The 576,716-nt window shown below is 42.6% G+C and overlaps 1 protein-coding gene and 2 pseudogenes across 2 annotated transcripts; 2 read left to right on the top strand and 1 right to left on the bottom strand.

The window, feature by feature from the left end:
- Positions 1–142,161: 142,161 nt before the first annotated feature.
- NTRK2 (neurotrophic receptor tyrosine kinase 2) lies at positions 142,162–476,276 on the top strand. 2 transcript variants are annotated; one of them, XM_036261082.1, is made up of 20 exons: positions 142,162–142,226; positions 142,518–142,699; positions 143,189–143,761; positions 173,516–173,590; positions 173,704–173,775; positions 178,197–178,265; positions 180,613–180,767; positions 195,923–196,059; positions 196,556–196,688; positions 199,001–199,303; positions 215,174–215,209; positions 218,350–218,450; positions 225,646–225,745; positions 328,865–328,912; positions 334,376–334,564; positions 395,099–395,229; positions 409,545–409,717; positions 415,579–415,813; positions 474,677–474,835; positions 476,091–476,276. In XM_036261082.1, exons 3-20 carry the CDS (start codon positions 143,550–143,552, stop codon positions 476,274–476,276), a joined length of 2,514 nt encoding a protein of 837 aa, XP_036116975.1. In that variant the 5' UTR covers positions 142,162–142,226; positions 142,518–142,699; positions 143,189–143,549. The 2 variants fall into 2 exon arrangements, with proteins under 2 accessions (XP_036116975.1, XP_036116976.1); XM_036261083.1 differs by lacking the exons at positions 328,865–328,912; positions 334,376–334,564; positions 395,099–395,229; ... (2 more) ...; positions 474,677–474,835; positions 476,091–476,276 and adding an exon at positions 284,351–288,186.
- Positions 185,194–185,769, bottom strand: LOC118629608 (annotated as a pseudogene).
- Positions 248,269–248,469, top strand: LOC118630391 (annotated as a pseudogene).
- Positions 476,277–576,716: the final 100,440 nt, after the last annotated feature.

Raw genomic sequence — 576,716 nt, 5'->3', positions numbered from 1 at the left:
TGTTTCTGAACAAGAACAGACCCTCCTCGCCACCGCCTTTCACACATCTCCCTGCCAAGTGCTTCTAGTCCTGATCTCTGAAGGAAACGTTTAGGTTTCAGGTTTGGGGCTTTTCTGTTATTCCTTCAAAGACCAGGGGGTGGTCACATTCTCTCCTCCGCTGAGCCCTGAGAGGTCTCAGTAGTTTGCAGGATCAAACCCAGGTGTGATTGGAAGGGAAGGGGACAGGCGGGGGTAAGAGTGAAGGGAAGGCGGGAATGCTGGTTGGGTCTCCCTCCTCCCTCCTTCTTTCCCAATCTGATGTTAGCACAGAGCTTCTGTTGGCTGCCAGTTAAATACTTTGTTTTTTCACATTCTCATTATTTCGTCATTTTGTGTTTTAGATAGACAACAAGTTCTATGTTTCCAATATCAAAAGGTATAAAAAGGTCCCCAAGGAAGACTCTCTCTTTTACTCCTGTCGCACCCCACCCCACATCTAATTGCCCTGCATCCCATCCCAGGGTAACCCGGTTACCGCTACTTGTGTGCCCGAGCAGATTGGTCACATGGCTATCCATGGAAACACAAGCAAGTACTACACATATTTATGTCCACTCTTTTACAGAAAATGCTAGTGTTCTATTCTGCCCTTTTAACTTAAAGATATTTTCTATAGGGGATGGGAGTGAGGGGAGATGAAGAATACCTGACAGCTATCCAAGGAATTTGCACAATTACTCGTGGATTTATGGGGTGGTGAATCTGAGGAATGTCTGCTGGTTCAGACTAGTAAGAATGTGCTGGACTTCTTTCCGATTTCTTTCGTCCTTCCCACTCCCCCTTTCTCTCTCTCCTTAGGAAATACTCTAGATGCTTGCTACTATCTCGATCTGCCTGGACATCGCTGATCCGGATCTTTGCTGCTGAGACACAAGGCTCTCAGCGAACAGCTCCCCCAGATTTGATCTTACTGCTTGATATTCCTCACGCCAAACAGAGACGGGTCTCTGCTGGCCGATTGTCCTCCATCAAAATGTGCAGATAGGCTCCTGTCAGCTTCAGTGAGAGAGTCAAAGTAAAGTTTGCCTCTTGGAAGAAATCTGCCTGTCATGCAGAATTGTGTTTGGGTAAATACTCAGCGAGCAGTCAAACTATTTCTGCTTTGTGACTCCTGGGAATGCAGTCAGTGACGGCGGTTCAGAGGGCCCCTCGAACTGCTCTTGTCAAAACACCCTTTGGTGACCCTCCTGCCAGGCCAGCATTACCCGCCACTGCCAATTCTTACTCAATATTTCAGTGAACAGGCGGAGTGGAAATCAACTGGTTAGTTTATGGAGCTAAAGAGATTGAGGAACATGATCAATGTAGCAAGGTGAGTGCGGGACACAAGTTTTCTCCTTTGTTCCTGTCAACAGGGCTGGTCCCACCTGGTCCAAAGGTGCCATTCACCTGGCTCTGGAAATACATCTGCTCTTAGTCTGTCTAGCCATTTAAAAATATGATGGCAATAATCTGAACAAATTCTTCAGCGATAACTTTTACATGGTGTTCTTTTTTTTCATCTTCACTCGAGGACAGTTTTGCACCTATCTTCAGATAGAGCGGGAGAGAGGGAGGAAGAGAGAGAAACATTGATGTGAGAGAGACACATCAAGTGGTTGCCACCCACATGACCCCAACTGGAGCTGGAGACAAACTGCACCCGAGGTACGTGCCCTTAATGGGAACCGAACCTGGGACTCTCTGGTCTGCAGGCCGACCCTCTAACCGCTGAGCCAAACCAACCAGGGCCATGGTGGTTCTTTTATTTTCCTCTTGTGGCAAGGGCCTTGAAGGCATCATAGACTTTCAGACATGTTAAGATTTTCTGGCTTGCCCTGGCCGGTTTGGCTCAGCAGTTAGAGCGTCGGCCTGCGGTCCTGAGAGACCCGGGTTTGGTTCCCGCTAAGGGCACGTACCTCGGTTGCAGTTTCTCCCCGGCACTGGTCGGTCGTGTGGGTGGCAGCCACTCGATGTGTTCCTTTCACATCGATGTTTCTCTCTCTCTCTCTGTTCCTCTCTCTCCCTCCCACTCTACCTGAACAAAAAAAATGGGAAAATGTCCTCGGGTGAGGATAAAAAAAAAAAAAAAAAAAAGATTGTCTGGCTTAACGTGAGATGTGGGTGCTTGGGTCTCCTCTCTGCCTGAAGAAGCTCTTACATTCCTGGGTGATTTCTAGCTCTGGGTGGTTAAGAGTGGAAAATGTTGTGGGTGGGCTTTGGCTTTCAATGTATTATTCAGGAATTTCCCACAATTGTGTTATTCTGAAAAGTAACTTGCTGTTGTGGTCTCACTTCGTAGGAGGTGGTCTCCCCACGTGGGACTTTATACCTGGCATCACTGGGAAGGTAGGGGCTGTGGTTGGTAGCATGTTGGTGATGGGGTAAGGCCAGTGGTCCACCTCTAGCATTTCGTCTGCATTGCCCTTGGACAGGTATGTGGGCCAGCCCTATAACGCCCCCAGGGGTCACTGTCACAGTGCAGGTGGGCTTCAGGCGACACCATTTAGACAGAGAGAGACGGAGCCGATGGGAGGGAAGTGGATCCTCCCCTGAATAAAGGCAGATGTTGGCGGTCAGCTTCATCTTGGACTCCGTGTCCCTGCGTGCATGGGCCAGCTCTCAGGTCCTGGGCCTCCTCCCCTCTTTAGTTCTGCCCCAGAGGGAAGGGAAAAGGTGCTTTCCTGGTGAGGTCCGCCTTTAAGTCTGGGTGCAGAAGGGGGAAGGTGTGTCTTCGTTCTCCAAGAAGTGGCTCTCATTTTCTTTTTTTAAGTTTTTTTTATTCTTACCCGAGGACACTTTTACATTCATCTTCAGATAGAGCAAGAGGGAGAGAAGGAGGAAGAGAGAGAGAGAGAGAGAGAAATATCGATGTGAGAGAGACACATGGACTGGCTGCCACCCACACAACCCCAACTGGGCAGGGACAACCTACAACCGAGGTACATGCCCTCAGCGAGAACCAAACCCGGGTCTCTCTGGACCGTGGGCCGATGCTCTAACCGCTGAGCCAGACCAGCCAGGGTGTGACTTTCATTTTCTAGACTCCCAAGGGTTTGCTCTGTTCTTGGGTTTCTTCCCTTTGCTCCCTGCATTGCAGGCCAAAGGGCCCAGGTAGAGCAGAGGATTGTTGGTCCAGAGCCCTAACTTTGGGAGGCAAGTAAGTGACTTTTCTTCTGGGGCCATCCATGGCCCAGTCCTTTCCCACTTCTTGGAATTCTTACCACCATCACCACCTTCCCTCCCCTCCCCCACAGTTTCTGGTGTCCTGTCCTCAGGTGACTCGGGGCCTCCGTTTCCTACTAGTTTAGGCTAGTGGCCCTTTGCCACTGTCCTCCTCTGTCTGTGCCTTAGTTCTCTGACTCTGGTGCCTCCCCGGGGGTCAGACCCTTGAATCCACGCTCTCTGGCGGCGCTGATTGCAGATGCCCCCTTGCTGACTTCGGATATCCATCTCGGCCTCTGCTTTGTGTTCTGGAGCATGGCAAAGGCACCCTGATCTTCCTGGTTTAAAGTACGGAGGAACCCCTTAGTTAGTGATTTCAGTGGCTTATTGTTGTGTTTTTATCGTGAGGCTGGGAGGGCAGCATGACAGACCAGAACGATGACTGGAGCCAGACCGACGGGATTTGAAGGCAGGCTCCCCCTCCCACCACCTACGAGGAGTGGACCTTGGCAAGCTCCCGACTCTCAGGGCTCTGGTCTGTGCGATGGGAGCATGACACCCACCTCTTAGGCTCACGATGGAACGTTAAAGGGAATAATGTTCATAGCCACCTGGCACAAAGTAGACACTGAATCACGCCAGTTTCTTCTTTCTCCCCCGCCTGTTAACCCATTCCTTCCCACTTTGTTAGCACATTGTCCCGGGCCTTTCCCACAGCCAGGACTTCACCCCTGGCCCAGGGTCCACCGTTCTCTACCTGGAGAATGCACCGCCACTTCACCTTGAAGGCCGCATCCCCACCTCCTACACAGTTCGCACTTACTGTGGTGCGACCCAGGTGAGTGTTAGGAATTAGCACATACAGTAAAACGTCTCCTGTAAGCATTTCACTTAGCACAGTGATGCAGAGCCCGTTAGTTGCCAGGCAGATGTGGTTGCTATCAGGCAATATAAAGGGAGGCTGGGCTTGGGAGCACAAGCAGGGGCATTCATATTCTTTGAATTAGGCAGGACATTCACTGTCCTCCGAGGCTTGAGGATAATGAGCAGACAGAAAGCACAAAGGAATTGCCGTCCACAAAGCCAGCCAGGGCTGAGGAAGGGGGGCGGGGCCTGGATCTGATCACCTTCCCGTGGTCTCTGTCCAGCCTGGCCCTTTGTATCTGAGATCTACAGCCTCTGCTTGGAAATACGTGTTAGAGACTGACATGTGGATACTTGGCCAAAACCAGCCCTTCAGGCATAGTCTCAAGCAAACATTCTCAGTGGGTGTGAGACCACCCCTCATGTGTGACGATTGATTCTTAGGAAACAAAGAATCCTGTATTTATTTATAAACACAGGTATGCATGTAATGCATAAACTGATACATGGTATATCTATGATATTAAAATTTTATGAGGAATATTTAGGGGAAAATGTCTCAAAAGTTTCCCCAAGAAGGAAAAAAATATTAAACAATGTTTGAGAAATACTGGTCTAAGGCCGTGGTTCTCGACTTTGGTTGCACACTAGAATTTTCAAAGGAACTTTAAAAATCTTCATGCCTGGGCCGCACCCTGGACCAACCAAGTCAGAATCCTTGGCATTGGTCTCAGGCATTAGTTTGGATAAAATGGTCCAGGTAGTTCCAACGTGCAGCCAAGTCTGACAAGTCTGTTTTCTGGAATCCTGGTACTCAAAGTGTGCTCCACGGACAGTGTTGCCTGGGAGCTTGTTAGAAATGCAGATTCTCAGACCTCCAGGTGATTCTTGTGCTTATTAAAGTTTGAGAACCACTTGGATAAATATTTTTCCCTAACAAAACCTCAGAGCACATTGATGCAAATGTCAGCATGTTTCCATCTGTCTGTTTCACGACCTCATTGTTGGCCTTTGGAGTGAGTGGTTGGTGTCCTGGGGTTGGTCCAAACTGCATTTGTGTTCTGAGGTGTTGGGAAGCCCCGTGATCTTTCAGAACCAGCAGACAGCTTGTTCCCAGGAAGGGGATCGGTGTGAGCAAAGGGGCCAAGTCCAGTTAGCTGGAACTGCGTGAGTCAAGGTCTCATTGTTAACTCAATTACCTTAGAGCTGCTGGTGCTTGGGCAAGAGGCTGATGCATGGAAAGTGATTTTTGGGGCAAGATTAACTCAGCAAGTCTGCAGGATAAATGTAAACAGAGGAAGACTGGGAAGTTGGTGGAACTGCTGGATCTTGTTCAGGACTCTGAGCCGTCTGCCATTCATTCATTTGTTCATTCATGTATTCATGCATTCAGCAAGGATTGACTGAATGGCCACTCTTTGAATTTGATCTGGAGTAGTTGCTATGGAATAAAAGAATGATAAACATGATAGACCTTGAAGGGAGAGCTTTGGAAGTAATGATCCAAAGAAGTATATGTTGGGAATACACTAGCTTTGATCAGTTTAACAATACTGGCTGATTTACTGGAATTTACAGATGCAAACGAAGGCATTCCCTGTCTGAAAGGGGCAGATGCTCCTCAGCCCCGCCGACTATGGCCGTGTCTTTCCAGATCTTCAGCATTGGCGGACGAAGTTAGAAATCTGAATTTCTATATGCAATCTCCTCTTTTTAAATTGTTATCGACCACTTGAACCACACCCCCCTGGGCTCCAGTTCCGGTGACAGCCAGCCTGTGTGCACCTGGTACAGCTAGTTTCTGGAGTTCAACTCAGTTCAGTCTTTGACAATCAGGAGATCTGGGGCCTGGTGTGCTCCACGGGAGAGACTGAGGACAGAGGGCGGCAGTGTCTGAATCCTACCTGCTCTGCTGGCGCTGACTCCTGCCTGTCTACTCTGGCCCTGGGCCCCTGCAGTCCCCACATTTTATCTTTGGATTCCTCCTCTTTCTGTAGGTTGGGGGTGGTAATATGCTATGAACAAGGTTATTAGAATAATTGTTTTTTCTGTCCCAAGACTGAGGGCTGAGGCCACTTTGCGGGCCCTAGTGATATTATCCAACAACAGGGAAAAAGCAAACAATTCAATTTGATGTTGTACCTGCACGTTCTTTTGCCTTATCTTCTCCTTTGGCCTGGTCTTACTTCACTGTGTAATCAGGTCGCAGTATGAAAGGGCCTCTGGTTGAAATAGTCAAGTAGTTTCTGTTTTCTGCTACGATTCTGACTAATTCAATGAAATTTTTATATCACATGTTAAGAATTGTGTATTAATTTAGAAACATTTTCCCATTTATGTTTATTCAAGGTTTTTACATTAATGCTTTTGTTCTTAACATAGCCATTTTTGTGGGTTCACTAACAGTTTTTTTTTTTTTTTTTTTTTTTTTTTTATAGTACAGTATATTCATTTCTAATGAAGTTATTTAGTGAAAGAACTTTTGGAATTCATCTAATATTACCAGAGGTAATTTTTATCTTAAACCAAAAGCACTGTTTCATAACATTAAAACATTTTTCTATTAATCTTTATGGTGTATATTTATGACCACTACCACATGGTTCCTTATAGTATTTTAAAAATTATCTTTATTGAGGTATACTTTCTACAAAATAAAGTGCAAACATTTTAAATGTACAATTTGGTGAGCTTTGACAAATGTGTACACTATGTAATGTAGCCACTGACACAATCAAGAAATAGAAACGTTTTATCATCCCCAGAATTTCCCTCCATCCCTTTTATTTAATTATTTTATTTTTTATTGATTTTTTTTTTTTTTTAAGAGAGAGAGGAAGGAAGAGAGAGATAGAACCATCCATGAGAGAGAGAAACATCCATCGGCTGCCTCCTACTCGCCCCCTACTGGGGACTGAGCCTGAAACCTGGGCATGTGCCCTGACCGGGAATCGAACCAGGACTTCTCAGTCCATGGGACGACGCTCAATCCACTGAGCCATACTGGTTGGGGGCCTCCATCGCTTTTATGGTCAATCCATCCATTCTGGGTCTCTGTTTGCTTTCTGCACGTTTCTAGAATAACCCAAATGGAATCATATAGTATGTTTTCTTAGTGTCTAGCTTCTTTCTCTCAACATGGTGATATTGAAATCTAGTACATGCTATGTCGATCAGCACTTAACAGTACACATGGTATGGATCAACTGAAATGAATTTATCTATTTAGTTTTAATGGATATTTGCAGTGTTTCCAATTTGAGGGGTTATGAATAATGCTGTTTTGACCATCCCTGTAAAAGTCCTCATGTCACCATATATCTAACAATTTTTTTCCTGAGAAAATACCTAAGTGTGGCATGGTTGGGCCATATGGAGGGGCATTTTTAACCTCATAAGAACATACCAAATTGTTTTCTAAATGTACTTATACCATTTTACATTCCCACCAACAATGTATGAGAGGTCTAGTTTCTCCACATTCTCACCAGCAAATAGTATTATCATTCTTTTCTATTTTAGCCTTTCTACTAGGCAGTGATGTGGTATCTCATTAGAGATTTTTTTTAAAAAATGGGGTAGTTTATAAGGACTAGAATAAAATGCTATAATAGTGTCTTTTGTCTGAGGGATGTTTTAGGGAGAAAAATCTTGCCACATATCTGGGCATATATCATTTGAGTGTACAATAACACAATTTTAAATCTTGATGCTTTAGGGCACTGTGCGTAGCCAGAGGATGGAAATACACTTCTGTGGCGCCTGAATCTGGGGCCTCTGAGATGACCTATATAAGATGCCGTTGATATTTCCTTTTCCTAAATAACATTTCCTGAAATAGAAGGTGTTCATAGGAGACCCAGGCTGCAAGTGTTTTCTGGATGTCTATGGGCACAGCTGGAAGAAATCCTACGGAGGGCTTTTGTAGCTCCTGTTATATACCCCGAATATTGATCTTGATACATTGTAAAAGTCAAGTCCAAAGTCTATTTTGATATCTGCCATCATCTCTAAGACAAAACAGCAGAGTTCAGGAGGAACGGATCCTTCTTTCCTGTTTTCTAAACAACAGCCTCATTCTGGGCTGTTTCATGAGGGTTAGCATGAATGGACAGAGTCCCGGACAGAAAGTTGAGTCATGGGCTCTGGATTCGGCGGTGTGGTCCAGGGCAAATTGATAACTCCTGTTTGGAACTTGCTTGCTTTCCTCATTTGTAAATAAAGGACTGAGTCTATATTAGTGATTCCTAGTTGGGGTTTATAAGGAGAAACCCATACTATTTATAATATTTCAAAATGTCTAGCAGAAACGTTACTCATTTTTTTTTTTATCCTCACCCGAGGACATTTTTCCATTTTTTGTTTAGATAGAGTGGGAGGGAGAGAGAGAAAGAAACAGAGAGAGAGAAACATTGACGTGAAAGGGACACATCGAGTGGCTGCCACCCGCATGACCAATCAGGGCTGGGGACAAACTGCAACCGAGGTACATGCCCTTAGCGGGAACCGAACCCGGGTCTCTCTGGACCGCAGGCTGATGCTCCAACCGCTGAGCCAAACCGGCCAGGGCTCATTTTTTTTTTTCTTAATCCTCACCTAAGGATAATTTTCCATTGATTTTTAAGTAGAGCGGGAAGGGGGAAGGGAGAGAGAGAGAAACATCGATATGGGAGAGACACATAGATTATTTGCCTCCTGCATGACCCCGACCAGGGCCAGAAATCAAACCTGCAACCCAGGTACATGCCCTTGACCAGGAATCAAACTGGTGACTCTTTGGTCTGTAGGCCAATGTTTTAACCACTAAGCAAAACCGTCCAGGGCACATTACCCATTTTTTGATGAGTGTGCACAGACTTAGAAAAACATCACATTTCTTCATATTTTGTCTATGAGATCTGAACTCAGTAGAGTGGCGTTAGTTATCTCCTGCTGAGCTAAAACTGGGTTTGAAAATTATATATGTCTTTAATACCAATAGTAACTAACATTTATTGTTTGCTTACAATGTGCTGAGTAGTGGTCTAAATATTAGACCCAAGGGAAATCTTATTAAATTCTCTAAAGCAGATATTACTTTGATCACATTTGCTATACTTTGGTTATTAATTTCTAACTTTATTATTTTGTGGTCAGCCATCAGACAAATTTTATATGGTCCCAAATAATGTGAGTGAGGCAGAACACATATAGAAGCCACATTTTTATTTGTAGTAAGTAATTGTGAAGATGGTACTGGAAATATTAAACTCATAAAATTTATACATCAATCATCTCTAAAATATATAAAACATTGGCAAATTAAATCAGATTTTTTTTTTTTATACCTGAAGTAATTTATTCACTATAAAATGAAGGCTCTACCTAGATGTTTAATAAAACAGGAAGAAGTGGATTGAAATTCCAGAAACCTTAGTTAGGTTTACCTTTGACTCACGGAAAGGTATTTGGTAGGTAAGAATGACGCTGACTGTGGGGAAACAACAGTTCAAATAAAAATAAAATAAAAAGGCCCTGGCCGGTTTGGCTCAGTGGTTACAGCGTTGGCCTGTGGTCCGGAGAGACCTGGGTTCGGTTCCCGCTAAGGGCACGTACCTCGGTTGCAGTGTGTCCCCGGCCCTGGTTGGTTGTGGGGGTGGCAGCCACTCGATGTGTCCCTTTCATGTCGATGTTTCTTTCTCTCTCTCTCTCTGTTCCTCTCTCTCCCTCCCACTCTATCTGAACAAAAAATGGAAAAATTTCCTTGGGTGAGAATAAAATATAAATAAACTAATAAAATAAAATGAAATGTACTCATTTCTAGAAATTTATAGTGGTTAGATAGCTTCTCTAGTTATTTATTGCTATGTAATGAACCACCCCAAACTTAATAGCTTAAGTGGCAACTATTTTGTAACATACTGCATGATTCTGTGGGTCAGGAATTAAGGCCGGGTATGGCCAAGTGATTCTTCACCTCCATGTCCCAGTCTAATGAGGCTACTTGCTGGTATTCAGCTGGTGATGGGCTGGTCTGGAGGCTCCAATTAAGCTTCACTCACAAGTCAGTCACCCTGGCAGTTACGCCTAGAAGGTAGGGTGCAATGGTCTTTTTAGCAAGGCAGCTTCAGGGTAGTCAGCTATTTTTGCATGGCGGCATAGGGCTCCCAAGAGTTTATTCCAAGACATCTGGGTGGAGATTGCAAAACATTTTATAATCTAGTCTCAGTTCCAGAACATAACTTTCACCACATCCTGTTTGTCAAACGAGTCATTAGGATCAGCCCAGATTTAAAGGGAGGAGAATCGGACTCCACCTCTCAATGGCAGGAAGAGTAAAGAATGTGTGGCCATCTTTAATGTACAGTAGGGTTCACACCAAAACCAGTGCAAACAATTGGCAAGGGAGAATTTGCATCACTCCTGGCAAATATATGTAAGAGCTCACAGTGCAGCCCATGGTCATAATTTGCTGAGAGAATGTGAAGTCAAGGAGTGATTCAAGATGTCACCAAAGGAACTACAGAAAGGTCATTGTTTCTTGGGCTATGTGTTAGAGTGTGTCTTTCAGTCTTTATGCTTCCTGTCCTTATTCTTTGAGGGGTTTGTAATTCATGGTGGAGTAACCCTGAAATGCATGCCACTGAAATAATTAGGTAGCCTTGTGGACTCTGGGAAAAAAAGATTCATTTGACATGAAGCCCAAAATTTACCTGCTAAGATGGACACCCATGGTCAATCCAGGGCCCAAATTTTATAAATAATAAGTCTAGCGACCATTTGCCAACAGCAACTCTTTAGTATCCTGTACACGGAGCAGAATGTCAGATTGAACTCTCGGCTCCCTCCACTATGCCTGCTTGTTTCCACTATGCCTGTTTGTTTATGCCCCCAGAGTCAACATGGGAAGGGAGTTTTTGGTTTTATTTTCTGACCAATGGACAGAGACCTGCTCCATCCAATCAGAACTCTCCTTAACAACCAATCAGGGGGCACAATGCTGACCAATCAGGACTGTGTGATTTAGACCAATAAAAATGTATAAATTTGGATATTTCATTTACAGAAAACAGACCTAATTGGGAGCCTGGGGGTGGGGGTGGAGACTTTCACTAGAAAAGGTTGCCTCTTTTTTGTCTCAGAGGAACGCAATTTAGGTTGCCACCTGAATCTATGTCTCCCGGGCTGCAGCTCGTTTTGCTCAAATAAATTCTTTTTATTCTTTAGTACAGTCTAAAATTGATATTGGTTTACAGCCTTTACAATTTTTTATCCTAATTACTCATTCTTTCAGGGAAGCACTTTGGAAATCCACTAAAGGAAACCAGGTGTCGTTTTTACTTATCAGCATTGTGTTCCTTGGGCAGAGCTGAGGCCAGTGGTTATTTTCACATCTATGTTACCGACAAACTTTAGCTGCTACTGGTACAAGCATTAGCCAGAAATGACATAAGCTTATGGAGACTATCATTAAACAGATCCACTGAGAGGAGAATGTCCATGAACTGCAACAGGTTACAGGAAACAATCCTGTTCAAATAAGCCATCTCCCATCGCCACCCATGGGGCCACAGCTTTCTGTTCAGAAGGACTTCGGAAAGGTTCTTCCCGGAAAGTGGTGGCATAGGGGCGGCCGGCGTTTGCTCACCACCTTTGCTTCTCCCATTCCCGCTCCTACTGCTGCCACCACGCTCAGCCTGCATGGAATCACATTCCCTCTTTCAAGGTCTGGCTGGAGCCTGCCGTGGCCAAGATAGGTCAACATTTTTAAACAAACTTTATTAAAAAACAAAAGACAAGAAGAAAGTATCTTGGAACATATGAATTATGTAATAGAACCCAAGTTCAAAGGTATAGTCTTCTAATTCTAAGGTAACTATGGTGTAGTCCCAGAAGACTGAGTTCAAGCTCCAACCTGGTGACTTCTTTCTCCTCTAACTTGTTTTTCTGATTCTCAGAATATGTGCTTATGTTCCACCTTATTTGGTTTTCTGGACAAATGTATAAGACACTTCAATGCTAAAACACCCCTCCTACCTTGATTGGACTTTAACCCCCATGATATTCATGCATCTGTCACCCATTTCTTTGTTTGTGCCAGTGGCAGAGCTATGGAGTAGCTAGACATCACAGGCCCAAGCTAGTTACTTGATCCAGCCTTTACTTTTTCTGGAGACATCTCCCCTGGTCTCCAGGTTGTTGCAGGCACACCGAGTTTAGCATAGTCATTGGGAGTGGGCCTCTGGACTCAGATGACCTTTCCACCTGACTCTAGCTGTATGACTTTTGAATTTAATTTCTCATCTGAAAAATGAAAATAATAATGATACAGATCTCATAGGGTTGTTGTGAGTATTAAGTGAGTAGTTAGGTATAGGGTACTTTAAGACAATTCTTGCCACAAACTCTTAAAAAATGTTAGCTGTGATGATAATGATGATTACAGAATGCCTTGACTGCGCTATTACTATATAGTATATGATGTACTAACGGCCTCCAATCTTTCAGAGAGGGGCAGAGCTTTTATTCCTCTAGAGAGCAGCCATAGCTCCTTACTCCTCAGCTGTGTTTAGCTGAGAAAAGGCAGTTTTCGACTGCATATGGCAAACTCTCTGTGGTGTAAAGGGGATGGGAAGCTGAGGGGTGAGGAGGGGGAAATGGCAGTTGATATTTAGGGAGTGTCTGCCTTATGCTAAGACTTATGAGAGAATTTTATATACAGAAATCCCCACTGACCATGGTTCTCTTTCTGCTTTTTTAGTTACCTTTGATCAACTCTGCTCCAAAAATATTAAGTGGAAAATTAGAGAAATAAACAATTTATACATTTTAAATTGTGTGATGCTCTAAGTAGCATGACGGGATCTCTCGCCATCTCACTCTATTCCAGCCTGGGACGGGAATCATCCCTGTGCCCTGTGTATCCATGCTGTATGTGCAGTATAGGTATTTAGAGAGAGAACACATTCACATAATTTTTATTATATTGTTTCAATTGTTCTATTTTACTATTAGTTATTATTGTTAATCTCTCACTGTGCTTAATTTATAAATTAAACTTTATGATAGGTAGGAATATATAGGAGAAAATAACATGCATGTATAGGTTGTAGAACTAGCTGCGGTTTAGGTGTCCACTGGAGGTCTTGGAACATATCCCCTGTGGATAAGGGGGAGATACTGTATATGAAACTGTCTCAGTAGCAGTGCAAGGCATCGGGTATACTTTCCCTCCCTTTGCACTTGAGGAAACTGAGGCACAAAAAGCTTGAATAACTTGCAAAAGTCATGTAACTAATAATCACAGGACTAGGGTTCTAACCCAGGAGTGCCTGGATGAAAATCCTTTGTTCTTTCCTCTACATCATACTAGACAACAGGGCCTGGGGAGTATTATGCTAAGTGAAATAAGACCGTCAGAGAAAGACAAGTATCACATGATCTCACTTATTTTTAGAATATAAAGAACAAAATAAGCTGATGAACAAAATAGATTTTTGTTCAGAAACAAAACCAGCAAAGGTTTATTTCTCATTCACACTACAGGTCCAGTGAGAGTCAGCAGGGGGATATGTTTATCATTGTCAGCCAGTAACCTAGGCTGATGGAGGTCCCATTTTGACACATGCTTCTATAACCATTTCATCTTTATGTGAAAAGTTGCAGACTAATTCATAAATCTCCTTCCTGGAAGTGACACTGAGTACTGTGGTTCACATTTCGTTGGTCAAAATAAATTACCTGGCACTACCAAACTTCAGCTGGAGATATGTACGCCTACACAAGGAAAAGGAAGGGAACTGGAAATTTGGGACCAGCTTCGGTGACTTCCCAACTAGTGATAAGAGCCAGGGTCCCTGTTCTCATGGAATTTGTGTTCCATGCAAGATGGAGAATGACAAAACAAAAACAAACCACCAAAACCCCACTAAGTAACAAATGGAATCAATTTCAGAACTTGATGAATGTTATGAAGAAATGAAACAGGACAATGTGATAAAGAGTGACTGGTGGTTACATTGGTGGTCAGGGAAGGGCTCGGAGGGAAGTAACATCTGAATTGGAAGATGGATGACAAGAGTCAACTGTAAGATGATCTCGAGATAGGGCGGTCCAGAGGAATCCAAAACTACCTTCCATTCTGCTTAAGAACAATAGACATCTTGGGGAACAAATGTTTCCTTTTAGTCTGTTTCTATAAGATTGAACAAGTACTAATAGCTGGAGAGAAATTGATGGTGTACAATGACTCTTCTTAGACTGAAGAAGAATCCTTTACAAAATTTCAATGAACCAGAATTTTGTATGAAATAGAAAGCCCTGCTCACCACTGGAGACTGGGAATATTCAGTTTGCACCAAAAGATTAGTTAATGCTCCTCCGGAAATACAAGAAGGGAAGTAATGGAAACAGCACTAAGAGAACTCAGCAGAGAGGAAGGGCTGAGTGGAGAAGCTGCTGCAGTGCTTGATTTGAATGCTTTGGCTTCATGACTCATTCAAAACACCCAAGGTTTTGGTGAGAGGGAAGTTGTTAGGCAATATGAGAGCGAACAGTGCAGCGAAACTGTGATAAACCAGCTGGCAGAAGAGGTTGTCAAAACATCCCAGGTATAAGCAAAAAGGTCAGGAGCTTCTGTTCTAGACACACCCAGAATCATAAATAGCTGTGGATTTTTTTGGATGGAGTTGGGAGAAAAGAGGATCACAGCTTCTGAGTGGAACAACCACCACAGATTGTTACCAAACCTGGAGGAGGGAGAGAGAGAGGCTAACTCGCTGTGGAGAATGGATTGACCAGTCCAGTGGCATTTTAGAGAGCTCATTCACCAGGACCCTGCATCAGAGAGGACCTGCGGCAAGGGCATGATACCTGGCAACATTAAGCCCCCAGAATAATCTAGCACTTCTTCTGCTTATCTGTCCATGTTCCGCTCCTGGTTACTGGGAGCCTGAATCTCCCTCCGGGGCCTTCTCCTCCTGGCGGGACCCTTGGAATAGCTGGAAACCTGCCCTTCCCTTCCCCTGCCGATAGCAGACAGCAGAAGGCTGGGCACTGCCTTCCTATCTTTGAAAAACCTAAAGTCTCCTTTGAGCTCTCATTGGCAGGTGAAAGGACTCATTCTGGAATGGGGAAAAGAGGATGGGACTTGTATTTAGTAAATCTGGATTTGAAACTTGGTTTTGTTTATATTGAATTCTTTACAGAGTGTCAATAAGCGAGGATCTTGTATGAGGTGAAATGGACTTCTCACCAGCATGTAACTTTCATTAGAACGACCTTCTGGTCTACCTGCCAAATTCCTTTTCACTTGCCAGTGGCTGAGAGCCACTGTTACTGCCTCTGACCCTTTCCCAGTCACAGAAAACCCTGTTTTCTGACCTGCTTGCTGCCTCATCAGGTAATATCCATCCTCTTAAGAGCAATCTTGTCCCCTAGCCACTTGGCAAGACTTGCCTTGTACCTTCAACAAGACAGTCATGTTAGGTAACAACTCTATAAGCCTAATGTTTGAACAGAATCACTTAGTTTTGGGGTAGCCAATTAGAAATAATCTAGGGCTGTTCCTTAAAATTTAATCTCAAATTCGAAGCAGTTGCCAGGGATATGTGTGCTGGCTAGTACATGAATTTTTGGCAAGCAGTATTAAGCACTGACTGTATAGTAGATTGCTCTTTTGTCCTGCATCCCATTCCCTTGGTCCATCTTTGATTCCATCTGTAGTTTCAGTGGATAGTTCTGGATAAGCTAAAAAATGTCCCACCTTAAGCCTGTGACCTGGGCTTTGTCTGATGCATGGCAGCCTGCTCAGCCAGCATGAGGACATGGCCTGGACGTGAGAGGAAGCCAGTGCTTCCTCACAGCCTTCAATCAAATGGGAAGAGGCCAGGAATAAGTGCTCCAGCTGCCCATTACTTAGGTAGGCAACTCTGGGGGCGTGTGGTAGGTGAATGAGGAGATCCTGGCAGAGTTGATACCCTGTTGCTTCTAGTTATGGCTTTGCTAATATGCTCTTCTATTGCCTTTCTTTCTTTCTGTCTTACTACCCTCTCTTCCATTCCTGCTTCCTGGGATCACCTCCTGTGGTAGGCAGAGCGATAGTCCCATATGTTTATTTTCTAGCCCCCCGAATAAGTAAGTATGTTACAAGAACTGGAAATATGGCAAAAAATTTTTGCAGATGTGATTTTAAGTTAAGGATCCTGGGTTATTCAGATAGATCCAAAGTAGTCTCAGAGTCCTTGTAAGAGGGAGGCAGAAGAGTAAGAGAAAGAGATGTGATCATGGAAGCAGAAGTCTGAGAGACGTGGCCATGAGACAAGGAATGCAGGAAGCCTCTAGAAGCTGGAAAAGGAAAGAGATGAATTCTCTTTAGAAGAAACGCTGCAGTACTGACATTATCATTTAAGCCCCATGTATTAGTTTCCTAGAGCTGCTATAACAAAACTTCACAAACTGGGCGACTTAAAACAACAGAAATGTATTGTCTCACAGTTCTGGAGGCTAGAAGTAGAGAATTAGGGTGTTAGGCAGACTGTGCTCTCACTGACAGCTTCAGGAGAGAATTCTTCCTTGCCTCTCCCAGCTGCTGGTGTTTGTCAGCAATTCATGGCATTCCTTGTGTTGTAGTTGCTCATTTCAATCACATGGCCACCTCCTCCTATGTGTGGTCACATGGTCTTTTTTTGAATGCATATCTGTCTGTATCTACTTTTCCCCTTTTTATGAGGACATAATTATATTGATTAGGGTCTACCCTAATGACCCCATTCCAATTTGATTACCTCTGTAAAGACCCCATTTCCAAATATGATCACATTCTAAGTTACTGAGAGTTAGGACTTCAACATTCCTTTTTATGGGGACGTAATTCAATCAATCCATTACATCCTGTAAGACTCACTTTAGGCTTCTGATCTTCAAAACCATTAGATAAATTTGTGTTGTTGTAAGCTCCTAAGTTGGCCATAATTTATTATAGTACCAATAGGAAACCAGTACACTTGTGTATGGTAGAATTCACCGGCAAAGCAATTTGATCCAAGGCTTTTCTTTGTTGGGAGGTTTTTGATTACTGTTTTAGTCTTCTCATTTGTTATTGGTCTGTTCAGGCTTTGTATTTCTTCTTGATTCAGTCTTGGTAGGTTGTATGTTTCTAAGAATATATCCCTTTCTTCTAAGTTGTTTAATTTATCTGTGCATAACTGTTCATCGTAGTCTCTTAAAATCTTTAGTTCTGTGGCATCAGTTATAATGTCTACTCTTTCCTTTTGGATTTTATTTATTTGAGCCTTCTTTCTCTCTCTCTTTTTTTTCTTAGTGTAGCTAAGGATTTGTTGAGTTTGATTATGTTTTTAAAAATCTACTTTTACTTTTATCGAAATTTTCTATTGTTTTTCTAATTTCTATTTCATTTATTTGCTCTAATTTTTATTATTCTTTCTTCTGATAACTTTGGGCTTATTTTGTTCTTCTTTTTCCACTTCCTTGAGGTGTAAAGTTAGGTAGTTTATTCGAGATTTTTCTTCTTTTAAATGAAGACATTTATCACTATAACCTTCCTTTTTAGTACTGTTTTTGCTGTATCCCATAAGTTTGGGTATACTGTGTTTTCATTATCATTTGTCTTGAGATATTTTCTGATTTCTCTTTGCATTTCTTCTTTGACCCAATGGTTATTCAAGAATGTGTGGCTTAATTTTCATGTATCTGAGTTTTCCCGATTTTCTTTTGTCATTGCTCCTTTTCTGGTTCCTATCTGTCCCAGGTGCTCAAACTCTGCCAATTTCCCCCGTGTTCTGCATGAGGCAAGACACAAGTGTGTCTCTTGGGCAGAGCCCTGAAATGCTGGGGAGGCAGCATGCCCACCTCATTCTCTCTTTTCTCCCACTGGAGAAATCATAGTGCAGGGTACCCTTCTTGGGCTGCCTTGTGTTGGCTTGGGGGAGTAGTGAGGTGGACAAAGTTTTTAGAGACCCAAAAGAATGAATCCTCTGATACTGGGGACCAACAGGCTTCTCTTTCTGAAGTTCCATAACATCCTTCCATAACCTAAGGCTGCAATGAGATCAGTCATGCTTGTCAGGATGGGTAGGGGTTGTGCAGGTATGAGTCAACTCTGGGGGCAGGGCCTTTTGCTCATGGTGTTGTCTCTCTTTCATTGCCTTCTCAATCTAGGGTTGGCTGTTGGGGGGAGCTCATAAGACCTGAGAGAGCAAGGCAGTGTAGAGGCAGGACATCGCTTTTTAATGATGGGACACTTAGGTTAAGGAAAATAATGCATGTGAAATGCCAACATAGAATGGAGATAAAGGCTAAGTTGCTTTGGTTGAATTTAGGGAATGAATGGTGTTCAGAGTTTGCACTGCTGAGTGGAAAACAGACCGATCTGGTACAAATGCTGGGTACCATTTCCTTACTTTGAGGGCATGGGCAAGTTGCTTTACCTCCCTGATCCTCAGTTTACAATTTTATAATTGGGCATAATCATACCTTGTCTTTCTGAAAGATCATGACATCACAAATGTAAAGTTCTTAGCATGACCCTGGAAACATAGCAGGAGCTTTAAAATGGGTAGCTCTTATTCATTTACTATTATTTATACTATCATTTATTTTTACTTATTAATAATTATATTATTTATTATTATATGTGAATACATATTATGTGTCATGTATTATTTATTCTTATTTACGTATGATCCTTTATTACTATCAGATGATAAATCAGCTTAGCCCCTAGGCTATCAGGAATAAGCCAAATTTGGTAAGGGAAGAAAACAGGATTTCAGAGAGTCTCTCAGTGAACTATGCCCCCAACAGTGCGGTATAACAAACCATCCCAAGACCCAGTGGCCAAGATGGCAACTATTTATTCTCCACAATCTGCAGTCAGCTGACCCTAGCTGACCCCTACTTCTAGTTCTCTCATTTTTCTCTTGGCACTAGCAGGTTGACTCTTCTGGGAACAGTGGGCTAGCCTGAGCATGTTCTTCCCATGGCACCAGCAGAGGCCCAAGAGAACAAGGCCAGTCACCCAAGGGAACATTTGATCATGTCATGTTCACTAAGCTTCCATTTGTCCAAAGAAGTCACATGCCTGGACCCAAACTGAGGATCAGGAAATACATGTCCCCTTTTCACTGGAAGGAATTTCAAAGACACATGGCAAAGAATATGAACCCAGGGTGGGGTGAATGATCAAGCCATAAACACACTATCATCTTTCAGGGGGCAGCAGACAGAGATGTTGGAAGGAAACTGAAATACTGCAGGGTCAGGGAAGCCTATGGAGAAGGCAGAGTCAAGAAGTGTTGGTGGCTTCAGAGGGGAACCACAAGGTGAGGTCAGAGAAAAGAGAAAGGGGAAGCTGTTAATGACCTTGAGAGACTAAACTAACAGGCCACTTAAGTTTTTAGTAGCCAGGCAATGTTGGCTGACCTGCTCCCATCTAGAAGCAAATCAAAATTATTTATTGTCTTGTTTTCTTCATCAAAAGGGACAAAGAAAACTTTCATCAATTATAATGAAGGTTCTTTATTATTATTTTTTTTTAAAAAGGAAAAAAAATCTTCTAATTGGAAATTTTACATTTGAAATGACTTTTCATCTAATAGACCACATTAATTTTTTAGACGTTGAAGAGGGCTTAAATAACAAATGCGCCTAGTACCCGGCGCCATTTCCTAAGTGCAGAACAGAGGTGACTTCCCCCAGCAGCAGGTGTTTTATTTCTTCTCTCCTTCTCTTCCCTGCCCCTTGCTCTTCTTTTTCTTTTGATGTAATATAATAAAAGTTCTCTATCAAGTTTTTTGTGTGCATTTCTTTTTTTTTTATCCTCACCCAAGGACATTTTTAGATATTTTGTTCAGATAGAGTGGGAGGGAGAGAAAGAAAGAGAGAAACATTGACGTGAAAAGGACACATCGAGTAGTTGTCACCCACACGACCCAACCAGGGCCGGGGACAAACTGCAACCGAGGTACGTGCCCTTAGCGGGAACTGAACCTGGGTCTCTCCAGACCTCAGGCCAATGCTCTAACCGCTGAGCCAAACCGGCCAGGGCTGTGTGCATTTTTAATACTTATATATGTTTTTCTGTATAAATTATACTTAATGCAAAAAGAGAAAGATGCTAGATAAGCAGTTAGAAAGGGGAAAAGTGACATTTAGTTCTTTGGATTTGGTGGTTTGCTAGCATGTGCACTTATCTAAAGTGAAATCATGCTCTGAAATCCAAGTTTAATGAAATTGAGAAAATAAGGAAACACAATTTTTGATTAACTTAGTGAGCGAGCCCAGTGTACAAATCATGCCCAAAAGATACCACTCAGGATCACGTATACAAGTTGTATGATTGCACCCACAGAGCAAACACGTGTGGATTGCGAGGGTTTGGTAGTCAGACTGAGCTGATCAAGAGAAATTTCTGTGATTTCACGCTTGCAGTATCCTAAATTAGAATTGTAGTTGGCAATTATGCACTACTTTTCTTTGTTGTTCCCGAGTTAGAAGAACTTATTTCTATTTTGATCCAGGACTGAGAGTACTGTATCTGGCTTGGGAATGAATGCATGTCTGCTTTTAGGCTTTTGTAAGTTTGCTGTTCTAACAGATGTTAAACCTGTTTTGGCTTGATAAGAGACGTCTTGATAAGTCCTTGATGGGTCTTGGAACCCTGTTTTCTAATGTTCTCTTGAAGATTCTAGGAGTTGTCATGAAATTTGCATTTTTACATCTTGAGTGACTTACACAACTTTTATCCGCTAGAGTGGATAGACATTGCTCACCAGAATATAAATAAATGGAAGAAAGGTACACATAGGACAGTAAACAACATACGCAATAAAACACACATCTCTGGATAGCAAGAGAGTGTGCTCACTGCTGAGAGAACTCATGGTATGGGACACTAACAACCGCTGGCCAAGAATAACAGAAGAATCTGTGTCATGTTAGCTCATTGGCTGAGAACAGTGGGCAACAATGAGATTGTGAAAAACAGTGTGTTATAGTGGACTGACTCTTATATATACATGATATATAATGTAAATAAATATATGTATATATACACATATACATAAATACATTTCAAAGTGTATACCTTTCATCTATTACCAAAAAAAATCATTATATCAAAAACAAATAGCTTTTAAAAAAAATCCTCACTGGAGGATACTTTTTTCCATTTATCTTCAGACAGAGTGGGAGAGAGAGAAAAACAAACAAAAAAAATGCTGATGTGAGAGAGACACATTGATTGGTTGCCTCCCATACGGGGAACTGAACTGCAACTGAGGTACATGCCCTTGATTGGAATCGAACCCATGATTCTTTGGTCTGTGGGCCAACACTCCAACCACTGAGCCAAACCAGCCAGGGTGACAAAGAGCTTTTTAACAAGCCATCAGGTTAGGTGCATACAACCCCCCTCACTTACAATATCTCAGTTTTGCATCTTCAACTGTCTTTTGTCACCAATGCTAAATTCTCAACTAGTGTACTGTTTAAGAGGAACGTTTGTAGATAAGCTTGTAGAAACACCCCGCAAGAAGCATTTTAAGTAGGGCAAGTAAGCTGGGTTGTAACAAATCTGGAACAAAATAATGAAGAATCCACAGTCTCACTTTATGGTTGGGAGATGGTTTTGGGGAGGGAGATTTAAAGGGAAGGAGCAATGATTAAGACATTATGACTTTCTTTTTTCCCCTAGAGAAAGAGAGGAAGAGAGAGGGAGAGAGAGAAAGAAACATCGATGAGAGAGAACATCGATTGGCTGCTTCCTGCATGCCCCCCACTGGGGATCAGGCCCACAACCTGGGCATGTGCCCTGACTGGAAATTGAATCGGCGACCTCTTAGTGCATGGGTCGATGCTCAACCACTGAGCCACACTGGCCAGGCAAGACATTATGACTTTTTGATTTATACAGATCTGCACAGAAAGTACCATGTGTGACATTAAACAAAAATATGTCTCTGTCCCTTAAAAAAATATTTTCTATTTTTATTTATTTTTGTTTTTTTATTGGTTATAAACAATCAGCCCCAAAAGCTATGGTGACGATATAAAATGAGGGCAATTCGCAAATATGCTGCAAAAAATTGTTTAGATTCTTTCCTTCCAGTTCATTTACTATCAGACTCCTCTTTGGTCATAGAATTCAAATGCAAACGAGTGTACTTTTGGTGGCTAATGGAAGAGTAATGGAAGTAGTTTGGGAAGCTGTCAGCCATGGGTCCTCTTCTCAGCTCCTTTATATTCCTGACTCTGCCTCTATTGCCCAAAGGAGCTTACACCCCTAGCTAAAGTAAATACTTGTTTTGAAGTCCACACACTCCACTGTTCTCTCAGAGTCATCATGAGCGAGGCTCGTAGACAACCCAGTGTGGCCACTGCCTCCGCTGCCATCTTTTGCTTCTGACACTTTGTACCTGTTTCTGAGCCCGCGACCCACAGCCTGTGGACCACAGCGTGAGGAGGGGTCAGCAACACCCAACTGTGGAACTGCGGCCGCGTCCCCTGCGGGTGACCAGCTTGTAGGTTTTGTTTTCCTCTGGTTTTAGCGTAACTTGAACAATTCTAACTACATCTTAGTGGAATTAAGGAGAAAGGATTCTGTGGCATTTGGGGCAAGGGATGGGAGCCATTGGCTGTCCAGCTTCCTGGCTTAGAGGAGGGAGGCTGCAATGAATGGAGGGGCAGTACTTTGCAGCGAGGGGGCCAGAAGTAGGGAGCGTCGAGGGTCCTGACCCTTCCTCATATGAAGGCTCCCTTCCCGGTTGATATTTTAATGATGACCACTCAACATTGGATTTTCAAAAAAAGCTGCTTCTTCAGATCGCTTTCCTGTAGCTGGTTTGCATGTACAAATAAGGCAGATCGTGATGTTTCTGGACTGAAGATTCATTCAAACTGATTGAGGCACGAGGCAATTACTTCAGGGAGATTCATAGTTGTGGCGTTGCCTGTCAAAACTCTTCATCCATCCTGTATGTGTCTAAGCTTGTCTTCATGTTTGTTGACAAAACACAATATTTAAAAAGTTAAAGACACACTATCCATAAACATATATAGTAGACAATGTAAAAGATTTAACTAATTAATGAGGGGACCAGCAGGTTGACAGAGCAGAAACAAAGGCAGATATGAGAAACTGATATCTATATTGATATTTGTATATCCATATCTATAACATACATATGTACACACACACATACATATCTAATGAGTGGGAAAAAAGATCACTGGGTTAGGATCATGGAAAATTAATACAAAACTGGTGAATTTCCTGCAGGGTAATAAACTGTAAATTATGAGGTTATGGTCTCTGCCAGACAGAAACGGTCATTTATCAATGTACAAGTTAACATTGAATTTTCCCCAGTCCGGGACTTTACCTAGGAAACGGGGAGTCAAAGTTATATGCCCTAGCCCAAGGTTGGCAAACTGCTTGTGGGGTGTTCTGTGTAGCCTAAGATCCCAGCCATGGCCTTTCATTTGGCATCACCTGTGGCTGTTTTCACACTACTGAGGCAGATTAAGCAACTGCAATAGAGATAACGTGGCCTATAAAGCTGAAAATGTTTACTATTTGGCCCTTGACAGAAAACATTTTCTGACCCCTGGTTTAGAGACTTAGTCAAATGACCCTTAAATAGGCTTATTAGGAAATGCTCCAGAATGACCCTAAAACCTATTTTCAAGTTATGGATAATTTTTCTCAACTATAGTATACCTTTGTACATAAATGGATGTTTCAAGATAAAGAGAACTGAACAGAGTTCCAGATAAGTTCTATTGATCTTCAGCAGTGACTTGCTGTAGGAAATAGTGCCTGACCTCTAGTCCTACCCTGTCGTCACCCAGACCTTTCCCTCAGGCAGATCAGGCACCCTGCTCAGCCCCCAGTGTTTATATCTGTCTTAGTACCATCACTCTTAATTATTTACCTGTGCCGCTCAGCACTGGCTACATAACTTGGGGGACCCAGTGAAAAATGAGAATGCTGGACTCTTGTTAAAAATCATTAAGATCCTCAAGACAGCAACAGTAGAGCATTAAATTGAGTGCAGTGTACAACTGTTCAGGTGGTACACTCATGACACTGCCATGACCCCACTTGCTTGAATTTGATCCCCTTGTCGTGGTCACCTTTGCATCCCAAACACACAAAATATCTGACACATAATAGGCACTGGACAAATATACTTGTGAAAAGTTATTTATTATATTCAACAGGTTCTGTAAAAAAGTGACTCCTCTGGTGATTTCATCTTTGAAAATCTATTTATTTTTGAAAACACATGTATTGCATAAAATATTTGTATGCACATCTTTGAATGTGAGAGCAGGTTATGTTGTGTTTGGTGTGTTACATGAGCATGTTCACTTTTTTAATCTTTTTTTTTCTGCTCCTCAGACTTGATCATAGTAACTGTCCTGTCTTCAAATTGACTGCTTCTTTCTTCTGCCTTCTCAAGTCTGCTGTTTAACCCCTCTACTGGCTCCTGCTCTTCTGGGTGAGGCAGGATTTTCATTCCCTGATAGTACTTCTGGCTGTGACTTTTGTGTCTTCATGGGTTATGTTCTTCTGAGTCCCTTTGCTGGGCACAGTCACTCCTTGGATCTTCTGCCTGCTCCAGCTAACCCTGCTGCCCCTGCATATCACAGGCTGCCCCCTGGCTTCTACCTGCTTCTGCCAGAAGTTACCCCTCCTCCTGAAACAGACACCTCAAGCTCCCAGCTAGATGGTATTCTGTGGAGAAGCGGGAGAGGACACCAGACTTCCTTATGTTACATTTGTTAGAAGAGAATCAAAGTTGTGTATTGCATGACTCAATGTCTTAGAGTGTTTGGTGAAACTGCATTTGCAATGTTAACATTTTTTGACTTCCCCTCCTCACCCACACACTCACACAAAATTCAGACACAGATTCAAGTTTGGAGACACTTCTTGTAACACAATGCTAGACTTTTCTGCCAGCTCAATGCCCCTTTTTTAAGAGTCCTTTTCTATACAACTTTTTAGGCCCTAATGAAATCGACTTTTCTGGAAGGCCATGCTCTGCTGGCTTATCAGACAGGCTCTAAACTTCTCCCCCAGCATGAAATGTGCGGACTATACTCTCCCTGTCACCCCATTCAGCTCAGTTCCCTGACTATCTAAGGACATACCTGTTTTCCCTTTATTTCCATTTAATTTTATTCAGACCATCTGGGAGGATGAATTATTCAGCACAGTGGAGAGCCTGTTTGTATTGTAATTAGCCAAACTTATTTAACATGTTTTATGTATTCAAGGTTTCACATGGTTGTCATGTTTGCTCAGAACCTTTATTTAGGAACATCATATAGCTGAGTATGCATATTTGTCGTGTCCTGACGGGTCATATTGGCTAGAAGAAGAGGAAGCTGCAGATCATGTTAAGGCAAAGGCTTGGTTCCAAAGGCTTGGTTTTATCACCCACACAGGTGCAGGAAAAATAATCCCATAAATAAGTACCAATACGTTGTGAGTTTTAATCCATGACAATTAATTCAAAGATTTTACATTTAAAAAGTAAAAAATACCTCATATCAAAAATAAACTTTAGCTAAAACCCCTGACAGGCTTTTCAAAAAATTTTTGAAAAGAAAAGTTAAACCCATCTTCAAGCCAACACTGCTCATTGTTTATATAGCATTTACCGTGTGCCAGGCATGTTTTAAGCACATTACAAATATAAACTAAATGAACCCACAGAACTGCCCTGTGATGTAGGTACTAAGCTATTGCTCCCTAGCCCACATCTACACAGGGCTCTCCTGCTCTTTTGCAAATACACAATCCTGTTTAGAGAAATGAGCCATGACATTTACTTTCTATTAAAATATGTATATAATTTTACTGTATGTCCACAGGTCAGCATGATTTTATCCGTCAACAATTAGCAAATTAATACAATATTCCTCTAATCTTAATTGTCAAACTAATAGATTATTTATATAATAGTTCTTGTAAGTCTTTTAGTGATTTAAATAATTTAAAAAATAATTTTACATTTTCCTTAGAGAAGAGTAAATATAAGGATAATCTATCATTTTGTCAGATTTGCTGACCTAATAAAGACAGTTGACATCAATTAAATAAGCAATTGGACAGAAAGCAGAATGAACTGTGCCTCTCAATTAGTTGACCTTTCCAAAAGTGTTCATGTACACTGGCCAGTTGAAAGACAATAGCCATCCCACAGATTCATACATTATTCATATGTATCTTTCATTATATGTAGTTAATGGCATGTATATGGTCTGGATTTTCTGATTTGCTAACTATTCTTTCCTCTTAAATATACCCCTGATTGTCCTACCTCATGTCCTGATTTCTGTTTCAGAGATTTGATCACTATATGATAGAACAAGTGTCCATACACACTGTTGGGTGTCAGTATAATTGAGGCAAACTAGATACCCCCCCCCCCCCCGCCAGTAATCAACAAGTTGTACAAATTTAAAAAAAGTGAAACATGAATCAAAATCTGTTTTGAAACCCATGCCATAATATGCAAAATATTTGGGGTCAATGTTTCTGAAATAGGATGATAAGGGTGCCAGTCAAGATGTTCCCTGGACAATGGTGATAAAAGATCAGTGATTACACCCTTCATGCTCCTGAAATTTCTGGCAGCATGTATAGGGCTGCTTTTATTTTTAAAAGAAAACTTGCAGATTCATTTCTTAACATCTTTTGTCATCTTTTTGGAGGACAAATATCTTTGTCTGGCAAATTCTACAAGTATACCTTGTGCAAGATAACAAATTAAGGTGCCACAAGAGCAAAAATGATCACAGGACCAGATGCATGCTAGAAGCCAATGGAAGCCTTCATTTTTATTTCTGTTGACCCAGTTAGCCTAGTAATATAAATATAAGTTTACCTCTTTACATGTTATCAAGAGTAGACAGTAAATGGTGGGTATAGGGGAAGCAAGTGAAGATTGGAGGTGGGTTTGAGATCTGACCCCACTGATTCATCAGCCTTGTTGTTATCATCATAATTAACTGTTTTTAAAATATTAATAAAAGGAAGAGAGCAAAGGAGAGGCCAGGGATTATAAGCATGATCATCTGGGCAGAGTCACCAGGAAGCTATAACTCTCCAGGGAACCACTGGTCCATTCCCTGCAGATCACTGGGGGAAGGGATAGAACAAAGGGGGAGATGGATGCATGCACAGTGAAGTCTGGGTGACATAAGGAAGGTGCTTGATTGTTGGCTTGGGAAACCATGGATTGGCTAGGAGGGTGAAGCCACTGCAGGTGCACAAAATCTTGGAAAGTTAAAATCCGCAGACAAAAGTTCCATCTCGTGTGCTCTTGTTCCTTCTTGCTTTCTTGCTCCATGACCCATACTCACCCATGTGTTTGCCCATTCTCTCTCCATAGCCATGTGGACTGAAGCAGCTGCCTGGCCCATGGCCATGTGAACCCCACGTGCAATGGACTGCAGCTGGGAACACAAGCTAAGCTAGCCAGATGCTGGACTGGACTGTAATTTTTTTTTTTTTATCCTCACTTGAGGACATTCTTACATTTATCTTTAGATAGAGTGGGAGGGAGAGAGGAAGGAAGAGAGAAAGAGAGAAACATCAGTGTAAGAGAGACACATTGATTGGTTGCCACCCACACAACCCCAACTGGGGCTGGGGGAACCACAACCGAGGTATGTGCCATTAGTGGGAACCGAACCTGGGACTCTCTGGTCTGCGGGCCAATGCTCTAACCGCTGAACCAAACCGGCCAGGGCTGGACTATACTTTAATATGGAACAGAAATTCTGGGCAGTGGCCTTCATTCTGGCCCTGCTGAAGACAAAATTGGACTTTTTTCCTGGCAAGACAGAGTGAAACCCCTTTAATTTTGTATCATCCATAAAACCCCATCCTCCTGTGGGGGCCTCAGGATATTCTTTTCGTTGCAGCACCCCAAGAACTCCACCTCCACCGATAACATTGTCACGTGCATGTTATTTAACACCCCAGATCGCTGAGAGGAGAGGTAAGAACCGGGAGCAACCACCTTGAGCATTTTCCTGCGAGCAGGCCTCTTCAAGGGTTCTAAGCCGCTAGGTGGAGGTGGTCATTGCTAAACTCTGATGCAATCTTGGCTTTTGGAAGCAGAGAGATGAGAAGCCATGTGGAGCATACTAACATAACAACAAACCAAGGGCCAGGCACTGTTTTAAGTGCCTTACAGATACTCATCCCTGACAACAAGCTACTAAGGCAGGAACTATTTTCATCATGTTTACTTTACAGATCAGGAAATGGACATATTTGAGGCAACATAACTTGCCTGAAGTGATGCAGCTACGGTGACAGAGCTGGGATTTGAGCACACGGAAATCTGGCTTCGGCATCTGTGATAAACCTCATACCGCGGATCTTTCCTGGGGACAGTAGCCGAAGGGTGAGGCTTCTCTGGGCTTCTTTCCCCACCTGCCTGCAGCACAGGCCCCAGCCAGAGCCGTTTCTGACAGGCGGAATAACAATGCTGCCGGCGCCACAGTAATTGCTAGTGGGATTGAAGGAGGTGTCTGCTCGGAGAGAAAAAGGGAAAAAAGTTCTTGAGCTGCCATGAGATACCCTAAGAAGATGTTACAAAAAAATTCATGGGTTGAATAAATTCTGCAGCAAAATCCAGAAGTTTCCAAACTTAGGATTTCTTTGCCTGGCTAAACTATGGCTTTCTTCTTCTTTTCATTCTCCTCAGAGCAAATTACCTTATGATTTTAATGATCCTTAAAATAAAAATTGTACATTGCAAACAGAGCTTCGATAATCAGGAAAAAGTAAAGAAGAAAGTAAACATTTCCTGTAGTCCTGCCACTGAGTGAAAACACCTATGAAGACTTTCCTGTCTTTCTCTTGGACTTCCCCTTGTGCATTTACAGGCATATACACAGCTACAGAGCTACATACAAGTCGGGGGGGAACGGATCAGGCTATACCGATCCTGTTGACCTGCATTGTTCCCTTAATACAATGTGGACATTTCCCCATGTCAATAGATAGATTCTGTATCTTCATTTTTAATCATTACGAAGTGTTTTATTTTATGTTTCACAATTTACTTAAAAGTTCCACAACTGAATAACACTTATGTTGTTTGATTTATTGCTTTTATAAACAAGCCTGGGGTGATTAAAGGCACGTCTATGTACTTCGGTTTGATTATTTCCTTAGAATAAATTCCTAGAAATGAAATTCTTTCATTAAAGAATAGGTCTGTTTTTCAGGATTTTAATGTATCATATCAATTTCCATCTTTCTCTCTCCCTCCTCTCACCCCCTTAAAAATTGTTCATTCTTTTGCTCTCGTCAGCCTAATTAGAGAGTGTTTGCCCACACACTCGTCAACAGTGGGTTCAGTCACAGAGCATATTCCCTTGAACTTTTGCTAATTGTGATAAGTTAAAAAAAATAAAGCAATGACATTGTTTGAATTTTCATTTTCTTGTTTCCTACTAAAGTTGCATTTTCTTAGGTCTGTTTACTAGTCACTTGTATTTCTTCCTTTGGGAGGTGACTGAACACACCCATTTTCCATTTTACTTTTAATTTTGGCTCTAAGTGCTTTCTATGTATTAAAGACATGAACGCTTTGCCATAGATGTTAAGGCTGTTTTTCCTGTTTGTTATTTGTCTTCGACTATATTTGTGATTTTTCTGACCATACCAACATGTGGAGCATGTCAGCCTTTCCCTTTAAGTTTTGCATTTGATCTCCACCTTATGAAGGTCTCCACATTAAGATGACAAAACCATTTTCCTATATTCATTTTACCATAAAACGTTTAATCTACTTGAAATTTATTTGGTATATGACATAAAGGACTAGCTAGCCCCATTATTTTTCCACTAATCCATCCATATGTTCTGGTGCTCAGAAAAAATATTTAGTATTTTTAATGGTTTAGAAAAACCAAGATGTACTTTACTGGTAAAAATGAGGGCAAGGACCAACGATGGCCCACGAACCACACACTGTTTTCCTACTGGCAGAGCTGAACTCCGGACTTGCCCGTCCTGTTCCTGTAGCTTAGTCACCTGTGCTACCTTCCTCCAAGAGCGGGAAGTTTTCTTCTTTGACCAAACCCTTGAGCGTGATGGAGACTCTGGCCCCACGTCATGAACTCCAGTGGCATCAAGTTGGGTGGATCTCCTCTTGCTGCACAGAGTGTTGGTGTCAGGATGTCTGGGAACATCAGACTTGGCAGGAGAGCCACACCCCCTGGCTGATGTAATGGAGTGGACAATACAACCCTATTGTCAGGACGCTCTCTCCTATGTAGTTGACGTACTCTCACTAATTTAGTTGGGTCCCTTCCGATACTGCTGCCTACAGCTTGCTCTTCTCTGCACCGCAGACCATAAGAAACCAGACACTGCCCGCCAAGCTTCTTGTTTTGCACAAATGAAATCTTTTTTATTTGGACAAAGTGGCCTCCGGATCTGACCCGATTATAAAAATTAACATGAGAGGGACAAACAGGATATGGCATCAGATTTTCCAATGGCCCTGACAAAATCTTTTCCTTCTTTTCAAATCAGAGGATAATTAAAAACATAGAATGTGCCATGTCTTTCTTGTCTCTGTTTAAAACAAGACTTGTTTCACTAAATTCTATTCTAAACTCTGTTTGCAAGAGAATGTATATTTATCTCTACTTAACGTTCATTTATCAGCTATTGAGTCAATCAATGTTTCTTGAACACATATTATGTGAAAGGAGTGAAACTAGCATTTCAGTTTTTGCAAGGTACTGTGTTAGGTGCTTTAAGATCCTTCCTCATTTAGTCTGAGTGAGAATTTTGTGAGAGAGCCATTACTGTATTCATATGACATGTGAAGAAACCAAGGCCCAGAGAGGTTAAGTGCCTTGACCAAGGACACTCAGCAGGCATATTTGTTCTTCCTACTCAGGCAGTGAGTCTTCTTTTAAAATTTATCTTCTTGTTTCTATCTATTAATTGCTTTATTGGAGAACATGGCCTATGCGATAGCAAGTATTTTTAGACTTTTGAGGCCTCCTCTGTGACCTAGTACATGGTCTGTTTCTATAAATATTCCATGTTTACTTAAAAAGATCGGATATTCTCCGTTAGTGCAGGGTTACATATATTCATTAGATAAAGCTTGTTATCATGGTTGTTTAAATCTTCTATATCTTCACTAACCTTTGGTCTGCTTTATTGATCAGTTTCTGTTAGAAGATGTTTAAATTGCCTACCATGATTATATATTTGCTAAATTCTTTTTGTTGTTCTATTAGTTTTACTTGATGTGTATATTTTTGACCCTACTGTTAGTTGCTACAAATTCATGATTTTTATATTTTCTGATAGATTGTTCAATTCACTATTATGTGGGGTTCTAAATTGTCTCTTTTAATATTTTTCCCTTAGCTTCTATTTATCTAATGTAAATAGCGGGACACCAGCTTCATTATGGCTAAATATTTGTCTGATTATCTATCTATCTATCTATCTATCTATCTATCTATCTATCTATCTATCTATCTATCATCTTTTCTACTTACCTACCTGGTGATAGGTAGATATATGTAAAATGAAGTGATAGAAAGAAAAAAATATATATACAGGGTGTCCCAAAAAATGTATACAGGGTGTCTGTAGATTCAATTACACTTTAAAAATGAAATGTGTGTACACACACACACACATACACACACACACACACACACACACATATATATATATATATATATATATATATATATATATATATATATATTTAATCCTCACCTGTGGATATTTTTTTATTCATCCTCAGATAGAGTGGGAATGAGAGAGAGAAACATCGACGTGAGAGGGACACATTGACTGGGTGCCTCCCACACAACCTCAACCAGGGCTGGGGATGAACTGCAACTGAGGTACATGCCCTTGGCTGGAATTGAACTTGAGACTCATTGGTCTGTGGGCCGACACTCTACCGCTGAGCTAAACTGGCCAGGGCTGAAAATGAAATGAATTTTAATAAGCACTGGCTTTATAATTATTCATAATTATTCAAAGTTATGTATATTATTTTTAGGGACCCCCTATATTTTATTTATGTATATTATATTATATTATATTATATTATATTATATTATATTATATTATATTATGTATTTTTTTTCTATAAGCTAATTTTATGCCTTTCTGTGTAACTTTGTTTTAGGTATTCTTTTTGTAAACAGAACAGATATGTTATCTATAATGTATTCAAACAATTGCTATCTTTTTTTTTTTTTTATCCTCACCGGAGGACATTTTTTCATTTTTTTGTTCACATAGAGTGGGAGGGAAAGAGAGGGAGAGAGGGAGAGAAACATGGACGTGAAAGGGATACATTGAGTGGCTGTCACCCGCACGACCAACCAGGGCCGGGGACAAACTGCAACCGAGGTACGTGCCCTTAGCGGGAACTGAACCCCGGGCTTTCCGAACCGCAGGTTGATGCTCTAACCGCTGAGCCAAACCAGGGCCAGACAATTGCTATCTTTTGTTTTTGAAAACTAAAATATAGCAATCTATTTTATTTTATTTTTATTTATTTATTTTTTAATTCTATTTTTGTTACAGATGTTTCTCCTTTTTTATCCCATTGACACCCTCCTCCCCATCCCCCCCCCCCGCCCCGTCCCCGGCTTTGTTGTTCATGTCCATTGGTTATGCATACATGCATATACGTTCTGTGGTTTATCTCTTCCCATCCCCCACCACCCCCACTCCTGAGGGTTGTCAGTCTGTACTCTACTTTCGTGTTTCTGGGTCTACCTTATTCCTCAGATTGTGATATTCATTATATTCCATATATAAGTGAGATCATGTGGTATTTGTCTTTTTCTGCTTGGCTTGTTTCACTTAAGATAATACTTTCCAGGTACCTCCATGTCGTCTCAAAGGATAAGAGATCTTTCTTTCTTACAGTTGCATAGTACTCCAATGTGTATATGTACCACTGCTTTTTAATCTATTCATCTACTGATGGACACTTGGGCTGTTTCCAGATCTTAGCAATTGTAAATAGTGCTGCTATGAACATGGGGGTACGTATATTCTTTCTGATGGGTGTTTCAGGCTTCATAGGGTATATTCCTAGAAGTGGGATCACTGGGTCACATGGAAGTTCCATTTTTAATTTTTTGAGGTAACACCATATTGTTTTCCATAGTGGCTGCACCAGTCTTCATTCCCACCAGCAGTGCACTAGAGTCCCCTTTTCTCCACATCCTCGCCAACACTTGTTGTTTGATGATTTGTTGATGGCGGCCATTCTGACAGGTGTGAGGTGATGCCTCATTGTTGTTTTAATTTGCATCTCTCTGATGCTTAGTGATGTTGAACATTTCTTCATATGTCTCATTTGTATGTCCTGTTTGGAGAGGTGTCTATTCAGCTCCTCTGCCCATTTTTTAATTGGTTTCTTTGTCTTCCTTTTGTTGAATTGTATGAGTACTCTATATATTTTGGAAATTAACCCCTTATCTGATGTATCATTGGCAATGATGTTCTTCCATACAGTGGGTTGCCTTTCCATTTTGATGGTTGTTTCTTTTGCTGTGCAGAAGCTTTTTAGTTTGATGTAGTCCCATGTGTTCATTTTTTCCTTTGTTTCTATTGCCTTAGGTGATGTATCAGTGAAAATTCTGCTCCATATGATGTCCGAAATTTTGTTGCCTACATTTTCTTCTAGGATTTTTATGGATTCACGTGTCACATTTAAGTCTTTTATCAATTTTGAGTTTATTTTTGTGTATGGTGTAAGTTGATGGTCTAGTTTCATTTTTTTTTCATGTAGCTGTCCAATTTTCCCAATATCATTTATTAAAGAGGCTGTCTTTACTCTATTGAATGCTCTTGCCACCTTTGTCAAATATTAATTGAGCATTTTGCCTTTGGTTCATTTCTTTGTTCTGTTCCACTGGTCTATATGCCTGTTCTTGTGCCAGTACCAGGCTGTTTTGATTACAGTCGCTTTGTAGTATAACCTGATATCTGGTATTGTGATCCCACCTACTTTGTCCTTCTTTTTCAAAATTGCTGTGGCTATTCAGGGTCTTTTCTGGTTCCATATGAACTTTTGAAGTATTTGTTCTAGTTCTGTGAAATATGTCATTGGTATTTTGATGGGGATTGCATTGAATCTATAGATTGCTTTGGTTAATATGGACATTTTAATGATGTTAATTCTTCCAATCCATGAGCAAGATATGTGCTTCTCTTTTTTATATCTTCCTCTATTTCTTTTTACAATGTCCTGTAGTTTTCTGCAAATAGGTCATTTACTTCTTTGGTTAAGTTTATTCCTAGGTATCTTAATTTTTTTGCTGTGATGGTAAATGGGATTGTTTTTTCAGTTTCTTTTTCTGTGAGTTCATCATTGGTGCATAAGAATGGCATCGATTTTTTGACGTTAATTTTGTATCCTGCTACTTAGCCAAATTCATTTATTAAGTCTAGTAGATTTTTGATGGAATCTTTAGGGTTTTCTATGTATAATATTATGTCATCTGCAAATAATGACAGTTTCACTTCCTCTTTTCCAATTTGGATCCCTTTTATTTTTTCATCATGTGTGATTGCTGTGGCTAAGACTTCCAGTATAATGTTAAATGAGAGTGGTGAAAGTGGACATCCCTGTCTTGTTCCTGTTCTTGAGGGAAATGCTTTTAATTTTTGCCCATTGAGTATGATGTTGGCTGTAGTTCTTTCATATATGGCCTTTATTATGTTGAGATATGATCCCTCTATTCCCACATTGCTGAGTGTTTTTATCAGAAATGGATGCTGGATTTTGTCAAATGCTTTTTCAGCGTCTATTGATATGATCATGTGGTTTTTATTCTTTATTTTGTTTATGTGGTGTATCACATTTATTGATTTGCGAATATTGTACCAGCCTTGCATCCCTGAGATGAATCCCACTTGGTCATGGTGAATGATTTTTTGACGTATTGCTGGATCTGATTTGCTAGTATTTTGTTCAGGAATTTGGTGTCTATCTTTATCAGGGATATTGACCTGTAGTTTTCTTTCTTTGTAGTGTCTTTTTCTGGTTTTGGAATTAGAATTATGTTGGCCTCATAAAATGAGTTTGGAAGTCTTCCTTCTTCTTGAATTTTTTGAAATAGTTTGAGGAGAATAGGTGTTAGTTCTTTTTTGAATGTTAGGTAAAACTTCCCCTTGAAGCCATCTGGGCCTGGACTTTTGTTTGCTGGGAGAGTCTTGATTACCTCTTCAATTTCCTTAGTTGTTATTGGTCTGTTCAAGTTTTCTATCTCTTCCTTGTCTAGTTTTGGGAGACTGTGTTTCTAGAAATTTGTCTATTTCGTTTAGATTGTCAAATTGTTGCCATATAGTTGTTCATAGTAGCGGTTAATGACTTTTTGTATTTCTGTGGTGTTGGTTGTTACTTTTCCTCTTTCATTTCTGATTTTGTGTATTTGGGTTCTCTCTCTTTGTTTCTTTGTGAGTCTAGCTAAGGGTACATCAATCTGGTTTATCTTTTAGAAAAACCAGTTTTTTGTTTCATTGATCCTTTGAATTGATTTTTTGGTCTCTATGCCATTTATTTCTGCTCTGATCTTTACTATTTCCTTCCTTCTGCTTGCTGTGGGGTTTTCTTTTTGTTTGCTTTCTAATTCTTTAAGTTGTGAGGTTAGACAGTCAATTAGAAATTTTTCTTGTTTCTGGTAGTGCTATGAACTTCCCTCTCAGAACTGCTTTCGCTGCATCCCATAGATTTTGTGTTGTTGTGTGTTCATTTTTATTGGTTTCCAGGAAGTTTTTAATTTCTTCCTTGATCTCGGTAACCCATTCATTGTTCAATAACATGCTATTTAGCCTCCATGTTTTCATATGTCTTTGCATGTTCTTGTTGCAATTGATTTCTAGTTTCATGCCATTGTGATCTGAGAAACTGCTTGATACGATTTCAATCTTCTTGAACTTGTAGAGATTTAGTTTGTGTCCTATCATGTGGTCTATCTTTGAGAATGTCCCATGTGCACTTGAGAAGAATGTGAATTCTGTAGTTTTGGGGTGTAATTCTCTGTAGATATCTATTAAATCCATTTGGTCTAGTGCTTCATTTAGAGTCTCTGTTTCCTTGCTAATTTTTTGTCTAGAGGATCTATGCAGTGATGTCAGCAGGGTGTTGAAGTCCCCTGCTGTGATTGTATTGCTGTTGATTTCTCCTTTGATGTCCTCCAGAAGATTTTTAATACATTTTGGTGCTCCTATATTGGGTGCATATATGTTTATCAAGGCTATATCTTCCTGTTGGATAGATCCTTTCAATATTATGTAGTGGGTTTCTTTGTGTCTAGGTATGGCCTTCAGTTTGAAATCTATTTTATCAGATATGAGTATTGGTACCCCAGCTTTTTTTTCCTTTCCGTTTGCTTGGAAAATTTTTTTCCATCCCTTTACTTTCAACCTATGTGAGTCTTTTGTTGTGAGGTGGGTCTCTTGCAAACAACATATAGATGAGTCATGCTTTCTTATCCAATCAGCTACTCTGTCTTTTTATCGAAGCATTCAGTCCATTTACATTTAAGGTGATTATTGACATGTACTTATTTATTGCCATTTTTGTTTAGTTTGGTTATATTTTTCTTCCTATTCTACTAATTACAGCAGTCCTTTTAACATTTCTTGCAGTACTGGATTGGTGCTAATGTGTTCCTTTAGCCTTTTTTTGTCTGGGAAGCTCTTTATTTTACCTTCTATTTTTAATAATAGCCTTGCTGGGTAGAGTAGTCTTGGATTCAGATCCTTGTTTTTCATGACCTTGATTACTTCATGCCATTCCCTTCTGGCCTGTAGTGTTTCTTGTGAGAAGTCAGCTGAGAGTCTTATGGGGTTTTCTTTTGTAGGTAATCTGTTGCTTATTTCTTGCTGCCTTTAGGATTGTCTCTTTGTCTTTAATTTTTGGTATTTTAATTACTATATGTCTTGGTGTGGCCTGTTTGGGTTCTTCTTACTTGGGACTCTCTGTGCTTCTTGAAATTGAATGTTTTCTTCCTTCATCAAATTAGGGAAGTCTTCTGTTACTATTTCTTTGAATATATTCTCTAACCCTTGCTCATTTCCTTCTTCTTCGGGGACTCCTGTGATGCGAATATTATTACATTTCCTGTTGTCCCACAGTTCTCTTAAACTGTCTTCCTGTTTTTTAATCACTTTTTCTTTTTGGGTTTCTGATTGGTTGATTTTTTTCTACCCTGTCTTCTAATTCACTGATCCGGTCCTCAGCTTCCTCTACTCTGCTATTTAGACCTTCCAATGTGTTCTTTATTTCTGATATGTTACTCTTGATCTCTTCTTGGTGGTTTTTAATTTCCAGTTGGTTTATTTTCAGCATCTCTACGTCATTACTCATGCTGTTGAGCTTCCTCAAGGTCATGGATCTGAATTCTAGCTCTGTTAACTTGCCTAACTGCTCCACATTGATATCATCTTTGGTGGAAGTCTCCTGTTCTTTCATTTGGCTTTTGTTTCTGTGTTTTACCATTTGGGCTATCATAGTGGGCTTTGGAGCCTGCCATGTTTTCCCTGTGGGTATTGAGTTCTGCTGTTTGTGGCTCCCTCTCCTGGGTTTAGATGAGCGAGGGAGGACCCACGTTAAAACACCACTGTCAAGTCTTACTTTCCTGGTTAGAGTTGCTAGCCCAGGAATAGTACTGTTATCCTCTAGCTTTTTGCCTGGAGGCTAGCAGTCCAGGTTACTTGAAGTGTTTTGGGTTGTCAGTTGATTGAAAAACTCCCTCAGGTGCTCAGCTTAAGGGGATTTCCCTAGGGTGGGGCAGATGCTGGATGTTAGTAAACCTCCATTTGCATTTCAGTTGCCCACAGGGTGGGGTTGAATCTCCGAGGGAGGGTCTGCTGCCTCTCCCCAGAGCCCTGGGAAAGAGCAATATGGCCACCATCCTGCGTGGCTGCCACTCAGCAAAAACTCTGAGTGCCCTCCAAATCCCGCGTGTCCCGACACAGTTCCAGTCCAGTCTGCCCTACCTCTGCCAGAGCCCAAGGTGTGTGGCTATTTTAGCCTCTGTTCCAGCTCTGCACTGTGGAGCCGCTTGGGAGTGTAACCCAGGGGCACTGCTCACAGCTAAGGCTGCTGCCGAGCTGCCGACCATGGGCTCCCAGCCCCCGTCTCACGCCTTCGCAATCCTACTAGGATGGAGTTAGTGTCCCTGGTTATATGGTCCTCGCAAGCTGCTTTTCTGTTGCTTTTTCTTGTCGATTTGTCTGTGTTTTAGTTGTAATTCAGTTTGGTCCTGGGAGATGGTCTGTGTAGCTTCCATTCACTCTGCCACCATTTTTGAATCATTATCTTTTTTTTTTATCCTCACCCAAGGACTTTTTTCCATTTTTTGTTAAGATTGAGTGGGAGGGAGGGGGAGAGAGAGAGAGAAAGAGAGAGAGAGAGAAACATCAATGTGAAAGGGACACATCGAGTGGCTGCCACCTGCACGACCAACCAGGAAGGGCCAGGGACAAACTACAACCGAGGCGTGCCCTTACCAGGAACTGAACCCGGGTTTCTCTGGACCACAGGCCAATGCTCTAACCACCGAGCAAAACCAGCCAGGGTGACAATTGCTATCTTTTAACAGTGAGATTCGTTCTGAGCACTGCTGAGGCTGGACTTACTTTTGCCACTTTATTTCATACTCATTCACACTTTCCTTTGTTCCTTTTTCCTCTTTCCTACATCTGATGGGCTGATAAACTTTTGCATATTCCCCTTGACTTCTCTGCTGGTTTGGAAGGTAACAATTGAATTTCCTTTTTTCAGTGGTGACCCTTAACACATTTTAGAACACATATTTAACAATATAGCTTTCTAACAACGCAGCAAGTTCTGTCGTATTTCTCATCCCTTGCCAGAGGTGACATGAACCTCTGTGTCCTGGAACTATGCAGTGGCTGTCAACCCATATTGTTATTTTGTCTAGAGTTTTGGTCTTACCTTTTGTACCATCTCTATCCACACATCTGTCTACCCCTCGGTCCATCTCTCTGTTTATCTATCAATCTCTCTCTCCATCTTGCCCAGTCCTTTGCAGTGGTTCACCTCTGCTCATCAGTTCTACTCCTCTTCTGTTTCTGGTCCATGGACATGTGTGTCTTGTGTTGGAACCTGGCTCTGACTTCTTTGTTTTACTTAAAAAAAAAAAATTAATCACTGTCATGTACTTGGAATAGCAGAAGTGTGTCAGAACGTGAAGTTACAGAGCTATCCTGGTTGGAATTCACTAATATAATTTTTAAGATATTATAAATAATCGCAGGAGGTCGTAGGAGGAACCTCCAATTAAAAAGGGCAAGTCTTTTGTTGTTGTTTGTTTTTCTTATATGTGAATGACTTGCAAGTCTACACTCTTATTTTTACCAATGACTGAGGGCCATTTACTATCAGTGTAGTTCTTAGCACATACCACACCTTTGTAAAAACTATATGATGCCTAGGTGGCTGCAGCCCAGCAGCTTCCGGGTGAAGGGCAGATTGCTTTTCAGTCCCCTGTCCAGTCCCCCACCCCCACTCAACCCTTCAGCGGGTGCCTTCATGTGGTGCTTAATCCGAATCCCCTATATGGTGGCTCTGTTTGCCAGTAAACTTATTAAGTGAAAAATTAAGGGCTACTAATCATTAGTGCTTAGAAACTATAATTAACACATTGTTAGAACTTACTGATGGCACTATAGGAATTCCTACCCAAAGCCTGGTTGCTATACACCAATACAAAGTCTTTTCTGTTCCTGTGCATGGACTACTAGAATTCCCCTGGCACTGAGGCTCGGGTCACAGGAGTTTGATATTTCTTGCACTAGATTATACTGGCAGGACTCTGGAAGAAGCCCAGATCTTTTATCTCTTTATGTTATACCCTAAATGTGAGTCTAGGTATAAGCATCAAAATAACCTCAGTGTTTTAATGGAAGCTAATAATAACAATCAATAATCAAGAGAATTGCATAACACTAATAGATATTAACAGAGGTGTGCTGGGAAGTATCTAGCAATTGGCTTTCTGAGAAGAAAAAGCCTTGATTTATAGTATTTACCAATTTCTGCAGTGTAAATACTTCCACTATGGCAGACTTTAAGCTATCATCACTTTGATATCACTGAACATGGAGTTGGGAAGAGACATCTATAAAATTGTCCCTAGCACACCACATAGTGTATCATATAAAATAGGCCATATTTGTATTTCAATTATTGTTGATGATTTTGAGACTGTATTTTCAAAGTCCAGTCCAAAGATGTATCCAGCAGGCCAACAGCCACAAACGTGGTCTTGCGCTGAGTGTGGACTGTGTCTTCAGTCACAGCTGCAGGAAGGCAGATATGAGGGGCAGGTGACAAAGTCAGTCTGGACACTCTCTCATCTGCTAACTGTGAAGACGAGTGGCTCCGACTCGGGGGGTATTATTTGAAGAGGACATCTGACTTGCATTTAGAGAGTTATGAGTGTTTGCTAAAGACTTTATTGTGGGCATTTGCATGGTTTCCATCTTTCTGACATGCAGTGTCCTTCATCCACTGGGATTTTGGTTATCTTTGCTTATCTTATCTTACCTTCACCTGGTGTTTGTTTGCTTTTTAAGAACTGGTTTGTCCATCAAGTATGTTCCACTTTTATGGCTCATACATGTGGTATTACACTCATCCTTGTCATCTGGTGGAAGACTTTGGACTTTATGGCTACCGTAATTTATCAATGCATTCTTTTGGAAGTTATAATGAAATGATAAATGTTACTTTCTTAAAATTTGAGGATGCCATAACGTTTTTCTGAACATTACCTCGTTGCTTTTGAGAGCACTTTGTGTTACTGAACAACGAGGCCGACTTGGAACACATCATTTACTCCACCGAGTTTTACATCACTAGCAAAATCTTGGGTCGCAATAAATGTGAAATCATTTTCCCCACTCATGCTTTATTTCAGAATGTTTTGTTCTTTACTTGAAACAGGGAGATAACATGTAGATATGTAACTGAATATATGTATGAACTCAGCTTTTATAATTTTGTCTTGAATATTTAAATAAATGTTTCCTCCCCCGTCTTTTAAACAGGTTTGCACAGCGACCCCCTTGAGGTGGTTGTTTTTCCCTGTGGTGCAATGTTCCAGGTTGAATTATGCTAACACTATAAATATGGAATTTTCCTTTAAGCAAAGGTAAACCAACTCCGCAAAAGCAATGTTTTGTCGTTTTCAGTGTTGACAAATGAGACACATTTTCATCAATTCCAGTGCCACACTCCATAGAACACACATATTGGAACAAATATCAGAATCCAAGTCAACATTTTCCCAAATGGTGGTTTTTAAAATGTTTATGTAGAAGCTTTAATAGCTCTGAAAAGAAAAAAATTTGATCATTCCACGATCAAATAAGTTTGAAAAATACAGCATACTCTATTTTCACTTGCTAGTTTATAATACTTAGTTAACCATTAAAGTGAGTAGTCTAGTACATAGTTAAAAAAAAACTAAGCAAATTACACACACACACACACACACACACACACATACCCCATTTGTTTAGCTCCATGTTTACCAAATATTTTGAGAAGAATTTTGTAATACCATATATATAAATACTTTTTTAAAAAAAAAATCTTTATTGTTGAGAGTATTACAGATACTCCTCCCTTTTTCCCCCATTGACCTCGTCCACCCTGCTCCTGTCCCCTACCCAGGCCTTCACTGTACTATTGACTGTGTCCATTGGTTAGCCATGTGTGCATATAAGTTCTTAGGTTAATCTCTTCCAGCTCCTCTACTTCCCTCTGAGATTTGTCAGTCTGTTCCCTGCTTCCATGTCTCTGGATCTAATTTTTTTCCTAAACATATTTTTATTTATTTATTTTAATTGTTGAAAATATTATCGATGTCCCCCCTTTTTCCCCATTGACCCCCTCCTTCCCACTCCCATCCCCTCCTGCATTCCCCAGACTAGTGTCCGTGTGGATTGGTTGTGCATATATGCACATAAATTGTTTAGTTTAGCTCTTCCTGCCCCACTCCTTCCCTCTGAGATTTGTCAGTCTGTTTCCTGCTTCTATGTCTCTGGATCTATTTTGTTCATCAGTTTATTTTGTTCATTAGATTCCACATATAAGTGAGATCATGTGATACTTGTTTTTCTCTGATTGGCTTATTTTACTTAGCATAATACTCCCCAGGTCCCTCCATGATGTCTCAAAGGGTAAGAGTGCCTTCTTTTTTATAGCTGTATAGTATTCCATTGTGTAAATGTACCACAGCTTTTTTATCCACTTATCTACCAATGGGTACTTGGGCTGTTTCCAAATCTTAGCTACTGTTAATGGTGCTGCTAAGAACATAGGGGTACATATATTCTTTTTGCTTGGTGTTTTAGACTTCTTAGGATATATTCCTAGAAGTGGGATCACAGGGTCAAATGGCAGTTTCATTTTTAATTTTTTGAGAAAACTCTATTATAAATACCTTTTGAAAGGATGTTCTGTGGAATATGAGTTTGGGAAATTTGTTCTAAACCCACCGATTAATAATGACCATATGTAGACTCTTGTAGGTTTTATTGTATTCATGATAGGAATGTACATCATGGTCCCACTGTTTAAGCAAATGGAAAACATAAAACAAAATTTATTCTAATATTGAACAAAATTATTCTTGGATTTATCCATGAACACTGTGGCAAATGTAGTTGAACATGAATATGACTATGTTTCACTAAATAAAAGTTTGCGAACACTTTTGCCTCTTGTAAAATATCTCATACATATGCCAGAGAAGAACATTTCACATATATGTTTGCTTCATAATTGGTAAGAATTATGGCAATCTTCCAGCTAAGCCCTGCCTTTGTTGTTGTATATCATTGGTTATCACTGAAGTTGTCAGCATTGCAATGTTACATATGCATCTACATATGAGAAGACCTGGTTGAGTCATAACTTGTGAATGAACACTTCACCAAGATAGAAAGATCTTATCAAAGGACTAAAGTTCCTTGGGAGCTAAAACATCTTTCATAATCCTTATCTGGATAAAAAATAAATCAAAATATTACAGTGGAAAGAACAGCCAAAGCCAGAATAAATATCACTTAAACTAATTTCATGTTAAAGGAAAATAGGTTATTAAAAATGTTGTTTTTGATAATGTAGAAAAATAGACAGAAAAAAAAATCCACCTACAGTTATAACATCTAAATACAAACATTGTCAATATTTTGGGGGTATTTTTCTGTGCATTCCTTTTCTTGTTTGTTTTGTTTTTAAACAAAGTAGGGAAGCATATTTCCTGTGAAAGTAATAAGCTTTAACTTCAGAGTTTCTCATTTGCAAAAACCAAACCAACCAAAAACAACAACAACAACAAAACAACAAAAACCAACACTTCTAAGGTCTGGGGAGCCCTAGCAATGTGTTAACATAGGCACATGTTTTTTTTAAACTTGCCAAAAATACGGTCAATTAATTAATTGAAATTCTTAAGACTGCTGCCTTTTTCCTCTCAGACTTCCTTCCATCCATGGTGCTTCCTCTCACAGCAGGTGGTGGTAGGCACTGTGCGGATTTGACGAAGAGAACTGATGTGTGGATGCATTGAGCTGGGGTTAGATGAGGTAGGCTGAAATGGTCCACAGTCATTTCTGTAGAAGTTACATCCAGAAATCTCTCTCTGCTGTCCAGTCTAGTATCTGACTTGACGTTGCAGGGCCAAGAGCTGTATTGTAATATAATGTATCGTGGGCATGCCTGGCACAGGAAGGATGTGAGTAGTGGAAGAGGAACAAAGTTGGATATTTGGGGAGCCAAAAGTTAGTGTGGGAAAGGCTTCCCATCAGCAGACAGACAACTGTAAGCACATGATTAAACTCTGATGCCTGGTTTGAAGGAAGTCCTGTTCTTTCAGAGATACATTCACTCACGTAGTGCAGGAAATTACAAACACACCGGAATTATCATTACACTGAAGTTTGAATCCAAAATTCTGCTATTTTCACTTAAAAAGCATATCACTAGTATTTTCCATATTGAGACACCCTTTGTAATTCGTTTAAGTACTGCCATATATTCAATTCAACGGACTTCAGCCCAATGTCCTTCGTTGCCGTCCTATTACGTGCAGTGGAGTGTGCTCTAACACACTTCTGGCTCAACTCGAGGGCATTTTCTCTTTCTCAGAGCACCTTGTCAGATGAAATAATTCCTTTTCCCTAGGTTACCCTTTCTTTTGGTTTCTTCTTGGTGAATTATTACTCTTTTTTAAGACTTAGCTCCTCTCTCATCTAATTTATTTTATTTTATTTTTTAACAAAGCCTGTTCTGACATCATGAGTAATTAGTGTTCCCACAGCACTAGGGGTTTCCCATGACACACATCTGTGCTTGGCCGTGTGTGGGGTGGTGGTTTTCATTACCTGTGTCTTTTACTCCAGTCTGTGAGCACGCGAGGGAAAGATACTTCTTCCTTTTCACTACATTGATCATGCCGCCTTGCACATGGCCTGAAACTTCAGGTTATCCTACAATTTTATTGAAAGGAAAAGGAGGGGAAGTACAAATGTGAAAATAAATACTAGGTTCAAGGACATTGAACAGCAACCTGATTTAAAAAATTAGGCATATTTGTAAGGTACCATGTTCTTTGGGTAAAGATTATTTAGCTAACTACGACCTCCATTTTGTTCTATAGTGATTTTAAAGCTTTTTAGAAGAAATATATAATAAAAGAGTAAAATGTGTATTTGAAAAGAACAAAGATTAATGGGTATGCTAATTAGATTAGATTTGGTTGCAAGTGGCTGATATTTATCTGAGTCACATGATGATGGCTTAGACAAGATAAAAGTTTATTTTTTTCTCATCGAAGTTCAGGCTGAGTATGACATCCAACATTATCACTAATACAGGCTCTTTCTACTGTACTGCTTTACAGCTGTATAGGCTTCCATTCCCAAGGTCATCCTGTGGTCTAAGGCAACTGTTTTCTTTCCAGCCATTAGGAAGGAGAAAGTAGAGAAGACAGGCATGCTCATTCCTTTAAATGCACTTGCCAAAATGTGTTCACATTTCTGCCAATTGCATTTTATTGACCAGGATTTAAATACACTCAGCTGCAATAAAAGCTAAAAGTAATAATTGCATTTTAGACGTCCAGCTCAATTTTAGAGATTCTATTACTGAGGAGGAAGGGGAGGATGAATATTGGGGGATAACTAATAATTTGCCACAGGGGAGGGGAGAGAATAAACATTCATTGAGTTTCTATTATGTATGTTTTCTTATTTGAAACAGCAAATCTACAAGGTTGTATATATTTCCTTCATTGTACAGATGAGCAAACAAAGTCTTGAAGAGATAAACCACAGAACTTATATGCATGTACGCATGGACATGGACAACAAAGCTGGGGACAGGGTGGGGAGGGACGGAGAGGAGGGTGTAAATGGGGGAAAAAGGAGAAACATCTGTAACAAAAATAAAAAATAAATAAGTAAAAAATAAAAAAAAGAGATTGCCCAAAGTAACTTGTCTTAAAGTAACTTTCCCAAAGCCACATAAATACTGGATGATAGAAACAGAAGTCAAAACCAGTTATGTTTGATTCTAGAGTTCATGCCTTCACCAATAAATTACATTCCTTAAGTAATGTCTGTATTAACACTTGGCAGAATATATAGTTAAGATGAAAATTTTCAAAAGAAAAGTGTGTTTGTTTTTACTTATTCACTCTTCCTACTAATAAATCAACATTCTTGACACCTGTACAATTTTTGTGTGTACTCTTTCCAATGAACCAGTTAGATAGCAATAAGGTTATAGCATTGGTACACAATGCTTTAGAAAAAATGGACAATATGAAGTTAAATTTTGGGGGTTTCTGATAGCATCCATTTTGGACAATCACTTGTCTAACGTTTTTAATTAACTTTCTCCATTGTATACTTAGGAAGTTATATATTTTATTTTTATTCTTTAGTAATTAACTTAAAAGATTTAACCTATATTCCTCACTTCACAAGTCTAAGATTAATCAATATCTTGATCTTAAGGATGCAAAAGTCTGACACTTTAGTCTAAATTCTCCCCTTCCATGTTATTTTTATTTTTGTCATATATATATATATATTAGTTCCAAGTTGTTTTTAACACTCTACCTGCAGTTATCATCATCATTAATTAGAATTACAAATATATCTTACATATAGATGTGTATTTCATCAAGAATGCATCTTGTATCCACATTTTTTTCCCAGTTCAAGTTCCTTTTTGCTGAGTTATTCTTTAGTGATCTTTCACCTTGGGTCCATGAGTAGTGAATTCCTGTGGTCTTCATATTATGGAAAATGTTATTATTTTATCTTCCCTTTTCTTGGGAGAATCATAGTTTGACAGGCATTTGACCTCAGATCTTTTGTTACATTACTCAACTGTTTTCTGTTAATCTGTGGTTGCTGATGAGAATCCTAAAGTCAGTCTCATTTTTTAAAGATTATTTTTAATTTTTTGAAGCTTCTAAGGTTAAAAAAATATTTAAGTTTGGTGATTTCACTCTGATGTGTTTATGTGTGGATTTGCGTGTTTTGTTTTGTTTTGTTTTTACTCTGTTTGGGACTTGCAGAACATTAAATTGTTTTAAATTTTATTTTATAAATTAATAGATTTTATTTTCTAGAGCAGTTCTAGGTTTACAGATAAGCCAAGCAGATGGTACTGAGTCCCCTGTTCTCGCTCTCTCCCCCACTCATAGTTTCCCCTATTATTAGCATCTTGTATTAGAGTGGTACATTTGTTGCAATTGATGAATCAATATGGATATATTATTATTATTTAAAGTCCATAGTTTACGTTAATGTTCACGCTTTGTGTTGTACATTCTGTGGGTTTTGATAAATGTATAGTGTCATGTATCCACCACTGCAGTATTATACAGAATCGTTTCACTGCCCTAAAAATGTTGGATGCTCCCTCCAGACCCTCCCTCCGATCCCTGACAGCCACTGATGTACCATCTCTATAGTTTTGCTTTTCCCAGAATGTCATATAGTTGGGATCATGATAACCTTTTCAGACTGGCTTTTTTTCACTTAGCAATATGCATGGAAGAGTCCTTTGTGTCTTTCCATGGCTTAATAACCCATTTCTTTTTAGTGCTGAATAATATTCCATTGTATGGATGGACATGTTTGTTTATCCATTTACCTATTGAAGACATCGTGGTTGCTTCCAAGTTTTGACACTTATAAATAAAGCCATTATAAATATTTGCCTTCAAGTTTTTGTATGGACATGTTTTCTACTAATTTTGGTAAATGACTAAGCGTATAATTGCTAGATTGTATGGTAAGGTTATATTTAACTCTGTAAGAAAATGCTAAACTGTCTCTCAAAATGATTGTACCATTTTGAATTACCAGCAACAATGAATGAGAATCCCTGTTGCTCTACATCTTCACCAGCATTTGGTATTGTCAGGTTTTGGATTTTAGCCATTCTGATAGGTATATATTGATATCTTGTTGTTTTAATTTGCGATTCCTTGATGAAAATAATAATTAGCATATTTTCAAATGCTTATTTGCCATCTGTGTATCTTCTTTTTGCAAAATATCTGTTTAGATTTTTTTATTTTAAGAGTTATTTGTATATCTTAGATACAAGTCTTTTATCAGATATATGTTACGGAAATACCTTTTTTCTTTTTTTGGTTAATCCTCACCTGAGGATATTTTTCCATTGATTTTTAGATAGAGTGGAAAGGAACGCAGGAGAGGGACACATTGATTGGTTGCCTCCTGCACAACCCTGGATGGGCCAGGGATCAAACAGGCAACCCAGGTATGTGCCCTTGACTGAGAATCAAATCTGAGACCCCTTAGTCCCAGGGTTGATGCTCTGCCCGCTGAGCCAAACTGGCCAGGGCTGGAAATACTTTTTTCCTTATCTTTTACTTCTTTTAACAGTGTCTTTTGAAGATCAGGTGCTTTTAGTTTTAATAAAGTCTAACATCAATTTTTTCTTTTATGGACTGTGCCTTTGATGTTGTAAGCAAAAACTCATTACCAACCCAAGGTCACCTACATTTTCTTCTAGAAGTTTTATAGTATATTTTATATTTATGTTTATGATCCAGTTTGAACCAATTCTTGTGGAAGGTGTAAGGTCTGTGTCTAAATTTTTTATTTTTATTTTTTGCATACAGAAATACAATTTTTCTAGTATTTTTTGTTGAAAAAACTATCTTTTCCCTGTTGATTTTTTCCTTCTTTGGCAAAATCAGTTGAATATATTTGTGTGGGTGTATTTCTAGACTCTATATTCTGATCCATTAATCTATGTGTCTATTCTTTCACCAATAACAACATGGTCTTAATTACTTTAGCTTTACAGTATATTTTTAGGTGTGTCAGTTCTGACATTGTTATTAGTATTGTGTTGTATATTCTTTTTGTTTTTTGCCTTTCCATATGAACTTTTAACAAATTTTGACATTCATAATGTAGCTGTCTGAGATTTTGATTGAAATTATAGATCAAGTTGGGAAGAATTTACATATTAAGTCTTTCAATCAAGGAACACAGAATATTTCCCTGGTTAGTTTGTCTCAGTAGTTAGAGCATCAGCCCATGAACTGAAGGGTTGTAGGTTTGATTCCTGGTCAAGGGCACTTACCTGGGTTGCAGGTTTAATCCCTGACCGGGGCTGTGCGGGAGGCAACCAATCGATGTGTCTCTCTCATATTGATGTGTGTTTCTTTCTCTTTCTCTCTCTCTCTCTCCCTCCCTCCCTTCAATCTATCTAAAAATCAATGGGAAAATATCCTCGGGTGAAAACTAATAAACAAACAAACAAAGGAACACAGAATATTTCTCCTTTATTTAAATCTTCTTTGATTTTTTTGATCAAAGTTTTTTAGTTTTATGTTTATGGGTCTTGTACATATTTTGTTAGATTTATACTTAGACATTTCTTTTTGTGCCCCTTTGAATTTTCTATACATGCATTCATGCAATCTATGAACAAGGATATCTTCATTTCTTTTTCCTCAACCCGTAGCCCTTTCATTTCCTTTTCTTGTCTTTTGTATAAGCTAAGATTTCCTGTATGATGTTGAGGTGGAGAGGGTGGTGAGAGGGGACCTTTTTGCCTTGTTTTCCGTCTAAGTGGCAAAGCGTCAATTTCTTACCATTAAGTACGATATTAGCTGTAGGTTTTTGTAGATTTTTTTTGTCAAGTAGAAGAAGTTCTTTATTACTAGTTTGCAGAGAGTTTTTATCATGAATGAGTGTTGGATTTTGTCAAATATGTTTTTCTTCATTAGTTGACATGATATTATGATTTTTCCCCCTTTAGCTTATTGATGTAGTAGGTTACATTAAATGATTTTCATGTTGAATCAACTCTGCATACTTGGAATGAATCTCACTCACTCATTGTGTATAAGTCTTTGGATATATTGTTGGACTTAATTTACTAATATTTCATTGAGGTGTTTTACATGTATGTTCATGAAAGATATTTCTCTGTAGTTTTCTTGTAATGTCCATGCCTGGTTTTGATATTAGGATAATATAGAATGAGGTTTCTATTTTTTGACAGAGAGTATAGGGAATTGGTATGATGATGTCCTTTTTAAATGTTTCGTAGAATTCACCAGTGAACCCATCTGGGTCTGGTGATTTCTGTTTTGTAAGCTTATTAATTATTGAGTCAATCTCTTTAATAGATATAAGCCTATTTGGATTATCAATGTCTTGTTTAAATTCTGTTGCTTTGTTGCTTAAGGAATTGGTTCATTTCATCTAAGTCATCAAATCTACAAACATAGGGTGGTTCATAGTATTCTTTTATAGTCCCTCGAATCAGTAGTGATGACCTCTTCTTCATTTTCGATATTAGTAATGTTTCCCTCTCTGTCTCTCTTTTTACTTGGTTAACCTGGTGAGAGATTTATTGATTTTATTGATCATTTAAAAAAACTGCTTTTGATTTTGCTGATTTTCTCAATTGATTTTTTTGTTTTCAATTTCTTTAATTTCTACTCTAATTTATTAAGATACTTTATTAAGAAAAACCTTAAATTATTGATTTTAGATATTCTTTTTTAAATAGATTCATTTAATGCTATAAATTTCCCTATAAGCACTGCTTTTGCTGCAAACCTAAAACTCTATAAATTGTATTTTCATTTTCATTTAGTTTAAAGTATTTAAAAATATCTCTTGAGATTTATTCTCCTTCTGTTTTTTATTAAGAAAGTTATAGTTTATTCTGATGGTAAATTTACTTTAATATATACATTGTTTTTGGACACGAACAACAAAGCCAGGGACGGGGTGGGAAGGATGGGGAGGAGGGTGTCAATGGGGAAAAAAGGAGAAACATCTGTAACAAAAATAATTAATTAAAAAAATATATACAGTGTTTTAATTTTTACTAAGTTAATTATATTTTAAAACTATAGTTAAAGACTTCAAATTAATACCTATTTGTATGTTTATATACTTGTATATGTATGTGGGAATGAATACATATAAAAGTATATCAATAAGTCTTTTAATATAAATTGTTAGATGAATAATATACAAAAATAAGTAAAATTAGAATTTGGATTTTGTTTTCCTATGAAATGAGTTAGTTATTTTGTGTGCAGCTTGATAGAAGTGACATATTATTCAGCTAATTCTTGGTGCTTATTGACCTAGTCTTCTTTTTGATAAATTTTTTTAAATTGAATTTATTGGGGTGACATTGGTTAATACAATTATGTAGGTTTCAGGTATATAATTCTACAGTACATTATCTGTATATTGTATTGTCTGTTTACCACCCAAGTAAGTCTCCTTCCATCACCAGATATTTCTTCTTTGACTCACATGTTATTAAATAGTGTTTAATTTCCAAATATTTAATCTTCAAAGATGATTTCCAGTTATCTTCTGTTATTGATTTTTATTTTCATTTCATTATGGCCTGGGAATATACTTTGTGTGATTTCCATTCTTTCAAATTTGTTCAAAAGTTTTTTTATGGTCCAGAATGTGCTCTGTTTCGGCAGATGTTCCCTGTGAGCTAGAGAATGTGTATTCTGCTGTTATTGGATGAACTGTTTTATACTGTCAATTAGAACCAGTTGACTGATGGTACTTTTTGGGTCAACTATATCCTTACTGAATTTCTGCCTGCTTGATCTATTGATTATTGAAAGAGGGATATTGACGTTTCCAAGTGGATAAGTGGATTTGTCTGTTTCTCCTTGTAGTTCCATCAGTTTTTGCCTCATGTATTGTGATGCTCTGTTGTTAGATGCATACACATTAAAGACTGTGATGTCTTCTTGGAGAAATGATCCCTTTATCATTATGCAAATTCTCTTTATCCTGAATAACTTTGTGTTTAAGTTTTGGAGTTTGCCAACCACCATGTCAACGTTATTATGTAGATTAACTGGTCACAGTCCTTAAGTAACCAGAAGCACCTCTTTTTTTATATTTACCACTTTAAAGCTTAGAATTTCCCCCTTCTAGTTAAATCTAGAAAGCCAAAATCTATATTACAGTTGATCAGCAGAGCTAATGCTTTAAGGTGTATTTAATGCTTACATCATAAAAATCCCTAGACAGTAGATACACGTGTGGCTTTGCTTACTCCATCTTATCAATTCTCTTGCTTTTTTGTTTTCAGAAAGGATTTTTTTTTTAACTCCTAAGATTAACTGTAAATATTTAAAAAATATTTTTCTTGGATTTATCCACATGAAAATAAATTGTTAGACTAAGACCTGAGTTTTACCTAAATGATAAAAATTGATATGGAGCCGTCGCCTTTGATGCTACCCACCGGCCTGTTTAAACCACTGACCTGAAAATGAGCGCCTCTAAAAGTATAGCTCTTACCAATCATCCGAACCATCTAAGCTCTAGAGAATTAAATAATCTAAAAGGGGCACATTTTATACTAGCTACTGAGGTTTATATTGACACTCCCACATGATCAATTCATGGTTGTCACCTTGTGTCAGTTGATCAACCTACTATGTACGTACAATATTGTAATTACATTTCTTTTTGACAAGGATGCATTAAGTGTGGCTGTAATATGGGAACCCCTTTCAGCTTTCATTAATTCAATATAAATCCAAAGCTTGCAGATTCAGCAGGATTGTCTATAGTGGCTTAATTGGAATTGCTGGTCAAGCGCATTGATTCTGCTTCACTCAGGTAAAGATGAAAGTAACTGCAGCAATAGATTGTGTTTGAAGGTCATTGAGTCGTAGTCAGGCAAGAGGAGCAAGAGAGTAAGACACACACAAAGAAATGGGATTTGTATTTGGTATATAGGAAGCCTTGAGTGACACTGTATCAGTTGACCTTGAAATTTCATACTTTTGTGACTGATAGCATTTGCTTTTGTGTTCCAGAGAAATATAATGATGCTTCAAAGGGAGATTAATACAGTTCGCTTTCATCTATGGGAAGCCTACACCTGACGTTATTTGTTTGTAGGCTTTATGATAATATGTAAAATAAAGGCCCTAGATGATTCTGACCCAAAGAGTAAAATCATTCTTTTATTAGCCTTCTCTTGATCTCAAATTTATACGTAAAGGGCTGTTAGCTCCACGTTCTTAATCTTCTGGTACTACCTACAGGAGGTGCCCTGCTCTGGGCGTCCTTCCCTGCACAGTCTCAGGAAATGCACCCAACCCCCACCTGACCATCCTATTCCTGCCCTTTGCACAGTTCAAATATACCCTTTGAGCACCCATTCATAGAACACCAAATTTCAGTATCAACGTGTTTTAGTCAGCTAAGGAAAGACCAGCAGCCTTTCAAACATTAGACTCCAGCTTAGACAAAAACGAGAACCGTAGTCATTCTTCCACAGAAATAATATCAGTCAGTGAGTGTCCAGCAGTATAAAATTAGTCTATAAACGGGAAAACTAAGACCCAGAGTGTCGATTACAGGCATCTCCCTGGAACTCCTTAGCTGGCAGAGAGTGCTCTGTGGAGCTGGAACATGAGCCCTTTCTCTCCTTTCTGCCCCAGGCATTAATGCTGATCTCAGAGACGAACTGTGGCACCCTCTCTGGCAGAGGACTGTATAAACAGAGGGTGTCCATTGCTAGAGCATTTAGAAAAGATAAGTAGAAATTAGCTTTAGCGTATTTAACGACTCTCTACCCCTCCTTCTGAACCCAAGGGTAACGGGAGCATTTTACAAGTCATCCTCCAGGGGCCGGCTTATGCTCGCTCCCTTCTCTTTGGCAGTGACTTTAAATAACCAAGTTCTTATTACAATCCTCAGATTTAAAATTAAGTTCTGATGGCGTCTTCTCAGGGCACACCTAAGAGGCGCTGTTATCCCCAGCCAAATCAACTGTTTCCCCAAGTGACCCATTTCTGGGAATGTTATTGTTCCTAATAACCAGCTCAAATATGTATTTTCATTTAATCTTTCCTTTTACCCTCATTTCACATGTGTTGCTGTGTGTCACGCAGTTTCCACAAGGATCTGCTATTACTTCATTGCGTGAAGTATGAAATGGGGTTTGTTTTAATTAAAAAATTAGTTTTATTCAGATGGTGGCTGGGTGTGGGAATGTTTGCTCCTGCCCTAGGTGTTTTACACCAAGGCGTGTGTGTGTGTGTGTGTGTGTGTGTGTGTATTTATTTATTCTGGAAGGGTCTTCTATTTTGTGAGAGAATGTGTTGCCTGTGTCTCCTCATGTACCACAAGCTGGTTTAGACAGATGAAGTCAGAGTGGAAAGAAGACATTTCCAAAGGTGTTTTTGGCATGTAAAGGTGCGCACAGTCTTTCCATCTCACTGTTACAAAGGGCAAGGATGCAGCAAGGTGACCTCTCCTTGTCCCCCCAACCAACACGCGAGAGTCTAGAATCTGCATCCAAACAACAGTAATCAAAGGGCCAGACTGCAGCACCCACTGGGAGCTTCTATAAGCTGCAAGAAGGAACAGGGGTATTTTGTAGTATTTTATAACAATGGGTCCTTTGGTGCTGATTCCAGGTTTTATTACTCTTGTTTTATGTCTTACAAATCACAACAGACATTTCCCTTTTCTGTACAAAACGGTGAGCCACTGGCTGGGACCAGAAGCAACTCTGCACTGCTTTTCCAACATCATTCTCCTCCTTAACTGCAGGAACTCTGGTTTCTATTATATTTCTGGCCTTTCATATTCCTGGTGGGACATCTGATGAAACCCAGTAGCCAGGTGTGTGCACATGGTTGAAAGACCCACGCCAGACCAGCAGCACAGCGTGCAATGGTCCCCTCCCGAGGAGCCCCACTGTCAGTGGGACTGGTACTGAGTTACTTTCCCAACTGTGAGGATGGGTCATGTGACCCTTTAGTTCTTTTTATCCTGGTCTCTTTTTTAACTAACCATACATGTTGCATGATCTCTGGCTAGAGTCCATGTCTGAGGACAGCGTTTTCCTGTGTAGATTTGTCCAAAGTAGATATTTGCACTGAGCAGTGTTAATAGACCAAGCATAGCCACCATTTTTTCCTCTTACAATGGGATTATCCAGGCCTAAGCTTCAGAACACTTGTGTGGGATTCTGGAGTAGGCTGGGCAGGCTGATAACACGTTCCCTGTCCTGTACCAGACGCTGAGCACTGTGTCCTGTCTGCTCCTGTAACGACCTCTTCATTCTGCCCAGCTCTTCTGCTGCAGGTGCCGATCACCCTGTCCAGAAGCAGCTCCAAGAAGTTGAGGGTGGCGGCAATCCTTAGAGAAACATGTAAGTCAATGGTAGAGGCAGATGTTTGTGAGACATTTCATTTTGCTTAAAACAACAACAACAAAGAAACTGACCAACAACACTGATGGGGAATCAGTACTACAAATAAACTTGCAGGTTGAAAGTGCTGTATAAACTATTCCCATGTATTAGTCCTTTTAGGGATAGTATAGTGAATGAATCTGCTTGGAAAAAATATGTATTTGGTGAATAAAAAGGTAATCTGAGGTTTAGGAGCATTGATATTCATTCACATAAAACAAGGAACTTGACACGTATCATAATCATGGTCAGGACCAGAGATTTCAGGGTCTTCCCAGCTGTCTGAGGATGCAAAAATGAATATAATTTTTGGGCTAGTTTTCCTTATTTTTTGCTTTAGATTCTTTTCCCTCTTCTTTAGATCCAGGAGAAGGTTTTCAATGGGAGATCGTTGTGAAAGTTATATGAAAAATAAGTACCCTGAGAAGGGATTTGGAAGAAGAGACAAGAAAACCGACACTAGGTTGTGAGCCAAAAAAATCATGGAAATTTATACAGGTCACCCATTCACTAAGTACCCACCATGATTTCACCTCACTTTCCCCCACCCTGCAAAGTGAGGAGTATCATTGCATTTGGATAAACCAGGGCTCCAAGAGACTAATAAATGGCAGAACTTGGATTTGACCCAAAGAGCCATCTTCCATCAACCTTGCTTGGGCGACTGTCCTGTACTATGTTTAGCTACAGGTAAGAGAATTGGCCTCATGAATGAGTCCATTTGAATCTCCCACAGCAAACAGAACTTGGTAGGAAGGTGGAAGCTAACTTTCCATAGCCTTGAATTATATATAGCACTTGGGTAGACATTATTCCTCCTCCCCAATTTTCAAAACAATAATCAGAGGGGATAATGGAGAAAAGAAGATGACTGGGTTCCATGACATTAAAACAAATATTGTGATGAAGCTCTGAGATGATAAATAAAAGACACCAGGTGAAGCACCAGGTCAAGTTGCACATATTCAAACCAGGTAGCTGAGAATCAGTCAGAGCATCCTATCTCCTACCTGGAGTGGTGATGAAGGGATTCTGAGGAATCATTGGTATGCTATGAGACCCAGTGCCATTCCCCAAGAAAAAGGGGTGCAAGTTGTCTCTTCCTCACCCTTAAACAAGTGGAAGGACAATGAGTCCACTCAGTGAGATGTGGTCAGATTCCAGCAGCTGGGTAGAAAATGTCTGACTTGCACCTGAAGAAACACAAAGCTTGCTTCTGCTTTGGCGGTGAGAGTGAAGCAGCAGAGGCTGTTCCTGCCTTGGGCACGTACAGGGTGCAAGAGCATCCCCAGGACCAGATGCAGCTGGACCAGAGAAAGGGCTGGCATTTTAGACCTTGTTCAAGAAAGACCATTACAAAAGTGAACAGACTATTTGTTGAGTCACGTGGTGGTCACACACGCTTGCTCAGAGACATTTCAAGATGTACTTATGACTTCTGCTCTTGTGAAGCAGTCTCATCAGAGAGAAGTTAGAAGCGTTGCTGGGTACCTCTGGCTGCAGAAAGTGTAAGCAAAAAGTCGCAGGAGAACACATCACCCCCACAAAGGGAATTTGGGGTGAGGGGTCCTCAGCAACAGGGAAGGTTTCAGGAGACCTCATGGAATCTCTCTGAGAGGAAGAGCCAGTTGGAAACACTGGCAGGTCCCAGAGAGCCCACAGCCTGTTCTCAGCGGGACCACACCTCACCTACCTTCCTCCCTGCTCTCAATACTGGAGCATCAGAAACCTGGTTAACAAGTTAGGGGCGGGGAGACCGGAGACGGAGGGGAAATGTCCAGCCCTGCCCCTCCACTGACAGCAGCTCTTTTTTATTTTTTTAAAAAATATGTTTTAATTGATTTCAGAGAGAGAGAAAGGGAGAGGGAGAGAGAGAAACATCAATTGGCTGCCTCCTGTACACTCTGCTGGGGAATAAGCCCAAAACCTGGGCATGTGCCCCGACCAGGAATAAAACCAGTGACCTCTTGGTGCTTGGGACTACAGCCAACCGACTGAGCCACACCGGCCAAGGCTGGTTTTTTTTTTTTTTTAAACAACAGATCTACCTAAGGAAAGGTGAATTCCTGAAACTTTGATTGAAATTGGAAGCTTTAACTAGTATGTGTTTGAAATTCTAAGTACAAATCAAAACCGTGTTTTGCAACTCAAATAACTCTTAGATTTTCTGTTTCCTAACAGTGAAGAAAAAGTCAAGCTTTTATCCAGGGGCAGGGGAGAAGCTAGCTCTCCTGAGCAAATAAAAGGACGATGCGAGAAGAAATTAAAGCCGCTTCGTTCTGACACCCAAGCTGTCCATTTGTTCCTTTGCCGAGTGCTGTCGTTCGGAAGGAAGGTTCTGACAGCACCCGGAGCAGTGAGCAGCTGGAGCTGTCCATCGCGAACGCAGCGCTATCCAGTAGGAATAAAATGCAAACTGCATGTGCGATTGATATTTATTTATTTATTTGTTTACTTATTTATCTTTTATCCTCACCTGAGAACATTTTTCCAGGTTTTGTTCAGATAGAGTGGGAGGGAGAGAGAGAGAAACATCGACGTGAAAGGGACACTTCGACTGGCTGCCACCCTCACAACCCAACCAGGGCCGGGGACAAACTGCAACCGAGGTACGCGCCCTTAGCGGGAACCGAACCCGGGTCTCTCCGGACCGCAGGCTGATGCTCCAATCGCTGAGCCAACTGGCCAGGGCTGCTTTATTTATTTATTTTTTAACTGCATGTGTGATTTAAACTGTTCTGGTAGCCACATTAAAACAGGGAAATAAACAAGTGAAATACATTTTAATATCTTCTTATTCTCCCAATATATCTAAAATATTATCGGTCAACATGTAATTAATATAAAACATTTAATGAAATCAATTACATTCCTCTTCCCCTTTTGCGTTTATTCTTTGAAACCTGGGTGTGTTGGACACTTCGTCACATCTCAGTTGGGCTGGCCACACTCACAGTGCTCACTAGCCGCGTGGGGCTGGAGGCGGCCAGGTTTGGCGGTGCCGTTGTAGGGTTTCTGATGGGCTGGGAAATGATTTCAGCGGATGAGAGGGCTGCATGATTGCGGGATGAAGAAGCTGAGGCAGTGTCTCCAGAGCGAGCTGCAAAGATTCCTGCGTGGGCCGCGAGTCCACCATCCATGTTGCCAGTGGAAACTGTTCCAAACCAGCCAGGATGAGAGGAAATGGAAAGTCTGATCCAAGGAACTAAAAATAAATTCAGCACAGTTTTCTCAAGTAATAACTGCTGTGTTTAGGTATACATTAAAATGAGCACACTGTGCCCTCAAGGGGGCTGTTACTGGTCTTTGCACAAACCAGCTACGCTTGTCTGAAATAAAAAATGTCCTGCCATATGCTTAGCGTTGTACATGGGGTAGGTATTGCTATGGTTCTGGTTTGACTGATGAGAAAACTGAGACTTAAATAAAAGCCACCAAACAATCAGCTTCTTGCTGATAGAATGTAATCATTGAGGGAAGCTTGGAAACCACTGGGTACAAAAGTTTTCCTTCACAGATGAAAAATCTGCTGCTGTAGGAAGGAAGTTGTTTAAACCCACAAGCATAACCACAGAGAAGTCTTCGGGTTCCAAATCCAGTGCTTCTTTCCGTATATCAGTCACAGACTTCAGGGGACTGAGATGGATCCCGTCTCCTCAAAGAGTCACTTGTAGGGCAGAAAAGATGATGATGATGATTTTTTTTAAAAGATATAAAGCTTTTTACTGGATGGAGAGTAAAAGGTCTTGCAATAGTGACTTGGCTGTGAGGGATGCCATGGACTGTCATAGGTGATGCCATGGACTGTCATAGGTAAGTCAAAGCCATGATGTCTTTGATGAAGGAATGGGGTGAGGGTGGAGGAGCAGGGTGCCAGCAGTGGGGACAGGAAAAGTGGAGGTGCAGGGAAAAGAAGGGAAAGTCCAAGGAGCCCAAGAACACTGACCATTGGTCGAGGGCTTTGAGAAATTGGTACAATGTTTATTTTGGTTGCTGGGTAGGGGAGTCATAGAAGAGAAATGGGTGCAGGTGGAATATTCCTATAAGGATTTATACTAAGGGGAAGTCAACAAGAAAAAATACCAATAACAGCAAAATGACTGGTCTGAAATTAGTATCCAAATATCACAAACATTGTTTAGAATCGTAGTTCTTTTAAATCTGCACCTGAGGATATTTTTCCATTTATCTTCAGATAGAGTGGGAGGGAGGGAGAGAGAGAGAAACATTGATGTGAGAGAGACACATCAAGTGGCTGTCTCCTGCATGACCCCAACCAGGGTAGGGGATGAACCGTAACCGAGGTACATGCTCTTAACCAGAATCTAACCCGAGACTCATTGGTCCGACGCTCTAACTGTTGAGCCGAACCGGCCAGGGCTGGAATTGTAGTGGCTGAGTGTCAGGGATTCAGACAGTTGGTAGACCAGCACCATCCAATGGAGATGTAATGCAAGCCACATGTGTGACTTAAAATTTCCTAGTAGCCACATTTAAAAAATAAAAAGAAATAGGTGAAGTTAATTTTGATAATATATTTTATTAAAACAGTATGTCTAAAACGTTAACATTTCAACAAGTAATCAATATAAAAGTATGAATGTGGTATTTCACATTCCTTTCTTCATATTAAAGTAGGTCTCCAAAATCTGGTGTGCATTTTGTACTTCCAGCTCATCCAGTTTGGACTGGTCATATTTCAAGTACTCAACAGCCACATGTGGTTGTTATATTGGACAGGGTAGTTCCAGACAGCTTCCTTCCGCATCGTCACATTTTTGTCCTTTAATAAGCTTTTAAAAATGTATGATTGTCTTTATATAAAATTTCAAAACAAGCAAAACTAAAAAATGTATTGCTTAGAGATGTATAAGTGGGTGATAAAATTAGAGTAAAGTGCAGGGGGAAGGTTATGACAATGGTAAGCACAATGTGTAGTTCCTTTATTCCATGAGAAGGACATGATTAGAATGAGAAAAATATAACTAAGGGGGAAGAAAGTGAAAATCTCCCCAAATCCCACCGATTAGAGATGACCACTGTGATTTGTTTCTTTGGGGGGGCAACTTTTTAAGAAGAGAAGAACATGGAACTGAATGATGAGTGCGCGTGGGTGCCTCCCGGGCGGGCAGGGGTCCACCAGTGGCATCGTGGGCCTGGGTCATTGGCTGCTGAGTGAAATCAGGCTCCATAAGGCTGCTGACAAAAGGAAGCGAGTACATTTGAAACATTTGAAGACGGCAGACGATGTTAGACCCTTGGCTAAGTCTGATGATGTCTATTTCCACAGGAGGACACACTAGAAGATGAGAGAGCAATTAAGGACATTGACTTTTTTTCTCTTTAAGACACGAACTTAACCAATTTACTGGAATTTTTAAAAGAATTTACTAGAAAAACAAGCACACCAACAAGCCAATAATCTCACAAGCCCTTAGGTGCTCAGGGTTTCTGGAAGGGCCGCTGTAAGTGCACAGTCTATGTCCAGTTTGACCTGTCATGTTGGAAGGGGGAGAAAATTGGAATGACAAGTGAGATTGAAAAGCTGTTAAAAGCTAGAAAAATCCCAGTGTCTAATCCATAAATGGAAAACTGTCAGTTCTTTATGTCTGTAGATGACTTGGTTTGATGGTAATTCAAACAAAGCTTCCGAGTCTTCAACCAGCCTTTAATGGCAACGACAAGAAACCATTTAGAGAAGAGGAGTCATTAGTTTAGTGTCTGCAGAGAGTAAATTTGGATAATACAATTTATTGAGGAGGAGAAAAAATCTGAACAACAAGATGGTGTGTAGCTGCAAATGTGAAACCTGGCTAGTGATTTTGGAGGTGAAACCCCCTTGATTTAAGACCATGATCTTCAATGACCTTGCTCTGGCCACTGGATGGGGATATGCATCCACAGATACACAAACTCCCCTGCAAGATTAAGGGGGGACCCTATGCACCACCCTGTTTCCTCTGTCTAGCCCACTCTGCAGTCATCAAGGGTTGTTCGGTGTCGTCGGTCTCCTAGGCTAAGAGAGCTGTTTCAAAGCCGAGGTTTCCCGGGTTTTCCTTTCTCTCTGCTGAGATCTGGGGACCCCCATAAAGTCCAAATGGCAGCTGGAGGTTGTTGGTTACATTAGGGGAAAGTCTCAGAGAAACACCTAATGTATAAAAGCCACTGCAGCATGGAAGCCTGCTGGTCCCCTCTGATTCCGGGCTCCAGCGCTGTGGGAGCCCCGCTGTGAGGCTATGAAAACAACTGCAAACAGCAGGCCTGGGGACACAGATGTGCCTTGCCAGCTCACAGCAGTCGCAGGAACGCCGGCTTTTGATATCTCGGGAAGTGCTTCTTGCTGAGCAGTTTCAAGTGCTACCCCAAGTAGATCAGAGAGCTGTTTTCTTCTCCATTTATCTCAATGCAGCCTTGATCATGTCGCTGGGAATTGTTAGATCCTCCGAAATTAGGCCTGCTCCACTGAGTTGGCTGAGGCTCTGCTCTGCTGATCCTCCCTGCAGGCCATCCTGGCTCCCTTTACTGCTGTCCATGTGAATGGGCTGGAAAGACACACACACTTGCCTGCTGCAAAAATATTCACGGTTCCCTAAAAACCAAGTCACACAGTGGCGACATCGAAAAGAGCATTGGCGAGGGACTCAGATCCTGAGCTCTGGTCTTGGTTGTGCCAACACTGACCCGAGTGACCTTGGAGAAGTCCAGTTCCTTCTCAGGGGTTCAGAGAGACTGGGGTGAGCTAGCACTGATGGCTTTAAACTCAGGATCTGAAGAGTCTGCTCAGTAGCTGTTAGAAGTGGACACAGGAGGAGGAAGAGGGACCTTCTAGCATTTTCCACCCACCCCAAATGGAACAGGTCACTTTTATGTGTCAAATTTTTTACCTACTGGGATCTCCTAGACACATTTATTTAAAGAAAAAGTGCCCGGCAGGTGTGGGTCAGTGGTTGAGCATCGATCCATGCACCAAGAGGTCGCTGGTTCAATTCCCGGTCAGGGCACATGCCCAGGTTTTGGGCCTGATCCCCAGTTGGGGGCATGCAGGAGGCGGCCAGTCGGTTGGTGTTCTCTCTCATTGATGTTTCTATCTCTCTCTCCCTCTCCCTTCCTCTCTCTCTCTAATATCAATAAAGAAATTTTTTTTTTAAATAAATGAAGAAAGAAAGAGCTATAAGGCTTTAAAATGTTCAAAACCACTTAGCTAGATGATCTCTCGCCTACAACATTCTGGTTTTATGATCTTTCCAGTATTTGCTGGATTTTGGACATTTCGCAAAATGTGTGTTGATGGCTGATAAAGCAGAGAGTCCTTGTTTATTTTTGTATTCTTCCATGGAGTGTATTGAAGACTATAAAGAGACATATAATGACTTTTTGTTATTTCTTTAGAGGGAAGGCTGCTACCTTAATGATTATAGCAGTGGCTGCCAATTTAATAATGGTTGGAACATATAATTAGAACTCAAGAACCTGGTTCTAGGCATGACTGTGCCACTGACTGTGGCCTTGAATGCATCCTTAACTCTCTTGGAAAGGAGGCAGTACACCGTCAAGCTTATGGTAGCTGAGGGGTTGGAGATTGTAAGAGTTGGAATGGACCATGGGTTATTTCACGAGAGAAAATTGGAAGCATTCTGCAGCTTGAAGTTTCCTGTTAGACTGCCCTTTCAAGGTGGGAAGCTGGCCCTTAAGTTCACTCCCCCCTCTCTCCTGGTCTGCACAGTCATCACAACCAAGCAGTCAGAGCAAAAGATTCGGGGGAACGTCTCTGACATAATGGAAATCAATGTTAAAACAAGATTTGCTCTCCAAAATTTACAGTATAGCCAACTCTTTAGGAATGTATCTCTTGTAAAGTTAAGTACACCTATCTAATGAAAAAAGAAAACAGCCCTCAAAATGGAATATCAATGCCAACATTTCCCTGCATTGCTTGGAGAGTCATCTTAGGTAAATAGCGCTGATAAGTCAAGCTGTGTTTTTGTGCACAACAAAAAAGCAGCAGGGAGAAGGTCCTGAAATACATGTGAATTGTTTGCTGGGAATTCCAGGAGATTGTGTGGTAGACACCGCTCACATTTGCTTTGCTCACACAGATGGCATGAGACAGCCTCTCTGGGAAAAACTTAAAGGATACACCGAATGCCTGTGAAATTCCTGCAATTTGGATTTATATGTGATGACACACAAAAAGGGCAGACCCATGGCTGTGATATTATTTGACTTAGCATTTAGCCAACACAGGCATTTTTATAATACAATAAGCATGCTCTTCTGCCTTCGTAAATGATGCTCCTGACCCACTCTTTGTAGATAACTGATATCGGTTGTGTTTATGAAGCCACGATGAAGCTCTGCTGACCACCCAAATACCCCTCCTGCCCGACCTCACTCCGTCCTTTGACCACCAGAGGTCTGGAATGACAGCCTTGCCCCCAGGAGCTGGCAGAGGGCTGCAGCCACAGGAGGGCCTGCTGGTGTCTCTGTCACCCTCTGTGTAGGCAGTAGGCGCTTGTCACTAAGTGACTCTGGAGCTCAGGAACCTAGTTTAATCTTGGGGATCCTGGGTAAATTTGTAACCTCTAATTTCAGAAGTCCACTACTACTTCATGAGACCCCATATGATGGCTTAGGGAAAGCTTGGGCTTTGGGGCTCAAAGACTTGGGTTTAAATCCTTCCCTTTATTAGCCAGAATCTGATCCCCTATCCAGGCCTGAGAGGGAGGTGGGATGTCTCTGTGGCAGGCTGAGTAATGGCCCCCAAACACTTTCAGGTTCTAGTCCTTGGAATCCTGAGAATGTTACCTTGATGTGGAAAAAGGGTCTGGGAAGATATGATTAAGTTAACAATCTTGAGATGGGGCGATTATCCTGGGTTGTCTGGGTGGACCCCACATGCAATCACAGGTGGTTTCGGGATGATGACGGGTGACACATCTTCTGGATCTCATGTCCCTGATCAGACACTGAGCCTCACTCAACCGTCCCTTTCCCTGCTGGGGAGTATGGGTCAGAGCCGGTGCGTAGGAGATGGCTGGATAACCTTCAGGGAGGAGGCCCATCGGGAGAACCTGGGGACCCAGCGGGAGAAAGAAGCCACGGTGGAGGAAAAGGCTGTGTGGTCAAGTCAGGTGGCCTCAAGCTCAGGCTATTGTCTCTGAGCTAAAGAGAGCTGCTGCTCCCCTCCTCAGCCCAGGCTCCAAGGGTGTTTCTATGGAATTCAAGAAGCCTTGGTTAGGACAATGGCTCTGATGTCTGAAGGAGCAAGTGGGCAAGTGAGAGGCCTTACTGGGGCTTCAGATTCCCATATGGATGGTCTAGACAAATGGCTAATATTAAGACTGATACAGAGTTCTGAGGACAGTGGAGTCAGGTTACACACACACACACACACACACACACACACACACCCCCCTCAGGACTGCTTAGTGTAGGAACTTCAGTATCCCTGGGAGCAAAGTCCCAATCACCGGCACAGGTAACAATAGTTACCAAAGCAGCAATAATCACAACAAAAGTTCCATTTTTCTACCTTTCAAGAAATGTAGGGTTAAAGACCTTTGCAAGGAAATTCAAAGGTTTACTCATGGGTTCAAAGCCTCTGGTCATCTGTTTGCATCCCTGGAGAGAAGGCGGCCCCAAATCAGGAGGAATCAGGCGGACAATCAGGCCCAGAATGTGGGACTAGTCTAAGAGCAGCATGATGTTTGCAGCCCGGTTGTCTCGGGCCCAGTCTGGAAGTAGAAGCTGGAGGAAGGATGAGTTGGGAAGTGTGGCACCCTGCCTGCTGCTCTCCTGTAGAATCAGAGCCAGCATCACTTCTCCAGGAGTCAAGGGAGACCCATTACAGCTGATCTGGTGGTTCTTCTGAGTCTGACCTGGGACAGCGCCAACTGGTCCTCAGCCCAAGGATGATACAGTTGTTTATTCACAAGTAGTCAGAGCCCTGCTGTTCGGGCAATGAGCTCTCCTCTCATCAGGCTACACAGTCCTGAATCTGAGAACAGTTATGCTCCCCTCACTGAGCTGAGCAAGTGAGGAAATCAGAAACAGCCTTCACTGGTGCAAGATGGAAATAAAATTCAGCAATCACTTCTTTTGCTCTGACCCTGTGACCTAAACTCACAAATGTCCTCTCTAGATTCAGTGACAGAACAGAGAAGGGCCCCATCAATTCCCAGTTTACAAGATGGTAGCAAGAAGGACAGAGCAGGCGTGGAGAATCCCAAGGGACTGGGTCTTAGATTTGGAGGGGACTTGGGAGGGGACTTCACAAGAGAATGGGGGGGGGGGTTGGCCAGAAGTCAGAAAAAAAGTGCCAGCCTTGGGGACCTTCCTTTAGAAGCTCTCAGGCTAGAAGGCCTTCCCCTGGGGGGGGTTCCAAAATAATAGGAAGTTCAATAAAATGCCAATGTTTGTTCTTTCCACCGTGAGATCTGCTAGATTCTTCAGTAAAGAACAACGCATGCTTGCACATGATTGGTCCAGAGAAGATGGGCGAAGCTGAGGGAAGATCCACCGTGAGATCTGCTAGATTCTTCAGTAAAGAACAACGCATGCTTGCACATGATTGGTCCAGAGAAGATGGGCGAAGCTGAGGGAAGGGACGCCAGTGGCAGCCCGTTTTCTGTAGAGTTCTGCCTGGACAGGGCTGGAGATGGGAACTTACAGGCCAGGAGGAGCCGAGAAAGACTGGACTCCCTGAATATTCCCTGGCTTGGTGAGGCACAAAGGTCATGCCTATCATATGCCAGCTGCTACCATTTCACTGAAAATACTGCAGACACCGAGCATAACCCCATGCCTGGCCAGGAGGCCATGCCATGTAATGATTAAGCCCACTGACTCTGAATTAAAATTAGTGTGGAGCCTGGTTCCTCTAATCAATACCTGTGGGACTGTTGACATAATCTTGCCATGACTCAGCTTCTTCACTTATAAAGTGATGCTACTCATCACGTCCCTGGGAGGATTAAGTGAGATAATGCATATAAAGCATGTGGACCAGAACTTGGCTGTAATAGTTTCCTTTTGGCTACTGTGACAAATCACCACAGACTTAGCTTAAAGCAACACAAATTTATAATCTTACAGTTCTGAAGGTCAGGAGTCTGCAATGGGTTTTATTGATCTAAAATTAAGGTGCCAGGAGGGCTGCATTTTTTCTGGAGGCTTTAGGGGGAGAATTCGTTTTCTTGACTGTTGTAGCTTCTAGACATCACCTGCATTCCTTGGCTTGTGGCTCCGCCTCCATCTTCAAAGCCAGCAGATGTCTCTACGATGCTGACACTCCTGACTCCATCTGTCACTCATAAGGACTCTTTTGATTACACTGGGCCAACCCAGATAATCTAGGATACTGTCCTCATTTCCAGATCCTTAATTTAATCGCAGCTTCAAAGTCCCTTTTGTCATGTAAGGGAAGATATTCACAGGTTCTGGGAATTAGAATTGGGATGCCTTGGGGGGAGGGGGGCATTATTGTGTGACCAGCAGCTTGGCTTAAGTTGAAAGCTTAATATGTGTTGGCCACTATGCTTTTTCTTATATCTCAACTAAATGTAATACAATTAATGGAGAAAGAATGCTTTCTCCTTTGACCTGGATACCAACCAAACTTTGGTGCCCTGAGGATAATAATACACCACAGAGACAGTGGAAATGGTGCTATGTTGGGGTTGCTGGTCTCCAGCAGAGGTGTCCATGGTTTCTCCCATGGGCAGTGTTACTTCTCAAGGAGGGCAGGAGTAGTTAATCTCTGATGGAAACAGTGAAACCTAGTGAGTGTGCCAGAGATGGCAACGCTCAGCAGAAGTACTGACACCGAGCAGAACCTGCTGTGTTGCCTGGTAGGAGGGGCTTGCTGGTAGACTCCAGAAGCAAGGGGCAAGCGTGGTGCCCTTGTCTCCCCACAGTTTTCCAGGCTTCCATAGTCACCTGGTAGAGCGAGAGAGGAAGAGAATGACGCTTTTATGTGGTGAATGCCTGGACTCGTCGCCAAGCACAGGTTTAACCCCACTGGGCACGCCAGAGGAACGGGAAGACGGTGAGAACTGGAGCTCCTGAAGAAGTAGGTGGGAGCAAGAGCAGGTGAAAGGCAGAGGCTTACTCAATGTGTGTATTGAGTATATGTTTTTACTCAGCTGCACTGACATCTTGAGGCTTTGCTGACACTGAAAGAGACAGCCCCTCCCAGGGTTAGCTCATTCCCAGAGACAGCACAGTCCTCAGGGAGAGCCCTTGAGCTGAAGCCCAGACCCCAGCCGCCTTCTCTATCAGACTCTAGGGCTTCTCAGCTGCAGGCAACTGTCCCCCTGCCCTGACCCCCCAGGGCCGGGTCCCAGATAACGAGGGCACTCCCTATCTCCCAGAGCCCACTGAAAGTATTCTGGGTACACCTGCTCCCCCTGCTTCAGCCCTTCTTTCCCGTGGAAGCCACAATAAAGGCTCTCGCTCACCATCTCCCCGCATCTCTGCCTCCCGACTGTGTCCCACGTGGCCCTGTGTGGCCCGGTGGGCCCCGCTCCCGGGAACTATGAATAGCAGGCTATCTTTTCCATGGCAGGTCAGTCAGCTCCTAATATGTTGGCCTCACCATACCTGAACAATACAAATAACCTACATTTTGAATAATAAGAAAAAACCCTACATTTTGAAACAATCTGTGCCCACATTTAACCCTGGACAGGCGCGGCTGAGGGAACCCGGTTACGTAAGCCGGAGTGCCAAGCGCTTTGGGGGGCTCTGGCAATGCCTGACCTCACTCCTCCCTCTCTCCCCTTCCTTCACTGCGACCTCACTGACTCGCTCTGGCCGCTCCTAGCTCCCCAGCAGCCTCAGGCTGACACCTCTCGGTTTCTGCTGGCGTCGCTCCTCCTCCCAGGGCGCGGCCTCAGCTCTGGGCTCCTGCTGCGGCTCCACTTCGGAGGCTGAGGTGAGGTCAGTGTGGCCGGCGCACAGCAGTGCGGTGCTCAAGCAGTGCTGGTAGAGCCTGAGCCCACGCTCGGGGCCACGATCCGTTGATGCTGTGATTCTGGGCGCTGTGTGTTCCTCCCCTTGACCTTGGTGCAGGCACGCAGGTGCATTCTCATAGGCCGGCACACAGCCCTTCACATGGCTCTGCGGCAGATTGCCTCATTTTCTTAGTTTGGTTATCTCTTCCTACCCCGCCTCCCCATCCCTCTGTGCAGTCTAGAACTTACTCCTTGGGTTGGTCACTCCTCATTAGCACCTCCTCCAGAAAGGGTGTCCTGTGGAGAGGGTTGTCTCCGTTGGTTTCCCCTAGAAGAAGAGCCGGAGACAGGTGGTTTATTTGGGTGTGATTCTCAGATGCCGGAGTGTGGGAAAGAGGAGTGACAGGGAGGAGAACAAGCCAATAGAGAACCTGCTGTTGTGGGCAACCGATGCTCAGCTTGGGGACCTCTGAGCACTGTGGAGAGGCACCTTAGCGTGGTCCTTCTGAAGGTCAAGAGCCTGAGACATTTATCCACCAACTCCTGTGACTGAGTGGCAGAGGGTTGCCCGGGGATGTTAACTGCTCCCCTCTTGTGGGATGAGCCTGAGCCTAGGCTGAGTGGTCCCCCAGGGCTAGGAGAAAGGAGGCCCTTGAGATGAGACTCTTGGGATGGAAAGATGGCATCATGTCCACTTCAGGTGTACTAAAATCAAGCGGGCTTATCAAAAGTGTCCCATGGAAGGTTAAGTTTAAACCAGTCAGCAGTAGCTTTAGAGACAGATTTGGAATACAGGAGTTTAAATATATCCAAGGACTTGACCTGTTTACTACTAACAATTCATTTAGGATGGATGACTAACACTTTATTGGTTACTTTTAAACTCCCTCTGCCTAGATACCCTTGCATTATTATTATTTCTTCTCTAATTTGAGCAACCAGTTAACAAACACATTCATCTCCCAAGTGAAACTGGTTAATACATTGAGAGTTGAAGGCGTGTGATTTTCCTCCTTTGCTTTTCTCTCATCAGAGCAGGTCCTGGCTATTGTCTCAGAGAAGATTTCTCTTAGTGCTGGAACACAGCAAGGACTTCTGGCTTTTGTTGTCTAAAAGTCTAAGCCTTTGGTATATTAGAGGTTAGAGTGTTTGCAGAGGAGGCAAAAGGTTGAACTTGGTAATTTAGACACTGTGTCTTGGAGAAACCCTCCCACTCCCAGAAGAGAAGGAGATGGCCCTTGGCTGGAGGGAGGAAGAGGGGAGAGAGAGAGCCCCTGAAGAGTGGGGATCCAGACCCTGCTCCTGTAAGGGCTCCCAGGATGTGACAAGTCTCCAGAGTGAAACCGTTGGGTGATACATCGAATTTCTATGTCCCAAACCTGGTGCAGAAGTACCAGAAGAGGCTGTAAACAGAGACAGTGAGTATCTTAGCAGCAACCTGTGCAGACAAGTGACGGAGCTTCTGATTCATAATGCCTTGGCAGAGTGTAAAATCCTGGGTTTTGAATATGACCTTCAGGAGGAGAGAAGGAAAGCTAAGGAAGGACTGAGGGGAGGTTTCCTACCACCCCGAAGAAGGGGGAGTCTTGAAGTTGCTATTATATTGATTTAATTAAAATAAGGAATTTTGGGACTTAGATGCACACCTGCCACACAAACATTCATTGAGTGTTTACTACATTTCAGGCATCATGCTTAGCATCGAAAATGTAAATATGACTAAAACATAGCCCCTTGATTCCAAGGTTCACCCAAAGAAGCAGATGTATAAGATGGTGTTTCAAATGTATGCATAATATACGTCTGTAATAATAGATGTCTATTATTACAGGCATTATGGAGCCTAAGGAGGGTGTGAGGAGGAGAGTTAAGAGAAGTTTCTTGAAAGAGATGATGTTCAAGTTGAGCCTTAAAAAGTGGGTAGGAATTATCCATGTGGAGGATGGGTGGGAGTCGGTAGGAGGCTGTATAGGCAGAGAAGTGTGAAAAGAGAGTTAGAGGGTGTGTATTAGTTTTTTTTATTGCTGCATAACAAATCATCCCAAATTTAGAAGCTTAAACTGACACATATATTTATTATCTCACAGTTTTTATAGGTCAGGACTCAAGGCACAGCTTAGCCAGAGTCTTTGCTTCAGGGTATCACCCTGTGCAAAACACAATAATACAATTTTCATGGTTCAATGGTGAGACTACAGTTAAGGAAAAGAATTCCCCCATAACACATAATCTCTGCAGCCCAGCTTGATTAATATGCTGGCTAATTTATTTTGTTCACTCTGCCATCAGAAATTGAGGTTCAGTGTCACTTTTTGCTTTGGAAGGAGGTAAACTTTATTGAAATGCATGACTCTGACCTTGGAGACTGCATTATCATTAATTTCTCCTTTTCACGAGTTCTTAAATGTTTCCATCTGAACCGTAATCGTGTGAACATGATGTTGACACTTTCCCAAGAAATGGCCAATACCAATAATAGCTCAGGAATGTAGATTTTGACAGGGCTGGATTTGACAACTTATACATTTTGAGAAATTGTTGGAATTTCCAAGTGAGGCATTGCAACTGAGAGGTCCCAGTCTCCTGTATTTACGTGAAGTTTATTATAACCTGTCCAGCTTACTAATTCCAAAGGGACTCAACATTCTCATATGTTGTTATCTTCTCAGCATCTTTTAATTAATCTGCCTCTAAGCTAGTTCTGGTTCCAGAGCTCCCAGTAAGATTCATTGTGATGTGTCATCCTGGGCCCGATCACCCTAATTTTGGATTTACACGGTGTTTGAGAGAAGAGTGTGGGGGTCAGTGTTCTTTTGGGGCTGTTTACTTGGAATTTCCCTGAAACATTTGTGCATTTTACAGCCCTAGAAGTTGCTGTGCTTGTGTTGAAAGTTGCATTCTGAAATAGGACCTTAAATCACATTCCCTAGTTTCTCTGTTGTAACTGCTTTAATCAAGTTTTCTATTGAAATTTTGCAGGAAATCATGCATTTTATCTAAGTTTTCAAATTCATTTCCATCAATTTGCATAGAACATTCTCTTGTGATTATTTTGGTCTCTCCAGGATCTGTGGTTATGTCTCATTTCTCATTCCTGATTTGAAGTATTTTTGTTTTTAGTCTTTCCCTAATCAGGTTGACAAGGGCTTATCTTTTCTATTGCTCTCTTCAAAAAATGACTTTGGTTTTATTTATCTTTTCTCCTCTCTTATATATTTTCTTTCTAGATATAGTTAACTGAACTGCTCTGTTTTCTAATTTATTAAGATAAACCATAAGTATCTTTAGTTTTAGACTCTGAAGCCATTTAAAACTATAATTTTTTCCAAGTACAACTTTTGCTTGGAAATCCCATGGATTTTGTTATTAAGTAGCCTAATTTTAATGGCATTCTGGATCATTTAAAATTTCAGTTTTAATTCATCATTGAAACAAGGATTGGATAGAAATGTTTCTTAATTACAGGTAGTTGAGATTGTTACTATTTTTAATATTATTAAACGTATAATTGAGCATGTGACCTCAAAAGCTCTTACTTTTAAAAATTTTATAAAGGTTTTCTTTGTGGCTTAGAATTCAATTTATTTTAGACATACAAATAAATATAATTTTCTATTCAGGAATGTAAGTTCTTACATATGACTCATTATTTTTTATGCTCACTTATTTTTTTGCCTTCAAGATGTGCCCTAAAAGAGGTGAATTAAAGTATCTCATTATTTGCATTTCTGATAGTTGTTTACTTATATATCTAACTACTATGCTGTATGCAGTCTGAAAAACTTCAAACGAATAAATTATATACACTAAGGCCACGAGTTTATTATAGTCCAAGATGCCTGGCAGAAGCAAATGTAAATCTCTGGGCTAACATAGCTTTGACCCAGGTCACCAAGAATTCACATACATAAATCCAAGGTGCTTGGGCCCAGGAAAAGAAAGCATCATGAACAAAAGTGAGAAGCAAGATTATTGGCCACACAGATAAAATAAGTATATTTAATATTTATTCACAAATACTTTTTGTGTCCTCTGAGTGTTAGACACTATTTTACATACTGAAGATACAATACTAAAAACAACAACAACAACAACAACAACAAAACAGAAAATAGCTCTGCCTTTAAATATTTACATTAAAAATAGATATATCAACTATATAGTCTTTGAAGGTAAAAGGTGCTACCGGGAAAGTTAAAGGAGGGAGTGGGTATAAGGAGCATGTATAAGAAGGTGACATTTGAACAAAAATGTGAAGGAAGTAAAGAAGTAAGGCATTGCATTTCTTTGAGTCAGGTGTAAGCATTCTACAGAGAGGTCATTCAGACCAGAGGTGGGAGTGTGCTTGGCATAGAAGCGAAATCAGGATGGTGAGGGAGAGTCAAGTAGGAGAAGTAGAGTATAAGGTCAGAGAGAAGACAAAGAAATGTAAGACAAGGGAATGAAATGCGATTATGGAAAAAGAGACTGTTAAATTCACTAAACAGATACTAAAATGAGCCAAATGAAACTCTCAAGAGTGAAAAAAATATTACAGTTGATATTTAAGAGGCATTGGATGGTTTAAATATCAGATGAGACACAGCTGAAGAGAGAATAAGTGAACAGAGATAGAGCTGAAGGAATTCTATAGAACACAGCAAAAACAAAATAAAAAGACAAAGGGGTTGAAAACGTGAACCAGGTTTAACATACAGGGTGGGTCAAAAGTAGGTTTACAGTTGTGCATATGTAAAACACAGAGCTCATTCTTGTATTATTAATTATTGATCACTGCATTATTTTTCATATGAACAACTGTAAACCTACTTTCCCCCTACATTATGTGTTTAATGGGAATTCAAAAGTGTAGAGAGTATATGAGGGAGAAGCAAACTTCAAAGCCAAAAATGGCTTAGTATTTCAAGAATTGAAAAATGTGAATTCTCAGTTTCAGGAAGCACTATAAATCCCAGATGGGCTAAATAAAGAAAAATCTGTATCTAAAAACAACATAGTAAAATCACAGGACACCACAGCCAAATATATATGCTATATATCTCTCTCAAAATAGGGTAGAGCCCTGGTCAGTTTGGCTCAGCGGTTGGAGCATTGGCCTGCGGTCCAGAGAGACCCAGGTTCAGTTCCGCTAAGGGCATGTACCTTGGTTGTAGTTTGTCCCCAGCCAGCCCTGTTGGTCGTGTGGGTGGCAGCCACTCGATGTGTCCCTTTCACGTCGATGTTTCTCTCTCTTTTTCTCTCTCCCTCCCACTCTATCTGAACAAAAAATGGAAAAATGTCCTCAGGTGAGGATTAAAAAAAAAAAAGAAGGTAGAGAGCAGAGACAAATCAGTTATAAAAGAATGACAATTAGACTTACAGCTGACTTCATAATAGCATCAATAGAAGCCAGAGGATCATAGAATAATATTTGTAAGTGTTAAATCTATATCTAGGGAATATGTATTCACTATATTCTATATTTAATGAAACTGTCATTTGAAATTAAAGATATTCTCAGACAATCAAAAACTGTAATTTGGAAATGTCTATTGGATATTTCCATAATGGAAAATGACAGTGATCCCAGATGGAAGATCTGAGATGAAGGAAGGAAGGGAAAACATATAAACTGGTAAATATAAGTCAATATAAACTCATAATGATTGAGTAAAACACTGATAATGATGTCTGGTCTGTGCAGTTTGATAATAGAACATAAACAGTGAGGGCATGTAAATCACCCTGAGGTTGAGAGGGATGGTAGAGATGCACGACTTCCCTTGGAGACAGGTTTAGTGTGGGTTATAAATATTGAGAATCAGGTATAAAACAATGTCATGCTAGGAGAGCTAGCGATCCCCATTCCAGCTCCCTCAAAACTTGGTATAAATTTCTCAATAGCTATATAAGAAAACAATAACAAGCAATTGTTTATTTACATCTACCATGTGCCAAACCTTTGAAGAAGCAACTGGTTCTCTCTATCAGTTAGGATTTTTGTTGCAATAGAAAACTCAGATGGTTTAAACCATAAGGGAATTTGCTGTCTCATGTAACTATAAAGTGGTGAGAGTGTGGGGGAGGGGATTAGTTTGTTCTCCAGACTCATGCCGTCATCAAAGCTGTGGCTCTTTTTTTTTTTTTGGTACGTGCCCTTAGTGGGAACCGAACCTGGGACTCTCCGGTCCACAGGCCAGCGCTCTAACAGCTGAGCCAAACCGGCCAGGGCGTCTCTGTGGTTCTCGTAGTTCTGCCCGCTGGTTGGCTGCCTCATCCCCAGGCTGGCAGCCTACGTTCTCCGCCACCAGTTCCAGGGCCACTTTTCCTCATTCAGTTTCTCTTTCTCCCAATGGAAGGACAAACGCCCTCTCAGGACACTGGCTGTCCCTGAATCAATCGCTGTGATGAGCGGGATGTATGCTCTGACTGGCCAAGCCTGCATTGCGTGCCGGCCCCTGAAACAGTCACCGTGGTTGTGGGCTTAGGCAGAGCCAGTTGAAACCCGCGCTTGGAGCCAGGGTAGGGGAACTCCCTCCCAGATCCTATGGTTCCTCCACAGAGGATGGGCTCAGTCCTGGGGAACAGACCATGACACCCCCCACGCCACAGACCGTGGGTCGAAGGAACTGCAGTGTACGGAGGCCTCCTCTTTAGGGCTGATTAAACGAGCTGTCACACTGGGTCACGCAGCGCTGCTAATGTCTCCTCTGGGTCTGGGGCTCCAAATCCCCTGTGTGGCCCCCGAATCCTCCCAGCATCCCTGCCCCCTGGGTCCTGGTGCCACCTAGTCTCCCTTCTGTCTCTCCCGCCAAGGTGTGGCAACAGTGACCTGTGCTTGCCAGTCTCTGGGTTGCACCACTGTCTCCTCAGAGTTTCCATCCACTTCCATCCCCTGTGTCACCATTTCCCAGCACTAAATCCTCTCTGGCTTAATTACATCCAGGGGTTTCTCTTTTCCAGGTTGTCTCTAACCCAAGCCGTGGATTATTTATTTTAGCCTAGTGTGGCCTGGAGAAACAAGGATTACACGTCAAACCAAATTAAACTGAGACTCCAGGATGTTACTGACCCAACCTCTACACTTCAGTAAGCAGCTTTGTGTTTGAAATCAAAATACATCTCCTCTATTCTTTCCCCCATCTCTGGAGTCAGGGGTTGAGGGGATGGCGTCCTTGGGGAAGAAGTGTGATTTTCAACAGCAGTGATGACAACTGATGGAACGTTTAGGTGTGATTTACAAGTGATGCTGGATTTGCATTAGTGTGGGAGGTTTAAAATAACATCCATGCATTAGATGATATTCAGATTTAATGGAAAAATAATGACAGCATTAAATCAGGTTTTATTGTTATGGAGGGTTTTAATTTGGCAGGACCGCGCTCCTTTTGTGATCTAGAAAGGGCTCAGTTGAGGAAGGTGGGGTTCCATGCTGATTCCTGACCTATATCTACTCTGCACTCACCCAGAAATGATCGCACCTTTTGGACAGGCTCACCTTTTCTCTGTCCCTGCCTTCCCCTCCCCCTCCAGGAAGTTGTTTTCACTTCTTAAAACCTTCAGATTAATTTAAAAGTAATAAAAATTAAACAGAAGTTATTGTTCTTCCTTGCTTTATGAAATAGAGTTTCCATTGTGGGTTGTTGTTTTTTTTTCAAAGGGGAACTGCATCATTAAAGTCGTTGCATTATTTATCAGAGGAGCTAATGAAATCATAACTGCAGTAACTGAATCCACACAGCACAGCGCAGGTTTGAAACACTGCCTGTAAAAACCCAGTTCACCACCCTGGGACCCAGGCCTTTCATACTTCAGCTCGTGAAACCAAAATCATTGCAGTGTCTGTGTAAAGGCCTCCAAAGTCTTGACTCTCACCAGAGTAAGAAAGTCAGCCATGGGCTGGTGAGGAAATCTGGTCAGAATTTGCTAGAGAGGCAAGCACAACAGATTTTAATGCAACTTCGAAAGATTTCTAAAAGGTTGCCTCCCACCTTGCTGGCTGCTGGCTGCAGAGTTACCTGCTCATTTATTACTCTTCCCACCTGCCAAGGTCAGCTGTTATCACAGGGATCAACGCTATAACTGTGGAGGGAGAAGAAACCATGGCAAACACATAGAACAGTCTTTAATTTCACAAAGAGGAAGTTGAAGTTAACGATGTAAGTGACAAGTGCAGGACAAAAGTCCAGATCCTTCCTGGTTACCTCACTACCTCCCTCATGGTGGTGTGGCCTGCCTTGGGGCCTGAACTTGGAGGTTCTGAAAAGGTTTGGGAGTCGCAGGGCGAAAGAGATCCTAAAGAGGTGATCTGTTCCGCCCTCTCTGTTTTCCAGGCCTTCCCGCCACCACCCCTGCTGGCCTCCCCATCCATGTCTCTACATCTGCTGTTGCCTCTCTCCTTGACCCACCATCTCCTTTCCCAATATCTCCGCACGTTGAGGAGCGTAAGACCTGGTAGGGGAGCTTTATGGGCATGCGTGGAGACCCCAAGTATCTGGGAAGGCCCCTTAGGCAAGCACTGGAGGGTTCTCCAGGATCCCCGAGGCTGTCAGTCACCTTGGCTGGGGGGTGGGCTGAGTCTCAGTGTTCCCCATCTAGCAAGCTGGTAGCTTTATAGAAGTGACAGAGACACGTTCTAGCCACTGACATTCTTGATTCCATCTGCCATGACCAGAATAGTAGGCCAAACACACTCAACCCTACCTAGTCTGTAGCCTTTGTTTAGTCCATTCCTAGATCTCTGCTTACTCTTCAAGTCAATCCGTGACCATGGGGCTTGCACACCCAGTGACATCTCCACTCTGTCTCCCTCTTTCCTATTTTCTGGGTAATGATGTCCTATGGTCCTGGCTGGGCCAAGGAGGACCTTCGTAGGTCATTTGGACTTAGGGCTCATTTTAGGATCACTCTCTCTCCAGGGGGTGAATGAAGTCTAGGGATAACATTTGAGAGCTGTTGGACACCTTGTCTAGAGAGTCACAAAAAGGAAAAATGGAGCTGCTGTGTGGTGGTGACGCAGAGCTGGGAGAAGGTCAGGGTGTGCTTGTTTCCCTTTGCCCCTGAGGCCCAGCTGCAAACACCTGCCCTGAGTGCAACCGGGGGTGTGGCTTTCCCTGGACTCTGAAATGAAGGCCCAATACATTTCCCTGTCGACTCTAGATCTAACTGGGTTTCTGTCGCCGCAGCCATAAGGGCCCTGGCACCTGCCTCGACTGATGGATGGTTTCACCCATTCATTGGTGGAAGCACACGCTCAGACATGCTTTAAGTACCCCCTAAGCGCCATCCTGTTATAGGTGCTTCCTTGTTCTGCTCATGTTATCCACCCACCCTTTCATATGTTCCTCTTTACTGTATAGTTTTGTCTATGTCATACAGGAAAAAAATTTGAATAGCTATTTTAGTTTAGATAGATGGGCAAGAAGGACTGGTGAGGAGGGTTCTGGGGTATGAGTTTATGACAGCCCTTAGGAGGTAAGACTCTGCTGTGGCTTTGTGAGCATGGGATTACGTACTCCACCACCAAGCTCTGTAACATATTTACTATTTGCTGGAAGCTACCAAAGAAAGAGAAGACACACTCCTTATTCTTGAGGTTCTTACAGCTAGGCAAGCAGGAAAAAAATCAAGATAAATGTGAATAAGGAGGGGACACCTATGCAAAGGGAACTACTGGGATGGCTTACCAGGTAAGAAAAGCTGCCTGCTCTTGCTAAAGTCAATGTGCACTTTTATAGCACTTCTCAGTCAGTGATCTCAAGGTAGGTGATACATATTAGCATACCAGGCTCACCATCCTATGGGACCCAGAGATTTAGAATAGGGAGTAACCAGGGGCCAGAAAGGATGAAAAACATAAATTATAGATGTTCCAGAGGGAGCTAGGTAAGTATAATTAATTACCTGTACTGGAATTGGGCCAGAATACCAGAAATGAATGAGCTATCAGACTTCTGATCCAGGGTGATGATAATATCACCCTCTCAGCTCCAAAACAAAGCAGCAGTATTGAGGTTAGTTTCATTCCACAACTCACCATGTATGTATCCTACACTATGATACCTGAAATGTTTTCCTCAGGAAGTGCTCAGGCAGTATTTCCAAGCTGGATGCTTCCTGCAAAGGCTGCATTCAGGCTAGCTCTCCCACACCGCTGCAGCCTCTCTCCACGCCCCCACCTCCTGCCCGACTCTCCCGTGCTGCCCCAGCGCCTGCACAAGGATGAGCGAGAGAATCTGGCCCCCCTGGGACTTCTGAGAAGACAGACGATGATGCATTCTTCCCACTTCCTTTCTTCCCTCATTTCCGACTTGGACTTCTCATAACTTTCCCAGGTGCTGCCTTGTTTCCCATCTTTCCCCATCCCTCTTTGCCCAATCCCACAATCTCTGAAGACGGAGAAGTTTAGGCTGATCAGAAAGACTAGTCCTACAGGTTGAGAACCACTGCAGTAAACCTCCTTCCACATCCCTGGGGAAAAAAAAAAGACAGGTATCTGTTTGCAGCTCAAGGAGGGATGATAAAGAGGAAAACATTCTAGATAATATCTCAAAGTATCATCTCTCTAAATAAGATGAATATTTTGAATGCAAAGTAAAGAACTTAAGAATTTGCTAGAATTCTTTTGTGTTAGTCAAAGTGTTTGCAAAGGCACAGTATAGAACTTCCCATTTTCTTTTTGTTTTAATTAACCAAGTTTTTTTTTTTTTATCCTCACCCGAGGACATTTTTTCATTTTTTGTTCAGGTAGAGTGGGAGGGAGAGAGAGGAACAGAGAGAGAGAGAAACATCGATGTGAAAGGAACACATCGAGTGGCTGCCACCCGCACGACCGACCAGGGCCGGGGACAAACTGCAACCAAGGTACGCGCCCTTAGCGGGAACCTAACTGGGTCTCTCAGGACCACAGGCCGACGCTCTAACCGCTGAGCCAAACCGGCCAGGGCTAACCAAGTTTTTTTATTGTTTATATAATTTTTATTGTTGACAGTATTGCAGATGGTCCCCATTCCTCCTGCCTACCTTGCCCCCCTCCACCCAGCCCCTGCCCTACCCCAGGCCTTCCCCACACTATTGCTCGAGTCCATGGGCTATGCACATATGCATATATACGCTTTGGTTAATCTGTTCCCATCCCCCCCACCCCACCTTCTCCTCTGAGGGTTAGGGGGACAGGTGGATAAACTGACTTTACCAAAATACGTGTTGATAATCGGGGCTATGCTCAAAAATAAAAGTTGTCCTTGGTAACAAGCAGGAAATTCCATTTCATCCATTATCACAAGTGACATGCTAGATCAAGATGACAAAATTAACAATATAGAAAGTTATCAGATTTGATGAGGGGGTATTTGACACAGAGGTCCGGAAATCACCCACACTGGACAGAAATATGTCAAGTTTATCATCATGATGACATTATTAGGTAGGCATATATGAGACTGTTTTCACCAATCAAGAAGAGAGGAAAAAAATATTACATCTCAAGTGCTAACGTTCATATCTACCTGTATGCTTATATCCCTCGGCCCTTTGTCAGCGGCACTGAGGATTCCAGTTCCTGCTGCGACTCAGGGGGTCCATTTGAACTTGCATCTTGTTCCCAGACAACTTTGTCTGACATGCGTTGTTTTGAATTTTAGCATGTAAAAATATTCAACAGCTTAAAGTCTTCTGTTCACCGAAACATCTCTGTTTTGCACAATTATTCTGTTTTAGATTTGAAGCCTACATAATCAGAAAAATCTCACACTAGCACTAAGATAGCAGGTAGATTATATTTAAGCACACACACAAAAAATGGTTAATACTAAATGATTGTAGTGTGGGGAGGGTCAGGGAAGAGGGTTTATGTTCAAATCAGAAGTGAGCTGGAGTCTACGAGAGACCTATGAACTGATCTGGAGGTGAGATCAGAGATGAAATTTTTTCTGAGACATTTTTTTTTCCCATAAACTGCATACTTAGCAGCAAATCTCTTTTGGAAGCTGTATTAATGTCTGTTCGCCAGCGTAGTAGAGGCACACCAATTCACGGCCCCCTCACCACAGAATCCGCCCTGCTCGGTGGGTCGCAGAGCCTGAGAATGCAGCATGTCCAAAAGGACTTCTGCCAACACCAGGCCTGCCAGACGTTAAAGGACACACAATAGCAAAGTTCTCTTTACAGGCCACAGAATCTGACCCCGAGTGACTTAAAACGGAGAAGAAGAGTACTTGAATTCACAGTCATGGCGAGATGAGAACAGATTGAGAAAATGGTCAGGAGCCAAGGGAGAAGGCCATTATCACAGCCAAAACCGTGACGGGGGACAGCCAGTGGGGACACCCTGCCACCTCCTGTAGACACAACACGTTTTTGGCCCACCGATGGCTCTGAACTCTACAGCTCGCCTGGCACAGCCCCCGGAATGAGTCCCTGATGCTCCTGCTTCTCTGTGGCCTGCTTATTTCAGAGTCCAAGTTCCAGGGGGGAGCAGCCAACTGGCCCTGATCGGCCCGGCCCTGATGGGAAACTCTCGTCCCGGGAGGAGAGGCCGGTGACAGTCCGCCTTCACCTCCGGTGGCGAGAGCTGGGCTTCGCCTCCCAGGAAGACTCACACAGTTGGGAATTCCCCAAACACAGGAAGCTGTTTCATATGCTTGGCAGCCAAAAATGATAGATGACAATAGGATGTTACAAAGGAGAAGGTTCCAGAGTCAGTTAATTTGGAGACATGCCAGGTTTAACAGGTTTCTTTGCTATCGGGCTTTTAATTGATCGCATGTGTGGTGAATCAATCTCCAGGAGCATTCCAGGGCCTCCGGCTCTTCATCATCTTCTGTGACTGCTCCAAGGAGGGTCTTTTGTGAATCACTACTCTAGAGCAACAAGCAACACTCCTTTTTCTCACATGTAACCTCAGCAAACCTGGCTCTTTACCGACACGTGCTGTGTTTCTAGGCATGCACATTAGACCTGCAATTTTGGAGCCGTTCCCATTGTACTGTCTCATGGTTGGTTTATTTATTTACTTTTCATTTTTTAATTTCACACCTGAGGATATCTTTCTATTTATCATTAGATAGAGTGGGAGGGAGGGGGAGAGAGAGAGAGAGAGAGAGACATCGATGTGATAGAAACACATTGACTGGTTGCCTCCCACCTGACCTGACCAGGGCTGGGGAGGAACCGCAACCTAGGTATGTGCCCTTGACTGGAATAGAACCCACAACTCATTGGTCCGAGGGCTGACGCTCTAACCACTGAGCCAAGCCAGGCAGGGCCATGGTTGATTTATTTTTGAGGACGAAGGTAAGATTACTATTGTGTATTAGCAGCACCCACCAGGCAGTTCCCTGCTCGGGTGTGCAGGCTCGGGTTTAGACTTCTGGGTGTACCACCCCCGTGTGCTTTTCCTCACTGAAGCATCTCCATTGGTCTTGCGCATTGTCCAACTTGCCTGAAGCAGTTAATGTAGCTTTGGAAAATGTCTATGAGAGTTACTTTCGTCTCAGAGACCTTGGATCTACGTGTAGCAAAGGTGGAAGCTGTCAGGATTCAAATTCTCTGATAACTCCAAACAAATGTCCTGCTGGTTTTGATAGTGCAACAATGTAAGAACACATAATCAACCAAATAATGGATGACCTTTAAACCATGTTCAGCATAGGAAATTGGTCCTATCTGTATTCAGAGATAATGTCTAAGCTTTAGGTCAGAGTCATATTTTTTTGAAGAGTGGTAAGCGGAAGATTGTATCTTCACATGCAAATCCAAGCCTGGGCTCTCGAGGCAGTAGAGGTAAAATTATGTGCTTGACCTAAATCAGCACTGAAAGTTGAGTTTTTTTAAAAAAATAATTCCATTATTTAATGTTCCCTTTTCAAGCCTCCTCGCTTATTACTTTCTTCTCAGCCATCATTCTGAAGCAGCCTTTCTTTCTGTTATTATCTATCAGACACTCCTGTGTATTTCCCTCATGCTGTTAACCACAAGCCACACATGTTCACTTCTTTACTGTCTGCCTTACCCACTCGAATGCAAGCTCTATGGGGGAGGGCTTTGTGTGTGGCCCCTCTGTAGCCTTGACCATTTATACAATGCCCAGTGGGGCTCAGGACATACTTGACGGAGAGGAGGTATTCAGTGTGCTCAATAGGCAGGAGTGAGGAGTCAGATCAGAAATGAGGGCAACTCTTGGTACATTCATTGAGGGAAAGTATGGCTCATTTTGGGTTTGCCAGACAATTCCTGAACTCTGCTCAAAAACAAGCACATGGAAAACAACACCCAAGGCTATTTATAGCCTCTGACAATTTGAAACTCCCTTGTTTAAGACTCCTCTTGGAATCAAGTTATGCAAATATTTGGGATGTTCCAAGTGTTAATATTTACAATGTTTTAAATACTTTTCTAATCAAGCATTTTATGAGATGTCTTTACTTTCATATTCAACTTTTCCACTTTTAGTTAATGCCTTACATTACTCTTCCATTGGACTTTCCTTTGAAAGTATTGCTAGTTAATACTGACTCTAAAACTAGGTTTCACTGAACAGTATGATGTACTTATCATAAGACGAGATTGCCTCGCGGTCTTCAGGGTCAAGAGGGGACGTGGGCCTTTTTCACCCCCAGTTACAGCTTTGTGTTCTTGCGGAATGGAAACTCTCGGGGCCCCTGCTCCTGAGCTTGGATGTGTCTAGGCTCTGGCGTCACTATGCTGGGAAGAGAAGGTGAGCTCTGTTCTCAGGACTGAATGCTGCCTCACCTCTCACGTAATCCTGCCACAGTGTGGGAGTGTTGTCCGAGCCTCAGAATGTCTCGTGAGTGGTACAAAGACAAAGATTCTTGCTGGGAAGTTCACCCGAAAGAGCCCACCAGCTTGTTGATGAAGCCCACGGGCTATGGAGTCACACTTTCTGGGTTTGAATCTGAACTCTTCTCCTTGCTAGCAGGGTGACTTAGCAAATTACTCCAGCTGTCTGCGTCTTGATTTCCTCACCTGAAAAAGGGGGGTGACGATTATTATACCTACGCCAGGGAGCTGTGTTGTGAGGGTTAAATGGGACAATATGCATAAAGCCCTTAGAAATGTCTGGCACGTAGTAAGTGCTGAATAAATGTTACCAATGATTTTTGTTGCTGTGGGTTAAACAGGTGAGAATGTTTGTGCTTGCTCAGCCCTTTCGACTGCGCCCTTCTCATCCACTAACACCCATGTTCCGGCCATCAGCATTCAGAGTTTCCTCAGGTCTACGATCTGCCCCATCTCTTCTCCCTCCTCTGGACTGGTTGCTTACCCTGCCCTCATTTCAGTTCCACGTCCTGCTTTTGACCGATGACTTGGCTTACGAGCGTTCTTGCCCAGGACCCTGAACAGTCTTTCTGGGGTATGGCTTCTGATATCCCAGGTAGGAAGCAGGCACCTCACTTCCACGCTCTCCCTGACTAGCGAGGAGCCATGGAGGAAGACACTTGTCCCCTGTCCTACCAGCGGGCTGTCAGCATTCCTGGGTCTTTAGCGCAGAGCTGAAGTGAAATGAGGGTGGCCCCAGGCGTGCGGGGAATAATGTGGTCTGTCCGGAAGAGGATGCCCTCCATCCAGGCAGGAAAGGGAACTGGGCTTGTTTTTCCACAAAGCCCCTGTGGTCTTAGTACCCTTCTCTCTGTCCAAGTTTCCTTCTGCCTCACTACTGACAGCGCTTGGGTGGGGCCTCGTCTGGGGCTGACCCATTAGATTCTTCCACATAATTGGAACCAGACCACACGTGTGGATTCTTGGCCCTCGGTTGAGCCTATAGCAAATGACCCCATTGCATTATCCAGAAAATAATCAGCATTTCCGGGTGTCCGGGAGAGGAATTTGTCTGGTTATTAAGTCCTTTGCTGGTGAGATGGTCTTCATTGTCTTTCAAGCCTCGTCATTCTGCTCTGTGTTTCCATGTAGAACTCCACATTTTCCCAGAAGAATAGCCCCTCAACCGATCTTTTTGGTTGTCAGAGGCTGGGATGAAGCATCGCTGGCGATAAACGAACACAGCTGAGCTCCCAGAACATTTTTCACGCATTTACTGCGCGTTGGGGTTTGCCGAACAGTGTGGGCCCTTCTGGAGGCCACGCGAGGCGCTGGGGCCCGCGCATGAGGAATGACGGGCGCTGCGTGTCCCCGCGGTGTCCCGCGCCCCTCCCCGCGCACTCAGACTAGGCGGGTGAGCAGAGCGCGCCCCCCCGCCAGGCCCGCACAACACGCTCAGATGGTAAGTCCCCAGCTGATGTTCGCAGCGGGCTCTGGGGAAGCTCCAGCTCCAAGCCCACAGCTCTTCTCGAAATTCCTGGCGGCCCTGGAAGCCAGGAAAGATGTTCTTTCCAACAAGAATGTTGGTGTTTGTATCGCTGAGTCCTTTACTTAATTACAGTAACACATTGTTTAGATTACGTTTCCTTTGAAATAAAATAAGGGATTAAACGAAGAGGAAAACATTATGTCAAACTAGACTAAGTTTTGAGAGACTGAAAACTCTGTTTTTCTTTCTTTGATTCTGATGCCTCTGTGGCGCCTCCTCCCCGCCAGTCACTCTGCTCACACTGTGGCCTTCATCTGTGCGGGGCTCTCGCCCTGTCACCTGCGTTAGGTCTGAAGGCCAAATATTTTTCTAAAGCCATGCCAGGCCGCAAACCAGAGTCCCACAGGGCTCTGACCAGGCCTCTTAGAAACGTCAGAATCGAGCATTTAACTTCATAACTAGAGGGTGTCTGTTTCCTTACTTGAAGAACATTAGTTTTAGCTGGATATATATGTATCTTTATAGTCCAGTTGCAAATGTGTAGCTGTTAATTGTAACCCATCAAATGATGGATGAAAAAGACCAGAATTCAAGAAGTGGTGATTATAAGTACACATTGTTACCCAAATTCTTCCTTCCTCCCTTCCTTCCTTCCTTCCTTCCTTCCTTCCTTCCTTCCTTCCTTCCTTCCTTCCTTCCTTCCTTCCTTCCTTCCTTCCTTCCTTCCTGTTAGAAGTCTTCCTCACAACGAGATAGGTTGGCAGATTTCAAGAGTAAAAGACAAAAATGCTTTGTTTTGCTCTCAGAAAACTTCTGACACCAAATGCGTCACTTTTTCCACAACAAGCAGTTCTCAGTTCTCTGTAGACACTGACCAGGCACCGGTTAACTCAGTTCTGACACTGACTGTCTGGCGTTAGCACACAGGGTAGGGGCTCAATCCCTCAAGAGTACCCCCGCTTCAGATGTCAACTGCAAGTCCCAGGTTGTCACTGCCACTCCTGACCACTGCTTCTAAGTGGGGGGTTCCCGCAAGCCTCTCCTCAGGTTTGATAATTTGCTAGAATGGCTCACAAAGCTTACATGTATTATAAAAGATGCTATAAAGATGAAACAATTCATAGGAGTTTCCCCTGGTGCATCACCCTGTCCCCACATCCATGTGTGTCCACTTGTTCACCAAACTAGAAACTCTCCCAACCTGTAGCTTCGGCATGTTTTATGGAGGCTTCATCAGGTAAGACTGACTATTAACTCTGTCTCCAGCCCCTCCCCTTTCTCAGGAGGGTGGGGGGCGGGGGGCAGGGGCTGAAAGTTTCAGCTTCTAACCATTTTGGTCTTTCTGATGACCAGCCCTCAGCCAGGAGCCACCCTGGACTCACTTCACCAGGACAAAAGGTGCTCCCGTCCCCCAGGAAACTGGAAGGGCTTTAGAAGCTTCGTGTCAGAAACCAACGTCAAAGACCCAATATTGGAATACAAGATGTTCCTAGCCCCCTGATCACTCGGGAAGTTAGAAGGGATTTGGGAGCTCCCTCGCAGGAGCCCAGGACAGAGACATTACCATGTCACAGGGAGACTGAGGGCTCAGCTTCATCTGAGCAATTCTCTTCGCCCCAAGGTACGTTAAGGAAGGGCAGTGGGAAGGCCTCACGGTCGTCCTCAATGTTGGGTAGATTCCAGGCGTGATTTATTCATCGTCCACTGGAGCTGCTGGACGGGGCTCAGAGAGCTGGGCATGGTCCTGCCCGAGTTCTCCTGCGGCCCCCGTGCCTCAGCCTTGCTTCCTTCCTGACTGTGCTGCCCCGAAGGCTGTGCTGGGCAACCGCACAGTTGTCCCCAAATCCATCTGTGTTACCGCTTTCCCTATAGTGTAAATATTTGGAGTTTTCTGACTAATTGCATCAGATCTTACAGTTGATGTGTAGGCCAGCTGTCATGGATGATCTTTCTAGTCCAGAATATTCCGTGAATATTTGAGGATGGAGGAGGGCCTGTGTGGAAAGGCTTCCCTGGAGCCTTGGGTGGCAGAGAGGAGGCTGCAGATGGCGGGTCCCATGTAGGCAAGGTGAAGGGTATTTCCAAAATCAGGGGCCAATGTGCTTTCAGGGAAGAACAGAGAAAAGAGAGCAAGACAGAAGACTAGAGAGCGAGGGAGGTTGATGTCAGCGGGGAGATCAGGAAAATCTTCCTTTAAAAGGTGATATTGAAACCCAGCCCAGTAGACACGGCAGTATTTGAACATGTACGTGGAGTTGTGAGTTGGGGCGGGGAGTCCCAGACATACAGGGGCAACACGGGGCGAGAGGAATGGGGGCAGCCTGTTTTGCCGGCAGTCTCGGTGCAGAGGGGAAAGGTGGCTGGGGAGGCCATGCGGGGGGCGATGCTGCTGAGTCTTGGCTGTCAGGGGAAGGAGTTGAGGAGGCCATTTGCGGGGAGATGGTGCTGGGCCTTGGCTGTCAGGGGAAAGAGCTGAAGCAACACAAATGCCAGGAAGATAATTCAGGTCATTCAGGCAGCCTGGAAAGTTGGGTTTTTGTTGGGTTGTCCGGGACTGTGTTCTTTAACAACCTTTCATCTCCATCATGTGGGAAACTTACTGTAACCGTCTTCTTATTGTACCTGGTCAGACTCCCTCTCGCACAAGGACAAGCCCTTGGCGTCTTGTCCTGTAACTGCTACACTCACCATGGTATTTAAGGAGTAACAGCTCCCAGTGGCTGAGAATCTGTTACCTGCTGGGCACTATGGGAGTTTGTTACAAGTCTTACTTCTTTTCATTTTCTTCAAAACCTATTGTAGGAAATGTTTTTCCTATTTTTCCAACAAGAAAACTGAGTCCCAGTGTGATTACCTGTGTCCTAAGATTACCTGGCCTGGAAGTGGCAGAAAAAACAATTTTTTTTTACTGTACTCCATTTATTCTTCTATGCAAGCGCCCAGAGCTTTTAATGTTGATAAATAATAATAGTGATGATGAGTGTGCTCAACATGTCGCATGCATGAATTCACAAAAATTAACATAAGGAAAGTCCTGTTGCTACTATTTCCATTTTATAAATAAGGAAACAGTCTTAAAGAGTCATATAGTTTGTCCAAGGTCATAAGACTACCAAGTGGCAAAAGCCAAGATTTGAACCCAGGCTCAAAGCAATGGTCATAGTTACTGTGCTATAACCGATTATTAGCACCGTTAGTGCAGGGACCAGGGTCTGGCATACTTCTGAGCATGTAGTGGCCACTTACATGTTTTTGAATGTTTTATGAATGAAGTAAGCAATTGAATGAATGAATGAATGAATGAATGGGTGAACTAAAGAATTAATGAGTGAGTCATGTATATGCCACTAAGCCCGAGTTCATGGTTTTCTCCTGAATACTATGCTAGGACTCTGGGGAGTTGCTACCAAGGGAATGGATGATGAGACCTGGATTATGTGGTCCAGACAACGGCGCACCCCACAGGCATAGAAATGGGATCAGCTGCTAAACACCACATTTTTCCATCAATTGGACTTTGTGTATAGAAATGGACTTTTTATATTATTTTCTAGTGCTAAACTAGTATGCAGTATGCTTTAATGGTAATAATGTAACTGAGAGTAATATATGCCCTGGCAAGTGTGGCTCAGTGGTTAGAGTGTCGGCCTGTGCACCAAAGGGTTGCAGGTTTGATCCCTGGCCCCATTTGGGGCGTGTGCAGTAGGTAACTGATCGATGTCTCTCTCTCTCTGTCCCTCCCTGCCTTCCTTCCACTCCCTCTAAAAATCAATGGAAAAATATCCTCGGGTGATAATTTAAACAAAAAGAGTAATACATAAACAATCACAAACTACCATATTATATGGTAGTTATTTTTTAACTAAACTTTACCTCTTCTCAGTTACTACTACTGAACTTAAAAAAAAAAGACTTTTTATTTTAGAATAGTTTTAGATTTATAGAAAACCTGTAAAGGTAGTGGAGAAAGTTTTCAAATATCCCTCATTCAGATTTCCCTCTTGTCAATATCTGTCTTAACTAAGGAGCCAAATTAGTAGGTAACTAGTTTTTAGAATTTTACTTGAAACTTACTTTATTCAAATTTTACCAGTTTTCCCCCAATGTCTTTTTATTGTCCCAGGATCCCACCCAGGACTCCACCCAGGACACTACCCAGATCCCACCCAGATCCCACCCAGGACACCACCCAGGATCCCACCCAGGACTCCATCCAGGATCCCATTCAGGACTCCACCCAGGACTCCACCCAGGACACCACCCAGGACTCCACCCAGGACACTACTGTACCCAGGATCCCACCCAGGACTCTACCCAGGACCCCACCCAGGATCCCACCCAGGACTCCACCCAGGACCCCACCCAGGACCCCACCCAGGACTCCACCCAGGACACCACCCAGGACACCACCCAGGATCCCACCCAGGAATCCACCCAGGATCCCACCCAGGACTCCACCCAGGACACCACCCAGGATCCCACCCAGGACTCCACCCAGGATCCCACCAGGACCCCACCCAGGACTCCACCCAGGACCCCACCCAGGACCCCACCCAGGAGCCCACCCAGCATACCACATTATGTTTACTTGTCACAGCTCCTTAGGCTTCTGTGGCCTGTGTAGTTTCTCAGCTTCCATTGTTTTCATGACCTTGACAACACTGAGAAGCACTGGTCAGGTATCTTATAGAATGTCACTCAGCTTAGGTTTGTCTGATGTTTTTCTCATAGCCTGGGGTTATGGATTTTGGGAGGAAGACCACAGAGTTGAAGCACCGTTCTCATTATATCATATCAAGACTACCATTTAAATTTTAAAGCCTAAATATTTACTTCTTCTACTTTTGGTGTTAGTAGCTCCATAGTCTTTCTTTTACACTTTTGTTGAGGGCTTTAGCTGATTCTCACTGGAGAGAACCAGCTTTCCTGCTGGTTTACTGGGGCCGGGCTAAGCCTATCACGGCAAAGCAGTGTGCAAGGGGTCTGTGCCCAGCTTTGCCTTGCCAGGCTGAGACCGCCTTGGCCGTACTAGTCAGGCGAGTTTCACCAGATGAGATGCAGAGCACTTTTTTCATGACTGCTGACAAACAAAGGGAGGCATTTCTAGTTCTTAATGGTGCAGCTATCACCCAAGGCCTTTGTGGATGCCATGAGGAAATGCTAATCTTTTTTATTTTACTTATTTTCTAATCAGTTTACATTCAACACTATTTTTGTATTAGTTTCAGGTGTACAGCATAGTGGTTAGGCAGTCATATACTTTACACAGTAATCCCCTGATATTTCAAGCACCCATCTGGCACCATACATAGTTTCTATAAAAATCTTGTTGATGGGGTAATGAAACTGAGCTTATAAGGGCAAACCATACGAGAAAATATAAATGAGTCCACAGCCAAGTTCATAGACGGCCCCCAAATTCCACATTTGCTTATTTTTCTTACAGTATAAAACTACCAATAAAGATGATCTCCAGTTTGCCTTTGTTTGGGGTCACCCATCATTCCCAGGGCACAAAACCTGCCTCTCTCGTGGGCTTGTTCTCACTCAGACTTCCCCATGTCTGTTCCCGGGAGGCTCCAGCGAGGCTGTGCCCTGGCTAAAAACCTACATCGGTTATCTCCATTTAAAACTGCTTTGCTTTTGTGCTTCAACATTTTATCCATACTTGTTAAACAGAAAAGTCAGCAAGTTTTGGATAAAGTGAAAGTATTATCCAAATGTTAAATGACCACAATGTTTATTGCCCTTCAGGAGGCCAAATGGAGCAGATTTGTTTTGAATTTTATTTTGTTGTTTATTTATTTATTATTTTTGGTGTATGTCTCTGCACTTTTAGACAAAACAGCAGTCCTGCAGGGCAGGATAGCATCAGACTGTTTATTGTAGATCTCGCTTAAAGTGCACATGTTTTGGCTCAGTTAATAATAAACCATTCTTTAACCTTTTTTGTTGTTGCAATTTTTATTAATTTATTTTTTTTACAGATGTTTCTCCTTCCTCCCCCCCCCCCAGACATCTTCCTCCCGATGCCCCCTACCCCCAGCATTGTTGTCTATGTCCACTGGTTACGCATATGTGCATATAAATTCTTTGGTTTATCTCATCCCTCTCCCCCCGCCCCCCTTCCTCTGAGGTTTGTCAGTCTGAACTGAACTCCTTTCTATGTCTTTGGATCTATTTTGTTCATCAGCTTATTTTGTTCAATATATTCCACAGATAAGTGAGATTATGTGGTATTTGTCTTTCTCTGACTGGCTTATTTCGCTTAGCATAATGCTCTCCAGGTCCTTCCATGTCGTCTCAAAGGATACGAGATCTCTCTTTCTTACAGCTGCATAGTACTCCATTGTGTAAATATACCACAGCTTTCTTATCCACTCATCTATTGATGGACACTTGGGCTGTTCCAGATCTTAGCTATTGTAAATAGTGCTGCTATGAACATGGGGGTACATATATTCTTTCTGATTGGTGTTTCAGGCTTCATAGGGTATATTCCTAGAAGTGGGATCACTGGTCAGATGGCAGTTCAATTTTTAATTTTTTGAGGAAACACCATATTGTTTTCCATAGTGAGTGCACCAGTCTGCATTCCCACCAGCAGTGTACTAGAGTCCCCTTTTCTCCACACCCTCGCCAACACTTGTTGTTTGATGATTTGTTGATGGTGGCCATTCTGACAGGTGTGAAGTGATACCTCATTGTTGTTTTAATTTGCATCTTTCTGATGCTTAGTGATGTTGAGCATTTCTTCATATGTCTCTTGGCCATTTGTATGTCCTGTTTGGAGAGGTGTCTGTTTAGGTCCTCTGTCCATTTTTCAATTAGGTTCTTTGTTTTTCTTTTGTTGAGTTGTATGAGTACTCTATGTTGGAAATTAACCCCTTATCTGATGTATCATTGACAATTATGCTCTCCCATATAGTAGGTTCTCTTTCCATTTTGATGGTTGTTTCTTTTGCTGTCAGAAGCTTTTTAGCTTGATGTAGTCCCATGTATTAATATTTGCCTTTGTTTCTCTTCCCTTAGGCGTTATATCAGTGAAAATTCTGCTGTGTGTGATGTCTGAAATTTTGTTGCCTACATTTTGTTCTAGGATTTTTATGGATTCACGACTCACATTTAAGTCTTTTATCCATTTTGAGTTTATTCTTGCGTATGGTGTAAATTGGTGGTCTAGTTTCATTTTTTTTTTTTTTTTGCATGTAGCTGTCCAATTTTCCCAACACAATTTATTAAAGAGGCTCTCTTTACTCTATTGTATGCCCTTGCCACCTTGGTCAAATATTAATTGAGCATAATTAATATTCTGCAAATAGATCATTTACTTCTTTGGTTAAGTTTATTTCTAGATATTTTAATTTTTTGCCGCAGTGGTAAATGGGATTGTTTGTGCAGTTTTTCTTTCTGTGAGTTCGTTATTGGTATATAAGAATGTCATCGATTTCTTGATGTTAATTTTGTATTCTGCTACTTTGTCAAATTCGTTTATTAAATATAGTAGATTTTTTATGGAGTCTTGGGTCAATTTCTGGGTTTTCTGTTCTGTCCCATTGATCCATATACCTGTTCTTGTGCCAGTACCAGGCTGTTTTTGCTTACATTGGCTTTGTAGTATAACCTGATATCTGGTATTGTGATCCCTCATACTTTGTTCTTCTTTTTCAAGATTGCTGTGGCTATTTGGGGTCTTTTTGGTTCCATATGAACTTTAAAGTATTTATTCTAGTTCTGTGAAATATGTCATTGGTATTTTAATGGGGATTGCATTGAATTTATAGATTGCTTTGGGTAGTATGGACATTTTAATGATATTCATTCTTCCAGTCCATGAACAGGTATATGCTTCCACTTTTTAATATTTTCCTGTATTTCTTTTTTAGTGTCCTTTGGTTTTCTGCAAATAGGTCCTTTACTTTTTGGTTAAGTTTATTCCTAGATATTTTAATTTTTTTGCCACAGTGGTAAATGGGATTGTTTTTTCAGTTTCTCGTTTTGTGAGTTCATTATTAGTGTATAAGAATGCAGTCAATATCTTGATGTTAATTTTGTATCCTGCTATTTTGCCAAATTCGTTTATTAAATCTAGTAGATTTTTGATGAAATCTTTAGGGTTTTCTATGTACAATATCATGTCATCTGAGAATAATGACAGTTGCACTTCCTCCTTACCAATTTGGATCCCTTTTATTTTTTCTTCGTGTCTAATTGCTGTGGCTAAGACTTCCAGCACTATGTTAAATAAGAGTGGTGAAAATGGGCATTCCTGTCTGGTTCCTCTTCTTCAGGGAAATGCTTTTAGATTTTGCCCTTTGAGTATGATGTTGGCTGTAGGTTTTTTATATATGATCTTTATTATTTCTAGATATGATCCCTCTGTTTCCATATTGCTGAGCATTTTTATCAGAAATGGGTGCTGGATTTTGTCAGATGTGTTTTCAGCATCTATTGATATGATCATATGGTTTTTATCTTTCATTTTCTTTATATGATGTATCACATTTATTGATTTGCGAATATTATACCAGCTGTGCATCCCTGGGATGAATCCCACTTGGTCATGGTGAATAATTTTTTAAATATTTTGCTGGGTACAATTTGCTAATATTTTGTTCAAGATTTTGGCATCTATGTTCATCAGGGATATTTCTTTGTAGTGTCTTTATCTGGTCTTGGAATTAGAATTATGCTGGCCTCATAAAATAAGTTTGGAAGTCTTCCTTCTTGAATTTTTTGGAATAGTTAGAGGAGAATGGACGTTAGTTCTTTGAATGTTTGATAAAACTCCCCCTTGAAGCCGTCTGGGCCTGGGCTTTTGTTTGCTGGGAGAGTCTTGATTACATCTTCAATTTCCTTTGTTGTTATTGGTCTGTTCAAGTTTTCTATCTCTACTTGGTTCAGTTTTGGGAGACTATATGTTACTAGAAATTTGTTCATTTTGCCTAGATTGTTCAATTTGTTGGCATATAATTGTTCATAGTATTTGTTAATGATTCTTTGTTTTTCTGTGGTGTCAGTTGTTATTTCTCCTTTTCATTTCTGATTTTGTGCATTTGGGTTTTCTCTGTTTCTTGGTGAGTCTAGCTAAGGGTCCATCAATCTTGTTTATCTTTTTGAAGAACCAGCTCTTTGTTTCATTGATCTTTTGAATTGTTTTATTAGTCTCTATGTCATTTATTTCTGCTCTGACCTTTACTATTTCTTTTCTTCTACTTGCTCTGGGTTTTTCTTTTCTTTCTTTCTCTCTCTCTCTTTCTCTCTCTCTCTCTCTTTCTCTCTCTCTCTCTCTCTCTCTCTCTCTCTCGCTTTCTTTCTTTCTTTGCTTTCTAGTTCTTTAAGTTGTGAGGTTAGAAATTTTTCTTAGTTTTTGAGGTAGGCATGTAGTGATATGAACTTCCCTCTCAAAACTGCTTTTGCTACATCCCATAGATTTTTGTTGTTGTGTGTTCATTTTCATTGGTTTCCAGGAAGTTTTTAATTTCTTCCTTGATCTCCTTAGTAACCCATTCATTGTTTAATAACATACTATTTAGCCTCCATGGGTTTAAATGTTTTTGTTGTAATTGATTTCTATTTTCATGCCATTGTGATCTGAGAAGATGCTTGATATAATGTCAATCTTCCTGAACTTGTAGAGACTTAGTTTGTGTCCTAATATGTGATCTATCTTTGAGAATGCCCCATGTGCACTTGAGAAGAATGTGAATTCTGCAGTTTTGGGGTATAATTCTCTATGGATATCTATTAAACCCATTTGGTGTAGTACATCATTTAGAGTCTCTGTTTTCTTATTAATTTTTTGTCTAGAGGATCTATGCAGTGGTGTCAGGGGGGTGTTGAAGTCCCCTGGTATGATTATATTGCTGTCAATTTCTTCTTTGAAGTCTTCCAGAAGTTTTAAAATATATTTTGGTGCTGATATATTGGATGCATATATGTTTACCAAGGTTATATCTTCCTATTGGATAGATCCTTTGAGTATTATGTAGTGGCCTTCTTTGTCTCTACTTATGGCCTTCATTTTGAACTCTATTTTATCAGAAATGAGTATTGCTACCCCAGCTCTGTTTTCCTTTTTATTTGCTTGGAAGATTTTTTTCCATTCCTTCACTTTCAAGCTATGTGAGCCTTTTTTTTTGTAAGGTGGGTCCTTGTAAACAACATATATATGAGTTGTGCTTTCTTATTCAATCAGCTGCTCTGTATCTTTTGATCAGAGCATTCAATCCATTTACATTTAAGTTGATTATTGATATGTACTTATTTATTGCCATTTTTGTTTATTGTAGTTATGTTTTTCTTCCTATTTCTTCTAATAATTACAGCAGTCATTTTAACATTTCTTTTTTTATTATCCTCACACGAGGACATTTTTCCATTTTTTTATTCAGATAGAGTGGGAGGGAGAGAGAGGAAGAGAGAGAGAGAGAAACATCGATGTGAAAGGGACACATTGAGTGGCTGCTACCCGCATGACCCTACCAGGGCCAGGGACAAACTGCAACCGAAGTACATGCCCCTAGCAGGAACCAAACCCCGTCTCTCTGGACCGCAGGCTGACTCTCTAACCACTGAACCAAACTGGCCAGGGTACTATTAACATTTCTTGCAGTGCTGGTTTGGTGCTAATGTATTCCCTTAGCACCCCCCCCCCCTTTTTTTTTTGTCTGGGAAGCACTTTATTTGACCTTCTATTTTGAATGATAGCCTTGCTGGCTAGAGTAGTCTTGGATTCAGATCCTTGTTTTTTATTATTTTGGTTACTTCATGCCATTCCCTTCTGGCCTGTAGTGTTCATGTTGCGAAGTCAGCTATAGACTTATGGGGGTTCCTTTGTAGGTAACTTGTTGTTTATCTCTTGCTGCCTTTAGGATTCTCTCCTTGTGTTTGATTTTTGGCATTTTAATTATTATGTGTCTTGGTGTGGGCCTGTTTGGGTTCTTCTTACTTGGGGCTCTCTGTGCTCCTTGTACTGTATGCCTTTTCCCTTCACCAAGCTAGGGAGGTTTTCTGTCATTCTTTCTTCAAATATATTCTCTAACCCTTGACCATTTTTTTCTCCTTATGCAACTCCTATGGTGTGGCTGTTGTTACATTTCATATTGTCCCATAGTTCTCTTAAGCTGTCTTCTTGTTTTTAATTGTTTTTTATTTTTGGTTCTATGATTGGGTGATTTTTTTATACCCTGTCTTCTAATTTACTGATATGGTTCTCTGCTTTCTCTACTCTGCTGGTTATTCTTGCAATGTGTTTTTCTATTTCTGTTATGTCATTCTTCATATCCAATTGGTTACTTTTCAATGTTTCTATATCTTTACTCATGCTGCTGAGCTCTTTATTCATGTTGTTGAGCTTCCTCATTATCACCACTCTGAACTCTAGCTTTGATAACTTGCTTAACTGTATTTCATTTATCTCTTCTTTGGTAACATTCTCTTGTTCTTTCATTTGGTATTTGTGTTTTTGTTTCACCATTTTGGCTGTTTCAGTGGGTTTTGGAGCCTGCCAAATTTTCCCTGTGAGTATTGGTGTTTCGCTGATTGTGGTTCCCTCTACTGGGTTTGGATGAGTGTGGGAGAACCCATGTTGAACACCACTGTCAAGTTTTAATTTCCTGGGTGGATTTGCAAGCCCAGGAAAAGTTTGTTATCCTCTAGCTTTTTGCCTGGAGGCTATTAGTCTCAATTCCTTGATGAGCCTTGGGTTGTAGCCCTGAAATGAATGAAAAACTCCCTCAGGTGTTCAGTGTAAGAGGATTTCCAGCAGATGGAGCAGATGCTTGCTGGCTGTTAATGACCCTCAATTTGAATTTCTCTGGCCTGGCCCAGTAGTGTTAATTCCTGAGGGAGGGGCTATTGCTTCTCCCAGGGTCTCTGGGAAAGGGCTTTTTGAGTAATATGGCTACTGTCCTGCAAAGGAGTGATTCAGCACAAAACTCCAATTGCCTTCCCAGCTCTCCAAGCTCCCAAGTCCCCACACAGTTCCAGTTCAATGTGCCCTCCCTCTGCCAGAGCCCAAGACGAATGGCTGTAGCTAACTTAGTGCTCTGGGCTGGCCCTCTGAGCTGTGGAGCCAGCTTGGGATTTTAAACCCAAGGGAGCTGCTCACAGCGAAAACAGCTGCTGTCTATGGGCTCCCAGCCTCCCCTCTCATGCCTCTGCAGTTTTTCCCAACCTCGATTAGGTGTCCTTTTTCTGTCCCTGGTTATATGGGTCCTCTCCAGTTGCTTTTCTGTTGGTTTCTTCTGACGATTTATCTTCATTTTAGTTGTAATTCCAGTTTGGCCCTGGGAGATGGTCTGTGTAGCTTTCATTCACTCTGCTGCCATTTTTCTTTAACTTATTTTTAATTTTAGTTCATAAAGTAATAAGAAAATATAGCATCATTTTGAATGTGCCCTTGGGTGTGTGTGTGGGGGGATAGAGAGAAAAAGAGAGAAAGAGAGGAGAATGCTCTTTTGAAAGTAGTTGGCAGAGAGTAATGGGCCAGCTTTAAGATAGTGCCATGAAATGTCCTTGTTCCCCTTCCCCATTATCACTGTCTTTCTTGACTTTCATCATGTCTTCTCTCATTCCCTTGATTCCTTTCCTTGGTGTGAACCCTGCTGGAGTCTGGGGCATACTTCTCCTGCTGGCATCTACATCTTCTTCACAACTTCCTCTGGAATGTCAGGCCTCAGTGTGACATGTCCCCCACACCTCTTCTTGCCTGGCTACCCCTGTTAGAGCTCCAAAGACTTTGAGCTTAGCACTAATCTAACCTTCCAGTTCAAGCAATGTCCACTTTCCAAAGTGAGAATTGGTCTCTCTGATTCCTGGGAATGCTCTTAACAGACTCCACATGCAGGGAAGTGGGCCTCTGGATGGGAGCCATGCCATCCAGACCCTAGGCCCAGCCACAGTAGTGCCTCTGCTGGTGCTTGTGTCTGAGCAGGTAGGAGGCAGGGCAGGCAGGGGCAGGGTTTGGGGGCAGCAGCAGGAGTCTACCAGTGGGCTAGTGTGCCCTTACCTACTTCTGATAGATGGGACCACACAACCTTTTGGTTCTGTTTTACCTCATGAACCAGGTTACCACAGGCACTCTCTCAAGTCTGCCTTCTTACTATGGTACGTGGTTGCCAAATGTGATTGAGAGTAAAAAAATGACAATGATGATGATGATGATGATATTAATAATAACAACATATATTCAGTACATAGTAACAGGAATTGTGCTGAATGTTTAAGAACATCACCTCATTTAATCCCTAAAATTCTATCAGAGAGGGACTTTTGCTATTCTCATTTAATATTACAGAACGAAGGTTGGTTCAGAGAAAATAAATAACTTGTTCAAGATCATATAGCTAGAAAGAGTTGGGACAGGTTTCAAACCAGTTGATCTGAATTTTGAGTCTCTCATAATAACTCTGCTATATTGTTAAACAAAAAATTCGGACATCCAGGGGGTGAGGGATGTCATATGAGCATGTATTTGTTTTGTGTATCTGTGTATGCCTGTGTCTTTGTGTCCGTGTATAAATGTGTATATGCATTGCTTGTGTATAAAGTGCCTTTGCCCCTGTGTGTCTGCTTATGTGTACTGTGTGTTTGCACAAATATGATCATTTGTGTGCATATCTGTACAGCTAACTGTTTATTTGTCAATGTTTGTGTTTTATGTTCAGGTATTACATATGTGTGAATGTACATGTGTGTGTGCTTTTATAGTATAGTGAAATGCAGCTAAGAATGAACCTCGGTAAAAATTAAAGCTTGATATTTACATTCTGTACACACACTTTTAGAAAAATAAAAACATTACTCTAGGACGTGTTAAACCATAGTCCTGTTTAAATGGTTTCGGGTCTCAGAACAGAGCCAACAGGATGGAGGTATTCTGTGTAGGACCTTCCAAAACTCATGACACACCACCACTTCATATGGTTCTGATCCCGGGTGATCTACCTACATTTTTCTAGATTGGGCTAATTTTCTTATTTGGGGACATTGTGTATTTTTGAATTAATTCAAGTGAATTGTTTTAAGTTTATTTTGACTCTTCTTTTTTTTTGCTTCAACCCAATGCACCCCTTTCTAGGACCGCCCTGGCAAACCCAGCCACGCCTTGGGAAGAAGCTGTAAAGCTCTGTGAGGTCACAGTAGGGTGGTGGCCTCATGATTTCACTGTGGGTTTAAGAAATGTCAAGTGGCAGAAACCTAAGAATACTCTTTATTTTCTTAAACCAGTAGAATGCAATTATAACATGACTCACTACTGCATGGGTTCATGTGTGTGCTTGTGTGCATGCATGTGAATCATGGGTCCTTCAACATTTCACCAAAATGTTTATAAAGTCAAGGCTTTATAAAAAGACCCAGTGATGGGTGCTGGGGCATGTGTATCCGTTATGAGGCTCTTGGCTATAAGTTACAAAATACTAGTTGGGCACCAAGATTGGGGAGCGATGGGAGTGGTGGGCCTGGACAAAGGGGGCACTTTATTACTGGTGTGGTTTAGAATTACAAGTGCGTTATGATAATAAAAAGCAAATGACTTTTAGTTGGTTTTATTGTTTTCAAATTCTATGCAAATCATATACTCCTGTACAGCCTGCTTCCGGCCACACTGGTCCCAGTGCTCCCGGGCACAACACCCAGCTGAACAATGAGGAAAATTCATTTTTTTACAAAATGAAATCTGGATTCGGATGGTTTTGGGGTTGTTTTAGCAGCTTAATGATATCAACAAGGATCTAGGTCTTTTTATTTGTCACTCTTCTAAATATGCTGGTAAAGTCTTCAGGCTTGTATCTCATGGCCCAAGATGGCATTAGGTAGATATGAGACAATGTCTGGCCCAAGAAGAGAGGTGTTTCCTCTCAATGTGTCTTTAAATGGGAGGACCATTTTCCAGGAAACCACTCCCTATAACTTTCCCACAGCTCCCATTGGCAGGACTGGGTCACATGGCCATGAACTAGTTCAGAAGTTGACAAACTACTATAGCCCATGGGTCAAATCTGATGAGCCACTGGCCTTTGTTTAGCCCAAAAGCTAAGAATAGTATTTACATTTTTAAATAATTGGGAAAAAAACCCACCCCAAATTATATTTCATGAAATGAAAATTAAATGCAATCCAAATGTCAGTGTCCATAAGTAAAGTGTTATTAGATTATTTATGTATTGACTAGGGCTGCTTTCGACCACTTTACAGACATCCACATTGTGTTGCAAAGCTGAAAATGTTTACTGTCTGGCCTTTTACAGAAAGAATTTGCTAACCCCAAACTAGCAGTAGATGGCTGGAAGTTGCTGGCATTTCCCACCTCTGAGACAGGTGGCTTAGAGAGATTTAGGTGACTTAGTTAAGGCCACCTAGCAAGTGTCAGAGATTCTGAGGACAGATCTGTTTGATTTCTTACTCTTTCCCCTGTGTTGTCCACCAGCGGAGGCTTGAACAACAAGCTGACTATGTCCATAGGCAGCATGAGCAAAGCAGAGTTTGGAAGGTACATGGGTGGACAAGGAGTCTGATGTAGCTGGAAAGAGACACTGCAGGAGATTAGGTGAGAACCAGATTGTGATGGGCCTTGAATGCTGTCTGAAAAGAAGAACTTTATTCTGTTGAAATAGAAAGCTTTTGAGATGAAGTGTTCTGAAGAAAATGTGACAGATGGGATAAATGTGTTATGACATGGTTGATTTTTAATAAGGGCTAACCCTTTCATCTAACACCCAAATTGTAAACGGATCCCACCAATCTTGGTGAAAAGCCCAGAGGTGTGCAATGTGGCAAAATGGGATTGAAAGTATGTTGTTTTTGGATTCACTGAAATTTATTTTTTTGGTATGTGCCCATAGTGGGAACTGAACCCGGGACTTTCTGGTCCGTAGGCCAATGCTCCAGCTGCTGAGCCAAACCAGCCAGGGCTTCACCGAGATTTTTAAAAATGGAGTAAATTATTAAAAATAGGAAGACTGTAGACTGCATGTAAATATATGGGTTTGTTATGAGATTTGTATTATAGTTGGCTGATCTCACTCATATTACTTAGAAAGTACTGTGGCCACTGGATTTCTTTTTACCCCTGGTTGGTGGCTAATGTATCATTTTAGAGTAACGATTCAGTGAATATTAAGGGTCCTGGATAGAGATGCCCTGTTGCATTTCTACTGGTGTCTGGTCATTATGTCTGTATATTGACCATAGCAGCTCTTCCACCAGCTTCCTTTTAATTAGATTCTGGATTTTATTTTTTATTTTCTTTGGTTGTGTAGCCAACTGCTTTAAAGCTTCATGGCATAAGAACACCCAATCGTTTTATTATGTTAATAAATTCTGTGGGTCAGGGATTTGGGCAAGCCTAGCAGGGATGGCTGGGCTCTGTTCCTTGTCTGGGAAGGCTTCAGCGTCTGGGGAGCAACCCAAGTGGCTGGAGAGGGGAACTATCTACAGATTTCTTCACTCGCCTATGTGAGGCCTGGGCTACTTGGGACTGTCAGCGGGTTGCCACACCTGGCCTCCTCATGGGCTTTGGGTTTCCTCACAGCATGGCAGCCTCAGGACTGTCACACTTCTTGCACAGTGGCTCAGGACTCCAACAGCAAGTATTTTTAGCAAACAAGGCAGAGGCTTCATAACCTTTTATATCTTAGCCTTGGAAGTCACATAGTGTCACTTCCACAGTGCACTATTGGTCAAAACAGTCACAAACCAACCTTGATTCAAGGGGAGAGAACTGGGACCTCCACCTCTTGATGGGAAGAATGTGAAAGAACCTGAGGCCATGTTATAAAGCTGATACAGACTGGCACGTTAATGGACATCCTTGTGCCCATAGCATAAAGCAGGTCATTTAACTAATGGAGTAAATTTTCATCAAAAGCTCAAAATATCTCTAACTTGTGATTTCTGTGTCACTCACCAGCCTGGGGAAAATAAAGTGGATGAGGACAATTCTAATTGCTCAAAACTGAGATATGCTACTCAACCCAGGCAGACCATTTGAAAGTTTGGATTTCTTCTTTTGAAATTTAATGTACTTGGCCTTGGCCGGTTTGGCTCAGCGGTTAGAGCATTGGCCTGCGGACCAGAGAGTCCTCGGTTCGGTTCCCACTAAGGACACGTACCTCGGTTGCAGTTTGTCCCCGGCCCTGGTTGGGGTTGTGTGGTGGTGGCTACTTGATGCCTCTCTCTCACCTCAATGCTCTCCCACCCCCCTCCACCCCCCGTCTCTCCCTCCAGCTCTATCTGAAGATACATGCAAAAACATCCTTGGGTGAGGATAAAAAGAAATAATAATAAATGAAATTTAATGTATTTGACTTTAAATCAACATGGAATCCTCTCAGGTCTGACATGTCACTTCTGTCTGCAACAGCTCCCGAGCTGTGTCGAAGGCTCTGAGCCTGACTGCAGACTAACCAGTCTGTCCTAAACAGGATCTGTAACTCTGGACACGCTTGAGTCTAGATCAGAGTCTTTATCTCAGATCCAGAAATAAAAATTTCAAGATATTCATGATCTTGGATAGAAACAGTTCAGTTCTTTTCACTAACCTGTAACAGACTTTCCTTCAATCTTGAGTGAAGGCAACAAACCTCATTAATATTAGCAGTACTGATGGTCCTATGACTTTGCCAGCAAAGTAAATCTATGTTACTTTCATATATGTCTATAGTTGTAGTTACCTTGAAATACTGTTTATGCTCATCATTAGTTTGAAATTCTAGGAGCTATTGGATATGCTAGGTGGCATGTGACCACAGTTTCCCTGTCCACAGGCACATCCAACAAAGCTGGACAGTCATCAGGCACCTCTGCCTCCAGTCGTGGTTGAGACACTGACCCAGGAGGACCTAGTCTCTCACCTTGTCTTCAGCCACATAACTTCCTTGGCAGTATTCTCTGTCCACAGCTGTTCGATGACCAAAACTTGGAAGGAGGTGAGTTATTTTTATTGTTTGGTAACATTTTGCAAAAACAGCCAGTCCAAATGTGAGCTTGTAGTCCTCTGTAAGGCGGTAGACCTGTGGAATTCCAGAGGTGGCGGAGGGTGAGGGTGCAGGAGGGGTTGCTGGAGGGCAGCAGTGAGCACGGGTGCAGGGACTTGAGAGAGCGGTCTAAGCCCTAGAAACACTTCGATTTGAAGTTGAGGGCTATGTTTCGGAAAGGCGGAGTCTTTACAAAATCATTGTTGGGGTGGGGGTAGGTCCTGCATGCGCATTGCACAAAATTTAAAAGATACGAAAGGAATTCAGCAAAAGTTATTCATCTTCCTCCTGTCCCTCAGCCACATACTTTCCTTTTCCAGTGACAGTTGCTATCAAGATTTTAGGTATGACTCTCTACTTAATGAATTTGTGGGCAGTCACACACACACCACGCATGCACTGAGCCTCAGCTATGGCAAGAGGCCTCCTATTTTTCAAGTATCATGAAAACAAATTGTATGAGCAGATACCAATGACAAAATAAAAGCCAGCTTGATGCTTATGCTTTCTCCTTGAAGAAAATTCTTTAAATTATTTATTTTTTAGGCTTCTGATGCAGTGAATGAAATGCACGGACCTCTATTTTTTGACTTAATCAACTTTAGATAAGATCTAGTATTCTCCATTAAAAAATGTTTTGGCTGAATCAACCTGAATCAATGAATGTAAGTCCTCTCTTTCTGTTTTTAAATCAGTAACTCTTTTTCATTCTTCTTTTGGTTATCTTTACAACTTTAACAAACAATACTATAGTGTCAGTGTTAATAACATTGGTTTTTGTTCTACAAACAGGATTATATATTTATTCTAAATATTCTTAATATTCTAAATATTAATGACAATCAAAATGTATAGTATTTTATTATGTAAATATTATTTATTGCTAAAATAATTAGTGTAATTGGACCCTGAGAGAAGAAAATATCACCTAGTTTGCTGCCACTCAAAGCAATATTAATAAAAACACTAATATGGCCCTGTCCTGTTTGGCTCAGCGGTTAGAGCATTGGCCTGTGGTCCAGAGAGACCAGGGTTCAGTTCCCGCTAAGGGCACGTACCTCGGTTGCAGTTTGTCCCCTGCCCTGGTTGGGTCGTGCGAATGGCAGCCACTCGATGTGTCCCTTTCATGTCGATGTTTCTCTCTTTCTCTCTCTCCCTCCCACTCTATCTGAACAAAATATCAAAAAATGTCCTCGGGTGAGGATAAAAAAACAACAACAAAAAAAACAAAAAAAAACCCCACTAATATGTATAGAACACTACCACTCCCACCTTATTTATTTATAAAATTTGTTTTTACTGAGATATAATAGACAGATAACATTGTGTAAGTTGAAGGTGTACAACTTGTTGCTTTGATATATTTGTATATTGCAATGTGATTACCACTGTGGCATTAGCTAACTCCTCTTTACATCGCATTATCATCTCTTTTTGTGGTGGCAAAAATTAAGATCTAATTTCTTAGCAGCCGTAATGTTTATAATACATATTGTTGGCAAATTTGTACTCTTTTTTGGGGGGAGAATTGTTACTATCTTTTAAAAAAACACCTTTATGCCCTGGCCAGTTTGGCTCAGCGGTTAGAGCGTCGGCCTGCGGACAGGAGAGACCCGGGTTCGGTTCCCGCTTAGGGCACGTACTTCGGTTGCAGTTTGTCCCCGGCCCTGGTTGGTCGTGTGGGTGGCAGCCACTCGATGTGTCCCTTTCACATCGATGTTTCTCTCTCTCTCTCCTTCCTCTCTCTCCCTCCCACTCTATCTGTACAAAAAATGGAAAAATGTCCTCGGGTGAGGATAAAAAAAAACAAAAAACAAAAAACAAAACAACAAAAAAACCCACCTTTATTGTTGAGAGCATTACAGATGTCCACCTTTCCCCCCACTTTGCCCCCCTCCACCCAGCTCCTGCCCCGCCCAGGCCTCACCACCCTATTATTGGTGTCCATGGCAATGCATATGTGCATTCAAAGTTCTCTGGTTAATCTCTTTCCACTCCCTCTCCCCACTTCCTTCTGAGATTTTTAGTCTGTTCCATGATTCCATGCCTCTGGGTCTATTTTATTCATCACTTTATTTTGTTCATTAGATTCCACATATAATAAGTGAGATCATGTGGTATTTGTCTTTTTCTGGCTGGCTTATTTCGCTTAGTATAATACTGTCTAGGTCCCTCCATGCTGTCTCAAAGGGTAATCATCTTTTTTTATAGCTGCATAACATTCCATTGTGAAAATGTACCACAGGTTTTTTATCCACTCATCTACTGATGGGAATTTGGGCTGTTTCCAGATCTTAGCTATTGTAAATAGTGCTGCTATGAACATGGGGGTACATATATTTTTTTCTAGTTGGTGTTTCTGGATTCTTAGGATGTATCCTAGAAGTGGGATCACTGGGTCAAATTGCAGTTCCATTTTTAATTTTTTGAGGAAACTCCACACTGTTTTCCATAGTGGCTGCACCAGTCTGCATTCCCACCAGCAGTGTCATAGGGTTTCTTTTTCTTCACACCCTCGCCAGCACTTGTTGTTTGTTGATTTATTGATGGCAGCCATTCTGACAGGTGTGAGGTGATTCCTAAACAACATCTCCCCAATTTCCTGCCCCCCCCCCCCGTAATCAAAATTCTACTCTCCATTTTTATGAGTTTGTCTCTTCAGATTCTACATATAAGTGATATCATACAGTATTTATGAGATATGTCAGACAGAGAAGGACAAATACTGTATGGTATCACTTACAAGCAGAATCTACTAATCCCACTTTAAAGATGAGGACTCAGAGGTCCAAGAGATTAAGAACCTTGCCCCAAATTCACACACTATTAAGTAGAGCAGGGTTGACAGGGTTTGAAACTAGACAGTGTGATTCTAGAGCCCCGATCTTAACTATTGCACTGTTCTGTGTCTCTAAGCAACAAAATCAAACAGATTCTCTTTGCTTTATAGTCCATCAATTTCCGGTCTCCTAAAATTCCTGGCAGTAGAGAAGATATGGAAATGGTTGAAGTAAAACCTAAGAGTAACCCCTCCATCTTTCCAATAACGATCGCCATCCCCAAAGAAACCAATGTTAACAGTTTGGTGGATGTTTTTCTAGTCTCCTTTCCCTGTAATTTAATGGGCTCACATGTTTAATAGTTTGTCAATTGACTTGTTTTTTGATTTGTAGATCTTCCTATAGCAACATATAAAAATCTACTACGTTGTTTTAAAAATAACAGTATAAAATTTATATAAATTATATGGGTATACGATAATATGCATAATCACTCATCTATAGATGAATATTTGGACTGTTTCCAGTTTTCACTGTGACAAACAATGCAGCTAAGATCCCCTTATTCATAATCTTTGGGCACTTGTGTCTGTCTCTAGGATAGGTTGGTGCAATGAAATTGCTGAAAGTGTAGACACATTAAAAAATGGGATAACTCTTGCCAAATTGCTTACCCCTATACACAAAAGCCATTAAATATACTTCTACATGGAATGAGAATACTTGTTTCTTTATAGCATTTTCAGCATTTGACATCATTGATATATTTTTTTTTTGAGAAGCTGATTGGCAAAAATTGATATCTGGTTACTCATATGCTTTCTTTTATTATTAATAAGTCAATATATTTTTATTGATATTTCACCATCTGCTTGTTGACATTTGTAATTCTGCAAATTGCCTGTTCATAGCCTTTGCTCATTTAACAATTGAGATATGGGCCTCATAGATTTTTAGGAAATCTTTCTATTTTGGATAGTAATCTGTTATTTAGGACATTGTATATACTTTCCTCCAATGTGTTGCTTGTCTTTCAATTTTATTTGTGGTGTCCTTTGTGACACAGAATTTAAAATTTCAAAGTAGTCAAATCTGTTACTCTAGGATACAGTGTTTCAATTAACACGTAAACCTTAACATGTGTAAAACTACATTTCCCATTGTGCCCCTGTTACCTTCTACCCTTGATCATTCATACATTCAGGTATTCAACAAATGTGGCAATGCCTAGGGTTGCTTGAGTTTTGTTTTTGTCTTTACCATGCAGGCGGCTGGCAAACTTTAAATGGTGTGGTAATATTTTTAAAAGCAAAAGAGAAACTCAAAGAAATCTTTTAAAATGCAGTTATCACGCACTCCACCTAGAAGCAGAAACAATAGATTGCTGAGATGGTGTCTGCAAGTCCCTGCAGTGCAACTTTATTACAAATTGCTAAGTGTGTTGCCTCAGGACAGGCTTCTCAACCCTGATGTTGTCAAACTTTATTTGGTTTTCTTTAGCTCGCTGATCTCCAAACCAGACCTCTTTGCAGCCCACAGAGACCCCATTTTTTATGGTGAGCACAGTGAGAGGAGGAAGCGTGTGGAAGGAACGGTACAGACTTCTGCACGAACCCGGGCAGGTGTTCCTTCGCTGTGGTGGTGGAAATGGTTCCGGAACCCTCCCCATGCTGGAGTGGGAGTTGTGAAGCAAACTTAGGGAAACGATCAGTTTGAAAAATAGTGTTTTTTCTTCCTTCTTGGGATTGCTCTCCATGCTTCCTCCTCCTGACTTTCCCATCGGTCCTGTCAAGGGAGGGAGCACGTTGCTTTATGTTCATTCTTTGCCTCCCCTGGCTTCCACAGCTGTCCTTTGGGGACCTCGCAGCGACTTCCCATTGCAGAGCACTCGACGACGTGGAACCTGGATCGACTCAAACCCATGAATTCCCCTCCCTGAAGCCTTAGGATGCCATGGGGTCCCCCAGCTGATTTCATAAATTTGGTGTCACATTGTAAATCGCACAGCTGCAGAGTGGCCGGAACATCTGCTTCATTTTGCTGTTCTCTTTACACCAAGAGGAAACTAACTATAAAAGTTAGTAAAATGTACACGTTGCCAGTAAGTGCCTGTATTCTTCCCACGCATGGGTCAGAAATACCAGGATCATTTTGCTTCCTAAAAATAACATCTTAAGCCCTGGCCGGTTTTGCCGAATGGTTAGAGCATCAGCCTGCAGTCAGAGAGACCCGGGTTTGGTTCCCACTAAGGGCACGTACCTCGGTTGCAGTTTGTCCCCGGCCCTGGTTGGGTCGTGTGGGTGGCAACCACTCTATGTGTTTCTCTCACGTCAATGTTTCTCTCTCTCTCTCTCTCTCCCTCCCACTCTATCTGAACAAAAAATGGAAAAATGTCCTTGGGTGAGGATAAAAAAAACAAAAGAAACCCAAAACATCTTAACACACACACACACACACACACACACACACACACTCACTCACTCACTCACTCATAGCTCATGGAACTCTGCCTAAAGCATTAGGTAAAGAAAATGAGTAAGTAGTATCCTGGAGTTTATTGGGTTTTTTATTCATCTTTAGCAATTTAAAGATGTTGGGAGCAGTCACAGAAATTAACTAACTAAGGAGAATTCCGGACAAGAACTGTTCTCTATAACCGCTAGAGAGGCCATTTTTCAGAGCAAGATTTTACCTAGTTCCCTTTCTCACAGACTAGTGTATGAGGCTAGGCTATGCTGTGGGAACAAACAGCCCCCCTCTTCAATATCAGCCACTAAATTCCACAAAACTTTATTTATGGCTCATGAGAGCCTGAAGGGGTCAGGTGAGCCTCCTGGGCAATTGACCTTCATGCTTGAGGAGAGAACTGAAATGCCAGAGGGTGGCACACAGCTCTCAAGGGGTCTGTAAGTGGCATATGTCACTCTGCTCACTGCCAGAACTAGCCACATGGCCACACCCACTACAAGGAGGTTTGGGAAAGCACATGGATAGCTGGCAAATGGTGAATGTCTCTGACACTTCAAGCTGCATTTGAGGCAGATATAATACATAAAATATTCTTCCTTGTTATTACTCCTTAGTTTTTAACTTAACAGCTTTCCCTTGCTCTCTTCCTCCTTTCTTTTGACTTCTACTCCCAATGGTCATATAGTATGCTAAATCTAGCTTTAAATAAAAGATAAGAAGTCCATATGACTTAAAACGTGAATATGTAGAAGAATATCTATGGACTAATATAGTTTTATATAAACTTATTTTAATTCAAAATAATAGAGTTCTTAACTAAAAGTTCCCAAACCACGGTGGTTCCCAGCCTCTTAAACAGTTTCTACAGTACACTACTTGGTTGACAGTTCAAACCCATCCTCATTGTACTCCCCTCCTGAGCCACCAGGGAAATCACTTGGGACACTAGTTCATAAACAGATTCCTGGGTCTCATGCTAAACCCACTTAAATCCGCACTGGGTAGAGCTCATTTTGAAAGAGTTCCACAGACTATTTCAATAAACACAGACATCTGAGAAAGGCAAAGTCATAGTAATTCTCCAAGGAGTATTTGCATGTTTTAAATGCACAGCTGAAAGGAGAAAATGTTTCATACAAAGGAATGATTTGCTAAAAGTTGAAATTCAAATGCCAGTGGGAGAATGGTCTTCGGGTGAAGGTCAGGTCAGACTAAATGTGTTTGCTTATTCAACTATGTAAAGTTGGCATGTACAATTTTTTGTATTGTTCTGTTGGTTTTTAAAAGGTGTCTTCAGATATTCTGTTTATTATTTTGTTGTGTCTTTTGGGTCTCCCTTACAGGAGACAGTTTCTTACTATGGCTTTTCATTTTTGGTTGGAAGTTTACCTTTGGTGTGGACTGTACTGTCTCCTGCGGGAATCTTTGATCCCTGGGATATGGAAGCATCCCTACCGAGTGGCCCTTGCTTGGTTCTACCAGGTGTCCAGTGGGTTTTACTTGCTTAGAACTATTTCTCTGTGGTTGGCATTGTGGCACCATGCACGGGATAGTATGCTAGGGGCCTGTAACTCACACATGGCACAGACATATAGTTCTGTCCATCCAATGCCATGGACAATTATAGTGTTTTGTTTTTTTGTTTTTTTCCCCCCTAGATTCCTTCTTCTCAAAGCAAACAGCCCTTCCAGGGTCTACCTCAAGGCCATGTTTCTTATCTCCTCAGACTTCCTAGATCTCCTCAGATACCCCCAACCCACTTCCTTGAGCAGCTGTGGCCTCTTTAAGATCGAACTTTGTCACTTTTAATTTGTTTTGTTATGTCCTGGCACCTGAAGAAATTCAAAATCTTTGTTTGAAATCAGTGTAGAATGTTTAGAAAATAGTTATAATTTATCCACGATGTGTTTGGAGCCAGGCTCAAGAAAGGGCATACACTCTATAATTTTTCCTGAAGTTTTTACAAGTTTTTTTTTTTTTTTTTAAGGAAACATATTCCTTTGCTGTTAATTGTGTTCATTTGTTTTGTGCCATCACTGCTGTGTTGTTGGTGAATTCTCCTTGCACTTGGACGATATGTGACATATAAAGGTCCCATTTCAAGCAGAAAAGAGCCTATGAACTCGCCCGTGGAACTTACCTTGTCTTCCCCGCATAGTTGTCATACGGACCGCGGGCAGTTCCAGACAGCATTGCCGTCCACACCACGTGCCTCTGGGGCCCATGACCAGAGCTCACTAGTCTGTCTGTCTCTAGTGCTGACACAGTGCCTAGAACATAGGCTTGAGCACAAATGTTTGTGTGACAGTTATTAGGTTTGCTACCACACGAGAAGGGCCTCACAGAATTCTGGTTCTGCTGTGAATGGTTAGAGCATCCTTTATCGGTTTATTGGATTTTTAAGTGCTGTTAATGGCTATTAACTAGTTTGTGTAGGTTAACACCTGCTCCCAGCCTGGATGCACATGCAGCCATTAGTGGCAGAGAACAGCCTCCCTGAGGGGTCAGAAATGAAGATTCAGGGGCTGGCCTCCTCCTTCTCAGTGACGGCTGCGGGGCCCTGAGCACGTGCTCTCAGGCCATCTGCCACCTGCTTGCCCACCTGCCCTCTCTCCCTTTCCTTCGGTCTCACTTTTACCTACCTCTCTAGATAATAAATATTTATTTGTCAACGAATATTTGTTGGGTGAACTCTTTTAATTATCTATAAAAGGGCAAAAATATTTTCGATCTCACTTTTTCATATAGAGGCAGCCTCTGATGTTTAATGGATGATTGAAGTAAGATTTACTAAGCGCATCATTATCCCCCGGGTACCTGTTGCTAATCATTTTACACCTATGAAATCATTTCACCTCACAAACCACCTGTGAGACGGGGATATGACACATAATGCCGAATTCTTCTCTCCTGAGGGGGAGAGTTGTTCATCCCAGATCACACACTCTGTAAATGGCAGGACTGAGCTCTGAGCCAGCTGTTTGGCTATAGTTGTTGTGCCACTTTTGAACAGTACTTATCTGCTGAAGAAATACTCCATTCTGGAGTGTCCGCCAGGCCCAACCACACAGGGGAATCTTTATTTTTTATTCCGGATTGACACAGAGGGACAGAGCATTCTGGGTCCCTCTTCCTCCTCCTGATTGTCATTCAGGAAGGAGACGGGGAATCAACGCTGTCAGGTTTTCTATGGAAAGTCTGAGTCTGAAAGAGTAAATCAGTACCCAGGGTTTGTGGTCTGAGTGTCTTGGGTTCCTGTCCTAGTTTTGAGACTATACGGATTATATTTTAAGAGTAGAATGGTAATATTAAAAATATTAATATTACTTTTAGAGAGATAAGGTAATAATCTCACAAAAATATTCAGATTATGTTTCTTTAATGATCCCAAATCAATTTTGAGATGCAAGCAAGTCTATTTTATGAGACAGACAAGGCGAAAGAGGGGGAGAGAATGCTAACCTCAATACAGTCTCTAGGGAAGCTGGCAGATGTCTGGCACCTAGAGAGGAAGCCCATGGCAGTCTCAGTAAGGGAGGACACTTACCCCTCTGCCTGCACTGGGGTCCCAGACCTAGGCTGTAATTATGTGTGTGTGTGTGTGTGTGTGTGTGTGTGTGTGTAGGCTCCATTGGACCAGATATTCATTACATTACCTGGCAACTAAAAAAGATTAAGTAGAGGACATGGGCAGGATCCAGGAAATTTCTTTGTAAAAACGCTAACATGCAATTTTTGTCCCTTCTTCTGGCTTATCTCTTTCCTGTTGACTGAAATTTAAATAATGATTGGAGATAGAGCAGACATATTGAACCATGAGGTAGGTCATGATGGAGCAAAAAGAGAGCCTGGATTCTTGTCCTCATGGAGAGCAAGACCAGTCCTGGACTGCTTTGGTTTAGGCAAAAAAAATGTGTCTTTAGTTTATTGAAGCTATCGCTAACTTGGGTTTTATACACTTGCAGCTAAACCTAATTGTAGTTGAGCCATCGTACCAAGTGGCTCCCAATGGACCTTGCACAGCGTGAGCTGGAGAGAAACAAAGCCTGCTTAATGATTCAATCATTTTTCAGCTAGCAGACCAGACCAGAAAAGTTCTGTCTGAATGATGGTGGGAGTGCTCACTCTAGTTGGACACTTTCCCCAAGTTCTTTGCCTAGCTGACTCCTTCTCAGTATGATAGATGAAGAGAAGAAGACTTTGTCACTTTTCTGTGGTGCTTCTGACTCTCATTATCTGCCTTTTGCCAGGTACCTTTGCTGTTTTGATTGGAGATGGGTTCCATCCCATGTTGTGTAAGATAAGAATTTGGCCAGACCCATCCCTTGCATTACCAGAAGGGTCTGGGTGATACTGGTAAACCCAATTCCATTTCTTTTTCTCCGGAAAAAGAGGCTGGAAGAAAATAATGAGGGTGGTAGGGACAAGGTGGAAGCTCTGGGACAAAGTCCACTTTGTTATTTTGAAAGTAAACAGGTCTCCCCTCTAAACCAACGAGCTCTGCTAAGTGTATCAAGGCTAGAAACCAAGGAAGCTTCTAAGCGTGAATGGAAGTCAAGTTCATGAACATGTTAGAAGCAGGAACATTGCAAAATGCAAGGAGATGGCATTACAGCGAAGGATGTGTAATGACTTGTGCTGAGAGTAAGGGACCTTATTGCTACCCCTCTGGGCCAGGAGACAGCCACTTCCTCCTCTTGAAAGTGACGGGGCCTCTTGTGACCTGGTTCTTAAACAACTCCTGCGTAGGAGCTGACACGGAACTCGTGAGATTGTTTCTAAATTATGAGTAATGACAACACACCCTGAGAGTCCTAACGCGGGCACCTTGTGCTGCTCTAGTTGTGTAGTATTCGGTGTATGAGGATTTTAATGAAGGACTGTGCTTGGGAAGAAATGATGGACAGATATATGCTTCATCATGACTTCTGAGGCAGCATAAACAAACTCGGCATAAAGGTAATATGTAGATTTGTAATTTGGAAGCATCACATATGATTCTATCTATAGCACTAGCAGCACTGACTATATACTGGATACTTTCTAAGTACTTCTCATATGTTAACTCACCAAAACCAGCAGTCTTACAAGGCAAATTCTACCATTGTCTTCATTCCAATTTTCAATTGAAATGAGGAAACTGAGACACAGAGAGATTAATTTGGTTAAGGTCACACGGTTAACATAGGTAGAGCTGAGATTTGAACCAGGAAGTCTACCTATAGAGTTCAAGTTTTTAACCATACACAGACAATTTCATGATATTGAATGGACACACACACACACACACACACACACGAGTGCGCGCATAAGCAATATTGAAAAAACCTAAATGTGTCAAATTATTCATCCTCAGATTCCCAATAATTCATTCTTTTTATAAGTTATGACAAGATCTTGTACATGAATTTAAATAGTCACAGATAGTAAGAATTATCCTCATTCTTTGTGTGGCTTTGGAGAAATAAACAAACCTTTCAAAGCCTTGGATTTCTTATTTTAAAATTGGAATAATAATTTCTTCTTCTTTTTTTAATCCTCACCTGAGGACATTTTTCCATTTTTGTTCAGACAGAGTGGGAGGGAGCGAGAGAGAGAGAGAAACATCGACGTGAAAGGGACACATTGAGTGGCCACCTCCCACACAACCCCAACCAGGGCCGGGGACAAATGGCAGCTGAGGTACATGCCCTTAGTGGGAACTGAACCCAGGTCTCTCTGGACCGCGGGCTGATGCTCTAACTGCTGAGCCAAACCGGCCAGGGCATAACTTCTTTTTTACTGGGACAGCAAGAGGAGTATATAAAATGCCTGTATTAGTTGGGACTCTCAGTTGTTAGTTGACTGAAAACCCAACTTAAATTGGTTTAAGCAAAAAAGTAAGAATTCTTTGCAAATGAAAAGCCACACAGTACTCAAGTGGATTCACAGCCAAATGAAGTGATCTGTTTTGTTTGTGTTGTTTATCCACATTTCAGTTCCGTTTTCTTTCTTCTGTGTACCAGCTTCATTCTCAGGTTTCACGGAAGGGCAAGGTGGCTCCAACTCCATAGCTTCTCAGATTCAAATCCAACTGGAAAGCAAGGGCTTGGGGAGTAGTAGGGATTAGCTTTAGTTAGCTCTGATTGGCTGGGCTGAGTCGTGTGCCCTTCCTCCACCCAATCACTGTGGCTGGGGAAATCATTTGCTCTCATTGGCCAGGCATAAATAATGTGCTGGAGTCAGGGGTGGAGTCAATATTGCAGGACACAGTGGGGCTAAGAATAGGGGAGGGGGGTCTCCCTGGATTTAAAATCAGGATGTTTACTCTGTGGAGATAAGTGTGAGGGAAGACAGAGCACCAGAAACAACTGTCCACTTCAGTGCCTGGTCCATGTGAAGAACTTGACAAATGCTGGTTCCAGGCCAGCTCTTGTATTGGAATTCACAGGATGCCACTCCAAAACCTCTTTCAACATTGTGCAAACTAGAATGGCATTAGATCACTTTGTTTTAATAGAATAATAGATGCCATCATTAGAAGGGCAGGAAAGTACATCCTTACCTTGCTTTGCATTCAACATTTTCTTCCATTCTTACTCATCGTATTTCCCCAGTGATCCTAAAAGCCTTCCACATCGTTTCTTCTGATAGACCAGAGATCAAGTGGCGGATAGTGTGTCTACCTTATCTTATCAGGCAGTCTGCCAGCAAACGATCAGTAATGCCCCCGCATTCCAGAACACCATCCGGTGCCAAACTTGGAGGGAAATTGTTATTGCAAGGAGAAATAAAACCAGGAAGCCAAACTTGTTCACTTACCTTTACTATAATTCATCAAGTTAACCATTTGGTGTTACTCGATTATTTATCTGTTCGGCAAATATTTATTAAGCACCTATGCTGTATCTGGTTTTATGTAGGCACTGGAGCTTAAGGGACTTATAAGCTATTTTATTTTATTATTTTTTTAGTTTATTCATTCCACCCTCCCTACCCCCTCTGTCACAGAAAAAGCTGGTTCTGAGCTGAGTCCCAACCAGTCCAGAGGTTTTCCTGTTATACCTGTCATGCTTTTCAAACTGTGCTCTTGAATCTCACGTTTCCAAGGGGAGGCTGCGGGGTCCTGCGTGAGCTGTGAGGAGAGAGTGACCAGGTGGGCCACTCTTCCTTTACCTCGTGGGGTCCCTTATAGGAAAGTTTTCAAAGACCAGGACACACAGACACAGATATTGGAATCAGACGGGTCTAAATTTCAGGTCTGACTGAGTAAGTATGTGACCTTGGGCAAGTAGCCAATCTTTATGGACTGTTTTCTCATGAATGAAAATGAAGATGATATAAGCACTTCATAGGACTGTTTCACAGAACTTCACAGAACATGGTGAGAATCCAGTGAGATAAGTTACGTGAAAAGTATTTGGCATGGTGCCTGGCACTTATTAGGAGCTTAATACAACTTTATTCATCTTCTTCTCCCTCCCTCTTCCTCCCTCCCTCCAAGCCTTCCTCTCTCCCTTCTTTCTTCTTTCCCTCTCTTCTAACCTCATGTTGTGGGGAGCTGGTGGTGACTAGATGCGAACAGAGGTTGGTCTGAGATGCGGCCGTTATCGCCTCTTCCACATTATTGTTGTCCTGTCTGCCTTTGAGCCCTGTCCGAAGATGCTAGCTCCTTGAGAGGAGTGTCCCTTGCTCTGCAGACTGGCCTGGGATGACCGAGACTGCCGCCCGGGAGCTGCACTCCTGGGAGCTTCGGAACGCTGTCCCCAGCCGTGCCTGAGCCCGCTTCTCTGTTTAATTCTCTGCGGAGCAAACTCATTGCAAATACCATCCTGAACGTGAAATGAGGGAATTGGTACATAGTGTAGTCAGAAACATTAAGTGGCAAGTTTCAGGTGCTTAACTCAAATTGGTTTAAGCACGAAGAGGGAATTATTGGCTTAGCAGCCCCAATCCGATAGGCTTTGGGAATGGCTGTATTCAGTTATTCAAACAGTGGTGTCGTCATCGGTCTCTCTCCAGCTCAGCTGTGCTTCCTCTGGAGGTCATCCTACGGTTGTGGCAAGTTAGTCACAACAACTGCAGGACTGTTTTCCACCAGCTTTACAACCACAGTAAAAATAGAGCATACCTTTTTTTCTGGTTCTAGCAAGAATTCCAGGATTGAATCTCTCACCCTGGTTTGGGTCATCTCCCCATCCCTGAGCCCGTCACTGTGGGCAGTGGGGTGCAAGTGTCTGGTTGGCCAGGCCTCTTCCTGGAAGGGGAGGTGAACCTAAGATGGGGAAGAAGAGGTTCCAAAGGCAAATCTAGGGACTGGCACCAAAAGAAGGAATCAAAAACACATCATTTTGAATTTGTGTTTTTGTTTTCTTTGGATAAATACCCAGAAGTGGAAGTGGGTCATATGGTATTTCCTTTTTAAGTTTCTTGAGGACTCTCTATACTGTTTTCCATAGTGGCTGCACCAATTTACAGTCCCACCAACAGTTCATGGGGCTCCCTTTTCTCCACATCCTCGCCAACACTTGTTTTTGACTTTCTGATAGTAGCCATTCTGACAGGTGTGAAATGATATCTCATTGTGTCTTTGATTTGCTTCTTGCTGATGATTAGTGAGGGCACGCATCTTTCCATCTGTCTGTGGCCATCAGTGACACTGTAATAACTTTGCGCAGCGACAGATGATTACCAACCTTATGATCACATTGTCAGGAATGTAAGTGTTGAATCGCTACGTTGTACATCTGAAACTATATTGTATGCCAACTCTACTTCAACAATAAAAGAATGATGAAGTAAGCAAAGACAATAGACCTTTACTCTAGGCTCAGTATTTTTATGCCTTTTCTAATAAAATTTCAAGACCTTACAAAGAAAGGCCATGTTATAACCTAGAAAATAGGGACAAGATCTTTTCAGGCCCATGAAAAATCCAATTATTAGTCTGTTTGGCCTATGAAACTTTACAGGAATAAGAAAGAATGAATTGAAGGAAGATTTTACTTCACCAGTGCAATTGTTAAGTTCTCTTGCTAGATCTTTGTTTTCAGCCCAGTGAATTACTTAACTGGCAATTACTGAAAAATACCATGAAGCTCTGTGTAATGGCTAGTGTTACGTGCCAACTTGGCTATACTATAGCACTGAGTTATAGTCAGTCAGACACAAATGTATGTACATATAGTGTATATGTAAGTATAGTATATATAGTATATAGTAAAAATACTATATGCATGTATAGGTATGCACATCTATGTGTAAATATGCATTTGTATATCGAGATGTATAGTAAGAATGTCTTCTACTGTTTCTGTTTCTCTGATAGAACCCTGACTGATTCACCTGGAATGTCAAAATATAATCTGTACTTGAAAAATGACGTTGATCGTTATGTCACTGAGTTTCTAAGTCAAAGCTGAGGCAGAAGCCCGTGACTTCCCCTTCAGTGCACAACTTACATAATTTGATTGGACCTGTAGTGTAGCAGTCCTACTAACACATTTACCTAACAATGGCACCACTGTTTGTGGGCCTCTTAAAAACACAGTGTCCCTCTAACACGGGAAATAAATACTTGACGATACTTGAAATACAGTGCCTCTCTGTTGCGGATTTTAGACGACTTCACAGGCATTCTCTCATGCAGCCACATGTGACGGTAATGAGGTGGGTGGCAAGTATGACCAACGCCACTTTACAGAGTGAAATTGGGACGCCAGGAATGTGACTTGGCCTGAAGGTCTGTTGAAACTCGCTAACGGACTGGGAAGAGAGACCAAGTCTTGCAGGCTTTAGTCTTGTCTTCAGCCAATTCAGGGTGTGGTTCCTGGCCCCCTGGTCCCCTATATGGGAATAACCTGGGGCTATTGAAATACAGACTCCTGGGCACTGTCCTAGATGTACTGAATCACAATTCCGATGAATGGATCAAAGAATTTACCACTTGATCAAGCTCCTAGGGTGGGTCATAGCACGTTAAAGTCTGAGAATTGGTACTTAGGTGTGGTTTTTCACCTTGTCTATACCTTCACTGTTTGGCTTCATAGGTACATATGTTGAAAACATTTAGGAACTCAGTAATGAGTTTTCCTGGTTCAAGTAGCAAAGAAAAACTGAAAGGAAAAAAAAAACTGGTTTACTTTCTTTATTTGTAGCAGATATTTAAATGCTTCCCATTATTTTCAGAGTTGCTTAAAGAAAATGACTCTGTGAGTTGCTGGTGGGTATATTCTATTAACTTCCTGATTTCTATGTATCGGTGTTTGCATAATCTGTTTTTCCTTTTTAGCCCTTCATGCTCACTTGAGAGACCTCTCCTGCTATCTCCCAGAGGTCATCTGGGTCCTTTAACCGAACAAATGTACACGACATTTTTAAGACAAGGACATTTTTTGCTAGAATAGCCCTGGCAGAGACTACACAGTGGCTCTTAAGCTGTCTAAGACCAGGGGGATGTCTGACAGGGTGACTTCACCTTGGCAAAATCATTTGATCCACTGGCCAAACAAACTCAACTGGCGGTGATGCAAACATTGATTGGGCTGGGAGCTTAAATGCCCTTACCCTTTGTCATTGTTTTCTTTTTAAAAGTTTGACAAAGGAAGTTTCTATATAACAGATATTCTGAAAAGCTTACTTATCTAGAAAAAGAGGTTAGGCTATGCAGTATGTTCAAATATACAGTCGAAGCTGGAATATGACTGCTCGCACTGTCTGTTCATAGAAGGCCTTTGTAAGCACAGAGTCCTAGAGATCCCAAAGGAAGGAGACATTTACGTGGCTAGTGACTGGGTCCATCCTACAAGTTAGCCCCTGCCCCACCCACCAGCCCGCAGCTGACCTGTGCTTAAAGTCACAAGGCAGGTGAGGCAAAGAGGGTGGGTGGAGGTGTGGAGCTCCTCAAGACTGCAGACAAAACCCCACTTAGTAGAAACCCATCCCCAAACCCTTACTACCTATAGGTTCAAAATGATCAATGAGGCTTGAGTCCCTGGAATTCCATTCTGTACTCTTCCCCCAAATACCAAAATATATGATAAAATACATTAATATGAAGCTCAGATATATGCTTTCACACTTATTTCAACAGGTAAACTCAGAGTAAACAGCGAGGAAGCTCTATTGTGATCATAAAAATTCAGACACAACACCTTTGTATAGAAATGTTTAAATAAATTACGGGATATTCATACAATGGAATTTCATGGAGCTGGTAATCAAATGAGTTATTTCTAGATGTATGGACATCAGCGATAACATCTAGCTTGCAGTTTTTAAGCAAATTGCAAAATAGTACAGTGTGATTCTATTTTGTAAAATGATAGCAACTGTACATATGGGCATATGTATATGAAGAAAACCTGGAGCAATAAGCCACTGATGGTTAAGAGTTCTGGGACTACAGGAGATATTTGTTTTTTACATTATGAATTTTTGTTATATTTGAATTTCTTATAAAGAATACAATTACTTTCTTAATTAGAGCAAATTTTAAACATTTAAAAAACAAAATGCTAAAAAATTCATTTGGGGGGATTTTTCTGCATGGGCTAGATTGCTGGAGGTTCTCATAATACCAGCCTAATGAAGTCTGGACCAAAGATGCTGTGCCACTTTGGTTCTCAGAGAAGCAAGCGCCGGACAGAGTTGGGAGTGTAGAAGGTTTACGGGGCTGTAACACCTGCAAAAGGAAAAGAGAGGAAGCGGGTTGGGTGGAGGACGCCATCAAACCCTGATGCAGACATGACGAAGTCTCAGCCAGTGCACTGGGAAGCACCGGGCGCCCGGGAGGAGGGTGACCTGGGCAGGAAAGCTGGGGCAAATCCTACAGGAGTTAAGACCTGCAGGCTTGGTCCCCCAGCTCCTGGGAGCCCAGGACCGTCCTTTCTGGAATGAGCACCCAAGCTAAACATTCGCACGTCTTACTGCCTCATCCTGTCCACGTCCCCATGCATAGGCGCAGGCGCTTACTGTACATGTTTCGGGGTGACATTTTCCGCTGTCCCCAGGCTACCATGCTTTTCTGTCTGTAATACTACCTAATCATTTCACCTCTAGTTCAGCTAAATATTAAAAATATTGTTTAAGAAATGGCTCATTGTGGGTGAAAATGAGAAAGGGTAATTATTCATATTAGTCAGAATATATAGCTATATATCCATTTACTTTTGTGAACCTCTCCAAGTGATTTCAGAGAAGGTATTGGAAAATATCATGGCAAACAGTTTCAAAATATAGAAACTTTATATTAATTTATGTTTCCTTCTCACACCAGCCCTCTGAGAGAGTTGCTAGTACTTTTCTCATTTTGTGGAAGAGGAAACTAAGCACAGAGTGGTTGTCACCTTCCCCAGGTTACTCGGTAAGTGGTGGAGCCAGGATTCCAACCCACGGAGTCCAGCTTCGGAGTCTGTATCTGTAAATACCACAGTGAACTACCCTTCCAGTCAACTAAGAATGTTCACTCTCGCCCTGGCCGGTTTGACTCAGCGGTTAGAGCATCAGCCTGCGGTCCTGAGAGACCCGGGTTCAGTTCCCGCTAAGGGCACGTAACTCGGTTGCAGTTTGTCCCCGGCCCTGGTTGGGTCGTGTGGGTGGCAACCACTCGACGTGCCCCTTTCACGTCGATGTTTCTCTCTCTCTCTCTCCCTCCCACACTCTATCTGAACAAAAAATAGAAAAAATGTCCTCGGGTGAGGATAAAAAAAAAAAAAAAAAAAAGAATGTTCACTCTCAGTTGGGGATATAGCAAGTCCAGAGAAATGAATGATCTGTAATATTAGGTGAGAACTGTCCACCAAGACAGGGAGCTGAGGTACATGAGGAAAGGGCTTGGGGGGGCTCATTGCAGGTGGGGATAGGGCAGAGCTGACAGAGCAAGGCTCGTCACTGGCACCGATGCCTTCGCCTCCATCAGCCTTTCGGGTGCGGGACTCTTCACTGAATAAAGAGACACCGGAATTAGCTGCCTTCAAGTGGAGCAGCTTCACCTGGGAATGAAAAGGGATGGCTCTCACCTTGGAAAAGAGGTTAGAAATGCCTCTTCCTGCCCGCTCATGTGTCCTGAGAAGTTCCTTGGACCTCCACAAAGCCTGTGATGTCCAATATGTCTCCACACACCTCTCTTTCTTTCTTTACTATTGTTTTTTGGGTAAATGGAGGTATGAGCCGATAAATATTTTTTCAAAGATTTGCCTTTTGTCTCTATCCCTCAGTAGCCTTGGGCAAAATTTTATTTCAAAGAAAATGATTGAGGGTTAATTATAGTTATTGAATTTCAAACTCTACTCGGTGCTCTTTATCACTCTAATTGTGAAGTGTTCACAAATAGGGTCACCTATCCGTAAAATCATTAAAAATTCAATGCACAAAGCCGAAACAGTTCTTGAAAGGAAAATGTTAGGTAAGGGCTGTTTCCATGACAATATCTCCTCATCCTCATTGATCCCTTGCTCCCATATTCTAGGAAACAGACACCTGTTTTAAATAGTAACCTTCGGATGGTTGCCAAAGGAGAATGGGTGGGGAGGTAGGGAAAAAACAGCAACCTTCTTCTTTAATAATTTCAACAAACTTTTCGGGACAATGTTTGGGAGTAAGGGTACCTTTGCAGTGATGTTTACTTGGTTCAGAAATAAATGGCTTGCAGTGTCAGACCATGTCCAATGCAATTAAACCTTTTTTCTTCTCGTATTTAACCTATTAGTTCATATAGTCTGGCCCACTTAAAAAATAAGTTCTTCTGCATTTTGTTGACTTAGTGTCAATGTATTGGTTCACTGGTCAAACCATTAGGGAGTTGTCAGTTCAGGGAGTCTCATTTTTAATAGGGAAGAGAAGTCAGGGAAGAAGGCATGTCATAATCATAAATGTGAGAGATTGACTATATTGGGCAGAGGAACTAAATAGACACCTCTCCAAACAGGACATACAAATAGCTAAGAGACATATGAAGAAATGCTCATCATCACTAATCATCAGAGAGATGCAAATTAAAACAACAATGATGTATCACCTCACACCTGTCAGAATGGCCGCCATCAACAAATCATCAAACAACAAGTGTTGATGAGGGTGTGGAGAAAAGGGGACTCTAGTACACTGCTGGTGGGAATGCAGACTGGTGCAGCCACTATGGAAAACAATATCGTGTTTCCTCAAAAAATTAAAAATTGAACTGCCATCTGACCCAGTGATCCCACTCCTAGGAATATATCCTAAGAAACCTGAAACACCAATCAGAAAGACTATATGTACCCCCATGTTCATAGCAGCACTATTTACAATAGCTAAGATCTGGAAATAGCCCAAATGTCCATCAGTAGACGAATGGATAAAAAAGCTGTGGTACATATACACAATGGAGTACTACGCAGCTGTAAGAAAGATCTCTTATCCTTTGAGACGACATGGAGGGACCTGGAAAGTATCTTCCTAAGTGAAACAAGCCAAACAGAGAAAGACAAGTATCATATGATCTCACTTATTTGTGTAATATAATGAACATAACAGTCTGAGGAATGGGGTAGTCCCAGAGACATGGAAGTGGGGTACAGACTGACAATCCCCAGAAGAGGGGGTGGTGGGGGAGAGATAAACCACAGAACTTATATGGATGTATGCATGAACAGTGGACATGGACAACAAACTGGTGACAGGGCAGGGAGGGAGGGAGAGAGGGGAATCAGTGGGGGGAAAAGGAGAAACATCTGTAACAAAAATTAATTAATAAAAAAAAAGAAGGCATGTCATAATCATAAATGTGAGAGATTGACTATATTTGAAAAATAACTTCAGTAGTAACTCTGTATCCTCATCTTTGTGCTTGAAACAACCCAAAACAATGAGCAGGTGTCAGAATAAGAATAAGAATAAAAATAATAAGAATAAGAATAAGAAAATACCGTGGAAAGAAAGAAACAATGACATGCATTGCTCTAAGGACAATACTTTCATGATCACAGAATTTAAGTACTATCATGTGAACCCCAGTGAAGAAAATCCCTCATGATTGGTTTGATCTTCTCTTCCATGGGAAAATGTATCTGAAAGAAGACTTCAGTGAAGATTTTCACTTTAGCTTAAAAAACCAACACGTGGTCCTTTATACCTTGTACCCAACTCTGAAACACATTAGAGTGTTTTGCAGTTTAATTTTGAAAAGAGAGTAGAGAAAGAAGAACGTGGGGCAGAATAACAAGAGAGAGAAAGGGGAGGAAAGATATTGAGTCCCCCCGCCCCCCCCCCAAAAAAAGATGTTAAAAATAAAGAAACGTTGCTTTAGGTGAAAAGTGATCATCTCTACGTTGTTGGTGAATCTTGGGCTAGTCCTTTGGAGAGGGAAGGGTACTCACAGCAGAATGTGCTGGTCCCATTTCACACCCTTTGACAACCTGCCCCTGACAGAGCAGTCGTTATTTCATCCTGAAGAAAGCTGACTCAGCTGGCAGACCTGAGGTTCAGACAACTTTGAAAGTAACCAGAGGGGAGAGGGGAGGGAATAACATGGGGAGCATTTTTGTAATCCAAACTGAAATATAAAAATTTAATCTGAATCAAAACCTAAAGTACAAGCATCGAAACTAAAAATTGAAGTAGGAATGAATATATTGAAAATAGATTGTGCTTTCAGATTATGAAAGAAAGAAAGATTTATTGCAGAAGATAGGGCAAAATAGAAGAGTAGGAGGAAAAAACACTTTTCTACTACTTATACACTATTATTTATAGTTTGGGATATTGTAATTGTTTCCCTTGGGAATAGCTCTTACATTGATTTGGCATAAGTTTGGTCATAATATATGTATTTGTAGTCTATATTTTAACACTATATTTTAGTGTTAATAGTAAAGATTTATTGACTGAACACAGCATTCGAATTTTCTGTTATTTTAGACTTTCATGAACATAATTTAAAATAGCTGCATAGCAGTATATCACGTGGATATGGCATAATCTCCTTAATCATTCTCAAATTTGCACATTCCAGTTGTTGCTAATTTTTTATTATGATTAATAATTCCAGGTGGACTCTATATGACTATTAGATTATTAAGAATAAAACCAGGTTAATAGGGCCATCTTGCAGAACTCTATCTTTTTTTGTTTGTTTATTAATCCTCACCTGGGGATATTTTTCCATTGATTTTTACAAAGAGTAGAAGGGAGAGAGGGAGGAAGGGGAGGATAGAGGGAGAGAGAAATAGAAACATCAGTGTGTGAGAGATACATCAATTGGTTGCCTCCTGGACAATCCTGACAGGGGCCAAGGATTGAACCTGCAACCCAATGTGCCCTTGACTAGGAATCAAACCTGAGGCCCTTTGGTCTGAGGGCCCATGCTCTAACTGCTGAGCCAAACTGGCCAGGGCAAGACTTCCCTCTGAATACAGCTAAACTTACTACAGCTTCTGGGTATTACATATCACACAGGTCCTGGAGTGGGCTTGGAATACTATATAAAACTCAGAAAGAATGACTGAGACATGGTTGTCCTTATATTGCTGTAGGGTAAACACTCTGTAAGCCAAAGAAAAAGATAATGTGGGGAATCAGAGTCAGCAATGAGGCAAGACATTATGCATAAAGTAACTCCTCTAGAGTGAAGAAAGACTTCTCTGAGGAGGTGATGTTTGAAGCAGGACTCAAAGGCAAAGTGGGCATTTGCTCAGCGAGCAGGAGGGCTCGTATATACCGTACAGAGAGCTGTGGGGTATAAAAAGATGAAGAGGAGTAGAAGATAAAGGCAGTGTAAGATAGATCTATATTGAATGCAACAAATAAGAAATGATAACAGTAAGAGAAATAACTTCTATTGGAACATTGTAAGTTCCTAATGCAGAAACATCACTGAGCTGGTGTCTAAGGATGCAAGTTTCATAACTGAGAGAAAATGGAGAAGAAAGTTTACTGCAAATAGTCAGGATTGGCGTGAGCAAGGGGAAGAAGGACCTTGGAGGCTGTGTTTGGGAAACCACAAGTGTACTTTGGCTGGAGTTTAGGTGCATAGAGGAAGAGTGCAAAACCTTCTAGAAGGATGTTAGCATCAGATTGTGGAGAATCTTGAGGTCAGGTTCAATTTGGGAATGGGAATGAGAAGCCAAGAAATATTTTTAAATAGATGTGTAACAGATGAGAACAGAGTCGGCAGATAGATGGGAGAGAGGAGACAGGCAAACCAGTAAGGAAGTTCTTTTGTAATCTTAGGCATGAAGTAATACATTCTTGAACTAAAGTATCAGAGTCGCCCTGAAGGAAAGGGGCGACTTCAAGAGCTATTCCAAGAAACAGTCTAGGAACTGGCAACTATTTAGATGTGGTGGGAGAAGAGAAAAAAGTGTCAAAGATGACTTAACAGTTTTGAGTGTGGGGGGCTCCAGTGAATGAAGATGCAACTGGGCAGAGAATAGGTTTTATGGAAGATGATGAGTTCAGTTTCAGTTGTGTTGAATTTGAGATGCTCATGAGAGATGGATGTTCCATAAGGTTTGTTGGGAAACTGAAGTTTGTGGGCTTTTACTGGTGCATTATCAAAATGGCCCTGTTAGATCTAATTTATGGAGCATCAAAGGGGGATTCATAAGAAGCTGAGCAATTAAAAAGAATTTTAGATGGATTTACTATTTTTAAAAAATCTATATATGTAAACTAGGAATTGGAGGGTTTTTTTTACCCCCAAGAGTAGACCTGCTTAAAACTCATTTTGTTAGAAGTTTATATGAACCTGTCAGCAGTGATTTTACTTCATCAATGTGTAAAGGTTGCTGAATTTTAATGACTCAAGCCTTAAAGACAATTGTTTAAAAAATCACTTTGGGCACAAATGACATCATCTCAAACTATTGTGTTGACTTAAATGAATGAGAGAATCAAAACCAGATGGGTTTAGTGGATTTGCAGATTACTGTCAGTGTTCAGCCCTCAGAGTTTCTGAGCTGAACAAACACTCTCTCTGAGAGATTATTTAAAATATGCAATAACTTACATCTTGGCCTGCTTTTGTTCTGAACTTAAGTGGGGGGTGATCAGAGGGCAACCCCACAGCCATCAGGGCTGAGAAACGTCAGTTAGTGTTTAGGTCCAGGCAGCAAGAAACCGCGGTGCTTTTCCCTCTTTTTGCTCATCAGTCACATCAAATATTTCACAGTGCCCTTCAGAAATCATTGTTTGCGCTGAAAAACTGGCGGTCAATTTAAAAGCTGGGATTTGCTTTTCAAAACAATGCCTTTGAAATGCCATTACGATTTTATGCATTTGAATATTTGTTTTGGTTTACTTTCAGATTTTAGACATTTTATTGTTCCCCTTCCACCATCTTGAATTAGTGTGACGACTGTGCAATTTGTATGTTTTTTCATGTTTTTATACAACCATCATGTTCATTACGTTGAAAAATATCTTTATTGTTGAAAGTATTACAGTTGTCCCCCTTTCCTCCCTCATTGACCCCCTCCTCCCCACTCCTACCTTCCCCAATATATATATATATATATATTTTTTATCCTCACCTGAGGATATTTTTTCCATTTTTTGTACAGATAGAGTGGGAGGGAGAGAGAGGAAGGGAGAGAGAGAGAGAAACAGCGACGTGAAAGGGACACATCGAGTGGCTGCCACCCGCACGACCAACCAGGGCCGGGGACAAACTGCAACCGAGGTACATGCCCTTAGCGGGAACCGAACCCGGGTCTCTCAGGACCGCAGGCCGACGCTCTAACCGCTGAGCCAAACTGGCCAGGGCCCCAATATATTTTTAAGAGGAACACAGAATGACCTCTTCTAAGAAAATGATTGCATCAATTCTTTCAATTTAGTAAGTTGAATATGTAGGTCCTAAAAATATAAATTTTTGAGTTTGGGATTGGAAGTTCTAATGGATGTATTTATTATAAACAGAGATTTATATGTTTACTTATTAATAGTAAGAACCTATGAATAATTGAACCACCATTCTTAACATGGCGTCTGTCATACTCTGGCAAATGTGTTGTACAGAGAGTGTGATGAGAAACAAGTATTAGTAAAAATTAGTAACAGTCTGTCCTTTTACTGGTATTGTTACAAAACTCATTGGTGAATATGAAAGACACCCTTTTTTGTGTGTGTGCTAAACTTCAAAGTATTTGCCCCCTAATCTGTCACAATCTAGTTATTTTAAAAATGAAATAATCTGAATATTTTCATCTACCATTTATCATATAGATTGGAATAAAGTAGAGTTTTAGATTTACATACCAATAAGATGAAAGAATAATAACAATATTTTAAGATTTCATCTTAGAGTTACCAATAGTTGATTTTGCTAAGTAAGGACATTGATACAGAACATATACTATTTACTAGTCCCGTCTGTTGTAGCAGCTGCTAGTGAGTTCACCAGTGTTCTCTTCTCCTCTTTTTCCAGCACACAAGAAGACCGTTTCCCCAGCTCCCTGTCGTCAGGTGAGCTATTGGATGGTGGTCTGGCCAATGGCATGTAAGCGGAGTGGCTTGATTCAGTGCCAGACCCAGCAATTAACAGCCAGAATGCCTTCTCTGCTCTTTCTCCCATTCCTTATGCCCAGGTTAACGTGAAGAACTTGAAGATGGTGGATCCATATGACAGCATTTACCTGGATTCCGGGGTCACTGCTGGGAGAGCTGCCATTGGAGCCATCACAGTGGGCTGCAGAGTGAGAGGGCAGAGCTGACGTGGGTGGTCCAATGCAGCACCCTCTCATGAAACAAGGGTGCTTCAAGCCCAAAAGATAGAGAAAGAATATAATCTCATAGTTTCAAAATATTGAATATATTTTGCTCTAGCACTGCTGACTGCCTAAAACGTCATCCCCAGCTGCCCAGCTGTGCGCTGCTGTTCAGGAGCCCACGTATTTAGGAGCAGTGACTGGAGCCAGACGACTTGGTGTTGAGTCCTGGCTTTGCCACTGCCCAGATGTGCTGCTTTCCCAAGATTCTTTGAGCCTCAATTTCCTTATGTGTAAAATGGGGGTAATAGTATTTCTATTTTAAGTTGGGGTCAAGATTAAATGAGATGGTGAACGTGTCCTTGCAAGCACTCGGTAAATGTTGTTTATTGTATGTATCTTGGCTTCAGAGAATCCCCAGCTTATTATTTCCCATGTTTCTTTGGAGTTTATGCCCTTACAGTTTTAAATATTTTATAAACCAGGAAATTAAAATGTAAGCATTTTAACATCCACTAGAACATTTTTCCTGACATTTTGTTAGGAATTACTGAAAATAGGAAACTGGTTATTAGAAAGAGTTAAAGAAGGTGATGAGGTTGGTACTTTGGGAATAGAGAGTTTGGGCTGTGGAGCTTTGGGTTAATTAAAGAAAGCAAAGCAAAGACCACTCAGGTCATAGAATGTTCCCTAGCTTGGAATGTGTTCAGGAGCAAAGGGGTCATTGATAGAAGCAAACAGAGGGTTCTGGTATGTTCTAGTGTATCCTGCACAAGGCCATCATGGGTAGAGCCAGGTGGAGCTTGTAATTATATAACCATATTAATAAGATAATTATTTAATAATAATAGGATAAATTAAAGTAAATTAATAACCATATCAAAAAGAGAAAAAATAAAAGAGGTAGGTAGCATTTCCTCCTTTTGGTAAAGGTTATGCTCGAATGGATGAATAAAATTGCCTCGCTATGGCTCTGGAAATATTTTGATTAAATTGGGAAATCAGAAACCATTGCTTGGTATGACACTGTCTCCATTTCTTTAGTTTTAAATGTCTTCCTCATAGGAGATTTCTGTTGGATCCCTGGACCAATCAGACTGAGAAATTCAGCCTCACTCTCAACAACATCCAATTGCTTAGATTTTTAAACTCAATCAGACCCTTCAGCCAATCATTTTATTATCTGTGATGGAGACTTAGTATAAAAAAAAGGGAGGAGATCACAATGACAAACCCATGATTTTTCTGATATTCTATTGCTGATATTTTATTGTTTCTGATATTTTTGTTTTAAAGAAATTTCTTTTTAGAAAGCACCTTCCAAGTTATCTAAAATTTGAAAAACAATTTCAGAAACTTGTAAGTTGTTGTTTTAATTTAACTACATTATCAAAGTGCTTTGTTTGGTTTCTTTAGGTTGTGGAGATTTATTGTCACCAAAGTTCCTAAAGTTACATGTGGCAAAGTATTTTATATCTATATATAAAATTTTTATTTTTATATTCATTCATTTATTTATTGACTTCCCTTAGAGAGAGGAAGTGAGAAGAAGACAGAGATAGAAACATCGATGAGAGAGAACACTGATTGGCCGCCTCCCACATGACCCTCACTGGGGATTTGGCCCACAACCTGGGCATGTGTCCTGACTGGGAATTGAACTGGCGACCTTTTAGAGCATGGGTTGATGCTCAACCACTGAGCCACACCGGCCGGACAATATTCATACACTTAAATAAATTATTTCAATATAGAAATTCCTCAAATTTTAATTTACTGATAATTGGAACTATCTTTTTAACAAAGTTTTTGTCTGAATTTGCCAGTCAGATGACTCGTATTTGTTCTTTGGATCACATGGCAACTTACCAGTGATTCTAGCAGCCTCTCTCACAGTGAGTGAGTTGTTAGAAATGACGGGAGTCGACTGGGTGAATGTTGTAAAGGCATCCACAGGGGACAAAGAGATTGTCTCCGTTGATGTAACATGACCTGTGGTATCCAACTTTTCATGGCTTCCTTGAGCAACAAGGTTCTAAGCAATTTTCAACCACAGTGCTAACCTCTGTTGGCTTCTGCCAAATTATTACAAATTAAATCCCTTCTCTGCACTTCGGAATAAGTTAGAACTATGACTGATCACTTTAGGTGTTTGTGCCCATACATGCATACTCCTCCAGTTTCACGAGGCAGCATCTTATTCCCATCGAAAGCATTCTCACCACAGTTAAAATTTATTTAGGGTGCTGGTGCGATTCCCAGTCAGGGCACATGCCTGGGTTGTGAGCCATATCCCCATTGGGGTGTGTGCAGGAGGCAGCCAATCAATGTTTCTATCTCTCCTTCTCCCTTCCTCTCTCTCTAAAATCAATAAAGAAAAAAAAAATTTTTTTTAAAGTTTATTTAGTAAGTAGGAAGGACTATGTCACACAGATAAAACAATGAGCAAAATTCTGACCATCTACTGTTTGTAAGACCCTTTCTTCTTACCCACACCAGGGATGCTCATTCCTCACCTTAGAAGGACACTAGTGAGTTTGGGAGTACACTGGCTCCCCAAATTTTGGAAGACTGTGCTACAAAGCATGGGATAGTGGCTGTAGGTGGAAACAGTCACTGTTCCTGTCTGGCCTACACCCCACACTCCATATCTAAAACAGCTTTCCAGACTCTGAAAAATGAGAACTTATTTCTTTGGTTATCAGTGCTATCCTATTGGTCTTCTAATTCCTGTTCCTTGCTAAGTGCATTTCCTGTCCGGGTTTGGTTCTCAAAGGGCCTCTCTGCTCACTGACTCATCCACTTTCTCCCAAATGCTTGCCTGCATCATGGTCACTTTGGGGAGATGGCCAATGAGGCTAGTGAGTGACCCCCACACTCTCCACACTGTAGGCCCTCCAGGGTCCCCCGGATGTGTGCTTTGGCTGCTGTTTTCAGTGTCTGGTACTGATTTTTAACATCCACTTCTGAGTATCACATTATCTGTGATGTCCTGGCAAAGAACCATCCTATTTATATCCACTCCACGTATTTTTGACCTTCTGTCTGTCTACCTTTGTTTCCGAAGATGCTACCTCTAAGTAAGCACTTTATGATGCTGTTCTTAGAAGCCTGTTTTTTTTTTTTTGAAAGCCTTATTTTCTCTGCCCACCTCTCTGGGCGTGATATTTATTTTATGTACACAAAGTGGTATTTTAAGAGAAAGGCTTATATATAAAGTATGGTTTTTATAAGTGAGATAGAGATTTGGGGACATGTCTCAGGACAGTAGTGAAAGGCACCCTGTGCTCAAAGGAGCTTGAGGTTTCCAATAAACGTGACTTCAGGAGTTGTTTCCATAAAGATGTAAAACCACACAGTTGTGGGGTTAATAAGGAAAGTGCTCTGGGAGAGTTTGGTTTGAGAGAAAGGTCAGAGAAGAAAGACAGATTGGATGAGGTTTGTTTGAGATGAATGAATGGTCCAAAGTACTGGAACAATTATTTACCTCAAAGAGCATGGATAAATGTTATTCGTGTGGGGTGGCTCAGACACTGGGAGATGGTGGTGATGGTGGTGGTGGTGGGGGGTGACAGGGATTTTCCTGTAGTGTGGTGCAGCGACGAGAAAGGGTTTTGGAATCTAAGCATTGAAGTTCGGCTCCACCTCAATAGCCTGTATAATTTTGGTCAAATTACTTCAAAGTCTCAATTTCCTTCTCTCTCAAAGGAACACAGAAATATCTGGAGGATCAGCTTTATGTAAAGACTACAAGTTTGACTGGTAGAAGCTACTCAACTAACACCAAGTTTAATTCCATTATTTTACTAGTTTCATCAGGAGTTGCTTTTGAGGGTCTACCATGCAAAAACCCTTGCATTCCTAATCTTTCTTCATTCTTGAATTTCTGGTACCACGGCACCTTAGCAAGTGCCCTCCCATGTGGGACTGACCTTGGAATGACCGATTTCTCCGATGCACAGTAAAAACTCCATTAACGGTAATATCTGGGGAATTTTTCCAGTTAACTAGAACCCTGGTTATTTAATGTGCTGTTACCAAAACCTTCCACAAGTACATTAAGTCATCTTCTGGCCTAGAGTTTACAGCCGACGATACATGCACGACTGTTCCTTGCATGTGAATGTCAGCATTCTCTGCTGGGTGCCACAGATAATGAAGACAGAGCTAAGTGTCCCAACGTCAGTGGGCAGTTGGTTTTGTGAATAAATCTCTCGTAGGAGCTTAGCTTTTGTTATTTTTCTCTTTCACTTAGCAAACAGCATACAGAAAAGGACATTTTGTCTTTGATGAAGCATTTTCAATGAAGTTGTGGCTACTTGGTTTAGAGAAGTGGCTTGCCTCTTAGCCATTTGTATGTCCTGTTTGGAGAGGTGTCTATTTAGTTTCTCTGCCCATTTTTTAATTGGGTTCTTTGTCTTCCTTTTGTTGAGTTGTATGAGCACTCTATATATATTGGAAGTTAACCCCTTATCTGATACATCATTGGCAATTATGCTCTCCCATACAGTGGGTTGCCTTTCCATTTTGATGATTGTATCTTTTGCTGTGCAAAAGCTTTTGAATTTGATGTAGTCCCATGTGTTCATTTTCTCCTTTGTTTGTGTTGCCTTAGGTGATGTATCAGTGAAAATTCTGCTGCGTATGATGTCTGAAATTTTGTTGCCTACATTTTCTTCTAGGATTTTTATGGATTCATGAGTCACATTTAAGTCTTTTATCTATTCTGAGTTTATTCTTGTGTATGGTGTAAGTTGATGGTCTAGTTTCATTTTTTCTTTTGCATGTAGCTATCTAAGAGACATATGAAGAAATGCTCAACATCACTAATCATCAGAGAGATGCAAGTTAAAACAACAATGAGGTAACACCTCACACCTGTCAGAATGGCCACCATCAACAAATCATCAAACAACAAGTGTTGGCGAGGGTGTGGAGAATACACTGCTGGTGGGAATGCAGACTAGTGCAGCCACTATGGAAAACAATATGGTGTTACCTCAAAAAATTAAAAATTGATCTGCCATTTGACCCTGTGATCCCACTTCTAGAAATATACCCTAAGAAGCCTGAAACACCCATCAGAAAGAATATGTGTACCCCCATGTTCGTAGCAGCACTATTTACAATAGCTAAGATCTGGAAACAGCCCAAATGTCCATCAGTAGATGAATGGATAAAAAAGCTGTGGTACATATACACAATGGAGTACTATGCAGCTGTAAGAAAGAAAGTTCTCTTATCCTTTGAGACAACATGGAGGGACCTGGAAAGCAAGCCAAACAGAGAAAGACAAGTATCATGTGTTCTCACTTATTTGTGGAATATAATGAAAATAACAGTCTGAGGAATGGGGTAGTCCCAGAGACATGGAAGTGGGGTACAGACTGACAATCCCCAGAAGAGGGGGTGGTGGGGGAGAGATAAACCACAGAACTTATGTGCATGTGTGCATGAACAATGGACATGGACAACAAAGCTGGGGACAGGGCGGGGAGGGAGGAGGAGGGGGAATCAGGGGGGAAAAGGAGAAACATCTGTAACAAAAATAAATTAATTAATTTAAAAAAATAAAAAATTAAAATTATTTTTGACTTACAAAAAAAAAAAAAAAAAGAAGTGGCTTGCATCTCCTTCCAAGTAGCTTGTTGGTCTTCTCATTATGCTAGTGGGAGAGGAAGAAGGGTGTAAGAATGACTCTGACTTCTACCTCAGACAACCAGAGTTATGGCGACACCATTAACAGAAGAGACCACTCTAGAAAGCCTTTGCCAGGGGCAGAGGGGAGCAGTAAGTGTCGGTTTATGAGGTGCACCGCGGGTTTATGCAAGGATTTCGTGGGGAGGTCAGGGAAGGAGGTGCATTTTGGTGGGGCATGTGTAGGGAATGCTTGGTAGGAATAAACCATGTACCCCTTCTTGGGTTAGAAATGGATCTGTCATGAATATTTAGAGGCATTTTTATGATGACTAGGTCTTTTTATAACCCACCTGTGCCATTGAGAGGCCAAATCTAGCCCAGTTGGGAGTGTGGCCAAGGAAAAGTTGTGTTACTGAGTCTGTTCTCTCCATAATGCAGTAACTTTCTTGTTTGCAAGTTCTGGCTGATTTTGTGCTACAAGAAACGATGACTAGAATCTATGGGCATTTTACACTCTAACTCAGCTCCAGCTGCTTATAAGGGGGGAATTCAGTAGGAGAATTTCCACGTTTCTGTGACTCTATTTGGTGAATTATTTAACCTTTAAGAAATGGGACAAGTGAAGTCTGAATAATTTACAGTGCACAACAATTACATGCAGGGTAATATCAGTGTAAGTAACAAGAAAAATAACCGACAAAACTTATGATCACACCCCGGAAGCCGTGAGGGTGGTTTTCAATCACTTATAAATTTCAGGATCCTTCTGGATGCCAACAAGTTCTGGTTCACTGGTAGCTCCTGAAAGCAGAGCTTCCACGTGTATCTTCTGCATTCCACACTCCAGTTTCTTCAGTCGCATGTTGCCTGTCTCACCTCCTCGCCAGTCCTTTGACGGCTAACTTCTGCTTTCGTAAAAAGTGCCTCTAGAACGGTTGGTGTGGCAGAGACTTGCTGTAAGCTCACCATACCGGTTCCTCTCCTGGGCACTCAGTTAAACTACATCTCCCAGCCTTCTAGGTGGGGCCCTGTCATTAGCATCGGGGAAGTGATCCATGGTGCTCCAGAGCTGACCTGCAAAGCATCCTGTTCTATTCAGGATATTCCTTCTCTTTGCTGCTTGTTGCAGTTGGGTGAGGCCAGAGCAAACTTGTACTGAAGGTAGACTAGACATAGCATGTAGGAGCCTGGATCCCTGAGTCATCGTGGGAGGAGATTCATCCAATCAGGTTAATTTCCTTTGGACTTTGTAGAGCAAGAAATAAACTTTCATTGTGTTAGGCTACTTGAAATTGGGGGTTGTTTCTTAGAGAAGCTGGCTCGTTCTGGCTAATACATCGGGGCACTCACTCCACTATCTTTGTGAGCATTCATTATTCATCAGCTAATCTTCAAGGCAGGTGACTCACAGTTCACACGACAGAGGGAAATCCTGAACGGATGGGATTTGGGGAATGTCAAAGGCCCTTTTGTTCCTGAGAAGTTTGATTTAGTTTCTTTTGATTACATTGGCTTAGTCAATAATTGTGAAAGCCACTGCATGAGGCTGATTAAGTGCAATCCATTTTGGAGGGAAGGAGGAGGACCTCTGTTTTCAATTCAGGTGCAGTGTGCACACTGCATTGTGTTCTGTCGCAAGGTATAGCATACATGGTATATTATTAATTATGGTTAATATGCTGAAATTTGTGAATTTTTAAAAACTTTTTATTTTGAAATAATTAAAGACTCAGAAGAAATTTCAAAAAAAAGGTGCAGGGAGCTTCCATGGACCCTTTTACCCAGCCTCCTCCAATGTTGCTATCTTATGTAACTATAGAACAATATCAAAAACAGGACATTGATATTGGTACAATCTATAGAGCTAATTCAGATTTTACCAGTTATACCTGTACTTATTTTCCATCTTGATAATATTATTTGGAGAATAATATAAATGGAATCGTATAGTGTTTGACCCCTTGAGATTGACTTTTTTTTTGTCACTCAGCATAATTCTCTTGAGGTCTACCCAACTCGTGTGTACTTCATCCTTTTTTATTGCTCAGTAAGATTTCATGGTATGGACATGCCACAATTTGTTTAACCATTCATGCACTGAAGATATTAGGGCGATTCCCAATTTTGGCTATTATGAAGAGAGTGGCTGTGAATATTCATGTACAAGTTTCTGTGTGAACATAGCTTTAAATTTCTCTGTAATGAATGCCAAAGTGCAATGCTGGATCATATGGTAAGTGAATTTTTAGTTTCAGAAATAACTACGAAACTATATTCCAGGGTAGCTGTACCATTTTATATTCCCACCAGCAATGAATGAATGATCCAGTTTCTTCACATCCTTGTTAGCATTTAATTTTGTCACTATTAAAAATTATTTTTTAGCAATTCAGAAAGATATGTAGTAAAACCTTCATTGTGGTTTTAATTTGCATTTTCCTAATAGTTAATGATTTATAAATTTTGTGTGCGCTTATTAACTATCTATATTTCCTCATTGGTGAGATATCTGTTCATTTCTGAGCTCATTTTCTGATTGGATTGTGTGGTTTTTTTTTCATATTGAGTTTTGAGGGTACTTTGTATAGTCTAGATATAAGTCACTTTATTGGCTATGTGGTTTTCAAATATATTCTTTCACTCTGGAATTTGCCTTTTCATTTCCTTAACAGGATTTTTCACAGAACAAACATTTTTACTTTTGATGAGGTCCCCACGGGACCTCCAGCCAAGGTCCTGACATGCAGCACACCATTCACGAGTGGTCAGTTTCCAATGTAGAGATGATGATGGGATGAGGAGCAGATCCATGAGGTCTTCGGTTTTAAATGACCTGTTGTGCCTTAGTTATTAGTGCTCGCTCTCCTGAGTGGGCCACTGAGCTCAGTCATAAAAGCATTGGTAGTGGCATCTGAACTATAATTATTCTGTCACACTTGAAGTCATTTGAAGAAAAAAAAAGGCTTTCAACTAAGGAATGACTCATGAGATCCTGGAGAGAGAAGGCCAAGAAAGAGCAAAGCCAAAAGATAGGAAATGTATAAAGCTTCTGGGAAAACCTAGGTCAGAGAACATCAGACCCGGCCTCCAACCCAAGGCCTTCTCTGAAATCCCACCAATCACATTTGATTTCAAAAGAAACAATGATAACTGTCTTGAGCACAAGATGGCAGTCTTACGTCTGCTTCACTCCCCACTGCTGTCTGGAGAAAAGTGCTAGGAAATAGAGCAGAAACAAACCTGCTTGTGTTGCTGAGAAATATTGAAAAATAAATAGTAATCAAGAGAGATGAAGAGGGAAGAAAAGAGATTAAAAATAAGTGGGAGGGTTTTTTTGTGTGCTGTGTTTTGATTTGTTCTAAAATTTGGCTCTACATCTTGAGTCTCTGCTAAATACATGTAGGTCAGGTCCCGCATGCGTGTTTTGGCTCTAGAGCAAAGTTCCTCAGAAAGTACAAGAGATGTAGAAGGAGGTAGAGACCATATGTGCTGGGGAGGAGGCTGGCTAAGGGCCCTGGTTCTCAGATGGCGAGAATCTTGGGCTAAGCTATGATGACCTCTTCTCAGTGTTCTTATGCAAATAAGAAAATGGGAAATTTCTGTTTTATACAAAGAGCTATGCCAAACTCTAGCAAGTGTTTATATGGTGTTCCACTCATAGGTAGATATAAAAAAGAAGAATAGAAGTTTCTCTCATTCTCTCTCTCTCTCTCTCTCTCTCTCTCTCTCTCTCTCTCCCCCTCTCTCTCCTTCACCAGCCACTGAAATCCAAAATGAACTACTTGGAACAACCTCCTTTCTGCAAAGAAAATTATATCCCAGAATAAAAAGATGGATGAGGAGGAAAGGCTAATTTAACAAGAAGCTTGCTGGCATTCTCTAATAAGACAGTCAACATAGCCCAGGCAATACAGAGGTAACCTGGTCCCTACAGCCAACCACATAACCATGTCAAAACTCCCAAAACAAAGGAAGCCAGCAGGCTGCTGCTTCTGGGATGAGGTAAGGTCATTCTGTGCCTTGCCACTTCTCATAACAGCCAGCTACAGGACAATCCCCTTATAGGCAGAGGTAGCTTCTCAGAGGCTGATGGTTGTTTTTTCTATCCCCCAAAGTGGAGGCTACCTCGACACTTTTGATCTTTGTTGAAGTGATGTTATGTCTTTATTGTATGACTTTCTTGACTTGCAAAATAAAGATTAATAAAGGCAATGCAACCACTTTTGGAGGCAATATCCTTCACATGAAAATGTTTCAGACAAAGTTTCAGACACCGAAAAACAATATCTAATTAGTCATTCAAGAACCTTGTGAGAGAGAAGATGTGTGATAGCATTATCCCTATTTTTAAAACAAATGTGGAGTTGCAAGTACAGAAAGGCAAGTTGAAACCTGAAAACAATCTTGTGTTCCTTCTCTGAGTATCATTTATTTCATTTCTTAAAGAACAAAGAGTTCAAAGGACACTAGAGAACCAGGACCAAAGGCAGTGGCTGGTAAGCCTTTGGGGTTGCAAGACCACTGGGATGGCTTTCAGCATTTCCCCTCCCAATCTAAAAAGTACTGAGTGGCAATTTTTTTTCAAGTCTAAGTTAAACAGAATTGATTTGGGGGGGGGGTGTTTTGAGGATCTTATAATACACTTGGACGATCATTTAGCAATATTTTGGAGTATAGAAAACCCATAATTAGCTGTATCTACCCTCAGAAGTTCAATTATCTTTTGAGGACAGATTCTTCTCTTCTACATAACTCACATGTGAGAGTAAGAGGAGCTGGGAGGAAGAAAGTCTTCTCTCATCTTTAAGACCTTGTCTCTTAATCTATAAGAAATCTTGCCCTGTGCACAAGAGATGTCTTCCAGTGGTAGAGAAGGTTTATTGAGACTTTTAAAGAGCAGTGGCAGGAAAGCAAAGTTGCAGTTTCTGTGTTTGCAAAGAGTCTTACAGAATCTCAAAGGCTTCTGGACATAAAAGAAGTATTTATATTACAAGCATGAGTCAGTCAACTAACTGACCAGGAAGAGAAACCACATATGTGAAAAAGAACAGACTCTCAAGAAGAGGAAGATTTTTGTCCTACCAAATAATTTGTTTTCTATTTTCTCTTTGCTGGGATGACTTCAGAAGTGCAATTATAATTTGGAAGTGCAATTATATAGCTTTCTGGTCATCAGACTTAGGATAGAACAGTTCTCAGGTCATCTAAAGCCAAGGGCCAGCATCCCCCAAGTAGAAGGAAAATGGAAGAATAGAAAGAGACGCATACATATGAAAATACTTGGAAAAGTTTCAGGGCTTGTTAGATGCAGATCTTGGCAAGAATCATCAAACACCTTTCAGAGAGGCTGCTACATTGCTGAGGATGGACTGGCTATAGGAAGACCCTGATCTAGAGGCAAGAAAGCAGTCACTGGTTCAGCCGGCTGCTGTCCCCCTGAATCCTCTTTTCTGTTGGGGTGTTTTCATTTCAGTCACTGATACCATTGTCCTTTATTTTTATTTCTTGACTTAGTGCACTGACTAGAATCTCCAGTGCAATGATGGCCTCACAACAAGAGTTAGAACGTGTTCTTTCCTCTTCATTTTTCTGGTACAAATCTGGTCCTATTCATTTTCTGGTGCTATTTTTCCTTAAATGTTCTGTAGAATTCACCAGTGAATCCATTTGGCCCTGGATTTTTTGTTTTTGTTTTTTTGTTTCTTTGTTTTATGGGAAGGTTTTTAACTAGGAATTCAATTTCTGAAATAGTTACAGGACTATTCAGGTTATCTATTTCTTCTAGAGTGGACTTCGTAAGCTTGTATCTCTTAAGAAATGCGTCCATTTCATTTAAGTTGTCAAGTTTATTTGCATGCAGTTGTTCACAATATTCCCTTATTATTTGTTCAACATCCATAGATTCTCTAGTGTTGTCATTGCTGTCATTCTTGTTATTGATAATTTGTGTCTTTCCTCTTTCATTCCTAGTCAGTCTGGCTAAAGGTTTATTAATTTTATTCATCTTCTCAAAAACTCAGCTTTTGGCTTCATTGATTTTTCTCTCTCTTTTTTTTTTCTGTTTTCTATTTCATTGTTTTTCACTCTTTATTATTTCCTCTTTCTTATTCACCTTGTATTTAATTTACTCTTTATGTTTTGGTTTCTTAAGGTGGAAGCTGAGGTCACTGATTAGAGATTTTTATCTTTTCTAACATAGGTATTTGGGCTATAAAATTCTTCCTAAATAATTTAAGATGATGTAGTGGCATCCTGTAAGTTCTCTTTTTTTTATTATTAATTTATTGATTTATTTTTTGTTTGTTTTGAGAGGGGGGGGGAGGAAGAGAGAGATAGAAACATCGATGTGAGAGAGGTACATCAATCAGCTGCTCCTGCATGCCCCCTACTGGGGTTGGAACCTGCAACCTGCGCACCTGCCCTGACTGGGAATAGAACCAGGACCTCTCAGTCCATGGGACAACTCAGTCCACTGAGCCACACCAGCTGGGCAACACAAGTTATTTTTTAAAAATTGTTTTAATGTCTGTTTTTTCCAGCTTTATTGAGATATAATTGACATACAAATATAAGTTCTGATATGTAGTGTTTTTAATATCCCTTTTGAGTTTTGCTTTGACCATGTTGCCTTTAGTTCTTTTGGGATTGATGATTTGGTTGAAGGCTAACTCTATTCCCTATTACTCCACTTTAGTCAGAAGCAGGAGCTGCAGTAGTTTTGTTTTTACAACCCAGTATTAAATGTTAAAATCAATTTATTGGTTTACTACAAGCATTAAAAATAAAATGATATAAAACATAAAATAAAAATCAGTGTATTCCAAGTATTAAGAGTAAGTTTTGTTTTGTGAAACCATTTTTTTTTAGTTACATACATTTATGTATATGTACCTTGGATTGTGATTTCATACTGTGGATCATGGTCAAAAAGCTTAAGAAATTCTGTTCTAGGTACATCATGATCGAGTACAGGCAAGACAACATACAGTCTCCACCTCTGCCATGAAAAGTTCATATGATCTGGGGAAAATTATTTCTATTTAATTTTATCCATCTGAAGAATGTTTATCAACTATGGTCTGAGAAGTCCTGAAATCTCTGTGCAATATCTTGTAGTTCTTAGAATCGAGATAGATCCATAATTTTATCAGTTAAGAAACAGTTATTGATTGCCCAGTGTGTTTCAGGCACTGTGCACGATAACTTGAGTTACCAGCATGAGTAAGAGAGAGGCTCTTGTTGGCCCAGTGCTAGAATATACCTGGCTATCAGAGGAGGCAGAAAGTAAGGTGTTAAGAAGTTCTATGCAAACTCTCAGCACAGGGAGGATTCGGAGATTGTGGAGATGGGAGGGAGAATGTCCAGAGAGAATTAATTGTTCAGGGGGACTGGCCCTGTTAGAGGTCAAGAAAGTGAGAGTGTAGAAGGCCTGTTTGAGGACTCTCAATGTTAGTTTGTTTTATTTCCGTCATCACCCCCCCCACACACACCCACACACATTTTAATAGTTGTTATGTCCTTGAGATATAGTAATGAACAAAATTACCCTTGCCTTCATGGAGTTTACGTTCCATTAGGAGAAATACAGTAAACAATAAATATAATAAGTAAATGATCTGTTAAAAAACTGTAAGGACTACGGAGAAAACAGAGCAGGTGAAGGGTAATTAGAAGTTGGACTGTGAGTGTGAGTTCTAATTTTATGTGGAAGATATTCAATGGAGGTATATTTAGAACATAAATTTAATAGTAGTATATATTATAAATTCTAAAAGGATTCCAACATAATTAGAACCTTATGTTGCATTGACACGTTGTGGCCACTAGGACGCAAATGGGCCTTTTCTAAGAAAAATGGGGTGAGGGTAGGTTGTGTGAGAGAGATGTGGGTAATTATGCACTCACCCTTCCCCCAGGTGTTCTGTAGGGGCAGTCCCATTAAGGACACTGGCAAGACAGGCAGAAGAGTGTTACCGTGTGACCTGGAGCAAGACATGTTTGCCCTTTGCTTCCCCCCCTTGGCACGTCCTCACCCAGCAGCAGCTGGCGGCTGAGCAGAGAAATCAACCTCAGCTTGGCCTTTCAGTACCCAGCTGCGTGTCACAACCGAGTAATGGTGGAGAGAGACAGACCTGCTGACTTTTTCTTCCCGCCCTGCAGCGAGATTTTCTGGGTGCTGCGTGAGGATTCCTGCGGTTACACTCAGCGCCGGGGGTCTGTATAACAGCCCCACTAGATGCTCTTCGTTTCTCTGTAATATTTAAAACGTCGCCAAGATGAAAGCATTTACCTGAACGTTCGGATTTCTCAATCCTTCCACCCCAGCCTCTGCGGGCAGACGGGTGACCATTCTTATCTCTTGGATGGGATCCCATTCCGCTGCCCTTACTGGCGCGGAGAGCAGCCCGCCTTCTACTCGGGTGGGAGCTCCGCAAGACCTGGCAAACCGCGCGCCAGCTGGGCATGGGCGCGCACGCGTCAGGCGCCGCAGGTTGCGCATCTGGCGCCAGAGCGCCCCCCGCCCCCTTCCCCAGAGCAGTGCCCGCCTAGGCCGCGGCCCTCGGTTTGTGCTCTCAAGCATGCCGGGCGTTCTCTCCCCGCGCGGGGGCACCAGAGCCCTCGGAAGTGTCTGGCACTGCGGTGCATTTTCCCAGTTCCTTTTAAATGACTGCGGAAAAACAGACTCCCCGAGCCGCAAATGGGAAGACGGATTCTCAGAACAGGCTTGCAAATGCCCCGCAGCCATCATTTAACTGAGCCCGCAGAGCAGTTACGGTTTGTCACCCGACTCTCCCGGATCGTCTCATTTGTCCCTAGTGAGACCCCGAGGTTCTGGTCGTGCCGGGCTTCTGGGTAGCTGGATGCATGTCGTGCTCCGGGTAGCGCGAGCGCAGGGCGCGCGTTCGCACACACCCGCGCTCAAACGAAAACGCACAAGGTACGGCAGGGGAGCAAGGGCTCTGGGTGTCCCGAGTGGGGGGTTGGCATCGCGGGAATTGATGCTACAATCTGGGAATGGCTGCATCCTGCCAGGTTGACCGATGAGTGAAAATGACGCGGCGCCACATATCGGACAGGCCAGGGTTGCTGCCGCGCATTTAGGGAACCCAATAAGCGTCAGGCGCGCTCCCTTCCCCTCACATGTCTCTATTTCCCGGGCGTGTGATGCCAGAAAACCGCAGGAAAAAGACCCACTTAGACAGCTAGAGTTGCGTTTGGAGACTGCCCTCCCTCTACAAAAGCATCAACAGAAAGACCCTCCAAAACCACGGATCCCCGAATAGATGCCCCAGAATGGGGCCGGTTATCCTTGGTTACCGATGCTGAACACGTTTTGGGGTTTACAATACTTATTTATTTTTAGGATAACTCGCCCTCCCTTTTAGGCAGGGTGGGAAAGGAGAACGCAGCAGGGAGGGAGGATTCCTATAATAAGAATCAGCGCATTTTTCAGAGCTGAACCGAGCTGGGTTTCCATTTCAAAAGAGGAGACAGACTCTACTGCGATTGTAGAAGAGACCGCGGTCTGAATTAGGGACTGGGAGGCGTCGAGCGGCGGAACAGTCCATCACAGAGGTACCTGGATCTAAATGCGTGCACACACACGCGCACACACACACACACATGCGCGCGCGCGTCTACACAGCCTGGATGTGTGCGTGTGCGCGTGTGTGCGCGTGTGTGAACTCCCACATGCTGCTGCTGTCTGCTTCTGGCCAGTGGCACCGATGCCTCCCTCCTCCTCGCTCGCCCCCAGATTCTCCTCCCCTCCTTGTTGCTTTTGTCTGGAGGGTATTATGGGTTTGTGTGTGTATGAGCGTGTGTGCTTTTGGATTTCAGACTAATTTTCTGGAGTTTCTGCCCCAGCTCTGCGTCAGCCCTCACGTCACTTCGCCAGCAGTAGCAGAGGCGGCGGCGGCGGCTCCCGGAATTGGGTTGGAGCAGGAGTCTCGCTAGCTCCTTTGCTCGCGCTCTCCGCGCTCAGTGCCCAGCAGCAGGAGGAGCCTGGACCCAGGCGCCGCCAGCAGGCGGTAGGCGCCGGAGCCCCGGTGAGCATCGCGGACAGTGCCCTCCTTCGTTTCGGCCCTCACCGTCCCCCCTGGGGCGACCGCGGCGGCTCCCCAGGTGGGACACGCCGCACCACCTGCCCGCACCCCCTGCACTCAGCGGCCGTGTCGGATTCTGCAGCATCATTGGGGGCCCCTTCTTGGAGCTATCGCAGCAGGCAGTCTCTTCGTCCCCCTTTTAAAGGGTCCTTCTTCTGGCCTGTGCCATGGAATCCGTTCTCAGGATCCCTAGTCCCATCTTCCCTCCATCGACCCCAGGCATGGAAAGACGATTGGGCACACTGGTGGCCCCAGAGGCGTCAGTGCCACGGAGGGGCAAGTTTATTGCTGGGGTGGGAGCTGGGCACTCATCCATCTACAGTCTCCCCATTGGGGTCGGGTTGGGGGTGACGCGAACCCAAAAGGAGAACGCCTCAGTTCATGTTGTCTGGGGTCCTGTACTCAGTCTTACTCCTGTCTGTTTGTCCTCAGCCCCGAGGTGAGTCCGGGATTTCAGTGCGCGCCTATCAAGGAGCCTGCAATCCAGAGAGTCCGGGAGCGCCGCTGGCTGGTCCCCGGCGCGCCGGGCCATGCTCCCGCGTCCGCGGCGGAGCTCCCAGTGGCGGTAGCGCCCCCTGTGAGGCGGCCAGAGATGCCCCGGCCACTGTGAACGGTGCTGTCCACCAGGGCACCATCAGCCCGGGACACGCTAGGCTCTACGGGCCTGCGACCAACATCCAGTAGAGAGAGCAGCAAGCGCGGCAAAGACCGCCCAGCACCGGCAGGAGAGGCCTGCCGGTGCAGCGCAGGGACACGTACTCAGTGTGACTCCGGCTGGCACTGGCAGCTAGGGATGTCGTCCTGGACGAGGTGGCATGGACCCGCCATGGCGCGCCTCTGGGTCTTCTGCTGGCTGGTTGTGGGCTTCTGGAGGGCTGCTCTCGCCTGTCCCACGTCCTGCAGATGCAGCGCCTCTAGGATCTGGTGCAGCGATCCTATTCCTGGCATCATGGCATTTCCAAGGTTGGAGCCTAACACTGCAGACCCTGAGAACATCACCGAAATGTGAGTTCCTGGTGCTCTTCCTTCTTTCTTCTCTCCTGGCACCTAAGACCGGGCTGGCCTGGCAGTTCCCTCCCGGGCATTAATGTTGTCTCAAGTCTGGGGAGAAGTCAGAGATGAGACACGCAGGGCTGGGCCATCCGTCAGTTACCTATGTTTCATTAGCTTGAGACTGATAACACCGGGAGAAGTGTGACAGTTTAACATAAGTTTTAAATAGTATATGTTATTAATATAAATGTGTATATTCTTTGTGGGATATATGCACTTTATATTTCAAAGCCCGCCTGAGTGTGTTTAAGGCTTTCCACGTGCAATAACTTAGTTTTGGACATTTTTGTTTCATAAGATGCTATGTGTATGTTGTGTTAGGAGAAGTTCCAGTAATATTTACTAGAAAGGAGGTTAACGTAATTAACTCTTTGACATTTGTTGAAGGAGGTTAGAGTCTCCCTTCTAACATCTTCCTCTGAGGTTTAGAGTTGACCAATTTCCCTTTTTCTTTTATACATCAAATTTTACTGAGGAGATGCATCCAGAGATGGCTTTGACAATGATCTGTAAGAGGAGAAGTTCTGAGTGTTGAAAAGCACTTGCTCAAAAGAGAAAATGTGATCGTTGGAAGTCTAAAAGCCTAGTCTGATTTAATTTGGAATGGACTTCTCAGAGATATAATTTTGAGGCCATTTGGATTATAAATCTTAACTGCTCACTGAATAATTTCCCAGGACTAGTTTGGATGATGAAGCAGTGTGTTTACTCAGATGAATGCTGCCTTTAGCATGGGACCCCTAGGTGCCTGGAAATGTTTGAGCTTGTTCTAATCTGATTGTGCATTTCTGTCCTTTTCTTTTGATGCCTTGTGACAAATACTAAGTAGGAATTCACCAGTCCTTTGTCCAGCATTCTCCTGTCACCTCTACTAGAAGTGCCCTCCCCTCTACCCCCCTTGCCAATTATTTCATCAAAGTGAGATTTTATTCATTCATGTCGAAGGTTGTAAGGCAAAGTTTCTGGTGGTTTTCCTGATGTGCTTGATACTAAGATAGGCAGCCCTGAAAGTACGGCTTGGGCTGTGGCCTTCCGGTTGGCGAGTGCGCATGCATATTTCCCCCCACAGAAAACGCACACCCAGTTTCTGCCAGCGTATGACCGAGATAACCTGTTTTTTTGTTTTTCGTTGTTGGTCCCCCTCCCCCCCAAGTAAGTAAGAGACTTTCCTAGTCTCTGTTTGTTCTGCTGGTGATGTTCATGTTATAAGGCTCGGGCAGAGGAAGTGACAACAGAATGGAGGGGAAACGTGCTGGCCTAGCAGTGCTGAGATGTGCCGGGAGCAGCCAACTGTCAGGCCGGATCCAGGATGCTCGGTTCTCAGCCTCTTTGGTCAGGATGGCAGCAGTCAGGGCCTGAGCAGGAGGGTGGGCAGGTCCCCGACCGTCCTGGCCTGGGACTGGACTGGGCCAGGCTCCCCATGCTGGTCAGAGTGTCGGTGGCCTTTTGCAGGATGTGTGTCTTTTACATGAGATGGGCTTTGAGTAGCCAGATGGAGAAAGCCATTTGGAATTCAGGGCTCTTCAGACTATTTTGAGACCACAGGGAGTGCCTTTGTACAGTTAGAGGTTGTTTTGTTGTTTTAAAATTCTGTCTTAGGTGATAGGTAATAGAAAGAGGGAGGACATGAGTTAGGGCTAATTATTTTCATTTTAACATTTTTTCACTTTACTATTTAAAAGTCATAATCAGAGAAAAGGGCAATAACACTCTTTTTTTACATTAGAAAATATTATTTTAAATCTTAGTACCTTAGCTGCCTGATGTATATGAGATCAGTGGATTTGAGCAGAGCTTTCTTATATTAGTTCTCACAATTGCTGTTGTTCTTTTTATATCGGATGGTAGGTTCCTATTTTCCGGCTTTTAAAAATTGAATTTTTTTTCTTATATTTCCAAAGCACTTGTCACAGTGATTCATTAAAAAATGACATGCCTAATTTCTACTCTTATTTCTTTACCTTTTTGGTTTGAAAATATATTGAAATTAAGATCACTGAGAGGTATGTAGGGATAAGTGTTTAGGATGAGGAATTAGACTCATCAATGGGAAAAAGTGTTTCTCTGCTCTGTCCCTCAGCTGTGATCGAGCGCAGGCAGTTTGAGTCCCAGGTGTGCTTATCTGTAAAATGTATCCAAATCCTTGTTTAGAAAGCACTCAGTGTCATTATTTAGGATTCTGCTATTTTGATATCAAAGTGACATCAGTGGATGAGCTTGTTTCACAGCCATATAGGACACTGTCTGTTCTTTTTCTTACATATTGATATTTGCTTGAATGCCTTTTGAATTCTTGGCCACTTTAACTTTTCTATTAGACCCAAGAGTATTCCTAAAATAACCTGTTTTGAAGTGGATTTAATGGTGTTTGGCTGAACTTACATGTTTCTTAAAAAAAAAAAAAAGAATAAATAATGTAAGTAAATAAACTGATTAACACTTGCTGAAGCAACAGTTGATTGTATCATTTAAAAATAGTATATCTTTTAATAACTATATATTAGGGGAAAATATAACCACATTGCCTTTTAGAATTCAGAGAGAGGTTATGATAGACTGTTTTTTAAAATATATGTATTGATTAAATAAGAGATAAGATTTTATTTCTGTTTCTAGATGCATATTTTGAGCCAAGCCGACATTCTGTTTTCGGAGTCATTGTTTGAACCTATTTTATTAAAAATATCTCTCCATCACAGTATCTGTTTCATACTCTTTCCCACTAACATAATCTATGTCTGGATCTAGATCTCTCTGTCTATAGATGTCTATCACATCTATCCATCATCACACCTGAGAACTTCCCGCTTTTGTTACTTGGAGATGGTTATACCAAAACTGTACTAAATTCGGTTTAAAAATACCATTGTCACATATAAGTGGAATTCAAGAGTAAAGCCTATTGTTGGAATTATGTAACTGGCCATTTAAGTCTCAGTTTTATCAAGTGCCAAAATGCATTGCCAAGGACAAGTTCTGTCTCACATAAGTGGCAAAAGGCATGGTTAAAATAGGTCATGTATTTTTTTTATAATTGTGGTCAAAACATATAACATAAAATTTATCATCTTAATTATTTCTTATACCATTCAGTAGTGTTAAGTTTATTCACACTTTTGTGAAAGGGCATGGGTTTTTATATTGTCTATATTTTAATGAAGACCCATGATGACCCTTTATCCTGAATTTCTTGGATGATAGTCTCTGATTTGGGGGTAATGTTTGAAGACAAATGTTATATTTTTCCTCTCAGTACGAATAGGATTTGCAGCCTCTGCTGCCAGAGCTTCTACATGCGATTTATTGTCGGCCTGGCTAAGCGCTGTAATGTAATGTCAGTAATACATTGATGCTGGCCCTCTCACCTGAGTGAGCTTTCCATTGCAATTAATTGTACTAAAAAAAGTTCTGGCATTTATAAGGAATCAGTTTTTATTACTCTGATATTTACTTCTCAGCCCCTCTGTTGGGGGTTCTAGATGTGGAAATTGTGCTTTCCATGCATTTAAGAACCACAGAGTCAGTTTGAATAGGCCACACTGGACTCATTAATGAACGAGGCACTCGAATTCACATCCTTCATCATTTAATACAGCTTGCAAACTCTAGCTGAAAACATGCTGTCTTCCCAGTGAAGTCATTTTCAGAATTCAGCTCAACACAACCATTTTGAAGTCTCAGTTTCATACCTTCCATGTATGCATTATGGAGGTTTTTATTACATTGGGTCAAACAATTGAAAAGGCCCGTGACCCTTCTGACCCTACTTTCTTCAATCCCTCTCCATCACTTCTCATTGACCATCTAGGAAAATGTGTTGAATTTTTCTTTTCCTTCTCTGAAAAGTGATATTTCCTTATGGGAATTTAGAGCACTGGAGTTAAGAGAAGAGCCCGAGTTATATGCTATTATAAACAAGTAATGGGAAGTCGTTACAGTGTGGTCACAGCGCCCAGCACTGACTTTAGCTCTGTCAAAGGCCTTTCACTGTTTTTATCCCATAAACCTGTTTGTGTCTGCTTCAGTATTCCCTTGTAAAGACGTTTTCTAAGCTGAAAAGTTGGCTGAACAGCTGAGAGTTGAGGTCTCTTTCTCCCTAGGAACATTCTGTATGATCTCTTTGACTATATCTAGGTCGTGGGAGTATAAAACCTAGAGTTTTTGTTTAGCTGGGGAAAGGAAATTGAATTTTTTTTTTCCCTTTTCCTTTTTCTTCTTTTGCCTTTGGTACTAAGCAAGTGACTCCACTTTTAACTCATTGCTCCTCTTGCCTGTTAGGGAAAGAAACAGTTTCAAACCATGATCGAATATTGCACAGTGGTATTGTCCCTAGACTGACTTTACCACTTCTCTGGAGAGTTTCTGATAGGCTCAAAAACTATAGGGTGGGATGTGGCATTGAACCTGCTCTCCTTTGGAGCAGTGCCCAATTTTGGTTCCTCTTGATACCCATAAATCAATAGGATGATTTTAAGGGGGGAGAGATTACTTAGGCAGGGCAGACTTTTTACTTGTTTGATGTGTGAGAGAGAGAAAAGGAAAGAATAAAACTTAACTTTGGATTATTAATAGCTGATTAATCATTTTCATAATCTACTTGGTCTAGTGAGTTTAAAACACAAATCCTACCCCCCAGGTGGCAGAGATCTGAACCTTACAGTGACCTGATAATTTTAGCTCCACATTTATTTGCTGATTGATTTCCATTAAAAAAAAGGCAACAACCCCACATGATCCAGGTGTCTTCTCACCACTTACTTTGCTCTCTGGGATGCCCAGAGGACCGGGAAGTCATAAATATTGATCTGGGAGATGAAGGAGTGAATAGTTGTGAATGTTACAAGTCTGGGAAGAAAAGTGATGTGTAGGTATGAAGTTTACATGCTTCAAAAACAACCATATGAGATAGAAAGCTGGAGTCAGGTGTTACCTGGTCTGGAAACAGACCCTTCATGTCTCTGGGCCTGAGCTTGTCAGGTGTAAACTGAAGGCTTTGGAGTTAATGCTCAGACAAGTTTCTCCTGGCTCTGAAGTTCCACAAAGCATCAGTTACAGAGGTCATGTGCTTTATACATCAGCTCTGAAGGAAATGGTGGTGCGGTGTGCTCAGACTGGCGGTGTGAGAGTTGGAGGGTCTTTGCTGTCATCTGTTACATGTGCATATTTTCAATGTCTGCTCTGAATTCCCCAAACGGTGTCTTTTTATTTTTATTTATTTAATTATTTTTTGGTACGTGCCCCTAGCGGGAACCGAACCTAGGACTCTCTGGTCCGCAGGCCAACGCTTCAACCACTGAGCCAAACTGGCCAGGGCCAAACAGTGTCTTTTTAAATGTGAGCTGCTGATAATGCTGCTGGGATATTAATGCTGGCCTGATCAGTTCAAGGACACAGGGTCACTTAGAATCAGGACCTCAGAAAGAGAAGGGGCCTTAGAAATGCTCTGTTCCAGGCCCCTCTGCACACACCAAGGTCAGTGAAGTAAGGTACCTAAGCCCATGATGCGCTAAAGACATGGTAGAGACCAGAAGTCTTTTTCCTAGCATCCAGGGGAAATGCCGTGGCCTTTACTTGAGGGAGCCTCCCCTCTGTTCATGTCCTGGGACTAAACCTGACTCCAGCCCACCATTTAGAAACATCAGAGATATGAAGACAAGCTTCATCGGGCTAAGTCTGTGCAAACATGTCTTTACTAGTGACAAAGCAATCAAAAAGTGCTTGAGCTACGGATCCCAAGCAATGACCTTATCTTCATAGGAAGAAATCCATTTTTTTTGTTTAGTTTACTGTACTAAAAAAATTTTTAAGTCTCCAAGTCTTCCTCTTCACTAAGCAATTGATACACAAAAGTCCAGCTGCAGAGAAAAGTCTTCATGTGTTGGCAGCAATGAGGGATGCTAATCTGTGCCCGCTGGACCATGTTGGAAAGTTGGGGTTGGAGGAGGGCAGAGCAGACAGAGCAGAGTGGAGTCTTCGTCACAATCAGAGCTGGTTCTGTAAGAGGAGGAACCACAGCCTTTTATACCAAGTCTGCCTTAGTGCCCATACAAGGGTACTGACTCTTTCCTGCCTTCTTTTCCTCCTGACTTCTCATTGCTCCAAGATTGATGGCTGAGATCAGTGGCTGAGCCGGTGGGCACACTTAAGGGTTGCTGACGCATAGCCAGAATGTATTCTGCTCACATTTTGCGTGTTGTCCATGGCTCACACCCCTGAGACATACCTTAGGTTTCAGGCAGGGCTTCTCCCCAGGGACCTGAAAGGCACTTTACAGGCATCTGCTTATTTAGGTTTAAAACCTCGCATTGAAGTAAGTGGGAAGGTCCCGACAGCCTCCGAGGGACTGTCACGTTGATTGGCGTGCCCGGGGCTCTCTGGTCAAGGGGAGCGGAGTTTAGGTTAGAGCCCCATCCAGGATCTCACTTAGGGCTTTGTCTGCTCAGCCTCACTTGCCCAAATTTGGGCTTGAGAGAACAGGCAGTTTTAAGAGAAACGTAAAGATTCGGATAAATATTCATAAGTTACACAGCATGACGGGGGAAGGAGGTGGACTGGCGCTTCACCCCTTCCATCACCATCTCAGCTGTCACAGTGTGTGATAGTAGAAGGAAAGTGATTTATGTGCCCCGGGAATCTGGCATCTCTAGTATGGCATCAGAATGTTAATAATCACACACCATTTAGAGTCCCCTTTTTAAAATTAAGAAAAATGTTTACAACTATAGTTTATATTCGGTATTACTTTGTGTCAGTTTCATGTGTACAGCAGAGTGGTTAGACAATCATATACTTTAGGAAGTCATCCCCCAATATTTCCAGTACCCACCTGGCACCATATATAGTTATTACACTATTATTGACTATATTCTTGATGCTGTCCTTTATATCCCTGTGACTTAAAAAATAAAAAGAAATATGTTTTGATTGATTCTGTAGAGAGGAAGGGAGGGGGAGAGAGAGAACCATCAATCAGTTGCCTCCTGCATGCCCCCTACTGGGGTCGAGCCTGAAACCCCAGGAATGTGTCCTGACTGGGAATTGAGCTGGTGACCTCTGTGCATGGAAAGACCCTCAACCAACTGAGCACACTGGCCAGGGCCCCTGAGACTGTTTTGTATCTACAAACCTGTACCTCTCAATCCCTTCAAAAGAGTCCCCTTTTTATTGCAGATAAGGACCTATTGCTATTTAGCACCCTAAGCTTTCCTGTAATCTCCATATCTCAACAACTCTCTGGACACACACACACACACACACACACACACACACACACACATCAGAACTCTGTGTGTGTATAAGGAGTCTATGAATATATTGATACATGTATACAACTCCACTAGGTGTGGTCCTTTCAGATTTAATTATATCGAATTGTAAAATTTTCTTAATAATTCAGGATTTACTTCCTTAAACCAACCAGACTTTTTTTTTTTTTTTTTTTTTAAACATCAGTTTCAGGTGTACAACATAATGATCTGATATTTGTACTGTATATATTGGGAAATCCTCACCACAATAAGTCTAGTTAATATCCATCTGCTCACCTAGTGACAATATTTTCCTTGTGATGAGAACTTTTCAGATTCACTCTTACCAGCTCTCCACTATACGTTACAATGCAGTATTACCAGCAGTAGTCACCACTCTGTGCGTTACATCCCCACCCAGACTTCTAGTTTTGTTTTCATCGTTCTGGCCATCTCTCCACGAGGACCGGACAGGTGGCATTCTGTGAGTGTCGCACGTGAGTGTCAGTACACTGACTCCATCAGTTGACCTGGCTCCTCAGAGTTCCTCTGCGTTGTCCTCTTTGCTCAAGCCTCAACGTAAAGAACAATGACATTATCAGTGAGGCATTTTTGAACAACTCTACAGCAGTGTAATTTAAACCAAAAGATAATGGAATTTTGGTTTTTAACCTCTGAAATATAGTGCTATCTAAAAACACAGGCTCTTCTACATTCTAACCTTTGTCACGGAAGTGGCCTCTATGTCACCTGCCCCGGAGCCCCTCGCTGCGAGGGGCAGAGGGGCCTGGGCCTGCCTCGCTGGCTGTTGCTCACTGTGGGACCGCTGGTGTCCCTTCTCCGGCCTCGGCTCGCTCTTCTGTGTGTGCAGGGGTGGGGGATGGGGTGCGCGGGAGCTCGACATGTGGCCTCTAAGGTCTCTCGTAAGGTTTGATACAAAAACAGGCACCTCTCTCCCCAAATCCCAGCCCAGCCCAAACCACAGCGCTCTTTGTAGTCTGCTCTCAGTTTCACTTCAGAGGTCTGGCGCCGCCACCCCACACTCAAGAGAGACACGGGAGATTTCGCTCCTACCTTGCACTCCTGCCTTCAGCCTCTTCGTGTTGTGAGTCTTCAGTCTTCTTCCTCTGTTTCTGGTGATGTCTCTTATCCCCCTCTTCACTTCCCCAACACACACACACACACACACACACACACACACACACGGAGGCATCTGGCTGCTAAACCCCTTCCATGGATTGCAAAGACATCTTGGGTTGCAGGACCTGTGCCGACCACCATCATTCCCACAGATCCGGACCTGATACGGTTAATACACTCAGCGAGGAAGCACAGTGCAGGAACTCGAGAGCAATGCTGGGCGGGGAGTTGGGATGTGAGGTTCATGTCCACTCTCACAGTGTCTGGACCTGGCATCCTAGTGAGCCTTTGTCCTCATCCTGGGTGAGCCTTTGTGCTCATCAGCCTAAGCTTCCTTTTCTTGAAGTTGGAGGTTGGGTCTTGGGTGGATGCGAACCCCTGACAGGCTCTGTGGTTCTGAATCTGTCGGCCATGGGCACTAGTGTTTCCTTTTCCGTTCTGGAATTCACCCTAGCCACCTCCCCAGAGCTTGCTCCAGCTCTCTTGGTGGCTTAAGCAATAGAAGTCTGATCGGCGGGATTTCTCCATGTCCACCTCTGCAGTTCAGGTCAGATGGCTTTGCCCGTCACCAGCTCCCTGCCTCCTGGGTGGCAATGTTTCCATGGTTTCCCATTAATTGAAACAAACTTTCATTTTTTTCCTTGAAGATCATTTTCTTCACATGTACTGTCTACCTCCACTTTCAGCATGTTCCCTACGTTCATGTCCGATCAGGCCACTTGGGGGGCCACTTCTACGGATGGTGCTCTAGAGGGAGTTCTAACTGGCTTGCCTCTTTGGCAAATCTCCACCTTTCCTGACCCTCAAAGCAGGAGTTTACACCAAAATTAAATCTCATCTTTCTGCCCATCCAGTTTTCCTCTCCTGCTGGCTGGAAGAGTTTATCACATGTTTCCTGATTGTCGTGTGGGCTGCCTGACATCTAATTCAAACGTCCTGCAAACATCTGTTAAGTTCCGCTAGTGCTCAGGGAGGACACTGGGGTGCCACTGATAACCAAGGTAGTGGGGCAAGGAGCCCTGAGCAGCTTAGAGCTGGTGGGAGAGACCGTTGAATAAACATCTCATTTTAATATAATGTGACAAGGGTATCAGTGTACTTGAGGGTAAAACCCCAGGTTACATCATGATTGCTTCTGCTTCAGGGAGACATGGGGAAGGGTGCTTCCTCCCAAAGGTGCATGGTTTTCACTGTGTAATAGTGGGGGGTGTAGACGTGTAGACCGGATGTGAACAATCCTCAATATCCACTTCCTGCAATGGCAGTAACCAGCTGAGTCTTATTTTTTCTCGGTTAGCACATTTTGATGCTCTTGTGTCCTCATCCGCTCATGTTCCATCTGAGCAAGCTTCCTGCAGCTGAGACACATCCGCCCTTTGCTTACGGTGGAAGACCTGGCGTGCGTCTGGGCTGGAGCCTGTCACTCCAACTCTGTCACAGAGCCCGTCCTCTTAAACTTTTCTCCACCAGCCTCTTTCCTCTCACCTCTATTTTCAGTCTCTTTCCCTTGTAAGCATCAGAAGTTAAGCAGGACCAGGTCTGTCCCATCTCGGACAAGGTTTTGGTGAGCACTGTTCTCTCCTGTTCCTTCCGCCCCTCTTCAGTCCCTGCCCTGTCCCCTCTCCCTTCAAGCCTGACCTTAGAAGACTGGTCTGTATTCATTATGTCTATCTCCTCAGTTCCTAATCTCAGCTCCATCCACAGCCGTGGTGAACTTGTTTTCCACCAATATTCCCAAAGTCCTTGGGCCAAGTCCAAGGCATACTTTCTGTCCTCTTACTTGCTCAGCAGAACTTGGCCTCACTCCCCACCCCCCCCTCGAAACACCCTTTTCCTTTGCTGTCACTGGCCTTTCCTTGTTTGCCCTGTTCCTCTGGCTGCTGCTTCTTTTTCTAATCCTCATTCAAGGATATTTTTTCCATTTATCTTCAGATAGAGTGGGGGGCGGGGGGAGAGACAGAAACAGAGAGAGACACAGAGAGAAACATTGGTGTGAGAGAGACACATTGACTGGTTGCTTCCCATGTGACCCCGACCAGGGCCGGAGATGAATCGCAACCAAGGTACGTGCCCTTGACGGAATCGAACCCACGATTCTTTGCTCTTTGGCCTCTGAGCCAAACCGGCCAGAGCTGGCTGCTGCTTCTTAATCTTATTTGTGGGGGCTCTTGTCTCCACTCCTCCCCTAGGTGATATCTCTTGGGCTTCTGTCCTAGGGTTGCTTTTTTCCTGGGCTGTCCCTGGGCTATGTCACTCTCATCCATGACTTCTGTGTTCTAATGATGTCCTGATCTATGTTTGCATCCATTATCAGTGAGGACCTTTGGGCTACTGCCTACTGAACATTTCTCTTAGATTTGTCATAATGTGTCATACTTGACATTTCCAAATTAAATTCATCATCATCACCCCAAACCCATCTCCAGTGTCCCCTAGCTTAATGGATGGCTCCACTGTCTAGCCAGTAATACACGCTAGAAGACTTGACTCTGCTCTCTCTTTAACCCCTGTATTCATTTAATTATCATGTCTTGCAAATCCATTTCCATAAATCCCCAAATTTCTTAACTTTGTCCAGTTCTTTTGATCTCTGCTGCCTTCATTCAATTCATTCATTTATTCTTTCAACAGATATTCATTCGGATCTGCTCTGCGCCATGTTAAATACTTAGGATATGGAGGTGACAAAGAGTGACCTGATCTTTTCTTGTCGCCAAGCATGCAGTCTGGGAGGGAAAGTGAGCATCAAACAAGTACTTACATAAGCAAAACAATCATTCATTTTATGGTCCTTCTTGCCTCAAATGCTGCAACCTGCCTCCTCGGTGTCCTCACCCTGTCTGGGCCGGGTCTTGCCTTAGGCCATCCTGTGCAGCAGTGGTCATTCAAAAGGCTGATGGTATCACATCACTGCTTCTAATTGCCCCGTGGCTCTTCACATTTCTTAAAATAAATTCAAAGTTGATTTCGTTATGTGTTTTAGTTTAAAAAATCCAATTTTCAGAATATTGCTATATAATAAGACATATAACTGTCACGTGGACTCGAATACACAGATCAGCGTTTCAGCTGCTTTTTACACCAGTGGCTCCGCGAAGAAGAACAAATGATCGCTGCAAGCTTGCTTGGTGATCTTGGAATTAGAGCAAGGGCACTTAATTCTGCATTTAAAATGTTAAACGACATTAAGCTAAGCTTGCCCGAGGCATCCATCTCCATAATTGGAGCGCCTGCACCAAGGGAATGCAGAACTTGAAGTACTTTGGCCCAGACCCGCGTCCCCTGGATGGACACTCCTTTCTCTCTCCTTTCTTCCCTGCCCAGCACCAATTCTGATTGACACATTCTTTCTCTGGAGTGCCTTTAGCCAAGCTTTGCTCAAGCCCGGGAGCTTCTCAGATTCTTTAAAGTGATTTTGCCCATCTTTTCTCTGATATGCATTAATTTCATTGCATGGAATTTTATTAGTAAGTACTTTTTTAAAGTAATATTTGAACATGATTCGAAATACCAGCAATACAAAAGAATGTATCATGAAAAGTTAGTGTAACTAACCCTCCAATCCCTCTTCCTCACCTCCAGTAGCAGCTTTGATTTTCATTTGTGTGTCTGCCTCCAGAAACAGTCTACTCATAAATGAGTACATGTCTGTCTTTTTTGTTCCTACACAATAAGAGCATATACATACAGATATATTCCCTTCATTTACACCTTTAACTATACCCACTCTTCTGCATCTTGGTGTTTTTGTTTGTTTGTTTGTTTTTGACTTAACAATGTTTCTTAAAAATGTTTCTATATCAGCATATACACCTTACCTTTTTTTTTTTTTTATAGCCAGGCAGTACAGTAATTCACTGAATGAACCAACTATATTTTACCAACCTCCTTTTGAACAATATTGTGTGCAGGTTCTTGCATACATGCATGATTTTACCTGTAGTAAAACTTCCTAGAATTTGAGTGGCAGGGCCATTTGCAAGACATTTGTGATTTTGATAGATACTGCTAAATTGTCTTGCAAGAAGACCATGTAATTTTATTCCCACCCTAACTGGAAGTGCCTGTTTTTCTACAGCTAAGCCCATCCTATGTGTTATTAAACCCTTTGACCTTTGTCAATCAGATGCCTGGGGAATAGTACCTCACCATTGTTTTACTTCCATAATTCTGTAATTGTGACCCAGGGTGAAAGTCCTTTTGTATGTATGTAAGTCATTTGTGTTTCTTTTTCAGTGAACTTTCTTTGTCATATTCCTTAGCTCTTTTCCTTTTCTGTTAGACTGGTGGCCTTTTCAATCATAAAATCTGTTTAACAATGAGAAAACTTATACTTTGCCTAACGTTTTGCTTATCTTCTGATGTTGATTATGGTATTTTCTCCTCTTCCTTCTCTTCTTCTTCTTACAACACAGAGTTACATTTTTTTTTTTTTTTTGGTAGTAGAATTTATTATTTATTTTATGGCTCTGTTGTGAATGTGGTTAAGAAGAGTCTTCCCCTCTCTAAGAGTATGAAATAAATCTCTTATATTTTCTTTTGCTATTATTACTTCATGCTTTTGTATTTAAAGTTTTGCTCCATCTGGGTTTTTTAAATATAAGATTTTATTATATTATTATACTAAAAATCATTTTATTATTTTTCTAAGATAAATAATCATCCAATCAAGTCTCTTGACACCATTGATTATATAATTCAACCTTTCCCTCACAAACTTAAAATAAATAGATCACCTTTGTATTTGGGCCTATTTTGGGATCTATCCTAGTCTGATAGCCAGGACTAAACTTTTCATCTACTGAAGTTTCATATTATTATTATTTTTCTACTTGAAGTATTAGTCTAACTTACCAATCTCCCTTTTTCAGAATTTTCAGGGTTAGTATTGCATAATTTTTCCATATGAATTTTAGGGATTGCTTGCCTAGCCCCACCCACATTATATTGGTGTTTTAAATTAAAATAGCACTACATTTATATATTTTACAAAGTCTTAACAAGTCTTAAAAGCCGTGCATCCTCCAAAGCGTCTAGTCTCGTTTCTGGTCTCCCCCTTTCTTCAATGAGATGGCACAGCCCCCCTGAGCTTTCGGTTGCTCTGTGAGCTACGCGGCCACCCTCCCTTCCTGCAGCACTGCCCCCTGGGCTGGGTGTCCGACCAACTTCCTCTGCCTCTGGGCTGTGTCCTCACCTGTGCCCCTATGTCTTATAGCCCCTTGTGTTTCCCAACCCCAGCACAGGCAACTTAGCATTATAAATGCGTGCCTGGCCACCTGTCTGTAGACACCATTGGAAGATAAACTGTATGAAGGCAGGGACTACATGGACCTTGCTTACTGCTCTTCTTCAGCACCCAGTACAGTGTCCTAGGTGCCCACATTATACACAGATATGTGGATATACACACCCCCATACTCCTCTACAATCTATCACTTAGAGGGCCAAGTAAGAGTATTTATTAGTAGTTGTTTGGGCCGTCAATATGCAAATTTCTAGACATGATGTTTACAAAGTCATTGAGTTAAGATGTTTCTTTAAATGAATAATTTTATGGAATTAAATGGCACAGCATTGGTTCATGTGCAACAAGAAATCAATTCATTATAGAGACACAGCAGAGCTGGAGAGGGAGAAAGACAAAGCTCTGATGAGCTGGCTGATTCTGTATCCAACAGGGTGGAGGGGCAGGGAGGGATGGGAGGGAGGATGAGGGCCAGGATGAGATGCACAGCAGGCTGGCTCATCAACAGAGGTGAATCCGGGGAAAAGAATCATTCCAGGGACATCTGATTCCAGCAAACAAATTGGTCTGGTGAGAAAAGAGTTGTGCCTTTCTGTTGTGTAATAGCTAATACTGGACATCCCTGTGGATCGATTGCCGTTTTCCCTGTGACTGCATTTATGGTGCTTCACTTAAAAAGTGATTCTGGTGTGAGATTTCAGATGTGATTTATCCTTTTTGTAGTATGGGTGGTAGAGACTGTTCATTTTTCTCAAAGAGCACCAGACATCGGGGTATAAAAGGGATGTGGCAGGTCCTATGTAATGGACCATCTGATGCATGTACTTTTGTGCCTTTCAAGGAGGGAGCATCGGGCTGATCCTGCGGATGTTTCACGGGGCTTTCTTTATAGTTATAATCTGGTCAGGCATCTTATACACTTTGATATTTGTTTGGAAAACTGATCACAAAACAACTGATAGACACAGGAGATCAGAGGGCTTTTAAAAATAGAGTGGGGAAGTTTTTAGGTGAACAGATTGCCTTGCATAGTCCAAAAAGATAATTCTCCGTTGAGATAAATAGCATCTGTTTGTTTATGTTTATAGGATGCAGTATGTTTGTAATAGACATGCAATAAAAATTGTGTGGGCTCCATGTATATATTTAAAAGGTAATTTTAAACAAAGGAATGGGCATTATGGATTCAACATATGATGTTAAACTCTGATGAGAAAAGTCTTATTTTTGGTTGGGTCATTGGCTGTCATAGTAAGTCTAGGTGACCCTCTGGGATATAACTTCTTAGCCATCACATTTATTCTTGGAAGAAATTGCTCTTTAAAAAAGTGTCATCTGGAGTTCAACTGCCTGGTGCCTGAGGGCACTCTGGGGCCTTTGTTTACCCAAGCCTAGCCAGGGGCTGCCGTCTTTCGTCTCCTTGCAGTGCATTCTGTGTCAATACCTGCACAGTTCAGAGTGCAATAGACGTTTGTTGACAAAGTCATTTCAGGGTCGCCAAAATGAAGGACAGGAACTGACTGTGTGCATACACGTGTGGATTGGTTGATTGATCAGTTCATTCATTTAGTTAGGGAATAAGTCAATCAACAAGTACATTTTGAACATGTCCTCTCACTGGGCACTTTTCTGGGCCTTGAGTAACAAGACTTAGACCAGTTCCCACCATTTGTGTGGCCTGGTGAAGGAGGTCCTCGGTCAGACCAGTTCTCTCTCACAGCCATGTGGACAATCCATCCTACTCTTCCCTACTCCATCGAAGCCCCACAGACAGCAGCTTGCACCTTTCCCATCCCCCACATCACTGTGCCTAAGGACATGTGTATCCATAGCACGGCACACACTCCAGAGGACGGAGCCACAGAAAGGGCCTACATAGGCCCTGAGAGTGAGCTCCGGGTCTTTGGGCAGGGAGTTCTGGTCAAGGAGAAAGGTGGCATTTCCAGGTAGGGGCATCCCGTTGGCCCTGTGACTCCTTGTCTCGTAGAGAGGAACTCGGCTGTAGGAGAACCAGAGTGACGGCCTCTAACCTGCCTGAGCCCACTGCCCAGAGCTCAGGGCACAAGGGACAAGGCTGTTTGTCTGGCCTCTGCATCGTGGTCGTCTTGTGCTGCGGTGTTGCATGGAGGTGCAGGCTTAGGCACGGAGCAGGCAGCGGCGTGGCCAGGCTCCTGTGCTTCTCCCATGGCAGGGCCCTTTCTCTTCAGGGGGCTTCTCAGTCATGGAGTCCCTGTTTCCAACAAGGACATCACAGACGCACACCGACCAGCAAAGCAGAGATCTCTCCCCAGCTGTTACTCGGTAAACACGAGTGGCTACCAGCTTCTACCTTTCTCTTTTCCCTTTACAAAGTTGATTAGTACTCAGAAAGGTCTAGATCTAAATGTAGTATTTAAGAACCAGCTCTCTGCAGCTGAATAAATAGATCTATGGATTTTTGCTGGGACCCTAGGAGCATCCTGAGGTTGTGAAAACTATGCCTAAAAAGTTGCTTAGGATTTTTTTCTTGAATTTAAAAATCACTGAATATGCCAGTTGTGTGCATAGGTGACTGACATTAATTTTTCATTTTGGGGGGTATTGTGTAGGGGAGTAATACAGGTGTGAAGCAGGATTACGTGGTGGGTTAAGAGCCTGCCCCACTCTGAAGGTGGCCCGCCTCTACTACTTGAGACCAATTATTAAAACTCTCTGTGTCTCACTTTCCCCATTTATAAGAGGAGAAAATAACAGAACCTTTCTCTCTGGGTTTCTCTGAGGTTAAAATGAGCTGATGCATGTAAAATGTTTGTATCAGTGCTTACCACATACAAGAACTCAACTTTACTTTGTGTGTCTATTCTAACCACATTTGGAAGGAGAGTGAACTCTGTAGGTCTGGAGGAGGACAGAAAAGCCAAAGAATCTGCCTTGAATATGGCACTGGACAGGCGTGGGGGTTACGGGGACGGATGTGCAAGGGTGTTGGCTGCCTTCCTTAGCACGTGGCATAGCTCTCTCATCTGTGGGACCGGGCGTGCTCAGCGGACTGGGATATTGACCACTTGTGTGCTGAGCAATCATGGGTCAGATTCAGCCAATATTACGCAGGTCATGGTCTTGTTCTGCCACTTTTTGTTCAATAGTCCTGGTCCATTTCATTTATTAGGTTGTTTACAGCAGTCCCCTGGACTCTGGAAGTGATCGGTCAGGTTGTATTCCATTTCAACTGTCATTTTCACTCTTTAATCGCAAGGCCTTTAAAAATTTTTTTTTAAATTGTGTTACAATACACATAATATAAAATTTACCATCTCAACCATTTTTACATGTACAATTCAGTGGCATTAAGTACATTCAAGTTGTGCAAGTAACACCACTGTCAATTTCCAGAACTCTTTTTATTTTGCAAATCTGAAACCATGTCCATTGAACAACTGCCCATTCCCATGGCCCTGGCTTCTGGCAACCACCACGTTGCGTTCTGCTTCTATGAATCTGACTGTTCTAGGTACCTCAAAATTATGTCCTTTTGAATAATGGTATACCTTGAATTAAAAGTTTTTATAAGAAGCTTGTTTAGAATTTTTTAATTCACTCTATTTCCCTTCTGCAAAATAGCTTTTCTTTTTTCTTTAATCCTCACTCAAGGATTTTTTTCATTGATTTTTTTTTTTAGATAGAGTGGGAGGTAGAGAAAGAGAGAGAAACATTGATGTGAGAGAGACAAGTCCACTGGTTGCCTCCTGTACAACCCTGACCAGGGCCGGGGATCAAACCCACAACCGAGTTATGTGCCCTTCACTGGGAATAGAACTCAGACTCTTTGGTCTGCAGGTCGATGCTCTAACCACTGAGGAAACCAGCCAGGGCAAAATAGTTTTTCTTTATTGTGGCCTTATGCAACCACTTATGGTAGATCTTTTTCCACCAGCATCTTTGTAGTTTAACGCCAAAGAAAGTAATCTCTAACCTTCTATAAAAGTGACTGAAGGTTAACATGTGAAGTGAAACCAGTAAGGATAAAGTTGGAAGTGTTCCTCATATTCTATGGCTCCCCTTACCCCCACAGCCTAAAAATATTGGCTGAAACATTGTGCCAAAATCAAAACAGACCTTCACAGAGATCCTAAAATGTTACCACTTGAATCATTCTCTTTTCTTGACATTATACCTCATTTTCCGTTTTCTCTGTGCTCTGCTTGATCTATCCTGAAGTTGGAGCAGAAATATTAGTTCCACGGTTCTCTTTGTGTGCAATGCTTTGACCTGACCGGAGGCCAAGAGCTTTCAAAGTCATGTTCTGCTGTGATTCGTGCTGACTTGATGCTGCTTAGAATTCTTAATGCCTGGGCTAATCCTCGGAACTTCTTTTTCACTTGTCACAGATGAAACATTGATCAGCCTGCAATAACAGGGAAAAGACATTTTATTAAAAAAAGATAACTTACGTGTTGCATTGGAGTCGCAAGAAGATTTCACTTATTTATGACAGCTCACTCTGAACACGAATGAATCATGGATGAAATGATTTACTAACTCACTTCTTGAAAACAAGTATAGGATGATTCTGTACTGTCAGCATATGTGTCATAACGGCCATGGAATGTGTATTGGCCACAAATATTAGAAATGTTACAATTAATCAGTTTAACAGCAGTATTGGAATAACTGATGACCATTATTTTAGACAATAAGGGTAATATGGTAGAAATGAGACGGGGGAGGGAATGAGGACTAGGAAAAGAGAGCACAGGGCCCCTGCTCGCTCGGAGTTGACACAGTTGCTGGAACCGAGCGCAACACTTGTGCTCAGCTTTGCTGGCAGCGAGAAGAGAAGCTCATTATGAGGAAGGAGAATGCCTCCTGATTCCACAGGAACATGGCTTTGTCTGGCACTGTGTTCCGAAAGGAATTTCTTATGCAGGGACAATGAGTGATGTAATTCATAGCTTTTATGAAAAATGCAAAAGTAGATTTTATTTCTTCTTACTGAGAAGGCGAGTGAAAGTTGGGGGTTGTGACAAGGACCTCAATTCTGCAAGGAGGCTAAAGTGGTTCCAGAATTTAATCTCTGGGTGCTGTGTTTACAAAATGGATACAACATGGGATCTTAGTCCTCCATCCCCACATACCCTTTGCTGAGCCAGGCTTTGCTAGAAGCTGGACTGCACATAATTTGAAGTGGTCTTTTCTGACCAGGGACTGGAAATTTTAATTTCTGTTGCTGGTTAAGGCCAGATCCAGTCTTTTTGGAAACCAGACAAGCAGATGGTCAGGCTGACATCCTTTTACAAAGACCAAGCCGCCTGTCCTGCGTGCTCATCCAGGTGGAAACTGCGTGGTCAGCGGACGAAGATGAGCTTTGGAGGTACCAGTGGGCAGATCCAAGCTTGCAGGGGAAGCAGCCCTTTGCCCCAGAATGTGGACAGATGCTCAGCTGAGACTGCAGAGTTCCACCCACAGGGCCAGCAGAGATGGTTTTAGCCTAGGAGCTGTTAGGAGCAGGTGTGACCTGCCACTTTCCAGCCAGAGAAGAGGCCCCCTCAGGCTTCTGGGGCGCCCCCAGCCCTGAGAGGGAGGGCCCCTTGTGGGCCTGCCAGGATGAATTAGCTGCAGAGTATGCCGAAGGTCACCTGATGAGCTGACTTGTGTTTGTGGTGGTCTCCCATTGACCGATGTTAGAGGACGCCTGCCCCCAATAAAAATGTTGGCTTAAATATAGCTTAAGTTTGCTTCTCGATGGTAGTTTGGTGGTAGGACCATTTCCTTCTTGGCTCTTCATCTAATATGCTGAGGTGGTGTCATGATACATGTTTAGTTACTTGATTCTCATTTGCTCTGGTAAGTCATTATGACTTATCGACAAATCTGAGACCGCATGAGAAATATATAATGATAGCAGGCAAATTAGTTGGAAGGAAAACAATTTTGGGGGGAGGTGGGTCAGGAAAAGATACATCCCTTTCTCCTGAGCATTCACCACTGTGTAAAGTATACAATGGCACTTGGGTGTGTCTCTGTTCACTTTAGTTAGTTTTTAACAACAGAGGACGTGTCTGAAGGTTCTGGAACAGGTAGAAGTAGCTTCTTTAAAAAAAGTAATATATTTTTGTTGTGGTCCCTGTGTCACTTGGTTTGATGAGACTCTGTTTCAGGATCTCTGTGTGCGGAGATGACATATCAATGTCGAAGAATAGTTGGAACATTGAAGTCTCAGAGGAAATTACAAGCGAGGATTATGTCAGGTGTCATAAAATCTTTCCACGGGCCAGTGAAATAGCCGAGGCTTCGGGAATGTTACCAACTGGAAATGTGCCCCAGCCCCCCAGGGGCTCTGCCACTCAGCTCGTCCTGACCGCGGCTGGGAAGAAATGCCAGTCCAGTTTGGCAGACCTCCTGTTTTTTGTTTTTTTTGTTTGTTTGTTTTAAGAAAATATGGAAATTCAGGTTTCTAAAACTCGAAATCTTTCTATTTTGAAAAGCCAGTGGCTAATAAGAAAATATAGAAAGTAAAGGACCCTGTATTGTCTTGATCTGGGCCACGTGCTGTTGCTGGGACTCCTGGTCTACCAGTGTGCGAGGTGTTCACATCACATTGTTTGTAGGCTGGGTCCAATCCTCAGTCTGCGTGAGAGGCTGTTATTTAATTTAAGTCAAATGAAACTTACATTTTCCTAGTGAAGATGGATGTGTTTTAGGTAGAAAGCCAACTTTGAGGTCTTTTTTTAGAATTCATTTTTCTGGTCATAAATGTAGCATTTCTCGTTGGGAACCACCTTGTTGAGAGAGGTAGGTAAGAAAAAGCTATATAAATGTTCAGAGAGAAAGCCAGAGTGTAATTTTTTTCCCTTCATAATATTTTGCTGACACTTTCTTATAATTTGTGTACCAAAGGGAAAGATGTTATTAAGTCCAAATTGCCCCTTTCACAGGTGTGGACACTGGGGGGCAAGGTAAGTAAGATGAGCTCATCATTTAGCTAGTGACAAACCAGCCCTTGAACCTTGGTCTTCTGCTCATATTTAATAATAATTAGCATTAATTGAGGCCCTCAGTTGTGCTGGGGAAGTTTCCTAATTTTCCCAACAACCCCATGAGGTAGTTATTGTTGTTATTCCATTTTATAGACAAGTAAACTGAGGCATAGGGGCTTGCCCAGGCCACATAGCTGGTGAGAGGTGAGCTGGTGGAGGGTGTTTACCCCTCACACCGAACCACTTACATTCTTTTCCAGGAACTTGAATTCTTAAATTCCTAGGCTATTTGGGCTATCCAAGAAGGTGCAGTTCTCAGAGCTTGGCATTGTAGAAGAATCTGAAGAAGATAAATTAATATCTCCTCTTATTCTATGTAGATATAATACACAGCAGCATCCTGTCAAATGTCCTCATTCCTTTTCATTGACTGTTGATTTTTAGGCCCTGCTTATTTGTGCAGGTCCACTTTGCAGAAAAAAATTATTCCTTACTGGAAGTGCTGGATTTATAAGTCCTTAGTCCTAGTGGTCAGTGGCTGTGAGCTCAGGAATTGAGGCAGGTAGATCTGGGTTCAGATCCTGTCTTGGCAGCGATGTGACCTTGGGGAAGTGACGTGGCATGGTTGGGCCTCAGTTTTCTCTTTTGAGAAGTAGAAACAGTCGCCGTGCTCTCCTGGTAGCATTGTTGTGTTAAGAGAGTCAATCCCTGGGTACCCAGTACCTGGCTCACAGTCTGCACTCTATAAACAGAATTACTGATGCTGCTTCTGTGCCAACGACCAACAAATGGTGGAAATACGGGTACCACCCAGTGTAACCTAGCAGGCCATTCAGATTCTGAGCATGCTTTTTTGCTGTTCTCTATATCCATGTCTTCACAGTTGAGGTGGTGTATCCTGTCTTAAGAATGAAGTGAGAGCCCTGGCCGGTTTGGCTCAGCGGTTAGAGCGTCAGCCTGCGGTCCAGAGAGTCCCGGGTTCGGTTTCCACTAAGGGCACGTACCCGGGTTGCAGTTTGTCCCCGGCCCTGGTTGGGTTGTGTGGGTGGCAACCACTTGATGTGTTTCTCTCACATCGATGTTACTCTCTCCCTCCCACTCTATCTGAACAAAAAATGTAAAAATGTCCTCGGCTGAGGATAAAAAACAAAAAAAGAAAAAAAGAATGGAGTGATAAATTGAGAAATTCCTGTATTGAGTCCTGCTTTGACCTGTCATGGATTGACTTTCATAACACTTTCTGCCTAGTTGTAGACTCAGGGGAACTCAGGGGACAAGGCATATTTTTTACAGTTTTATTATGTTCCCTGTGATGGAATCCTGGGGCTGAGAGGATCCTATCAGAGTTGAAATGCCTCACCCCATGCTGTAAACCTGAGCACCTCTCACAATCTCTGGTGATGTTTAGGTTCTACTGACTTTTATTAGCTTATTTATTTATTTGGTGGTGGTGATGGGGCGGCCCGGGTAGCAGGAAGTGATTTTATTTTGAAGAGTGGCCATTATATATATTCACTGCTGTTTTCATTTCTTTTCGGTGTATTGCCAAAGTACAGTTCAGATAATACAGTCTAAGCTAAAGGGGAATTTTATTTTAGAGCAATACTGCTGTTAGGCTAATACACACAAAGAAAAGATGCATTAGAAACGACTCTGTTGCCTGGGCAGATTACCTAGAGGAATTATTTGATAGGTTTAAAGCCAGTGTGAAATCTATTAAAATGAGATGAGTGCCCTTTCCAGGAACCTGTAATTCAAAAATGTTTCTGTGAATTTTTTCTAAAATTACCTCTCTTCTCTTCCAAAAAAAAAAAAAAAAATTACCAATAAGCTTTTTGTTAAGCCCGAGGAGAGGAAACTCTTTACCCTCAGGAAAATGTCTTAGTGAAGGATGTCCAATTGAGACTGGAGAAGCACACTGGTGACAATACGAAATAAAATGACAGACAGTAGAGACATAGCTTATGTTTATATTCTTTCTCTGTTGACATCTGGTCTCTCTTCAAGGCCTGACCTACCCAATCATATCTTGTCATCCCTTCCACCATGGCCTGACCGCCCAGGTCCTTGAATCTCTGCTTGGAGCCTTCTCTTTTGTGCTTATCAATCACCGTGGCAGTGAGCACTGTCCCCAGAGAGCATCACCTCCCTTGGATATCTATCTTCATGGATATGAAGATTCTTGGCAGCTATTTCTAGTCTTTACATTCCTGAGACCGAGGGGGTTTGGTGGCAAATAAGTGCTCATTTCCAAGGGCAATTAATTTTTATATTTAAAAGAATAAATAAACACTGTAGTTAGTTTTAATGTATTGTGTGTGTGTGATCTAAATTCACTTCTAGATTGGACAAATTTTCTTTCCAAATTGGCTCTCCATCCTCTTCTGTTACTGTCTTTCCTTTTCTACATGATAAATGCAGTTATTTTCTATGATCACAATTTTCATTTAGCATTTACTGTCCGTCTTTCATGCACGTGTGTATGTATCTGGTCCTTCCAGGGGGAGAATAAAAGTCCAAGTGGAGGATGTTTAGGTTTGTTTGATGGTGCTAAGTCCACTGGCATTCGTGAAAATCAGCCCTGTGAGTACATGGCCTGGAGATGCAGTTAGATGGATAAACCCCCTTCATTTAAAGAGCTTGCAGTTCAGCTGGGGAGTCAGATAGGTTCATAGAAAAACATAAATTTTTTTCAGATGGCTCAGTTGGTTAGAGTGTCATCCTGTACACCAAAAGGTGAGGGTTAGACACGGTCAGAGCTCATACCTAGGTATGGGTTTGATCCCTGGTTAGGGCATATATAGGAGGCAACTGATCAATGTTTCTCTCTCATCTCTCTCTCTTTCTCTCTCCTTCCTCTCTCTCTAAAAAATTCAATAAAAATATATCCTTGGGCGAGGATTCAAAATAAATACAAATGTGGGTACAAAGAGTACCTCCATTTCTTCTAATTATTAACTACAAAGTTAAGAAGTATAATAAATTCTAAAAAAAAAAAAGTGCTTGCCAAGTGATAGAATAAAAATGTTGTGGTAGAAAAGAGCCTTTTTTGGTATTGCATAGAAATCAAGCAATGTTTCAGATCGACAGGGCCCCAGAATAGATTTAGGTGAATTCTTCGACAAGTGCTTTGAATATGGGATCCAACTTTTAGGGCAGTAGATAGTGGTCTTGGAATATAGTAAAAGTGTAAAACAACATTCACGATAATACGAGGTCCAGCCCAGAGTCCTATATTTGAATTGAGAATGGAGGAAGCCTATCTGGGCAAAGCAGGGCGGCTGATGGCTAAGGATGACTCCACACTGCACGCTGGTGGAGCGGTGGGCCAGAGGCCTGGGAGTCCCAGGAGCCAAGTGAGAGAAAGTCTTAAGGAGTATCAAATTAAACAAGTCCAAATCCACCAAGTCTTCCTGTCACTGTTCAGAGGCTGCTGACTTCCCTAAAAGAGAATGAAGGATAGAAGGACAGAAACTTGGTTTTCCATGAACAACCAAAGCTCTGTTGAACTCATGAGATTCTCATCAGACAAGTTCTGGGACGTCGGCTCTGGAGGGGGGGGGGGATGGATTGTGTCTTAAAACCCACGGTGCCTGGGCGTTCCAGAACGGTGGGCATAGGTCAGAGGAGTTAAGGGTTGTCATGGAGAGGATGCTTTTGAGAAAGGCCTGCGCCAAAATGCCGGGCCTTCCCACTGCTTCTTTGGGAGCCAAATTGTTCCTGGAGATGTGTTTTTTAAGCAAAGCTTGACTCAGTAAAGAGACCTCAGAGTTTGATGGCACTGTGACTGGAGTGATTGGGAAATGGGTTTCTCGGGGGAAAGCCTGCTGGCGCCTCCTTCACTGGTCTGCCCTGGCCTGGCTCTTCCTCTCCTTCCTGACCCGGGGTGGTCTGAGCGAGGGCAGTGAGCTGGGAGAATACAGAAGACCTGGTGTTGCCAAGATCCTCCTGGAGACATGCGGAGATCACCAGTAGGGGGCAGCCCAGCATGCTCCTTAGTCTCCTGGTTCCGGAGGAGCCGCTCTGGGGCAGAGAGCAGAGGGCTTTTAGATGTCTGTTCTTGGATGGTCCAGGCAGCTAGAACTTGAGCCCAGGTTGTCCACGGAGTAACTGAGAAGCTCCGGAGTTCAGCCTCCCTGCAGTCATTTCACTTCTATGCCTGTCTCTGTCTCTTTCCCTCCCTCCCTCCTTTTCTTCCCTCTTCATACACGTTTAAAACTCAAAAAAATGCAATGACATAACAATAACTTCATGTACTTATATTCAGAACCAACACTTTAATATTTTGGTCTTTTTTGTTACAAGTCTTTTCTCCTTTAATAAGAGAAATAGTTTAGTAGTTTAACAAAATAAAGATTTTAACAATTTGTTTCTTTGTCCCAGACCCATTCTGTTTTCCCAAGGTGATCTTACCTGCAATGTTTTTATACTTTACATATACCTGACTGTGGACATTATGCAGTTGTTTTCTGCATATTTTTCTTTAAAAATAAGACAGAACAAACAAATAAAAACTCATAGACGCAGACGACAGTATGGTGGTTACCAGAGGGAAGGGGGGTGGGGCAGGTAGAAGAGGGTACAGGGGGTCAAATACATGACGAGAGAAAGAGATTTGACTTTGGGTGGCAAAAACCCAATGTAACATACAGGTCGTGTATTATAGAATCGTACACTTGAAACCTATGTAATTTTATTAACCAATATCACCCCAATAAATTTAATACAATTATTTTTTATTTAAAAGAAAATTTTTTTTCTTAATTGATTTTTAGGGAGAGAGGAAGGGGGAGGGAGAGAGAGAGGTAGAAACATCGATGAGAGAGACCCTCGACTGGCCGCCTCCTGCATGCCCCTCACTGGGGATCAGGCCCACAACCTGGGCATGTGCCCTGACTGGGAATCGAACCGGCGACCTCTTGGTGCATGGGTCGACACTCAACCACTGAACCACACCGGCTGGGCAGTTTAATAAAAATTTTATATTTTTTTCATAAATTGTTTTATATTATATGTATATATATTATGCAATTTGACTTACTGTTGTTCTCATTTAACATGAAGATCTCTTTCTGCTCAAATATAAAGATCTGGTTCAATCCAACTTATGCATTTAACACATTTTGTTTTTTCTTAAAATTAAATTTATCAAAATAAAATTGGCTTATAACATTATATACATTTCAGGAGTACATTATAATTTGATATCTATATATTCTATTGTGTTCACCACCCAATAGTTTACCTCTCTTGCCATCTCTTTGCCCCCCTTTCCCCAGTTTGCCCTCTCTCTTCCCTGTGATAACCAGCATCCTTGTCGTCTGGATCTGTGAGTTTGACTTTGTTTGTTTTGTTAGTTTGTTTGTTACTTTTTTGTTTTATATTCCACATATGAGTGAAGTCCTAAGGTTTTTATCTTTTTCTGTATGACTTATTCCACTTAGCATAATACCCTCAAGATCCATTCATGTTGTAACATGGCAATATTTCAATATTTCATCCTTTTTTTTTTTTTTTTTTTTTTTTATGGCTGAGTAGTTTCTTTATTGATGGATACTTGAGTTGTTCCCAGTTTTTGATTCTGACCGTTTATACAGGGCATATTCTTGTATATGCCTCCTTTTGTGCATGTGTAAGGCTTTCTCTTGGGTGAATACTTGGACATGGAATTACTGGGCCATGAAGTGTGTTAATTTATAATTTTCCAGGATACTGGTAAATCACTCTTCAAAGTGGTTATACCAGTTTATACTCCCTCTACAATGTAAGAGAAATTCTTCACATCCTTAGAAGAGTTTTATATTGTCAGTCTTTAAACATTTTGTCACTGTAGCATGAAATGAATGGTATGTCATTATTTAATTTGCCTTTCAGATTCCTTGTGGGGTGAGCAGCATTTTATGTTTCTTGGCCTTGAGTTTCCCCTTTGTCCATTGTCTGTTACTAACTTCACTGGTCTCCTTTCTAGCCCTGTGCCTCCTCGGTGGTAGCTAAGGAGAGTTCCTTAGGCGAGCTTTCGTGACCACTTTATCACCAGCAGCTATTGTGTGGGCACCTCTGCAGATGGTAACTCACGAAAGGGAATTCCTGGCATCTGCGAGGATGCTAGCCGAACTTTTAATCCAGTTCTTCTGTTGATTTTTCCATTTTAAACATGAGAAAAATTCATTATTTATCTAGGACATTCCTGTCTCCACAGTGGAAGAGTATTCTTTAGTGACTATTCTTTTTTCTTTTATAATTTCATATGGTTCTTTTGATGGTTTTCCACAAAATTGCCTGTCTAGTCTGAGGTCCAAGAGCAGTTATACTTTGCTTAATGTCTGACTTATTTTCATCCCATGAACACTCTGCATTTACCACTGACCAAATTTATTTCTCATTCCTTCTTTTCTTGGGTGTTGATGACGAGAAAGCCAAGAAATAAGCTTGTAGCTTTTTTCTAATAAGTACATACATTTTAAAACCTAATTCCTGGTTCTGTTGATGCCTCTGTCCTTGCTTTTCTTTCTTCTATGACTTCCCATTTTTGTTTTTGCTAGCTCACTGTATTTTATTGAGTACTACTGGGGAGTTTATGAATTAAAAATCTGGTGAAAAGTGAAATAAAAATAAAATAAAGGGCATAAATAACTAAAAGATGAATACTCTGTGCCACAGTTGATTAAGGACTACTGAGTGTCAGGCCTTTGATAAGCATGGAGGATACAGCGATGTCCAGGCAAAGAGAGTTGATGTTTTCAGAACTTTGACACCTGCCTTCCTAGCTCAGCGGTAAGGAGTGGACAGACTTCGCCGAAAGTCCTGATTGTGACCCCAACCGAAACCTTACCCACGTTATTTGCCTTTTTTACTGCAGTTCAGTGAAAAAAAGCATTAAAATTTAGAGCTCTCTGAAATCTAATTTTTATTGGGAGGTGGTTTAGAAAGAGGAGATCACTGTAGTCTCTACTGAAAATATTAGTGGAATGAAAATCTTGGAAGAATGTATCTACTGTGTGATAATTTTGAAGCATTTCATAAAAACTCTTGATGTTGAAAATTGTTGTTTGAGCCTTAGGTTAGAGTCTTAAAATGTTTTCTTCTGTGCGGGGTAGGAGATAAGTGAATGAATCCCTTCTGCAGTCTATTAAGTGCCAGGCCTTGGGTACCAGGAAGAACCAAGATCTCTGAGTAGAAGATGCTTTCTACCTTGGAGGTTGCATTTTTATGTAACGGGGGACAGTGTTTATGTGGGTCCTTTTAAAATTACTTCTCTTTGGTGTAAGTTTGTTCCCTGAAATAACTTACATATTTTATTTTATTTTTTGTTAATCTTCACCTGAGGATATTTTTCCATTGATTTTTAGAGAGAGTGAAAGGGACGGAAGGAGAGAGAGAGCAAGACAGAAAGAGAGAGACATTGATTGGTTGCCTTTTGCATGATCTTGACTGAGACTGGGGATCAAACCTGCAAACCAGATAAATGCCCTTGACTGAAGATCAAACCCACAACTCTCTGGTCCATGGGCTGATGCTCTAACTGCTGTGTCCAACCGACTAGGGCCATTTACTTATTTTATTTATAAATTTTTTTTTCTACCATAAATCTTTGTTTTGTTTTAGATTAAGTAGAAGGGACTGATGCTGTATCTTCTCCCAAATTGGTTATGTTTTTATTGTTTTCTTTATTTTTTTATTTGAACTCATTTTGGTAACAGCAGGATTGTATATTTGTTTTCAATGTCTTAACTGGAATATGTTATATATCTTAATGGAAAAGAAAGAAAAAATGCATCCTAGCATAACTTCCTATAGTGACTTTGGAACTCTAAGTGTTGCCCATCCATCCATCCATTGAGATATCCATCCATCCATCCATCCATCCATCCATCCATCCATCCATCCATCCTTTATCTGTTGAATACCTGTCTTGTGCAAGATACTTTGCTAGATGCTGTGGTGCATATTAAGAACTATAAAACAGGATCCAGCTATCTTCAGAGAGGCTGTGATCTAAGAAAAATGGATAGACAGGTTCTCAAATAACTGTCACAAGGAAATTCCATGGAGGCAATTTTAACAGCCTTCTGTTTGTATCACTAGGTTTGTATTCTCGGTTGCAGGGGACGGAAATTCAGAACAAACTTCAGTTAGTGACTTCTAACCTCAGAGATGGCTGGATTCAAAGGCTCAAGCGGCATTTTCAATGTTCTGTCTTTCTTTGTATCTCCTCTCTCTCTTTTCTCCTGTGTGCTGACCTCATTTGTGGATAGTCTCTTTCCTTGTGGCAGAACAATGTCCCATGGAAGCCCCAGCCCTGTGTAATCATTCAGCTAGGATTCCAAAGAAAGAGAGAGAGACTCTGTCCCAGCAGTCATCTAGTTAATATAGGGAAGCTTCTCATTGTTCTAGTTGAGGTCACATGCCCAACTCTAAGCCAGTCATCATGGTCAAGGGGATGGAATTCTCTGTAGCCAGAGCCACCAGTTTATTCCTATATTTGAGGATTTGGGGGGAGGGTAGAGGAGAGTTCTTACAGACAGGACTAGGGCCATGTGGGGTTTGTACAATTGTGCTTCCTGAAAGGACAAGTTGGTATTAATACTGACACAGCAGAAAGAGGGATGGTGGGCCAGGAAAAGGGAAAGTAGGGAAGAAGAGAGGGAGGGAAAGAAAGAGAGAAAAAGGGGAGGGGAGGTAAGAGGAGTAATTGCTTCTCTTGGAATGTGAGGACAGGTGTGCTTTGTCCTGTGTGTGATGATGCCAACATGCCCATGGCTGTTGCCATCAGGGTGAACTGCCTTTGAGAGGCTGTGACTGCATTTCCAAGTGATTTTTACCTCTGTGCACAGGGATGCACACTGAGAGGGGAGGCAAACTGAAACTGTTAGTTGAAAGGGTGATACAAAAATTAAGAAAAATGAAGCCTGGCAAACCTGCTCAATCCTGGTTTCTTCTCAGTCACACTCACTTTTGCTCCCCTAGCTGAAATTTTTTTTTTTTTTTTAATGATGGGATTAGGTTGGGTGGGAAAAGATCACCTGGAGCGCCCTGGTGATGTTGTATGGAAGTTACCCATTCTTTTATGTACTGTCTATGTTCTGAGTCAATGGTTTTCACTCTCTGCTTTTTGCAGTTACATTGCAAATCAGAAAAGGTTAGAAATCATCAACGAAGATGATGTTGAAGCTTACGTGGGACTGAAAAATCTGTGAGTACTCAGGACTTGTGTACTTTATCTCAGAACTTTTCTTTATGCTCTGTTAGAGTGAGGTGGCACTCGTCGGTTAGTTCTAACATGTATGCAATTATCTGTTTTCATAGGACGATTGTGGATTCTGGATTAAAATTTGTGGCTCATAAAGCATTTCTGAAAAACGGCAACTTGCAGCACATGTAAGTACATGTTGTCGTTGCTTCCCAGGACCCCACTTATTCAATATTTTTTCTTCTTTCTTTTCTAACTCTAACCCCCCTTTGTAAAAGTTGCTATAGCTGTGACAATAGCTTAGAAACATTATCTTTGATTTCTGAATAGCTTCTGAGAGGTGTTAGAACAGGCTATTTATTCCCTTTCATGAATTTCTGGGCCAGCTCCATCTTGGGCAGGTCAATGGCAAGAGTGAAAACTGTGTCCTGGTACAACGTCCCTGGTTCTTTTCCTTGGAATCATAATGTTTCCTGGAAGACATTAAACCAGTGAAATTGAAAGAAATTGACGTGGCCATGGCCTCTTCAGGGAACTAAAAATTACGAATGCTTTGCTCCCCACAATAGATCTTCTTTTGAGCTTTCATTTTTAAAAAGCTATCATCCATGATTGACAAAAGTGGAGACAAGTCCATCATGGGACATGCCGAAGGTTCAGAAGATTACTCATAGCAAATGCTTCCCCTGAAGTCATGTTGAAGCTTTGTCAACTGGAGTTAAATATAAATAAATAGGGACAATGAGAGCTTTTAGGTTGCTGGCTGCTAAATCCTGTTAGATGATGGCACTTAGTCAATAAGGTGTCATCTCCTTAAAAGGTTTCACCTTTAAACAGAGAAGGACCCACTCCTAAGCTCTGGCGGGTGTCCCCACGCCCTGATTTTCAGTGGGACCTTCCGGTGGAGGAACGTTGCCGGCATTACATTGACCCTTTTGTGTTTTGCAAATTCTCTGCAACAATAGCTTGTGTGTCTCATAGTCACCTGCATTATCTCATTGGATTTTGGTAGGGAATATCTTTTTTATGCCCGTTTCATGGACATAAAATCAGACCCAGGAAGATGTTGAAGTTTCTCAGGTCCACAGATCCAAAGTGACAGAATTATGATTCCAAGGCTCACTCCTGGCCACGTTCTTCCAAAAAGAGTACAGGCAGTAAACGCTGTGCCATACCCTCAGGTTCGAGGACCAGCTGTTCTTGTAACGTTTGTCCTGTTTCTTTTCTTGGGAAGACTAGTTCTCCAACTGATTTTCATGCTGCTTGTAAAAGAAATCGTTCTCTTAGATTTCTGCCCCAATCATGGGGCAGACTGCAAGAAAAAGTCTCTTGCCTGGACTTTCTAGGGAGATTTGTTGATACTGTGAAAAGACACACACACCCCTTAATTTCATAAAGCCAGTATGTTGACTTCATATTTTATAGGTGGCGTTAATGATGAAGTTGATTTAAAAATAAAGTCTGTAGAATGAAGATAAAAAGCATTTGGCAAAAATGTGACCAAACTCCGAGGAACTTTATTAACACATTTCATTTCAATGCTTTTTGGCATCACCTCTGCAGTGGGTTTGCCCACACTGATGTCTGCATGGGCCTGAGAGCACAGACAGAGAAGCCGGAGAGAAGAAGGAGGCAAAATGCTCTAATGCAGTCACTGAAATGTGATTAGCGATCTCAGCAGTTAAGTTCTGCTAGTTTCCATATAGCTGACTCTAGACCCGAATTACTCAACAACCAGGTTTTACTGGATGTTTTACCATATCACTTCCCCTAATGTTGTGATTTTTGTATAGTGGACTATGGTTAATTGTAGTTTTAGTTGAAGACTTATTTTTTTTCTTTGTTGTACTGCTTATATTTTCCCTATTTTTCTCGTTTCATGCTATCTTTAGGAAACCAAAGCCACCTTGTGTATTTTTTCAGGGTGCTCTATGGTAGACTAATTTTGAGGGCATTCTGTGTGTTGTACATGACTTAAAAAGTCAAGTATCTGCCCTTATCTTCCAAAGAGGTGCCATTTGAAAATAGGAAACCAAAGAGATGGACATATCCTATATAGTTTTTTTTTTGTTTTTTAAATGCCAATAGTCTGGACGCTCAATCATGGGGCAGACTGCAAAGACTCCGCTGATATTTATAGACATGGTTGCATAGTAAGGCAGATGAAGTCTAGCCAGTATTCAGGTATGAAGAAGTTGTGAAATGTCCATAAGCTTCATGTATTTATGTGATGAAAGAGGCTCCTAATCACCAAATTAGGGAATTAAATTAAGTAGTTGTCTTTTGAGGACGGCAGGGAGGGAGGAGGAAATCAAGTCAAGTGCTCGTCTCTTCAGATCCTAGTCTCAACCTCTGCTTACGAGTCAAGACTCGAGGCCGCTGGCTCCCTCTCTGATTTCCTACAAGTAAATTGTGCCCTGAACTTGAATGTCAGCATGGTGGGTGACAGTGTATTGGGAAGAGATGTGTATCAGAAGCTGTTTCTCAGTGTCCCTGAGACAAGCTGATTCTCTGTTAGTTTCTCCGACAGTATGAAAATGTGCACAGGAGCATGGCTCTGCAGGTTTAGGGAAATTCAGCGTGGCTCCTGCCTCTCCCTGTCGCCACTTCCCCTCCGCCCTGCTCATATTTACAAGCATGGGGACTCTCCAGAGTCCTGTGACTGGTCACAGTTTATTTCTTGGTGCCTCAATTTCTGCCTGGCCCCTGAGAACCCAGAGACTGTGAGAAAAGCCAGCATTTGTGTTTTCCAGGGGCTTTGCAGAGGTGCTAATTAGCTCCTTTGCAAAGTCCTATAATCAAACAGTAAGAGGATTGTTGATTTTTTCCCTCCCCCCTCCTCCTGTTTTGGCTTTTGGCCCCAATAATAAGTATGGTTCATAAAACTCATCTTGTTCTTTGGCGCGTAACCCAGCTCTGGGCCGTGCTGCTGGCAGCCGGGCAGGGGCAGCTGCTCCCGGTGCCGGCTCGCTGGCTGACCCGGAATCTTGACAATGGGTGTCCTTTTTCTTTGCTCCTCTCTCCTGTTCTCCTTGGGAGGAAGGGCAGGTCCCCTGCACCCCTGCCCCCCTCCCCACACGCACTGTCAGAAGGATGGGGATTTCTGATGAAGATGAAAATATTTGTGTCTCCAAGACTGTGGGGAAGACAGGCAGATTGGCTCTTCAGTGTATCATTCTGCAGGGAAATCCATTCTTAATTCACATTCCAAAAGGAAAGGTTTATGTGGGCACGTTTTTAAACTTCCTGGTAGAGTTTGTTTCCTGTGGGTGAGCACTCTATACTCTGTGTGAAGAGGGAAGATGCACTCGTGGAGGGGAGAGGGCTCCCTTGTGCAGGTAGAGGTAGGGTTAGTGGAAATGTCAGAATAAGGCAGGGAGTGAACACACACATCCTGGAGTGAGGAGGCACAGAAGTGGCATTTGCTTTATTCATCAACCGAGCGGCCTTGGAGCATGCATTAGCTCCTTGTTGTCACCCCTTGGTGAAGGTGACCGGGCAGACATACCAACACACTTTAACTCACGACTTGGTTGGGCTGACACAGCCGACCAGCCTCAGGTAAGGGTCCAGGATTGTTGTCGGCCTCAGACTTCCAATCCTATCGGACTCTTGGCCCAACTCGCACTTTCCTGAGCAGGAAACAGATACCAAAAGGCTCTTTGCAATTCGTTGAGGTCTTGACTTTCTCTGTGAAAGTCGGTGTTGGACTTACATTCACGTTACTTACTAAACTCATGTCTACAAGCCCCATATTTTTTAAATACGTTCAACTAGTAAACAAATTCACAGAGGGTGTTGGCTGCCAGGATTATGGCTTAGAATTTCCCAACACAAGGTCTCATGGCATTGATTATTGGAAACTAAAACTCCTGCCCATTGAAAAAAAAAAACTACATATTTGGAACATGTCAGTAAATTCAGCATTATTTTTTATCCCAAATATGACACCTTTTCATTGGTTGGTGCAAATCTTAAAATGACATATTACTAGAATAGTTCAAGAGAAAATCTGACATACTCCTTGTTACCTGATTTTTTTTTTTTTTTTCTCATCCTGACATTGTCTGGTTATTTAGAAGTCATATATAAACGATGTCAGCAGTTTGTCAGTCAATGGGTGTGTTCTTCCCTATAAGGACGTGTTAAATCCAGTTCACATTCAGAATTTTGTATGTCACATGACTTCAAAATATTCATGATGCTCTTTGGTTTTAAAGCATCTTTTCTCTCTGGTGAATTTATGGTTTTAAATTAAATTAAATTTAATCTTTCTATTAATTGTTCAAAAGGTCAGAAATCTCTAGGAGTTATATAACTTGGCTCTGAATCAGTATATGAAAAACAAGCTTTCGGGTAAAAAAGACACTTAAAATAGACAATATGAAAATTATGCTCCCTGCCCCTCCCTCCCCCCAGGCAAGAATTATAGGAGAGGCAGAAAAAACAAAGCTATCACTCCAGGTGAAAGAAAAAAGTTATTGGGTCTAAGTAAGGCATGGACCATGATCAGATAAAATTATGTTGTTGAAAAAAATCTCAATTTGAATACTTTATTCCTGAACTATATCATTTTAGATTCACATGTAATGTTTTTGATTTGTTTCAGCAACTTCACCCGAAATAAACTGACAAGCTTGTCTAGGAAACATTTCCGTCACCTGGACTTGTCTGAGCTGTAAGTAATGATTTTGTGTTTGGGAGGAAACATTTTCAAGGAAAATGGAAATTAAGTATTTTTTAAAATAAGTGATACTAAAGATCTATTTTATATCAAAAATCTTGAAAAATACTTTTTCAAGTTTTGGTTATCCCCCCCCCCTCCCCTTATGAAGACATGACTCAGTAATAAAAAGCTGTTTTTACATAAATGATTTATTTCATATTGGAGGGAGAAATATTGAAATGTGTTAATGACTAATAGCCAGCATTGCCAAGTGTGTTCGATTTTTGTGTTATCACCGTGAGGCAAATATAAACTGTTGACATTCCTCTGGCTCAGGTGCCCAGAGACCCTTCACGCAGAGGCTCTGTGTATCAGAGGTGGGCCAGATGGACACGGCCTTTAAATACCAGGCAGTGCTTTTGCTTAAACTGTTTGTTGCCTGAATTATAAGGTCCAGCCCACTCACAAGGAAATTGTGCAGATTAGAAGATGTCATTAGCGGAGCGACAGCAAGCTGATAGGTAGTAATGAGAGTGTCATGGTGAAAGTTTTAGTAACTGGCAATTATTTGGAATCAACCGAATTCAGGCAGTTGAAGTACTAGGTTTCTAACACAGGAATAGACATTAAAACTGCAGGAAGATACATGAACTAGAGTAAGGTATTCTGTAAACATGTTGAGCGTCACTGTAAAAAATTTTCTTGGTGGGTTGAAAATTAGAGTTCTGATTCCAAATTCACATGTCTCAATGTTCTCCCTGCAACATATTTAATCAGCTCATCCAATAAATGTTAAATCTGTGCCTATTCCAAATCAAAGTAACATGGCACTAGGCCATGGCGATATAAGAACCATCTCTGTGTTCCAGGATTCTGGTCCCTGGTGGGAGAGGTAGAAGCCTAAATAAGTAAATGTAGTAACAATCACTGCAATAGGGGTTTGCACAGTGAGCGAGAGGAAGAAGCCAGTTGTCTGCCAGTGTGTGCGGTCATAGGAACCTTGCTATGTGTATAATTGAAGAACCTCTTGCTTTTTTATCCCCTCTGTGGATTCAATCAGATTTCCTTTTAAGAAAGACTCTTCAGTTTTTCATGCACTCAGAACGCCAGAAAATATCTTGGATTAGTAGGGCTTAAACATTGTGGATCTCTTCTGCATTCCATTCCATATCCAGGAGCATCAAATCTCATTTTGGTGTTGGAGGGATACTTGGAGGCTATCAAGCAAAGCAGACATAAATTAAACGAGTCTGCCATGACCACATTTCCCCCAAAGACACTCCTGGACAAGTCTCCGGGGATCCCTGAGATTCTTAGAACCTGACCAGAAAACCACAGGAGTAAATGCTGCTGCAAAGCCCAGGTCTTGTCCTCACAGAAATCTTAAGTATTGTGGTTAATTCCAGGCAGAGCCTATGTAACGATTTTAAATGGCCTCATTTAAAGGCTCATTACCATAAATGGAATTCATCTTAAATAGGCAACTGAGTATTATAAATAAGCATTTAAAGATTTTTTTTTTCTTGTGGTTTTTATTTTCTTCTTGACTACTTCCTCCTTCACCTGTCACAGGCCACAGGAGGCCAGGAGGCATGGCTGAATGGTGGCTTTATCTGAGCAGACCTGTTCACAGTGGGCTGAGAGGCTCCGTCTGGAGCTCAGTTGCCCTTGCTCTCCGAACTCCTGAGCTCGGTGTGTGTGCAGCCGTGTGTGCATGTGTGCACATGCATGCCAAGGCCCAAGAGCTCCCTTCCAGATTCTCTCACATTCTCTCTAACTTTCTTGCATCAATCAAACCTGCGGCTGCAGAGAGCTGTGAGCGCTCCCTGATTAGCCTCTGCCATCAGGCTCAGCATGGTATTTACAGCCTCATCTTAAACGAAGATGACATTGCTCTGCTGCCCATGGAAGTTTGAGCTTATTAAATGATAGCACGTCTCCAGCCTGACCGGAAATGAGTGTGTTAGTATTCCTGAACACTTGTTGGCATCCTCATGAAGATCTTCTTCGTAACTGTATAACTGTGATCAATTTGTTATGGCGCCTTACTTTCCCCGTTTTAGGAGACACCCTCTTTCACTTTACATTGTAGCTATTTCTGTCCCTAGCTTGTTTCCCTATTATTCTGAAAGGTCTCCGGTCGCTTTGCATCCTTTAGCCTTTTCAGCGGTGTTTGCACACGGCAGGCGCTCAGTAAGTGTCAGACAAATTAACGGGTAAGACGTACGGTTATGTTATAAAGGTGGGTATGACTTTCAAAGACTAAATGGAACGAATTCATAATTTGATAGTGCTTCATGAACATGGATGTAGTTGAAAAAAGAGAGGCCTAACTGGGTTTCGTTTTTGTTTCATGTAGGATCTTGGTGGGCAATCCATTCGCGTGCTCCTGTGATATTATGTGGATCAAGACTCTTCAGGAGACTAAATCCAGTCCAGAAACTCAGGATTTGTACTGCCTAAATGAAAGCAGCAAGAATATTCCCCTGGTGAACCTGCAGATACCCAACTGTGGTAATTTACTTTTAAGTCAATGAGTTCTAGTTGCTATTAATTATTCTTTTTTTTTTTTATCCTCACCCGAGGACATTTTTCCATTTTTTGTTCAGGTAGAGTGGGAGGGAGAGAGAGGAACAGAGAGAGAGAGAGAAACATAGATGTGAAAGGAACACATCGAATGGCTGCCACCCGCACAACCGACCAGGGCCGGGGACAAACTGCAACCGAGGTACGCGCCCTTAGCGGGAACCGAATCCGGGTCTCTCAGGACCGCAGGCCGATGCTCCAACCGCTGAACCAAACCGGCCAGGGCACTATTAATTATTCTAATTGGCTTGGTGTGGTAGAAAGTCTGGGAAGATTACCACTACCCAGATTTTTTTTTTAAATCCTCACCCGAGTACATCTTCCTTTTTTTTGTTCAGATAGAGTGGGAGGGAGAAGAGAGAGAGAGAAACATTGATGTGAAAGGGACACATCGAGTGGTTGCCACCCGCACGACCCAACCAGGGCCGGGGACAAACTGCAACCGAGGTACGTGCCCTTAGCGGGAACTGAACCCGGGTCTCTCTGGACCGCAGGCTGACGCTCTAACAGCTGAGCCAAACTGACCAGGGCACTACCCAGATATTATATATTATGCTGTTGATGACTCCAGTGAATTGGGAAACATTTGTGTGTAGTGTGGAGAAATCAGCTGGGAGTAACTTTGCTGAAAAATTTGTTGCAAGTAGAATATTAATTTTGAATGGATGACTTTAAAGTGCACACAAAAAATGCACACTTTATTTCTTTGTTTCTTTGTCCATCCGTCCATCCGTCCATCCGTCCATCCGTCCATCCGTCCATCCATCCAAAAAGTATCCGCTAAAAGTGTGGTACTCCACTGGCCAAATGTATACTTGGTTGGTGCCCAGGTCATGTAGAGGGAAGGATCTCAAGGTGATAAAATGTCCTGGGAGTGTAAGAAAATGCAGTTCCATCCAGCATATTCTCTCTCTTTTTTTTTTTATCCTCACACGAGGACATTTTTCCATTTTTTGTACAGATAGAGTGGGAGGGAGAGAGAGGAAGGGAGAGAGAGAGAGAAACATCGACGTGAAGGCACACATCGAGTGGCTGCCACCCGCACGACCAACCAGGGCCGGGGACAAACTGCAACCGAAGTACGTGCCCTTAGCGGGAACCGAACCCGGGTCTCTCCGGACCGCAGGCCGACACTCTAACCGCTGAGCCAAACTGGCCAGGGCTCCAGCATATTCTCTTAAATGAGCCTTGCTGCCAGGTGTCTGTGTTTCTTGATGGGGTCCACAGATTTGCCTTCCATGGTGCTTCTCCCCAGGTCTGGGTTGACAATCTCCTCCTTGACTCTCGTCCCCACCCTCTCCTCACACTCTCCCCACCCTCTCCTCAGCATTTACATCTCCAGAATTTAAAAGGGCGCCACATGATAAAATCACAGCTCTCTGGGAGGGCCAGTGTGTGGATAGGGAAGGAGAATCCGAGGGTGCCTGTTAGAATTTTACAGCTAAGGGCTTTTGTGACAATACTCTACCATACTCACATATTCCTATTATTCCTCTGTTGAAATTTTAATCAGTTAGTCAATCAGTTAATCAGTTCACTCTGATATTTGATCTTCTGGTCTAGTGGCTGGTGACTCAGCAGAAAGCCATGTAGCAATTGGATCTTGGTCTGAAGGAATCTTCATATTGTCCATAAACACCTAATTCTTTGTTTTCAGAGGACCCCATTGTTTGGGGTCAATTTTGTTTAAGGAAAATATAGCTGCTACTTGTTTTTAATTAGACTGTAAGAAAAGAAAAGATTAAAAAAGAATGAAGAAAGAAAGAAAAAAGAAAAGATGTGTTCATTTCTGACCTGGAAGGGGCTTAGAAGATAGCAGTTACCTTTCCCATGGATTTTTCTGTCATGACTAGAGAGCTTTGGCTTCACAGTGGGGAATCAGGCTTGGTTCCCTTGCCAACTTCCCGTAGCTTTCTTTGCTAGCCAACACTGAAAAAAAAAAAAAAAAAAGTTTAATTTATATCTTTTCCTGATTGATAAGAAGACACCTGTTCCCATTCTGGTATAAATTGCGCAGCTGAGAGAAATTGCCTAGAGGGATAAGAAATGCAATGTTGAGTCACCTGTCCTCTTGGCCAGCTCCCAAATCCCATGGCTGTTGTGACCACATTGGTTCAGCAACCACTGAGGGAGAAAAGAGAAAGCATCTGACTCCTCTGATTTCACAAACTGTCGCTTAATAGATGTCTGCTTTGCCCTTGCCCGAAACCAATTCTTTTATTTTGATTTTAATTTTTTGGCCATGTGGTCTCGACAGCATCCTCATAAGGCGCCTCATGATATGTGTTGTTCATAGGCCATTGTGATCGCCATAGGGCACCTGTAGCAGGGAGCTAGCTGGTCCTCACTTTTCCTGATCCATTCGTCAATTTTCGAAAATTTTTTATTTGATTCTCACAATTAATCAATGCATTGTGTGTATGAGAGTGAGACTTTGAATCCACTGTTAGAGAGCATGTATGTGCTTGATTGATTGAGTAGGATTTGTTACATTCATGGCAACATTCACAATTAATTTCAATGTAAACAATGCTTTTCATAAAGAGACATTATAAATAAGGAGCATTGAGAGACTTATTTTTCTACCACTTCATATTCTTACTGTTTCATTTTTCTGTTACTTTTTATTTTCTTTAACTGTTTTTTACTTATTTATAATTGCGCAAATTTATTTTAACTGTTTTTTACTTATTTATAATTGCACAAATCATTAATACATTTTGTTGTAAAACATAACTTTCTATATAACACATACAGCTTGTCTTTTTCTAGCTTTTGACCATCTGAGACCAGCTTTTTAATCATTGCCTGGTATTTGTAATACAATCTATTTATTCGTAGTAGAATAAATCTTAATTACATTAAATCTTTCATGTTGGTGGGCATTTATCCTATTTCGCATTTTTCATTGCTATAAACATGTTTCAACGAGCATATGTACAGATGCAAAAGTTTTTCTAGAGAACACAGTAGGAAGCAGATTTTTGAGTTTATATGGTTTGCACTTTAAAAAATGGTTGTACTAATTTATAGCCAACCCAGCAAAGTATATCTTAATATTAGAAAATGCATTTTTTGTCTCTCTAAAAAATGCTATGTAATTGCTTTTCAGTTTGCATTTTACTGATTACTATTGAGTATCTTGTGTATTTATTGGACATTGCATTTATTCTTCAGTGAATTCCCTATTTATATCCTCTGTCTAGTTTTCCTTTTATGCTATTGATAGTGTTCTTTTTTTTTATTTCTTCATAATTTTTTGAATGTTATAAATCATGTTTCTGCTTTTCTAAATGTATAATGAAAAAACATTTACCACACACAGTTAAACATATTTTCTGTTAGTATCTAGCAAAACTCTTCATAAGACAAGATACTTTTACTTCTCTTTACTTCCTTCTCCCATCTCTCACATTGTTTTCATCTGGCATCTGGGATTTTATTTTATTTATTTATTTTGAATGTTCCCACCAAATGTGAAATAGGCCCAGTTAATGCCATTTATTATACATGTTGAACAGCCTCTGAGACCCAAGGGCTCCCATATGAGGTTTTGTTTTGTTTTCTTTTTCTTTTTTGCATCAAACAGGTTCTTCCAAGAGCCTGGTCATAAGGAAGACAAAAACAGAGTAATCCTCAATAAAATAAAACAAACAGGAATAGCTCAATAGTCTACATATGAAAAACAAAGGTTAAAAAACTCACCAGACAAAAACCACACCAAACACTCATCCCATTTAATTTCCTATTACATGCTCTGAGGAAACGGAGAACATCAGGCTCCAAGGCAGTAATGCTCTGAGGTTCTAGTTCAGGCTCCCTCTATGTGACAGACAAATGCACACACATCCTCACACACTACTGACCCAGGCAGAAGTACACGTGCGTGCACAGGTGGCCAGAGAACCACAGTGGGGAATGAGGGAAGCGGGCAGGGGATGGCTGGTCCAGGATATGGTATCAACTGGAAACTGGGGACCCAGAGAACCTTTCTGCTGCAGAACAAGCAAGAGACAAAATTAAAACAAAGGCAGAACATAGGATAAATGTAGGGTACTCAGAGAAGATTGGATAGATGAAGAGGGAAAGATGCAGGGGACGTTTTGGGAAAGCAGCCTCGGAAGAGGTTCTTTATTGGGAGCTCAGATGGGCAGAGGTCCTGTGACCCCAGCAATATCCTGCAGCTGAATGAGTACGCCACAGCGTCACTTCTGCCTCCTGTGCTCTCTCTCAAGGTAGAGGGAAACCACAAAGACCCACCCTCTAGCCCTCCCCACTGCCACTCTTTGGACTGCTCCCCTCCAAAATAGCCCCCTCAAAGTTAAGCCCAGCAAAGGGCCAAGCGTAGAAAGCCTCAGTAACTCTTCTTGGTGGAACCAAAGCCGGAGAAGCCCATCACAGCTGCCATCTCATCCTCGCCCCAAATGTCAAGTCCTCCTCAGCCTCCTTTTCTTCTCCTTCTGTTCCTCTTTCTTGTAGGCTTCGGCCTTTTCCTCTTCTTCTCTGAGCTCCTTCATCCTTTCCTCAAAATCATAATCCTTTGGCTTCTCTTCCATCTTCTTCTTATCGACTTCAAAACGTTTCTTCACCTGATCCAAGGTAGAACGTTCCACACGCATAGACATGCCCAGGTTTCGCTGATGTTTCTTTCCATGGATGTGACCCAGAGAGTTGATGGAGTCCTTCACCACAGTCACAGACACTGCAGTAATATCCTCCCATCTCGGATTGTGGGGTGGTTTTGGCAATGACAATTGTCTTCCGAAGCTTGGAGTCCCTGTGCCTGAGAAGCTCAGGCTTGACTGGCTGCCCTGTTTTCCATCCTCTCTTCTCTGTCTTCCGTGAGCCTCCTCTCAGTAAGCTTCTCATTTACAGCTTTGTCCCACTTACGGCGAAAGTCCAGGTTTTTTGTCCCACTGCCCGACGCCATCTTCACGGCGACGTCTAGGATTTTATTTTAGATTGTACTTACATTTTTCCAATTTTTTATTTCTTGATGAAAGAGAGAGAGAGAGAGAAACATTGATTTGTTGTTCTGCTTCTTTATGCACTCATTGGTTGATTCTTATATGTGCCCTGATTGGGGACTGAATCCACAGCCTTGGCATATCAGGACGATGCTCTGAACAACTGAGCTATCTGGCAAGGGCTTTATTTGATTTTTTTGAAGATTTACTATTTTTTGTGTATCCTTGATCTTTGTATCTTACTAGTTCCCCTTGGAGTGGTTTTTCATTTTGCTGGAGTGTATTCTCTAATATGTTTTTCAGGGAAATTTGTAAAATGAAATTGTCACTTTCCTGCCTGGTAGAAAATCAGCCTGTATTTTTTCTTCTCAGTGGTATTGGCTGAGTATAAAGTTCTAGACTCAAAATGACTTCCTTTTAGATTTTTCAGATTTTTTTGTCTTTCAGTGTTGCTGATGAGATGCTTGAGGCCAATCTGATGCTTATTTCTTGGATAATTAACCTCTGCTTTTCCTTTTCCTTAGAAGCTTTTAAGAATTTCTCCTAATCCATGTTATTCTTGTGAAGCTAGGGGTGTGTGTGTTTAAAAACGTATTCTGGTTGATATGCAGTGTACACTTTCAATATGAATGTTCCTTATTTTAGTTCTGGAAGACTTTTTAAATTTATTTGGATGAATATTGACACTTCTGGCTCCTCCTTTCAAACCTCCTAATCTTTCTGTAATGCTTTCCATCTGCTTGCCTTTTGTGGTGCATTCTGGGAAAATTGCTTTCCTCACTACTTTGCCCTTCAGCTATTTCTGCAGCTGCTAAATTTTTCTCTTCCAACAATCAATTTTTAATTTCCACAATTGCTAGTGACTGGTTATTAGGATTGAAATGCCTTCTTCCACACCGGGGCTCACCATCTCTCCAGCATGTCACAGCACCATGATGGACTTTCTCCTGGCTCGTTCTCCCATTGCTTCGTCTTGGGGGCAGCTACAGCTGTTGTTGGATGTTGTGTCCATGGGGGGTTGGTAGGGGTGGATGTGGGAAGTTTATTCCTCCTGTTGTTAACCAGTGACCCTGCGGCGGCCGAAGTGGGGCTGTACTCTGTCCTGCAGTTACCTTCTCAGTCTTGGGTTGGCCTACAGCCTCCCTGTTTTGTCTAACACATAGTTTGTATTCATTTGGAGCTGTGCTGTTTTTCTCTCATTCTATTTCTCTGCTCTCTCTTGTTCAGAGGTTCCTCATGGTTTCTTATCCATCAGCAGCAGGCTTTCTCATTTTTCAATGTGGTTCTGCATTGAAAACATCTTTGCATAGTTTCTAGAGATTTGAAATGAGAGGGAGAGACTTCAATATGGGGCTTAGTTCACATGCACTAATCTTCTTCGTGATGGTTTCCCAACTTTGGTTCTTTAAAGAGAAGTTAGTATGAGCAGTAAATTACACTAGATTTTGGGATTTAAATTCTGTCTCTGAAATTCCACATTGAAGAGATCAGGTAATATGCGAATATCTTCCTGTGAGATCTTGTTTCAAACAAGGATGCTTGCTCAGAAGCTCTTCTTTTGGGTCTCACACCCATTGTGAGATTTTAAAACGTATCTGTTGTGTTTAATGAAGTCACAGTATGTTGAATTCTTCTTACTTCTACTTTTTTGATCAAAACTTTTAGCTAACTCTAACAGCAGCTCATAAGAGTATGGTCTTGTGTATTTTATTGTTGTAAACCAACAATTTGGCAGTGAATATGGCCATTGCATTTAGTTGGCAACTAGTAATATTTTACTTTCAACAAAAAGAGCTATTGAGATTTAATTCTTTATAAGATGGGGCTTCTTTAAAAATTTCCACTTTGTTAAGGAGTACAAATTGCCACTTATAAAGATAGTCACAGGGATTTAAGTGCAGCATAAGGTACACTCTAATAACTATGCACGGTGTCAGATGAATGCTGGACTTACCAGGACGATCACTTCGTAAGGCATATCAATGTCTAATCACTATGTTGTCCACCTGAAACTAATATATCCTTGAATGTCAACTGTGATTAAAAACAAATAAACAAACAAAGGCTTCCCATTTTAGTATTTTTATCATGTAGGTATTATATTCGGAACGAATTGTTTGCATTTTATATGCAAACATGGATCCCCCAGACCGTCTAACGTATGCCTTGAACATAATAGGGATTTGGTTAATATTTGCCGAATTGATCAATTAATAATTGCATAAACCATATTATATTAATGATCCGATTGGACCGAACTTTTAATATAATGGTGTGGGTATTTTAGTTTAGTAAAGAGAACTTAAACACATATTATTCTAGCCAAATTATACCATATTTTGTAGTTGTCTTTGGAATTTTTTTCATCATTGCATTTTTAAACTTTATTTAATTCTGAAGTTGTGTGTATTATTTTATTTTATTTTTCTATTATAGTTTGCATTCAGTACTTTTTTGTATTACTTTCAGGTGTACAGCACAGTGAATAGACATTCATATAGATTACAAGTCATCATTGCCTTTTGAAAGGATCTTGTTTCTTTTTTTTTTCTTATGCCCTTAGTGGTGGGTGGGGCTGGGGAGTTCAACTGGCCATTCCCACTAGCAGCACAGTCCAAATGCCTCACAATATTTTTCTAACAGTCTCTTCTTGCCATGAGCTATGGTAAATTTATTCATGCTATGAACCATGTTGTCTGTTTTTCCACAAGGTTCTTTGTAACCTTAGAAAAACTTTATTAACTGCAAGGCAACAAAATATGTTTGTATAAAATTTTCACACTAATCAGAAAAAAAGGGGTGCTATGAGCATTGGTTCTGAAGACAGAATCTGGATCACACAAGTGCTAATGAAGGGAGGTTACTTATCATTCCATATTAAAATGTCCCTGCTACTTCTTTCAATGCTTTTCAACAAAATTACTTATCACATAGGATATTCTAAATTTTTGAACTCTGTTTCTGTACACTTGGTTGATCTTCACAAGTTAGCTTGCAAAAAACAAAAACCTTTCACTTTAATTTTTTAATACTGTAATTATGATTCAAATCTCTAGTAGGGTTTCTTCAGAGAGTGTTAGTAGTGGACAAAACTCTCTGTTCTAACTAGATGGCAAATCTATTTAAGAAAGGAGGTATTATTCTGGGTCAGATCAAAACAATCCTTTAACGCATTTTACTAATAACGAGTTAGCATGTCCAACAGTGAACAAAAGAGGTAACTCAGTTAGTTGGTTGTTGAAGGACGGTGCAGTTACTATATGAAACACCCTGAATGGTCTCATGGATTGAAGTTAGTCCTGACTTTGGTTTCCTTGCTGTTTATACCGACGATTTCCATTTTCCACATTTTTCAACCTTCAAACTTTTAGTGTAGACATTCTTTCAGACACATCAACAAAATACTGTTTTTGATGGGAAAGGTCAGTTCATGGGTATCTGGGAGGAGAGGCCAGGTGAATTGATTTCAATGATTTATTTTTAAGATTTTGGTTTCCACCATAGTTTGTAGTACACATCTGTTTAGCATAATCTTACATACTCTTTCTATTGTTTATTTTGAATCAGGAAAATATATTGATAGTAATTCTATTTTGTTAGCATTTACAAAAGATTAAAAGGAAATGCTGTCTTAATACTCTGTATGGAAGTTAGATTGGTATAAAATATTATTTTCTTAGTCTCTTAGGTGGATTTTTTTTTTTCTTTTTGAAAAACATATACAAACTTTAATTTACTGCTTTGTTTACTTTAATCAGAGATCAGGTTTTACCTACTAAAATAAGGCAAGTCACACATGGATTATTGCTTTTTAAAAACTTTTTAGAATGGAAAATGAAGCTGTTTTTTTCTAACCAGTCAGCACTGTTCAAATTTTTGTGTGTGGAAATTTTGACACAGCTCACATAAGCATAGAAGCACAATTTCTGATTTGAGCTTGGATAGTCTCTGCTAATTTTCTATCATTTCTGTAACCAGGTGTAAAGCAGCTCCTTCGGAATAGGTCAGGCTCATTCCAGCTTCATTTCTGGTAGTGAAAGATATATGTTTAGGAGACAAAGAAATTGGAAGATGTTCCAAGAAGTTAGAAGCAGAGAAGAGAGAAGACAGAGAGCAGACAAAATCATAATTTACTTGAATAGTTTTATACACGTGGAGAGATGACCCAACATGAAATGAACAGAGCTCAAGGTCACTGAAATGAGATGAAAACACACACAACAACAACAAAAAGCCAACACAATCCAGACTTATGGGTAGATGTTGAAAAATAAAACCCAAACTTGACCCGTCTCATTTATTGCAAAGTCTACTTCATAATCCAAAATGATTGGAAGTTAGTTTTCTTCAATTATGAGACAATGAGAACCTGCATTTCAATTAGTGATCAAAGGGCACACTCAATATGGTCAACTCTCAAGAAGTGTTCACTGGGAAGGGATCAGAGACATGAAGGAACCCAGTGAAGGGGGCCGCCAGTCAGTGTATTGGTTAAGGCCATGGACAGACAGATGCGGGTCAGGGCCATCTCTCACTCATAGCTGTCTACTTGTGATGCATAATAAGCCACAATTTCTTTATCTGGAAATAGAGATACTCCAGACACTTTCTTTCTAGAGTTTTAAGACTGACACATAAGATAATATGAAAAATAGTTGAGATCTAGTACATATCTAGTACATATTAAGTACTCAATAAATATTAGCTATTAATATTATTACTATCATCAATATGAATATTTAACTTTACATGTAGTTTATATTTGAATTTAAATATGTGTATATTTTACATTTTGTTAAATTACTTCATATAAGAATAAAGCCACAGCAAGGTATCACAAAGAAATGGTATGTACTCAAATAAGCTTGGGGGATATGTGATCAATGGAAGTTAAATTGTTTCTTTAGAGTAGGACTCTCAGAGCTTTTAATGTGGTAATGTGCATAGTGACAGAGTTACAGAATTTTGTAGATTTTTTTAAATATTAGATAAATATTTAAATAAAATATTTTTACCTACAGAGCATCTCAAAGAATTAGATTTTCACACTTTGGGGAAAGTTTAGTGGACTAGGTGATAGCACAGTCCACTGTCAAGTTTAAGAATAACAGCTGTAGCCCAACCGGTGTGGCTCAGTTGGTTGAGCATTGTCCCATGCATCATAAGGTTGCTGGTTCCATTCCTGATCAGGGAACATGCCCAGGTTGTAGGCTTAATCCACAATAGGGGGTTTGCAGGAGGCAACCAATCCATGTATCTCTTTCATCAATGTTTCTATCTCTTTCCTTCTCTCTGAAATAAAAACATATTATTTTAAAAAAGAATAATCGCTGTAGAAACAGAAGTTTAATGAACAATTGTCCAACATCCTTGTCTAAACCCTTGCTACTAAAAGTGTGGTCTGTGGACAGAGTTTGTTAGAAATGTGGATGCTCAGGCCCCAATCCAGACCCTCTGGGACAAAAGCAACATTTCAACAAGGTCTACTGGTGATTCACATGCACATTAATGTTTGGGAAGCTCTGGTTTAAAGAAAGTCAGCTGTTTTATTAGATGGTCTATAATTTTCTGCTGAGGTCTGCACGCTAGTATGTTTTTCCTGAACACATTTAGGTCAAGAGACATTGACACAGAGGTGTCTGCCTGCCTGGGCAGATGGGCATCTCTTATCTCCTGTGAAGTTTCTCAGAGTGCAAAGGAAGACATCCCTGATTTTAAATCAGGATCCTATTACAGTAGTGCTAGAAGCTGTTGGAAGCATTGCTGAGCTTTGCTCTGTTCTTGTACCGATTTCAAATCTTATTAAGCCAGGAAGTAGTGCCTGGCAAATGGTTTATCCTGCCTTGGCTATTCATGCTTCCCAATTCATTTTTATTGTGCTAATTAAGCCTCAAGTGATATTTCAAGTACAGATTGTTTTTTCCATTATTAAGTCTTTGGCCAGCATATTAATGCTGTAGCATTAACGTGAGTCAGATGCTTACTCATTTGTGGAAGACTTTACATTTAAAAGATCTAGACTTGGCCAATTTTGCACAGATTCCTTTGGAAACTGCTATGACAGGGTGATACAATTTCCCTATAAATAAAGGAGACTCACTCTTCTCTCACAAATAGACATATAGTTATTTTTTTTAATGAACCAAATTCCTAGATCATGGATATGTATTGGTATGTACGGTCTGTGCTAAAATGGATATATGCAGTATGGGGAGGTAGTACATATGGTGTAGTTGTGAAGACTCTGAGCTTGGGGTTCAAATCTCAGTACAAAGATACTTGGGCAACTTTAGAAGATGTATTTGACTTTTCCAAAATTCACTCTTCATTAATTAAATGAGGGAGACATACTTAACTTTAAGATTGGTTGTAAGAATTAAATAAAACAAAAATTTAAAGTATTAGAAAAGAATATCTGGTTTAGTGAGTGCCCAATAAATGCTGTTGTTGTTACTGTAACTAAACAAATATTTTTAGAATTGTTAAGTATATAAGCTTAAACTTGAAGAAAACTGTATCAGATTTTATAGGGGAAATTAAGATTATGGCATAAGATTCTCTACTGAGAACCTCTTAATTTTTACCTTTTTTTCAGAATTTCTAAGCTATGACATTCATAAAAGGTAGGAAATTCATCACAGGTTTGTGCTTGAGGTATCAAAGGGGTCTCACCAAGCTCTATTGATGTTTCTGGCTGTGGAGGTCATACCTTAAGAACAAGCACTGTGGCAGGCCCTGCCCCATGCTCCCTCCAGCACCAGCAGATACTTCTATAAGTACAAAGAAGATAACAGAAGAGTCAACAAAGCACACAAATCAATTGCAAGCTGGAAAGCAGCTGGATGAGTAGTAACTGACTTAAAGGCCAAGGATGCTGGTTACCAAGTCGGCAATGGGGAATGGAAAGGGGAAGCTTGTTTTAGGTTGCAGAACAATTATGAGGCTCAGAGAGTGACAGTCCAGGTAATGCCAAATACAGGAGACTGGCTCGAAGTCTATCAAGAAGCGGTTAATCCCATTCTTGTTCCATACACCCAGGTGACTGTACCCCTCCCTCCTCAGCAGGTTTATTCTCTAAAGATCATAAAATGAGGCTCCCCAGAGAGAGATGAGGCTGTGAGAACCATACGAAACTGATGGATTTGGATTTACATACTGAATATTGATATTTTCAGCCTTCTTTCTTTCCCAAGGAGGACACAGAAAGAACATTCTCTGAATAATTTGACCAGTCCCTTCCCCAAAGTGACTTAATAATACTGACATCAGAGAGTACCTAGTAAGGAGGCCAATCATATTTTCCTTCCATGAAGCCAACAGTGAATAAATATGCAATGCTTCTAGTACCTCATTCTTATGGATGTGTCAACGGCCAGGGATCACCAACTGTTTGAGAAAGTCTCATAATATAAAAGACAAACACAAAACAATCCAAGAGAGAAAAAAAGTTACAAGAAACAAGGTTGATATGGAGAAACAAATTTTAAAAAATTATCATTAATATCTCAGAGACCAGAAGAGACATTGCACCTGTGAAAGAAAAGCGGGGCTATAAAAATAGAAGACCATTTGGGGTCAAAAGATGAGCCTTGGAAGCTAAATATGTGAGCCAGAGTAATGGCAACCTCAGAAGCAGGTTTGAAAGGTAAATCTGAGGAAATCTCCCTGTTAATAGAACAAATAGACAAAAATATGGAACGCAGGAAAGAAAGGATAAAAAAAATTTGCTGGGATATCTAGAAGGTTCAACATCCGAATAACAGAAGACCTAGGCGATGAGAACACGTTGCCCCATAGTTGAGGTGGCATCATTTATTTTTCTTAGCAATACATGCCATAGTGTTGTAGCCTATAATTTGTGCTGTCTTAAATTTGATAAAATGTAACTGTTACATATGATGGTTCGGCTGTTTGTAGAGTTTATATTTTTATAATAAACTTTATATCCACATCTAGACCACCTAATGTCTCAGCATGTGTAAGGGCAGACAGAGTATGTTGAGTGTGCGCTTGGCATGTGGGGAGGGCTGGCCTTCCGTGTGAAAGTGAACCTTATCTCCCTCAGTGAGCGGTCACTAGATAATGTTAACACAGAAAAATCAAGAAGTAGCAACATAAGCATGATATTTAGCGATATAGAGATCAGTGTCCTAAAAGAACTAGAAAGAAATAATGAGTGCCTCTGGGAATAGGAAGTAGTGCCACACAGGTGAGATGAGACTACTCTTCATCACAAAGAGAATGAATGTTTTTCATAACAAGTTTCATAGAATTATAGACTCTTAAAACTATGTGACTAAATATTTAAATGGAAAACTATATATGGTTTAAAAAAGTCACCTTGATCATACCACTGACTTCAAGGAGACTTTTCACTAAGTAAACCCTTTCCTTATAGCTTGCCTTGACAACGTCTTAATAAATTAGAAAGCTTAATTGTCAAGGAAGTTGTCACAAAATATTAGAACAATAAGAAATTAGAGCTCTATCTTCTTAATGAACAGCTTAATTTTATAGAAAGTAAAGGGAAACAGGTGGAGAGGGAAAATGACTCACCCAAGGCCACATACTACAAGTCAGGTTTAGGGTCTTGGGCTCCTGACTTCTGATCCAGGGCTCATTCCTGTTGACGGCACTGTCTCTTGATCACTCCTTTGCTTCCTTGTCCTGTGTAACTCGAGTATTGGGGGCCCTTTTGAAAACCCATGAAAGACACAACATTGCTCCCTATTGGATGCTGACAGGAAGGAAGATTTCTGAAGAGGTCACACCAGTCCCTGAAAGCCCGAGCTTGTCAGGAGGGCCCCTGCCGAGGGTGGGAATACCATGAGACTTACGCTGTCTAAACCTTCTTTCTGTCTGGTGTTAGTAATAGAGAATAATGGCTTTGTCGTTAAGGACTGCATCGTAAGGGAAGGGTGTATACATAGTATTGTGGAGCTGATGGGGCACAGAACGCTAGGTGGGTAGGTTAATTGCAATTTAATGGCTGTTGAAGATGAATTGCCTTTTCTGACCTCTAGGTTACTCCTGAGTTAATCATGTGTCATAGTTCCACGGGACACAGCTGTGGAGGGTGAATGCAGTCCCAGGCAGAATTTCTGATACCAAGCAATGGACTAGCCTGACAAGATTTGACATATTGTTACAATCTTTGAGACTTGTCTTCATGTGAACAATACTATGATTCCTATATGGTTAAAAGCAGTGTAAACACCCCATAGGTGTGGTAGTTTAATGTAGTGACTGCAGCATCAATGAAAGAAAGCTAGTCTTTGAAATGTAAAAGAATTAAAATGATGCCCTTCTGAAATATTGGGAAATGTTTATAAGGTTCAAAATGTCATTGGATGATCAATACTTTCTCAGAGGTTTTCCACCAAAGAACTTTTCATTGGAATAAGGATCCATCTAACTTTTTCATCATATCATAAACAGGATAACCAATTTTACCCACCATATTTAACTATGACTTATATAGCTTTGAAACATTGTAATGCTGTGATGGTTCAAGCTTCATGCCTTTGAAAAATGCTTTGAAACTACATTTTCTTTCCATAGTTTGATTCTCTTTCAAAATCGGGGTCAGATTTTGAAACAAATTTCAAAATCATAGTCTGAGTCTTTCAAAGTATAGGTCTAGTAGTGGGTTAGATTTATGAGTTACTTAATACCAAAAATGGATTTATGTGAAAATGTAGATGCTTCTCACTCTTTTGTTCTGGACTATGAAAATGTGGAGGGAGGGGGAAGGGGAGCTGAGATGGTCCCCAGACACAGTACCTGTTTATGTGCAAATTGCAGTAGTAACTGTAGAACAGAAGAACTAGAAGACAGTTCTGCAAACTAGCGTTGTCGTTTTTTTAAATAAAAAGTTATTCTGCAGTAGTATTTTCAAGAAGTGCGTAAAATTTGCTTTCTAATCTTATTACCACACATTTTGGGTTCCCATTAAATTGGTAAAGCTTATCAACCTGGCATTTTTTTCAGAACAACATAAAGCAGTCTCAGGAAGTAAATAATCCTTCATTTCAAAGCATAAAGAGTTTTCAGTTTATTGCTATGGTGTTGATAATGCATTTGTTTGACGATGTCTCTACTTCCCTTGTTGCACAGGTTTGCCATCAGCAAGTCTGGCCGCGCCTAACCTCACTGTGGAGGAAGGAAAGTCGATCACATTATCCTGCAGTGTTGCGGGAGATCCAGTTCCGAGTTTGTACTGGGATGTCGGTAATCTGGTTTCCAAACATATGGTAAGGCTTGTCTTTGGCTCTGTGTTCATAGACAGATGAGAGTGTCTCAGAACTTGAGGTTGTATTAACCTAGTGATGATCATTTAATATTTTATAGGGCCACATAAGAGGAATTTGGGGTGTATATTTACTTTCTATTTATTCCGAATTAAAGACTGATGCAGGTTTGCATTTTAGTTATGTAAACCCAATAGACTGGAGAGAGTCTATGTCTCTAGTGAGCTTTTTGTTCATCGTGAGCAAGGTGAGTGACTCCTTTTCTCTTCAAGGAAGGTAGGTAGGCGTCCAGGGATTAAATCAATTTCACATACTAAACAATTGAAATCTAGAGAAATAGAACAACTTCTGATTTACTCCTTTGCCTGTGCTTGATTAGGCTGGAAACCTTTTCTAATGTTATCAATTATTTTCTCTAATCAGGGGAAGAAACCCCAAATCTTGTCACTTTGGGACCAGTCCTAACAAAGATTATCTTTGTCTGTTAATTCATTTGTAGAATGAAACAAGCCACACACAGGGCTCCTTAAGGATAACTAACATTTCATCTGATGACAGTGGAAAGCAAATCTCTTGTGTGGCAGAAAATCTTGTAGGAGAAGATCAAGATTCTGTGAACCTCACTGTGCATTGTACGTAATCAGACCAGCATGTGTTTTTAATAGCAAATGATCGTGGACGCACCTACATTTGTCTTTGGGGCACTCTGGGTGCTGCTTAAGTGTGTTAAAGAAAAGTGTATGCAGTGTTCTCTGCACACTTGATTAAGAAATGTTATCGGCCTCTTTCACTTGTTCTATTTCTGCTAATCTCTACTGCTCATGCGCTGTCTTTCCCGTAAGCTTGTCCTCTTTATTTGATAGAACATATTCTGAGATGGTTATCCACCCCTTGTTCACAGTTTTAATTTAAATTCTGATAAACCCATTTTTAATTTTTTTCTGTATAAAAGCAATATGAAGCTTCGCAGTTCTGATACCTAAAGTGTGGGGCTGGCTGTTCACAAACATCTACTTGCACTGTTGATACAATCAAACCTCATAAATTTGACATCAGGTTTCCATGAAAGGCTGGAGGAGTCCTACTGAAATTTTTGTAAAACTTTTATTATCATAACTGTTTGAAATTTCTGTATCCATTGAAACTAAGGTAGAGAAGATAAATACTTCTTAAGTATTTGTGCATTATTTTCCAGTATTAATAAACAACACGACACATATCTTAGCAGACTGTAGCATTCAATGTGAATGTGTATTCAGTAAAAATCACGTACACTGTTCACATCATTGCAGATCCTGAGCTAGCCTGGTATAAACTAACAAGCTTTTTCTCAGTTTGAATTAGAGTTTGGATGAGAAAAAACACAAATGTGCATGTGTGTATGCACGAATACACACTGCACACATGTGGACACTGGTTAACGTTCACTCGTAGCAGACCTTCAGTATGTGACTTTTGGCCTGAATGACTGAAATCACCAGCCACAGTCCTCTGTCACCAGCAGTACTACCACTATGCCCAGTAGGTACTGGCCTCATAATTTCTCATTGTTCTGACCTTCCTGGAAGGCTGAAGTCAAGGTTATCCCCAAACATATGCAACCAGCTTCCAACTTTATGTCCTTAAATCAACACCTCGCTGAAAGCTCCTTTGAGTGTGGTGGAAAGAATAAGTGTGTCCTGGACATGAGGGCCTGGGCTGGTGGGGGGAAGGTAAGTGTAGTTCCTGCCCCACTGTGGTCCTTGTGTTTATAACACAGCCCTACAAATAAGGACATGCGAATTCAAAATGTTCTCAGTTTAGGTCAATATCTACGTGGTAGTCATGGTCTGAAGAATTAACCTTATCTATCAAAGTTTAGATAAAAAGTAGAAGGAATACAGGATAAAGAATATTAACAACTAAGATAACCTTTGCAGTGACCCCACTCAGAGTGTATTAATTATCAGGCTATGATATTCCCCTCCTTCATGTGAGGAACCTATATGACCGGAAGCGGTGTGTGGAGGCAGGGCTTCTGGGTAGGACACCTGGGTTCTCGTTCCAGACCTGCCTCGCTCAATAACCTTGACCAAGTTTCTTGACCTCATTGGATTTGGGTTTCTTCATCTGAAAAATGATGCTATTAGGTCCTTGATTGTATAATTATCAGAGTCAAACCACATTAAAATAAATGACTATGAGGGGTTTTTAGTACTTTCACCTAGGATAATTACTCTGTTTAAAGATGCTACTCAATAATGTGTGTTTCCCACAGCATAAAGTGCTTTCTATTTAATGTTAAAATAACCTCTAGTTTGTCCAGGTTCAGATAGGACTTTAGACATTAGAAGGATCAAAACATTGACATCTGAAATCCTAGCCAAAACAACAACTGTATTATAATGAAATGTGATGCTTTTAAAGGGCATTTACTATTGACAATCAGTAATATCAATCAGCATCAGTAGGAACATTTACTGCATCAATCAGTTTGATCTGTTTTAGATAACTGATGTGAGATTAGGGCTGCAGGCAAGATTCCCAAAGTCATTATTTGTATTATTTAGTGAAGTCCTCTAAAAGTAGTGGCCCTCAATGTTTTGATGATCCATCTGTATAATATGAAGGCACGTAAACCAAAGTCAACTTCAGCTGAACCCTTTCCACTGTCAGAAGTCTCTAGGATCTGTTTGGAGCAGTTTCCACACTGAGTAGGATGTGACCATGATTGTGATGCCTGGGTCTTTAGCAGAGCAGAGAGGAGTGTCTCTGAAGCTCTCTGTAGGGAGTTAAATCAGCCTTGATGACGGTACAAAATACTGATGGATTCCAGGGTTGCAGGTCGTGTGTCTTCTTAAACCAAACAGTGGTTGAATTAAGTCCCCTATCAATGACACAGAAATCTGGAGATGGGAAAATTGTGAGCTTTCTGATGCTATTAACTCTCTCTTTTTCAATTTAGTTGCTCCAACTATCACATTTCTCGAATCTCCAACCTCAGACCACCACTGGTGCATTCCATTCACTGTGAAAGGCAACCCCAAACCAGCGCTTCAGTGGTTCTATAACCGGGCAATACTGAATGAGTCCAAATACATCTGCACTAAAATCCATGTCACCAATCACACGGAGTACCACGGCTGCCTCCAGCTGGATAACCCCACTCACATGAACAATGGGGATTACAAGTTAGTCGCCAAGAATGAGTATGGGAAGGATGAGAAACAGATTTCTGCTCACTTCATGGGCTGGCCTGGTGATGACGGTGAGTACCTGATGCTTTTGTATCTGGAAAGAGGACAGGGTCTGCTATTCAACTGTGAACAAAAGCATGTGCATAACAAACCACCCCCGGCCCAGTAACTTACAACATACTATTTAGTCTCGTCATTGTGGCCCACCTGGTCTTGCTAACGGGTCTGCAGATCAGCAGGGGCAGTTTTGTCCTGGGTGTCCTTATTCCGGGGTGCAGGGTGAAGAAGCAGCAGCTACACAGGACACCCACTTCCTGTAGTGAGTGCGGAGAACAAGAAGACACCTAGAGGTATGCAAGGCTTCCTAAGGCCTAGGTTCAGGACCCACACGTGATCTCTTCGGCTATATGCCCTTGATCAAAGCAAGTCACAGGGCCAAAGCCAAATCCAGGGGCAGGGACTCCTACTCCTCCCAAGGAGGTGATGGGGGCATGAATCATTTTGAACAATGATCTAATATGCACATATTATTTTTATCCCAAGTGTTTAATGAGATTTTGTAGCTGCAGTGGCAAAACCCAGACAAAACCGTGAGCAAGAAAACAGTGTTTGGTTGGCTCTTGGACAATTCAAGATGTATTTTCTAGCCCCTTATCCACCTGGAATTCAGAATCCTACTTTCTCATCCATGGTTGAAAAATCAGTGCCCTGGCATGTTTTGCTTATCTGAACTGGCTGAGGTGAGGCGTCCGTTTGTTCAGATCCTGAATTGTTTTTTTAGGACTTGTAATGGTTTCCACCTGACCAATGATTTGGTTTGGGAAAGGGTGCTGGCATCAGGAGTCCATCCTGTGGCCAGCACCAGGGTTTTAGTGTGACCCTAGCAACTCAAGGGTAATTGTCCTGCATCCACCTGCTTCAGACCCCGCTGTTCAGTGGAGTATTCTTACTTGCTTGGGATTGTTGCCCAAAGACCTGTTGCCGTGGAGGCCAAGGCGTGTGTTTGGATATTGGGACCGGCACATGAATTGAATTCTTCACCGTAATAGCTCTAACTTAATCAAAGCCACGCAGGGATGGCTTGGCAGAAGAAGGGGAAATAGAAAGTTGGAGGCCCCTGAGGCAGGGGCTGCTTGGGAAGCATAAACTGGCTCACAGGGCAGCCCCACGGACAAAGATGATGCGTGCAAAGCCGCCTTCCATAGACAGTGAATGAGAATGTCGTAATTCTTAGTCTATAGTAAGTGTTCCCATTATCCTGCTATTTATTAAACAGCTATGTAAATGGACAAGTTTCCTTAGCGTGTTCAAAATGTGTTTTGAATTCTATAAGTCTGATTTACAAACAGCCTTTCAGGAGTATATAAAACAAGTGGTGTTTGGATGCCTTGCCAGACGCCCCTGGCAGTTGTCTTTCCCATTAATTCTCCCTCTTAATTGAGTTTAGCTGCTTGGCTACATTTGCTGTAGTAAATCTCTAGAGTACTGTCTTTTCCCCTGCATGTTTTGGGGAATACAGCTTTATAGTTAAATTCAGAGACTCTGCTTTGGGACAACTCCTTTTTGTTTGTTTTTAAGTACACTTTTTACATGTGAATTTTAGATTTACCGAAAAGTAGCAAAGAGAGGAGAGTCCCCAGCTACCCTGTACCCAGTTTTTACTATTGTTGATATCTTGCTTTACTGCAGTACATCGGTCAAAACTAAGAAACCAATGTTGCTACATTACTGTTAACTAAACTTGACTTTATTTGAATTTCACCAACAGCCTTTGGAAACTGTTGGAAGTGAACTTGCTGCAGGGTGAAGGTCAGGCATTTAGAAGGTGTAGAAGTGGTCTGTGTGCTTTGATATGTGCGTAGTTCCCATAAAGCCAGTCGCTTCTATTTCAGGTGGGATTTTGATGTATTTTGTTTTGAACATTTCTGTATGGTGCCAGTGTTTGGTGGAGCTCAACTCCTCTTATCCATGTGGCCTCATTTTTATCAATTATCTCTGTTCGTTTTAACTCCCCTAGTGGGAGGAAAGAACTGTTTCCTGGCATAAGAATAACTTGGAGTCTCTCAAATATCCTCTTTAAGAGAAATAATCCTTTATTTGTGAAAAATAAAAATTAAACTCAATTTTTATCAAGATGTACCCTGCCTCCCTTCCCTCCTCTCTTCTTGCCCATTTATTAGTTTCTATCAGGTTTTTAAAATGTAAATACCTGCTTTTAGAGAGGACTAATTTTGTTTTTTCTCTTTACGTATTTACTCAAGGACCAGCTATCAAGGAGTAATAAATGAAAGTGGAAATGAAAGAGACTTGGCCCAGAGTGACAGTGGATATAAATGGCCCTCGTGGGCCATAAACCAGTGTGACCAATTAGAACTTGACCTCACTTGGCTTGTGTGATAGAATCTTTGTGGGTATTTATAAGATTTGTAGCCATAGCATCGAGATAATGGCCTAGAACTGATTCCTTTCCTTCTCCTCCCCTTTTAAAACTAAAGAAAAATAAGCAAATAGCAAATATGCGTGATTCATTTCCCTACTGGTCTAAAGGTACATTCCAAGTTAAGGACAGCAGGTCAAGCTTGAGTTTATATTTGTTCTGTATTTCTGCTGTCGTCATATAGTAACCGATGAAGAAATTTAGCTTTCACAAATCTTTCTGATAAAACGTTTCAGCTATATTTTCTCCATTGTTTTGATGAGACCCCTTTTTTAAACATTGCACGTTTCCTGGCTTGCAGAGAAGCAGGCAGCCCGGGGTCCCGGTGCGGCAGTGTGCGGTACCTCCAGAGCCCAAAGAATTAACACGGCAGCGCCGCTGTCCTGGGCGTGTGGCCCTCCTTCAGCTCGGAGCTGAGATTTCCATGGGATAGTCACCTTGCTTACAAATTCATTCTCTACTTGGAGCTAGAGAAGAAAACGCGTTGAAAGAACTGAAAACAGAAATAAAAACCAAACCACAAAGTCCCTAAAACAGAAATGGATGAACGTGGAAGGGGAGACCGACTGGACGTGGTTCTAGTCCGGATTGCCTTGACCATCACGTGGCCTGGAGAGACTGGAGGGGGTGGCGGGCACTGTGCCTTCCGCTCAGAGAAAGGGTGAGGCATAGAGACCTCCAGCCAGGCCACAGGGTGGCACCCACAGGGTGTGAGGCAGATAGTGAAGATCCCCACAGGTCTTTGCGGAGTGCTGGGACCTTGCAGACTCCAGCACCAGAGCCAGCCAGGGTGCTCATGAGGAAGGACAGGTGTTGTCAGATGTCTAGATGTCAGCAGAACCCTAGATACCAAGCCAAAGCCTTCCTATCTGTTAATCACCGGCAACCTGGCTGGTAACTGAGAAAGGGAGGCGAGACTTTTCCGAACTTCAAACTCTAGATTGATCATCTCAACCCCACAGAGAACTGAACTCATCAGCTCTGTTCAGTTTGGGGTTATGTTTAGAGCATAAGACATACCCTTTGGCTTCAAAACGAAATGTAGAGGACAATAGTGTTTATCTTTCTAGCGCACTGATGAGTACAACTTGTGACAATCCAACTAATTTCACTTCCTTTTTGTTTTTCATTTCCTTTAAAATGTATTCACGAGGAGAGATCTGCTCTGATGTCTGGAACAACATTGCCCGGCTCGGGTGCATGTTAGAATCAAGTGGGAAGTTTTAATTATTACTTTATCTTATTTCATATTTGATACACATTCCTGGGGCCCACCTCCACGTCTTCTGAGTCAGTGACTCTCGGATGAGGCTGGCACTTTAGCACTTTGTATTTTTAAGATGCCTAGGGACTCCAGTGTTCAACCAAGGGTGAGTCGCTGGTCTGGACGAGGCTCCGACCCAAGTAAGATTTTCCTGCTCGTTGCTGAGTAACAGACAGTCCTTTGGTCACTTTAGGTTGCAGACAAGATCTCAGCTGAGAAATGACAAGTTCCGTCTGAGTTAGAAATCGAAACTCCGGACTTAGATGGAAGGGCCAGTCCCCTCTCCTCTTCCAGCTCAGGCTGCATGGGTGGTGGCGGGAGACGTGAGCTTCAGCTGCTCTGCTGCCCGGGGGAGGGCGGGCATGGGGGATGGATGCATGGGCGTGTGCTTGCTGGTGCCTTTGTCTCTAGGGACCTGAATATGTTCAGGACTGATCCATGGACTTTTTTCCCTGGCTCCCTTTAGGGGTGCTTTAGAGATTCCACTCTCTGCAGTCCCCTCTTCCACAGTTCCCATGACAGAAGCAAACACATTTTAATCCAACTGGTGGAAGCAATCCCCTCCTTAGCACCCTGGAATGCAGCTTTGTGTTGTTGGGGTCCCTCTGCTCCTGCAGGGGCCCTATTGTCAGGACCTAAGACTCCCCACACAGGCTTTCTCCCATGCTGCCCCCTCTGGGCCATAGGAGCCCTCGTGATGCTTTGTCCTGACCCCTCTGGGTGTACAAGTCTAACCCAAATGCCACCTGCACCTGCCACCACAGTGGCTTTAGCGTCCTCTGCAGGAGCCAGGCGCTCGTCCTCTGGGCCTTCTGCCTGCAGGGACATGTCCAAGCTATCAGAGCGGGGCCAAGGAAACCCCGTGGTGGGGTGTGGCAAGGACCCACTTCTCCCCGAAGAACGCTCTTTCTGAGTCCTTCCTGGTCTTTCCTCTCTGGGACCTGTTAAAGTCCAGGGAGAACATGGAGCCAGCTCTCGCCATGTCTGCCGTGAATCCTGCAGTGTTACCCTCTCGGGGGAAGACCGAGAGACCATACAAGGGAACCCACTCCTCACCTCCTTCGTGCTCATGCTCTGCAGCCCTTGGGGGGAACCCTCTGCCCAGAACGGTCCCTCTCCGCACTGGCCTTGTCCTCCCTTGTCCTTGTCCAGGAGATTGGGCGTGCTCAGGGAAGAGGACCTCGGACTGTGCCACCTGATGCATGAACTTTCTAGACTTGTAGCTTTAAGGAGAAAACAATGTTTGCTTCCTAGAAAGGGTGGGGAAATGTACTCTCTCTCTGGCATCTAAGCTCTATCCTGCTTCCCTCCCATTTGGAACGGGATCTCTGGGGACAAAGCACACCTGCCGCCCGTGCCCCTATCGTTTTGTGCAGCCATGGCCAGAGTGTACCCGCCCCACTCAATATTTGGGCATTTGGCTATTTTTAGGTTTGCTCAGTTGCAGTGTAAACTGCCATCCTTTGTGCCCGTTGGGGCCCTTTGCCTTGGCTTAGACTTCCAATAGCATTATAAACCAGAGCTTCTCAAACTTTAATGAGCATACAAATCTCCTGGGGTTCCTGGTAAAATAACAATTCTCGTTCCATGGGTCTGGGAACGGCCTAAGAGTGTCCATTTTCATCACCTCCCAGATGAAGCTGATGCCCCAGGTCCGAGTAGCAAGGGCAGTTCTGCCCGGCAGAACCTGGGGGAAGCCACTGGAAGAACTGGTCAGGCATCCCCGCGGACTCCTCTGGGATATCAATAGTAATAGTGATAAAAATATTAAATAATGGGTGCCCCGAGATGCAATCTAATTGGGTTTGGTGACAGTAGGGCGAATGCAATGCGGGGCTCAAGGAGGCCGGGGGAGTGAATAAAACGCAGGGAGAGCGGCGCAGGCGCCCTCACAGAAAGCCAGGGGCTCTCTGAGACCCTCCCAAGGTTCTGCTGTATCCTATTTAGCTTACAGGCCAAAAATACGCTTGCCTGAGATGAAATTGATCCACTCTGTGGCTGCCATTGGAATTCAATCCCACCTACAGGAAAATCCTCCTCGCGAACGTGAAAATGTGTGTGGAGCCCACGGGGAGGTTGGGAGTAGGGAGGGTACCTTTTAAGTCGGATTTTAAGCAGAAATGAATGGCCTGATGCTTGTGTCATGAGGAAGAACCCCGGAGCCTTGGCTGGTATCTTCTAATCTGCACATGTTTCAAGAATTTCCAAGGTCAGATAGTTCCGTGAACGTGGACACATTGATTGTTGAAGAGCAGATTTTCCTGTGGAAAGTGTTACCCGAGGGACTGACTGTTTAGGCCTGGGACAAGCCCAGCCAGAGCACTAGATGATCCAGTACCGTGGGCTTACAGCTTCCCATTCTTTCGGCGGTGCATAAAGAGTGTCTCCATGGCCCCCTCATTCAGGAGGAATGTCACAGCTCAAGAATGCTCATTCACACAAGCAGTGGGAGTTAGTGACTTGCGCTTCCTAATTCAGGAGCAGTTGTCTCCTATGCAGAATTCGCGTCAGAAACAAACTATAAATAGTGGAAGCGTTTTCCCCACAGCTTCTCCTCCGTGCTGTTTCATCAAAAGGTTCATGACGTCGCGATGAACTAGAGCACTTAGAATTGCCTTCAAACTGGCAGATTTAATTTGATGTGCTTAGGCCAAAGAATGGAGAGAAAGGAAATTCCTCCACATGTGGGACCTTGAGAAAATAGAAGCCCCCCTACAGCTTGCCCCTCGGGCCATTTGTCAGTACCCGTTTCTTGTCCTGGGAGCGAAAAGAAGGTTCCACCTGCTTTTCTGCCTTAAATAACCGTGAAGTCTGGTACGGCCATAGACTCATACTAATCACGATAATTAAGATTTATACTTAAATAGCTCTTTATGTCTCAAGAGTACTAATGTTAATTAATTATGCTTCCCGAAACTCCTGAGGAGCTGCCAGGGCCAGTGCTATTACCCTCTCCTGTCATACGGAAGACTCCTTTGTGCAGAAGAAGTGAAGGGACTTCCTGTGCTGCGTGCATTCATAGTTCAGCCGGGAATGAGACCCAGACGTCTGAAACCCCAATGTTTTGGGGCCCTGGGTTCAGCCTGCCATTCAGGAGGGGAAGAGGAGAAGGATCTGGACTCAAAAGGCGTAGCCATGAGTTAGAAAGCACCGTTGACAAAGGACAGTTCATTTGAAAAGACCAAACCTTTCACTATGGCTTTATCACATGGAATTCTTTGAAACACTTTTCAAGATCACACTGAAGGGACTCTCAAAACAGAATTGAAAGGAAAGTCTTTTTCTGTCTTTTTCTTTAAGGCGTTAGAGAGAGATTAAAAGCGTAAAGGAGGGAAACAGATGTGTCTCCTGGCCTCCGCCATTATTTTTATCTTTGCAGCAGAATGGAAAGGGAACCCCACTGTCAGGCTACCTATCTCCCCACAGTTTTTTTTTTTAAATTCCTACAAATATATTTGTCCTTTAGCTGTACATTCTTACAGTTAAAACGCCATACAGATTTACTCATGAAGATTTGCATAAAGTCATCATTTACTCAGGAGCCATAATAGAGATGAGAAAATGGGAGCTAAAAAGTCCTCATTTAAGTCATTCAGCATCAAATTAAGCGGATAATGAGGTGCTTTGGTTTTTGAGATTGTTGTGGGGGAGGGGTTTAATTGACCATGTTTAGAAGCCTCAAGGCCCCACAGTTCCACTGTTGGGGCGCAGGCATCGCGGGTTCAGTGCAGAGCTCTCCTGGGAGCGCACGTATGACTGACTGACAGTGTGACTGACTGACACAGTCCCCTGTCCTGTCACGGGAGTGCTTCGGGCTGAGCTCTGGGCCGTTAGTCTTCCCGAAGTTCTGGACAGCATGCCTTAGCTCAAGACCCTAAGTGCAAGACAGTGTAGCACCTGAAGGCACTCGACAAATTCTTCGGAAAGTAGAACTTGAACTTCAGAGGAGCAGACATCCCTGCTGGGCGCTCATCTTCTCTGGGTTGGCAGACAGTCGTGCTTCTGCCTTTGCGTGAGCTATGGAGGGAGAAGGTGGTCTGCGGCTTGTTGGCAGTGCCGGTGAGGTTAATGGGCTTCCCAGATCCCCAGATTCTATTTGGAGAGTCCCGATGTGAAGCTTTCAGGCTTGATGTGAAGGCTTGATGTGACCTCCTGCTCCCTGGATGGAGATTTCTTACCTGATGAGGACTACTAAGAAGTGCACTACCCAAGTCGGATGCTGCTCATTTGCTTTCATTCATTCTCTTTCCATTGGCTTTTTCCCTCAGAGCTCGGCTCTGCCTCTCCTTAGTCACCTTTTAGTCCTGAAAATCACCACCGGAGGCTTCTGCTGTTCGCATATAACAATATATGACAAGCATAGTTAAACTAAATAAACTAGTTAGAAATTAGACTTAAAAATGGCAGGATATTTTCAAAATGTGACCATTGCCAGAAGTCACAAAGGAAAGGGGTGATTGTTTCCTGTGTCTGCATGTAAAGTGAGGTTAATAACTACCTCACTGTGGGAATGTAAACATCACGGGAGGTTCGCTTGACGGAGGAGTTGCTAGAAGCAAAATACTGTGCTTGATGAGCTGGGGGGTCAGCTGGAGTAATGTGACCCTTGTTTTGCATAAACTCTCGGTCTGTGCACTCTCCATATGCCAGGCTTCTCAAACCTTTGTACACGAAGAGGCATTTCTTTACGGGGACAAGTAGGCCCTCATCAGACGTAGTACAGTATGCTAGGGAGGGGAAAACCACCCTTGTTCCTCCCACATTGTCTTTCTGTGAGTTTCATAATCTTGCACTAAATTTAGCTATTCCTGATGAGGAGAGGAAAGTGCCAATATGTCCTGTGCATCTGGGAAAATGAACTTAGGAAGATGGAGTGCTTTTCAGGAATTTTAGACATGACCTATGGCTTTGCTGTGAACTTGGTAGGAAAGGCACGCACCGTAAGTGTCAGAAGTCTGGACAATAACCTGCGTTACAGATTATGGGTTAATCTATGTACTTTTGATTCCACCCTCAAAGCCCACTTTTCCGTACCCGACATTTGCTACTTTGAATTGATTCAAGGTTTTGGATTTTCCTGGGAGCTTCGTGTGAGATGTGTTTAGGTATTCCCTTTCTGTGTCGGGCTGACTGTGCCTGCCTGTCATTTTCACTGAGGCCTGTCAGCGTGTGGCTTATAAATCTTGGTCCAAATCTTCATTGTGTCTTCTTGCTTTCTGATGGAATTGTGTATGTAAAAGCGGGTGGTGACTGGGTGTGGGGTCTCTGAGAGCATCCGGACAAATCAGGGTGACCGATTAGTCTTAGTTTTTGCCTTAAAAGTCCTGTGCCTGGGGAAAGCCCTCCACTCCTGGACAAACTGCAAGGATTTGCCTGGAAAGGTCCCAGTGTTAAAACTTAAATTCATTGTCTCAGAATCCCCTAGGGCTTCAGCAATCCGGGGAGGTGGGTCAGGCCACCCCAGTACAAAAGAAGGTCTTCATACTTATGTCCAAATACTTAAAAAAATATAAATCAAGTTCATGAGTTCTTCAATAAAGTAAGTGCTATTCTCTTCCAAATATGCTTGTAATGCCTGGAAGGCTGGGCTTGAAGGAGTTCCAAGCCGGAACACAGGAACACAGTGGTTTGGGTAGAGCTGGTTTCTGTCCAGGGTCCTGCCCCATGCCTCCAACTGTTCGGCCAGAGGCAATGAATGAGCATGTCATACCCCCGCCCATCTGTCCTGGCTCAGTCTCCACCCCTCTGTTGGGTCTTGGGTCACAGGGTGCTCATACTGGTAGTGTGGCCACCCATGGGCTGACAGATGTAGAGGAGAGGCTGACCAGCCCTGGGACAAGGGTTTGGGGCCTGTGGGGAGGGGATGCTAGGTCCTGGGCACCTGGAGTAAGGTTGAGAAGTAAAGAGTGGACCCTGGTGGGCAGGTGCCCTCGTACATTCAGACTGTATACTTGAGGATACAGTGGAGAAGGGGACCAGAGTGTGATTCTTTACAGTAATAGATTACTGAGCAGTTCAAAGAATAACTTGCTGAGTCGGGATTATAGGACTTTCCCTTCAGCAGGAGTAGGAAGTCCTCACAGTGAGGGGACACCATTTTGTCCAGGAACTGTGCAAAGGGAAAGGACTTCAGCCATGGGTGGGTGCCCGGCACATGGCATTACCAGGGCTGCCTGGGATTTCCTGCTGCGTTAGCCCCTGAAATACCTCTCAAACTGCAGGGCAGCCTTTAGGGCCTTTATCTGGAATGTCAGTCACATCAGCTACAAGTAATTCTGACAATACATATTGATGTATTGTAACTCAAAACTTAGAAATGGTGTTTGAGATCATAAAACTCAAAATATAGCTGGAATCAGTGATTTTGCATGAGTCGACACAGGACCATCTCCCATGGCTGCACAATTTCCGGTGGTGCCTTTCACAGAGACTAGTCTGAATCGTGCCCCCTGGAGTTGTACAAAGCATGGACGGCACAGAGTAGGTCAGTCCCTGAGTCAAAGTGCACAATCATCTGCTTAATTTTTCTCCTGCTAAAATAGATGTTTTTAGGCAAACACCAAGACACATAGTAATTAAAATGCCACAAATTAAAGACAAAGAGAGAATCCTAAAAGCAGCAAGAGATAAGCAACAGGTTACCTACAAAGGGAACCCCATAAGGCTCTCAGCTGACTTCTCACAAGAAACACTACAGGCCAGAAGGGAATGGCATGAAGTAATCAAAGTCATGAAAAACAAGAATCTGAATCCAAGACTACTCTACCCAGCAAGGCTATCATTCAAAATAGAAGATCAAATAAAGAGCTTCCCAGACAAAAAAAAGCTAAGGGAATACATTAGCACCAAACCAGCACTGCAAGAAATGTTAAAAGGACTGCTGTAATTAGCAGTAGAAATGGGAACAAAAATAGAACCACACTAAACAAAAATGGCAATAAATAAGTACATATCAATAATCACCTTAAACGTAAATGGATTGAATGCTCCCATAAAGAGACACAGAGTAGCTGATTGGATAAGAAAGCATGACTCATCTATATGTTGTTTACAAGAGACCCATCTCTCAACAAAAGACTCACATAGGTTGAAAGTGAAGGGATGGAAAAAAATTTTCCAAGCAAATGGAAAGCAAAAAAAAGCTGGGGTAGCAATTCTCATATCTGATAAAATAGATTTCAAAATGAAGACCATAACTAGAGACAAAGACGGCCACTACATAATATTGAAAGGATCTATCCAACAGGAAGATATAACCTTGATAAACATATATGCACCCAATATAGGAGCACCAAAATATATTAAAAATCTTCTGGAGGACTTCCAAGGAGAAATCGACAACAATACAATCATAGCTGGGGACTTCAACACCCCGTTGACAGCACTGGATAGATCCTCTAGGCAAAAAATTAGCAAGGAAACAGAGACTCTAAATGAAGCACTAGACCAAATGGATTTAATAGATATCTACAGAGAATTACACCCCAAAACTACAGAATACACATTCTTCTCAAGTGCACATGGGACATTCTCAAAGATAGACCACATGATAGGACACAAACTAAATCTCTACAAGTTCAAGAAGATTGAAATCATATCAAGCATCTTCTCAGATCACAATGGCACGAAACTAGAAATCAATTGCAACAAGAACATGCAAAGACATTTCAACACATGGAGGCTAAATAGCATGTTATTAAACAATGAATGGGTCACCGAGGAGATCAAGGAAGAAATCAAAAACTTCCTGGAAACCAATGAAAATGAACACACAACAACACAAAATCTATGGGATGCAGCGAAAGCAGTTCTGAGAGGGAAGTTCATAGCACTACAGGCCTACCTCAAAAAACAAGAAAAATTTCTAATTGACTGTCTAACCTCACAACTTAAAGAATTAGAAAGCAAACAAAAAGAAAACCCCAGAGCAAGTAGAAGGAAGGAAATAGTAAAGATCAGAGCAGAAATAAATGACATAGAGACCAAAAAAACAATTCAAAGGATCAATGAAACAAAGAGCTGGTTTTTCGAAAAGATAAACAAGATTGATGGACCCTTAGCTAGACTCACCAAGAAACAAAGAGAGAGAACCCAAATACACAAAATCAGAAATGAAAGAGGAGAAGTAACAACCAACACCACGGAAATACAAAAGATCGTTAACAACTACTATGAACAACTATATGGCAACAAATTCGACAATCTCAGCGAAATGGACAAATTTCTAGAAACACACAGTCTCCCAAAACTATTCCCGGAAGAGATAGAAAACTTGAACAGACCAATAACAACTAAGGAAATTGAAGAGGTAATCAAGACTCTCCCAGCAAACAAAAGCCCAGGCCCAGATGGTTTCACGGGGGAGTTTTACCGAACATTCAAAAAAGAACTAATACCCATTCTCCTCAAACTATTTCAAAAAATTCAAGAAGAAGGAAGACTTCCAAACACGTTCTATGAGGCCAGCATAATTCTAATTCCAAAACCAGAAAAAGACACTACGAAGAAAGAAAACTACAGGCCAATATCCCTGATGAACATAGATGCCAAAATCCTGAACAAAATACTAGCAAATCGGATCCAGAAATACATCAAAAAAATTATTCACCATGACCAAGTGGGATTCATTCCAGGGATGCAAGGCTGGTACAATATTCGCAAATCAATAAACGTGATACACCACATAAACAAAATGAAGAATAAAAACCACATGATCATATCAATAGATGCTGAAAAAGCATTCGACAAAATCCAGCATCCATTTCTGATAAAAACGCTCAGCAATGTAGGAATAGGGGGATCATATCTCGACATAATAAAGGCCATATATGAAAGACCTACAGCCAACATCATACTCAATGGACAGAAACTAAAAACATTTCCATTAAGAACAGGAACAAGACAGGGATGTCCACTTTCGCCACTCTTGTTTAACATTGTACTGGAAGTCTTAGCCACAGCAATCAGACATGAAGAAAAAATAAAAGGGATCCAAATTGGAAAGGAGGAAGTGAAACTGTCATTATTTGCAGATGACATGATATTGTACATAGAAAACCCTAAAGACTCCATCAAAAATCTATTAGACTTAATAAATGAATTTGGCAAAGTAGCAGGATACAAAATTAACGTCAAGAAATCGACGGCATTCTTGTACATCAATGATGAACTCACAGAAAGAGAAACTGAAAAAACAATCCCATTTACCATCGCTCCAAAAAAATTACGATACCTAGGAATAAACTTAACCAAAGAAGTAAAGGACCTATTTGCAGAAAACTACAGGTCATTGAAAAAAGAAATAGAGGAAGATATAAAAAAGTGGAAGAACATACCCTGTTCATGGATTGGAAGAATTAACATAATTAAAATGTCCATACTACCCAAAGCAATCTATAGATTCAATGCAATCCCCATCAAAATACCAACGACATATTTCATAGAACTAGAACAAATACTTCAAAAGTTCATATGGAACCAAAAAAGACCCCGAATAGCCACAGCAATCTTGAAAAAGAAGAACAAAGTTGGAGGGATCACATTACCAGATATCAGGTTATACTACAAAGCGACTGTAACCAAAACAGCCTGGTACTGGCACAAGAACAGGCATATAGACCAGTGGAACAGAACTGAAAACCCAGAAATGGACCCAAGGCAATACGCTCAATTAATATTTGACAAAGGTGGCAAGAGCATACAGTGGAGTAAAGACAGCCTCTTTAATAAATGGTGTTGGGAAAATTGGACAGCTACATGCAAAAAAATGAAACTCGACCATCAACTTACACCATACACAAAAATAAACTCAAAATGGATAAAAGACTTAAATGTGACCCGTGAATCCATAAAAATTCTAGAAGAAAATGTAGGCAACAAAATTTCGGACATCATACGGAGCAGAATTTTCACTGATACATCACCTAAGGCAACAGAAATAAAGGAGAAAATGAAGACATGGGACTACATCAAACTAAAAAGCTTCTGCACAGCAAAAGAAACGATCATCAAAATGGAAAGGCAACCCACTGTATGGGAGAACATCATTGCCAATGATGTATCAGATAAGGGGTTAATTTCCAATATATACAGAGAGCTCATACAACTCCACAAAAGGAAGACAAAGAACCCAATTAAAAAATGGGCAGAGGAGCTGAATAGACACCTCTCCAAACAGGACATACAAATGGCCAAGAGACATATGAAGAAATGCTCAACATCACTAATCATCCGAGAGATGCAAATTAAAACAACAATGAGGTATCACCTCACACCTGTCAGAATGGCCGCCATCAACAAATCATCAAACAACAAGTGTTGGCGAGGGTGTGGAGAAAAGGGGACTCTAATACACTGCTGGTGGGAATGCAGACTGGTGCAGCCGCTATGGAAAACAATATGGTGCTACCTCAAAAAATTAAAAATTGAACTTCCATTTGACCCAGTGATCCCACTGCTGGGAATATACCCTAAGAAGCCTGAAACACCAATCAGGAAGAATATATGTACCCCCATGTTCATAGCAGCACTATTTACAATAGCTAAGATCTGGAAACAGCCCAAGTGTCCACCAGTAGACGAATGGATCAAAAAGCTGTGGTACATATACACAATGGAGTACTATGCAGCGGTAAGAAAGAAAGATCTCTTATCCTTTGAGACGACATGGAGGGACCTGGAAAGTATTATCCTAAGTGAAAGAAGCCAAGCAGAAAAAGACAAATACCACATGATCTCACTTATATACGGAATATAATGAACATAACAGTCTGAGGAATACAGTAAACCGAGACACATGGAAGTAGGGCACAGACTGACATCCCTCAGAAGAGGGGATGGGGGGTGGGAGGGTGGGAAGAGATAAACCACCGAACTTATATGCATGTATGCATGACCAATGGACATGGACAACTAAGCCGGGGACAGGGTGGAGGGGTGGGGGTGGGGGGTGCCAATGGGGTAAAAAGGTAAAATATCTGTAACAAAAAAATAAATAAAAATTCATAAAAAAATAAAAATAAATAAATAAAAATAAAATAAAATAAATTTGCATAAAATTGGATCTTAAAAAAAAATAAAATAAAATAGATGTTTTTCTAGTTGGACTGTGTTAAAATTTTAATTTAAACATTAGGACCGCTTTTATTTGATTCTTCATTTAGGCTAACCTTAATTATTCACTAGGGAATACATGAACAGAAAATTGGCTCATTTCACTTTATTTTAAATAGTATTTTTCTGTTAAAGGTTTAGAAATGAAATGAGAACTGAGCAAGCTTTATTGTTTACAAGTTTTACTTTTTCACATGTCAAGTGAAGACCAAAAGCAGAAGACGTAGCTTTGGAAATTCATTTTGTGATCACTTAAATGTTATATCAAAATTTAAATTTATTTCCAAGTAGGCTTTCATAGAGAGACCCAGTCAGTTCTGAATGAAGAATAAGTGGGAAATATTTTTGTCACCTGTTCTGTTGACAGTGACTTTTAAAAAGGTTTTAAAGTGTTCTTGCCAATTCTCATGAGAATATTTTAAAACACAATATTCTGATCATCTTGGTGAATACCGAGTCATCTGAAAACATTAAGTGGATATACTTTTGCATTTCTCTTTGGGATATTAATTTATAATCTCTTATACATAAACAATTTCAGTAGAGAAAGTACATTTGTTTTTGTGTGTGTGTTGGGGCAATAAAAAGTAGGGGGCATTTACTTGGCCTTGGCAACCTCCTGAAGGCCAAGCAGACAGTGAAATTGTGCTTTAACTATTACTGTACAGGCCGGTTAACAATGTGTTCATGAGTGCAAGCGGATCTGCCCAAACATAGTTTGAAAGTAATCCCCAAATCGTCCTAGAATAACGACAGTGGTACAGAAATGGTTTGCTTCTGGGATACAAATACCAAAATTGCAAATGAAATTGCCAACTGTATAATAGAAAGAATGGAAAAATAATGGTCCTAATTCATTGATAGATAAAGTTTTTCCAGCTAAAGTGATTTGTGATTTCTCTTTATTTATTTCTTTTTTAGAGGGGTGGAGGTTGTGGGACTGGAGAGGGGAACCAAGTTAACAGGAAGCAAATGAGAATTTCAGGTCTTACTTACCTGTCCTATAAAACAATCTATTCAGTCATGAAAACGTCAATGTCTATTTAGCTCATTTTAGTGGGAATAAGGTAGTCATTTTTAAAACTCCGAATGCATACTAACAAATCTTTATTTTGTTTTGCTTTTTAGGTGCAGATCCAAATTATCCCGACGTAATTTATGAAGGTAGCTATCATGTTGTCTTTATTTTGTATTTTTCCAAAATGTTTGTTTACCATGAAATAAATCAGCTGAAAGAAGACCTTTAAGCTCAGTTAAAATACACATTTCAAGCATTACATAGGCCAAAATAATATTTCAAAAAAATTATTCAATATATATATATATATTTTTTTTTATCCTCACCCGAGGACATTTTTTCACTTTTTGTTCAGATAGAGTGGGAGGGAGAGAGAGGAAGAGAGGGGAGAAGAGAGAGAGAGAGAGAGAGAGAGAGAGAGAGAGAGAGAGAGAGAGAGAGAAACATCTATGTGAAAGGGACACATCGAGTGGCTGCCACCCACACGACCAACCAGGGCTGGGGACAAACTGCAACCGAGTTATGCGCCCCTAGCGGGAACCAAACCCAGGTCTCTCCGGACTACAGGATGACGCTCTAACTGCTGAGCCAAACCGGCCAGGGTGTCGATATATATTTTTATCCTCACCTGAGGACATGCTTAGAGAGAAGGGATAGAGAGAAACGTTGATCAGTGCCTTCTGTGAGCACCCAGCCAGGGACTGAACCTGCAATCCAGGCATGTGTCCTGACTGGGAATCGAACCACAACCCTTTGGTGAATGACGCTAAATGGACGGAGCCACTCTGGCCGGGCAAAATCATTCAATATTGATGGCCATTTTCCCTTGATATTTACAGTGCCTGTAAATAGCATTTTCTCTCTCATGATCTGTTCTAGGAAATAGTAAATCCATTCTGCTGTAACAATTTGTTTCCATAATTGGGAACTAATTACCTGTTTAAAAGCCATGGCTACCAAGAAAGGGCGGTATATCAGTTTCTAGTTATGACAGTAAACCCAATTCAAAATCATGTTTCTTATATAATAAGGAAGTTTGGGTCACAGACAGGATCCTCAAAGGCAGGGCATGCGTTAGGGTGGATTCAACTAGCAGCTCAACCATGTCATCAGGGACCCAAGTTGTTTCCATCTCTACCTTCCTCTGCCCATTATTCTCCTTCCACTGATGGCCACCCCGACCCATGGGCTATTAGATGAGGCCAACAGAGGGGCTATGGTGGTTCACACGGATGGGAGAAAGGAGAGTGTTCCTGAAGGGGTTCCAAGAGAAAGATGATTTTCCCGGAAACCTCCATCTGGCCTTCCTTGTATCTGATTTCAGACCCCATTGGGTCATGATCTACTCTTGCCTCCATTACTGATAAGCAGTATGAATTACCCCCTGACTAACTCGAATGTAGATTCGTTCCCCTGGAGGATGTGGTAGAACCTTTGGTTGCAATGACGTTCTTCTAGGAATGTGGAAGGGGAGAAATCAAAAGGACCACTATGTTAACTTTTAACTGAACATTTCATCTGTACTTGGCTATTTTAATCAAATGCCAGGGATATTTTTCTAAGTGTGAAAATCCATCTAACAGATTTTCGAAATACCTTCAAGACCAGGAGGCCTCTGTTTGGGGAAGTGGCAGCTAAATTTTAAGACTTGGCTTGAAATTTAAGATTGATTCAAAGTTAGAATGATCAAGATATTATATTTATACATTTGTTTGATAAACTATTTTATTCTTTAATTTTATTTTTTATATACACACTGACATTTTGGTTTTTTTTTTTTTTTTTTCCTATAAATTATCCTGTGATCTAATTTTAGCTGAGGAATTACATTATCTTTACCTACTGTATGTTAAGCTATGATTCCCTCTTGCTGTAGTTTGGATGATTTTGTGCATGTGATTTGCATATTTTTGTTTTTATTTGTCTTGATATGGTTTAAAGGAAGACTATCTCAAATTGTATCACAGAGAAATATGTTTGAACTGTGATTTAACATTTTAAAATTATGTTTTGGACTCCTTCCCAATAATTTCAAGACTTAATGTCATCTTTCCATTGGCTTCAGACACCGCTCTGGGTCTTTGGGTCAAAATGTCACGATATTAAACTATAGATACTTTAATAATTTAATTTTGCATGAGTGGCTGCGTGTGATATGAAGAGGTAAAAATAAGCAAGTGGATGATATCTCTTAATGTTTGAAATTAAGTGTTAATATATTAAAATGGAAACGGTGAGAATGCAGTTTTGGAGTCAATAACAAAACAGCAAACAGAAAATAAATGTTTTTTCTGTTGCTTTCATTCAAATTCAAAGGAACACTCTGCTAATAAAAGTACAATTTAAATTGGTTACCCCCCAGGCTTGTGTAAGAATTATACTAAGAGACGTGTGGCTGGGCTGACTTAATGGGGTTGTTTGTTCAGAATGCAAATCGAAGGCACCATATTTATCTAGAATAAAAATACAAAACATTTATACAGAACATTGTCAGCGCTACGTTTACCAAATTTTCTATGACTTTAATATGTAATACCACTAATAAAAACTTTGTTCACACACACACACAATCAGCCATTGATCTACTAAAACTGATTCAGAAGATGTCAGCTCCATTTGAGACGCGGCGCTGTGAGCACACATCCTTACGATTCTGGAGGTTGTGTTGGCTCAGCTCCCTGTCTATTAATTCTGAACCTGAAATATTAATGATTCATAACCCTTCAAAAACAGTTGTGTGTGTACCCAAGCTTCCTGTCAGTTTGAGTCCACATTCTGTCTCTAGGGCAGCCTCTTACCAGGATCAGTGCTGTTGATTTCCAGCCTGGTTCAGGCCTAGACTCTGCCACCTTCTTGCCAGTTGACCTTAGACTCGTCAGTTAACATTCTTTATTAGCAAAACTGATGATTGGACTCACTCTCTAAAGACCCTACTAGGTCTATTAATCTGTCACTCTTAGATGCTTAATTCTCTTATATTAAATGCTTCATCAGAAAAGGGATATATTCTTATGTGCAAAGAAAAACTCCAAACCAGGTTTCGAATGTGATCACCAAGATGAGGATGTAGGGATCTGGAGTGAGTCCATTGTTGGCATTGTGCAGGCCCAACGCCACAATGGATTTAACCCAACAATGGGTCCTGCCCCTCCCTAGCCAGGCTGCCCCTGGCTGGGAATCTTGTGATTTGTCTGGCTTTGTTCTGGGTTGTAATGTGCCCTGTAGTTGTTGGCAGCCTAATGACAACTTCATGGTTTCTTCTCTTTCCCTTTTTCTCCACTTTAAGATTATGGGACTGCGGCGAATGACATCGGGGATACCACGAACAGAAGTAACGAAATTCCTTCCACAGGTGTTGCAGACAAAACCGATCGGGAGCATCTCTCGGTGAGTGGGAGAAATAGGCATTTCCCAGGTTGGTTCTGAGCATTTTGGATGCTTACATGTTGGAGGCAGCTAGCATATTGTCTTCATTTTGTATCTTCTCAAAATATTTGTCTGGAATGAAATACATCAACTAAAAGAGACCTTTGGAGCTGCTCCAGTGCAAATCTTTCAACAAGACATTTTTATTGCTCAGACGTAAACAGGGCATTGAGGTTCGGGGGAATGAATAGAAAGGTTTAAGAGAAGCGATAAAGGTAGGAGCTGACTTATTGCTGGTGGTTTCTGTTTTAAACATCTGTCCTGTAAAAGGTTTTTACCAGAAGAGCAAGAAAGCAGCTTTCTCATGCAGGTACATGTGTAATTATTACTGTTTTCCACACCTTCACACTGGTCTTCTTCAATAGTTTGATAAAAGTTTCAGTGCCCACAACATGTAAGGATATAATGTGGGAGGATATAAAAATATGAATGAAACTCAGGTTTTTTTGTTTTTTAGCTTTGAGTTCAGTTAATGGCCTGAGATGTGAATACTAGCACCTAATACAAGTAGAGGTGGGGTGAGGTGGTTTGAGGAATAGAAATAGAGGGGCAGGTGCTCTGTTCCTTTCTGCTGGGAGAGCCAGAGGAGTCTGCGGGACAGGTGGCATTTCCCACGGCCCGTGCAGGATGCCTGGGATTTGGACAGAAAGGAACAGAAGGGAAGGGATCTGGGGTGTGTGAACATGAGTCTGCGGACTGGAAAGCAGTCTCGATTGGAAGGTAAAGCCTGTGTAGGGCGGCAGTTGGAGGCAAGGTTGGAGAAGTTGGTTGTGCCAGGTGATGAGGTTGTGAAACACAGTGCCAGGTGGTTAGATTTATTGCACTGTGAGGACACATTGAAAGGGTCTGTGAGAGCCCCAAGGTCACAGGGCTCCAGGGTTCTGTGCCAGGGCGGTCTGTCAGCGGCTCAGGTAAAAGCCCAGCAAGCCTTTCCCTTCCCTTCACTGGTCGTGTGCACCCAGCTGCATGTCTATGAGCTCTGCCTCCTTGTAAACTCCAGAGCATCCATCTGCCCCACGTCCACTGCCACAGCTGCAGGCTAGCGGGGTGGCAAGCGCAGGCCAAGTTCTGGCTCACAACCTGCTTCTGTGAGGTGTGCAGGCTAGGAACAGATTTTACATTTTTAAGCGGTTTGAAAAAACATCAAAAGAAGAATGATTTGTGACACATGAAAATTGTATGAAATTCAAATCTCTCCTCATAAATAAAGTTAGCTCAGAATGTAGTCATGGCCATTTGCATATTGTCTGTGGCTACCGTTGTGCTCCGTGGCAGGTGTCATTGCAGCAACGATTTGCACGGCCCGCAAAGCTGGAAATTTACTCTCTGGCCCTTTATAGAGAGAGTTTGCCCACCGCTCATTCCTGGGCGACTGCCGCGCCCTCTCCTTCTCCCTCTCCCACTCTGTCACCTTCCTGTCTCCACACAGCAGCCTGAGTGACCTTTCAAAGCACAGATCATGCCCTGGCCGGTTTGGCTCAGCGGTTAGAGCATCGGCCTGCGGTCTGGAGAGACCCAGGTTCGGTTCCCGCTAAGGGCACGTACCTCAGTTGTGGTTTGTCCCCCGGCCCTGGCTGGGTCGTGCGGGTGGCAACCACTTGATGTGTCCCTTTCACTTCGATGTTTCTCTCTCTCTCTCTCCCTCCCACTCTATCTGAGCAAAAAAAAAGGAAAAATGTCCTTGGTTGTGGATTTTTAAAAAAGCACAGATCAGATCACTCTTTTATTATCATTCTAAGACTCTTCCCAATACACTTCGATAACAGTTTTATTATAAAAACCCAACTCCTCACAGGCGCTAACTGGGCCCTGCGTATCTTGCCGGTCTCTGTCTCTCTGACTTCATCTCCCACATCTCCTCACTGCTTACTACCTGTCTTTTTAAAATACGTGCTTGCATGCTCCAGGCTTCCTCTTTCTCACAGCCTTAACTTCGCTGTCCCTCTATAAAGCATGCATTTCCCGAAGCTCACCACATGGCTGTATCGCTGGTGGCCGGCAAGCAGCCATTACCTGGTTCTGTTTTCTTCTAAGCAGTTATTCCTGTCTGTGGTTACCCTGCTTGTTTATTTGTTTACTTGTTTCATGTCATTTTCTATTCCCTAGATTCTTTAGTAAGATTCTTAGCAGGCAACCTGGTCAGAGTTTTCCACAGCTATAGTGCTAGCCACAGAATAATGCCTGTCACCTAGGAGGTACTCAGTACAAGTCAGGCTGACTAGACTCACGGAGAATACTGTAGACGGGTCGTCAGACAGAGAGAGTGGAAGTGGGTGATGAGCTGGGGGTCTGATGTGTATTTAAACCAGGGCCGTGGCAGTGAGGATGGGAGGCTCAGCACATGCTCATCCAGTGTGGAGACACACTTGTCCACGGATGGCTATGTGCCTCACATTGAAATAGCAGGACACCCAGCGTGCTAAGTCAGCAGCAGAATGCTTTCAACTCCTGCCTTGTGCAAGCATTTCAGTTTTTATCCTCACACCCAACCACTTAATGTTTTTGATTTGAGAATGTTGTGTCCATAAGGATTTTGAGAGCATGTGCTGAGCCCACAGGTACATAGGTATCCTGGTTACTAAAAATTCTCCACTTCAGTGTTCTCTTTTGATTCCAAATGATAAACGTAAGCTCCGCACTGGCATATCCCAATGATGTTTGAACTGTCTGCATAGGGTCACTGGAAGGCAAGATTTGTTAAAATAGTCCGTGTTAAAAGTCTGTATGTTATGTCCTGGCTGGTTTGGCTCAGCAGTTAGTGCGTTGGCCTGTGGTCCCAAGAGACCCCTGTTCGGTTCCCACTAAGGGCGCGTACCTCGGTTGCAGTTTGTCCCCGGCCCTGGTTGGTCGTGCGGGTGGCAGCCACTCGATATGTCCCTTTCACGTCAATGTTTCTCTCTCTCTCTCTCTCTGTTCCTCTCTCTCCCTCCCCCTCTATCTGAACAAAAAGTGGAAAAATGTCCTCGGGTGAGGATAAAAAAAAAAAAAAAGTCTGTATGTTATGACTCCACCTGAGGCCCCTAGAAATCAGTATGAGGGGTCCAAGGAATGTTTTTAGAATTAAAAAAAAAATTTTTTTAATTATGTGTGGATCAGGTATTTGATATATAAACAGTCCCCGGTCACAGACGGATCATTAGATTGGAAGAAGAGCTTCAGAGCCACAGAGTGGATGCAAAAGTCAAAGCAGCCGTCAGAGCATGTGGAAGACAGCCTGGGACTCTCACCCTCCGAGTCCGCAGTGCGCCCACCAGCCTTGATGGATTTCTGGAGCCGCAACTCCTTGTTCTCTGCTGAGAGACATCCTCAGCCCTGGCCAGTTTGGCTCAGCGGTTAGAGCGTCGGCCTGCGGTCTGGAGAGACCCGGGTTCGGTTCCCGCTAAGGGCATGTACTTCGGTTGCAGTTTGTCCCCGGCCCTGGTTGGTCGTGCAGGTGGCAGTCACTCGATGTGTCCCTTCACATCGATGTTTCTCTCTCTCTCTCCCTCCCAATCTATCTGTACAAAAAAATGGAAAAATATCCTCGGGTGAGGATTAAAAAAAAAAAAAAAAGGAGAGACATCCTCAGATAAAAATAACTAACCAACCAACCAAACAAACAAACAAACAGCTATCCAAACAAATCAAGTCACCCCTACTTGTCCCATATAAAGACCAGCCCCACCCCAACACATTCACAGTACACGAAACTCTTTTTTTCTGGAACTGTTTTTGAAGAAATACGACTTCTCATTGTCACAAGAGTCTTTGTTTATTAAAGGATTATTTACCTTTGGAACTGCTTCAATAGGTTTAAATATTTGTTGGCGGATCATTAGCTGCTTTTCAACAGCAGTAGCCCTTCTCTGCAGGTTGAATTACGCATTCTTGAGAGCCGTAGAGAAGCAGGGCAGGTGTCCTTTCCCCGAGCACCCCGGGGAGATGGAGGCTTGGACAAGCGGAGGCTCTGTTCTGGCTGTCACAGCTGGCAAGGCAAGGTGTCTGCAAACGTGAGCACTCAGATCTCCCGAATGCCGCTCAAGTACTTTCCAAAGTGATAGAGGCTATGGGGGGACTAGAGAGAGGTCCTGGGACTCGGGCAAGTCCTCTTCTAACCTTTCTCCATCCCGGTTCCTTATCTGCAATATCGAGTTTGAATTGGTTTCTTTAGGTATTCTCTTCTACCTGCAGAAGTCTGGAATTTAATAACAGGCTAGAGAAACTCAGAGCTAACATACTATGATTACTTTCCTATGAAAATGTTAGAAGTAAAGATTTTTTTTAAAACCACCGAAATTATTAGGCAAATTTGAGGGAAATGATCTTGGTTAGAACAAGTTGACCCATAACTAGCTTCTTAGGAATTGTCACCGTTTTGTTTGTATATAGACTGTGGAGAGAGTTTAGTGTATACTCAGACATCTGCAAAAGCTTTCTGAGAGAACCACTCACAGCTCAAGTACCACAGAAGAGAATTATCATACCTTTGCTCCACCTTGGCCAAGTGCTTGGTGCTTTTCTTCTGTCATCTGTGACTTATTCAGTGCTGTCCCCATCTGACATCAGAAAAGGTGTTGGGGGAAGATTAGCCACGTGTTTTTATTATTCTGCTTTTACTCTTGGCCATATGCTTAGGAGAGGCAGTATAATGGATAAATTACAGGATTTATACTTGGGAAGATTTTGGTTCAAATCTCATGCATCAAAGGTATGATCTTGGTCTGCTTATTAAATTTTTCTGAATCTATTTTATCATTATTATGATCACTATGATAGTTGCCATAGGAGGCTAGGTGGGGTAAAAAAGGGTGAAGGGATATATATAAAACACGTAGACACAGATAATAGTATGGTGATAACCAGAGGGGAGAAAGGCAGGTAGGGGAGGTGTAAGAGGGAAAAGGGGGACAGAAAGAGGCTTTACTTTGGGTGATGGGTGGACGATGGTGTACAGATGACGCTTTGTTGAGTCGTACACTTGACACCTGTATGGTTTAGTTGACCAATGTCACTCCAATAAACTCAACAAAAAATAATGACCAACATTACCTTAAACTTTTTTTTCTTTATTGATTTTTTAGAGAGAGTGGAAGGGAGAGGGAGAGAGAGAGAGAAACATCGATGAAAGAGAACATTGATTGGCAGCCTCCTGCATGACCCCCACTGGGGGTTGGGCCCACAACTTGGGCATGTGTCCTGACCAGAAATTGAACCAGTGACCTCTTGGTGCATGGGTCAATGCTCAACCACTGAGCCACAGCAGCTGGACGGCTGACATTATTTTATTATCTGTTTTAGACAGATACTGTTCCAAGCCCATTATCTGAATTAACTCATTGAAGATTTACAACCCACAAGGTAGAATTATTATATTCCCTTTTTTACACTTAAAGATCATGAGATTCTGAGAGGTTAAGTAATTTCTACATCGTGCAGGTAAGACATGATAAATATAAATTTCAAACTCAGGAAGATCCCATATTCTTAATCTTTATACTTCCTGTCACTGTGAGATGGGTGTATCAGTCAGGATAAGCTATGCTGCAGTAACAAAAATCCTCAAATCTTAGTGGCTTAAAACAACAAAGCTTTATTTCTTGCTTCATTACATGTATTGGCAGGGAGTTCTGCCAGCCTTGTCCTTATTGCCAGACTAGGCTGACAAGCAGCCACCTTTTGGAAAGTTAGCATTTATTATGGCAGAGGTGACGAGAGCACTGGAGCAGAGTTTCTCACCCTTGGCACTACTGACATTGTTATTGTCCATGACTAAATCTTTGTTGTGTTGGGGTTTGCCCTAGGCACTTTAGGATGTTTAGCAGCATCCCTGTCCTCAACTCACTAGATGCTTATAGTACCGTTTCCCTAGTTGTGATAACCCCAAATTGCCAGTGTCCTCTGGGTGCAGCATTATCCCTGTTTGAGAACCACTGCCTTCATCTAAGATCTTGCAGCAGCAATGAAATCAGCTGCCTTTACAGCAGATGTCTTCCAACTTTTGTTTTGGAGAATCAAACTTTTCTCGGAAGCAGGGCCTTGGGGAGCAGTGGGAATGGAAGGACATGCACGGCCCCGCGTCCACCTTTGCTTCTAAAATGTATTTCGTTAGCATTATGCATTCCTATCTCTATGATCTCCAGCTCAGGGTTGTGACCAGATTCACATATCTGCATTTACTCTCTCTACTTGTAGAATCCACATCTTGCAATTACATTTTAAAATAAATAAATAAAAACCTTTGTATTGACCTCTGTCATACATATAGAGAAGTGCACATATCATAAATCTACAACCCAATGAGCTTTCGCAGGTGACCTCACCCACAAGTGTCCTCTTGCTCCCTTTTAAGCCTACTGACTGCTCCGGGGGACCCTGACTTCTAAGAGCAACTAAGCCAACTTAAAAAATATTTTTGTTATGAACATTTTTCAAACATATACAATAGTAGTGAGAACAGTAAAAATGAATCCCATTGTATCTTTCACCAACTTCAAAAAGTATGAATATTTTTTTATTCAGTTTTCTCTCTTCTATTCTCCAGGTAGTAGGTAGGTAGGTAGGTAGATAGATGGGAAGAGACAGAGATAGTGATATATTTAATATTTTATTTTTTATTTTTACTTTTTCTTTATTGATATGAGAGAGAGAGAGTAAGGGGGGGGGAGAGAGAGAGAGAGAGAGAGAGAGAGAGAGAAACATCAAGGAGAGAGGAGATCGATTGGCCGCCTCTTGCATGGCCCACACTGGGGATTCAGCCCACAACCTGGGCATGTGCCCTGACTGGGAATTGAACTGGCGGCCTCTTGATTCATGGGTTGACACTCAACCACCGAGCCACACTGGCCGGGCAAGATAGAGAAATATTTAATATTTATATCTCAATGTAGATATATTACATATATCTGTACATAGATCTATTACATATATCTATATCATTACATAATATCCATTAGATACCCATCTTATAACCTTTACCTTAACTTTTCTCATTTATAATATAGGAATAATAATACATACTTCTTCGTAGGGTTGTTGAGTATTAAGTGAATTTATGTACATGCAGTTCTTAGAAGAGCAAGTAGTAAGCATTCCGTGAATATGAACTGTCATCATCTTCATCATGTGGATATCGGAGACTAATTAGCAAGGCATAACTGCCCTCCCCTCCTTCCTCTAGGTCTATGCTGTGGTGGTAATTGCATCTGTAGTGGGATTTTGTCTGCTGGTAATGCTGTTTCTGCTGAAGTTGGCAAGACACTCCAAGTTTGGCATGAAAGGTAAGAAGGGTTGTGTTTATTTTACTTCTTATGTGGAATCACTCTTGGCTTATGACTAATGCTAATTAAACTAAAGAAGGAAGCAGCTGGATTTACTATCACTAAATTTTAAGGCTGAAAAAAATAGCAACAAGGATATGATACTACAAACCAAGAGAAAGCAAAATAATGTTGATTACTCAGCACTACCTACTTCCCAATGAGGACCGTGGTTCCAGAAGACACAGAACTGGTTTCCTGCGTGTGGAGTGACTCATGATGATGCAGGCGAGTGGTGCCCAGGTTTCCCCTTTGCTTCAGAAAGGCAGGCGAGGCTCGGGGGCAGTCGGCTAGTGATGGACACGAGTATTTTGTGCAGAAACGTTCTTTCTTCTGTTCATTTTGACTTCCAGACCTTCCACGGTGTGCTTTTGGTGTTGCTACTGCTTTTTCAGATTCTCATCTTTTGAAATTTGAACAGCATTGGGAAGCAAAATAACAGCCATTGGGAGGCACCTTGATGCTTTGTGAATGAGTGACTTCTTTTTTTTTTAGCGGAATAATTCTCAGTGTGTGATTGAAAATTAGAGACTATGTTGCCCAAGAATAGATCACTCGTCTCTTTCAGAGGGCTGAAAATTAATTTTAGGGAAAAACTTATTTAAATATTCCTGTGATGCCCAAGAGTTTTAGTGGTTTAAGAGCATTTGCTATGAAGTTTAAACTTATGTATTGACTAGTATGTTATTGGATTCTGTGTGGTCTCTTATAAATAGCCACTCTCTTGGGAAAGCTGTAAAGAAGGTTTAGTGGTGTCTTAGTTGCATTGGAGAGAAGGTCTGGTGGTTTTCTTGATCTGTATGGCTTATTACAACTACTATTGATGTGGCTTATTCACTTAGAAGCGATTGTTAAGTAGCAGGAAGTTGCTCAGCATACACGGGGCTCTGGGGTGGATCACATGTTCCTGACATTTTCTCTCTCCTTTGTTGGTGTCCATTACCAAGATTCCTGAACCCAAAGTGAAGGGTAGGAGTAGTGGTAAACTGGGGCTTAACACCCCCAAACCTCCTCCTGCTCCCCCTTGGCTTGCTCCCCCTTGACATTTCCTTTGGAGAAGGAAAGACCTCTCATTCTCCAATTATAACTAAGTTTTGGGAGAGAAACTATACTACCGTGATTTTAATTAATCCTACGGTTGAGGTATGTAAACTGGACTTTGCATCAGAAACTTTGGAGGGCTTGGGTAAACAGATTTCTGGGCCAGTCCGAGAGCTTCTGATTTCATAGGTCTTCAGTGGGCCTTAAAACGGGCATTTCCAGAAGTTTCAAGGGACGCTGATGCTTCTGTTGCCGAGCAGTCTTGGAGAATCTCTGTTCCACAGGATTAACACGGGCTACCAGATTCCTTTCTGAGTGTGACAGGCAGTGGGAGAGGCATTGCAAATTGAACTCACCCATTGCTTTGCACGCCTTCCTGGGTCCCCACGTGCAGCTGGGACCCAGACTTAGGCCAGGCTTCTGCTCTCTGCATGTCGGCCACCTACCATGCATTTTGCTTTCCTCTTTCTGATCAGGGGCTTCCTTTCCTTAGAGGCACTTGGAGTGGATGTCCCCAAGCATAGATTTTTACCAGAGAGAGCCAGATTCTAGTTCTACTCCTATCCCACCTTGAGAGTTTAGTTTGAGACCTTTCTATCTCATGGGCTCCTCAGGGAGAAGATATGTCCAGGTCCTGGGAGCTCAGCGAAGGCTTTGAGAACCCCTCCCACCCCAACTTTGTGTTAGGAAAACGACAGACAGAATGGTCTGTGAAAATTAGTATATTCTCTATAGCTCAGTGATGAAGGAGAATTTGGTTCAGAGAAGGTTGAGCTCATACAGAGACTCTGGCACTAAGAGTGAAAAAGTATTTTATTTGGATAATTTGGGGTGATTACTGCTAAGGCACCTACATTTTCCACATGTAACCTAAGGGTATTTTTAATGAATTGTAAGAAAAAGTTTGCTTAACCTTGTCAGAGAGCCAACAAATGACTTCCTTCAGGCAGTATGTTTCACTCTCCTATTTCTAAACATAAATTAAATAGTTTTTTTTTTTTTTTTTTGTTTTTTTTTTATCCTCATTCGAGGACATTTTTCCATTTTTTGTACAGACAAAGTGGGAGGGAGAGAGAGGAAGAGAGAGAGGGAAACATCGATGTGAAAGGGACACATCGAGTGGCTGCCACCCGCACGACCAACCAGGGCCGGGGACAAACTGCAACCGAGGTACGTGCCTTTAGCGGGAACCGAACCCGGGTCTCTCCGGACCGCAGGCGGACGCTCTAACCGCTGAGCCAAACCGGCCAGGGCAGATAAATTAAATAGTTTTTAAAAATGTGTCTGAGAGACTCATGTTCTTGTTGAGAATAGCTTCTTTTTTACCTTTGGCTACACGTCTATCCGTGCCATGGTTTGAACAAACGGACCTGCGTTGAGGTTGTTGTTTCACTAGTCTCATGCCGAGTTGATCATTTTGGGGGACCTGGTAGATGAGGCTAAGGCACCGAGGGTAAGTGAATCTGCATAAAAAGTGGTGTTTAAAAATTCATGTAAGTTTATGTCCTTGAAATGCTTTTAGGGCTGTGATTACTGCTGAAAAAACATGTCTGAAAAAGGGAAGAATATGTAAAAACACTGTTACACTTCCTGAAACAAGTAGGAAACATGTCAGTCGTGATTTCTGAGTAACAAGGAATGAAATGTGTGTAGTTTTGCCCAGAACCAAAGGCTTGGTTCTGTGTGAGAGGCCACTGGTGCAGTGAGCTGGTGCAAGTTCTCACCCCTGTAAGCACCTGCGGGGAGATTCTGCTCCCATTCATATTCCCTGTGCCGGCGGCAGACTGAGACTGAAGAGGCCTGCCAGCCCACCCATCGGCATTTGCAGCTTTTTGCCCACACCCAGCATTGCACACTTCAGTCTTAAGTATTGACTATCTCGATCCGTGATTATAAACCACAATTCAATATTGTTGAAGAGCCTAGGGTGACACAAACCGGAAACCTCTTTCAAAAACCACACTGCGGCTGAACGCAGGGTCCCTCCAGCTCTACGGCTTGACCTGAGAACCCAGACGTCATGATGGCCTTGTTTCCACGGGAGGAGGATCTCTGCATTTCCATCCAGGGACTTAAACCTAGGCTGGAGAATCAACCAACGAACTGTGGTGGGCTCTTTGGAGATGGGTCCATTAGATGCAAGCTGAGTTTCAAAGGGATTTTCCTCTGTTCTGTTGACTGGCTGTAACCAAATGCCAGTGGTGCCCTCAGAACAGGAAGGCCAGGCTGTGAGCTCCGTGTGGAAATGTTCATACTGGTGTTGCTTGTCATTACTTGTCCAGTGCCAAGGCCAAAGTTGACACCCAGTAAATAGTAGTTGATTGAATGAATGATCACAGAGAATTTTCAACTTCATCTGTTCTAGTTTGGTAATTACTATTTGGAGTGCAGCTCATCTGTGAATGGTTAAACAGAGGTTTCGGAGCTCTGCTCAGTTTCTTTTTTTTATTTTTTTTTAATCCTCATCCGAGGACATTTTTCCATTTTTTGTACAGACAGAGTAGGAGGGAGAGAGAGGAAGAGACAGAGAGGGAAACATCGATGTGAAAGGAACACATCGAGTGGCTGCCACCCGCACGACCAACCAGGGCCGGGGACAAACTGCAACCGAGGTACGTGCCCTTAGCGGGAACCGAACCTGGGTCTTTACGGACCGCAGGCGGACGCTCTAACCGCTGAGCCAAACCGGCCAGGGCTCTGCTCAGTTTCTAAAGGGGTGAAAGCCTTTCCGCCTTTTGATTTCATTCATTCCAGACCAGTAGGACCACACACAGGAGGTCATTTTGTCCAGGTTTTGTCTCACATTTTCACATACTACTTTAAATGATCACTGTTAAGTTTGGAGGGTTCCCTCCATTTTGCACATGGACATCTTCCATTTCTACTTCTCCGAACGTGCAGCCTTGGAATATAGGTCTTTGTACATATTCAGCAGAAGTGACAAGTGGTGGCTCCCATCTTCATGTTTACCTAGGACTCATCTTTCATTGTCACTTAATATAGTTTAACCTTCTTGTTGCTAATGACCAGGAGACGACCAGCCCTGTTTCAATAATGCTGTCAAGAGGTAGAATTTACCCCACTGCATTTTTCCACCCTCATTTCTATGTTTTTACCACCCTATTGCTTTTGGGTCAAATATCCAGTTATCATCATTGCAGAAGCCCCAGATACAGCCCTTCTGTTAGTGCTTGGCAGTCTGTATTGGGATCATTCATATGTGTGCTTACTATGGATGCGTGAAATGTATAACACGTATCTGAATCTATGTCTGCATGGATATCTCCACATGTAAAAGCATAATTTTATCCCTTTTCTTTTAAGGCTACCACTGACTTATTTTAATTTTAATTTCCACTGAAATAGGGCAGAAAGACTTTTCCAGAGCAGCTTTATTGCCAAAGAACAGGAAAACAGGCCCTCGAATGGTCTCATTTGTGTTTAGCTCTCAGATTACTTCCTGGCTCTCTTTCCTCACTGAAGAGGTTGAAAAGCCCACGAAGGGGAAGCATCTGGGGGCGCAGGGCTGCTGTGTCTTCCAAGAGGGTCCACGTCTGGAGCCCTGCCTGATGGTGGTGGTGGTGTGCAGGGCTGGAGAGCACGTAAGGGAGCCAGGCCCTCATCCCAGTGGTAAGAGTAGTTCTGGCCATCAGCTCTGAGGTCCTTGCGTGTCGTGATGGAAGTCCGCATGTGACATTTGTTCCTAGTACTGAGGCATCCTTTGTCCTCCCAGGGTAAACATCTAAGGGACCCTAGAGATCCTTCAGGAGGCACTGGAGCAGGAAGGCTTTCTCTCCTTTCATGTACAGCCTCCGTGTTTCCTCCACGTCCATTCCTGCTGCGTGAGCTGTGGATGTTTCCAGCCAGTAACTGGACAACCGCACTGCCCGAGAATGCAGACCCGGGTTTGCTCACGTCCAGAGTCGAGGCCCAGAGTTTAGGTTTCTCCTGTTACAAACGATCTTCTAAATGTCTTTCAACAGCAACCAAAAATTTGGTTATTTAAAAATAGTCATAAACACACTGGGGCCAAGGCTAAAGAGGTCAAAGGTTAAAGCCTTTTCTATGAGCTGAAAACAATCCTGGAAAGTTGAGGAGGTTGAGTTTAACAGATATTTGGATCCACTTTTGAAAGAGGGAAAAATGTGACCGAAAGCCAGAAACAGTTGTGGAAACATCTGTAAAGACAAACTGTTTTCCATATCCCCCGCCCCCCCCGCCCCCCCCCAAGCCCTACCTCACTATTTTTTAAAGACAAATAACATTAAAAAATTGTAAGAATCAATTATTATTTTTCACAATTTCAAGCACTTTGGAAATAGAGTGAAAAGTGGAGGTTTCTCTTCATCCTCCTCTTCCACTACCACTTCTGCTCTTAAGATAAACTGTTTAAATCATCTAGAATGCATCTATTATATAAATAAGAAAATATGGCCCTGGCCGGTTTGGCTCAGCGGTTAGAGCGTCGGCCTGCGCTCCAGACAGACCCGGGTTCGGTTCCCGCTAAGGGCACGTACCTCAGTTGCAGTTTGTCCCCGGCCCTGGTTGGGTCGTGCGGGTGGCGACCACTCGATGTGTCCCTTTCATGTCGATGTTTCTCTCTCTCTCTCTCTTCCTCTCTTTCCCTCCCGCTCTATCTGAACAAAGAATGGAAAAGTGTCCTCCTGTGAGAATAAAAAAAAAAAAGAAAATATGTAGCTTCCCTTATTATGCAGGTAATCAAATATATTCACTTTTAGCTCCATAAAGAAATTATACCAATCTTGTCTGCATCTTTCGTTTTAAAACATTTTTAAAAAATGTATTGGGGTGACATTGGTTAATAAAACTACATAGGTTTCAGGTGTACAATCCTCCAATACATCATCTGTGTATTGTGTTGTGTGTTCACCACCCCAAGTCAAGTCTCCTTCCATCACCGTGCCTGGATCTTTTTAATGGACCATTTGCCTTGTAGATCTTTCCATGTCAGGACCAAGACATGTACTGCATTTTACTTCACAGTATTTCTGAGGAGTCTGGGGTCAGGCTGCTAGGGTCTGAAATTGGCTGTGTCCATTACATGCTGTGTGACCTGGAGCAAGTTTCTCATCGTCTTTGGCCTCAGTCGTTCTAGCTGTAATGGGGCAGTAAGTATCCCTGCCTCGTAAGGTTGTGATAAGGCAAACAGTTCACACGTGTGAAGCACTTGGGGAAGTTCTTGGCATTTAGTAACTACTGCACAAATATTGATTATTATTATCATTGATGAACTTGATGTATTTTCTTCTTGTAATGGACATTTACATTTTAATCAGGTTTACAGAAAATTATTTCAAATAATACTTCACTGTTAAGATAGATACTTGGGAATGGATTGCTGAGAAATCTATGTTGATAGATTACCTTGCAAAAATGCTTCATCAATTTATACTCCCATCAACAGCATTTTTTTGTTTTGTTTATACTTTCATCCATATTGGAAATTATCAATCTTTTATATTTTTGCCAATTCAGTTAAAATGATATTTTGATTAATAACAAGGTTAAACATCTTTATTATATGAAGAATAAGAAACATTTTTACTTGTCGATATACAGACTTATAAAGTGTAAGTGTTGATCAATCTTTTATTGGTTATATGTGTTGCTCACATTTTCTTCTATTCTTGACTTTTTAAATAGTGTCTTTTGGCAAACAAAAATATTTACCTTAATACAGAAGCCAATTTGTCGGTCTTTCCATCTTAGTTTTCGTGTCTTGGTCATTAGGAAGGCCTTCCCCACCCTAAAGGGGGAAATATACTTTTAAATTTTCTTTTACCAGTTTTACTCTACGTGTGTTTTTAAACTTAGATCTTTAATCTTTTTGAAACATTTTAAAACTTGGTGTGAAGTACTCTGTCTATTTCAGAGCAATATGGAGTAAAGATATCTTAATGACGTGCAGTGTGGCATTTTCAGAGAGACCAACAGTATTAACTTTCTGGAATCAGAAAGCCCCTAATAAAAAGAAAAAGCAATACTGAAGAACTTGGTGATGAACTGTTTTGTTCAATAAGTAATGAGCGATGTTGGTTCTCTCTCACTGTGTAAAGCTCACAAAGTAGTATCCCAGGGAACCTTTTTATTACCTTCCTTACCCCAGCTTCAGACTGAGCTCAAAGTATATCTCAGCTCTCTCTTAGAAGAGAACACAATTTGTTAATAACAATCAGATCTTCAGAAATTTCAGAAAAGACGTCATTTGAAAGAGTTATTCAATAATTTAAATTGGAAATTTATCAAAAGAATTAGTCCAAACATTTCTTTCCTGCCATTTGCAGATGTTATAAAAAGTATTTTCCCCATATGTTTGGAGGGGTGAAGATCTCTTTTTCCAAAATCCTCTACATTTTTGAAGACAAAATGTTGGTTATGCCTGTGTGAGGGCAAAACATGCTTATTCTTTGCAGCCTCTTGAAAAGGGAGAAGGAACTTTCAGAAACCGGGCAGGTCACCCAAGAGGAGAGCGAAGCAGCAGCTTTTCTTCCCTGAGCCTTGCGAGTGCCCTGACCTCGAACTTCTAGAAGCACTGGTGTCTTGTGGGCAGCCCACAAGTCCATGGGATTCAGGGGAGAGCCCAGGTTTGCTCGTAATGTAGAACGTGCTTGCAGTGTTGTGTAGGAACACTACTAGTTTCACTAAAAGGTAAAGGAGTCCTTAAGAAATTAGATTTTGTATTTAAAAATCAGGAAAAAATTGCTACCCCTTCTCTGGACCTCCACAAATCATGGAGCGAACTCACGCTGACCTCCTTCCACAGATCATGGTGTACTTTAAAAAGGATTTCCCGAATTGGAAAACCTGCTGGTTTATTTCTTTCTTTCTTTCTTTTTTTTTAACTTTTCATTTCTTTCCCTTGCCATTTTGTCCTTTCATATCTCTCTGCTTCCTGATTTGGCATTCTTTCCTCTTCCTTTTGGTTTTCTTCCTCCTCATTCCCAGCATCTGATGTTGGTGGACAAGCTTTTCAGAGTTTATGAAGAACACAGATAACTTGGCTTAAATTCTAACACATGCTCTGATTTTATCTTCCTTTAATTTTTGGGCAAGCCTACTGAATGATTGTGGGGATAAACTTAGCTTTAAATCAGCAGAATTGTCATGTGGTGATCAGAAGATAGTCTACTTGAATACTGCACATCCTTCCTGTTTGTAAGATGTTAACTCCTAAGTCTTCAAACCTAGGCGCATATTGACATGGAACATTGGGGACTTATGCATCAGATAAGCTTGGGTTCAAACCTCAGATCTCTCTCCAGCTAACCATAATTTTGGGCAAAAACATTTTTTTTAAATCTTCACCCACGGATATTTTTGTATTTATCTTCAGATAGAGTGGGAGGGAGCAGGAGAGAGAGAGAAACATCGATGTGAGAGAGACACATCAATGGTTGCCTCTTCCACATGACCTCTGACCAGGGCCTGGATGAACCACAACAGAGATATGTGCCCTTGACCAGAATAGAACCCGAGACTTTTTGGTCAGTGGGCCAACTCGCTAACTGCTGAGCCAAACCGGCCAGGGTGATTTTGGACTAATTTTTAAACTCTCTAAATCTTAGATTCCTCTTTCATTAAATGAGGCGATGATATCTATCTCTTGGGTGATTATAAGAATTAAATCAGTTCTTAAGTTAGTGCATGACTTGTTCAACTAATTCCATGAGAGATAGTTATTTTTCATATTTATGTTAGAGTAATACATTGTTAAGGAGATGAGTATGGGGAGAGTCCTGTGTGAATTTACACTGCATCTGAATTGCAGAAAAATGTCCCAAATGTATACAAGTGTACAGTAGTGTCTTAAGGTTTATTAGTTGAGTTTATAGAAAAAAAAAAAACAACTATAATTTTAATGTTTCTCTACTTGATGGGCAAGCATTCTGAATATAAAGTTGCTGAAACATATGCTCATTTTAAGCTCTTCAGCTCTTAAAGACACTATGCAATAATTATTGCATATTCTTAACTTTATTGTCCTTTGGATATTTTATCAGTTTAGATTGTTTGGGGCTCTGTGAGAAATCTGTTTGATTGAGTGATTGATTTGGCATGTAGGCATTGCGAGTTTCTTTGGGGAGGAGCATGTACTGTAGGGAAGGGGCAGAAAGGGCAGGTGGGGAGAGATGGGGCAGAGAGCCCCTCCCCTCTATAACCATAAGCTTAAATCTAGGAAGGAGTTCATGGAAACGTCTGTTCTAATGTGGTTCCCTTTGGCACAGAGGATATTACAATGGCTAAAATGATTACTTTTAACAAAAATAGACTTCAATTTTTGTTGTACTATAGTCTATTAGAGATGAAAACAGGGTTTCCCAAGGTTTAGCCAGGCAAGTGGTAGTAGAAGGTCTTTGTTTTCAAACAATTGGCTTCTTCTGTGGTCATCTGGGAACTTTATTGGTCTCAGAACAGAGAAGATGAAAGAGGTATAGATAGATAGATAGATAGATAGATAGATAGATAGATAGATGATAGATAGATAGATAATCTATATCCCAGCTCTTTAAGTCTTTAGTTAAGAGATTAATATCATGAGATGAAGAGTGAAACAATAGTTATCTTAGCCCCAACTGGTGACAGTGGAAGGAAGGGGCTGGAGGTAAGGTGGAAGTAGTGTGGGAGGGGAGCTTGTTGGGAGGGGGGTGGAGTTTCTATTTACGGTCATGCTTGTCAACTTCAGTAGTTCTGGCAAGAACTGAGGAGAGTCAACCACTCACCCGAGCCTCTTCTACCCTTACTTTCTGGATCATCTGTAGAAGAAAATGGTGTAAAGACGAAAAATAACAGTACAGCACCAAAAGGCATCTAAGGGTCCCCTCCTGCTTTAAAGCTACCATCCTGATACCAAACTATTCGAACAATCACACACACACTAAAAGAGTCTGCCATGCACTTCTGGTGATATCCTTTATTATGTTGGTGTGTAATGCTATAGTCTTTTTTCTCCACTGTGGAACCACAATCTCTTTAATATTAACATATGAAATATTGTGTCTGTATGGTCAAAGCTAAGTAGAGCTGGATACATTTTCAAATTTGTGATCAACCCAAGAAAGTATTGCCTCTAAGTTATACATGGAGCTATTTCTTGTTTAGTTGGCATCCCCAGTGACTCTGTTTACTATTAATTTGCATGTAGCATAAATCCTGGCAGGAGCACCTTTGACATTCCAGCCTGAGCCCAGAGAGGCAGCCGGCCGCGCCATCTCTTCTTGGAATGGCGTGGATTTCAGGAGGCAGATCAACAGCGAGGCTGTTTCCCAACTCTTTTGAGTCAGACATCACAGCATGGTTTTGCTATTTTGTTTGAAACAAATCCTTGGAACATTTCATTTACCCATATTGAATTGCGACACACATTCCATAGACTAGAATAAATACCTTCTGTATTATTTACATGCAGCTTTTTCTCTATGAGTATGGAAAACTGCAAGGTGATCCTGATAGATATTTATTTACATCTCTCAAGATGATTTGCTCCTCACATTGTGTCTTGGTTCTCCCGGGATGCTGTGGCAGTGGGTGGAGAAATAGCTAAAATGTCTAGGATGAGACTGGGAATGGAGCAAGCACAGATCTTAGGCATAGACTAAGATAGGGGACATTTTCCCGCCTATAGTTCAATAAAATACCTATTATTCTTTCTTTTGGCATCAGGTAGCAGGAATTTAATCTCCTACCAGTCTGGATAATCTCAGACAATTACGGGCAATCACCGCAGTTTTATGTTTGTTCCTTCCGATCAGGAACTCACTCCATTTCCTCAAGCTGGGTTTCAGTTCCGGGGGGTGGGGGAGTGTGTGCCTCAGGGACTGGAAGGTGCCACTGACGGCAGGGGCGCAACTGGGGCATGGTGGCCCTTTCCCCATGTTGGCGGCTGCTGTTATCCATTTCCCCCCTTGTCCTCAGCCACCAGTTTGGGTGAGTCACAGATGCACCACCTTATGTTCTTCACCAGGTTCCACCCTCCTTTTTTTTTTTAATCTTCACCTGAGGATATTTTACCATTTATCTTCAGATAGAATGGGAGGGAGGGAGAGAAAGAAAGAGAAACACTGATGTGAGAGAGACACATCAGTTGGCTGCCTCCTGCATGACCCTGACCAAGGCTGGGGCCGAACCTCAACTGAGGTATGTGCCCTTGACCAGAATCAAACCCATGACTCCGGTCTGCGGGCTGATGCTCTAACCGCCGAGCCAAACCAGCCAGGGCTGGTTTCACCATCTTTATACACTTTTCTGAACGAGCACCTTTCTGGAAGCTTTGGGGACACAGAAAATATTTGGGGGACACACACTATAGCCTTCTTACTTTATTACTCTCAGGCTTAGATTGCTTTGGTTTCTTGGCCACTTTTCAGGTCTTCCCAGAAAGATGGACTCTTCTGCATCTCTAACCCAGAATAAAGGTTTTGTGGTTCCGCATACCCATACTCGACTAGGAGACAGGTTACAGGCTCCTCCTGCCTGCATTGAGTTTATTTGCCTTCCCTCGGACTCTCTTCCTGTTTCCCATGGAGAGAGAAAGGATATGAAAACTGGTTTTGCCCGACTTTATCTTCTTCCAAGTAATTTTTGTCATACATGTGGATCTTGATTTTTCTCCAACTTTTTTTTTTAATGAAATTTTCAACATGAAGAAAGGCTAAAAGACCATGACAATGAACATCTGTATATGCAACACCTGGAGTCCACTCCTGGTTAACATTTTGCTGTTTAGAAGTCAGTTGCCCACATCATGTCACTTTCCTCCTGACTTCTCCAGCATGTTTCTTCTAAAGCTAAGGACACAGTAGCTCCTAAAAACACAAGCCCAATACAACTATCACTGTACCCACCCCCCCAAAGTCAAAACAACTCTATAATGACAGGTATTACCTGGTGCATCATCAAACGTTCCCAGTTATTAAAAAATGAATGATTCTATATTTTCAGCTACTTATATTTCAAACCAAGATCAAACCAAAGTTCATGCATCGCATTTGATCACTGTGTTTCTTTGGTCCCTTTCAGCCAAGGTCATGGCCTCTATTTTTTTTCCTCCTGGCTTTGAATTTTGAAGAGATCAGCCAGTTGTCCTGTAGAATGTCCTCCATTCTGCCTCTGTCTGACTGTTTCCTTTTGAAATTCTTTAATTTGTCCTCTATCCCCTGCATTTCCTGTGAACCAGAAATGATTTCTAAAGACCTGATTAAATTCAGGTGAAACATTTTGGGAAGACGAACATCACGGAGGTGCTGTGGACTTCACAATATATCACATTTAGAAGCACTTAAGGTCAGGTTGTTACACTATTATGGTGATTTGACACGTTGAAGGTGCCGACTGCCAGACCTTTTCTTTGTAGGTGCAGGTTTCCCCTTTACAATGGGAAGGTAGTTTGCAGGGTGATAGCTTGGCCTCTACCAAATATCCTCTTCCCCAAAAACTTGAATCTAATGGGCTTCATATCCAGTTCTGATCATTTTCTGAAATAAGTATTTAATTTTAAGGGTTGCAAAATGGGTTTTTCTAATTCAATCATTCCTTCTGCCTACTGGCTTCTGTTAAAACAAAACAAAAACAAAAATAAGGGCATCCTGGCCCCCACCAAGGATTTCAACTTTTTGACTTTAGTTCTATCTGGACAATCCTTCCTTGAGGTAATGGATGTTTGATGTCCAGCTACCTACATTGGGGAAGGTCATGGGGTTGCAGAAAAGATTTGTAGTCAATGTTACTATATCAAAATTATTATTTCGTTTTATAAGTTATTTATTTTGTGTGTCTCAAAATCATTGAGCCATTGAGTTTGTGGCCATTCTTCTCTTTTTCCTTATCACAATGATGAAGCATTAAGTAGATATAATAAACCCAATTGCTTTAGAATTCCATTCTGCATCTTTGTGATTATTGGTAGAAACAAAGACAGTGAGAACCGGCACACGCTTAGGAACCAGCCAGGGCCTTTATTTTAGATCTGAGGACATCGGCACCCACCGAGCTTAAGCGACTTGCTTGAGGTTACATGGCTGCTTTGGGGCAGATCCAGACCTGGAAGCCAGGCCTCATGACTCCAGATTTAATGTTTTATGCTGTGAGACTAAGAAATATTATAAGAATAAATAAAACTTATTTCCACACCAAATTCACTCTTTAGCACTAGTTCTTATTGCCATTGCATGTCACTAATATGTATTGCCACCAGTACATATTCGCCACTGGGTGATAATGTGTGTTCCTCAGATCTAGGACATATGTCATCAGTGGTAACAAGATGGCTTTAGGAGACAACAGGGGCTAACATCTTTAATTCTGATAGTCCCATATTTATTTTAATATTTGTTAGTAAAAAAAGTATACCTAGAACATTATACCTTTGGTTTAATGATATTATCTAGGATAAAGCTTAAGTTAGAAAAACAAAATGAAGAAAAGTACTTTATTTTATTTTTTAAAATACTTTTCTTTATTGATTTAGAGAGAGAGGAAGGGAGGGGGGAGAGAGAGAGAGAAGGGGAGAGAGAGAGAGAGAGAGAGAGAGAGAGAGAGAGAGAGAGAAGCATTGATGAGAGAGAACATCAATTGGCTGCCTCCTGCATGCCCCTTACTGGGGATTGGCCTGCAATCTTGGCATGTGTCCTGATCAGGAATCAAACTGGTGACCTCTTAGTATACAGGATGATGATCAACCACTGAGCCACACCAGCTGGGCTCTAGTTTTTCTTATAATTCTTCTCATCTTCACTCCGATTCCTCTTACACAGCCCTGTTCATTCCGAAGCTGGGTCATTAGACCATAGAAAATTTCATGGCTGATATAATTTGAATCAAATTCTCTTCTTTAAAGATCTCAGTTGCTATTGAGAGGAAAGCACCACTATTTGAAAACTCAAATGATGCATTTTCAGAGTGAGCCAAGACATTATGGGAACTCTGTTTTTCCTCGTAAGGATGATTAAACGTTAAGTAGAACCCATGTTCTCTGTGCATGGTGTTCCCTTTAGTGTGAAAGGACAGGCTGGAAGTTTTTGAAGCTGTGTGATTCTGGAGAGGAAGCAAGCACTTGATTTTCCTGCTTATTATCCTCCCAACTAATTACTAAAAGCACTTTGCCATCTTGTGGTCTGGATTAGTTGTCTTTCTTGAATCACCCTGGTGTGGGAGTGGGGAAGGTTTAATTATTCTATGAGCAGACATTCATATCTCCTTAAATCCATTTTTTCTATCTTTATGATTCACTCCCTTCTTATTCTCTTTTGGGGATGTATTTGATTGACTACCAGCTTTGGGAGCTTCTGTCCTCTTCCTCCTTCCTTGCCCCAGACACACATCCCTCCTCTCTGGCCCTGGGTGGGGTGGGGCAGAATCCTTGGCATCCCTTCCTCATAAGGCCTGGGCACTGGGCTCCTTCCAAGTCTTCACTGTTGTCATGTACATCTTCCTCTTAATGAAGTGCCCAGTAATACATCTTTATTCCAGCCTATTTTCTTACCCATCACCTAATATGCTTATGGGTTAGCAAATTCAAAGAAACTAACTCAGATATTACCAGCAACAAAATTTTCATGAAAAGATAGGTCTGCCATGTACAGACCTTTGTAATGAAAACCTAGAAATGGAAAACGATGACCATAGTTTTAGATAAACCCAATTACTGGCATGGGTTCTTGGACAGTATTAATTTTGGTTTGATCCTGTTTTCCCTCTATTCAGCATTTTAGACTACATATCAGATTCTCATCAATTCCAAAAGTTCTCAATTATAAAACAATGCATGGGAAAGCAGAGGATCGTAATCAGACTCTAAATTCTCAAAATTCAAATATGTCAAGAGTAGGAGACGCTAAACCCGAGTAGCTTCACTGAGCATTGACTTTAGCAAATATCTCACCTTGAAATGATAGCTCATTGCAGATATTTTGTAACTGTAGTAGTGGTTGAGAATTTTTTAAATTTGTTTGAGGAAGACAGTCATTCTTACACTAAATCCTATCTTTTCCCCAGACTCCTCCCTAAGCCCACAGGTACTTTTCATTCATCTCCTGAGCTCATATGGTGTTCTGAGGGTCCCTAAAATAGTAAACAACCTCTTTCCATTAGTGGCAGCCATTGATACTTGTTTATTTAACTTTAAGTTAATAGAACTTTATTTAAAATTGCAAAAACTCAAAGTGACTGTGAATCAGGATATACTCTCTTGTTCCATTTCCAGTCTTCCAGATGTGTTGACATAATTGCCATAAATTATAATTGCCAAATTATAAATATTACTGGGTTGTTGTTTTTTGTTTGTTTGTTTGTTTTTAAGAGGTGTGTAACCATTCACAATGCTAACAAATTATTTTGATATTTCAGGCTTCTGTAGCCATTTTTTTAAAAAATCCCCACCTGAGGATACTTCTTCCATTGCTTTTTAGAAAGAATGGAAGGGAAGGAAGAAAGAAGGGAAGAGAGAGAGAAACATCTATGTGAGAGAGGCACATCAATTGTTGCCTCCTGCACAGGCTTCAACCGGGGCTGGGGATTGAACCTGCAACCCTGGTACATGCCCTTGACTGGGAATTGAACCCGGCACCCTTCAGTGAGCGGGCCAATGCTCTAACCGTTTAGCCACACCAGCCAGGACGTGTAGCCGTTTTTAATACTACATTAGCTAATCCTCAGGGGACCTGTGGCCCTGGATGCCCACCCAATTGGCTGTCTCTATCCAGTCTAGTTATCTGCAATCTTAACGTCAGCATTCTCCCTTTGCAGAGAAGGACATAGAGATATAAGAAATTATATTTTTAAATGACAAGAATTCATTTGATTAAAGCAGAGTCTTGAGTCTCTGTATGATAGATCTGTGTTAACCAGATGCATAGACTACACAAGTCAATTTAAATAGCATCCAGAATCTTTGAGCAGTGTGGATGGTTAAATGATTATGCATATGTGAAAGAGCCCAGGGCTTGTTGATGCCAGTCTTTCTCTTGGTATTTGAGGGCTTGGCCGCTGCTGCGTCCCAATCGCTTCCATCTGAGCAGTGTCTGTGCCCTCTATTAGTGACTGGCACAACTTTCTTCAGCTGAAAACCACACTGTAATCGGTGGAAGGCCTCATTTTTTGATGCCTGAGGGCAAATCTTCAATATTGAATTTTATACTCCTAGGAAATATGTACTTCAAAGTTAGTTTCTGTAAATTACCAAAGAAAAATGAATATATTTATGGTTAAATGTACATCACTTGGTGACAGACTGACTCCAATGATTGGAAGGTAGAATCAGCACAGATAGGTTTCCATGAAATTCCCTTGGTTAATGCTGCAAATGTTGTTATATCTGTGCTCCACCCAGCTGCCCTCCAACTCCCTTTACTGGTCCTGTGCACTTGTCCTGGCTTCTGTGTACATTTGCTCCGAAGGGCTGGTACCCGGCACCTTCTTCAGAGGACTAGCCTTGAGCTACTGGAGCTCTTGCTTCACACCAACACATATGCACATGCACACACATGCACACACACAGCTGGTGTCTGGGGGCTAAGCACCCTCCACCCTCTTTTCTCGACCCCTCCTTGGCCGCTGACTGACTGTTTAGGAGCAGGAAAGCTCATTCCCTTGCCTTGGGCGGGACCAACTCTGGGATAATTGAGCAGTTCTCTGCGGGATGTGTGGGGTAAGTTACACTCCAGAGCTGCAGGATCAGGGAGCTCTGAGATTGCAGAGCTTTGCTTGGCTTCTTCTATTTCCCCTTCATGCTCCCTCTGTCCCGGGAGCCCCTTAATACATCACTTGCTATGAACACTGCTCTCTGGGTCCACTTCTAAGCAAATGACATAAGACAGTTTTTTTGTTTTGTTTTTTTTTCCTGTAGGAGCTCTGAGAAATTAAATATGTTACTTGATGCTTTTTGTTAATATGTTTAAAACTTTTCATCTCTTGTTTGCTAACTTTGGCTACATATGTACAAGTGGGTGATCTTAAAATTTAATTTAAAAATTAAGTGAGGTGTAGGTTATAAGTTAGCACTTATTGAGGGGTGGCACTGTGTGGCACATCCTTGACACACTGTCCCCGATTTTCATAAAAATCCTGCATTGTAACGATGAGTTCACTGAAGTCCAGAGACATTTATTAATGTGTCCAAGTCACAGCGCTAGTAATTGGCAGACCACAATTTATATCCAGATCGTTTAAGCTTTAGCTTTTTCAGATGCTGCCCTGCTGACTCTCTTTCGTTCTTGGTGTATTAAAATGTCTACTTCTAGATGCTATCAAAGACAGATGCCAACATCCAAGTTCATAACCTCCTGAAATTGGAAGAGGCTGTCTCTTTATTAAGAAATAATCAAGTACGTTACCAAACACCAGACTTAATTCCTCAGAATGGGAGTGATTGAAAATAATTTCTAATAAACATTGCAGTCAAGTCATATCAATTTGTTGTGTAGAGAGAGATCTTTGTCCAGTTTGTGACAGAATCTGCGAAGTTCATAGGAAAACAAAAGCGTGAAGAAGGCGCTAACAAGGAAGGGCCTTGGGAATGTGCTTCAGGAGGATGGGAGTTACTCGGCCCTCCCTCTGGGTGGTCACGCTCAGTCCTCCAACTCTTGTACCAGGATGCTGTGTAGAAAGTGACTGTACCAGCTAAATGGACCACAGCATCCCCAAAGCCCTAACTCTTCTCATAGGAGTTATCAGTCTGTTTCCTGGAGAGATCCTGAAAAAAGGAAGGGATAATAGCAGTGACGGCATGACAGTCTAAATGGACTTCCTATCTAACACGTGTTTTGAGTTCTGTTTGAATTATTCGCTGCCAACAGGAGCCCTCCAACGTGAACATTTCACGAAATGTTCAGCAGGGATACACGAAAACCACTCCAGGGCCCTCTCATGTTCTGTAAGGTGATGTCAGCACTTATTGCGGGCAATAGCTGTTCTCTCCGGAGTGCTGTTCACCATCCTGTGCCTGGTTGTTTCTTACCTATCTTTTAAAGACAAGCTCAGGCACCACCTCCTCCAGAAAGCCTTCTCTGATAGCCTCAGGATGGACAAAGTTCCTTTTTCGGTAGATTTGTATTACCTTGAGTAATCATCCAGAAAAATGCTTAGCCCATCATATTTAAAGAATACACTTACCCATTAATCTGCCCATTAACTTGAAAACTCCTCAGAGTCAACAGTTCTGTTCTATTATCTCTGTGTCTTCAGTATGTGGTAATGTGCAAGGCAGAGTTAACCCTCAGTAGATGCCTTTGTTAATTGAACTGAACTACGGGGACAGAGGAACGCTCCATGTCTTTTCGGTAGTCATGGTTTATTTTTATAAATTGTTTCAAAGCCATTGAGGTGACTCGGGAAGAAGAAATACAGAAGAACTAGAAGGCAGTGGAAACATTTAGTCAGGCTATTGGAGCAAGAGGATCTTGATGAGAGAGGACTGTGGGTTCTGTCCAGTGGGCTAAGAGAAACTTGGAAGACAGATGCCATCTGAGGGCCACTTGGGGACATAGTTTAAAAGGTGAGAATTATGACGGAGGACAAATGAGAAGAAAACACCCTCTGAATTGATAAAGAATAAAATAGAATTTGCATTTGAGGCAAACCAGGGTAATGGGAGGAGCATAGACTCAGGTTTGACTCCAAATTTTGCTGTTCTTTTTTGTGACTTAACCGCTCAATTTCTTTATCTGTAAAATGGGCGTAACAGCACCAATTTCAGAGAGGATTTCTGAGGGTAACCCAAGGGTTGGTAAGGTAGTACCTAGCAGATACTATGTGCTCCATAAAGCTTACCTCCAAGCCTTTTCAGTAGTCACTTGCCTTTGGTTGTAAGGTCATCCATTAGCTAGGGGGGGACAGTGATGGAGGAGGACAAAGTGTAACAGTGGTTATGCATCCATTTCTTTGTTCTTCTGATGAACATATTATGAGTGCGTACAATGTGCTAGATGCAGAAAATAAGTATGTGCACATCACTGCTTGACTTTGAGAAGTTTGTAGTCTGAAGGAGGACTGACGTCCAAGTGGGCAGTGTGGCAGTAGATGATCTAAAGAGCCACGCACAAGGGGACTGATTCATTCTGTCCAGGAGAATCAGGGAGGGCTTCACAGGGGAGTCAGCCTTCACATGGGGTCTGACAGGATGAAGAGAAGTTCACGACATGGATGAGATGGAGGAGGAGGCAGCTATCAAGGCAGGGGGGTTGGTGTTGGGTTGTCTGGATATTGCTGGGGTGGAGCTATGAGGACGGTGGTGGGAGATGATGGTGAGATGGACAAGGGCCAGGGTGCAGAGGGCCTTCCTGCCATGTTACAGAGTTTGGGATTGGTCCTGAGGACACAGCGGAGCCACTGAATTTAGAAATTGATAAGGGAGTCATTGAAAAGGATTAGGACATCTCAGTGTGAAGCGTGATCATGTTTATGGTGATTTCTTGGCTCCTGCCAAGACTTTTTTCCTTTCTTCTTTGATTTGTTACTAAAGTTGGAAGTGATTAATAAAGCTGTTCATTTGAGTTACAATAACATTACTAATTTTTTAAAAAATTGTGGTCTCATGGTCTTCATATTGCTTTAATGGGCTATAAATCCTTGAGTGGTCATGCTTATTGAATAACTAATGTGGGATTCGTTGATTCCTTCAACAAACATTTACTGAGAGCCTGCTCTGGGCCAGCCTGTAAGGACCCCGACGGCAGAGCAAGTCCGTACTTGCGGAACCTCCATTGCTATGAGGGAAAAGACAATAGATTAATAAGTGTATAAGGGTGGGGGAGAGTAGAGCACAGCAGTGGGTGAAGGAGGTGGGGAGTCCTGTCTTAGGCAAGTGATCTCTCTATCTGACTTCTGTGAGGAGACAGGGTAGAAGTCCTTATTCAGTAAACTTGAAATGTTCATTTTTTTCATTGTTGTCTTTAATCTTCTTGGAATCCTATAATTAGTCTCCCTCTCCTTCCCCCGCTCCCCTCTCCCTCTCCCTCTCCCTCCTTCTGTCCCCTCCCCTCCCCCTCCTCCTCCCTCTCCCCTCTCCCTCTCCCTTTCCCTCTCTCTCTTACCCCCTACCTCCACCAGTCATTGGGCACCAGTCATCTGAAGTCAGTTGTGGGAAAGGAAATTCTCTGTGCTGTGTATAGTTCTTTTTCTGGGGTTTCCCCAGAAGAATTATGATATCCATTTTCTAATCTAAAAATCAGAGAATTTGTTTTAATAATAGCATTTACTTTCCCCTCTTAGTTCCAGAAAGAACACCTACTGTTTTCTTACTGAGTTCCCACTCTGTGCTGGGCTCGTGCTACATGCTTACATATGTGACCTCCCCTGATTCCGTACACAGCTCTGGGAGATAGGCGTCTGGTCTCATTTATTTATTTATTTTTATCCTCACCTGAGGACATTTTTCCATATTTCATTCAGATGGAGTGGGAGGGAGGGAGAGAGAGAGAGAAACATCTACGTGAAAGGGACACATCGAGTGGCTGCCACCTGCACGACCAACCAGGGCCGGGGACAAACTGCAACCGAGGTACGTGCCCTTAGCGGGAACCGAACCCAGGTCTCTCAGGACCAAAGGCCGATGCTCTAACCACTTAGAAAACTTGCCAGGTCTGGTCTTTATTTTTGAAGTGGGGACCCTGCCTGAGACCCAGGGAGACAAATTCGCTTGCCTGAGTCCTCATCTCCCTAAGAGGTAAAGTCGGACCTGACTCAGGATAGTCATGCCCCTTCTCTTTGGCCTCGCTCCTGCCTTTGTGTATCCCCTGGGACCTTTCTGCCTCAATATTTCCTTTCTCTCCCTCATTCATTTGGCAAATGTCATCTGTTGGGACGCACCACAGACAAACACAGCCTGGTGGGCAGCCCTTGGAAGGGAATATTCAGATGTGAGTGGACGGGACGAGACACAGGTCCAGTCCTGAAACACGGGGTGAAGTCAGAGAGAGGCCGGTGGCCCCACTAAAGAGCTGCCTTTAGTAAGATGAACACTTTTTCAGCCAGCTCTCAAGAGATGGGGATTCACGTCCTCTCTGAATCTGAAAGGCCGAGTTATGTGACTTGTCCAAGGCCACGAGGCTTGCTCCAGGGGCAGCTAGTTTAGACACCACAGCTTGGCTCCGGCGTTTGAAATCCTGCATCAGAGCTCCCTCTCCGAGTCCGTTCCTACGAGTCGGGGTGGAGGGTGGAGGGGGTTTGTGTGGTGGAATATGGAAAACGCAGCCCCCCACAGCCCCTTCCCGGAGAGTCACGGTAGACATCAGCCTGTTAAAGGCTTGAGACAGTAAAGAAAACTATAAACTTTGTTTAACCCAGGATTTCTTAAGCATATGTGACTATAGAAATTTTTTCAAAAGTCACAGTCACGAACCTCATGAGAGACTGGTGTGTGGAATACCGAAATACCTCTGCTGCCTCTCTGGTTATCTTTTTTTGTAGAGAGAGAACGAAGAGAGAGGAAGAGAGAGGAGAGGAGGAGAAAAGAAGTCAAAAGACAGGAAAAGAGGAGACAATGGAAGAAAGACAAGGAACAGAGCAAAAGCATGACTCAATATTTCCTAGTAAAATTCCCAAATATATTTTCCACCTTTTTAAATTTATTTCTGAGTCCTCTCTCTCTTGTGCTTTTCAAAGGAGCACACAAACTTTCCCGCAAGTGAATGAGATGAATGGAAAGACTCATTTCTTTGGGCTGATGACAGTCTTTAAAAAATGATCTATGTGGCTGAGCATCTGCCTCTGCAGGTGACCGAGACCTAGAGATGGGAGTTAAGAAGCGGGGAGGGGCCCTAGAGGGTATGATGCTAAGTGTAATAAGTCAGATAGAGAAAGACAAATACTGTACGATTTCACTTACATGTGAATATAAAGAACAAAATAAATGAATAAACAAAAAGAAGTGGCGAGGGGTCTGGATCTTGGAGTAACTTCTCTCCCATCACTTTTCAGCGGGAAGAGCGTCTTCCTCCCTCAGCTCCTGCAGCCAGGGAATGTCAAAGTGGGGACCCCAAGTCCAGCCCTCCTCCCAGCCCACTGTGTTTTCCCCGATGGCACATTGACTTTTTCAGACTCTATCTTATGTCCATATATTATTATTTCTTTCCCTGTTATGCTTAGCCCATGAGCATTAGCCTGGCCAGAGATATAGTTATCAGCAACATTAACCATGAGAAATGTCATTTGCCCTGTTTATTGAATGCTTGCAGACTCTTTACATAACCTAGGGAGGTCTTCTCCTGCATGTTTCCTTTGCTCCTGTTTCTCCAAATAGAATGGTTTATAATGTAGCCTAAAGGATACTTCGCAACAAATACTGATGGTGTCCTCATATAAGTATATAAGCACTCACGATCATGTTCTCAGGAAATGTTTTAGTGTTCTTGACTACACCAATATAGGAGTTCTCGGATTTATATGGACTTCCAGGGTTGTTGTAGATACTGTTGTTAAAAATGTTCGAGTTTATCACTTCTCAGCCGTTTGGCTAAGATCAAGTAGAGTACTCTGTTCTTATCAGTTTAAAAAATGTTGGAGTTTATGCAAATATCAGTGTTAACATGCATATAATTTATATTTAGTTGCTGTTAGAACCTTGCTATCAAAGTGTGGTCCTTGGACCAGCATCATCAGCATTGCTTGGGAACTTGTTAAAAATGCAGCATCTTGGGCCTCATCCCAGATCTACTGAATCCAAAACTGCATTTTAATAAGATTCCCAGGTGATTTATATATTCTTTAAAGTTTGGGAAGCCCTATCCTAGGGTACACAGAGGATCGTTTTGTTCCTGCTCATTTTGGCTAGTTTCACATGAACATCTTTAATAGAGTGAACAGCTCTGCGGTTTTCATTCTTGTAAGTCATTGTGGGCTGTCTTATACATTATTGCCCAAGAGAGCTATAAAGAATCCCCGAGAGACACAATTAGTTCTTATTCAATAGATAGGTAGGGGGATAGATACAGATAGAAATAGAGATAGAGATATAACTATAGATATAGATAATTGTTAAAAGCTTTATAGGTAACAGGTGTCAAGAACTGTGACAGGTCTAAGCTTTGACTCTACTTGCAGGCTAACAAGTTAGCCTGCCACAGTTTCATAGATGGTGGCATGAGCCAGAGAGGACATGCGACTCCTGGGTCGGAGACAAGGGACTTTATTACTCATGCCACGGAAAGCAGAATGAGCAGCATATGAGAATTAGTTGTCTCTGCCCCAAGTCCCACGGGGGTGACGCAGATGGGCCCAGAAGGATGACTGCATGCACTCTTTGTTTTAGAAAAGGAACACTGACTCTTTTAATGGGCAGTAAATATGCTTTCCTTTCACTTTGGACATATTATCTGTAGCTTCTAAGGCTGTTTGCTGTACAGACTTCCTCAAAATAATAATCCAGAACAATAGGCAGTGAGTCCCTCTCTTTACAAGATGTACAGAAATGCAAGGGACCCATGGAGAATCGTCTCCCAACAATTGGTATTGGAACATCTTTATTATTAGGTTTTAGAGCCAATAAATTCTTTTTTAGAAGTCCGGGAGGATACATTTCCCAATCCCTAGGTTGTACTAAGGGTTATTTCCATCTGAAAGACTCCAGGAGGTAAATAACTTCAGTCTGGGCACTCAGCTTAGCTCTTACTGGAAGGGAGACGTTATATTAAGAGGGCAAGTAGGGTTGTGCATCACAAGTAGTGAGGTCACCTGTGGCAACGTGTATTCTCACTTGTGCCATCCAAGTACTGAACCCATTCTTATCCTGAAGTTTGAGAGAGATGACATAATTCTGAGAGCTCCGAAGGGCCTAAATGTTGTTCCAAAGATTGGCAACTAATAGGAAGAATAGCCCAGGTAAGTTGGGGCTAATGGTGTCTTTCTAAGGCAGCAGTTTTGTTGTTGTAAAGGGATTGTCTTGCAAAGCAGTTGATCTCTTGCTCCCAGTAGAGGCTAAATATTCCAGACAATGGTAGAGATTTCTGCTTTGACTTCTAGAGTTTTCTCCACTTCCAGAGAATGTATTTGGAGAAGAGAAATCTGGAGCAGTTTCACAGAGCCCGTGACAATGGTACATTAAGAAATACTTAATAACCAGCTCTCTGGCTGGGGCTCTCTCTACCTTGTACTGTTTGCTGACTTTCATGGTGCAAATATTCCTACCATGGTTGATTTCAGTCTACCAATGTGAAGTCACCTAGTTCGCAAAATTTCTGAAAATCTAACCAACTAATCTGAGCCGGCTCCGGCAACCCATTGCAAAACAGTCCTAATTAGCAGTTTTGTGTTTGTTTTGTGACAAGTGAAGGTAGTTGGATCATTGAAGGTTTGCTTGTAGAAATTTGCTTTTAGACTCTTTTACAATAACTTATGTTCTGTTTGCCCCTGGAGATTTTAGATAGAGTTGCCCTGAGACAGAATGATAGCCTAAATGATTTTTGAACTTGGTTTGAATGGTATGATTTCATTTTTTTAAAAAGTCTTCCTTTACATTGTGGGTCTAACCAGCCTGAATGTTTGCTTTCTTTAAATAAACCACCCACCAGCTCAGCACATTTCTCTTTGGGAAGGGCTGTAGGTGCTTTCTGATGGCCAGTGATATTTTTAGAAGAGAGGGAGGCTATACAGGCACCAACCAGTGATGATTCCTTACAACTGGGTGATCTGTAGAATCATAATGAATCACAAATTTGGGAACAAGGCACCTACCTGCATTCTTGGTTGGACCAGGAGCATAGTAAATCCTCTTTGCACTAATGAGGCTTTATACCTCTTCAAGAGACTTGCCCTGGAATTCCCCTAGGGCTCAGTTTGGCTGCAGAGCTCCCTAAAGACTCCCTCCGGAGCGCTTTACTGCTGTGTTGACAGAAACATTTTCCCAGAGAAGTTCAGTGTGAGCCCTTGCACTGCAGCTCCAGGGAAGCTCATGGTGAGCAAGCCACCCTCCCGCACCGACTGTCCAGCTCACTCTGGTGGACTTCACTGCGTGGGCACCCACGTTACTTCCCTCTTCCTGCCTGTCTGTGCCCACCCCGTGGAGCCTGACGTGGTGGGCTGATTTACTCTTCGTCGAGGGCCAAGTGGAAGCATCCAGCGTGCTGCCCTCAGCCCACCCCAGTGAGCTGAGCTGTCCCTGGCCCCTGCCTCTTCCCCCAGCCTTTACCGGGGGACGGCGACTTCCCCGCAGATTTGAGTCCTCCTTTCTTCTCCCTTGGGTGATTTTTGTTTGTTTGTTATTTCGTTTGTTATTTCTTCAGTGATATTGATTAGGAGGCTTCAATTATTTATCAGATTTATAAAATTCTCATCTCTGGGTACACGAACAAGAGTAAAAAATGTTAACAAGTAATAATAATAAAACGTCCAAACAACATAGATGGGTATCCTGAAGGGTCTACGTGAACTCTGTCGGAAGCGTGGTGACGATGATTCAGAGGTTCCATTACAACTTGGTTTTTTTCTATTGATGAAGTGTACCCATTTCCAAGGGGGCCTGTCCTCCTGCATAGAGCAAATACTTTAATAAGCAAGAGATTGCTGTTTAGGTTGAGGCCCCACTGAAATGTCAGCTCATCTGCCAAGTTCAAGAGGTCAGTTTCCAGTCACCCCTCACTCCCATCTTCCCTTTTTTGGTGAAAGCAAAAATAGACGTGAAGTTTTAAAAAGAGGGCTTTGCATTGGTCCCACATATTTGTGTAGACTCAGGGCAGGGTTCTCTGAGGAAGGTGTGCTCTGCCAGCCGGTGTCTTCGCATCTTCTCTGTGCCCCATCAGGGAGGCAGCCCAGCAGCAGTGGGCTGGTTAAGGCTCAGCTGGATGCCAGCGACTCTACTTGCTTTGCAGATGTTCAGGAGCAGGGACGTGAGGCATCTGGTTAGAATAGGAATGTGCAGGTTAGAAGAACCTTCTCAAGTGTGTTGGGTCTGAAATCCTAATGCCACGTTGGACATCCTCTGTGGAGAAACGGGAGATATTTCTGTCCACTGCTGATAAAAGCAAATGCTAGCTGTGCAAAGAAGAAACTCCTGTCCGTGGCCAGCAATAACAGCCCACACCTTTAGTGGGTCAGAGAAGTGCCTGTGGCAGCTGGCTTTGGGGAATAAAAATTAAGTCACTATAGATGGGACTCTACAGTATTTTTTCCCCTTAAAATTCTGGTTATGATGAACACACTTGCTTATCAGGGAACCTCTGGGCTTCACTACAGGTCAAAGTTCCACCAGTGTAGGAGAAGAAATAAAACTTGAGCTATTCCCTTAAAACAGAAGTCAAACTAAGGCCAAATCTGGCCCATTGTTTGTTTTTATAAATAAAGTTTTATTGAAACACAGCCCCACCCATTTGTTTATGAGTCATCTATGGGTGTTATGGTGCTACAACGGCGGGATCAGTAATTGTGACCAAGATCATATGGTGCAAGAAACCTAAAATATTTCACATCTGGCCCTTTCCAGACAAAGTTGGCTAACCCCTGCCTTTTAAGAACAGGCAGAATATCTAATAAAATAACCTGCCATTCAGCCTCCCACATATTTTGTAACAGGTTGCTGGTTTGGCTCCTGTTAGGACAGGGCGCAGAAAGGAGCTCTAGCTCAAGGGAATACCAAGGCTCAGCTCCCGCACAACTTGATCTTAAGAATCTGTGGTACTTCCTTTTTGTGTGTATCAGTGGACACTGTAGGAGAGAAAAAGATACGTTCAAAGCTGCCATCAGAGTGGGGCAGGGGGGTGGTACCAGATCTCATTAATCAATAGTCCTTACCGATGTATTGATTCCTAGATAAGGGCTAGTGTATTAGATGGTTATAGACAGAAATATGAATTATGCCACTTGGTTTATTCTTCTCTCTCGTTTTGTAAAGAAAAAATGAGCAGTTTTCCAGCTTGAATGAGTCCATGGTAATTTTAGGCATATAGAAAACTCTGAGATTATCTTAGTAGGTAAACAAGAAAAGGTATGGTTCTTGTATGGATTCTCTCAGGAATTCAGTATCTGAGTGCCTTCCGACAGTGTTTGTTGCAGCTTCACACGGATATTACTGTGTGTGCAAGACTATCAGGATTCACAGTGTAAAATGGTAAATGTATGGCATGTCCATTGTCTCTTCTTCCCCTCTTCATAACTTGCCAAAGAAGTTATATAGTATCCATTCTGTCTTCCCGGTGTCCAAACCTTATGTGTGCAAAGCAACCAGTCACAAGAAAGATGATATGGTCTTTGAGAAGCAGGCATTTTTAAAAAGGGATAATCTTTGCCTTTTCGGGAGTTTGTTAATACTTTCAGGATGAGGAAGATTCTTAAGAAACCGTCAGTTATATCTTCCCGAATTAATTTAAAATGAATTATAACCCCTAAAATTAGTCTACAATTATAGCAGGCGATCTTCATATGTATGTTCTGTTGACACTTCTGAAGAGTTCACTACATTCTCTAGTATGTCTTACCTTTTGGAAGACAAGAATAATTTTTTCATACTCATATATCTTTTTTTTTGTATCATCCTCACCCGAGGACATTTTTCCATTTTTTGTTCAGGTAGAGTGGGAGGGAGAGAGAGGAACAGAGAGAAGGAAAAACATCGATGTGAAAGGGACACATCGAGTGGCTGCCACCCACACAACCAACCAGGGCCGGGGACAAACTGCAACCGAGGTACGTGCCCTTAGCGGGAACCGAACCCGGGTCTCTCCGGACCGCAGGCCAACACTCTAACCGCTGAGCCAAACCGGCCAGGGCCATACTCATATATCTTTTTATGAAGCATCTAATTCCAGAACTACCCACTAAAAAACTTAACTTTCTTGTTTCCCATTGCAAGTGTGAATTTCCAGATTAATAAACAAAATACACATTTTAGCCATTTCAGTATAACTAATACTTTTTTTGTTTTTCCTGAACTTGGCCATAATTGAAAAATATTTATTTTCAGTGAGATGAATGCCCCCTGGTGGAAACAGTAACAAGTATTTGCACTGATTTGGGGGGCCCATGTACAACTGGTACAAATATATCAAGGATAACCAAGGCACAATGTAGGGATATAATTAACATAGTTTAGAGAGTTCTTTAGTTTTTTTAAGTGTATGTTCATTTAAATGCAATAAATAGAAAATAACATCAAGTTTGGAGGGTCTTTTTTATATTAACTGAGATCAAAAGATTCAACAAGAAACTAACTAAGGCCTTGTTATGGGAATTCCCTTAGTGTCTTTCACTTTAACTTGGGAATCTCTTCGCTGGTAAAGTCATTTATAACATGGCCATTTGTAATGATTTTTTTAAATGGAGGACTTTTAGGTAATAGTTTGGAGGGTGTTTTAAAACTAAATGTTTGTAGAGAGACATCAAAGGATTATAAGATGGCCTCCTAGAAAAAAAATGTCAGTGGGAGAAAGGAGCAGGGTTTGGGATTTAAGTTTCACCAAATGAAAACTTTGCTGTTTGTCTCCTTAATAGATAATTAATCTCCAGTTCGCCAGACAATGCTTACCGAGCCAAAAATGTGGGCTTGCTAGGACTCAGTTTTTTTTTATAGAAACTTAATTTTGGAAATCTCTAATCTGAACATACTTGAAATCTAGTGCTCAATAAACTTTGTGAACGCATCCACACATAAGTAGAGAAAAGGGAAAGCAAGAGTTAAGAATGAGTCTGCGGCCTTTCTGTGGGAAACAAAATTGTGCAGGAAGCCGAGGGAGGATGCTGGCAGGTTCTGTTAGCCCCCCTCTGCCAGGAATACCCAGTTTTGCGGTGCCGGTAGCTCTATCAGAAAAGCTGTAGCTTGTTCTGCTTCTGCATTTTCTCCACTTGGATGGAGCCTTTGGATATAAAAAATCATCAAGGACCATCTTGTGTTGAAAGATGATGTTCTGCATACTTAACGGGCTGAATCACCCTTCCTTTACAGATATGGCTCATGTCCATTAAGCTGTGGATGTGGATGATAAATACCATTTTACTTGTCATATCACCAAGTGCCACATTTTCTGAGGCATGACGTCTCTTTGCCTCAGCATTTGTAGTATAATAGCCCAGCCTGGTGCCGTAATTAACTTGCAAGTACTTACAGATATATTGTTAATGGCTTGGTGAGAATTGACTTCAGTAAAAATTATTTTTCTTAAACTGATACCTTTGTTCAAGCTATGATGCTTAATTTTATGCTGTCCACTGGCTCATGTCTTGAAGTGAGTGGGAATATGGACTTGACTTCCCCAAGTGTGAGAAGGTAGATCAGATAGGAGAGTCCAAGAGAAACTTTCACTGAGGTTTGCTGAGGCTTCTAGAATGTGTTACTCAGGTAAGAAATACTGGCATTCGCCCGGGCCGGTTTGGCTCAGCGGTTAGAGCGTTGGCCTGCGGTCTGGAGAGACCCGGGTTCGGTTCCCGCTAAGGGCACGTACCTCGGTTGCAGTTTGTCTCCGGCCCTGGTTGGGTCGTGTGGGTGGCGACCACTCGATGTGTCCCTTTCACATCGATGTTTCTCTCTCTCTCTCTCTCTCTCTCTCTCTCCCCCTCCCACTCTATCTGAACAAAATATCGAAAAATGTCCTCCAGTGAGGATAAAAAAAAAAAAAAGAAAAGAAATACTTGCATTTGTCTTTCTGTGAATAATCTCTCATTGCCCCCACATCCCCAAAATGAGAGGTCACTAAAGTATAATGTTATAAGTACTACTGATGACATTTGCTCTTAGGTGTTTATTGACTGTTGAGCAGCCTATGAAGGGACATTTTGTACCTACAGGGATTGACTACTTCTTCTCAACAATGGTCTCTATTTTAATGTATTTTTGTTGAATGACTTTTGGACCCTAAACAGTATTTCCCAGCTTTATCACTCACATTATTTACTCAACTTGGCTTGGAATAATTCTCAGTTATTTCTCTGAGTCATATTCACCACCCAAAGGTTGAGTGTTTACTGTTAGTCCTTCCTGCTTCCATTTATTTATTTACAAAGATGTATCTATAGTGAGCATTGGGTCAGATGGTCTCATCTCCACAGGAGCATTGACTTTACTGGGAAAGTGTAGAGTCAGTGGTTACTTTAAACACAGTTTGAAAAGTACTTTGAGAGAAGGTAAGTGCAGGTTGCAGGGGGAGCCTGAAGCAGAATATCTAAACTGATCTAGAATTTGGTCTGAAAAAAGAACACTGGAGGGGCCTTTGGAGCTTGCAGAATGTGCAAGTTGGGGGAAGGGCAGGGAGAAGGAGGACAGGAGGATTCTGAGACGTGAGCATGTGAGAAAACTTGTGGCACTCATACACCTGGAAGGACCTTGGTTTGGCTGAGCAGAGGGCAGTTAGGGAGACACCTTGGAGGCGCTTGGATACCCTGTAGGTAGAAATCAACCTGAAGCACTTTGTTGGTGGGAAGAGGAGGGCAAGGGAGGAGCACCCTAAGTATGCGTGTGTTGTAGAAAGAAGACTTGTGGGGGGGAGGGCAGTGGAGGGCTGGGGAGCACAGCTGGAGGTAGGACTGCCAACCGGGAGGACGGAGTTCAAGCACAGCTGTCCACACCTATCCAAAGGGGACACGTTCCCAGACCACCGACGGCTGCTTGGAACAGCAGATAGTACTGAACACTTCATGTACTATGTTTCTTCCTATGCACACATACCTATGAGAAAGTTACATTTATAAATTTGACACAGTAAGAAATTAACAACAATAACTAATAATAAAATAGGACAATTATAAAAATATGCTTTAATAAAAATTATGTGAATGTGGTCTCTCTCTCTCTCTCTCTCTCTCTCTTTCATAACCAATCTGATAACTAAGATAGCTGCTGACAGGGAGCATATACTACGTGGATATGCTGGACAAAGGGATGATTATCGTCCCTCGCTGGACGGAGCGGGATGGTATGAAGTTTCATCATGTTACTCAGAACAGTGTGCAATTTAGAAGTTATGAATTGTTTACTTCTGGAATTGTCTGATTAATATTTTTAAACCACAGTTTTCCGTGGGTAACTGAAACCATGAAAAGCCAAATCACATCTAAGGGAGCACTATTGTAATTCAAACTAATATCAGGGGGTCCTAAAGGTAGGATTTAAATTGAGTTTCCGAGGTGTTGTGGGCAGAGGCAGCGTGGCCTGATGGAGAGGCATGGGCAGAGCCTGGCAGCCCTGAATTCAGATGCCAGAAGGTGGGTTACAGGCTGTGTGGCCTCCGGGAGTTTCCTCTCCAGGCCTAGCCGGGCGTGTGCTTCTTTATCCTTGTGTCGCGGGAGTGAAATGGGATTACACATGTTCAATGTACAGTTTGGCAGTTACTCTGGAAGGCATTTGGATATATGTATGAAAAGAGAAAGGACTTTCATTCAGACAAATGTTTCCTGTGTGATTATTTAAAAATGTTTATTTACCTGCTGCACACTCAGCAAGTGTTTCTTTTCTTTTTTTTCTTTTTTATCCTCACCCGAGGATATTTTCCCATTTTTTGTACAGATAGAGTGGGAGGGAGAGAGAGGAAGGGAGAGAGAGAGAGAAACATCGATGTGAAGGGACACATCGAGTGGCTGCCACCCGCACGACCAACCAGGGCCGGGGACAAACTGCAACCGAGGTACGCGCCCTTAGCGGGAACCGAACCCGGGTCTCTCCGGACCGCAGGCCGACGCTCCAACTGCTGAGCCAAACCGGCCAGGGCAGCAAGGGTTTCTTTAGTGGTTCCCATGAGCAAGGTCCCAGGCTCAGAACTTGGTTCTCTTCAGGGACCTCTCCTGAGGGGTGCGGACACAGAGTGTTTAATGATTAATGTATGTCAACTAGTTGGTGTTCACATATGATGACAAAAGTGTCCAATAGCCTGTATAAATCACAATACTAGAACACCATCCATTTAAGTTATTAACATTTTAATTCTGATTGATTGGGAAAATAAGCCCTTTAAGGATTTATTCAGATCTTATTGAGCATTTTTTCCTTCTCACAATTTAGTTACTTTGAGAACTGAACATTTATAAAATGCTTTTGGCGAACACGTTTGTATAGTAGACTCCATTTTCTCTGGGAGGTTGGAGGAAGAGAGCGGAGAACCAGAATCATAAATCCTGTTTCATTCGTGTGCCTGCATTTTGTGAGAGAAGGCCCCTTGATTCTCACTGTATTTCTCCTGAGCCCTATAAACGGATGATGTTCGCAGCGATTTAAAAATGCAAACCCCATCACGGAACGGTTAGAAAGGCCCTTCCCCACTTCTTTCCCCATTCAGACAACAGGAATGGCACATCTAAAAGCAGACGCGCGCTGCACAGGTCCGAGCTGATCTTTCCAGGAGCAGGTTGGCGGCATCAGTCCAGCGGGCTTTATCAGGCACGCCGGTTCGGACCCGCGGGTCTGCGTTCTGAATCCTACGCGTGCATTCACCGACTCAGTAAATGAGTGTGAAGGGCCTGCTGCGTGTGTGCATAGACAAAGGGCTGTGGCCATGATGCCTAACAAAGTACTGTGCAGCCCTTGCAGTTAAGTAGCTCCCGTATGACTCAAGGGTGTGTGTAACTCGTCTTCTGGAAGAGGGACAGAGGGGTCGCTGTAGGGCTTCAGACAGAAAGATTACTTCTGGCTCAGGCTATCAAGATGCTTTCACAGAAGATTTGGTTTCCAATTGGGCCTCCAAAATACCGGCCTATAGAACCTTCCAGTGTGAGAAATTCCTAATTACACAGTGTTTATGGTGTATGCTTTTCAAATGTGGATCGTGCCTCCTGTCTTCCTATGAAATTTTTATTTATTCTTTAATAACTTAAACTGCATTAGTAAATTGTCTTTGGAAAACGTTAGTGTTGGACTAACTGTTCTTAAAATATTGATTTCAAAGAGTCAGGGACAGCTAATCATTGCAGACAAAGGGACTGAGTTTTCTTTCGTTCCCAGCCAAATCGTTGACTTACACACAAGCACCATGCTACTGGAGACTCTCCCCTGGCAGTGTGCACCAGAATTTATTGCAAGTTCAATGCGAAAGGAACGGAGAAATCTTTTAGACACATGACCTGGGAATTCCCAGTCGCACATGCCTGTGCACAAACCCAGAAAACCAGAGCACTTCGAGTCGCAGTGTGAACCTCCGATCTCTGCCATTGTTCCCTGCCAACCCATCTCATCTAAGAGTCTCACACTCCCCGCGTCCCCTGGGAATGATCAAATTGGTAAAATGTATGTCTTAAAATTAACACCACCACAATTGCTATCATTTAGTGAACATTTGCTCTCTTCCAAGCATGTTTTTGGACTTTACATGTCTCATCTCATTTAATACCCTAGACAACCTCACACATTAGGTGAGGAAGTACAGATGAGGAACCTGAGATACAAAGAGGTGAAGTAATTTGCTTGGGGTCCCATATGTATATGTGGTAAGAGGTGAGACCAGGGTCCAAATTGGGGTAGATGTCAGTTACACATTTTCAGTGATGTTCAGGATCATTATTCCTTTTGGTTATTCTTTTCTCTCTTTTTTCCCTTTTGTAATTTTGATCTGTGAAAAGAGAGGTACTATCTCAAAACTCAAAAAGGGACAATGGGATAAAAGCTTGGGTTTTAGAAAGATTTGGTGATGAGCATGTTTGTGTTGAGGGTTTCCAGCTCGCATTGACCATCACATGTCTGTGACTGCAAGCATCTGTCATCTTTACGGAACCATGGACATGCCAGTTCTCCAGGAAGGAGTTGTGGGCTTCTTGAAAAACCCATCTAAAACTACTCTCAATTCCGATCTTTTTTATTGACATTTCATTGTCTTTGAACCAAGAAAGAAGCAATTCTATTTTCATTATTTCTGGAAGCTTGAAATCTGCTACCAAGAGCAATGTGTATACAAGATGACCAGGTGCAAAATGATCTCATGTATAATGACAGACACAACTGAACGATGCCAGCTCAGGAGTTTCAGGACCCAGGGGACATGGCTCCTAGACTGAGCGAGTCACTGGCTCTTTGCCCGTCTGCAGAATTAGGATGATGTGAGCAGATCTCTCAGATATTTAGGGTACTGGGTCATGATGGAATGCTGTTTCATAAACAGTGATGACTATGGCTGAGTGTGTCTTAATAAACTCTGTATGTTTTTTTTTTTCTTCATCTCATTGTCTCAGAGGTGAAAAATTAGGCAAAACACTGGACTTTCAATTTCAATGACCACCCCTTATTAGCTGTGTGACCTTTGGTGAATGTCTTAACCTCTCAAAGACTGTTTCCTTAATTGCAAAAAAGGCAATTTAAAAAATTATAGAGTTGTGAGGATTAAAGAAGGGGTATTATATACCTATAGGACTGTTAAGAAGATTAAACAAATTAGACAAAAGCTTGGCATATGGCTAACACTATATTATCTACTATTATTGCACATAGTAAGCATAAAAACAACATTAAACAAGTATTCTTTTTATCATTATTTATTTTAATCATAATAATTATTATGTTATAATATTATATCTTTGGGAATTAATATATTTCAGAGACCAGTAGTAAAATACTTAGTAGGAAAATGAAAATTAAATGAATAAAATGTAAATGTACTAGATGCTGGTCAGATTCATTGAGGCAGTCTGGCATTTTTCAGACGTTTGGCTGAGTGTCTACTCTATGTTTTGGGATTATTGAGGAAGAGGGTCACCCTTCCAAAGTATTTACTGAAAATCCAGTCAGAGAGAACAATGTGATATGCTCTGTCAACAGTGTCTGTTCTGGGGCTCTCTCTGGTGGACACCATGCTGCCCAGCCTCAGAGACTCAGGGCTGGCTTTATATAGAAGGGGCACCTGAGCTTGGCTGTCGAAGGTAAGAGTCTCCCAGGCTGGGAGGTGGCAAAGGGAACTCTGTGCAGAGGTTTGAGCATGTGAAATGAGGGCAAGGGGCGTGTTCTGTGGGAACAGTGTCTTGTGTGCTTGAGACACAAGATGCATGAGAACAGAGAGGTGTCAAGTAATGTCCAGGTAGACTTGCCAAGGATGGACAACAGAAGAGGAGAGGGAGGTCAGGGCAGCCTGGGCTGGACTTGTCCCTCTAGGGTGCCTGGAGAGGGGCTTTGTCAACTTCCTAACCGATTGTGAGTCGAATGTAGCGTTCCAGCCCTCCACAGAACAGGTGTCTGTTTCCCAGCACTGAGAAATAGGGAATTAGAACACAGGCCAAGGACATGGATTGGGAAGCCACAGTCTAACTCCAGGGAAGGGCCTGGAGTGTGGATGAGCTGGCAGAGAATAAGGAACAGAGAGCCTTGGGGACAACCGAAACTGTGGAGGAGGAGAGGTAGAAATGGCCGGATTGAGGCTAGAGAGGCCTGGATATGCTGTTAGGGAAATCAAGGGAGTGGAGAAATATAGAAGTAGGTGTGATCACCTGTGCCAAGGCCTCAGCCTAGTCAGCTGGAAGACACTGGAGAAAAGGCCACTGAGGACTGTGTAGAAGGCCTTTGTGGTGGCCATGAGGGGCTTTGCAGAGGAGCGGCAGGGCTGAGAGGGCGGAAGAAAGATCGGGGAGTGGCATGGCCGGAGCTGAGGTGTCCGTGCCTCGTGCGCAGCAGGAAGGGGAGAGACGCAGCAGGAGGCTGGCAGGAGCACACGGAGCAGCTGCTGCCTGTCCCGGAGTGGCCTGAAGGAAGGACCAGCTTCAGCCTGAGCAGATTGTGAAATTGCTGAGCTGTTGGGGACCTGCCAGAAGTCTCAGTGAGGTGAACTGAATTCACTTATCTGTGCCAGGTCTTGATAGTCCAGAGCCGAGTGTAAGGAGGCAGAATGCCTTGCTGACCTGGCTCTAGAGGCAGCTATCTACGCATCCACCAACTGAAAATGCTGAGAGGCAGGTCTGGTCCAGAGATGGCAAAGAAAGACAAGCTTGGGTCACAGAGCCCCTGGTGTCAGACCAGGAATCGGGGTGTCAGAGACGGCCTAGTACAGCTTCCTTGGGGAAACTCGACTTGCCAAGGTCAGCTGCAGTTAGTGACGGACTTAGATCCAGGAGGGCTTGCTGACCCTTGCACACATTTCACTGCATATGTCCCTGCGGCTCCTCCCTATCTCTTTGCCCCACTATTGTGCCCTTTCTTGACCTCTGGCCACAGAGATTATAGTCAATCCCATCCTAAACCTAAACTTTCTTATCCCCTTTTCATCTTCCTACCCGTAACAACACTTACTGCTCTCTTCCCAGGCCTTTTTAGGTGGTTGGTTAACAAAACAGGTTACATATTAGGGTGGCAGTGGATGGAGTGGACATGACATTTTATTTCTTCCAGGCAATGCAGTTGCAGTTTTAATGTAAGCCTCTCCCCAGTGCACAGACAGACTCTCAGTCTCTGGATCTAAGTGGTCTTGATGCCAGTCTCAACACTTACAGAGAAAACTTTCAGTTAAATAAAAATTAATGTCAAGCAAACTTTTAGTTACAAATTAAGTGCCTAAAATCCTTTTTTGTCATCACCTCTTTAAAAAATTTCTAAGGGAGACTAATTATCAGCCCCACAAAGGAAGCAAAAATTATATATGTTTTCAAGGCAGGTATTTAGTTGATTATGGATAAAATTTCCCCTGGCTATTCTAAGCAGTGGTTGAAAGAAAACGGCTCTCTTCTGAGCGTTTTTACAGAAGTCTTACCATTTCCCACCAAGATGTAAGGATGCAAATTCCTGGCTTGGGCAAGGGATGGGGGAGTTTAAAAGAACGTAAAAAGAATCCATTAATGATTTAGAAGACTGCTTAATTTCCCTACCTCTGTAACAGAGGAACAGAGCTTGATCAATACTCTCAAGGTCACTATTGATATTTGCTAAGTCAGCTAGTCTTTTTTAGAGTTTGAAAATCATCCTCTGCTTCTACCCTGGTGGATTTTCATAGATTCAGTGAAGGGAGTTAGGTTTTGACTGAGATTTTGAAGGGGAGGGTGTAGGTCTATGCAGTGGGAACCTGAAGGAGTCTCTACAGTAGAGTTTCAAGTGAAAGACTAATTTAGTTCAAGATAGAAGCTAGGGATTTGAGAGAGAATCCCCCATATGATTGCCGGTCTGCACTAAAAAAATAATTATTATCACTACAATGAACCCTGGGTATTATGAGGTTTTATTAATCAGTGTTTTCTCTTCAATTCTTTTCTTTTCAAATGAAACGTTGCCTCCTTAAGATTTGCCTAGTAGTGTTATATCATATTCTGTTTATTTCATTGAGTGTTTATTGGCTAAGTTGAGCCCGTTAGAATAGTCTCAAACTTACTAATATTGATGCATGCTTCTTACCTCTTCTGCTGACCAGAATGAGCGTAATGTTCTCTTGATGTCTTATGAAAAGGGCTTTGATAATTGTACAACCCAATATTCAAAGTAGTGACTGAGAGATGAAAGGGGGCCTATCCCATGACCCTCATTCCTCCCAAAGATCTGTTCCCTTTGGTCTTCTTATTTGAGTCCTTTGATCAAATTATCTAGATTAAGTCAGAGTTAGCTGTTTTTACCCTAATATTTACTTACATTTGCTTATATCTTGATCAGACAAAAAATGGGTGGAAAATGACACACCAAAAACATGACTATTCTCTCTCCAGCATTCCAAAGCAAACCTTGGGTCATGCAGACTAAAGGCTGCTGGAGCCCACGGTGATAGCAGTCTTGCACAAAGTTCATCTCCAGAGAGTTCTTCTGGCTATTGACACATCAGGGGCAAACATCTTGAAAAGTTCCAGAGAACACATGTGGTTTCCAGTCAAAATACCATTCGAATATTTTTCAAACATTTTCTTGACCATGGTATTTCCTCTCCATACATTGCCCTTAGAATGGTGTTTTGTTATTTATTTAAAAAAAATTTCAGATAGAAAAATTCCTGTTTCAGATTGAATTTTACAATCCTTTGAGGCAACACCCTGGAGATTAGAATCTGATCTTTTACAGAGAAAGATTTCTTTTTTAGATTATCTGTAAGATTGAATGATGTCTAAAATACAACTCAAGCTTGGAAAATGTCTACAGTCTTTCAACATACGTAGCCACTGGGAACATGGTAAAATAACAAGAAATGGTTTAGTTTCAGATGGGAATTTATTTCTTTTAAGCTTGTCAGTGAGCAGACAGGCATTAGAGGGGAAGCCTCTTTACCCTTTGAGTCCCCAGCCTGGGAAGACAGAGTTATTTTTGCTCCCAGTTCTCATCACGGAATGAGAAAGAGAAAACCTAATTGTTTTTCATCCAATCCTGCTGAATTCTCCTCCTAGTCTTAAGTATGAACTGGGAAGAAATTCCTCTGTGGAATATTAGGAGCAGAGTTAATTATAACTGTCTAATGAGGCAGATTCCAGTTTTCAGTAAATCATGACCCTTCATACATAAAGAAGAGAGACACTTCACGTTTTTATTCAACTGACATTTGGTTAATACACTTCAAACAAGTTTTGGCTATGCTGAGCAGATTATGAAATGGACTTTATCCTGCTCATAAAATGCTGCTAGTAAAATAAAAATACCAGTGTCGTTCTTGTCATTTACTAGCTCCCTGATGTCAGTTTCAATTTATTAAAGGGGCACTCAGTAAAAAAAATATTATTGGATTTCTTTGAAAGTCACCAAGTTAGTAGAAAAAGCCTTTACATCAGTCAAATTCAGATTAAAATCTGTTCTTGGTCACCTGCCATTGTCCTTGAACAACAATAACAACAATGCTCCTAATAATACCACTTGCTGAGCAATTTTTAGTTTGAGCCACAGGAAATGATCATTTTGTAGGATTAACAGTGATCATATATTGGCATTTTCATGTGGTTCAGACTAGTGCATGTGCTCAGGCCTCACACTCAGAGAGCCTCACAGATATTTTATTTAATTCTTTCAACCTAGTTTTAGAGAAAATATAATTATCACCATGTACTCCTGAGAACACCTAGTTTTACCCAGGGTTAAGAAAGTTGCTCAAGGTCACAAATTAGTAACATGGCGAGTTAAACTCGGAGTTATTTTATAAACATGATTTTTAAATTAAATTTATTAGGGTGACATTGGTTAATAAAATTATATAGGGTTTTCAAGTATACAAATTCTATGATACATCATCTGTATTTTGCATTGTGTGTTCACCAACCAAAGTCAAATCTACTTTCATCACCATATATTTGATACCTTTTACCCTTTACCACCTCTCCCCAAGCCCCTCTTTGCCTCTAGTAACCAGAAAAAAGTCAAGGACCATATGATTTCACTCATATGTGAGTTATCTTTTGACCACAGTGTTCTACAGTGCTCCAGTAAAATAGATATTATGTAACTGCCCTGAGCCCCAATTTCCTCTTCTGTAAATGGGGAGAGCAGGAATGTCACGAGGACCCAAGCCGACACGTGTGCCATTCCGTAAGGGTGCTTAATAACGTGTAGCTGTCGTCACCAGCACCCCCCACCAGGGCCTAACATTCACTCACTCAGAGGTGTGTACACAATGTGCATAGTGAGACAATAGACGAAGGCAACTGGCATGTGTGTGTGTGTGTGTGTGTGTCTGTGTGATTGCCGAGAGGTCTCTTCCCTATTTGCAGTCACTCCTTGCACACACTGTAGTGATTTGAGCCTAACATTTGCACATGCATTTCGCCCACTTTGCTGTTTTCAAAACAAAAGAGAATCGGGCGAAAATACCCTATTGAGAACAGAGGTGTCTGTGACAAATTGGCTTAATTGAAAACAACTAAAAAAAAATCTCCTGGTTTAGGGGCAGAGCGGGGGATCAAATTAGCCATGGAGAATCTAAGTGGAGGATTTTGATTGCCGTAGGCATGACCTAAATTGCAGAGTGTGAGTCATTATGAAAGTACTACCATTTCTGCTCTGCTAATTGAGAGGCAGCAGTTTTCGTACCGTGCAGTTGGGGATGGTGAGTGTGGCCACGTGTCCAACAAACGCGGTGCTGCCTCCGGTCCATTTGTGGGCCCTGGGCACCGGTTTCCCCAGCCACAGACAAGGGTGATAATGTTACGAAGTCAGGTTTTTAAAGTTCTGAACATTTGATGTGCAGCCTACATGTAAGCTCATATATAGGTTGAGCTATTTTATTTATTTATATATTTATTTTAAAAAAACTTTTTTTCTTTATTGATTTTTAGAGAGAGAGGCAGGAGAAGGAGGGAGAGATAGTAACATTGATGAGAGAATATCGATTGGCCGCCTCCTGCATGTTCCCCACTGGGGATTTGGCCCACAACCTGGACATGTGCCCTGACCAGAAATTGAACTGGTGACCTCTTGGTGCCTGGGTTGATGCTCAACCACTGAGCCACACCGACTGGGCAAGGTTGAGCTATTTTAATGGGAAGGAATTTCCATTCGTTCTTTTTCAGAGGGAGGAAAGAGCAAATAACCCTCATGGTGTAGTTCACAGAGATGACCATAGAACGGGTCAGTGAACTTGTGGGCCAAATCGGTGTTTGTTAATAAAGTTTTATTGGAACACAGCCACGTCTGTCTTTGGGCTCAGCTCTGGCTGCCTTTGAGCTAAACTGGCAGAGTTGAGAATGGCTGCTTCGGAAGCAGATCACGTAAGTGGCAGGGCTGGGAATCGTTACGACCTGGCCCTTTACAGAGAAACTGCGCCAGCTTCTGCTGTGGAACTTGGGGAGGTTTCTGACAACTCAGGTGACTCCACACAAATTCAAGTTGACTTCTTTTCATGTCCAGAGATAGAAATTCAGCAGGCAGGCTTGGGGGGGTCTTAGGTGTTGTTACGTATCTGTCAAGGGACTGAAGATGTCTACATGTAGGAATATTTTGGCCTTCAGCTGCAGCATTTGGCAATAGATACAAACCACATGGACAGAGAGAGAGAGGGAGAGGGTGAGGGAAAGGAGATATTGTACATATGAAAATACCAAATTACGAGAAAGGAGATTAGGGAGAGGTTGACTAGAAACAAGGCACCTCTGAATGGCAACCTTGTTTGTTGCCACTGGTGCATTTATTTCTGGAATGGCCCAAAGGCCCCTGATGACACCTTAATTCCTGTCTGGGACAGAGAGTAAACAGGTTAAAAATGCTATTCAAATGGGCTAACAAAATGACACAGCAAAACAAAACAAAGAAAGCAAGACAGTGGAGGCAGTCCTCTCTGAGGGTACCGAGCTGCGCTCTGCGGCTGCCGGAGCTGGGCTGTGTGCCGCAGGCTCGTTTGTTCCCCTAGACTCTGGTTTTCAGTCACAGGCACAGGTGACAATTTTGTGAAGTAAGGTTTTGAATGTGTTTTTTCTCAAAAGACATTTGATGAGCAGCCTATATGTAAGTTGCTTATCTTCTCAGTTTTCTCATCTCTGGTATGAGGAGAAAACACACTTTAAATGAGCTAAAATATATGAGGTATCTCACACAGTGTCACATGAGAAATGTTAGTGACCTCCCTTCCTTGCTGTCTTCCCTGTTCTACACACAGACCTTTGAAATTATGGTGGAGGAGAGTATTGTCTGAGAAAGGCAGTTTTTGGAGGTACAGGGACAGCAGAGGTCTGGGAGGAAGGTTGAATCTAATATTAAGTACCCTGGATTGTTTCCCCGCATGTTCATCAGGTACACAGGCACCTCCCCTTTATCCAAGTGTTTCGACCTTACTGTGTTTGGTTAGAAGACAAAATCTCAGTAAGGGAATATGGGTAAACAGAAGCACAATCTTGTGAAATCTGTGTTTGGGGAAGATATTAAAACTCCCCTCTTGTCCAGGATTGGAAAACATCTGTAGCCTTTATCTGCCCTCCGCCCCTGGGGAAGGGACTGGCTGGAGCCCCCCCCCCCCCCCCCCCCCAGCTTCGGGCTGGCCCTTGGTCTTCAGGGTTGGCCTCTACCCTGGGTGCCTTCACTGCTGACATTCTAAGGCTTGCAGTGGCCCCAAGCATTAGGTCTACCTAGGTTGTTCTGTGTCCCCCTTATCTCAACAGCCTGTCTTCATACCCAGTGATAGTCTCGGCCACTTCTGTGCCTCTGTTGGGCGCACCGGCTCTTATGGATGTTCTTGCTCAGTGCTCTGGGCTGTCAGGCTCCGGTCAAGTGTGACGCTGTCTTACTGCTCTAGGGGCACGGGAACTGGGGACACGTGGGGCAGCTGCTACCTAGAGGCTTTGGCAGAAGCAGCCACCACCTCCCCAACTCTCCATTCCTCAGATGTCAAAGGGGTCCGTTCTATTGGTTCTTCCCAGCTCTGGGATTTGGCCGGAGGGGTTGGCTGGTCTCAGCACCTCTTCCTCAGTGTCTGACTCACTGAGTTATCTACGCACACTACGTCTTCCCTCTACTCAGTTCTCTCCTGGACCCCCCACGTTTTTTCATCACCCTGCTCATGCAACTGAGTGCACCTCCCCTCTGTCAGGGTCATTTCTGTGACCCTTTCAGAGGCATGAGGGACATCTGGCTGCTCCCCAAGGCTCTTTGGTGCACTGAGTATGGCTGTCCTTGGGCATTTCTGCCCTGGCTCCCCATCCAGCCCACATCATTGTAACACGGGCCATGCATAGAGGTGCAGGCGCCACACAGATGCCAGAGTCACTTGAAAGCTGATTACTCTTCTTTGGTAGGAGTTACAGCTATTTATCTGAGAGTCATTCTCCCTTCTCCTCTCCTCCCTCCCCCACGCCCTCAGAGTAGAAGAAGTAAGCCCTAAACCTCCTAAATCACTTAGTATTGCTTTGGCCACAACCATAAACAAAACAAACAACCACATAAACAGATAGACATTTGATTCACACAGCAAGAATTCCTGGATCCAAGCCTCTCATGGTGACTTCATGATGCCAACAGGGGCACTGACTCCTTCCGCCGTTCTCTTCTGCTGTTTTAGCATGTAGGCCTCTTCCTTGTGTTTGTGACCTTGTGATCTCAAGGTGGCTGCACTTTCTCCAGATGTCAGATCTACATTCCAAGTAGTAAGAAGGAAGAAGGGCAAGGCAGCTTCCTCTGATGAGGTTTTGCCTTTTAATTCAAGAAGAAAGAACCCCACTCCCTGGACTTCTAGCTCTATCTGAATGGCCATAATTATGTCACATGTCTACCTTAGATTCAAAGGACTGGGAAATCAAATACAGTGGCTTTTCTCCCTCCAAAATAGAGGGAGATAGGGAAAAGGGGGTTGTGAATGGATTTTAATAACCAATTTACAATGTCTGCCAAAGGTCAGATAGAAGACCTTGGAAGGCAGCAGTAACGCTGTCGCAAAGATGGTATTAATCTGTGATTACAATTTATTTAGCTTTTCTGAAAGTTCAAAAACTCTTGCTGATCACATGAGTAATTTTGTGAGGAATTGGCCTGGTGGAGTATTTGGGCATTTTCTACGAACAAAGGAAGTACCAAATCAATTAATAGTGGAAACAAGAAGGAGTGGTAGGAATCATATTTCACCATCTGAGGGAACAAACTTTGTAATCCCTTTAGAAGAAATCTCATGAAAGCAGTTGATGAATTATATAATTTTAAGTTCTTCTTTTCTTTTGGGTAAGTCTGAATTACCCCCTACTTGCCAAAACAAGCTGGAAATGTTTTATTGGCTTAATTTCAATTCCTGTATGTATATGAAAGTAATAAAACTGCATTTCTTTAAACATATTTCTTAATTTAGAACTTTCATAAATTCACACTGGCTCTTCTTTCTTGTGTACAATAAATTACATTCTACTGCATATTGATCATATCCTGGAAAGAACAGTGAAACAATATGAACGCTCATTCAAGGAGGAAGCTTAAGCTGAAGAAGGGTACAGGAAGTAAGGTAAAGACAACATCAGGTGAGCGGTGGCATTAATCAAAGTTTGGCAAACTATAGCCCATAGCTTAAATCTGACCTGCCATCTGTTTTTACAAATAAAGTTTTATTGGAACACTGCCAGCTCATTTCTTTATGTATGTATGGCTGCTTTCATGGTACAGCAGTGAACGAGTAGTTGTGACAGACTGAATGTCCCACAGAGTTGAAAATATTTACTCTTCGGCCCCTCACAGAAAACGTTTGCCAGCCCCTGCATAAACAGGCGTGGGTGATTCTGTGATAGCTGAGCACAGGGACTGTGATTCCCCTCCATGTGGAAGTCAATTTCACGTTCAGGTAAAGACAAAATAAAGTAAAATAAAATATGTGATTATATCTGCAGAAATGCATTCAGAACTCCCAGACCAGAACCATCAGGACGCTTGTTTGCGTATCAAAAACAACTGGTTCCAGCCCTGGCTGGTTTGGCTCAGCGGTTGGAGCGTCGGCCTGCGGTCCAGAGAGACCCGGGTTCGGTTCCCGCTAAGGGCACGTACCTCGGTTGCAGTTTGTCCCCGGCCCTGGTTGGTCGTGTGGGTGGCAGCCACTCGATGTGTCCCTTCACATCGATGTCTCTCTCTCTCTCTCTTCCTCTCTCTCCCTCCCGCTCTATCTGAACAAAAAATGTCCTCAGGTGAGGATTAAAAAACAAAACAAAAAAAAACCAACTGGTTCCATTTCAGTCCTTGGCTGGCTCCAGTCTGGGAGATGTTCTCACCAGGTTGACGTGGCATTCCAGCTCTGAGTTTGCCCTTTGCTGGCTCTGGGCTGCTGAGCAAGTCACTCCAGCTCTTGGAAACGTGTCTTCCTCCTCAGACCAGAGGGTGAGATCGCAGTGCATGGACTACAGGGTCTCCACCCTCCTTTCTTGAGCAAAGTTCTCTGATTCAGTAACGACATGGATCATTTCTTCTTTAAAACAAGGAGACTTTTTTTGTTTGTTTAATTGACAATCTCAGCACTGAATTGTCTTTTCTATTTGGGGCATGTGTTGACCAGGGTGTCCAACAAATTAGATATGTATCATTAAACATTTGCATTAAACTCTTGTGAACATAAAACATTAGCTATTTTAAAGGGACAAAGACTGAAAGCTAGAGTCTACAGATAATGGAAATAGCGACTGTTCAGTGAACGTGTTTTATGTGCCCCAAATTAAGTACTATTGTTAGTTCCATCTCACAGATGAGGACACTGAGGCAACTTGCCCAAGGTTACACAGTCATGGCACTTCCTAGCTCCAGAGCCCATACTGTTAACCACTGTCTTTCTGCCTCCTGGTGACTCAGATACAGAAGCTATTCTTCATCTTCACGGCAACCAGGGGGAGAACAAACATGAAAGGTGCAGGTCAGAGTTCCTAGACGTTATTTATACTTTGGAACATTAGAACAAGACTCTTTGTTTACAATTTAATTTAATTAATTAATTTATTTTTATTTTTATTTATTTTTTATCCTCACCCGAGGACATTTTTCCATTTTTTGTTCAGCTAGAGTGGGAGGGAGGGAGAGAGAGAGAAACATTGACATGAAAGGGACACATCGAGTGGCTGCCACTCACACGACCAACCAGGGCCGGGGACAAACCGCAATCGAAGTACAGACCCTTAACGGGAACCGAACCGGCAGGCCGACGCTCTAACAGCCGAACCAAACTGGCCAGGGCAGAACAAGACTCTTTTTATTCACCAAAAACCTACTTTGTGCCATCAAGGTCGTCCTTAGAGGTACATTTCTCAGCTTCCTCTTCTAAGTCAGATACAATTTAAGATAATGGTTGAGGCAATACAGATTGGAACCTGGGTCATTTTTGTGAAATCACCCTTCTTTGCCAATACCATTTTTGAATTCTTTCTCAGAATAAAAAACAAAACAAAACAAAACAGAAAACAAACAATACAACACGCAAACAAACCGTGTGGAACGATCTATGGCAGATGACTATTTCAGCTCTAGGTGAATTTGGTCATTATACTCCGGGACAAAGAAATGACTGCTTTGGATAATCATCTGCTATTTCAGTGAATGCCAGCTAGGAACTGTTGTAGCTATCATGGTTTAGAAGGGGGGTATTCCTCCCCTCCCCCCGAGATTAGAGCGTCAACTGTCTCCATTCCAATACTGTAGAATATTAGATGTTGTGCTACTGAGTATCAACCAGAAATCTAACAGTTTGGGGGAGAGGGGAGAGGAAATTAGATTTAAAGCACAAGTTAGGCCTTTTCTCCAGGTTTAGCTTCCCCTGTAAGGTACAGCAAATAACAGTCAAACCATGGTGTTCATTACTAGCCCAAGTCCCTAATTAATTTATTTTATGTTAATTAAGTTTATAATTATATAGTAAAACATTTACTTTCTCCCTCAAGAAATTGACTGAATCTTCTGAAGGGGCTTTGTGACTGTAATTTAGGTGCAATTAGCCAGTTAAATTTAGTTAGGGTTTGGTTCATTTAGCTGCTTCCAGAAGATTCTAGAAAGGAGGAAACTAACATCTCAGAAGCAACTCTGATCTAGAGGGCATGTGACAGAGGCCTCCCCTGGCTTCTGGGCAGCTGGTTCAGGTGTCTAGGACAACTGCAAGCTGGAACTCTATCAAGATGTGGTTTTGTAATTATCTGTGTATATTTCCCAGCTGTGGAACTGTAGAGTCCTACAACTTTGGATAAAGACAAAATCCTTCCGCCAAACATTTTGTTGTGGTTGTGGAATTGGAGCTGAAGCCATGGAATGGTTCTCAGACATTTTCCACCATGGGTGTGAAATCCCCAGCACTGGCCAAACTTCAGAGTCCAAGTGAATCCACCAGCCAGTGACTGTTCTTTTGGCATCAAAAGACATCTTACCTGCTGAGCGTGGTAAAAGAGGGCATGGGGCACCTGAGGGCCTGGCAGGTGTGGTTCCACACAGCCCTCCTCAGCATCCCCAGGGCTTCTCACTCTCACTTTGGGCCACACTTTTCCAGGAATGTGAAGATGGAATTTTTGTGCAAAGTTCTTTTCTGGTACTTTTTACTTCATAGCGCCTGAAAAAGAATCTGTTTAGGCCTGATTGAAAATGCAGTTAAAGGCAATCATGTGCAGTGGCTGCTGAGATGACCGGAGGCAGGGTTGGCGCTCACTGCCCATGACTGTGCCTGGAAATTTGGGCAGCTCCAAGGCATGAGTGTTCTGGCGCGTGGCACGAGAGCATCCCAGCCGCACCCAGTGGTTGGTGGAGCAAGGGTTCGTCTACCTTCAAGTCCCCTTGGTTCTTGAAGCATTTATTTCTTGGTGGATAAAAGAGGGCTTTGATTTGGAAAGGAAGCTTGAGAATTTTTTGTCTTAGAGTTCTGTGCTGGATTACACAAAATAATGGATTTTTTTTTTTTTACATTTTGGTGCCCTGTCGTCATGAAGGGAGGTTATTACTGTGTGATTGATGAGTGAAACATGTACTTATGTTGAACAAAATATGATCACTTAGCCCCCTTCTGCATTTATGTTTTCATCTGTAAAATGGGAGCATGAACTTTCTTTTCACTTCACAATGAATAAATGATAGTCACCTTCCAAAAGAGGTGTGTGAACTATGACTCATATATACTTGAAACAATGTATGGGAACCAGATTTTTTTGTGGGGGTTGGTGTTAATTCTCACCCAAGGACAGTTTTTTTCTACAGATTTCCTTAGAGCACAGAAAGGAGGGATGTAGGGGGAGCTAGGCACAGAGAGAAACGTCAATGTGAGAGATACATATCAACTGGTTGCCTCCTACATGCACCCCAACTGGGGCCAGGGATTGAACCTGAAACCCAGGTACGTGCCTTTGACTGGGAATCGAACCCATGATCCTTTGGTCTGAGGGCTGACTTTCTAACCACTGAACCACACTGGCCAGGGCTGGAAACCAGATTTTTATAAATTTCCATATTTCTCTTGCTTACATTATTTAATGGTATTTTCAGAAATGGCGTCTCTTCATTTCTGATTGGCACTAAGCTTCAAGGCCCTTTGTGCCCAGTTGTATTAAAACAGAGTAATAAACAAATAAACACAGCAACTCAAATTATGTTTTTAAAGAGGAAAGCCTATCATATCTCAATCTAGAACACAGCTTCTCCTTGATAAATAAAAGAAATGATGTCAACATATAGCTCAGTTCTTCTGAGTCTATAGGAGAAAACAGAGGCTGGAAATGGGAGGAGGACCCACACATGGAGGAAATGAGACCAATGAGGGGAGAGGAGAAGATTGAGAGCTGTCCCCCAAGAGAGACACTTGGGTGGTCCAGAAAACAAAACAAGAAGTTTAAAAACTGGGAGACGAAAGAGAAAGACACTTGTTTACACAGCCTAGACCCAGGCAAGCGTTTGTGAAGGTATAGTCCACCTCGTGAGCTCCAAGTCTCCCATCGCTGCTGGTTCAAAGTCACTGCACCTTCACAGCAGAGTCCTAGCGGGGCTCAAGGAAGGTGCATTCAGGTTCTGTTTTATTTATGGGACACAGTTGATTGTTCTGAACATTTTTTTATTTGGTAAATCGCACATATTTGGTAAAACATAGAACTATCTTCAATGAGGGGGATCTTTGCAACTGTATTTTTAAAATCAATAGGACAGTTTGGTCCTGGCTGGTGTGGCTCAGTGGTTGAGCGTTGACCTATGCACCAAGAGGGCGTAGGTTCAATTCCCAGTCAGGGCACATGTCCAGGTTGTGGGCTGATCCCCAGTGAGGGGCAAGCAGGAGGGAGCTAGTTGATGTTTTCTCCCATCAATATTTCTCTCTCTCTCTCTTGCTCTCCCCTCCTCTCTCTCTCAAGTAAACAAAACAAAACAAAACAAAAAACCCGTAAAAAGTCAGTAGCTATCAAATAATATGCACTAAAATCAACAGGACATTTTGGAATTTCTAAGTTTTGGCATTTTGTCTAATTAATAGACACAATGCTAGCAACTACCCTGAGCTGAGGATCCTGTAACTAGCATGGGCAGAATTAAGTACTCATGTTAATTCTAGCCACCACAATATGTCAGATTTCATTCATTTCTATTTTAGAGTTGGCTAACAGTTTCAGAGAGGTCCCCTGACTTGGCCAGGGTTACATAGTTCAGGAGGGCCAATGGCAGGATCCAAACTCAAGTGTCTGGCTAAAGGCTGCTTTTGCTGTCTAACCAGCCAGCCATCAGGCATCACCATGGAAATGAATGCTTTAGCACACAACTGTCAAGGAAGATAAATATGTGGGGTGACTGTACTTATTAAAATTCTAATTCCAATGCTAGCTGTACGTAAAGTTCTAGGATCTCGTATAGTTAAACAACGGGTGGTAAATGGCCATCATTATGAAGAATGAAAGAAAAACTAATTTATAATCTAGTCATCCTGCTATACACGTGTAATTATACTCTGTCCTTTTATCTATGTGACATTTACAATTCCTTCCTGCTCTCACATAAGGCAATGCAAATGTCCATCATGTCTTTGGATGCCTCTGTGCTTACATAAAAGATGAACTAAGAATGGTGTAGGGTTACTAGGTAAATAACCTTTCCTTTTTTTGTCTTTAAAAATTTTTTTTTCTTTATTGATTTTAGAGAGAGGAAGTGAGAGGGAGAGATAGAAACATTGATGAGAGAGAACATTGATTGGCCACCTCCGACCCCCCATTGGGGATCGAGCCCACAACTTGGGCATGTTCCCTGACTGGGAATCGAACTGGTGACCTCTTGATGCATGGGTCGATGCTCAACCACTGAGCCACACCAGCCGGATTAGCCTATCCTTTTTAATCATGTTGATGTAGCAAAGAACTTGCTATAAGTTTTAGAAAGCACGTCTTAAAGGAATTTCAGATGTTTTCCTACATTAAATTTTCATTTAAAGAATATCTAGAACGCATTGTTTGCTCAGTGTCTTGGTCCTGGTTGATTCTTGGCATGGCCGTGATATTTCTTAATGAAGCTGTTATATTTGATATGCCATATTTGCCACACTTTATTTAAAAAGAAAAGTGTGTGTGTGTGTATACATGAAAGGCATGCTTTTTAAAATCTAGAGTTTTCCCCATGCATAAATTGTACTAGAACCAAAGAATTGTGAAGGGGCTTGCTGTGTTCCAACATGAAGTAACCAAGGAGTAGAGAGAATCGTCCTCGTCTTTCAGAAAGAGGTTTTGCCGTGTACACCACTGAGGCTGGCGCACATTCAGCTGCCCTGAGACGTTGTTGAGGTGTCAGTGAGGATGGTGAGGTGGGATGGCGTAGCGGCACAGGCTTTTTCCAAAATGAGTTCTTTGAGCAAAATAAAAAAGGTCATTAACAGCAGAGGCTTCTAGAACTGTGGGGTTAATTTAAATCAAGTTGGGGGTTCTGTCAGCAACCTCAGTCTGAAGGCATATAAGGCTGGGACCCTGAAGTCAACTCTGCACTTTTCAAGTTTCCTGCTGAGATTGGAGTGGGCTCTTCGTTTCGTGGAAGGCGTTTCGAAATGGGCCACCTGCTCCGCTAAGGAGCAGGCGCCGGAATCCTGAGGGCTCCGCTGGGTGTCGGCACCCTTTTGAAGAGCAGATTCTGTTCTTGGTGGTGTGGGTGGGTGGTTACTCTTCCAGACTGTTTAAGCAATGTGGGGGTATGCCCTTACAAGCTTTGGTAGGGTAAGGGCTGCTCACTGCGGTTTGAGTTAGATACTCTTCTGCAGGGTCTGATCTGGGACTTTAAATCAAAGTCCCATCTGGGGCTTTAAATTCTGTTTTACAGAGCAGCATCAGGGAATGTTCCAGGTAGACCGACCAAGGGCAGAATGAACCACCATTTCAAGCCACATTTCCATCACTTCTCAGATTCTGTGGAGGAGAGGCACTTTTTAATTCTTGTTCTGGAGAGGTAACTTCTTTTTTTTTTAATCCTCACCCAAGGACATTTTTCCATTTTTTTATTCAGATAGAGTGGGAAGGAGAGAGAGAGGAAGAGAGAGAGAGAAACATCGATGTGAAAGGGACACATCGGGTGGCCGCCACCCACACGACCCAACCAGGGCCGGGGACAAACTGCAGCCAAGGTACATGCCTTTAGCGGGAACCGGTTCTAACCGCCGAGCCAAACCGGCCAGGGCGGAGAGGTAACTTCTGAGGTGATGGAATTCCTTCTGTGAATGGTTGTCCTGGGGAAAAGGCACCAGAGAAAGGGTGTTCGGGTGAAGGACCTCCTTTCTGCCTCGTGATTTTTGGCTGTCTTTGAGTGTGTGGGCTCATTCACTTCTTTGGATAAAAGGCTGAGCACAAAAATGTAAAGCAGGTCTTTGAATAACATCCTTTCGTTCAACATCATTTTGTCATAACATTGATGAGAAAAAAAATCAATTCCCAGCTGGGGCCACTGTCTGGCCACCCTTGACCCTTACGTGGAGTAAGCAGGTTGGAAAATCATTATCTTACTTGTTTCATTAATCTTTCTTACATGTACATATAGCTCACACTTATTTCAGTGTTTAATATTAGAAGTGTTTTGGGTCTTGATTTAGAAGTTTGGTGATATCTTTATGACCAGAAATGTGCCATAGAAACTTAACTCTTATTTATATCACCTAACTATGGTAAAATTGGTTTTATTATATGTTGTTTTCATTAAAGTCACAGCTTCCAAGACCCTGTTAATGGAGTTAAGTGAGGACTTACTGTATGTTTGAAGCCGGGCAGCTCCCTGTGTGTGTCTTCAGCAGCCATGGAAACAGATCTGTGGCCCCATTTTGGTCTGGAAGCAGGACCCTGGACAGCGGGCCACAATGTTATTGCTTGTGGGCACTGGGCAGTGACGAGGAGGAGGCCAGAGATGAGGAGAAACCATCACAGGGCTGGGCAGTGACCACATTAACTAAACTCCTTGAAAAACCAGAGCTGAAATCCTCAGAATGTGGACTTTGGCAGTTTCCCATGTCAGATCATAGGGTGGCAGCGTATCTTCAAGGAGTCCACTGCCAGATGGAACAAAGGCCTTGATTTTTGTTGCTGTTGTTAATTCTCACTCGAGCATATGGATAGTTTTTGCATTGATGTTTTAGAGAGAGTGGTGGAGAGGAGGGAGGGAGGGAGAGAGAGAGAGAAACATTGATGTGAGAGAGACACATTGATTGGTTGCCTCCTGCATGCACCTGGACAGGGGTGGAGACTGGACCTACAACCCAAGTACTTGCCCTTTACTGGGAATGAAACCTGAAACCCCTCGGTGCACAGGCTGACGCTCTAACCACTGAGCAACTCCAGCAAGGGCAACGCCTTACTTTTTATTACTGCTCTTGGGCAACTCCTTTTTATTATAGTCAGTTCATGGGGATTATCAACCCACCTATCTTTGTTTTGCATTCTGGAATACTTGGTGCTTAGCTAAGGTTTCATTATCTTGGGCACTTAGGTCATATAAATGGAGATGAGATTTATAAGGTACTTCTGTTCAAGCGAAGGTAATTTCTTTGACCCTTTCTCTACGTAATTGGAACCATTAGTAGATCTGACTTCTGGGCTTTGCAACAATAGGCAGGGACACTGTGCACACTAAAGCCTGCCCTGATTGTTGCTTTTTCCTAGCGAGTATCCGAAATGTCAATGATCTTCTAACTCTATTTCTTAAGTATTGCTTGGAGTGCCTGATGGAAATAATAGTGGTCCAGGAAAAATTTTATTTTTACCAACTCTCTTCCTCTTAGGATCATCTACAACTTGGACCTGAACGTGTAGTCCTGCTCTGAGGCCCTGTTATCGAGATTTTCACTCTTCAATAATTGTCACTTCTTTTTTACATGCTTGATGTCTTCCAAATGTCTCAACAGCAACTATTTTTTCTTTAAATCCTCCTTCTCCTGCTCTTCCTCCTTCTGTCTCCTGCTTTCATCTTCATCATCATCTTCCTCTTCATCTTCATCATCTTTTTCATCTTCATCATCATCATCGTCATCATGATCTTCATCAACATTATCACCATCATTATCAGTAGATAGGCCCTGGCTGACTCTTGTCCATTTGTTTTCTGTTGCTTGTTTAATGCATTATTAACTTTTCTAGAACTGTATTGCCAGATCCATTTTGGTCTGTGCACCATGGTGTCAGCCACAGTTGAGCAGAGCGAAGCAACTTCCACTATGTATGTTTGAGGTTCTTACAAGCTTTATGTATTTATAGGTGAATTGAGCAGTAGGCTTTATGTCATTTGTTCCCCATTTGGACCCTGGAGGTTCTAGTATTCCAGCTCCAGAAGAATCACTGGCTAGAGTATTTTGGCAAAGACAAATCTAGACACAAATCATTGGCAGCAATAAGAACATGCTCTTCAGCCCTGGCCGGTTTGGCTCAGCGGTTAGAGCATTGGCCTGCGGTCCGGAGAGACCCGGGTTCAGTTCCCGCTAAGGGCATGTACCTCGGTTGCAGTTTGTCCCCGGCCCTGGTTGGTCCTGCAGGAGGCAGCCACTCAATATGTCCCTTTCACGTCGATGTTTCTCTCTCTCTCTTTCTCTCTCTCCCTCCCACTCTATCTGAACAAAAAATGGAAAAATGTTCTTGGGTGAGGATAAAAAAAAAAAAAGAACATGCTCTTCAATAATGAAGTATATAAAGCCATGCTTATGTGTACTGAATGTTGAGTCACTGGTAAGCCTCTCTGGTCCGAGAATTGTGAAACAATGTCTTGAAGAAGATACAATTTCATGCTCCAAAGAGCTACCCTACAGATTTTGCAATATATGTTTGTTGAAGTAAGCCAGAAGCTAGACACACCCACAGGAGAACAGTAGATTGACTTGGGTATCTCAGTGTGGTCGTTGTGAAAGCCTTTGAGTATCTTAATGCCCTTCAAACCATAAACTCCATGATTTTTTTTACTCTATTTATAGCATTTGTGGGTGACTCCAGAGAAAGAGGTGGTGGCCTCAGTTTTCGGATCCTATGTGTAGTCCCCAACATCCCCAACATGGTAGTGGTTGAACCTGGGACACCTGTCATCAGGCCTTGCTGATCCATCACGTCCTCCTAAGAATCACTGGATTTTAATTATGCGATAGCTCCGGCTTTCCTTACACATTCAATCTTTGCCAAGGACTTGGTGTTTCCTGCTTTGATTTTTGGCTCATCACTACACTTCATTTGTTCAAAGTCAAATCAGAGCTTTCAGAGCCCTGCTGACCATCCTCAACCATTTATTTTTAGTTTGTCATCTCCAGCTAACAAATGGACAACAGTTTTCTTCATTCCACTCCCAACCACCGTCTTTTTGATCATCATGAGATTTAGAGTCGACTCAGTTTGGCACCTTCCCCACCCCGGTAAGGTCAAATGCTTCAGGAAGTGCTCATTGGGTGGCTGTGTGTCTAATTATAATCTTCAAAATGCTTCTGAGCAAATATCTGGTTTTGTGCAGGAACTCAAAGTTTAGACATGACTATTCCTTTTTTTTTAATCCTCACCTGAATACATTTTTCCATTGATTTTCAGAGTGGGAAGAAGAAAGGGAGAGAGAAATATCAATGTGAGAGAGACATATCCACCCATCAACCCCAACTAGGGCTGGGGATCGAACCACAACCAAGGTACATGCCCTTGACTGGAATCAAACCTGCAACTCTTTGGTCTGCAGGCTGATACTCTAACCACTGAGCCAAACTGGCCTGGGCTAGACATGACTATTCTTAAACTTAAAATGCATTCAGGTTGGTATTGTGCAAGGCAGCATAGGGCACAGAAGACATATAAACATGCTCTCTCTGCCCTTCTGTGGCTTATAACCTGGGATACAGGAAGTAAAAAGGGAGGAAATACAAATTTCAGAAAGGTCATGTGAATGGATGGAAAAGAATGCCACAGGAGTTAAGAGGCCCATGAACTAAACACTCGCAGGAGACCTCTTTTACACTGGACCTTCAAGAATGGTCACTGCCTCTGTAAGGACCGTTCACTTAGTGGAAGGGGATCTTAGGAGAAGAGATGGTGAATGGACAAAGCACATCCTTAGGAAGCAGAAGGGGTGTCTGAAGGCTGGTTAAGGAACTTCTGGAATGAGCATAGAGAAGGAAGCCCCAGGACCTAAACGTACGCACGGGGCAATGTCTGCTACAGGTGCAGGCGACAGCGGTGTAAAAGATGGACTGGCAATCCAGAAGTTCTGAGTTTAGACTTCAGCTCTCTCACCCCATTCAGGCGACCTTGGACATACCACATCGGCCATGTAGGTTGAGTGAGTCCCCTATAAAATAGAAAAGGCATGGCAGAAATAGCTAGTTGGTGCGAGAACCAACAGATATTAAATGTTCCACAAATGTCAAATTAGGACAAGTGGTGCCGAAATAAAGCGGAATTGCGCCTAGCTCAAGTCTAACTGTGATGGAAAGCAAAACCTTCCACACCCACTGCCGCGCAGGCACCTGACGTGGGAACACAGGTGGCTAGTCTTTGATTTCACCCAGCACACATTTTCAGAAGGCTCAAGGAGCATGTGCTTTGCTCTCCATTGAAAGTGAGCCACTCTGCCTCACCTTCACCACCACGCCAGCTCCCAAGAGGCCCCATGCCACTCAGACACCCATGTTGGCAGTTTTCTGCTTAAACCCTCCAAATAAACGTGGTAAGATTGGCTTTTTCAGATAGCAGCTGCATCTTTCTTCCATTCCCTTCGCTTCCTTTCAGACTCAGCAGTTTTCCTCTTCGCTCTAGATAAGTTGCTGTTCATTTAAATGTACTGCGGATCCTGGCCATTTTATGGCTGATTGCTTCTGAGTAATAGGAGGAAAATGTGTGCGTGTTTGAATGTAAATAAATCTTGAGTCGGAAGCCAGTGATAAAGAAAGCATGGTGCTTCACTGACCTTCACCCCCGCCCCCAGGCCTCCCTTTGGAAGAGGTCAGTGAGCAGATGGGAAATCAGCAAATAGCGAAGACTGAGTTTTAGGACACATCTAGGTGTTCCTTCTCTGCTTTCCACTTCAGTTCGCATTCTCAGACAGCATCTGCTTCAACCTTGCTCCGCTGGAGCTCGGCCCATGTAGGCAGTGGAGGCAGTGTCCTGAGGTTGGTTTGGATAAAGGAGCTGTTCTCACAATAGCTACCATGTACCGTCGGAATGCTGCAGATGCTTCAGAATGTCACATTGTCAACATATCTATATTTCAGGCTCAGAAGCTAGACAGCTCGTTTGGCTGTTAAACCTACAAGATGTTCAGACATTTGTTGTGGTCTAAAAACTTTCCCCCTCACTAGGAGAAAATAATTACCTGTTGTTTCATATTGTGCTGTGGCCCCTGTCTTGAGTTCCTTATAGGAGGGCAAAAGTCATGAGATCCTGGTAAGTAGATTGGGTCCCTGATTAGATTTTACTATCAAACCCTGAGAAATACGAAACATGGGATGCATTTCTTAATAAAAGGATCAGATACTTAAATCAAACGAGTGTTTCAATATATGGTGGTGTGTCTTTAGTGTATCAACAGTATGTAAATATCAGGGGTATTGAGAGGAGGCGGACTTGCCTTCCTTGAGGTGAGGGATGGTAGTGACAGTTTGAATGCAGACATTGCACATTGTTTATCTTTGTAACAGGCTGGTTTTTCCTCATAAGGAAGATATTGCATGTGTTTTTATGGTGGCTTCGTTTCTTATCGCAAGGGCACATGGAGCTAAGGTATGCTTCTTTGAGAAGGATGCATCACAAAAGGCAAAACAGAAGGAGGTTGAAGAGGAACACCTGACATCCATTTAAATAGGGGCAAATGCCTTGTGCCCCGAGTGAATGGCCGTCTAAAAGAGCTTGCATCTAGCAAAGCAAACTGTTTTCCAATTGTAATGTTAAAGAGCCTGGAGGCGCATCGGGAGGAAAATGTCCGATTCGAGCAAAGGAAGAGTGGCCTGGTTCCTGCTGTAAACGCTCTGACATCAGTAAACATTTAGAGTTCCTGAGCCAAATGCTCATAAACTAGTTTATTGAGTCACAAATCTTTTTGGTCTTCTATCAGTGTCACCAAGTTTCTCCTGTTTTTATTGGCAAACTTGACATCCCAATATTAATTTTATTGTTTCAGTGGGAAGGAATTTGAGAATCACTCTGTTCAAACCTGGTGGAATAATGAAGGGGTTTGGTTGGTTAATTTGGCATGCTTGCCCGTGTGCCATAGTGGCCTCCAAACTCGTGCAGCTTATGTATGCCTGGGGGCTGAACTCTTAGAGTTACGAAGGAAAATTAATCAGCGCCCCTGCGCACTTCCTACATCCTCAGTGCTTTGTGGTGTTTAAATCCACAAACGGTGTTTGGCGTCCGACCTGAGTCTTGTTCCTGAGACTTGGAAGGGCAGGAGGCAGAAGTGCTGTGGAAATGATGCTCCATCGTGTTGTTGTAAATGATGATACAGATTGGTGGTGGTAATTACAGCTCTGGAGGCAGATGACACCAGCACTTGGCAGACCAGACACCAGGTTGAGGAATAGTGAGAGCCTGGAGGGGTTGTGTTTAGACGTGCCTTCCAAATCTGAACTTGAAAACTTCTTGGCGGTTTCTACCACGACGTCATCTATTTTGTCACTTATGAATCTGATGAAGATCCATGCAAATTACACACAGAATTACATGTCACAGAATCTCCCCTGTTCCTGCTGGGTTTTCACGGGCAACTTTAAAGAGGCTTTGTCCTCCCTGCACAGGGACACAGCAGGGTGGCCATAGCGTCTGAGTTCCTGGATCAGAAGCTGAGCACATGCCCGTTATTGGATCTTACACAAGGGGCTTTACTCCCTGGGCCTCAGTTTTCACACCAGTAAAGAGGGAGCACTAGTAGAACCCATTTTATAGTCAGTGTGAAATTAAATGGGCGGCTTTGGACAAAGAGCTTAGAAGAGAGCCTGGCACAAAGTCGATTAGCTGTTATTTATGGTGCAAGTTGTTTCCTCACTTTTCTCCAGCTGTGGGACGATGAAGTCTTTGAGGTCAAGGAACTCTGTTCTCTTCATTTTTGTATCATCTATTACAGTGTCTACGATTTGGTCTGTACTCAGTAAATGTTTGCAGAATTAATTAATATTAAATATTATATGTTTTATATCTATTATATGTAATATATACATAAATGATATGTCATATATAATACACATAAAATATATATATATACAATATACTACATGTTATATGTTATATATCATATGTGATATAATAGATGTCACATCTCTGTATATCTATGTGTCATATATATGCTGGGTGCTTGATTCCATTTAAACAAATAATTAATTACATAATATTAGGATTTCTGAAGGAAGAATCTAAATCTTGTGTGGTCCAGTATTTTGTCAGTTAAATCCAGCCAGTCCTCTGCTTTGGTTGCTGAGTAATTTATCAGTTATTTTAGAAATAACTTGGTAAAATTAAGCAGGGAAAAAGAATTAGGATTATGGTAGATATTTGTTGTCGAGTTTTATTTTTTGCCCCTATACATGAAAATTCTTCAGGGGTCATCTATATTGTTCACAAATTTCTCCTACTTAAATTAAGAAGTTAATAATGGATACGATTGTGGGTAGAGCTGTGTGCAGAAATTCTTTACGTTTCTTTCCCATGTTTCGTGTGCCATGTAAAATCGGTGTCGAGTTTAAAACAAAGTTTCTCAATAACGAGATGCACATTTTTCTCCCAATTTCTGTTCTGTTATTATATATTCCTTTATGTTTTAAAGCATATTCCATGTTGTGTCTTAATTTTGATGTTTATTTATGTTCTTTTAAAAGTGATTGTACTTGTATGTTAATTTCCGTTGATTTTCCTTTTGAGCATGACTTATGTTTTATTTTGTGTTTCTTTTAGGTTTTGTTTTGTTTCATAAGATTCCACTGGATGGGTAGCTGAAATAAAGGAAAAGACAGAGAAAGGGGCTGTGGTGCTTGTTGGTTGATGCTGCCTTGTAAGCTGGACTCTTGGGACTGGCATTGGCTCCTCCCGGGAAGTCTGCTTACCTGGGGTTTTCTGGTAGAGGTGGGCGGTGTTCGCAGGAGGCTCCGCATGAAGCCTGCAGACCGTGCGCTGTGATGGGGAACACCAGTGCTGAGGCAGCTCCCAGGCAGCTCCGCGGAGACGCAAGAAAACACCTTAAATTAATGCTTCTCTTTTGTTCCTACAATCGTTCAAATATGGAATTGACACGAAATTCCACTGGCTTGTGCTTCTCTTCTGAAAGATGTGCTGTTTGACCATACTGGAAATGTATCTGATGCTATTGTTTCTGTTTATTAAAGATGAACTACAAAGTTAAAACACATCTACATGTAGAGACAGGTGGAAGTAAGTGCACACTAAACTGTAACCTCCACGTAACACGTGTTTCAGCATCGTCTTCTGTCGTTGTTTAATCAGTGCTGAACTGAGAACGTTTCCTTTTTCCATCTACGCCGCGGCGGCTAAAAGAGCATATACAGCATCGCAGTGGGGACGTGGTGATGTCACGTGAGGTTCTTTCTTTCACTGATGATAAAAGTCCGGAGCCAGGCAATCCACGCTAATGATTTCAAGTTTCCTTGATGATTTTTCTTAAAGGCAAACAATAAGTAAAAGAAGCTGTTCGGTCGGGGCTGTGCAGGTAGGTTAGGCACAGTCAGCCTCTGAATAACTAAAGGAGTGACATATATGCATATGTCCTTTCATTTGCCCTCTGCGACCCACCTGCTTTTTAGAAGTTTGTCGAGTGATAAGGCCGCAGCATCCCACACTGTTCCCATCACAGAACCGCGGCTTTTCTTCTCTGAAAGGCCTGTGAGCAGAATGGCTGGCCTGCTGGGAGCAGGAGCCGATGCTGGACACAGGGTAGTCTCCCGACGACCTGCGGCACGGCTGCTGGCTTTCCACGGGCAGGTCGGCTCTTCCCGACCCCAGCAGTCCAGAGGTGGCAGGTCGCTAATGAATATGTGCTTTATCTTGTCCAGCTGCATTGCTGGGAGGGCGGCCTTACAGCTCCAGAACCCTGTGTCCCTGCCTGAGTCTTACCGTGGACCTCCGTGTCACCGCTTGGCCATGGCCGTGACCTTGGTACGCTCAGCTCAGCGTGCGCCAGGCAGGGTCTCCGTCAGAAGCCAGGTTGGCTGCCCCAGCCCACCTCACCTCACACCTTTCTTGTTAAAGGGACTTCAGAGCCAGGCCCGGAACATGTCCATTGAAAACACAATCAGCTCTGTACAGCACAGGGAATATAGTTAATAATATTGCCGTAACTATGGTGTCGGGTGGGTACTGGATATATCAGGGGAGCGCTTTGTAAAGTATATGATTCTCTAACCACTATGCTGCACAACAAATACAAAAAAAAGTGAAAGTAAACAAACAAACAAAGAAAGATGTGCATAGATGCCACAGCTGAATTGGAAACTTAATGACCTTTTTCAAAGAGAATTTTTTTTTTTTTGAAACAGTTACACAGTTTTGCAGTTCAGCTTTAAGGATGCGTAGATTTTTAACTGGTCTAACATGTTTGGAAATGTTTTGAATCCTGTGTAACCAAGGCTTTCATCTTAATATACCAGGATCCATGCAGGCACCACTTGATATAAAAAGATTATCCATGATGGATATTTTATGCTCCATCTTTTACGTTAGCCACTAACTAGGGCATTTCCTGATGCGGACGTGTCACAGAGCCCTGTGGGTTACAGCATTGGACCTGGCTGCTCCACGCCAGGCCTGGGAGGGGCAGTTTCTCCAAAGCGTAAACAGACTCCTCGTTTTCAAAAGTTTTTTTCCAGAAGGACATTTGAGTGTGAGGGCAGCTGGCCCGTGGTGTGGGGAGGTCTGAATGTTCCTGACTTTCCATTTTCTGGCTTGCTGCTAAGTGACAGTTCCTGTCACGACTGAGATTCTGATCTTTCCCAAAGGTGTGGATTTACAGAGAGGCCAGCTAATTGCAGAAATCCTGAACCCTGAAAGAAAAAGGAAATTCAAACTGGAAACCAAGCAGGGGCTGTCAGGACGGCTCAGGTTCTTAAATATCGGCCATTCGGTGCATTTCTTTTCTTTTTTAAAAGCTTTTATATTATTCCATAGAGCTATAAAAAGGCGATGAATTGTTTAAGGCCTATTTTTAAAGTTTCCCAGACCCAAAAGAAAAAAAAAAAAAGGATATTTGTACTCAACAGCTAGAAGGATGACAGGGTAGATTTTTGTTTTTAAATGGAGAGAAGTGGACAGATAAGTCAATTTACTTTATCAGACCACAGCTGACATCTCCTAGGGAACGAAGCAGGCTATTAGAAAATTGTGTCAGATGGCTCTTGAGTTCTTTGCTTTTCATTTTTTTTAAATCCCTGAAGACCACAATCAGACACATAGCTCCTCCTGTCTATACTCTAGACTAACCCCTTTCATCCTTTTGCTTTTCATGTCCTCTATAAGAAATCTTTTTCGGGATCCTAATGTATTTCTGCAACATTAGAAAAAGGCAGGCAGCATTTTTGCTGAAATGCAGTCTGTCGCCCGCCAGCAAGGAGCTGGCATTTCAGTGCCAGGCGGGTCCCCTGCGGGCGCCCTGTGCCCTGGTGGCCCTTCCTGCCTCCCGGAATGTGGACCCAGGATTCCAAATCTTCTGACTCTCTAAGAGGAACTTGAAACCTGGACTCTTGTGGGAAATGTTCCTATTTTTAAAAAGTTGACTCAGTTATTTTTAAAACGTTATGTAGGCCAACAAAACATGTCTGTGGGCTGCCAGTGTGTTACTTTTGTCTTAAAGCAGGATCCTCGTTCCCGCGCGGCTTCTTGCTGCCTTCCCTTTGCAAACGCGCTTCCCAGCAGGGCCACTGCGGCTCGGCCGCCGAATCACCCCAGGGGTCTGCGGGCGGCACCTCTGGGGCTCTCCCTTTGGCCGCTGGGGCCCGGCTCTCTCTCCCTGCTGGGGACTCTCCTGCAGTGGTGTTTGACCTTCCTCCCTGGCTGGCCCCAGACCATGTGGCCAGAGGCAGCCCAGTGAGTCCTTCCCGGCTTTGTCTGCTCGGCTCCTTGCCCAGTCTCCGAGCTGCCTGGCCTCCGGTGCAGCCGGGTTCAGGGGAAAGGGCGCGGCCCCCTTCCACGAGCGTCCTTAAGGTACCGATATGGGGCCATTGATAAACGGAGAACAGCTGTGTCCTTCTCGGCAGTCATGGTTCAGGCCCTGTGTCTTGGCCCCACCAGCCCCTCCAAGGAGCTGAGATGGACTAGGAGTCATCACAGGAGGCAGCAGTCTGCAGCCAGCAAGGCGAAGGCCCCCATCTCAGCAGGAAGAAGCCGTCCCCACACACTTTAAAGACAGTTCAGGGGTTGGCATCCCTGTTCTCCAGCAGGGACCGCTTTCATTTTTGACCGATTGAATGCTCTTTCCAAAAGTAAGGCGTAAAGAAGAGACTCAGATGATCCCAGACCCGCCCACCGCACAGACACACAAGTGTGCTTCGGACTCCGCTCTGCACGGGACCCGAGTCACACCCCGGTGCTGAGGGCTGGCCACTCCTCCTCGGACAGGCCGAGCTGCCATTTTTCAACAGTTTGAGGAGCAAACAGCTCAAGGAGTTCAAGGCACGAATTCAGTTCACTGCCAGGTGTGAGGCTCAGCATGACGGAGGTGCTCCTGCTTGCTCGCCCCTCTTCCTGTTCTCTCTCTGCTTAAAACCCCCGGCACTCTCTCTGCCTCTCCCTCCTTCCCTCTCCCCTTCTCCGGCTCTCCTTCTCTCTGTCTAGCATTCTCACTTGACTCCATGACAGACTGAGAGATTATTTTTATTTGCTTTATTGGTTGCTTTCCACATACTTTTTTCTTCACCATGAAATGGAATCAAAGCCCTCAAGGGGCCCTGAGCGAACTCTCCTCATTGCATCAGAGAATGGATGGCTTATCCTCCCTTCCGATGCCTGTTCTCTAGGACTCCTCCTTGGCTCCCATCTAATTTTCTGCACAACAGTAGAAGCTCATTTCATCTCGTTCTGTCCAGATTCCAGGGACAAGGGAGGGCAACCGGAGAGGGGCGATGCGTGTAGTCCAGGGTCTTCTCAGCCCGGCGGGCGGTGCCATTCCGGTCGCGTGGAGGTCAGTGGAGCCCCCGGGGTGGTGCCGGGCAGCGGACTCACCTCCAAGGACGCTAGGACAGAAGCAGGCATCCTTGGAAGCCAGTGCTTCTGTGTCCACACACCTGCAGCACCTGAGGACCGGGTCAGGCTCATTAAGGGCACGTGGGAAGGTTAAGAACTCTTCCGGACAGGGCAGGAATGCCACTTTGTGTGGGGTGCTGCCACAATGAATTAGGTTCACAGGACTCACAACCTGGAAAGTGACATAAAACAGCTGTCACAGAAGGCAGCTTTCCACTCAGGTCAGTCCATTTCCTTGTTTTGCTCTCCAGGCCCAGGGAGCCTCCCCGTCATCTTGATTTTGCCAGTGGGATCCCTCTGAGTCTAATTCAGGCTAATGTTGCAACGGAGCCTTGGGATGGTCATTGGTGAGCACCCAAGACAGGTTGTTGTTGGCTGTGTCTGGAGTCTGAGTTGTCATGAAAAAAAAGAAAGAAAGAAAAAGCATGATAAGTAAAAAAAAGCACAGAGGTTTTCCCCACTTTTAGGACAGTCAATTTATGAAAGAGGCAGAAACAAATATAAAATAGCAAGAGATTCTATTCACAATGTATATGTATGTCAAATCATCATGTTGTATTCTTTAAATATCTTACAATTTTATTCCTCAATTATGCCCCAATAAAGTTGGCAAGGAAAAAAAGAAAAGATAGTAGGAGATTCCAGAGAAAGACAGATGCTTGCGTGTCGCCCATTGTACACTGGGTTCCATTTGCTGTAATCCTTAGGTAGCCTGCGAGTCAGCCTCGTGCCCTGTTTTTCCTCATAATGTTCCAGGTTTAAAAGTCACTTTTTCACATTTCTTGTAAATAGTGGATAACCATTTTTTTAAAGTGCTGTTTTAACATGTGGATAGATCATAAATGTACTTGCTGAATTCATTCATTTTTTTAACAAGCCAATAAAGTTTTATAATTCATCTCCGTGTGTCCTGCATTCTCTCTAGGGCCTTGTATTCGTCCCTTCCTTCCCCCCAGCATCTCCATCACACTGTGTGTCCTTGGTGGTGTGCAAGAGGAAAGGTGTTAGAAAAAAGAGTATGAGAAACGTCATAGAGAGCTGGGGAGGGAGGAGTCCCAAACCTACGATAGATTCTGGAATAAATCTCCTTCAAAAAGGGACTTTTAAAGTTTCCACTAATGTGAATTATACATTTATTGTTTACTGATTCTTGACATTGGATATGCTTTTATTTGGTTAAAAGGCAATACTAAAAAGGCAACAAAAAATGTTTAAGGAAATTAAAATAAAAACCACCCTACATTCTATGGGAGAGTCCCTTGGTATTTTACTGATGACCCAGGTCCCAGCAAGAGGACACACAGGGAGCTCTGTCCCTCCCTTCTAAGGGACTTTGTGGTCAAATGAACATGATGGCTTGTGCTTTCCTGGAGGGGAGATTGAGGGAGACAAGGACATAGAGATAAGATGCTGTGGAATCCTAACTGTGAACGTGGTGTCCACACTTCATGTCCCTTTTGTTCTCATCTCCCCACGGGCCACCCTGTCATTCCCTCATTTCCCCCCCTTTTAAGGTAGGACCTAAAACTAAGGTCTGTAGGCCTCCAGCTCTGATTCATCTGAGCTTGCTTCTGGTTACGTTGACAGGGTTTTGCTCCAAATGAAAGACTTAGGGTCAGGAAACTGATCTAGTGTGACCCCATGTCTTGTCAAACCAAGTACACAGTCTCTCCTAAGAGCTGGCGTGGTGCTGCTGACTTGTGCTCTTTCTAAGCATCCCTCTCAGTTTGCCTTGCCGAGAACAGGTTTTGGAAGCCAGGTACTAATTTGAGGCAGTAGGCATTGGATTCAGACTCTTCGGGTATGAATCGAGCTATACTCAGGCTCAATGACCTTGGGAACGTCATTTCACCACTCCATTCCTCAGTTTCCTCCTTTGCAAAGCGAGATGATGATAATAGTGACAGCACCTCCCACTGGGCTCTTACGGGAGGTAAGGGAGATGGTTCAGGTAAAGCCTTTACTTAGAACCTTGCCTGGTAAGTGGGGGCCCTGGCTTTCGCCGATAAAATACTCTGAAGGACTTGGGTTTGCCCTGACCTTGGGTATGCCTCAGGAAGTGCCCACGAGTCGCACACGGATTCACTCGCATGTCAGTTATATGGCAATTGCATGAGCACGACTAATGGAGTCCAAATGAAAGGGAATTTCACTTGCTAGGTCATCTTGGAAGTGTCCGTGCTGTGACCGCCACTTTGGAGATTTCTCAAGAATTATCATCATTGTGCTTCTCGGACCTTCTTTCTGCCCAGGTGATTCTCGAACACTAATTCGACCTCAGATTTGATACTGACAAAATAATAGGACACGATTTGTTTGGGCCTGTGTTATGATCGTCTCTTGAGTTTGGACGGTGCTCTGTATTTTTAGGGTTCGGAAGGAAGTAGCATTGAAGGACATACCCCAGATATGGTCTGCCTCTTTTGTTCTCACTTTATTAATTCGGAATTTTTGATCATTTGAACCAGGTCAGCTTTAACTTTAACTTGTGGATTCTCCATGTGAAAATATTTGGCTAAGAATGAAGATAACGAATGAATTGGCCGAGAGATAGCTCGAAAGAAAAGACTTGTTTCAAGTTCCCTCAAGCCTTAGAAACAAGTGTTTACAGGCAATGAGTTACAAATAACGCGATTTTTCTCTTCTGCTTCCTGAGAAAGTTTCTCGCAAAAGCCCTAGTGGGCAACACACGATTGGCGTGGTTGGTGCTCCTTCATGCTGGAAGTGATAACATTTTAGTTCTTTAATCATGTTTTGTAATTTGGACATTTTGTTGCTGTTATTAAATCATTTTAAATAAGTGGCATTGAAGTTATACCAGCACTTAATTTAAGGTACGTTTACTCGTTAGCACCTTTTCTAACACACTTTGAAGCAAGATCTACAACTGTATCTAAGAGGTGTAGTAATAGTTCATGGGTATCAATTTCTCACTCTGGACCAAGCACACGTTACGTTTTAAGTACTGAAACATATATTAATGTATTTATTAATTCATTCCCTGCAGTCCTATGAGGCCAATAATAATATTGTTTCCATTTAAAAATGTTAAGAAACTGAGCAACAGCCCAGCCGGTGTGGCTCAGTGGTTGAGCGTTGACCCATGCACCAAGAGGTCGATAGTTGGATTCCCAGTCAGGGCACAAGCCCAGGCTGTGGCCCTGATTCCCAGTGGGGGGCACGCAGGAGGCAGCCAATCAATGTTCTCATCAATGTTTCTCTCTCTCTCTCAAATCAATAAAAAAAAGAAAAAAAATTAAAAAAAGAAACTGAGGAACAGAGTGATCAAGGGCCTTGCCTCAGGTTACCTAGCTAGTGAGTGGTAACTGGGATTGGAATTCAGACAGGCTGGCTCAAGGCCAGGGCTCAGAACAACTACCCTAGGGGCTGGACTCTGAGCAGGGCCAGGACTGGGGTGAGGCCAGCAGGTGCCTAGGACACTCTCAGGGCTGTGCCAGCACCCAGTGGTCACTCTTACCAGCACCAGAGTTTGAGCAGACATTATTGTTGTGGCAAAGCACAAATGCAAGGTTAACTTCAGTCACTGGGGAGGCACAGGCTGCCCAGGAAGCCCCTGGTTACGGAGCCCTAACCAAGCCCTGCAGATCTTGACTTGCAGGTACAGGGCACAGCAGAGAGATTGGCACCTGCTTTGAAAATGTCACCTTATGTAACAGAGAAGTTGCAGGAGGTTTCTGTTCCGTGCTAATTAACGAATGAACACCCAGAGCATGTTTGCTTAGTCCATTGTAACTGAAGACGGAAGTGTTGTTTTGATTGTTCTAAAGTGAATCTTGGCTCTTGAACTTGAGTACTTCCTGTTCCCTTGGAGCAGTCCTGACTCTGATGAGTGATGGTGAGGGAAGCTGCCTGGTGGGGGTGGGCTGGGAGGTGTGGTGGGAGGTGTGTTTGAGGACACGTCCTGTCACCTGCACGAAGAGGATCCAGCCACTGGAGCAAGGTGGTGGGGATGCCTGAGCAGTCCCTTGCCCCTGAAACACAAGGAGACAGAGCAGCATCTGAGCAGCTCGGTCACGTCCACGCTTCTGTCTGTGAATGTGCTTTCTGGCAGCTAGTGACTGGGAGAGGCTGCCAGGGCACATGCTAATTTTCCTGTCATTTGGTCATGTCTCATCTCACACAACACAAGACCCCCAGGCCTGTGTTTACTGAATCAAAATCTCCGCCTGACCATAGGCGAATGAACAATAAGTTCTCTCCTTGCCTCTCATCTTTCAAGGTTTTTATTCTGTTTCCCGGGAGGCAAGGAGAAACTGCTCTTGTAATTCACCTCCCTTCCACTTCTTTCTAGTAATTCTCATCATACAGTAATTAGTCTTGCCAAATCGCTAAATAAAAATGTAGGTCACGGCTGTTTGCTTTAGGGATTAGGGTTCAGGTAAGTTTGTACAATTTCATGAAAGACCCCTGAGCTTTGTGGGGTGGGAGTAAAAGTCGCCAGCACAGGGTTCTAGGTTTTAAGTGAACTAAGCCACAAGCAGTTAAAGGTGCTTCAGGCTTTGTAATGATTACTTCCTCGACAGATTTTTCTCTCTATATACTTAGTCTTCTGGATTGGGGCAGGGGGTCTGTCATCCCCTACTCTACAGACTGTCACCTGCTGGCCATGTTTCACTTTGGTGCCGGTCATGTGCTGGCTTCTCGGTGTGTTCGGGTGGCGGGGTGACCAGCAGGTCCGCGGGGGCGGAGAGGAGTCAGGATGTCTGCCCTGCTCCAGGAGCAGAGGCTTATCTCCAACGGGGCTCACCTCCCTGCCTCTGCCGTCCTTCAAGATGGGCTTCATCTTTTCTCCATTTGTTTCCTCAACCCTGGAGGTGGGGAGGGCTCCCCAGTGGTCGGTCTCTCGTGCCTCCCGGTTTCTCGCCTGCCCATGAACCGGGCCATCCCCTTGAACATTATCCCTACAACTTGCCATTTAAACCATTTGGGGCGAGTTCTTTATTCCTGACACAACCCTAACTGAGATATATACTAAATTCTTTAATACATTACCTTGTTTGAGCTCACTTTGAGCTTATGTGAAGTGCAGTAAATATGTATTAAGCGTCACTTGTAGGTCAGAGTGAGCCAAGCACTGGAGATGCCACAGTAAACCAAACAGACGCTGTCTTTGGCCTCATGGGCTGTGGTCTAATGGTAATACCATCAGTGTTGATGCCACTATTGACCACGCTTTACACATGAGGACACAAAGGCTTGGAAAGTGGAGTGAGGGGTCTAAGGCCCAAGAATTGCATTGACCTGTAAGACCCGTGCTCCGGTCTGCTTCTCCAAGGTCAGCACCCCCCTTCTCCTCAGGGGACCCTGTGTCCCTGCGCCCTGAGATGGCCTTCACCCTCTGCACCGCATTCCCATGGCTCCGGTTCTTCCCGACTCAGCAGAAACCCCTGAGAGGGGTCCCCTCCCTCTTACCTATTTTCTTCTTCCCTTTTATGAGTTTTTAAACATTATTTTCTCTTCTCTACTCCCCTTTCTACCTAACACAAACACACACAAAAACGCTTTGTTCTTTCTTTCATTATTTTACACATTGAAATTTTACTATTGCTGGGGTGGAATATGTGCATAGGAGATAGGTTTTGTGTGTGTGTGCGTGTGTGTGTGTGTGTGTGAGAGAGAGAAAGAGAGAAAGAGACCAGCAAGGAAAGGCACAATAATTCTCATACCACACACACACACGCACATGCACACGCATATGCACACACACACACGCACACACATGTGCGCACACACATGCATACGGAATAGGAACACTGCATACTCGATGCCCCTTTCCATCCCGTGGGAATGTCGTCCAGCACATGCACAGTCGAGGCCGTTGCCGCCTCCCCAGTGCTCACTGTGTTTGAATGCCCCCCCACTCCTTTAAACGCTTTCCATACTGTATTGTTTGCTTTTTGTTTTTACTTCCTTATAAAAAGCAAGACGTTTTGCTGAGAAGAAATGATTACAAATCCCAAAAGGTTTGTGTTCCGTTGTGAGCTCCAAGATGTTAAGGATTGAGTGGATTTCAAACTTGGCTAAATTTCTGACTTGGCAAATGCTTCCATCCTTATTTATGACAGCTTGGAAACTTCCATTTTCCAGGGCTTATAAATGATGATGCTGATTTTGTCTCCTTTTTCTATTTTGTGGCGAATTATGGAAACAAGAACAAACCAGCCCGAAGGCTTTTTTTTAACATTAACCCTCTTAGAAAAGCGCGCGCGCGCACGTGTGTGTGTGTGTGTGTGTCACTGTGCTCTTTCGTGTCTTGGTGATGAGCACGGTTCACATAGTTTGCACAGGCAGCAGACTTCCACTTTCCACCTTTCACAAAACGACGATGAGCCGAGTTGAGGTCTGGGGTGCTGAGAAGGATAGCCGTGTCGTCGCCATCGTGGTCTCACAGGATTCTCGGCCGCCAGTCCTCTAAGGGACTGTACACCTCATCCTCAAGAGCTATTTTACAGCTGGGATTCCAGGGGAAGTCCTAGAGTTTTACCCAGAGGTTATGAATAGGTCCTGTTTCAGGGACGTTCATGCCCATTTTTTTTTTTAGTAGAAAATTGTCAAAATGGAGAAACTGAGTTGTTTTCCCCCCTTTTTTAATACTCTTTCCTCCTCTTTTATTTTCTTCTTCTATATCTTAACTTTTTTTTTTAACATTCATCCAAGAATATTATTTTTTTCTATTTATCTTCAGATAGAATGGGAGGGAGAAAGAGAGAAACATGGATGTGAGAGGGACACATCGACTGGCTGCCTCCCGCACTACCTGACCAGGGCCGGGGACGAACCGCAACCGAGGTACATGCCCTTGATCAGAATCGAACCTGCTGGCTGATGCTCCAACTGCTGAGCCAAACCAGCCAGGGCTCTTTCTCTCAACTTTTACCAATTCCTTAAAGCTCATGTTAAGTTCTCTTCATAAGTGCTTTTGTCTTGGATCCATGCAAGCCACGGTGAACATGGGAGGCTCCGCGTACTGGGGAGAGCAGGCAGATTTTGCTGAATAGAGGCAGCAGGAATTTTCACGTGCAGAATGTGTCCTCCGAGAAGCAGATGCCCAGATGGGATTAAAGCTGCAAGGATTTTAATCAGGAGACTCTCGTGTGAGAGGAAATGGAGAAGGAGCCAGAGAAGGTTGTGCAAGCATACATAGGAGTGTTACGCAAGTGTGACCTTGGTGAAGGCAGGGAGGGAGTCAGGTCAAGCATCCTAGACCTTCACTGTAAGCAAGTATGGGCAAGGCCACTGGGGAGTCTTTGAGCCAATGCCAGCCACCGGAGGAGCACCTTGTCCCCCAGGACGGGCGGGCCTGTGTTCCTACCGCTCTCAGCCACTGGCTCTGGAGCGGTCGGGGGAAGCATGGGCTCACTGCAAAAAAGGGGTGCGTTTGAGAGCTCAGGTGGGTGTCAGGGTGTAGCTGGGACCCTTGGTCAGTTATGCTCCCTGAAGCTGAAGTGTGCAAGGAGCTCTTAGACAAGAGGAGCTGTCTTATCTGACCTCTACTTACCCGATGTCCTGGATAACGACCACCCATCTCTCATACGGGCCCATCTGACAGTGACCTGAACACTCCCGGGTGGACGACTAGGCTCCAGTGCTCGAGGGAACCTCTGTTTCTTGAATGACCCACTACGGGTTACACTGGTTAAAGGGGCTTCAAGTAGACTCATTTTTTAAAAAAAGAAGTACACAGGCTGGAAGTCAACATTCTGAAATGTTTAAAATGTCGTTTTTGAGCTGCAGCCATCCTTTTATTTATGGCAACATAAAACAACATCTGAAACTAAGACCTGTTTTTGTTTTTCTCGCTTGCATACTCCAACCGCAAGTGATTTTATTTCATTTCATTATGTGTTTCCTGTCAAACAAATTCCCTGTCACGGTGGCACCCATCACTGACTCGCCTTCTTTCAGAAGAGCATTTGGGAAGGGCACCCCAGTGTCTGCCAGGTGTGAGGAAGGAGCTGAGTGGAGCACCCATGTAGACTCTTTATTTTTTTAAATCCTCACCTGAGGATATTTTTCCATTTATTTTCAGACAGAGTGGGGAGGAGGGGGAGAGAGAGACAGATCGATTGGTTGCCCCCTGCACGACCCCAACCAGGGCTGGGGACAGAACTGCAACCGATGTGCATATTATTAACCAGAATTGAACCCGCAACCCCTTGGTCCATGGGCCGATGTTCCAGCCACTGAGCCAATCTGGCCGGGGCCAATGTGGCCTCTAACTCAGTTATTCACCCCTATTCTCCAGCAGCCCCGGAGTTCAGTTGTTTTCCAGAACAATGGTGCCTGATTCAGATTCGGCAGAGTTTAGGAGTACTGTCTGTGTGCTAGACCACAGGTTGCCAAGCCCAGTGCCCATGGACGTCAGCGAGTGGGTGAGCTGTGGGCCCGGCCCCGGGCTTGCCCGTGTTGCCACGCAAGGTCTGCAGGCTCAGGGTTGCCGGACCTGCTGGTTTGCTCAAGGCAAGTGGAGATCTGGGTTTTTGTGTGAAATGTCCCAGTTTGTAAAGTTGGCAAGGCCCTTCACATTTTTTAGACTCTCTGGGAGCCAAAGAAAACATATCTTTTTGCCCAATTTTGCCTGTTGTGACCCTCATGCTGGATAGCCTGCTCGATGCTTTAAGAACTGACTCTTCCCCCACAGCCTCGAGCAGATACCGGCTTTCCCTGGCTTCCTGGCTGCACACGCGGCGATGACTTCGCGGAGGAGTGATTTATTAAGGGCGTGCACCAGGGCAGCCTGAAGGGAGTGGGGGAGCAGGGCAGGCGGGGGGGAGCTAACAAGAGGAAATGCTTTCAGGCGTAGCTTCTTGGAGAAGGGATTCTGGAGTGGAAGTTGCTCCCCAGAGATTTGGGTGTTGGTCTTTCATTCGTGCACACACTAGTCACTGGCTGAGGGTTTCCAGAGGCCAAAATGGGCTTTAGTAGCTCAAGGGCACACCTCCTGGAAAGAGACACAGGTGCTGGCTGCTGCCCCGGCTGGACACACAACGGCAGCCACAGCGGACCCAGGGGATCCCTGCGCGGCCCACTCCCAGAGATCAGTGACTTTCCCAACAAGCCCACAGCCAATTAGAACCACAGGTCAAGTAGGCATCTGAACCCCGATCGACTGGCTCCAGTCCAGGTCAGTGCTCGTGGACACTCTTCCCAGGTGCTTCTCAATGAGCTCTGTGTGAATTCGGGTTATGTGAATTCAGGTTATCTTAGACCCTGACTGGTATCCCAGATTTTTTTTTAATCTTCACCCGAGGACATTTTTCCATTTTTTGTTCAGATAGAGTGAGAGGGAGAGACAAGAGAGAGACGTGAAAGGGACACATCGAGTGGCTGCCACCTGCACGACCAACCAGGGCCGGGGACAAATTGCAACCGAGGAATTTGCCCCCAGCGGGAACCGAACCCGGGTCTTTCTGGACCGCAGGCCGACACTCTAACCGCTGAACCAAACTGGCCAAGGCAGTCCCAGACTCTTAAGTGGCCTCTTCTTTTAGGATTGCATGCAGAGAGACATCTTAGCTCTCCGGAGAAGGCAGGGGCAGGTTGATGGGAACCAAGAAGGCGCTCTGGAACATTCTAGACAGCCTGCGGCGGCTCCTGGCTCTAAGTTCTTCTCACTAAGTGCGGTAACTTTATATCTGACATGCAGGCAGTGTTTGGGGTGCTCTGTACCCCAATGCTGAGTTCTGGGCCTATGAGACATGCCACCCTAATGCTTTCGAGGTGGACCTGTTTGAGAAATAGTGCTTTACATAGTCTACATGATTCGAACCTTGAGTGCACTATTTCCTTTGGAGAGTTTGAAACTATTCATGAATTTAATTTAAAGATATACCCTCTAGACTCCAACTAGTTCCCCTTGAAGTAAGTCCCTCAGAGGCAGGGAGAGAAGGCAGAAGCTGCCACACCATCTGCTAACCACCCATCTCTGCAGCTTGAGGGTCATGGAGGCAACATCAGATCAGATTGTTTTTTATACTGAATCTACCGTGTCTGTGCACTCAGCCCTTGGCCTGTGCTCTCTATGGTGGTAAACGCCTGCTCATCCTTCTGAACCTCTGCATCGGCCAGCACAGCTTCTTGATTGCCATCCTGAAATGAAACCATGCCTTGCTCCCCTCTGCCTGCCTTCGAGAGGGGCAGACTGGTCTCTCTCCTTCTTACATGCTTCATTCTCGAGTCCAACACTTTCCTCCCCAAATAGACTTGAGCTCGTCAGTCCTGTACGCACATACCCCTGGCATCTCGCACAGTGAAAGAGATCAAGTCCACATCCTCCAAAGGGCGTTCAAACTCCAGAACATTATCCTGACTTGCAGCCACGCCTTCCCCATCCACCAGCTCGCTTCTCCTTTTCCAAGAACTTACTCCACCTGGTTCAACCTTCTTTCTCCCTCCACCCTGTACATTCACCTGTCAGCGTCCTGTCGCTTTTCATTGGGTGACCTTGGACTTGGCCCTTAATTCTCCACGTCCCAGATTCCTCCTCAGGAAAATGAGGGTGACGAAGAGCTACTTTGTCTACTGGGAGAATTAAATGGGAAAGCATGGCAAGAGAGGAGGGTAGCGGGTGACATGTTGTAGGTGCCTGTAAATGATAACATTGCTGCAGTGATTGTCCTCTTTCAAGACCCAGCTCAGTTCCTGCCCTGCTCCTAGCAGCGTCCCCAGAATTGCTCACACAGAAACGACACCTTGTTTCCTACATTCTGTGCTCGTGTTGTGACATATTTGATCATCTGGCAAGGAGAGCCCTATTGCTGCTTTAAACTGAATTATTCCAAAGCACCAGACCACACTCCACTCCTATTAGAGATGCTCACTGTGCTTTCAAAGAAGCCAATGAATTTATATAATACTTGGCTGGGTTCACGTTTGTTGGGATGTGAGAATGTTTCTGGATAATGCTGTGTGGGACCTGAGGCTGAAAGACTTGACCCGAATAGGGAGCCTCGGAGGTGAGGGGGATCAGCCACATTTTAGGATCCTGAATGCAGCCTGCCCGCCCCCCCCCCCGCCGTGAACATTTCAGGCTAAATTTGGGGGGGAACTTCTTTGGTACGTGGACCAGGAATATTTTGATGTATTAGTTTTCTAGGACTGCTGTCATAAATGACCACAATTTGGTGGCTATGACAACAAAAATTTCTTCTCCCACAGTTGTGGAGGCCTGAATTGTGATGTTGAGGTGTTGGCAGGGTTGGTTCCTTCAGGAGGGTCTGAGGCAAAGTCTGCTCCCTGCCCCCCTCCTAGCTTCTGGTGGCTGCCGGCAGTCCTTGGTGGTCCTCAGCTTGTAGGCGCATCACTCCAGTCTCTGCCTGTTTTACATCACTTTTTCTCTCTGTGTCTCTGTGTCCTCTCCTCCTCTTATGAGAACAATTGTCATTGGATTTTGGGCCCACCCTAAATCTAGGATGATCTCATCTTGAGATCTTTAAAGACTTGAGATCTGCAAAGGCTTTTTTCCCAAATAAGATCACTTTTGCTGGTTCCAGAGATCAGAATTGGACATATCTTTTTTGCAGGCCGCTACTGAACTCACTACACTTGAGAATAGAGCTTATCTGAGAGGTTGGACGCAGAAGGGAATGCTCATGGTTTAGGTACCAAGAAGATCTAAGTTCAAATTCCTGTTTGGCCCATGCTGTGGACCTATTCCTTAACCCCTCTAAATCTCAGTCTCTCTTTCTACAAAAATAAGGATAAAAGTTAAGAAGGTATGTATCTGGCCCATAGCGGATTCACAATATTGTCTATAGTGATTCCCACTACTCATTCATTCATTTAATAAAAATTTAAATCTCTGGACATCAAGATGAAACATACATATCACAAGGCCCTTAGTCATGCAAGCACTAGCAAGAGGTTCAGTGTTTGTTGAATAAATAAACAAGTGATCAGATCTGAAGCCTATTAGAAGTACTTGCTCTGTTCAAGTACTGAAAGAGACTTTGGCAAGTACACTTATCTCCTATTTTTGAAAAGTTCCCTTTCTGCCCCTTTGCTTTTACAGAGGACCTATATTAGTACCTGTGTGCACCAACCAAAAGAAATCTGAACAGGATTTTTGCTTTTATGAGAAAAGGTGAAGAGTGAAAACAGTGTCCGGGTTTTGCAGAGGCAGTGGTTCTTTTTTGGTGGTTTGGTAGGTTCTTCTTTGGGCCTGGGAACACGCACAGATTTCTCCATATAAGTGAATGGTAATTGCTTCTTTGCCTTATGCCATTTTGGTTTACCAGGGGTTCCACAGGAACTCTCTACTTTTGGTTAGTAGGGGAAACATCTCTTTTTACTCAGCTTTCTGTCTGCAGGATGAACTATGATGCCAAACCCTCAAAGGAAGCTCACTGTTTGGGCTATCAAAACAAACAAACAAACCAAAAAACCCTTAAAGAATATTATTTCATTGTCATTTTACTTCAATGGCCCGTACATGTGGCTGTTAGAGTGGGTCTTATGGGGGATTTATGTCAAGAGACACCATGGAGTCCCAACCAAAGAAAAGCTGATAGCACTGAGCAAAGTGGAAACCTCAGATGCCTTTAGGGCCAGGCAGGTAGCCATCTGGGTGGGGTAGCCTTCCCTGGTGAGTGCATGCCTTATTTAAATCGAGCAGCTTCTGCTAATTCATTCATTCAACCCTTTATCTTGTACTTTGTTCTCCATGCTGAGGCCACAGGGTTGAACAAGGCAAACTTTGTGTTCTCATGGAGCTTCTATTCTATGAACCCAGCTCCAATCGCCACATGGGAATTCAGACCCATCGCTGCCAAATTATCTCCTGTTTGAGGAGAAGAAGCCGGAGTTGTACGTGCAGTCTCCTGATTTTGAAATGTTGGCAAACACTGTACATTTTTAAAAGAACACTGTGCAGGCCAGACAGAACTTGTCTCTTGATTCCATGTAGCCTTCAGGCTGCCAATCTGTGACCCTCAGAGTGGAATCTCATGACCTTTACCTTAAGAAGCATTGCCCCAAAGTCCAATTTTAAGCCAATTCTCTTTTTTCCTGACCTCATTGGAGGTTGCTAATGGTCACAGCTTGTTGTCTGTGTCCTCCCAGAATGAGATTCTTTGGTGTTCCATCCACGTAGTGACGGTGAACTACCCTCCACCTATCAGCATTTCCTTTCCGAGTCCACCTCCAAATCTTCAATTACTTTTACACATTCTCTCAAGCTTCCAAAAAGGCGCTCAGCACGGTGATCTGGCCTTTAGCATTTCTTCTCCTGATGGTCATCATCCAGCCCATACTCTTAAAAACACTGCTTATAGACAAATCTCTTAAGCACCCCTTTCTGACTTTGCCATCCAATTTTCACAGCCTCTGAGTTGCTCTGATTCCCACCCTTAGGTGTGATATTAATTTCTCTCAGAGGGACATGAGTTTAATAGATTTTTTTAATTAACATTTTGTAAAATTGGAGCTGTCATACTTTATGGCAGACTGATACAAATGTCTATAATTATATTTTTGGCACTATATCTTGGGAATTATCTAGAAATGTTTATTTTAACCCTTTCCTAAAACGTTCTGATTTATGGAAAGGCCTCTTTATGCACACCTCTAAGAGGCCCAGTTGTCATGACAACCCAGAATATAATTTGTCAAAGAGCTATAACTTCATTCTATGTTGAAGCTAAAAATTTATCTTTCAGGATTTATCCTTATGACAGGGAAATTTTGCATTTCCTTGGAGTTCTTTTTTCTCCCTATTTCTGCTTGTTGCTAGGGAGATTCAGGGTTCAGGGGAAGATTTCCTAGAGAATTAGACAGACCCCCCCACCTTCCACCCCACCTCTCCAAACATATGAATTCTCTTATCCACTCAAAAAAAATGAAAAAAGAAAGTGGAATTATCCCCCCTGTGTCTCTAACTCAATATGATTTTTCTTTCCTATAAATACATTGGAATGAAATTTTTAATTGATATTTTTGTTAGTAAAATTATATTTACTTGTGTGATCTGTGGTTCAGAGACTGCAAACTTAATGGCTATTATAGGGACCAGAAAAATATGTAAGTTAGTGCAGTAGGATCCTGGGGACATTTTGTACCCTGTCTAAAGGGGATCATTTCTTTGTTTCTGTCAACAGAACGCGGACCATTTAGTAGGATTGTCTGTCTAATTTTATTTTTTAAAGATAAATCAGAAACCAGTATTTTTATGTGAAAATTTCTGATTTAAAAATGTTGACAGATCACGTATAGATTTTTGTTTTAAGCAATGTAACAGTCAAACAAAGCACACCTGAGGGCACGTTCCCTTCATGGACTCCCAGACATGACTTCTGCCCTACGTATGCCGTGCTACCCGCCAGTTGAGAATGCCTTCCTGCCCTCTATACTGAACAACCAAACCAATTTTGCTCAAGTCTTCCTGGGATCTGATTTGTTAAGTAACCTTTCTGTTGGCCTCACTGGAAGTGATGTTCTGCTCACTCACTCGCTCACTGGGTGGCTGTCGGGCAGTGGACTGAGTGAGAGGGGAAGCTGTGATGGAGAGCTCATCTCAGAGACCCACACTCGCTCCCCTCTGTCAGTCCAAGATAGATGCTGGTCCGCCAGATGCCTTCTGGGATTGCTCACAGATTTATGATGCGCTCGTGTTGCCTCTGATGGATGGGGCAGTTTCGTCCCCTTCACTAAGCTCCAGAGTCTTCTTTTGTATTAGAAACTCCTAGATGGCCGCTGCCTTTCCACCGGAGATAGCAGGGATTTTTTCTCCCCTACTGAAGTTGAGTGTGTTTCACATAGCAGTGGGCAAAACACTAGTGATTCTTGGGAATATGGTATGGAAGCCATGTGGGGGCAAAGCTGCGCTGTGACTGTCACTGACCCAGAATAGGAGTGGTGTAAGGGGCACCACCTGCAGTAGACACATTACCAAGCCCCCTCACAGTTAGACTTCAGACATTATGGGATTTATGTAGAATTATGCTGAACATGGGAACACACAGAGGCTCTGGCAGCAGGAGCAGGTTATTGAAGTTGCTTTGTGCCATTCAGACCCCCTTGTCATCTGGTCTTTCCTGGCTTTCCCCACACCCTCCTGTGCTGCCTTCCACAAGCCAGGCTCAAGCCTCACCAAGAGTCCCTGCCAGTTTCCAGTTACCTTCACACTGTGTCCAGGGTCCTGCTACACACCACCTCCACTCTTCTAAACCAGTCCGGGTTTTGTAGAGTCTTTATGAATGTTATTAGCTTTGCCCACCTGTTCAGCCTTCTAGGATTCCAAGGGCCCACCAATCACAGGTAACGAGAAGGATAACGGTAACATTAGGTACAAACCATCACTCATACTCAGGACCAGCTTCATGGGGGTGGACCTGCGCCTTCACACAGGGTCCTCTACAGAAGGTTTCTCGGTTTAATGCTCTGCTGTGAACATTTTGCAATTCTTAAACATTTATGAACAAGCATTCAGTTTAGCAGTGGACCCTGCAAATTATATAGCTGGCCCAGTTTATATTACAGAGCACAGGCAAAATAGATTAAAAGCAGTTACCTTCTTGCCCAGGCAATAATTATCATTCATTGTAGTGGGTATGGCTTCTTCTCTCTTGGGTAAGTGGTATTCCTTTGGTAGGGAAAACCCATAAATACGTATGCATTCCTTTCCACTCTTCTAGGCATGCCCGCCTTAGGAAAGACTTCCATAATTCAATCCCAGGCACTTTATCTGGGGGCGTGAATTCACCTACATAACTTTTCAAGTGTGGCTATCTTTTAGGGTGGCATTTAGTAGCTGTCACGATTCATCAATCAGCAATTATTGAGTACCTAGCCCCGTGCGAGTCACCTTTTCTCGCTTGCCCCATCATCATTATCAATCATCACAGTAGTTGTATGCAGCGTTCATCCGGGCATGACCCTGCTCTGCAAGATGGAGTGTGCTAAGCTATTTTCTGTGGGTGAAACTCGGCTGACTCTGAAAGGGAGCCATCACTGCCTTTGGAACAGTGAATTTCTCCACATCAGAGAAGGGCGTGTCCATCAGGTGTCAGAAACAGGATACTTTTTCTGGCATTTGCACTGTGAGACTCAGAAAGAGATAACAACCAACTTACTAAAATCCAAAGGTGACACATTGGATCGGCTGAAAAATCAAAAATGCCCCTTTGTAAGAGTCATGTTTTAAAATGGTGCAAAAGCATTGCCCTCAACAGCAGTGCTGAAAACAGCCATCGGGACAATGGCTATATAAGGCCCACCAGGGAAGCCAGCCGATGGGAAAATATTCTGAAATCATGTATGTGGGAGTACTTTGAAGAAATGAAACGCGTGAATTTAATGTAAGTCATTGTTCTTATTCATGGCTTATAGAGCTTGCTTGAGGCGGTTTCGGCATCCCCCCACCTGAATCCAAATCTCATATGAAACTCAAAACAATTGACAAGATGAAACAGCTCCAAAAACATAAGGAGGCCCTCATGGTTGAAGTGTAAGACAGGATTTAAAGGCTTAGGTATTGTTCCAAGGCTGAATGCTGATCGCATTGCATGTTGGGGCTCTTTTTTGAGAGAGAAAGACAGAGCTCCTTACTGTTTGAGCAAACGCCACATCTCTGCTCTTTGCCAAAACTTTTTGAGTCAGCCTTATGGTGGAAGTAAAATCGTAAAAATGTGCTGATGTATTTTTGAACATTTTATTAAAAAAACAAGTACTTTTCAGATATTTAGGGCTAAACACATTGAGAAGAGGCAGAAAATTGCCCCTGGGTGTACAGAAATGCAAGTCAAGGCCAGCCCTGCCCATTGGTCCAAAAGTTGGTTAGAAAATGATGGCTACACGTATGTTTTCATCTGAGGGAAGTAGCCCTGCAGGAAACTGGAATATCTTGGATCGAGGAAGATTCTCTCGGATTGTTTTAATTTCAGCAAAATGATGACCCACTTAGGCGCAGGTGAGTTACTGTGGGAGACAATGTGATGAGCAAGAGAAGACAGTGCCTTCAGGGCCTTGCATTCTGATCGAGAAAACAAGCTGATCACACTGTTTGATTACATGAGAATGCAATGTGCTTCTTTTCTAGCATAATCTAATATTATCATAGGTAATACCGGACTGCACTTATTGAAAAAAATCTCAAACCCCTGGAACCAGATGCTTGGATTTGGGGACTTTGGGGATTTTAGAAATTCAACAAGGTTCCTATAGTGAACACCACTACCCTCTCCAGTGGGACCTAGAGAAGCTCTTTGTCGCCTCATTCAGTGATATTTCAGTAGTCTCATCAACCAGAATAAGTCAAGTCTACAGGCAACCTCACTGCAGTTCAGGTGAGGGTTTAGTGTCAAATGAATTTGACTTTGGGTTTTTGGAATGTTCAGATTTTAGACCTGCAGACAATGGACTGGGAGCCTTTGTGGAACATTATGTAGTATAATATAATCTTAAATAATTTTAGAATATACTGTAAGGGAAGTTCTATGAGAGCAGCATTATTTCCCAAATACTCAGAACAATGTGTGGCACAGAGTAGGCATTCAGTAGGTACTTAAGCAAATAAGAGTAATAATAAGAAATGTTAACTGTCATTGTATTGAGTGCCCCATGTCAGACAGAGAGAGCTTCACACAAATGCTTGCTAGGTAGGTGGTGGTGTTCTTATTGGTAGTCTTTCTTTGGAGATGAGGACAGTGTTCGTGAGAGAAGTTCAGTGGCCTGCCCAAGGCTACCTGGATGGCAGGTGACAAGATGTGATTCCAGCAAGGGGATGGTTGTGGTGGCTATGAGCACAGTGCAGTGGCAGGCTGCCTGGGGTCCAAGTTCTGAATCTGTCACTCACTGGCCATGCGAACTTCAGCAAATGGTGTGACTTCCGTGTGTCTTCATCTGCTCTAGTCTCAAATGGGCATGCCAATAAGATCTACCATATAGGATGGTTGAGAGATGCATGTAACATGCTCAGAAACCATGCCTGGAACCTAATAGGCCCTCAGTGAATGTTAGCTAAACCTGAGGCATCAGAGGGAGACTTTGCTGCAAGGAATGTTGTCCAATATAATGGAAAGCGTTTTTAGATGTAAGAAGATAAAACTTCAGATAACCTTTTATATAACCCAATAATAAAAGAATAACCCCATGCTACTGTGATAAGCTAAGAATCCAGTGACCATGATGAAGTCACAAAAGAAAATCTAGTTATATCCATTTAGTTGATAAGATTAAATAACTTCTAAAAATCACTAGACTAAGAAGAGAAGAATACCTCCTTTGTATGACAAAGATATTACTTCTTAAACTAACAGACTTAATGGTGAGATTCAATAGTTTTCCCTTTAAAATCTGGAGCAACCCAAGAATGCATACCTCATCATTCTGATCTTGTCATGTTCTGGAAGCTCTGGCTAATGGAATAAAACATGAAATGGATATAAGAGATTTACCTAAGGGAAACAGAAAGATATATTTATAGATATTATGAGTGCTTAGAAAATGATGGAGAAAAAATGTCCAAACCCAGTAATGAATTGAAAGTGTCTATAATCTGAATATTTAGCAGCTCACCCTTATGTTAGAAGTAATGTTAGACAATATATTGGTTAAAAAATATGTCATTCAGAATAGAATAACAACAGCAACAACTACAGTGTATCCAGAAGAAAACAGCGGCAGATATGGGGAGCAAGCTATGTGTACAAAATTGATATTCCCCACATACGTTATAACAGAAGGAAAAACGAAAAACCCTACATGCTTCATAATATCAGAGTGATTAACTGAATGATGGTAATAAAATAAAGTATGTGCTTACAGTGGAGTTTAGAATATTCAACTATACTCAGTATGTATTCTAGTGCATGATGACTCCGAACTTATTTTTTTCTATTGAAAAAAAATTAGATAAAAGCATCAGAATGTTAATAATCATGGGACATGAAAGTAATCTTTGTTTTCTTTTTTATACTGAATGCATTTTTTTTCCAAATTCTACAAAAAGGAAGCATGTGTTTTATAAGGCAAAATCTATTCAACAGCTGTTAAAGGAAAAATAATAATATCAGAGGAGTGAATTTAAGTACTAGTATTACTTTTCTTCCCACAATATATATTATTTTGTGAACTTTTATTGCTGATGCATAATTTAAAGTAAGATAAACAATGGCTTATTTACTCAAAATAGACATTTTTGGTCCTTATGGAAAGCACTATTTACCTCCTGCTTCACTGAATTAAAATAATTGAAATCTGCAAAGAAGCCTTAATTTTTTAAAATATTGTCTTGCTATAAGACTTGGATTCAATTTCTGGATCAGAGGAAATGTCAAGATGTACAAGAAGGGCCTGGAAAATGAAACATCCATTTCATTAACTTCTTGGAAAATAAATGACCTCACTTCCCTTATTACTGTAGTAATTAACCCACATCCATACTAATTCTGACCAATGCTATGTATTATTTATTACTCTCCATTTGTGGTTTGGTGGTCGACCTCATGAGTGTCTTTGTCGGACGGTTTTTGTGTGTGACACACTGAGGTAGCTCTCACCTGCTCTTCCAGTAACTTCACCAGAAGAGTCAAAATACGCTTTGCACAAATCTAAAACAGTAACGATCCCAGGTGAGCACACATTTTAATTTGACTTTCCATTGGCCTCTATTGTACCTTATCCCTTTGGGGAAATATGTAACATTGATGGATTTCCATCAGACACCCAGTTCTTTGCACACAGCTTAGCACATCGTAATTGCTCACTGTCTGTGGACTGGGTGGAAGTGAGAATAAAACCTGGGGCTTCCACTGTTCACCTCCTAGTCTTCTTTCACAGGCAGCGTCTTCACCCCAGCAGGGCCTCCGCCCTTGGGCCCTCCTCTGAACACACGCGCATCCTGGGCCTCCCTCAGGTTCCAGAAAGACCGAGAGCAGTGGCAGTTGACTTCATTTGGTCCACACCACATATTTATGGAGTGCCTGTTCCACGTCCCGCTCTGCGCTGCGTTTGGCTGGGGGTTAGGTTTTACGAGGTGGAGCTGATTTCCAAGTGCCTCGCAGACAGAGCAGGCCGGCCGCGCATTCTCCAGGCCAGGCCCCGCGTGCCTGTGGGTTCTGTCCGCCGTGCTGCCCCGGAGGTACGCCTCTGCTCTCCCCAGTCCCTACGCACAGGCAGTGTGTGCGCAGGCTGCCGGCTTCCCTGCTGCTCCTTGTTAGAGGTATGGAGGGAGGACTCTGGGAGGCAATGAAGCGACCAGGTTTTGGGTTTCTTGGTTATTTTTTTTTCAGAAACATGATGTTATTAAGTGCTGCTGTTTGGCTGCCAACTTCCCCCCACCCCTTCCTCCCTCTTTTCTTTTTAAAGACCTTAGAAATGAAATAAGATGTCTTAGGTGATTATTGTTACTGATTAGGGAGAACACCCAGTCCGTTCTCATTACGTTTGGTGCTTTGTGAGAAACGTGTCCTCTGTCCTGCTGTGGCCACACTCTCACGGGGACGTTTTCTTCACCTTGTCATTAGCAATCTCTCCAGAATCTCAAGGGCCCCTCCTTCCACCCTGTCTCCAGCTGGCCCTCTCCTACCCTGATGCCAAGGGTCTTTGACCTTCCCAGACCACAAACCTGAATCGCCCCCTCCCTCCCATTCTCTTTCTCACCTGGAGCTCACGTCCTCACTTTTAGTTTTGATTCCATGGTCACTCCTTTGCGCATACAGCATCCTTGCCCTCGGCAAACAAGCACCCTGGCTACGTCCAGCGCTCCCAACGGGCACTGCGCGCAAAGTACCCCCTCCGCAGTGACGTGCGGGCAGCCTCACTCTCCCTCTCTCCTGGAGAAAGGCTCCATGCCTTCTTCTCTCCACAACCCTCTGCCCTCCTCTCCCCTGAGCACGCTCTTAGCTCCAGCCCTTGCTTTCATTGCCCTGAACAAACACACACCTTCAGAAGGCAGACCCCAGCCACCCCACCACATGCCCCTGCCTGTTCGGTGCCATGGCTTTGCCTGTTTCCCGAGACAGCCCCAGCATGTGCACTGGCTTCTGCCCCCTTTTACCTGATAGGCATCATCACCCCAGCCTCTCCCCCCGCAACATCACATTTCCGTCTGTCTGGATCCCTCTCGTCAGTTTACAAACACACTGTCGTTTCTCACTTGTGAAAAACGAACTCCTCCTGACCTCACACTCCTGCCCCCGTCCACTGCGCCTTCTCTCCTCTCCCACAGGGACCTCCCGAAAGACCTGTGTTCCTCTCTCCACTCCGCGGCTCTCCCCGCTTCTCCTTAGTTCCTCCCAATCTGGCTTCCACTGCGAATGGAGCACCAGAGGGTCCCCTTTCACGGTCACTGTTGTTAAGTCCCACGGTCGCTCTCAGTCCTTACCCTCCTCGGCCTGTCAGCAGCACCTGACAGCTTCCTGTATCTCATTCAGACGTGTCCTTCCCTTGACTCTAGGACACTCCTCCTCTGTCCTCTCCCCACCTCAGAGGGGGCTTCTTTTCTCTCCCCGCTGTCACCCCTGCCCAGCCCCCAGAGGGGTCGGCGCCTCTCTCTTCTCCAGCTGCACACACTTCTGAGGACTTTATCCAGTCTTATGGCTTTGAATTCATCTAAATGCCGGCTTGGGAGAAACCTGTCCTCTGAACTCCAGACTCCTGTGGCCAACCATCTGCTCAGCAGCTCCTCTGGGCTGCCTGCTGGGCGTCTCCCACGGAGCGAGTCAGAGCAGAGCCTGAGACACCCAGCTCACTCAATGGACACTCAGACCAAAGCTGTGAGTCCCGTGACTCCTCTCCCCACTCACACCCCTTGTCCACCCCTTTATCAGCTCTGCCCTCAAAATATATTAAAAATCTGCCCTGCTGGTGTGGCTCAGTGGATTGAGCGTCCTCCCATGGACTAAGAGGTCCCGGTTCAGTTCCCGGTCAGAGCACATGCCTGGGTTTCGGGCTTGATCCCCAGTAGGGGTAGTGCAGGAGGCAGCCAATGTCTCTATCACATCAATGTTTCTATCTCTCTCACTCTTCCTCTCTCTAAAAAATTAATAAAAACATATTATGTGTGTGTGTGTATGTGTGTGTGTATATATATATATATATATATATATATATATATATATATAATTCAACAGCTTTGCTCCCCCCCACAGCTGCTACCTGGTCCAAGCATGCCTGCTGTCTCCTGGATTATCTTCCCTCACTGGCCTGGCTGTTCAGAGCAACTCTGGGTACACTCCTTCCCCAAGGCCTTGGTGCTGGTGTCTCCCCCTTTCTGGAACACTCATCTCATTCAGGTTCTTGCGCGGATGTCACCTTCCCACGGGAGGCTGTCCCTGACCGTTTATCTCACTGCAGGCCTTGCTCCCACTTGGTCGTCCCCTCGCGTTCCCCGCCTACGTCTCTTCAAGGCCCTGAGCACTCACACACGTACTTTCTTGTTGCTGTTGATCATCTGTCTCCCCCACAAAATATAAGCTGCGTTGATGTAGGAATTTCTGTCCATTGTGCTCACTTGTCTTAAGAGAGTTTATAAATACTGGTTGAGAACTGAGTGGAAGAATGAGTGTCCCAGGTTGAATCTGGGACAGCAAAGCCCAGGCCGATGTGATGGGAAGCATTCCACTGCAACTAAAATCTTAGCAGCCCCGATGTTTCTATATATGAAGATACATTGCATCCCATAGACGAAACACTGAAGCAATAGGCAGAGTTATTCATCCTTCTCCCCAGAAATTTGATGACACAACCAATGTGGGTGACTCTGGAATTCCTCCTAATCCCGTTTTGTTCCAGCCACCCTGCATGCACGGCAGCTCTGAAGCGCGACAAGCACTGACTAATCTCAGTCTGGGGGTGGAGCATACTTTGGGATTCAACACTGTTCTATGTGAAGAGGTCCTTGACCCCTTCAATCAACAGCAGTGGCCTCTGAGCCCAAAGGAAGAGGCTTGGTTGAGGTTGTTGATTGGCCTCAGACTTTCCCTCCAGTCCCGGCCAGCAGTCTCTGGCTGAGCTCCTAGGGCTGGGACTCGGGCTTGGGCTCTTTCTCGCTTTGTCATCCACTCCTAGTGCTGCTTTACTGGCACCTTGTGTTTATTGGAAGGTGACCTGCCTGCATGTGGGAGCCCCTTTCTTCCTAGACCCCTGGATTCAGTGACGATTGGGGTGTATCTCTGTCTGAAAATCAGAACCTCACTTTGTTGACAGTCTCACACCACTATCTTGACACACTGATTAGAACCCTCTGTTCTTCAGGCCGAGTTTTGGGATAACTAGACCTTGTTGAACATCCAAGAAAATAGCTGATGGCTGAGTTCTAGACCCAGTACTAGAGCCCATGCAAAGGCCTTATGAGACCTCAGCCTGTGAACATCAGTTTTCCAGAAGTTTGTGAACGTGCATGAGTGTCTGGTTGGGAGAGGTGTGTACTGGATGACCCCTAATCTCTCTGTGATCCAGCCTTTCTGATTAATTCCTGACTACACTTTTACTTTGTTTCATTTCCTGCCTGCACAGTGACCCAAAGATTACTGAATTTCTCTGCACCTTAGGAATGGGGGTCATAATATTTATGACAAAATAATGGTCAGGATCTAATAATAAGATTCCTAGTATGTAAGAAGAGCTCAGTAAATGCTAGCCCTTCCCATATAATCATTTAATCCAATCACTGTAGTTGATGGATTGGTTCTGTGCGCCTGCAATAGCTGAGCAGTTGTTATACCTGGAGGTGCTCAGGGGAGCTTGTGGAGCAGAGAAGGAAAGGCACCTGCTCTCCCGTGGCCTCCCTCCCAGAGCAGGATTCCTCCAGCCCCCGGAGAAATCTCCTCGGCTTCAGGCCTTTCTTTGCCTCCCTTTCCTTCATTGTCCTTCACTCCGAAGGGCCCCACGGCCACCTCGGCAGCTGCTCAGTCCAACAGTGCTCAGTCATAATGTCTATGATGTTTGATGGATTTTTTTTTTGCCAGAGATGGTTGCATTTTCCGCAGAGATTTTTGAAGGCAGAGAGCCAGAGTTCAAAGGTGTGGATACCCAATGGGGCCACAGGCAGCTTGGCCCATTCCCGAACTGAACAGCTCCAGGGGGCACCAGTCAGGGCTCGGAGCAATGCCTCAGCCTTGTGTGGGCTGCTGCCAGGGCAAAGGCTTTGTGTTGGGCACTCAGTTGCTAGCACATAAGGTGAGAGAAAGAGGCTGGAAGAAAGGGTCTGGAAAGGAAGTTGAGGCCGAAGCCTAGAGGGGGAGTTTGGGCTGTAAGGCAGTGACGTGGAGCCCTCAATTGATTTTAAGTAACAAAGAGGGAGGAAGGAGGAGATCTGAGTGGCATTTTAGGAAGCTCTCTCCAGCTGCAGCGTGGAGGATGGACCAGAGGCGGGCAAGAGGAGGCAGGAGGCTGCAGGAGGCCAAGGCAGCAGCTGTCATGAGAGCTGCAGAGTCCGGGCCAGAGCAGGGCCCCTGCCTTTCGGCCAGCATTGGTCCAGCCATAGATGCTTCATCTCGGGGAAAGCTATGTGCTCTATGTTTATAAATAAGCACAAATTTCTCCTATGTTCAGAGCAAATCAGACAATTTTTGTAAAGGGGGTAAGATGGGGGAATAGACAACAGACCCCCCAATATTATCCTCTCATTACATTTCTTGATGTTTCTGGGTAACTTGCTTAAGTCTTCTTCTTCCTCTTCCTGTTCTCTGGACGCACCTGCCGTTTCTGAAGGGGAACTGAGAACGCCGTTACTGTTAGACATTATAAGTGTTACAGAATGCCAAGGCATGAGCTGTTGCCGGTCTCCGCCCACTGTGGAAAGGGAAACCTTCCTGAAAACAGTTCTTAAACTTTCCTGGGTTGAAGACACGCAAGGAAGAATACTGCTAATGGGGAGGGTTGTATCATTTCATACAAGTCTCAACTGCTAGACTTTTCCTCCTGCTAACTTCCAAATCTGAGAACGCTTGATGGTGCGGAACCAAGCTTCCAGGCCCAGGGAGTCTGTTAACAGCAATTAAGTCAGTTAGGTTAACTGTTAAGCCTACCGTGGCCGCTTACTCTTTGAAAGTACATTTTCCCATATTGTAATAGTTTCAACAGTGATCTGAGGAATTGGCCCCCATGGACAGAACTTGTTTCTTTCTCTGTATCTGATGATGGGATGTGGTTTTTCCCAGCAAAAGCTGTATTTTTAAAGCATTTGAAAAGAAACAAGTGGAAATTTAATTTTAAGCCAAACACTTTTTTTTTTTCTTTTACAGTCGGTTTCTTCTTCACGCTTCTTTATTTTCCCCACCAGCATCTTGCACGTCAGTGCTTTAAGAAAGGAGTGTTTTACTGCCTGAGTCTTCACAACACGGAGGCCCACGAGCAGTTATAAAGAGTGGGCTTAGATGATATATATTAAAAGTGATAAATCATTTCCCAGCCTTCCATAACATTTTATTTTCTCTGGATCCTTACCTCCTCTGACTCATGTACCTGGGCTGATGAATGCCTCATCTCCCCTGTTACACTGTAATCCAGAGCCCGTGTTTCACTCGCCTGCCAATAGTGATAGCCAATAAATTAACCATGCAGTCACAGACCATGCCGTGCGGGCCGCTGCCAGCACACACTGCCCATCAGAAAGCAGGCACTTCTGAGCCTCCATTGATCTGATACCCTCACTACCCACATCCCGTTTTGCAGTGGGAGCTGCAAAGGCTCATTTCTTCAGAGGCATGGGCTAGGAAAACGAGAGAAGGCTAATTAATGCATTCAAGGGATCCTACTGAATCAGCAAGCCCCTTAAAGGCACAACAGACACAAACAGGCAGCTGCAGCTTGTTGGGATTCAAAACAACAACAAAAGGGCTAGTTAAATATTTGAATAGCTAAAGTATATGTCTATTCATTCCCATAGAAATTGCTAAAATAGGCTGTCCTCCCGTCTCCAGAGGAGTCAAAGTCATTGAAATCCCAAAGCCTTCATCCTGTCAAACAGCTTTTGAACAACAGAACATTTCCATTTCCATAACAGGCCAATTCAACATTAGTGGTAATAAAACTTGGGTGCATGGAAGGATTCCAGAATATGGTACCCATTGATTCCAGGCTCTGATGATGCAGAACTGACTTATTGACAGTTAGCCTACTATTGCCCCATCCCGGACTAGTTTGACATCTTACAGTTGCACATGTCTCGACAATAAATATACCATCAGGGAGTAAATGCCAAGCTGTGGGTATGACTTTATCCAAGGCCCACAAACTGTGACCAGGACCCGTCTTTGGCTCTTTTCCTTTGGATTGCCTGGATTGGCTAGAGACAAACTTTCCTACCATGGCTGCAGCAAAGATGACTTCCATCCACTCATGATGCTGCATCCTTCCAGATGCCCATCCAGCAACCTTTGTACACATATTCTAGGCTTGGTTTTGATCTGACTAACTTTAGTCACATGCCAATTCTTTAACCAACTACTGTGGCCAGGAATGGAATTATGCTGATTTTTTTATGTCCGAGACCTTGGCTCCATCTTGAATCACAGTGGCTGTCTAGGGTTGGGTAGATAACCAAATAAAAATCACTACCCGTTGAGGAGGAGGAAGTAGATATAGGCTGGCAATCCAAACAGCAATAACAACAACAACAACAATAAACAAACAAAACAAATAAAATAGTTTGTTCAGGCCACCGTAACAAAATATCACAGATTGGGTGGCTTAAACAACAGACGTGTATTTTCTCACAGTTCTGGGTCCTAGGAATCCAGGATCAAGGTGTACCCAGTAAGGTTCCTGGTGCGGGCCCCCTTCCTGGCTTGTAGACAGCCACCATTTCACTGTGTCCTCACATGGCCCTTTGTGCCAGAGAGAGAGAGAGAGAGAGAGAGAGAGAGAGAGAGAGAGGGAGGGAGGATTGAAGATGCTCTGGTGTCTTTTTTTATAAGGACACCAGCCATATAAGGTTAGGGCCCCACCCTGATAACCTCATTTAACCTTATTTACCTCCCCAAAGCCCAAATTGACCCACATTTGGGATTATGGCTTCAGCAGATAAATTTGGGGGGTATATAGTTCAGTGAAGAATGCACAAAAACGATAATCCCCAGCTGTGCACCTCTAATCCTGTTTACATGGGCTTTTATCCATGAAGAGTCTGTTGTTTTTATGGTCTGAGAGTAAATGTGTTTAAGTAGCTTCTAACGTGCACTGTGAAGAACACCCAGCCATGCTTCCAATCATGTTGCATCTATTTAATGACCATGAATTTAGGGACAAAGAAAGTTCCTGAAGATTAACATTTAGTTATGATTCTAGAACTAGGGAACAAATTGAGAATCACCAGACAAGAGACCTTGTGCATTTTTGGAATTCATCCTTTGGAAATGCCTTTAGTGAAAAGTCATGAGCACCACAAACGAGGCCGAGGCCCGAGACTATGGAGTCAGACACCCTGGCATTTGAATAACAGTGATGTGGCCCTGCTTACTCACCCACGTATTCCATTTGACCTGCCTCCAAATGATCTTTGATATTTCTTATTAAAAAAAATCAAAATTTCCCTCCAAATAATGAAGATTTGCATAGTTGGCAGATTCTACTACATTAATTAAAGATGATTCCTTAAGAAGGGCTCTGAAAATGTGACCAACAGGGGTGTATCTTTGAAACAAATACAACAGAAGGCATGGCCTTCTCAGGGGACTGCTTGCAGGGTCACAGCTTTTTTTTTTACATTTTTATTATTTTTTTTCTTTATTGATTTTAAAGAGAGAGGAAGGGAGAGGGAGAAAGAGATAGAAATATTGATGAGAGAGAACATCGATTGGCTGCCTCCTGCATGCCTTCCATAGGGGATTTGGCCCACAACCTGGCATGTGCCCTGACCAGTAATCGAACTGGCGACCTCTTGGTATATGGGTCGATGCTTGGTGCAGTGAGCCACACCAGCTGGGCACAAGGTCACAACTCTTATTTCTTACGATGTTACAATGAGTTTTTAAAAATTTTTTTGCATTTATTGTTAACATTATTATGTATATATGTACATACCTGTGCTTTAGAAAGTACATACGTGAGTGTGTACTCTCTTAACCCTATCTATTGGAGCCTTTTTATAAAACAAAAGCCACATGTTTTTATAGATAAGACTATCTTTTAATAAGATCTCCTTGGAACTTCACTGTTGGTATCAGTCAGAATAGGCTATGTTATGCTGCAGAAACAAATAGGCCTTAAAACAGAAAAGACTATTTCTCTTCATGCTGTATGTACAACACAGGTTGGCAGGGCACTTTCAATCTTAACCTCCCAGGAACCCAGAACTTTTTGATACCACCATGAGTCTTCATGGTTCTGTGCTACAGGATGAGGAGGAAGTCGAAACCCCAGTTTAAATTAAACGTGACTATTAAATCTGCGTGGGAGCCACGTGTCATTTCTGCTGCCTTTTCATTGGCAACAGCAAGCAACATGGATTGATGATGGTAACAGGGAGAGCATGAGGTGGGGTCAGGGGAGGGCTGCAGTATAATGTTTAACGCAGCGATGACCTATGTTATACCAAATTTGGCTCTTGATCAAAGAAGACAAAGATGAAAAGTTGGAATTCATTCATTTATTTATTCAATAAATCTTTATTGAGTACCTAAAATGCACCAGACCCTGAACTCAATGCTATAAGTACAATGGGGAGACAAGATGGAAATATGTGTTTCTCCTAAAGGACTTGTGGGGAAGTTAGAACAAATAAGGAGATCATTAAAATTCAGATTGAGACCAGCAATGACAGGAAGAGACAGTGTGCCCGGGAAGGACAGGCAACAGTAGTCAACAGTAATGAATGCTGCTGCTGCTGTTGTCCGTCTGTGCTTTACAACTCCATTTCTTCCATTTTTGGGGGTGCCTCCTGCCTTATTTTTAAATTCTTCTAGTTGGACCTAATCAGCAACTGAGATATTTGTGAAGAACCTACCACGTGTAAAATGCCAGCCTTGACACTGTTGCAAGTACTGTGAAGCTTATGGAAGAGGGTAAAGATTAAATTAGAAGATCTTTCGAGTCAGAGCATTTCAAATCTAATAGGCGAAACAAGAGTATGTAAATAATGAATACGGTGGAGAATGTGGTATTTACCATGAAAGACAACCCAAATGTCAATTAATGTTTGGGGAATAGCAAAATGCTTCACGATGGAGCACCTTTTAAGCTGGATTAGGTTGAATAAATGGGGTTTAATGATCAATGATGGGACTTTAAGGTTACATTTCAGGTAGAAAAAACAGTGGTGAAAAGGCACAGACTTTGGAAGCTCCATATAGGCAAGAGCTGGGATTATTTTATTCTATTATTTTATTTATTTTTCTTTATTGATTTTAGAGAAAGAGGAAGGGAGAGGGGGAGAGAGAGACAGAAACATCGATGAGAGAGGACATCGATTGGCTGCCTCCTTCATGCCCCGCACTGGGAATCGGGCCCACAACCTGGGCATGTGCCCTAACCAGAAATTGAACCAGCAACCTCTTGGTGCATGGTTCAACACTCAACCACTAAGCCACACTGGCTGGGCTATTCTATTCTTTATTACACACCATTTATCATAGTGTTCAGCATCTATCAAGTGAATGAGTTAATGAATAAACAGGACAATTCAAGGCATGTTTATATAAGGGATGCATACTAACAGTTTCATTGGGATCTGGTGTATTTTAAGGGAAGTCATAAGTGATAAAGCTGGGGTCAGTCAGGTCAAGGTTTTGCACGTCATTGAGTATTTGGGGCTTGGTTATTTCCTTACCCCCTGTTTGTATAATACCAGAGTGTTAGCAGAGGTCTCACATCCACGTCCGCTCATGACCTTAAAACAGCTCCATTGGGTGGCCAGGGCAGTAATTATTGCTCCAAGGAGAGACTTTTAGAGGGATCAAGTCACTGTGGGGCTGTCAGGAAATGGTGGGTCCAAGACTGAAGCCCAGTTCTTTGAGTCCAAATCCAGTTTCTGTCTCTTCGTGCTGCATTGCCCCTCTGTTCTGGGGCCAGAATGACACTTTTTGGTGTTTGAGAGCAACAGAAGTGACAATATCAGAGCTGTTTCTTGTGAGGTACAAGGTAAACGGAGAGAGAAAGGTGCTGGCAGCAGGGACAACAGTGATGGGAACCTTGGAATAACATGGGAGAAGACTAAACTCCCCCAGGGATGGTGAGTGCAGGCAGGCGAGGGGTTCTTTTAACAGAGATGAGAGGTTTTCAGATTGATTCCACTCTGCTGGCCAATGACCTGGACAGTGCTTCTCTGTCCCTACTCTGCTGACATTTGGGGCCTTACATGTCTTGCTGTGGGAGACCTTCCTGGGCATTGTTGGCTGTTCAGCAGCATCCCTCGCCTTTGCCCACTAAATGTGAGTGGGACACACCTCCACCTCATTCCCGCCATTGCAACAACCCAGAATGTCTCTGGGCATTGCCAGTTCTCCCCTGGGAGGCAAAATGGCCCTTATTTGAGAACCTCTGACCTAGCTGGTCAATTTTGATTCATTTCCAGAGAAGCAGTGGATCTTAAAGAACATATCCTTTATTTAGTGGAAAAACAAGAAATACAGTTTCATCTTATGGGTTTGGGTTTCTTCCCCAGACAGTGAGTCACCACCTGAAGTGATACCAAGCAGGGTGGCCGAGCATTCATTTGTGGGACTGGCATTGCATTTCAAACAATGGGTTTTCATCTTGTTCTATTTATGGTCACTTTATTCAATTATTTTTATTTAACACCCAGCTTTAGAAGTGCATATAATCCTGTTATGTCCTATTCCATTATGGCAGCTTCTTAACAGAAGAGCACACAGTCATAAAATTAAATAAATATCTTGACTATTGCATTGGCCTTACACATTTCCTGACCTTGGCTGGATTCAAGAGTGTGGAGGGGGGTGGTGGGATGGGAAGGGAGACAGAGGGTTACTGAAAAGAATGACAAAGATGCTGAGGGATGACACAAAGCAGGTCACCATGTTCTCAAGTTGCAGGGAAGGGTTTGAATATAGTTGACAATGGAAAATACCCTGTAGTGAGAATCATGGCTGGAAGGCCTACCATGCTCTTCTCCCTTCAACATTTTGTCATACACCACACACAAAAAGTCCTGCATGATGCTTTGCATTAGCTACTGCAAATATTGGTTTAGAAGAACTGAAAAAATAATAATAATAATTTGCATATTTTACATATATGAATATAAGTAATGCAAACAAATATAAATATAACTGTAAGTATGTAGCAGAAATTGCATAGACATTTTCAAATACGTTTAATGTGGCAACAAACCCAGTGCGAAGAAGAGTGGAAAGAGCAGCCTTGCTTTATTCTGGCTACAGCTGGTGATGGGGCACAATGGACAGATCTGAGCACATCAAGGTCTGGGTCATTGTTTAGGTTTTCTATGGAAACAAAAGTTCATGGGGATTTGGCATAAAGTGTATGCCAGCCTCTATGGGCCTGTTGCTCTCTTTGAAGGTTACCAACTCCACTTCTAAGATGATTCCCTGAGAATCATCCAGTTTCCTTCCCAAAGACTTTTTTCCGTGCTCATCAACATTGCTTTGCAGAGAATTTGGGGAATTTGCTGTGTGAGCATCCAGACATCACCTGCTGTCCCTGAAGGGAGTTTGTGGCCACTGAGAAGAGGTCTTCATAGAGCTTTCTGAGCTCTCACTGGGTTGTACTGAAGAAAGGCAAAGCTTTAATATGATTCTCTCGTGCGTGTCATCTCTTATTCATCAGCAGAGGTTGCCCCTACCTTGCTCAAAGCTCCAAGCCTGGAAACTAATTATTTGGCATCGCAGGTTCCATTTTTTTACCCACCCAGGAAAGATTGTGACCACTTTTATTAAAGGAAAAGCCTTCAGAATTTACAATAGATGAAAAAAAACCCAACACTTTGTACAGTTTAATTGTGAATGATTAAGATGCAGACCAGCTGACTTTTCTTGGAAATAGTCCAAGTGTTCAAAATGAAAGGTGAAGTAGTTGGCGATTTTATTTTCTCAAAATTAAATGTCTGAAATATGGGATCAGGATATTTTGCCACATTCCAAGCAAGCCTCTTTTCATCTATTCCCACTTGAGCTTTCTGAACTTTGTCTGTAGGACTGAAGGATTTAGTCTGCTTTTATTTTTTAATACTGCAATAGAAGCTGACCAATTTTCCCTAATTAAAATTATACCTAATTTCTAGTAAGTTCCTGGCATAAAGCAAGTATTTAGTAAATACTGCTTTATAAAATTGCTTTTGCAGAGCACGGGTCCTTCTCTCAAGATAAGAATATAGTGACCCAAAAGCATTTGAGTGTTATTTAGCAGGAGAAAATCTAGGCCAGTTGACTGAGTGCTTTTCTTTAAATTGCACATGATCTCATATTCTCAAAATACCCTGGAAAGTTATATGAGGCCACGTGACAATCTACTTTCAGTCATATGTGCCTAATGATTAGTGCTGTAGACCGCTAGAACTTGAACGGGCTTTCAATGCCATGTCTTAACCTCTGTCTTTGTGGAGTGGGAAATAAAGTCTATGACTCACCCAAGGTCATATGATGTCTTTCTTGCAGTGTCTAGAGACAGCCCACATCTGACATCTAGTCCAGCGTCTTTATTTCACTTCCCTACCTGAAGTGCTGGGTTCTCAGTATTGTTCACCTAAAAGGTTGTCGTCAGTAAGCTTCCATTGAAGGGCCACACGTGAATCAGGAAGGTAGCAAAGATATTTGCAAAACATAGTGGTTTTATGTTGGGTGCATAATTTGCATATTGGCATTTTCATTAGACTTGCTGTACTTCATATTGTTCTGCATTTTAAAAATTGTTCTAATTCATTCATTCAACAAGTATTTATTGGAGCTCTGTGCAAAGCACTAGAGATAGTGGTGAATACCTGGGCAAGATCCTTGTAGCATATACTTTGGTGTTTCACCCATGTCCTCTCAGCTCTTACCGACTCTGTACTTGCCCATGGTGGCATGCCAGAAGCACCCATGACTCTCATCTAAGGGCTTCCGCTTAGTTAGAAGCCCTCAGCCAATGTCAGATGGTAGTTGGAGGATCAGTGACCCAACCAGCTTTCGGATGGGGTATTTCTGAGGTGCATTCTACACCATTGCCCCAGGTTTCCCAGGAATTTGAATTCTAGTTGTCCACAGTGTAACCCACTGGGAAATGTATCCATCTCAGGCTTCCCTCCCCTCCCTGTGTTACTTGCCCACTCCCCTCTCGTGTTTCTTACACCCCTTCCTCATGAACTGCCTTCACTTGAATCCTTGTGTCAGAGTCGGTTTCCGGGAGAGCCTCCTCTAAGACAGTCCCTGACTTCCTGGAGTTCAAGTTCTAGTCAGGGACACAGACAATACACAATGCATCAAATGAATAAGGTGACTAATTGGTACATACTGAGAAAGATGAGGTGATTGTGAGAGGAGAGGGGCTGAGGGAGAGTCTGGTTAAAGTGGTGAGGTTGGGGCCACTCAGAGGATATGGTAGTTGACTTGAAAACTTCAGGGGGAGGTGAGTGGTTAGGCATTCAAAGAGCCAAGAAGATGATTCTGAGAGGAGCCAAGAAAAAGTGCAAAGTGAGCAGGAACAGCAAAGAGGCCACTGTGACTGTTTATGAAACAGAGGGGTCGGGGGACTGGTTGGGGTGGCCGAGACCATGTTATGCGGGACTCTACAGTGATGATCAAAAGTTTATACTAAATGCAACAAGAAACCTTTAAAGGATATTACTAAGCAGGGGAATGCAATAATCTGATTTATACTAGAAAATGATTACTCTGGCAGCTCTGTGGAAAAGAGATCAGGAGAGGCAAGAATAGAGCAGGGGTCGAGTTAGAAAGTTGCTGCAGAAATCGAGGCAACAGATGCTAGATGGCTCTGAGCACCCAGATCAGCTGTTGATAGGAACATGATTACACAGAATGGAAATGCAGAATACATATGCATGTCTATCTTTGTCTCTAAAACCATTTCTATGTATTTCAGTGTTTATTAGCATTTTGAGGTTTAGAAGCCTTTGAAAAACTAATGAAATCTGTGGGCTTTCCAGAAAAAATGCAAATATACATGGTTACACAATTTTGAATTTGTGATGGGGGGGTTGAGGAGTCGTGGACTCAGTTAATAAAACCTCAAAGAAATAAGTAAATAATTTAAGATCTAATTTGCATATAGTATTATTTTCAGGTGTACAACATAATGATTCTGTATTTGTATATATTGCAAAATGATTACCACAGTAAGTCTAGTAAACATAGTTACAAATTTCTCTTTCTTGTGATGAGAACTTTTAAAATCTGCTCTTTGAGCAACTTTGAAATATGCAGTACAGTCTTATTAACTGTAGTCTCCATGTTGTACATTACATCATAGGACTTATTCATGTTACAGCTCGAAGCTTGTACCTTTTGACCCCTTTCACCAGGCGAGATGATATGGTATTTGTCTTCCTCTGTCTGTCTTATTTACCTAGCATTATGCCTTCAAGATCCATCCATGTTGTCACAAGTAGCAAGATTTCCTTCTTCTTTATGGCTGAATAATATATCATTTTATACATATATCACATTTTCTTATCCATTCATCCATTGATGGACACTTAGTTTGCTCCCATATCTTGGCTATTATAAATAGTGCTGCCATGAACATGGGGGTGCATATATCTTTTCAAGTTAGTATTTTCATTTCCTTCAGGCATGTACCAGAAATGGAATTGCTGGATCATATGGTAGTTTTATTTTTAATTTTTTTGAGGAACCTCCATACTGCTTTCCATAATGGCTGCACTGAAAACTATAGTTATTTTCTTTGTGTATATGTATTAGTTAAGGTAGGCTTCCTACCATCATAAATAGGTCCCAAGTGGATAATGGTTCAAATATATTCATATATTTTTTGTATATGAGTGATAATTGGGGTATAAATAGCTTCATTGGACCTCAGTTTCTACACCATCTATTCAGTTTCGGTGTAGTAAAATAACTCAGTTTCTATACCATCTACATTCACTAGAAGAGTTAATAAAGAATTTATCTGCTAACTTCAAGTCATAAATTCCAAGTTTGATGTAAGTGTTGTCTTTATTATGGATAGGTAGAAGGGGAAAGCATGGGGTAGCATATATGAGAAGTCTTGATGGGCCTGACCCAGGAATAGTACCCATCATTCTGCTCACTGTCCATTGGCTATGATTTCACGGTATGGCCACAACCAACGGCAAGGAGGGCTGCTTCATTTAGTCTAGCTGTGGGCCCAGGAAAAAAGAGAAAAACATGTTTCTGAGAGCAGCTAGCAGTTTTACATAAACTACACGTATTTTTTAAATATTTTTCCCATTGGAGGTGTTCGCTGTTACTTGGAGAACAGTGTGATAAGTCACACTGGAGTCTGAAGGAAGGGAAGGGATGAAGCCAAGGAAAGTTGGTCAGGAGGATTCCAGGGCCCTTTGCATCATGATTTCCACAACCAATTTAACTCAAAGCAAGCCCACTTCCTAGTCTGTGGATACGGGGCTTATATAACAGTTGTGTCCTTAAGTGAAAGATTAAAATTAAATTGAAGTGGAAACTTGGCCCCAAACTACACTGTTCAGTGGCCTGAGGAACTGGAATTAATTTGAAGCAAACTATTACTCACTCTGATTGTGTGTCAGTTGGAAAGGGAGATGCTTATATTGTCAGCAAAGCAGTTATTGCATTCATTTCCCCTCCACCCTACGGTCGGTCCTCCTAGTTCTTTGAGGTAACAGGCATTTGGCTACTCCATCAAGTGCTTAGTGAGCATCCACTCTGGGCTCAACACTGGCTGGTGCATATTTGCCTGCATCAAAGGCAGCCCAGAGCTCCCTTCCATGCTTTCTTTAGGGAGTGGGTGTGGCCATAAGAAGTTGGAGGTGAAGTACATTTCCACCAGTGAATTGTATTTTCCCATTTTCTTGTATTAGAATGTCAGAGATGCTTTTCTTGGGGGTGGAGGGTAGCGAGTCTTACCTTAAAATATAAAGAAATTACATTTCAGAACACAGCACATTTTAATTTCTCCAGAATTAAAAAGGAAAGAAGCTGATTTTTCTCATGACCTACTAAAATGATTTTTCTGAAACTAAAAAAATAAAAAATCCAGAAATTGCAGTCTCTGGAGATCAGAACCCTTCTAACAATGTCTTTTAGTGTTTGTGCAAGTCGGCACCCATAGGGAAGATTAGATTTCTCCACATGGCCTGTTTGTTGCTCCTTCCTCTGATTCTCTCACAGGCATCATAAATATTCCTTTTCAACCCTCTAAATTTTTGCTGTTCCCTTAGGGAGGTGTTTGAAAAGCAATCTTTATTGCCATTTATTTTATTTCGTTTAAGTCCCATCTTAGAGTTGTTAATGTGTTAATGTGCCATTAAAAAAAATACATTTCTCTTCTCTGGTCAGGGAAGGTTGAACTTTCTTTAATAGAAGATGGATTTAATTGGTTAATTGTATCATTTAGAATCTTTGTTGGTCTAGATTCCAAAAAGAGGCGTTCCTTTAGGCTCAGTGCAACTACATTTGCTTTTGAAGGAGCCCTTTATTTTGCAGTGAATAAAGTGTCTCTTATTAAACAGAATATAAAAGAATGTTTGGCAGGACTCGACTCCCAGTGGGTGAAACATCACAGGAAATTGAGAAATTGTTTCTTTTTTGGCCTTGTGGGAAAATCTTACTGGTGAAATTTAGTATTACGGTTTGAAGACTACTGCTTAAATCCATCAAGAAAGAGCTGTCTGACAAGGGGCAGCTCCTGGGGCGGGAGAGGGGGCAGAGGTACCCATGTGACTTCGCTAATCTGGTCTGTTAAAATTTCCAAGTATTCTGGGTATGGTCAAGAAGACTATGTTCTGTCTTTCATAATAATTGCGTTACTGTTGAAGAGAACTTGGAAGTCTTTTAGCAATTCAAGAATAAGTTGGTCAAAAGTTAGCCTTAGTTGGATGCCCTTCATTTGTTCCTGCAAAACAAGGTGTCTTATGGGCCCAAACAAGAAATGTGTGTAGGTACAGTGTCTTGCTTCTGCTCTACCATTAAACACGGGTTCTTGAACGTGGGCAGATCCCCTTTGGGCATTAGACGTGTTCTGAGGTCTGAACACCCATCCTCACATACACATCTTATTTGGGATCTGTGCCCCACACTTACGCAGTCAACCCACAGTTTAACCCGCTAACCCCATTTCCTTTCTGAATTCCTTGGAGACACTGTGGGTGGCATCACCATATGTCCTATTGTCCAAAGCCCAAATCTTTGTTGCTCACTTCACATACTCCCCTCAACTCCAATCAACTGCCACTCCTGTTGATCCCCCTAAATAGGCCTGACAGCCATCCCCTCCTCTCGCCACCCGCCTCCCAGAGCCTGGCTCAGGCCACAGCTCTCTCAGGCCTTGGTTTCTCTGGAAGCTTGCTCACCAGTCTCTTGCCCTCTCAAAATCCTGCTTGTACCCTGCAGCCAAAATGACTTTTCTGAAACTAATCTTGATCATGTTACTGCCTGAGATTTCTTTTTCGAGGGGGTGGGGGGTGGGGGCGGGGCTAGTTATAAAGTTTAAGCTCTTGGCTTGGCCCTTATTTTATTTCTCAGTTTCCTTCGCTTTCCAGCCGCACTGCCGCCCTGAGAACGCCCCCTGCTTTCCCCTGTTGCTGGCTAACTCTGACCTGTTGTCCAGAAGCCAGAGTGCTCCCTTGCCCCTCCCCCACCCAGAATTGGCTAGATGCTCCTCCTTCGAGTCCCATACCCCTGGACATACTTCTAGGGTAGTTGGCCTTTGAGTGTAAGCCCCTCGAAGGCAGGCCACACAGCTCATTTCTCTGAATTCTCTGCTGTCCTATTGAGTAAATGAATGAAAATAAATGACTAGTTATAGAGCTTTTTTGTATGTAAAATCGAACCCTGATTGTAATGTTGTAAGCATTGGCTATTTTGGGCTCGTTTTGGAAAGGCAACTATGAAAGACTGAAAAATTTTTTTAAAACCCTGGATTTGGCATCAGAAGGCTGAGTCACTATGAGCTGTGACCTTTGCTAAGTCTATCGGCCTCTCTGAATCTCAATTCCTTGTCAGTGAACAGAGGGTAACATATTAAAGGGTTTGACTGAGGACCAACAAGAAGTGTCCGGGGTGGTGGGGGCAGGAGAAGGCATTTGGTGAGTTATAATGACTGCATAGATGTTATCTGCCTTCTTCGGATTCTTTCCATATCTGAAGTCCTCCCTACTGCACCCATGCCAAACACGAGCCCAGAAGACATAAAATGTGCGTGGTTTCCTGTGGCACAGGTCAGGGTTGGGTATTTGCCTGGCCTCTGTTCAGTTAGGTGGAGACATACCAATGGCAAGGACAGAGGCAGGAAATGGTTCACCCTTGGCTTTCCCAATGGAAATACACTCCTACCCTCTCATACACTGTTGGTGACAGTAAGACCGGATACAGTGGGAAAGCAATCTAATTACATGTGTGGAGAACCTTAACAATATTCATATCCTTTGACCCAATAATTCCATTTCTAAGATTATCCTGGAAGGAATAATTTTTGAAAATGGGGATGGGAACACCTAATTCGGGTAAAGATGTTCCTTGCAGTTGTGTTTATTAGAGTTAATGACTGAGAATAATCTGACGTGTAAATCAGTGAGGGGCTGCTGTGGCATTGTCCTTCAGTGGGTATCCCGTAAGAAAAACGTGATTTTGAAAAAATGCTCAGGTAAAAAAAGCAGTCATAAAAAATTGACCTATGGTTTAATTAAAACTACATTTTCACCCTGACCGGTTTGGCTCAGCGGTTAGAGCGTCGGCCTGTGGTCCGGAGAGATCTGGGTTCGGTTCCCACTAAGGGCACGTACCTCGGTTGCAGTTTGTCCCCGGCCCTGGTTGGTCATGCGGGTGGCAGCCACTTGATGTGTCCCTTTCACGTCGATGTTTCTCTCTCTCTCCCTCCCACTCTATCTGAACAAAAAAAGTGGAAAAAAATATAAAATAAAACTACGTTTTCTAAATCAAACAGATATAGAAAACAAAAATGTAATCAGTAGGAAAATGCACTGTTTGGAAAGGGATTAGTGGTGGTTAAGAAATCTACAGGCACAGCCCTGCCTCCCTAGACCAAGAACCGTGAATGAGGTTCACTGTCTTCTGTGCAAAGGAATCTTTATTTGGCCTTGGGTGGAAGCCAAACCTTCACCCTGTCTTCTGAAACCTGGAAGAAAGCATTCAGAGGAGTATCAATCAGAAGGAAAGCTCGGCGTAGAGCTTGGAGAGTGGAAGTTCTGGGATACCAGGGAAGGAAGGGCTAAATATGCTTGAGAAAATTACTAATCAAGACAACAACTTTGTAAGGCATTTTTGAATGTGCAAAGGGCTTTATAGACATTGTTTCACTTCAGTCGGCTCTTCTTCTACATAGCTTTTTATCCTAATTCCTGTAAAAATCACTAGAGATCTAAAAGGCTGAGAAACGCTTTTACTTACTTGGGCTCCATTCTCTTCCTGACCTTGTATCCAGGGATTTCCCGCTGTGCGCAGGTCACTTCGAACCCAGTGGGAACTAACTAGAAGGGAACAGTCGGGCCCAGGAAACAAGTGGACATTCCACTGTGGCTTTATTCACTGGAGGACCTGGGAACCTGTGGCAGACCTGTCCTTACCCGTGCCAGCGGACCTTGTCTTGTGAGAGGCACAGGTCTGCCGTGAGCTGTCCACTGTCACACAGCAGGCTGGTCTCGGAACCCATGGAGAATTGATACTTTTCTTCTCTTGACTCCCCATCCAGCCCAAGTGTCAGTTCTCCCATGAGTGGTTTCATGTTCCTCTTTCACTGCCTGTCTCAGCTCCAGAGAAGATCTGCTTCCTCGTCTCATATTTTCATGCGGCTAAGGTTCAGAACCTTCATGTGCTTATGACGCATTTTCACCCAGCAACTCTGTTCAGTTCCATACTGTGGGGGAAGAGAGAATGGGAAAGAAATAAGACTGCTCAGAGCCTTCAACCCTGGTTTTGGTCATTGCTCTCCAAGACAGGCTGCTGTCCTTGATCTGACTTGGACCTTCATGTTCTCAGGATGAGAACTACATCTTCACAGAAAAATCCAAGGGTTGGGTGTTTGGGAGGAAGCTTTGGTCCTCCGTGGAGCTTTTTGAGGGAGTTGGAGTTATTTTTATTAAGGACAGTACTGAATACCTCTGGTTGACGCTTCTCTTTCGAAGTTTATTTTATGTTTTATTGTGGTTTTCAGATTTCTCATGGTTTGGAATTGGGAAAGTAAAATCAAGACAAGGTGTTGGTAAGTAGTTACTCCTTCTTTGGATATGTAATGAGCTTGTGTTTAATTCAGATGAAACTGCTCAGTCCTCAAATTTGTTGGCCCTTGATTCATTTTCTCTTGTTCCTGGTTTCTGATTTGCTGAAGAAAGAGATCTAGATTTTCTCCAGAAAAGGTATTACCGTTGCTCATCGAGTTCTGTATTTTTGAAGCTGACTTGTTTTTACCCCCTGGGGACGCGTGAACTGGCATCCAGTTCTGGGTTGTTGATGCATTTCTACAAAGGTGAAGGAAATAAAATACAACTGAATACAGCTCCATGCACAGCAAAGTTGGCTGAATATTCATGTCTGGAAAAGAATGTGTCTTCACTTTCCTTGGCCATGATGTAATAAATTTCTGAATTGGTAAATCAGCTGTTTGTTTATGACCATTTCTCTTTCAAAACAAGATGAACATCCAGACACTGTGATTTGTGCTTGATTGCATTCAATTCTTGCAATTGTGATGACAATTGAAAAGCAGAGCTTATAGCTACCAAATGAGTGCAGATAATGTATCTCATTGCTAGGATTGAAATCAGGTGTGATCTCCCAGGACCTCTGATTTGTTCAGCATTTTCTATGGGTACAGAGACAATGAAGAGGAATCACTCAGAAGGCATGAAAAGACAGATTTTCTTCCATTTTGCATGTGCATTTCCAAAATCTAGCCATCTTGGGCATCTGTTGGTTAGCATTTATTTTGGTTGCGAGGTCGGCTGCAGGTAAAATTGCGAAGGAGAGAGGTGTACCAGGGTCACGGAGAGCCTTTCAGTTGTGAGCCATCTACCCATCTGTGTTCATGTGTCCCTATGGGAACCCTACGTCATTTCCCTTTGTGAGCTTGATATCAGTCAGTCTGCCCCATAACTAGCCCCGTGAATTCCAAGGGAAAACCTCTTAACCAGCAAAGGGGAAGAGGAGATGCGGCCATGTCAGAACATTAAGCTCAATCACCTCAGGATTTGTGGGTGATTCCCTGAGGCAAATTTCAGATACAGGTGACCGAAGGTATTTTAAGATATCAGAAGTGTTCTACTGGGCAATCTTGAAGGTGCCCTGATTTAGGGCTGGTGCTGTGTGTGTGGTGGGGGCAGGAGGAGTTGAAAGATCAACTGTCCCACCACAGTGCTGGGGGGTGGGGTCTTCCCGCCCCTGCGTAGCAATCCCCGTAACACTTAGGCAGTCTGCAAGCCCGTCGGCCCTGAAGAGAGGGGCTGGCTCCTGGAACGCTGCAATGACAGGATTCCGCCCTTTGGGCCACGGCAAGAAGAATGCTTCGGAACGGTTCTTTCAGCTACAGTTCATCAGAGGAGCTGCTGCTTTAAAATGCTGGTCTTCTTATTCTTCAGGTGTGGTGAGGCCAATAGGTCAGAGAGGACTGCCGCTGATGCAAAGGTGACTCATTAGTGGCCGTCCCCAGGAGGAGAGGGCATGCCCTGTCGCAGGGGTCACAGGAGAAAGCCCCTGGGTCAGTCAGGAGGCAGAGGGAGAGGATAAACGTAGACAGGGGCCTTTATCATGGTTTCCTCAGGAAGGAGGGGGCCAGGCAGGTTAGCAGGTTTCGGGTTGGATGGCTGGAGGAACTTCAGTGGGTCCCGTTAGTTGTCTGGTACCTGCCTCTGGGTAATGGGGCAGGTGGATGATGGCCTGGAGTTTGATGCCTGGATAAGGAATGTGGTTGGGTATAGCTTACGGATTAGTTGGTTTGGACGTGAAAGGTATACTCAGAGGCTAATTCTTTACTATCTGTAAGAACTGGCTGACCCTAGACGGGGCAGTCCCTCCAGGGTCATCAAAGTCCAAGAGGTTGGAGCGTGAGAATACAGAAAACAAAAGGCATGCTTAACACAGATGCTCAACAACCTCTCCCCTCACCCTGAAGGCATTGTTGGTCCTGAGAGACCAAATTCCTTTTCCAGATGACCTTCATTGATTCTTAGCACAGGAAAATAAGTCTCAGTTAGGCTTAGCGAGGTGTACAGTCATAGATGTGAGATACGTTACCCAGCAGCTCTGATAAAAGAACAAAATGCCTCATTGAACTTGAGACATAAGAAAAGAAAAATAGGCTAAACTTGTTTCCAGGCATAAGTCATATTTGTCAGCGCAGTAATTAGAACTCTCTACCCCAAACTCAGCAAATTGCACACACCCAGAAATTTAAAACTTCTTTAATTTTCTAGTATTTTTTTGTCTTCTGGGTTTCTTATGACACCGCAATGCACCCCTGACTGTTCTCCTGTCTGTCTTTTCACCGTGTCTCCTCAAGCACGTGCGCAGACACACAATGACACATCGTGTCACGCGCAGACAGGCTGCTGTCAAATTATGTAGACATTCATTGTCCCTGCTGAGAGCTTTTTCCCCTTCCCAACTCTGCTGAGCTCCATTAGATCAAAATGTTCCTAGAAAAATGGGCTGAATTCCTGCAGCCGTGCCAGCCGCATCTATCTTCCAGGCTTTGGAGCATCAATAATGAAGAAAACAGCACTGGAATGAATATTCCAATTGACAAATGGCTGAGGTTTGTATGTTGGTCAGATTTGTCAACAGCGACCTTCTGGCAAAGTGAAAAGGCTTTGGAAAAATTATCTCTGGTGCTTTATACCACTCCTATGCTTAAAAATCCACCCCCTCTCCCCTGCCCCAAAGAGAGAGCCCATTTTCTTTTCTTTCTTGTTACCTCGGAGTCAGGGATTTTCATCAATCGGCCAGGGGGAAGGAAAGGGTGTCCTTTGGTGGAAGAAGAAGTGCAAAGACAACTCTCTGGGTTGAGCTCTTTAAGTTAGGGCCCCGCTGTGTCCATGGCAGATGATTTAGAGCTCAATTCCTAGAGGAATCTCAACAGTGTCTTCTAGATATCAGCCTCCTCTGAAATGATGAAATGCTATGGGAATGTTGACAGTCTGACTTGGGCCAAAAGAATCAGAGACCAAGGCAACTGGGATCAGTATGTTTCTAATCCTTGCAGGGGCTCCAGAAGCAAATGTCGCTGGCCTTCTGGCAGCGTGTGGAGTATTTGAACATGACAGTCCCTGCATTTCTGAGGGTAAACATGCAGCCTGGAATCTGTTGAGAAATATGTGACCCTGACTGCTCAGAGAGCTCAGGCAGTGGCCTACTTGGGGCACCCCAAAAAGGGGACAGCTGCACTGGGAACAGAGTGAGGAAGCTAGCCCAGGAAAGGTTTTATCGACAAGAAGCAGAAACCTTAGCACAGCACATTTCTATTTTCCATCTCTGGATTTAAGCTCTGGGTGATCTAGGCCTGCCAGAAAGCAAATCATGAAACAGGGATGGTTAAGGATATTAGAAAGAACTTGTCTTTATTCTTGGCAGAATTTCCTTTCTCTGCCAATGCCGGTGAGCTAGGCAGAAGGCAAGCACAACTGGGAAGACTGCCTTTGCCTTGAGTGTTCTGTGGCTTCTCACTTGGCTGTGTGAGGACTGGTTTGCAGAATTAAGCCAGAGCGTATCATTAAAGGCATCTTAAATGAACATCCCCTTGAGAGAATGCTTTAAAAAATTACCTATAATAGCAGTTGGCTGCCTCCTGCATAGTTTGTTTAAGATTCAGCTAGCTGGGAAATGTCCAATTGTTATCGCTACATACTGTGGTAATCCCCATGTGGAGGGGAAAGCGGATCTTGAATTGGGAGATGGATTACTGTGATATTTCAGAGGGGATTTAAAAATGTATGACACAACAGCTTTTGTTTTCAGAATTGTGGTGCTTCTCATTGAAATAGTTAAGTGTGAGGGAAGAGGTAAAGAGTGGATGGAGGTGCTGAAACATGCATCCTGGGGGTTGGATGAATACACATTCTCTTGCTCAGGAAGTAGTGATTCAGATTTTCCTTTCCCTAGTACACATTTGCCTTGGCTGTGTATTCAATTCTGCCTTGTCTCTGCCTTTCCTCCTTATCCTCTCCTTCCTATCTTCCTCTTGGCTTATGCCAATAGTCCTGGCCCGTGGTTGCTTTCTGTGGGAACCTGTACCTATTCAGTACACTGCAAAAACATGTGTCATAAATATATGTCTAAGGGGCTTTGTCTTCTTTTCATGTACAGGTATTTACCATGAGCCAAAGAGATCTTAATTATTTTGAAGCTTTCATATAGACCTTTATCTTTGTGAATCTATTTTGATTGCAACAGTATAGTTTTAGTGGCCAGTGGGTTAATGGTATAGACAAGACACAGTAGACCATATATATGGGCATATACATTCTAAGACTCTGGACTAGAAAGTTAAAGTGTCATATGGAAAATGCTATGGTTATTGCTTTAGCCTAAAGACATCCATGGACTGACTCTATAAATAAATATTATTACAGGTAAAGGCAAAGCAGGTGAATTGCTGTAGGACTGAGCTATTACTGTGCAGGCAAAAGTGGTACAGCTATGGACAAAATATATAGAGAGAAGAACAAAGTGATAGGACAGTGCAATGTTCTTGTCCACCAGTTGTACGTTCATTTAGTAATAGCTAGTAGTCATTCATACTCAGGGAGCACCTTTCAATTTACGATAAATTTTCATATCAGTAGTCTCATAAAATAACAAGCAGGTATCATGTTCACATTTTACTAATGTAAGTGGATGCAGAGGTACGAAGAAGTTAGGTAACTTGTCCAAAGAGTGGAGAAGGGAACTCTGATCTTCACCAGTACACTGTGAAACAGGAACTTAGATTGGTGCTGGGAGTTTCAAAGAGTGGGTATTCTAATGATATTCAGAGAACAGAAAGAAAGGATGCATATTAAATTACACAAGAAGAAAGCATAGAATTTGGAACACTCACCCATTGCTGGTGGGAATATAAAATGGTGCAGCCACTTTGGGAAACAATTTGAAAGTTCCTCAAAAAGTCAAACAGAGAGCTACCATATGACCCAGCAAGTCCACCCAAGAGAAATGAAAATGTTTGTTTACCCAACATCTTGTACATGAATGCTCATAGCAGCATTATTCATAATAGCTCAAAAGTTGAAACCACCCAAAATGTCCATCAGTTGATGAATGGATCAACAAAATGTGTCATATCCACACAATGAAATATTATTTAGCAACAAAAATGAATAAAATAATGACACATGCTACAACGTGAATGGACCTTAAAACATTATGTTAAGCGAAGAAATTTGTGGCAAAAGATCACATATTATGATTCCATTTACATGAAATTTTCAGAATAGGTAAATTCATAGAGATAGAAAGTAAGTTTATTAATGCCTAAGGCTTGGAGTGAGGAGAATGAGGAATGACAGCTATTTGGAATGATGAAAATGTCCTAAAATTAGATTGTAGTGATAGTTGCACTACTTTCTGAATATAGTAAAACCCACTGAATTGTAGTTTAAATTTTATGTATGTGAATTACAACTCAACAAAAGCATCACAAAATTATAGGAGAATATATATTTTTTTCCAACTCCAGGTCCAGCTTCAGTTATCAGCAATGATGATGACTCTGCCAGCCCACTCCACCACATCTCCAATGGGAGTAATACCCCATCATCTTCAGAAGGAGGCCCCGATGCTGTCATTATTGGAATGACCAAGATCCCTGTGATTGAAAATCCGCAGTACTTTGGCATCACCAACAGTCAGCTCAAGCCAGACACATGTAAGTACAGCTGTTTATACTTATTGGCCCAATTTGCTGCATAGCTTTATCTACAAGTGTGTTTATCAGAATCCTTGACAAGGATGACTCGTGGGAGGAGGGCAGTGAAATGACTGAGAATTCTTGGGGCTCTGGGACCATGGAATAGTTTCTTTAGTTTGTTGCTTACGGAATTCTCAGGGTGTGTCTCCTGCTGGGCTTGGAATTGTGGCAATTACTGGCTTCTCTTGGGATTCATTTTTCAAAATCATTTGTCAACATGAAGTTGGAATCAAGGCATGCTTATCTTAAAAAAGATAGAGAAAGAAACCAGAAGTATCATTAGAATGTACATTACCAGTTACAGAAGACAGGCAATTGGTAGAATTTAAGTTTGGTTTATTGAAAATCATTAAAATATACACTATAGGTAGTCAGGAAGCGCTATGTTACACACAGGTGGCATCAATTCTGGTAGTTCTGTATTCTTTGTTCAGTCCTAGTTCTCAGCATGAAAGTTGTGATTTCATGATAGCAAAGAGACATGTTAAGTACAGTGACTTATCATTTTCAGAATCGAATGAACTCATTAGCCTCAATTGAAAGGTCGCAATTTTTTTCAAAGACTCTTAACTCTATTTTTTGAGCTATTGCTCAAACATAAAAGAGGGACAGCCTTAAGGACAACAAAGAATAAAATCACAATTGACAAATAGGCCCCTTAACACATGAATAAGGGGCTATGAAGGTAGAACATTAGGTTGCCCAGGATGCAGGAATTCCCTAGCACTGAATAATGGGTATCTTGTGTCTATTTGCATATTCTTACCCCACCTTAAATTCTGTCATCCTGCACTGCCTCTGGGGTAAGGTAGGACTATTGCAAGGTTAGTATTTGGGGACTTACTTTCTACTGAGACTCTCATGGGATAAGGAGACTTAGCAATGAGTATCAGATCTGTTCACAAATGAGGAAACGTGTTATTTCCCCCTATTTATTCAAATTTATCCCAAGGTATGTTAACAGTGAATTTGAGTTTAATTGTTAGGAAGAATAGAATTATAAGCTTATAATATGTGAGACTGGACAACACCATAGATTTCAGTGGAATATGTAATATGACAAGATAAATTAAATTGCAGATATGAAGACTATTGAGCTTCTTGAAATAAAAGGTATTAATTGAAATCAAGGTATTTTTAATTCTAACATTCTCATTATGGTATGAAAAAGATGTGTGGAGGCATTGCTTAAACATTTGCATTCTTGGTTGAGATAAGCATCCTCCAAAGGTCTTTGAAATATCCTGCATGCATAACAGTCAAATACTGAATAAGGCAAAGCAGGATATTGTGGTAGGAGAATCTGTCATCATTTTTATTGTTTTTCTAAGGAACAGAGTACTTTGATACTCCTGTCACTACCAGTATCAGGCTGTATAATGTACTTCAGTTAGCCTGAGGCTATATTATGATTGAGGTTGACTAAAATCCAACTCGTCCTCAAAAGTTTTCTTTGCTTTGTTGATGGAGGGAAAATAAAACTGATAAAGCTGAATAATAAAGTAGAGAGCATCAGTTCAACAAGTCCAATAAGAGAAAATGAACAAATGAGTGAGAAAGCAAGCAAGCAAACAAGCAAACAAATGAATGAGATCCTATAGAAGGACGTGGACCAGACGGCTGCTGAGTCTGTGGTTCTATCTAGAAATGTTTTCTTTTCTTAGAAATCCTACAAGCAAGTTTCCAAAGGTTGTTTTCTTAACCTAGAGTCCATGGAGATTTTTGCAAAAATTTTGAATTAGTCATTTTTATTATTTTGGATGAGTCTTGGTTTTGTGGCTTAATTGCTCTATACTACCTACACTTAGAAGGAATTTCAAAAAAGTTGAGGAGACCTGCAGTCTCCCCTTAGCTCCTGTCCTTTACCAGAGGGTTCCAGACCATTTATTCTACATGTGATGTTTCCTTCCTTGGAATGTCTTTCTGGGCCAATCACCCAGCCATCCTTACTCAGCTCAGTCTTTTCAGTCACTCAGTATCTTATAGCAGAAAAACATTGTTTCCCTCTAGGCTTCAAGCCATATGCTCTTTCATGATTTGAAGAACACTTAAAATTATACATCTTCCATGAATCCTTTTTCAAAGAAATTGGAATGAAAAAGCAATTTACTTCTCTCCTTACCTTCAACCTTTCTTAAATGTCATTCTCTATCCCATATTTTTTTCCTTTATTTTCAATGTATTTGTTACCCTTTGTTAAGAGTATGACCACTCTCATGTATGTGTTTCTGTAGTCTTGTTTATATTAGACTGTAAGCTCCTGGAGAGCAGAAACAATATCTGTTGAATTATTCCTTCATAACATGGGATGTGATGTACCTTTGATGTTGGCCAGATGTTGACCAGATGTGGATCTATATTACTGAAATATTAATTACTAACAGACTTAACAAGTAAAGATGACCCATAGCCTTTTTCATTGGTTCTATTTCTACTAACTTGCCTACTTAATAGTTTATTTGTTAGACATGTTTGAAATAATATGTTAGACAATTTAAACAGATTTTGGTAACAATTTTAGCAGGAATAATCTTTTAACAAAAAATATGAACTTTGAACATCCTAATTATAGTTATCCAGAAATGAAAATATTTAAACATGCATAGATCTGATATACAGAGGGATCTGTTGCTATAGGCCCATACAATTTTGGGATATAGCTTTCAATTAAGTGATTCCCATGGAATATTTTTACAACTAACCTCTTTAGTGAAGGGATCTTCTAAGAAGTTGGATAGGTCACATCTGAAAAACAAATTTAACATAGTCTCAGATAAAGTTAAGAACTTTTTCCATGTGCTTAAAGCAAAATGTCACATGAACCTATCAGAGTCTTGGGCCACAAGCCAGCATTTTTGTTTCTTTTTCCTAAATCTACCTACTGCCCAAAGATGGTGGCTTTCAAATACATGTATGATCTTACAAAGAAAGAGTGGTCCCAGTCTTAATTTACCGAATTGTAAGAATCTGATATAGAAGGCAAAGTTCAATTCATTAAATATTTATTGACGACCCATAATACTCCTACAATGCTAGGATCTGCAGATTTGGTGATAATGATGGCATATTCCTTGCTTTCAGAGAGTCTTGTCAGGGAGACCAATGGTTAAAGAAATCATCATATAATTACAATGCACTATAATAGGATAGCTTAGAGCAAGGGTCCTAAACTCCAATTACCCACAAGATTGTGCAGGTCATTATGAGAAGCAGGCCAGATCAGAAAGACAATATGGCATTGTGAAGGCAGTGCTAGAACATGGCCTGATATTACCAGATACTCCCTTTTGTTTTAGAGAGAACAGGCATTTATTACAATATTTTATGTGAATTTCCCAAAATTCAACACACTGGGTGGGAACCATAAATGATACCAGATTGAGTCAGATTTGGTCCATAGTCCACCACCTGTCTGTGACCCCTGAGTCAGACTTTAAAGATCAATTCCTACAAATACTTTATGTTATAGACAATGCTTACAAGTCGCTTTTCCAGAATCACTCAGCCTCCATACTTGTGTAACTTTACTTTGAAAACAAACCTCCACAACAAAATACCATGAGCAAAACCAGACTTCTTTAAATGATTTCTAAGATCATTCAAGTAAAGGATGTTAATAAATTATATCCCCAGAAGTATTTTTTACTGTGAGGAGCTATGTCAGATTTTCATTTACCAAGTCTAGAGATGGTTTGCAGGATTTTAGAGCAATCTGAACAGGGCTGAATTGCTCCCGAGCACTTTCCAATAGCAAGTCTGTCTACTTTATTGCAGGGCCCAGAGGTTCCCCCAAGACCGCCTGATAATAATTTGGTATTTGGAGGCTCCTGTGTCACTGCAGGAACTAAAGGAGGCTAAATCCATGCCTGATGGAGGAGAAGAGTTCTATGGTTATCTGCAAATTCTGGCCAGACAACATCTTGACGTCACTCCTTAGCTTCCATAACCTAGCCAAGCAAGAAGTTACCTTCCAAAGAGAAAGCAGTGTGCTCTAATGACTAAACCCTCAAAGTGCTATGCCACTCTAACTATAGACCCATCTCCTCGATCAATCAGGATGGCAAGATGGAGCTGAGGAGCTCAGCAACATCAAGTCTGGAGTTGGTCTTTAATTCAACTAGTCTGTATAGACATGTCTGAAAACCACATCATCTGAGAGCACGGGGTGGTTTCCCAGTAGGATTTACAAACTCGGCTCAAGGGCAGTTGTGCTACTATCCTCTCCTTGACTGCTGAGAAAATCTTTTTGCCAGGCAGGGTACAAAGGGAGCTGAAAGACCAATAAAGAAAAGATGAAGTAAAAACACTAAACAGCAAAACCCCCAAGTCATCAATCTTGGGTTCTCTTGGAGAGTGGGAACGTGTAACAGCTTCCCCTGCAGGAAAAGCAAATGCCATAGACTTATTGTCATTCCTAAAATTGTGTCTTTCCTAGAGCAGACTTGTAAATTAGCTAGGGTCCTAGGCTAGGGCCTAAATTAAATGAGAATTGTCTCTAAATATGTACTGTTATGTGTTCCCACAGAGCATGCCCTCTATGTAGATCTAGGGCTAGTGACTCCCTGTGGCATATAAACAACTCTGACATTTTCTCCTTTTGATTCCATTTCCAAAGAAATGGATCTTTATTGATTTACTGAAGAATGTGCCATACCTCTCCAGGTATTATTGTGTGTGTGTGTGTGTGTGTGTGCGCGTGCGCGTGCGTGTGCGTGCGCACCTGCACGCTCACACATATTTTCCTATTGATTACATGCTTATTAGGCAATTATGTAGATAAGCACAGATTCATAGACCAGCTAAGAATAAGGGAATAAAATGTTATAAAGGGAAGGAGTGCTTTAACAGTAGCTGAAAGATCACACAGGGCACCCTCCTGCTCCCCTTAACTGTCATCCCACACCATCACTATGTTACCAGCAAAGGGAGGGAAAGAAGCTGATATTTTTCACAGAACTTCAGAAGTCTTGAACACATGTGCAGTGTTACTTTGAGTGAAAATTCTGAATTCTATCCAGGACCCTAGGAGCTCATTAAAGGATGAGGACACAGAGAGAGTGGCCTGGAGGGCAATCCGTGCCTGTGGCCCATTTCGATGGTCAGGGGTAGGATTTAAAAACACGTAGAAACAATTTCTTTAGCACTTATCTATGTCCTTTGCCTCTTAATTTTGTCTTTCAAAAAATATCTATTCTTCTAAGCATTTAATTAGCCAAATAATAGCTGGCTTGGGAACTATTTATATCCCTTCGAAGGCCACGGCCTGCACTTTAAAAATAAGCTAAGTCCATTGTGCCCAGCATGGGTGTTAGGACAGAGAGAAGGCAGTTATTTTAGGATCCTTAGAAATTGCTTTCTTTACGGCACACTGAGTTGACAATTCACCCCTTGGGGGTCTTCATGGCACATGGCTTGAATTCTGTAAGTCCCAGTTCAATTCTCCCTCCGTCTTGGTGCCATGCCCCCCCCCCCCACGCTCGCTGGAACAGCTTGATATTATATTCTCTCTTCAGCTCCAGAGAAGATGGTAAGAAGCTATCAAATAATGCTTCAAAAAGCAACTTGAGTTCCCTAGAAGAAAGGAAATGAATACATGCTGCATAATTACATTTACAATGTAAGCCATGTTACAGACTCCGCTGAGGTGAAGATTTGTTAGCAAACCAGTTTCAAGCACATTTACAAGTCAAATAAGAGACATCGTTTTATTAGCATTTGACCACTGGGTGATATTATTTATTATCAAAAAAGAAATGCCACCTGATTATAGGATCCCTAGATCCCTAGAGAAAATACTTCTATCCTACAGCTAACAGCAGAAAAGTAAAAACAATTATGGATTCAGGTCAAGGAGACACTCATAGTGACAGCCTGAAAACTGTTTGACTTCCCCATCGTCAGACAGCCAGGAAGGAACGATCGTCCCCTCACCTCAAACATTTCAATCCAGTTTCACCAGATCATCAGGGTAGGGATGGAGGCATGCCAGCAGATACAGGATCCTAATGCATTCATGCTTGGTGTTTCCCAAGGCCCAGCTCAACTGGAGAGTGGGCACCTGCAGAGTAAATCCAATCAAGCTACACCCCCACTTTGGGTTTCCAGTTGGTCACTCTTGCATGTGCCAGCAGATTGTGGACCGGGGCCAGCTCAGCAAGTCCTAACACAGAGGAGCCTCTTGTGTTGGTAGGAAACTCCTGCTACCCAGATGCTCTGAGCAGCTCAGGGCTCCCTGTGGCTAGGTCGAGATGGCACGTTGGAAGCTTTTCTTGGATGTGACACTTAGACCTTGATGGTGGTGATTGTAACAGATGCAGAGTTTCTTCTTGTAAAGTGAGCGTTTTCTCCATCTTTACTAACTCTGCCAGCCCTTGAGGGTGACGCCCCACGGTTGGCTGTCTCAGGTGACTCATCATGCCAGCTCTCCTCAGGGAGGCACAGCCTCGCTGCCCCGACCCTCACGGATCCTGTCGTTTTCTGTTTGTGTGTCCGAGTGTTCTTTGGTTAGTTGTTGCTTCTCTTGAAAGGCGGGTAAGATGAATTTGCTCCATACCATGGACAGGGAAAGAACTAGGGAACGAACCCCTTCTTACTTCCACCTGATAGCCACGCACAAAGGCCATCTGGCTTCTCTGGGTCAGACCCTAAGTGGGAGGGTGGTGTCCCCTCCCAGCCTGCTCCCTGTGCTGACAGAATGCTTTGTGTTTCTGGATGCCTGACCTCCTCGGGGAGTGGAAAATTAAAAGGCAGTGTTTGTGGCCCTTAGGAAAAGGGAATGTCAGTAGTGCAGTGACCACCAGGACTGAGGAGGTCGTAGGATGTGAAACTTTCAGTTTCGAAGCAGGGCAGTCCCAGGCAAACCACGATGGCTTGGGTACTGAGTTGGTGTAGACCCGATGGTTTCTGCCAGTAAGACATAATTAAGTCTTAATTACCCCAAATGCCTCCAGGAGCCCGAAAGTGAGATATTTTTAAATAAAAATAAATAATGTAGGCTATAGTAGGAAATTTGGAAACCATAAGAAACAAAGATGGAATAAAAACTCTCCTGTAATTCTAGCAGTTAGATATGACCAGATAACATCGCTTGGATGTACAGCTTCCTAGTCTTGTGAATGTCCTGTGCTAGAAAATCTAACCATTTCCTGGACTGGGCTTTATTCCTATTTCTATCACAGTGGTTCATCTTGGGTGGAGTATGCTGGAAAATCCATAGGGAGTACGGGGACGGGGGTGTTATTGCCAGTTTCAGATTTCATATTCATGGTACATGGGTTAAGGTAGAGCTGGGGGGGGGGGGTTAGATTGGCCATGTCAGGTCTGGTCCAGAGGGATCCTAAATCCATAAGAGCTCAGCTGTCACATGGTGAACATCATAGAGGGCATGAGGCCTGTGCTGTGGGCCGGGAAGGCCCAGGAAGTAAGATGCCCTCTGCTCCACCAGGCCAGCCCGAGAGCTCTGGCTTAGGGTCAGCACTCTTGATGACTCCATAAGAGGATTGCTGGTCAGCCAACTCCTTTCATGGAGCATGCTGGGTCTTTTAGGGCCAGGCTGGTTATATCGGATATGTTTCCTGTATTTAGGGATGCCTTTCTTCTACCAGGATCCCGGGTGCAAGGGCCTCTGATGACTTGGAATCTCCCCTTAGACATCCAACCTTACTTAAACTTGATGAAGTTAGCTGCCCAATAATCTCTAGCTTTTTCTGATGTCTTAGGCATCTAGGCCTAAACTGGGTTTCTGGCCAGAGGAACTCTCAATAATATTCTCCAGCAATATGTCCGTGTTGGTATTTTGCACAATAATATTACAGTCGACAGATTCTAAACAAGGAGTTCAGAACAGATAGATTCCTATGATTTATAAGAGATTAGATTTGTATGATTTTGAACCAAAGGGCTGGGGAAGAATTCTACAAAGAGAACAGGAATCTAATGCCTAGTTTTTTATTATTTTTATCATTACTATATATGCTACGAACATATGTAGACATCAACATTCTTTTTATCTTGTTGCTATTATTTAGCACATTCATTTAACCATGCCGTTGACCTTCTGGGTGCATTAAAGTGGAACCCAAGCTCGTTATTAGATAATGAAGGCATTTAGACTAAGTGCCATATCCCTAATGTTCCAACAAAGTGGAGGGGGCAGGATAAAATCCTACACTATCTAATTATATCAGAAGAACTAGTCTCCATGTTAGGGAATGTCTTTACTACAGGAGACTACATGATATGTCAGCTTGTAAAATAAGCAGGGATGGCACCACTGACCAGCCACCCGACTTATTCTTCTGCAAGAGTGATGGAATTTCAGATCCATTTTTACTCTCCTGCCCAATCATCATTCCCACCTTTGCTCCTGAAAAGAGTTTACTTTTGCAAGTGAGTTGGCCTTCAGTCTTGCTAAAGAACAGAGAGAAACAAACTGGCTGCCCAAGGACAGAACTCGCGTTCTTACCATGTGTTAGTGGAGTACCCCGGCCAGCTGGACTAACTGGGTCTCACATTGTCTCTATCCTGGCCCATCACTATCAATTCCTCTGTCCAATTTGTTCTGCCCTCCTCCCTCCTGTTCTCTGTGCATGAAGGAAACCATGATGCTAATGATCACATTTCTTCCTAGTTCTTCGCTCCATTAGTGCTGTTTCCTGATACCCACAGGAGCAATTATGAATCCGTATCACTGCCTGAGCCTTATTTAGCAAGGACCATTTTCCTCTTTCCCAAGTGCTGTTACTTTTAGGGTATTTCTTCCCTCTTACAAGCCTTTGTTTTGAGTTGGTAAATTCCTCCAGTTACATATAAGGTTTTATTTTTTTCTTGCACCCTACCTAGATCTTTATCAAAACTGGTTTTGAAGAAAAAAAACTCATTTTCTTAGTAAGATATTGGTGGCAGGGAGCTCTGCCTTTGATTCCTTAACTCCTGAGCTTTGGAAGGGGAACTGATGGCCAAGTAAGGGGATGAGCTTCTCTCTCACTTCTTAAATCTTGTTTGTCTTCTGGGGCAATGTGTACTCTCTGCTATTTCCTGCACATGGCATCCCAAGTTGTAATTAAAGTGGATGTTAGCTAGACCGGGGTATGATAGCTGCTCCATGGTACAGTCCTTGGTGTGAACCTCCCAGTGCTCTCTTTGTTCTCTTAGAAGAGATCCATGTCCTCGCACGCCAAGCTTCTGTGTGTGGGCCGAGCTATGGGATGGGTTATTGGGTTGTGGATGAATTCATGTGGTCCCCATGCCTTCTGCCTACATTTGAAAGGAGGGGACTTGTGTGGGTGGGTATGGGTGATGTTCCCCAAGGAGACCCCTCTGCTGCTGGGCATGCAGTCTGGGTGTTACACTGATCCTCTGTCAGAGGTCTCCCTTTCCCACTGTGGGCAATGAGCAACCAGCCTCCTATGCTGGGCCTGTCTGCTGCCTTGCAGTGGGTCTCAGCAGTCCTGCCGTCTGATGCTGCACCATGATCTAAGGGGATGGGGGAGGGAGGGGTCTCTGTGGATCGCTACATGTTGCTTAACTTTATTTCCCTCTCTCGTATTTGATGCAAGAGAGTGGACCTAAAACATGACTTGCATTCTTTTACTATGTTCAGAAACTCCAGAACTTGTCCACAAATATCAATGTGAACAGTGGAGCTTGGAATTCTTTATTATACAGACATGTTCATGAAACGAAGATCTGTTGTATTGGAATTTGTGATGTAGTTGATCATTCAGAGCCAAACGTGTGTACCAATAAAGACAATAGTGTCAGATCTGTGGTCTCTGTTGCCTGCTTTTGTCATCTACTAATTATTCTTAAATCGACTTGAGAATTAATTCAGTGTTGGGATTTCTAAAAACCCTACAAACAGCCTTCTAGAAGGTGTCCCCATTTAGCTTCTAAGCAGCTCCTCTGGGCTTTCACCCAGCTCCCTCTGTGCCCAGGCAGGGCCAGGACTAGGGCAAGGCAGGTGAGGCCCTCCCGTAGGGTGCAGAATTTAAAGGGGCACCAACAACCTCAGAAGCCAAGATAAATACTATTTTAATGTAGTATTTTAAAGAAACAAAAATTAATGCAAAAACAATTTATGAAGAAAATAGCAAAATTTTACATAAAGACAAGATCTGGAACTGCTGGGATTAGGTGAGTGCTATCCTGACCCCAGACTGAGTCAGAACCTATATTTATTCAAAATTGTAATATTTTTCACCATAGTTGTTTGCATTAGTTTTTATTTATGAAAATATTGCATTAAAATAACATTCATCTCGAATACTGAATTTTGGGTGTTCCCTTAAATTTTGTGTACAAGGCATGAACCTCACTCCCCTCGCTCTAGCCAGGCCCTGGACCCAGGCTCCTTCTGTGCTGCCTCTTGTGTAAACCTCTGGTCATTGCAGAGCTCCTTTGATATACATTAGCTGCTGGGGCGATTAGCTTTCAGCCTTCTCTCCCTTCCTGCATTCCGGGCCTAATTGTGCTCCTTCACGCCCGCCCATCTGCCCCTGGAGATGCATTTCCCTGGCTCCCTGGCCAGCCTGGGCACCTCCAGCTCTAACCATCCTGTGCTATCTGCTGAACTATCTGCAGAGACACGCTGGCTCATCTTCTCCGTGTATTTTTTTTTTTTTTAATGTAACTCTCCAGAGGGAGGAAATGAATAAGGCTGCCAAAAGAGAGAGAGAGAGAGAGAGAGAGAGAGAGAGAGAGAGAGAGAGAGATTTTTTTTTTAAAGGTAAAAAGTCTAGTAGGGTCAGGGGACCTTCTCAGTAAATTTGAGAAATGATCTAGAAAAAAGTTGGATAAAGTTTTAAAATGTAATAGAAATTCTTTATTTAAAAATTTTTTTTCTTAATTGATTTTTTTTTTTTTAGAGAGAGAAAGGGAGAGGGAGAGAGAGATAGAAACATCGATGAGAGAGAACATCGATTGGCCACCTCCTACATGCCCCAACTGGGAATTGAACCAGCGACCTCTTGGTGCATGGGTCGACGCTCAACCACCGAGCCACACTGATCAGGCTAACAAATTATTTTATAAAAATTTATTTAATATTGCTTTATTTTCCCACATATGGAGTTTCAATATCACATTTTCTAAACTAAGGGTGCAATACTTGATATTTTAGATACTCCATTCTTACTCGGCCTGTTTCTTAACATCATGAGCACCTTTTGTAATGTCTGCATTCTTTATTATTTCAAAACAACCAGCATCTAATGCCTTGTATGTGCCAGGCACTATGAGTTCCATTTTCATGTTAAAAATAAATAATTTCTTGTTACTGCTGGAAGGTGCATATGATTAGTCTGTTTTGCAGCTGGGAAAACTGAGGCTCTGATGGGTTAGGAGAAACAATAACAAACCCAAATTGTACCCCAACACACTGGAGAGTTTCTGTTCAGGCCCAGATCAGCCTCGGCTAAGTCTGGACCTCTTTGTAGCCTCGTGCTACTGCTGACCTTTTCACAAAATATTATCTAGCAATTTTCTAACTCTGCAAGAGGAAGTGTAGTATTCATAATGCACCTTTCATGTGGGTTTATCAAGGTGTGCTGAGTGTATTAACCTTCCAACATAAAAGCTGAAGAATGCCAGATGACGGGGAGTGAACTTACTGTTGAATAAGAAAGGAAGCAGCGGTCGGCCGACCCCAGGACCAGTCTTTAATATAAGGGTCGACACAGAGCCCACTGGGCCAGTTGTGAGGTTTTCTCAATGGAGGTATTACCAGGAATGCTAAATAATCATGAATAATCAACCCTTATTTCTATTTATTTTTTTAACTTTGACTTTTAAAATTTATTTTTCAATTACAGTCGACATATAACATTATATTGGTGTCAGATGTACAAGATAATGATTAAACATTTATATTTGGTCATTAAAATCCTGTAAAATTCCACTCCTCCTGAGCCCATCCTAAAAAGTTTTTCCTGTTTTGTTTAATTTCAGAAAATCCTAGGTAAATCATTCAGTACCATAGATCTCGGAGCCTTTCTTGAATGTCTTCACTACTCTGAGATTGTCACATCACATTTTCTAGGTGAATTGATGTCCATCTTTCCAAAGACAGAATTCAGAATGCTGAGTATTTTGGGAGCAATTTGAGGTGCATACATTTATGGAGTATTTTGGGGCAATGATGTGAAAGTTGAGGCACTCACAGCACCTGCCTGAGTCACCCTGTTCCAGGGAGGCCAAGGGGACGCAGAGCTAATAATACTCCTCGCCACCCATTCCACTAGCAGCCCATCCCGATGTCAGCCACGTGTGAACACCTTCTAGAATAGACAAGTCACTTTTCTGACTCACCCTCTTTGACTCAGTCTTTCGTTTTCCATGCAAAGGTCCGTGTTTCCAAACTGACTAATTAAAAGGGGTCAAAATCCTTGTAGACCTCTGGCCTTTAGGGAATCTTTTGAAAAACATGAGTCAGCGTCGATGCGGGGCGTTTCTTCCCCAGGAAGAGCATGAGGAAGGGACCTCAAGGAGCCAATGTTTTAAGCACCTACTTTGTCACAGGCATATACGCTCACACAGATTCATATATATGACCAGTACCTCATATTCGTCTTTTCATAAGTAGAGTAACATGTATTTCTCCGAAACGCCACACAGCAAGGCTTCACTGGGCTGGATGCGTGCAGATGAATTAGAATGATGAGGTTAGCCAAAATGAACAAATTCTTTTCTGACCAAATATTGATTCTCTTAATTATCTTTATAACTTAAAAAAGACCAGAGTATGAATTACTCAATTGTAGTCCAAAGTCCATCATGACGAATAATGATACAATCAGCGTGTTGTGTATCGGAGATTTCCAGACCCCCTGCACCCCGTGCATGTAGTAGCATGAAGCGGAGGTGCAGCCCAAGAGCAACTAATTGGATTGAGACATCAGAGAAAAGGGTGGAATTATTTCCAAAAAGAGAATTTGATGAGTCCTTTGTTTCCCCTGGAGTGGGGTCTGTGTGTGTTTTGGCATGTACCTGGGTTGATTTGCCAATATGGAAAAATTTCCCAATGAAATGAAATAAAACAAATCTATGACTAATCAGTCTATCTGGAACCTGTAACACTGAGACTCCAGGATGGGGCAGGGTAGAGGGGACGGGGGATGAAAGTTTAGACTAGGTTGAGCGCATGTATTCATATGTCTCTGTTGGAAGATGAATATGTATAATCAGGAAGTCACATCTTCCCTGAGAATTCAGTGACAGTAGTCTTTGAATGACATTGAACATCTCAAATGGAGCCCGGCCAGTGTGGCTCAGTTGGTTAGCACTGTTCTATGCACCAGGAGGTCACTGGTTTGATTCCTGGTCAGGGTACATGCTCGGTTGCAGGCAGGAGGCAGCCAATCGATGTTTCTCTCTCAATGATGTTTCTATCTCTCTCTCCCTCTCCATTCCTCTCTCTGAAACCAATAAAAACTTATTTTAAAAAAAGAAAATCATTGACGGAAATATTTTTTGACAAGTTTTTAAGTTTCTAATCATGGGCTGTTCTATGCACAAACAAGTGCTCTGGCTCCTCTGGCTACTAACACGGTGCCCAGGACACGGCAGGTGTACACAAAGCTCGTGTGAACAAATGCATGTACTTGTAATATTACTGCTGAACAAATGCATTACTATACTTGCAATATTACTGCCGTTTTGCGGGAAAAAGTACATCTCTACCTCACTGAACAGCAGGCATGGCTAATAAGTTAAATTCCTCACTGATTGTGTTAGGAGCAGAAGCCAGGCAACCTTTCCATTTGACTTGCACCCTATCTATCCCTGTGGCTAGTTCTACTCACTACTGGGTTTGAAGCTTCTTTTCTGCTTTTTCCCTTTCGCCTCCCAAGTTGTTTATGTTTCGAGAGTTCTCCTGACTGCTTTCGTCAGTTAGGTTCCAGGTGTGTCGACGCTCTGTGCTTTGTATGAGGAAAGGATACTTCCTTAGGCCTGAAGTCCAAGTGCCAGGAGTGACTGTACAGAGCACTGGCAACAAGATAGGCATCTAGAAGCTTCTAGAAGGAGACTGCGAAGAGTAGGGATGTGAAAACGAAAGAACGATTCCTGGAAAAGTACAATAGAGGGTAACCTCGGGGACTGAAGCGGTCACTGGGCTCATGTGAGGCTCAGGGACCGAGAAGGGGCTGCTGGGGAAGATGATTGAGGAGTCTTGGTGTCACAAAGAAAGCCAGGAGGTTCTGGGTAAGAGGCAGGGAGGTTTCAGGACCAACCCTTTCAGGTGTGTCGGGCGGCTCCTTCCTGGGACTAATAAGAAAGTTTTGTATGAGTCAAGACCTAGGCAACCCCTCACCGGAATTTATGCTGACTAATCTAAAAGTAAAAGCTGGCTCAGAAAGTTCAGAACTTAATTAATGAATGTTATCAACTAAGGTTTAATTTTATCTCTATCATAATAATAATAATGAATATTTTTATACAGTTAATATATGCCAGCCACTGTACAGTGTGCTTACACATATTTATCTCATTTAATTTGTATAATAGCTCTATGTAGTAGGTATTATTGTTACTCAAGTCTCAAAGCTGAAGAAAATAAGGCACAGAAAAATTAAGCAACTTGCCCAAGGATCTGTAGATAATAGGCAGAAGAACTAGGATTTGAACCTAGGCAGGGTGACTACCAAAAGTCTTTTTTCTTTGCCTCTGCTTAGCCATTCAGCCAGCTTTCTTTCATGCTTTCCCCAAGCATACAGACATTGGTCTGCAAAGGATCTGAAGCAGCTTATGTTGGAAATTTAGCTAATTTAACTGATGAGATAGTATATCTCAACTTTCTCATTTTGTCCATAGTTTAAATCCTGATATTCACTCCTATACTATAAAAATAAGTACTTTTGATATTCTAAACTACCTATCACAGCACAGTGGAGAATGACTTCAAATGGTAAAGACCAGGCTCTCAAGGCCTCATCTTTGATGGACAGCTACCCAGTGGCAGCCACATGTCTTTGGGAGGTGATGGTAGAGTCCTGGGCTGGCCTTTTGTTTGAGGCTTTGCCCAATTTTTTTCCTCTTGAATTTCTAGAAAAGCTGGGAACACCACTGTTGGAGGAGACCTGTATCTATTTACTCTAACTCTGCATCCTTTAGCTAGCCCATCGACTATTTGTATTCTCCAGCAAGCAAAAGCTTCTGGACCTATAATCCTCACTGTGGGGTTCTTGTGTGTGTGGTGTGTGTGTGTGTGTCTGTGTGTGTGTGTGTGTGTGTGTGACAGAGAGAGAGAGAAATAACTAGACATGCTTTGTAAGAATCAAATCCCTGCATCCGAATCAACATCTATCAAATTCAAATTGCTGGAGGTGAGACCAGAGAGCATGATGGTTGAAAGAACCCGAGATGATTCCCAGGCATATTAGAGTTTGGAGAAGGTTGCTGTAGGCCAGACCCAGTGTGGAAGGATGAGGAGGCAAGTGCCCAAGGGACAGGCTTGTACCTCTGTCACTGGTGAGTTCTACCTGACTCTGTCCACCTCGCGGACATTTGGCTGCCCTCTCTGATCAGCATAGAGCTCTTCTGCCCTCTTTCTTAAACATGGAAATCTTTATTTACTCCAGATGGGTTAGGGCGTAGGAATCATGATTTGGAGGGTATAGACAGCGCAGAGGTTTAAAGGGCATTTAAGGAATGGTCTTGTCATTCTAAGCACCTGGGCAGTGTCTCCGTGAGAAAATGGCTACTGTCTTCAAGCAGTCAACATGGAAATGGAATTTGGCAACTAGTTGCATTTATGAACTGAGCTTGCCCTATGTACTAACACTATACCTGACACAAAAGGGAAATAGCAAACAAGAGGAATCTCTATTTATTTTTTCACAAACACTGCATAAAGTTATGAAAATGCGAAAACTCCGAAACTCTACTATTTGAAGAGGAAAAGATCAGGTAGTGATTTAGCAAATTTTGTAATCCACATAATCAACAAAATGCAGAAATGCCAAAGTGGGTCAGATTAGGCTCAGCACTTCTGATGATTCCATAGCAAAACGATTAGGAACTACAGTTGCCTCAAAAGTTTACTTTAAAAAGTTAAGCTCAATAACTCAGTTAATTTTCTTCAGAGAAAACATGCTATCATATTACAAAGTGGCAATAATGTTAATTGTTGTATAACTTAGTAGTCATAGTTTAAAGAATTGTTGGGATATTATTTCATCCCTCCCTACAAATTCTTAAGTTTCTTTTGGAATTTCATCTTATGTGATTCAGCCTGTACAAAATAATGTAGGAAGAGCTAATAGGATTTAAGGAGAGAAATGATTGAATCACCATGTCCCAATAAAAAGTGTTCAAATTGCATTTCACTACATAATGAAGTCTGCTTCAACTGACTTTGACATAAATAAGATTGGGTAAGAGAAACCAGAAGTAAATCAAATAAATTAATAAAACTATCAGAGCTGCTTCAATTTTGTCTCCCAGACAGTGTCTGCTTATTTGTATAATAAAATCTGCTCGTATAAATTAAAACCCTGGCATGCCACTCAGTTGAAAGCAAACATTTTAAGGAAGAGTTAGTAAATTTGGAGGCTTCAAACTAGGGTGCCTTCTAGTTTCCTCAATATCAATAATCCCTCTGAAAAATAAAACTTGAAACCTGGAAGAGCAAGTTTCCACTTTCAACTAGAGTTAAAAAACAAAACAAAATGCTGTTGGGGCTTGGTATTGGTGGGGTGAAGGGGTTGAGCTAAAAAGAAGAAAAGAGAGAAAGAACTCATGAACAAAGAAAACAGTGTGGTGATTGTGGGGTGGGTGGAGGTGGAAGAGGACACAGGGGGGTGAATGGTGATGGAAAAAATAAAATAAAGGAATAAATGTATGCTGTTAAAATAAAAGAGATTGGAGATACAGACATGCATGCAATATTGATGATTAGCTGTTCTTCATATTTTCCTAATTTTACGCATTTACTGAACATAAAGGCATTTTCCCCTTTGTCTAGATGGAGGCTGTCTCCATGGGCATAATATGTCTCGGTGTTTGTGAGTCCTGTGCAAAACTGACTTTGCATTTCTTCCGCCACTTGTTGGCACTTCGTTATCTTACAACCACTGGAAAAAATACAATTTTCAGTGTTTAATAAAACTGTGGTCTTCTCATAATGCTTATGATGCCTGAACAATTCGTTAGGCACAATTTATCACAGACACTTAACATTAATTATACTGTGTATGGTGTCAGTGAAAGTGATTTTAAATATTCCCTTTATTTAATATATTTCAGGGCAAACAGGGTATTTTGCAACTGCACTATTGTTTGTATTTCTCAAAATTCTAAACATAAAAGATAAGGCTTAAGCTAAACATACGATGGGTAAAGTACATTCCGAAGGTGGTGGAGAGGCCAGGAGCCTCATGGGAAAACCCTGTGTTCTTGCTTCCTGGTTAGCCCAGGGCAGTAGAAAGAACAGTGTATTGTCTGGTCTGAACCGTGTCTCCAGGACTGTCTCTGGTGTAGAGATGATCACGGATGCCCCTTCAAGCTATAAATTCCAAAATCTGTGATTTAATTAAGCTCCGTTTATCAAAAATTATTTATCATTTTACATATGGCTTTTCTACCTACAAACCTAAAAAGCCAGGAGCCTGACTTCTGACAATTCCTTAAAAATGAGTTTCAAGTAACAAACCATTGAAAAGGAATCGAGTTCTAAATAGTGAGGTCAAGACTCCGAAATCTGATATCCCGCTGTTAAACAGCTTCTTGAAAACCGACTGTCACACTCAGAACTCTAGCAGCCCCAGATCTTTATGTTCAAGACACGATTTAAATGGGAACCCCACTCGGTGTTCTTTGTACTGTCATAAATCGAGTACGTTAAATGAACTTGTAGCAACATGTTATCTTTTCTTATTTTTTTCTTTTGCTTTCAATAATCCTAAGAGGCATTAAGCCAAGCACACATGAAAGCCCTAAGCTGAAACAATAAACAGAGTTAGTTTGGGCAACTTCAGAAGGAAAGGGTGTCAGGAGGACCTATTTCCTACGCGGTTTATTTAACCCAGTATGCAAAATGGTTTTCCAACAGTGATCGTGAAGATGCTGTGCTTTTTTACACGGTGTTTACCAACAGATTAATTAGCCAGAAAGACAAGATCTTGAAAGAACTTGCCACGCACTGTAAATGAGAAATGGGATTTAGCTCTTTGGGTCAACACAGTATGCTTGTGTCGATATACGTGGCCTCTACAAAATATTTACTGTGGACTCAGCTAAAGCAGTTCCATGCAAAGAAATTTCCAGAGAGAAAGTTAAGGTTATCATACTTTATGAAGTTGAACTTGTGTCTCCATATCTTCCTTTAAAAGTGCAATTTCAATTTGGACCGTGGGTCCATGGGAAGTGGCTTCCCAAGCTCACAGAGCTGTTGGTTCCCACTTCTTTAATGCCCAAGATATATTTTTTTTGTCTTATTATTATTTTTTTTGGAGAGAGAGTAAGGGAGAGAGATATAGAAACATCTACATGAGAGAGAAACATGGGTCAGCTGCTTCCTGCGCGCCCCCTACTGGGGATCAAGCCTGCAACCCCAGTGTGTGCCCTGACCTGGAATTGAACTGGGGCCAGACAGTCCGCAGTATAATGCTCAATCCACTGAGCCACACCAGCTGGGAAAAATTTCCAACATGTGATGGCTTAGAAAAATGTAATCACCATCTAGCAGGCTTGTGTTCAAGTCCAGCCTAGTGCCGCTGCTGTCCCGGAGCTCCTGCTCCACCGTGGGGCCTTGGGGCCTCCAACTGTTTCAATATTTCATCATTTTCTTCTGTCACCATGCAGAGGTATCTGGGACTTGTCACTGGACTCTGTAGGCTGAATGCCTTCCCTGAATTGTTGGATGATGAGATTATTTTCTGTCTTTTCATACCATTAGTTCCCAATTACTTTCGCTTCAATACCTTCTCCTTGACCTGACCCTTCACTAGCTTGAAACCAGTCTATTCTCACCTCTAGATTTTGCTTAGCTGGTGTTTTCTGGGCCACCGAGTATTTTTCACTAAGTTAAGAAAGGAAACAGAGCAAACCAGGAAGCAGATGTCTCTAGGGTGGCGTGTCTTTGAGAGTCGGAGTTTAACATCTCTGTATGAAAGGAACAGTGAATTGGTGTAATTAGTCACACTGATGAAGGAGTGAATCCCGGTAAGAGGTTTTTTTAACTAGTTTAATGGAAGGCATGAGCTATCAGTCTCTGCCGAACGAGCTAAGGGTAGAACGAGTGTGGGGTTTGGACAAAAGATAATGCTTTCCTGTGGGCTTGGACTATGTTGCTTGGGGGAAAGTTATGTGGTTCATTAAAAAACAAACAAACAAAAACAAAAGAAAGAAATCAATGACTTGGGGCACTTCATGCATTTTATTTTAGGAGAATCGATCCTATTTCAAGAAATGAAAGAGGTTCTTGCGAAAGCCCGACTGATACTTGGTAATCCAGTGTGGGTGTTGCTGACTCCCTCCTCATCTCAGTAAGCCAGACTCTCTCCCTAGGTCGTCGGCTCGCCAGGCACAGGTTACCCTGAGGTTGTCTCTCACACCCTGGTGGCGTGACTCTGGCCCACAGCTGCCAAAGGCCTGGAGGCCTATTCATCACCAAGTAACAAGCAAGAAATTAAGTGCCCCCAGGAGGGGATGTTTTCCTGCTGTCAAAGGAATTAAAAAATGGTACTCTATGACAACTAGTAAAGGCCTTGGAGCCAAATGATTTGAGACGTTCAAGAAGAAAATAATTTATCATTCAACAACAAAAATGGTCACCTCTCTGGAGCTTGACTGTAAGTTGTACCAAGCATTCTTCAAGACCCAGTATATCAGTGATCTCTAAGCTCGAGTCCAGAGTGTGGTCCAAAATGCTGTATCTCTTTCTGACCATTCCAGCCACTGCCACTAAGGCGTGTTACAGAACCATCCCCAGCAAATGGTAGCATGATTCTCAGCTTTGCTTTGTCATATAGATTTCAGCTTTCTGGCTTGGACCCCAGGAGAGAAATCGAAGTTGGGAAACTAGGCTGGGTTCACTTATTTTTTCTTATGGGAAAGATTATTTGTTACTGTTACTTGAAGTCATCAATTATTGTCTGGATGTTATGGGGAACAAGAGGGAACATGATCTTGTTTTGTGTCCTATTTGCTTAAGATTCAAAAAAACTTCACAAGGAGTGACAAAACCCACTTTTTTTTTTAAGGTACATGGCTTTTTGACAAACTGCAGAGTAGAACAGAAAACAAAACAAATCCAGCCTCGTTACTTTCCAAGTAGTTAATAAGGCAAACAAAAGTCAGCCAGGAACGCGAAAGCAGAAGGAAATGTTATTCATGGGTTCAGGGGTTAGCGATGAGCATTGGCAGAACTTAACGAGTCAGGAAAGGGAAAGGGGAAGGAAACTTTTTTTTGAGACTTACCATGAGCTAAGTATTTCCACAAACATTATCTCGGCTAAAGTTCACATTCAGGCAATTTCTTAGGGATGAAGAAAGTAAGATTCAGGGAGTTTAAGTAAGACTCGTGGTCTAGGCAGAAATGGGCAGAGATAAGATACTAACCCACACTCCCTGGCCTTGAAGCCACCTGAAGCCTTTTGCCCCCGCCACTTGTCACCAAGCACCTGACAACCAACCCTGTGGAAATCCCTAAGGGGTTGGGCTCAGTTCTTTTTTTCTATTTTCTTTATTGATTTTAGAGAGAGAGGAAGGAACAGGGAGAGAAAGGTAGAAACATTGATGAGAGAGAACATCGATTAGCCACCTCCTCCATACCCCTACTGGAGATTTGGTTCACAACCTGGGCTTGTGTCCTGACCAGAAATCGAACCAGCGACCTCTTGGTACATGGGTCGACGGTCAACCACTGAGCCACACCAGCCATGTGGGCTTAGTTCTTAGAGTTCTCCTCCCACTGTGAAGTTGACCTGACCCCAGACACCCACTTCAACCCCAAACAGCAGAGGTTGAGTCCATTATCAGGACATAACACAGGTCACAAAGTCTGCTTTGGTTTAAATCCCTTAGAGGCTCACCTTTTTTGTTGGCTTACTGCCTTATGGACAAACTTTCTTCATTTGTTGACAGCAATGACCTTTTAAAAAAAACCAAAGAACTCATATGCATGTATGCGTAACAATGGACATTAACAACAATGCTTGGGGGGGCGGGGGGCGGGATGGGAAGGAGGGTATCTGGGGGGAGAAAGGAGAAACATCTGTAACAAAAATATATTAATTAGTTTAAAAATCAATAAAACAAAAAGAATAGACTATAGTGTCCCAAAGGGGCAAAAGAGGTGGGGGAAGGGGGGGAAATAAAAAATAAAAAATAAATGGCTCTTTTAAAACATTTTCCCTTGTTGCAATTTTAAAATACCCTTGATGCTTTCAGTGGAACCCCAACATATTATTTGTATTTGAAATTTGATATTACTTTAACATATCATTGGTGGCATATTCTAAGAGCATAACTTTTCCAGCCATCATGGGGGGAGGGGCGCAATTGACAATTGTCCTTACGGCACTATCATTATTACTAGTATAGAGACCATAGCATCAGACAGACCTGGACCTTAATCCTGGCCCTGCACTGTTCCTCCTGTGTGACCCTAATCTGAATCAGCCTCAGTCTCCACTCTGCAGAATGATATTAACAACATGATAAAAATACTAATGGCTTCTACTAGGAGGCACTTATTAAGAGCCAGCTGCTATGCTAAGAAGTTGGCTCCCATCATCACAATATGCATAAAATGAGAACAATAATGCCCGTTTACTGTGGTTCTCCTGCGCCTTCAGTGATTTTGAATGCATATAACACATCTCGCATCATGCCTGGCATCACTGGAGTCGGGGGTGTGAGTCCTGTCTTCTTATCCCTTTCCTGTCCCTTTCCTTCTCCGTCTCACCTTGGGTCACATTAGGTTCTCAGATACTCAGGATCTGGTGCTGGGCAATAGTGGGTCCATGGATGTGACTGATCAATACTAATAACTATGACCCTTGTCGTCCTCATGGGACGGGTGCTGAGATAGGCCAGGCTTATTCACTCTGTGAATTCAGAGCCTGAATCTGGCAGGAAGGTGCTGAGACTCTTACTGTGAAGGGGCTATGTGCTGAACTGCTAGTGGGGCTTTGTTTCTCAGTCTCAGCTTTGGGCTGTTCTGGGTAGAGCAGACAGAGACCAGTCTTCACTGATCTTTGCTCACTGTCTAGGATCAGTTATATCTGGCCATAGGACGGAGTCTCTGTTACAGAAGCAGGAATTTGAGAGAAAAATAATTAAGAGATCTAGAGGAGAGTTCTGAGTATAAACGATGTTCTTATTTGCATTAAGTGATCCCATAAGCAATTACCTTGGTATAAACAGGCACGATTAAAAACCGCTTATCTCTGACCATGTAACAAAGGTTTAGGACACAGCTCCTCTTAATCATATATCGACTAGAAAATGTGCCTGAACCCGGGGTCTTGTCTTCTCCCGAAGGATGTTTGGAGGCAGTCCTTCTCAATCATTGAGATACCCTGACTGGTGGGTGGAGGTCTCAGGGTATAACTCTAAGATGCCTTCTTCAATCGTAAAATGTCTTTGAAATCACAAACTTTATTTTAAATATATACGTTGAGTATCTAATTCTGTATGACCAACTACCCCAAAACTTAGCGCCTTAAAACAAGAACAGTGTATTATTTTTCACAGTTTGTTGGATGACCAGGTGGTGTTCTACTTTATATGGTGTCGGTTTGGACAGTAGGAAGGTCCAAGATGGTCCTTGCTCAGGGCTGGTGGTTGCTGGCTTGGAATTCACCGGGCTTATCAGCCAAGAGCTTTAATTCTCCTCCATGTGGACTTTTCCACATGGACGCTTGTGTTTGCTCACACCATGGAAGACTCTGGATAGTCAAACATTTTTAAACTGATCTCTTTTCTTTTTTTTTTAATCCTCACCCGAGGATATTTTTTCATCTTTTGTACAGATAGAGTGGGAGGGAGAGAGAGAAACATCGACGTGAAGGGACACATCGAGTGGCTGCCACCCGCACGACCAACCAGGGCCGGGGACAAACTGCAACCGAGGTACATGCCCTTAGCGGGAACCGAACCCGGGTCTCTCCGGACCGCAGGCCGACGCTCTAACCGCTGAGCCAAACTGGCCAGGGCTGGATAGTCAAACATTTTTAAAAGCACAACCGTAAAAGCTGCCAGGCCTTCTTCCAGCGTAGGGTCTAGAACAGGCACAGTCTCGGGTTCACTGCCCTCTACTGGCTAAAACAGGTCCCGGAACAGCCTGGACTGAAAGGGCGTGGACATAGGAGATGTGGTTGATTGGAGGCCACCAAAGTAACAGTCCACTGCAACGTAGGAATTTTATGCACTATTCCAGAATATATCTGTTATATTCTAGTACGAAAATATATTACCCCAAGTACTTGAGTAAAATGAACTCTTCTGAAAATTATGTCAGTATCCTTGCCTTGGTTTTGTCTAACTTTGGCACACTACCATGGACATGCCACTTGAAAAGCAAGTTCTAATTTGTCTTCTTTTATCAGTTGTCTAGTTGGGTCTTGGGGCCCAGTAAGGTTAATCTGGGGTACAGTCTACATGATTAGTTCATGTATTTATCCCACTTCGCATGCCTCTATGACTGAGTCCCAAAACCAAATGCCAGGGATTTTTATTGATGCTCTTGTCCGTGTTTTCATTCTTTCACAATTAAGACATAAATTAGAACCTACAGAAATATAGAAAGGACCCTGTTTTGCTAAGATATCCAGGGATGTAATTTAACTTGTTTGGTTCAGGCACTATATTATGCTTTTTTTTTTTTTAAAGAATTCTTTACTCACATAAAAGCATATTTTTAAAGAGATGAACTTAGGCCAATATGATAGCAAGATGGATATAGGCTAGGAGAGCCATAGGGTATGGTTCTAGTAACACAGTTTGATTCACTTTTAACAGCGGGGGAGTTTTTCACCACAAGCAGTAACAAGGATACTTTGAAACAGCACAGCAGCCAAAAAACAAATCCCATATCTAAATGTATCTGCCCTTATTTCAGGTCAAAGTCTGTAAATTATCCAAAGGACATTTTTCTTGCTTTAAGTTATCTGAGCTCTGCTGCCGAGAAGAATAGTGTGTTACAGCCCGTAAGAGCCCAGAGAGAGGCCCCGCGGTAGGATCCACGCAGAGCAGGCCGTGTGCTCTGCCTCTCGCATCTGAAACTTTCCGGGAGAGATTCCATCCGGCACGTCTGCCAACTCTGAAACCTGACTTCTACAAAGTAGACTTGAATTTCTTCCTCCCTTTCCCAATATTTTATTAACCGAAAGATTCAAACATACAGAAAAGTTGAAAGAATTCTTCGGTGAACACCGTTTACCCATCTGGATCCCGCAGTGGAGATCTCTATCGTCATCAGTCCATCTGTTTTTAGAAATATTTCAAAGGAAGCTGCAGACAACAGGACACTTGAAACCTAAATACTTCAACAAGCACAAGCTAGAGTTCAATATTTGTGTATAGTTTCTTTCTCTCCATCCCCCTTTTCCTTCCTTCCTTCCTTCCTTCCTTCCTTCCTTCCTTCCTTCCTTCCTTCCTTCCTTCCTTCCTTCCTTCCTTCCTCCCTCCCTCCCTCCCTCCCTCCCTCCTTCCCTCCCTCCCTTCCTTCCTCCCTCCCTTCCTTCTTTCCTCTCTTCATTCCTCCCTTCTTTCATTCTCTTTTTCCTTCTTTCTTGTTTTGAGATAAAAGTTACATATAATGAAATGCACTAGTCTTAAATGAACTATTCCGTGAACTTTGACAAATGTATACTCCCATGTAACCCAAACCCTCACCAGGATCCAGAATGTTGCTATTCACCCCATAAAGTGTCTTTCCAGTCAGTCCCCTCCACCAACCCTCCATCAGACAACAAATCATATATGGAAATGTATGGGCCCTCATTTCTAATGGTCACAAATGTATCGAAACACGAGTGATGACAGACATCACATTAATAAATCTCCATGTGCCTGGCCAAACAACAGATACTTTTGATTATCTCTAGTATTGCCTATGATGATTTCAAAAAACTACACAGGCTCGGGGACACGATTCATGTCTTAAACCATAGATTTATTCTGCCTGTTCTAGAGCTTCATATGAATGGAAGCATACAGTATAGACTCTGTGTGAGAACTGGGCTTCTTTATCTCATACTTCCTGATTATTGAAACCTTGGAAATGTACTTCCTTGGGCTCCTTTGAGGGGTGGCTGCTCCAGAACCACTGCTCCACAGGAACAAGAATCATCCCTGATGCTCAGCAGTTTTGGAGCAGTTGACCCCGTGTCCTTATGTTAGCAGCAGCTTCTCATTGACAAGGTGGATGTGGACATGCGGGCCGGCACGTGGCAGGGGGCAGAAGGCGTGGCACGTGGCACAGACACCATGAATACCAGGCATCGCCGTGTTTAGTAGCGAGTCTGCCTTCAGATTCTGTAGTGCTGACTTTATTTCAATTGTTCCATGAGAAGGCAAAGGAGGAGATAGTTTGCCTCCGAGCATGCAGCATGGTCCAGGGGGGAATGGTGTGTATCCGTGGAGCGGAGGGAGGATACTTGGCCAAGCAGCAGACGCTGCCCGCTCTGCCTGCACTGGAGAAGCCGCAGCTGCGTGCAGGAGCTGACGTTATCTTTGAGGCTTTTCCAAACCCACAGAGTTCCTTTCACAACAAGAAACAGGTCACCCTACTTTCCAAGATAGATGTGATACATTCAGTAACAAAGAGAGGGCAGCACAGATGAAATGTGCCCCAGGAGGCCTCTCCAACCAAGTGTTGCAAAGAGATATCATTAGGCTGTTAAATCCAGAGGGCCAGACTGTGCAGCGAGTATGTTCCCAAGGCTGAGCCACTCCATGTAATCCGGATAGATGAAAACTCTAACAGGTGCCTGGCAATTGCATGCACTGGTCAGACCCCACGCTTGGAGGGGTTTTAATAGTGTGCCTTGCACACCCATATTACTCTAAGAGAATGGCTGCTCCAAGGCCTTGAATGCATTCCAACTGTGAGCTGGTCCTCTCTGGTTTGCATCTCACATACTCAACTTAATGGGACATAGTTTGTATAACCAGACCAGCAGCGATCACACTTATCTCCACTAACAGCTGATTTTATTTAGCTTTGTACGTTAATAGGTCATTGGCTGCTAAGCTAAAGCAAAGTTGAGCAATTTTTTTTTGGCTTATTGCAGCTTCGCCATCCCAACTTTCTGTTCTACCTCATTACAGAGACTAGTCCAATTCTACTCGGCAAGAAACAGGAAGACTCCCCCACCCTCCCTACCCCTTTATCTGAAAATCCTATCTGCACTTCAGCATGCCTTGCTTAAGGCTGGCCCAAAATAGGGAGCTTTGAGTTTTAGAGTCTGGAAATATTGTGGTCATGTAAAATTATCATCCAAGCAATAGTTCACCCACAAAAGTCTTACTGTGAAGCCTAATGTACAAATATATTGAAACGTGAGTGATGAGAGACATCACATATTAATTAAAATTTATTAAAATTTTCATATGCATGGCAAAACAACAGATACTGTCTATCATCTCTAATATTGTATGATAATTTCCAAAACCACATAGGATTGGGGACATGATTCATAAGCCTTTTCGTCTAATTAGGTACAGACAAAGTTGACTAGATAGAGAGAAATTGGACAAGCATCAGAGAAGATAAGGCATTTGCAACTTGGCTCAGCTGGATTAAAAGTGCAGGAAAATATATAGATCCATGATTCAAGCTTATCCAAGCAATAATGGGGAAAATGTTATAATCCTTATGTAAAAGGGAAAAATTGAGACAATAAGCTACACAACTTACCGAACTAAGAACAAAGAGGAGGAAGTGAAGGGTGAGGAGACAGCAGGGTACTGACAATAAAACAGCCAAAAGGATGGAGGCTCAGTGGACTTTACACTTTCTCTCTTTTTTTTTCTTCTACACTCTTTTTAAAAATGTCTTATAAAAACAAACCTTGCCACTTTCCAGCTTTAACTTTAAGCAATGATTTTGACAAAGAGATTTCCACTTTCTCCGAATCTGGGGAGACTGTCTGGGTGCGATTGTGGAGGTGGATAGATTTGGAATTTCCTGGCACTTTTGATCCATTACTTGTCTGTTCTGAGTGGCAGTCTTTGATGAAAGGCTTTTTGATGGTTTTTCCCTGGAAATGATTCTCCCCTAGTAGCTCTTCTCTTCTTCTGCATGCTGTCCTGTCCTGGCAGCAGATAATCGAATCCCGGGGAGGGTCGGGGAGTTTTCTCTGCGTATTTCTGGAGTTGGTGGCCAGCCACTCAGAGCTACAATCAAGAAAGTGGAGGTCAGAAAGGCAGGGTCAGTCTGTGGGGCTGCCTTGGCTACTTGGTAGGGTTTTATGACTTCCAAACTGAGGCTATTGTTTCTTTAAATGTTAAAGAGGAATGTCCCCTAGATCCCCTGATGGCATTCAGTTATGGTCATGATTATAAAATGTCTCAGATCTTAGGGGAGTGTGAGCAAATCAATACGGTGTTGCAGAGAAGGGAGCGTACAGCTCTTAAGGATTGCCTTTGCCAAGTTCCACTCCCTTCTCCCATCTTCTTACTATACTAGGAGAGTTTGTAGTATAAGGGTCTTGCTTGCGGAGTGGAGGGGGCTTGAGCAATTATTACCTAATAACAAAAGACAAATGGTGCCCTGACACCTTTAACTTATTTGATGAGATTTCTGAAGGGTGTGATAGGTAGGGCACTTGTCTGTGTTGTTCTTTTGCAGAACCCTATGTTAATTTCTAAATAACATTTTCCTAGAATTCTTAGGCTGCCCCATTTAAGTAAACACCCTTCCCCCCACCCCACCCTCTTCTCAATCTCTCTCTCTTGCTCATATTTTTGTTGTTCTGTTGAGATAGGTCCTTTGGGAAATTAATCACAGTTGGTTTGTTTTCTTTTTTTTTTCAAGGCAACATTGGTTATGCACATGGCTATACTTTTTGAAGAAATTATATAACTACTTTAGATTTAACAGGATGATTTGGTCATCAGGGTGAAAGTGCATATATACATTCATTCAACAATTTTTGCTGAGCACTCTTTGGTGCCAGGCACTGTGCAAGAGCGTAAACTCAACAAGGGCAGGGACTTTGGTCTCCTTTACCCACTGTTAAAACACTGCCTGGCAGAGAGGAGCACAGTAACATGTTGGATGGATGGAACATGCAGTGATGGAAATTGGAAGTATTTTTCTCTCCAAGACTAACCCAGTTCTAACAACTTGTGCTATCCCCCAAAACAGGAAGGAAGAAAGCAATTTAATGTTAGGCCTCCAAGATATGTCTTTAAAGTGATTTATTGTACTCAGTATTCTGGGCTATCCAGCTCTTTTACACATCTCTGAAATGAAACTGGCAGAATATATGTTCACTTGAAGGGTCTGCTTGTTTACTCTACCAAGCCTGGGAGACTTAGCAGCTCTACCTAATCCACGGAGGCTGCCAAACTGAGGAGACAAAGAAACATGTTCCACATGAAAGAACAGAACAAAACTCTGGAAAAATAACTAAACAAAATGGAGACAAGCAATCTACAATGCAGAGTTAAAACACTGGTTATAAGGATGCTCAATGAACTTAGTGAGAACTCCAACAGCATAAAAAAGGACATGGAAACCATAAACAAGAACCAGTCAGAAATGAAGGATACACTAACTGAAATGAAGAATAATTTAAGGGAATCAACAGTAGAGTAAATGAAACCAAGAATCAAATCAATGATTTGAAATATCAGGAAGCAAAAAATTCCCAATCAGAACAGCAAAAAGAAAAACAAAATTTAAAAAGAATGAGAATAGCATAAGGAGCCTCTGGAACAACTTCAAGTGTGCCAACATTTGCGTCTTTGGAGTGCCAGAAGAAGACAGAGTGCAAGAAATTGAAAACCTATATGAAGAACTAATGATTGAGAATCTCTAACCTGGTGAAGAAAATAGGCATACAAGTCCAGGAAGTACAGAGAGTGCCAAACAAGATGAAGCCAAAGAGGTCCACACCAAGACACATCATCATCAAAATGCAAAATGTTAAAGGCAAAGAGAGAATCTTAAAGGCAGGAAGAGAAAAGCAGTTAGTTAGCTCTATACGGGAGCTCCCATAAGACTGTCAGCTGATTTCTCAACAGAAACTTTGCAGGCCAGAAGGGAGTGGCAAGAAATATTCAAAGTGATGAAAAGCAAGGACCTACAGCCAAGATTACTGTACCCAACAAAGCTATCATTTAGAACTAAAAAACATATAAAGAGCTTTCCAGATAAGAAAAAGCTAAAGGAGTCATCGCCACCAAACCAGTATTACATAAAATGTTAAAGGGCCTTTTTTAAAGAAGAATAAAGAGAAAAAAAAAGATAAAAATATGAACAATAAGTACATATCTATCAACAACTGAGTCTTAAAATGAAATAAATAAACAAGCAGAACAGGAATATAATCAAGGCATGGAAATGTCTAACTTAGGAGCTTGAGGAGGAAGTTTGCTTCTCTCTCACAGCTGCATTCCTGGTGCCATCACCTTCTCAGAAGAATATCTTCATTTTACTAGTTATTTGTAGTTTTCCAGGTGATGCTGTGATATATAAAACTGTGTCTGCCTGTGGCCAGCCACAATGCACTTAGCAAGGTAGATCTTTCTGTGTGGACAAACAAAACTTGTTTCTATTTTGTACACACTCAGACTAGAATTGGCTTAAAAGATATTAAGGAAAGAGTTTTTTTAATGTTTTCACTTTGTTTCCAAATGAGGATTTGCTTTCCTGAGGTATTTGTTTTCGGTGACAATGAAGTCTGGTATAAATACCTTTTGTGGAGTGATTTGAGCTCATGTAGTATAGTTCCTTTGGAAAGATACCAGCATGTATGTTTGGCTCACTGTATTGAGAAACACTAAATATATTTTCAAATTCTAATGACCTAAAGATTTTATTCTTTCCCTTACCTGATTCTAAAGTAACCCCCCATTAGGGGCTGACCATGTATTTCAGGTTATAACATAGATAAGTATACCTAAAATATCCAAGGGGTTGCACAGAGGACTCTAGGCTGGGTAGCAGTGAGGTTTAAATGTGTGCCTTCAATCCAAATAGAACTTATAACAGTTCAGTCATGCTACCAATCATTATTTTTCTCTAGAAAGTTGGGAGGGAACCTGCCTTCCCACCACCAAGCCACACTCCCAGGTCTGGTGTTCCCATTCCTGCAACTGTATCATTAAAGGCCAAAGAGGTGAGATTTGAGTAACATATTTAAATATGTGTCAGGAATTTGAACCAGTTAATTGTTGAAAATAACATATCACACCACTCTATAGCTTTTACATAGGATTGAATTTCTGATTTCTATTGTGAAGATTTAGCCATAGAAGAAAGAAGGGAGATGGGAAGAGAGAGAGAGTCAGGGACAGACACGAGAGTGAATATCAGGATGTGTCTGGCAACAAACAGAGCAGCACAGGAGAGCAGTGAACACCCTAAGAACCCACAGACCGGGATTCTAGTCTTCTGTGGGTGGACACAGCTCCTCAAATTCTTAGTTCCTTGGTCTGTGCCGATATCTTAGGGTCATTTGGAAAACCCAAGGAGAGACAAGATTTAATAATACTTGTCAAGTTGGTATAAAGGAAGGAGGCCATGTTAAGGGAATAACTAACTTTGGGGGCATCTCAAGCAAAACACACACCTCACAGCCACGTCCTTCCTCCGAGACATGGTACCAAATGCTTCTCTTGGGAATGAGACCAGTTCTGCTGGAATCAGGGAAAGGCAGTGATGGCTTTTCTATAACATGATCACACTCAGAATGTTGGTGTTGGCTGGGACCGTAGAAAACATCTAGTTCTATCTCTTCATTCAAAACATAAAAATAAAAAAAATGTCAGAAGGGAAGTGACTGGTCCAGGTTCTCATATCCACTACGTAGCAAAGATAGGATGAGAAACCAATCTACCTGCTTCTGTTTGGGGCTCAGTTATTGAACTTTTCCTTTGTCCCTACCTGCTGAGTTCAGAGCATGTGAAAGATTTTGTGTTTCACGGGGTTTTATTCTTAAATGTGGCTCCCCCACGAAGAATCCCAAGATCTCCATGGACACAGTGGTGGGCTGGCTTCTGCAGTTTCCTTTTTTCCTTTGCACATCATCTGTAGCGCCCAGCCACGGCAAATCTGAAGTGAATCAAAGCAGCTGCATTTCAGAGGCATGCTCTGGGAAGGCTTGGCTGTGCGATTTAAAGAGCATTTGTACTTGTGAGTCTAAATGTAAATTGTCAACTTTTTCAGTGATCAGATCATTAACATCATCTTCTCCAGTCACTGGATGGGAATATAAGCCTCCTCAGCTCTTCCGAGATGACAGGGGACAGCCTGGATAAAATTAAAAAGCCCTGCTTTATTGATTCATTTAAAATTCCTTTCCCCAAGTCTTCAATTTAAAAGTTTTCAACAGTGAAAACATTTATCAACTTCAGTATAAAACTTTTTTTTTTTTTTTTTTTTTGCAAGCATCAGGAAGCAGCATATTGATCAAAAGACTAGTGAGTAGGAGGCAGGAGGTAAGGAGCCAGTGTGCTAATGAACCGCATACGGTCGGTTCACATTTTAACCTAGAAATAAAATCACCAAGTGGAGCATGGTAGATAGAATGGTACTTTCTAAGAGAAAAATGTGCAGTTACAGGTTGTATATTTAATCAAGGTGTTATCTAGCAAATAAGTCACAGATAGAGCCCCCCAAATGAAGAGACAAATATGAAGTACTACAAGCGCTGTTATAATTTAACAATTTTAAACAATGCTCTAAGTCCTATAAAACAAGCATGGATGCAACATAATTAACAATGATACAAGAAACCCCAAATTATTATGAAGAACATATTTATTATGATCTGCCTCTTTATTTATAACCCTGATTTTCCCAAAGTATTATGGGTGTGTCTAAAGTACAACGATTTTGGTGGTACCCCCTAGGACTTGGCTCCTCTTTCCTTCCAATACATTCTTCTCAGAAGCTCCAGCCCCACCTACTTCCAAACCGTGGTTCCCACTGCTCAAAATGCCCGAACACCGCTCCTTTGAAGGCAAGATGCGTGTTACTTGAGTAACTTTACTTACCAATAGCCAAAGACTGGCATCAGCATTGTCAGTGCTTTTTTACTTTAGGGATATTTTTCCTACCGGTGACAAGGCAAAAAAGGTTAAAAATGTGTGTTCTTTTCTGAATGGCTGGAGGATCCCAATGCATGCTTTGGGGAATGGGAATTAGGGTGAATGCATGAACCTGTATTCTGTATCACAGCAGTTCAGGAGAGAGAGAGGTGAGGGGTAGGCTATTGGAAGCCTTTTACTGTCTATTTTTAGTACTTTTAAGAGAAATCTGAAATTTTATGTACAATGAGTATATGTTAGTTTTATTTGATTTTTTAAATTTCAGATTATCATGGGGAGAAGGAAAGTAGGCAAGTGAATCTACAGAACTAGTAATAGGAGGGTAAGGATGACAGAAGCACTCAGGTTAAAAAAAAAGCCACTAACTCTCCCCAGGGCTTCAACCTGTGGTGTCTCATCTAGGTCTCCGGGCTCCTCCTCCGGTGTCTCTGCAGCTCTCTCTGTGATGGGGGCGCCAGCATCAGCCTGCTGCTGAGAGCCCTCGGTTAACACTCAACGCTGCTGCTATTAAGTCTACGGTTTTAGTCAATTATTCAACTGAGCTTTAGTTGTTTTATGTATAAAATGGGTATAATAAAGCCTGCAGTGGCTTCTGGGAGAGGTCAATGCAACAATAACTGTCAAGTCACTAGCATGGTTTCAAATGTTTACTAACAGATTGTTTCAACGATTCTTCATCCCTTTCTCCAACCTACCTCATTAGGGTCACCATGTAGATGAGGTGAGGGATGAGGGACTTTTAAAATTCTATTGAACTTCCCAACTGAAAATCTATACATATGGCTCTTTAAATTTAAATAGATTGAAATGCAATAAAATTAAAATTTCAGTTTCTTACTTCAAATGTCAATGAAATAGGACAGCACGGAGGGAACATTTCCATCATGCAGAAGAGCCTCGTGGCCAGTGCTCTCGACGCTCTAGCAGCTGTAAGTGTGACACGGTTCTGACTGATTCCAGTTCTAGTAAACACAAGTCCTTGGGTAAAGGTTCCCTGGAAGGCATCTGGAGCTGTGGGTCAATGCTGTGACCGTGGGTGACTTTGAGGATGGAAGTCATGAGGATGGAGTGGAGCTGATCATTTGGAGATATTCTACAGATAATCGTTTTCTCACAACTTGCTCATGTCTCCAAATGAAATACTTACTAACTCTATCTTAACTTGGGGGAAGTCTTTGATTTCAGTGAAGACTATTTTTGGATGGGGAAAGAGGTCAGCTAGATGAAGCAATATATTCTCAGTAGGCAGGAAAATCTTTTTTTCTCCTTCCTGACTCCCATTTATTCTTTCTTTTATATCTTCTCTTTCCGTTTTCCTTTCTTACTTCCCTTTCTCCCCCCCTCCTTCTGTCCCTCTCCCCCTTCTTCCCTCCCTTCCAAATATGCTAAGGATATTTACCGGGCCTGAGAGCAGTGGTCTTTTTACTGGATCAGGGAATGCTTCGTCCATGAACCTGTAGAACTTCCTGCCTAGTGTTACTAAGCTGATGCTCTATTACTGAGCAGCTGTTTCAGGGAGCCGTTTAGTGAATCTGCTTGAGCAGTACCTTCAATGCCCGAAGAACTGAGGGAAACATATCTGCTAGGTGCAGCAGAACAGCTTACGTGTGGAAATACCCTTACCTTCCTCTCCAGCCTCCCTTTCTTAGTCAGAAGGTACTGTGGATTAGTGTTTCCTAGCCTGCATGCTAGGCACATGGTGTTCTGAACTGAGAATTCATGAATTCTAATCCTCATCACTGAATTGGCTTTCTGCCTGACCTCAGGCAGAGGACACCCCGAGTCTTTAATGCATTCCTCTAGGAGTCACAGAGAATGCTGTAAAAAGTTTAATTATTAATGGAATTCACAAAGAAATCGCCTGACTGTATAAGTCTAGCTAACCTTAATTTTTAATTTTTATATGTACCTTTGAGTTTTAATAAGATACGTTCTCAGCAAAGCAACCGTATATTCTTCAAGCGTGGATTCTGCTTTAAGGTTTCTTCACATGCTTTGCTTTATCTCCTCTTCCTCCCTCCGCTATAGATGGCATTTTCTGACATCATCCACCACCAGAATATTTTATCTTCTTATAACAATTGTAGCTTAAGAAAATGTAGTTAAGGAAATGAAAGTAACTTGCTAAAATGGGCATCTGAATTTCCTGTGAATATTTTCACTCAAACTCTGTTTCTCTTCTGATATCAGAGATGAAAGTTCAGTGATATCACTTCAAATAGCAAGGCATTATGTGAAGAGAGGAGATATTTCTCTTACATTACAGATACTTGCTGACTATAAAGCCAGTTTTTTGAAACTTGGAATGCATTACTCTTATAGGAACTAGTTTATCAATGGTGGTTAGAATAGGAGGCTAGCTAACAAAAGTCTATTTCACTCAAAGTCAAATCTCTAGTTTTGCAATAAAAAATAGTGTAAAATAATGTTTTTATAATCCAAGTATTTAAATAAAATAGAGCACATATCTATTTTAGTTTATAAATATCTGGCTTTTCTTCTCCTTTAGACCAATATTTTCCTAGCTTTACTAATGTTTGTTAACTTTAAGGAGCATTATACACTTTTCTTAATAAAAAGGAGGAAGGAGGCAGACGAGGAGATGCTGCTGATGTGACTGTGTGAGCATTAGATGGGAGAAGGAGGTGCACGGGGGCTTGCGATTACGTGCACACTCATTGAGAAGGACTTTGCTAGCGTAGAGTTATCTTTACTCTAGAAGGTGCCACATAAGTGGGAAATGGAGAAAGACGGTGTGTCAAATGAGGAAGAAAGAAGGTGATGGAGATGATGAGAGAAGGGAAGTTTCCTCCAGTGAAATTTCAGGTGACACTATCATCCCCATGCCTGTTCCATGGAGGGGCTGTAGAAGGTGTGTATGTGTGTGTGTGAGAGAGAGAGATAAACTAGGAATGTGCAAGGACATGATGTAGACACAGAAGCAGGGGTTTAAAAGTGCTGGGAAAAGTGTCCATCAGTGGATGAATGGATTAAAAAACAGTGGCATAAACAGATTATTAGCCTTAAAAAGGAAGCAAATCATGCCATTTGCTACAACATTGCTGAATTTTATGGGTAATATGCCAAGTGAAATAAGCTAGAAGCAAAAGGACAAATACTGCATGGCTCCACGTATGTGAGCTACCTAGCGTGGTCAAATTCATAGGGACAACAAGCAGCATGGTGGTCGCCAGGGGCTGGAGCGAGAGGAAGGGGGGAGTAATTGTTAATGGGGACAGAGTTCCAGTTTTTCTAGATGAAAAGAGTTCTGGAGATGGATGGTGGTGATGACTGCATAACAGTGTACATGTACTTAACGCCACTGAACTGTACACTTAGAAATGATTATTATGCTAAATGTCATGTTATATATATTTTATCCTAGTAAAAAATAATATTTTAGGCATCATTAAAGAGCAATGACATTTTCTGCTTCACCTGAATGGTGGAAGGTAGGAAGTGAGAGGGGAAAATAAGTTTCTACCAAACTGTCTTATAAATCAGTGTTTTTTGACCTATGTTTCAGCTCATTAGTGGGTCATATCAAGCATTTTTTAAAGACATTCAAATAAAATTGAATTAAGTTGAGTTTTAAAAAGTGCATCACCCTAATGAGAGGAAATATGCTTTGTGAAATTTAAGGCGAACACTGGTTTATGTGTCCTAGGTTGCAATATAAAAAATGTTTGTTGTTGTTTGGATTGCAGTTGCTATCAGGGAGTGTGTCGGTGGGGGGCCCTCAGAGAGTTGACCTGGGCATGTCAGGCAGATGGCTGGATTCTACATCAGAGGCTGAAGTGTTACTACAGATTAAAGGAGGAAGGGTCTTTTCAGGATGATGGTAGCAAATGGAATGAATGAAGACAGACGCGGGGGTATGACAGAGGCAGGATCGATGGCCACTGAGTACATGCACGCCGTGACAACAAAGGGGACATCCAAAGTGCTTTTGTATCGTTCTGGGTGTGTGAGAGAATAGCGAGAGAGAGCTGTGAAGGACACAGGTGGCAGGTCAGGTGGGGAGGCCAAAGATGCATGATTTCTAATGCTTTCCATTAGAACAGCAAAAAAGACCTTTGGGGCAAAATACGGTAAAGGACATTGCAAGTGGGGAACGAGATCTAAGGAGCGATGGGGCGAGGTGTTGATGGAGAGAGAGCCGTGTGGGAGGAGGATTTGGAGAGTATATGTAAAAAAGAAGAAGAAGATGACAGCAATTTTGGGGTTCCAGGCTTGGGACTGCCAAGAATTCAGGAGCAGCAAGAAGAAGAGGAAAAAGATGAGGAAACGAGAGAACTAGTGTCATGGACGTGAAAAGACAGACATTCTAACGAGTGAGCAGGTGATAGTGTCGAATGATGCCGCGAGGAGGAAGATGAAGGCTGAGATTGTGAGGTGGGCCCATCAGTGACCTGGGAGGGCGTTTTCACCAGGCCACTAGTGGGCAGAGTGGGGACAAAAGGGAGAGTGACTGAGATCTGATTAGGCTCTTCTCATCAATTGGTTCTCCCCCTTTTGGCCAACCCCTACGCAAATGATTCTTGCTGAATTTAGTGTATTTTCCATCAAAATGGATCCATCCCCTGTGCCTGTCTCTCAGAGCTGTAGGGTTAGTGGAAGGGAATGAGCCCAGTCGTCACATAACAACCGGGTAATTCTGGCCCCAGCAGAGGGCTGGAGGCAAATGAGAGACGTTTTCAGTGAGAAGTGGCCTCTGGTGCTCTTGAGACCACCTGTGGGCAGAGTGCTTTCCACGTTTCTGCTATTTCTTTGTAAATTGCACTTAATGTACAACCTCCCCTCCCACCCCCCTGGACTTGTCTTTTTTCTTTTGTAAAATTAATTTTTAAATAGTTTTTTTTTGTTTGTTTGTTTGTTTTAAAGAAGAAAATTTTTAACTAATTATGTGGTTCAAAAAAGTTCAGTATGCTTTGGGGAAAATTCAAAGCATTTCTAAAAAGTGTGGTGGGGTTAAGATATGCATGTCAGTCCCCCAGTGAGTGTGGAATCGATATGTGTTGAACTGAAACATGTGGACCCTCTTTAAGCCACAGAACAGTGTATTTAGCCTCACCTACCACCAGTAACAAGTGGTGATACGTGTGCACTGGGCATCTGCAGCTCTGCGCCTAGCTGGCAGGACTGCTTCTAATGCCGCTCTCAACGACGTCATGACATATGAAAGGCAAGGGAGTATGGTGAACCCCGTTACAGGGCCTCACCTGTGAAGAACGGGTTTCATTTGGGTAAATTGCGTAGCCATTTCCATAGCAACAGAACACTTTTAGAAATTGAGCTGAAAAACATGTTGCATTTGGGGTTCCCAACGCATTTTGGCAAAAGTCTAGATTCCTTGGTTCCCCTTTATTGTCAATAGGAACAACAAATAGAACCATACTCTCTTGAGTTAGTTTAGTTCTCTTTCAAAATGTAGAACAAAAATATAGCACACAGATTTTTGTACCTGACTGGCCCAAATCCCAGAAGCTTTGCTTAACTTTTGCTCAAGCTGGTGGATAAAATGTACACCAACTACAACTATCAGGAAATGAAAATAATGCATTGTTGTTGATAAAGTACACTCTGCCTGGTTGTCTTCGGAGGTATAATTTTTTTCCTTTTAAGGAATAAAGACTAAAGTTTTCCCAAGAATATAGATTTGATGTAAATATAAGGTGTTATGGGCCCCCGCATCTTGTCCTATGTTGCATTTTACTTGTTCTGTTTCTGAATGCATTTGAATCTGTGCATTCAAAATCTTGCCCACGTTCACAGTTTCTGATCTCCCAACCTCTTATATAAAAGCCAGTCAATGTCCTCTGGCTGTTTCTTGTCTTCTCTATTGGTTGTAATGCCAGGGCAGATGTCCCCTGGAGATGTCCCCTTTACTGATAAGGAAACACTCAGCTGTGTTTATTATTAACCAGGGAGCACTGTCCTTTTAAGATGTCAAAGTACAGGAAGCTTAGGTTATTTTGATACTGGCCACCAGAAAAGAGAAACCAGGTTCCCTCTGGCTGGACACTTCAGATGAGAAAGTCCATTTCATTTGCAGGAGAACGTAGGGAGCCCACTTCCTTTGGGTCCACATGACTGCCTTTGGCAGACCCTCGACATGCATCTGATGAGTGGATAACTCGATGAACAAGATAGCTGGAATCAAGTGCTTTGGAAGAAACCATGTCAAATTAGAAGTGACTTGTCTAGTCGTTGAAATTGGTGCAGTGAAAGGCCTTTATACCTTTCTAGACTGTAAAATGTTTCTATAATGAACATTGATTACTTTTGTAATTAGACAAAAATGAAGAGAGAAAAAAGTAAACAGAACACTAGTAAAAAAAAAACAAAACAGAGATCTAATTGCTTTTTTAAGGATGGCATTAATTTACTTCATGACACATTTCTTTAATATTTTTCTCATTTGCAGCAAGCAATGTTTTAACAATGCAGAATACACATACTCACATACCCAGGGCATTGCTGATAAAAACACTAAGCCAACAAACATTTATTGAGCACTTATTACATAGCAGGGTGCTTGCTAGGCACTGTGGGGGGTTTATGGATAAATAATATATGAGTCAGGCCCTCAAGGAGCTCCCTTATGATGCAGGTGGGATTAAAGCCATAATTGTCCATAATGAATGGTAGCTTTTAGTGGCACACTGTTTCTGACAAGCAAGCAATGTGCTTTGTCCATATTAAAAACGTATCCAATGGCACACGGCACATCTCTGACCTTTTTTAATTAAACTCTTTCCTTTGAGATAATTGTAGATTCACACGCAGTTGTAAGAGATAATACAAAGAAGTCCCATATACCTTTTACTCAGTTTCCACCAATGGTGATATCTTGTAAAACTATAGTGCAGTCTCACAGCACGGTATTGACATGGATACAGTCGGGGTGCAGTGTGCTTCCATCACCACTAGGGTCGCTCATGTTACCCTGGTATGGCTATACTTCCCTCTGGCTCCGCTCCCCCTTCCAGAACCCCTTTGGCAACCACTAACGTGTTCTCTATTTCTATAGATTTGTCATTTCATAAATGTGTTTACTATACAGGGTGTCCCCCCAAAAATTTATACAGGGAGACTGTAGATTTTATTACATTTTGAAAATGAAATGTATTTTAATAAACACTGGCTTTATAATTATTCAAAGTTATGTATACATTTTTTGGGAATATATATATACATTGTATATGTATATATATGTATATATGTATATATATGAGGGCAAAAGTAGGTTTACAGTTGTGAGTACACAAAGCAGTTTATTTTTGTATTATTATTTATTAATTATTGTATTATTTTCCATATAAACAACTGTAATCCTACTTTTGCCCCCCGTGTGTGTGTGTATACATATACATACACATATATATTTTTTTCTTTCATCCATATTTTATTTTCAACTTACCTATACTGTTATATTTGAAGTGACTTTCTTATAGATGCCCTATAGAGTTGAGTCATGTTTCTTAATCCATATCAATTTTCATCATTTATTTATTTATTTATTTATCCTTACCCGAGGACATTTTTCCATTTTTTGTTCAGATAGAGCGGGAGGGAGAGAGAGGAAGAGAGAGAGAGAGAAACATCGGTGTGAAGGGACACATCGAGTGGCTGCCACCCGCACGACCAACCAGGGCCGGGGACAAACTGCAACTGAGGTACGTGCCCTTAGCGGGAACCGACCCCGGGTCTCTCTGTACCGCAGGCCGACGCTCTAACCGCTGAGCCAAACTGGCCAGGGCAATTTTCATCTTTTAATTAGTATGTTTAGATCATCCCATTTAATGTTCATTATTTATATGTTTGATTTTAAGTCACCCATTTTACTTATTTTTTGTTTGTTCTCCTTTGTTGTTGTTGTTTTTATATCTCTTTTTTCTTCTTCCTGCTTTCCTCCAGGTTACTTGAACTTTTTTTAGAATTTTATTTTGGTGTATGTATAGTATTTTTTAGTATGTCATTTTGCATGTGAATGTTCTTGGTATTATATTATTATATTATATTATATTATATTATATTATATTATATTATATTATATTATATTACATTACATTACATTACATTATATTATATTCAGGGTGGGGCAAAAGTATGTTTACAGTTGTGAGTATGTAAAACACAGAGTTTATTATTATATTCTTTTCCATACAAACAACTGTAAACCTATTTTTGTCTCACCCTATATACATAACTTATTACCATCTACTGGTTTTGACATTTTACAAGTTCAAATAAAATGCAGAAACCTTATTCCCCTTTACTTTCTCCTTTTCATTTATCATATAATTGCCTTCAATATTTCTTCTACACATATTTAAAATCACAACAGACAATATTATAATTTTTGCTTCAGCCACCCAACATAAATGAGAAAACTCAAAAGGAGAAGGGAAATGTATTATACTTGTCTAGTTTTTCCTTTCTCTGTTCCTGAAGGATATTTTCACTGGATACAGGATTCTAGACTGATAGTGTTTTTCTTTCACCACTTGAATAAGGTTGCACTGCTTTTCTTGGGCTCCATTATTTTATGAGAAATCTACTGTCTTTCAAATAGCCTTCCCTTTAAAGGTAAGGTATCATTTTTCTTTCACTGCTCTCAAGATTTTTTCCTTGTCTTTAATTTCCTGAAGTTTGATGATAATCTTCATAGTGTGGGTTTCTTTGGGTTTATTCTGTTTGGAGTTCACTTCTTGAATCTTTAAGTTTATGTCTTTTGCCAGAGTTGAAAACTTTCGGTCTTTATTTCTTTGACTACATTTTGACCATACCCTTTTTCTCCTCTTCTAGGACTCTGATGATGTGAATGTTAGATCTTTTGCTATAGTCCCATCGTTCCATTTATGTAGGCTCCATTATCTTTTTTTTCAGTTTATTTTCCTTGTTGTTCAAATTGGATAATTTTTGTAGTTCTATATTCAAGTTAACTGAGTGTTTTCCTCTGACCCCCCCTTTCGTAGTTGAGCCCATTTACTGAGTTTATAATTTTGGTTATTATATTTTTTAGTTTAAAGTTTTCATTTGGTATTTCTTCATGTCCTCTATTTCTGTGCTGAGACTTTTTTTTTGTTTTTTTCATTTGTTTCAATGTGTTTGCAATTGTTCATTGAGGCATCTTTGTCATATAATTCTAACATTGCTGTTTTCCTGGTGTTGGCTTCCACTGATTTAATTTTTTCATTTAGTTTGAGATCTCCTTGGTCCTTGGTATAATGAGTGATTTTTGACTAAAGCCTAGAAATCTGGGAAAGTTTTGAAACTCAGAAATTATACAAATGTTCTGTTTTAGCTAGCTTTCTCTGATACCAGCCCAGCAGGGAAAGGGGAACCCTGCCTCATTACTGCCACATGAAGGCAGACACCTGGGTTTTCCACCTCTGTTAACACTTGAGGAGGCAATCTCCTTGTTACTTTGGAGTGGGAGTGGGAGTTCCAGCTCCCTGTTAGGCCTGCACTGCCATCTTCTTAGTTGGGAGGGGTGGGAATGCCTTCTTGCTTCTCCCCATAGGGCTACCACGGATACTGCAGTATACTGGGGGGCCGGGGGGAGGCAAGAAGGGTGGCCTCATTATTGCTTGGTGGTGGTGAAAGTCCTGACTCTCCACTCAGCTACCTCTGACATTGCCCTTGCATGGAAGAATGGGGGTGCTGGTTCCTGCAGGTTGGGGATGGAACTACAGCTCCCTGCATGGTCTCCACGAATACTGTAGTGGCAGTGGGGGGACACTTGTTACTGCCTGGTGGGAAGGAGATCTCAGCTCTCTACTTGGCCTTTTCTCTGATACCACCTGTGCTTACTACTCGGCTGGGCGCCCTGTTACAGCCTCATGAAGATAGAAAGAAGTCTAGGTACCCCAAGTGGCCTTTGCTGGCATGGTTGGGATGGAGCCACAATTGCCCTATGAGGTTTGGTGGGAGTAGAGTGATTGCTGTGTAAGATTTTCCTGTCTGCTAGGCTGCTGTTTCCTGGTCTTTTAAAAGGGAAAGCAGCCTTCTTTTCTAGGGATTTTTGTGCCTGTACATATCCAGGTTCTGGCTTCTTCAGTTTCAATTCTGGGACATATGAGCCAAAAATACAATACAGGGGACTCACCACCATGTAATGCCAAGGTTTCTGGTTGCTCTGTCTTCTTCTCTCCACATTTCAGTCTTATGTTTATTTTCTATATATTGTCCAGGGTTCTTAGTGGTAGTTTATGGAAAAAATTGAGAAAATAATATCTACTTTCATCTTCCTGGGAGCAAAAGTCACATCTCTTACATTCTAATTCACCATTATCATCCCCAAATGTTGAACTTTCTGAAAGATTAATAAAAATACCCATGCGTAGATTCAGACTCACCTGGCTGAAGTCTGCATCTGAAATCTATTGGTTCAGAGTAAGAAACATACAGTGCCTCCTCCACGCTGAGGAAGCCTAGGCTGGTTGGTGGATCGTGGCAGAAAGAGCTGTTTATCAAACAGCAGAGTCCTAGTCACAGTTAATCTCCCCTCTCAGAGCTGGGTTCCACCAGGAGCCTGGGAGGATGAGAAATCAAATGCAACAATTTGAAGAAGGGGCCTGGAAGGACTTGGCTGGGCTTCATAATGGCTCCCCCACTAAGAAGAGAACTCAGATGCTGCTTAGGAAACTGAAGAACACTGGCCAACAGACAGGGCTAATCAGGGTGATAAACATAAACAAACAGTGCACCCTAGTGGGTGTTGCTCAGTGGTTGGAGCATGGTCCTGCACACCGAAGGGTCTCAGGTCTGATTCCCAGTCAAGGGCACGTCCCTGGGTTGCAGGTTCTATCTCCGGCTTTGGTCAGGGCCCATGCGGGAAGGAACCAATCGATAAGTTTCTCTTAGAACAATGTGTCTGTCTCATATCAATATTTCTCTCTCTCTCTCTCCCTCCCTTCCACTCTTTCTAAAAATCAATGGAAAACATATCCTCAGGTGAGGATTTAAAAAAAACAACAACAACAACAATAAAGTAAAAATAAATCAATGGAAAAAATATCCTCAGGTGAGGATCAACAACAACAACAACAAAAGTGCTTGTCCATGTTATAACACGATGAACTTTGAAAACATTCAGTGAAGGTATGCTGGACTCAGGACACACATGGTGTGATCTCATCCGTATGAAATGCCCAGGGCCGGTGAGTTCATGGTGATAGAAAGCATACTAGTGGTTGACAGGGCTGAGGCCAGGGGCATGGGAAGTGACTGCTGACAGGTGCAGGAGTTCCATTTGGGGTGATGGAAAGTTCTGGAACTAGATAGTGGTGCTGGTCCACAAAACTGTTAATGTGCTTAATGCCCCTGAATTGTACACTTTAAAATGATCATTTTAAGTGTATTTTACTACAATTTAAAAAAAATGGTGGTAAAAAGAGGAACATCTGTAACAAAAATAAATTAATAAAAAATAAATAAATAAAAAATAGTGGTAAATGAAAACAAAGCAAACTAAAAAAAGCAGAGCAATGCTCTTAATCTTTGTGCCCAGCAGACATTACTAGTCCATCATGGCTCTTTCCCCAATAAGCCCCTGATCCTCATCACAACATAATGTTCCATGCAGGCATTTCCCATTGATAGAACACATACACAAAGAAATCTCTTTTCCATCTCAAGCAGGGAGCTCCTTCTGGGCACACAGACATCCAGTGTAGAGTGGGACCATGGACTGTAGTTCTTACCAGGCGCAGGCTTGGTGCTGCTCACTTTCTACCTTGCTTAATCAGCGGAGGTTCAGGGCCTGGGTGCCTCTGAGCCTGCCCTCGGTTGCAGCAGCTGAGATTAGCGGAGGGCCACGTGGCAGAGAAGAAAACATCTTGCTTTTCATATTAAGATCCAAGACAGAGCAGGCAGCTCTCCAGTGTTAATTCTTGAAGATTTCAAGGCAGTCTGCTTGCAAGTTGAATTTCAGGGGAGAGATGGGAGTAATTTATGGTGACATCTATTAAGCTTTTATAGAACATAATACATGTGTTCTTGCTCCTACCGTAAAATTAATTGTTGCTAATTAGTTAGGGCTGCCAGCTCACTTGTGTGTGAGTCTTTTACATTCCCGGTCCTGGTCCTATTAATTAGCCTTCTGGAGTCTCGTCCCATCCCAGTGTCCTGTCGTGTTCCTCCCTTTGTACATTTCTTATTTAAATAACAACCAAACCCACTTGTTGGCCTCCGTTGGCCTTGGATAGAGGTTTAACTTTGGGGGCGCGAAGTTCTTGCGGGTAATCTAATGATGTCAGGAGAGACAAATCACTTTTTGCATACTATCAGGCATTACGGAAGTAAATATGACCCAAAATAAATATCCGTCTTTCAATAATTCTTTTCAGGAATACAAAATTCCTGTGAAATAATAGGATTAAGATCTCAGGTACTTGGTCATTCATTTCTGAGATGGAGGTTCTTCTCCTGGAACGGTACCCCACAAATATGTGTACCGCTGTGGAAGCAGCTGGGCTGGGCAGCTGCGTGGCCTGGGGCTTTGTAACAATCAGCTCTAAGATCAGCTCTAAGAGGGTTTGATGTGCTGAAGATATCACGGCAGTGATTGAGCTGTCCGCAGCCTCGCAGCCTCGAAGCCAGGCAGCCCTCGGAGGGCTCTGGTACAGCTGCCCCGTGAATGCTGGTTGTATAATTGCTGTTGACATTTCCATGGGCGAAGGAGGTCAGTTCTGTTGGATTTTTTCCGGGAGCTGCGAGCTTGCTTCATCCATTCAGCGTGAATCTCAAGGTAACAGTCTCCTGAAGTTATTATCACATATAATGACAATAAAAAGACCAGGGTTTTTCTAAATACAGTTTTGTACCCAATGAAGCCTGTTCACTCTTCTGCTTAATAAGCCAACAAAACAGCAAGGTGCAGGAGAGAGAATATTCCCGTCTCCATTGATTGCATGGTGCGTGCCTCTGCTCACCTCCTGTGAGGCAGTGGATTTCACACATCCCCGTGACAGGGTAATGTGACTTCATTGACTGGCAAGCAGCTGTCGGTGCAGCGTGTGAGGTGACTGGGTGTGTGTGTGTAATGCCCACACACTGCAATGAAGAAGGAATAGAAAGCGCAACAGAGCAATCAAAATTTAAGGGGGAAGTGTGTCTTTATTGCAATTCACTTGTGAAAATGAAGGCTGGAGCTATGTTCAAATCTGACCATGTCTACAGACCCACCTGGCAAACAAAGGAAGGGGGCCAGTTTCAGTCCTTAATGTTTATTGCATTGGGTAGGGCTTCGGATAATAGGCTCTGGGAAGGCAGGACAAAGTGCCATGACTCCAGCTGGCCCAGGCAAAAGTGTCAGGATCTTGCTTATCCGGGTACCATACCTGTCCCTGTCCTTCTGCCTCCTGTCCCCCTCCTTCTCTGCTCCACACTTGGGATTTTTTGGCATCTGCTTCTGCTCCCATCTTCACCTGCATCTCCTGAGAGCAGACTGGGGTCCAATAGGTCCACATGACAACATCTTCTGAGACGTCTTCTTGAATAGAAGACTAAGAGATGTACGGAATCTTTTTGACAAATGCGTGTGATTTTTAATGAATGCCTTGCTTTGGCAACGGGACCACTTAATTTGGCAGCACAGTTAAGGAGAAACTTGGTTGAGAAAGATGCTCGTGTCTGAGGGTCATGTGGAGTATGTAACTGAGTGAAAAATGCTTTTGTTCCAATTACTAAATAACTTAGCTATTGGAATTTATAGCTTTCCTTTTATTTTTGATGTCACCACTCTAAACCGGGACTTTGCCATGATGCTTTTATTAATGCAACACTCTCCTGGCTACTCTCTTTGCTTCAGTTCACATTTAATACACTGTGCATATCCCTACCAGGCAATATACTAATTATACAATGCCCGACCCTCATTCACGAACCTACAAAAGCTCCCATCTGCTTATAGGATCAAATCCAGACCCCTCATCTATCCCTCATGCTCTCTGTGATCTGGTCCTATTTAACCCATTGAAACTTCTATTGTATTTCCAACTTACCACTTCTTATCATACCCCTGATTGAACAGAGCAACCCTATCCCCACTACCCTGCCCTCATGCCTTTGCTTCTCCTTATTTAAAAGCCCACCTTGCCCTGGCCAGTTTGGCTCAGCGGTTAGAGCATCGGCCCACGGACCAGAGAGTCCTGGGTTCGGTTTCTTCTAAGGGCATGTACTTCGGTTGTGGTTTGTCCCCGGCCCCAGTTGGGGTCGTGTGGGTGGCAACCACTCAATGTGTCTCTCTCACACTGATGGTTCTTTCTCTCTTCCTCCCCCTCTCCCTCTTGCTCTATCTGAAGATAAATGCAAAAAAAAAAAAAAATGTCCTTGGGTGAGGCTAAAAAAAAAGCCCACCTTTACCTGTAATTATTCAAGGGTATTCATTTTTCACATTTCAACCCAGACCTTTTTTAATATGTCAAGGCTTTTCTACAACTACTATCCACATTAACTTCTTCTTTCTTGAGTTCACTTCACTAGCAGTACAATACCTGGCCCTGCTTCTGCATTCGCATCTTGCATGGATCTTAGCCTCTTAGCTACAGGTTTTGTCTCCAGAATGAATTTTTTACTTTCATGATTCTTAGTCTCCAGAATGCTCTCTGTGCCACTTGGATATAAAAAATATTGAACTTGGACTCAAAAGGCTAAGCTTGGGGTCTGGTTCTATAACTGATCAGCTGTGCAACCTTGAATGATCCCCTTGGCCTCTCTGAGCCTCTGCTTTCTCAGCTGTAAGATGGAACTCTGAAGGGTTCACAGCCTATTTCACAGAGTTGTTTTAATGTTGAAATAAAATAGCATGTGAGAGGACTTTATGAGCCTTAAAGTGCCCTGAGACCAGAAGACCCATTATTATTGTGGTTGTCTGTAATATTTAACATTAAACTGAGCCAATAAAATGTCTCTGTAAGGCACTGTGTACTCTTGGGTGCCAGATCACTAAGTGGCAGTGGTCACGCCACATAGCACGTATAATACATTTATATGTTAGCATGCTTTTTATTTAGAATACCATTTAGTTCTTGCTGCGGTGCAGGGGTCAGATACTTTTATTCCCATTTTATAGCTACAGGAAAGAAATCAAAGTTGGGCAGATACATTAAGTGCATTGCTTCAAGTCGTGTAGTTAGTTATTAACAATGATTGGACGGAGGCTTCCCTTTCTGCCTCTTAATCCTGCCTGCAAATCATAGTCATTTCCCGCACTGCTCCCCCATCACCATTCGAGGCCCTGTGCGCGGGACATTCCCTCGTTTCTCGCTTTCCTTCCTCAGCGGGCCTTGTCCTCCTTGACCTTCGTAGGTGCTTGTATAGTGAGGTGGTTTCATCTGAGCTTGTAAGAATCTCACTCCTGTTCATTTCATTATAATCATGTGCACATTCCTAGGTGGAGGGACAAAATATAAGAATATTTGTTCCTTATAAATTCTGTTGATTCTCTCAATTATTTTTACGTGGAGGAGCCAGGATCAGCGAAGTGACCCGACTCCCATGTTGGCCCTTCACGCTCCGTTCTGGCCCCGCTGCAGACTGCAGGCCCCCGAGAAGTCAGGTTCTCCTTGGAGGTTGCCCCCCGGGACTCTGAGGCAAGGCTGGGCATTTCTTCTCCATACCCACAGGGACACAGTCAGCACTGATGACTGCCTTATCTTCTGCATGCTCTACAATTGAACACTGACTTATTCTTGAATGAATTCGCTTAACATCATCTACTCTGATTTCTGATGCCAATCCCAGATGTAAATTATTCATATTAACATATAAAAACAGATTTTTAAATCATCTACCGTAAGTTCCCTTTGTCATAGTAACACTGAAACTCTCTCAGGAGAAGACAATTCTTATAAGGGACTTCATTGCAGAACCCGAGACTCACACCAGAAGCCGGACTTGTGTGACCCTCTACAGAATCCCAGCAGGACCCCAAAGCCCGGGAGGTGGGAAGAATTCTCTCCTTTCTAAAGCAGCCAGATTAGGTAAATGTGACTTAGTTTTGCATTTTTATTTTATAACCGATCTCCCAAAACTGAGTTTGTAGTACTGACAGCAAAGTTTGGGCGTGCTCCAGTGACAGAAACACCCACTAGTCCTTATGGAAAGACAGAGAGGAACGGCACCCAAGTACCATGACTCTCACGTTATAAATCTCCTCCCAGCTCGTAAACGGCCTTCAGCACTGTGCTTCCTGACATGAGTTCACACCCAAGGTTTTGCAGCTCATCAAAGATGGAGAGTGGAAATAGACAGAGAATGAAAGAGATAAGTCTGGTAGCTACAGAGGAAAGGTGATTTGACTTCTGGGGACCGCATATAGCAATATTCTACTGACTTCATACAGCCTTTAACTTCCCCGCCTCCCCTTGTGCCTGTGCTTTTGAGCGATACATTGCACTTGTGCTGAGAAGGATCGGGTATGATGGAAATGGCACTGGGTTTGACGTGAGACGTGTGGACAAGTCCTGGCACCACTTAGCTTTGCAGTACACAGCATTAAGCCGCTCCTGTGAACACAAATTCTGTTTATTGCTTTCCAATTCTTAGAAAGATAAGGCATTTAATTGTATCATAGTGTGAGCTGAGTGTACATAACAATTTTGACAGTTGCAGTGAAGGTCAAGCTCACAGAATATGGGAAGTGATTGGGGCAGAGGGAGGTAGGGGTGCTAATATGCTCATCATATACAGAAGAGTATCAGAATACCTGAAATAGAGATTCAGTGTGACATATAATCAATAGAAGAGCTGAATATAATTCAGCTCCTAATCACTGAGGGTGGGGGGAGATAGAATGAGCCAAATCCTCCTCCTGTGTTGTGGAAAAGTCAGTAAGTGTCTTCAGTTAGGGAAACAGGAATAGGAGGCATAACATATTAATTAGAGTTATGGAGATGATCCCTAGAAAACAGAAAAATCAAATTGGACTGAATTAAGGCAAGTAGAATTGAGGACAGGAAGGAGTGTGGAAAATTACAATTCCTTGCAAGTATAGCTTTTCTTAAAATTTTTTTAATTAAAAAAAAAAGATATGGAATCTTTTCTAACATTCAGGGGTTCTGTTTGCAAAGGTACAACCTAGCAATAAATTAGGCTGAGCCATATGAAATAGCGATGTTTCTTGTTCAGGCCTGTGCAAATAGAAATTTCATTTGGTTCAACTTGAATAAATTTCAGCTTTTGGACTTTAATGCAGACACATCTTAACATGAAGGTCCAGTATATGCTCAAGTCAGTGACACACTAGCATTTTGGAAATATCATAATTTGTTATGTCCGACAAGGTTCTTCTTCCCAACCATGCCCAGCCCTGCTCAACTTAGAAGGGAAAATTCAAATGGCATGTCCTCCAACCCAAACCCAAACTCAAGGACTTATTTTTACCTTTTTTTCCCCCTTCTAAACACCCTTAACCCTATGTTTTTTACATCTGTCATGGCACTTTTCATGTTCTGCCTTTAACAACTGTTACCTGTGTATTCGTCTCATCTTCCTGATAGATTGCCCATCCTCTGTGAAAAGGTCTGTGTTCTATTGCGAGAGACCAGATGGGTTTTGAAGACAGTCCTAGCTTATCTTGCCCACTTTCCAGCTGTGTGGCTTCGAGGAAATTACTTAACATCTCCAAGACTCAGTTACCACATTCCTAAATAGATACAGTGATGCCTTTCCATTGGTCCATCAGGATGTTTGAATAGAAGGATATATGTACAATGCTTAACACAATGCCTAGCACACAGAATATGTACAGTTAGTGACTGTTGATCTTCTCTTCCCCTTGTTCATCCTTGAACCTTTCACAGCACCAAACATAGTTCTTTTCATGTAGATGCTTAAATGGTAAATGGGGTGTGTGTGTGTATGTGTGTGTGTGTGTGAGTGTGTGTGTGTGTTGGATTGAAAAATGTTGCAAGTGTTACAAAACTCTTTGAAGAAAATGAACTTCGGCATTACCTTTTATAACATGAGTTTTCAAATACGCACGTGTTGAGGAAGAAATGTTATAGGACTCTGCTTCGCATAGTAATTGGACAGAAAGCCATCCAGAGATGGAAAACATTTGGGATGCACCCCAAAATCTTGCCTGTGACACTCATTCTTACTGATACTGGCCATGTGTCATTGGTTATGAGTTCTACTGAGCATCTGCCTTTCCGTGGAATTTGGGCAGAGTCTGCAGCTGAGGAAGGCAGCCTGGGAAGCTGGCATGGAGTTCTGGGCTCAACAATGCCCACCGGCTCCTCACTGCTTGTAGACTAAGTGCTTGCCATTGTGTTCAGACCTTTCTTCACAGGCTCCAACCTGCTTCTCCAAAGTTCACTCGATGACTCCTGGAGCCTCTCCTGAGTGGCCCACTCACACAGCACTTGGCTGGCCCCTCTCGTCACCATCCAGCTCATGCTGGTAGCACTGTTGTTATAGCTGCGTTTCTCTTCCCAATCCCGCTCCCTTGCTAGACTAGAGTACGTGCACAGAAATGTATGTCATGTGTATATAACATGTATATGTTACATATACACGTCTGCTAGGATAAACTGTTCAAAATTAAGACCCAGGTCAGGGAAGCCCATGTGTGCACTGGTGTGGTTTGTGAATTATCCCCAACAAAAACAAGATTTCGTTTGCAATGGGAGCGTTCATGCGGAGGTGCACTGGCGAAGGCCAACTAACTCGAAGAAGTCACTTAGCCTTGATAATGGAGTAGCTACTGCTTGAAATTATTGAACAAAGGAAAGTTTCCATGAGAAGGGCACAGGAGCGGAGGATCCCAAATGATAGAAAAGATACCAGTATCGCACCTTCAAATGGAGGTTCATGCACACAGCTTGAGAGCGGGAAGCAGGGTGGTAAAGGGATGTTTTCCATTCTGGGGAGCAGGAATGCAGGGTCCAAGAGGTGGGCAGATAAGACTGGCCCACCTGCCAGGATTTTGTGCAATCACTCTGCATAATTATTCTTGAAAATACAAACATTGCCAGGGCTGACTGACAAGTATTGTTCCAGCAGGGAGGGCTGTCAGGGCAAATCAATCCAATTCTACCACATGCCAGTGTGTAGAATAGATATAATCTTGTCTGTTAGGGGCTGTCAAAGCGAAGGATGTGCCGTATGTGTATTTTGAAGTGTGGTGTTCCCTTCAGTCTAACAGCTTGAAATATTTCTGGGGCTTTTCCCCTCCTTGGCTGTTTTCTACAAGAAGTTTTGGGAATTTAACTTGAAATAACCTGATTGCACTTATCTCTGTGACGATCGGGTGAGTTAAGCACGGCTCCTCCCAGCTGTGCGGCTCGCGTTCCGCGTGGGAGCAGCACAGTGTGCTTGTGGAGCAAGGGCCATTGGCTGCCGTTAGGTGTTGTATGGGGCATCCAGGTTGGCACCTGGTGCCCTCCCAGGAATGCCAAGTCCCCTTGCAAGAGTTCATTTTTTTCTGTCACTGAATCCATTTCAAGGCTTAGCCCAAAGGCCCACAATGTGGCCCTTGGGGATCCCTGGAAGTCCACTTCCTCCTTCAGTGGCTCAATGCTGTGACGAGCATCAAAGCTGAGATCCTCAGAAGTGGCTCACTCCAAGTCTTTCCCCTTTGTTTAGAATTTGTCTGCATCCTCCACCGAAATGTACACTCAGGGGCTTCTCTGAGAATCTGTCTGGCCAGTTCTCCCTCCCTTCCTCCCTCCCTCTCTCCCTTCCTTTCTTTTTGTGCCTGTTTAATTTCTTACTCCCTATTATTCTTCTTAACTAACAAACACTCTCAAATTTCTCCCGCTCAACACCACCGCCAGCCCCATGATCTAGATTCAGGGTGCTATTCGTAGACCGACCTGTCTGCCCCTGTCCTGCCATACACTCAGGGTGCACCCACCACCTCCATGTATCTGTGTGCCATTCACCCCTTTGCCCCTACAGTCTGACTTTCACTCTGCTCAGGTCGATTTGTGGCTCATTTTCCTGCTTCTCTGATTCTTCCAGTTTGGTCTTGTTCTGTGGTTCATTATTCTCTGTTTTTCCCTGAAAACACAGAGGATTCATCCTTGGCAACATCCTCTGTTTCATTTAGGGGTGTAGACTTGATCTCAGCTTCCCTGGGGACAGTCACTCTGAGCTGTGTGCCTTCCAGACAAGAGGCTGGAGAATTAATATAACTGATACCTGGATGGAGCCCACCTTCAGCTTTGCACAGGCCTCTGTGCCGACAGGCCATAGCTACGCTCTAACTGGTTTCTCTGCCTCCCATTTACCCTGCCAGAAGGACCACTGTTCTCCCGGGTTCAAAGTCTGTGATAGCTCTAGATAGGACTCAAATACAGAATAAAGTTGTGAACTCACAGACTGTGGAATTATAACCTAAGATGCCATTTAGCTCCAAAGAGCTCATTTGAAGATGAGGAAATGAAGGCAAAGGCCAGGGACATCATTGTTCAAGAGCCCATACGTATTAGTGCCCACACTCAGTACCCAGGGAGGTATTCAAGGTCCTCTGTGATCCAGCCTCTCCTACTCTTAGAGCATATCACTGTCTTCAGGAATAAACCCAGGTGAGTCACTATTTCTCAGACACGCTCCAGACTTCTCCTCCTCATCCTTGCTCTTTCTCTCCCCCCACCTTAAATACCCTCTTTCTCACCATTTTTATCTCTTGTTCAATCACTTATCTATTTTTACATTTTCATGTTATTATTTATTCATACTTTAGATTGCTTAATATGTCTAGGCCCAGCAGTAGGTATGAGGAAATTATACCTATTCTTCAACCCCATCCCCAAAGCATTCTTGAGTGTGCCCACAGACATTGATTTTTACGCCACTATGATGATAAGAGCTGTGGCTCCCTGGGCAGCGCTTTATCTGGGGTGGCTTTTGTGTCATATGTGATCTCTTATTGAGCTCCGCCTTGAGAAATAGTCTTAGGAGGCTCACCATTTACTCCAGGGCCTTTGTGAGGACGTCAATGCCCTGTGTAAAGTCCATTCAAAATATTCCTTGGAAAACAAAATGCTATAAAGAATTGTACCACGGCCCTGGCCGGTTTGGCTCAGCGGTTAGAGCATCAGCCTGCGGTCTGGAGAGACCCGGGTTCAGTTCCCGCTAAGGGCATGTACCTCGGTTGCAGTTTGTCCCCGGCCCTGGTTGGTCATGCGGGTGGCAGCCACTCGATGTGTCCCTTTCACATCGATGTTTCTCTCTCTCTCTTCCCCTCTCTCTCCCTCCCACTCTATCTGTACAAAAAATGGAAAAATGTCCTCGGGTGAGGATAAAAAAAAAAAAAGAATTGTACCGCTGCCAGGAAGCTCAGGGGCAAATGATGATTGAATTTGAATAACCCCGTGGGACCTTAGAATCCGCACGTTGGCATTTCTTCTTAATGTCTTGTCTTCACCTTCCATCCCATTTTCCCTGCCTTGAGTTCTTATGTAAATTTTGGTTTTCTTTGCATGGTCACATAAAGTACCTAAAACCTTTTATGAAGGAAGCAACGTTTTAAGTAAGATATGATAGATATATGTATATGTGTTTTCTGCACTCTTAGTTGTGAGTTTCTTGATTTTTTTTTAAAGAATTTTAATAAATTAGGGTCTGTTTTACTCATCTTTTTTTCTAGGTCCTAGAAAAATGCCTAGGACATAATAGGTGTTTAATAAAGAGTTGTTGGACTAAATTGCTAAAAGTAGACCCACAATTCCCTAGGAAGGCAAAGTGGAACTCATACACTTTCGCTTTGTTTTTTAGAAGAAAGCCAAGGAAAGGTCACGTGTTGTAGTGGAAAGAACTCAAACTCTGCCTGTTACCAATGTACCATCTTGGATGAGTTATTTGGCTCATCTGATCCTTTTCTTTGTACTTTAATCTAAAATCAGAGATAAGGATACCTGACTGAATTGCTCTGAAGATTGATAACCCCTGTAAACCTCTCAACACATTTTCTGGCTCATAATAGCAATCAGCAGATGTTAGGCCCCTTTCTCTCCCTCTCACTTCATTGGAAATGGCACTTGGAAAAGGATAAGTGGGTTGCTCTATGACCACAAGTAAGTCAATTAATTGTGGTGTCATCTGTAAAATAAATGTGACTATTGACCTCATCCAGAGGGATATGAAAATTAATTGATGGTAATGCACATTGAGATTTTTTGCTGAAAAGTGCTTAAGAATGGCTCGGTATTATTATATTCTATTTCATCATTAATATTATTTATGAATGGCTCAGTATTATTACATTCCATTTCATCATTAATATTATTTATGAATATTTGGCGTGTCTTGTCCTGGTGCGTTTTATGTCTGTGGTCTTAATTGCATTTATTTTTATTTTAGCACCAACTTATATCTTAATAAAAAGTAGATTAAATTCAAAAACAGAGTTTCCATCTTTTATGCAGATTTATTTTTACAAGGTTGATAATTTTACCTGTTTCAAAATGCTGCCCATAAAATGGACATTGAGATGGATAGTAAGTAATTTTTGTTAATTGTATTAAGATCAAGCTCAAGCATTTTTCAAGGTATTTAATTTTTATAACCTGCTTTTCTCACTCATATTTTATGTTTATTGGTCGTTTTATAATGAAATTCTTCTTCATGAGATGTTTGGTCCATTTCAGATGATAAATGTGAATGTTTGAGGCACTTCTACTAGAAAAGATAATTAACTAAATGAGATAAATACCTGTTACCATTCTAATGTCACGGAATGCTCACTGCCTGCAGCCTGAAATCAGGCCTGCATTAGAGTCTCAAGTCAGGACACCTGTGTCCCAAGGTGGCCACCTTCTAGCTGTGGCCCTGGGAAGACACTGTCCTGCCCCAAGTCTCACTCGTTGACCAGCGAACACGAGGGAGTCAGCCTCACTGACCTTCAATTCTCTCCCCACCACAGCAGCCAGTCCTCGACATGAACCCTGAGGCAGCAGGCCCGACCTTTCGGTTTGTAGAGAAGCAGAGAGATTGCTCCTAATACAGAGTATTATCTTCTGAGTCTAGGTTACTTTTTACCTTCCTATTCAAAACTTTAAAATATTGCCCTGGCTGGTTGTTCAGTGGTTAGAGCATCACCCACGGACCAAAGGGTCGTGAATTAGATTCCCGGTCAAGGGCATTTGCCTGGGTTGCAGGTTCCATCCCGAGCCCTGGTCAGGGTGGTACGGGAGGCAACCAATTGATGTGTCTGTCTCACATCAATGTTTCTCTCTCTCCCTCTCTTTTCCCCTCCCCCACTTTATCTAAAAAATCAATGGAAAAGTATCCTCAGGTGAGGATTAACAACAACAACAAAACACAGAATTTTAAATCATCTTTCCTTGGCATAGATGAGAGACTTAATAAACATCTCAATTTAAGGTCCATGTGCTGATCAGGATATATTGACCAGGGCGAGGTTTTCTGTGAAACCTCATTTCGGAGGAAATAGGAAGAACGATTTTCCTTTTCACCCCTGAGTGGATAGAGATCTAATTATTTATTTTTAGCTTTAGTGGTAATGGATACAGATATGGATTAATACTTTATCTATAGCCTGTGTGTATATATAGAATATTTACTTCTGGGTGATATCAATACGAGGAATTTGATTTAGACCATCTGAACTGCCAGCATCTCTGTGAACTACCAAAGCTACTTTATGACAAAATGCATTTTTCAGTGGCTGTAATGTGATGCTAACACAGAACCGGAAATCTACTCAGCTCTGGTCCACATGAAGCAAATGACCAAGGGCGCCAAATTTCCACTCTGGAAAATTCCGTTAATGACAAAGATGGCCAGATAGTTCTCAGCCACTCATCTCGATTACTAATGCTGGTCATCAGTTTCTCCCTCAATCTACAGAGTAGATTTATTTGCACAGTAATCTAATCACATGCTTTGTTTCGACTGTATTGATGTACGTAGATCAGTCTTCAAATCACACAAGTTTGGCAGTGTATTTCCTACAACACATACATACACCTCTCATTGATGTTTCCTTTTCCTTTGGCAAGGTGAAATAGAGAAACTTTATTTATAAAATCTTTTTTTTTTTTATCCTCACCCGAGGACATTTTTCCATTTTTTGTTCAGATAGAATGGGAGGGAGAGAGAGGAAGAGAGAGAGAGAGAGACCTCAACATGAAAGGGACACATCGAGTGACTGCCACCCACACATCCAACCAGGGACAAACTGCAACCAAGGTACGTACCCTTAGCGGAAATCGAACCCGGGTCTCTCTGGACCACAGGCTGACGCTCTAACCGCTGAGTAAAACCGGCCAGGGCTATCTATAAAATCTTTTTTAAATCAATTGTGTGGGTTTGTTTTTATTTTTTGTTTTTTTAATTTTTCTCCAAATCTAGGAAGCTATTTATGGTGTTTGGGCATTTATTTATTTTTTATTAGTTATTCACGTTGGGCTTGATGTGATTTTCATCAAGTCTCCAAAGTTCAGAACGGAATTGACTGTCTTCAAGGAAAGGAAGTGTGTAAAAAGTTGACATGCTTACCTGATAGCTTACTTGTTATGGAGTCCTTAGACTCACGTCACTCAGGGTATTTTGTATAAATGAATCCAAATATTCACAGGGCTCTTTAAGACAGTGATATTCAAAGTGCTGGTCCACAAGGGGCGTGTCCAGAATCGGCGCATTGCTTCCTTCATTAAGAAAGTCTTGCTCCCAGAAAAAGTCCCCTGAATGCCATGAACAGCCAAACCAAACCCCCACACAGCCTCACCTCTTCACTGCAGGATAAATGGTGGCCCAGAGCTTCTACAGCCGAGGCAAGTTACTGAATCTCTCTGTGCCCCAGGCCCTGAGAATGACAGCACTGGTGGGGGTGGGGTGGGGGTCAACAGGAGCTCAGTGTGTGAGGGGAGTAAGCTAGATGTCAGCAGTGAGGGGCAGATGTGTACAGGCCGATGGGTCCCTGAGACGACGCTCTAGGACAGCCAGGGCTCTAGCAGGAGAGAGAGTAATGGCCCAACGTCAGGCACCAGGGCCCTGTGGGTAGGGGGTGGGCATGGCTTCCGTGCGAGAGGGCTGCAGGGGGAAGGCAAGGATGTCCTCAGGGCTTAGCCAAGGTTTCATTTGAGTCAAGGAGGTGAAGGAAAGTTCAAGGAGAGCTCATAGATGACGGGCAGCAATTCCAGGAGGCTCCAAGGAGGGTCCCCCAGGAGGCGAAGGAGTGAGTCTTGACGGCCCGGGGCACTCACAAGCAAAGCTAGGATGAGAGGCTGGATAAGGAAGGACACCCTAAGAGGGTACCTAGGATTTCCTAGGATTGCAGGAAACAGGACACGAGGCAGGTGGGGATAGTTTCTGAGTCTCTTTGGAGAATGGGAAGAAATACTTAGCTCAGGTTAGTTGTTCCCCCATTCCTGAATTGGGCTGCTTTATTGCCTATGTACTTGATAGGGTTGCTGCCAACTGACTGAAATAATACAGTTAAACAGTGCTTGCCTGCAGTCTTATTATCATTCTGCACATTTTTCAATAAATATTTTACAGCACCAACTGTATGCAAAGTACTGTGACACCCTGTCAGGAATGCAAATACAAACACAAAATTCTTACCTGTGCCCCCGAATGGCTTTCTGTTTTATAAAAGAGAGATTAATTCTATTTAGGGGAAATACATTGGCAAAGGCCACCATTCACATATTCTATTAATTCCCAAACCAACAGCATAAATTAATACAAACTAGCCATTTCTTAAAGAAAAGGTGCATTTACTGCTTTCAAGGTCAACACAGGAAAACTGGTCTCATCAATTTTAGTTTTGGAGATGATAAAATTTTGTCTTCAGCCATAGCTTCATAAACTTATTTCATACCAACTTTTTATCCTCTTTGGAATTTTTTTTTTAAAAGAAAATTTAAATTAAATTAAATTTTTAAAAAGTTAAATACTTGCCTCGATCTGGTTAGAGTGTAAAGTAAATCAAGTGGCTATTTAATTCCCAGTGAACCTGTGACAACTGTGGAGTTAAATATTGGATTTAAATTGGGCAACTAATTCTCTCCAAGAATTACATTAGTCTCTTTACATGGGCACTCTACCTAATGAACACATTTCTCTCCTCTTCAATACAGGCACTGCTACCAAAACATGAGATATTAATATACATTCTTATATTCATTAATATTGTTGCTCCTAAAAGACTTTTTGATTTTTATCACCCTGAGTCCCAGAGGCCCGTGGAAGTCATCATTGCTTCAAACCACATGAATTTCCAGGGGGAAAATCCCATTAAAGTAAAACCTTAATCACCACTTGGATTTTATATCAAGTAGTATCTAAAAAGGAACTGTATAGCCTCTTCATCAATATAGAATGGGTAAACAACTGGTGATGTAGTCCTTCCACAGAATATTATTAAGCAGTAAAAGCAAAATAATTACTACTGCACACACACACTGTAACACAATAAAACTCGATCTGGAAGACACCGTGAATGAATGAACGATGCAAGATAGGGAAGAATGCAGATAGTACAATTCCATGTATGCAGGTTCAAAACCAGGCAAAGCCAAACAGTATCTTGTGAAGGATACATCATTAGTAGCCAAACTAGAAGGGAAATGATGGACACAATTCAGGCTAGTGGTTATCCCTGGGAGCTGGGTAGAGAATGGATACAGTCAAGAAAGAACACAGTAGTGCTTCTGAGTCCTAGTGATTCTCTATTTCTTAAATGGAAAGTTGGTCTTATGGGTATTCATTTTATTATCATTATTTACACTGCAGAGATATGCTTTGTATTTTCTTTTGTTTTTATCGTACAGCTGGCAGTCAAAAAAAAAAGAGCTTTTAAGGAAAGTTGATCAGATTGAACCACAGTTACAGATCCTTTCTCTGTGCTCAGCACAGGAAGTAACAGGAGGTAGACGGGGCTTGTCTTAGCCTCAGGGAGTTTACAGATGTGAAGTAGTTGGGGGTAAGTCAGAATTCAACTAAACACGAGCCATGATCTGAGTCCAGAGGAGGAGGGCTTTGGTGGTCAGTCTCTGTGATGGTCGGAGTCATCCTGGGACGCTCTCTGAGAGCGTGGACTTGAACTGGCCTTTGCAGCATGAACTAAGCAGGGAGGCAGCTGGGAGATCAGTTTTACTTTTTAGTGTATTACTATATTTTATTTCTCTTGTCATGCTTAACACGGTTTACCACGGAAGAGAAACTTTGTGGTGTAGAAGAAAAACCATGGACTCTGGATTCAGACATCCCCGGGTTCAAATCCTCACTCCTCCATTCCCACGCTCTGGGTCACTGAACTTCCTGCAGACTGCTTCCCCATGTGTAAACGCAGAGAGGCGTGCTCCACAGGCTTGTAAGAGTGAAATGAGAGAACTTTATTGGCCACACATGCCAGCTTCTAGAGGGTGTTACGATCTCTTTTTCATACCGCCATTCAAGAGTTCGGAGTTTAGAAGAGTGATGACCAATGACCTGGTGGTGGCCTGTGCTAAGGGAGTCAATACTGATTGGCTGGTGAAGAGACACACTCTGACTGCAGTCTGTGCTCTACGGTCTCCTTCTGGGCTTCTCCACCCGCTCTGCATTCACCTTGTAGCTAATGGGCTTCAAAGGACCTTTGACTGCCTCCTGCCTTGTTCCCCAGAAAGGCGTGTGGATGAGTGACAAAGGCCTGCTCTGCTGGATACTAAGGGGAGAAATATTCTCTTTCCCAGAGGCCTCTATTCTTGTCTCTTCTTGGCTTTGGAGAGCCAAGACTAGGGCATGATCTTAGGAAAGGACTCAGAAAGGCAGCCTTAAGCACAGTCTAGACATTTGTGGTGTGAACAAAGGGGATTACTGGGGATCACCCACGGTCTAGCCCACTCTCCAGGGGACCAGAACTGAGGAGAGGGCAATTCTCAGCACAGGTCTTATGCTTCCCCTATGTGTCCTCTGAGCCTTTCCCTCCGGAGAATTAGGGATTCCTGGCTGTCTCTCTGCCTTTCCCCAACAGACACACGACTAACGAATATATGCAAAGCATCTGGCTTGTAAGAGGCCTGCCATTAAGGTCCATTTCTTTCTCATTTCTCACCTTTCCTAGTCTGTAAAGGCCATTACTGACATCCTGCAGCCAACAGCTAAGTCAGTACTTCAATTCTATTGAAAACAATAAATGAACTCCGAGAGCAAGCTGACCATGAGGGTAGACACCGGCTTCTCCTCTGCTTTGCTGTGGCTGAGAAGAGCTCGGAATACAGGCTCCCGGCCCCCCACCCTCCGCCTTCCCCTCTGCGTGCTGCGATTCCAATTTCCATTCTGTCTTTGTTTTTACAGTTGTTCAGCACATCAAGCGACATAACATTGTTCTGAAAAGGGAGCTAGGCGAAGGAGCCTTTGGAAAAGTTTTCCTAGCTGAATGCTATAACCTCTGTCCTGAGCAGGACAAGATCTTGGTGGCCGTAAAGGTAAGAGAACGCTCCAGAATGTCTCGTTGTCTACGGTCTCAGGAATGTGTGCAAGTGTTACTTTGTTTTGTTTTAGTGGCCAGTTCAGGAGCAAATGCCATCTGCTCTGAAGGGTGTGTTCAAACCCTTTAAACTAAAGGGACAGTGGGAAGGATGTTTGGGGCACATCCAAGAGTCGAAGGTTCTTTTTAGGGGCAACCTACCAGGCTGTGACTAGCTCTGAGCTACTGTTCCAAGTTAGTTTTCACTAATTTTTGGATGGAGGTCGGTGGGCTCAGACAGAATTCAGGCAGCTAAGTCTTGGAGACTCAGCCTGTCTCCTTAGCTGGGTGCGTGTGCCCGGCTCAGCTGGGCCTGTCTCACTCGAGGTCCCAAAGGGAGAGTGTGGAGTCGCCCCTTCTCTTGTCCCTCCCACATGTTTCCAAGGCCCCAGGCTTTTACAGAGCACAGGCATGATTTCATCCTGGCGTGGATGGCATTCCTTGTGGATTCTGCCCCTTAGCAGATACAAGGTTTTACTAAAATAAAGAAGCCTGAAGTCCTTTATCATAGCCATTTTCTCAGAAACTCAAGAGACCTGGTTTTCAATAAGATAAACATTATTGAAGAAGATAGAATTTCAGCTGAGCCCTCTGAAACATAAGAATTAACAAAAATAACACAAAGACTCTAGATTTTGTACATATGCATGGTCAAAAAACAACAACAATAAAAGCTCACCAAGGTATTGAATAACAGATGTAAAATACTTAAAAGAGGCATATATTCCTCAGAAGAGGAGGTGGGGGGAGATAAACCACAGAACTTACATGCATGTATGCGTAACCAGTGGACATAGACAACAATGCTAGGGATGGGCTGGGAGAGGGGGATCAGGAGGAAAGTGTCAATGGGGGGAAAAGGAGAAACATCTGTAACAAAAATAAATTAATAAAAATAATTTAAAAATAAAAATAATAGCCCTGGCCTGTTTGGCTCAGCGGTTGGAGCGTCGGCCTGTGGACCAGAGAGTCCCTGGTTCAGTTCCCACTAGGAGCACGTACCAAAAAAAATTAATAAATACAAATATAAAATAAAATAATAAAAATAATAAATAAATAAAAGCAACAACAACAAAAAAAGAGGCATATATTTATCAATGACTTAAGAGGCAAATGAATATGGACATGGCTGATGTAATAAAATTTGGCTTAATATAAGATGACAGAACTTTGTTTTTGCATTTCTTTCTTTCTGCCAAACACAGATTATTTGTATAAATAGCATTTGTTTACTAGTTATAGTAGGTCCACTTAATTTTTTAAAATCAAATAAATATTCCATTAGTGTTTTACTACACATTAAAATACTTCAGTATATACAAAATGGGTAACTGAGGAGAAAGATGAAATTGTTCTTGAATTTACTCATCCTACAGACTGAACACAGTTTCTGTTGAAGTCCATCCAAATGAAAACGGTGCGTTTGATTTTCTTGTCATCAAAAGTAAGCAACCGAGTAGCACCAGTACTTCTAGGCTCTCGGGAAAGGCTCCTAACGCCTGCACTTCGGGTGAACAAAGGTCGGAGCTCTCTAGGGATGGTGAATGTAATAGCTATGGAATAAACATGATCTCACTAAGATCGGCCAATGGAGAGGGAGGGGTGAGATGGGAGAACAGAGCGGAAAGGAGGTAAGAAAGAAAGGTGAGGCCGAGTGGGTCAAGGTGCAAAGTAAGGATCTTGCAGTGACTTTGGGGATGTTTAATCCCTGCTGCTGTGATTGCTTCATCTTTTCTTTCATTTACTCAAAAAGTTTGTTATTTTTTAAGCACAAAATGTTCAGAACATTTGGCAGTGTTAAATTTGCAGTCTTTGCTTTCTTCTTCTGCTATCTTTTTTTTTTCTCTCTCTCTCTTTGGATAAGACCAAAAGGTGCCTCTATTTTTGTAGATTCATACACTGATAAAATGTTAGAACTAGAAGAAGCTTAGGGAACGTCTCATTCTAATCTGGCCATGTGTTATAGACACATGTTTCCCACTGCTATTGGGGGGCCACCGGGGAGCGAAATCAGGCCTCCCAACTCTGAATTCACTTCATGGGGTCACAAGGTGAGAGGTTTTGAATGTGAGAAAATCCTGGGAGAGCAGAGGGTCCTCAGTGAGAGACCTCCGCCAGGTATAGAGACAGATGCACAACATCTCTCGGCATAATCTTTCTTCTTGGTATCATTCCTTTATTCTGTGCCTGCCTCTCTTTACCTCTTGCAGAGCTCTTAAGGAGGGGACGTGCATAGCTAAATCCAGGGCATCTTCAACTCATGTGTTGCATTTCCTCCCAAACACATGCGAGGGCAGGACATCGGGGCTGGGGCTAGTAACGATGAAGGTGTCCCGTCCATGGCGTGCTTCTTCCTGGGCATGCCTCTCATCACCACTGTCAGCGGGGCATCTCTCCGGTTTAAATCCCAGTCATAGCCCTAATTCTACCTGTGGCCCAAACCCAGAACCTAGACCTCATACACTTTCTGGCATTGCCAAATAAGTGTTTGCTAATTCATGACCTATGAGGAATGTTTGCTCTTCAACCAACACTGCTAAACAAAACAAAAAAAAGGATTTTCCTCTTCCTCAGATCCTCACTCCTTTTCTTTGCCAGTCCCCTTCTTGAAATTCAAATGAAACTATTATCTCAAGTAGCATGGACAAATTCTTGCAGCTTAAAAATTCATTCCAACCTCAAGGTCACACACCTAAGAATCTCATCTCACCGACCTTGAGTGTGCATTTTTATTGAAATCAGAGATTTGCCTGCTTTTGCTGGAATGGCTACAGGCTTCCGAGAGAATGCCCATTTTAACTTCTGGGCTCCGGAGGCTGCAGCCATACAAGGAACAAGTCAGATCTTCCACAGACTCCAGGATGAACTGGATCAAAATACCACATGGACCTTTCATGGAGCTGCCTCTCGACAGCCTGACCTGCTCATTTATAGGGCTGAGGGCCAATTGGAAGTGTGTTCAAAGACTATCTAATGAGCCTGGGAAGAAGATTCTATGGTTCAGTCCTGACCAGAATAAAGGGATTTTTCTAAGGAATGAAACCAACTGGACACAGCTTCCAGAGCCTGCACAGCCTGTCACCTCTGAGGAGTGGCTGCCAGAGATGCTCTTCTTCCATTGGAGGCACCCAGGGATATTTGACAGTCTTTCTGCCCGTTGCCTAGCAACCCCTGCAGCATGGATTATGCATGCTAAGAAATAGCAGCTATTGTCCTTTTTCCTTCTCTAGAAGGAGCTGACTGGTTTGAAATCTAAGACTTTGCATTCAGACTGACAGATGTCAGGTTCCTGTGAATTCTGGTGTCGCCTGCTCCAAATGATTTAAGAGCTCGAGGGGTCCACAGGAGCCAGTTTAAGATGGAAGTAATCCTGAGGCATGTGCAAGGCACTCAAGGGCACGTGGAGCCTGAGCTTGTCTCTCCGTTTAGAGTATCGGCTTGTTTGGATTCAACCAGATTGTCCTTTCCTTGATATTTTTGGATGAACTTTGTTTTTTTTTTAGTGAAATGGAGTTATCAACCATGTCTCCCCTTACACTGAATTACAACTGAAGAACCAATAGAGAGGATGAGAAGCAGAGAAACCAGTCTTTGATCAGAATGAGTTACTTTACCTTTAAGTACCCCAATTGCCAAGGAAAAGCTTCACTGTAGTTTTCCTGCATTGGATGCATTCGCTATTTTGGGCTCTGTCCAACCTCCACTTCCATAGCTACAATTCCTGCAACATTTTTTTTTTTTTGTATTATGAATGCACACTGATTTTTGTTTTTTAAATATAGCCACCAGTGGTGATAGATTGATGGCCTCTTCTGCACCTCTCCACTGACTCAGGTGTATCTCTAGAAACATCAACTGCCGAATACAAGAGAGACCTTAGACATCATATATATAACCCAAGTCTCCTGTTTGAGAAATGAATAAACCAAGACCCAAGGAAGTCAAGTGACTTCCCCGAGGCATAAGTTAAAGTGACTGAGAGTGTGGCACAGACTTGACAGGATGAGGAACGGCAAACTCTAAGTTCAGCGGGCACTCTCTTTGGGATCTAACTTAGAATTTTTGCTTTTCGGGTTTCTGAATATCTTCTTGTCAGCACAGGAAACACTGATGATGATCTTCACCAAGGGTTTTGGACAAGTTGAGGCTAAGCCCTCTGGCACATTACCGTGAGGCCGCCACAAGTACCATCAACACGTCTCTGTGTTCCACGTCCGGAGGGCCCACACCCAGCCCCTTGGTCCACACAACTCCCACTAACCCATCAGCTCTCAGCTCAAGGTGCTCCTCTCTGGGGAGACCTCTCCTTGCCTGCTCCTCTCTCTAGGTCAAAACTCCCTATTATATGCTGTTAGGACATCTATACTTGTCCTTCATAACATTTGTCAAGATTGTTAATTATATATGTATTCATGGGCTTGTTTAATCAATGGCATGAATGTTTGTCTCTTCCATTAGTGGCATATTCTTGAGTGTGGCCTAATATGAAGTAACGTGGTAAATTCTTATTAAATAAATGAAGGCATGGGTGGATGGATGGACAGATAGACTATAGAAAAAGTAAAGAGTTGGCAGTTGGCATTTCTAGGTAAGGCAATGATTTGATGAGCTAGTGATAGGAGGAAATATAAAGAGAATATGTATAGAACCATGTAATCTAATGAAGAATTATTTTAGAAATCATCAAATCACTGTACAGATACATAGAGCTATTATAGCTATTCTTTAGCTTAACTCCCACATTTTTCCAATGAAGAAGTGGGAATCCGGTGAAGGCAAATGACCCTCTCAAAGTCACACAGCTTGAACAAGGTCATTTAATGTCAGGCCTAGGACTAAAACTCAGGCCTCGCCCCATCCATTCAATGCCCATCAGGCACCATACTTTTATTTATTAAAGTTTACACGTGCCCTGGTAAACCAAATTGAGAAAATGCAACACAATCCCAATTATCAAGTAATATGAAGGAGTGTGTTAGTTGCAAATAAGGACAAGAGATACTTTCATGCTTTTCAAGTAAAAATGTAATTCAAAGGAATAGGTGGAAATAAAGAAACCTGGATCCTGGAGTGAGGGCTTTGACTTCAGCAAAACATAATCAGCTTTGATAAGAAGAGCAGCATAATGTTCACTGGAAACCAACTGAAGCTGGTTTAAGCAGAAAAGGGAATTTATTTGCTCATGCTGCTGGTAAACCTTGCTACCAGAATCCTAGCTTCCAATATTGCAAGATCCAGGGAATCAATTATCTATCTATCTATCTATCTATCTATCTATCTATCTATCTATCTAACTTGGCTCTGCTTTTCTCTGTACTGACTGCATTCTCAGGCAGGTTCTTCTGAGACTTGGCAGTCAAGGCTCTAGGCTTAGATCCTGCCATTCTAGCAACCCAAAAGAAGGCTCTTTTTCCCCCACAATTATGCAAAAGCCCAAGAGCTGACTCTTATTGACTTGCCTTGAGTTGTGTCACCAGGCCTTATGGCCAAGGGAATGTAACATTCTGATTATCCAGGACCAATACACATACATATTCCTGGAAATGGAAGATTGGGTCAACTCTACCTAATAAACATCCCTGAATGTGGGCATTGGTTTCCCAAAAGGACATTACAGAGGGTATAGCCAAAAGCAAATAGGAACTGCAGGGCAGCTAGGCCTCACTGTGACTGGAACAGTAGGGATCCAAAGGTTCACTCAGTATTTGAGGTAGCCCTATGACTGTCCCTTCTTCAGCCACTAGGGATTGTCCTCTAGGCTCCCCGCTAATGCAGTACAGCTGCCCCTGGCCTCTGCTGTTCTCTAACATTTGACTGCGGCTCCCTGCCAACTGCTGCCCACACAGCACCTATTGCTCACATTCAGATTCCTCCAGAAGGAAAATACCGTGTGTCCAGTTATTTCACTCAGTCTTCATGCCAGGCCACCTACCTGTGGTCCAGCCATCCAAGATAGTCCCATGGCACAGACGAGGCCACCTGTGAGAAAGAAGCAACCACAGCCAATTGTCTCGGAATATGTGTAAGGGCAGAATAAGGGCTAGAAAAGGAAAGCCCATCCTCTCCAGTTCTGGAACAGTGAAACAATTCCTAAAGGGAAAAGTGCATCGAGCGTCCGTCAGTTCAAGTGCTCTACCCAGGCAAGTTTATTTCTAAGACAGATGGCTATTTTAGTCTTGTCTCTCTGTTTGTGTGTGTGTGACAGTCACCATATCTGCACTCACATCTTGAGTGATGTGAAGTCCCTCTCCCATTCCTCCCTCTTCCTGTGTTTCCTCCCCTCTCCAGTTACGTCGGCATGTGAAATCCTTGCTCCTGCAGAATGGAAATGGTAACAGAACAGAATGGTAACAAGATTAGTGTATTGAAACGCACATTTGGCAGTGTTGCCCTAAGAATTTTGTTTGTATACCTGAACAGGACATAATGTTGCAGAAAGACTGTCAATTGCAACTTTACACATCTCTAGGAACAGAAATTATAGAACTTGTACTAGTGGCTTGTTAAAAGGCTTAATCATCTTTATGGTCCTGACATTGCTTAATTGATTTCTATTGTTCTTTAGTGTAAGTGCATTCCTCCCTGGTGTGTGTGTGTGTGTGTGTGTGTGTGTGTGTACATGTGCGTGCTCATGTGCACTGTAGGATGGAGAACATTTCCTTGTAAGAGCTGCCCGGCACTTGAGTCAGGTAGGCTCCTGTGATTAAGTCCCAGTAACTTCAACTTTTAACCTTCGATGGGAGATCTGTTTTTTGTCCTGTTAATTTGTCTTGTTAACCCTCTTCTCTGGCATATCTCCAGTTTATCCCCATCTTTTCAGAAATGTTAAAACCTAGACAGTGCATTTCACGTTAATGAAGACTCATCTGGTAGCAAGCCTAGCTGGAGGATTCATTTCATACCTCTCTAGCTCTAGAATGTATGAACTGAGGTGGTTGTGCTGCTTTCAAAAAAATGTTTTAATTGGTTTTTAGAGAGAGAGGGAGGGAGAGGGAGAGAGACAAACATAGATGTGAGATTGAAATATTGATCAGCTGCCTCCTGTATGCCCCCTATCAGGGATGGATCCTGAAACCCAGTCAGGGCACCTGACTGGGATTCGAACCAGCAACCTTTCAGTGCATAGGACAACACCTAACCAACTGAGCCACATGGGCCAGGACTGTGCTGCTTTTTTATTGACTTTAACATAATAGCCCAACTCACAATCAAATCACAATCAGCATGCTCCACCAGCTCCTGTATGGCTGGTGAAATTATCTCAGACAATTGTATCCTGGCGTATTTAAAGCTTATAAATACATTGCAATTGTCCCTGTTGGAGGCCAACTTCTGATTCACTCTTTTGACTCAATATTTCTCTATGAGTTAGTTTCATACATTCCAAAGACTTAGTATTTGTAATATGCAACTTGATGTAATATTTACACATAAGCCGTCTGTTTTATCCCCCAAATTATTGAAAGTATTTTAAAGTGTGTGAATTAGAACTTAGCCTCATGTTTCTCACTGGATAGTCGACTTGTTAGATTCTGAACCATTAGAGTCAGCACAGCTGTGATAATAAATATAGTAGCAATCAACACCCTGGCTATGCATCTTATATTTGAGGCTGTCACTTGGTACATAATTAAAGTCCTTGCACAGGCCCGCTTTATATGACTGAGTTGATATGTGCAGAGCATTGGTTTCTAGTACTAGTGAGCATGATCTGAGTGCTTTTGATCATTCTTATTTTCTTACCATCATGTAATTTGTAGGAATGTGTGTGTGTGGGGGGGTTATTACCCATTGCACCTCATTAGTTTATAAGATTTTATTTTTATCTAGCTCTTTCTATTTCTGAATTTATTAAAATATACTCCTCCAAAGGTCACTTTTATAAGAATTTATCAGAAGCTTCCTCTTCCTTCCTTTAGAGGAGACCCCAAAGTTAGAAGAATCATATAGCATTATGACTGTTGCTTCCTCTAAACATTGGTTAACCATTGCCTCTAAGAACCTTAAAAGAAGGGTGTCTGCCTTAATTCTATTTCAGGCTAGCATTGTTTCCCAACATTCGCAAGAAGAGGTTGCCCCACCAATAGCCTGCCGAGGTGGCTTTTATAGAACAGTGCTGTCCAATAGAAGTATAACGTGAGCCACAAATGCAAGCCACATTTATATTTTAAATTCTAAGTATGCACAATTAAAAAGGAAAAAATAGTTAACACTAACTTTCTTAATATATTTTATTTAACTCAATATAGCTAAATATTGTGACCTCAACATTAACATAAAAATATTAATAACATAGTTTATTGATACCACGTTTTCAAAATCTGGCCTGTATTTTAACTCCATGGCACATCTCAGTTTGGACTGGTCATATTCAGTCCAAACTGAATGATCACTAACCATGGTGGCTGTCGGTTTGCATTTTGGACAATACAGGTCTAGAAGATAGAAGAGTATGAGTCCCCATTAGCAACAGATCTTGACCCAATAATCCTGACACAGAAGAATTTAAGCATGTTAATACACTCTCTCAGGCATCTTGGTTGCCTCATATGGGAGTTTACTCATTACTCATTGCCATCTGTGTTTTAAGCATGGTGGTGGGCTTGGGCACAGAGGTCTTGCCATAACAATCTATTTTAGTCTGGCCAGTGTAGCTCAGTGGTTGAGTGTTGACCCATGCACCAGGGGGTCGCTGGTTCGATTCCCAGTCAGGACACATGCCCAGGTTGTGGGCCAAATCCCCAGTTGGGGGTATGCAGGAAGAGGCCACTCGATGTTTTCTCTCATTGATGTTTGTATCTCTCTCTCCCTCTCAATAAAATCAATAAAGGGAAAAAAATTTTTATAATAATCTATTTAAAATTTTTTTTACCTTAATTCTGTTTTTATGGTTTCTAAAAAGTATGAGAAGACCAAGATCTTTATTTAAAAAAGGACACCATCTCTGTTTTACCTTGTGTCTCCTAAGCCACCTGTATTTTGAAATGCATTTGTCACCTCCTACAACATCCAACAGCACGATTTCAAATAAGCTCCCTGACCACCCCTCCTAGCTTCCTGTTAGCTTATTATTTTACTGACGCATTTCAAATGAATGTTAATGTTCCTTCAGTAACTTCTCAGTTCTGTGCTGAAGTTTGTATCATGCTACTCCATTCCCCCACCTCTGAATCAATGTGTACTCCCAGAAGTAACTCACCGCAGCTCTGGAGGAGACCTCGCTCCTGAGAATGTCTTCGAGATGGCAGCTTTGGAGTGTCAGGAAAGTCTCGAGGAATACAAAGAAATCAAGTTACAAAGCAGACACGAGGAGTAAGGAAACAGCAGTGATCAGTGATGGGGCAAACATGCCTGTCAAAATGAAGTTTAAGTGAAGGGACTGTCAGGGAGGGAGGCAGCCACCTCATGTCCATTGCCAAGGACTCTAAGAACCAGCCATGCCGCCCTTAACTGAGTCAAGTGACAATCAGCCATGGTACTAAAACAGAGATGAGTTTTATAAATAGGGTTGATAGCAGGATTTTTCCAACTTCTGATTGCTGTCTGGCTGCGGTTCCGCCCTTAGAAAAATTCTGCCCTTAAAGTGCCAAATTCAGACGATGGTTTTGCCCAACTCGTTGCCGCCATATTTTCTGAATCTCCTAAAATAGAATTGAATCATAATTTAGAGAAAGGATCCAATTTGCAGAACTGGATAGGCACATAGGAGGAGGCCAGGTTTGTGAGACGCATTTGCCCCATGAATAGTGAAATCTCTCTTAAATCTAAAAATGTTACTGAAGCACAGCTTCTGAAATTGAAGTAAAAGCAACGTCTGATAGTGGTTTGCTTTGGGGAAATGGACATATTAGATCCTTGTCAACTCTGTCAGTTTGTTGCCTTCCTGCCCCACCCCAAGGGAAATTCTGTCTTCTTTCCAGTCTACCCCCTACCACGCTGTGTGACATTCTCCCTCTCTCTGTCTCTCTCTATCTCTCTCTTTCACACACACACACACACACACACACACACACACACACACACTTCAGCATTCGAATCAACACTACAAAGCTAAAACTTGAGAAGAAAGATGACATGCAGTATTTGTTCATGCTTTGTGATGAAGATCTAAATGGGTCCTGTCACCTTGTCCAACTCACTGTTAAAGACACAAGGCCTTACAAATAAGCTCTCAGTGACTCAGGCAGAGCAGCCTCTGAATAAAGAGACTGGTTCTCTCAGGAAACACTACAGGGTTCAAGGGCTTTAGGGGGGACGCAGGGCTGTGTCAGGAGCCGCTGCTCTTGTGCTTTGGGCTGGCCCCAGGCCTTATCCATGCACCTTTTGTCCTTCCTGAGTCCTCGTGTAAGCAACTGAATGCAGACACCTGGTTGTGTTTTCAAATTCAAATCGTGGAAATTTTACTTTCTACAGGGACCCTGGAAGGCATACCAGCCCTCACTGTCTCACCCAGTCCGACCCATGACCTTGGGAAGTAGATGATATTGTTACCCTCACTCTTCAGAAGAGAAACCCAGAGTTCAGAGAGGCCCAGAGCAGAGCCAGGATTTGAACTGGAGCTTTTGGTTTTTAAAGCTAGAACCCCTTTGGTTTGAGCACCGCCATTGGGAAGCATTGCCTTTTGACTGGGAGGGAACATAGACATCTGGGGCCAGCTCTCAAGGGCAAAGTTCATGGAGAAAGGCCCCGTCCATGATGCACTCTCCTATCTGCTTGCTTTTCTGGACACTTTCTTAATTTCTGTTTCTTACTTAGGCCCGGGTTCTTTCCAGATGAACCTTTGCTTTTTGTTCCTTTCCAGGGCTCTTTTATCTCTGGTTTGCACAGATGTCATGGGTCAGGGGATCTTTCGTTTCCCGATGCTGGGCTAAGCAGTCAGAGCTAAGCAGGTGAACACAGTACACTTCTGCTGTCAAAGGAAGTGGTAGAGACAGACATATCTCCAAATCCATAATGCAGGTCGGAATGTAAGAAATGTTGGGATGTGTGCGTTTTGCTCCATGGACCCCGGGGGAAAGACCCCGCTGAGGACGACGTCCATCTCCTTCATGTTCGTCTCGCTGCTTCATCTGCTATTTTTTTACATAGAAGTCCAGCAAAACCAAACAGTGCATAGGTTAGAAGAGATGAACAGCTAGAAGCATGTCATGGATAAAACCAACCTAAACAAGTCATCCAGCCAAGCACTCACCTTCCCTGTGCCACAGGGATGAACGGATTTGCGTTTAGATGGCATAAGACCAGTCTCTGAAGCTTCAAGGGAGCAGCTCCCCAGACTCCAGGTTCTTGGCCACTGTTCATTTTGATATTAAATGAAACAGTGTGTCGTTGCCATGGAAACAGACTGATCACAGTCTGATGGCCTCTGTGAGCACTCGCTGGCCCAAATCTTCTCACTTTTCAAAGCAGAATGGTGGTGCTTTGAAGGCACACCCTCAGAAAGCCTCACTGAAGCGGGCATAGGGGAAGCCCATCACCAGACCCTTTTTCTAATGGTGTCTCCAGAATTTGGCATAATAAGTAACTGCCTCGGGCCTAATGAAAACTAGTCTGGTGATTTGTCTCCGGGCGCCAGGTCACCGCTGGGGAGCCAGCTTCAGACCCCGCCGAGGAAGTTAGCGAGAACGCTGGACTCCGTGAGGAGGGCAGCAGGAAAGGCTCCGCGGTCTTGTTGGCACCTCTGCCATCTCCATGTCTCCGTGTGGCTGCGGTGAGGCAGGCCCTGCCTCTGCGTGGGTGCCCTCCCGTGAGGGGAGCAGCCCCAGGAGAGGGAAACTGTGTGTTGCCAACTCATCCCGTGACTTAATGATGAACCACCTGGCTTTGCTCCCCTGCTCGACAGTCCTCAGCTGCCAGCTTCCTGTGAGGCTCAGCGAATACTCTCGGGGTCACACTCCCTCCTAGGGTGCCCCATCTGATGACTGATTGCTAAGGGGTCATAATGGCTCAGCCCTGCTGGCCCAACTCAGGACGGCTCTGAGGGTCATCCTGCAGGGCCAGATAAGGCTCTGCTGAGTCTACATCGTAGCTCCCATCACCCTCTGGCCAGTTCTTCCGACAAGTGTTAATCCCAAGAGCACGCCCTAGTAAATGTCCCGTCTGCTCATCTCTGTCTTCTCCACAGGAACTTGACCTGTGGCACATCCCAAGGTCTATAAGTTGTCCAAGTCAGGAATTTCCCCACAGGGAGAGGAGTCAAGGCAGGGAGCCACGAAGTGACCACCGGGCCTCTGGCAGTGCTCCGTGACACAGGATGTAGTCTCTAGTCTCACACTCGGTCCAGGTCAGAGGGATGACCATGCTTTCGTTCTGCTCCGATTTAAATGAGTGTGGGTGTTCACATTTGCCATCTGGCTTTGACAGTGACGGATTGCAGTCTCCCTGGGAAAAAGGTTCACACACTCACATGCCACCTCTACCAAGAGGGGCCCTCTGGGCTTCCCTTCTCTCTGTCCCTCAGTCGAGGCACCAACTCCTTTTTCGAAGTCCCCTCCTGCTCCTGGTGTTCGCTTCTTGCGGCCTGTATTATTTACTCTACACACCTCTGCTGAGTACCTGCCCTTGCCTGGCGCTGGGCCCATTCTGGCAACGCAGAGATGGAGGGCACCGTCCCCAGGTCAGGAATTCACCGTGTGTTCCAGAGACCAGCAAGTAAACATGCAATTAGAATGTACTGTGGCCAGTGATATGACAGCAGTTAAGTAGGACGTGTACCTAAGGGGCTCATCCAACCCGGCGTGGGGGCGGGTTGTAGCAGGGCATGGGGCAGAAATGAATGAGAGTGTCAGGGTGACTTCTCGGAAAGCGATGCCTGAGCCCCGACGCAGAGGACTGCTCGGTGTTAACCTGGGCTGCTAGTTTCCTATGGATGCTCTAAGAAATTACTACACACTCAGTGGCTTAGAACAACACAGAGTCTTTCTCTTATAATTCCAGCGGTCAGACATCGAAAGTCAAGAAGTCACTAAGGCCAGCCCCTTCTGGAGGTTCTAGGGTAGAATTCGTTTCCTTGTCCTTTCCAGCGTTCAGAGGCTGCCCGCATGTTTTGGCTCCTGGCCTCTTTTTCCTCTTCAAAGCCAGCAACAGAGCATCTTCTCTCTTCTCTCACCTCTGCTCCTATCCTCACATCTTCTCTCCTTGACCCCCTGCCCCTCTCTGATAAGCACCCTTGTTTGTGGCGGCCTTGGGCCCACCTGAAACTCCAGGAGAATCTCCCCACGTAAGGTAACGCATTTGCATGTCAGGGACTGAGTCGTGGACATCTTTAGGGAGGCATTATGCAGTCTCTGACACCAGCGCCATGCCCTAGTCAGCGTTAGAGGCGGAGGACAGCGAGGTGCGGCCCAGTGTCAGTGAGGGGGCTCCAGGTATTTCAGGAGAGGCATGTCAAGAAGAGCGCGGGCTGGACAGAGATGCAAGGGAGCCGGTTCGTGTAGGACAGCGTGTTTTAAGCTTGACTTGCCGTTCATTACATATGTGACTTAGCTCCCTATTTAAATGCGCATGAGCACCTGGGGCCAGGATTTGGGTCCACATCTTCCTGATGCCACCACAGCTCTGGCTCAGTGACTGGCACGGGAAAGAGCTCAGCACCTGTGTGGCATCAACAAAGGCCAGCTTTGTCCGGCTATGACACCGCGGCGTCAGAGTAGTCTGAGCCGAGAACAAGCCCCCGGAGCCTGGCTGACGTCTTCATCTTGGCAGCGTGACTAACCGGGGCATTTCCGGAGCCAGCAGTATGTGGGCACCGGAGGGAGAGGCTTTTTAAAGTGTCACCTGATAAAACCGGCAAAACGGTCAGTGTCAAAGTGGGAAGGCGGGTACCAGAGAGCTTATGATGCTCTTTCCCCCACTGAATAGTTTCATGACATAAACTTTTAAAAAGGTGGCAGAGCAGAGGTGAGGTGCACACAGCGTCCTATAAATGCAACACCCACCAGAATGGGGGTGAAATCCGTGGCAATAGTTGAGCCCAGACCAGCGTTAAGAGGGTGAAGACCGCATGCTCACGCCCAGGACTTGGTGAGGGGACGGGGCAGATGCTTTGCGAACGGTCAGGCTCTGCAGGCCCGCGCGGGGCTTTCCCGGTCATTACTGCAGACATTTCCCCAGCAAGGAGGCCATGTTCCCATCTTCCATGTCACAAACGAGGTGACCTTCCTTCCCACCCAGGGAGCTCAGGGCCCACTGACGTCATCGCTCCTCCAGGCAGCCCTCCCTTTGATGTCCTCCGTTTAAGACAGGCTGGCTTTCTCCTTCTGCCCCTCTCCCCAGACGCTGAAGGACGCCAGCGACAACGCTCGCAAGGACTTCCACCGCGAGGCCGAGCTGCTGACCAACCTCCAGCACGAGCACATAGTCAAGTTCTACGGCGTCTGCGTGGAGGGCGACCCGCTCATCATGGTCTTCGAGTACATGAAGCACGGGGACCTCAACAAGTTCCTCAGGTAGGCCGGGAAGGGCAGGCAGGAGGTGGCTGCAGGTGGGCAGCCTCATGTTCAGACAACCTGGGGCAGAGGCTCTGGAGCCCTGTCTGACCCCAACAAGCTGTTTTCTTTCCAAGAGAGCTGCCCCTCAGCTTTGAAAGGTTAGCGAGTGTGCAGCCTGTGATGTCTTGGTAGACGGTGTCATTTAGGAGGAACGATGTCAGGGGCAGGTGACCACTTGGCTCCTGTCCTTGCTGGATGGGTTTCTTTAGGTGTAGAAGGGGTTTGACAATATCCACATGAAGGACTGGTGTCAGGACCATCTTGGTGGGTGGTAACCCTGGGATGTATATTATGCCTTCCGTGTTATGGCGCCACCTACACCTGTTTTCCTCTGGCTTCTGTGGGCGCTGAAGAGGGCGTCCCACCGAAGTCAGTACCAGTGGCTTCACGCAGCCACTGTAAGTTTCAGAAACTGTGCAGCCTAAGCGCTAAGGTGATTGCTGAGGGAGCAGTGTGTGTGTGTCGGGGGGAGGGGGAGAGCCTGCTGCTGTGTTTGCAAATGTCATCGGATGGCTGTCTGGCCACTTGCATCATTTCTAGCCTCATGAACATACTTGTAACTTAGTTCTCCTTTGCTGAGATGGGTCCCCTTTCTCTGCTCTGCCTCTGACTGGGTGGGTGACAGAATGCCAGGTGGGATTAGGACCATGGGGCCAGTTCATGGTGCTCAGAGACAGTCACCCTAAGCATGCATTATCCAATGGCGGTGAAGTTTTTCTTGTAGGTGATAGAAGAGTGGATGACGGCAGCTTCTGCACATCGTCTTGTCAGACTTAATGGGAAAGGAGAAAGGGGACTGAATTTGGTTGAGGTCCAGCTGCTCATAGGAGGAATATTTTCTCCTTTTTCCCATGCTCTAGCCTACTTCTTTAATTAAAAATGATGTTTTCCAAAAACTGTAGCATAATAAGGCCACATGTACTCACCTGGATGCAATTAAACGCTTCTGTGAGCTCAGACTGCGCATGTGAGTGTAAGCTCACACCTGTGTGTGTGTGTGTGTGTGTTCTTTCATTTTCAGCTCCATCAACCTCTGCCTAGCTCTCCTCCCTGCCTTCCAGGAGGAGCAGGCACCTGGTTCTTCCTTGGCATCTTGCACAGGGTACGGAACTATTGGAATCCTCTGCTCCATTTCAGAACCTGCTGGACTCTGGGAACAAGAGGTTTTCCATGCCAGGAATCAGGTTCTTGGGGGCAATACCGCGCTGTGAACAGTCTCTCCTCTCTTTCTGGAAGGGAACTGAGCCCTTAAATGGCCATGAATGTTTTCCCAAGTGTCACTGGCCCTGCCCTGTGAAGACAGATGCCTACAGTTACCTTCCCGGCCTCTTCATTCAGCCAGAGGGCATCCATCAGCCGCGACGTGGTCAGGCCCTGTGCTGTGCTGGCTGGAATGAGGAGTAAAACACAAACCTTGCTCTTCAGGAGCCTGGAGTGTCTCCTCTCAGAATCTCTCCGGAATTCACTTCCAATGCAGAGAAGATAAACAAGGCGTTTTCAAGTAATAAGAATGAATATTTATGGAGCCTTACTAAGCATGTTAAGTGTGGTAACTTGCATTAACTTTATAAACCATTGTTACCATCATTCTCATTTTATGGTTGAAGAAACGAAGTCACACAGCTAGTGAGTGACAGGGCTGGGATTCAAATCCCCAGCCTCCGGCGGCAAAACCCAGTGTCTCACCGCTGCTGTCCTTCCGTGCGGTGCTGCTGAAGAATCAGAAGGGATGGAGTGTCCTGTGAAGTTCCAGAGCCAGCACAACGCGGCTGAGCGCCGACCGGAGCCCACGGAGACAGTGCAAGCCAGGGAAGGGTGAGCAGCCCCCCTGGCCAGGAGCCCGCTGAACCTTCCTGCTCGCCATGCCGGGGGGCTGAGCGTGCTCGTGTCCTTCTTAAACCATGCTCTCCTGGAAGAGATGAGATGTGTTTTCATTTCCAAGAGCTGCAGGGTAACCTGGGGAGTGAAACAGAGGGCTGTTCTACTAACTTTATTTATATTCTTCTTAAGAACGTGTTTAGGAGACTCACCTGCCCTCTATTTATAGCAGGACTTTCTGCTCAAGAAGAGTATCCAGAGGCTTCTCCCACTAGAGGAGCCTGTTCAGACACCCAGGGGCAAGCAGGCGCCGCCCCACGCCGCACATGGCAGTGTAGGGCGCAGAAGGCTTTGGAGGGCTGCCAGCTTCCTGGTGCCTTCTGAGTGTGAGGCTGGGGGCTGGGCTTCTGAGCAGAGGTAGCCTTTTGCACTGGCCTCTACTTTTTGCTTTTCTGCAGAATCTTTGCAACAGACAGGTTCTTAGAGGAGCCTAGGCTGTGGCAAATCAACAACTTACTTCATTCTTCGCACTAAATCTGTGACGATTTCATCCTGGCCTAGATTTTCTGGGTATTTCCAGGCTTCTTATGGTGTATGTGCTCCCCTAGGTCCTGGTATAAGAGCTTTGTCTCCAGTGATGAGTGGAAACATTCTCACTTCCCCCGGCCCTCAGTGCTGGGAATGGTTGGGCTTCAGTCACCTCTGGTGAAGCGAGAAGGGCCGGCCCTGCGGAATCCGTAGGAACGCTGCTGCCGGCCCGGCACAGACACAGGCCCAGAGGGTCAGCTGTGTTGTCACGGCACCTCTCTACTTGTTTGTTAAAGAGGATCTGTTTGCAAAGCCTTTTATCTCTGGCTTTTTAAAAATAATTATTAAATTTATTGGGGTGACATTGGTTAATAAAGTTATATAAATTTCAAGTGCACAATTTGATAATATATCTATTGTGTGTTCATTACCCAAAGTCAAACCTTCTTCTGTCACCATATATTTGACTCCCTTTACTCTTTACATAAAGGTTAAAGGAAGTAAAAACATTTAAAAAGAAAAGGAGAAAGAGGAGGAGGAGGAGGAGGAGGAAGAGAAGAAGAAGAAGAAGAAGAAGAAGAAGAAGAAGAAGAAGAAGGAGGAGGAGGAGGAGGAGGAGGAGGAGGAGGAGGAGGAGAAGGAGGAGGAGGTGAAGGAAGAGGAGAAGAAGAAGAAGGAGAAGGAGGAGGAGGAAGAGGAGGAAGAGGAGAAGAAGAAGAAGAAGGAGAAGGAGGAGGAGGAGGAAGAGGAGGAAGAGGAGAAGAAGAAGAAGGAGAAGGAGGAGGAGGAGGAGGAGGAAGAGGAGAAGAAGAAGGAGAAGAAGAAGGAGAAAGAGGAGGAGGAAGAGGAGAAGAAGAAGAAGGAGAAGGAGGAGGAGGAAGAGGAAGAGGAGGAAGAGGAAAAGAAGGAGGAGAAGGAGGAAGAGGAGGAAGAGGAGAAGAAGGAGGAGGAGGAAGAGGAGGAGGAAGAGGAGAAGAAGGAGGAGGAGGAGGAAGAGGAAGAAGAGGAAGAGGAGAAGAAGAACGAGAAGGAGGAGGAGGAAGAGGAGGAAAAGGAGAAGGAGGAGGAGGAGGAGGAGGAGACAACAGCCACCGCACTGCAATTTGGAAATGAACTGCATGAAAAATTATTAAATTTATCGGGTCCTGGTATAAGAGCTTTGTCTTCTGTGATGAGTGGAAACATTCTCACTCCCCCCTGCCTCAGTGCTGGGAATGGTTGGGCTCCAGTAACCTTTCGTGAAGCGAGAAGGGCTTCAGCATGAAGAGGAATAATTTGTGACTACAAGAACATAAAAGGGGAGGGGTAAAAGTCTCTCTGGCCTTCTGATGAAAGGCCACAAAGCACCATAATTTAGAGCAGAGTTTCAGTTGCTCCTCACCTCAGTGCACCTAGAGAAGTGCAGTATCTCCACTTTACAGAACGAGGAAGCAGGTCCAGAGAGTTCGTGTAGCTCACCTGAGGCCACAGCTGGTGTTTTATGACAGGATTCCAATTCAGTTCTGATGTCCAGAGCCACACCCACTGCACTGTGAGACTTTTGGCTCCAGTGAGAGATTTTGAGCTGAAGAAATCCCAGGGCAGTTTTGCGTATTGCTCCTCAGTGTGACAGGAGGTTGGGGGCTGTGGTTTGAGTGGAGGTGAAATACATGTGTTAGGATCTGCCTTGTGCCAAAACAGCAGGCTTCTCCCTAGGAATGGTTCAACCAGATATTTAGAGATGGAGGGGACCTAAGTGATCACATGGTATAATAACTTTTTGTAGTTCTGACTAATGGAGAAATCACACACGTGGGAAAATTAAAAGTCTTCCTCAGAGCACCATGCTGGACACCTGAGAGGCATGGAAACTCCCTACCTCCTTGTCCAGCGCTTGTTCTCTGAGAACACAAGAATGAAAGACCAGATGACAGCATATTTTGGAAATCAAGGAAAGGGCTGGAACCATGATGGAGTTGGGGTAAGAGCCTATACCTGAGACAACTCATCCCATCTGAGGTGGTGTTGGCAGGCGAGGGGAGCAGCAACACCAGATTGGACTTCTTGGATAACCTGGCTCTCTCATTTCCAAATGCTCATACAGCTCTGGAACCCTGCAGGTGTATTCACTTTAAATTCATTTTAAATCTTCTATATTAGTTCCAAACTATCTGGAAAGAGATGTCATTGGCACTGACTTAGGGAGAGAGAAGTCCTTTGACCATGCTTTTACTTCTTGCCCTGCAGCGCCCCCTCAGGCCGCCAGGGCCAGTGACACCAACCTTGGCCCTCTGAGCGGGGTTCCAGGGTGGGGACTGCAAGGTACTGGTTGTGTATCCTAACACTGGGACCCTCCCCTCCCTGAGACACCTATCAGTGTCACAATGCCTTAAACAGATGCCGTGGCAGGCACACTGGTGTGTGCAAGAATTTCTAAAACATGTAACACCTGACTACTTAGTCAAAAGCATAGACTTCTCTTCCCTTAGATTGTCAAATAAGAAAATGACAATAGGCAACACAACAAGAGTCGTCCAGTGTGAATGAGTCAAAATTATACCTATTTTTTTGTAAGATTGGCAAAAAACAGATTTTGTGGTGTACCGCAGACTTTCAGTAATTAGTTTATGTGTGCCATGAGATGAAAAAGGTTGAAAATCGCTGCCTTCAATCATTCCACGGCTGGGAAAAGGCTGGTGTGTAAGATAGGAGAAAGAGAAGATATAAAACATCAGAGTCTTCCCTCTTCCCCCAAAAGTGTAAAGAATAAAACTTGCCCAATAAAAGAATGAATGTGTTGTGATTCCAAGGAGCTCTCCCATGGGTGGCCAGTGTTTGTGCTGAGCTGGAAGTAGGGGGGAGAGAGGGGCACAAGGAGATGGTTTTGTTCCCGGGAAGTGTCCAGGCTGAGGATGCCCTGGGATTGGCTAAATTGGGCTTGCAAAAGATGTGGGCAGCTCGGAAAGCATGCCCAGCTGTAGAGCAGGTGGAATCAGGGAGACCGGAGGTGCTCTGGCCCTGGCGGGGCACTCTGGAGAGATCAGTCTGGTGGGGGCTGCTCGGCCACAGCATGTGGCTGGGAGGGCTGGAGGGTGTGGGCTCCATGACCTATTGCTCCAGAAGAGCCAAGCTCTCCGTCCTTATTTTGCTTTGTTGTTGGTTTCTTGTTTGTTTTGCTTCAGCCACCTTCTGCTTTTCAGGGTGAAGAGCTCTGGCCTGTGCTCGACCCCAGCATATTTCTGAACCCCCTGAAACAGGAACCTGTCTGTATGTTGGGGGTGGGAGGCACCATTCAGGCCCACCTGGTCCTGGGAATTCTAGACTCTGGGAATTGAAATCTGGGGGATTTTGAAGGATAACCATGGCTGAAGCATCTTCCCCTGCTCTTTATGCACAGTCAGGCAGCATCTTCGAGCACTAGCAGTTGATGGGGGGGAAGGCTCCCTCCAGGCAAGGAGCTCCAGTTCCAGCAGCTCCTTCTGTGCCCTCTGCAGGGCACATGGACCTGACGCCGGGCTGATGGCCGAAGGCAACCCGCCAACGGAGCTGACGCAGTCGCAGATGCTGCACATCGCCCAGCAAATCGCAGCGGGCATGGTCTACCTGGCGTCCCAGCACTTCGTGCACCGAGACCTGGCCACCCGGAACTGCCTGGTCGGCGAGAACCTCCTGGTGAAAATCGGGGACTTTGGCATGTCCCGGGACGTGTACAGCACTGACTACTACAGGGTGAGTGCGCGCGCCAGGAGACCCCAGGTCCTGTTTCCCCGGGAGCCCTGGCTGCAGCAGTATGCTGGGGCTGCCGTAACAACATGCCATGGACTAAGTGGCGTAAACAGCCAAAGTTGATCTTCTCAAAGTCTAAGCTGAAGGTGACTGCAGGGTTGGTTTCTTCCAAGGTTTCTCTCCGTGGTTGGCAGGCAATGGCTCCCCTCTGTGCCCTCACATGGTTTTTTCTGTGCGTACACCACCCTGCGGTCTGTCCGTGTCTAAATGTCCTCCTCTTCGGCGAACACCAGTCAGACCAAACTGGGGCCTGCCCCAACGGCCTCGCTTTCACGCCATCCCTTCCCTAAGGCCCTCTCTCCAAAGACAGCCATGTTCTGAGGTTCCGGGGGTTAAGGCTTCAACACATGCATTTGGGGAGAGCACAGTCCAGGCCACAGCACCGGTCCTGCTCTTTGCACGGCTTTCCAGAGCGGTGTGCGGTGTCTCCGTGAGGACAGTCCTTGGCCTGAGGGTTTCGCTAGGGAAACCGGAGGGCTTGGGAAATTCCTGGAGAGCATGAGGTTAAAGGACTGACTTTAAGGTTTGCCCTTGATTCTGTGAAATTGCGTCTAGAGACTGTTTGAGGTTTGACCTAAGATAATAGTAAAAAACAGTACCCCAGACCTTGGAAGTTCCCACGCAGAACTGTCTTGGTTGGAAGTGGATCGGCTGCTGGCCATCTTGGTGAGATGTAGGAATTCCATCCTGCCTGCTTCTGCAGCGTCTCACCCGGCCCACCTGGGTTCCACCACCAGAAGCGCGAAGGGGCGGAGTTATAGACAGTCATTCAGATCCACCGACGACCAAGCATTGGCCCATTTGGCATGTTAGACTTGTTAACTGAGATCTTAGGACTTGGGGAAGCTTGAAGTCAGGATATTGAAAGTGCAGGTTTGTGTGGTGTTCTACCGCCTCAAACCCTCAATTCGATTGTCTTGTTTTGCTGGAATTTCAAGGGGAGAAAAAGAGAGTAGGAAGGGAAAGAAATAAATGTGCCGTATGTTTATAGCCTAAGAGGATAACATATCTAACTCGACTAACTTGCATAATAAGCCAGGACTGGTGGAGAAAATGCCTCTCCTTGACTTTGCATGTCCCTTTATAACTTATTTTCAAGGGAGAATCTTTCAGTCTGGTGCTTCCCTAAGGGAAAGTTTTGCTGATATTGATGAACATCTAAGGGAGAAGCATGCGGCCCAAGCAACCGCTTTCTCTTTAGCAGTATGTTAACCGAGTTCTCAGAGTGCCTGGCACAAAATAGGTGCCCAGTGTCTTCAACCATATCATGATCCAAATCGATTATCTACCCAATTAAAAAATTGGCAAAGGACTGAAGCAGAGATGTCTCCAGAGAAAATAAACAAATGGCCAATAAGCACATGAATCAATGCTCAATATCATTAGTCATTAGGGAAATGTAAATCAAAACCACAATTAGATACCACTTTATACCCACTGGGATGACTGTGATCAAAAGACAAACAAAAACCAGTGTTAATGGGAAAGTGGAAAAGTTGGAACCCTCATAAACTGCTGGTGGGATTATAATGTGGTGCAGCTGCTTTGAAACGGGCTGGCAGTTCCTTTGCATGTTCAACAAAGAGCCGCCATATAACCCAGCAATTCCACACCCAGGTATATGCCCAAGAGAAGTGAACCCATGTGTTCAGACAAAAACTTGTATACAGATGAAATAGCAGCATTATTCATAATAGCTATAAAGTGGAAACAATTTAAGTGTCCATCAACTGATGAATAGATAAACAGAAATTCATAGTTTTTACAATGAAATATTGTTTATCAGTTAGAAGGAATGAAGTGCTGATTCATACTGTAACGTGGATGAACCTTGGAAACATGGGAAGAAGCTGGGCACAGACTATCACATGTTATATGATTTTGTTGATATGAAATGCGCAGAATAGCCAAATGCAGAGAGAGCAGATAGGTTGTTGCCAGGGGATGGAGCAATGGAGAATGAGGAATGCCGGCTACTGGATATGGAGTTCCTTTTTGGGGTGATAAAAAATGTTCTAGGCCTAGCCGGTGTGGCTCAGTGGTTGAGCGTCGACCCATGCACCAAGAGGTCGCCAGTTCGATTCCTGGTCAGGGCACATGCCCAGGTTGTGGGCCCAATCCCCAGTGGGGGGCATGCAGGAGGGAACCAATTGGTGTTTTCTCTCATTGATGTTTCTATTTTTCTCTCCCTTTCCCTTCCTCTCTCTGTAAATCAATAAGGAAAAAAAAAATTTTTTTAATGTTCTAGAATTATATAGCAGTTATTTAGTATATTTACAAATACACTAAAAGCCAGCAAATGTGTACATTAAAAGGGTAAATACTATGGTATATAAATTATATCCCAAGTTTTAAAAACTTGAAAAAGAGCCCTGGCCGATTTGGCTCAGCGGTTAGAGTGTCGGCCTGTGGTCCAGAGAGACCCGGGTTCAGTTCCTGCTAAGGGCACGTACCTCGGTTGCAGTTAGTCCCCGGCCCTGGTTGGTTGTGCGGGTGGCAGCCACTCGATGTGTCCCTTCACGTCGATGTTTCTCTCTCTCTCTCTCTCTCTCTCTCTCTCTCTCTCTCTCTCTCTTCCTCTCTCTCCCTCCCACTCTATCTGAACAAAAAAATGTCCTCGGGTGAGGATAAAAAAAAACAAAAAACCTGAAAAAGAAAAATTCTAGCCAAATAGCAACATTGGACATAAGGAGTTAGTCTCGGTTGTTCACACAATATAAAAACACAGTCACTTGTCATCTACCATATTTAATCATTTGTTAAAAAGAAAACCCTCCATTTTGATGACATATTCCTAAAGTACTTCCTTCTGAATTGATTTGGTGAGAAGAATGATTCTCAGTCCCTTTATTTGTTACATTTTGTTGGAATTGCCGCAGTCACTAAGAAATGTGCTTCAGGTACCGCGTTCACTCAACCCCCTGCCCCGCACCGTGGCCACTGCTCAGCACCGCTGGAGGGTCTGCGGTGTTCACTTGGTCATTCGTCGTTCCCACGGGGGAGGAGGAAAAGGAATCAGCCTTATGTTGGCCTCAGTTACAGCTGGGCAAAGGGGGTGAGGGATGTAAGACCTGGAAATGTGATGGCAGCCTAGGAAAACAAAGAAATTGACTTTCATTTTGCCTTCTCTAAAATTTCAGAATGATAGTTCACCTTTTGGTTCCATGAAAGTATTTATCATTGTGGAACTCCTTTGCAGAATGTTTTGTGCTTATTAAAACATCAAAAGCAGATCACTGGAGTCCATCCTGTTGAGTTTGTCAGAGGGACAAGCAGAAGCTGTTGCTCTGTGTTTGCAGGTGAGCTCCAGAGCATTTACAGTGGCCATTGCCCAGAACACGCCTCGCTGTCACAGTACTGAGCTACCCGTTGCAGCATCTGCAAGCTTGGCGTTGGACCCCTCCCCCTCAGGGTGTCTCTTCGTCTCCTCAGTCACAGCAGCGGGGAAACGTATTCTCCTTGTAGTTCGGGTTTCCCATTTGCAGGCACATTTTCTTCCTTATTCTTTTCCAATCTTCTCCAAAAGCCTGTACCCTCCAAGGTGATGAGCTTCTGCAGCTGGTGTGGCTTTTCATCACCTATTTTAAACATCCTTTCCACTAGAGTGATGGAGAAGAATGTGTTAGCCAAGGCTTTCTTGTGTGGAAGCAAGGCGATTAGGCCTAGTGGCAACTTTATCGAGGGGTGACACGTCCCTTATCTTAGCGAGGACGAGTCTCACTGGCAGCCCGAGCCTTCTGCTCACGGTGGCTCGTGAGCGGCCGTGTGGGGTCCACGGCTCTGTGCCATCCGGGGCACGAGGGGCAGGTGGCAGCTGTTGCTCCATCAGCCGGGAGCTGGCAGCACCAGGAAATGCTGCCACGAGGCTCCCACCCTGTTGCAGTCGAGCTAATTATATCTTCCCAATGAAGGAAGAACGTACATTTGCATTGAAACCAGCCTGATATGGTGGGTCCAAAATTACTCTAGCATTTATGTTCTCTGAATTGTTTTAATTAGCAGCTCCGCAGTACTCGCCTTTTATTCCGTTTTTATTCCTTCCCATCACTGGCAAAACTGACATTTAGGAAACATCTGAACCGGGTTTCTGTCACATTCTGCCTCTCGCAGACCCAGGATCTCACTCTACGTGGTCATTACTGTGCCTCAGTGGATCCACTGAAATTGTCCTAAAGTGCGCATTGGTGGTTTTCACCGTTTGGGTCCAACACATGCTTAAAACGAATGTGATCCATTGGTGAAGAGAGGGCCCTACCCTCTGAAACCCCAGGCTTGTGTGTCTTGCTCTCCTTTGGGCATTAGGGCTATGTGGGGGTGGTAAGAAATTCTACCCTTTAATTCATCTTCCACTTAAGAAGAAAAGGAAGCAGAATAGGCAGCCTGATTTAAGGTGAACATTTAACAAAGTAAATGAATATACCTTGACTAAACAAGGCATGGTCAGAATCCTAAAGTGTTAAAGTGCTATTAGCAACAAAGTCCAAGAAATCATCTTTAGGTGCTTAATCTCAGTGAATTAGCTGCAGAGAGGAAGAAGATGGGTTGTGCCACAACCAGCCAATAGAACAAGTAGCAGAAAGAACTGATTTGAACTTCAGGAACTTTCCCTGCCCACCTGAAGTAAGGGGGCTGATGGACTAGAAAACAAAGTTCTGAACACAGACGCGAGAAGACTTAGATAATTTAAGAACTGGACAACCACAAAAGAAATAACCAAGAGGTAACTCTCATACCTCAGTCTTGGAAAAGTATGTCTTCACTTTTTAAGGAATAGTTTAATGTAAAATGGACATTTCTAGATAAGATAGGTAGGTAGGTAGGTAGGTAGGCAGATTAGATAGATAGATGATAGATAGATAGATAGATGATAGATAGATAGATAGATGATAGATAGATAGATAGATAGATAGATAGATAGATAGATAGATAGATAGATCTTCACTCATTTCACAAATGTTTTTAGAGTGTGGTTGTGTCAAATGCCAATGTCATTTCCTCGGTGAGGAGTATCATTGCATCTCCCTGCTGAATGCCTGCTAATTCTTAAGAGGCAATTCCAGCTTCACCTGCTCCCTGACTTCCTTCAAGCAGAGTAATGGAAATCTGTGGTCTCTCAATACTTCATGTAAATTGGCATTACAGCATGGAGCACATTGCATCATGGACATTTGTTCGTATATATTTTCTCACTAATATAAGAACATGGAGAAGACAAGTCTTACACATCTTTGTATCCAGACAGGCTAGACTAGGTGGTCAATCCATGATTGTTGAACAGGATGTCCACCGGGAAAAGCCTTCATGAGAGTCTTCTTAGCCCTGTGGATGAATACAGAAGGTACTCAGACTTACAGGTGGGCCTGGCTCGGAGGCTAGGAGCACTGACTTCAGGAAGTAAAGCTAAGGATATAAGGACATTCTTATCTCGGACAATTTCTTTTCAATGGAGAGCTCAGAGCTAAAACGTATTTGCATTTATGCTATAGTTGATAAACTTCCCCTAGTGTACCTGCCTAGAACCCTTAAATACTAGGCCCAGTGTTCACTTTAAGAGGCAACACAGTCTCTTCCTGAAAAAGGAATGTCCTCTGTGTCATTAACTCTCTCTGTGTGTATCATTTCCTTATTTCCCCCCTTAATGACTCTTAACTTTCACATGAGCAATTATAGATCTTTCTGTTTGCAGTCTTTTGATTAAACTGAACCAGAAACATAAGAGTTATTTATTTTTTGAAATCATCCTCAATTTATGTCCTGTACAACACTTAGATCACAGTTTAGAGGAACCTATTTGCCAGGGAGAAATCAGAACATTGAGTTCAGGCTAATACAATATTAAACTAGATTTGCATAAATTGTTTCAGGATTCTAAATTGGTTTAGTTTGTATTCAAGCCTTCCTAAGAGCCTTTTAGATATGCTTTGGGGTTGCAATAGTGTGGGTCAGTGTTCATTCATTCATTCAGTACACATTTATGAAACAGCTACTAAGTGCTAGATGCTGTACTAGATACTACAGGAATCCAGACTTTAACAAAAGACACATGGGCTGTGCCTTGAAGGAGTTTTCAGACTTGTGACAATGTGATAAATGCAGGAATAGAGATAAGTACTGGCAACCAAAAAGAGGAAGCCACCAGCCTACTTCGGGAAATCAGAGTAAGGTTCACAGAGGTAAGACCTTTGAGCTGGTAGATATAAACCCTAAATTGTCCTCTTGGCAAGAAGGCCCTGGGCCAGGACGGGAGGGAGACATTCTTGGCATATGGGGTAGCACAGGCAAGAGATGACAGAGTACACATCACAGGTGTGTGGCCAGGGAATGGGGACTCCTCTGCATGCCTCTGAGGGAACAAAGTAGGCTATTTAGGCTATTATCAGATTTCACAGGAGCCTGTTTGCCATGCCAGAGACTTTGGACTTGGTCCTTTTGGCAGTGGGAAGCCACTGAGAGTTTTTATGCCAGAAAGTGACATGTCAGAATGTATTATGTCAGCGTATGAAAATGGAGCCACCCAACAGACTCCCAGATCTCCACTCCCGTACATCTTCGATTGGCCGAGAGCAGTGTCTCTCAAACCGGGTCCTCGAGCTGCCAGCGGGTTTTCACCATCAAAGGAGATCTGTGGTCACTAGGTAAACAATGATTTCATTACCGTAGAACTCAGAGTCTTGGCTCTATCACTGTGCTGCGTGGCCTTTCAAGAAGAGCTATAGAAAGTGGCCAAGGTCAGCAAAGAAGAGTTGGCCTAGAGAACCTTTGCCAGGTCCCTGGTCCCATCCATTTCCCAACCAGTGAACAGGAGATGGGATACATCTCCTATGTTTTTTCATTCTTCTGAGTCCCTTATTCCTGAAGTCAATAGCCCATCCACTTTGTCCATGAAGTGCTACATGCAGAAATTAAGTGCATGTTTAACTGCACTGAGAAAGAAGGTAGCTTGGATGGGCCGGAAGGATTCTGATTTCTCAAAGTACGGAGAAATATTTTCAGCAGGGACTTTCTCCCTTTTCCCTCCCATTTCAGGCCTCAGCTTTCTCATACTGGTGACATTTCATACGTTTGCTTTACTCAGACCAGAGCCCCCTAAAACAGGAAGGTTGCAACAAAGAGTTAGCTGAGGTATCGAGGGAAGAGCATCAGGCTGGGGTCCTAGAGCAAAGGTTCAAATCTCTGATTTGCCTTTTTGAACCTTATGATTCTATTGGTTAGGGACGCTTAGAGCCAAAGATAAGAATGTGTTACTAGTGGCAGCCTCTGCAGATAGGGAGTTGGTTTTGCTCATGTGACAAGAGGTTCACAGGTGGGCAGTTTCTTACTGGTTTGGAGGCTTTCCAATGTCACTGCTATAGGTTGGTACTTGACATTTGCTTGTTTTCTTTCCCCATACTACAACTCCGAGCACATTCAAACTGCCATTGGAGGAGGAAGGGGGCGAGGCAGGGAGCAGACAGTCTCTCCCCACACACCTCCCCTCATCAGAGGCAACTCTTTCCCAGAACTTCCTCTCTGCAAAAACTCCTCCTTGGACCTCATTAGTCACAGGTAGGGCAAGACCAAGGACTCAACTCACTTGCACAGATAAATGACTTGTTCTCAAAGACCTAGACAAACTGGGATTCCACCACTGGGAAAAAGAAAGTGAGAGCAAATAGATTTAAGGAAAGAAAACCATGTCATACTCACCGTATGCACCATCATAGCCTCTGTTTCCTTATTTGCAATGAGCTTCTCCCTTCGAAGGTGGCTGAAGACGATAAGTTAAAGTGACATATAATCACTTGCTCTTTGTTCCTCTGTGTGCATTGTATCTTTTTTCTTGGTCATCTTTAAAATTGTCTCTTTATTATTGGTCTTGAGCAATTTGATTATATGTGATTTGGTATACTTCTATGGCTATTCTTGTGCTTGGATTTATTAGATTTGAGGGCTTATAGTTGTCATCAGTTTGAATTTTTTTATCATTATTGTTCAAATATTTCCGCTGTTCCCCCTACTTACCAGCTAGGGATTCCAATTTCACTTATATTAAGCCTCTTGAAGCTGTCTCATGGCTCACTGAGCTCTTTTTATGTTTTTAGATTCTCTTTTCTTTGTGTGTTTCATTTTGGATAGTTTCTACTACTCTCTCTTCAACTTTCTTTATCCTTTCTTCTGCAATGTCTAATTTTTTATTATTTTTATCCAGTGTATTTTTCATCTTACGCATTGTAGTTTTTATTTCTAGAAGTTTGACATCAAACTTTGTTTACATTTTTCATGCCTCTAGTTATCTTCTTAAAGCAGATAGAATGCTTTTATAATAAATGTTTCAATGTATTTGTCTGTAGTTCTACCATGTGTGTCATGGTAGATTCTAGATCAATTCTAGATCAATTTCCATTGATTTTTCTCCTCATTAGGGATTTTATTTTCCTGTTGCAGTGTATGCCTGGTAATTTAGATTAGATGCTAGACATTGTGAATTTTATCTTGTTGGATGCTGGATATTTTTGAATTCCTATACATATTTTTGAGCTTTGTTTTGGAGTGTGGTTACATTACCTTGAAACTGTTTGAGCCTTTGGTGTGTTGCTATAAGATTAGGCAGCACCAGACCAGTGATTACTTTAAAGCTAAGGATTCTCCACTACTGGTGCATAATCTACTGGGTACTCAAGTCCCCATGGATCATGAGGTTTTCACTCTGCTCCATGGGAACCAGCACTACTCCTGGTTCTATGTGAGCACTGGGCACTGTTTTCACTGGTCATTTTGGATGCTTCTTCCCCAGCCACTGACAGTGTCCTCACATGCATGCACCGATCAATACTCATTTGAATACTCAAGGGGTTCCCTCTACAGATCTTCAGAGTTCTCTCTGTGTGTGGCTCTCTTTTCTCTGGTATTCTGTCCTTTCTTCTCTAACCACCTTGGTCTCCCCAGATTTTCAGCTCCATCTTTTCAACCTGTGGAGCATGCCGGGCTCTCCCGCCTCCCTCCACCCCAATTTTTGTCTTTTTCAATGAACTAAGCTTAATGATCATAGGACTCACTACAATTATTTTTCATCTATCGGGGATCATTGTCCTTCATTGCTTGTTATCTAGTGTCTTGAAATAATTGTTTCATATATAGTTAAGCCATTTTTGGGTTGTTTCGATGAGAAGGCAAATCTCTTTCCAGTTACTCTACCTTGCCTAGAAGTAGAAGGCAACAGCCGTCTCTCTTGGAGATAAATGTTGTCTGAAAAATCTATCAGTGAACCACTTATAAACTGCAATAAAGAAAACAAGCTCTCCCACCTTTTAGAATAGCTACTCTCCATGAAGGTTATTTTCTCCCTTTTTTAATTAAATAACTTTCATTTATATAATAATTCTTCTACAATTAAAGTTTTCCTGCCTACACAAGATTATTACTTAAGTAGGAGAGTAGATTTTCTCCATCTCCAGTGAATATTGAGCAAGAGGAAATTATCTTAGCTTTCCTGTTACCTCTGAGAGTTTCCCCAGACTCCAAATGTGAAGTGGTTCAAGAAGGCCTTAGAAAATGATGTGCAGACAGAATATTAAAAATTCTTCACACTTTTCACATTTTTCCCACAGTCTTTGTCCTTTGGTCAGGGAAAGAACACCTTGGATGGATAAGTGATTGCATTAATCCAAGATGGAATCGTGTTTCATATATAATTCTTAGCCAGGCCTCTTTAATATGTAGACACTGAGTGAGATATGTTCTGTTCCCTAAAGAAAACTGCAATCTCCCGGGGAGAAGAAACAAATGAATCATTCTGATACTAGGCAGTGTGATGCATGTTGTGAAGAGTAGAAATAAATTGATTTTTACTGGAATGTGAGATAAAATCTGGAAAATTCTTTGGAAGAAATAAGATTTGACCTGGGTCTTAAAGGCAAAATTGCAGATGGGGGTGTTGTTGAACTTAGACCATTGCAAATGACTGAAGTTACAAACAAGACTAGGCGACCTGATTGCAAGTGCTCCTTGGGCAGAACACGGATCTCCTCATTTTGACCTCCATCATGCCTCACAGTGCTGGGTACTTCTAGGTTCTCACTGATAATGATCATTGCCTGAAAGGAGGTTCCAAGAAAGATTGTATGATATTCTTCTTGGAAGTCTTTGGCAGTGAAGATGCTATCCACCATAGTGGATCTTCCAAATGAAGATCACTCCTAAGTCCAAGCACGACTTGACTTCATCTCTCAACTCTCCATAAAACTTCCCTAGAATTCTGTCCTCACGTGGTAATTTCCTATTTCTGCTTGGTCTGTTTGTCCAGATATGAAGAACTATAAAACTCTAAGACATTCACTTTGTATTGCCTACAGATGTTGAATTATTACAACATAGTACACCTGAAACATGTTATATAGCAACTTTACCTCAATTAAACAAAGAAAACTCCAAGGGATTGTTACAGCAACCTAACCTAGTGTGGGATGCATATAAAGACACTAATAACCCCAGGGCTGATCCCTCTGTGGAGCTGCAGCAGTTTCTCCTGGTGACCATTCTCCGGGAGCCATAGGAGCTCAGGCCAGGCCTGCAAGCCCGAGGTCTGCTACCAGACAAAAACAAATCCTACAGTGGGCTCCACTAAGAGACTTTTCCAACACAGAGCTGCTTGTGATATCCAACTGTGAGACACCTTCTCAAGTTCTTTGCATGCGAATGGAGGCATAGCTCTGTTATAACTGGTGCTAGAGCATGTCCACTGTTAGATCCCCAAGCTTGACCGCACATCTGAATGGCTCAAAGGACTTTCTTCGAAATCTTGCTTACTGGGCTTCACCTTAGATATGCTGATTCAGCATCTCTGGGAGATGAAAATGGGAATTTATATTTTTAACAAGCTTCTTAGGTGAGTCTGATGTGCAGTCAAGTTTAAGAATCATATTGGCCCTGCTCAACAGCATGTACAAAAAGTAGCCAAGGACATAACATAGTCCCATCTATACTAAGATTCAAATGGAAACATTAGGACATATCTTAATTAGCAAACTGCAAAAACGGATAAGATGCTGTTAAAATTTATCTCAGGCTTGACCTATTATTTGCCTGATGGATTTTTAGGACTTCCAATGGGAAGGACGCTTTGGATTTTAATCACTATTATGTTCTCCTTACCATCATCAAAACCTAGATTCACTGAACCATGGCAATTCTGAATTGGCAAATGAAATATTACTTGAGGCGCTCCCCTCTCTCCCTAGGTGGTGAGCTTGACTCATTCTCTAGCTAGGCTTTAACAAAGACAACACGAGGCTAGCAGCAGGTTCAAACTGATGTGACATGTCCCTGGACAAGCCAACATCAGAGCAGGGATGCCTCCCTTTTGCAGGGAGCAAGGGCTCCCCAGTCGGTCTGGCAGTCTCGGCAGACCCCTGCTGGCCTTCTCTGTCACTGCATGGTTGTATATCTGTGTGGGTGACTGGTGGGGGCCCTGTGCAGGAAAAGCAAGAAAAGGCTTGTGAGGAGTCAAACAGCTTGTCAAGGTATCCTTGTGGGTGTCTATATTGAAGTGTCACAGTATGAAGGCATTTTATTAGCAGCTATTTTAGAATCCTAACACTGAAATGGAACAGTTTCTTCCCTACATGGCATTTCCAGGCTGGCTTCCTCCCTCACAGCCCTACGACAGCATCAGCCATCTCCTAAGGGGGTGGAGAACATGACGCTGGGTTCCTTTAACAGCCCAGCCTGGCTATGTGGCCCACGCCCTCAGCCCTGGAGATAATTTGGTTCATTCACATGTTGCTGATGACGGGGATATGGCAGCGGAGGCTGAGGAGGATTGGAGGCTCCCGCCTTGCCTTTGCATAAGGCACAGAAACCTTCCCGGGTTTTGCAAGGATTTAGAAGAGATCGATGCCCAGTTTTAAGGGCAAAGGGGAAACATTTAGCCCAAGGTGAAATTGCAGAGCAAGTTAAGTCAATATCGGCATGTTTTCTCATAGTTATCACAGATGCTTGAATTCTTCCCAGCTCTTTGAGGGCAAGTAGTGAATTTCTTCTGGAAAACTGATTGTGTGGGAAACAGTTGTGACCTTAAAAGACTCCTGTCTTAGAGAGTAGATGTTGGGTCTTGCAAGGAAGACTAACATTTATTGGCCTCCGTTTGTATCTAAGCTCGATGTATAACCTTCTTAACCATCTTTAACAATATACAGATGAGGAGAAGAATAATCAGAGAGGGCAGGCACTTTCCTGCTTATCCATCTATGCTAAGGTTCAAATGGGAACATCTAGGACACTGAGCTCACTGTGTAGAACAAAGTCTTAGAGTTTTATTGGCTGACAGAGGAAGAGGAGTACTTTACATTTCAGAGCCATAACCTTTTCAATTGGGAAAGGGCTTCAGAAACAGCCAGTTGAACCTTCTTAAGGAAGGACCGTGGATTCTTTCCAAATTCCAAGTCTTGCTAGTATGCGGAGGAACATGGAACCAGCAGACAGCAGACCTGGGACCTGTCCTCACCTGCAGAATGCATGCCGTGCAGCTCTGAACAACTCCTCTAATGTCTCTGAACCTTACTTTCCATCATGCCAAACTGTGAACAAGTCTGTAAACAAGTCATGAAGCCACCATGGAAAGTAGGAAGTACATATGTATGTAAGGTATTACTGTTGTCATTGGTGAACAGGGACAAGGCAGAATCCTGTGGTGCAGGCCAGGCTCTGCCTTCCATGTTTGGAGGAATGCTCTCTTGGGTAAACATCCCTGAATCTTGAATGAGTTCCTAGGAATGTAAGCGCTGTCTCACATCCTTATGGAATAGCCCCTGGGTGTTGCCTTCAGGGCACATACATTGGCTACCACACTTTCCATCTCTTCACCTCTCCTGAATTTATGATATACCTCCCATGGGTGTTTTACAGCCACTCTTTTTAAATATAATTAATGATAATTTTATTTACTTACTATTTATGTTTTATTGATTTGAGAGAGAGAAGGAGGGAGAGAGAGAAAGAGAGAGAAACATCAATTTGTTGTTCCACTTGTTTATGCATTCATTGGTTCTTTTTTTTTTAATCTCACCTGAGGATATTTTTCTATTTATCATCAGATAAAGTGGGAGGGAGGGAGGGAGAGAGAGAGAGAGAAAAACATTGATGTGAGAGAGACACATCAGCTGGTTGCCTCCTGCACAACCCGACCAGAGCCAGGGGCGAACCGCAACCAAGATATGTGCCCTTGATCAGAATCAAACCCGCGACTCATTGGTCTTCAGGCCGACGCTTTAACCACTGAGCCATACTGGCCAAAGCCATTGGTTGATTTTTGTATGTGCCCTGACCCAGGATGAAACCTGCATACTTGGCATATCGGGATGATGCTCCAATCTACTGAGCCACCCGGTCAGGGCTACAGCCGCACCTCATACATTGTTGGTCAACTCTCCTAGGCTAGAGTGCTATTTATGACGTTTTGGGGAAGATCACACGGCTTCCTTAGTCCTTTCTACCTGCTAATCTGGACTTTGTGTTTCTTCTATTGTGCTTCTTCTTGTTGTTATTCTTATCTAAGGATATTTTTTCCATTGATTTTTTTAGACACAGTGAAAAGGAGAGAGGGAGAGAGAAAGATTGATGTGAGAGAGACGCAACAGTTGGATGCCTCCTGCTCAATTCTGACTGGGGATTGAACCTGTAATCCAGGTACATGCCCTTGACTGGAATTGAACTCAAGACCCTCAGTCCACAAGCCTATGCTCTAACCACTTAGCAACACTGGCTAGGGCCTACTGTGCTTTCAAAGGTAACTGTAGCTGCCACCACAGAAAGAATATTTAATATTCTGTGTGACATGCCTTGTTTGTCTCTGTGGTTGGTCCAGACCATCACTTGCTTACCTTTCGTCAGCCGTTGTGAGTCATAACTATTTGTCTGGGCATGAAACACGCACACGTTTTACTTGGATGGCACAGACAGGGCTCGGCCCTCCAGGGGCCTGATGAAGCTCAGGGACCCTTTCCCCACCCAAGGCTCTAAATGCACAAAATGAAATGCAGAGTTACGAAAGAGTATTGTTACACTGAAGTGCAGTTATAGCATGTGAAATGTGCGATATAATGATGCTCATGGTTTTGTTAAAACATCGAATGAGATCTGGGGGCAGATCTAATAACCAGTGTAGTTCCAAAGTGGTGCACAGACTGATGCTTTGTGAAGGCTGCAACAGCGACAATGTGATATGGAAATATCTGATTTCTACAAGTGACAACTCCACATATTCTTCTGATACTACCGTGGTTTGTTGCCTACAGTAATAATTGAAGCAAATATTAACTTTTTTGTTTGAGAATAGTGAAAATGAGATGAAATCCAAATTTATAGAACTCTATGAATTCTGTCTCTGGATCTCTTGAGGGTCTGTGTACTATAGGCAAATAGTTTCCACTTCAGGACATTGCATAATACTCCGTGAATGCTCATGAATCAGGTACAACAGAGCCTGGCTGGCCAAGAGCCTCTGAACCACGGAGACAGAGGTGGGGATAGTATGAAGAGCAGATCTCTCTTGCCCTGGCCGGTTTGGCTCAGCGGCTAAAGTGTTGGCCTGCAAACCAGAGTCCCGGGTTCGGTTCCCGCTAAGAGTATGTATCTCGGTTGCAGTTTGTCCCCTGCCCCGGTTGGGGTCGTGTAGCCACTCAATGCGTCTCTTTCACATTAATGTTTCTCTTTCTCTTTCTCCCTCTCTCACTCACGCTCTATTTGAAGATACACACACACACACACACACACACACACACACACACACAAAGAGAGAGAGAGCGCAAATCTCTGAAGCCAGACTTTCTGAATTTAAATTCCAGCTCCACCTCTTACCTAAATGTGTGACCTTGAACAAGTTGCTTAACTCTCAACACTCAATTTCTTCAGCTGTTAAATGGCAACAACCATAATACTTCCTCAAATTGCTGTTGTAAGGATTAAGTGTACTTTAAATAGTGGGCACCTCAGAGTGGGCCTTTTATGTGTCAGTTATTATTATTATTATTGTAATTATGTAATAATGATAATAAAGAGAACATTTAAAGAGAATATCTCAGAGATAAATGGCAGTAGAGTGAACCAGCCCTGGGCGGGACAGTGGTAAACTGGGCAGGCACATAGTGGTTTTGGACTAGCTGTGAGTTCAGCCTACATGTCTCTCAAGGATACTGTAGGCCCTTCGGTAGGGGAACTTTTCTAGGAGTCTCAATGAAAGCAACGTACTGCATGCCCATGGCCATCTCCCGTCTTCTGTCCTGCAAGTTCACCTAACAGGAACTGAATAATCATTTGCTATGACTTTTGATAAATCATACTTGCTTCTGATCATCACTGCTTCCTTTTCCAAGGACTTTCAAACCATTTTTAAATAGCTGCTGTCAAAATTCAGTCTGGGACAAAGGTCATGTTCAGTTATCAGTTGTTTCTGGAGTCTTGCTTCTTCATTCTGTTTCAAAAAGTATGCCAACTTTTGTCCCTCTCCCTTCATCATCTTTGCTTCTTCTTTTTCCCTATTTTTTAAATACCAAACTTAATATTGTCAAGGGACTAGTTTGGGGTATTATTTAACAACACCTGGAGACAGATGTTATTTTAAAAAAACAATTTTAAGCTCTCCAGCTCATCTCCTCTGGATTTCAAATTCCTTTGACCATATTTGTTCCATCTTTTCTAGATTTAAGATCAATTCCCTTGATGGAACAGAGGGGTCAAAATAGGAACTGAACAGTTAATTCATTCAACAAATACTTTGAGCACCTTACGTTCACTAAGAGGAAAAATATGAGCAAAAATAGACACATCTTAGCCTAATGGAGCTAAGAGTCCAACCATAGAGCCAGGCATTAAGAAAATAACCCCAATATATGTATAAAATAGCTGTGATATTGTCATGAAGCAGACATCCTGAGGGCTATAAGAACCTATAATAAGGGGATCTGACCTGGTATAAGAGCTCCTGGAAGACTGAGGCAGGAATCTTTTGAATGAGTCTTACAGGTTGGGTTAACTAGACCGAAAGAAGAGGAAAGTACACTCCAGGCAGAGAAAATAACAGAGAGGAAAGCCCAGTGGCAGAAGAAACAGAGCATGGCGAAGGAAATGAAAGATGGCCAGTGTGCTGGACATAGAGCATGAAGTGCAAAATCAGCTGGAGAGACAGAAAGTCACATAGCACCATGTCAGACATGCTAAGGATTTTTCATTGTCATAAAACAGTGGAATGCTGCTAAGAGGTTTAAGCAGGATGTGGATGGTACAACTCAGGAGAACAGAGCATCTGTAGCAGACAGGGTAAGGGCTCTGGCAGAAGCTTGGGAGAGAGACACTGGTGTGGTGGTCAAGAGTGATGCCAGTGGGGACAAAGCCAAGTGTAGAGAATGATAAGCTATTTAGGAGGCAAAATTGCAAGACCTAGTGGTAGACTGAGTATGGAAAGTGCAAAGCAGAGGAAGAAGTCAAAGATGCAAAACAGATTTCTGACCTGCATAATCGGAAAGTCAATGGCATCATTCATGATCTTGGTTTTGGAATGAGCTGGGGAGAAACCAAGAATTCAGTTTGGTACATGTTGAGTTTGAGGTCATGTTAAGTCATCTATATATCAAGGATGTTGCTCAAAAACCAAGTGAGCACTTCAAGGAGGGTGGTCAAGAAGTCTGGGGCCCTGCTGTGGGCGGGATAGGTGAAGGAACCGGGGGCATCGGCACAAGAGAAAGGAAGACCCAGATGTGAACAAATCAACGGTCTTCTGCCATGCCGATGAGGGTGCTGGTTCCAGGGGCCAGAGTTGGGACTCTTGGGTAGAAGTTTCATGAGACAGGGTTTGCACACTGTAAACAGGAACCACCTAAGAGTGACAGCTGTGACGCGGGCTGCCCTGCCAAGAGGCGAGCTCCCTGCACTGGAGGGAAGTGTTCAAGCATAGGCTACCTATCTTCCACGATGTGGAAGGGGCTCAGTGTTTTGTAAATTGTGAAACTCAGTAATGTTGTAGAGAGGCTTCAGTAATTGACTCTATAAACAGCTGATTTAATGTTACCTGCTTATGTGTATTATAACCATTAATATAACTAGGAATACTAAGTGCATTGTAACATTAATGAATACTAGTGGGAACCAACATGCTCAGATGGGTTGTAGATGAGATTTTAGTACATTGGGCAACTGCAAAACTTTAATGTGTTTTTGTGGTTTGATTTATAATACACAAATGTTACCAATTTGAAGCTTTAGAAATAAATGTATCGTAATATGATACATTTTAATTTGATTTAGCTTGGAGGAGTTTCAGATTTTATGTGCTATCAATAACTTGTAAAGACCTTTATAACTCAAAGATTCCATGCTTTTTATTCTGACAATTAAAATCAGCTACTATATTCTCATTTCTGTACATTATTTTAGCCCAAACATAAAGGATATGACCAGATCTCGATCTCTGTGCACAGGGAGAAATTTGCAAGACACTTTGTTTTCGGAACCAGGCGTGGTTCTAACTCACGCCGTGCTCTCCAGTAAGCCCAGTCAGCAGCTCTCGTTGCTTCTTTCAGACTCGCCGGACTGCATCTGAGCCTCCCAAGCGTTGATTATATGTGCATGGACTATTCTAAAAAATCTGAAGCCCAGTATCTCATTCTGCTTAAGACATAATTATTTAAGTAGAGTAAGGGCAATTCCCAATAGTTGCTCCGTGTCACGGAGAAGAGAACGCCCGGATGTTCGTGGCTTTGAGGCACAGTTGACTGTGAATAATGAAGTGGCGGTATTTAAGAGTAAAAGAGAGAAATGGTAAGCAGATCTGGAAACGCAGAGAATGTTTGATTCAACTTTTTACCAGATGACTGCTTCACTGTTCTCCAAACTTTCAGAGAAACTCACCAGCTTTGCAGGAGAGAGAACATTTACCCAAGGACACACTTGGCCATGAGGGTTGCCTCGTTGCTCATTCAGTGCTGGGACACCCAGTGTGTCCTCAGACACTCCCGCTGAAATGAATGAGAAATGAAGAGGGTTACGGTGGACCATCTCACCCCCGTGCTTAACATCCCAGGTTCCTCGTTCCCCAAAACATGTATCTCAAAACCTTTTAAAATAAGAAACAATGTTGGCTTGCTAACACATGTAATGCTCCTGTTATTCATGAGGTCAACTGCCTGTGGTTACATGAACCCAAAGTGTCCCAAGTAATGACTTCTGTGAATTAAGTGACACCTGTGTGGTCTACATGTCATCCGGGCAAACCTGAGCCTCCTTGGGCCTCAGTGTGCAAGGTCTCGGTTGTGAAATGAGGACAGTGTTTGTAGAGCAGATGAATTGTAAAGTCCTTTTAGCTTTAAAACTCTGTGGTCAATTCACAGTTCCACTGAATTAAATAAAAATATTTTCTGCACAGAGAAGACTCTAGGTCAATTCTTAAAGAATTTACAAATCTGGCAACACACACACACACACACAGCCCAGCTATGTTCTTCAGCAAGAGGTAAAGTTTTACTTAGGGGTATTTTAAAAAGCTTGTTTCTTTGTTCCCTGCTCATCAATCAATTCCCATGACTCATTCAGAATTTTCTTCTGCTGCGTTTATCTCCTGGCCTTACAGATTAGAAGACTAGGTGAGAGCATTTTCTTCGACCTTTTCTCTCTTATAGTAATATCCTTCCATTAGTTAAATAAGTTTATTTATTGACTAGCCTTATGCCAAATTTTAGGGTTTCTTTGTCTTGGGTGTATGTGTGCATGAAATACCTAAGATGACAAAGGAATGCAAGGATCTATAAACCTGATAACATCTCCTGCATGTCAGACGTATCTGCTACATGTTGTAGATCAGTATTACCTGTGGATAGCGGGGGACTCTCCTCATGACAGATATCCTAGCATGATAAGGGGGCCAAGGAACCAGTATAAACACAACCACGCCATGGTCTTCGTTCAACAGGACAGCAGGGGGAACATGCCTTGGGCTATTGGCACTGTTCAGGTAAGTTAAACATTGTCAGCAGTTGTCAATGTCCTTATCAAAGATCTGTTCAACAGAAGGTAATTTAGAGCTTCAGAAGATCAAAGGTCTTGCCTAACTTCGTGCCAGATAGTCCAGGAGTTTTCTTTACCTTTTAAAGGCACAAAGCGGGGAGGACTCCAATTCTACCACTCTCCACACCTCACTTACAAGAGAACCAACCTTTATTTCTTCAGCGTGGAGACTGAGCAGAACGGAGGTTGAGATGTTTTGGTAGAAGCTTTCTAGTTCAGAATAGTGATTTTTTTTTTTCTTTATCTACCAACGTAGTTCAGTTTCTGAGAACCTAGGTCAGCTGAGGACTTCCTGGTGGAGGTAATATGTCCTCTGTGCACGCCCCTGTTGGCTTCAGCTGTCCCTAAGCAGGTTCACAGAGCTCGCCAGCAGCTCAGGAGTTAAGAGCAGCAGGCTTGGACATCCCCTGGGTGTGGCACCTTTCCAGGAAAGAAAGCTCCAAGTGAAAAGAACAGTGTGGGAAAGAAATGTCCACTTGAATAAGGATCAGGATGTTCTGAGCCTTGTCCTGGTGCTACCCGCCAGGGGCTGCAGCTTGGCAGTGCCAGGAGGCACTCGGTGCCCCAGCAGCTGTGGGTGCACCTTGGAAGGCAGCACCCGCCCCCGCGGGAGGAGACAGGAGTGGCACAGGCAAAGAAAGGCCACCCAGGGGGAGTTCTCAGAGGAAGGAAGGTTCCTTGGAGGAGTGGTCAGCAAGACATTCTCACCCTGGGACTCGTGAGAAGTGGAACTCTTTTTCTTCCTTCCCAAAATGCAAATAGCCTCTGTCCTCGGAATTAGGAAGATGGGTTGCTAGGCAATCACTTCTAAACAAGCACTCCCCCTGCCCCTTTTTCCTGACCCCTAGAACAATGGAGACTTTTCAGCAAGATGGAGAAACACCATGGCAAAAATAAAAATGGAACCAGAGATTATGGAAGGTCTGGCTCATGGAGTGTGGGAAGGAAAATGTAATAAGTTGTGCTGTAGGCAGACCAAAAGGGGTTTATTTCTTACCATCGCTGGGCACTGTCATCACAAGCCAAGTGGTGCAGGCAGCCCGGCAGCCACTGTCCCGTGCTGATCCCACGTGGAATGTTTCGGGCGACTCGAGAAGTGACCTATTACCAGTTAATTAGGAATTCTTGAGTCTCAGTCTCTCTGTCAGTGAAACAGTATTAGGAATTACATTTTGTTTTCAATTGTCTTTTTAATAATTCCCATATTTTCTGAGATCCTGTCAGGGTCTTCATAGAAAATAGTTGGCACACTAAAGTTGAGTAACAGAAACATATCTGAATAAGAGGACTCTTTACAAAGGTGGGTAGGTTTTAGGGAGGCCATAAGGATAGAAGGACCCTGTCATCCCTTGGGCTGAAGTGATAGGGGAGAGACTAGAGAGTCACCTGAGCAGGAGCTGTGACACCTGGTAGCAGGTTGCAGCCAGCTACTGATGACTCTCTATAGCATCCTGTCCTCTGACCCCGGTGGGCTGGAGGGCGAGGAGACTGACCCAGGGGTATTAGTCAGCCCGGGCTGCCATAACAACACCAACAACAACCATAGACTGGGTGGCTTAGTCAATAGCAACTTATTTTCTCACAGTTCTAGAAGCCGAAAGTCCAAAATCAGGGTGCCAAGTGTGGTCAGTTTCAGGTGAGAGCTGTCTTCGTGGCCGTGATGGCCCCGTCTCGCTGTGTCCTCACACGGCAGAGAGGGCAAGCCCACTGGTGTCTCTTCGCTTCTTAGCAGCACAGCGGTCCTACTGAATCAGGACGCCCCCCTTATGTCCTCATTTAACTTTAATTACCTCCTCAGTACAGTCACAAGGGGGGTTGGGGCTTAGTCGGAGTCTATTCAGGCTGCTAAAACAGAATACCGTAGACTGAGTGACTTAAACAGCAGACATTTACTTCTCTCAGTCTGAGGACCACAGTGCTGGAGACCGAAGAGAACCCAATCATCTGCCAGGGAAGCTCACCGCAAGATTGTAACGTAGACATTCACGCACGGCCTGCTGTTATTCCCACCCCTTAGTGGAGGTCAGGTGACCTGTCCCCAGAATGAGCATAAAGGACACATGCTGGCCAACCTGCTCTGTTTGATAGAGGCAGATAGTAAGGGCATTGATTCCAAAAGAACTATACACACCTATGATCAGGGAACTTTGTTATCAATCATCAGGGTTTCTTTGACTTTTTTCCATTTTAAATGTTTTTATAGTGAAAGCAATGTTATAAAAATTTTTTTTTAATTTTAAGAGAAAAAACTGCATATATCCCTAAAACCCCATAATTTCATATCTGTGTATTTGTTCACATGATTCTCTTGTAGTGTATCCTTTACATATATGTGTGTGAGCACACATATGTGCATATGTACATTGCATATGTACACACATATATATGCATATATGTGTGTGTGTGTGTGTATATATATATATATATATATATATATTTGATTGTTACTTTTACTGGTGGTTGTGTTCTGTGAAGTCACTGTGAACACTGAATTAACAAGCACTGAACCATTGCTCCTTGGGAACATACAGGGTTATTGTCCTGTGAACCCATGCTCATGACATTCTTGTCAAACTATCAACACATACCTTGTTTTATGTGTGTTTCTGCTTAAAGACACACCTTATTCCATATAGGTAGTTGACTCATTAACATTGAACTCACGGCCCACAGCACTACAATTCATGTTTGAATGCAGTGGATTTAACACGATTTTCGCTGGAAAGGACGTCACAGCCGTCTTGCCCTTGGGAACACCAGACGACACTTCAGTGCTATACTTGTTCGTCCTTTTAATCAGTGAAATCATAGACAAAAATTATAAATATGCAAAAATGTGCCATTAAATTGACCATGAAAAAGATGCGCATTTGCAGTATGAGAGCTAAGACGAGAAGGCAGGTAGCAGCTTGCTCGGGAAGGTCAGATGACTCCCAATGTCTGCCGCTCTGCGTGTGTCTGTGAGGGCCAGTGAAGGCACCGTGGCTATGGGTTTGGGAGGTACAATCCATTGTAGAGGCAGGCAAATTAGCAAACACAGAATTTTCAAATAATGAGGACCCACAGTAGATACACGATGTACGTGCACAGGCACACACGTTATATAATTGTAATCACCTTGAACCTACCATTTGTATACCTTTTTTGTGCCTGGTCTTTTATTATATACGTGTTTCTTATTACCATAAATAATCATTGCATAACAACCATTTTTTGATGGCTAACTCAATATTCCATTTAGTGGAGTAACTGTAATTAGCCTAATTGTTCCCTATTGTTAGACTTCTAGATTTTTCCTTTGCTTATTATCTTAAGTCACTGCACAGAGAGCGTGATTGCATGTGGGGCTTTTTTCTTCTTTGGAATTATTTAGTTAGGATGAGTTCCAGCAGCGGACTCACAGGCTCAAAGGTATGACCATTGTTACGAATCTTGATCTGTATTGTCATCCTGCTTGTAAAAGGGTTGCACGGATTCACCAGGACATGCGTATCGCTAACCAACCAGCCCCGGGTGTCTCGGCTGCTTCCAACCCTGATGATCGGTCATTATATGAAAAGTTTTGCTAATTCCTAAGTAAAACATTGTTCCCAGGTGTGAATCTAGATTCCTTTGGTTATTGGTACATGATTTCTGTCCCTCTGGTTGATTTGTTCCTTTGGGGCAAGTCAGGAAGGTGACAGCCAGGAAAGCCCCTCACCCACCATCCTAGTCTCGAAGACGGTAAATGGCATATCTAAATGAGAAAGTGCCGGGTTGAGCTTAGTTAATGTGTCCAAAGAGGGGCATCAGCCCAGCCGGTGTGGCTCAGTGGTTGAGCGTCGTCTCATGGACTGAGAGGTCCCGGTTCAATTCCTGGTCAGGGCACATGCCCGGGTTGTGGGCTTGATTCCCAGTAGAGGGCGTGCAGGAGGTGGGCAATGGATGTTTCTCTCTCACATCGATGTTTCTATCTATCTCTCCCTTCTTCTCTCTCTAAAAAAAAAATTAATAAAAACATATTTTTTTAAAAATTGGGTATCAAAGTTTTTGATGCTGAATGTGATCCTTAGAGTGGACATAACGGAGGAACCTGGAAGGATGAACGAAAATGTACTGGGCCAGACTGGGAAAGAACAGGTAGTCTGAAATAAATTCTTCACCTACATCAGGTTTTTGTTTTGTTTTGTTTTGCCTCAGAGCTTTTTTCATTGGTAGAGTCTGGATAGAATTTATGAAACTCACAAATCAACATTTATAATACAACATGTGCTTCTTGATTAGATTCTACAATACAGCTTTCATCGAATTCTTGTGGATGACTATTTCAATTTCTCCTACTAGAAGTAGGTATTATGTCTAAGATCAGATACAGCTATAAATAGTGTAAATATATACGGCAGAAGTTAGTTTTCAGAATCTATATTTCTCTGTTACACGATACACTTTGTGTGCAAAGGGATCAAGCATTACTAATTCAGTTTTAGCTTTAGTTTTCTCTGAGCTGTGCACAGTGCAGCATATGAATTTGTAACTACATATGAACTTAGTGCATACATATCCATACACATATCTGCAGTCTCTCTCAGACAGAATGTTTTTGCATTACAGGCACTGAATAGAATTTTTTTTTTCTTTATTGATATTTGAGAGAGAGGGAGAGAGATAGAAACATCGATGAAAGAGAATATCAATTGGCCGCCTCCTGCGTGTCCCCCACTGGGGATCAGGCCCATAACCCGGTCATGTGTCCTAACCAGGAATCGAACCAACGACCTCTTGGTGCATGAGTCAATGCTCAACCACTGAGCCACACTGGCTGAGCCACTGAATGGAATTTTAACATACTACGTGATTTTTGAAATGACATTAGTCTTTGTAATATACACTTTACTTACGAATGCATCCCACCACCTACTTGAGGATTAATTTCCTTATCATTTTGGCTCTGCCAGGTTTTTATATGAATGTAGGTGATGTCTTCATTGGCAGGGCAGACCAATCTGTCTAAAGGGACTGGAAAGGACAGATGGCAACATCAACAATACTTTCCAATTTCTGTAGCCCTTTTTGTTTTCTCTTATGTAGATTTTTCTGCCTGTGTGCTTTCAACACTTAAATTTTGAGGTCTTGATTTTTTTCCCTTCTGAATGAATGTTCCCTTAAAATGTGTATGTAATTGCTTTTATATACATAATTAAACAAATATTTTTCCCTAATCCATTTTTTTTGCATTTTACTCTTGAAATAAAATATACTTTATTTGATCTTAGTTCAAATTATATAAAAATTAGAACTTGCTGATTTTTTTCATTGTCTTCTTAGATCATTTGAGAGAATGTGACACCCCAATGTCCTTTTTCTCCGTAAGCAGAATTATATTTTTCAAAAATAACATTTCACTTTAGCCATTATGTTCACAGGATAAAAAGGAGGAGTTTTGGATAGAGAAGTTATTTTGAAATGCCTTTGTTTTGAATCACTTAGCAGTTTAACCTTTAAAATGATAGTTTCTGGGTTTTTATTGTTGGTCCAAGGAGGAGTCTATACAGCCAAAATAATTAAAATAGCTTAGCCAAGAAATTAGCTAATTCACTGGGCAAAGGGGACATCAATCCAGTTGATTGATTGGTATTATGTGGAATAACTAACTAAGGGATTTAATTTCTGAAAGTTTTTTTCCAGTGCTTTGTTATTGCATAGACATTCTGATTAATGAAAATATAAACTACTTAAGAATGTTTTGCATTTTCTTAGTGCTTGCATGTAGTATCATGTTTCATTTTGATTAGCTTGAGTTATGAAGTATGCACCCCCATGGGACAAAGTTGCATATTAGATGTTAGTGTTCGAGGTTTAGGAAAGGGAGCAGAGTTTGGTGGCCTTTGGCCAAGATCCCATCGACTGCCACACTGAGAGGACACATGTCAGGTTTCCTGGTGGCTCTCACTGACTGAGGACTAGCCAAACAGGGTTCTTTCTCAGCAGGACCTTGACCTTAAATGAGCAGGAGGAGGCATCTCATCTGAATCTATTTGACAGCCAGGGGCTTCTCTCTTTTGCACACTGAAGTTACCACCACAAAAATCCTTACACTTCCTCAAGTCTGCTTTATCCGCCTCATCCCAACCTTTCCACTTTGGTTTATGTTGTACACCTCTTACTTCTTCCCTACGAACCAATGTGCTGTAACAAAGTTACCCTTTGGTCCCTGTGCCCGGAATAGGAACATGTGGGATAACCAACGTCCCTGTGCGTGGGATAGTTGCCATTTGATATTCACATGACCATTTGGCTTAAGGGAAGCAATTTATGGGCTTTGACTTAAAAATTGTTTCAAAGATAGGGCGTATCCTAGGTTCACCTTCATTCTAACAAAGCTATGTAGACAAAATATAATGATGGGTGATGATTAAAGGGGATGGACAACAGGTGATTGAGCAGATTAAATAGATTTTCTTTCTCAGAGCTGTGGTGGATTCTTTCTTTTTTGTCTCATTCTTCCTTCATCTCACTTTTGTTGGGTGAAGCAAGGATAGGGAAGTGGGAAAGGATACATAATATTCTCACCCTGCTGAATTAGGCCTTGGTAGTAGGTCATTTTGCAGATGCATAAGCAAAGGGAAGAAGGCCCCTAAGTGTCCTCAATTCTAGTCTTAAAAATTACTACCTACCTGCCCTTTAATAGCATCTTATACCAAATTTCTGTCTTTTAAGTTTATAATTACTTCTGTTTCCATGGTTTCCTGAAAACTTAATGACCCCAAGGTAAGATTGATGAAGAGGGAGGCAGCATAAAATGAAATATGCAACCACTTCAACACAGGCCCTGTCCTGGGATTAGCATCAGCAGGTTCCAGGGCAAAACCACAAAGCACCTGTGGTTCTTTGAAAAATATATTGAATGACAGCTGTCAAGACTTCCATCTGGGGGTTTCCTCTGCTAATTGAGGACTTCACCATTATTTTAACTCTTTGTCTGACAATCAAACACTCTCTTTGTACCCTTGAGCTTGTTCTAATTATGGAAATTGAGGTCAATTACATTGTGATTCCCTTAGAAAATAAGTGCCAACCATTTGAAGAGCTCAGTGATGGCAGAGTTCTGCAATTTCAAATTTGGGATGGTGTAAAAGTGACCTAAGCTTTATGAGCCTCCGTCCCACTGGACATGGGTATTTGTCTGATCATCCCCTAAGAAAAGCTCAGGTTTCCACTGTGGAGTGTGACAAATGTTATTTTAACACTCCATCTCCCCCAAATTATATGATGGGTGTGGGGAGACATGATTTAACCATCAATTTAAATGTGGTTTATTGTGAAGAAAAGGAGTAGAAATTTGCGTAGAAATTGTAGATAAACAAATTTGAGCTCTTTCTGGTCAAACCCTTTCTGACCAACAGTTGTGAGAGGCAGTAGAACAGTGGGTTTGGGAGCAGGGCCTCTGGAGTCAGGCAGACGTAAGTTTGCATTTCGGGTTTCCCTTACTGACCACTGATCCTAGCGAGGTTGACTATTGTTTTAGAGCCTTGGTTTCCTCATATCTAAGATTGTGATGACAGTATTACTTGTCTTGGGGTTGTTGTAAGGATTAAACAAGATAATTTAGTTATTATCAGCCTCCTTGTTCAAGGGCAGTGGTTAGCAAGCTTTGGTGTGTGGGGGAGTGTCATGGGAGCCTCAGTGAAACAGAATGCTAGGCCCACCCCAGAGCTTCTGACTCAGCAGGTCTAGGGTGGGGCCTGGGAAATATAACTCTAACAAGTTCGCAGGTAAAGCAGATGTTGCTGGTCTTTGGACCTGTCTCCAAGAACCACCACTAAAGAGTATGACCAAAACCAAAAATTGTATAGCATGTCTTCAGATTTTTTAAAATTAATTGCAGGTCATGAAGAAGTAGTTCATGTCTAAACTAGCAAGAGCTTAAGGTTGAGAGTCAAGGTACCAAGGTCCCAGTCCTATCTTTGCCATTCGTTCGTGAGTTGACAATAGAGAAAGCCTCTTATCCTATTTCACTTTTTTATCGTCTTCCTCTTGTATCTTTGGAAGGTCATGGTGGAGATCAAATGAAAGTGCTTGTGTTACAAAAGCTTTAAACAGTATCAGTATATTAAAGAGTACAACAGAAGAGTGGCTTCTGTTATTGTGGGCTATGAGCCTGACTTTGCCCTTCTGTCAAAGACATGCCTTTGACTCAACTACCAGTAAAAAACGGTGTCTTCTTAGGAAAAGAAGGTAGGAACATCACTTGTCTGTCCTTGCAAAGGTGTTTGCAGGATCAGGTGGGCTCTATGTTCATATATTATTTTTATTCAGATACATCAGGCACATGGAGAATTACCAATCGGGTGTGAACCAATCCCTTGCCATTATTTTAGTGTCCCTTGTTCACGATGGAGACAAAGTGAAGTTGCTCTTTCTGAAACCCTGTAATCTGTATCTCAGTTTCAAAGAGCTATGATCAGCCTGATGACGTAACTAACACTTACTGAGGCTTACTAAGGGCAAACCCTCTGAGCACTCTATAGGTGCAACTCATCAAATCTATCCTACGAAACATGAGTACACTGGGCCCTACTGAAAAGTAAAGAGGTTCTGTCTACATTCACACCAGCAACAAATGTTAACAGCCAGGAGTTGAACCTGCATAGTATTCACTGCACAGCCTAAGATCTAACCATCCCTCTGCCAAAGAGCTAACTGTGACACACTTGACTTATTAAGGGTGATAGCTGTCCACCAGTTAATCTTGATGCTCACTGGTATAATATGGATACATATTATTGTGGTATCTTTCGGAAGAGTAAAATATACCCTCCTTGAATTGGTTAAGCATAATTTGTGATAAAATTGAAGTTTTTTTTTTTTTTTATCCTCACCCGAGGATATTTTTCCAATTTTTGTACAGATAGAGTGGGAGGGAGAGAGAGAGAGAGAGAGAGAGAGAGAGAGAGAGAGAGAGAGAGAGAGAAACATCGACGTGAAAGGGACACATCGAGTGGCTGCCACCCGCACGACCAACCAGGGCCGGGGACAAACTGCAACCGAAGTATGTGCCCTTAGCGGGAACCGAACCTGGGTCTCTCCGGACCACAGGCCAACGCTCTAACCGCTGAGCCAAACCGGCCAGCGCTAAAATTGAAGACTTTAAGATGCATGATTCATTTACATGGAAATAATGTTCTTGTGGACATCATTATGGACCAAGGGAACGTCCATCAATTTCTTCAACATATACTAAGGCTGTGTGTTCAGGTGAAAAAGGCATGCCTTCAAGAAGCCCCCAGTTTAGTTAGGAAGTAGGATTAGTGGGTGTTTTTGCAGTTTTTCTGCTGCATTTTCAGAGATGAATTATGAAGCCAAAAGGGCAGGAAAGAAGGGGAAACAGAGAGAATGTGGGAGGAGATGAAGCAGACTGAGAGAGACTGGTTTCCAGGACACTTTGAACTTCTAATGAGCAGATCCATGCAGCTGGAGCTTTAATTACACAGAGATGCGCCCTGTGTTCTTGATAGAACCACCCCTCAGAGCTGAAAGGTGGCTGCTATCTGTAACGCTTATATGAGCAGGTTAAATTACGGTTATTATCTGGTCGCTATTGAAGGCCAGTGACAACTACCATTTGGCAAACAACCCACAAACCCTCTCCATTTCAGACTATCTGATAGCAATTCTTTAGAGAGGTTGCTCCAATCACCTTGGAAACTGTTTTTAGCCACCCTTAAAACTTTTCCATTTATAATATCAGCAAGTTGTGTGGTCATTTTGTTCCACTCAGGGCATTCTAAGATATATCCAAACACCATGTAAAAGTATCTTTAGGTCAGAGTAGATTCTTTTATAATTGGTCTTCAGGAAATATGGAGTCAGTTAGCTGGGGCTGTTTCTTAGGTTGAGGAAGGAAAAAAAAAATCACACTTTCTCCTGTAGATGAGATCATATATTTGATATCTTTTGATTCTTAAAAGTGAGCTTTGTGGACTCCAGAATGGCCTTATTTTGCATTTCAGAGTGAAAGGAAATTGCTAGTCCCCACTGAAAGGGCAGAGTGGAGTTTTATGTCAGTTGAGCTCCAGGGTTACATTGGATGGGCTCTCATCAGGACTGGTAAATAATTGGTTTGAGTGAAAGAAGAAGAAATGGGCCCGTGACCACATTTAGATAACTTGGGCACATGGAGTGTGACACAGTTTTATGAAATAAATGGATAAGTTAGGAAAATGCAAGTAGAATTGTTGACTCAGTGCAGAGAGCAGAGCACCAGTCCTGGAGGAGAGCGGTGAATAAATATTTTCTTTCTTCTGTCCTTTATTTTTCCTTTTCCTTATATTCCCCTCTTAGCCTCACACACATTCAAAACTCATGACTCATTTGTAAGGAATCAACGGGTAATGAAGCATTAAAAATGAAAAATCAGTAACGCCAAGTTAAGCAGTTTAAAAGGACTTTTCTGAGCAGAAGCTCTCACAGAGTAACGGTGGATGTGAGGGGACAATCCTGTCCCAGCTTTTCTCTTTAAATACTTTCTTCATGATTATTGAACTTATCACTACTAAATAATACTTATCATGCAGACAGTAACAATTTTAATTTATTTTTACAAGAAGAATTTTAATGCTAGACTTTCTGGACTTTTATTTGTTTACATTTCTAGTCCACATATAATTAGTGCTATATATTTGCTTATACATCAAAGTGGTGGATTTCTAATTTAACTCCTTAAATGCTGCAATTCCTTAAAATTATTACCATGATTTTATTACCCACCAATCAACAAACGTTTATTTAGCCCCTCCTGGGCCCTGTGGGGACACAGAAATGCACCGGTAAGGTCCTCATCCTACGAGAGTTTTTATTTTTATTTTTTTAATTGAATGTATTTGACATAAACATTGTTTAAGGTGTATAGTACATTACTTCAATATGTTTATATATTGTATTATGATTGCAGATGTAGAAGAGTGTTTAATCTAGTTGGAAAGACAAAGTATATACATAAAGTGAGAACATCACAAAGTTTAATGTGATAGGTAGTTTTATCAAAAGGAGCAGATGCGGGATGCTCTCATGGGTTGGAAATTTTCAGAGTGCTACCTAGAAGCCTGAACTGTATCTTGAAGGGAGCTGACAAGATCCAGAAGAAATGTGAATACATTTCCCCAGGAAACACAGCCGCAGCAAACAGAGGCATAGGACAAGCCACAGACAGACCTCCATGGCTGGAGCTGAGGGTTTCTTTAATGAGAGAAATGTCTAGATGCTAAGTCCTTAAATGTGCATCTACACAACAGGGAGGTTGGCATAACCTGGGAGGCACTGTCCGTGTGCCAGCCCACAGGTCAAAATGCCAAGGAGCTGAGGGTACCACTAGTGGTTTATCTGACTGCAGAAAATGACCTAAAGTCATTTGTTAGAAGCTGGGACTCTGGATTTAAATCGGATACTTGGATCTGCACAAAATCATGCTGTCTTGGAGCTGGGATGGGAGTGACCTCATTTTCCAAATGCAAATATCTAGGATCAGAGAACACAGGCAGCTTGGCTACTTAGCAATAAATCAACAAACTAACCTTCAGAAAACAATAGTGAGACTAAAGTAGTAAAATGGAAGCTTCTATAGATGTACCCACCCATTCCACCTTACCTCTCCCCGAGGGCACTATTTTGTTTCTTGGTTGCATGGCTTTTGTTTTTGGCATGAAATGCCTTGAGAGACTTCTCAGAAGGATATCCTTTTGCAATCTCCAGTTTGTTCTCTGCTCCCTAGAGTCATCTGTCATTTATCCATCCATCCATCCATCCATCCATGCCTTCATGTATTTATGAAGCAAATATTTATGAAATGTTTATTTTATTCCAAACATTATGTTTTTCTTCTTATTATTCCTATAGTACATGTGAGAGGAGACCTCAAAATGAAAAGACCTTGAAAATGTTATTTAGTTCTTGACATTCAACTAGCCTTGGCAGTTGACTACATACTCATATACGTAACATTCAGTTGCATTATTTATAAAATTGTATTTGATCAAACATTTCTCAGGAACTGCTAAACAACATACATAATTGCAAACATGCCTGGTAAATCGTGCAGAATTTTAACTGCAGTTTAGAAACAATCTGTCCTAATTTCCTCACTTTCCAAAAGCCACCGAGTAAGACCAGGCTATCAACCTCCTAACTCCTTGGCCAGTATTCCTTCTACCTCATTAAGCCAATGCTTTGAAAATGTCTTCTTTGAAAGTAAAGCCAATTTTCTTTCTGAATAAAGTGTCCTCACTTTCAAAGATTTCTTTGAAGGCTAATTTATTTAATCTCCCAAGACGCTCTTTATACCCAGAAAGCTTTGTGCCCTGGTACCCAGAGAACATACACTTTTAGCACCTGAAGTTCCTGGTGCAAAGTAAGTTGGTAATATCAAGAGGAACACCCCAGACATTGGTGGCATCTTTTGTCGAGGGATTTCTGCCCCTCGTTTCTTGCTCAGGCAGCACAGGCTTTATCTACTGTAGTCAGGCTGGTCCTGGGGATTAAATTCGATGCTGTGAGCAGTGCTTTGGAAACTGGAAACAGGCTGCAAATGTTAAGAGATGCTATTACTTCCAATGTGCTCTAAAAGAAGTCCGGGCAAATATTCATCTTTGTATTCCTGGCATCTAGCAGAGTTTGTTCCATAAATATTTGTTGGCAAGAAATGAATGAAAGATTTGTAAAATGTCACCTTGAAAGCCAGGCTTGGGAGTCAAGCATGTTACAAAGTCTTTGTGTCCAAAATGACATCAGACGAACAAAGGTGAATGTGACATTGTTGTGTATCTTATTTAACACAACTGAATGAGGCTTTTCTCTGTGCCGTTTGCTGCATCTGAAAACCAATTGCCTCCTGTTTTTGTGTGGGTTCCAGTGCTTCATTCTCCAAGCACAAGCCGTCTCCTGCTCTCAGGATTTCCTGACTTGGATCTAAAGCCAGCTCCCAGCCCTGGCTTGTTTCTGGGAGTTGTCAGGCACAGATAAAGGCACCGCAGAATTTGCCCACTCCTTTGAGAGACGGGGACTGTCAGAAACACAATCAGCTTGTGGTCGGCCTTCAGAAACTCTCTCCCACATCGGCCCCAAAGAGAACGTTTGTGTGTGTGTTTGCTTTGGTTTTGAGAACTAAACACCCCTTTTGACATTGTGTGTGCCAGCTCCTTAACACTGGGGTGTTTCAGAAATGATGCCGTGGGTGCATGATGCAAAAGGCACTGCCTTGCTTTAGAAACAGGAAGAAAAGGGACCTGAAGGGGAACTTAAAGGAACAGAGGGTAATGAATTGAAGTGTTTCAGAAAAGACTGAGCTTCAGACAATGCTAAGGGACTCCCCAGAATTAGAGGGAATCACCAAACACCCTGTCTGTTGGCTTTTTTTTTTCTTTTCTGGTCCTATTAGAGGGGACGCAGAGGCCTCAAGTGCTGTTGGCCTTCTGTCTTGCCCCTTAGCAACATCAACAAGCCTTGGGTCATATGGAGAGGGAGCAGGCTGCCTCCAAGCAAGCATACTGGTGGTTTTTCCCTTCTCCTGGAGCAAACTCAGTGGGGAGGCATTGATAAACTCCTTCTTTTTTCAAAGGAGGTATAATTGTGCTGCAAATGTGATTTTCTAGAAGGGCAAAAACAGTAACAAAACCCTCCGTGAAAACTCTACACTTTGATCAGGGCATTTTCAATCTCTGCACTCACTGTATTTTAGTGAGTTCTTAGGGAGCCTTTTTTTAAAGAGGCTATTGCAGCCCAGCCGGTGTGGCTCAGTGCTTGAGCATCGACCCATGCACCAAGAGGTTGCTGGTTCAATTCCTGGTCAGGGCACATGCCCAGGTGGTGGGCCAGATCCCCAGTGGGGGCATGCAGGAGGCGACGAATTGATGTTCTCTCTCATGGATGTTTCTATCTCTCTCTCTAAAAATGAATAAAGAAAAAAAGGTTTTTAGAAAAAGGAGGCTATTGCAAGCATGTTCCTACCCCCATTCGTCTGTGCTGGGCACCATGAATGAGGTGCTATGAATATTAGCATACGTAGGTGGCATCTCGCAGTGTCCAGCCCTGTCTGGTCTTGCCTCTGCAGGCTTACATGTCTGGATGAACGTTTGTCTAGTGCACCCGAGGCCCTCAGCCAAGGAAGATCCCCGTCTCCAACCACATCACTCCCTGTACCTTTGTTCTCCCTCTCCCTCCCCTTTTGAGCCCTTCTTTGGAAATTCAACAGTGGAATTTTTCTCCCCACATCTCTGTGGTGAGTTTCCCAGCATTGGAAGGCTGGGTTGCCATGGCAGCAAGCCTCCTCCACTGGGAGCAGGCGATTTCGGAAGAGGGGATTGTTGCAGTTGGAGGGAGGGGATGAAGAGTCATTTAAGTAGGCCAATTAGTATGCAGGACCAGAGCTTTCTGTTACAGCTTCTCTCACACAGCAGCTGAAATGAAGTGAAGCAGGGCTCAGGGAACCTCCCTGCTCACCTGTCTGAGGGGGGCTGACCACAGCCTCAGTCCTGTAAGGATCCAGGCCCGGCCACCCCTCCCGCCTGCATCTCCTCCTTGTCCTGCTCTCCTTGGCTTTCCTCCCTCTTAGAAACAGAACTTCACGGAATATCCCCAGTGTGGGGGAGGAGTTGGAACATGGAGAAGCAGCAATATCTATTCTCAAGGTTCCATATTCTTATTTTTCTGGTTCTTGGCCATCCACCAGCCAGAACAAGAGACAAGTATATCTGTAACGAAAACACATTAATAAATAAAAAATAAAAAAGAGACAAATATAAAGAATAAAGAATCCTATGATTTTGTTGGCTGTTTGATACCCGGGAGTAGCCAACTTGGGTGATATTGGAAAGATGAAAATGATCAAATTTTCATAGGAAGCAATGGCTATGTACACAGCTCAGTGGAATCAGTTTCTTGGGATCCAGGGTAACAGGGGAAGTAGGGACCTCAAAGAGGCACTGGAATGTAAATGTCAACAAATCAGAATTCTGAGATCCAGGGAGGTCCTTGCTATGTGTTTGGGCGATGTGAGCAGCCTTGGAGCTTGGAGTTCAGTATGTTCATCTGGAAAATGGGCTTGTTAGAAATATGTTACTCCAACCCACGGGCCAAAGTTCCTTCTCAAGTTCAATTAGAACATGTAACAGTTATCCACTGTTTGGGGCTCCACTGCAGAAAGTTCTCTGCTCTTAACAGTTTGTACAATCGGAGGAACTTTGGGATGACAAACTCCCCAGAAAATCTGTGCTGAAGGAAGAGACTGTTGCTATCCTAGCATCCTTTCTCCTGCCACCGCCTAGGGTTCAGAGGACATTCTCAACGACTCATGCCAGAGTTCCTGCTCCTCGGGCCACTGCGCTCGGACGCTGGTGTCTACTGCCAGACATAGACTTTTATCCTCAACTTCCCTCCCCTCCATTCCTTGTCCAGATCACGTGGGTGTGAAGGTTTTGTCAGGGCTCCACTCTGTGCCCAGTGTCTGGTGTTGTACGTAGCACAGAGCAGCATACGATACATATTCACTACCCATCCTGCCTCTGTTTCTTCTTTCTACTCCCTGCCCTGCCCACCCCGATTTGACTTCTGGTCCCATTGCTCTGTCAAAGCAGCTCTTACTGTAATCTCCTTAAGGTCTGATTGAGTTCATTGTGCTGTGCCAAGGTGAATTTCCTGGTTTGGACATTGTAGCTGTATAAGATGCTACCACTGGGGGAAGTTGGGTGCTGGGTACCTGGGAGCTGTCTGTCCTATGCAATGCATTGTGAGTCTATCATTAGTTCAAAGTAAAAAGTTAAGAGAAAAATACAACAGCTCTCCCTAAGCCCTCAGGGAAATCTCCCTGGAGATTAAGCCAATGGATATTTCCAGTCCTCGTCCTATTGGACAGTTGTCATCCTCTCCCTCTTTCTTGAAATGTTCTCTTTCCTTGTTCCCACACCACCATGTCTTCCCTGCCCACTCTGGACACGCAGTCTCCTTCACAGGTAAAGGGCTGACTGTTAACTGTTGACATTTCTCAATGCCCCTCCTAGTCTACAGCTCTACCCTGGGGTGTCTCCTCCACAACCTGGGCATCAGTGACCACTGCTACAGTGGCAACTCAAAAATGCATACTTCTGGTCCAGACCACTCCCCTACACGCAGATTTCCTCTTGAATATGGAAGTGGCCCCTTCATCACGACATGGTCAGCTCCTGTCCCTTCCAACAGCCTATCCTATCACAATAGGCCCCATGCCTGTGGTAGTGTTTCCTGTCTCAGTGAATGGTCGTTGTTACCAATTCAGAAGGCAAGAAACTGTCTAGTCTCTGTTATCACCACTGTTATCACCATCACACTATTCTGAGCCATCAGCCTCTTTCCTGGATGATTTAGGAGCAGCCTTCCAGCTGCTTCCCCTGTAATCTCCGCTCTACACAGCAGCCTGATTGTTCTTTGTAAAATGCAAATCTGGCCATGCCATTCTCAGCTTAAAATTTTTAATAGCTTCCCATTGCTCAATGAAATCCTTTCACTGACCTGCAAGATGCTGCGTGTTCTGGTTCACAGCCGACCCTCAGCCCCAGCCCCTAACAGGCTCCTGTTGCCTACTGCTCTCTAGCCACGCTGGACTTCTCAAGATCCTCACACACGCTGTGTTCCCTCTTGCCACGGGGACTTTGCACATGCTCCACTATTATGCCTACAATAATTTTCCTCTTCTTTTCACTTAGTTATTCTTACTTATTCTTCAGGTATTGGCTCATATGTCACCCCCACATGAAGCCTCTTACTAGCCTTCCAGACCAGAGTAAACCCTTCTATTATAAGCCCTTATGTAATGCTAATATCCAGCCAGAACACTAGTTGCAAAAATTTAAATATTTTCGCACAAGTTATAAATAGCCACCAACCTGAGTTCACTTTACTCAGCCACTAAAGAGTTGCCTCTAGGCACATGGAGCCTCCAGGCACCAAGGCCTGTGAAGGTTATAGTCCATCGGTGCCTGTTAGATATTTTGAATATCTAACCCTATTTTTATGTATCATGAACCTCTCCTCTTCAGCATTTACTGCACTTGCATTTCATACTTATTTTGAGATTATTTGATTAATATCTCCCCCTCTCTAAATTCTATGAGGGTGAGGACCATGTTGGCCTGGGTTTTTTATATTGAACACAGAGTAGGCACCCTAAATATGTGCTCTAAAAAATGAATAATTTAGATGAACCAACAGACATTTCTCAGATATCATCCCGTTTGACCCCTCAGTCCCCCAAAGACGGAGCTGCCAGTAGCTAAACGAAGCTGTAGAGCCCAGGCCACAGCTCAGCAGCAAGTGCCCACCGAGTCCTCATTCCAATCTGCCACCATGTCTTCTTCGAGGACACACATTTATTATCGCCACCCTCAGATCCTTTCAGCCCGTCTGGACTCTTCAGCATCCCATCTCCTCCGTCCTGTCATCATGACCTAGTTTTAGACTTTGAAATTCAATCACTGCTGACAGAATCTGTGTGTGGCTTTCTTTTTTTTTTTTTTTTTTTTTTCTGTTCTCTAAATAAAAGATTAAATCAGAATGGTCATGTATATACCATCTCAAAATAGTGCTTTATTTAGAGAGCGAAAGTGTTAGTTATTACTGGCATTTAACATTTGTTGAGTGAACAAAATCTGCTGAACATTGAAGAGAACATGGAATTAAAGAGTTCCTGCCCAGTGTGTGTTGTGGCCTAAATTAGACCCAGACAAGTCACTAATTGTGCAGCGAGGATGGGTCTGCATAGAGCCCAAATGCAACGCATAAGACATGCTCCCACTGGATGGGTCGGATTTCCCCTAAGAAAAGCCATATTGTGGTCAGGGCTTAGAGGTAACCCTTAGACCATTTTTAAAAATAGCAAAATGAATGATAAACTCCATGTGAGTCCTTAGAAACAGAAAAGTCTTGGAAAAATTAGATTTCTTTTCCCCTTGCAGGGCCTCCCCTAAGAGTAATGCAGTTCATAGACTCCTACTGAGATCCAGGCAGTCCTGGGGCTGCTGTCGCATGCCCTGTAGGCAGCCTGCTGGGCTTCGGAAAGATCCACACTGTACAGGACTGATCTCCAAGAAGAATGACTGCACAGTGTTGTTGTTTCAGAACAATTACAATGTGGTCAAATACAAGGAAAGACCCTCCTCGAACCCCTGATTTTTGTTTTTTGTCTTGGCGTGGCCTATGAATCTCACTCTGCCCCACCAGGTCCCATGGATCCCACGTACCCAAGGAAGAACACCTATGACTTCTGTACATTCTGAACTGAATCCAAATTCCAACAAATGGGAGCCGATTTTGGCCCGGGAGGCTAGGTGCTGCTGCACTGGCCACGCGTGAGGGCAAGTCATTGATCCAGGTTCTTCATCTGAGAACGGGCCTGGCAAAGCCTCGCTTGCCGGGTTGTTGCGAGAACTACATACATTAACATATGTAAAGACCCAACATATGGCCTGGAACGTGTGTTGGTTACGTTTCCAGCACGGGAACATACCATCTTTATCTAGCCAACTAAACAGAAACTTGAGATCAGGTGCAAATTTAGGGTAACAGTTCTTGACTTGTAAAGTTTTTAATTCAATAGATCACAGTCACTTGTCTAAAGGTAATTAGCCTTTAATAGGGAACAAGAAACACATGGACCCTTGAAATCACAAGAAGTCAACAGTCTCTTTCTAGCCTTACCAAATGTTTTAATCCGGGGGGGGGGGGGGAGGGAGGCAGATATTTAAAAGAAAATATCTGATTGGACACAAGTTCCAAATGTAACAAGATGCTTAAAATTGCCTTAATAGAGACCACTTTTTATATTGCAAAGTGATCATCATACTCTTTCAATTTGAACATGATTGTGAACATATGAGGCTGCTGTACACAGGTCATAAAAATGTCAGAAGAGTGAACAGATTTAGCATGAAATATTAACCTTGGGAAAAGCATTTCTAAAGATGTAACCCCCTTCCCATTAATGTGACTGATTAAGCTCTTGAAATTTATTAATGCAGCATGAAAGACATTGCTATGATAAGACTCGGCAATGACCTCCACCCTGGTTTCTTGCCCCATGAAACTTGCAGAAGAAACCTTGAAGACCTCGTGGCATAGGGAGAGCTAGAGCAAGATAGTGACTCTGGCCCTGGCTTGTTTGGCTCAGGGGTTGGAGGGTCGCCCGCAGACCAGAGAGTTCTGGGTTCGGTTCCCGCTAGGGGCATGTACCAAAAACAAGACAGTGACTCTGCCCAGGCGGCTGTGAGCTAGTTAGCAGAGCACAGATAGCCAGAGGCAAGTCATTTAAGCTCAGCTCTGCAGGTAGAAAACAGAGCTATTTCCCACTCTGCCCATCTCCTGCCTGCACCAGACCGGAGGAGAGAGATCCTGCGCTGGGACTCAGAGTCTGCTCTCACCAGTGATTCCCAGGAGAGCTCACAGGCTGGTGCCAGGGCACCATGTGATGGGAGGCAGCACACCCTGGATTCAGTCAGAGCTGGGGCTCTCTGTTCTAGGGCTGCAACCAAGAAACTGCTGGCCTGGGGCAGGCCTTTACTACTGGACCTGCCGTGTATATTACGGCATTGTATGAAAGACAAAATGAAAAGAAAGGGTGCAGAAGCGGTACAGAGAGGAAGAGAGAGGGAGAGTACCTGATAAGGCCTGTCTCCTACCTCGTGGGCGTGCCACATCACAGCAGGTACTGTGATCAGGCTGAGTTCCCAGGAGTCCCCACTGATCGACCCCCTCCTCTCTGTGGCTCTTTCCAGGCAGGTGAGCCCAGTTTCACCCATGTGCAGGATCACCTGGGGCTTTGTCCTCATTCAGTTCAATGACTACTAAAATGCATCTGTATCCCTGTCTCTACCTGGCCATGGAGGCGAGCGTGTGCGCTGTGAGAGGCCTGAAGAATTATGCAAGAAGCCAACTATGGATGAAGTCTTTATTAACTCTTGATTAGTGTAACATTTGCAGAGAAGACATAGCAGCCAGACAGGGTACGCGAAGGGCCAGGTGCTAGGTTTAGACTAGGGCATGTCCAGATATTGGTAGGGGATTAACCTCGGGGCAAAGTTGGTTTCTGAAATTAAAAACAAACTCCAGTCCAGACTCAGGGTCAAGAAGAAGCTAAGTATTTCTTAAAGTGGATAAACCAAAAAAGTGAGGAGTCTTATGCACAGATACCACAAAGTCCTGTGAATCGGGAATTCGCTATAGGAATCTGTCTTAGGGGACAGGGACTTGGGCACTGAGCTAGTGTTTAGGGGCACAGATCCAGGTGACTCTAGAAATCTGGGGGATACGTAAGGTTAATGAAGTGATAACTAGAATGGAAACCAAGCAGAATCCCTACCAGAAAAGGGACTGCCTAGAGAAAGCACAGCACTGTGAACTTTGAACTGTGAACTAGGGGCATGTGGTGGCCAGAACAGACACTCACTACCCCTAGGGCAGGTGAACAAAAAAGAGTAATTTCAGGCATAAGGTGACGGCTGGATGGTCAGCAGATTTGGCCTGACATGGAGGCTGATTCTATATTCAGCAAAGCAAATTAAAGAAGGGGATGGAGTAGACTTGGGGTCGCTTCGGTAATTATGAGTCTAAAAACCTGGGTGGGAAAAGATGGGTGCATCCATGGTGCAATGACAGCAGAAAGAAGAGATATGGGGTCCTGCGGCCTAACCACCTTCCGAGCAGATACCTCTTATGAGCTGCTTCAGGTCCTCTTGGCTTTGCCTGTCTTTGGGACCATTGGCCATCTTGCTCTGCTCCAGCCCTTGCGATGCATGACCAGCTGTGTATGGGTTGCCAGGCCGGCAGCACAGCACCTTGCATCTGCCCACATCATGTACCTCTCATGTCAGGGGCTGCTGCCTCCTTGTTGGTGCTGAGACATGAAACTCCACTGGACTCACTCAGGTGCCCATGCATGGTCAACAGGAATGTTCAGGGAAGACAACACCCAGTTTTGGACTCTTTGGGCAAGAGGAGACAGGATCCTGTAGATAAATTATTCTCTGTTCTTCCCTTCAGACTCTCCTGAGACTCACTGATTCCTATAGCCTCCCAGAAGCAGCCTGTAAGCAAGCAGTCGGTCATGTGGACACCAAGCAGTGGCTACTTGAGTAACCTTTTTACTGACTGTCCACCCTTGCTTGCCTTGCCCTTTTCATCCCTCACTCTTGCTTCCCTGGCCTTGCACTGCCTGAGAAAGTAGGAACAGATCAGCTTTGACCTCAGGCTCTGCTTTCCCAAACTCTCACTTAGAATTCGATGTAAGGTGAATCCGTTCGGGAAAGAAAAGAAATTTGCTACTGGAAGGCCCTCATTTATACGTGATACAGTGTCACCCTGACATCACCCTGTAATCCACACCTAGATAATATCATTTTAGTGATGCCCCGGTGTGTGAAATTTTGCCCCATATTAATCCTCATCTGTAGTTAAGCTTGTCAGTCTCATATTGGGAAACCCCTAGAAAACCTTTTCTTTTTCTGAGCCAGAGAACCTCTTCCCTCCTGTCTTCTGACCTTGAGGTTCTTAGTCCATCTTTTGAATACTGTCAAGGACCTCCCAGGGCCCCATCCTTGGTTCACATAAAGGAGCCTAATCTCTTAATGACATATGAGGGAGGACAGCGGAACACCTCGCCAACCCACGAAGTCCGCTTTAGCCCGTGTGTTTTATCTCCCACGGAACAGGAACCGGTACTGAAGCTTTTCCCTTTTGTGACCTCCGGAGCCCACTGGAGCTTGTCAGAATAAGTCCTATGATATTCACTGTTCTCAACTGTGAATCCTCCTCATCAGTATTATAAAAGCTCCTTTTGACTGTGTTAGGAGTCTAATATCTTTCAAAGAGAACCGTTATGATGAAGATCATGTTCTAATAGCTTGAGCTATGATACTGTCAACATATTGGGTCATTAAGATGCAAATCATTATAATTAAAGACACTTCTCACTAATAACCTTCCATCCTTCCTTGACTTCATTTATTCTAGCTCAGCACCATTGCTACATTGATATGCCCAACATTCTTGTAATCCTCTTTGGCAATGTTAGCTTTCAAGTTCTCAAAATTAAAACAGAAAAGTATTTTTTTTTTAATCCGGTGGTGGGGAAACTGTGCATTCCAAGGTAAACTTAACTTTATCTTGGTGAAGTTAAGTTTACCATGGTCCTGCCCCACATTTTCTTGGCCTCTTCCCCAAGCACTGGCTGTGTCCCCATTTCAGAGGCTCCTGAGCGGAGTTTCTAGTTTCCCATTTCCTGTTGAGAGTGGACTTCCAGCCACACTGACTTCCGCCCGAGGCAGGGCGGATGGGGCGCCCTGCAGCCCCCCGCCCCTGGGCGTGCTCTGTGGTCTCCTCCAAGCCAGCCACACTCTGTGTTCAGAGCTCAGGGTGTCCGTTTCCGCAGAGCACCCGCCATGCGCAGGGAGCAGCGGCAGGTCCCTGCAAGAACAGGGCAGGGCTGCAGCCTCTCCTCCTGAAATCTTCAGTGGCGTGGATGCCGACGAAGCTACGGAGCCTTGGGAACTGATAGCCGTGTCCTCACTGCAACGCTTTTGAAAAAAATAGACTTTATGTTTTAGAGTACTTTTAGATTCACAGCTAAAGGGAGGAGAAGGGAGAGAAGTTTCCCGTGAAGCCCCTTCCCCCACACAGGCACAGCCTCCCTCGCCATCAACATCCGGCACCAGAGTGGGACATGTGTCACCGCCATGAACCTACATGGACACATCGTATCACCCAAAGTCCATAGTTTATGTGAGAGTTCACTCTTGGTGTTGTACGTTCTTAACATTTTGATACGTGTATAATGACATGTAGCCACCATTACAGTATCACACAGATACCATGAGTCACAGAGTTCCATTGTGCAAAAGATCCTCGCTGCTCTGCCTGTTCATCCTTCCCTCCCCCCAAGCCCCTAGCAACCACTAATTTTTTTTTTAACTCTCTTTATAGTTCTGCCTTTTCCAGAATGTCATATATATATAGTTGAAATCATGTAGTATATAACCTTTCCAGACGGGCTTCTTTCACTTAGTAATATGCATTTGTTTTCTCCTTGTCTTGCTGTTCACCTTCAGCTATGAAGCCAGGTGAATCTAGTATACAACTTCATCCTTCCATTAATTTCAAAGCTTCCTCTTTCAACATCACAGGCTGGACTTCTCCTTGCTCCTCTTCTGTCTCTAGTTCCTATGGGGTTAGAGGCTGGAAGGAGGGGTTGAGAATAAGAAGCAAACGTCTCTTTACTTCTCAGTTGTCACCCTCTCCTTTGCTGTCACTGCATCTCAGCTAACAAGTCTGTGGAGCAGGTGTCCCCTTTGGGCAGCCAGGGGTGCAGATGGCAGGGCTCAGACATGGACACTGTCCACATGGCTACTTACCCTTCCAAGTGACGAGGAGCAGGCTCTCCTGCTGGCCACTCTCCACCCCACCATCTTTCTCCGTCCACCTCCCTTCTCCTTGACAGTGCATACAGTCGGCTCTCTAAGCAGGAGCCTAAATGCCCAAGGAGGTCTCCGTCTCCTCTTCTTAAGGCACCCCAGTCTTCTGAGGGCTTGTCTGGAAGCCCCTGACCTGATTTCAGGTTGCAGATGGCGTAACAGAGAGAATGGGAAAGGAAGGAAACGACCTCTCTTCAGGAACATTCGGACAAGGGCCCCAGACCAATAGCCCGTTGCTCTCACGCCCTGTCTCTCCCTACGCCGAGAGGACAGGTTATCTGGGGTGGTGGGTGGCTATGGTAGGGCTTTTTCCATTCTGGGAGCAGGGCTCCAATCCAGCTGACAGCCACTGTGCTGGACCCTGACTGACACAGAGACTTTCTCTGGAACATGGGGTACCCAGAGCTCCTTTTCTTTCAGCTAAAGCCTAAGTTTTTAAATCAGGGGAACGCCTGGGGAAGCCCACTGAGTAGCTGAATATAGGACGTCAGAGGCGTACAGAGAAGGGGACTCCATAGCTGCCCCCACTGAGCATTCCAGCAGCTAATGACCTATTGGCCATTAATGTCAAAAAGCTGATTATTTCAAGCATGAGATCCTCATGTGACAGTTGACCCTCACCTTTTCTTGACCTGCCCTGGTGACGGGCAGCCAGGCATTATTCTCCCGGTGACACTGCCTCATCACTTGGAGACGGTGTTCAGGCCACCCTTTTGCCTGCTTTCCCCCTGGCTTCCGGTTTTCCTGGATGTGGGTGATATAAATGCAAAGCAAGCCTGGTCGTAATTTCTGAAGACCCCAAGAGGATAACTATGAGAATGAGGCCAGTTCTGATTGGCTGAGTTTTCATTAGCAGAGATCGTTAAGAGCCTGACCCTGAAGCTCGTGGTCCATTTCTGGTGTGAGCCTCAGATGTGTGGACACGCCGGGCTGCCCAGACGCTATTAGTTGCTGTGATCTTGCTGCGGTGTTTTACTTTATAAAGATCGCTTTGGGTTCTCCCGTGCTGAACCTAATTTCTCCCTCCAGGAGTAACCACCTTGCCCACTTTAAAACCTGGTGCAACTCTAGTGATTTAATTTAGAGAGGCAATGGAGTGACCATTAACGTGTTCAGCAAATGGATCAGAAGCCTTTCGCAAATTCTCCCCAAAATAAGCATTCTTCTGAAAGTTTCACCGAGTACAGCCTGCAACAAACTAACTACCCGAGCATATACTTTTTTATCTGACTGCTCCAGCATTAAGTTTCTTCAAGTATTCTTACAGTGATGGGGAAAGGTGAAATCGGACCTGGGGCAAAGAGGAAGGTCATTCGTGGAGTCTTTCCTGTGGAGCAGAGGGTGCGGGAACAGACCACCAAGACCATGAGAGAGTTTCCGGGGGCGAGGTAAGGGCATCTTGAAATGATGCCCTCAGCCTCAGGCCAGGCCAGACTAGGATGGGAGGAACTCAGGTAGGTTGCCTGCTGGGTTGGGGTTGGAGCTGAGAGAGCAGCAGTCTGGGTGCAAGCGTATGGTAGCTTGGACTCGGGGTAATGTGGCCACGGGCCAGTGGGTGCATTCAATCTATGCTTTGCAGGTAGAGTTGAAGTAACCTGTTGAAGTCTTGGATGGAGGGATAAGAGAAAATAAAGAATCAATGGTGGCTCCTAGGTTTCTAGTTTTGAACAAAAAATAGTAGTGGTTGGCAGAATTGGTGGTGCTATTTAAGGGGATGGGGAAGATAGAGGGAGGAATGGGCTCAAAATGGGGAGGAAATTGGAGGACATTTAACCCTTGAGCACGGAGAGGAAAGACCCCCATTGGAAGAGGTGGTCTGTTTAAAAGTCCGGTGTTCTTAAGCTGGGATTCATCTCTGCTTTTCCCTACAGGTTCCAGTTAATTTGCAGTAGTGTATTTATTTGGTATAAACCTTGTCCTTCTCCAGAGTGTTCTTGTTTCTGAAGAAAAATTCAGAGCTGAAGAGAATTGTTATCCCTGTGTCTGTGTTCATAGAGTAGATGGCGGTGCTTGAAGACCTTAATGTGTTTCATGAAAGCTATTACCGTAAATGAGTTCAAGGAGGTGTTAACCAGTAAATATAGTATCCTAATGCCAATGATCTGTACCTAAACAGATATTCTGGTATAAACTAGATGTACAAATGTAATTGCCAGGGATAGAAACCTTGGGAGGGAAAATTCGCAAAAAATAAAATAATAGTCATAGGGTTGAGAGTCAGCAAGGAAGGTACACAAAGAAAGAATGCTGATGGACCCTCATTAAGTACGTCAACATTCTGGATTCCTTTCTCTTCTCCCCTGGGATACCACAAGGACGGCTTTCTTCCTCAAAGGAAACTCAAATTGTTTTAGGAGTCAGAAGGTGACTTGAGCAGTCATGTGATTGTCTAACTGGGGGATATTGGGGAAATAATCCGGAAAACAAGGTAATGTAGAGGGGGTCTCCTTCTCAAGGACTGACAGAGAAGAATGTGGAGACCATCAGCATAAATCCGCAAGCTAAATGCCAAGGGGGCTATCACCAATCACCCCGAGAAACTCAGGGATACATCTGTGCTACTGAAGGAACTAGAGTAATAGGATCGCTCGACTGCCCCTTCCTTCTCCCATTGAAAGAAAGGGCTGGGGGACCCATACAGTCAGACCGACTTTGTTCCCCAAGTGTATCACTTTCTGGGGAAGAAAGCATTGGTTACTGCTGCTGTGCAATGATATCACCGCTGAATTCTCTGCCTCGGGAAAGAAGGGATTTCCTCCTGAACAGGGCTCAGGGAAAGGGACTTGCGTAGCTGGCTTGCACAGCTGGTCATGCCACCAGGTGGATTTGGGGATGTGGTGCAAAATAGGAGGCAAAGATATAAGGGAAAGAGGCAAGGTTAGTGGGTTTGAAACATCTGTTTTTCATTGCCACCTCAGACCCTGATTCTGACGATGGTCTTGAGTTTCTTTGTCTCCATTTCCCTACTTAGTAAATGGTAAGCTCAGTCCTAGATGATGTGTTTGTTGTAAAGTCCCATAATATTAAGTCACTTGCTTTGAAATACTATCTGATATAGCATATTATTTAGATATAGAAATAAATATATAAAACAGATACTTAGAAGGACAGATAGCTATAGATACACACCCTCCAGTGCAGCTGCACCGTTACATAAAACCCCAGCAATGATGGCCCCAGGAAACACTCCACCTCCTTTCCCATCATTCACCACCTTGCCATGGTCACTCCATCCATACAGGCCTCCTTACTGTTCCAACACATCATGGCTGCGCCTACCTCAGGGCCTTTGCACCTGCTGACCTGGATGCTTGGAATGTACTTCCTCCTGATTTTACATGTCTTGTTCTTTTACTTTCTTCAGGTCTCTGCTTAGCTAGCACCTGCTCAGACAAGCCTTGCCGACCTGCCTGTCTAAGGATCACTGTCCTCTATCCTTTTCCATTTGCTCTTTTTCTTCTCAGAATTCATCACCACTGGACACTGTCATGTCTGTTTTTTCATGCATGGTCTGTGTCTCCCACGACACTGAGAACTTCATGAGAGCATGAGGCACAAAGCAGTCACCAGCTACTTTTTCTTCATGAGAACATGTCCCCACTGCCTAGAACAATGCCTAGCAGCCAGTAGGTAGCTCAGTCATTTTTGCTGAATGAGTGAATAGATAAAACAAACACATGGTTATCAACTCAATGACTAAAAAGATCAATCTATACTTTGTGCAATGAGGGTTTGAGAATCCAAAATGTGTTGTAATAGCTTTTTTTTAATAGTACCTGCTGTGGTGGAAATGGATCGTCCTTTGACCATGGGGGTTTGGCTTTTAGCTTCACTTCTCCAGAATTCAGTTACTCCACTGCCCTGTGCTCATGGTTTCGGGTGTGGAGCTATGGTGGTAGGTGAGAGTCAAGAGTGTAGCTCATGCAGGAGGTGGTGGTGATGAGCGTTGGCTTGAGGGCTTTTGACCCCCTCTCATTAATCTCCATCTTCCTCCTTTACTTCTCCAGCCATCACAAGAAAGCATAGGGTGCCATGCCAAGGCAGCTTCAGGACAAGCCTCTCCCACCTCCAAGCATCTGCCACTCTGAGCCCCTCCCGTGCGAACTCTGGTGGGGCCGCAAGGGGCCTCTGTAAGCAGGAGGCTTCCCTGAGGGAAGTTGTGATGGCCAATGGGACATACCACAGGATGAGCAAAGGGAAGGAACTTGGGACAGGAGCCCCCCATTCTCTCCGACTTCTCCCAGCACCTCACTCCCTCTCCTCAACTGAAGGGTCACTTCAGCCCATTGATTTTGGCTCCCGTGGCTTTTCTTGGTAAATTATCTCATATGCTCGTTACTCCGTGTACAACATATGTATGTTTCCATTCCTTATTTGCAGTTTAAATTAGAAACAGGTGTTGCTCTCTAAAGCAAATCAGCTACTGGCCCTTTCTCCTTCCCCCCTGGATATCCCTCTCAGTTACACGGGGTCTGTGCCGAGAGCCTCGTGTGGGGCTGGCAGAATGCCACCTTTCTGGCTTTAGCCCCTTCTTTCCTTCCATGTTTATTTTGCACCGAATTGTCTTTCCACAAGTCCTGGGGAGCTAGACGCACCCTCTTCATCTGAGAAATACCTACAGAGCCTTCAAGCACAGGGCAGTGCTTTCTCTATGAGCCCTGGAGTCTACAGGCAGAGGGAGCGAGACCGAACCACACAAATGAGCCGTCGTTACCCCCGCCGGGTGCGGTGAGGGGCGGGGCAGTGCTGCCTGCTGGTCTAACTAGATTCTGATGTCTATGAGGAAGGTATTTAAGTTAAGTTCCAAGGGACAAGGGGAAGTTAGCCAGGTTAAAAAAAAAAAAAAAAAATCGAGGAGCTGCATGTGTGAGGGACCTAAGGTGAGAAAGGGCTAAGATATTTAAGACCAAAATGGGCCCGGCCGGTGTGGCTCAGTGGTTAAGTGTTGACCCATGCACCAAGAGGTCACCAGTTCGATTCCCGGTCAGGGCACATGTCCAGGTTGTGGGCCCAATCCTCAGTGGGGGGCATTAGGAGGCAGCCGTTTGATGTTCTCTCTCTTCGATATTTCTATCTCTCTCTCCCTCTCCCTTCCTCTCTCCCTAAAATCAATAAAGAAAAAAAAATTTTTTTAAAGACCAAAATGGATGGGTCCCTGCAGGGAACGGGGGAAACATGAGCAGAGACAGGGAAGGAGACTCAGAGTGACCAGGATGCTGTCAGCCGTTTCCGTAACTTTTGAGTTTATCCTACGGGCGGCGAGAAGTCACTGGAGTTTATAGTAGGAAAACAAAGGATTTGATACCATTAATATTTTAAGACCATTTCTCGGGCTAGTACATGGAGAGTGGATTGGAAAGTGATACGAAGGGAAACGGGCAGAGAGTCCGGAGGCTGTCAGAGTAGCCTGGGGAGAGGAATGACAGACGCAGATGAAGATGGAGGGGGGAGGAAGTGGGCACGTTAGAGATGTCTCCCACAGGGTGTCATTGGAACGACTTCTTAGAGTGTTCCCCCAGCCCTTGACTGCAAGCTGCACACGTCCAGGAGTGAGACAAGCCCCCATGCTTGAGCCGCTGTCTGCCCCATGCAGCAGATGGCAAGCCCTCACTGCGGCCCCTCTGCATCCCTGCCTGGGCTCAGCCGGTGGCTCCTCGTGTCCAGTGAAATAATAGGCGTCAGGTTCCTGGTTGTGCCTTGCACGTGGCAGGCCTGCAGTAAGTGGAAGCTAGATGTTGAACACTAGACACAAAGCTAACACAACTCAGCCATCACAGCCTCCCTGGGGTCTTGGGGCCTTGGGGCCTTGGGGCCTTGGGGCCAACTCCTCTTGTCAGGAAACTTCAGGGAGGAATTGGGGTCTTGATCTTTTTGAAAACTTTCTTTTCTGCTATTTCTCAACAGTGTCCTTGTAGGACTCTCTAGACAGAGTGGTAAATGCTTGGGCATCCTAATGTCGACTCTGGTGGAACGGAGCTGAACGCATTAGTAGATTTGAGAGTGTCACACTCCGCGGCCAGTTGCGCACACTTCCCCATGGCACCGTTCTCTGCCTGGCATTGTGGTTACAGAATGCTCTGGTGCTCTGGTGCCCAAGGACCTAATCTCCTTAAATGTTTCCCCAGCATTGCTGCAGACATTATGTGCACTAACTAAATACAAATGTGTTGAAATGTACTGGACTAAAGGCACATGAAAAAAGCCAGACTGATGATATAGTACATGTGGATTGGGTGTTACCATGGAAGCCATAGTTTATCTCAGCTACCTCACTTGAGCCTAACAGATAAGACACAGTATCATTGTCCCCATTCTATAAGTGGAAAACCTATGGCCTGTAGGGAAGCAATGACTTGCCCAAAGTCACATGGAGAGTTTTATCAGCACCAGAATAGAGCCCCAGGTTTTTGATACAAGTCACCAGGTTGGACAACTCTAGAAGGGGGCGTGTACAGGGACCGCAGTGTGAACGGTCCTATGCGGTGAGCAGGACCACACGGAATCCTGGTGCAGGGCTGTTTCTGTTAGCTCAAGGCTATTGCCTGAATGCTTCTCTTTGCTCACTTCTGGCCGTTTAGCTGTTTATTACCTCCTTTAGAACTTAGTCTGTTGGGGAAGTGTAGAGGCTTCATATAACCTTATAAGGTTTTATTCTTATTTAGAATCAAAGGAGAGACTCTAAGGCATAAAATAATTTGTTTGTATTTACTTAGTAAGTGGTTGAGCTCGGCAGAAAGCAAGTCTGTTGGCTTCCTAACCTGTTCATCTTCGCCACCAGCGCCTCTCAAACAGGAGTCTAGGGAGACTCTGACCGAGATGATGTGTCCAGACCAGAGACTCATGAAGCCACAAAACAAACATGGCCCATGTCTCTAGAATATCCATTTTAGTACATGATTTTGCGACATGCTATTACTGCTCATAATGCACTGTGGAGTCTAATACAACACTTATATCAGATGTTAAAGATGAAGTAAGTGTAAGGCTTTAAAGAAATGCCATAGGCACCTTGGAGCAGACTCACACACATGTCCCAGTTACTCCCCACCCCCTGGTCTTTCCCTTATTTCTGCAGTTTGCATTGCTCTGGTGGACAGATTTGAGGAACAACCAGGTACTCCACACGGTTTTCTATAACACGGAGCGGCCCCTCTCTACTCTGTGCAGAACAGCTGTGGGTCAGAGAGTGAGTTCCAGTTTCATGAATGCAAAACAGCTGCTGTTTGTAATATGTCCATGGGTACGTTTTATCTGAAAGTATGTTGGGAGAAGTATGAGAAAGTACGTTTTACATTTAAGGAGTGGTTTGAGCACAGAATGCGGCACACAGAGTCGGTGCTCAGTAACTGAGAGTTACTTTAATACATGATTTCCTAGCCCTCATGAACATAAGAAATCATGTAACTGAAGTCACAATCTCTACACATGACATATGTCACAGACATCGCAGACAAGGACCATCACGATGCCAGGTCGGCATTCAGAGCTTGCTGGAGAAAGTAACTGGCCCATTACTGTTGCCCTCACGTGGACACAGGCGTTAGTTTCCACATCAAAGTGAATGGGAGGAAAGAGGGCCTTATTCATTTTCAACTGGCTCTGGTGTATTAAGTCTCCATCTCAGGCTAATGGTGGAATGTACATCCTGGCAGTGTCTTCAGTATTAACTAAGAAGCTGCGGTTAATGGTGGGACAGATATGTGGTGTCCACCCAGAAACCCGATCTCTCTACTTAGACATGATGCACCCAGGGAAGCAATAATCACAGTAATCCCAGCTGGCTCGAAGAGTGGCCCCCACCACCACTCTGTTGACAAATCATTGATTTCTTCTTGTTCTAAAAGCTAGCTGGAATACCAGCCCTTTTCAGTTATTTCCATAGAAACATTTCACATTGGCATTTTTGCACTACACCAGCATCATGCAATCACCTTAACATAGGCAATGACATGAATATTTATCGGCCCTGCACTTCTGGTGGCCTTTGCTCAGCACCATGTCAGCCCCATGGCTTTTCCCCATGAAAAGATGCAATGCTCTGGTCTCAAATGCTAAAGAGTCAGATGGTCTCTTGAGTTCAAAACCATAATGCACAGGAGGTCATAAAAAGCTCACTTATACTGAACATAAAAAATGGCTTCTTGATGAAATGTATGTCATTGGAAGGTACAAATCCACATAGCTGAGTGATGTATAAGTACAGCCATCAGTGCCAGTCAGCGTGCTATATTAGTTCTTTCCAAAGGCTTCGTCCTCCCATTGATCACTCAGGAAACTCCCCATCAAGGCTGATAAGAGTTAGTGGATGGGGTGGGGAGAGGCCGGCAGAGGGACGGGAAGGGCCTACTGTTACTGTAGAAGTTCACTCTGGTGCTAAATGAAGACTCCTTGTTTCTAGATCCCAGTGTGATTCTTAAACATCAGTGTGATTGCAAATTCATGCTATATTGAGAGAAGACTTATTTGCTCCTGATTAAATATAAAATTAGGTGAAACTATAATCACTTCTAAATCTGGGACTCTAGCCCTGGCTGGTTTAAATAAATAAATAAATAAATAAATAAATAAATAAATAAATAAATCTGGGACTCTGGCATTTTAAATTGTATATAGTGCACAAGCAGGGGACAATAGGACCCATGAGGGATGTCATTGGAGATGACATAGAGTCCTGGAAGCCCTTCTGCCTTTCTCTACACATCACTAAAGAGTTCCAGGGCCTGTTTACTCTCCCTCCGCTAATCCCAGGGTAACTGAGGTAGAGTGGGGGGTAGAGTGAAGGCTGAGACTGCTCTAAGTTCTGCACTGGAAATGATTTGAATCTGAGGGGTGCTGGGGAACAACAGCAGGTGTAAGCCATTTGCTCTGGAATTAGTTGGTAATAGGAAAACCATCAAGAGTCATCCAGGAGGGGAAGAGAGTGGTTGGGGTGAGCCTTCACTTTGGGGACATGAAGATGTTAACAGAAGACCTCAGAATGGCATTTTGGACCAGAATCAAAGAACCCTTAGTATTTGGAGTTGTTCTTGCTCTCCCAAGTACAAAAGGAAGCATTGGACTGAATATTTGTGTGTGCCCCCATAATGTGTTTCTGGAAATCCTAACTCTCAGTGTCTCTGTATTTGGCACTGGAACCTCCAAGGAAGTAATTGAGGGTAGATAAGGTCATAGGTTGGGGCCCCAAACCAGTAGGGTTAGTGTCCTTATTAGATAACATACCTGAAGCTTGCTCTCTCTGCACATACACACAAGCTACACAGGACCATCTGCAAGCCAGGTAGGGTGCTCTCACCAGAACCAAACTGCTGAAACCTTGATCTTAGACTTCAAACCAATGTGAGAAAATAAATGTCTGTTGTTTTAGCCACCAAGTCTATGGTATTTCATTATGGCAGCCTAAGCAGACTCATGCAGAGAGCTTTCCTATCCCTGAATCGGACTCTGTGTCAGACTTGAGACAGTCTAAAAGAGTGCCATCCATTTGGAAAGCTGGGTCTTGATCTAGACTCTAGCACTTCTTAGCAGTGTGGTCTTTGTTAGGTCACTTTGCCTCTGGCCCTGGAGATTCCTCATCTCTTAAACTGAGATAAAAAAATATGAGTTGCCCTGCCTGGTTTAGCTCAGAGGTTAGAGTGTTGGCCCGCAGACCAGAAAAAATATGGGAATAACCCTATAGGATTATTGCAGACTCAAATACTTAGCATAACAACAATAGCTAATACAATTATATACTGAGCATTAGTTTAAACATTTTATTTATTTATTTTTAAGTCAGGTTTATTGAGGTATAATATACGTATAGTAAAAATCACCCTTTTTAGTATATAGTTCTGAGTTTTGGCAAACATTTATTTTATTTTATTTATTTATTTTATTATTATTATTTTTTATCCTCACCCAAGGACATTTTTTCATTCATCCTCAGAGAGGGAGGGAGAGAGGGAACAAAAGAGAGAGAGAAAAATGGATATGAGAGAGACACATCAACTGGTTGCCACCCACATGATCCCAACCGGGGCTGGGGACAAACTGCAACCAAGATACGTACCTTTAGTGGAAGCCGAACCCAGGTCTCTCTGGTCCATGGGCTGACTCTCTAACTGCTGAGCGAAACTGGCCAGGGCTGGCAAACAGTCCTTTAATGGCCATCATAACGAGGGATTAGAATATTGCCATCACCTCATAAAATTCTCTCATGCTCCAGTAGGTAAGTCCCTGTGCCCTCCACTCATTCCCAGCACCTGCCAACCGTAGGTTTTCTAGACCTGTAGCTTTGCCTGATCAAGAATGTCATATAGATGGCATCACACAATGGCGCCCAGAGCTTTTCTAATATCAGCTCATTTAACTTCACAACCACATTTTGAGGTAGGTACAATTAATATATAATGAATAAATGTGAAAATGCTATTTAAAAAGAAAAAAAAGTGTTATACAAATATGAGGCAGTATTATTGTTGTTATTTTTATTTATTGGCTTGAAGTTACTAAGCCATAACCCATCTGTTATGACCATATGATTGATAATGATCAGATTCTATGGTAAAAGATAATTAAAGATTTTCTAGGCTACACATAACAGCAATTTCAGGTGTAGTGATAATTCCCAGTGTGCCAGACAGGGTGACCAGATGTCACGAACACTCCTTCTGACGCAACTTGATCTGCGTTCATTCAGGACTTGTAGGCAAGGCCAGAAGGGCTGACTTTCTTCCCATGAAGTATCCCTTGGTTCAGTAGCCACATGCTACAAAAGCTTTTTATAGCTGGAGAATTCTGATCTTCCTGGATGTGGTCAGAAAGCGCCCACAGTCTGACCACAGTGGTTCCAATTTCTCCTAGGAGAATATTTTGTGTAAATTGTTTACCTATTTTTTTAACTTCGTGCTACAGATGCAACACAATAAATAAGTAAACAAGGTCTGGCCACTTCTTAGAGTTTACAGCTTTCATAAATTGTTAAGGAACAGATCAAGAGAAACCGCTGAAATAAAGCAATCGGGTGAAGGGTGCATGAGGAGGTCTAGGAGCCTCTTCAATATTTAATGCTGTCCAAAGCCTCTGACAGCTAATCATCTCTTAATGGGTCTTGCCCTTTGGCCTGCATGTTTCTAAGGGAGTAAAATGTTTGGCTTCTAAACAAGTTATCACTCACTCACTGAGTAAATACCACAAGCTGAAAGTGGCCTCCCAGGCATCATTGGTTTTACTAGTTGGGTTTAGAAGGTCCCAGATTAGCATTACTCACTTTATATCACCAGTGGTTTCAAAGCCAGCTAGGCATTTACTTTGAATCTATAGGAAGGCTCCAGCCTACCACTGTCTCTCTCATAAACACAGAGGGAGACGAGGCATCACCTTTGCGGAATAACGAGTTGTGGTGGGGATACTCATGATCATTTGGAGAGGTAAGAGAGGAGTAGACAAGACATGCAGCATTGGCATTTGAAATGGGAGTGGACAAGTGAGACGCAAAGAAATGGAAGTAGGAATGGACTGGGAGGGGCCAATACTGAGAAGAAAGGATGCAGTAGATGAAGAGAAGATGACGAGGTACTTAGAAGATCTCTTTGATGGTAGATGCATTTTTTTGAAGCCCAACAAAGAGAGGGGAGCTAAGCTTGTCACCTCTTCTGCCATCTCCCGGGGCACCTGGAAAATGAGTTGTGCCTTCCTCATTAACTTGTACCAGGGAAAAAGATATAGTTATATATTTGTAAAAAATGAGAAAGAACTTAGGTTTTCAGCATGAATATAGTGGGAGAGAGAGCTGTCTTCAATACTACTGGTCATCAATTTATAGCTACACTTTCTCAGCAAGTTCCTTGATTTCCCTAAATCCTAGTTTTCCAATGTAGAAAAGTAAATCATATTGCTTGTTAGATGACAGAGAAATTTTCACAATTTACAACCTAATGACCAAAAACTATGTATGCAAAAAGTATTTCCTGGGTAAGATATAAATATTGCAGTTGAAGTGATTAGATGTGATTTAAAAATAATCAAATCATTGATTTCTACCACGAGACAGTTTTACCAAGGACCTTTTAGTATTTTTGCCAGAACTTATTGTGTTAAATACCTTTCAACTACGTAGATTTAAAGGATGCTCAGGCCCCAGTATTTTAACTAGAACAAAGTTATTATTTTTGTGTTTAACCAGATCATCTGATACATATCACTATCAAAATTGTGAGGTGTTATGGAAATTGCATGAAGAGTTAAATGAATAGTTCTTGATATTTTTTAAAAACAGAGCTCATTATTTTCTGTAATTTGATTTATTTTAGTCACTATAGGATTTCTTTTTGGCCATGGGCCTCAGACATTGTTCTGGTTAGCGCGGCCGATTTCGCCATGTTGCAATGATTAGCGGCTGTGATGGCCATTCAGTCCTTTTCTTTACCATGGTTTGACTTTCTTCTTAAGCCTTTGTCCTTGTTCTCCAGCCTCAAGATATGACCTGCTAGTCACCATCTGCAGAACAATCCTCCCTTTATGTTATGCATTATGACATTCTTTTAGATTTCATTCTTAGATTGAATAATTCCAGGTCTGCACCATAGATGCCCCCCGCCCCGACCCTCCTGTCTATCTACAGATGGCAAACCAAGGAGGGGATTTCTCATACAACTTAGTTTTTATACTCCATGCAAATCCCGGTATTTTGGGATTTGCATTTTATTAAGAAATTACACATTTCATTGAATTGTTTTTATTTGCTGTGTCGAATAGGTGAGCCAGGTTCCGTCCATTTAATCTAAGGCTTGGTGCTATCAAGAGTTTAGAGAAGTTATTGGAGGATGGCTAGGAAGGTAGCGAACACTGATCTCCTTGAAAGCACGCTTTGAGATTTTCTTCCCAAATATCAATACTCACAAGAAACCCACTTGAAGACATGTTATGCTTACTAACCAACTCCCTCATGTCCTGCCAGACATAACTTATTAGCATCCACCTTTCCTGAGGAACGTGATCTTTTATCAAAAAAAAAAAAAAGGAGCACCTGGTCTACAGTGTCAGCAGACCTAAACTAAGGGGTGCTGGACTTCCTGGTACTTAGAAAAGGCACAGAGCTGAAGCAGGGACCACTTGAACTGGTGGAACCTGAGCTTGCCTTTAGGACTTTTGGGAAGTAGATAAAAAGGAAAGGAGATCAATTTTCTAACAGACTTGAGTGAGGAGCCTGGGCGAGGAATCAGAAGGTACTTGCTGGCTGAACACATCGGGCACATGCTGGAGACTGAGAACCTGGCAACACAGAGCGACCCATCAGAGTGAGAGCAAGATGTTGAGTGGGGAAGCATCATGTGTGTGGCTCTGAGTAAGCTACTAACTCTTTGAACTTTGGGGGCATTGTTTGTAATATGAAAATGAGCTGATGTCCACCCAAGAGGATAGCTCTTGGGTTCAAGTGAGATAAGTGAGGAGAAATGCTTTGTAAAGCAGAGGGCCTAAATGGTGGCGGATGGTTATGGTGGTGAAGTGGTAGTGGGTAATTACAGAACTAGAACCCTGGTCTCTGGGGTTGAGGAAAATAAAAATTGCAGGTCCAAGTCAACTCCCAGCGAACTGGATCTCCCATCTTGGTCAGTTCAATCTGGTGAGTTTAGGGAAGGTCATGTGGCCTGACCCACATGGATCACTGGAGAGTCTCTTCAGATACCGCCACATAACCGGCAGTCAAAGCAACAGTTCTGACTCCCAGTGTCATACTGGGGATTACATTCCATGTCACAAATATTTAAGCAAGGGTGTGAGGGCAAGTTGCCAAGTAGCACAATACAAAACAAATGTCTCATTGTGTTTGTTGCTGCAGCACAATATGATTTTTGTGAGGTTCCAAAAACCACCCAGTGATTGTGACTGAAATGTGACGGTAATTTGTAACGATTGTGACTCTGTTGTTCTTTTTTTTTTTTTTTTGATCTACTTTTGTGACATGCTCCAAAATCCCAAGAAAAGGCTGCAAAAGAAATGTTCTAAATGGGTTTAGAAAACTTGTGAACCCTGTCTGAACTTTTATTAGATTCTCTTACACTCACCCGTTTGACATCAGAACAAGGAAAGCATTATTTATAACAGCATGTGTGAAATCCCAGAAGGGATTCTTGAAAGAATTAAAGTGAAAAATCTGTCCAAGCATAAAATAAATGATCAGATGGGAAAACATGTAAATCAAAATGTGAAACCTTGTTTTTTTCCTCCTTTAAAGGAAACAGGAGCCTTTTCTTTGGCCATTAGCAATACAGGACAGAAAACCTGATTGAGTAGGTGCTGTGGTCGCGGGAGCGAGAGTACTTGTCACTGCACTGAGGAGTATGTGTTGACTCTCCTTATGTCTCCAGAATGGCTGCTTCCCATTTTAAGGAAGTCAGACAGTAAAATTACAGAGTAGGAAGCAACGCCTTGAAAGTATTCAGTTCATTGAAATGTATATTGTCTGCTTAGGTAATAACCTCATGATAACCCTGGATGGTATTCACTGTTACCCACATTATATATTTGGAGAAATTAGGGCACAGAGATGTGTGGCAAGTAGTCAAGATTATGTAAGTAGGAAATGGCACACTGGAGTGTGCCCTGGCACCCAGAGTGTCTAATATCATGAATTGGGTGTTGTCCACTGCATTCAGCTGGTAATCCACTCGGAATATGGAAAGCCTGGCATCTCGCTAGATTAACACATCCCAGAGTGCGTTCTTCTGCTGTCTGCTTCTAGGAGATGTATGTAAAGGGTTCTCTAGCTCAAACACACCTTCAAATTAGTTACCACCAGCATCCTTTCTGGCTGGTCAGTGCCTGTGTCCCATGAGTTGTGTTTTGGATATCAACCCTGAGAGTGAGTCTTGTCATCACCTTCAGGCTCGTCCAGGCAGCTTCATGAGGGAAATCTGTCCTCACTGAGCAGTGACTGCCTGTCCCTATAGGGGTGGGAAGCAAGTGAGAAAATCAAAAGCTGATGGAAGGCAACCAGCTTCTATTTAGTGTAGGAGCTTTTAGTGTATTCAAAGCTGAACAGTAAAGATAGAGGGCCACCCTAACCCTGAGCCAGTAAATTATGTTCCCACTTGTCAGATTTCAAGTCATTGTACACAGAAGAATGGAAAACAACAAAAACACCTTCCTCTTTTCACATTTGTGCTTTCTTTGATGCTAGGAGCATTTCTGAAATCACCAAGCGTATTAGACATCTCTGATCCTCTCAGCTCCTTGGGCTCTGGAGTTGAGCAGCACTTTTCAGACACTGTTAGTCCATTTCCTTCCTTTAATGAGTCAGAAATGGACATTGAGAATGATAATTGGGCAGAAACTCTGTGTGGCAGGGAACCCAGGGGCTGAGAGTTGTCAGTGAGGTTTAACTCTTGGTGTCTGTGAGCTCACTCGCTGCCCGGTGTCAGGCACAGCATTTGGTCTAGTTGTGCTGGGGTTTACCAGCATAAAAACATCCACAGAGCTACTGTCCAACAATCTGATCGTGGTTATAAAATGAGACAGCCCTGATGGGCTACAAACCTGAAAACGGAATACTTCGCTTTCCTCCAGGAAGGAAATCATGACCGAGTCTCCTTTGTCAGAGTTCTCTTTGCCTGTGCCAATGCTCTTGCCTTCTAATGCCTCAGACTCCATGGTTTCACTTAAATGGGCTTTAAAACCATAGTTACTTATTTATTTTTGTAAATAAGCCTAGTTGCAGTGCCCTGCATTAAAGAAAAGTCCTGAACTCAGAATTCAAATACCTGACCTTTTTGTGTGCGTGGCAACCTGAACCTCAGTTCTTTCATCTATAAAATGGGAATAATTTCTGCCTTGTTCATCGCCGGGTTGTGGGGAAGGTGTTCAAGGAAGCACTGTGCACTCGTCTTAACACCTTAAACTGGAAGGACACTCTGGCCTTGCTAAGAAAGTAGAGTCATTTGGTGGGTCATTTTGGAATGAAGAACTCCCTACTTGTTATCCTTATCAAAGTGATCTTCTTAATTAGAAGTTTGAGTCATCCTCAAACCAGAAAATATGTGTTTCTTATCCAAATGAGCATCCACTCAGTCATCAGCTCTGTTCCTGTCTAGTTTTGACAGAAAATTGCAAATAATATGAAAAAAAATTGTTGACCATTTTTGCCCTCTGTCTCTGGTGCTTGAGATTATAAAGAAATCATCTTTTCCTTGTGTGTTTATAAACAATTAAAATCAATCAATTCAAATAAAGGAAAAGAAGAAAAATGTCCCCCGCATCTCCCTTCCACACCTTTTCCTCTAATGGTGGGAACCTGGTTTGGAGGTGATTCATCCCTCCTTGTTCATACCTTTCCCACCAGGTTGGCGGCCACACAATGCTGCCCATTCGCTGGATGCCTCCGGAGAGCATCATGTACAGGAAGTTCACCACGGAAAGTGACGTCTGGAGCCTGGGGGTCGTGTTGTGGGAGATCTTCACATATGGCAAACAGCCCTGGTACCAGCTGTCCAACAACGAGGTGGGTGGAGCACTGGCTGGGCTTGACCCTTTCAAAGGGCTGACACCGAGAGGCACCCCTTGGCCGGAAGTTAGGACACGATCTTATGTGTCTTTGCTGGGTGCAGAACTTCTCAAATGGCCTGCTGTGTACCTAAATGTCATGGCCAAAGTATAGTCACTCTTGAAATTTAAGAGTTCTGGAGAAAGAAGAGCACAGTGATCCTTCTATTACAGCTGCATAATGTCTCTTACCCTTTGAGGCGACATGGAAGGACCTGGAGAGTATTACGCTAAGTAAAATAAGCCAGTCAGAGAAAGACAAGTATCACAGGATCTCACTTATACATGGAATCTAGTGAACAAAATAGATCCAGAGACATGGAAGCAGGGAACAGACTGACAAATCTCAGAGGGAAGGGGGTGGATAGAAAGAGATTAACCAAAGAATTTATATGCATATATGCCTAACCCATGGACATGGACAATAGTGTGGGAAAAGTGGAGGGGGGCAGAATGGAGGGGGTCAGTGGGGAGGAAGGGGGGACATCTATCTATAATACTTTCAACAATTAAGATAAATTTTGAAAAAGAGAAGAAAAGCACAGTGTTTGCTGACACACTTGGCATCCTCTGGTGATGGAACTAAGGAATCACTATGTGCTGCTCATCTAGCAAATTAATAGCAGCTGTGACATTCTGGCACCCTCAGAGTCCAGCTAGTGTTTGTATATTATTCCAATAAGGTTTCACGGTTCTTCCCTTTCCCACATTTCAATAGACCGTGCGTTACTAGAGAAAACGCAAGCATTTTGTTTTCCAATCCTTTTGCAAATGTGTCCATATTTGAGACATAGCTTTGGTCAGCCACCTCACATCTTCAGACCCAAGTCTGTCTTTTATCCAAATTCATTATCTAACATGACCACTAATTTCTACAGCCTGAGGTCCCTCATCAGTCAGCACCCTGACATGAAGGTGACCTAGGTTCCATCTCAGGCTGGTAAAGCTAAAAACACATTGGAATTCTAGGGTGAGATTTGGGATCATTCATTATAGATAAGTTCCTTCTCCACTAGTTCAGTGAAATCAGTGTGCTTAAAAAATGGGTGTAATACAATTAAACACGATATACCAATCTATAATACTTGCTCTCTTCTTTCTGAAGAAAGTGAATACTGAGTGGGTGTCTTTAAAGCAACCTTCTCTTTGTGCTGACATTTATTTTACCTGTTTTGTTTTTCCTCTTGTCTGATCCTATCTTTGACCTTTTCCAGGTGATAGAATGCATCACTCAGGGCCGAGTCTTGCAGCGACCTCGAACGTGCCCCCAGGAGGTCTACGAGTTGATGCTGGGGTGCTGGCAGCGAGAGCCCCACATGAGAAAGAACATCAAGGGCATCCATACCCTCCTTCAGAACTTGGCCAAGGCATCTCCGGTCTATCTGGATATTCTAGGCTAGGGCCCTTTCCCCCAGACCGACCCTTCCCAAAGCACCTCCTCAGATGGGCCAAGAGGATGAACGTCTTTTAACTGCTGCTGGATGCCATCAATCTGCTGTTCTCTACTCTGACAGTATTATTAACAACAAAGACGCTAAGAAGCTTTCAGAGGGAAGCAATGTGTACTTCTCCATCCGTAGACACAGTATGGACTTCTTTTTGGCATTATCTCTTTCTCTCTCTCCATCTCCCTTGGTTTGTTCCCCAGTTTTTGTTTTGTTTTTGTTTTTTCTTGTCTTCCCTGCTTCCCAGTCCTTACCCTTTCTTTTTTAATCGATCTGGCTTCTGCATTACTCTTAACTCTGCATAGACAAAGGCCTTAACAAACCTAATTTGTTATATCAGCAGACACTTCAGTTTGCCCACCACAACTAACAATGCCTTGTTGTATTCCTGCCTTTGACGTGGATAAAAAAAGGGAAACAAATATGACTTAAACTTTGTCGCTTCTGCTGTACAGACATCGAAAGTTTCTATGGATTCACTTCTATTTATTTATTATTATTACTGTTCTTATTGTTTCTGGAAGGCTTAAGCCTGTGTATGCAAACAGGAAACTTGTGTTCCATCTGGGAAGCCCTTTAATTATGGGAGATTAAAACCAGAGAGAAAGAAGATTTACTATGAACCACAATAAGGGAGGAACAAAGACAACCACTGGGATCAGCGGGCATCAGTCCCTACTTAGGAAAAACCCAGCAACTGTTAGCTGGGAGGGATGTGCTCGGCACCTGCCCCTGCGGACCTTTCTGAGGAGTAACAAGACTGTTGAACTCTGTGGCGTGGACTATTCACTTCCCATCAGCAGAAACTTGAGTGTAGTAGAGAGAAAAGACGGCTTCCGGAGATGCAAGGTGGCACCTCACACGCTCAGACAGCCTGGTCTTTGTAGGTCACAGTACTGGCACTGGTTTGGTTGCCCAGGTGTTATCCCATGACCCTTTGTCAGGTTCTGTTGAAAATAGGTGGATTCTTCTCCAGAGATCATTTCGGGGTTGGGTAGGAAAGCCAAGCACTTGGAAAAGCTAGGACAAGCGAAAGACTCGGAGGCAAACTTTCTTATATTGAACTTTCAGACAGCATTTCCCTCCAACCCCTGCCCGCCACCCACCTGTCCTTTTAACTGTGCAAGCAAAATTGTGCATGGTCTTCGTCGATTAATACCTTGTGTGCAGAAACTACTGCTCCAGACGTCGTGCCCTGATATGTAGAGCAGATTTATAAAAGGTATAACTTATATAATTAGGGGAAGCTAATGGAGTTCATTAGCTGAGTATAAATGTCTCTGGACCAGAGGGTGGTGATGGGTTTGAACAAATGTGGACCCTGAAGCCTGTACGCCCTTATGCACGTTGAACCCACTGGGAGACTGTGGCACTGTGGGAAGGGCAAAGTGAAGCCCTGGGAAAGGAAGACTCATCTCTGGGGACATCACAGGCATTGATGTTCAGTGTACACAGGCCACGTCCTTGCTGTGGGCTCTGGTTGGGAGAGTGGTTTCATTCCAAGCGTCCTCCACTGTCAGTATGCTGTTTTGTTTTCTTCACTCCATTAAAAGAAGTAAAATAAAAAATGAGGCACAGCACAGCAATGGGAGGCTGTGCCCAGACCAAGCTTTGGAGGTGTGCTTCTGGGCACAGTCATGGGTTTTGTGAAATGAGGTTGTAAATTTAAATAGAAATTTACAGTTATTTGGATGATCAGTTACACCAAGGAAGAAAAATATTTCTCTTCCTCAAGAAAACTTGCTACCCTCTGTGAGGGGAATTTTGCTAACTTGACATCTTTATAACACGAGCCAGATTGAAAGGGAGTGATTTTAATTCATCTCAAGTCATTTTATTTCATATTTGTTTCTGAAGGTGCAATTGTTCTGTTTGGGTTTTGCTTGTGCCCTTAATTACTGGAACACCTTATTTTCCACTATAGGGTTTGAAAGCCAGTTCTCAAAAACAAACAAACAAAAAAACACAGAAATGTCGATTCACAGAGAACAAAAGGACATCCATTTTATCTACAAGCAAGTGAAGGGGGTCAAACAAGACCAACGGTCTCTTCAAGTTCTGTGCTGGCCTATGAGACACAGGAGTTGAGTTGTTTGTTCTCTTTGTCAGTGAAAAAAAAAAAAAAAACCCTCCAGAATACACATAATAATATAATGAAAGCCATATCTCCATGATATATACCTGCACGTATATATCCTATTAAGGACCCATGGTACTGTTAAAACACTGTGGCACTCTGTGAAGCAGTCAAAAGGGGCAGATTTGTACAACACTTTCTAGATTCCATCAGCGATGACCTGAAAACCGGCACAAGTTTGCCATTCTGTGGGACTGGCCAGCTGCTCTGGGAAAAGAAGCTGCAACTTACTTGTTTTTATTTTAACAGAGAGCAAAGAGGCGAGGCGCTAAGGGATCAAATTCGAGGAGGGCTGTGACGTTTTAGAGCAAAGGTTTGTTTAAGGCAAATGAGAAGATGGGAGCACTCCGTTCCATTCCAGTGTTGTTTTCCTCTGAAGAAAAAAAAAAAAGCAAAAAACAAAAAAAACACCTCTCCTTACCTTTTGACAAGTCCCTCAAGGTCTTGAAATGAAAGGTTCTATGCAAGTGCAAAGCTTTGTAGTTATTTATATTGCTGATTATTATTTTCTTCCTCTGTTGTCTCAAGAGTGTGCACTGATGTCAGCGATGTCTTGCGTTGCAGGAATACCAGATTGCTTTTAAAGTAGCTGAAGGAACCACTAGCTCCAGATACTCCACACTGGTCCCCACAGTCCCCTCTTCTGAGGCTCCCCTCGGAGCACACCTCGCTCTCAACTGTGATGCTCACAGAACATGGCCTGCCATCACATTTGTTACAAACTGCAACAACAGTAGCGACAGACCTAATTCTCTAGCCCACACTCTGACAGTCATTTCCATTAATAAATCGTTTCATAGTTTTCCATCCAGTTTTCACATATGTGAGCCAAGTATTCCCATTTTCGTAGAGGTGAGGAAATGGAGACTTGGGGCAGTTCAATGGCATGCTCGTAATCTGCAGGCTAGCTTCTGGCGGTGGCCTGCATCGAAATGTTCTGACTCTGAAGTCCAGGATTCAGTTCACTAGAGACTCCAGTGCCAGAAAGAAAGAACCTAACAAGTTCACGGAGCAGGATATGAAGTTAGAAGAACACAATGCAACACGCGCGGTGACAAGCAGCTGAGATATCATGATATGTGATCACGCTCATAGCTTCAGCTACATCCTTGTACACTGAACCAATGTCATCATCAGGCTTATCTAGACAGTATTTTGAACTATGCTATAAAGGATTATATCAGAATTCATATTATACATATGTGTTCACATCAGCACTACCTGTGGTATGTTCATGTACTTATATGTTATAAATACTTGATTTATACATAGACAAACACACATACATAGTGTGTTTGTGTGCTTATGTATAAATTTATAGGCACCGAGTAATAGAGATAATTATAAGTAGGGCACAGTATGAATAATTTGCTTAAAATCTGCTAAATAACCAAAACTTTTTAACATCATGTTGCTGTTAGTGCTTCCATTCTCCATGTGGATAGGACTACACCGCATTCTCAGCTCTGTGCAGGACTGCATGGGAGGAAGGCCTAGTTAAGATAACGTGCTTCCCAAAACAACCGACTCAAAGCCATCCTGCTGCACCGCGTCCTTTCTCTGGCTCCTTGCAAAGGAAAATGCTAACCGAACTAGATCTCCTTGTGTAAAGGTCCAGGAAAGGAAAACGGATTTTTTTCGTCATTTTGCACATTTGTAGTATGCTCATCTTGTCCCACTCTGGCTGCTTTATACTTGTGTTCAGAGTCCAAGCATTCCAGAAGGGAGCAGGAATGCTGGGAGCCCAGTGTCTCAAAGGCTAACGGGGAGAAGTCCGAGGCCCCACAGCAAGGCGAGCAGCTCTGAGGAGTTCCCACACCCACTGGAATGCAATCAGCGTGTACCAAGCTGTCTTTTGCAAAGAGCCACACGAAAGGAGGCCCTGGTTAGGAACAAACTTTTCTTTTTACCCTTTCCTTTTGCAAACTGGACCTTCCATAATGCCAACAGCATTAAATTGTATATCTAATTAGATAAATGACTGCATACACACACCCTCGGTTCTCCTGCTCTCTCTCTCTCTCTCTCTCTCTCGCTCTCTCTCTCTCTCTCTCTTCCTTCCAATGGAGGCCTTTCTTTTCCAATGTTGAGCTTTGGTTTGGCCCTCCATCCCTGTTACGAAAATTTCATGAGAGGGGCGGCTGGTGATCCAACTACTCCAATGGCTAAATGAGCAGTAAAGCCATTTCTTTACCACGTGTCATTGTGGAATGCAGAGACTCCCAGGTTGTGAGAGCAAATGTTATTCTAAAGAAGTAGAGGTGGGCGGGATTTGTAGTTAAATACGACAGCACAGGAAGGCTATTTTCTTGTTGTCAAGGCTGGAATGAAGCACTGCTTCTTGAGTCAAAGGTTATTCAATATCTTTAGGTTCTGAATTTCTTCCCATTCTCTTCCTTTTACATTATTTATTTATTTATCTATCTATCTATCTATCTATTTATTTATTTATTTATTTATTTATTTTGCTCCATTTATCACAAACACAAAGCAAAGCAAAAAAATATATGTATATGTGTTGCAGGCAAAACACTGTGAATTTCACAACAGCAACCAAGCAACTATTTTGCCATCTTACCATACGTCTCAGGAGACGACATGGGAAAACATGGGATGTCATTTTTTCAGTCTATGCATTCTAGGCCAGGTCCGTGTTTGTTTTATTTCTCTGGTCTGTGCATTCATAAAAATGATCCTGAGTGAAGGTTGGCTGAATGTCGAACATACTGGAGCAAGCATAGTAAAAGCTGCTAATAGTCACGTGTTTAAACTGGAAAATAGAAGTTGGAGAACATGAAATGACAGAAGGCCTACATCTTGCAGCTTGTATATCTTACTATTGCTTTAAAAATGTATAAAACCACTGGACATGTTTTCAATGCAAGGTCTTTGAATTAAATGTGGATTTTAAATATGTAATCTCTTGACAAATGACCAAATTATGGTAAAATATTGCTCCTTGCCTTCATTGATCATTACCTGTCACTTACAAATCTGCCTAGAGATGTGGACACTCTCTGCATTTGCTTCTGTACATGGAGAGATGTTTGTATATATGCGGGCCATACACACACACACACACACACACACACACACTTCAATCTCTCTCTGAAGATATATTGCCCCTTAAATTGTGACCTGGTATTTGGAACTCTTTATTTGCTTTATTTTCTTTTTAATGTGATGTCTCTGTGCTGATAATTACTGGTTCCTGTTTTGCGATCTGTTTTGAGGTCCATTGCTTTACTAAGACCCACTGCATCTTGGCTGATTTCAAAGTGACACCAGAATATCAGTGTTTAAAAATAAAAAGATTTGTTTGTAAATCATGTGACCAGCTTCTCTCAACCTGACATGGAAAGTCTCTTGTACTACAGTGTATTTAATAAAAATGATGTCTTACAATAAATAACATCCTCCAAAAGAGAGACTAAAAATGACATGATTACTTTAAAAATGTATGAAATTTTCATAAGGCACAGGGGCCCTTTTTCTTGTCTGGCTGTATGTATTTTAGATATGCTCACTGTAGGTGCTTGCAGGTTCCTTAGTTGAAGGCAATGAAAGTAAAGAGCCTTGAGCACAAATTCCCTGATGGGTCCCTCCATTACTTGATACTTTCAACTTACCTCTTAGATAACTACAACATCACTGTCCAACAGAACCTTCTACAATGGTATAAATAGTCCATCTGCACTGTCCAGTATGGTAGCCACTGGCCACATGGGACTAGTGGGCACTAGAAATGTGGCTACTGTAACTGAAGAACTGAATTTTACATTTTATTTAATTTCAATTTACATTTAAGTAGCCACATGTGGCTCATGGATACCATGTTAGACAACACGGAGTGAGGAGACAGAATCACCATCATTTCTAAGAGATCAGACCTGCCGAGGGAAGGTTGGTTCTCATGGCATTCTAGGGTTGGGGCAGCGCTGAGAATTGAAATAACCCATGCACAAAAGTAGTAGCGAAATTGAACATGCCACAGTCCCTTGGCTTCTGTGTTAACCAGTGTTTCCAAAATTGTAAAGGTGAAGAAGGAGAAAATAAGGGTGGTTCCACCTGAGTCTTGTCACCTGTCCCTTCCTTGCCATCAGAGTGGTCTGTCCACACTTCTGCTTCTCAGTACTGCACAGTCACATTTCCAAGCATCTGACCTCTTTCCCTCAACCTCTGAGAGGCACAGGGGACATCTCGGTGAAATTCCCGGTGTAGGTTTCAGGAACATAAGATTTGGGAGTGGACTATCCCAAAATCAAACTCTTCAGGAACTTTGCCTCATGAACCTCACACCCCCTCAGTGGTGCAGATATGTTTTCCTTGCACTAAAAAAGAAATATATATGACCAGGTGAAAGCTCAGCAGAAACTTGGGGAATTCAAATCTGGGTAAAGTGGGGGAATAACTTGTCTAAAAATCCAGATAGGATCATCTGTCCCTCTGGGACCGAGGCGTATATCCCACTCAAAGAAACTGTGGATTAAAGACGAAGGTTCAACCAGTGGGGGCTTGGCCAGCCATAGCCTGATTTGGATTATTAAAGATTCAAACTTTTACCAGATTACCTTTGCATATTCCTATTAGTAGTATAATTAAAATGCTATTCATTTTCATTCCAAATTACTGAAGTTTCCTGGAGCCCTCAACTGTTTCTGCAGTCCCCATCCACTCTTCCCCTCAAATCCTCTCCTTTTGTTCACGCTTAAGGACACCTGAAATCTTGGATGAGAACAATGCTTCTGAAGTCTTGTGATTAGAAACCTCATAAAACTGGCATCCTAGCTTTTCCAACAAATTGAAGGTGGTGTTTTACAAAGATGGCAAGGTTCAGACCAAATTTATCCAAACAAGCAAGGATTTATTTTCAAGGCTACACACCTGCTATGTTGTCCAGAAAACATCCCCTCCCTGTCCTTGCACGGAAGTCACACTCAAAGGCAGATGTAATGATGTGCTGATGGCAGGACCAGCCTGGCCTCTGTTCAGATTAAGTGAAAGGAGGAGCAACAGAAGACCCACAAGCTCTGGCCACAGAAAGCTATGCTCCGCACATTAGAGAGCTGGGCCTACCAGGTTCTTCTGCCTCTTTTATTCAGGAATGATGATGCTTGTGCAATACTTCTAATAAGTCTTCAGAATCAGCCATTACACACACATACACACAAACTCTAATGTCCTTTATGCTAACAAACACTCTAGTTTTGATAACAATATTTTAAATACCAATTAACTACTAAAGTCACTTCTCATATGGACACTGCTCATGTCATCTATATAATACCTATATGTCATATATCATTTCTGGTGTATAAGCTAGGTTTAACTTGTACACACACATTACATGTAAAGTCGATTGCTGCACAGATAACATAGCAACCTCCCTATGGACTTCTGTAGCCTTTCCTCCTATGGTAGATTGGATTGTAGATACCAACCCAAGTGTGTAAAATGCCATGTTCTTTATTGTCTTTAAACCCTGATATTTAACTCAAGTCCACATCCTTCGGGGACAAAATCTAGCTCAGTAATTATTGGGTGTGCCTCCCTTTCCTAGGGTAACCCATGGATCCCAAGTCTCATTGATATACAGGAAATAGGAGAAAGGTTTCTAATTTACTGTCCATCCCAATCCAGGGACTCTGTGTCGAGGGTCCTGTGTCTAGGACAGACATCCTCAGACACAACACAGCCATCCTCCAAACCCACCACCTCCCTGATGCCCAACTCACTAGCTATTATGACTATTTGCTCTCAAGATGGGTCACCAAGCTTTACTCCCCAGACCTTAATTTCCCTATTAGTTTCATTGGGCTCGTAGAGATTTTTCTTTTCCGTTTTGTTATATCTTGTCAAGCATATGTATGTGTCCAAAACAAGATGGAAAGCCTTGCACACCTGTTCAGTCTTCCATCTTTCCTAGAAATCTCAAAGCTTTCTTTCTTAATTTGAGATGAGGGTTTTCTTCACATGGTCTTATTTTTCTGGCCAGATGAATATTAGAGCAGTTCTTCTTGGCTTTTGTTGTGGATGGGAATCACATGGAGAACTTTGAAAAATGTAGAAGCCAAAGCCTTCCCCTGAAAGAATTAGTTTCTATTAGTCTGAGGTGGGGCAATACATAGGCAACTTTTGGGGCAAATTCTCTAGGTGTTTTTAATGCACAGCTGAGTTAGAGAAATGTTTTCTCCAGGTTCAGCTTGGCCCCAGAATTTCAATCATTCAAATGGAAATACCTGGTGCTCCACCTAGGACTTGAGTTAGCAGAGAAGGGCCTTGAACTTTAGTACAAGAATGAGAGATAGAGCACTAGATAGTTTTGAAAAAATAGATCATCAGTATCCAAGGAGTTCAATAGTGAACTACATGTTCCCACAGAAAGTGTTTCTTACAAAGCTCCATGGAAACCAATTATGGCCCAGTGGTTAAAGCAATCAATCAATCAGTCCCAATCAATTAAAAGGCTGGGACTTTAACTCCCCATTATGCCACAGCAGCTGCCGATTCTCCAGCCATGGGTTCTGATAATGATCATCCTGTTGCTAGCTTGCTGTAACATGGAGAGCAAACACAAACCTTGGACCCAGCTCAGGACCATAAAAATTAACCTGGCAGGATACACTGGAGTTGAAGTTCTGTTGTATTGCTGTTAAGTGCTAGCCCTAGATCACTGGAGGTGAGAGGCCAGTACTTCCTTAATCGCATAATTTATAAGCCCCTGAGCCTCAAGATAAGGATCTCTCTTCAAGAGTCTAAATTCAGTCTTACCAGATTGTTGTGTACAATTCCAGAGACTAATGGGCAACTGAACTGGGAACACACACACCAGCTACTGATTCCGTCACCACGAGTCTTACTCTAAATCATGATATCCCAGCAGGTCTGCTGTGTGTACTATCTGGCCATTTGTCCTTGTTTGCATGACAATATTATAATTTTTATTAATTAATTTTTTGTTGGCCATTTCCTACAATTAGTATGTAAGTTTTATATAGGCAGAGATGTTAGTGCCTTTGTTTCCCTGTCTAAGATGGCTCCTAGCATAATACATAGATGGTGCTCGATCATTTTTGAATGAATGAGTGAATGGATGAATAGTTGGATGGATATTAAGGAGCTTAAGAGGTCAAGAAGCTAGGTAGGTAGTATGGTAGACTGATGCTTAGAAACAGGGAATGTAACCACAGGCAAGTCATTTTAACCTTCCTAAGCCTTAGATTACTTATTTATAAACTATCTGACACAGGCTTTTTTTCCAGGTTCAGCTGAGCTAATGCATGCTTTGAAACCATAAATTATTAGTAAAGATGACTTTGAATGTTCCCAAATGAAAGGAAAGTTATTTTCCTTCCTGGCTTAGTTTGGGGACCCCAGACAAGCCTCCAGAAGAAACAAGGTTGCAATGACTGAAACTAAGAATGGCTAGGTTTTAATGTTCAAATGAACAACTGAGTCAGCATGGTGGTGCAAAGAACCCATGTCTTCAGAAGTGTTAAGAGTCCCGTGGAGAGGACCTCCGTGTTTTCTGGAAATGAGGCAATTACGCCAAGTGCAAAGGTATAGAAAATAATTATGTGGCATGTTTAGGGTGATGGTTACTTTGTTCAATTTGGTCTGACCAGGGAACTTACCTATAGTGGACTTTCAAAAAGCACTTTACAAAGTTATTAAAATGCCTTCTCAGTTCTAGGACAGCACATTTTGGAGACAAATAGTGGTCTTCCTGGCTTTGGGGTGGAGGGTGAGTATGGGTAGCACGGCTCTCCTGGACCTCCTACAGAATCACAGACTCACAGGGTTGGAGGGCTGTAGAGGGCAGTCCTGTGCACATCCTAGCCAAGGGTCTAGCACTAGTGAGAGGGGATTTATTTGAACACCTCCTCTTGCCCCCCAAACCTCCAGCCATAATCCATTTGCCTTTTACAAAGCTTCCTTAGCAAGCACTTCCTGGTGCTGAACCAACCAATGCCTCTCATGGGCTCAGATCTCCCGGGAGTGCACAGAATAACTCTTATTCATTATGACTTGGCATCCCTTTATGACTTTCTTGTGGTCTTCCTTCCACACCATCCTTCTACAGAAAACTCTGAAAGCTTGCCAAATACCCAGGAGAAAGGGCAAGGAGCCCAGCTCTGCCTGGTAAAGCTAGTGCCCAGTCCACAATCCCCTGGTCACTCTTTAGTTGCATCAGCTCATTTATTTCCACCTGTTCTTCAGGGTGCAACTCATTCTTAGCACAATGAGAATGAGGGATCAGAGAGATTAAAGGGATCAGAGAGATTAAAAGTGAGGAAAAATAACCTATCAGACGTGTCAAGACAATTAATAGAGCTTCTTACTGCTCTGAGGTCTACCCCAAATCTCCCTAGGTGATGTCAAAAACAAGAGGAGGGAGTCAGGGTGTTCCACAGGATAGGAAGCCTTGCCATGTTTGAAGAGAGAGAGAAAAAAAGGTGAAAGGCATTGCTTATTTGTCTACTCAGCCAAGAGTGGGGGTGTTTGCTAACCTAAAGATAGCCTTAATTTTATTTGTTTTTCCTAAGGAACATCTGCTTGTACAATGATTAGGCACTGGCATTCATTAACACAGGAAGTAAAGTGTCTGAGGCTTGTGTCACTGGGAGAATTCTAGAAAAAAATAAGACAGACCCGTGGGAGTGATTTCAGAGAATTTTCACACCGTGCAAAGGTTCAGCCTAAGAGAATGTCTAGTGTCCGGAGGGTGCGGTCACTGAGAATTCAGTTATCTGGAGTAGTCGGAATTCATTCTCCCTGGAGCTGTGGAACAGGATGGACAGTGGATGACACTGACCATGTGTCCATGCCATGTGAATGAAGGTCTAACGAGGGCCCAGTGATAACAGTGTCTCAAGATGCTTGCTGAATAAATGAATAAACTTCTCAGGCACACACTGAAAAGAAGGCAGAATGTTCTGTGCACCCTTTCTATATCCCAAAGCACATTTACATTTATTATGGCATTTTTCTTCCCAACATTCCTATGAGGACTGGAACACAGGCTGCCCCTACCCCCATTTTACAGATAAGGGTCTGATCATGGTCCCATGAGTTAAGGAAAAGGTCAGAACTACAAGGCGAGTTTCCTAATTCTTGTGCTCTAATTCTTAGAACACAATCAGCAACTTTAAGGAAATCTCTTAGTTGTCATTTATAAGATCAGAATATAGTGTCAATAGTTTCACTCCCTGCCTCCTTCCACCCTCCTTCCTTAGTTTAAAAAAACAAAAGTGATACTATTATAATTGGATTTTTGAACATGGTAAATATACAAAAGGTATGGTAAAAAGAAAAAGAAAATTTAAAAGTCAGTTTTTCCATTTATAGATCTACTCTTCAAGACTTCCAGCAATAGGTAATTGAATAGTCATTTGAAAAAAATGCAAAATGCAGGAACCAATTGGATTTTCCTCATTAATTAAAGGAGAGAATTGAACACCTCCATAAAGACATACTATAACGTTGTTCCTTGGCTAGGAGGAGATGGTGGAAGTAGATGTCACACTCTAACAAAATTGGAGATTTGGAGTGTGCCTTGGGGATGCTCAACGTTCCAGGTTACAGATGAAGAAACTGAGGCACAGAAAAGTCATGAAGGGTCATGTAGCTATTAGAGGCAGAGCTGACCCTCACCCCCAGGATCCCTAATTTCTAAAGACCTTATAGCTGTGGGATTTAATGTTCTATTTTTTTCTTTTTTTTTTTTTACTCCCTGCAGCTGAAGCAAGCATTTTCATCACAGTGACCTCACATGTGTGTGTGCATGCACATGCACATGTATTAGGGTGTGTGTGCATGTAGGTGTGTGTCCACAACTTGCCTTGTTTCTTCCTTCCTTCCCCATAAAACAGGCTTCAATACCTATAATTAAGCACGATAAATGGTGTGCATCTACATTTTAGGTATCTACAAAATAAAATAAAAATATTTCTCCCAGCCTTGCTGTGTCTCAATAGTACGAATAAAAAACCAAACTACATTGCTCCCTAAATTTGAGTTATCTCCAATTTCCAGATTTCACTTAGGAGCTCAGTCCCAAATAACAACAGGGAAAACATTTGGGAAAGCTATGTGAACAGCTCCCCATTTCTGCCCCACATGTGGGCCCCCACCTCCCAGCTTCGATCTTGCCTCTTGGGACACAGTCCTCCCTCCACCATTCTACCCGCCTCCCTTCCACGTCTTTTTAAAGAGATATTTTGGGAAGCAGCACACGCACATCCAGAGACCAATTACTCAGTCTCCTAGCTAGTATGGAGATGATGGAAGTATAGCCCTTCAGTCTCCTAGCAACAGCGTGGGGGAGGCTGGAAAGCGAGCTGGTTGCCCAGCACCACCCTGCGTAGAAGGCATTTGCGCATTTCACTTTTGTTGTCTTTGCCGGCCATTTCTAAAACCGGCTCTGTGTTCTTGGGGGATTTTAGGCACTCAAGTTATTCTTTTAAAAGATCTCTGCTGACATCCACAGGTACTATAATTAACATCGCAAGCTTTCACAGGCCGGAAGTGTTCCAAAAATACGGAGCCCCAACTTGGGCTTCCTCCCTTGGTTTGTTAGGAATGTGCCCAGTCCCCTGTTTCCTCCATGCCCTCCCTCACCTTTACACATATTCACCCCAGATGTGGACATTCAAGCACTTCTTTTCTTTTTCACAAACTGTGAACTCTGCCCTCTAGAAAAATCAAAAGATTACAGTCACTGGACATCTCACTCAGCTTTCTTTTTAACCTAAAAAACACTCTGGCTAGAGCAGATTTCCACAGCTATTTTCTCAGCACCTCTATGATCTTCAACTCTGCTCCACCCCCACCCCCGCCCCCAGAAAATGTGTCACTGACAAAGGAAATAGTTAATGAATTTGAGTAAGAATTGATTAAATGAGGAAGGAAAGTATGAACTAGCATGAGAGCTGACCCCATTGAGTGGAAATGTCCAGGATCCCAAAGGAGAAGGCTGTTGAGTGACAAAGCAGTTGTTCCTATTGGTTGTGGGAGAGGGGTATTTAGGGGAAGAGAAACAGAGGAAGAATCAAAGAGAGATGTGAGATTCCCATTATCAATAATAGAAAACTGAAAGGATGAGAGAGATGAGGAGAGCTGGGTCTGTTTTAAATCCAAGAACCACATCTGTTATTTTTGACCCAGCAGCCTCTCAACCGTTGGAAGCCCTCAGAGGGTCAAGGCTTCTGGCTAAGGCTTGAGGATAAGGGAGGGCCAGTAGGAATGCCAAGGACTGAAATAATTCTGTAAGGAATTGCCAAAGACCGGGAGGTGGGACACAGAGTGCTTTGTTGCAGGAGCATTGATGGAAAGAACAGGACAAGGCACTAAGCCTGCCCTTCCGTCCTAAGTTTACCTCTCAGATATTGGGTGTAGAAAATGATGGCTGAGATGAGGAACTGGGATTCTTAGATAATCTTCCAAATTTTATGTCAGCCAAGCAAGAGGCTGTTTCTTTAATAAACAGAGAAATCTCTCCATTTTTCCTCCTTTTCCTGTCTGTGCCCAGGTTCATTCTTCCTTGTGTCAGGAAGTTTGCACAGATAATACCATTCTCATTAGCCTCCCCTCTGGGGCCCAGGGCTAACCATATAGAACCTTTGCCAGGACCTTCTTTTCTAGTCCTTCTAAGCAAGTTCCAGAGAGATCTAGACCATCTTGTTTTGATGGAATTCAAGGCTGAACAATTTAGCTCTAAAACTCTACTAGAAAAGGAAGAGAGAAAAGATAATTCTCACACTGTCTCTGAATTCCAGGACAACTTCTATGAGGGATCCATATCCATCCAGGAATACATGGGCTCCTTTGCACTCCTGGGCCTGACTCAGTAGCTAAACCAAGCCTGAGATGAAAGACTGAGGGATTCTGAGAAGGGGAAGGAGGGTGGGGAGAGAGATGAAGAAGGCAGTGTAGGACCTGGTCACCGCTGTGTTTATCAGGTATGCCCTAGAAGTGAGAAATTGGGAGGAAGTGTCAAGACTTCAGCAAAAGGAGCTTTGTTCTTTCAGGCTTCCTTCTGGTGTCCTCAGTCCCTAGAGACATGGGCTATAGAAAGTCAACATAGCTTAGATGTCTACTCCCTGCAGGAACACTGGCGTCTGCTCGTTCCACAGAGAAGGGTGCATCAATCAGGACCCCTCTCTGGCTCCTCTAGCACCAGCTTCAAGAGGAACATGAGGTTAGAGATCCCAGGCCCTCCAAGGGCATCCAAGTGTGTAGGTGTGAAACAGAATGCCAGTTCAGGGAAGCCCCTCTGAGAATTAAGGGCAGAGCCAGGGGCCAGATCTCAGGACTATGGACTCAAGACCAGTCCTCTAAAGCCACCCTGGCTCTCTGACGACTGAACACCAGCTTGAACTTTCTGCCTAAAGCTGTAATCTTGACCCACAGGCCAAAATGGAACAAGAGGCAGAGCCACCAATACTGACAAGGGAGTTAAGAGACTGAAAGTAGACATTATTCCACCATTTTGCTCAGGACCAGTCAATGTTCAGTAAGTTCCATGAGCTACCTCTCAGAACTTCCCAACTCTATGGACAAATACACCCAAGAGGAAAGCATGATTCTCCAAATTGTCATTTCTGAGCCGGCTGAGGTTGATTCTTTATTTCATTACTTATCTGAAGTTCTGCATGTTCAAGTTCTGCTCTGACACAGGCCTTTGTCAGGAGCCCAGTTACCATAGCAGTGCCTCCAAAATAGAACAAGTCCAACACACATCAATAGATGGTACAATAAATAGAATAAGTACTACTTACAATACATTATTCAGTTTCTACTGGGTAGTAATTTGTGCAGAGAGTTGAAAATAGCTACACCCCCCCCCCTTCATTTAATTAGAGGAAAACAATTCCACAAATTGGAAATGCACAGTGTTTATATCAGAGTGGAACTTGTGTGGCTGTGTGTTGAAGAGGCCAGAATCATGGTTGAATTTACTCGGGAAAACTTAATGCATTAAAGCTAGAGCTACTCTTTCTTAAAACCCAATGTAGAGTGTGGTTAGGTTTGAGGCACCAGCTAAAAATAAACTGAGAATGGTACCTAAGAACTGTGATGGTTTTCCCAGCAGTCAGGTGAGCATTCTTCTGTTTCGCCATGGCCATTCTGTTTACTCCTATTGTCCCAAGACACTTGGGAGTGTCCTGCTTCAGATAGAAAAAGTATATAATCACTCTAATTATAAGTGACCACAGGGTTTAGGAGGCTGGTGGAAGACTCTCTGACTCATCTCTATGGTAGGTATTTTAATGGATATTGCATAGTTTGGGCTGTTTCTGAGCAAATGTGTAACTCAGGGCCTCCAATCTCTTGTGTTCTCCAAGAGACTCGCCATCTTTGACAGAGTAAGCAGCTTGACCGAGAGGAAAATGCACTGTCTTTGGAATCAGACAGGCCTTGGTTCCAGAAGCAACTTTGCCTCTTACCCTGTGCAAGTCCCTTAGTCATGGTTTTATACATACGTAAGAGTGGGGGGTAACACTCTCTACTTTCATTGACTTGCTGTGAAAATTGAATGACGTAGGTAGAAGGGCCTCACACAATGTCTAGTGTACGGTGTGAAATGACTATTAGTGTCTATTTTTTTTTCCTACAATAGCTGTAGCTAACATGGTAGACATCCCAGACACAGCCTTTGGAGTTAGATGGACCTAAAAGTGGACCTGGGAAAGTTCATTAGCCTCTGAGGCTCCCTGCCCTGACTCTTAAAGGTAGCTACCCTTCAAAGCATCTCCCAGGATGTTGTGAAGAATAACAGAGATGACAAGTGTAAATCACCTGGGATAGAGCCTGACACTTAGTAGATACTAGTTACAGGCTGGGAAACAGATGTTGGGATGAAGATCAACACGTAAGATGCTTATTAAGGAGCGTCTTTGGAATCAACCCTTGTTAAAGGGAAGAAAAGGAAACAGGATTGGGAATGTGAAAAGGACTCAATACAATGAACTTGACAACTTGACTCCAAGTGGCCGTTTTCCTCCTTGAGAGATGGTGCCATGTCAAGGACTCGTTATTGGTCCCTGTAAATGGCAGGCTGGACACTCCGCAGTGAAGGTAGCTGGTCAGCCTTCGTAAGTGGAATATATGCTGATGACCCAGGCAGAGGCTTCATCCCTGGCACTGTGACCGTTTCGCTCATGTGGCCTCTATGCCTTTACCGAGGTTAGCAAGCCAAAATATTTTGTTATTTGGTGGTTTAGGGACTCTTTCAGGGGTGACAGTCTCTAAAGGATGTTAACATGTGCCACTTACCTACTTTCAACCTCTCAGCTTTTTGAATCCACTGTTATTTTAGAGCAGTTTTAGATTTACAGAATAATTGTGAAAATCGTACAGAGAACTCCCGTGTCTCCCTCACCCAGTTTCCCCATCACTAACATCCTACATCTGTACAGTACATTTGTCATAATTAGTGAACCAATATTGATACATTATTATTAATGTAAGCTCATTCTTTACTCAGGTTTCCTCAGTTTCTCCCTAATGTGTTTCTGTCCCAGGATCCCATCCAGGACCCCACATTACATTTAGTGTCGTGTCTCCTTAGACTTCCCTTGGTGGTGACAGTTTTTCAGACGTGCCTTGTTTTTGCTAATTTTGACAGTTTCGAGATCAGTTATCACGTAGAAAATTCCTCAGCTGGGATTTATCTGAGGTTTTTATCATGGACTACTGTGCTTTTGGCAGGAAGACCGCAGAGCTGTGGGCCATTCTCAGGACATCATTTAGACAGCACATGTTATCAGTATCAGTTAGCACGGTGGATGGGAACCGTGCTCACCCGGCTTGAGGTAATGTTTATCAGCGTCACTCTAAAGTTACTCTTTTCCTCCTTTCCTCCTCCTCCTCCTCCTCCTTCTCATTCTTATTCTTCTTCCATCTTCTACTACCTTGAGGGTGGAGGAGTAGCTACATAAGTGTTCAGAATTCTTTGGCATGGGAGATTTGCCTATTCTCTTCCACTTACAAATTTATTCAATAATGTATTTATGTCAGTGTGGACTCATAGATGTTTATTTTATACTTTGGGCAATATCAATACTACATTATTTATTTTGTTGCCGAAATCATTCCAGCTCTGGCCATTTGGAACTCTTTTAGTTGGCATCTGAATCCCTTTGACATACCCCATTATGGTGGAGTATTTTTTTTGTGTTTTTTTGTTTATTTGTTTACTTTTAGCAGTTTCTTACTTTCATTCACTAGAGATACTCCAGGCTCATCTTGTATATTTCCTGCCCAGTCCTAGAATCAGCTATTTCTCCAAAGAGCCCTGGTTCCTTTTATTGGAGAATGGAAATAGAAACCAATATCTGGGTACTAACTGTGCTTGTTGCAATGAGGATGCCATTGCTTCTGGGTCCTCCTTCTCAGCTGATAGGTCAAGGAGATATATGTGTGTATACTCACCAGTGTTTGTGAGTTACATATATTCATATCTATAAATATTTCTATATAAAATCATGTCTTTCTATATTGAGCCAAATTCACTGATATCTCCAAATCGAATCTATTATCACTTAGAACATTCTCTTCTCCTCCCCTTGCTTATCTATAACCCCCTATTCCAACAGTGTGAAACCTGGCTTCCACCAGTTACTGAATTATTCAGTCCAAGTATACATGTATGGTGGTTTCAGAATGGTCAACTCATTCCCATGGGGAAAATTATCCACTGCAGCACAATGCTTATGTATAGTTCCCTTTGCCTTTAGTCTTACAGACTCCACTTATTTTTAAAGTGACATAGGTCAACACTTTATTCTTCTAAATCCATTCTTTATTCTGCATTGTGATACTGGAGATAAACCCTCTGCACATGTCTCTTTGCCAGTTGGCGTGCTATAGAACTTTGTTAGTAGAGGGGCACTGGAGAGAGGCAGAAAGAGGAAGGGGCTTCTCTTCCTGGTCCTCTCCCTGCTTGCTCCTATGACAGTGAGCAGCCAGCAGCAGGCAAGACATCCTGTGACGCCCACTCTTACAGCACGCTCCGCCAGCAGGGCTGGCTTCATGGGCGTGCAAACAGCATAATTGCACAGGACCCCGCTCTCATAAGGGGTCACATGCTGGGTTTAATATTCTGTTGATAACAACTTGAAATTTGTAATAATTTTATTTTTGAACTTAGGCCTTGTAAGTGAATGGAGTCAATGGAGTATGCCTGTGAGCAGGGGAGAGAACCAGGTAACGGTGTACACACACAGGGCTCAGGGTCACGGGCACAGCAGGCAATGTTCAGTGCGCCCACCAAGCAGTTGGGCTGACTGCCTGGTATACACAAGCATACCTGGGACAGGTCAAGACCCTGAAGACACCAAGGGGTGGCCTGGGCTGGGACAGCACTAACAGCAGCAGCAGAAGCAGCAACGGCCACAGCCCTGGAAGAAAGGAGAGACCTCATGAGTGAGTGTCGGGACCTGTGGTGAAAGGCAAGCTTTCCAGGAGCCATCCCCTCCAACACCTGCACATACATTAACTCTCCGGCCTGAGTACCAAGATGGCAAGTGCCCGTGCTCAGCAGTAGACATTCCAGTAAATTATTACAAAATGGAAGTGTGATATTGTGACTTTCTAATAAGAAATATGGGTTTGGTCGCCATCCCCATTTCTGGCATGGAGCTCTGAAAAACCCTGGAATTTTATAAGTCCTGAGAGCTACAAAGATGTCTTCTGCTTTGTTAATGAGATGACTTTTGGAAGGGGTGGGGGCTGGCTGCCAGGACAACCAACCATGTGATTAGAAGTTTGGAACTTTCAGCCCAACCGCCTGACCTCCAGTGAGGGGAGAGGGGTTGGGGATCGAATCAGTCTCCAAAAGCCAGTGGTTTGATCAATCATGCCTATAGTATGACGTCTCCATGGAAACACAAAGAGATGGAATTTGGAGAGCTTCCAAGTTGGTGAGCACACGGAGATTCCAGAGAGTGGTGAGGGGGGGTGCCTGGAGAGGGCGTGGAAGCCCTGCCCTTTGGCCCCGTACCTGGCCCTATGCGTCTCTTCCATCTGGCTATTCCTGAGTTATATATTTTTGTAATAAACTGGTGGTCTAGTCATTAAAATGTTTGTCTGAGTTCTGTGAGTTGTTTAGCAAATTAATCAAACCCTAAAGGGGGTCGCTGGGACCTCTGGTCTACAGCCTGCCAGTCAGAAGCACAGGTGACAAGGTCGACTTGCAACTGGCACCTGGAGTGTGTGGGTGGCGGCGGTAGAACTTGTAGAACTGAGCTCTTAATCTGTGCAATCTGACACCACATGCAGGCCACAGTGTCAGAGCTGAGTTGAATTGTGGGACTCCCAATTGGTGTCCCAGGATTGTTTGGATGTGTGAGGAAACTCCCCCCACCCCACACCACACACACACATTGAAACTGGTTCTGGAGCTCGTCAGAAAGCATGCGCATGGACATTGCAATGAAACACTGGGAGCTCCTATAATTCTCCAAATAGTTTAGACGCTCTGGTTTTCAAACTTGTTACACAATTGGAAAGTAAAGACCCACAGGTTTAAAAATAGACATTATACTTAAAAATTACTGCATCCAATGAAAAAGAACAGTAGTTTCATGTAAACTTCCCAATGAACCAATTACTAAAATGTTTTCCTGTCACTGAAGATATGGCAATAGACGACATAAAGGCATTTTGAATTATATACAACTCATGAAATCACTTTTGTTTTTTTGTACAAACTCTACAAGTTACAGAGAATGTCAGAGGAGACATTAAAATATCATCTTATAAATTTATGTTTAAAATTAAACTCAGATTTACACAAAAATGATTTGTACAAAAAGTTAAATCTCTTTAGAAAAAGATTTAAAATCATGTTCTAGATGTACTAAAATCTTATTTTGAAATAATTTATCAGAAATGCGTCCTGATGTTATCACAGCTTGTAATCTACTCTTCGTGGCTCCGTAATGGTTGCATCAGCAGAAAGATGCTTCTCAAAATTAAAAATTATTTTTGATCTTACATTTACCAAGAGCAACTGACATTGCTTTCAATTACATTATTGAGAATAAAATTGCTAAGTTTTGATGAATTTTTAGAAAAGTGAGCCAGAAAAATTATGGTCAATCAAGATATCTCATGAAGAAAGTCGTATTATTTAACTACATAAAATTATGACATCCCAATATTAACAAAATCCATATGGCCTTTCTTACCAGCATTTTACCTCTAACGCCAATGGGGTCTCTCAGGCTCTATGGCCCAAATAGCAGAGCTATTTGCACTGCACTGTAGGCCTGATACAAAGCCCTTTCCTGCTATGAAGACTTGAAGCTGGCAGTCTTTCAGATCACCCGGTGTGGGAGATAAGCCCTAGGGAAGCCCCATATTTATTCTGTATATAATCTCTTCCCTGTGAGTGTAGGCAGAACCAATGATTTGTTTTTTTACCCAATAGATTATGGCATATGTGATGGGATGTCACATCTTATTGTCCATCCTCGATATTTTTAATGGTACAAATTAAGCAGTATCCTTGTTAGCCACCCACCTATTCTGCTCTATGAACATGCTGTATCCTGTTAATCATCCCCATACCTCTCTGTTCATGTGGACTTGTTGCTCCAACCTTGCCACTCAATATTATAATTCTGTTATTCTGGCTTCTGATGGTTAAACATGGCTTCTTGGCTCTATTGTTTCAGGGTCCTATTCTCTCCATTGCTACCAGTGAGCCTAACTCTGTAACAGGTCTGCCCTACTATCTCCTCCAGCCCAAGAGAAGAGCTACCACTGGTCCTGGTACCTACTTTCCGGTGTGTGAATTGGAAGTTCATTGTTCTTTGTAGTCGGGCTACTCTGGAGAGTAAGTCTTGTATCCAATTCTCAGATCTCTGTGTCCTTTCCCTGAGGACAAGAGAATCTCTTTATAAAATGCCCAAGAGGCTTTCACACTGAATTTTCCATTGGAAATTAATGCTCTCACTTTTTAATTTTTATTTATTTTATTTTTAGAATAAACTTTATTATATTTCTTTTTTATTGTTGATAGTATTATAGATGTTCCCCACTTTCTCCCATTTTGTCCCCTTCCAGCCAACCCCCACCCCACCCCAGGCCTTCACCACATTATTGTCTGCGTCCATGTGCTATGATTATATGCACATAAATTCTTTGGTTAATTTATTCCCATCTCCCTCACTCCCCTCCCCTCTGAGTTTTTCAATCTGATCCATGTATCCATGCCTCTGGACCTATTTTGTTCATTAGATTCCACATATAAATGAGATCATGTGATAGTTATCTTTCTCTGACTAGCTTATTTTGCTTAGCATAATAATCTCCAGGTCCATCTATGCTATTGCAAAGGGTAAGAGATCCTTCTTTTTTATAGCCACATACTATTCCATTGTGTAACTGTACCACAGCTTTCTTATCCATTCATCTACTGATGGGCACTTGGGCTGTTTCCAGGTCTTAGCTATGAACATGGGAGTGAGTATATTCTTTCTGATTGGTGTTTCAGGCTTCTTATGATATATTCCCAGAAGTGGGATCACTGGGTCAAATGGAAGTTTCATTTTTAATTTTTTGAGGAAACTCCATGCTTTTTTCCACAGTGGCTGTACCAGTCTGCATTCCCACCAGTAATGTAGCTTGTTCTTATGTTCCCTTAGACCATTAACTTAGCATTAGCCACCAAGTTATATTGTTTCACAGTTAATATTTTCTCCAAATTTCTCAAAGTCCACACTAACTAATGATGTCCAAATTCATCCTCAGTCAAGTTTTTAACAATTTTGTGGCCATCTGTGCAAGGTGTTATATGAACTTCTTCTACCACTAGGGATGGACCTTTGTTTCTAGTAAGGACAGTGATCCAGCTCCAAAACCTATCTCAGCACCTACTTTCCCAGACCATTCCTAATATTTTCTGTTATAAAGATCAGCATGAAGGATACTTACTAGAGTACATTCTTAGGGTCAACATCTGGGGAAAGGAGAGTAAAGAAGAAATGTTAGCCATAGATAAAAGTTGAGCTATCTGCATGCCCAACAACAGCCTTGCCAAACCCTGAGGGTTTCTGAAACTAGAAGTTCCATCAGAGTTGACCAGTTATGGCCAGGTTTCTATATTGCCATAATGATCAGACATGGATGTGGGACACCACAGGAAGAGACATGACTTTGGGCACAGGGCTCTCTCCAGAGGAAGGAGACCTGAAAGTCCTACTGGATGAAGGCTGCCTGCTAAAAGCACTCCTAGCAGCTGGAGCAAACACTCTTTCATTGAATGGGCACTTGGACAATGTATCCCAGTCATTATTGAATTTAATTTCCGTCCTACTTCCTCCATGTGTACAAGTCAAATATAGTATGAGAAATAAGTGCAGCTCCTAATTGACATACTGGAACATCTGGGAGAACATTCTGGTCATCTGGAATAACAGACTATTATCCCGAAAAATTGTATAACCCAAAGGCAACCTCATGCACAGGTAGATTAGGTAGTCTCTCCTGTTTTGAGTGACCCAGAAAAGGTTTATGCATTAAAATCTCTATTCAATTTTAAAATCTCAACTACAGTTTTAATTTCTTCCCATTGCCCTCTCTTTTTGGGAAGCTATAAAACTTTATACATCCAAGTGATTGAAGGTAAAATGGCCCCACCCGAATTCCATTTGCTAAAGGCTACTTCCCCCAGGAAAAGAAGCCTAAAGGCTAAATTAACAACTAGACTAGAGTTCTGAAAATCTGTTTTATCAGCATCCTTAAGGAAGAGCCAAGGAGTAAGATGATTAAGGTGCCCCCAACCGCAGGTAGAGGGTAGATGGTGGGCAGAGTTCGGGATTTTTTCCCTGGACCTGTGTTGCCAGATGATGGTGCACAGAGTGTAGTCTGAAATGTCCCTCCTGCATATTCACATCCAGAGTCACTGTGGCACCAGCTAATCACAGATGTTCTCTTGCCTAATAGCCTACAAATAAGGTGTCCTTGGAAGATGTAGACACTGACAGAGGAGATGGAGAGACATTGGGGAGGGATGATTCACTCTAGCTCACTTCTGATGCAAAAACGTGCCCTAGTTCCCATGACTTAGTGTGTTGGTTTTGTGTGTCCTGCTCTGATTTGATAAATATTTTTGTTTTTAATTAACTGGTTAGGTCTCCATGATGGAGAGTTGAGAGGGAGAAGAAATAGGGATTTAGAAACCTGGCAGCCCTGTGTTTTGAATTTCAGCTATCAGTCTAAAATTCTTTGATTTTAGGGCCACTCCTCAGCCTCTGAGAGGCAAAAGACTGATTTAAAGAGAGAGTGTGTGTTCCCTAAAATTTGACTCCCTTTTTCCCACTTCCCCCAGGATGGACAGGTATAATAATGACCTGTCACCAGGAATAGTCAGAACTGAGAGCCAGGGCTGCAGGACAGAAGGCAGAACACAGGCAGACTGAGGCGAGTTTTGTGTATAAGGAAGCTATATTCCCTTTTCCCATTTCCTTCATTTATAAATTTTAAACTCTTAACACATGCTTTTCCCAGGATTCTTATTCCTGTGGTTAGCTCTTTACTTGTTATTCCAGTTTACTCATAGATCTGCTAAATGAATATAGTAAATGCCTGCTGAAGGTCGACCAGATGGTTTGATGACTTCATTTACTTTCTCTTTGGGGAAACAATAGAAAGAAATCACAGTTACTCATTTTCCTGCAGGCAGGGGTGTGCAATGATCACTCCTGAAAATTAAAAGATAAACATGCTTATTGTGTGTCTGGAAGCTCAGGGGATCCCAGAGATACTCACTGCTCCCCCATTTTATTTCAGAACATAAGGAATTAATTGTACACCTTGCTGAGGAAAAAAGGCACATTGTATATTCCAAATATCAAGATCTTTCTTTTAGGATTAGAATATGTAGTTGACACAGAGAAAATACTTTCAAGATGTTGTAGAAAAAACCCACAAAAACCTCAAGACTTCTGCTCTTCAGAATTCAATCTTGCTCAGCACCTGCAGCTTCATGTCTCTGTGGGCAGGGGTGTCTATTGTTTCTCAGAGACCATAACCCAACTTCCATACTCAGACATGAGTTCTCCCGAAAGATACAGAAAGAAAGCAAGGAGAAGACATAAGAACTCTTCCCAGGAGTCTCAAAATATTTCCAGATATGAGAGCTTTAAAGAACAATTTTTTCCTTGGTGATTTCCAGGCTTCTCAACCTGAAAGGCAGACACACCTGCATTTCCCACTCACCCTGGATCCCACGGACTGGCCCTGTCTACCTGTGCAGAGAACCAGTGGGGAGGGACCAAACAGGGGAATGGCTGGGACATCTGTAGTCACACCTAGGTTCTGATTCATTCCCAATTGTTAGTTACGTGCTCTTCCTGTGCCTCAGCATGCCCTTTTGTAGAATGGAGTTGACAATATTTACTTCAAATGGCTATTGTGATAATTAAATGAGAATAATGGGCAATAAAGGTCCTGGACAAAGACACTTAATGAATGCCATATGTGGTTAACTCCACGAGAGCAGAACTGTCTTGATCACCGGCCCTTGAACGTGGCAGGCACATAGTAGGTGCTCAAGAATATTTGTGGCATAAATGAATCATATCAATTCTTTTCCATTTCCCATCACTGTCACCCTATACACTAGACCAAATGTTTCACCTCCAATGAAGGAAGAAGAACTACATTGCCTTATCAGGAGCCATAGTGGAGCCTCACTTCTTAGATTCATGCCCTCTAATATCTTGCTGGTGGGAATGTCAATCAACACAACCACTTCAGAGAACAATTCAGAAAAGTGGTCCACTAAAGTTGAACATGCATGTACCTTGAGACCAGCAATTCCATTCCTTGGTATATAACCCTAAGAATATACATTTGTGTACCCATCTACATCTGCCAAAAGATTGATGTTGGTCATAGCAAACAATGGAAAAGAACCTAGATGCTGAGCTTCCCAGAACTACACTTGGCACCACAGGGTCAAGCTGCCATGGCTTCGAACTGTGTCTACCAGCATCTGTGTATTATCTTGATTTGTTCTGTGTACCCATTAGCAAGATGTGTCCTGAAGTGTCAGAAAAGCCTAAGAGAGCTCATGAGGGTGTTAATGCATAGTGTAAAATTGTTCCTAATTAAGTGTTTAGATTGTGGTGAATGAAATAATGACACTGTATATGAGTTGAAATTGCCTAGGTCCATCAGGTGTACTATTTTCAAGCAGAAAGAATCTTGAAAACTGCAGAAGTTACTATTGTTTCTGTTAGTAACAAAGTGGTCTCTTTTAGTTGGTATCCAGTAATGGATAAAATGGAAAGTCCATTGCTTGAGTAGATTGATGGGTGTGTAAAGTATGGTGTTCCATTATCATATACTTAAGGAGAAATCAGTGTCTTTTTAATGAGTGAAACTACATTGTATAAGTGAAACTACATTAGTTCTACTTTATACAGTCTGTGTATTTACCATATCATTCCTGCTTTTACTATATGTTAGTGTTATTTTAGATTTATGTGTTATTTGGTATGATTTGGTCGCTTATTTGGGGGGTTCTGGAAATACTAAAAAGTTTTTCATATAAACTCATGATAATCGCTTCTTTGTTTAATGCCATTTTGGTTTACAAGATGTTTCATAGGGATGGTCTACTTTCAGAGAGCAGAGGAAACCTGTATTGCTTATAGATACAAATACACATACATAATTAAAGTAAAAAGAAAATGCAAGGACTAACAGACACTGTCCTCAGCATAACCATTCCTTTTGAGGTGGGTAAGGGAGTTGAAATCAGAGAAGATAATACAACGGAATTTGACAAAGAGGAGTATTGGTGATTTTTGGTGTTTTAGAAAGGGGATGGGCACCAAGGTTTCCTCTTTTTATATGTCTTAAAAAATAAAAATGTATGCTTAAAAAGTATCCTATCATGTAAGAGCTGGAGGGATCCTGTAGTACTGACTCCACCTGTCCATGCCAAAGATAAGCAACCTTAGGCTCAGAGAAGTAAGGTAATTTTCCTAAGGGTGTACAGTCAGGTGGAGACTGAGCTGAGATTGGAATCCACATTTTCCAGATCCCATGCCAAAAGTTTTACACTGCTTTTTAAAATTGCATTTGGTCCAGTTTCTAGTTTCTTCTTGTAGGGAGGAAACTGAACATACACGTGAGCAGGGCTTTGGAGGCGTCTGAGATGAACCACTCAGAGAAGGTCTGGAGAAAGGGGTCCTGAGTCTAGGCAGACAAAATGCTCTTGAAGACCTATTGAAGCGGTGTCTCCTGCCTCAGGAAGGTTGTGGGGCATCAGGGGCATTGGGACTGGCTCACATTTTTACTTCCAGTCTCCAGAAAACTAAAACTAAAGGTGGGGAATCTGGATTTCATTATCAAGACATCCAGACTTGTAGGGAATTTTAAAGGTTTACATCCTTGGGACTCTCAAGGTTGGAGAACACAGCTAAAGATTTGGGATTCAGCAGCATTGTGGCAACAAGTTGATGAATATACAAATGAAGCCTCCGTGTGTATTATTTCACGTAAACAAAACGAGACACAAATCGCACCCTAAGTGAAGGTGATATCAAGGTCACTGTAAGTGTCTTCTATATATCTGACATCACTACTCATGTAGACTATACAATGAGTTTCTACTCTGTACTTTTAAGTTCTCCCTTCTGTTAAGGTTCAAATCAAGGCTGGGAAATTCAGTTTGAGTTTTTACCAATGATACATTTGTAGGGATATTAGTATCTGTTTCTTTTTTCTACCTTCTGATGCCTTTCTGTGTTTTTTAATTCAAAGTTTTTAATGCACATTATTTTGCTCTATGAGTACCCTAGAGACACAGAGTAATTTGGCTTCTTGATGGAAAAAGTTGGAGGCTTCCCTATTGAACCAGTTCTCTCTTCTACCTTGGGGACTTTCCTATCCGTGAGTCATGTAGTTGTTGCTCAGGGCAATGACCTGTCACTGCACCTCAAAACAGGACACCACCTTCCAGCCCACTCCACACCCCTATTCCCTCCCCAGCCACCGTGAACATTCAGCCCAAGGCCAAGGAATAGCTGACCTCATCTTCCTTTATCTCTCCTAACAATCTTTAAAAATAATCCCTACATTGTTTGGACTTGGTCTTTCTCTTTATCTCTTTTCAGTTCCTCCTTTACAAACACTCCCAAGTGGATCAATGCCCATACTGGAGTTCCCTCAGAAAACTTCTCTAGAAGAGATTCATTTTTATAAGAATTTTGCTCAAGAAAATTTTATGCGTAGGGTATAATTATTGGGTTTATACTTATTAATTCACAAACACACACACCCTCAAGGGCCACCGCAGACCTGTGTCTAATAAAGTAGTTGCTGGGGAAATGCTGCCTATTGTTTTTCAACCTTAGCTCAAATGTATACTCCCCATTCTTTTGTTTTTTGTTGTTGTTTTTAGGCTGGGTCCCCATGCCAATTGTACCATGTTTCTGTGCCAGGGTAGGTTTGTGTGGCTTGCTCCCTTTACCATTTTGTAGAGGTTGTTGAGGAGAAGAGTATGTGTGGTGTGTGAGAGAGTGAGTTGGAATCTGGAATAGCAAAGTGAGCCCCTTGGGCTCCGCAGGGAAGGCCCAACCTCACGCTAGGGGTGGGATTCTCGGTCCAGTAACTTCCAAGCCCTTGCAAGAAGGGAAAGCAAGCTGATGAAAGACACAGGTCTTTGGTCTTGGCCATGGCCACCTGCACAAATCTGGCCCCAAGGGCAGATCAAGGCCAGGCTAACCTGGAGCAGAGCCTTGCTGATGGGCCACAGGGGCGTTTGGGTGGGGCTTCGTGTCCACAAGGGGCCTCAAGATGCATTAAAAGGAATGGAAGGAGATGCTCATCATACAACTCTGGTCTTAGGTCTTATTCCTCGACTTCATTTCTTGTTTCATGATAAATTAATATGTTTGGTGAATTAAATAATTACATTGTTATTTCACTTCTACTGAAACATGTAAAATAGACTTCAGTTTTTACAACCACATTTTATTGTTTATTTGTTTATATGTACATATATGTTGAAAATACATAGTTTACATGTTTTGAATATGCTTACATTTTACTGAAGTATAGATGTATTTTAAACACGGTTTGGCGAACGCGGCCGTGTTGTCGTTCTCGCTGTAAGGATCACCGAGTGCAGAAACAGCGGTGAAAGGAAGTTGATATCTTTGAGTTTTTTCCTTTTGCTCTGAATTTTTCTTTAGAGCAGTTGAAAATAAGATTGCAGAACTCACAAAAATGAGGCGGCAGAATGAGTCTTTGGTCTTCTGAATGTAATCACATTTACTTCTTTTTTCCACACACACATAAAAAGTTGCAACAGAAACCCCTTACGTCGGCCTGGGCCTTACGTCAGCAGGCAGAAGACACCAAGCTGGAAAAACTGTTCATCACAAATAAGAAAAACACCAAAGACAAAAGAGATACTGGGAGAGAAGCGCGCGCACACACACACACACACACACAGTAGAAGAAACGTTGGATTTCCTTCATACATTTGGGGCTTTGAACCTCGGGCTGGGAGAGCAACTGGTGACAAAGTCTTTTCTTGTTGGAGCAGATTGGTAACTGGAAGCTGTACACAGATGAAACCACAGATGCATTCTCAGACAACACACTGGCCAGAGCTCCCCACCTCACAAGGGGCATACAGACCCGCAGGCTGATGGGTGAATTCCAAGAGATCAGGCCCCATCAGGGGATATCCTTGGGGAATGTGGGTTGTAACAGGGACAAGACAATTCCCACTCGAATCCTGCACCGTGTGGGCCCACCTGGGGGCCCACCTGGGGCAAACCTGTCACCTCCTCAGGTGAATCTTTCCTGCCGCCTCCGCCTGCCCCCTGCCCTCCCAGGCCCTACAGTTGTGTCTGTTTTCACACTCAGAGCTCTCAGCTGGTGAACGGTGATTGGCATTTTGTGTGATTTTTTTGGAGAGGGCCCAAGTTTGAATCAGACCAGTGATGAAACAACTAGTGGTTTTCTAATTCTGTTCCCAACTCAAATTCCTGACAAGTACTTCTGGAAGGTTCCCAGACAGTGTCTCACGTGTGCTCCGTGGACAGCTCTCATGGCAGCAGGGCAGCAGGCCAATGCCTCCTGTCCCTGGGATGTACCGGAGGGCGCTGACGCACAGGGGACAGCATGCTGACACTGGGGGTTGTCACTTCTGAGTTGCTTCTCCTCACAGCACAGCTGCTGTTTCCTCTAGGGGGCTGTTCTTGTCAGTCCCAGCTGTCATAGGCCATCCCTACCCTGTGTGTATACCGGTTCAAAGCCCCGGTCCCTAGTTCCTTTCTCTATGGAAGCTGCTGGGTCAGCATTGTCAGGGCCTCACAATGTTAGGAGCCTATCCAGATTCAGATGACATGGCTCTCAAGTCCAGGCTCGCCGTCATGGCATATGCCTCCAGTTGCACTGCTGTCTACATGGAGCGACAGGACTGTGCTGTAATCACTCCAACTCTCTGGCCCCTGCTCCAAATGTGTGTGCCTCCATGCCCTTCCCAGAAGACTCCTTGGCGCCTCTTGCAAACTGACCCCAGCTTCTTCAAAGACCTCAATACACCCCTTCACACCATCACCCTCGGTTACCCCTGAGCCCTGCGACGCACATTCCAACAGGATCCACGCCATGGGTGCTCCCCGTATACCCAGTAGCTATCTGATAAGTGTTTTCCAAAGAAATTAATGACTTGCATTAAACCTGGGCCATCCCAGCAATGTGTTGCAGCCCCATTTTGAGGGTAGGGAGTGAAGACAGTTGACGTCATAGAACTCAATCTGAGGTTCTTTCTGAAGCTGGACTCTACTGGAAGACTTCTTGAAAGGAGGTCACCAAGACTGCCATTCGTGCCAGAGTGTGGTTATCAGCTCCCTCTGTGCATGAGATCACCCCAAGCTCTGTTTCCAGGCCATCGGCGTCAATCAGACCGGGATGCAGTCCAGACCTTAAGGTTTTCATTCAGTTCTCCAGTGATCCTCATACCTGAGGGTCCCAAGTACTGCTTCAGAGCAAACATGTAAACATACAGACACATCAAACTCTGAAGAGGATCTGAGCCATTTATTTCATCATTGTTACTCTTATAACACTTTTCTAACACATCAAGATTTTTATTTTGAAAGTGACGATGTTTATTGTATCATTCAAACACTAAAGATGCGCATAACAATAAGATGCAAATAACCTACATTAGCCCCCCTACCACCACCCCTCCCCCCCAGTCCAGGAAGAAAGGTTAACAATGTCTTGTTTATTCTCTCCGAACTTTCTCTGTATTCCTGAGAATTATGTGCCCATATATATACAACTTGTTGGCTAATTCACTGGGAAGTGTAATGTCTTTCTTTCTCCTATTGCCTTGAACACGACCAATCCCCTTTTATGTTAAGAGACATACCTTTGCCTTGGGGAGAATTTTGTTTCCTACAAGAGGAACCGTAAACCCCAGGTCAGTATGCTCCTTCTGACAAACAAACATTGGGTCTCTAAACCTGCAGAAAGACAGCAGTGTTTGGCAAGAGAGCAAAGTTTTTCTAAAATTTGATTTTTCTTTATTGATTTTAGAGAGAGAGGAAGAGAGAGATAGAAACATCAATGAGAGAGAACATTGACTGACCGCTTCCTGCATGCCTCCCACTGGGGATCAGGCCCACAACCTGAGCATGTGCCCTGACCAGGAGTCAAACCAGAGACCTCCTGGTTCATGGGTCGATGCTCAACCACTGAGCCACACCAGCAGGGTTAGTTTTCCTAAATTTTTAAGCAATGTATGCTGGGCTGTCTCTTATTGACTCGGCATCACCACTCTGAGCTTCTGAGTTCTTCTCTGCACTATAGGAGAGACCCAGAAAATATATTCTTCAGAGTCTCTTTTTCTATATGGTGTGGGTCTGAGTCTGCCAGGAAGAGGAACACTTCTGTGTGGGCCCCAGTGTGATTGATGGGGGATACTGAGAGGCCTGAACGCAGGCATAAGCCTGGGACTAGGCCAATAGGCCACCAAGGTTGGGGTCTCGACAGTAACAGTGTAGCTCAGGGTCAGCAGGACAATTATACTCATTTATTCAAGAACTAATTCTCCTGCACCAAGGGCATGCCTGACACAGCTCTGGGAACCGAGGAGGTAGGAATAAGCCCAATCTAAAATCCCTGCTCTCATGGTGCTTCTCTAAGTGGCGACTTTAGCAGAGACTAAGCTTGTGTGCAGTGATAAGTGGGCTCTGGGTGAGGAGGACAGCACCTGGCCAGGCCACCCTTGCCCACTGTCCCATCATCAGCCAGAGCCTCTAGTGCTCACCTCACCACTTTGGAAGGAGAATGGACAGGAAGAGGGTTACACATTGAACTCACAGTCTAGTTATCCCAAAAGAGACCATGCTAAATGGGCAGGAGGTGTTTCATATGCACAAAAAGACTGGGAATCAAAAAATCCATTGATAAGCAATTTTAAGTTTCCTTCTTTCTATATATTTGATGCTTCAGGAAAAAGATACAGTTACACACCTAAGCACATCTAAGTAACAAGTACTTAAAAATTCACCAGGGGTTCCCAGGTGAACTCATTTTTGTTCCTGCTTGTAAAAATGGAATCCGGCTTGTACACTTCACCCTCTAACTCGTCCTTCATTGCCCTTCATGTTTTATTGGAAGAGGCTGCCCGGCAACTCGTTCCCATCCCTTTGCTCATTGTGTAGAAATCTGACATCACTAGCAGGAGGAATCCGGGGCCCTAGAGAAGCTTCCAGAAGGAGGAATCACTCTGAAGAATTGAGTTACCGTCGTAATTGTGCCTGTGAATGAGGAGTCAGTGCTGAGCACCGGGGCAGGGCCGTGGCGTGGTCAGCTCGCCCACTCTGTGGGGCAGCACAGTCAGAATTGCGTCAGGAAAGGCACAAAAATGTTTTTGACTCCAGGTCGTTCATATCAAAACACAGAACTAACACACATAGGCTGATCAGAAGGGAGGAGAAGGCTCAGAGCGTCTTTGCAAAGTAGTAAGAATCTGAATTGAGGAGTGTTTTATAGGAATAGTCTTGTGGCATTCGAGTTTGGAAATTCACTAATTATAAAATATTTACATGAAACCCTAATGATTCTGCTTGTAGAGAGAATGTGAGTGAGTGAGTGAGTGAGTGAGTGAGTGAGACGCGGTTTCTCGGGGTGAGGAAGGCATCCACTGTAGTATGAAAGATTATTCGGGGTTATAAAGGCATCGTATATTAAATAATACAAAATTGCATGGCAAACTAAGATTGCATCTGAAAGTCTCTTCATACATTCTGATTCCCTATAGGAGGAAGACCCAATGCAGGACTGTTATTTGATCAATACTTTCTAAACCTTGCCAGTCTCCTTTAAAAAAAAAAAAAAGTGCCCTGGCCAGATGACCATGGCAACATTTTAAGCATGTTGCATGAATGACAGATGTTTGAGAAGTAGTGTTAACACATAAACCATACATATCACGGTTCTTTAAATATCCGTTCCCTAAAGTAGGTCAAAAGTGTCCCTGTTTACAGTATAACTTGTTAGCACACTAGATCTTCATAAATGCTAAAACAAACAACAACAAAAAACCCAAGCCATTTATCTATTTCACCCAACTCAGGGGCATTATGACACCTTCCCAACGACTTGAGCAGAATTTAATGGGGTTTTATTGTAAAAGAAACCTAACATGGAATAATAGTCCCCAAAAGAGTAATGTTCCCCCAGGAAATTTGTTTCATGGAGAACAAATTTAGATGCAGGTACTTGTTTGAAAAGCTTCTAGCATCCTCAAATATCTAGTGGAATTGATAAAGAACAAAAACCATTATGTTTAAAGCAATTTTCCTTTTTCTGTGGCTGTTCCTGCTGTTGCAAAATAAGAATGGAAGAAAAAATGTGGCTTAATGTGGAACTGACATGAGAGGTGGGGCTGGGAAGGAGGTGGGTATACATGGGGGAGAAAAAAGTTAAAATGGATAGAGCCCTGGTCGGTTTGGCTCAGCAGTTAGAGCATTGGCCTGTGGTCCAGAGAGACCCGGGTTCAGTTTCCGCTAAGGGCATGTACCTTGCTTGGTTGCAGTTTCTTCCCCGCCCTGGTTGTGTTGTGCGAGTGGCAGCCACTCGATGTGTCCCTTTCACGTCAATGTCTCTCTGTCTCTGTCTCTGTCTCTGTCTCTCTCGTCCTCTCTCTCCCTCCCACTCTATCTGAACAAAATATGAAAAAATAACCTCAGGTAAAGATTAAAAAAAAAAAGTTAAAATGGATAGTATCTTGGAGGAGGAAGGATTTTATAGATAACCCATTCTGGGAGATTGCAAAAAAACACACTCTTCGGAAACGCAGATGTGTGTTCAATTGCTGGCTTCACAACTTACCAGCCGTAAGCCTGAATTTCCCCATTAGTGTAATGGGGTCATTCATTGGAGAAAACGCGGGAGTGGAGAAGAAGGCGTCGGAGAACATGGCAGGAAATGGCTATAGGTGGTTGATTGAGACAGGAGTCCTGTCGCTAAAAGAATTTGGAAGCCGCAGTGTTCAATCAGGACAATTAGGGACTATAGAAATTGTCCTCATGAAGATCAATCAAATTCCATGTGTTGTCAGACAGAAATATTTTCAGACCACAGCAAGAGAGCAACATAACTGCTTTTCAATTACAAAAAGCACAGGTGATATCTTTCAAGGGTCCATCAAATACTAAATTGAGGTCTAGAATCATAACCACATTTGCCTGTGAAGATGTAAGTGCTGGTTTCTCTTACGACATGGGGAATTGGGCATCTTTCTGAGCATCGAGGGATTTTCAAACTACAGGACCCAGGTGCCACCCTCAGTCGGCTGGGCTAAGGGGAGAAGTTGGCCAAACTGCCCACCCTAGAGCCACGAGCCATATTTTCAACATGAAACGTGTTCTCCTACAAGTGATTAGCTCTAATCCCCATAATATCTTACATATCAGAGGCCCTTGGAGCTAAGCTAATTTGAATGTCTGTCACAAGGGACTGGCATAATGCTGAAAATCTGGTCCCAGCATGTTAGGAAATGCAATATAAACACTGTCATCTTTACTCAGTGGGGACAGTCCCCTAAGTCTACAAGCCAGTGATGAAGAGTAAGTAGCAGAGGAGAACAGAGCACTCTTGATCTTGGTAACAGGTCTCGGGGGAGTACAGCAGGGTTTGTTTGGGGTCTGGACCCATGTGGCAGACAGTAGGTTTGATTAGGCATGGAGAAATACGCAGATGGAGCCCAGGCTTGGCGGAATGGGCTTCCTACACTTATTCTGGAGATCTAAGTATGAGAGGTCTGGGGATTTAAGATGAGGCAAGGGTCCAGAAAGCCTCTCTCTCTCCAAAGCAGGAATTTGGTAGGTTAACCTGTACTGACCATCTGGAGGGTATGAGACAGGCCCACAGCTATGGACAACCTTTATTTATTTCATTGAAATACCAGAATCAGCTCATCACAGTGTGCTATCAAAGCTGTTTCTGGGGTCAGGAATGCCAGTGGCAAGCATCAAAAAAATAGCCTCATCCTTAAAACTCGTATAGCTTATAATTTTCTTAGCTCACTGTCATGCCACACTAATTTCAGCGAGTCTTAGAAAAAGTCACCAACTGACTGAGAATAGTATAGGAAAGCATGCTGCGACTGGAAAGCATCATGCAACTCTCTGAAGGGCAGGCTCATTGATAGATGATACAGTCCCAGGGTGTGAGGAGCTCAGCTTGGGATGCCTGGAGGAAGTAGCAAGGAAGGTAAGTGGTCTATGAGATGCTAAGGGCTAAGCCTCTACTCCTCACTCAGCCAGAACACCCTTTTTAAAAAGTGATATGTATATTGGGGTTCTAAGTCAGATTATTTTTAAATTAGGGGCACGTCTAAGGCTAAAATTGCCATATAAACCACTTAAGTGGCCCAGTCTCCCCATTTTCCCAGTGAAGACCTCGACGAGAAGTGTGCCCAGTTGCAGTCAGATATGGCTGTGCAGCAGGGATCGGGAGACAGTCCCAGATCTCTTGGAAGTCACATTGCACTCGGGTGGAAGTGGAAGGCATGTAGGTATAAATGCAGCATTGCTTTATTATGTAGTAGGATGAACTCTGGTTCAGCTCAGAGTGCTCCAGAGTGCTCAGTTAGACTCTTTAGAAGTCCAGCTCTTCCTCAGTCCCCATTAGGGCTCTGGAAATCCCCTGGGTTTGCAGATGCCCTGGAGCTCTCGTCGCATGGGGGTGGAGAGTGGCCGAGGTACGAGTGACTTGGAATTGCTACCTGCAGGAAGGCTGCCCGGTGGGCTTGCTGCTCTCTGGCGGCTCTCCTCGCAGTCCACTTGCCAGACACATTCTAGCAGCAAATCCACTCACGGAGAACTAGTCTGGGTCAAGCCCCACGCCTGGAGTGCTCATGGAGTCCTCAGATCTAGAAGCTTCTCCTTCTTATCGATGCTGGAGGGATAGAGAGGCCAGATCCCTCCAGCAGGTGTGGGCAGGAGATTCTTGGGGCCACAGTCAGAATCAGGCTATTCAGAAGCCCCGTGGGAGAAATGGATAGTTTTAATTGATGTCGAATTACATTTCTAGGGCTGTGAAGTCCCATGTCCCTCAGTCCAGTCCTGGAAGAGGGGCAGTTGTGGATTCAGCAAGGCCAGAAATAAAGCCAAAGTCCAGAATGTCCATTCCATGGTGCAGCTGTGTCCAGATTAGGAATAGTCCAGATTTAGTTCATCAGCCCATTACGGGTGTCCCAAATGCTCATGGGCCACATGGCGAGGGCAGGGTGCAGGAGCCCCACAAGCCAGGAGCCCATGAGGAGAGAGAGAGAGCTCCTTTGTCCAGGAGATTAAATATTCAGGTTTTGTACACTTGCAGTGGTCATGCCTCTTCTGGCCACTGACTCTCCCCCAGGTGTGACGGACAGGTAGGCCCCTCCCACGTCACTCAGGCTTTACTGGGGAGGGGTCTAACTGCCTCTGTTCCCCCACTGGGCTAATAGACCTGGAGCGTTAATGTTTCCTCTACTCCTTTTCTGTTAAATAATAACCACATTATTGCACCAGTAATATTATCGCCCATCTGTCCCTGCCCCACCTGTCCTAAAGCTCTGCCCTCAGCTCTTACTATTTTAACTCGAAATCCCTATGATGTTCAAATAGATCCTCACCCACCAGGAGAAGTTTGAGTCCCTATGAGACCTGCTTCCAAACCATTTCCAGCAGAAAGCAGGGTGCCCCTCTCTCAAAGGTATGGTGCCCTGGACTTTAAATGGAATTGCCTGGTCTTCATGCAGTGGAAAGAGTGGGGGGAAGGAGATATATTTTCACTCTGACCTGGACTAACCCTCGCATCAAGGACGGGTAAAGTGACTCTTCACACCAAATACACACACAAAGAGGAAGAAAGGAAAAAATATATAGATTTCTGTATACCAATGACATCTTGGATATTCAAATACCAAGATATTGCTACAATTTCCATTGTGGTCAACAGTTTGACAGAGAAATATGGAGTGAAGTGAGAACTTGTAACAAGGGGTCCTGACCCAGATTAGGGGGATCAGGAAGTCATTTGTAAGGGAGCAAGGAGGGAAGAGAGTGCTCTCCGCAGAGGGACAGAATTAATTCAGGGCATTGTGGACCATGTCACAGAGTGGCTTCATTCCAGGGGAGCAGCGAGCTGATGAATACTTATTAAATTTGCATTTACCAAAATTGGAGGAAGGTAAGAATTGACATGGGTAGATGAATTAAGAAACTATGGCTGTCATTCAGAAGAGAAAGAATGTTGTCATACCTTAGCTATTGACAATGGACATGGGGAGGTGTGGATGAATTCAAGAGATAGTTAGGTGGTAGAATCACTGAGATCTGGTTGGTTTGCATGAGAGGGATGAGTATTTTAAGATTTACTCCAAGGTCTGTCATGAGAAGATAAGGGTATTGACTGCGTGGGGGAAGACAAGAAAGAAAGCATCCTGAGTTCTGCTTTAGACATGCTGACTTTGTGATTCTTGTGAGCCCCTCATCCAGAGCTGCTTGGTCTAGGGGGCTCCTGCCAAGAACCCAAAGTTCAGTATTATCAAGACAGCCCTAGAAGCTGGTCTCTAATCTCTGGTCTCCATCTTCAGGTTCCCAAAATTCCATGGGGCCATTTTCAAGAAGTAATTTTCTCTAGAATTCCTTTGAGGGAGGTCATACTTTTGGCCTATGACTTTGAAGTCAGGTGTTAATAGTACCCAGACTGTGAGGGCAACATAAAAAAAAAAAAAAAAAAAATCAAAGGGAAAGATTTAAGAGACATCCTTAAGTTCCTATTTCAGGAAAGTCAAGGGAATTATGTGTTAATGTTTCTCACTGCTCAGTAAGTCTTTAAAATTCCATCCACAATTTAGCAAAAAGGAGAGAATTTCTTCTATTTTGGAGCACATTTCAGAAGCACAATTCAACCAGGGTTTCTCACATGTCAAGAGAGCCCTCTCATTTTTCCTGAGAATCTTGATATATTTTTTAAAATTTGTTAATGTCAAAACAGAGATACAAAAATTGTGCCATATTTTAAACGTTTACATTGAAGAATTTAATGCTCTTAAACACACCAAAACCATATGATTGAGCCATTCACAAGGGTATTGAGAGGTACATCAATAGTGTTAGCTCCTAGTTCAGTGTGGGCAGTGTGGGCTGGTAACAGGTGTGAAATATAACTTTCAGAAAACTTGAAAACACTTTCACACAATATACAGTGAACACATGCCACAGATTTATTCAAGTCATGAATAAAGAAAACAGGATGCTAACTCCAGCTCAAAATGAGAATTTGAAAACTTGGGAATTTTGTGGTCAATGGGAAATACAGGAATGCTAAAATAAGATTACTAAATTAGACACTAACTGGTGAATGTGTCCCAGAACAATGAAATCGTGCCCTCTGGCAGAAAAGAACTTCATCACACCTTATCAGTTTCACGGGATTGTAACTCTCTGGACCTTGATGGATTGTGCAAACCAAGCTACATTCCCTTAGCCGGTCCGGTGTCCCTGCTGCAGGCTTGTAAGACGGTGCTCCAGTAGGACGTTACAGACACGCAGTCATCCTTTTGCCTTGTTTCTAAGTTGTGGGTAATTTTCCCTAGCAGAATGCACGTTTAAAGCAGCGTGATGGACAGCTCCTGCTGTTGGTGCTGTTGCTGGTCTCTGACTGGTTGTCCTTTGTGCCCCAGAAGCCAGGGCATCTAGCCCCTCCCCTCCCTCCTCTCCCCTCCCTTTCCTCCCCTCCCTCCTCTCCCCCCTCCCCTCCCCTCCCTTCCCCTTCCCTCAGCAGCATCCTAAGTTTTGACATTGTACTTCACAAATACAGTCAGATGCATCAAGTTTCAAGTTGAAAAATATTCTTGCACGAAAGAGAGTTGTTTAATAGTGAACCAAAGATTCACAAGGCAGATTTCTCGTGTTCAGAAGCACTGCTGTGCTCTCCTGCCGGCCACGGGGATTCACGGACGGCTGCTGAAAGGGTGCGAGGAGGCAGGAGGAGGTGAAGGAGCTTTTTCAGGCAGCAGCGCCTGAGAAGTAAAACGCAGTGAGGAGAAGCAGGGACAGGCTGAGATTTTGATGTCATAAAAGACACTGTCTCAGAATGTTATTTTTAGAAACAAAAAGTATATGAATGTAACCAAAATACACCCAATATTAAAACCTCTTCCACAGTGAATACTGCTAGGGGCTAATTGGGGAGGGTGCTCTAATGTTTGCAATCCACATGCAATCGTCCTCACTTTCTATGTAGTTCTACTAAAGCTGTAAAATTGAGGCTCGTGTGGTTTTCATATGTGCCAATCATTTTCCAAACCAATTCTAAATTCACTTTGAAAATAAACTACAGGGAAATGACAGGGAAAGTTACAAATAAGATATTGAAAGTCTATAAATACTCAAGTCAACTGCTAGTCTTTTCTAATTCAGCACCAGTTCTGAAAAATATCCGGACACTCCAGAAACAGAGGTGTCCCCACAGTGCTCTGCAGAGACTATTTTAGCTCCAGCTTAGCAGAAATGGAATGCCACCGGTCACCCGCACGCCCTGCAGAGGTCGCTGAAGGCGGCTGCCTCTCCTCGTCCACAGTGCTCAGCAGACTCGCCTGGGAAGATGGGGCATTTGGATGGTATTGAAATGGGACCAGGTTCTGTTTTCCAGCTAAATTCCTACTTGGCTGGACTTTAGGGCCATTGCGGGATTGTACTCAAGCACTTGTTGATTCGCAGCCGTCTGTATGCCTGAGTTTTCTTTTCCTTTTCACTTTTTCCCAAGATGGATCTTCATCTTCTTCTGTGTGTCCTGGTATCTCCAGCACACTCCCAGGTCAATGTGACGTTCATGGAAGGCGCACAGCGCCTGCTGTAACCTGCCTGCCTGCAGTTTAGCAGCCCTGCTTCTCAGGGAGGAATGTCAAGGGAAGTCACAGTCACAGACTGGCTTCCCAGGGCCCCGGGACGACATGGTACCAGGAAATTTCCAGGGACTTCGGCCATTACTGCTTCCTTCTGCACTGAAACAGGAAAAAAAAAAGTGCAGGTAATTTTACAGAAAGTGACTGTTCCTACCTATAGCGGCTGAATAATGACTCCCGTGGATATCTGGGTCCGAAGCCCTGAAACCTGTCATGTTACCTTCCTCGGGAAAAGGGTCTCTGTAGATGTGATTAAGTTAAAGGGCTCTGAGATGATCCCGCGCCATGTGGGTGGGCCCTGAACGCGAGTGCGACTTCCTTTCGTGAGAAGAGCAAGGGGCACACACGGACAAGGCCTTGGGAAGATGGGGCGCAGGGGTTTGAAGACACTGGCCTGGAAAGTTGGAATGACAGGCCACGAGCCGGTCACAGCTACCGGAGCAGGGAGAGGCAGGGAGCGGACTCTCTCCTAGTCTTCACAGTGAGCACAGCCCCGCCAATGCCTTGGTTTTCACCCAGGGATACTGCTTTTGGACTTTGGGCTTCTACAACTGTGAGAAAATAACTATACTTCTGTTGTTTAAAGATACCGAAGGTGGGGTCGTTTGTTACGGCAGCAACGGAAAATAAATACACTCCCTACCTTGGCCTTCTGCCCAGCTGATTGCCCGTCTCAGCACCCGCGTCTCGATTATGTTCAAACACTCGAAACATGTGATAAGAAGGTCACCAGACTTCATATCAGAAAGCCTGGCCTCATATGCCCCCCTCCTTATGTAACGGCTGGGTTCACTCAGCCACAGCCATATGTTCCCTACTTGTATTTGGCCTGAGGACAGATTAACAAGAGGCATGATGTTTGCCTTCAAAGAGCTCACAGTTCAGTGGGTGAGACAAAGAGGCCAAGAGCAGGGCTGTCAGGACCTCACAGGTGCCCGCGAGCCCTTCGCCCGGGCTGGAGGGAGGCAGGGGGACATTCCAGAGCATGTGATTAAACACGAGCTCAGTAAGGATACATGTAATGATAGTAGCTTTCTGCCAGCCACAGCAGCAGGACTCCCGGTGGACATTGGGGGGACATTGCTCCGATGGGACACGATGTAGTGTGCCACCCGGAGTGAGGTGATGGCCCTCCTCCGTGACGCGGCCAAGCACTGTACAGAGGAGCTTACCAAATTCTTAGGTAACAGGTGAGCAGCCATTCTTACCCTGATGTCCCCAACCAGGGAACAAAAGCAGAGAATGAATGAATGAATGAATGAATGAATGAATGAATGACTTCCCCAAGCTCCTCCGGTTAATGAAGGGTGGCGTGGAGGTGCTAAGCAAACAGCACTCAGCCTTCATCCTCAGCCCCTGCTCCTACCCATTCCTGGAGAGGACATCACTGTCCTCAGACCTGGACTGCATAACTCCGTGGTGCAAAAGCACAGTGCTGTTTATCTCTCTATGACAAAAGATTAAATAGCTCCAAAATGCCTACTTCTGCTAAGGGCAAAAAGAAGAAACGTAACCTTGATATTCAATCACGTTGGACACACCTCAGTCTATTATAGATTCAGTGGGTCCCTTTTAGGTGAGTACCCGGTCAATTCAGAATTCTCCCACCCTCCTGTTTCTCCGGGTGACACTTAAGTGTACAGACTCCTTATTTAGCGCAGTAGTTTTGGCTAGAGGTGTGCAGAATCCAGGCAGGACCTCTGTACTCGGTGGTCCTCCCGACTTGCCCTGGGTATCAGCTCTGTACTCTGCATCGTCAGAGGTGACCAGGTGCCTCTGTGGCCTGAGGTCACCAGGTCCGTGCTCTCTGTCCTCTTTCTTCTACCTGCTAAAGCGTGTTGGCCCTCAGGCTGTCACTCAGCAAGCTCCAGGCCTTTCTGGTGGCTTGGGCGGTCAGAGGAGGCCACTGTTCTGTGCCAATAGTGCCATTCCAGGGTTTAAGGCTATAAATGATGTGCTAACTCTGAGACCTTGGGCGTGTTGCTTAACCCATCTATGCTTCAATTTTCTCACCTGTTAAATAAAGAAACAAGTAACCTTCTGTGGTGGCTTTGTAAAGTGTTAACTTGGCTAGATTGAACTACATGTCCCAGAACATCATTCCATTTTTGTGTGTCTCTGGTTAGCATAGGTGACAAGAGACCATCTTTTGTGGGAGGTATCGGAGGTGGAAGGGAAGCGCACACAGGTCGTTGCTCACCTGGGGGCTCACCTCACTGGCACGAAGCCACACCCGGGCTACAGCTGCTTCTGCGTCCCCTGACCCTCCATCAGCATCTCTGACTCCTAAGCCAAGTGTGTGTGTGGCTCCATGGCAGAGGCCCCCAAGCCTCTGCAGGACCCCACGCCATCAAGGTCAAAAGCAGTAAGAACCGCTACTGATATCAGTCAGTCCCAATGGCTCATGAGGCACCAGCTCTTCATCACTCACGTGCAAAGTGTGTAAAAGGGGCTGAAATGCATAGTGACTAAATACCTGAAAGTCTTGGTAACTAATTTATATCATCACAGAGAGGTAAACTGAGGAAGTGGAAAGTTACAGAAACTCCTCCAAGACATTATCAGGTTTTGTTTTAATTAAACTGTTACTTTCTCTGCTAACTCTTTTGGAAGGGAAAAAAACAAAAAGCACATGGACTCTAGATTCCCTCCACCATGATGATCCAGAGAAAATCACCGAGTGAAACTGCTCCAGTGTCATGTCACTCCAGATTTGAATGTGCTGAAATCTAATTGTCAAGTAAATGGGCAGATTCACAGATACTGCAGGTCTGGTTGCACTAGTCTACCCCCATGATCTTCCCAGTTTTTCCTTCCATGTTACCATTGGTTTCTGGTGTCCGTGGCGCTTAATTTTCCACTCCAGTAGAGACTGTTCACGGTGCACATTTGCAGAAGTGAGGAGAGTAGCTATATGTCGGTTGAAACCAACTCCAACAGCTTCTTGTTGAAAACATCAGGAGAGCCCTGGCCAGGCTGGCTCAGTGGTTAGAGACTCGGCCCATGGACCAATGGTTTGTGGGTTTGATCCTGGTCAAAGACACATACTTTGGTTGCAGTTGTGTCCCTGGCCCTGGTTGGTGTGGGAGGCAACCAGTTGATGTGTCTCTCTCACATCAATCTCTCTCTCTCTCTCTCTTTTCCTTTCTCCCACTCTATCTGAAGATAAATAGAAAAATATCCTCAGGTGAGGAGAAAGAAGGAGAGAAAGAAAGAAAGAAGAAAGGAAGGAAGGAAGGAAGGAAGGAAGGAAGGAAGGAAGGAAGGAAGGCAGGCTTAGGAGATGTAAACCAATCAGAATCCTTCCCAGTAGCCAGGGAAGCCTGGAACACATATATTTTATTTACTAATTAGGGCTTTAATGGGGAAGGAGAGATGCTATGTGCTTCATATTTGTGTCCCCCCAAATCTCTCTGTTGAAGTGTGATGGCATTTGGAGGTGGGAGTCTTTGGGAGGTGATCAGGTCATGAGGGCAGAGCCTTGATGAATGGAGTTGGTGCCCTTATAAGAAGAGACATGAGACATGATTTCTCTTTTCACCATGTGAGGACACAGTGAGAAGATGCCATCTATGAACAGGCAGTGGCCTCACCAGACACCGAAGGTGCTGGCTTCTTGCTTTTGGACCTCCCAGCCTCCAGACTGTGAGAGAGAAATCCCCGTTGTGTAAGCCACCCAGTCTGTGGTACTCTGTTGCAACAGCCTGAGTGGACTAAGAGGTGACCGCACTTACGGGTTTGAGGACTTGTCATTCATAGCGTAATCTCCCTTCTTCCTTTGATACGTACTCACCCAGGAGGCTTGGAGGAGTGGGGTACCTCTTCCCAGTTTTGGTGCCTTAGACAGGATTTGATATTCTTGTCAAGTTCCGATCCTAAGAATGAGGCCTTTATTTTACTTCTTTAGAAAATTTGGTGGTTGGAAGGAGGGGCACTTCATACCAACCCTCCCCCAAGCCCAAGGTCTGAAAAGTTAGCCACAGGCATTTGACCTCATTGGTTACCATTCTTATATCCTTTCCCTATCAGCTCTTAATTATTGGTAAAAACAAGGAGGAGCAATAAATAAAGGAGGGGAACAAACCTGCAGTGATCTCAAGCTCTTTTTGAAGAAATACAATCAGTAGGTGTCATTTTATGCCCTCGGAGCAGAACCAGCAGAGAGGGTCCCAGTGTGGGGAGAAAACCATTAAGAGACTAAGCATAATTAACCATTAGAATTCATTAGTGAAAACGATCAGGGTGCTTAGCTAATTCTGCAGATTTAAAATTAGCCTTAATTTCTAGAAATAAGCACACAGAGGAGGTTTCTGCTGGTAAGGCAGTTAAGGACGTCTGAAAACCTCTCTTTGCCTACAGAATGATCTTCGGGTTCTGGTATGTTCTCTGTAAACCTTGCTCTCTCCAGAGCTGAAAGAGACCCCCTCCATGACCAGCCCTGCTTTTTGGAGAAAGAAGTTTGGAAAGTTGAGATTCTTCACACTCAGGGGGTTCCCTCAGTCAGTCAGTCAGTCAGTCAGTCACTTAACAAATACTGATTGAGTACCTAGATGTGTCAGGCACTGTTGTCGCTGCTGAAAATAAAGATGTAGGCGAGATGGACAAAACACTCGGCTCTCAGGGACTCATACTCTAGAACAGCGGTAGGCACACTTTTTTTCTATAAAAGGCCAGATTTTTTTAGGGTCTGCAGGCCATACAATCTCTGCTCAACTATTCAACTCTGCTTTTGGAGCAGGAAAGTGTAGACAATATGCAAATAAATGGGTGTAGCTGAGTTTCAATATACAGATGGTCCTGACTTACGATGGTGTGAAAGCAGAGCACATAATAAATGACATTCAACACTTTATCATAAAATAGGTTTGCATTACATTTTGACCAGCTGTAAGTTAATGTAAGTGTTTTGAGCTCATAGGCTAAGCTATGACGTTTGGTAGGTTAGGTGCATTGAATGCATTTTTAACTTATGCTATTTTGAAGTAATGGTGGGTTTATCAGGGTGTAACACCATCATAAGTTGAGCAGCATCTGTAAATTTATTTACAAAATAGGCAGTGGGCTGGATTAGCCCACAGGCCATAGTTTGCTGAGCCCTCTTCCAGAGATTTGTGACCACATTTACCTTTCCTTTGGGTTTTCCTTCATTTTCAGTTTCAGTAGCCTGCTACACACCTTACTTGTTTTCTCAGCCTCCTTCACTTCGTTTTAAGGGGCAACATTTCTGCTCATTGAAATAGAGCTGAACAAGATATCCAAGTGCCAATAACTGAGAACACCAGGCAAATTCACCCGTGTGGGATTGGCTGCTGGATTCTCTCTTCAGCCCTTGTCCACCTGTCTGTGACTCAGTCTGTGTAGACTCTCTCCATGCCAGAGGAAGTATTAGACTAACCCCTTCCATCTGCTGCCTTTTGTCTACCAATCTGGACTTTCTCCTAGGACCACAAATGGTTAAGAGACCACAAAGCCCACAAGTGTCTGCTCCACTGAAGCAGCAGTTCTAATTTCTGGATGAGATCTAGACCCCATCTGTCTAATCTATTACACTGCAATGAACCAGGAGAAACTCAGCCAGGCCCTGAAGACTATCAATCATTTTAATTCACCCGGCGTTTATATTGGTTACGTTGCTTTATAATGGATAAGGAGAAGCAAGAAGAGAGATGTGTGCGTGTGGATGGCTGTGTGTGGTCAGAGTGTGATGGGAGAGAGCAGTGTGCACCTGTCACGAGGCATGTAAATGCAGCAAGGTGGAGAACATTTTATGATCTCAACTGCCGGCATCAAATTTCCATTTGGGTACAAAATTGTCTTTGTTAAAAAAATTCTCTGTAGAGTTAAATGTGACCCACTCTCTCTCCTTGCGGGGAAAAATTCAGAGGGGAAGGGTGCTATTGTCTTAACAGAAGGAGAATAACTGGAGGCTTGGAGACCAATCCAGTGGGGAGCATGACAAGCAGAGACAGAGGGTTAGGATGGGGAGAAAGATGATGCCAGCATGTTGGTAGACAGTCTTCAAAAAATGTCACTACATCCACAAAGACTTGACATGGGGACTTCTGTTGGTGCGTGGTAGGGATAATGAAGAAGGATGTGTGTTGTCACTGGGGTTCATGTGAGACATTCCACAGAAAATAGTGAATAAACTAAAGTTGAAGAGGCAGAGGAAGCAGAAATCAAGACTTCTAGGAATTCTCAAAAATGTTTGAGTGAGATCAGACTGTTCAATCTCCCCTAGATCTCAAGGGGAAAGAAGGCTGAGAATTGGTATCACTGTATCATGTGAAAAAAAAATACAATAAAATTGCACATATCTTAAAAGCAATATATCCTACTTAAGCCAGACTCAGGATTATTGTGAAATAAAAGGTCATCTTTGGAATTTCTAACTTCCTCTTCCTGCACATTTAGCTCTCTGATGGGATCGTCTCTCTTCACACCATCCAGCATTCCAGATTAGTCATAATGTCCCATCATTTCATCAGAGTACAACCTACTCTAGTGATAGCATATGAATTTTTTCACTATAGAAGCCAACTACATCCAGACTACTTCTCAGGAGTGTAACCCAGAGCCTTGAGATGCATTTACAGTAGGATGTCATGGACCAACCAGCATGCAGAAGGCATTCTAGAGAACGGTCTATTCAAGTGTCCTGAAAACCACGCCAACTCAGGACCATTTAAGTTGGAGCTCTTCTAGGTTTTGTTCTGGTGATACAGTGGGAAAATAAGACAAAGTCCCTGCATTCTAGAGTGTGTGTGCAATGATAAGTGGGAGGTATTAAAAAGAGAAATTCCGCCCTGGCCGGTTTGGCTCAGTGGTTAGAGCGTCAGCCTGCGGTCCAGAGAGACCCAGGATCGGTTCCCACTAAGGGCATATACCTTTCAGTTTGTCCCCAGCCCTGGATGGGTCGTGAGGGTGGCAGCCACTTGATGTGTACCTTCCATGTCGACGTTTCTCTCTCTCTCTCTTCCTCTCTCTCCCTCCCACTCTATCTGAACAAAAAATGGAAAAATGTCCTCAGGTAAAGATAAAAAATTTTTTAAAAAGAGAAATTCCAACATCTCAGTGAACAAAAGCATGAACTGGCAGATCCCATAAAACCAAATATAAAAGATGACAGTCTATACAATGGCATACAATGACATACAATGGAATGTCCTTTTCACCTAGCAAATTGGCCATCGTAAGGCTCACCGTTAAGGAAGAGTTGGGAAAGGATCTCTTATCTACTATTGGTAAGACCATGAGTGGTGCAACCTTTCTGGAGGGCTTACTCACTCTTTAACTCATCAGTTCATGGCTAGGAATCTATGCTCTAGTTGTCTGTGCTCATACGTGCAAAGTCTTATATAAGCATTAGAAATGTAATACTATTTGTAATAGATTAACACTGGAGGCAATTTAACTTTTATTAATAAGGGGATAGTTCTTTCAATTATAGTATTCAGTCAAAGGACTACTACTCCACTATTAAAAAGAAGCCAGATTTATGTTTGCTCATGTGGAAAGATCTTATATTACTAACTAAGAAAAATAACAAGGAAGCAAGAGCCACCACAGTGGTGAAATGTGTTCCTATCTGAATAAAGAGAAAGAACACACAGAATGAGGATGCACAGGGAACTCTAACTAGTTCTTTTGAATTGGGGGTCCAGGGTGGAAGGATGACTCTTTTCATTGTATAACTTCTTTTTAAAAAAAACAAAAACATGTGCCTATACTAGTCTTTCAGTTGGAAAATACCCCAAATATATTCTAGGGCATTGAGGAGGCCAATCTTGAACATTAAAATGGGCCCTAAGTTGCCCTGTGGGCACAGCCAGGAAGGAGCTGCCGTGGAGTGGGGGCCCCTGCACCTTCAGAGACCAGGTCTGGCTCTTGGGCCCCGAGGGAGCCTGCACAGAGACCACGAAGGCAATGCCACAAATGGAAACACCCACCACATACCTCCCTGAGTCATCCAGACGGCTCCGTCCTCTACTCTAGGGTTGGCAAATTCTTTCTCTAAAGGGCTGAGAAATAGATGTTTTAGGCTTTGGAGGCCACATAAGTTCTTTGTCACATATTGAAAAGAAACACACACAAATATTTCTTTTTAAAACATGAAAACTATTCTTAGCTCTTCAGCCGCTGAACTGCTGGTGTTAGCAGATGGATATTTTTCCTAAATAAACCCCAATACACTGATCCACAGGACATGTGGCCTCTCTCTGCTCTTCCCACCTGCTACACCCCTGGTATGGGACATGGACTCTTAGGTCAGGCCTGAGTTCGCAATCCTCCGGTAAAAGGGCTTCCCTACTCCCTCTCTCTCTCTGCCATCTCTCCCCTCCACCGCCTCCCCAGTCCCCACCCCCACTGACATGCTGTATCTATCTTCTTTCTGGGTAAAGTCCCACCTCTCTGTCACTCATAAGGGGTGAACAGAAATAAGTGGCATCGTCCCTCACTCACAGGAGTAGATTCAAACTCTCTCTTCCTTTCCTTATCTACCTTCCAGACTCAGTGACTGCTGGCAAGGTCAGCCAAGGTCTCCCAGTCTGGCCCCAGTCTGTGTGCATCTGATGACTGGCCGGCTAGTTTCTGTGTGGGCTCTAGAATTTCTGTCACGAGAGCAGCAACTAATTATTTGCCCTATTTGGATAACGCCTGGGAGTGCATTATTGCACACAGACATTTTATGGAAGAACTATCTGATAATGACAAACAGGCACCAGGAAAGAACACTATTTTTTAAAATAAATCTGGTGGCAGCAGCAGCCGCAGCTTAGGTGAGAAAGGATTTTAGTGTTAGCTTTTGGCACAAAAAGATGGGACATTCCTGAGTCTGATAGATGAGTGAGTTGTCTCTATGATGAAGGATGACAGAAAATTGGGAGGGAGTTTAATTTATTTCACCTGGGTTGCGTGAGGGTTGTTACAGATTAAAGTAGCCTCTGAGGTACTCTGAGCTCAGGGAAGGTTCGCAGAGGGAAATGAGATGCGGTCAGTGGTGGAGGCTGTGGGAACCACAGCACAGATGTGGCTTCTATGTGTCCGGGCCCACTTCCTGCTTGGAACTGGAGCCTGGTGCTAACCACAGCTGTAGGAAGAACCCTGAGACGTTAAAGAGCTGCATGGCTTCACTGCATATAACCATCGCCAAGCCCCAAAGACTATGGTTCTAGATTGCTTCCACTGTAGATGTAAACAAGTTATATGTCAATTTTCTCATCTGTAAAATGAGGGGGTTGAGCAGTGGTGATATCCGATAGCTTTTTCAGCTCAAATATCTTGCAAAGTTATGACACTAGATTTAAACTTTCTAATTCCAAGCCAGAACTCCAAGCCCAGGTGTTTTCTTATACTAATGTTTTAAACCTTCATTACGTTTTCTTATCATTCTGTCACTTCGCCATTCCCTTTCTCCATCAACTCACCTAGAAAGAAGGGGGGTCTGTCAGAGTCATCTCATATAATTTTTTTCTGTTAACAAAAAGTTAAATGCCCGCTGGGTGCCAAGCACAGTGCTAGACCCAAGGGACCAGTTGAAAAGTTAGTCACAGTCCTTATCCACAATGAGCTCACAGTCTAGTCAGAATTAAACAGGTAAACAATGAGAGACGCACTATGAAAGGGAAGTAGGGGATACCCTGGAGAAGACGGGAAGGGCGCCTTTCCCAGTCCTCAGAATATCAAGAAGAGCACTTGGGAAGCAGAGTTGGCTGTGTTGCAAGCAAGAGGGGACCAGCCTCAACAAAGACTCAAAGGCAAGAGAGAGAATGACACATTCTAGGAATGAAAAGTTCCAGGTGAATAGAGCCAAGAGTATGAGAAGAATATGATCACAAGTGAGAAAGGAGAGGTGAGCCAGGGTACCCAGTGACAAGCAACAGCTTAAGGACCATTGAAAGATTTGAAGCAAGGGAGTGACATGACCACATTTGAATTTTAGAAAGTTGGTTTGGGCTGCAGTGCTATCACTGACCTGTAAGAGGAAGATTGGAAGCAGGGAGCTCTGCTGAGAGGCTGCTCCAGTTAAACAGGGTGGTGGCAGGGAAAATCGGGAGAGCAGTTGGAGAGATGTGTGTTTGAAATTCAGAATCCATGAGCAGTGGTCATCGATTGGCCATGATGGGTGAAATGCCCAGGTTTCTGCTTCCAGGTGGGTAGTGGTGCTATTTCTGGAGGTAGGAGAAATAGATAGAAGGGCAGATAGAGTGATGGGGGGAGAGAGGAAGAGTTTGGTTTTGGACATGTTGACTTGGAGGGTCTTGGGGACATTCCCATGATATGTCCATTGGGATCCGAAGCTCAGGAGCCATAAATCTGGGACTCAGCAACTGAGGTCAAGGCATGAATTGCCAATGAGGGAGAGAGTGTGCAGTAATAGTCTGAGTAGGTCCAGGTCAGCAGCATGAAGAACAACAGCATTTAAGGAGGAAGGGAGGCAGAGAAAGAGGACCTTTAAGATGAGTGACAACAGGCCAGTGAGGGATGGGCGGGCTCAGAGAAGCCAGGAAGGAATGCTTCAAGGAGAGCATGGCCAGTGCTTGATCAAGAGCATGAACGAATGGAAATGGCCATTGTGTTTAGCAGCAAGGAAGCCGTTGGGGATCTTGGTGAGGATATAAAGAGGGGCGATGAGGATGAAATCCCGATCACAATAACTGAGAAGTAAGGGTGAGAAGTGAAAATAGGCCATAGATTTATCCTTAAGAAATCAGGCTGTGGAGCGGAGAGAGATGGGAGCATATGTGTTTGTGAAATCAACTCTTATTTTTAAGACGAGAGAGACTCAAAAGAGGGGAAGAGGTGGTGACAGTAGAGAAAGTGGGAGTTAGACAGGCCAGAGGAGAGCCCCAAGATTGAGGGAGGGTTAGGATGGAAGTCAATGCAGCACTAGCTCTGCACTCCTTTCCTTATGGCTGAGCAAGAAGGAAGAGAGGTGGTGGGTACACAGAAAACATAGCAGGACAGGGGACTTCTTGTTCAATAGCCACCAGCTTCTTCACCAAGCCTGCGGTCGTGCCCTGTTCATGCTGTTACTTTCTCTGAGAATGCTCTCCTCACTGGCTTTCTGAAAATCCTGCCAATTTCCAAGGCCCAGCCTCCTGCAGAGCGATCAGCTCTTCTGCTCTCCTCTTTATTGATCTGTAAAGGTGACCCATGTTTTATGCCTTCTCTCCTCTACCAGATCAGACACTCTTTGAGGGCAAGAACTAGGCCTTAGAATTTTTAACATTTCCCACTGTGCTAGGACACAGCAGATTCTCCAAAAGGACTTTTTGATTCACTGGCTCATATTTGAAAAAAAAAAAAAAATGTTGCTCCTGAAATTCATCAAGTTTTCCCTAACTTTACCCTAACTTCTTAGAATAAGGAATAGATAAGGCAAGGGAAACTCATTTCAGGTAGTGTAAGGAGGATTTAGAATAGGGGATTTAGAGACAGAGAAGGTGAAGCTAGGAGTCTTGACACAGACATTGATTAGCTATTTTGTGCTAGGCAAGTCAGTTAAGAACTTGGGGCCTCATGTTCCTCTTCTCTAAATTGGAGTTAATGTTATCTACTAACTGGGTATAAAAAAGGTTAAGCATCCTTGTTGCTTGAGACTTTTCAAGTCAGAATTTGTGTCTTGCAACAAAAAACATTCTAACTTCTATGGAATTCCAGGATAAGAAATTTATACTTAATATATGAGGATGGGCAGTGTCCTTTAAAGTTGTTGAGTGATTGCAGTTTTGTACCATGTGATGTCTGGTGTATATGGTAACACATGCTATGATAATGTGGACTATGTGACATGTAATATATAATGGCAGTATATACTATGTGTGGTACCATGTCACACGTGGTCTATGGTAGTATGTGATATGAGTATGTGGTAGTGTGTACTGTGAGACATGTGAATATGATGGCATGGGATATGATTATGGTCGTGCTCTGGGAAGATTAATTAGCAGCAGAGGGTAGTTTGGACTGGAAAGTGGAAAGAAGGAGAAAGAGGCTTGTAAGAGGCTGTTTGGTTGGGCCAGGTGAGCGGTGAAAGGGATTGGTACTGGGGTAGATATGATAGGTAGGACAGCACCATAGGCCAACTAAATGTGCTGCAGGTAGTTCAAACTCAACATATCTAGGGCTGAAGTTATTATCTTTCTCCACAAGCCTGCCCTTCCTTCTGCTTTCTCTCACAAGTGATGACAAAATCCAGTTGCCCAACAGAAACCTTTACCACACCATGATCTTGGCCACTGAGCTCTGTCAATGTCAAGAGGCTCTGACTCCCGGGCTCTGCTCTAGGATTCCTCACAGCTGGCTGATAGTCCCAAGAGAAAGGAAGGCCAAGGGTATAACCTTGGTGACATTTCAGGAACAGAGGAAGTATAGGAGCAGTCTTAGAACTGGAAAGGAAAAGAAGAGGAAGAAGAAGAAGAAGAAGAAGAAGAAGCAGCAGCAGCAGCAAGGAACAACAAAGTTTAAAGGAGGCTGGTCAGCAATACCCAATCCAATAAAGATATCAAGGAGGATGAGGGTATGTCCATAGTTAAAGCTGCTACTTAGTTCTGGACCCATGAAAAGTAAGAGCAAGCCTGTGTTTCCATAATGCTGACACAGAATACAAAAATTCATGCAAATTATCTTTTTTTAGGTGCTCTGCAAACTAGAAAATATAAGGAGCAAATTATTGAATTCAAACTTCAGGAGGTAGAAAACAGAATCCGAATTCAAATGAGTACAGCTGGTATACATTTCTCTAGTTGAAAAATACAGGTGTGAAAAATAAATATAATTATCTTTGTTTTCCTACAATGAAACTTAACTTTTGTCTTGCATTTCCTTTTCAGTTAAAAGCTTATTCTAAAATATTCCATGTAAAATGGTGCAGCTGCTATGGAAAACAGTATGATGATTACTCCAAAATTAATTTAAAAATTAAACATAGAAACACCATAGGATTCAGCAATTCCACTTCAAGGGAGATGCCCAAAAGAATTAAAAGCAAAAACTCAAGAAACAGAGGAAGATATAAACAAGTGGAAGCACATACTGTGTTCATGGATTGAAAGAATTAACATAATTAAAATGTCCATACTGCCCTGGCCGGTTTGGCTCAGCGGTTAGAGCATCCGCCTGCGGTCCTGAGAGACCCGGGTTCGGTTCCCGCTAAGGGCATGTACCTCGGTTGCAGTTTGTCCCCGGCCCTGGTTGGTCGTGCGGGTGGCAGCCACTCGATGTGTCCCTTTCACATCGATGTTTCCCTCTCTCTCTCTTCCTCTCCCTCCCTCCCACACTGTCTACAAAAAATGGAAAAAATGTCCTTGAATGAGGATTAAAAAAAATAAATAAATAAAATGTCCATACTACCCAAAGCAATCTATATAGTCAATACAATCCCTGTTAAAATACTAACAACATATTTCATAGAACTAGAAGAAATACTCCAAAAATGTATATGAAACCAACAAAAATGCCAAATAGCCACAACAATCTTGAGAAAGAACAAAGTTGGAGGGATCACAATACCGGATATCAGGTCATACTACACAAAGCCATTGTAACCAAAACAACCCGGTACTGGCACAAGAACAGGCATATAGATCAATGGAACAGAACAGAGAACCCAGAAATAGACCCAAGCCATCAAATTCAATTAATATTTGACAAAGAAGACAAGAGCATACAATGGAGTAAAGACAGTCTCTTCAATAAATGGGGTTGAGAAAATTGTACAGCTACATGCAAAAAAAAAAAAAAAAAAAGAAACTAGATCACCAACTTCCACTGTAAACAAGAATAAACTTGAAATGGATAAAAGACTTAAATGTAAGTTGTGAAACCACAAAAATCCTAGAAGAAACCACAGGCAGAAAAATCTCAGATGTCTCACATAGCAGAATTTTCACCAATATATCGCCCAGGACAAGAAAACAAGGAAAAAAATCAACAAATGGGACTACATAGAAAGAAAGAAAGAAAGAAAGAAAGAAAGAAAGAAAGAAAGAAAGAAAGAAAGAAAGAAAGAAAGAAAGGAAGGAAGGAAGGAAGGAAAGAAGGAAGGAAGGAAGGAAGGAAGGAAGGAAGGAAGGAAGGAAGGAAGGAAGGAAGGAAGGAAGGAAGGAAGGAAGGAAGGAAGGAAGGAAGCTTCTGCACAGTAAAAGAAACCATCATCAAATGAAAAGGGATCCCACTGTCTGGGAGAACATATTTGCCATTGATACATCTGATAAAGGGTTAATTTCCAAAATATATAGAGAACTCATACAACTTAACAAAAGGAAGACAAACAATCCAATTAAAAAATTGGCAAAGGACCTAATTAGACACCGCTCCAAAGAGGACATACAGATGACCCAGAAACATATGAAAAAACGCTCAATGTCACTAATCAGCAGAAAAATGCAACTTGAAACGACTATGAGTTATCACCTTACACCTGCCAGAATGGCTGCCATCAATAAATTAACAAAAGACAAGTGCTGGTAAGGATGTGGAGAAAAGGGAACCGTAGTATACTGCTGATGGGAACGCAGACTGGTGCAGCCACTATGGAAAACACTATGGAGTTTCCTCAAAAAATTAAAAATGGAACTGCAATTTCACCCAGTGATCCCACTTCTAGGAATATACCCTAACAAGCCTGAAACACCAATCAGAAAGAATATATGTACCCCTATGTTCATAGCAGCACTATATACAATTGCTAAGTTCTGGAAACAGCCCACGTGCCCATCAGTAGATGAGTGGATAAAAAAACTGTGGTACATATACACAATGGAACACTATGCAGCTGTAAATAAAAAAAAAAAAAAGGATCTCTTACCCTTTGAGACAGCATGGATGAACCTGGAGAGTATTATGCTAAGTGAAATAAGCCAGTCACAGAAATACAAGTACCACAAGATCTCACTTATATGTGAAATCTAATGAACAAAATAAACTAACAACAACAAAAAATAGATCCAGAGACATGAAAGCAGTGAACAGATGATGAATCTCAGAGGGAAGGGGACAAGAAGAGATTAACCAAAGAATTTATATGTATATATGCATAACCAGTGGGCACAGACAATAGTGAGGTGAAGGCAGGGGGGGTATGAGCTGGGTGGAGGGGCCAATGGAAGAAAGAAGGGGGGACATCTGTAATACTTTCAACAATAAAGATCATTTAAAAAAAAAAAAAGAGAGAGAGAGAGATGAGCACCCCCGTGTTTATGGTAGCATTCTTCACACTAACCAAAAGGTAGAAGAAACCCAAGTGTTCACCAGTGGATGAATGAATAAACAAAAGTGGTATATCCATACAATAGAATATCATTCAGCCTTAAAAATGAAGAAAATCTTGACTCATGCTACAAGATAGATAAACTTTGATGACATTATGCTAAGTGAAATAAGCCAGATACAAAAGGACAAATACTGTACAATTTTATTTATACGAGGTACCTAGAGTGGTCAAATTCACAGAGACAGAAAGTAGAATGGCAGTTACCAGGGGCTGGGAGAAGTGGGAATGTGTACCGAATTTCAGTTTCGGGGTTGATGGTAGCACAAAAATGCATTTAATATCACTGAACTATACATTTAAAAATGGCTAAGATGGCAAATATTGTTACATGTGTTTTACCACAAATTTTTAGAAAAGAGGTAAGAAGCAAGAAAATAATTTCCAAAGAAATTCAGTCACTTAAGTGTTATTCTCAGGCTTTTTAGATTTAAGCATGGGCAGTAGAACGGTTTTGTGTCCCTCTTCTTACATAGGCTCACTTGACGTCATGGGGTGGGAATGGGGTTGGGGATGAAGAAGTGCTTGATCTGTGATCAACTATCCTCTTTGAGCATCCAGTGACCTAGCCTGCCTAGACTCTCAGACCTGTGAGGGCCCTTAACAGAGTGTCCTTGCCAGATTCTGCCATAGGACCCCTTCTTGTGACCATGATTCCCCTTCCTGTCAGCCAGCTTTTGATGAACACTGGCTGTTTCCAATAGTAAGCTATTACATGAATGCTCAGGGTGGAGATGTTTGCATTCTGTTGTGCATACACCTAAAAGTGAAACTATTGGTCATATATCTGCATATGTTCAGATTTAGCAGATACTGCCACACAGTTTTCCAACATGATTTACAATTTACAGTCCCATAAGTAGTGCACAAGTGGTATGATTGTTCCACCAATATTTGATGGATTTTGCCTCTATCACTTTCATCATTCTGGTGGGTGCATTGAAGTAATGCATTGTGGTTTTATTTTGCATTTTCCTGATGACTAATGAAGTTGAGCATCTTTTCATATGTTTATTCACCATTTGAATACCTTCTTCTGTAAGTGTCTGCTCAAGGCTTTTGTCCTTTTTATTGGCTTTTTTGCCTCTTTATTGATCAGTAAGCTTTATATAATACTATATAAATATAATATATAATATATATTGGTATAATATATACTATATAAACACACAAAATGCGTTATATTTGTATATATCTATTCTATTACACATATAAACTTCCTTGTTGAATATATGTATTGTGAATACTATAACTCCGTTCCATAGCTTGCTTTTTCACTCCCTTACCTGTATCTTTTCTACACAGAAGTTTGTCTTGTATATCAGTTTTTTCCTCTATAACTTGTGCTTTTTGTACTATGTTTAAGAAATCTTCGCCTACACTCATGAAGACATTCTTCTAAAAGCTTCATTGTTATACTATTTATATTTTTATCTGCAACTCATCTGGAATTGATTTTTATATGTGGGGTGAAATGGAAGTCAAGATTTTTTTTTTTTCTATGTGGATATTCAGTTGAACCAACAGCATTATTAAAAAGACTATCCTTTTCTCAATGTAGTGCGATCTCACTGTCATAAACCAAGAGACTGTATATGTATAGGCTTGTTTGTAAATTTTTCTTTTCTGTTTTACTGGCCAGTATGTCTATACTTGGGTCAATATCACATGATCTTAATTACTGTAGTTTTTTAATGGTTTTTGGTGTCTGGTAGCGTGGGTCCTCCAACTTTGTTCCATTCTTCTTCAAAAGCCTCTTGAGTATTCTTGCCTATTTGTATTCCCATATTCACTTTTGAATCAGTTTTTTTTTTTTTTTTTTTTTTTACACATACAAACACTTGCTCAGATTTTAATTAGGATTTTATAGAATCTATAGATAAATTTTAGGGAGGCTAACATGCTGATTTTAGATTAGAATCAATCTATAATCAAGGCATATTGCTTCATTTATTGATCTTCTTTAATTTCCCTTAATAATGTTTTGTAGTTTGAAGTGTAGAAGACTTCACTACTTTTGTTGCATGTATTCCTAAGCATTTCAATGCTTTCATAATTTTTTATTTCATAATTACCTATTTGTTTACTATCTTGCTAGCTTCAAGTACTCTTTTTAATAGTGTATAAATTTTTTATTAATTTTCTATATGTAATATTCCTTCTTACAGTGTCCTTGGCAGGGTTTGGTATCAAAATTCAGGTGTCCTCTGCAGACCAGTTTGGATGTATTCCATCTTTTTCTTACTCTGGGAAAACTTATATAAGATTGATATTATTTATTCCTTAAGTATTTGAAAAAATTCACTGATGAAGCCATCTGGGCCTGGAATTTTCCCTCTAGAATAAATATTATTTAATTTATTAAATTTTTTAAAATTAGTTATATTTCCTCTTAGGTCATGTGTGGCAACTGTTGTTGTTTTTTTTTGTTTCTTTTTTGAGGAAATGGTATAAATTTTCAAATTTGTTAGTGTAAAATTGTGTATAGTATCCTCTTATAATCTTTTTAATATCTGTAGGATACATAGTTATCCTCATTTTATTCCTGTTAGTGGTAACTTTTTTCCCTTCATTAATGTCACTAGGAGTTTATGAATCTTTTTTAAAAATAAACTTTTTTTTTAATCCTCACCCAAGGACACTTTTCCATTTTTTGTTTAGATAGAGTTGGGGGAGAGAGAGGAAGAGAGAGAGAGAGAGAGAGAAACATCAACGTGAAAGGGACACATTGAGTGGCTGCCACCCACAGGACCAACCAGGGCCGGGGACAAACTGCAACCAAGGTACATGCCCTTAGCAGTAACTGAACCCGGGTCTCTCTGGACCTCAGGCCGATGCTCTAACCGCTGAGCCAAACCAACCATGGCTAAAAATCAACTTTGTTGCTGTTGATTATTGAACATTTGATAGCCATTCCATTGATTTTATTTTTAATATTTTTCTTTATTGATTTTAGAGAGGAAAGGACAGAGAAAAGAGAGAGAAACATCTATGAGAGAGAACATTGATTGGCCACCCCCTGCATGCTTCCCACTAAGGATCGGGCCCACAACCTGGGCATGTGCCCTGACCAGGAATTGAACCGGTGACCTCTTGGTGCATGGGTCGACGCTCAACCAGTGAGCTACACCAGCCAGGCTGATTTTCATTTTTAATGATTTCTTTCCTCTGGTTTCTCTGAGTATCTTTTGCTATTTTTTGGTAGCTCCTTGAAATAGAGGCATTGTGTTTTTGATTTTTAAATCTTGACCCGAAGATATTCTTCCATTTATCTTCAGATAGAGTGGGAGAGAGAGAGAGAGAAACATCATTGTTAGAAAGACACATCGACTGGTTGCCTCCCACAAGACCTCCATCGGGCAGGACCCAACTGCAACCGAGGTACGTGCCTTTGATCAGAATCAAAACCGAGACTCTTTTGTCTGCGGGCTGATGCTCTAACCGCTGAGCCAAACTGGACAGGGTGCATTATATTTTTTAAACCTTTATGTAGTTAATAATTTTTTTCTGGAAATTTTGGTAGATATTTTATGCAACTTTAAAAGAAAATGTATTTTGTTATCATCAGGTCCAGTGTTCTGTGCGTATCAATTGGGTCACATTTGTTAGTTGTGTTGTTAAGATCTTCTATATCATTTTTATTTGTCTGCTTACTTTATCAGTAGAGAGTAGTTGAAGTCTCTAAATTTAAAAGATTTAGATTTGTGTAATTTCTCTTTTTGATTATGTCTTTTTTTTTTTTTTTGCTCTGTATGTCTTGAAGCCATGCTATTGGGAGCTTACAGATCCAGCATTGTGCCCTGGCCATTTTGGCTCAGGGGCAAGTACCTCTGCTGTGGTTTGTCCCTGCCCTGGTTGGGATCCCGTGGGAGGCAGCCAGTGGATCTTGCGTAGATCTCTCTCTCTCTCTCTTTCTCTCTCTCTCTTTCTCTCTCTCTCTCTCTCTCTCTCTCTCTCTCTCTGTCTGAAGATAAGTGGGAAAAAGTCCTCCAGTGAGGATTAAAGAAAACCACCAAACAGATACAGAATTGCTATATTTTCCCAGTGGATTGATCTGTTTAGCACTATGATATAACTGACTTTATCTCTAAAAAGACTTCTTGCCTTAAATTCCACTGTGCCTGATGTTAGCATAGCTACTCAGCTTTCGTTTGATGTTTAAATAGTATATTTTTAAATACCATTGTACTTATTTTAAGTAAGCAGCATAGAAATGATTTATATTTTTATTCAGTCCAATAATCTGAGACTTTTAATTGGAATATTGAGTTCTTTTCACTTATTGTAATTAGTAATATATTTGGGTTTATCACTACCCTCATACTCCTGATTTTCTGTTTGTAGGCATTAGTCTATATCTATTTCTATTGTTTTACAAATAGCACTTATACTTTTTACCCATAGTTCTCATTTTTTTCTCTCTCTCTCTTTGAACTTTAGTTTAGATATTTTTTATTCACTCAATCAGTCTTGCCTGAGTATATCTAATCTGCTTTTAAATGTATCTATTGAGTTCTTAATATCAGATCTTGTATTTTTCTGTGCAAGAGTTCTTTTTGATTCTTTTATAAGGATACTAAACCTGTAGTGAAGTTCCTTTGTTCCTTCTAATTTCTTTCTTTCTTTCTTTCTTTCTTTCTTTCTTTCTTTCTTTCTTTCTTTCTTTCTTTCTTTCTTTCTTTCTTTCTTTCTTTCTTTCTTTCTTTCTTGGTTAATCCTCACCCAAGGATATTTTTTCATTGATTTTAGATAGAGTGGAAGGGAGGGAGGGAGAGAGAAAGACAGACATCGATGTGAGAGACACACATAGACTAGTTGCTTCCTGCACAACCCTGACTAGAGCTGAGGATAGAATCTGCAACCCAGGTCCATGCACTTGACCGGTAATTGAACCCATGACCCTTTAGTCCTCAGGTTGACGCTCTGCTGAGCCTAACTGGTCAGGGCTTCCTCTAATTTCTTAAACATATTAATCATAATTATTTTAAAGTCCTTTTGGCTAATTTCAGTATCATAATTACCCATGTGTCTATTTGTATGTCTCTTTATATTTACTCCTAAGTATCTTATTTATTTTTATTGTTGTTTTTTCTGTTGCTTTATGAACTGGGGCCTTGGTTCTGGCTTTTCTCTATATATGACACACTCTTATTCTTTCTTTAGATATCCTCATGGCTTATTCCTTCTCCTCCAAGTCTGTGGGCCAATGTTACCTTCTTTTTTTTTTTTTTATCCTCACCCAAGGACATTTTTTGATATTTGTTCAGATAGAGTGGAGGGGGAGAGAGAGAGAGAGAGAAACAGTGACATGAAAGGGACACATGTAGTGGTTGCCACCCACACAACCCAACCAGGGCCGGGGACAAACTGCAACTGAGGTACGTGCCCTTAGCGGGAACTGAACCCAGGTCTCTCCAGACTGCAGGCTAATGCTCTAACCACTGAGCCAAACTGGCCAGGATCAATGTTACCTTCTTAATGAAGCCTACCTTTCCACCCCATTTAAAACTACAACTCAATTTCCAGCACCTTAGCTCCTTATGATCCTCCTTTAATTCCCCAAGGCACCTTATCTGCTTCTAATGAATGAGATCATTCCCTTATTTTTTAGGTTTATTGTTAATTGCTCTTCCCACTAAAATACAATCTCCAAGTTTTGGAAATTTTTGTCTCTTCTTTCCACTGAAATATTCCCATTACCATCTATAGTACCAAGCATATGTAGATACTTGTGAAATATTTGTTGAATTAATAAATACAAAATTAAAAGATACTAACTAAAGATGTGATGGAAAAGAAAGTGGAAACAAAACTGCATGTTTTCATGCTCAAGACTTTGGTGAACTGTATATTTTAACTCTTCATTTATTATTCTCCAGAAGAGAACCTGGAAACTTAATGCCCACATTTTAATTCTCAGGAGAAAATCATAGCCAGGACCTTTAGCTTCCGAGTTTCCTGGCTAGGATTCTGAGTTGGAGGAGATGCTTACCCTGTCTCATCAAAGCTTTGACCACTCAGTCTCAAATCCTTATAGTTTAATTCAAAACATCACCCCTTTCTCCCCCTCTTCCTTTTCCCCCCTCCCAATCATGGAATAGACTTGTTTCAGGCATGAACAGAAAAGGTCCGGCAGGAAGGAGAGGGAGGAGATGGGGGAAGAAAGAGGGGAGTCAGCCAATCCACTTTTCTCAGACACCAGTTTGCCTGTGAGTACAAGCCACACATCTCTGCTCCCGATTCTTCCCTTTGATTCAATTTTAAAAAGCTACAAAACTGTCAACCTGACTTCAGCTAAACTCACTTTTTAGTGATTGACTCAATATTTTTTAAAGTGTATTACCTCTTTATAATAAAATACATTTAATCCTTTGAAGATGTTTAATAGGGTTCAATTCATAATTTCAAAAAATAACAGTTTGACATCATTATAAGATGGGTGCCAAAGAAAAATAAACCAAGAATACTTCCTCACAAAGCATTTTAGAGCCATGATAAAAGCAATCGAAACCATATATTTCTTTTTCATCATCAATGAGTATCATTAGTTCTCATTTTGTGTCTGCGTTCTTGGTTGTGTCTGCAAGTTGCTATAGGGACAAATGCCTTCCAGGGCCTTGTAGGATAGGCCAGCTGCCTTATTCAGTCGATTCTGAATTAGGGTTAATAGGGTGAAATTTACAGTGGAATTTCTGAGACTATTTTAGCTTCCCTTGATCCCAGGTCCATGTTCAGCCAAATCAAGTAAGAGCAATCTTCCCTTCAGGGTTGTAAGAAGAAACATTTGAGTGCCCTAACGTGGCTTAGCACCTAATATTTTCCCTCCCCCAAGCTTTGCTCATCGACTTAGAGTGCCCTCACTGCCACCCCACCCTAAACTCTGCCTGACCTACACATGAGAACCAACTCAAATATATCTTCTCCATAAGGGTGCCCTTGGTGCGGGCATGAATGCTACAATTCTGTGTATATTTCAAGTCAGAGGTTACAAATTCAAAGCCATTCAGTGTCCAAGTGAGGACTTTGTGTGGGTGCAACAGTAAGCTGGAGATCACAGGTGAGACCCAAACAGGAGCAGAGGCCCTGTCATCCAGCCATATTTCTATTCAGAATTTAGCCTAGCATACTCAGATCCTCCCATTTTTCAAAAAAAGATCAAGAGCTATATTTTATGATTTGTGTGCTGACAACTATTAGATTTTACCATATGAAAGTTACTTTCGTAGATCAAAACAGTCTAATAATAATTTTATATGATGTGGTATACTGAGTAATGACCTTCAGGATATCCCTGGGACCTTTGAAGACTACCTGATGTGGGAAAAAGGTCTTTACAAATGTGATTCAATTAAAGATTTGAGATGGGAAATTATCCTGAATTATCTGGCTGGGCCCTAAATGCATTCACAAATGTCCTGACAGATGGGAGGAAAGAGACGGTCTACTTAGAAGAGGAGGCACTATGACCACTGAGATTGGAGTGGCGCAGCCGCAAGCCAAGGAATGCTGGCAGCCATCAGGAGCTGGAGCATTCGAGGAACAAATCTTCCTCTAGAGCTCTGGAAGGCGCACAGCCCTCTGACCTCTTGATTTGAGTCCAGTGAAAGTACTTTTGGACTTCTGGCCTCCAGAATTGTGATATTTTATTTTATTTTAAAATTAAATTTAATTATTTAATTTAATTTTATTTTTGTTAGATAAAGTGGAAGGGAGGGAAGGAGAGAGAGAGAAAGAGAGAGAGGAACAGTGATGTGAGAGAGACACATTGATTGGTTGCCTCCCGCATGACCCTTACTGGGTCTGGGGATTGTACCTGCAACCCAGATACATGGCCTTGACCAGGAATCAAACCTGTGACCCTTCAGTCCGTAGGCTGACACTCTAACCACTGAGTCAAACCAGTCAGGGACTGTGTACTATTTTAAATCTCCAAGTTTGTGAAAATTTGTTATAGCTGCCCCAGGAAACTAATGCATATGGGCTAACTATGATATGGATTAACATACATAAGTTAATTAAAATTTACACACTTTTATGTGTATATGTTAATACACATCTATGTATGTATATGTATGTACACATGTGTGTACAAAAGTGACACAGCCAAGTGAAGCACACCTCAAAGTAGATCTGTCCTTTAGACAGTTGTGTCTGTTTTAAATATTGCTTCTTATCTCTCTCTTTTCTGTAGCACTGTGATCTATGCCTTCATCAAACATTTTTTGAATCACTGACAATGGAATTTAAAGGGTTTTGCCAATACATGGTTTAAGCTTTTCCCCACATCCCTATGCAGAAGTTTAATAACTCTAAATTTCCTTTACCTTTGATGCAATTCCTAGAGAAAAAAAGTGACCTCAAATAATGTTTTCAGGGTCAATTATTTAAGCACTGGATACTATACGATACTATGAATTAGGAGGGAGCAGAAACTAAGTAAAAGTAAAGGAGTGAAATGTCTCTAAAACCTGTTCATTGGACAATATATATATGTAGGTCCGCACATTTTTCTCAGCTGCTTTCACGAGAGCTCTCTAGATCTAGAACTGGCCTCTGGCACCAGCTACATAGAAAAGTTTCATATTAGTATCCCTAAAGTAAATTCATTTCTTAAACTGGCTGAAGAACGTTGCTATGGCTTGCAACCAGACCTACCTAGTCCAGTGGCTTCCTCAGGAGGTGGCTCAGCCACTTCCTCCCACCATGGACTACAACACTGCTAACCAAGTGCCAGTCCAATTGAGACAAGAAGCCTGCATCAATCAGAAAGAATATATGTACCTCTATGTTCACAGCAGCACTATTTACAATAGCTAAGATCTGGAAACAGCCCAAATGTCCATCAACAGGTGAGTGGATAAAAAAAGCTGTGGTAATGATCATATCAATAGATGCTGAAAAAGAATTCCACAAAATCCAGCACCCATTTCTGAGAAAAACACTCAGATATGTGGGAATAGAGGGATAATATCTCAACATAATGAAGGCCATATATGAAAGACCTACAGCCAACATCATATTCAATGGGTAAAAACTAAAAGCATTTCCCTTAAGAACAGGAACAAGACAGGGATGCCCACTTTCACCACTCTTATTTAACACAGTACTGGAAGTCTTAGCCACAGCAATCAGACATGAAGAAAAAATAAAAGGGATTCGAATTGAAAAGGAGGAAGTGAAACTGTCATTATTCACAGATGACATGATATTATACATAGAAAATCCTAAAAACTCCATCAAAAATCTACTAGATTTAATAAATGAATTTGGCAAAGTAGCAGGATACAAAATTAATGTCAAGAAATCGATGGCATTTTTATACACCAATGATGAACTCACTGAAAGAGAAACTAAAAAAATCCTATTTACCATTGTGGCAAAAAAAATTAAGATACTTAGGAATAAACTTAACCAAAGTAATAAAGGACCTATTTGCAGAAAAAAAAAACACTACAGGACATTGAAAAAAGAAATAAAGGAAGATATAAAGAAGTGGAAGCATATACCTTTTTCATGGATTGGAAGAATTAACATCATTAAAATGTCCATACTACCCAAAGCAATCTATAGATTCAATGCAATCCCCATCAAAATACCAACAACGTATTTCACAGAACTAGAACAAATACTTCAAAAGTTCATATGGAACAAAAAAGACCCTGAATAGCCACAGCAATCTTGAAAAAGGAGGACAAAGTAGGTGGGATCACAATACCAGATATCAGGTTATACTACAAAGCTACTGTAATCAAAACAGCCTGGTCCTGGCACAAGAATAGGAATATAGATCAGTGGAACAGAACAGAGAACCTGGAAATTGACCAAAGACATTATGCTCAATTAATATTTGACAGAGGTGGCAAGAACATAAAATGGAGTAAAAATAGCCTCTTTAATAAATGATGTTGAGAAAATTGGGCAGCTACATGCAAAAAAAAAAAATTGAAACTAGACCATCAACTTACACCATAGATAAGAATAAACTCAAAATGGATAAAAAATTTAAATGTGACTTGTGAATTTATAAAAATCCCAGAAGAAAATGTAGGCAACAAAATTTCAGACATCATATGCAGCAGAATTTTCACTGATACATCACCTAAGGCAACAGAAACAAAGGAAAAAATGAACACATGGGACTACATTAAACTAAATAGCTTCTGCACAGCAAAAGAAACAACCACCAAAATGGAAATGGAACCCACTGTATAGGAGAGCATAATAGCCAATGATACATCAGATAAGGGGTTAATTTCCAAAATATATAGAGTACTCATACAACTCAACAAAAGGAAGATAAAGAACCCAATTAAAAAATAGGCAGAAGACCTAAAGAGACAGCTCTCCAAATAGGACATACAAATGACCAAGAGATATATAAAGAAATGCTCAACATCACTAATGAGAGAAATGCAAATTAAAACAACAATGAGGTATGACCTCACACCTGTCAGAATGGCTGCCATCAACAAGTCATCAAACAAGTGTTGCCAAGGGTGTGGAGAAAAGGGGACTCTAGTACACTGCTGGTGGGACTGCAGACTGGTGCAGCCATTATGGAAAACACTACGGTGTTACCTCAAAAAATTAAAAATTGAACTGCCATGTGACCCAGTGATGCCACTTCTAGGAATATACCCTAAGAAGCCTGAAACACCAATCAGAAAGAATATATGTACTCCTATGCTCATAGCAGCACTATTTACAATAGCTAAGATCTGGAAACAGCCCAAGTTTCCATCAGTAGACGAATGGATTAAAAAGTTGTGGTACATATACATAATGGAGTACTATGCAGCTGTAAGAAAGAAAAATCTCTTATCCTTTGAGATGACATCGGGTACCTGGAGAGTATTACCCTAAATGAAATAAGCCAAGCAGAGAAAGACAAATATCGCACGATCTCACTTATTTGTGGAATATAACGAACATAACATTCTGAGGAACAGGGTAGACCTAGAGACGTGGAAGTAGGGTACAGACTGACAACCCTCAGAAGAGGGCCTGGGGGGTGAGGAGATAAACCACAGAACTTATATGCATGTATGCATAACCGATGGACATGGACAACAAAGCTGGGGACAGGGTGGGGGGGAATGGGGAGGAGGGTGTCAATGGGAAAAAAAGGAGAAACATCTGTAACAAAAATAAATTAATTAAAAATAATAATGTAATAGGTGCATTAAATGCTTTATTTTATGTCAAAAGAAAGCTGTGGTACATATACACAATGGAATACTATGCAGCTGTAAAAAAAAAAAGGGTCTCCTACCCTTTGAGACAGTATGGATGGACCTAGAGAGTATGTATTATGTTAAGCAAAATAAGCCAATCAGAGAAACACAAGTATCACATGATCGCACTTATATGTGTACCAAGTAAACTGATGTACCAAGTAAACCGATGAACAAAATAAATCCAGAAATGTGGAAGTATGGAACAGATTGACAAGCCTCAGAGGGAAGTTGGGGGGCAGGAAGAGTAGGAAGAGACTAACCAAAGAATTTATATGCATATATGCATAGCCTGGACACAGACAATAGTGCAATGAAGACCTGGGGTAGGAGCGGGGTGGATGGGGAAAATAGGGGATAAAAGTGGAGAGGGATATCTGTAATACTTTCAACGATAAATATAAATTTTTTAAAAAAATAAGCTTGCACCAAAATATGAAATCAACTCATAGTTTTCTTCATCAAGAAAGTCTCCTAGGAAACTTTCGGTCAAGATGGCAGCATAGGTAAATGCAGTGTCGCCTCCTCCCACAACCACATCAAAGTTACAACTAAACTACAACACAACCATCATTCAGAACCGCCTAAAATCAAGCTGAATGGAAGTACTACAACACAGAATTAAAGAAGCAGCCACATTGAGACTGGTAGGAGGGGCGAAGGCACGGATGGGCTGGTCCCACACCCTCGTGTGGCAGATAAAAATCAGGAGGGACACCTCACTGGAAAGGTCCTCCCTGAGGAGTGAGGGGTCCCTGTCCCATACCAGGCGCCCAGTTCAGGGTTCCAGTGCCAGGAAGAGAAGTCCCCATCACTCTGGCTGTAAAAACCAGCGGGAACTGAAGCTGAGGGAGGCCGTGGCTGTGGGAGCCCCAGGCAGCTCCTCTTAAAGGGCCTGTTCACTGACTGACTCGGATTTGCTCCCTCTAAGCTCAGAAGTGAGACAGCTTGAGGGATGCCAAAGACAGACAGGGAAGAACTGAGCTGTTTGGCCTCGGGACGAAGGCTGAAGGAGAGGCAGCTTTCTCTTAGACAGATGTGCAGGCAGAGAGTGATGTTCCTTTGGTGAGTCTTTCCCTGGGGCAGCAGACAGCTGACATATCTGGGACTTCAGCAACCTGGCTCACACTGTTTGTCCCACCCTGGTGATTCCCTGAGTCCCCGCCCCACCCAACTTTTGGGTCCACCCAAGCAGTTTCCAAAGGCTTTGCCATACGATTGGCATGTCTTGGATTTTGCTACAGTTTTCTAAAATCTCTCAAACAAGCAGCATCTGGTCTCAGCGAGCCCCATACTTCTGGTTAAGTGGCCCAGGTCTGGCATTAGAAACAGCCTTGGTTCACAATTTGGCTTTTCCTGGGCATCTTCAAGCCCAGCACAAGAAGCAGCCATCTGCAGATCACTTTGTAGCTTATGCCTGGTGGCCCCAGATAGAACACAGGCAGTGGCTGACCTTGCCCCAGAGCTAGCACACTTAGTGGAGAACTTCAGACCACATTGAAACACCACCACCCAACCACCTCCACAAGTGACACACTCAATGAATGGACTCAGTGGGAACCAGAGCCCAGATTAAGTAAGTCTTGCTCTGTGTGGTGGCTCCTGCACAGCTGGTCCTCCAAGGTAGTCAGAGGCCAGTGGTCAGTGGGCACAGCCAGTTCTTGCAGCTGATCAGCCTGAGTAAATCCCTCCCACTGATGTGCCAACAGCAATCAAGACTCAATTACAATAGAAGGGTGTACAGTTCATACTCAGGGTGCACCTCGAGGGCTCAGCTGGGGTGATCAGGGAGGCTGTGCCACTGGATCCCACAGGACACCTACAAAAATAGGCCACCCTACTAAGCCTAGGAGACATAGCAATTCTACCTAATATATAGAAACAATCACAGGGAAGCAGCCAAAATGAAGAGACAAAGAAACATGTCTCAGATGAAAGAAAAGAGCAAAACCCCAGGAAAATAATTTTAAAAAAATGAGGATAGTGTAAGGAGCCTCTGAGACAATTTCAAGCGGGCCAACATTTGCATCATAGGGGTGCTGGAAGAAGAAGAGAGAGAACAAGAATTTGAAAACTTAGTTGAAACAATAATGTCAGAAAACGACCCTAACTTGGTGAAGAAAACAGACATACAAGTCCAGGAAGCACAGAGAGACCCAAACAAGATGAACCCAAAGAGGTACACACCAAGACACATCATCATCAAAATGCAAAAGGTTAAATACAAACAGAAAATTATAAAAGCAGCAAGAGAAAAGCAGTTCATTATCTACAAAAAAGCTCCCATAAGACTGTCACCTGATTTCTCAAAAGAAACTTTGCAGGCCAGAAAGCAGTGGCAAGAGATATCCATGGTGATGAAAAGCAATGACCTACAACCAAGATTACTCTATCCTGCAAAGCTGTCATTTAGAATTGATGGACATATCAAGAATTTCCCAGACAAGAAAAAGTTAAAGGAGTTCATCACCACCAAACCGGCATTATAGAAAATGTTAAAGGGTCTTCTTGAAGGAGAAGAAGAAAAAAAATATGAACAATAAAATGGAAATTAATACATATCTATCAACAATTGAATCTACAAACAAAATGAGCAAGCAGAACAGAAAAAGACTCATAGATACAGATAACTTTTGTTGCTTGCCAAATGGGAGGGCGCTGGGGGGATGGGTGAAAAAGATGAAGGGATTAAGAAGTACAAATTGGTTGCTAGACTGATGAACCTCAAAGGGAAGGGGGGAAGGAGGGAAGGATGAGATAAATTAAAAAACTTCTATGCATATATGTGTAACCAATGGACACCCACAATAGTGTGGGGAAGGAAAGAAGGGGTGGGATTGGGGAGGAGGGGGTCAATGGGGGAAAAAAGAGGAGAACATCTATAATACATTCAACAATAAAGATGAGTTTAGGAAAAAAAAAGAAAGAAAGAAAGTCTCCTAGTGCCTGGCCAGTGTGGCTCAGCGGTTGAGCATTGACCCATGTATCAAGAGGTTGCTGGTTCAATTCCATGTCAGGGCACATGCCCAGGTTGTGGGCCCAATCCCCAGTGGGGGGCGTGCAAGAGGCCGCCAATCGATGTTCTCATTGATGTTTTTATCTCTTTCTCCCTTCCACTCTCTCTAAAATCAATAAAAATAAAAACATTAAAAAAAAGAAAGTCTCCTTGTGAATGTCAGCTGAATAAAAAAGCATGTTTAGTGATGGAATGGATTTACATTCCCTTGCATGTTCTTTGCCTTGTTAGCTGTAACCAACAGTGTGAGAACTGGCAGCCAGTGCACAGATCTCACTTAAAGTAGCACTGGCCTAGAGCTTCTCCTGGGACAGGGAATTCTAAGTGTGTGATTGGTTTCTCTCTCCCTTCCTCTGCTTCCTCACAGAAGGCAGAAACAGAATGGGAGAGGGGAAAGTTCTTTGCATTAAAATGATGCTAGTCTGTACAAAATATAGCATTTTTTTTTTAATCATAAGGGAATGATTTTTCTCCACTTAACCATCAATTCTGCCCTTTGAAGTCAGATCTTGCACTAAGTCCAATTTGCATGAAATGGTCCTCTAGGAAAATTCCTAATCATTCACAGGATTGGCCTGTTTCTAAAGCAGAACTGCCTTGCTCCCTGAAGTCACTCACGTGCACTTATTTGGTACATTTACTAGAAGAAAACTTTACAAAATAATTGAAAATCAGATTAACAAAATTTTAAGCAGAAACATCACACCGCTTTGCTGTGCTCCTTCTTCTTGGTGGGGGAGGGGGGCAGTGGAGCGGGCCAGGGGAGAGATGTTTGGGAGTTGTTTTAAAATTGGGACATTTCTTTAAGGTAGAAGAAAGGAGTCTTCAGTCTACTTGGCAAGTCTGCTGAAGTTTTTACAACTGAGTGCTGTCAGGTGCCTCAAGGCATCTGCTGGACACAGGAGGACATTTTTCGGTCCAAATGAAACCAGGGATGAAAATAACAGTGAGTTGATTAAACAGTATCAATTTGAGACCTTCCAGGGTTCATAGCATTGTGTTGGGCATGTATGTGAAAGAAGAGATTAAATCATTATACAGATCAGAAATAGGAAAAAATAAATACCAGAAAAATTAAACCACCAAATGAGACAGAAACTGTATCAATGCCAAAAATATGTTTTCTTCAAACTATGAAAATAGACATGCTGACTCCTTCAGGAAACATGTATTTTAAACTGTTGCAAAACATAAAAGCAAACCTAAAAGTAATAAGGAGGCATGTGTTAAAAATGAGGCTTTCTAATAGCAAGCATTTTATGTTATTATTAAATAGTTTTATGATTCCAAATGTTTCATTAAAGTCTTCATTACTAATTAAAACTAGGTATGTATGTACCATGAGTAGGCCAAAGGGGAACGTGTGAATTTTCCATGCACACTTGAAAAGATCGGATTCCTCTGTGCTCCTTGCCAGTTCAAATTCATGCCACTCCAGGATTCTCTCACTTCTAACTTACCTATGTACATTTGCTTTTTTAATTTTCACCCAAGGATATGTTTTTATTGGTTTTAGAGAGAGAGTAGGGGACAGAGAGAGAGAAAGAAAAACATTGATGTAAGCGAAAAACATCCATCATGTTGCTACCTATATTGCACCCTGACTGGGGATCGAACTCGCAACCTAGGTATGTGCTCTGACCAGGAATAAAACCCACAACCTTTTTGGTGTCTGAGATGATGCTCCAGCCGCCTGAGCCATACCGCCAGTGCTATGTACATTTATTTGCATGGTATCTGCCTTCCTCGTAGGACAATAGGTGATGATGCTAAACAAGAAAATGTCAATTTATTTAATATGTTTTCACAGAGGACCCATGAATGCCACATAATATTTTTTAGATGCTACAGATACCTTCATGAGCAGATCAAACAGGTCCCAGCTCCCGTGGAGCTGGTACTGTGGTATAATGTGCCAAACGGAAAAATGGCCACGCCATTCTAAGGATGGCTGTTCACCTTCCACCTGCTCTGGGTATTTCAGACTCTGGACTGCATTGCAGTTGGGGACCACCTGGTTCAGTTTTCTCTGTAACATTACCTACAGGTGTTATTTATCATTATTGTATTTTTGTTTTCAGATTTAATGTGGTCATTCACCATGAAGCGACCAAGCAGCCAGCGTGGAGCGGAGTATCTCGAAGGGGCAGGTGAGTTCTGCCGGGCTGTGCTCAGAGTGCTCCATCGAGAGCCCAGGGCCCTTCTGACACTCATTCCTCTGTTTCCAGTTTTTGTTTGTTTGTTTGTTTTGGTTTCTGTTTGTTTGTTTTTCTTTTTTCCTCTCTATGCCTTTATCCTCGGTGTTCTGAAATCTGACAATGTGTCTGAGTTTGAACCATTTAGAATTCATGGGACTGGGTATTTGCTGGGTCTTTCTAACAGGGAGACATGTGCCTCTGAGGTCACAGAAATTTCCCGGTATGATTTATTTTTTTCTCTTCTGTAATCTTTACACTCTTAAAGGAAAAAAAAATTGTAAAAAAAATTAAGACATTACCCTATTTTTAGCAAGAAAGATACAACATCATAAAGATATCAACTCTCCCAAGTTAATATATAAATCGAAAGCATTCTCGACTGAAATCTAGTGATTGTTGTTTTGTTTGCCTCGTCTTAGAACCAGACAGGAACATTATAAGTTAATATACAAAAATAACAAGTATAGGTTGGAAAGTTCTAAAAATAAAAGGAAATGAGGGTGGGCTTAACTTATCAGGTGTTAAAATTTGGCCTAAAATCTCAGTAATTAAAACAGTGTTACTGATGCATGAATGGAACAGAGTTTTTAAAATCAAGAAATACACTCTGATATATAGGTAACTTTAATATATAACTAAGGAGACATCCCAAATTAGTACCAAAAAAATCCTGTCTATTTAATAAATGGAGTAGGAACAATTTATGTAGGAAAAATTAATTTGGCTCCATACCCTATATGGTAATCCAGAACAAATTCTAAATGTATAACAAACAAAACAGAATAAAAGCATTGTCTTGGAGAGCTCAGTGAAATAAGGACAAGAATGGGCTTGCATCTCATGAGGTTAAGCACTGTAGAGTTTACGAAGCCAGACCCATGAGAGCGTACACCGTGGTCCATGTACACGAAGCTCGAGAACAGGCATATTCTTCTATGGCGTTGTCCCACCGGATGGAGGTTACCAAGTAAAGGTGTGGTGACTGATAGGAGCAGGCGGGGTCTTCTAGGGTACTGTTTATTGATACAGGTGTGCTCATTACATGTGTGTTCCCTTTGAAAATTTATTTCCTGTGCATTGTGATTTCTGCACTTTTCTACATGTATGTTAACTTGAATAAAAAGGTTCTAGAATTACATGGACATCCTTTTCTTTCACCTGACCAGCACTAATCCAAACTATTAGACAGCATGCTTTGTTAGATCATAGGATATGGGGACTCTGACACGTTACAGGTCAGAGAGTACATTGGAGCAATCCCTACCTCAGCACTACTGAATTAGAATCTGCATTTTAACACGAGACTCAGGCAATTTGCAAGCATGTTATAGAGATGTTAGCCCTACGGAGACACTTGACACATTTAAGAGAGATCATTGGAGGCAGAAAGCAAGGTGCTGAGGAAAGGGAAGCCTATTCATGTATATATTTCTGTGAAATACTCTTTACCTCTCAACAACGTGTTGCACACGGATGCCTAGACGCGCTCAGGATGGAAGATGAGCAGGCCGTGGGGACTCATCCACGAGCACTCCATATGCCATGTTCCACAGAAAGTGTGACTCTGAGCTGATCCAAGGCAGCCTGGCAGACATTCAGCTTGCGAAAGCTCCGGACCAAATGGAGATGGGGGTTCCCCAGGAGGGCACAGCTGGAAGAAAATATGTTTCCTTTAAACAATAAATTTCCAGTTAAACCACAGGAGATGGAGACTCTGGATCACTTAATGTTGTACCAACAGAAAGAACAAATTAGAAGAACATTCAGCATCTTCCCCTAACACCCTCCCAGAGGAAGGGAGTTGATGGCCCAGTAGTGAGTTTCTTCCCATCCTTCAGGCAGACCTGGAACTAAGGAAATGCAATGAGATGCTCAGGGTACTGGGCGGGGGCCAACTCGGTGCCAGGAGCTGAGGGGGCTTTCTTACCACTACAGGGGGAAGATAAAAAACTTGGGTGTGGGCTCTGATAGGGTACAGGCAAGTTAGACCACATATTTTCTTCATCTTTAGGTAATTGAGGCCTAATTCAGTGGTTCTCAAAATGGGGTCCCCAGATCAGTAGCATTAATGTCACCAGGACGTGTGTAATAAATGCAAATTGACAGGCCCCATCCCAGACATACTACAGCAGAAACACTGGGGGAGGGGCAGTCATCTGTATTTTAACCAGGATTCCAGATGATTCTGATACATGTTCAAGTTTGAGAATAATTGATCTAATTTGTAGAATGAAAAGTTGCTTTTCTGTGACCCGATCCACCTCACGTAAGTTTTTCATTAGGATGGAGATGAGCTAAAAATGGTGTTACTGTGTCTTCTATTTGCAGTTCGTCACCCTGGGGTTACCTCTCTTCTCAGGCATATTTCATGGAAGGGTCCATTCTCTAGAAGCATGATTTAGGGAACTGTGTCCCCTTGGCCATAATATTATCTAATAAAACCCTGATCTTACCCTGGTTTTCCACAAAATTCACAATTTATCTGTCTCTAAAACAGTCAAGCCGGAGTATTTATAGCCTAAAGAAGCTAGCCACAGCATAATTCTAAAAAAAAAAATTCTGCAGTTTGCATCAGTAAATGGTGTAAGGGCTCATATGCTGAGAGAGAGAGAGAGAGAGAGAGAAGGGAAGGAAGGAAGGAAGGAAGGAAGGAAGGAAGGAAGGAAGGAAGGAAGGAAGGAAGGAAGGAAGGAAGGAAGGAAGGGAGAACCTCTGAGAATGGGATACTCATATTTAAGTTTGTGAAATATACAAATCCAGACTGCTTGCTAAACTCGAAATAGTAACATCGCTCCCATCTAGCAAGGATTGAAGAAAGTGTGTTCATCCACACTTTACCCATGTGAAGGAATCATGAGAACACACTTGTACCAGGCAGCTGGAATTGGTGCATGAATTGCAGAATGCTGTGGTCAAGTTCTTACCATACCATGGTCTATCAGACATATTTTGTCCTTGGTGTTCAAGGGTTTGGCTTCATGGAAGAATCTGCAGTGGTGAAGCAAATGCTACAGAAAACAACCACAAACACTTTCATCTTAGTGCTCCCACCAATTGAAAAAGACCAACTGGTTGCCTAAGTCGTTTTATAGCTAAAAAAGAAAGTGAGTAGAGGATTGAGTCAGGAAGTCACATAAAAGAAAATTCAAGCTCGTGATTTATTCATTTCTATCATGCAGTTGCCAGTGCTATTAAAATTATGTCAAGGACATAATGATGAATTTAATAAGATATTGATGGTGGATCTGACAATGGGTTAGTGCCTAAAGTAATGAAACGTCAGGGTAAAGTGCATTATGTAGTCCCTTGCATCATTAAAGTGACTCCGGGCAAACAGAGAAGCATCGCTGAGACTTCCTTCAGATGCACTAAAAGGCTTCTCTTCAACTAAAAGCTCTCCAGCTCCTATCTTGGGATGATGGCTCAGGACTGAAACTTCTGCATCTAAAAGAAAAGAGAGAGGGACCCTACAGGTCTAAACTAGATGAAGCATGTTACCTCCAATGTGTACACATCTTTAACAAAAGCAGGCTATTTATGAAAATATCCAATATGCAGTCCAGGCAGATATTTTATGAAGGGCAATCAAAGCCCCAAATTTACTTCATTCCAAACTAAACCTCTAAGTGAGATGGTGTCTTCATTTTATTACCGGGCTTTGTTCAATGCAGCCAACATCTAAAGATGGTTTTTAAAGTCACTTTTGAGATGTAAGTTACCTAGAAATACAAGGCTACTCTTAGGGATTTCTTGAAACTATACTCCCATCATTTTTCATTCCTTTGCCCGGAACTACGAGAAAAACAAATTAGTTTAAAACGCTATCTCAAAACACAGCTTGTTTCAGATTGCCTTTTGATCTTTGGATTTTGAGAGTTTTCACAGTGGATCTTAGGTGCTGGATCTCTGATTCATAACGTTAAGTGAGTGATTTTCAAGTCTCCATTTGCTTTGTGCTGTGTATGCAAGAAAGTGCAATGATAACAGAAAGAAGAAACAAGAGAGAAAAGAAAGAAAAATAAGAAGGGCAGGGAGTAAGAGAAGAAAAGGGGATGAAAATATAGAAGAACAAAAAGGAAGGAAAGGAGAGAAGAAAGACAGACTGATTTACTTAACAATTTCAGGAGGAGATCAGGAATCTAAATGTTCCATAATTCATTGTCCCATTAACTAAACTCACCAATTAGTCAAGTTTTAGCTTATTTTGATTGTGAAGTCAAAATGAACAAAGTACATTCATTTCTATGTTTAGAACCTAAATCCTGAACTCAGGATCATGCCACAGCTCATATGGAACCACAAGTGACGTGTGTCTAGGCCATGTGTTTCCAAAGTTAGCTGACAAGGTCAGGAACACGCCAAGGACTTCCACCAAGACTCAGAACTTTTCATTGGTTGCATCACTATACTTGAAGGAGGCATGAAATGAAAGAAGTATTATTAAAACTTTTGAATTAGGATGAAGGGTTTCTCCTGGTCAATCCACAGTTGATTTTCATTATTCACAGTAATAATGTTCTATAAGTTTGCCTCAAACAAAGACTTAGCTAATACGGAACCATTGTTCCTCGGGGAAATGCAGAGTTAAGCTCCTGCAAGCCTATAATCACAACATTTTCATCAACCAATCAATACATGATTTTGTTTCATGTGTTTCTATTTAAAGACACCTTTTTTATTTGCATAGAGAGAATATCTATACATATGATTCATTAACATTGAACTCATGGCCAACAGCAATATAACTCATAACTAAAGCGTATCTAACACGTACTTTCTCCATAAGGCATATCACAAGCTTGCACTTAGAAACTCTAGACAGCACAGCAGCGGTTTGGGGAATATTTTAAACCATGAAACACTAACAAAAAGCAAAAAAGTGCAAAAAAGAAACTGCAAAAAGGACACTTATTTAGTATGAGATCTAACACAAGAAAGCGGAGTGTCCCTGTGTTCGAACTCAACTGGGGAAGCTCTTGCTGGATGACTCAAACTTTTTGTCTCTGCACATTTCTGCATCTGAAAGCAAAAGTAGCAGGAGTATTGATTTTGAAGATACAAATAAATTTTATGGACTCTGCAAGTAATGAGGATCAACTATATTTGGTTTTTCATTCAATTTCTTGGCTATTTGATTCTGTTAAGTCTACATGTTCTTCAGTTTCTCTGACTGAAAAGAAAATTATAAATAAGGAAAAATTATTCTTGTCTCTTCTAGATATCTAGAACTGTGTTTTAGTTTTTGCCTCATTTTTTGTAAATACACTAACATAAAGTAAAATAAAATGTAGAGCTGACTGAATCATTGAAAATTTAGAAGAAATCGCCCAGCCAGTGTGGCTCAGTGGTTGAGTGTTGACCCATGCACCAAGAGGTCGCTGGTTCAATTCCTGTTCAAGGCACATAACCAGGCTGTGGACCAAATCCCCATTTGGAGGCACGCAGGAGGCAGCTTATTTGTTCATCAGCTTATTTTGTTCATTATATTCCACAAATAAATGAGATCATGTGGTAGTTGTCTTTATCTGATTGGCTTATTTCGCTTAGCATAATACTCTTTAGGTCCCTCCAGGTCGTCTCAAAGGAAAAGAGATTTCTCTTCCTTACAGCTGTATAGTGTTCCATTGTGTACACATACCACTGATTTTTTATCCACTCATGTATTGATGGACACTTGGGCTGTTTCCAGATCTTAGCAGTTTCAAATAGTGCTGCTATGAACATAGGGGCACATATATTCTTTCTGATTGGTGTTTCAGGATTCTTAGGGTATATTCCTAGAAGTGGGATCACAGGGTCACATGGCAGTTCAATTTTTAATTTTTTGAGGAAACATCATATTATTTTCCACAGTGGCTGCACCAGTCTGCATTCCCACCAGCAGTGTACTAGGGTCCCTTTTCTCCACACCCTCGCCAACACTTCTTGTTTGATGATTTGTTGATGGTGGCCATTCTGACAGGTGTGAGGTGATACCTCATTGTTGTTTTAATTTGCATCTCTCTGATGATTAGTGATGTTGAGCATTTCTTCATATGTCTCTTGACCATTTGTATGTCCTGTTTGGAGAGCTGTCTCTTTAGGTCCTCTGCCCATTTTTTAATTGGGTTCTTTGTCTTGCTTTTGTTGAGTTGTATGAGCACTCTATATATTTAGGAAATTCACTCCTTATCTGATGTATCATTGGCTATTATGCTCTCCCATACAGTGGGTTTCCTTTCCATTTTGGTGGTTGTTTCTCTTGCTGTGTAGAAGCTTTTTAGTTTGATGTAGTCCCACATGTTAATTTTTTCCTTTGTTTCTCTTGCCTTAGGCATTGTATCAGTGAAAATTCTGCTGTGTTTGATGTCTAAAATGTTGTTGCCTACATTTTCTTCTGAGATTTTTATGGATTCATGAGTCACATTTAAGTCTTTTATCTATCTTGAGTTTATTCTTGTGTATGGTGTACGTTGGTGGTCTAATTTCATTTTTTTTGCATGTAGCTGTCTAATTTTCTCAACATCATTTATTAAAAAGGCTATTTTTACTCCATTGTATGCTCTTGCCACCTCTGTCAAATATTAATTGAGCATAATGTCTTGGGTCAATTTCCAGGTTCTTGGTTTTGTTCCATTGATCTATATGCCTGTTCTTGTGCCAATACCAGGCTGTTTTGATTACAGTGGCTTTGTAGTATAACCTGATATCAGGTATTATGATCCCTTCTACTTTGTCCTTCTTTTTCAAGATTGCTGTGCTTATTTGGGGTCTTTTTTGGTTCATATAAATTTTGAAATATTTGTTCTAGTTCTGTGAAATATGTCATTGGTATTTCGATGAGAATTGCATTGAATCTATAGATTACTTTGGGTAGTATGGCCATTTTAATGATGTTAATTCTTTCAATCCATGAACACGGTATATGCTTTCACTTTTTAATATCTTCCTTTATTTCTTTTCTCAATGTGCTGTAGTTTTCTGAAAATAGGTCCTTTACTTCTTTGGTTAAGTTTATTCCTAGGTATCTTAATTTTTTTGCCGCAATGGTAAATGAGATTTTTTTTTTAGTTTCTTTTTCTGTGAGTTCATCATTGGTATATAAGAATGCCATCAATTTCTTTTTTTATTTTATTTTATTTTTTTACTTTTTTAACTCATCTTTATTGTTGAATGTGATGTTTCTCCTTTTTATCCCATTGACCCCTCTTCCCCATCAATTTCTTGATATCAATTTTGTATACTGCTACCTTACCAAATTTGTTGATTAAATCTAGTAGAGTTTTAATAAAGTCTTTAGGATTTTCTATGTACAATATCATCTCATCTTCAAATAATGAGTTTCACTTTCTCTTTTCCATTTTGGGTTCCTTTTATTTTTTATTGATGCAAATGGTAATATATTTATTTACTAAGCCCATACTAAATGTTTTCCACAATTTTTGAGTTATAAAATGTCAACTCCACAGAGACACATTAAAGTCATTCTCACAAGGCAACATATGAGAAAGTATAAAGTCATTGAGGAAAATGCAAGGCTATGCATTTAGGAAGAAATAATTCCAACTGTAGTTATTAGATCAATTAACCTGGATTATCAGGAACAATTTAGAAAGAGGCTCCTGAAATCATTGTGAATTATATTCTGACAATATCAGCCTGCAAAGGTGAGGTGTTAAATGGTGAGTGAGACACACTGGAAACCACTTTCTCTGAGTTAAGAGTGCAGCTGAGGAGCTCCAGTAGTTATTGCTTAGTAAAAGTTGGTCTGAGTTTGGTATATTTGATTGTCCAAGAAATGCTGGAAATTCTTATTTTTGTGTGAAATCATGGCAGAGACAGTTGGTGCTTACCCAAATCCACAAGCATCTCCACATTCCCAGCCACCACTGCCGTTCAGTTAGAGTCATGTGACCACTCTATTCACTGGTCTGTGAACAGAAGTAAGAGATAAATCACTGTACTTTACTAATATCTTTCTGTCTCTCTCTTACTTCTCTCTCCTCTTCCTCATTCTCTTCTCTCTCTCTCTCTCTCTCTCTCTCTCTCTCTTTCTTTTTCTCTCTCCCTACCTCCCCAGGAGTATTATTTGGTTATCCTTTGGTTATCCTTATTGCTATGTGTAACTCTGTAAGTTTTGGCCAATTGACTGCTGGTATTTTGAGGGTGTGTCCTGTCTAGCCACATTTTCTTTTTTATTTATTTATTTTTCTTACTGTTTTTTACTTTTTAATTTTTTTTTAAATTTTTAATTAACTAATTTATTTTTGTTACAAATGTTTCTCCTTTTCCCCCTTAGACACTCTCTTTCCTATCCCACCCCCCCTCCTCCCCATAGCCACATTTTCCTCCTTCTGCCAGTAGGAAGCAGATAACATAAAGAGACACATTGGGCCACGTGGCTGAGGAGGAGGCTATAGTATCTACCTGACACTGTGGAGCTGCCACAGCTTTTGTTTGGATTGAGAAAAATTGAACTTCTAATTTGTATAAGGTTCTCTTATTTTGGGTCTTTGTCACTGCAGTCACACTGTATCCTAGATAATCCAGGCATTAGGTGTTATGTCTACAGCTATACATCCTATTACAAATCTTGAGAATAGAGTTAAAAGAGTTTGGGTGGTAGCATGATGTAGCCATGAAGAGTATGAACTTTGAAGTCAGAAAGAAATGATACTGAATCTCATTTGGCCACTTCCAACTGTGTCTCCATGGCTGAGATAACTAATATCTCTGAGTTACTTTCTTTTGCTTCAAATTTGAGTAATAATAATACACCATTGATTGGGTTGTCATAATAATTGAGCCAATGTATATGAAGCTCTTGACACCTAATAAATGTTCAACAAATGGTTGTTGCTGTTGTTCAAGAGTCAGACACACTTAAGTAAGATGGTAGGAGAGAAGATGAGAATGGTTTCATCTGCTTGCTATACTTCTGCAATTTTGGTGACTTGAGAGTGCCATGGGGCAGCCACGTGGCTGCTGGGGAGATGGGAAGCAGCCAGTTAGTGCCGTAAATTCCTAATCACACTCTCATTCACTACTCTCCTCTGCACAGAAAACATCATTTCATGGCTGACAGACATCTGGAGTTGCTGTGCTGTGCTTGTTCATCAAACTTCATCATGACCTCATTCTCTTTGCCTAAATGGAGCAGAGGCTCCTTCTCCCGCCTTGAGCTGCAGGTGTTGATGAGTGAGGAGCTCCTTCCCAGGACACATGTGCTGTAACCCCTCCACTCTGAGTCAACGCTGACAGTCCTAACACTCTGCCCAGAGCCAGAGTCCATTTCTGGATCCATCTGCACATCCCAGATGTGCACACTGACGAAATGCCAACCTGTTACAAAGACTTGAACAATGTGCAGCTCCAAGGCCTGGCAGGCTGGTGCCAACACTTGGGAAGCAATTCCAGAAGTAAGCAGCTGGGAAAATGAGGCACGAATGCCCACTGTAAAAAGAAACTTTTCTCTTCTTGGTTTTCCTCCCGACCAATGACATCTCTACCTCCCTAATTAGCTGCTCCAGAATGACCAATCTAGCCTGGTGTTGTTGAATGCTGCTTAGTTGGCCTTCACATACACAGTAAGCAGCCATCTTGATGATAATTGACATGATCTGGAAAGAAGTCTCCTCTATAAGCTTCCCTTGACAGCCACATTGCCTAATTGTCCAGCAGAGACTTACTCCTTTTTTAAAAAGAGGCATTGGCCTGTGAAAGTATGAGAGAGCCATAGGGAGAAAATAAACTTGGTGGAGAGAAAAGTCAAACTGCTATCTGGCTGGAATAACATAGACAGATTGATTCATTTCATGTTTATTCTTCTCTTTAGCATTCAGCTAAGATCAAGGTCAGACAGAGGGAAATAGCTTGGGTCCAGTATACCTCAGTTCCTCAGTCCAGAACCATCTGCATTTCCATCCCTTCTCCACCCAAACATACACCTTTCCCTCACCTCCCTGGTGGGGATATTTCTCATCTCTCAACAAAATCTCAATCATATTCCTGCTTTAGCAGGTTGAAATCAGGATGTTAATCCACATAGCAACACTCTCAGCCTCAGCAGTCAGGTTCTGTGATCACCTCAGTAAACAGCAGACCCTGGTGAGCTGGTCTTGGGACCCAACTTCCAAACACAACCCATTCTGGGTTCTAACACAAACCTGTAACTGTCCTTAAGAACACAGCCATGACACATTTGAGAAAGTCTGCTCATGAAAATAAGCAAACATCTGAGGCAGTATAGGAAAAACCATAGTGTGGCAAATAGAAACTCATGGGGAAGAAGTCACCAGTGTAAGGGATAGAGTCAGACTTCATTTTAAGTTTATTTCCACCGCAAATCAGGTCCTCCTCCACTGAGGAATGAAAGAAGAGCCCTGCAGAAGGAGGGCAGGAAACAGACACAGTTCAGAACAGGAGGGAAGCTGGCCTGTGTCTTCCCCAGACTCAGCTGTGCCCATAAAACCCGGGCGCGGCTGTTTCACTAGGAACCAGAGAAGCAGGCGGGCTGGCTTCCGCGATCCCCTTGTGGCTCCCTGCATGAGGATGTTTCATTTCATGTGGTCACTCAATGTTTAAGGGATGAGAGTCTAATTTTAAGTAAATAGTGATGTTTGTTTTTTTATTAACAGCCCACCACATCTCATATTCAGCTCTCTCAAAAGAAAAACAAGGAAAATGAAGTCTTCAGTGGAAAGAACTTGACGGAAACCACAGGCACGGAGTCCCATGGTCAGTTCCTGTTTTGGAAAAGCACACAGCACACGTGGGCTCTCTGAGTTCACTGCGTTTGGTCATCCATGTGGTGTCCAGAATGGCTCTTGTTCTCAAGCCTCCATTGCACGTGGGCAAGCCATGTCTCCAGATGCTCATTTTGGCTAATGACAAGGGCTACATGAAATCTCAGGGTCAGCTCCTCATGCAGAGGTTTGGTATATATGAACCTTTACGTGAGCAAAGGCGGTCACCCAGCTCCCAGCAAGCACAGATAATTTTGGAGTAAGCTGGGGCTAAGGAAAGTTTAGGAGGGAGCCTCAAACTCCCATTGGAGGAGTGAGGGGTCCCAGCTGTGGTGGGGTCACTTTGTTTATTTCTGGCTCCTCTCCTCCAAATTTCTAACCTCACCTTCCCCCACACAAACAGTATTTTGGCTGCACGGAGCTCATTCCTATAATTTCCAATAGCCCTTCCCAGTTCTCCTCCTTTCCCTAATATGTAAGATGTGTGTCCAAAATCACCAGCTGTCTATAATGTCGCGAGCAGGATGGAGAGAGGCTGGCTCACTAGAGCGATCAATAAAGTGCAAAACCTTCCTTTTAAACTGCTCCAGCACGGTTCGTCTCTGCAGCCAATGGAGGAGCCGGATTGAATGCATTCGCTCTGTCTACAGGCTGTCACATGCATCAGCACATACATTGAGACGTGCCATCCAGTGTGTCCACTTTCAAAGTGTCTGGTCTGAGGCTTAAATAATTAATAATTAAGCTCTGATTGACATGCTGTTGACAGCTGCATAATCTGCCATGAAAAATATGAGAAAGCAGAGATAAAGAAAGACCATTGGCTTGAACTGTTACTCTCTGAAAAGCAATCTTGGTTTGGGCAGGGATCAACCTGGGAATGCCAGAGCTATCAGCCCCTGGGGGCTCTTAAATGCCCTTTAGGATTTAAATTAGGGGCTCTAATATTCAATGACAAGTTTTAAAATAAACAAAGTTTCTCCCCAGGCTCCGGACACCCCTCACAAATGGGGAAGCGGACCCTCTAGAAAAGCAAGAGGGACGTGGTATAGTTTTTGCCATCCAGAATGAAGTCTCCATGAATGTCAGGTAATCCGGAGGGATTCCAAAGTCAAAGGCATTGTGAAGTCATGGAACAGTCAATCACAAGACTTAGAACTGGAGTAGGCTGAAATGCTTTTGAATTCTAATGCTTTCACTTATAAATGGTGTTAGTCTCTCAAGTCTCCTTTTCCTCGTCTGTAAAATGAGGCTAATAATATGTATCTACAAGGTCCTATGGGGGAACATTAGCCCTTGTAATGTACTTAGTCGAGGGACTATCAAGAGCAGGTGCTCAACGCACTATAGTTCTCTGCCCTATCCCATCCCCAATCCTCCATCAACACAGGCCACTTAGTCCCCAGTTGCAGGCAGTCTCAGTGACAAACTCACCTCTTGTTACAAAGACACTATGTGATGGGATATGGGAATTGTTTGAAAGTAGATTCAGCCTCTAATCTTTCAGAGCCTGTAACTTTGTAGGGACGATGAAGTACGTACGCTGACATACACTGATACAGAACACAATTAGGTGATTAGTGTTATCAGAAGTTCGGTTGAGTTCCAATCCCTTATGTTTAGGCAGAGGCTGGCTGGTCAAGGTAGAAACAGAGTAAATTAACATCAATAATGGATGTGAAATGTTTACCCAAAATACACGCAGATATTGTTGGTCATACCTAATCAAAATCCACCCGTAAAACTTGATGTCTAGAAAAGTAGATTTTGCTTTTCAAGTAAAACAACCTTCAATCAGTTTGGCATACATAAGAGAATTAAATTCAGCTATCTCACCACTTAGTTAAATGATGGAGTGTAAATGAAATATAGAAATGGCTCACTTACTCACTTAGGGTTTTGGTGTTCTTGTTACTATATATTGTGGCTTCCCCAAAATGAATGACAATAACATATGAGCAGTGAGTAAGTACTGGATCTGACTCAGATTAAGAATGTAAAGAATCTCTCTCTCTCTCTCTCTCTCTCTCTCTCACACACACACACACACACACACACACACACACGCTTTTGCTCAGGAATGGTCCTACATTGGTTTGAATCACTGTCAACACCATTGGATGGGTTCATTTTGAACAAGAACTTATTGATAATTGAGTCCACCTGTCCTAGAACAGATAAAAAGCAAAGCTTTCCGGTTCTGAGTTGCTTGCCAGTGAATTGTGGTGAGTGAAAACTCATTTATACCGAAGCAAAAGGCAGTTCTGGAAGCAACTTAAGTTGTATTGAGACTTGTGATTCTAACGTCTACTCTCAAATAAATTTCTGACCCTATAGTTTATATTCCCAAAAGGATAGCTTGGTCACCAGTTGGGATTAAGTTCTGAAGTGAGGCACCACAGAGGAAATGCAAACTTTACAGTTTTCTTGGAAAATAAAAATAGCTGTTATAAATTATAAATATATATATATATATAATTGATATAATCTCTATATTTTATGCTTTTTATTATTTTTTATTTTTTATTAAAATTTCTAATTAGCAATTTGGTTTGCAATCTAACTAGTTAGCAATATATATTTATTTTAGGATATTTTAAAAATACAGAAATGACCAAATAGCTATATGAGAAAAACCATAATTTAACTACATAGAGGATATCACAATTGACATTTTGCATATTTCCTTCCAGTCTTTTTTCTACATGTTTTTATGTAATTGAGGCCATACTTTAGATTTACTTTTAAATGTTGCTTTTTATACTTAATTAGCATAAGCATTTCTCCAGGATATTAAAACAGTGTTGCCTATTTGTGAGCACAAAACACTTATGGTTAAAAGAAAGGGATGAATTTAGAAGGGACTTACTGGCCCTCCATGGTTACAGTAGTAGAGACTGCCACAGAAAGCTTAGGGTGAATCTCGAGACAGGCTAGAGCCCCCCTACAATTATGGGAGCTTAAGAAAGAAGACTCAAGCAACCATTTCTCAGGAGAGAGGTGGGCAGTATGATCTCAAAGAAACCACACTGGAGCTCATAAAACTGGAATTTTACAACTAGCTTCTGGAAGGTGCATGATTTAAAATAATCAAATAGAGGTTAAGCCTTTTTATTTTATAAAAAAAGAGAAACTGGATCCCTAAATGGAAAATCGACTCATGCAAGCCTCATAGCATAGAAGTTTGTGGGGGACCTAAAGTGTTCTGACATTGAATTCACTGTTCTTTCATCTGTATCTCCCTGCCTTTTCTTCTGCTTGCTTTTCCCACAACCCCCAGCAGTACAGAGGAGGGACTGACCACGTGTAGTAACGGTCTCACAAGGTGGTGAGGCCCAGGTGGTTAATGGATATAAAAACTCTTGGTAATTTATCAAATGACCAGAAAAGAGTAAGACTTCATTGATGATCATTGTTTTCTACTACTGGGGATGAGGATGGATGCAAGCACCTTTGTCTCACTTATTTATTTATTCAACACATACTGTTGACTGTGCCATGCACTGGGGGTACAGCAGTGAACAAACAGATAAAATACATGGGGGGTTTACATTCTAGAGGAGTGGCCAGCAATGAACAATAAAGAAGTTATGAACTATGATAGTTAATTATAAGTTAGGAGGAAAGACAGAAGCAGGGACAAGGTTTATGATGTTCTGGAAGTGGACTTAAATGTCAGATGGTGTGCCAGGGAGGAGGTCATGGGTACATCTTGGGGAATATCATTCTGTGGCGAGGCAACAAATGCCCTGAGGTAGGAATATGCTTGTGGTTTTAAGGAAAGGGCACAGGGGAGCTGGTGTGGCTGGTGTGGAGTGAGCCAAGGAGGGGGAGATAAGGTGAACAAGGCATGATACGGACCCAGCTGCGTGGAGTCAGAGAGATTGTGTCAGCAAGAGAAAAGAGTGAAGGGTTATGAGCAGAGAATTGATGTTATCTCAGTTCAGTTTTAAATAGAATCACTTTGGATATGCAAAGAATAGGCTCAAGGGAAGTGAAGGTGCAGGCAGGAAAGGGTTAACTCAACGGGCCTGAGTGGCTCACATCATTCACATTCAACAACAATAACAACTTGGCTTCAGGAGAGGCCCTTGTTGGCTCTTGGAAGATAGCCTCTGCTTGGTGAGAGTATCTTTGTCTCTGAGGACTTGGGCCAGGCTGTACCAGTTTTACCAGGTAAGAGGCCTAGAGCCTGAGTAGCTGGGGGTCATTCCCAGCTGGGAGAACTTTAAGAGTTTTTATAGACAGGAGAGTGACTTTTTCTCTAAGGAGTCCAATGTTTGTTTAAAAAACAGGCGCAGAGCTGAAGCTATTGGGAGCCATCTGCTTCCTAGGTTCTGCAGTTGCCTCGATTTTGATCTCTGTCTATCCAAAAGGCAAGGGAGTGGGACTAGAAGAAAAGACTCTGGGGAACTCTCACTCGTGTGTGCAGGGAAAGGCATGGACCAAAACAATCAATCAGACGTTGGATCAAATCCCATCTCTACCACTTACCAGGAGTGTGATCTTAGGCAAGTTACTTAGCATCTTCCAGCCTTGGAGCCCCCCATTCTTCCCACATTAAATGTGGGTTATATTACCTGCCTCCAAGTGTTAGTGTTTGAGCTTTAAATAATATATGGCTGGCACCCAGCCCATGGCAGGCACTTAATGAATGTTCATTTCCCATTTGTAGATATTCAATGTACTAATAAATAATATCAACAATATCTGTGTAATTGGAAAGAGAAAAGAAAACAAATGACTTGCTCTGGCCAGTAGGAGAAAACATCTTTAAACTACAACTCTTGTCCTTGCAGAGTTCGGTGAGGGAGAAACTCCTGTCTAGGAAAACCATAATTTCATTGTCTCTGTTCATACTTTTTGCCCCAGCATTGAATTTCAAGGGTGTACTTGGTCTGGTTATATGGAGGTTTATGGCTGGCACTCTGATTGATAAGGGCCATGCTGTATCCGTTGCTAAATATTTTCACGTGCCCCTGCTTAATTTGTGCCAATAAAATGTGGATAGCTACATGGAACAGATCATTCTTTGTTTTTTAGAAGACCTCAGTAAGTGTTGGCTAGGCCGAGGTAGTCCTGTAAATTAATGTGAGATAGGAGGTCAAGAGTTGAACTGACATAGAAGGAATTTATGTTTTGAAGATAAGAAGCAGGGAGGAAGAGAGGCTGTCAAGGGAAGTTCCCAAAGGATCCTGACAAAATGGTGCCCATATAGTCTTGGCTACTGATAAATTGTCTGTGGTGAGGACTGTCTGATGACACCTTTGGAGAGAGATGTCTAATGACCAAGGTGAAGTTGTTGCCTGTGCCTAGGTACACAGGGATCTCCTTCTATTATGTCAAATTTCCTTTAAGTTTTACTATACACAGTCTTGGTGCTCTGAGAGAAGAAAGGTTTTGAAGTGATTTCCAATGTGGGGTGAAGGAAACCAACAAAAGAAAACTTAAAAACGTGTTACCAACTGGATGCTGTGTGGACTTAACAAGAGACCAAGAGCTCCCCAGAAATCTCCTGGGATAAGGGAGGGGTACCCCATGGAGGGCGGAGTGCTGGCTTGAGTTGTCTTACTGAGCTGTAGTGAGATAAAGGGCAACTCCAGGAGTCTGAGACTTTCGGATGGTGAATTCTGGGGTCATTTGAATAGAGGGCTTTATTTTCTTAAGTGCGCTGGGTAAAAATGATAAAATTACTTGTCGATGTTATTTCCTTGTATCTGCCTTTGTGAATGAATGAGCTATACCTGCTCCCAATTTTGAAGGGAATATTGTAACAACCCAGGGAGTTTTAGAGGCCAGAAAGCAGCCTGGATCAATGTCTCGGGGTCCCTTTGGGGGTTCTAAGAGCTGAAGGAAGGAGAGCATCTGTTTAGTGCACAGGCGAAGGGCAGGTCCTCCCTGTTTATTTATGAGCAGCTGGGTGACAGTTCTATACGCAGTGACTGCTGAGTCCACGAGCAGAGTGGTTGACTCCTGAAGTCCTGCCATGGCCCAGCCACTGGATTCTACTCCTGGACTTGCCTTCAACTCCAAGTACAACTTTTCAAACTAGGTGTTCATTCCTGCCCCCTGAGTTTTTCATGTCAGATTCCAGAAAAGGGACAGATAGAAATGTCAGGGAAGCAGCAGGAAAGCATTCACAGGCAGAGGGTAAGGTGTGCGCAGTTTCAGAGCAAACGTAAGAGGCATTTTAAAGAACTTCCAGAGCGTTTTTGCCAGTCGCGGGTTCCGCGGGGACCCAGTGTGTAGGTCTTTGTCTTAGGGGCTCACAAGAGATGCACTGCTCGGAGGGAGACATGCCTCCCTGAAGGGGATATGCGGAAGGATTTTTGCTTCATGAATTTCTGTCTAAAACTTCACTGGCACATATATGAGACATAGGTGTCAGGAATATTTTTGAATTTTTCTTTGGCTCATGCTCATCACGAACATACAAATCACTGTGAAAGAAGTACCATATTTTGCTCAAACGCCATATCCTTCTGTTCTGGAAATATATATATATTTAAAGGCTATAAACCAAGCAGCAGTTTCTTTTAGGGCCTCTTTGTCAGGGAAATAAAGGGGGAAAGGAGCTGGGAAATACGTCCCCTTGCTCAGAGTGGGACAGAGGAAAATTTCTTAATAAATCATATGTATTCCTAAATCCTGCCTAGAAACAAAGAATGATATAAACAAGCCATGGCTTACAGTTTCAAAATCCAGTAAATTATATTTATGGCTGTGCACTTGTCAAGATAAGTAGCTAATGGTAATCCAATAAGCAGATAAAGGTAATAAAATGCACTGATGCAGGGCAGAAGTCAGACTTGGTGATGGGGACACCATTTCACATTTGAGGTCCTAACAGACCTCATTAAATGTTTTCAGACAGGGATGATAGCTAGGCCAGGAGCAGACGGCTAGGTAGAGAGTTGGAAAGAAAGGTCATTTTTGTTTTGATCCCTTTAATAATGGCAGAACACTTAACATTTTCTGGTCTTATCATAGCTGAAGTGATACATTTTATAAGGAGAAATCTCCAGAAATATAGAGGAGAAATATTTGTAATTTTTTTTTTGAACAGGGTGAGAACAGGGATTCTAGGTACAGAATACTGTACCTAGGCAGCAGAATAAGCATTAAACACATTTGAAGACTCTAGACTAAAATAGAAATCCTAGCAATTGTCGAGCTCCTGAAATGTGCCCGGGACTTATTCTCACAGACTCCTTTAGATCTACATCTGTTGTGTTGTGGCTGAGTATATGGGAATAGATATAGCTCCAAACCCTCTCGTCGAAGGTGTTCTGCACTCCAGGTGGCCTCCTCCTCTTTCTCTGCCAAAGTTCTATGGATGCAACAAGATGGGGGAGAAGGGTCACTGTGCAAGCAACACTCAATAGTCCAGTCTTTTAGTCACTGGGAATGTATGAATGAGCAGTCCTGCTCTAAGTAATAAAGAAAATTCCATCAAGTCAAGTCTGATTTTTAGATTTATGTTGGGCCGGTGGGTAAGGAATAAATATGTTCATGTCTTTGTGTCTGGGCCTTGGGCTGAAACATATACTTCCCTCAGGGAAAAGCATCACTGTCCATAACTGTCCCTGCTTGAGCCCTTGTTGTCCATTTTTGCATGAGGACTTAGAGCCTCAGGTTCTCATTGACTCAATATATGCAGCTCAGATAAAGAGAGCACATGGGAGGGATACAAGACCACCAAAGCAAGCAATGGAGTTCTCTGGTTTCTAAGCTTTCTCTTGCATGGACTGAGATATTCTTCTAGAAAATTCTAACAATAAGCAGACTAAAGGTTTTCATTTGAGCTGATTTAGTTTCATTGCAAGAGACCATTCAGGGCAAGTAGAAAATATTTAATATCAGCTGTCAAACCTACCTGGATTCAAATTCCTGTTCAGTCCCTGTGACCTTGCACAAGTTGTTTAAATTCTTAGAAATTCAGATTTTTCATTTGCAAAAGAAAGAAAATTATTTTTATAGGGTAAGGTGGTTGTAATGATTAGAAATCATGCATGGTGAAATAATTGGATATGGACCACACTCATTTAACAGCAGATATAATTAAGCTCTTCTGTAACCAGACTGCAAATATTAACATGGATGACAATTATCCTACACCTAGTTTTCCTGAAATGTTTCTTTAAGGCCCAATTTGCTGGACTTTATAATAAGTAATATCTTTTAAATATCTAGACCGCAGTTCATGAAGGGTTTTCATGCTTATATAATTCTCATAACAGAAAATTTGGTTTTATGATTATCTTCACTTAAGAGTTTAGGAAACTGAGACTCAGACTAAATTACTTATGGCCACAAAGTGAGTAAATTGGCAAATATGATGCCAGGTTGACTGTTTCATTGATTACTAGAGCAGTGTTCAAGTTCATGCACACCCTCATTCTTTAATTGAACAAATATATTGTACCTCTGCATGCCCTGAGCTAGGTGCTGAGACTACAACCAGGAGAAAAAAGTCACAGGTTCTGCCCTCAAAGACTATATATTCCTGCAGGAACACAGGCATTAAAAAACTGCACTGGAAACCAAACAACCTGATTTAAACATGAGCAAAAGAACCAGACACCTCACCAAAGAAGATATACAAGAGCAAATAAACCTGAGCAAGGAGGCTCCACATCATATGCCCTTGGGGAAATGAAATGAAAACAATGAGATACCACTACACACCTATCAGAATGGCCAAAATCCAAAATGCTGATAACATCAAATGCTGACAGGGATTTGGAGCAATAGGAACTCACACTCATTGCTGGTGGAAATGCAAAATAGTAGTCACATTGGAAGATAGTTTGGCAGTTTCTGACAAAAATAAACATACTCATACCATATGATTAAGAAAGCATGCTCCTTTGTATTTACCCAACTGAACTGAAAACTTATGTTCACACAAAACATACTACAGATGTTTATAGCAGCTTTATTCATAGTTGCCAAAACTGGAAGCAACCAAGATGCCCTTCATTAGGTCAATGGATAAATAAACTGTGGTACACTCATGTGATGGATTATTTAGCTCTAAAACGAAATAAGCTATCAAGCCATGAAAAGATCTTTTTATGGAGGAGACGTACATGCATATTAACAAGTGAAAGAAGTAAATCTGAAAAGGCTACATGGTGCATTATTTCAACTATATGACATTCTAGAAGAGGCAAAACTTTGGAGACAGAAAAACAATCAGTGGTTGCTAGGGTTTGGTGGGGAGAAAGGAATGAATAAGCAGAGCACAGAGGACTTTTAGGGCAGAAAAACTATTCTGTATGATACTATAATGGTAGACATATGTCATCATATAGTTAGTAAAACCAATAGAACATACAACACAAAGACTGAACCCTAATGTAAACTATTGACTTGGAATTATCATTATGTGCCAGTGTGGGTTCATCAATAATAACAAATGTACACTGTGGTGTAGGATGTGATAGTAGGGTAGGTTGGGGTGGTGGGGTAGAGGGTATATAGAATCTCCATAACTTCTTGTTCAGTTTTTCTGTGAACATAAAACTGCTCTAAAAATAAGTCCATTTTTTAACAAAGAAAACTACACCTATTGTGAAAAATACAATAAAAGAGATAATGTAGGCATCTTAGCAGTCTAGTATAGCCTTGCAGAGTTGGGAAAGCCGTTGGAAGTAAGTGATCCTTGAGCTGAAATCTGAAGCATGGAGAGTGGAAATATCAATTGGGCTAAATGCTATAACTTGACAAACTTTAATAATCATATGGACAACACACCTTTGATAAAGGAGAATTAACAACATCCACTTAAGACTGTCATCGTACGCAACAAATAATACTTGTAATGATTAGTCCATTGTGTCAAGTGTGCCTCAGATCTGGAAAAAGAAAACATGGAAAGAGGCCAAATATTGTCATGGTAACAGAAACACAAAGAACCCATGCTAAATGGTTTCCAATAAGCAAGAACAGCCAGTATTCAGTGTAGCCTTCCATGGAAGTTGACATCTGCTATTTATTTGTTGATTCTTGGTTTGAAGAAAAGCAGGAGAATTGGAAACACTTCTATGTTCTGGGAAAGTATTGAATGGAAGAGTTCTTAGTGTGCCTTAAATACTGGTTCATTATTTTTAACAGTTAGTAAAAACCTGCTCTCTCCATTTAAAGAATGGATGAGAGAATTGGATAATATCTAGATTCCATAATTTCAAAGCTATGGAAGATCAGTGTCTTGCTTATGTAAGGGAAAAGGATATCCTTCTTTGGGTGCTTAAGAAGAAATAAGAGAATATGTGTATTAAGGAGGAGATGAAAGGTGAATCATATTCATCAGATAATTGCAACTGTATTGCCTATATTAGAGGATAAATAGCAAGGAAAAGAAGAATACTTACATAGCTACTGATGTACCTATATCGTAGGACAGTTCAAAGCAAGGATATTATTATCAAAGAGATCTGGATTTAAGTCGCAGTTCTACTACTGACCAGCTCTAATACTTTAGGCAAGTTTCTGAGTCTCTGCAAACCAGTCTCCTCATTTGTAAAATGGGAACGTTACCAGGACCTACCACATGGGTCTTAGAAGAACTAAATACTTTCATGTACACACAGTCTTGATCACAGGACTTAGCACATAATAACCGCTCAATAAATATTATTTGTATCATTATTTTTTAATGTGATGAGTAGCTCCCCCAGCATAAATTTTCTATACAGAAATCCTGGTCATCTTTAATTCCTATTGGACTGAAAAGGTTTGAACAAAGTAAGAATCCCTTGATGAGTTGCCAGATAGCAGACGGTACAAAAGCAAATGCAGATGGTGGTAGTTTCCTGTGTATGAGGAGCTCCACTTTGGCCTCTGACGATCTTGGTATCTCAACGACCCTATCATTCTCAGACCTGCTGATGCCTCCGTTACCCAATTCCATATCCCTTTGCAGCAGATTGGGTGGCTGACCCGCTGGAAGCGTCACAAGAGCTGGTCAACACTCCCGCCCCCTCACCAGTTTCATGCGCCCACTTGAACTGTCCTCCAGCCCCCTTTGAGAAAACCTGAGCCACGGCTGTGGATCTCAGTTACTGAGGTATCTGAAGATAATTTCTTTGTGTTCATAGAGGATGAGAGCCCATTTGCCAATTATTCTTTATATGACTTCAGCCAAGATACTTATGCAGTCTGAATTTTTTGACCCTCATTTCTACAAACAGGGCTGGGGATGCTGTCTCTGTCAGAGCCCAGGCAGGAATCCGATGGTCCACTCAAGCTGGGTGATGGGGGTAGTTTCATTAAAAGGATAATTTGCAGGGTGTGGGAGGGCTTGGGGAAACCAGCAGGGCGGGTTCAGTGAACTGTACTGGCAGTGGGGGCTACGAGCAGTCTTAGGCCTGGATGGCTTGCAGAAGGAACAGTTTTCAGAACCCAGAGAGGGTAACTTTGCAGAGAGGGTCATCTGACAAGTGCTATGGCCTTTGGTGGAGAGATACAGCCCACCCTTGGCAACTTCATAGGAACAGACGAGAAGGGTGAGTTAACTGCTTTTCTCCAGCTCCCTTTCCTGTTGGTGCTAAATTATTGGCCAGACCCCAGTGGAAGCCCTAGAACAGAGAACCTGCTTATGTGGTTCATGAAGACCAGCCTCCCGGGGCACAGAACCAGGTGAGAGTGAGTCTGGGGTGGGAGGTGGGAGAAACGCAGCCTAGATACCACTGAGAAAGGTTGGTGTGAGTGTGGAAGAAGTCCGCTGGTGAAATCCCTGTCTGCCAGGCATGTAATCGGAGGGCAGTAACTTTAATTCCCGCAAACCCGCGGCACCCTCTGCTGCCACAGAGAAACCCAGAATCCTTCAGCCACAGTCCCTGTCCCATGTTCACTGCACACCTCAACATACACACTTGCACACACACATAACGCTTACTGTCCACCATGCTTTCTGTGTTTGTTTTTAATTTTTAGGTTTTGGCTTAAGTGTTCCCTCACTGCACATTCTTTAGTGGAGGTTTTAGCAACCAAACTTCATCTCGTCCTTCCCAAACCTAACCTGGCCCATGGGTTACTGCTAGCATGAAATCGGTGATTAATTTCTAATTATGTTGTCTACTAATGGGGATACATATGTCAGGATAAGCTTTTGACAATTACCAAAAGGGCGACATATCCTTATAGAAAAGAAGAAGAAAAGACTCAGCGGCCATAGCCTCCAGAAGCATCACATACAAGGGAGCACATTGCTAGAGAGCACCGAGACTTCGATCTTTGGAAGGAGGGCTTTCTTGGTTTACAAGCAGGCAAACATTTGCTAGTCGGCCCAGCCACAAACCGCTGCTCTCTGGTCTGCCAGTTTCGTGAAATTAGTCTTAAAGACAACCGGTAAAAGATGCCAATCATTCCACTTAACTATGTGGCTAACCATCTATTATTAATCAGAGCACATTCTTCTGCAAGAGTAAATGGGAGCTCACAGATCCCAGCTCGACAGCCCCATCACGCAATAACACCTGTGCCTGGTATCAGGCGGTAAATGAAATGGCCAATCAGAACAGCCCATGAGAGATGGGCGTGCTCTCTGTGTTCTCTCTATCCCTCTCGCTCTCCCCTGTGGTCAGCACTACTAAAAATCCTAAATGGAAAGATAGTTTTTACATAAGAAATAACACAAGCAAATAAACCTTTGTTTTTAAGTGCTCACTTGCGAGAGGTTAAACCCTGCTAACTTGCAAAAAGCAAAAAAAGAAAACTTGCCAAACATGTGTGTTGTGTGACTTTTCAGCCACGTTTTCTTTAACAGAAAGAGATTTCTGGAAAAGCTGAAATTAGACTGGAAATCTAGGGCATCTTTATAATTATGTTTCAATGTGATTGGCAAAGTCTCCTGTGGGCTACAAAATGTTTTGGTTGAAAGCATATTTCACAATGTAGGTAAAAAGGCAAAGTTCTGGTCTCTCATTTAGTTAACTGTCTTCCCATCCCATGATGAGACACATTGCAAGCTAAGGTGACGAGAGTACAGTGTGTGAGCTGGGCACACCCCAAAGGGAGACACGATCTTAACTTTATTTCTGCTCAGTGGTAAACTCCAAATGGCACAGCTTTGTTGGCATAACTGCTTGGTCACTTGGTCCAAGACCTCAGTGTGCTTTACCAACGTTAGCCTGCTAATTTCAACAAGAGCCTGAAGGAGATCGGCAGGCTGCCCATTCATGTCATCTCAGGTGGATTCAAAGATAACTGCAAAAGTAGACAATGCTTCGGATCCAGAGAAAATAAGTCCCCACCCTTCTCCCCACCTTGGGTATCAAGGTGTTACCATCAGGGCATTTCTCCTGACAGGTATCTAGGGCCTGGACAACATGGAGGGCTGACTGTCCAGTTGTCTCTGACCCATGTAGAAGAAGAAGTGGGAGATGAAGCAGGGACAGTCTGTCCATGTGGCCCATTAGACCAGTGGTTCACAGTCTTGGCTGCACACTGGAGTCACCTGGGGAGCTTCAGGGGTCAGAGGAGCCTGAGTCTGACCTCTGGAACTCTAATTTAATTGGCCTGGAGTGTGGCTTGGGCCTGGGGAGGTTTTAGAGCTTAAGAGGTGATTCTAGTATGGAGCCAAGGTTGAGAACCACTACTAAAACCGAGTTTCACCTAGAACCACCTTTCAGGCATTTTTGCTTTGGAAGTCCCAGTTTTGCTAGTGAACAGCAGATTTCAGTCTTATGGAATTTACGGAAGTTATTTTGTCCAGCTTTATGGTGCTCCCCTGTATGCCTGGGGACTGTGTGCCTTGAACTCGTGTTTTTCAAACTGTGGGCAGTGGCTTACTATTAGGTGATGAAATAGATGTAAATGGTTGAAACTGGCACTCTTTATTTTAAAAAAAAAAGAATGGAATATATCAGTTTATCACAAGCAATGAGTATTATAAGGTGTGTGTGTGTAAATTTGTACTGGATCCTGATGTAAAACATTCATCTCAATGAAAATCAAGGTCAAAAAAAGTATGTAAAACTCTGACTTTTAATGCTGATAATTGCCCCAAATGTGAAATATTTCTCTTCTGTTTTACATAAGAAATCTGGGGCTCTGAATGTTTTCATAACTTTCTTCAACGTCATCCAGTTACACCAACTGATGACTCAGAGTTTATGTCCAGACCTGTGTGTCTGCAGGCCCGAGCTCCCTCTGTTACACTAGAACAACTTTCCGTCATCCACCACCCAGGCTTACATCCCTGTCACTGCATATCTTTAAGTCTCCTCTCGCCTTGATGCACACACTAGAGAGCCAGCTAACAAAGTAGTGAAACAATGTAAAGGCCTTTCCCTTTAAATTTCCACCAAATGGCCAGCTGGTATGGCTCAGTGGTTGAGCGCTGACCCAAGCACCAAGAGGTCGCCAGCTCGATTCCCGGTCAGGGCACATGCCCAGGTTGTGGGCCAGATCCCCAGTGGGGGGCATGCAGGAGGCAGCCAATCAACGTTCTCGCTCATCAATGTTTCTATCTCTCTCTCCCTCTCCCTTCCTTTCTGTCTAAAATAAAGAAAGAAAAAAGATTTTAAATAAATAAAATAAACTTCTACCAAATGAAGAAGACTCCCTTGCTCTCATTGCAGGGCTTCTGAGCCTTGGACCAGGAATACTTTTTCTTCTGGAGGCTGGTCCCTCCTTCACCTGTCAACAGGGGTTTGAAGAGCACCTTATATTGCCCTGCCTGTGGTAACCCACACACCGCTGCAAATGAAACGTGGGTCTACCCAAGGTGAAGAGATTCACAACATACTGAAATGGTGATAGCTTATTTCCCCTAAACAAGTACAAGTTTCCCTAAAACGAATTCAAAACCAACTGGTTGTGAGGTCTGAGTATATTAAACAGGCTGAGATTTTTTTTCCAAGTAAACTTGTTATTAAAGTATAACGTACATATAAACAATGGTATGAACCGTAGGGCACAGCACAATGGATTTCCACTCACTGAAGGTGCCCCCATTACCCACATCAAGAAAGAATACAGTGCCAGCACCCCAGAACCCCTTCATTGTCTCCCTTCCTGTCACCAACCCCCTCAAGAGTCACTTCTACCCTGACTTCTAGCCATAACTTTTTGCCCATTTTGAATTCTTTTAATAAATGAAATGATGCCCTATTTATTATTTTGTGTTTGTCGTCTTACATTCAACATGGCATTGGTGAGCTTCATCCATACTGTTGTGCGGTGACTGTTTATTTCCATCGATACATAATATTCCACTGTACTAATATGCAACTAATTAATCATTTCTTCTCTTTGGACCACTTGAATGTTTTCTAGTTTGAGGCTATGACTACTTTAGTACTACTCTGAATATTCTCCTAGACATCTTTTGGTGAACATATGTTTACACTTCTGTTAGCTGTTAGTAGTGGAATTGTCAGGTCAAAGGTATGCATGTGTTCAGTTTTAATAGTTCCTGCTAAAGAGTTTTCCAGTTTCAGCTTCCCACCAACAGTTGTGATAGCTCAGTTGCTTCACATCTTCACCAAAATTTGGTATTTTCTTTTTCATTTTAGCCATTCTGAAGTGTGTGTGTGTGTGTGTGTGTGCCTTTAGTGGTTATCATATACATTTTATAAATCAATTTCACTGAGGTATTATTTACATACAAGGAAGTATATCTATTTAATTATAAATTTAATGAGCTTTGACAGGTGTATACACCCATAGAACCACTGTCACCATCAACACACAGAATATTTCCATATCCCAGATGTTCCCTCAGGTTCCTTCTGCATTTTCTAGAAGAGATGCTGGGAGAGGATCCGGGGCGGCTTGCTCACCAGTCTCTGGGTTGTGTTCTTCATGCTGGACCAGTGTGGTTGCCACGGCGCTAGCTCCCTGCCGGGCATGATTTTCCCCAGCTCTTAGCTAGGGCAGTGATGGCTAGAGACCCAGACAGCATAAAATTAATTGCATTAATTGCATTTAATTTTAGTTGGTTTAAACTTAAATGTAAATATTCACATATGGCTGTGGCTACCATATTGTACAATGTAGGTTTCTATTTTACTCAAAATTTATTTCAGAATTCTTGCATGCTAGAGCCATGTGGATGTTTCTCCCTGTTATACAAATGAATTTCAAGGACAGATTTCATAGGGCAGATTCTTGACATATTCCATACATTTCACTATTTTTTAAATCAGTAAAGCCAAAATAAATCATTTTTCAAATAATCTCTCTGTCAAATTTTAGTGATAATATACCTATGGCTGTGGGAAGTCCTGATTCTTTCTGTGATTTGTGTTGAAGTATCAAGGTTTGGGACTCAAACAGCCCTTTCGCTGAATTTCATCTCTGAATCTTCCCATCTGTGACATGATGAGCAAGTTCGACTCTCCCTTGGCTTCAGCTTCCTCATCTTCATAGCTGTGACTGGACATCTATTTCATATGTATCTGGCGCATCTCAGACCCTCAATAACTGTGAGTGCTGTCCATCCATACCCCTTTGATCTACTGGATGATGCTGAGAAATACCATATTCCATAGAACTTCATTGTCGTATCAGCCCTTTGGAAAATATAGAGCAATACAAGAAGTATAAAATGCTGTTCCCCGAGATAATGTGAGTAGGAGAAATAATAATTTCTATGAGCTAAGGCCTTGAAATAACAATCTGTGCCAGTCTTTGCTAAACTTTACCTCCCCAAAGCCACTGAGAAACACCTTTGCTGAGAGTCATTCAGCAGAGTGTCTGCTCTCTTGCCGGAAGGAGAAACAGCAACCACAGAAAGAAACAAAGACTTGGGTCAGATCCACAACGAAAGACACTTCCTTTTCCCCTTGCAATGGCCCTTCACTCCCAGGATGTGGATTCTGTCTGCTCAGATCTCATGGTAAGTTCCCTCCTGGGGTCTTGTGGTGGGGTGTGATTTATATTGGGGAGAAGGGGTCTGAGAGCTGTGACTACCCTAAGCAGCAGGTCCTAGGTGCAGGGGGAAGAGGCTGCTGGCAGGTCCCAAGGGGTGGGTGGGGAAGGGAGGGTGGAGGTGGAAATGGGTGCACTGAATGTCAGCTACAGTCCGGGTATTGGTTGAGTGCTTTATTAACAATGCTGCTCACCTCTATTGATTGATTGCTCAAAAGAACATGGGCCAGAAACTGTGCTAAACAATTTAATCTCCACAACAACAAATATCATTGTTTTTCTCATTTTACAGAGAATAAATCTAAGGTTTAGCAAGGAAAGGTAACTTACCTGGGGCCAACATAACTAGCTGAGGCTTGTGCCCAGGTCGCTGTGGCCTCATAATGTACTCCTTTGACTGTCTGCTTGTCTGCTTTATCTTCTCAGAACCTCCCTAAGGTAGATGTCACTGCCTTTCATGGATGGAGAACAGACTATAGATCTGAAATAACATTTCTCAGATTCATAGATCTGGAATCGGTTAGTCAAACTAGGATTTGAACACAGTTATTCTCACTCTACATCCAAGACGCTTTCCGTCATACTAGGCAGTAATAGCAAAGATAATAACTTGCACTATTAAGAACCTCTTCTGTACCAGGCACTGTTCTATACATTCCACATGTAGAACTCATATTATCCTCATAAAAATATCTTTGCAATATCTTCCCCATTTATAGGCAATGAAACAGAAACACAGAATAGTTAAGCAGTCTGCAAGGATGCATCGTAAATGGAGAGTCTGGGCTCTGTACCTGGGTACTATGGCTCCAGAGCCCCTTTCTAATCACCGTGTTAGAGCCAACCCCAATGGGACACCTTTGCCACAGGTGGGACAGGCTCAGGGACTACACAAATGCATCTGGGCAGAGTAGAAAACCACAGCATGAAATGAACATCTGCAGAGAGGAGTAATTTAAAAAAGGACAGTTGCAGGTGACAGAGCTCCGAGAAGAGCAGCAAGTGCATTAGCCAAGGATTGTCATGGTTCTTTATGGTCCACAAAATGACTTTGCTTTAATTCTAACACAGAAGACCAGCCTTGCTCTATCCACAGTGGAAATCACCCAAGCCTAGAAATGACATGAAAGTTGATTTATTTTCATTGTTTGTTACAGCAATTCAGTGCAATTTATTTAGGACCACTGTCTCTCACTCGGAGGGAAACTCATAACACAAACGCATTAATCTTGGGAAACAGTATCTTGGATACCAGCAGCTGGATAATTAGATTGTTACTCTCAGCATGCATGGCTTGTTCATAAGCAACAACGAAGCTTATCAGATTCTAATAACCTTTAGTGAATATTATACAAACTACTGTACACAAAGACATTCATAATTTGCAAAGAAAATTTTATACCCTAGACTCTTGTTTGCCATGAGAAAGTTCAATAAATATTTTCCTTTCCTAACTGAAAGGCCATTTCTCTCCTCAGCAG

This window comes from Molossus molossus, unplaced genomic scaffold (assembly GCF_014108415.1).
Source record: "Molossus molossus isolate mMolMol1 unplaced genomic scaffold, mMolMol1.p scaffold_m16_p_14, whole genome shotgun sequence".
Lineage (NCBI taxonomy): Eukaryota > Metazoa > Chordata > Mammalia > Chiroptera > Molossidae > Molossus > Molossus molossus.
This window is presented reverse-complemented; position numbering and strand designations above follow the sequence as displayed.

What these genes read in the sequence shown, in the direction of transcription:
- NTRK2 (XM_036261082.1), top strand. Translation starts at nt 143,550, where the DNA reads ATGTCGTCCTGGACGAGGTGGCATGGACCCGCCATGGCGCGCCTCTGG. An exon ending in GGGCTGGCCTGGTGATGACG is followed by an intron (nt 199,304 to 215,173) that starts GTGAGTACCTGA and finishes TTTGCTTTTTAG; the next exon opens with GTGCAGATCCAAATTATCCC. An exon ending in ACAGCACTGACTACTACAGG is followed by an intron (nt 415,814 to 474,676) that starts GTGAGTGCGCGC and finishes CTTTCCCACCAG; the next exon opens with GTTGGCGGCCACACAATGCT.